Below are 576,716 nucleotides of genomic sequence, written 5' to 3'. Positions count from 1 at the left end.
GAGCTGACGTTTCGAGCCCAGACAACCCTTTGTCAAAGCTGTCTCTTCTTACAGATGCTGTCAGACCTGCTGAGATTTTCCAGCCTTTTCTCTTTTGGTTTTAGATTCCAGTATCTGCAGTAATTTGCCTTTATTTATGAGGTGTGAAAAGTTGATTGTATTGGTCATCATTACAGCCTGACCATGCCACCTGAGGTTATAGTTGTAGCTGCAGTGGATGGCAGGTTTCTGGGCTGTCCCAGGATGTCCTTGTAGAAGCAGTAATGTCTGACATACTGCTTCTCACTGAGGGTCACATTGTTCACTGAGTGGCCCGGATGGATATGACCTCAAGCCCTTTTCTCCACTCCTTCTCCCTCTTCCAGCAACTTGTCCTGCTCTGAGTTGCTGCTGCTCATTCTCCCTGCCAAGCCATAGTCCAGGCCATATTGCTGCAGCCGTGACTTGCAGCAAGTGGTTTGTGCTAAATTCTTGTGCTCAGTCTTGCAAAGCATGGCACACAACTCCCCGTATATTTTAGCAACTTTAAAGAATTCTAAAAGCCACCTAAAACATGTACAATCACAGCAAAAGCCAATAGTCTTTATCACACTGCCTCTCAGCCTGTTCATAGAAGCCTTACAGTGCAGAAGGAGGCCATTTGGCCCATTGAATTTGCATCGACCACAATCCCATCCAGGCCCCATTCCCATAACCCCTCACATTTACCCTCCTAATCTCCCTGACACTACGGTTAATTTAGCAAGGCCAATCAACCTAACCTGCACATCTTTGGACTGCGGGAGGAAACCAGAGCATCTGAAGGAAACCCATGCAGACATGGGGCGGATATGCAAACTCCACACAGAGAGTGACCAGAGGCTGGAATTGAACCCAGGCCCCTGGAGGTGTGAGGTAGCAGTGCTAACCACTGCGCCACTGATAGAAATCAATCAGCAGCATCATGAGAGCAGTTGACAATTCCATTAAATAGCACCGGTGTGGATATATCCTGCTACTGAACACATGTTCAGATGAGTGATTAAGAGGTAGCATTAGGTGGAGCTGCAAAATGCCAGTGCTGGTTACACACGATTGACATAATGATCTGCTTACTCTGCATAGTTGCAAGTTGTTGATGGTGTTGTTGCTTCTGTCCACAGTGGGTTATCTTGCCATCTTCCTATCACAGCTAATGAGAGTCTAGTGACTGAATCTGGCCTCCTGCCACGATCTTCACCAGAGAGATCAGACACATGCAGTGAAAAGGTCATTATCACTTCACAGAGTCAAACCTGCTTATTCCAAATTACTGAATGAATAGAAGCCAAAGAAATCAGTCAGCAGGTACCACTCAGAACACCCGGACAGGAAGAAACAACTCTCCCAGAGAATAAAACAGGAAGGCACAACATCACTTTAATATAAGCCTATTTTAGTTTCGCTCAATTATCCTGCATCCACATCCTCCTCATGGAACAGGCTGGTGTGAGGAGCTGGAAGGCCTGTTTCCGTTTCTATAGTTCTCCCCTACAGGAACAGTCTTTAGCTGTCTGTACAAGATACCGAGAGAGCTACCGCTTGAGGCCATTTATACCCCCCCATCTCACCCCTACCGTCCCCCTGCCCTCCAACAATCCAATTTTCAACCCTGTGAGGAATGTGACAAGTTGGCTGCTGGAGCAACAAGGGCCAATGACAGACCCGTGCAGCACAATCACATCTTGGAGAGGCGAAGGATGAGAGGTGACCTGATTAGAGGTGTATAAGATGTTGAGAGGTATTGATCGGGTGGATTCTCAGAGGCTTTTTCCCAGGGCTGAAATGGTTGCCACAAGAGGACGCAGGTTTAAGGTGCTGGGGAGTAGGTACAGAGGAGATGTTAGGGCTAAGTTTTTCACTCAGAGAGTGGTGGGTGCATGGAATGGGCTGCTGGCAACGGTGGTGGAGACGGATTCGATTGGGTCTTTTAAGAGACTTTTAGATAAGTACATGGAACTTAATAAGATAGAGGGTTATAGGGAAGCCTAGTAATCTCTAAGGTAGAGACATGTTCAGTACAACTTTGTGGGCCGAAGGGCCTGTATTGTGCTGTAGTTTTTTTGATGTTTCTATGTAACCCCTTGTTTGGGAGGGAGATGGGTGTCCTATGTGCCTCCAGCCCCTACAGGCATGGCCCAGAGATCGGTGTGGCAGCACCTGATTGGACTCTGATCGATCAGGGTGATCAAGCCCTGATCGATCGATTGACAAGAATCAGGAGATCACCCATAAAGGACACGAAAGCAAGAAGGGATAAAAGGTGCTGCACACCAGAAGAAGCTCTCTTGCTCTCTCTGACCCCACGAATGAGCTACAACAACAGTGATCGTCACCAGCAATGACCGGCACAAGGAGTGTCACCACACCCGAGAAGGAAGGATGGCTAGAGCCAGAGTGCCAGACCAGACCAAAGGACCAGGCTACGCAGTGGACTACCGAGACCAAAGGCCAATGTCTGCTTGGGTACTTGCCAGTCACACAAAGTCAAGTTCTAATATTGGATTTGAACTTTAGTATTTCTGTAAGATAATTTATTGTTGGTTGGGTGGGTGATTATTGATTGTGTGTTTTAAATAAACATTGCTTGTACTAACAAGAAGTCTACTCGCAGTTCTTTGTCCATCGTATAAGGGTTAAAACCTGTTTGAATTCTATGACAATGAAAATCTTGAGTGAAGTTAACTTGGGATGGTCCCAGTTAAATTTTTTTTAGTATCACAAGTAGGCTTACACTGCAGTGAAACTCCCTAACTCCCAGTGGGATCAAAAATGTTCCTACTTTGGAAATTGTAAGAAAACCCGCTGGAAATTTTTTTTTGATAAAAATGGTCAAGAACACACTGAAAGTGGGGGCTGGAAGTCGAAAATATATTGTTCAGGGTTTGCTCTTAAGTGAATATTGAACTATCATCATGGTACAGGAAACAGAATAGATAATAGCTTAGTATTTTAGCTATGAATTTATCAGAATGTTTTATGAAAACAATGGATGGAGTTGTGCTCTCATTGACACTGCCTATATAATGAAAAATGAATAGATAAAACTGACAAGAATGAAAATGAAATGTTATCGGCACAGAATAGATTCTTCCGCTATAGATAACTCCACCTTTGTCAAAAAGGCTTAAACCCAGCTAATTAAAATTCCAATCTTTACATATACAGTATATGTGCTGAGAATGACAGCCTTCATTTCATTGGCTTCCCTTCATTGTCAATTCAGAATGATTAAATAATAGGCTCTAAATGGTTTAAAATATTTTTTCAACCTTTTCCATAATGAGGCCTGTTCCACCGTGGAATATAGTTGAATCTTATAAAACAGATCGTGGAATAAAGCCATTCATAAATTATTCCTCAATGTAGACTACGGCTTGTAAAGTAAATACTTTGTGGTTTTTTTTTATTGTGGCAGAGATGGGTCCAGGCGGATCTGTTAAAAAAAATGTCATTTTCCCAGGGAGGAAGGAGAAAGATTGTGAAGAGATTTTTGAAGCAAACTTTTAAAGCAAAACTTCAGGGTTGTGTGTTTGACTGATGTACGTGTTAGCATCTGTCAGGCTGCCAGCACATCAGCACCTCCACCTTAATCAACACCAATACCGAGTTAGCAAGACGGCTGGGCCAGGCTGTCTCAGCAGCAGCTGAGACCCACAGTCACTGGCCAGGCCTTTACAGGCCCAAATACCCAGAAGTCATCAGTGTGAGCATCTCCAGGGTTCTCAAATGAGGAATGGGCCTGTTGACCAGCTCTGCTCGCATCACGGCAGGAGCAGCTGGCAAGAGCAGTTTTGTTCAACCTAAAGCATTATGGATTGATGATCACTTGGATGAGAAATGAATGGAAGGAATTTATTATGTTTTCTGCTAATTTAAACAGCTTGATCATACTTTTGTTCTACCCCATGGTTTCTTTGCAAGGATAGGAGCTGGGCTACATAGAACTCTATAGTGCAGAGGGAGGCCATTCAGTCCATCACGTTTACACAAATCACAATCCCATCCAGGCCCTAGTCCTGTAACCACACATGTTTACCCTGCTAATCCCCTCACACTTGGATCAATTTTGCATGGCCAATCAATCTAACCTGCACACATTTGGAAAGGTGGGAGGGAACAGGAGTACCCAGAAGAAACCCAGGCAGACATGGAGAGAATGTGCAAACTCCACACTGACAGTGATCCAAGGCCGGAATTGAACCCGGGTCCCTTGTGCTATGAGGCAGCGCTGCTAACCGCTGTGCCATCCCTGGATTTATACTGGATTTATCTCTGTTCTATCTTATAGTACCAGAGGTACTCTAAAACACTAAGAAATTATTGTAGATTTTTGATTCCAAAATCAGGAGAAGCTAAGGTGCAAGTTGTACACATTATTCCACTGCGTTGTTGAAAGGTGTTCTCTTCCTTTGGTTGATCGAGTGAGGTCATAATATTATCCCAGGTTTTGTGAAGATTCTTGGTAGCAAATTGTCAGTATTCACCATCAATACTCTTCTGAAAGAAAAGCAAGTTGAGAATATAGTGCACAGGCAGATTAATACAGAAATCCTGAAGTTGCAGTCTGTCACTCAATGCTCTACACAGGTTGAACAGTGGGCTGTGATCCCAAGTGGCACCGTCCGCCTCCCCCCCCAACCCCCCCCCCCCCCCCCCCCCCCCCCCCCCCCACCCCCTCCATCCTCTGCCCCCTCTCAGCTGTTGTGCCTGCTTAAAATATATTTGACTATATTTCCAATGAAATATTTGTTTTTACTTGAAACATGATAGGACAAGGTTGCTATCCACCTATCCCCCTATCCACCAGTAATCCCGATCCTAACCTGAGCTACCAGTGAATAAGTTAACTAATGATAGGCTAAAATGATAATATACTCAAGAAATAGCATGTCCCAGATCTGCAGAGCAAGAAAATCAGTAGAATAAAAATCTGAGGCTACCTTGTTGAAACGAAAGTGCTCTGGTCAAGTTACCACTTGAGTGCTGGGTTAAATTCTGGTCTCTGAGAAAACACAGGACGCATCCAATACTTAAGGACACAATTCCTACCAATATTGAGTCTTGAGGAATGGATGGAAAATGCCAACTTTTCAGCAAATAAGAAAGGTAAATGAGAGGAGAACTTATGAAATTGTATGAAAATGAGCAGAAAACCACAACTGCAGCATAAAGGGGTGACCAGTGTAAACTGCGAAAGGGGAGGTTAGAAAAACTTTCCTTCATGCCAAAGTATTTAACATCTGGAATTGTCTCTGGGGAGGATGGGGGAATTGGATTTTCCATAAGTATTCAAGGGGCAGGTTAGTATTTTTCTTGGGAGCGGCATATATATTTCTCTATAGAGAGATGATCGCGGCGGGCTGTTTGCCCACTATCTTATCTTGAGCAGTCAGGTGGCATAGTGGTTAGCACTGCTACCTCATAGCACCAGGGACCAAAGCTCGATTCCTGGCTTGGGTCACTGTCTGCACATTCTCCTCGTCTGTGCGTGAGTTTCCCCCGGGTGCTCCGGTTTCCTCCCTCAGCCCAAATGATATGCTGGTTAGGTGCTTGGCAAATTCTCCCTTAGCATATCCGAACAGGTGTCAGAGTGTGGCGACTAGGGGATTTTCACAGTAACTTCATTGCTGTACTAATGTAAGCCTTACTTGTAACACTAATAAATAAACTTTAAACTTTGTAATCTTCTTCAACATTTAAAATCAGGAACATTGCAGGGAGTGAAACATTGATTTGTCAGCTAAACCTAATTCAACACATGTTTTAAAAGGTGAAAATCAGCAAAATAATTCCCAGAGCCTGAAAAAATAGGAGCTAGCTAAATGTAAGTGTTTGACTTGAACAGTTTCTACGCAGCAGCGGATTGTAGTCAGCTTTCTATTGTTCAGTGCTGGATGCCCACACTGTTAACCACTGAACCACTAGAGAAATTGATGTAATTTTTCCTTGAGGTGAGTAAAAACTGACAGTTTTTAATTAAACATAACAGAGGTGATTTTAACACCCTGCTATACGTGGCAGGAGTAGAGATAAAAGCTCAACAGTAGACTTATTGACCAGTTCCCACTTACTACCTACCTAACATCATTTTAATTCCAGAGTTTCCTTAAGTAGCCTGTCGTTAATGCATTCCAATGGAGGACCTATAATGTACTGAAAATCAGCATTAACACAGACAGCTGCATGGCCCATGGAAGCCATCACATTGTAGCTTGCAGACTGCTGCTACACTGGGACAGAAAGGTGGTTGCTCTTAACTGCCAGAAATGGTGCGACAGCTCTTTGACAGGCTTTGCAATTCATCAAACAATTGCATGAATGTAAAAAGTGACTTTTCGTTTGACTGCTTGGCCCCTGAGGTTTGCATCTCTATCCCCCTCAATTTGGGCTTGAGTGTGCCCCCTAGCCTGCCATCTCCCGACTGACCTTTCCATTAATCCAGAAGTCCTGCTCATTTTGTTCTGAGTCCAGTCCAGACTGCTCTAGCTCACCATCTCACCCACCCAAAGGTTCTATGCTGCTGCTTGGTGGGTTAAGCAGAAAATGTTGATACTTCTCCAGAATAATTGTCTTCCTCCAAGTCCTATTCCACCAGCTTCATGTACCAATGAAAAAGGGAGAGGTTTTAGTGTGGCACTGAAGGTTTAGATTGCAGCAAATGCTTGGCATGGCTTTGCTGCATACAGTTGCCGATGAATGATTACATTGTTATCCATGGCAGCGTACAATCAATAGTTGGACACCTTGCTGACTGCAGCCCCCAGCTTTATCTTCACAGATGCTGATATGAATCACTCACTGCTCCACCTGGGTGAATGCCTGGATGTTTATTAGTACGAGCTAAGCTTTGTTCTTTTCCCTTCCATCATCAACCATTGTCTCGTCCAGAAAGAGGGAGTGGGTCAGAGGGGTGAGTTAGTGCAGTGTCCTCTTGTGATTGAGGAATGATCCAAAGAGCTGCGGGTGATGGCAACGTGCTGCGGCCATGTGTAAAATGGAGAAATGGAAATGGAAAGGCTATACTCACTCTTGTTGATCTTGACAGGCCTTTGAACTCCTTCCATTATTGAATCTGAGTCTGTGGGGTGGGGGTGGAAGGCGCTGGAGGATGTGGTTGGTAACACTATGGCCATTGAATATGTCTGCTGCCTCTCTCCATGCCTGCTGCAGACTCTGCAAACCTTTTTACCATCAGATAGGTGCTGGGGTGCCCTCATCTTCCCAACCGTTAAATCAATTGAACCCATCTCCTTGGTGCAGTGCTAACCACTGTGCAACCAAGTCTCCATTGAGTCTCTCTGAAAGTATCTTACCCAAGCCCACTCGCCCCTATCCCCATAATCCCATCCATTTACCACGGCTAATCTATCTAACCTATACATCTTGGGGCACTAAGGGGTAATTTAGCCCCAGTTTAGTGTCACCTGCCATTGAGCCAGAGTGAAAACTGGCCAGCAAATTTCTTTCCTCAAAAAACAGTTAAAACATTCCTCTGCAATCACCCAAGAAAATCCTGCCTGATTTGTTTGGGCTTGTTTCTTTTTCCATTTCATCCCAATTTCTATTGCACTGACAATGCGGAGCTGTGCCAGTCAGAGTGTGAGTGAGCAGCAGGCCAGGGAGTGTAGGTTACTCACAGATCAGCCCAGTAATTTCTATTTTGGCAGATGGGGAACTCACAGCCCTGCCAATTGTCCTGACCCCGTGGAGAAGCTTTTTCCTCTTCGCTCCTCTGCTGATGGCTGAAATTACAGGCTTTCAAATGTTGTCCTCCCTGTGGTGGTGTGGGTTGTCACTCAGCGTATAGCTCCACTCTTCTGCCTTTTGAATCATAGCAGGGAGAGACACTGCTGTATCGACAAAACTTGTCCATTCCTCCACCTTAAAAACATAAACCTTTCCTAGAATGACTTTTTCAACCATTTCCAACCACGCTTGCTGAATGAGAGAATTCTACATTGGTAACTGCCTCGCTGTAACTTCCATCAGAGACCCAATGCACATTGTGTGTCAGAACCCTAAGGAAGCCCTGATCTGGAGAATTATGTGGATTTTATCCAGGAATTTTAAACTTCCAATGGACATTTCAGCCTCTCCCCAGGACCCTCTGTGAATGCCTCTGATTCAGAGACTTGGGACACACCCATGGACTCACCTGATAGTTACTCAGGGAGACAGAGGAGGGGAACATAACTTAGAGTCCGAGGGAATGGGGGAGATCCCGAATGAATACTTTGCGTCGGTATTCACGAAGGAGAGGGGCTTGATGTCCGGTACTGTCTTGGAGGGAGCTGTAGACCAGTTGAAGGAAATATCCATTACGAGGGAGGAAGTGTTAGGGCTTTTTGGTAGCATTAAAACTGATAAGTCTCTGGGGCCTGATGGCATTTATCCCAGGCTGCTTAGGGAGGCGAGAGATGAAATTGCTGGGCCTCTGATGCAAATCTTTGTCTCTTCTTTGGACACAGGTCAGGTCCCAGAAGACTGGAGGATAGCGAATGTGGTACCGTTGTTTAAAAAGGGTAGTGGGGATAACCCTGGTAACTATAGGCCGGTGAGTTTGACATCAGTGGTAGGAAAGTTGTTGGAGAGGATTCTTAGAGATAGGATGTATAAGCATTTAGAGCGTTGCAATCTGATTAGGGATACGCAGCATGGCTTTGTTAAGGGGAGGTCGTGCCTTACGAACTTGGTAGAATTTTTTGAGGAGGTGACAAAAACGGTTGATGAAGGATGAGCCTTTGATGTCGTCTATATGGATTTCAGTAAGGCGTTTGACAAAGTCACTCATGGTAGGTTGGTTGATAAGGTTAAGGCTCATGGAATACAAGGACAGGTATCTAGATGGATTGAGAACTGGCTTGGTAATAGGAGACAGAAAGTAGAAGTGGAAGGGTCTTTTTCTAGCTGGAGGTCTGTCACTAGTGGTGTGCACAGTAAGAAGTCTGACGACTTCTGTGCTTTATATGCTCTGTCTGAGGTCAGAACTCTCCATTCATCTGACGAAGAGGTAAACCTCGAAAGCTTGTGAGTTTACTATCAAATAAATCGGTTGGACTTAAACCTGGTGTTGTCAGACTTCTTACTGTGTTTACCCAAGTCCAACGCTGGCATCTTCACATCATGACTAGTGGTGTGCCGCAGGGCTCAGTACTGGGACCTCTTCTATTTGTAATATACATAAATGACTTGGAAGAGGGAGTACGTGGTGTGATCAGCAAGTTGCAGATGACACGAAGATGGCTGGACTTGCGGACAGTGAGGAGCAGTGTCAGACAATACAGCAGGATATAGATAGGCTGGTATATTGGGCAGATAAATGGCAGATGGAATTTAATCCTGATAAATGCGAGGTGATGCAATTTGGAAGAAATAATGTAGGGGGGAGTTATATGATAAGGGGTAGACCTATTAAGAGTATAGAAACACAGAGGGACCTGGGGGTGCAAGTGCACAAGTTTTTGAAGGTGGCAGTACAGGTGGAGAAGGTTGCAAAGAAAGCTTATGGTATGCTAGCCTTTATAGGAAGGGGTATAGAGTACAAGAGCTGGCACCTAATGTTGCAGTTGTACAGAACGTTTGTTAGACTGCATTTGGAGTACTGCATCCAGTTCTGGTCACCTTACTACCGGAAGGACGTGGAGACCCTGGAGAGAGTGCAGAGGAGGTTTACTAGGATGCTGCCTGGTATGGAAGGATTGAGTTATAAGGAAAGATTGAGCAAATTGGGGCTGTTTTCCTTAGAAAGATGGAGAATGAGGGGAGATCTAATAGAGGTGTATAAGATTATGAAGGGTATAGATAGAGTAAACAGTGGTAAGCTTTTTCCTAGATTGGAGACAAATATTACGAGAGGCCATGGGCTTAGGGTGAGGGGGACGAGGTATAATTCGGATGTTGGAGGGAGGTTTTTCACACAGAGGGTTGTGGGGGTATGGAATGCGCTGCCAAGTAAGGTGGTGGAGGCAGGCACGCTGGAGTTGTTTAAGGGATACTTAGATAGGCACATGAGCGGGATGGAGATGGAGGGATATAGGAGACTGTTTTAAATAAGGATCAAGAGCCTTGGGATGTTCCTGGGAATCAATTGATTCCTATGGACCTTCCAACATATTTTCTGGCTCACTTGTTTTACTTTTGAGCTTGTGGGTATTCCCTTGAATGTTTGCATAAGATATGCATGTTATTGATGTTTTTCTCTTTTAATCCACAGGTGATTTGTTGCCCAACAAGGGGCATACACGCGGTGGGTCATGCGAGGGCTGCTCTTGGATGTTTCGAGAGTAGCCTAGTACTTCACGTCACTAGTGTACGCTTAAACTGGACCAGCTGATGGGCAACACAACAGCTCAGTGACTATCACTGCTAGTTGTGCAGATACATGGATTTGGGCCAGTATCTGTGGGAGTTTGCACATTCTCCCCGTGCTTGCGTGGGTTTTCTCCGGGTGCTCTGGTTTCCTCCCACACCCCAAAGATGTGCTCTTAGGCTGATTGGTGTAACAAATTGTCCCTAAATTAGTCTCCCCTCAATCTGGTTTCTAATGTGGAGTGCCATAAGTGTAGACAAAGGTCATGGGTGGAAGAGGGAACTCACAATGTTAAAATGGCGGCGCGGGCTCGTTGGGCCGAAGGGCCTGTTTCCCGTGCTGTGTTGTTCTTTGTTCTTTGAGCTAGATTAAAATTTGATCTAACATGTGGGTAACTCCAAAACCCACCTTCCTAATGCCCCAACCGCATTCCCTCCTGACTACCGCCCCTCCAAACCTGAACCGAATAAGCACCAAAAATTAAGACTACTCCCCAACCAACCTCCTGACTACCCTACCCCGACCTGACTGACTCTACTCACATGAAACCCCAACTACCCTCAACTGCTAACTATCCCCTGAACATATCTGATTACTGTCAATATACTCCAATTACCCAACTGTTTCACTGACAACCTGACTACCACCCCGCCCCCAAACCTCCTCCCCCCAACCCCAGCTAACAGTTATCCCTCTGACTGGACTGAACCTAAAAATCTTACAATCAGATCTGACTCGCCCCCAATCCAATTATCCCCCTGACTAGACTGACGAGCCCTAACTGCCTTTTCTTCCACCCAAGAACATACAACATTATCCATCTTTGCACCTACCCACTCACCACCTCCTCACCCACTTTACCTACTCACCTCATTCAACCACTCACTCACCCAAACACCCACCTTCTCCAATTCCCTATCACCCTACCCACCTACCATCTCACCCACCTACCAAAAATCCATCTGCAACCTCACCCTCATACCCATTTCATCCACTTGCCCATCTCCCCAATGGCTGCCGCACCCACCTAGCCCCTTCCTAACACACCTACCCAGCCTAACCTCCTATGCAACTACCCATCTCATCATCCTACCCACCCAACTCCCTATTACCTCACCTGTTTGCCCAAGTTGCCCACCCATCCACCCTATCCACCTCACTCTTCTACACATCTCACCCACTTACCTCCCTGCTCACCCAAAGTTGCCCACCCATCCACCCTATCCAACTCACCCTTCTACACCCCTCACCCATCTACCTCTCCGCTCACCCACCGACCCACCCACTTCATCCACCAACCCACTCCACCCACTCACACATTAATTCACTCACCTATTAACTCATCCCATCACTAAAAGAGTGAACTTTAAAATTACTGTACGGCAGTAAGAATTATTCTCTCTGGCCCCTGATTCTACTCTGCTCTGAAGGAGCTCCCCGGGGAGGGGATGCTGTTCTGTGCTTGTCTTTAACAGCTGGGATTGGAAGATCCTGAGAGAAATGGGCAGCGGCACGGGTGCGGGAGAATCTTTGTGTGCTGCTGCATTGCTGCTGCTGCTAAGATTCAGGCCATTGTATTGCTGTAGCTAATGTCACTGACAGATTGCACAAAGACCTGCGCTATTGAGATCAACACATGAATATCAGCAGACGTGGTTAAAACCTTCCCTACGCAGAGATTACAGAGGCCTGTAGCTCCTATTCTGGTCCTGTTGTAATGAGCCTGCCATTACATTACATTTAACATCCTTCAACCATTGACAGTTAATGCTGAATCAGCCATTACGGATTGTGCTCCATCATCATATCACATTAGAGTTACCAAATCTTTGGTTGTACTCTTCGATTGCTCAGTCTTTGAAATCTTACAAAGTTAAATCTTTAATTTCTGAAAATGGACACCCTCCATTTGTTCAGACTGTTTTAGCAATAAGTCTTCTCCAACTTTGATGAAATGCCTGCAGCCCTGGTATTTAATCAGTAAGGTTGTTCTTTATTGCCTTGTAAACACTGATAAATGGAAGTTATTGAGTAATCGAGTCAACATTTAAACCTTAGGATTTTGGAAAGATTGCAATGTTGGTGCAAAGTGGAATTAAACTATTTCTTGATGGAAATTGTCCAGGTTACTTGTTATTCCAAAGAGCCTGTAAAGCTATTTTCAGATAACCATCACTGGACATATTTTGCGTTCAATGTGAGTGTTTTTAAAGAAGAATAGCAATTTTAAAATTCTCGTTTATCTGTTCTTGAAATTGATGTGGCTTCAGCCCTCCTATTGCAGAAGCAATGAAATTCCCCAAGTCACGCTGAGAGGGACACCCGACTAGATCAAGTGCCTGTCAGGCATTTAACTGGCCAACATCGGGCCCTCCCTGAGATTCAAGACCCCGGGTCAGAAATTCCATCTGCCAAGAGCTGCTGGCCAATCAGAGGCTGGCAGTGCCACCAGAAACAATGGCTGTTGATGGCATGCTGGTAATGTACCCAGGGAGAGGCCTGGGCATGCTGAAGGAGTCAGGCCCACAGGACAGTGAGGGTGAGATGGGGTCACGGGAAAGGGGGCCAGAACGGTTAGAAGCAAGGGCAGAGTTATGCCTTTCAGCAGCACTCCCACTGCCCGGTGCTGTGTCCACCAATCGGGCAACAAGTGCCTATGAAGGATAAGCCCTTCAGGAGAGCAGTCAGGACAAACTTCTGGAAGCAGAGGGAATTCTGCGGGCCCAGGGATAATTCTGGCGGGCCCAGGGATAATTGGTGTCAATTAGCTCAATAATGTCCCAAATTGACAATCTACTGTGAGCAGCCAAGTTACCCCCTGAGCCTTTCCCTCTTTCCTCATTCATAGAATCACAGACTCCCTACATTAATCATCTGTACTGACTCTCTGACAGAGTATCTTATGATGTAGAGATGCCAGCATTGGACTGGGGTAAACACAGTAAGAAGCCTCACAACACCAGGTTTAAGTCCAACTAGTTAACTGGGTTACTACAGAGTACTGGGTTGCTGCAGAGTATCTTACCCAGACCTTCTGCTTGCCTTATCCCTGTATCCACATACAATCACCATGGCTAATAATTCTAACTTCCATATTCCATCAAGGGACAATTTAGCTAGGTCAATTCATCTCATCCTATACACTGTGGGAGGAAACCAGAGCACTAGGAGGAAACCCACGCAGACACGGGGAGAACATACAAACTCCATACAGTCGCCCAGATTTGAACCGGGGTCCCTGGCACTGTGAGGTAGCAGTGATAACCACTGTGCCACCGCGTTGCCCAATTGCAGGAGGTTTTCCCATTGCCAGGAGACTGACGTGGGGCCTTTCCCATGATTAAATGAGCTTGATTGTCATGTTTCTCAGGGTTGCATTAAATCCAGCCTCATATTCTTTATCATTTGCTTGGGATTTATTTGGACTTCTTTGAGACTTGCCTTTCCTTCGAAAGTAAGCTACCAGAGGCTGCAGTTGAAACCATTACTCTTTACTTACAGCTGCTATCTGGATATTGAGATCACTGCACGGGGTTGGGGCTTCTCCTCCCTCCAGATCTCTGTACCCAATCATGTGTCGTTCCATCACAACTACATTAACAACATGTCTTCTGTTGTTAACCCTTTATATCTCTGAAAGAATATCTTATCCAGGCCCTCTCCCTGCTTTATCGCTCTTTCCCCACACAATTAACATTGCAATGAAGTTACTGTGAAAATCCCCCGTCCTCCTATACTATGTACCAGCCACCAGCAACGCATCATCTCTGATGGCAAATTATCAGATGAATAGTTGGTGTCAATGAAAGAAAAATGTCAACTTGGAATCTTGTTTTGAGTACATATATGTTAGAATGAAATCTATTTTATCAATAGATTTCAAGATAACGCATCTGAAAAGCAACAATAACAATGTAGCCCCCGGGTGATGCAGTGACACAGTGGTTAGCATTGCTCCCTTACAGTGCTGGAGACCTGGGTTTGATTCCTGGCTTGGGTCCCTGTCTGTGTGGAGTTTGCACATTCACCCTGTGTCTGTGTGGAGTTTCCTCCTTGTTCTCCAGTTTCCTCCCACAATCCAAAAGACGTGCTGGTTAGGTGCATTAGCTATGCTAAGTTCTCCCTCAATGTACCCGAATAGGTGCCGGAGTGTGGCGACTCAGGGTTTTCACAGTAACTTCATCGCAGGGTTAATGTAAACCTACTTTAAACTTTAAGAACTCTTGTCCCTCCAATCAGATGCAAGTGACAGTATTAAACAATGAGCACTTTGTTGTCTGTGGGACTCCAGTTCAGTTCCTTTAAATTCCACCATGTTCCCAGCAATTTTAGATCCTTTTTTGGTTCAATGAAAAGGCAACAGAGTCCCAAATTTAACTGTGTTACAAAATCAGAACCTGAAATAAAAACAGAAAATGCTGAAAATAGACCCGGCAGTGTCTGTGGGAAAATAATTTAACCGTGATCATTCAAGCCATTAACAAAGATAAAGGTAAAGTGTAATGGATGTGCTTCTAACTTGACATTAGGCAGTAATAATTAACTTTGCAAATGAAATAGGTGGAAGGGAAGAAGTTCAGGAGTCTGACAGGCAGAACTTAGTTCAGTTAAAGTGATTTGTGAAGCTTCATTATTAATAATCCTACATTTTATACATCGGCCTACACACTGGTGTGGGGAATAGGGCAGGGGAGAGGGCCTGGGTGGGAATTGATACAGACTCAATGGGCTAATTGGCCTCTTTTGCACAGTAGGAATTCAATGATTCTAAGCAGAAAAGCTATTGTGGTTTTTCCAACAAGTGAAGTTAACCAGATGAGGGGCCAAACACAAAAAGGCCTAAAGAGATCATTTATTTCAATGGGGTCCAGGTGAAATAGGATCGCTCCTGTAAGTATTATAAAGCAAGCTTGGCGCTCTTCTGCCCCATGCTCTCCCTTTCTTAAGACTCTTCCGAAATTCTGGGGATCATTACCTCAGATGCGGCCTGTGATCTCCTGCTGTCTGAGTAGGTTACTGAGGTCTCAGAGCTATAAATGTCCATGTCTCGTATTACCCACCAGAGGACAGATTCTGCAAGTTGCCTTCATCGACTGATTGCCTACAGTAGCAGCACCACAGCTATAGCTCCTTCTACTGATCCTGCGAGATGATGTCTCTTCGAACCAGCAAGGTTTTACCATAAAGCTGACTCTCTGTGGAAAGGAAATGGGTGTGAAACAATTGCTTTCATTTCCGAAACTTTTGTGACTATCAACTTTAACCATTAATAGTGCAGGATATAACAGCAGAGTGTACTTCACACAAAACCTTACGTTTTACAGAAAATAACAATGAAACTCAATGCTCTTTCTTAGAAACATGCTCCCCCCCTCTGTACGATCTATGCTTCCCTATCTCCTCTTCTAGTGCCACATCTAAGTGCCCCTAGAGAGCTCATAACCCTGAGAGGTTGTTGGTTGTTCAAGCTATAATATGGATCGTGAGAGTGAGGCAGTCCTCGATTCATGGCCACTCGTTCCCCAGAGGGAGTCACTGCTGGCTGCATTCCCAGTCTGCTTAGTTTTGTCCACCACCAGATACAGATATGCACTGAGCACAACGACTGCAGTCCAGACTTTATTTGTGGTGGTGTTGTGGAACAAGGAATCCAGGAACTTGAACCAATGATGTTGAGTTATGAGTTCAAATCTCGCCACACCTTTCATTTTGTTACCCCATTGTAGACCCCAAGGCTTATCCATCCAGCTTTGATCTCCCATGGCAACAGTGGGCCCTTTTAAATCATTTCAGACTGGCCAAGGTCTCTGTGCAGCCACAAAACATCAGTAGGAATGGCCAAGACCATCCAGGATGCGGCTGTGGTGCATATTTCATGTATAAGGACAGCAGTCCGTATCAGTGTCTTGTCTCAGTGAGAGTCTTTAGTGAACTGAATAGAAATGACAGCCGACAGTGCATGTCTCGTGGCAGTGACATGATTGTAATTATAGGTAGTACATTTAGTAAGACTGCATTTACAAAACCAAATCATCCCCCTTTTCATATGGAACAGAAGACACATTTGCAGTCCTGTGTGACTGGGAGTTGCCCAAGTTACCCACTATACATTCATTGTTCTCATGCATTAACAACTGTTTGTTCTACTAAACACTCATTGCAAATGCATTGTGCACCTTGGGCAGAATTCTTCCAAAAAAATTCTAGTCACGGAAAATTGACATTGGTTCTTTTTGGTGGGAGTTCAGAGAAGAATCTCCCACACTCTGTGCACTGAAGAGGCTACCTGTATGAATATCATTAAGCTTCGTGGGGGTGGGGAGGGGGGGTGGGGCCTTATTCCAACCCATGAGGCTGAAACCAGTGGGCTGCTGTGCACACACAGTGGCCTCGAACTGTCGGCCCTCTGTTTGCCAGCTAGCTTGATCATTGGCCAGCCTGGGACCCCTGCAGTGCTGCCTCCCCAAACCTTCCCATGGTCTAATCGCACTACCCCAACCATCCCCAGACCAGCCCAACTTTTCCAAACTGTCCCAATCTCCCACCCTCTCCTACAGTGCCAATCCCCCCCACTACCCTGCAATGCAGACACCCCAACAGGTAGACCCACCCTGCCTGGCAGACCCCGTTCCGGCTCACCACCTTCCCTGCTGAACCCCTCCCCAGCTCAGCCCGATCGCCTGCCCTCTGCCACCAATCCCGATTGCAGAGTAGCTGCAAGATCTCCGACCCCCACCAATTGGTCCCACCCCTAGGCGCCTCACCCCCATTATGCCCCTATGGGCAATGCCAAGGCATCCCCTGGGCATTGGCATTTTGCCCCTTGGGCAGTGTGAGGGTTCCTATGGCTGGAGGCACCATCCCCCCCACTGCGCGACTCCCTAGGGAGTCCTGATTAACCCCTCTTTCACTCCAGCGGGTAGGGCCGTTAGATACTCGAAAGTGGAGAGTGAGTCTGAACCCGCTGAAGTGAAACACTCTGGCCAGGTGGGAGAGGCTAGCGGGCCAGAGTATTCAATCCCGGGCCAGCTAATAGTATTTAAATCATATTTAAAAATCATTTAAATTCTAGCCCCACCTCCCCACTGATTTCCAGTGTTGACAGACCACACTGGAAATCTGGTGCTGGGAGATGCTGGCGGGACGCAAACTCTCACATAAATCCCATGTCTTGCACCCGCACGATTCTCCCAGCCTAATGCACTAAATAATTGGAAGAATTGTAGCCCTGGTCTTTAAACCCTGTAGGTGTTTTAATGCAGCAGCTGCACATTGAGATTGCCTGTTCATCTGGTGATGTTCCTTTGTCTGAAGAGTGCCATTCCAATGGCCCTCGTTGCCTTGGTGATAGTGTTGTTCTACTGTGGTTATTGGGGACTTGGTGAACTGCTGGGATTGATGGTCATTCTGTGATCCTTTCTCCCTGACCAGCCAATTGCTGTGAAGGAGCAGCTTTGTGCTCCAGAGGAACAACTTGGCTAGTTGTTTGGATCTGCCTATGGTTGTGCTGCTATATTTGGTCATTCGCTTCCACTGCATATGATCGAGATGACTGTTTCTTTACACATAAGAGCATAAGAACATAAGAAATAGGAGCAGGAGTAGGCCATCTGGCCCTTCGAGCCTGCCCCGCCATTCAATAAGATCATGGCTGATCTGTCGTGGCTCAGTTCCACATTCCCGCCCTCTCCCCATAACCCTTAATCCCCTCGCCTATCAAAAACCCATCAACCCGCGTCTTAAAAATATTTAGCGAGGCAGCCTCCACCACTTCAACGGGCAGAGAATTCCAGAGATTCACCACCCTTTGAGTGAAGAAGTTCTTCCTCAACTCCATTCTAAACCGCCCCCCCTTTATCTTGAGGCTGTGCCCCCTAGTCCTATTATCCTTACTGAAGAGTCCCTCCACCTCTATCCTATCCATCCCATTCATCATCTTGTACGTCTCAGTGAGATCTCCCCTCATTCTTCTAAACTCTAATGAGTACAAGCCTAGTTTATTCAGCCTCTCCTCATAGCTCAACCCCCTCAACTCCGGCATCAGCCTAGTAAACCTCCTCTGCACTCCCTCCAAGGCCAAAATATCCTTGTGTAAGTACGGTGCCCAAAACTGCACACAGTACTCCAGCTGCGGCCTCACCAATGCCCTATACAGCTGCAGCAAGACCTCCCTACTTTTATATTCAATCCCCCTCGCTATGAAGGCCAGCATCCCATTCGCCTTCCTGACCACCTGCTGCACCTGCAAGCTGGGTTTTTGCAACTCATGCACAAGGACCCAGCACTGTCGCCTGCTGCAGTTTTTCTCCATGTAAGTAATAATCCTTCCTACCATTATTCCTACCAAAGTGGACCACCTCACACTTGCCAACATTAAATTCCATTTGCCAGTTCCTGGCCCATTCGCCCAGCCTATCTAGATCCTTCTGCAGACTCTCCACACCCTCCGCGCAATTTGCCGTTCCACCAACCTTGGTGTCATCAGCAAATTTCGACACCATACACTCGGTTCCCTCCTCCAGATCATCTATATAAATGGTAAATAGCTGAGGCCCCAGCACCGACCCCTGGGGCACTCCACTAGTCACCATCCGCCAATCCGAATAGCACCCATTGACCCCCACTCTCTGCCTCCTATTTGACAACCAATCCTCTATCCACGCTAACACCCTACCCCCAACTCCATGCCCCCTGACCTTCTGCAATAACCTCTTGTGAGGTACCTTGTCAAACGCCTTCTGAAAATCAAGAAAGACCACATCCACCAGCTCTCCTCTATCCACCGCCCTAGACACATCCTCATAGAACTCCAGTAAATTTGTCAGACACGACTTCCCCTTAACAAAACTGTGCTGCGTCTGCTCTATCACGCAATTCCCCTCAAGATGCCTCGCTATTTCCTCCTTGATGACGGATTCTAACATTTTACCTACAACAGACGTTAAACTAACCGGCCTATAATTCCCCGCCTTTTGCCTGGCACCCTTCTTAAACAACGGCGTAACATTAGCCACTTTCCAATCTTCCGGCACTTCCTCGGAATCCAGCGACGTCTGGAAAATAACCACCAAGGCATCCACTATCACCTCCGCCATTTCTTTCAGAACCCTCGGATGCATTCCATCCGGTCCTGGCGACTTGTCCACAATCAGCCCCTCCAGTCTGTCGAGCACCGCCTCTCTAGTAACAGTAATGTCATTGAGACCCTCCAGTCCTACCACCTTTCCATCGCTAACACCCGGCAAATTATTCACGTCCTCCTCCGTGAAGTCCAAAACAAAAAAGTTATTCAAGACCTCAGCCATTTCCCCATCCCCTACCACTAAGTCCCCCTTCTCATCCTCTAAGGGACCAACGTTCACCCTAGCCAGCCTCTTCCTTTTTATATACTTATAAAAACTCTTGCTATCCTTTTTTATATTAAGCGCTAGCCCAGCTTCATAGTTTCTCCTACCCTTCTTTACCAATTTCTTTGTCAATCTTTGTTGACATTTAAACCTCTCCCAATCCTCTTCTCGCCCACTACTCTTAGCTACTCTAAACGCCTCCGCTTTTAATTTAACACTTTCCTTCACCTCCTTCGTTATCCACGGCTTATTACCTCTCCTCTTACGGTCCTTTTTGACCATCGGAATAAATTTCCGCTGAGCACCAAGAAAGATCTCCTTAAAGATCCTCCACTGCTCCTCAGCAGACCTACCTTCCAACGTGCTCCCCCAGTCCACATTCGCCAATTCTTCTCTCATCCGACCGTACTCCCCTCTATTCAAACAAAGGACGCGTGTCCGGGAACCCACTTTCTCCTCCTCCATCTGCACCAGAAACTCCACCATACAATGATTACTCTCCCCAAGAGGATCCTTCACCACAAGGTCCCTAATTCTACCCGCCTCATTACATAGCACCAGATCCAAGATAGCTCGCTCCCTCGTCGGCTCCAACACACACTGTTCGAGGAAACTATCCCGGCAGCATTCCAACAAGTCATGATGTGGAGATGCCAGCGTCGGGCTGGGGTAAAGACAGTAGGAAGTCTCACAACACCAGGTTAAAGTCCAACAAGTTTATTTGGTAGTAAACGCCACTAGCTTTCGGGGGTCTGCCCCTTCGTCAGGTGAGTGGAGAATTCCACTCTTCACTCTCCACTCACCTGATGGAAGGGCAGAGCTCTGAAAGCTAGTGGCTTTTACCACCAAATAAACCTGTTGGACTTTAACCTGGTGTTGTGAGACTTCTTACTGTCTTTACACAAGTACCAGGTTTCCACGTGGACTGAATTTTACTGAGAGAATTGAAGGTTTGCACACTGATTGACTCTCCAGTGCTCAACTCCAGCACTGGTTTGACAGTTTTATCAAACTGAAACTAGGCTTTCTGTCATTTCATCTTCATCTTTTCACCTGTTACTGTTTCTGATTTCAGTGGCTTTTTTGGAAGAGTAGTTTGCATGCTGGGTGACATCAGTTTCGTTTTGGGACTACTTTTCATGCCTTCAGGCAGTGTGTCTTGTTCCACTCCACTCAAGTAATGTCTGGCTTATGTCAATGCTAGACTTTGTGATGATTCCTTTAACGATTTTCACTGCTGCCTCAACTTTTCCATTCAACTGGGGATAGTGTGGAGATGATATGCAGTGCTGAATTTTCCAATCTTTTGTGAATCGGATAAATTCTTCACTTGCGAACTGAGGGCATTGTCTGGAATGCTACACTGGCTGAAGTTAGCCTTTTAAATATTTTGGGGTTTCTCTCATTGTCACTGAAGTTGTCTAACTCCCAGTATACAAAATAGTCAGTGACAACGACAAAATAGTAAATTCCTGCTATAGAGAAGTGGTCTACTCCCGGCTTTATCCATGGTCTGTCTGGGATGTAATGCATCATCAACAGTTCTCAAGATTGTTTAGTTTGCTACTCATTGCATGCACCACTCTGGCTAATGTAGTCCTTAATTTCCTTTGGCCAGTAAACTACATCTCTTGCCTTTCTCGGTGTTATTACCTAAATGGAAAGCGGATTCAAAATGTGTCTGGGCAGAAGGATCTGGGTGTCTATGTTCAGGACTCGCAGACTGTTGGTATACAGGTACAGCATGTAATAAAAAAGGCAAATGGGGTGTTGGCATTTATTGCAAAAGGACTAGAGTATAAGGTAGAGAAGAGTTGTTGAAATTGTATAGGGTGTTGGTCAGACCACATCTGGAGTACTGTGTTAAGTCTCCTTATTTGAGGAAGGATGTTGTGGCAATTGAGGCAATTCAGAGAAGGTTCACCAGATTGATTCCAGGAATGAGAGAGTTGATGCATGGGTTAACAATTTGAGCTTATGCTCGCTGGAGTTTAGAGACATGAGACGGGATCTGATCGAGATATATAACATTTTAAAAGGGATTGATTAAAGTAAATGTGGACTGAATGTTTTCTCTTACGGGGCAATCTAGAACAAGAGTATAGATTGGGAGGCGATAGTTTTAAAACTGAGACGGGGAGGAACTATTTCTCACAGAGGGTGGTGAACCTGTGGAACTTGCTGCCCCGTAGCATGGTGGAGTCTGAATCATTGAATGGTTTCAAGAAGGAGATAGGTATATTTCTGATTTAAAAAAGGGATAAGGAGATATGGGGAACAAGTGGGAAGATGGATTTGAGACCAGAGAGAGATCAGCCATGATCTAATTGAATGGCAAAGCAGGCTTTAAGGGCTGTATTTGCCTACTTCTGCTCCTAATTCCTATGTTTCTATGTGCCTATGTGTCAATTTAATTCTTTGAGTTTGCATAGATACACTTCAGCATGTCTCCTCTCAAATTCTTAGGAATGATGAGTCTATTTTGCTTTAGTACGAAATGCCATCTTGGGTTGTCAGTTCATTTTGCTGTGCCCAATATGCTGCCTGGCCATTCTTCCTGCAGTGCCCACTACTTCCTGTGGTGTTTGGAGGGTTGCATCTTGTTGAGTAGCTCACTCGATTCCACAAAAAAATCAAGGGTGGGATTTTCTGGCCATGCTCACACCAAGTGCGAAAATTCCCGCCCCAGCTCAACAGACCTTTGAATGATCTGCCGAATTTTCTGTCCCATTCGCTACCATTTCCATGGTAGATGGGATGGGAAATATCCAGCCCAAATATCCTGACGGCGAGAAAACTGGAGCGATGCGCGGTGATCTGGCAGGCACACTCTGCACTGCAATCGTCTCACACTTTTTGGGAGAGCGTTGAATTTCTCGCCAGTACTTGGTGGGGTAGGGGGCAGAGCCTAAACACGCCAGTAACCCCAGCTGCAGAGCCCTTGGGCACCCCCAACTCAAAGGGCACTGTGAGAATCCCTTCCTCCCACCCACCATAGATATCAGGACCCCTCTCACACACACACACACACACACACACACACGGATGTTCCCCCACTGCCTCCCCAAAATGGATAGCCAGCATTGGGTCATCAGGCCCCCCCAACTGACCTCCCACATCCCCAATCATGATCCCCACTTGCCCTCATCATGACCCTCGACATGGCCCCATCATGATCCCCTTCATGTTCCATCCCTGCACGACACGCTCTCCATAGGCCCCATGATAGCCCCCCGCATAGCCCACCTACCCCATCAACCACATCCAACCACCCCCCCCCATCATAACCCCCATTCAAGCCCCAACCCCATGGCCTAACGGGTACTGCCAGCATACCTGGTGGGCTCTGCCAGTGTACCAGGTGGGCACTGCCAGGTGGGCACTGCACAGCCATGACACTGACCACCTGGGGCTTCGATGGCCTTCCAATTTCCCCGGCATGTCTTTTGCACCTGGTCTCCACTTGTGGAAACCAGTTGTGATTCATGCCAGTTTCACGTCATACCCAAAGGTCGGAAGATTTCAGGAGCTGGGAGAATCCCGTGTCGACCGCTCCATGCATATTTAAATATTACTTTAAATATACTAATCGGTCTTGTGCCCTTCCTGGGCGTGAGCTGGTTAGTGTCATTACAAAGGGACCGGGACGATTGCAAACTGTTTGGCGCCAGGCGCGAGATCAATTTTTAGGCTCGCATATTATTTTCCGGGATTGGCATAATCCATGGCAAGTGCAGCGAGGTTGGAAAATCATCCCTGTGTCTCTGCTGAGTTGATGACTCCCAGCGCATGTTGAGCTGCTGCTTCACATTGCAGCTGGAAAATGTCTCATTCTATTTTGACAATCCCCTTGAATATTTTTATGGGGGTATCTGCTGTCGACAGCACAGATATAATGCACTACTTTATCACCGGCAATTTTTTTCAGATTTGAACCTTCTTGTGTTCTCAGTTTCTTCTTTGTACCTTCTCCAGAGTTCAACAATCTATTTATTCCGGTTTCATGCATAAGGACAACAGATCGGCAGAGGAGCTTTACGGATGCGGAATTTTCCCTCAGTTGAGAAAACCGGTGTGATTCGCAACTTCAGTTTTCTCACACGAGCCATTTTTTGGGACAGGATGAGTTTTGCACCAAATCTGAGGGGGGGGCAGGGGGTGGGGGGCTGGTCAGGCCCTAAACACACCAGTAATCCTGGCTTCACAGAGATTAGGTGCCTTTTATAAAGGACGCCCTGATCTCAAGTGGGTGGCACGGTGGCACAATGGTTAGCACTGCTGCCTCACAGCGCCAAGGACCCAGGTTCAATTCCAGCCTCGGGCCACTGTCTGTGTGGAGTTTGCATGTTCTCCCTGTGTCTGCGTGGGTTTCCTCTGGGTTGCTGAATGGGATTGTGGTCGGTGCAGACTCAATGGGCTGAATAGCCTCCTTCTGCACCGTAGGGATTCTACGACTCAATTTGAAATTAAGGACCCCTGACCCTTGCGCTGCAGACATCAGGGACCCTCCCCTCATTGAAGGGATGTTACTCAACCCCCTCCCCAACAAAGATCACTGATATCACGGCAATGGGGCCTTCCTAGTAGGTCCCTCTTATAAGAACATAAGAAATAGGAGCAGGAGTAGGCTATCTAGCCCTTCGAGCCTGCCCCGCCATTCAATAAGATCATGGCTGATCTGAAGTGGATCAGTTCCACTTTCCCGCTCTCTCCCCATAACCCTTAATTCCCTTGTCTGTCAAAAACCTATCTACCCGTGACTTAAATATATTTAGCAAGGTAGCCTCCACCACTTCAACGGGCAGAGAATTCCATAGATTCACCAACCTTTGAGTGAAGAAGTTCCTCCTCAACTCCATTCTAAACTGTCCCCCCCTTATATTGAGGCTGTGCCCTCTAGTTCTGCTGTCCTTTCTAAGCGGGAAGAATCTCTCTACCTCTACCCTATCCATCTCTTTCATTATCTTATATGTCTCTATAAGATCCCTCCTCATCCTTCTAAACTCTAACGAGTACAGACCCAGTCTATTCAGCCTCTCTTCATAGTCTAACCCTCTCATCTCCAGTATCAGCCTAGTGAACCTTCTCTGCAGTCCCTCCAAGGCCAAAATATCCTTGCGCAAGTGTGGCGACCAAAACTGCACACAGTACTCCTGCTGTGACCTCACCAGTACCCTGTACAGTCACAGCAAGACCTCCCTGCTTTTATATTCAATCCCCCTCGCTATAAAGGCCAGCATCCCATTCGCCTTCTTGATCACTTGCTGCACCTGCAGACTGGGTTTTTGCGACTCATGCACAAGGACACCCAGGTCCCTCTGCACCGTACATGCTGCAGCTTTTCGCCCTTTAAATAGTAATCCCTCCTACTATTATTTCTGCCAAAGTGGATAACCTCACACTTGCTAACATTGTACTCCATCTGCCAGGTCCTCACCCACTCACTCAGCCTATCCAGATCTCTCTGCAGACTTTCCACACCCTCCGCACAATTTGCTTTTCCATTCATCTTTGTGTATCAGCAAATTTCAACACCCTACACTCAGCCCCCTCCTCCAGATCATCTATATAAATGGTAAATAGTTGAGGCCCCAGCACCGATCCCTGGGGCACTCCACTAGTCACCAACCACCAATTAGAATAGCACCCATTGACACCAACTCTCTGCTTCCTATTAGACAACCAATCCCCTATCCACGCTAACAACTTACCCCCAACTCCGTGCACCCTAACCTTCTGTAGCAACCTTTTGTGCGGCACCTTATCAAACGCCTTTTGAAAATAGGCATGACTCTCTTCATGAGCCCCTCCCTTCATGACCCCCTTCACTTCATGCTCCCTTCACATGATTTCCCGCCCCCCCACCCTCCACTTCATGCTTCCCTCAGGCCCCAGCCCCTTCAGGCTCCATACCTGTTCATGCTAAAGCCCCCTTGGCACTGCCCCTGGTAGTCTGATTTAAAAAAAAATAGATATAGTTCTTGAAGCTAAAGGGATCAAGGGATATGGGGGAAGGAGGGCTCAGGATATTGCATTTGATGATCAGCCAAGATCAAAATGAATGGTGGAGCAGGCTCGAAGGGCTGAATGGCCTACTCCAGCTTCTAGTTTCTATGTTTCTATGCTTTTCACTGCAACCAAGAAAAAGCTTCATTTCTTCTGGAGCTCTGCATCATTTTCTTGTTTTCTGCAGAAAATCACGACTTGCAGGGAACTATTGGCAAGTATTTTTCCTTAGAGATTGCTTTTACTTACAGACACTTGCTATGGAACTTGAATAATTGATTACAATGCTTCTGTTTGTCTTGCGGATTCGCAGAGATACTTTCATTCCAGGTCGAGATTAAACACTATCAGCATTAAAACGCTGCTTTTGCAATTTTCAGCCCTAAGTTTCTCAATATTCTCAAATGATCTCTCTGCCGCAGTGCTAGGTGAGACAAGTCACTTTTTGTTACGAACATTGCCATCTGCTTTTACAGCATTTACAGCACACAGTTAGGATTCTGTGCTGCAATGCACTCATTTGTACTCCAGTCCCAGCAGGGGCACTTATTGTTGCACCAAATTATTGGCAACATCTAATAACTCTCAAAAGACAAATCATTGTTCTTCGGTAATTGGAATTTGGTTGACCTCATCTACAGCACTGCAGCAATGCACCACAACAGTATTGGTTAATGTCGTAGAGGGTCATCAATGGTGAGAGACCTAATCTGCTTATAATGCTTGCTCAGTATTTTTTAGTATAATTACCTATTGTACAACAATGTTATATCTAAAGTAAAAATTACCTTTCCTTCTCATGTTTCGCAGTGATATATTGATGTGTCATATTTAAATAAATATTACGCCCACTGATCTTTACTCACCTTGCTTTTCTTTATTCTTTTATGTGATGTCACTGGCAAGGCCAATATTTGTTGCCCATTTCTTGAACTGAGTGGCTTGCTAGACCACTGCTGAAGTCAGCTACATTGCTGTGAATCAGCAGTCACGTGTAGGCCAGACCGGGTAAGGATGGCAGACTTCCTTCCATAAATGACATTAGTGAATCAGATGGGCTTTTGTGGCAATTGATAATAGTTGCAAGTACTGACAAGCTTTTAATTTAATAATTAAATTTAAATTCCACCCACTGCCGCAGTGGGATTTGAACCCAAGTTCCCAAAATATTAACCTGGGCCTCTGGATTATTGTCCAATGACATTATCACTAACCTATGAGGAAATAACAGCATCATTAACTAGGCACACTGACGAATCCCTGACAAAAATAAACTCGAGCCTGTCCAATGTGGCAAAGTGGTTAGCCCAGCGATTAATCTCTGTTACATGTTGGAAACACGGTCACATGAAGGATTGAATCAATTTTGCAGGAGTTTGAATGAATCTTCCAATAGAAAGGAGAGGGAAATTTCACACCTGCCACTTCCCAGCTTGCTTGAATTTCCTGGAATTTCCTTGTCTGGGCCTTCATTACATCCACAGATACAAAGCTCTCACCCCCTATTGTGATTTATGTCGGCAACTCAATAAAGGGTGGTTGAAAACTGCAGCCAGTAGTCTTTCAATTTCAAGGGGGTATACATTCTGTTAACATATTAAATGCTTGCAAATGTTTTAAGTAGATAGCTTGGCCTTTCTAGAAGCCGCTTTGAGCAAGCGTGCGGCTGGTACAAAAGGGCAGAAAGCGAAATCTGTGGGTAAATGATGGAGGGATTGGAAAACCATTTGATAATTGGTGAACAGGAGGTGAGGGAAAAGAGGATTTTTTAATATATTCGTTCTAGGGTTGTGAGCGACATTGGCTAGGTCAACATTTATTGTCCAGCCCGAATTGCCCTTGAGAAGGTGGCGGTGAGCCGTAAACTTGAACCGTACACTCCATGTGGCATCAGTACATCTACGGTGCTGGGAGTCAAGGAGAAATACCTGTACCCAGCGCAGGTTCAGGGAGAGGATGAAGGGTAAGGTTGAAGTTACTGCATGTTGAGGGTCTCCTGGCTTCCACATCTTTTTATCTCAGTGTCATTGACCTAGACAGCGATGAAGGAACATACCTTCTCATCTTCTCCATCTCCTACCCCCTCGGTGCCCCCTGTTGCTGTGGATGATCTACAAAGGAAATGGGCCAATTTTTTTTCCCTTGGATATGAATTACATAGAGAAGGTGATGCAATGCCCTGGTTATGTGACACTTCACAGGGATACCTGGGCATGAGTGTATGTATTCGATAATTAACCAGTTGTTGGCAAATTAATACCAAGAGCTGAGAGAGTCTCCAAGGATGATATGGTCTTGTTTTCAAAGGGAATGAGGGTTCATTGTGGATATACTTCTCTAGAAGCCCACCTTTGGTGGGCAGTACACAGAAATGTGTTTTGCAAGGAGATGGAGTAAATGAGGCGTGTGGGAATACTCAATGCAAAGGTGAAGGAACACATATGGAGATAAGAGGCAATTAAAATGGTTCTCATGCCAGTTCTTGCTATAAGTTGAGTTGTGTAACCATGGTGCAAGTTACAGTGATGGAGCTGTCCATAGCCAAAGTGCAGTCTGAAGGGATGGCTATGCATGTGTTGCTTTAAGTGTTTGAAGATTGGGTGGTGGTCCAGGATGAGCTACAGTGGAAGAAAGACAGAGGCTGCCATTTTCCCCAAAAATGATATAACGGTGAGAACACCATAGCGATCCCGCGCCAGTCCATCTGCTGCAGTTTGGACCATAATCATCCCACACTCAGTCACTTTTTGGGAGAGTGGTGAGTTCTGGGGAACAGGGGGAGGCGGGTCTAAACATACCAGTGAACCCGGCTGCGAAGCAGTCAGGTGCTGTTCTGGTAGGGTGCACGATATCTCAGTGCACTGGAAGGCCCCCGCCCTCCACCCACTGACATCGGGATCCCTTTCCTCATTGGCGGCATGTTTCCTCACTCTCCCCCCGACACAGAGCGCTGGCATTGGGGCGCTTCCAATGGCCCCCCTTCATAACCCCTGACATGCTACCTCTTTATGCCCCAGCCCTTCATGAACCCCCTCACAACGCCATCCTTCACAATGCCCCCCCTTCAGAGCTCCCCCTCTACATAGCCCCCGCACAGGCCCCACTCCCATTCAGGCCCCCTTGGCACTGCCCCTGACACATTGGCACTGCCAGGGTGCCAGGTGGGCACTGCCAGGTGGATACTATCATGTGGGAACTGCCAGGTGGGCACGCTGCAACTATGTCCCTGACCACCCAAAGGCTTCAATGAGATCAAATCCCATTCCCCACCCGCACCGCCCACCCCCCCCACCCCCCGACCCCTCTCCCACCCCCCGCCCCAGAGTGTGGCAATCCCACCTGGTCTCCATCGATGGAGATCAGTCGTGAGTCTCGCCAGTCCGCACCGTGCCCAAAGGTCAGGAAGTCCCGGGAGCTGTGAGAATCCAGCGTCGACCAGGCAAAGCATATTTAAATGCTGCTTTAAATATGCTAATCAACCTCATGCCATCTGGTTTGCACCATTAGGAAGGGACCGGGACACTTGCAAACCGTTTGGCGCCATGCACTAAATGGATTTTTAGGCCCACACACTATTTTTCGGGATCAGAACGATCTACGCCAGGCGCAATGAGGTTTGAAAACCGCCTCCAGAATCTAGTGAGATACTTTGCCAAACCTGGTGGTATTGTTAAACCTTTGGTTACACTGGCCTACAGTGCTAGGGTTGAGCAAGTGGGCATTCAGGACCATTTATATGTCTGACCCACAGCCAGGATGTGTCTCCTGAATTAGTCGCGTCAAGGGACAGGATTGGAAACTGGTGATATAATAGAGGTGGAGCTAGGCTGTATCTATGATGGACGGGATATGGGGAGAAAAGCAGAGCTCAGCATTTCAAGATTGCATACAGCCTGGGTCAATCTGAAAGATAGAACGTGGTGGGAATGGAATCAATGAAACCGCACTCCCCTGCCACCCTGCCAACTTAGGCACATTGCAGATAGCAGAAATGAGTTTCTGGCTCTAATCTGATGGAAAATAGTGTCCTCGTTTTAACATGTTATCATATTTAGAGCAAGCAGTGGCTCATTTGCATTGAGAACAGAAACTAGTTGCAGACCTGGCCATATGGAGTTGGGCTGTTTAGCTGATTACTCGGTGTCTGTATTGTTTCTGTGCCACCAGCCCTCACACTCGGAAATCAGCTGGATTGTGAAAGATGAAAATATTGCAGCGAATTATCTTGAAAATTGAGAATGTCATAGCAGTAACTCCAAGGAGCAAGCAAGTAGATCTGGAACACTGAAAAATGAAGCTGTTTAAAGAATGCAGAATCCCCAGAGATATAACAGTGACATGGTGCATTGTGAAAGGCAATTGTATCCCTGGAAGCTGTGGAAAAGGAAAATACTTCAATGAGTGCCTGAAAAAAACCATGTAACTCACAAGTGTGTTATTGAATACAACTGAAAATACTGGTAAAGTGATAAACTGTTGAGGAAATTATAATCTTGACAACCATCCAAAATACCAATGATGATACATTCTGTTGTGGTTTTTTAATCTAACATGGTCAAAGTCAAGCCTTGTCCCTGTTTGAATGCGAGCTGTCAGTCAGCTAGAATTTCTGAGTTGGAATTTAGGCAGTGGTCTGAAAAGCTAATTGACTGCAAGGAACCAGCTTTCATGTGGGACATGATTTTATTTCTATCCTTGTCGAGACAAACATGTTGTGTGTTTGATGATATGTTGTAGATGTGGCTTTCTTTTTAATCTAGAAAACCTCTAATGGCTGGGAAGGGGGAAGTTGCTTTGAACAGTTTGTTTATGCCTTTGTCTGTGGGAGCAGCTGTCTAAATGCAGTTGAATAAAGATTGCCTGCATGTTAACATTGGTGGAAGTCACTTTGTCGTTCATGTTCTGGGTTACCATTGTCTCCTTCCTCCTCACATTCCAATATCCCCCTCCACTGCTCATTCCCTTCCACTTCTAAAATAGTGGTGTCTTGTTGGAACAGATTCCTTATGCCCGGGATATTAAATCATTTTAACTGAAGGTTTGCTTGCCAGAGGTTTTATTGAACCTGACTCTGCAATCCAAAGGGACCTTTCACGATTATATTCATATTGTTTTAATTGTTAAATGATGCAATAATATATTAATACTTTAACATTGTAATAACACTTATTCTTTCACATATTTAGACCTGAGTAACCCTACATTTCAGATTTATATAGAAGAATTATTCACATGCTGATCAGCTTAGAACAGATTTATAAAAGTATGTCCTGGTGCATTGTGCTTGTTCACCTTTCACTCTCTGCCTTCACATGTTTCATTTTTTTGCTTGGCTTATTTCTCTCTTACATCCCTTCATCTCTGTCTCTCTCCTGGTTCGCTCCATGATTCCCTTTCTACTCAAATTCCATTTCTCACTCTCTTCTCTCTCTTCATTCTTCAGCATCATTCCTTACTGCTCTTTTTCTGTTCTTCCTTACACATTTTTTTTCTTTATTCCCTTTTCAAAGATCCTCTTTTGAGTTGTACCTGCTATGATATCTATGATAGAGACAAGCTGGTGAAATGGGCAGACGCGTGGCAGATGGAATTTAAAACAGAAAAGAGTGAGTTGATTCATCTTGATTGGAAGAAACAGAAGAAACAATAAGAACCCAACAGTGCAATTATAACCAGTGTATGGGAATAGAAATCAGTGGGTGTATATATTTACACGCACCAATCCTTGGAGGTGATAGGACAAGTTGAAAAACCTGTGTAAAAATTGGGACTATGGGCTTTTTAAATTGAGGAATAGAGTACAAAAACAAAGTTATCATAGACACTGACTGTGCAGAATGAAGCCAGTCAGTCCATTGAGACACAATCCTACCCAGCCCAATCCCTGTAACTCCATGCATTTACCCTGGCTAATTTCCCTGACACTGAGGGTCAATGTAGCATTGCCAATCCACCTAACCCACACACCTTTGGACTGTGGGAGGAAACCAGAGCACCCAGAGGAAACCCATGCTGACACGGAGAGAATGTGCAAACTCCACACAGAAGTGACCCAAGTCAGGAATCAAACCCAGCTCCCAGGGCTGTGAGGCAACAGTGCTAACCACTGTGCTATCCTGACACCTCTATGTTATAGAGTCATAGAGGTTTACAGCATGGAAGCAGGCCCTTCAGCCAACTTGTCCATGCTGCCTATTTTTAAACCCCTAAACTAATCCCAATTGCCCGCATTTGGCCCATATCCCACTATACCCATCTTACCCATGTAACTGTCTAAATGCTTATTAAAAGACAAAATTGTACCTGCCTCTACTACTCCCTCGACAACTTGTTCTAGACACTCACCACCATCTGTGTGAAAAAATTGTCCCCCTGGACACTTTTGTACCTTTCCCCTCTCACTTTAAACATATGCCTTCTAGTTTTAAACTCCTCTACCTTTGGGAAAAGATGTTGACACTCTAGCTGATCTATGCCCCTCATTATTTTATAGACCTCGTTAAGATCACCCCTTAACTTTCTAAGCTCCAGAGAAAAAAGTCCCAGTCCATCCAGCCTCTCCTTATAACTCAAACCATCAAATCCTGGTAGCATTCTAGTAAATCTTTCCTGCACTCTTTCTAGTTTAATAATATCATTTCTATAATAGGGTGACCAGAACTGTACTCAGTATTCCAGTGTGACCTTACCAGTGTCTTGTACAACTTCAATAAGACGTCCCAACTCCTGTATTCAATGTTCTGACCAATGAACCCAAGCATGCCTTCTTCACCACTCTGTCCACCTGTGACTCCACTTTCAAGGAGCTTTGAACATGTACCCCTAGATCTCTTTATTCTGTAACTCTCCCCAACGCTCTACCATTAATTAAGTCCTGCCCTAGTTCAAGCTACCAAAATGCATGTCATGTTATGTTATGTTGTGTCATGTTATTTTATGTTATGTTATGTGAAATGTTTTCGACCCCAGTTAGACCTCAGCATGTTGACCAATTCTAGGCACCACACCATGGGAAGGATGGAAGTTAGCTTGGCTAATACACCAGAACTGGTCTGGTACCTCTAGGAATTGAAGATCAAGACACTGTTGTGTGTAACTCTGGACAAAAGTCATCAGCACATTAAAAAAATTCTTTGAACATTTCTCTTTAGCAGGCACAAAAATATTGAAATAAAAGTTATTTGGCTGAGAGCCAAGCATCATCCAATTGGGTAATGAGTCATTTTGCTTTGACGTTGGAAGGCAGTACATCACAAGGATCTGGCTGTGTTGGCCAATTAATGGCTGGGACTCAGGGGACAAGTCATGTGATGAAACCTCCAGGACTATATTTAATCACAGTCGGCAATCATAGCTGCAGAGGGAATTTACTAAAAAAAGTTAATTTTTCCAGTAACGAAAACTAAAAGACTTCAGCTATGTGAGAGACTAGAGATACGGGGAAATGTTTAGGGCAGTTTTGATAGAGATGTTCAAAACTGCAAAAGGATTTTGATCGGGAAAATAAGAAGGAATTGTTTCCACTGGCAGATCGACCCAGAGGATACTGATTTAATGTGAATGGCAAAAAAGCTGGTGTTGTCATGAGGAAGTTGCATTCCAGATATTTGAGCACATAATACTTCAGTACCTTACTGACTGACAGAGGGCTGCACTGTCAGGAGTGCTGTCTTTTGGATAAAATGTTAAACCAAAGTCTAAGCTGCCCTCTCAAGTAATGATGATGAAGGTGACATCTCTGTGTCTCAGGAGAGGATGGATGGCACCCAGGGTGCATGTCACTTCCAGACTGAACATCATCTGTTCGGGTTGTAGAGGTTGATTGGTGAGTGGCAGTTCCTTCTATAGCTGGCACGAATAAATAGCGTTGGCCCAAGGCTGACTAATTTTTTTTTCCCTTCCAGCAGACTTTCCCTTCCATCATCTGGTCATTTCTTTTGTCCTCTGCTTTTCAATGCTTTTCCAGACTGCTTATCTCCTGACACTCCAGTCAGCAGTGAGACTTCCATGTATCGACTCTGATTCCAGTCAACGTGAAGTCTCGCTTACAGACATCTTTGTATTGTAAATGTGGGTGACCTGTTGGTCCTGTACTGATAGCAAGCCCACCATAGAGCACTGTGGGATTGCAGCTGTCATCCATTCAACTCACATGATTCAGCCAGCATAGTCACCGCAGACTGAGACAGAAAACAAGCTGGCAATCCCTGCAAACTGGTGTAACTCTATATTCAGCACTCTGTTTTGCCAGAAGATGTCCAATATTCATCTGAAGCAGTAAAGATGGAAGCCATTCACATCATTTTCCTGGCACATGTAAATTGTCCATGCTTTGCTACCATATAGGAGTGTGTTGAACTGAATTAAGAGATGCTGTGCCACTATTCAAAAGAAAAGCAGAGGAGTTCTTCACTGTGGCCAACATTTAGCCCTCAACCAACAACTGAAACATGTTATCTGGTCATTATCTCATTGCTGGTTATGGGACTTGCCATGTACAAATTGATTGTCTTGTTTCCTGTATTACAACAGAAGGTGAAATGAGGCATTTGATTATTTTGCACAGTAAGTTGTTATGATCTGGCATTTATTGTCCGGGTGGCATGGTGGCGCAGTAGTCAGCACAGCTGCCTCACAGCGCCAGGGACCTGGGTTCAATTCTGGCCATGGGTGACTGCCTGTGCGGAGTTTGCATGTTCTCTCCGTGTCTGCATGGGTTTCCTCCGGCTACTTCAGTTTCCTCCCACAGTCCAAAGATGTGCAGGTTAGATGGATTGGTTATGCTAAATTACCCCTTAGTGCCCAAGATGTTTAGCTTCGATGGATTAGTCCTGATAAAGTATGGGGTTATGGGGATTGGGTGGAAGATAGGCCGGGGGGTAAGATACTTTGTCAGGGAGGTGGAGGAGACTTGATGGGCCAAATGACCTCCCCTGCACTGCAGGAATTCTATGATTCTGTAATTGTCAGAAAGAATTTTGAAATAAGGTTCAATACTAACTTTTAAAAGGGAAATTGATCGATACTTGAAGGAGAAAAATTGGCAAAACAATAAGGAAAAAAGCTTGGTGACTGGATTCTAGGAACATTGGACTTATAAGCAGGAGTAGGCCATTTGGCCTTTCAAGCCTGCTCCACCATTCAATAAGATCAAGGTTGATCTGCCTGCGGTTTCAGCTCCATATTCCTTGACTTTCCTGCCTAACACAAATCTATCTAATTCAGCCTTGACTCAGTCTCCATTACATTTTGGGGTAGAGATTTCCACAAACTCATGACCCTCTGGTCGAAAAAAAATTCCCATCTGTCTTAAGAGACAGACCTCGTATTGTTAAACTATATCCCCAAGTTCTAATCTCGCCGTAAAAGGAAACATCTTCCTGTATCCACTCTGTCCGCTAACCTCAAGATGCTGTGGGGATACTCTTACAGGCTTGTCACGCTGGTCAATGAGTGGGGTGAGTCGGTAAGATCGCGTGAGAGGTGAAAAATAATGTTTGTGTCATCTCGCCATCTTACTGGCCCCAGATTTCTGACATGATGAACCCCATGTCTGGAAAGAGTGTGAGGCTGATTTTAATATGTAAATTTGAATTTAAATAGAATTAATAGTCCAGGATGCTAATGGCCAGGCTCACTTGCCTTAATGGCCTCACTGGTGCTGCTCCTCAACTGTGAGGATCACATATGGTCCCCATGAATGGGGACTTGACGTGGTTGTCTCACCAGTGGGACCTGAGTCCACTTAAGCCCCTGAGAGGTCGGGGACAAGGGTAGGTAGCGCCAACCTAGCATTGCCAATCTGGGACTCTAACTGTACCAGACTAGTACCCCAGCACAGCCAGCCTGCCACTACCAGCATGGTACTGCCCACCAGGCACCCTGGCACTGATGATCGGGTTCTGGCCAGTGCCAAGGGGGGGGTGAGGCCATAATGGGAGTGGGGCCTAGGGGGAGATGGACAGGGGGGAGCAGTGCAACTGGGGATAGACTGGGGGGGGGGGGGGGGGGAGGGAGCCGAGCCTCTGTAATCACCGATTGGCCAGAGTGGTGGACGACCAGCTTAGCAGGTGATCGACCAGGCCAGGGGGAGGGAAATTGACCAGGCCGAGGGGGGGGGGGGGGGCGGGGGCAGGGGCAGTGTGGGGATGCAATCAGCTGAGGGTTGGGGGAGGTTCTGGGACATTCTCCAGAGGGGTGAGGGGTGTGATTGGCTGGGGAGGCCAACCAATCAGAAGGGGGTGGGGAGCATGCCATATCCAGGTAGGTGAGTGACTGACGGTTCTCTCTGTTCTCTTGCACAGAACGAAGATAGCTGCGCATGCATAGTTGTGTCCTTGAATGGCTTTCTGGTAAACTCTGGCAGGAATCAGATTGTGCATCACTTTTTACGCTACATGGAGTAAGGTTTCATTTGTGACCTTGCCAGAAAAAAGATATGAAATTCCTGTTTTCACACACAGAATTTTTTTGATAAGATTGCCCAATATATGCTTCAATAAGATACCCAAAAAAATTCCATGTGCCGAATTTGTGTAACAGCTGCTGTGAATCCCATTGGCTTTTTCAGTGGGATTTTCAAAATGAGTCCTCCGCACACTGCTCTGCAGAATGAACTATCATAAATCATGCTGAAAATCAGTGGGCTGGCCCTATTCCCAGTGGAGAGACTAGCAGTATCGCACTAAGCTGCATATGCACCCATCTGCCAGCACTGAGATCAGTGCGTGTAAAGAAACCCCACACTGCCAGCCTCCTGATAGCTGGCCAGCCCCACCACCCCACAATGCTGCCTCACCGATCCCCCCACAACCCGAATGCAGGCCTTCCAGACGTGGCGTTCCAGCCCCTCCCCAGCCCCAGCCCGCATCCATCTCTAACTCCCCCCCCCCAGCAACCCAGCAGTCCCAATCTCCCCCCCACCCCAACCAGCAGCCGCAAACCTGCCCCCCTCACAGTCCCGCGCTCCCCCCGCAGGCTGTCACACCCCCCCACCCTGATGATTAGCCCGGAACGCTGGCCTCCTTCCCTCTGTCACTGCCGAGCAGGAGCCCCCACACCCCCACCAATCTCCTCCCCCAGAGGCACCGCTCCCGATAGGCCCTGCCCCCTCTGGCCCTGCCCCCTTGGCACTGCCCGATGCCCGGTGGGTAGTGCTAAGGGGCCACTTTGCCCCTTGGGCAGTGCCACGGGGCAAGCTGGCCATGTCCAGGGGGAACCCTCGTTACACCCAACCAGCAGGGTTGGGTCACCAGCTCGCGATAGTGGGGAACTGTTTGAAACCTCACTGCAGTGAACCACTCCTGGCAGGAAGGTGGGGGTGGGGGGCAGGCAGGGGAGGTCAGCGAGCCCAGGGACTTCAGTCCTGACTTCAGACTTAAATGAACATTAATAATTTATTGAGCTCTGTGTGGATTTCTGGAGCAGAGCTGACGATGCTGGAAATCCGGAGGGCGGAGACACATGGAGGCCGTGATGCCCAACAGGAAGCCCGCAACACGGTCTCTGCTTAAACCTCCCGGCCTGCTGTGTTGCTAAAGCCATTCAGCAGACTGGGAGAATCACCTCCCCATCTCTCATTCTCCTAAACTCCAGCGGGTATAAGCCCAACTTATTCAACCTTCCTTTTACCTCTTTAAAAGAGGCTGCACAGGTACAATTAGCCAAATGGCCTTTTTCTGTGCAGTGTTGGTGTATGATTCAGTGATTCAACATGTGAGAAGTAAAGGGTTTTAGGTCACATTACGGTGATTTTTCATCTTTTAAAGTTTATTTATTAGTCACAAGTAGACTTATATCAACACTGCAGTGAAGTTACTGTGAAAATCCCCTCGTCGCCACACTGCAGATTCTGTTCGGGTACACTGAGGGAGAATTTAGCACGGCCAATCCACCTAACCAGCGTGTCTTTTGGACTGTGGGAGAAAACCCGGAAGAAACCCACGCAAACACGAGGAGGATGTGCAGCCTCCCGCACAGATAGTGACCCCAGCTGGGAAACAAACCCGGGTCCCTGGTGCTGTGAGGCAGCAGTGCTGTCCGCTGTGTCATCTTACTGCCCGCTTTACATGCGGTTTGATGTTTGCAGCTCTGATGATAAACCTCTGGACTCTGGAAGGCTTTGAAATTGGGGATATTGTGCGCCCTCTCCACCTACTGTCTTCTTCCACTTGAAAATTCATATAGGTGAATCCCTGGTACACAAGGCTGATGTACAACAGACAGGGACTGTTTAACCTGGCAGATATCCACTGCAGTGCTGTTGAGGCTTCCTGCTGCATTGGAATATAAGGAACAACAGTAGGTCGTTCAGTCCTGTTAGCTTGTGTACCATCCATTAGATCATGGTTTAGGGTTGGGATTAGGGTGGGATCAGCTCCACTTACCCAGATTTTCTCCATGTACTGATACCCATACCTATCTAAGAGTTGAATGCTCGCTATCAACCACAGCTTTTGAAGAGATTATATTCCAGAATTCTACTACATTTTGTGTGAAAACATTCTCCCAGATTTTAACATCAGAGGTTGAATTTTAATGTTGTGTATCTTCTACTCTGGATTCACTGCCTGGAGGAATAATTCCCTGTACTGACCTTAGTAAATACTTTCAACAGTTTAAACACTTCAATCAGATCACCCCACAAACCTCTACACTGAAGAAAATATAAGGCAGGTTAATGCAGCTTCTCAAAATCTAACTTCCTAAATCCTGCATAGTAATGACATTAAAACATTCCCAGCCACACAAGGTGCTGTGCCAACAATTGAAATTGCCTATAAATTAGAGTCCAGCAGGTGGATTCGCACAGTCATTGCCTCTGGAACAAAGTTAAAGTACCAAAAGAAGAAATGCTGCAAAATCTGAGCAGCATCTGTAAGGAGAGAAAAGAGCTGATGTTTCAAGTCCAGGTGACCCCTTGTCAAATCCGGTGCCCCGGCACTGCTCAAGGGACAAGGTGCAAATGCCCAGAGGTCACCTGGGCACTGCCCACTCGGCATGGGGCAGTGCTCTGGGGGCAGGGCCTGTGGGGTGCTGGGGCCGAGGGTCAGGAACTGATGGGGCAGGGTCTAAGGGCAATCGGTGGGGGTGGGGTATCAGTGGGGGATAGATGGGGACAGGGGCGATGAGGGCAGGCTGGGGGGAGAGGTCTGCCTGTGGGGGTGTCAGTCGGGGGGAGGGTGCTGGAGATCGGGGTGTGCCAGGAGACAAGGAGGGGCAGTCAGGGTTGGCCCAGGAATGGTTGGGGGGGCCGTGATTGGGTTGTGGGGGTGTTGTGGAGGGGACAGCGCTGCTGGGTTCCCAGGCTGGCCAGCAATCGAGCTGATTGCACCCTCCTGGGCAGTTCATTTAATGAAAGTTAATGATATTCATGCTGGGGCATGTGCATTGCACAGAGTGTGGGAGATTCTGGTCTGAACTCACACTAAAAAAAACAATGTGAACTACTCCTGTTTTCCCATAAATTCAACACTTTGAATTTTTTTGGAAGAATTCGTCCTCCTCCTTATTTCTCAGGAGTGAGGAATGCAGATGGGGCCAAAACATCTAGATTCTGTGTTTTAAGCAGGGTTGCTGGTGGTCAGTACTCAGCAGTCAGAGCAGCAGACTTGCTTTAAAAAAATCAGAAGTGAAAGCATGTGATTTTTTTTAAAGATGGTCTGTCAGTCTCAATTTCATTGAGCTGCTTCTGACCTTTGTGTGTTTTGAGAGTCCAATTTTTTTTTCTTGGAAAACCCGCCAGAAAACCAAAGCTGTTTGAAGGTCAACAACAGCAGAGCGACTGTCAGGAGTGTTCTTGTTTGAAAAATTATAAACGGCATAAAATCTGTCCCCAGAATGGAAATGTTAGAAGAATTGGATGTTCTGAATGTATTGGGGGGATGTTAGGGAGTTGGAAAGGGGCTGGGGCAAGATTGGGCAATTGGAGGGGAAGTTGGCGGGATGGTTGGGGATATTGGGGAAAGGTTGGAAGGGTATTTGGAGGTAGGTTAGGAGGGTTGAGGTAGATTGGATTCGTATGTAGGCTGTGGAGAGGTTCAGGATTTGGGGCAGATTAGCTACAGAGTTGAATTGTTTAGTAAATATGGTGATTTCCTCGCAGCCATTTTTCTAACATCAGTCGATTACTCGGTGCTTAATTACCCTTAGATAATCAGCACTGGACACCCTACTTCACCATTGTTACAGTCACTCTGCCTAGTGATAGCAGGTGTAATGAAAGAAAAACAAAACTGACATTTTTACACTACCTTTCACAATTTCCCGATTTCTTAACAGATAGTTAAATACGTTTGACTTGTGGTCGCTGGACCAATGTTGACCAAATGGCAGAGCAGGCTCAAGGGTCAAGGGTATGGAATGCTCTGCCAAGCAAGGTGGTGGAGGCAGGCATGCTGGAGTTGTTTAAGAGTTACTTAGAAAGGCAAGGTACCTCACAAGAGGTTATTGCAGAAGGTCAGGGGACATGGAGTTGGGGGTAGGGTGTTAGCGTGGATAGAGGATTGGTTGTCAAATAGGAGGCAGAGAGTGGGGGTCAATGGGTGCTATTCGGATTGGCGGTTGGTGACTAGTGGGGTGCCCCAGGGGTCGGTGCTGGGGCCTCAGCTATTTACCATTTATATAGATGATCTGGAGGAGGGAACCGAGTGCAGGGTGTCGAAATTTGCTGATGACACCAAGATTGGGGGAAAGGCAAATTGTGCGGAGGGTGTGGAGAGTCTGCAGAAGGATCTAGATAGGCTGGGCGAATGGGCCAGGAAATGGCAAATGGAATTTAATGTTGGCAAGTGTGAGGTGGTCCACTTTGGTAGGAAGAATGGTAGGAAGGACTATTACTTACGTGGCGAAAAACTGCAGCAGGCGACGGTGCAGAGGGACCTCGGGGTCCTTGTGCATGAGTCGCAAAAACCCAGCTTGCAGGTGCAGCAGGTGGTCAGGAAGGCGAATGGGATGCTGGCCTTCATAGCGAGGGGGATTGAATATAAAAGTAGGGAGGTCTTGCTGCAGCTGTATAGGGCATTGGTGAGGCCGCAGCTGGAGTACTGTGTGCAGTTTTGGGCGCCGCACCTGCGCAAGGATATTTTGGCCCTGGAGGGAGTGCAGAGGAGGTTTACTAGGCTGATACCGGAGTTGAGGGGATTGAGCTATGAGGAGAGGCTGAATAAACTAGGCTTGTACTCGTTAGAGTTTAGAAGAATGAGGGGAGATCTCATTGAGACGTATAAGATGATGAATGGGATGGATAGGATAGAGGTGGAGAGACTCTTCCCGCTCAAAAAAGACAGTAGGACTAGGGGGCACAGCCTCAAGATAAAGGGGAGGCGGTTTAGAACGGAGTTGAGGAGGAACTTCTTCACTCAAAGGGTGGTGAATCTCTGGAATTCTCTGCCCGTTGAAGTGGTGGAGGCTGCCTTGCTAAATATTTTTAAGAAGCGGGTTGATGGGTTCTTGATAAGAGAGGGGATTAAGGGTTATGGGGAGAGGGCGGGAAAGTGGAACTGAGCCACAACAGATCAGCCATGATCTTATTGAATGGTGGGGCAGGCTCGAAGGGCTAGATGGCCTACTCCTGCTCCTATTTCTTATGTTCTTATGTTCACATGAGCGGGATGGAGATGGACGGATATAGGAGACTGTTTTAAATAAGGTTCAGTAGCCTTGGGACGTCCCTGGGAATGTATAAGGATGTGGATGATACTGATGTTTTTCTCTTTTAATTCACAGGTGCCTCAGCCCGTCATGTTGTCTAACAAGGGGCATACACGCGATGGGTCGTACGAGGGCTGCTTTTGGTTGTTCGAGAACAGCCTAGTACTTCACGTCGTTAGTGTACGCTTAAACTGGACCAGATGCTGGGCAACATGACAGCTCAGTGACTATCACTGTTTGCTGTGCAGATACATGGAATTGGGCCGGTGTCTGTGGGAGTTTGTGCATTCTCCCCGTGCTCGTGTGGGTTTTCTCCGGGTGCTCCGGTTTCCTCCCACACCCCAAAGATGTGCTATTAGGCAGATTGGTGTAACAAATTGTCCCCAAATTAGTCTTCCCTCAATGTGGAATGCCATAAGCATAGACAAGGGTCATGGGTGGAGGGGGGACTCAATGTTAAAATGGCGGTGTGGGCTCGTTGGGCCGAAGGGCCTGTTTCCCAGGCTGTTTTGTTCTTTGTTCTTTGTTGTTTTTGTCCAAGCAGCTTACCCCTGCTCATAATAGTATGTTTGTAAGTCATTCTAAATAGAGGAGGTGAACTGGGCTAGATAATCCATAATTATCTTGTGAATTGAGGGAGGAATTGTGGCTGGAGTTCTGTTTTTGTTGCTAATGGAAGTTTACTGTAAGCAGGATTTGTGAGTGAGATTGACAGTGTGTAATAGGCTCACAATGAATCAGGAACCTGTTTTACAATGCATATGATTCTCACAAGTCTTTTCCATTGACTTCAATCTTACCCAATTGTCTACTTATCTATTATCCCACTCCACTTTGGTGCCTTTTGTGTGTGTTTTTTGGGGTATTGGAACATTGTGATAAAGTTGTGTTGGATGGTAGATATTGGAAATATATTGTGGTGAGAAGCAGCAATTAGTAGAACCTTCAGACTTGCTGATAAAGAAAACACAGATATAAATGCGAGCCATTCTGTCCTTGTCCTCTGTTACACAGGGACACCTGAGGGCCCTAAAGCTGGTTAGATGAACAAAGCCATATCTTTTGCAAAATTATGCAGTAGCTCATCAGCAAATTGCAGCCTATTATCAGACACAACCATATCTGGGATGCCATGTGTTGCATGAATTCTCTTGGGGAATTGAATGACAACTTCTGTTGTGATTCTAAACAATCTATTTAGTTCAGTCCACTATGAGTAGGAGACAATGACAATAGAAAGGTTCTTCCCATGAATTCAAATAAATCCATCCCTTGGTATTCCCATGGCCTTGATGGAAAACAAATGGTTCTTTTTGTTCTTGGCTGTTTATGGCTCAAAACAGTTAGAAATTATTTCTTCCGTAGAGTGAATAATGCCTGACTACCAAACTGAGTACTGTGCTCTTGCATGATAATTTGCCATCCCTAGATGCCCTTGATGATGTTGATGTCTGTATGGAGTTTGCATGTTCTTCCTGTATCTGTGTGGGTTTCCTCCGGGTGCTCCGGCTTCCTCCCACAGTCCAAAGATGTGCTGGTTAGGTGCATTGGCCAGAACAGGTTCCAGACTGTGGCAACCAGAAGTATTTCACAGTATTTTTAAAAATTTTTATTTGACTTATTATTGTCACATTTATTAACGTACAGTGAAAATTATTGTTTCTTGCGCGCTATCCGGAAAAAACATACCATTCATAGAGAAGAAAACGAGACAGTGCAGAATGTGGTATTACAGTCATAGCTAAGATGTAGAGAAAGGTCAACTCAATGCAAGGTAAGTCCATTCAAAAGTCTGACAGCAACAGGGAAGAAGCTGTCCTTGAGTCGGTTGGTACGTGACCTCAGACTTTTGTATCTTTTTCCCAAAGGAAGAAGGTGGAAAAGAGAAGTCCAGGATGTGTGGAGTCCTTAATTATGCTGGCTGCTTTGCCGAGGCAGCGAGAAGTATAGACAGAGTCAATGGATGGGAGGCTGGTTTGCGTGATGGATTGGGCTACATTCACGACCTTTGTAGTTCCTTGCGGTCTTGGGCAGAGCAGGAGCCATATCAAGCTGTAATACAATCGGAAAGAATGCCTTCTATGGTGCATCCGTAAAAGTTGGTGAGAGTTGTGGCTGACATGCCAAATTTCCTGAGTCTTCTGAGAAAGAAGAAACGTTGGTGACCTTTCTTAACTATAGTGTCGGCATGAGGGAGACCAGGACAGGTTGTTGGTGATCTGGACGCCTAAAATCTTGAAGCTCCCAACCCTTTCTATTTCATCCTCATTGACGTAGACAGAGGCATGTTCTCCTTTGCACTTCCTGAAGTCAATGACAATCTCCTTTGTTTTGTTGATATTGAGGCAGAGATTATTGTTGCCACACCAGTTCACCAGATTCTCTATCTCATTCCTGTAGTCTGTCTCATCATTGTTTGAGATCCGACCCACTATGGTGGTGCCGTCAGCAAACTTGAAAATCGAATTGGAAGGGAATTTGGCCACACAGTCATAGGTGTACAAGCAGTACAGTAGGGGGCTGAGAACACAGCCCTGTGGGGCACCGGTGTTGAGGATGATCGTGGAGGAAGTGCTGTTGCCTATCCTTACTGATTGTGGTCTGTGAGTTAGAAAGTTCAGGATCCAGTTGCAGAGAGAGGTGCCGAGGCCCAGTTTGGAGATGACTATCATGGAGGATAATAGTGTTGAAGGATGAGCTGTAGTCAATAAATAGGAGTCTGACATAAGTGTCCTTGTTATCTAGCTGTTCCAGGGTTGAGTGCAGGCCAGGGAAATGGCGTCTACTGTGAACCTGTTGCAGCAATAGGCAAACTGTAGTGAATCCAGGTAGTCCAGGAGGCTGGAATTGATTTGTGCCATGACTAACCTTTCGAAGCACTTCATAATGATGGATGTCAGAGCCACCGGCGGATAGTCATTAAGGCACGCTGCTTGGTTTTTCTTAGGTACTGGGATGATGGTCGTTTCTTGAAGCAGATAGGGACCTCAGATTTTTATAAAGAGGTTGAAGATGTCTATGAATACTTCCGCCAGGATCTGAGTACACATCCGGGTACCCCACCCGGGCCAGTTGCTTTCCGTGGGTTAACCTTCAAGAAAGCTGCTCTGACATCTGCAACGGTGACCCCAGATACAGGTTCATCCAAAACTTGCAGGGTGGAGGGCATGTTCTCGCTGACCTCTTGCTGAAAATGGGCATAGAATGCATTGAACTCATCAGGGAGAGGTGCATTGGAGCCAGCGATTGTACAAGCCTTCATCTTGTAGCTTGTTATGTCTTGCAGATCTTGCCATAGTCAACAGGGGTCGATGTGGCTAGCCTGGGACTCGAGCTTGGCCTGGTATTGTCTTTTGGCATCTTTGATGGATCTCCTTAGATCGTATCTGGCTTTCTTGTATAGGTCAGTGTCGCCTGACTTGAACACCTCAGACCTGGACTTCAGCAAACAGTGGATATCCTTATTTATCCATGATTTCCAGTTGGGGAACACACGGATTTGCTTCTTTGGCACGCAGTCTTCTATACACTTGGGTAGGAATTTGCCAACTTGGTTAACCATCCTGAGGAATGTTTGGAGCTCAGCCATGTTCCGGGACTGATTTCAATGGTTTGTACCATGTGACCTGGAAACTTGATCATAGGTTTGGTGAACTTGTGTTTTTCATTCATTGTTAGGCCTACATCTCAGGACTGTTCTAACTCTGTGATCATGACCTTCTCTTATGAAGCCACGTATAAGTATGTTGTCCATATACTACATTATCCCTTTCATGCCTTCTAGAAAATGAGACATTGTTCTCTGGAAAATCTATTGAAACAATAACGATGAAAAGGCATTATAAATATGGGCAGCAATCTGGATTCTTTGCCCAGAGGCAAAATCCATTATTCACATGCAGTTTGGTAAATAAAGTACTCTTGGCTAGTTTGGCAAGGCTCTCACCCATTGACGCCATTGGATGGATCTCGAGTTGAGTTAAATCCATGCAGCTTCTTATAGAGCTTTTTGGCTTTAAGACCATAACCATTCCTGAGCACCATTTTGTTGGCATGGTGATCAGTGAGGTGATCCCTTGCTGCTGCATCTTTTCAATTTCACTCTTGGCTTTGTCCAAGTGTGCTGACAAGTGAGGATGTTTTCTGTGAGGATTGACAATGCAACATGGGCGCTGTCAGTTGTACTTAGAGTAACGCTGGGAACAGCGACCCCACAAAGATGAGAAACCATATCTCATTGCTTCCTGTTCTGATCCCAAAGGAGATGAACTCATTAACTTCCTCTTAAGATGCTTCAGTCAGCCGACAATTGCTGATATTACACAGACCACCCACAGCTATTGAATTGAGACAGTGCCACAAAATGTGCATATTGAGATCACCTTAAGGGCCACAGAAAGAGCAGTGAGGGCAGATGGCTGTGGGTACAGGTTGTCACGCAATAGGTGACATTATGCCCATTCCCTCTTTGATGATGTGCACTAGTTGCCATAAATGAGTTATTTGGTTACTGAACGGTTGGAAATATTTCTGAAATAAATATACATATGTGTTCTGCATATACCTGTATTGTGTGAATGTTTTCTGTGTGTATGAGTTAGGTCATTTCTTCTAAAAATAGTCCATGTGGCTAAAATGGTGCCACCATAACCTCACCTGTGGTCAGTCAACATCTTCTACTGGACAATAGCTGCCTGAAGAAAGAGTCCAAAGTCGGCCAAAATAGTTTCCGTGCCATACACCCATTTTAGATTGATGAGGTTTCTTAATTGCTCATATTTTGTCTAAATTTTAGATTTAAATGAGGCTTACAAATACCCCAGTGCAGTCTCTTTGTTCACCTACAAGTGGACCACTCAAAATGCCTTTTGTACCAGGAGTGTACAGTCAAAGGCTCAAACTTTCAATCATACACCTCTGTAAGAACCTTTTCAAATTAGGGCTAAAAGTGTAATACTTGGGTCCTCTTTGACTTGCTCTCTAACTAGGGAAGACAACATTCTCAAATTGATGTTGTACGCCAGAGTGATTGTAACAGTAGGATGGATCTGGGAGACCAAACTATAGGCAGCCAACTCACAAAAAGCATACTGAGCTGATAATGATTTTCTTTCCAGGGAGGGTGGCTGAGGATCAGCTTCAGGCTGTTTCAACGCAGCAGCTCCCATTAAAATCAATGAAAATGCTCTGGGATACGAGCAAAGAATAGCTTTGTCTGTTAAGAAATTGAAGTTAATTATCGTGAGCATCATGATGGCTCTTAAAGTCATCTAATTCATGCCTTGAAAAATCGATGAGGAGTTTTAAAACCCTAACATTTCACTCCGGGCTTCTGATTGTGACCTCTAAGGTGAGGAATTTACTCACTATTTTATTTTCAATATGACCTATCTCCTCTGGCTCTGTCACTGTTGTAGGTTTTCATAGAATCATAGAATCCCCACAGCATGGAAGGAGGCCATTCAGCCCATCGAGTCTGTACCGACCACGATCCTATCCAGGCCCTATTCCCCACACATTTACTCTGCTAATCCCCCTGACACTAGGGTGTATTTAGCATGGCCAATCAACCTAATCCTTGCATCTTTGGACTGTGGGAGGAAATCGCAACACCCGGGGGAAACCCACGCAGACACAGGGAGAATGTGCAGACTCCACAGACAGTGACCCAAGCCGGAATTGAACCTGGGCCCTTGGTGTTGTGAGTCAGCAGCACAGTATTTTGCAATATTTTGTTGAGATACTGCAGTCCTTCAGATGCTTTTCTCTTTCAAAAGCACCAGGACCTATCATGTTCTTCGACTATTGCCCATTGAAAGTTTAACATTTTTGGTGTTACTGCTCTCTGTCACATTGTAAGTAGTTAATGTTATGTCTGTCACAATGCGAGGATTAAAAGAGCTCAAATTGATGACATAGCAATGAAGCAACCAAATGGATGCAAGTCTGTCACAATGCGAGGATTAAAAGAGCTCAAATTGATGACATAGCAATGAAGCAACCAAATGGATGCAAGAAGGGAGTGCCTTCCGGCTTCCGCCTGAGAATCTTTAAAGGCTATTGCAAATATTTAGTTCATTATTCATCCTTTAAGAATATAACTCTTAGTTTTAGGAATAACGTTTCAACTGTAGAAAAATAGGAAGTATCTGGTTAAGAAACCAATGAGTAACACCAAAGTAAGGCTATTCAAACAAGTTTGGAGTTTATTACACAAAAAGGTGGGGCAATATTGACTTAAGAAGTTAACAGTTCAAAGGGTAAGCTCAGGGAGCTTGCTTTTAACTTTGTAATGGTGCCAGTAAGTCTATGAAACTGTCCTGTCTTTATTGGAAACAGCTATCGTAAAATCCCACAGTACAGAAGAAGGCCATTCGGCCTATCAAGTCAGCACGGACCACAATTACACAGGCCGCATTCCTACAACTCCCAAATTTACTCTGATAATCCCCCAACACTAGAGTCAATTTAACATGGCCAATCAACCTAACCCACACATCTTTGGAGTGTGGGAGAAAACTGGAACACCCAGAGGAAACCCATGCATGGAGAGAATATGCAAACTCCTCATAGGCAGTGACCCTGAGGCCAGAATTGAACCTGGGTCCCTAACGTTGTGAGGCAGCAGTGCTAACCACTGTGCCACATGTGGCCATGTAATTTACTAGAATTAAGAAAAGCATTTCCATCCAGGTATAGACCATGTGTGTCACATTGTTATAGAGACAGTTGGAACCTTTGTATGTTACGTGCTTCCTGACAGAAGCTGGCAGTTCAGTTTGGGAACAGATTGAGGTGGTTATCGCTTTGCATTGGTGAAGACTGCATCTCACTGGATTGAGAGAGCCAACAGGAGCTGATAGCCAGTTAGAGAAATTAGTAACAACATCCTTCATGGCGTGAAATGTGTTTGGGGTTCCATCTCAGTTTCGATTTCATCAGGGAGAGTTTGACAGATTTGAAGGGAAAGGCTGGACAATTTACTCTCAGTTGGAGTTACTGGAAGAAATTTATAGTGGTGTGAATTTTCCATTATTGAGGTTGAGTGGGCTGGCAGGAGGGAAAGCCGGTTTGGCTCTCACTGGGCAGCAGGGCTAATGAACACGGGTGATCTTCCACTTTCCAGCTCATTAATTACACATCAGTGAGTAGCTCTGCAAATCTTGTGGCTGACAGTCACTCACTGCAGACCAGGAGATCTGCAGTACTCTTCCAGTGTCCTTGCTGCTGCAGCCCATACTGTTGAAGCTGGCAGATGTGAGCAACCACATCCCAAGGCGGACAGAGACACCTCCAGCTAGGACAGTCAGTGAGATTTTGCAAGCCTGGGCAAGTCGTGGGGGTTACAGATAGTGTGGCATGAAACCAAGATCCCAGTTGAGGCCGTCCTCAAGTGTGCAAAATTTGTCTCTGCTCAGTGACTCTGTGTTGTCGTATGTCATGAAGGCTGCCTTGAAGGACGCTTACCCGAAGTTCAGAGGCCGAATCGGCAGTCACGGGCATTTAGCCTCTGATCTTCGGGTGAGAATTCTCCAAGGCGGCCTTCACGACATATGACAACGCAGAGTCACTGAGCAGAGACTGATAGCCAAGTTCCGCACACATGAGGACGGTCTCAACAGGGATCTTGGGTTCATGTCACACTATCTGTAACCCCCACGACTTGCCTGGGCTTGCAAAATCTCACTAACTGTCCTGGCTGGAGACTATACACATCTCTTTAACCTGTGTTTAACCCTCTCTCCACTCACATTGTCTGTACCTTTGAGACTTGATTACCTGTAAAGACTCGTATTCTATCATTATTTTGTAAATTGAGTTTGTGTCTTTATATGCCCTGTTTGTGAACTGAAATCCCACTCATCTGATGAAGGAGCAACGCTCTAAAAGCTAGTGGCTTGTACTACCAAATAAACTGTTGGACTTTAATCTGGTGTTGTGAGACTTCTTACTTATCAAATTCTGCCCATTGACATGCTGTAAACGAAACATTAAACATTTTGATATTTATTTCAGGAATGTATACTGATCAGCATGTAAAAAATAGTGTTTGTACAAGAAGCATTTAAGTTTCATCTTGCTTATTCATTTAATCATCATGTAATAACCCAGTATTGGTTAATCAATATAGAGCATATTTTCTGTTTTACATCCACATGGTCTGTGTCTTTATCATCTGCATTTACTTGGGCAGCACTTCATCAGTAACTCTCACCTGCCAGTGCTAGGGAAAGGATTAGCTTAGTGTGTGGACTCAGTGCCCCCTATTGCTCTACAGAATGTAATAATACAAAGATCCAGTTTAATCTATCCATAGAATGGGAAAATTGTGATTTTAAACCAATTTTCTCTCCTACTTTCTGAAATTCTCTTCATCAATCAGTGTATTTCCTTCTCTCCCTGGCAATTAGTTTGGCATATTTTTGTATTTTCACTTAGCTTCTTGTTTAACGATTCAGATCACAATGTCAAGCAGAAAATAGCAAGAGTTAACATTACAAATTACAAATAGCCTGAGGTTTCCCATGTAACAGCAAATTAGACAAGGAATCTCAAGGGGAGACCAAGTAGCGATAAAGCTTGGCTTTGGGTCAATTTATGTTCTGAGATCAAGAGAAGGGCTAAAAATTACCAGTGGACTTAATGTGTTGATCTCCTGTGAAACAACAACAAATAAAATGAATAGAAAGGTCATCAACATGAAATGTTGGCGACAATGTTAATCTTGCTTGCTAGCAAACTGATGAGATTGACAACAATGGATGGCTTAAAAACTACATTAATCGCTAACCTTTTCCAGTTTGGGCGAAAAGTCATTAGCCATAAACATTCTCTGACCCCGTCTACAGTTGGAATTTTCCGGTCAGTGAATGAAGATTTGGCTGAGCACCAAATTCTCTATTCTTGTTGTCACTGGTGGCACAGCAAACAAGATTGGAGAATTCTGGCCATTTACTTTGTTTCTCTCTGACCTGCTGAGTATCTCCTGCATTTTGTGTTTTTTCAGTGTACTCCTATTATTATTCTTGCTGTTTGGAAATTGTGACCTATACACTTATGTCCAGGTCATTAGTTTGTATCAAAAAGAAGAGGGGGCCCTAAATGCCAAATCCTGGGGGGTGTGCCATTGTCCCTCCAGTCTGAAAATCAACACTTCGCCACAACTATCCATTTTAGTCTCTTATCCAAATTTGTATCCATGCTGCTGCTATCCCTTAACCCCATGGGCTTCAATTTTTCTCAGTAAGAAGTCTCACAACACTATCTTAAAGTCTAACAGGTTTATTTCGATGAGAAAGGACTTTAACCTGGTGTTGTGAGACTTCTTACTGTGTTTACCCTAGTCCAACGCTGGCATTTCCACATCATGACTTCAATTTTTCTAACATATCTATCTTGTAGAACTTTATCTTTGGAATTCCCAAAACCAACCACACTACCTTCAACCCTCACTGTTACTTCAAAGAACTTCAAATGGACAAATAATACATTGTGGTGAGGTTGGGTTGAGGGATTATTATTGACTAGGGCACCAAGAGAATTCCCCTCCACAGCTTTGAATAGGACCATAGGGTCTCTTATGTCTACCTGAGAGGACAGAGTGGACCTTGCCTTGATTTAACATTTTCTCTAAAGGACTGTGCCTCTGACTGTGCAACATTCCCTCAAATGTCACCTTAAATTATGCAGCCAGGGTTCATCAATGCAGATGTCTCAGTATAGTGTGGATAGAGAGACTGCTGAGAGGTACTGTGTTTGAGGTGTGCTGTTGAACCCTCTTAAGTGCATGCAAAGAAGTTGCACAGTGTCATTTGAAGAAGAGTTGGGGTGTGGTACTGACCAACATTAATCTCTCAGATAACATCACAAAAACAAATTACCTGGATTACCATTTATCTCATTAGTGTTTGTGGCATTGCTGGACGCAAACTGGCTGTCATATTTGCCTGTATTACAAAAGTGTCTATGCCACAAAAGTAATTCATTGACAATGAAGGTTTGAGGATGAAAAAGGTGCTACATAAATGTAAATCCTCTTTTATTTGAGTCTTTTCTGGTGCTGTACTAAATTTCTTGATTATCACTCATTGCAAGTTTCTCACAAGGACTTCAGAAACTTTTTCCAGGAATTTGATAAACCCCATTAAAAGGCTGATTATAATATGTAGAGCTTTGTTATTTCCTGATGTTGTAATGTGTCATCAGCAAAGCAGAAATGACCAGTGGTTTCTGTGAATCTATGTGATGGTGGAGATGGTGGAGAAAACTGAATAGGCTTTCAATAGTAAGTCACTCTAATTTCATACAGAAATCGAAAAATGTATTGAGCTTCAATCATATAAATGCTCCGATGCGTCCTCAATCCATCTTGCTGCAGTTGGAAAAATAGAAAGGTCCAAGGCTTCGTTAAGCTTTATCTACAAACCTAGCACTTTCATTACTTCGAGGAGATCAAAGCCCGAATTAAGTAATGTGATTAACGTGCTTTCAGGAAAAGCTGAGAAGAAATGGAACCATTCTCGATCCACTTGCAGGTGAAAACAATACAAGCAGGAATTCTCCAACCTCACCTGCAGCTGGGATTCTCCAGTCCTGCTGCAGTGAATGGGGAATCAGCTGAGTGCCAAATTCTCTGTTCTTGCTGGCAGCATGGAGAATCAGCAGTGCTGTTCAAAGATTAATAGAATTCCTACAGTACAGAAGGAAGTCATTTGGCCTGCACTGACAACACCCATGCCTATCCCTGTAACCCCACATATTTACCCTACTAATCCCCCTGACACTAAGGGACAATTTAGCATGGCCAATCCACATGCACATCTTTGGAGTCTGAGAAAAAAACCCAGAGGAAACCCACACAGACACAGGGAGAATGTGCAAACTCCACACAGACAGTCACCTGAGGCCAGAATTGAACCTGGGTCCCTGGTGCTGTGAGGCAGCAGTGCTAACCTCTGTGCTGCCATGTCACCCCAAAGAACCTGAAGGTATGTAAAGAATGGCAATTCCTTTTCCTTCATCCAACTTGTGAAGTGGTTAGAGCAGAAATACAAATTTTCCACCTTATCCCCTCAACACATTTAGAAACAGTAGCAGCTCACTATTCCCTTCACAAGTTAACTTGGTCAGATTATTCCTGACATGATCTGTGTTGATTTTTGGCACAGTAGCCATGTGTTTGCTTCTGGGTCACTGAAATCTGTTATGTGGCCATTTTCAGTTATCCCATGTAGTGTAGCACGAACCAATACTGGGAACCTTCTCATTACCTGCTCCCAGCCAAAGCAGCAGGCAGGAAGCATCACTCAGTGATACTCAGCTAAGGCGGACACATTGAAGTACTGCAGATTGTGCAGTTACACCAGTCTTTCCCTGGGCAGTAGAGAGAGAAGTTCCTGCAGAGGCCATGTAAAAAAAAACTGAAAGCTGCACATTTCAAAATAAAATTCCAAAAACATGAAAGACATTGGTGGCAACTGCTGGAAAATGGATGTTGGGTGAAACTTGATTGAGGGAGAATGTGAAATGTTTAGTATTCGGTACACCTTTTCTTCTCTTCACAGATCATTTGTCCCCAGTTGCTAATTTACAGTCCAGTCACACTTGTTGCCTCCAATAACACTGCAGTAATTCAATAACAAACTAATTTGAACCTCTATTCCACCATCTGATCATCCTTCTACAATGATTTCAACAAAGGATATTTATCAGTGCTGGGACCCCTATTGTTTGTAATATATATAAATGATTTGGAAGAGAATATAGGTGGTCTTATTAGTAAGTTTGCAGATGACACAAAGATTGGGGAAACTGTGTATAGTGAGGACAATTGTCAGAGGATACAGCAGAACATTGATAGGTTGGAGACTTGGGCAGAGAAATGGCAGATGGAATTTAATCTGGACAAGTGTGAGGTGATGCATTTTGGAAGGTCTAATGGAGGAGGGACGTATACAGTAAACAGCAGAATGCTTACAAGCGTACAAAGGGATTTAGGAGTACAGGTCTACAGTCCCCTGAAAATGGCAACACAAGTGGATAAGGTAGTCAAGAAGATGTATGGCATGCTTGCCTTCACTGGCCAGGACACAGAGTATAAAAACTGGCAAGTCATGTTGCAGCTGTATAGAACTTCGTTAGGTCACATTTGGAATATTGTGTATCATTGTTTACCAGGATGTTGCATGGTTTGGAGGATATTAACAATGAGGAGGGATTGGAGGAACTTGGTTTGTTTTCATTTGAACATTGGAGGCTGAGGGGCTAACTTGATAGAAGTTTACAAAATTATGAGAGGCATGAGAGTGGATAGTTGAAATCTTTTACCCAAGGTAGAAACGTCAATTACTAGGGAAGATAGATTTACGATAAAAAGGGAACAATTTAAATGAGATGTGAGAGGAAAGTTTTTTTACACAGAGGGAGATAAGTGCCTGGACTGTACTGCCAGAGGAGTCGATAGAAGCAGATACAATAGAAACATTTAAGAGCCATCTTGACAGATACACAAATAGGAAGGCAATAAAGGGATACGGACCACATAGAGGTAAAAGGTCTTTCATGAGAAAGACCTTTCGTATGTCAGTACAGGCTTGGTGGGCCGAAGGGCTTGTTCCTGTGTTGCACTGTTCTTCGCCTGGAATTTGGCTTTGTTTTCAGGGCTGATAACATCTCAGCGATTCCAGATTGAAAGGGGTGTCATTCGTGTTGAGGGTTTGGTGTTTGGAAAGCCATTTTCTCATCAGATCCATGGACTCCACTAACTAGGTTGGCTTATCAAATTTAAATGGTATTCTTGTAGCTCGTTTTCAATTTGGTCTGTGTAGTCCCAAGTGAGCTGTTATAAACCCTTTTTGGTGTAATGAGATGTGATTTTCCTGAAACAGAATATTCCTTTGTTCTGGAGATGGTTGGGGATAATTTCCAGACCATGGATCGACCATATTAAGTGTCTTTGCGTAGTAGAAAAGTCCAGTTAAGTTTTTAAATGTATACACATGTATCTATTCCACGTTGGAGGAACCTAACACAAGTTAGTACCTGAAATGATTTGGATTATGCATCATAACATGAGAATTCACTTCTAAGGGGGAGGTTTTGTAACTTGTACAAATGGGAAACATGACGTGCAAGGTGATGGAATTACATAGGCTGCTAAATTTTGATTTCCTGCAATGGATAGAGACGCAGAAGTAAAGCCTGTGGCATGTTTATGTCAGGTCAGACTTCATGCCGGCTTGTGGTGGGTTTATACTTGTAAATGTGTTTGCATGCCATGAATATTCACTTGCATAAAATGCTATTAAGCACGTCCAGCCTTCAAGATAAAATTAATGGTGCACGAGATGGGGTGCTCCTCGCATCCACTTCATGTTTGTTCAAAGATGATGTGCACTAGCTGTGTCTGAAGGTCAACAGTTTTCCTTGTTAAACGCTGTGGGTGTTCATGGGCAGAGTCCTTACAGGGCTTTGAGCTCACCTACAACATTTCAATTATCCCTGCAGAGAGTGATCTTGGACAACGTGCTTTACAATACATAGGAGGGGGTGCCGACTGAACCTGCGAGTTCAGGCATGTCCCACAAAGCGATGAGAATAACACAGGACACTAATATGAACATTCAATACAGAGTGTTTCTTCCACGATAAAGAAATGTCTCCAACTCCCCTCTAACCAACAATGCGTGTTAACCATGAGGCATGTCAGTACATTTAGTTCTTTAACTAAGCTAGTCTCAATAAATAATGATGATGCATACGCACACAACCAATGTAATGTGAGATATTTACAGATGGAATTTGAATTTGAACCTGTGCTTCCTTTATGCCTAAAGTCTAAAGTTAATGGAGATGAAGTTGGAAGTTGCAGCTGTGTTTGTCCTGGAAGCTCTATTCTAGCCCACCCATAGCAGCAGCATTGTCACCACAGAAAAGCATTCCCTGGTTCAGAATCACACGTGTTTCCCATGAACATTAACAACCCTTTACATTTTTATTGTAATCGCATGGGAAAGGGAAAAAGCAAGAAAACAGAAATTGTGCACACTTCTGGTTTTGCCATCAGGAATGGTGCCTGCTGATAAAACTCCGCCCAGAATCATTGCTCAATAATTACACAGATATAACATTTTACCAGCCTCCCCCAGTAGCAAATTATTTGGTGGATGGGGAGGCAGTGGGAGGGTGAGAGTGTAGCTCATAATTTAATACTGAAGAGTCATACAGATTCAAGATGTTAATTCTGTTTCTCTCTCCACAGATACTGTCAGACCTGCTGAACGTATCTGGCATTTTCTGTTCTTATTTTGGGTTTCCCGTGTACATGGTAGTTTACTTTTATGCTTATATGGTAATTTTATTTTTCAGCTCTTATTATTTTCCAACCAATGACTTGCATTAAGGCTGTTGCCAGTCCCATTACCTGGTGACCGAAGCTAACAGCCCCTTAATTTCTGATACTTCAGTGCTATTATGAGTCAGGGTTACAAATCTATTCCAAGACCAATCTCTTGTAAAACGAGAAGGAGAGAAACTACTAAATAATCATAGATAATTTCCACAGAAAGAACTGGGAAAATATGTCTTCCAAATCACAACAGGTGTTCTTAGCCTTCTTGTGGCATTAGCAAAGAACAAATGTATGGGTGACATGAGGAAAACTAAGAAAATACATAAAGGACATTTTCAGATGGAGGCATAAATATGTGGGCAACCATCAAATTCTTCTTTACGGAAAGCGACAATCAAATTCTCTTTATTTTTAATTCTATTCTATTGGAAACCTCTTGCACAAACTTTAAAACATGAGTATTAAAATATCTAAACAAATCATTAATAAACAATCAGAACTGTTTTACATTTTAAAAGTCTTTTATTAATTATTTGGGATAAAAATGTATAACTTTTAATCAGTAACAGAAAATTTTATAAAGGTGACAAAGTACATTCACAAAGTATAAGCCCTTACTTAGGGGCACAGATTTTTCCTAACTATATTCATGCAGATTTCCATATTAATCCATCATTATTGTCTCAAAAAGATTAAGGAGTTCAGAAAAAACCTATTACAAACTGCAGCATTCGCGATGAAGAACTGCAAACTAAACCCACTATTTTTTGGTATGCCATTATAAGAAAATACATTACTCTCACCCTGTACCTTGCAGAGAATTATGTTGTGTTGTAAATGGGCCAGTGATGGCACTGGTGCAGAAGAGCGTAGCACTAATTCAATAGTTAGTGGCCAACCATATTGGACTATTAATCCAGAGGCCCAAGGCAAGATCTGGAGACCTGGGTTAAATCCCACTATGGCAGATGGTGAAATTTGAATTCAATAAAAATCTGGAATTAAAAAATGGCTAATGATGAATGACCATGAAATCATTGTCAATTGTAAAAGCCCAACTGATTCCCTAATGTCCTTTAGGGAAGGAAATCTGTTGTCTTCACTTGGTTTGGCCTACCTGTGACTCTAGCTCCACAGTAATGTAGTTGACTCTGACATTCCCTCTGAAGTGGAAGGTAGTCAGGGATGGGTAATAAACGCAGGCCCGGCCAGCAATGCCCACATCCCATAAATGAATTAAAAGATATATTCTTGTTATTTTGTTTTAGTGCAAAACAAGAAGACTGGTTCAGTGTGTTCGGAACTTGAATACAATCACAACACTTTATGATGCGAAGTGATTTATTTGCAGCCATTTCCTAATATCAGGCATGTTACTGATGGAAGCTAGATAAAAGCAGAAAATCTGAATCCAAGCCTGATCGAATTCAAGTGATTCATTTTGGTAGGACAAACTTGAATGCAGATTACAGGGTTGGCGGCAGGGTTCTGAGGAATGTGGAGGAACAGAGAGATCTTGGGGTTCATTTCCACAGATCTCTGAAGATTGCCACTCAAGTGGATAGAGCCATGAAGAAGGTTTATAGTGTGTAAACGTTTATTAACAGGGGGGTTGAGTTTAAGAGCCGTGGGGTTATGCTGTAACTATACCAGACGTTGGTGAGACCACATTTGGAACATTGTGTTCAGTTCTGGTCACCTCGCTATAAGAAGGATGTGGAAGCATTGGAGAGAGTGCAGAGGAGATTTACCAGGATGCTGCCTGGTTTGGAGGGTAGGTCTTATGAGGAAAGGTTGAGAGAGCTGGGGCTTTTCTCTTTAGAGCAGAGGAGGATGAGAGGCGACTTAATAGAGGTTTATGAGATGATGAGGGGGATTGATAGAGTGGACGTGCAGAGACTATTTCTTCAGGTGCATGTAGCTGTTATTAGGGAGCATTACTATAAGGTTCATGGTGGGAAATGTAGGAGGGATGTCCAAGGTAGATTCTTTACACAGAGAGTGATTTGGGTGTGGAATGCACTGCCTGCTGTAATAGTGGAGTCGGACACTTTAGGAACTTTCAAGCAGTTATTGTTTAGACACATGGAGCACACCAGAATTATAGGGAGTGGGACAGCTTGATCTTGGGATTGGACATAGCTCAGCACAACATTGAGGGCCGAAGGGCCTGTACTGTGCTGTAATGTTCTATGTTCTAAATGCAGTCAGAGGTGGGGAACAACCTCCACATGTAACTCCCAGCAGGTAATAACAACATGACATTGGGGTACTGTCACTGAGTTATGTCATGGATCATGGTAAAATCTAGCAATGGGAGAAAGTAAAATAACTTAGGAAAATGAAACAGATGAAGCCTGAAAACTGCATGAGAAAAGTTTGCAGATTCAGAGCTCACAACACTATCCCTTTAGGTTTTATTGCAATTTGAAGGAACCAAAAATCTTATTCATCACGAGGCATTCTATTCCAATCATTTCTTATATAAAAGTTCAAAAATATATGGACACAATCAAGTCCTAATGGATTGTAGCACACTGATTAAAAATTATGATTAATACAAGTCTCATTAATGTTTATTTCTATTCAAAATTGAATAAGTAGTTACAAATCCTAAAGCAGCTTCTAATTCACCATTAAATTACTTGCATCATACACTTTATAAATACTGATATCTGAAAAGAAAAATATACAAAACATAATATTTTTAAATACCTGGAGAAGGATTCACATTTTAAATACAATAACTTTATTCACAAAACAATGTTTATATCATAATAGTTCAATGCAGAAGCCATGGTTCTAACTGACTATTGTGTCTCCTTTACGGTAGTGGGAAAATAACTATCTAAAACTACAGCACCTTGATACATGGTCACTAATTTATGGAATAGACCCACAAGTAACATAGATTAGACCTAGGTAATATCTATTATATTGTATTATACAAAAAAATTCACGTTTGAGCCCATCATAACTTTCTTCATGGCTGAAACCTCTAATCCATGATGGCAGCCTAGGAAATCCATGCTCTACATCTTTTCCATTGTTAAGCCCTTCCCATAATAGGATGATCTCACTTATACTCCAACTGAACCTACCTAAGGTCTTGTAAAAGTTTAATCTTCCTCTCTATGCCTCTGGATACAGACCCGGAGATTCTGTCTGCATAGTCACATAGCAAGGGGCCTTGGTTTACGTATGACATTTAAATTCTCTTACCACTCAGTTGCATACACATCAATTTCCTGATACTAACTGATGCTTGGCGTTCTGGTTTGGAATGTATCTGCCAATGCTCCTTTCCAAACTTCCACAAAGTACAAACAGGTCAAACCAATGAATAAGAAATAGGATTGAGATGCTGGGGCTCCACAAGCAGACCTGCTATCATGTTTTCTACAACACCGGTTACACTTCAGAAGTAAATTTAAAAGTAATCAGACTGCAAAGCACTTTGGGACATCCTGTGATTATGAAAGATGCTAGGTAAATGCAAGGCTTTCTCTTTAAAAAAATAAATGATTTGCACATGTCACCAAAGACTGGCATGTCAAAAAAGTTTGCATCTCACTAGATATAAATGTAAATGAACATCAATTACAGATCCAAATGATAGTGTGACAATGTATTTAAAAATAGTCCCTTCTATTCTAAATGTTAGATTAGAATGGCAAATGCTGTCAACATGTATCTAGCTTTCCAACTTGCCATTTGTAGATAGATTTGTTTAAACTGGAAATGAGTGATTTGTTGAAACTTTGTCGCCTTCAGTGGTCAGGCATAAGTAAAACTGAAATTTAAAGACTGAAGGTTGACTGCCCGGATGGATTTTAAATTTTAAAGTAGAAGTTAACTAAAGACAGGTGTATATTTGAAAAGTCAACAAACACAAATACAGTGTTTTTTTGTGAAATGGTAGTGTTATCTTGCATGCTGTGGTACAAAGAAACTCATCGCAATGATGCCAAATAGAGATTATAACAGGGATACATTCAGTCGTGGAGCACCCTGGTCACAGACGTGGCATTAATCCATTATCTTATACAGATTTTGCTGTGTGAAACAGAGGGAGCAATTGTAATTGCATACATGGTGATAAAAATGAAAATTTCCATCTTTTTAAACTCTTAAATTGACTCTGATTATATCAGATACATCAGAGTCCTAATTCTGAGGGATTTTTTTAAATTGAAGAAAATACTGCAACTTTGTGCTCTGAAGCTGAACAAAAAAAAGAATGAAAACCCAAATGCTAGGCTTCTTCAGTGGCTTACAATCATTTCAACAATCCATTATTTTATACAGCTTGGTAATAACTGTAAATTTTAAATACAAATATTAATTGGGCAAAACTATTAACTCTTTAGAAATAATAAAGTTCTTGTGATATATCTAAATAGGTTGTTGCATAGTCTGTTTGTGATGACTGAAAGATAAAAATAATATTAGTGCTGCTCTCTGAGGTATAACGTTAATTCCCTTAAACATACTGCGTGTTGTGGCAAAAATGGGATGGGATGGAGGTTCATTTGTAAATACTGACATCCTCACAAGAATTCTTTGGCATAATACTTACCAAAGGACATAATTAAACATAATTTTAAACCTGCAACTAATGCCCTTTAGTAATCATAGCATCAATAGAATCACTACATGCAGGAGTGCATTTGCCCCTTCAAATCCACACCTACTCTCCAACAGAGCAGCTTATCCAGAGCCACCCTCCACCCTATCCCCGTAACCCCAGGCATTTACGCTACTGATCTCCTTAACCTCCACATCTTGGGACACTAATGGGTAATTTAGCAAGGCATCTTTAGACTATGGAAGGAAACTAGAGCATCTGGAGGAAACCCAGGGAGAGCGTGCAAACTCTACAGTTGCCTGAGGCCAGAATCAAACCCAGGCCTGGAGCTGTGAGGCAGCAGTGCTAGCCATTGTGCCACCATGCCCTGAAATTTATATTTCTGCCATTTGCCACATAGTGTTTCAGCACCTGAATTGAACCTCTTTGAAATGCATCTATTTCACACTGGCTTTCTCCTACTTGTCCAGCCCGTCCTAATCCCTTCATGTATCTCAAACTCTGCTTTTCAGGCATGCTTTTCACTTCTGCTCTTCATTGCTGTCCAATTTCCATTGGATTTTAGCAAAAAGAAATTTGCATTTATACAGCATCTTTCTCATACTCAAGATGTTTCAAAGCACTTTACAAATGATGAACTCCTTTTAAAGTGCAGTTGCTGTAGGTAAATGTATGGGCCTATGCACAGCAAGGTAGCATGACCAAGAATAAGACAAATAATCTGTTTTTTAACTGTACTAGTATTGTGGATGCTGGAAATCTGTAACACAAAACAGAAAGCATTAGAAATTCTCTGCAGTTCAGGCAACATCTACGGAGAGGAAAAAAATGAATTGTTTCAGGTCATTAATCTTTTGTCAGGAGTCTTGCGTATTTCCAGCATTTTCTGTTTAATTGTGCTACCTGAGGGATCATTTCTGGCTGGAACACAAGGAGAAATTACCTGCTCTTCGAAGAGTGATATGAGGTATTTTATCTCCACCTCGGTTTAACATCACCACTGACAGTACAGTTTAGGACTCCCCTATAACACCAGCCTAAAATATGTGCTCAATTCTCTGGTGTAGGATTTGAGTTGGAGTGCTACCACTGAGCCCGGTTATAACCTGGTGAAGCCCTGGAGAACAGAACTGAAGACTCTAGATTATGAGACAAACACCCATTGCTGCCAGTAACTATGTAAGCCAGAGCAGCAATGAGAGGCAAGGCAATGGAATGAGAGAAACCAGAAAGAAGAGAAGAAACAACACAGTAAAGAAAGAAAGGAAAGAGATAGAGGGAATGAAAAATTGAGAGAAAAATAAGCGTAAATTGAAGAAAGAAAATGAGGACAGGGAATGAGGGAAAGGTAAAAAGAATTAAGAGATAATGAACAAAGAAATGAAAGCAAAAAGAAGAGGACGAGAGAAATGATGTGATGGAATGAGAGGGACAGAAGCAATTAGAGGGAGCAATCCAAGTTACAAAATAGCAATAAAAACTGCATGTCAAAAACCATACTTTAAAAAAATTATTGGACACCTTGTTGTTCAAAGGAGAATATAATTTGTGTTAGATTTAGATGATTTAACTTTTGTTGTACAATAAAGCTATTTCTTTCTTCCTAAAATCTATTAGAAAATAGAGCAACAACTCCACTAACATAGCTGAGAAAATCATTTCAGCCAAATGGATTAGGGATTCATACATTAGTAGCCAATAACAGCATTTCTGAGTGTCATTATATTGGCTTCCAATGTTGTTGGTTTAATGTCAAAATTTACAACCTGTCCTCTCAAAGAGTGGATTGTGTAGCATGGCATACTGGGGAAAATGATTATTCCTTAAAACTCCATTAATTAATATGCACACACAAAGCTCAACAAATTAAACAGACAAATTAATAACATGCCAATCAATGTAGAGACATAAAACTGCACACTTATTATACACACAGGAGTAGCATGCTTACAAGTATAATGGTTAACTGGTAAATAATGGATAGGCAAGAAATTGTGGGATAAAGGAAAAGATCAATATTAGAACCAAACCCATTTAGACCAGGCCTTCCAACAGTAACTTAGATCTTTACAAGGGTCCTCACGCACAGACAGATATCCCAGAGAAATTTACAGAGTGATGTGTATCAAGTGAAAGGGGAAGGAAAAGACTTGAGAGGGTTAATGACATGGATCATTAAGGGTCCCTTGAAAACTGACAGTGAGAAGACAAAGTTGTGGTGAAAGACAGTTCCAGAATGGAAGGATACTGTGGCTAAAAGAAGCAGTGAAGAAGAGTAAGAGTGAAGTTAGTGTCAAAGGAAGACATTGACGCAGTTCAATATTGTGGAGGGTAGAATAGGATTTGAAGGTGAGGGTGATGAACAGAGGCACAGAAAACATGTGGAATTTTTGAAGACTGAGGTATTACAGCTGTGGATGAGAAGGCCAGTTGCAGCATTTTGATGAGTCCTGGCTTCTAAAGGGCTTGATGAATGTTGAATAGATCAAGCCTTGAGATAGTAACAGTGATCAGAGTGATAGGATAGTAATCAGGGGATGGGATGGAGAGTAGGAAGCCTTGCAGAGAAGTTCAAGGAAAGATTGGTGGGTGATGGGTGTCCAGTCACAGCGAGTTGCTCAGGCAGGTCACAGAATCACAGAACTTTGTTATGGCACAGAAATGGCAGCCATTTGGTCCATCATGTTTGCAACGGCTCTCCAAATGAGCATTATCGTCAAGTGCCATTTACCTGCTGTTTCCCCGTACCCCTTCACATTGTTTCTATTCAAATAATCATCTAATGGCCTCTTGAATGCCTCGATTGAACCCATCACATTGCCAGGCAGTGCCTTCCAGGCCCAAACACCTTGTTGTGTGAACAGGTTTTTTCTTACATTACGTTTGTTTCTTTTGCAATTCATCTTAAAGAGTTCTAACTAGTGTCTTACTTAAGATGTGCTGGATTCACTTCAGGTAAGTGAAAAAGTGCTTATCTCCTTGAACCAGCAGTCCAAGCCTGGGTTTAGCTGTTAGGCTCCCCAAGGCTTGGGAAACACAGCTGTCCAGAATGAAATTTCAAATCTTGAATAATAATGAAGCTTGCAGCCTCATTATAACATCTAAAATGCCAAGCCAACTCCTTGGAGCAGGATGGCCCCCCAACCACCCACCACTCCAACTCATTTAAAGCCAGGAATGGACAGGTTAGAGACAGGTATGGATTCAGATTTTTAATTCTCCAACTTCCCAACCAACACAAACCCAAACATCTTTTTAGGCAAAAACTCTCCCATAGGTGTTAGCTGATAAGAATGGCTGACATTTTGCTGACTTTTAAATGGAGGAGGTTTTGATTGGTCCATATCTAGGTATCAATGAAGTAATTGCAATGTGTGGCAACAGCCATGGATTTCTTGGGGCAGAGTGACTGAAAGAGCTTAATACTGCAGCTTCAGTGGTAGCCTTCTCAGTTCTTAGTCTGAGGATTGTGACTTCAATACCCATTCCAGAGATTTGAGAACTTTATCTTGGTTGATACATGCAGTAGTAAGGAAGGACTGAATTGTCAGTGATACCATGCTTTAAGCAAGATGTTAAATCAAAGCCACATCTAAGATGGATGCAAACAGTCCCTGCAACCTACTCAAAGTAGAGCAGAGGCATACTCGCCATTGTTCTGGAAACATTTATCCCCATTCAATATCCAAAACAGATTATTTGGGCACTATTTGTGGAATGTGGTTGTGTGCAAATTGGCTGCTGCTTTTCCTACAACTGGAAGCAAGATGGGAAATGCTGAAATGCAGAGGGATGGGAGGATCTGGAATGCACTGCCTGAAAAGGGAGTGAGATATGCAATTCTTTTTCAAGAAAATAAATTTTCAGGGTTGTGGGGAAGGATCAGGAGATTGAGATAAATTTAATAGTTCTTTCAAATAGCTAGCAAGATAGACAGAATGGCTATTGTATCATTCCATGATTAGTCACCAGTGCCTCCACTTCAAGAAGTTATTGTAGGCGGTGGTAAATACAAATCATGTTTTTCCAATTTATGTTGTTAAGGGTAGCACCAGGGAGACATATTATTAAAGGACCAAATTCAGCCATGGTTCTCTCCTTGTTATTGTCAAGGTGGCATGGGGACACAGGTTCGACTCCCGGCTCAGATCACTGTCTGTGTGGAGTTTGCACGTTCTCCCCGTGTCTGCATGGGTTTCCTCCAGGTGCTCCGGTTTCCTCCCACATTCTGAAAGATGCGCTGGTTAGGTGCATTGACCCAAACAGGTGCCAGAGTGTGGCGACTAGGGGAATTCACAGTAACTTATTTGCAGTGTTAATGTAAGCCTTACTTGTAACTAATAAATAAACTTTTAAAACCCTTGTCAGCATGCACAGCAAAACTTCACACACTAATAGTAACAACCTAAATGAGCCCTGAAGGGCATCAAAGTCACTGCTGAGTTATACCCATCACCAGCAACAACAATTTGCACTTATGTAGTGTATATAACTTAGTAAAATGCCACAAACCAAGTGAGGAGCATATACAGTAAATACTATAGGGCTGGTGGGATGGGGTGGTGGAGACATTGTTCATGTGTTGCAGCTATGCAGACTACATAAGTTTGTCAGGAGCAGACAGCTAGCCCCTGTACAACCTGCTTATCCCTGGGATACTAACAAAAATCTACATAACCCATGCAAACAATTTCTCCCCTCAGGTTTCCCAAGCCAGGTAAAGGTTGACTGAGAATATCAGAGTATTAGGCGGCTGGATCACTACGATGATCATTAATGAAAATGGAAAATGGTGGCATAATTTTTGGTATATCATTTGACAAGAGCTTCAAATAGATCCTATTTTGACTGTTTCCTACTGATTGATTAGAACGGACTAGCTTCTAGGAAGTGATGTCAAATGGTGAAAAAACTTGAGATTATTCTCCTGAATTAGTTGTTAAAAATGCAGGATTTGGTTTAGGTGTTCAAACTGATTGGACAAATTCAACAAAGTATTTCAGATGCATAACTTTCAGGTCTGGTTTTAAGTACTAAAATGTTGTGCTGAAGAGTGGAATGTAACTTCAGACACATGATAATGGCATTATCTTTGGCTGGGAATTTCCTCCCCTTCACATGTGACAGTTTGTTTCTATCGCAATCTCAATGAAACTGCAGCAATGGAATAGAATGAATTCTGAACAAGTTCCTGAGCTTTAACTCTACCCACTTTTTAGAACACCATAACAGAACTACTGGGCAGAATTATCCCAAAAATGACTCAGGCAAGAAAACCGGTGTGATTCACACCAGGATTGCAAATTCCCCACACTTGGTCTATTTTTGGGGGAGTTGTGAGTTTTGCACTGGTTCTAGAGAGGCAGGATCTGAACATGCCAGTCACCCCAGTGTCACAGAGAGTGGGTGCTGATTTTAAAGGGCACCCCGATCTCAAACTGAAATTGAGCACCCGCCTCCCTCCCTCCATGGACATTGGAATCCCCTCCCCTCACTGAAGGGGTGATTATCCACTACCCTCTCAACAAAGAACATCAGCATTGGGGCACTGGGGCTCTCCTAATAGATTCCTCTTTTATGGCCTCCTCGTCCATGAGTCCTACTCATGACCCCCACATTTCATTCCCCCCTTGATAACCCATTCTCCTTGCTGACCGTCCCTCATGGCCTCTTCATGCCCTAATTCTTTCATTACTGATAATCCTAATGACCCAGGCCCTCCCCATCATGGCACTGCCCCAAGCATCCTGGCAGTGCCAGGTGGGAAATACCCAGCCATGTCCCCAACATGGGGCTTCAATGGCCTCTGAGACTTTCCCTTCCGGTGTAGCCATCACACCTGCTTTCTGTTTGTGAAGACCAGGAGTGATTCTCTCCAAGCTCCCTTTGCGCCCACTTTCTATGCTGGGCGCTATGCAGCCGGAAAATTGCAGCCACTGCCAGTGAAACTGGGACTTAAAATAATTAACAGTAGATAAATCTGATAGAAATTTTAAAAATCCTCATTTTACAATCAGTGACATTACCTCCTTTAGAAATCTTAAGATTCCATCAATAGATGATTTCTTGCTGTAGAATGTATGATAACGAATTGATTCATATCTTTCAATAAATGTATTAAATCTCACAGGAAAGTTGGCCTAGCCCAAAAATAATCCTTCTGAGAGCTGAATTGTCCTGAAGTTTTCAAAACATGCACACATTTTCCTTCAAAATATTTTTTAAAGAAATAAAACCTTTGAGCGCCGCGCTAATAGAGTAATTACAAAAATCTAAGTAGTCCGTTCACAGTGTTTTTTGAAAAGCCCTTTTTTTGAAAAAAAGCTGTAATCCTGCCATAATTTCCATTTGGATGCAACTTCTCACCCTCCAGTCGCAAGAAACTACGAAAGGTCATGAATGAAGCCCAGTCCAACACACAAAGCAGCCTCCCATCCATTGACTCTGTCTACACTTCCCGCTGCCTCGGAAAAGCAGCCAGCATAATTAAGGGCCTCACCACCCTGGACATTCTCTCTTCCACCTTCTGCCGACGGGAAAAAGATACGAAAGTCTGAGGTCACGTACCAACCAACTCAAGAGTAGCTTGTTCCCTGCTGCCAACAGACTTTTGAATGGACCTACCTTATATTGACTTGGTGTTTCTCTACACCCTAGCTATGATTGTAACACTACATTCTGCACACTCTCCGTTCCTTCCCTATGTACGGTATGCTTTGTCTGTATAGCGCGCAAGAAACAATACTTTTCACTGTATATTAATACATGTGACAATAATAAATCAAATCAGGTCAAAAGTTTGTTTAAAATATGGTCCCCTGAGGGAATGTGTGAGCAGGAAGATAAATTTGATCCAAGGTGCAAAATACATAACCTGGGAGGCACCCTGGCCTCATGGAATAAAGTTTTCCAAAGCTTGTCCTGAAGATTATGTGCTGCCATATCAGTCACTTTCCTCTTAGGTAACCTTCAGCTGAGACTTATTTGCTGCAAAAAGGAGAGAAACATATGGGACACCAATGAAAGCCCACTTCTCGCTCGGCCAGAACTTGATGACTGGGCCCTGTTCAGGGATTTCTGAGACAGCATCAAAATACGCAAAACAGACACAGCCCAGATAAGCAGCCAGACAGATCAAAATATGCCTAAAGCAAAAAGAAAAACAAAAATAATGAAAACGAAATCAGATTTTTATAGTTACCAGACAACATTTTTCACAAGACAGTCAATATCCTACTGTTCTACACAATCCAATAGTCTATCATTGCAGTCCATTAGCTATTAACTTGTGAAGCATTTTTCACACGGCTGTCACTTTTACTGTTGGCTAAACATAAATGGCTCTATTTTACCATTTTGATTCTAAGTGCTGAGCGGATTTAAATCTGGGGGTGTTTCAGATCTGACTTTTAGACCTGTTCTCCAGCGCCCCCATACACACACTGCCTGAAAAAATATCAGTGAGTCCGAATCGCACTGAAGGATCCTTTGGTGAGGGCTTATCATGCCCAAAATCCTGCAGCTCCGACCAGCACCTCCAAATGCACATGCGCAAAAAAAATTATAGAATGTTGCTTCCCTGCCACATCGCTCCCAGATAATGTCTCCCCACAGACATTTCCCTACCCCACAACATTACTGACCCTCTTATCCCCCCATCCGCCTGCCACACAGACTGATCATGGCCCTCCCCCTCTCTTCCCCCCAATGACCACAGGCAGAGTGGCAGCAGATTCCCCCCTTCACTCATCTCAGGTAGAAAGATCCACCCTATAGATATCAGGCAGGGTGATCCCCCTCACCCCCACCCCAGACCCTCCGCACAAGGCCCCCCATGTCCTCCAGACTCTGATGGCTATGTGACACCTCCCTCTCTCTCCCCTGTCCCCAATCAGTGAGGCACTGATCCACCACCCGCTCCTCCCCCGTAAGTGCTCACTTGCCTCCCCCTCAATGCTAACAAACAAACTGCATGGAACTTGCTGGAATGCTCTGCCAAATTACCTGCAGCTGTTGTAACCTAATGAGGGGCAGCACCATTAAAAACTCAAGAATGGACAGGCAGGCATTCCTGCACAAAATGTGTACACAACCAGCCCCCTGGCTTTTTGAGGGTGATCTGAGGAGGCTACTGGATGCAGCAAAGATGTGTGCGGATGGAAATGCGGCCTGGGAGGAAGTCACTGCCTAGGTCAGTGGCCCCCCACTGAACTGGGAAGCAGTGCCAGAAAAAGGTCATGACCTCATCCATTCAGCAAGGATGAGTGCTGAACCCCATCTTGCATCTTCCCCCAGATCCTCCCATCCCCAGCATCCTGCATGCTTCCAGCTCCTAACCACAAGCACCTCCTTCCTTCCCCCCATCGAGCCCCACTGCATTTGCCCTCTAAGGGCCACCACCTGACAGTCTGCAGGAGTCACGTCACCATTTCTTTCATGGCTCCTTCTGTCTCCACAGGAGAAGACCTACCACAACATCTGTGATAAGGCAAAGACAGGGGGTGGTCAGCCAACCTCAGGGTCCTCAGCCCCTTTGAGGAGCAGGCGCTGGAGCTCTCAAGGGAAGGGGAGATGTGGGCTGTCAGCAACAGCATGGTGGGGCTGCCATCAAGATGTGAGCACCGGTCATTCCTTCAATCACTCTGAGACAACTTCTTAGGGCACAAGTTTTGGGTGCAAGGGGCAAGGTTTAAAGGAGATTTAGGAAGCGTGTTTATTTGCTCAGAGAGGGTAGTGGGTACCTGGAACTTGCTGCTGAGGGAGGACGTGGATGCAGATAGATAGTGGCCTTTAAGGGGCAGCTCTACAGCTATGTGAATGGGATGGGAATTGAGGCATATGGTCCCCAGAAGGATAGGGGGTTACAAATCAGATGGATAGCCTGGTCACTATAGGCTTGGAGAGACGAAGGGTCTGTTCCCGTGATGTAATTTTGTTGCTGTTGTTCTACGTTCAATGGAGAAATGTGAATCATGTGCTTGGCATCCCGAATTCCTCATCCTCCCTTGCATTTAACCTTGTATCCTGTGTTGCAGGGACAGATCCGAATGCCCTGGGACCTTCTGGACTACAAGCCCTTGCTGCAGCTCCTGCCCACCCTGATCAAGGCAGCTCAGACGAGTCCTTGGAGATCATGGGTGAAGGGACCTCCAAGGGTGGCCTCCTCCATGTCCTCCTCCTCCTTTGATAGGCACCTCTCTGCTGTGCCATGTTGTGCAGGGCACAGCACAGCACCACAATGCAGGAGGAGGTTAGAGGGCTGTACTGGAGGGCCCCGCCAGATCCGTCCAGGCACTGGAATCACATTTTGAGGAGCCAATGCGTCTCTCCCACTATGACTAAATGGGCCTCATTATAGTGGGTCTTCGCCTCAAGCACAGGCCTCTGCACAGGTGTCATCAGCCATGTCCGATGCGGGTAACCCATATCACCCAGGAGCAACCCCCGCAGCCTGGGCTCCTCCTCAAATACCTCCAGGATGTCTGAGCTCCTGACAATGATGCTGCCTGGATGTCTGGTGCAGATGTGCATGATGGTCATATTGTGGTCGCACATGAATTGTACATTTGGGGAATGGAACCCCTTCCTATTTACAAATCTCCATGGATTCTGTAGGGGGGCCTTTAGGGTGATGTGTGTGCAGTCGATCACATCCTGGCAATGACTGCGAACCCTGCAGCCCGGGCTCCCTGCTGTGCCTGGTCCAGGTTGAATTTGATGAACTGGCCAGCCTGGGCATACAGGGCTTCAGTGACCTGTCTCACACAGGTGTGCACAGCAGATTGGGAGGTGCCACAGACATCTCCGCTCGGGGTCTGCAAAGAGCCAGTAGCATGAACGTTTAGAGCAGCCATTAAGTTGACAACCAGCGAGAAGGGCTGTAGCCCGCCCCCCCCACCTCTAGGTGCCAGGTCCTGCAACAGATTGGATAAGAATTGCACAGTCTCCCTTCAGAGTCAGAGACGCGGAGATGTCAGCAGCACACAGTGTCCGACAGTTGCTTGAAGGACACTCATGCACAGAACTGCTGGGATATTGCTCCCTCCTTCTCCGAGGCAACACCCCACCAGGGTGAATGGTGGCCACCTCCTGCCTCTGGTGGTCGTCTCCCTCTGGTCCCGGAAATGATAAGGCCCGCAATTCTTCTTTCTGCTCCTCCTCCTCCTCAGCTCCAGAATCAATCAGAAGAACAGCTAAATCTACTGGTTGCATAGAAAAAGCCATGTTGTCACTCTGACGGGGCAAGCGGGTGGGGGTAGGGGGTAGGGGAACACTTGTAGAGGTTATGGAATGCTGCTTTGCCCCTAGCACATCCACAATCACAACTACCCCCCCACCCGGTCAATTCCCCCAGCCACATGCTCCCCACAATCACAGCCCCCCCAATTCCCCCAGCCACATGCTCCCCACAATCACAGCCCCCCCAATTCCCCCAGCCACATGCTCCCCACAATCACAGCCCCCCCAATTCCCCCAGCCACATGCTCCCCACAATCACAGCCCCCCCAATTCCCCCAGCCACATGTTCCCCACAATCACAGCCCCCCCAATTCCCCCAGCCACATGCTCCCCACAATCACAGCCCCCCCAATTCCCCCAGCCACATGCTCCCCACAATCACAGCCCCCCCAATTACCCCAGCCACATGCTCCCCACAATCACAGCCCCCCCAATTCCCCCAGCCACATGCTCCCCACAATCTCAGCCCCCCCAATTCCCCCAGCCACATGCCCCCCACAATCACAGCCCCCCCCAATTCCCCCAGCCACACGCTCCCCACAATCACAGCCCCCCCAATTCCCCCAGCCACATACTCCCCACAATCACAGCCCCCCAATTCCCCCAGCCACATACTCCCCACAATCACAGCCCCCCAATTCCCCCAGCCACACGCTCCCCACAATCACAGCCCCCCCAATTCCCCCAGCCACACACTCCCCACAATCACAGTCCCCCCAATTCCCCCAGCCACATGCTCCCCACAATCACAGCCCCCCCAATTCCCCCAGCCACATACTCCCCACAATCACAGCCCCCCCAATTCCCCCAGCCACATGCTCCCCACAATCACAGCTCCTTCAAAGTTGACAGGCTGCAGCAGTGCAGTTTGCAATGGCTTTGTGCACATCCTTCAGCTGGAAATGAGCTGAGTGCACTCAGACTCAACAGCAGCGCAAGACTCGCGTTTAGCGCTGAGACCCAGGTCCGTGCTGCAAGTCAGACATCGGAGACTCTGCTGAGCAACAGTTCCCACCCCCCACACTTATTCTGAGTAGTACCCTTTCAATAAAGGGTGCTGACTCACGCGCTCATGAGTAGCGCGAGCTGCCACTGGCCTGACACGGAAAATGGCCACAATAACAGGACACCGCTGAGTAGCAGAGAGCTGTCGGACACAATGCACATACTTCCTCACTAACCGTCACTGATGGAGCGCCCGAATTGGACTTCAATTGAGCATGTCTGATTCATGCTAATTCCAGATTGGCGAATGCTGTGGTAAAGGGGGAAGTGCCAGTAAGGTTGGGCGTGCAGCAAATTAATTAACTTAAATGCATTTAAAAGGCCATCGTGCCTGCTTCGAGCGTGGTCCCAATCATGGCCATTTTTGAGCCTTGGTAAAGGGGAATCACGCTACTCACCTCACACCCGACTTTATCGAGTTTTTAAGCCCGAAAACTTGATGATAAAATCGGGCCCAAAGAGTACAATACTAATTTATGGTACTGCTTTTCTGAAAATTAATCTCACTTCCATTTGTTGTTTCGATGAGTTACATTTACAGATACTTAACATGACTGTTATATTAACACTAACGGAGTTTGCAAGGCATAATGCTGCTCAGAGTTGAGATAACATCAACAAAACGTTGCCTCAAATCCTCCCATGAGCAGCAATGCTGTCAGATTGCCAGCTAGGATGGAAAATAAATGTACGGAAGTAATTGAATGTGAGGTGGCATTCCGATACTGATCACCACTCCGAGGAAACTCAACCCCAAATGTTGACGTTGGATCAGAGGCAACCAATCAGGTAAACTCGAAAGCAGAAAACAGAACACCCCTTTCCTGTTTCTGCAAACAATTGTTTTGCATATTTTGTTTGCTATTGTAATGTCAACACAAAATTATTTTAATTTCCAACACGAGAATATCAACATTTCCTGGTAAGTTCAAAAGGGCAACTTTGGCTATGAATTGCTGTTGTCAACAATAATCCCATTACGGTTTAATTTGGTCAACTGGCATTTCTCCATCCACTATTTTAATCAAGGGCGCTGACTCAAACATTTTAACTTCATTGTGTAAAGCTTGTATTGAAATCCACGCTCACAATCATAGTTATTTCCAGATTTGAAATACTTGTAAACCTTCCATGAGGAACTCTAGTTGGATTGAAAGACAGAATTATTGAATGTTCCGAAATGAAAAAAAAGTTCACAAAGTGTCAAAAATCAACATGTTCTGGGGATGGCAACCTCCCAGATTTCTGTAAATTTCCTGCCTTCGTTATTCACATTCCTTCTCAGGGATTTCTGAATGTGCTACTGCTGTAAGGTATGGGTCAATCACTACAGGATACGACTCATGTCAGATTAACATCTGGCATAGTAACTCGTAAGATTCAAAGATGTTTTTTTTTATTCGTTTACTCAAAACCAAATTCAAATTCCAAATGAGAGTTACCTGTGCTTGCTTCATTTTCTGAATGGTTAATACACACTGATCAACAAAGATGTAGGTTCTCAGTGAAACTTGGAACCCGCCTAATCCAGCACTATTTACAAGTATCAAATAGTTGGCAGCATCTCATTTCCTAGCATATTGTAATAAAAACTCTGCTATCAACAGAAGAACTGCTTCCATTTTACATTTTAAATCTTTAAGGTCTAATTGATTCTCAGCCATAACAGTATTGTCACTTTAACTCAGTAAGATATATTTATTTTCTTGTAGTGTTCTCAGAGCATGCCTTCCTCTAAAACATATTGATTCCTGGCACTTCATTTTGTGACCTTTCTGATATTTTGGTACAAACGATAATCCTGTCCCATTTGAGACTTCTCGGATAATGAAGCAGTCTGTGTGCAGGATGACCTGGATAACTTTCAGGCTTAGGCTGATCGGTAACACCATGCCACTTTAAGCCAGGCAATGCCACTTCCCCCCAACAGAGCGCCTGTTCATGCCCCTTTGACATTCAGTGGCATCACTATTGCTGAATCCCACACCATCATCATTGACCAGAAGCATAACTGTGCCAGCCACATGAATACACTGGCTACACAATCAGGTACAAGGTTAGGAATTCTGCAGTGACTGACACCTGCAAAGTCTTTCCACCATTTTTAAAGGTACAAGTCAGGAGTATATTGGAATGCCTTCCACTTGCCTGACGGATGTCATTTGGACAAAACTTAATCCAGGTCAAAGCAGCCTACCTGATTGGCACCCTATCCCCACAAACAGTCAGATCCTCCAAAACTGACTCAAAGTAGCAGCAGCGTATACTATTTACAAGATGCACTGCTGCAACTCACCAAGACGTCTCTAACCACACCTTTCAAACTTGTGAACTGTACCACCTTGAAGAACAAGGACAATAAGTGCATGAGGCCACCACAGCCTGCATCTTCCAAGTCACACACCACCCTGACTTGGAAATGTATCGCAGTTCCTTTATTGTCGCTGGGTCAAAACCCTGGAACTCCTTATCTAATAACACCATGGGAGCAGCTACACCATAAGGACAGTAACATTTCATCACGGTCATTCACAAGGGCAATTTGGCTTTGGCAATAAATCTATGTCTACATCCCATAAATGAACAAAGTAAAATTTGTTGGCACGGTGACTAGCACTGCCATCTCACAGCACCAGGGACCCGGGTTTGATTCCAGCCATGGGTGACCTGAATCTTGAGGGTGGTAGAATTTTCCTTATTGGAATTATGCTGGGGTCTTTTTTCTATTCTTTCATGGGATGCAGACTTCACTGGCTAGGACAGCATTTGTTGCTCATCCCTAATTGCCTTTGAGAAGGGCATGACCATGGTCATATCTCTTTATGTGCCTTGGTATGCATGCTGCAATACACTAAGTCCTATTCCTAACAGCACCGCTATTCCCACTAACATGACCAATGGAGACAAGAACTTCAGATGTAGTGTGTCCAGAGTATTTCTCTAGTGATGCCTCCTGATCAATGAAGAAGGTGTTGGAGTAGTTACCTATAGGAGAGGAACAGCAAGATTCTACTGCCCATTATCTGAAAAAGAAGATAACTTGCACTTGCCCCACTTGCATAATTTTGCAACAAGGAGTCAGGTGGCTACAAAAAAACTTTTAAAGGAGCATGGTCTCCACCATTTGCTCTGTTTCAGGCTTATATTAATGTAACATGGAGAATAAATCAATAAGACAGAATTATCATCATTACTTTGTTTGCATGTACTCACCAGGCACAATGTAGGTATGGAAAATTGAATGCAGACCAAAGTTCACAGAAAAGGTTATCACTAATCCAGCACAACAGAGCAAGTGCCCACCAAAAGCCTGCTAAGAGACCCAGCTTATACACACGAACATTTTCACACCTGAAAAAGGAGGAAATACAAATGAAGTAACTGAAGTAAAGTTTAATGTGACGTACTTACCGCACAACCACAGTTGGAATTTTCAACTGACTAAAACGCAAGAGCTTTAGTATGTTGACAATTTCCAGCAGGCTTTGTCGAGGTTCTTCCCCAGGGCCATAGTATTAGCAATGGGTTCCCTGGCCAATCCAGGATGGCTGCCAGAATGCCATATTCAATCTATTAAAGGGGAGGATTTTTAACTGGCAAGACCATGGCATGAGTTAGAAGAGGTCAACTGGATGTGGACTGTTGAGGTTTTAATGAAGACAGGAGTGGAGAGTAGATCTGGAAAGGCTGCGCCTCAGATCACTCATTCTTATCTGGAGGTTATGTTGCAGGATCTGAGGGGCTGTGGTGACGTGGGCTCTACCAAGTACAAGAGGAAGAGGAGGACCTCACCGACCAAGCAGGTGAAGATGGAGGTGGTCAAAGAAGTCAGCAGCAGAGATCTGGTCCGTCCAACTTGGAGTTAGTGCACCGGGAGGATCCAGGAGCTCAGGAGAGCAGTCAGAAGGAGTGATAACACTTCCGTTTACCAAGCCCCACACTCTGACTTTCTGTGGAGCTAGAGTTCTACATCCACCCCTTCTGCCTTGTAGTTCAGCAGAAGGCAGAAGGTGCTGGCATTACTCCTGTTGTTGGTGATGCCGCAAGAGCCACATGGGCAATCTCCTTGTTTTTCTAAAGGTTGACAGCAGGGAAGTGCTGCTGAAGGTGTGGGAAGTGCAAGAAGTTGGCAATGACCTGTCAAGCACTGAAAAATCACCCTCTGAGGAGTGCAGTGAGCAGCAGCCTCTCACATGGCCATGGCTGCAGCTCTTCAACTTCAGTGATAAAAGGCTTTCCAACTGTCAGTTTCACTGAAGAAACATCCCCTATTGCCCACACCTCAGTGATCATGGCTAGTCACTGATAACATGGGAAACAGGGTCTGCTGGCTGTTGAAGGTGGAATCCTTGGTTAAAACCGTCCAGGTGAAACATGGAAATATCTGAATGATATCAGGATCCTGACCTAAAGTCAGGTTCTGGGGATTTCATTCCCTGCACACACCCAAACCCACCTAACCCTCACGTTAAAATTTCACCTCATAGTTTCTCCTGGGTGGATGGACTTGGAAGAATGATCATCTGGGCGGTATGTGGCACAGTGGTTAGCACTGCTGTCTCATAGTGCCAGGGACCCAAGATCAATTCCAGCCTTAGGTCACGGTTTGTTTGAAGTTTACAAGTTCTCCCTGCGTCTGCATGGGTTTCCTCCAGGTGCTCCAGTTCCCACCACAGTCTGAAAGCCATGCTGGTTAGGTGCATTGGCTATGTTAAATTCTCCCTTGGTGTATCTGAACAGGCGCCAAAACGTGGTGACTAGGGGATTTTCACAATAACTTCACTGTGTGTTAACGTAAGCCTACTTGTGACAAGCAGGGAATGTCTCAACTTTCATAGAATCCTACAGTGCAGAAGAAGACCATTTGGCCCATCAAGTCTGCACCGACCACAATTCCACCCACGCCCTATCTCCATAACCCCATGCATTTACCCGAGCAAGTGCCCCTGACACAGAAGGGCAATTTAGCATTGCCAATCCACCTAATGTGCCCGTCACTGGACTGTGGGAGGCAACTGGAGCATCTGGAGGAAACCCCTGAAGGCATGGGGAGAACATGCAAACTCCACACAGACAGTGACCCAAGACCGGAATTGAACCTGAGTCCCTGGCACTGTGAGGCAGCAGTGCTAAATACTGTGCCATCGTGCCGCCCAGTGACACTGATAAATAAATCAAGATAAATCTAATTTAACAAAAGATTATCTTGACATTTGTATTTTTTGACATTTCCAAACTGCTGCACATTTTTTCTAACCTGTTTCTTCTGTTAGCTTCCTCTATCTACACTGAGCATCAACCTGGAGTAGTTGAAAAGTTTCTGCCAATGCTGATCTTGAATTAACCACTAGATGGCATGTGAAAGGTTGACTTATTTTCACTCCTTCCCTGCACTGAGTTCACCAGCTCCACAAATGGAACATGTACTCCAATCATTTCCAATGATATTCTGAAAGTTGCGAATTACATTTTTTTTCCTATTCTTTAGGGTTAAATTTTGTTTCAATACAACATATCTGGGTGCTCAAATTTGTAGAGTGTTACAAGTGGCGTTTACATGACCACAATGATGATAGGTTGCAATTTCATTTAAATGTTGGGAAGCTAAATTTATGTTTTAGGATGACATTCAATAAAATAAGCCACAACTGTAAATTAATTTGAATGTCTGACAGTGTCAACAAAGCATAAAAGGAAATAGCTTATTTATGTATATGATGGGTCCTGTAATGAAATTACGATCCCAACGCTATTTTAATAAAAAGTCATGGCAGTCCCATCAAATTCCAATGCCTCAGTGAAATCTTCAGCCAACAGGAACAGCTGTCTTCTGGAGCATGCATTGTCAGTGGCTTTCAAAGTCACCACAGTCCTTCACATAAGAACAGGAGCAAAGGTAGGCAATTTAGCCCCTCAAGTCTGTTCCACAATCCAATGTGATCATGGCCTCATCTCCACCTTTCTGTCCACTGCCCATAACCCTTTATCCTGTTACTAATTAAAAACCTATCCATCTCCTCCTTAAATTTGTTTAGTGTTCCAGCATCCATTGCACTCTGGGGTAGCAAATTTCACAGATTCGTGATCCTATGAGTGAAGTAATTCTTCCTCATTTCTGTTTTAAATCTGCGCCGCCCCTCCCCCCACATTAGCCTAAAACCATGGCCATTCATTTTAGAATGTTCAAAGGTAAACTCGCTCTCTATCTAGTGATGTCCATCTCCTTTGGCATCTTATATGCCTCCATTACATCTCCTCTCATTCTTCTAAACTCCAGCAAGTTCTCAACTCAATCTCAACATAAGTCAGGACCTCCATCTCTAGAATAAATCTGGTAAATCTTATCTGAACCACCACTAATGCATTTACATCCTTCCTCAAGTAAAGGGGTCAGAATTGTGTGTAGTACTCCAAATGTGGTCTCACCAATGCCTTATACAGTTGCAACAGCCCTCTCTACCTTTATCCTCTATTCCATTAGTAATGAATGCCAAAATTCCATTTGCCTTCCTTATTACCTGCTGCAACTGCATTCTAATCTTCTGTGATTCATGCATGGGGACAGCCAGATCCCCATACACCAAAGCATTTTGAAGTTTCTCTCCATTTCGATAAAAAGCTGCCTTTTTCTTCCTCAGACCAAAATGGGTAATTCACAATTATCTACATTAAATTCCACCTGCCATATTTGGTCCACTCACCTAACCTATTCATATCCATTTGTAAATTTCTAATTTCCTCATTGCAACTTGCTTTCCCAGCTATTTTAGTGCAAAGTTTGCTATAGTACATTCTACCCCTGCATCCATGTCATCAATATAGATTGTAAATAGTTGGGGCCTGAGAACTGAACCTTTAGCATACCACTAGTTGCAGCTTGGCAACCAAAAAACCAATTTATCTCCACTTTTTGCTTTGCTCCAACACCTCCTTGTCTTCTAGAGGGGATGCATCCCACATCTCCCTGAGTGCAGTATGGCTGTATTAATAGACCACCAACATTTACAATTAACTAGTATATCACCTTCCATATTGACTTCAGGAGTCAACCCAACTATGCCTGAACAACACAAGTATGATCAGTGGGATGAGAAAACCCATTACTATCCATTCAATGATTCTTTAAAACTATCTAAACACAATGGTTTACTTGTTTTGTGCCTACTTACTTTGGCTGATAAATGATGACTGGCTAAAGTTTAGTGTGAGTTTCAAAAATGTGGGAATAACATACTATACTCAAAAGCAAAACTAATGAATAACAGCTGCATATGCGTAGCATACTTTCATTTTTATTTTCTTTTAAAACTGCAGCAGTTCTCCATTGAATGCCATACAGTTTTAAACATGGCTTGAAACTCTATTCCCTGTAGATTTGTCCTCTAGCTTGGTTACTCCCACAGGCTGCCTATAAAAACTCTAAAACAAGCTGGTCCAATTTCTCCCTTTCCCTTTGCAAATCACATTCCTGTCCATGCAGAACTGGAGTTGGAAATGTAGCTATTTTTATCATTGAACACTAGTTGCATCAATTGCAGTCCAATCATCATAAACTTATCCATTGTCTTTTAGACATTAAGGATTAATTTCAATGTCTAACATCCGATAAGATACTAAGCTGATTCTGTGCAGGACATCCTGAGCCTTATTATTGTGGCTAAGGGAAGTGACCTTTCCATTCCTGCTGTTTCCTCTTGAAGAGGTAATTTGGTGCCGGCTAAAACTCAGACAAAACTTTACAAAAAAATTACAAAACTGACTGGTTGAGGATAAACGTACAATACGCAGGTTCAAACATGATAAATCTGGCCGCAACTCCCTTTCCTATTCTCACCAACATCTGAATTAAATCCTGTGAAGGCTGCTGCCCTGCACAGTTGGGAAGCAGTATGTGAGATTAGAGATATTAGAAGGGATTACACATTCGCTTCTCGCTTTGACAGAAAGCTACTTTAATTAATGGCAGGGTCAACTAAGTGTGATGAATTAGCTATAAATATGCCATAGTGAGGAATAGAGTAGGAGAGCTATTGATAAACAAGGCTTCCCCCTTTACTTAAGGCTTTATGTAAGGAACATTTAATCCTGGAGCTCTAAAGTCATTTGTAAAAACGCAACAACTCGTTAAAGGTAATCTAGGGTTATATTTTTGGGAACCATATTGGAAGATCACAACTGAACTAAAACAGTACTTTAAATTTCAGCAAGTTGTACTTACATACTGCACTTAACATAGGAAAGCATTACAAGGCACCTTGTTAAATAATGGCATCAAGCCAAAGATATTCCCATATGATCTACCATCCACTCCTGAGATATGGACTCCCTCCATCAATGCTTCTCGATATTTCGCTCCTACGAATTGTGCAACACTGGTTCAGGATAACCAACTTCCCGTCCTATGCTTCCACGTGGCAGTGGGGTAGAAATTAGCGATGCTCAAGTTATAACTCTGTGTGGTAAGCGCATATGCTGCAGCACAACTTGCAAAGCGATGACTCTCGAAGGTCTCCATTTGCCGAAAATGACTCTGACTTCTTCCACCTTGTCAAAAGCTCAACCCAATCATGCCTTGGCAGCTTGCAACTGCTTCCCTAACAAAAGTGGAGGAAATGACTGCACCATGTTGATATGTCATCTGCACAGTATTTTTAAGTGGGGCATTTTAAGCAAGGCTAATTAAGCAGTGGTAACGCACCACAATCTAGATGTGGAGTAACAAGAAAAATTATATGTGTCAAAAATAAAAAGTAAATTTGTACAAGATTTCCAGTCTCTTGATGCTGTGACAGCCACTTTACAAATCTAAATTCCTTCATTTTAAATATAGTCTGCAATTGGCGAAAACCAAAATGTATAAAAATATTCATGCAAAGTTTACTCAACATCATGGTTTTTTGATACATTTCTAAGTAATTACAAAGTGCATGTGTCTGTGAGAATTGAATTCTATTGAATTTTCTCCATACAGTTCTTAGTAGAAATACATGTTGTGCACACTGTTCTTCAGATACTTCTGCATACTTAGACATTACACAATTAAGGGCAACCCAACTGGCATGAGGTAGTATTCATGGAAGTAATAACATGCAACTGAAGGCCATTTTCATATTGCTATATATAGAATTATGTGGCTCATTGCTATTTTGGGTTTTTAAGGTTTGCCATAGGTTGTGTTTATTACTCTGCCAATCAACTAGCTCCAAGGAAAGTGAAGATATTTATCTGCTCAATATATTTACTGTCTGGAGGTGGTGAGGGAAAGAGAATTATCTTGTTAAAGTAAGTTTTAAAACCTTTATGCGAATTCAAATAATAACTGGATAAACAGACACAGGCAAAATTTTAACTCATTCAAAACTGCCCGCTTGCACAGAATTTAAAATTAGGCCCCTATTTCAGAAGACTCCAATATTAATTGAATGGTCAGCCCTAAATCAAGGGGAAATGGTGGGGGCTGTTCGCAAATCCTGGAAGTAAAATTCACAAGTCAAATTCTCTGATTTTGACTTGATTCAATCACTAGGTTTTCCTTCCAGCTTTCACGTCTATGCAGAAGGCGGGAGGGACAACTCTCACCGTGGAAATGGGAGGATGAGTTCTGTTGTCCCACAAAGGTGTGATTGGAGGTGATTGAGGAAGTGAACAGAAACATTGTGCCTCAGTCTTGGAGACAACACAGGAAGTGGTTTAACAACCAAGTCAGGAAAACTGAGTAGGTCAAGTGATTCACCTACAGCCTGTGGTTTTCAAGCCCATCCCACTGCCTGCACTGCCAAGCACAATCAAACACATCACTCCTCACACCTAGCCAACCTTCACTTTCATGCACTTCCTCACCTCCACTGCTGCCACTCACCCCAATCCTTATGCTCTGTGATGTATCCAAACAATAGTCACACTCACCAAATGTACTCTATTCAGTACCTCACCTCCACTCATGGGTCTGTTTTTTTCACCTCTTGGAGAAGACAAGCCAAGATGCAAGGCAGAAAAAGAGGAATGAAAATGAACCACAGCAAATAGTTTGGCTCATGGATGCAGAGGAGGACACATGGCCACAAAGTGGCACAGTTGGACTACTCTCAATCGGGGTTGAAGAAACAGGAAACTTGCAGTAGCTGGTGACAGAATTAAAAATATTCCTGATTCAATTATGCTGACTTTTCATCCAGATTGCACCATGAGTATGTGAGTGCAGTGATTGTCAAGATTGTGACCTTGCCATGACTAAATCATTACCCTGTCCCGTCTTTTAAGGCCTTCACAGTAAGTGTCACTGGAGATGTAAAACGACCATCCCTCAGAGGATTTCATTTCTTTAAAGGGTACACCAAACATACGGCTATGCAGATAGGTACACTTTGGCAGGTTCACGTACAGCAAGTTGGGTTTTCATCTACTGATTCATATTTTACAAGAGTGCAGGAGCACGCAGCTTTGGCAGGGACAGGTGAAGAGAGTCTGGGCTGTGGAAGCTGGGGGTGGTGGCACAATCCTCTCTAAGCTACACTCAGTTGGACCGACGTCATCATAAAAAAGGAGGACAGTGAGGCATAGGGCGGCAAGGTAGCACTGCTGCTTCACAGCTCCGGGGACCCGGGTTCGATTCCCGACTTGCACATTCTCTTTGTGTCTGTGTGGGTTTCCTCTGGGTGCTCCGATTTCCTCCCACAGTCCAAAAATGTGTGGGTTAGGTCAATTGGCTATGCTAAAATTGCCCCTTAGTGTCCTGAGATGCGTCGATTAGAGAGATTAGCAAATAAATATGTGGGGATAGGGCCTGGGTGGGATTGTGGTCGGTGCAGACTCAATGGGCTCAGAAACCTGTGGGTGTGAAAAATGCAGTGAGAGCATGCCTGTGAGCAGCCTGCCTGAATCTCTGCTGAAGTCACCACGTATGAGCATAAGGACTAGGAGCAGGATTTGGAAATTCAGCCCCACGACTCTGCTCCGCCATTCAATACGATCATGGCTAATCTCATCTCAGCCTCAAATCCATTTTCCTGCCCATTCTCTGAAACCTGTCAACCCATTACTAATGAACAATCAGTCTATTTTTTCAAATTTACTCAATGTCCCAGCACCCACCACACTCTGGGGTAGTGAATTCCACAGATTCGTGACCCTCTGAGAGAAGCAGTTTCTTCCTTAAATCTGTAGAAGCATCAGGGAGAGTGAGTTGAAGAAATTGTAATTTATCAAGTGTATGCGTATAGGATTCTTTTAATTAATGCCACAAAAGATTATTGATTGGCACCACTTCCAAGTCTTGCCCATTTTTGCCTCTCGCATGCCAACTTGCCCATTCACTTATTTAATGATAAATGCTATGAAACAAATGTGACATGGAGGGTTCCACTGGGCAGATGTGCAGTGAAGGGATGAATAGAGAAGGAGTGAGGCTGACGATGGAGGGGGAATAGGACTGGAACTGGATGGGGGCAGGTGGGGGTAGTTTTTACCTCTTCAGGGTAATTAAGTGAACCTTCGATTTATGAGGTCTTCTAGGTGGCAAAATAGTTGGTTTGACAGTGAATGAGTCATCTTTATGCCATACCTGCTTCTCTTCTTCAAACTTTTCCTCATCAGAAGATATCTTAAGAGTGCTTTTAAGAGTGCCTCAAGAGTGCGGCACTCCCTCAAGAACATGAATTCTTCTCTGCTGTGTAGAGTTACGAAGGACACAATTCATCACTGTTATTCTGGAGACTGATGAGAACTGAAGGGAAATTCCAAAACTATTGAGATGTCAGAAGCACATTTTCAACATTCCAATGATTTGCTCAATGATACATTGTCTGTCACATGCCTCTTGTTGCAATGCTATCGTCCTACTGGTGCAGCTCCTCACAGCTGTCATAGGTGAGCAAAGTTTGAAGGGGTTATCCCTTGTGATCTATGAATCAGCCCCTTCATTTGCTTCCTGGAATGCAATGACATTGGAAGATTGGACTGCCGCAGCATTAAGACATGATGAGAGCTCTCAGAGAACCTGGTGCACACTTCAATGAATGGTCCCTTGTGGTTATACAATAATTGCCCACTGATGGAATAAAATCCATTGTGGCTGATAAATCAACCATCCTCAATTGACAGCAGTGTGTAATCAATGGCACCCTCGAACTCTGAAAAGGCAGCCAGAGCTGTGAATCTGACTGCTCACTCATGCTGGCTATAGTGAGGGAAAGTTCATATAATTTGACATCCTGACATACAATCCATCAGCCTTATACCTTCATTGAGATATCCCTGTTGGCACATTGGTAGGAACCCGAGACAAAGAAATTAATGGAGGTAGTGACTTTGATAGCAGCAGGTAATACATGGTCACTCAGTTCAGCAGGGAGCAGCTGTTGTCGAAGGACACCGCAGGTGTTTACAAGCATTCTGCCACGTCAGTCTGAGCCTGCAGAAATACTGCACTCCACACAACTTAAGGAAGCTGAGCTTCTGTCAGCTGGCCCTTTCACATGGGTGCTGCCTCTGCTGACCTGGCTCTCCTCTCTGCTCTTCTGCCCTCTGTCCTGCGAGCCTTCCTTCTGAGCACCTGCTAAATCTATCAAAGAACGTTGTTACTGCAATGGCTGCTGATTATCTTCCTCATCCAATGTTGTGTAAAATATCCATGTGCCTCCCATTCTGCTGCAAGCTGTTTGAAAGCCTCTAATCTTTTCCAAAATCTCCATGCTGACAGGAAGTTTCTGTGAAACGTTTGCCAGAGCAAGCTGACAAAGTAGCTGTAAGGACTGCGCCTTTATTGAGTTTGGACAGTCTGGAGTCTAGAGATCCATACGAGGTGACCTAAGGCTTGCTCTCTTATCACTGCATTTTCCCAAGCTTTGACATCCTGGAGACATGAAACTGAACTGCCTGTTTAATTCAATTGTAGATCCCCTGGTTACCATGTGTTGATGATTTTAACAGCTGTGTTAATTAGCAGCCAGCCTATCTTAATGATCGTAATGACTTCAATGAGCAGGTATCTCTGCATGGAGCCAAACAGGCCCCTGTTCATTAACATGTTAGAGCCTGACTGTGTTTCTCATTAAACTTTCTTCAAATTTTATTTCCTACTTGATCCCAACCCACCTGATCTTGGCAGTTAAATTTCCAACCTCCCCCCGACACTCCCTCGGCCAACTACCCTGAATACGACCCACGCTGTTTTTCAAAAAAATCAGGCATTACATATTTCAAAGTTGTTCCGCAGTCTGTCTGTTTTCAGTAGCAGGGTGTTCTAAAATAATAACGTACCACACCCACATGGTCCTGACAAGAGAAACAGATAAGCAGATTCTGGGAAAAGAGGCAAGTGTTGTGAGTTCAACTTTCTTCCTCCAGCACTATTTGTTTTGTACACGGTGTGCCAAGAGAAATGAAGTGGTGAAATTGCTTTTTTTATTTGCAATGCTTTGAATCACAAGGTTGCATTTGGAATGTCTGTGAGGAAATGTGTCTCATAAAGCTCTGGCAAAGGCCCTCATTTTGCAGTTTGCAGATTAAAGTGGCATCAACTGCCCATACGATATTGATATGCAGAGAAGACTTCTCTCTTCTTCACGCTGCATAGATAGGAATATCTTTATGCCAATTCGCCAATCTTCATGAAGAAATGTACACGCTGCATAATTCTGGTACATTGTGTGAAAAGCCAACGAATTGTATGAACATGTTAACCCTGAAATATTATGGTGCCCTAGAAAATAAACAGATTTTGCTATGCAAGGACAGGATAAATATCGTGGGTATTTTGACCTTGTGCAATAGTAAATGGAAATAAATATAGATGAAGATATAAAATGGCCTGCAATTTTACACAATCAGAATAAAATTTATCTTTTTGAGTAATTTACATTACAATAACATTAGAGGTGTGGTAGTGTGGCTCCTTTAATGAACAATCCTTCACCAGCCAAGTGACCAGGTCAGAACCAATGGGGTGTGAATGAGCAAACCTGGGCCACTTGGGAGTGAGGACATGTGTTCCTGTTGGAAGGTTTCAATTGGAGTCAGGGCATTGTCAGGAGTAGATCTGCATAGTTTGCTGTTGAACCCTTAATTGTGCATAGTTCTTCCCAGTCAATAAATCTTTTAGTTTGTTACTAGCCACATTGAATTGCCTCAAGCTACCACACTGGCAATGAGTGCAGAGCTAGACGGGGAGGAGAATGATCACTTGAAATTCAAAGGAGAAAAGGGCCAGATTTTGTTTTAAAGTTGCCCGTATTGGAGAAATGAGAGCTGGGGGCAGTACACTGAGAAACTGCATTTTTTTCTGCAGTGAACAAAACAACAACCAAACAAAAGCAGAAGGTGATCGTGCTCACAGTTTGCAGTCCATACACTTACAATCTGGTGAGAAATTCAATATCATCTGAAGTTCCAGCCCACAAAAACCTTCTACGTTATCATGCAAAGGTACAAATTTCATTCTGCTGTTAGGGATCCAGGAGAGACTTCGACAGCTGGCTGAGCAAGGTGAGTTCAAACATTCATTGGAAGACATGTTGAGGGACCGTTTGGTTTGTGGGATCAACAACCTCAACATCCGAAAGAAGCTGCTTGCTGAAACCGAGATTTCACTAGAAAAAGCAGCAGAGAGAGCCCAAGCGACTGTGTGCGCTAAGCAAGGCATGTGTGAGCTACAAGGTGCAGAGAATGAGGTGAACCAATTGTGGCGGACATCAGCTGTTGCTGGGAACAGAGCAAGTGAGGGCACAGCGGGGCCTGAGACAAGTTGTTCAGCACCAGGGTCTGAGCCACGTGTTCGGAGTGGGGAATATCACACCCAAAAGATGGGCTAGTGCAGAATTCTATCTGCTTCAGATGCAAAAACAAGGGTCACCTGCAAGCTAGGTGTAAAGTGAAACGCGCCACAGTGAACACTACAATTCTTATAAATAAGCTGGAGGAGGAACCAAAGGAGGGATCTGAGACTTATACATTCAATAAGGTCCAACTTCACAAGACATCTCCCTAGTGATTGTTTTAATAGTTAATAACCACCCCCTGAAAATGGAAGTTGACACTGACACTGCTGCCACAATCATAGGTGAAAAAACATTCAAACATCTACAGAAGGGACTGCAACCCTTAAGTCTTAGCCATTCTGGGGCTACTTTAGCGACAGACACTGGAGAGACACTAAAAATAGTGGGGACAATCTCTGTGCCTATACCTGATGGGAACCAGTCAGCTCAATTACCAATCATGATGACCAATGAACAGAAACCCAGTCTCCTGCAATGGGACTGGTTAAAACAAATAAAATTGAATCACTGGCCGGAAATAGTTAATGTCCAGGATAGGGGAATTCAAAGAGCTCTGATGTAAATATTCCAGAGAGAACTTAATTAGACAGAGAGGGTTAAAGCAAAAATTTACCTAAACCCTGAGGCTACACTAAGTTTTTCCAAGCACACCCAGTGCCACATTCATTACACAAAGAAACGTAGAGGTTTGGAAACCGATAAAACTATAAAGGTTGGAAGACCTAGGCATCATCAAACGTGTGCAGTTTTCAGAATGGCTACGACTATTGTTCCCCTCCTGAAATCAGACCATACTGTGACAGTCTGTGGGGACTACAAACTAACGATAAACAGGGAAGATTAGCTGGATTGTTACCCCATTACATGCATAGAGGACGTCTAACGTCTGTTGTAGGTAAAATGTTAGAATCCGTGATCAAGGAGAAAATAGCGAGGCATCTTGAGGAGAATTGTTTGATAGAGCAGACGCAGCACGGTTTCGTTAAGGGGAAGTCGTGTCTGACGAATTTATTGGAGTACTATGAGGATGTGTCTAGGGCGGTGGATAGGGGAGAGCCGGTGGATGTGGTGTTTCTTGATTTTCAGAAGGCGTTTGATAAGGTCCTGCACAAGAGGTTATTACAGAAGGTCAGGGGGCATGGAGTTGGGGGTAGGGTGTTAGCATGGATAGGGGATTGGCTGTCAAATAGGAGGCAGAGAGTGGGGGTCAATGGGTGCTATTCGGATTGGTGGTTGGTGACTAGTGGAGTGCCCCAGGGGTCGGTGCTGGGGCCTCAGCTATTTACATTTATATAGATGATCTGGAGGAGAGAACCGAGTGTATGGTGTCGAAATTTGCTGATGACACCAAGATTGGTGGAACGGCAAATTGTGCGGAGGGTGTGGAAAGTCTGCAGAAGGATCTAGATAGGCTGGGCGAATGGGCCAGGAACTGGCAAATGGAATTTAATGTTGGCAAGTGTGAAGTTGTCCACTTAGGTAGGAATAATGGTAGGAAGGACTATTACTTACATGGCGAAAAACTGCAGCATGCGACGGTGCAGAGGGACGTCGGGGTCCTTGTGCATGAGTTGCAAAAACCCAGCCTGCAGGTGCAGCAGGTGGTCAGGAAGACGAATGGGACGCTGGCCTTCATAGCGAGGGGGATTGAATATAAAAGTAGGGAGGTCTTGCTGCAACTGTACAGGGCACTGATGAGGCCGCAGCTGGAGTACAGTGTGCAGTTTTGGTCGCCGCACTTATGCAAGGATATTTTGGCCTTGGAGGGAGCGCAGAGGAGGTTTACTAGGCTGATACCGGAGTTGAGAGGGTTGAACTTTGAGGAGAGGCTGAATAAACTAGGCTTGTACTCAGAGTTTAGAAGAATGAGGGGAGATCTCATTGAGACATATGAGATGATGAATGGGATGGATAGGATAGAGGTGGAGAGGCTCTTCCCGCTCAGAAAGGACAGTAGGACTAGAGGGCACAGCCTCAAGATAAAGGGGGGTCGGTTTAGAATGGAGTTGAGGAGGAGCTTCTTCACTCAAAGGGTGGTGAATCTCTGGAATTCTCTGCCCGTTGAAGTGGTGGAGGCTACCTCGCTAAATGTATTTAAGACGCGGGTTGACAGGTTTTTAATAGGCAAGGGGATTAAGGGTTATGGGGAGAGGGCGGGAAGGTGGAACTGAGCCATGAAAGATCAGCCATGATCTTATTGAATGGCGGGGCAGGCTCGAGGGGCTAGATGGCCTACTCCTGCTCCTATCTCTTATGTTCTTATGTTAAATTAGCAGGAGGCCTCAAATATATTAAGCTAGACTTCAGTCATGCTGATTGACAGCTGAAACTGGAAGAGGACTCCAGAAAGTTAGTTATAGTAAATACCCATAGGGGTTGTATCAGTACACCTGATTGCCACTTAGTGTCTTGTCAGCCTGTGCCATTTTTCAGCACACTATGGAGACCCTATTATAGGGAATCCTCAAAGTGGGGGTATATTTGAACAATGTCTTGTTTACAGGTGCGTCTCCTGAAGGACTTGTTGCAAACCTGGAAGACATCCAAAATAGGTTGACATACATTTGAAATGTGAGAAATGTACTTTCAAGCTGCTGAGTTTATGTATCTTGGTTTTGAAATGGGTGCAAAGGAGTTACATCCCCTCAAAGACAAGGTGAAAGCTATTACAGGAATGCCGGCACCGAGGAATGTGATGGAATTGAAGTCCTTCCTAGAATGGTCAATTACTATTGAAGGATCCAGACTTGATACGTTGGCTCTATTCTCTCTCCACAGACGCTGTCAGACATGCTGAGATTTTCCAGCACTTTCTGTTTTTGTTGTTCAAGCTACTATTAGTCACTTGTGACACCTCGTCACAGAATTGGAGCAGTTCTATTGCACAGAATGCAGATGTGATGGAGAGGGCAATTGCATTTTCCTCGAGGGCTTGGTTAAACGCTGAGAAAAGATACTACAAATCGACATGATGGCACAGGTGGTTAGTACTGCTGCGTCACAGCACCAGGGAGCTGGGTTCAATTCCAGCCTCGGGTCACTGTCTGCCCTGGGGTTTGCACGTTTTCCCCATGTCTGCGTGAGTTTCCTCCCGGTGCTCCCGTTTCCACCCATCGTCCAAAGATGTGCAGGTTAGGTGGGTTGGCCATGCTGAATTGCCCCTTGGTGTCAGGGAGATAGGTGGGGTGAATGCACGGGGTTGCTGGGGTAGGGCCTGGATGGAATTGTTGTCAGTGTAGACTTGATCGGCCGTATGGCCTCCTTGTGCATTGTAGGGATCTACGAAAACCTCAGTCATTTACGCTGTGATGGCATTTCACAATCGTGTTAGATCATAATCCATTTTTAGGGCTTTTCTGGGAGAATGAGCCAATTCTGTCAATTGCTTCAGCCAAGGTGCAAAGATGGGCCTTGTGGCTGGTAGCAAACAGCAATACTTTCCAGCATAGGCTGGGACACACAGATCTCAAATGCAAATGCACTTAGCCATCTCTCACTGCACTGAATAACATATCATTATCATGCCCTTAGGCCTGAATCATCCCCATCCTACCTTCAGGAAATCCATTTATATCAGTGCAATGGCAGAACACAACCAGCTTCCCAGAGCATACAGCTGGCGAGCAGACCACCCAGGGGAGCTCAGGTGAGTGCATCACTCAGGGAAAGAGAGTTACACCCTGGCATAGCCCATGTAGTGCCAGGGGGAGTGGCAGCAGGTTCCAGGCTGAAACTCTTTGTGCTGGGATGGCCTTTAATAAGGTGCCTCGATCCTTGAGTTACCAAATTGCTGGCAGGGCTGGCAAATCAGAAGCCGTTCTGTCAGCGATACACCATGGGATACCACTCCCCAACCCCACAACTTTATGTTTTTTCTCCCCAAATCTTGCACAGAGAAAAAGCTGCCATTGATATCAGTGACTTCAACGCCTCTTCTCCCATCCACTGTCAGTCTTTCCCAATTTCTGCAAAAAATCTCACTCAAAATCCTTCATGTTCCTCCTGTTAATTGAATTAGAAGTAGTCATTGGAAAAGATCTAGAAACAAGCTTTCCTCCTCCCTATTCAGATTGAGAACAGTATGGGAATATCCAAAACTGGAAAAGAATTGAAGGAGGCTGGAGGAAAGACAATAAACATTAATTTACTAGAGTGAAGCTCCACATTTAAGCTTCAAAATGCATTTGTAATCCAGGGCCAAAATGTAGTCATAAATCCCACCACAGGTTCACTCAAAGCTAAAAGCCATGCTAGAAATTTAATTTGTAGATTCTTCTTGTAATAATGATAGCATGGTTCATTGCAGATTACTGAGAGCCGCATTAATATTGGCTAACATATGGAAGGCAATTATGTGCCACAAAAGCAATTTTATACACATCTGTGCTTCTTGATGACAGAGTATTAAACATCTGTGCCAGCCTCCTGAACCCGGGGTGTGGGAGAGAGGGCTTGCTGGAGACTGGGTCAGTCGCTGATCTGTCTTCCAAATGGACCGAAGCCAAGAGATAATTGGGCTTGCTTTAGCAGATAGTCTCAAAGCTGCCACCTGCTTTGTACCAGGTGGAATATTAAGTCCAACCAAACTTTGGTGTTATCCAGTCAGTGACTGACGCATTTTCATGTTAGCAGAAAGCCAAATGTCCCACCCAGTCTGACTTAATGTTAAAGATGACGTGACCAAGCAGCTGAACCCTGGGGATGTTAACAGTTACAGAGGCGGGTTGAGATGAAGTTGGTCTTGGTTGGTAACAGTTGGTGATTTGGCAGTCCAGTTGGTTCAAATGAAAAAGAAAACATTGCAGCATGTAAAACAGGCTGCCAATTCATTAACCAAGACTAATTCCACTGCCATGCTGATCACAGTTCCGCCTTCCCTGTGTATGTGCAAGGAGTACCAATTATACCAATGGTATACTTCAGGTCAGTTACACATTGTACCCCACAGATATCTGCAAACAAAAGTATCCATTGTACTACCAAGACTAATTCCACTGCCATGCTGATCACAGTTCCGCCTTCCCTGTGTATGTGCAAGGAGTACCAATTATACCAATGGTATACTTCAGGTCAGTTACACATTGTACCCCACAGATATCTGCAAACAAAAGTATCCATTGTACTACAAGATATTTACTTCACACTTCTCTAGCCTGTAGGCACACATTTCCCATTCACTCAGCTGGCTAGTTTTCCTGTTCCCAGCCTTTCCTCAATCCTGCTAGCGATCACTGTGAGTTGATGACCTATCCAGCTGTGCCAAACCTATTTCTCATTGTTTGCTAGATAACACAACTGAGAAAATAATTTAACTTTGTGACTATTTAGTGAGCTAAGAAAAGGCCATTCTGCCCAACCTGGCACGCCATTCTGTTAGATCTCATCTCCGAGTTAAAGGTTTCTAGGTTCAAGACCCACTCCAAGACTTAAGTATAAAAATCAAGCTTGGCACCGCAATATAATGCTGAAGGAATGCTGCACTGAATTTCAATTTTCAGGTTGATTTCCGAGTTATTCCTCCATGGCCTGCCCTTTCTTATCTCTGTATTCTTCTCCACACCAAAACCCTCCAAAATGTTTGTATTCTGCTAGTTCTGGGTTTTTGTTCATTCTCAATAATTTCTTCACTATCAGTGGCCATGCCATCAGTTGCCTCAGCCCCAAGCTCTGGAATTCCCTCTCTGCACATCGCCACATTTCTATGTCACTTTCCTCCTTTCAAACACTCCATAAAAACCTTTCTCTTTGTGGTGATTGTCCTCTTAGCAGAAGAAGGTCACCTGGCTTGATGGATCAATTGGGACTGAAAGTGGGTAATGCCCCAGTGGGTGGAGTCCTCTTTGGCACAAGAAAGTGTGAAGACATATGGAAGACATGTCAGTACTGGGGCAGTGGGTAGGCTGTTAGAGCTTTTCCTTGTTAAATACCCTTTGTGTTCCTGGCGAAGTCTGTAGCATGCATCATAACACTCATAAATTAACTTTTTGGTTGTCCGACCGAATATCTCCTGATGTAGTTTAATGTCATTTTTTATAATGCACCTATGAAATGTATTTCATTATGTTAAAGGCATAATATAAATATACCTATAAAAAGCTGAATATTTGAGACCAAATTTTTGATTTTTTTAAATTTTATTTTGATTATTTATTTTATTTTACTTTAGCCAAGAAGTAGGCGGTCAACTTATACACGAATATATTTTTGAGGGGGTTGAAGTCTACCTTCTCTCTATCTGTTTAAGGCTATTCATTAGCTGATCACAGAGCTGCCAGGTTGGAGACAGTTCCCACTAACTCTACCTACAAAAATTGCACGTGGGAAGTGGTGGCACAGTGGTATTGTCACTGGACCAGTAATCCAGAGAGCCAGGTTAATGCTCTGGGACCTAGGTTCGAATCCCACCATGGTAACTGATGAAATTTAAACTCAGTAAAGCGGGTCTTTACCTGGTCTGGCCGACATGTGACTCAAGACCCACAGTAATGTGATTGACTCTTAAATGCCCTCTTGAAATGGCCTAGCAAGCCACTCAATTCAAGGGCAACTAGGGATGAGTAACAAACATTGGCCTTGTCTGACCCCATGACACTAGGTGAAAAATGGGCAAGAAGACCTCCTGTTGATTACCACATTCCATCCCCCCTCAGCTGAATCAGTACTCCTCCATGTTGAACACTACTTGGGGGAAGCACTGAGGCAAGGACGCCTTACTGGGGAGACTTCAATATCTGTCCCCAAGAATGGCTTTGTAGTACCACCACAGATCAAACTGGCTGCTAGACTGGGACAATGGGAGGTGATGAGACAACAAGTGGAAAAAACATATTTGACCTCATCCTTACTAACCTACCTGCTGCTGATGCATCATGACAATATAGATAGGAATGACCACTACACAGTCCTGGTAGAGACAAAATCCTGGAATTCTCTCCCCCACCCTGATATTAGCCCACGCAGCTGCTGGGCTACCTGCTTGGTGTGGGCCTTACATTGTCGCAGGTAAAATAGTGACAGGAGCAGGGTGAGGCAGTTAAATGGGAATTAGTTGGCCACTGCAGGATCTCAGTAGGCCCAAGGGCAGGCAGGCTGCCTGGCACCTTCCTCGCCCACTGTAACATGGGAGGTTAAGTGGCAGCGGCCAACCACACACACCCCCCTTCAAACCCACTGGCAGGACACAGCTGTGGCAGATGACCATCCAAGGAAATTCACAACATGTATCCTCAGGTCGTTCTCGATCCACAAGTTTCATTGAAAATTTGGATGTTGTGATATTGTACAATCACAGCTTTAATAATCAAGGATTCATAACTGCTGGATAGGTATGGTTTTAGTGAATCTAACAACAGGGAGATGAAGAATCCTTTTGCCTCATTTGTGCTTGAGGCCAGGGGCTGAAGTTTTAAGCTCACCCCAGGTCAGAACAGTGGTGGACAGGAATGAAAATCCTGCCACTAGTCGTTTCTGTCTGTTGCTGGCACTGGCCATTTTTGCTGGTTAGGCTCATTAAGAAGCTTGTTAACTGCACTCAGAAGAGGCCGAGTGAGATTTTCCAGTTAGCCTCTAGTTTCCTAACGTGACTAGGGGGAATTTGACTGCTGAGATGCAGGTGCTCTGTGGCATGCCAGCCAAGGACCACCCTGTAGGGGGAATCCACTCTCCACCCTTCCAATGTGGTGCCTTGACTGCTGGATATGCTCTTTATTTAAAAATGGTGGTGAGAGGGGATTTTCATTTTGAAGCACCCACTCAGTTCCTTACCCTATACTGCTACTCTCAGCTTGGAAGACCCTCCACCTGTCTCTGTGCCAATTAAGGGGGTATCTCCGTGAAAATCCCAAAAGGGTGATCATTTCACCTCAAGAACCAGAAACAGTCCCAACACCCGTTTGCTGCCAACAAGGCAAAAATTCAGCCCCACATATATGATTACGGAATTGATGTTACTGGTGTAAAAAAAAAATGAACCTGCATATAAGAAATGATAAATGTATGAATACAATCAATCAATTTGAGTAAAAGGTATCACTTACTGCTTAGAGGAGCAGTTATATTTGTTTGTAATGACTTACCTTTTTAATTCAGCAATAAGCAGAGCTGTACAGGGAACACCCAATGTCATCAATGAGATGTTATTGATTGCTGGTTTCACAAATGCAAGACATGTGGCAATGCCGGATAGAATACCAACTGCAGCCTTAAACCGGCCCCTAGGACAAGAATCGGATATTATAAACAGGCTGTTCTCCAAATGAGAGCAACTCAACCTATGCACAGAGTTTTCCCTCTGCCCCAATACCCTGTTTAATCTTTGTCATTAAATTCTTGATGAATGACTAGTTTTACTATTAAGTTTTCACTGTCTGACCACAAATATGTGCCACAAGGCTGCTTTACATCCCTTATATACTTCATGCTCTGTAGCTCTCTCCATTATTCAGATGATATTAGTCCACAGATATCAAACAGAAGCCTCAGAAGTAAATTTGCAGACAGCTTATTAGGAGTGAAAATAAAGTTATCCAAATATTATATATGCACACACAAACACATATATGTAAGTAATGTGTGCAAATATACATATAAGTACTTATATAAATTCAAAGAATCCCATTGCCAAACATGGTAAAAACTGAAAGTAAACATAGCTCTAGAAATATCAAAACTAAATCAAGTGTTCAGACACTCTAAGCAGAGGCACTGGCAAAATGGACACATTCCTTCAACAGCAACACTATGGCTGACATTTTCCCCAAAAAACTGTCGTAACAGTGGGAAAACTGGAGCAATCTGTGCCAGTCTGTCCAGCATAGTTTGGACTGCAATCATCCCATAGTCAGTCAGGAAAGGGGGATAAGCAGGCAGATGAGCTCATTTGAAATCGCGCCCCAATCTCACTGGGAGACCCTCTCCCTTCCCCCATCACTATCAGGAACACCCCCTCATTGGCGGCACATTTCTCCATCCTGACATGGATCAATGACACTGGGGCCTTCCCAATGGGTCCCTCTTGGGGTTCTCAGCACACTCTCCTATCATGGCCCCCAGCATACCCCCACTCGTCATGCTTCACCACTGCACAACCTCTCTTTATGGTCCACCGCTACATGAGCTCCCAGAATGAGTCCCCCCCACCACCGCATAGCTCCACACACACGAATCCCCTGCATAGCCCCCCCCCCTTCATAGCCCCCCTGCAAGCCCCACAGACCCCACCCTTTGGCACCGCAGTGCCCAACTGGCACTGTCAGGGTGCCAGATGGGCATTGCCCAGCCACATCCCCATCCAGCCAGAAGCTTTAATGGCCTCCGAGCCTGCCAGCACGGCAATTGCACCTGGTCTCCGTTAGTGGAGACTAGTTGTGATTTTCATCGATCTCGTGCCATACCTAAAGGTTGGAAGGTCCCGGGAACTGGAGAATCTGTGGTCAAACAAGCTAAGCATTTTTAAATGCTAATCAGTCTCGCATTCTTTGTGGCCGAGATCCGACCTGTGCCAGAAAGGGACTAAGATGATCGGAAATCCATTTGGCGCCAAGCGCAAAACTGAATTTTAGGTTCAGATGCTATTTTCTGGGTTCAGTGCAATTTGCACCAGACATGGCGAGTTGGGAAAATTGCCCTCTATGAGTTCACGTTTGTTCTAATTCAGACATCCTTGGAAAGACAAATGAACAGATGTTACACTGTTTCAAGTTATTGCTAAAGTTGTGTTTTGAATTTGTGCCCATGAAATAATTTAATTGTATTTAAAAATAGAACTGGACTTGAGTTCAGTGAGTTTATCCAATGAGTAGATAAACCGTGCAAACCAGGAAACCAATTGCAAATAGTGTCATGTTTGACAATTGACCTCAGTAATACTGGATTGAAGAGAAAATTGGCCGATGTCCCTACCCAGCAATCTCTGCTAGTTTAATTGAGATTCCAGAGGATAATCAGTGTCTATGGAATCCAACCCAGAAAGCAGTGTCGTCAAAGGAGGAGGAAAATTGGCAGAATAAACTGAAAATTTCTAAGAAGATATTCTCATCATTTTTTACCCAAAATCAAATGGTAAAACAAAACAACAAAATGATTTGTGGTTGACACAATGACCGAGAATATACCATGATCCCATAGCTAGTAATATACTCTGTAATTGAGCCAATGTATAAACATTAAAAGTTTAATTGTAAATGAAAACAATTAGTCTATGTAAATTTTTTGTTTGTATGTAATAAATTATTTTAATTTGCTATGAATCTGCTGATTTCAGGTCAAGTGCCTTTTAGGTAACCAGGTTCAGATAACTAGGTTGCATATTTGCTGATCATAATATCCTTTCACCTCAAAGTCTTACTGTGCATGCAGTGATCTGTCAGAGCGAGGAGGCACACTGAGCAGTGCCCTCCCCCCCATTGTTGGCCTCCCAGTCGCCAGCATTCCCAAACACTGACCAACTCTGCAACCACCCCGATTGCTGGCCTTCCGATCCCCCAACCCGCCAATTGCTGTCTCCTGGACTTCCCTGGGCCAGCCCCTATGTTCCACCAGTTCGCTTCTTGGGCAGAGCCAGGGTTACAGGCTGGCACTACCAAAGGGGCATCTCCCTTACACTTGACATCCCGGGAGATCTCAGTGGCCTCTATTCCTGCCAGCGGGGTCAGGACACCTGTTCCTCTTTAGTGGGGAGCAGTCGTAAATGCCACTGGAGGGAACAATTCCTGGCTGGATGGGTGAGATGCTAATGGACTCAGAAAATACCAGCCCGGGCCTGCTAATCATATTGAAATACTCATTTCAATATGATAACCAGCTCTGTGCTGATTTCCGTTGTGGAATCAAATACGCAAAAAACGGGCGCCTGGGAGATGCATGGAGGGCAGGGTGCACCAGCATCAATCCTGCAAAATGGCCACCGCTGATGTTTCCCAGCTCACTGTGCTGCTCGAGCATCGCAGTGGGCTGGGAGAATCTGACCAATGAGTCTTATAAGAAATAATTCATTGCATTGGCTGATTTACTTGGAATCATTGAATCATAAAGTGCAGAAGAAGGCTTCAGCCCATCAAGTCTGCACTGACACACGAGAAACACCTGACCTCCCACCTAATCCCATTCATCAGCACTTGGTTCATAGCGCTGAATGTTATGTCATGCCAAGTGATCATCAAGGTACTTTTGAAAGGATGTGAGGCACCTTGTCACCACCACCCTGCCAAGCAGCACATTCCAGACCCTCTGGGTAAAAATGTTTTTCCTCACATCCCCCTAAACCTCCCTCCCCTCACCTTGAACTTCTGTCCCCTCGTGACTGACCTTTCAACTAAGGGGAATAGCTGTTCCTTATCCACACTGTCCATGCCCCTCATAATCTTGTATACCTCAATGGGGTTGCCCCCTAAACCTTCTCTGCTCCAAAGAAAACAGCCCAAGCCTATCCAACCTCTCTTCATAACTTAAATGCTCCACCCCAGGCAGCATCCTGGTGAAGCTCTTCTGCAACCTCAATGCATTGGCCAAATATCCATTGTTAAATTATATAGTCACCATCGTCAACAATGCCCGCTAATGAAAACAATGGGACTCCTCTCCACAAAAAGCAGCAAAATTCAGGACAATGTATTGTATCCCCAACAATTTTGAATTTCATCAACAAATGCTACCAACAGACCTTGGAGCATTTTGTTATGGTATGGTTTTTCTTGGAGGTTGATGTTAGAAAAGTTCTGAAAAACTTAATATATCCTATTGTAGTGGCTGGCCCTTTAAGAGGCAACATTGGTTGGGTCATTGGTTGATTTCTGATTTCTGCAAGTTATCTTATCACTTTAGCCAATAGGTTGTGATGAGTACAAATGCAAGAGAACTGATTCAGAATCCTCTTCCTCCTCATAATCTACATTAAATGTTCAATCAGAGCCATCTGTTCACCGCCCAATCGGCCAATGTGGAATGAACGCAGGGTTCTTGGTGCAGAGGATGGGCTTTTGCAGCCAGATCTGGTCCTAGAGCTGGAAGTGTTACCATCACAAAAGTACCTTTATATATCATTATCTCCTCGTGAACAAACCATTATAGTTTATACAACTAACTGATGCTCACCAACTCCTACAATTACTACACCTATCAAAGAGCATTACCTCATGAAGAATTACCATTAGAGAGCTGCATGGAATTGCCCAAAATACATCAGTTCTTAGACAAGTGGAGAAAACGTGCGTGGATAGGACATTGATTTGCATAATTTTTGCCCAGCTCCCTCCCCCTCTCCACCCACCTGTAACAGCTGAGTATGACATTGACCCACTTGCTGGCAGAGGTGTTCCTCCCAATCCAATTTTCAACTAGCAGTCCCTGTTTCTCAGGCAAGAAACAAGCAGGCAACGTTTGAAAATCATCTCTAATCATACAGGACAGAAAATACCCTGATAGCCACAGAATAATATAGATGCCACTGAGGTGTACAACAAATGAGCGAAGGTTAAAATTGAACTAATGAAATAATAGCAAGTTTAACTTCTTTGACTGACTTTCATTTGACTGTTCAAAACTCAAGCGCTCCACTGCACAATTGCTTCAAATTGCACAATAAGCATTCAGACTCTTAAAAGCTCTAAAATACAACAGCAGAGTACCAACTACATTCTAATTTCTGCAAGTTATCTTATCACTTTAGCCAATAGGTTGTGATGAGTACAAATGCAAGAGAACTGATTCAGAATCCTCTTCCCCCTCATAATCTACATTAAATGTTCAATCAGAGCCATCTGTTCACTGCTTGATAATATCAGCATCGTGACGAACTAGCTGGGCAGATCTGATGCAGTTAAACCTTGTAGATTAGATAAAAAGTTTTAAAGAGTATGCACAATCTTCATCATGAATTACTGCCAGCAATGTGGCCAATCTGATAAGAGATTTCAAACATCAAAATATTTAACAATTTTATTTTAAATCGTTCATGGAATGTGGACACCCTGGCAAGGCCAGCATATATTGTCTGATCTGAATTGCCCTTGAGAAGGTGATAGTGAGTCACCTTTTAAACCTCTGCCACCCATGTGATGTAGGTATGCAGAGAGTGCTGTTACGAAGCAGCTTCCAGGATTTTGAATTTGCAACAATGAAGGAACAGGATATGTTTACAAGTCGGCATAATGTCTGACTTGGAGGAAAACAAGCTGTTCCTGTGCAGTTGCTGTCTTTCTCCGTCAAGGTAGTAAACATTACTGTACAAGAAAACATTGTTGTAGTGCTTCATATATAAAATCCACACCAAAGCTATAGTGTATTAGTGGTGGAGGCAATAAATGCTTAAAGTGGTGGTTTTGGTGTCACTCAACTGAGCTGTTTATCCTGGATGGTGTCAAGTTTTGTGAGTATTGTTGGAGATGCACTCAACCAGGCATGTGAAGAGATTTCCATTCTAGTCCTGACTTGAGTCTTGTGGATGGTGAAAAGCTTGGAGGAGTCAGAAAGTTTGACACTCCTCCAGATTGTCCAGCCCTTGCCCTACACTTGTAGTAGCTACCAGGGTATTGATGGTGTAGGAATAAATGATGGCATTACCACTTAATGTCAAGGAAACACAAAAAAACCTGGCTAATTCCTTATAATTTAAAAGTGTACATAATGGGACTTCTGCAGTATTGACAAAGCACAGCCTTGCTAAACTCACAAAAAACTCCGTAAAGTCCAGACTTAGAGTGGTAGATAGAAGAGTTATTGTTCCCTCCTCCTGGGGCTGTAACATACTATGATATTAACATGCTATTGCACAGAGTTGGAAATGACTAATCAATGTATTAGTCATACAGCTAATACAGCTTGAAGCTATAAGCTATTGTGCCACATTTAATTTGGAAAAACTGGAATTCATTCGATAAGTACACTTTTTTAAATTTGTGGAGGTTTTTAAATAACATATCTGAGATGGGAGGAAGAACAGCAAATATCTGATATCTAGCTTATCTAAAACAGCAATAATATAATAACCTTAAATTGTTTTCCGGAGTCATTACCATTTTGGAACATTCTTTGCTATAAAATACATCAGTTCAACTTCCCCTCCTCAGCTGGGATTGTGCACAGTAGCATTTGTTGCTGATAATTTTGGCCCTGTAACTTTTCCCCCTTCCCTCTTAATATTTTGTAAACAGAACTGTCTTGTACAATTTTATTTATCCTTTATCTGCAATTGCTGTAAATGTAATAAACATAATTTTGTTAGAGATTCTGACTTGAGGGCTACGGATGTGCAGCTTATATTGCATTAGTTTAACTTTGGTGCATTACAAATTACTGTGGAGAAATTAGCAATGTAAATATTTTTCAATTGTGACATACACAGAATGACTACTGTTTATAATAATTCTCGCAATTGGTACCAGTTTAAGGTATTACCAAATTATTTGTAAATGTTATTGTGTTTACCTGATATACATTTTTTAAAAATTCTATTTATCCAAGTTTAAAGTTTATTTATTAATATCACAAATAGGATTACATTAACACTGCAATGAAGTGACTGTGAAAATGCCCTAGTCGCCACACTCCAGCGCATGTTTGGGTAAGTTTGGGAAAATTTAGCATAGCCAATGCACCTAACCAGTATGTCTTTCGGACTGACCCAGATCTTCCATTCTCTGGATCATCCGAGGCTAGAAGTACTGCCCAAGATTCCTCGGAAGACACAATGCACTGACTCCCCAGAAATTACCCAGGAATTTGAACTTCCATTGTACAATTTCCCTCTTCTCTGGTAGTTATGGAGGAAATGTTAGACAGATAGTCTAACTCCTGAGTAAATATACAATAGATCCCACAATCACTCACACTAGCCCTCCCTACCCACAAAAAAATCAAGAGAAAAAAGGGAGGGAGGAACTTAAACCATCATTTAAAGTAAATGTACTAGGAAAACTAATAGGACTAAAAGCTGACAAGTCTCCTGGACTTGATGGCTTTCATTGTAGGATCTTAAAAAAAGTGGAGGCAGAAACATTGGATGCATTGTTTGTAATCTTCCAAAATTCCCTGAGGTTTGGGAAAAGTCGCAATAGATTGAAAAATCATAAATCTTATGTTCAAGAAAGGAGGGAGACGGAGAGTGGGAAACTATAGGCTGATTAGCCTCAAAGCTTTCATTGGGAAAATGATGGGATCCATTTTTAAGGAGATGGTAGCAGGGTATTAAGAAAATCATAATATAATCAGGCAGAAATAACGTGGAAATCATTTTTGACAAAATTAATAGACTTCTTTGAAGATGTAACAAGCAGGGTGGATAGAGGGGTAACAGAAGTTGTAGTGTATTTAGATTTCTAAAAGGCAGTTGATAGTGTGCTGGGTAAGAGATTACTGCAGAAGAACTCACAGCATTGGGGATGATATATGAGTACAGATAGAGAATTAACTATCCACTAGGAAACAAAAAGTGAGGATAAATGGGTCATTTTCATGTTGGCAAACTAGTGGAGTGCCAGAAAGACCAACTTGGGGCTTCAACTATTTACAGTCTATATAAATGATTTGAAAGAAGTGACCCACAGTATCATCTGAAAATCTGACTACAATACAGATATAGCTAGATAAACCAGTTGTGGGGAGAATACAATGAGCCTGCAAAGGGATATAGATGGGTTAAATGAATGGGCAAAAATTTAGCAGATGGAGTCTAATGTGGGGAAAATGTGAGATTGTTTACTTTAGTAGCAAGAATAGAAAATGCACAATATTATTTAAATGGAGACTACAGAATGCTGCAGTACAGAGGGATCTGGGTGTCTTTATACGTGAATCACAAAATGTTTGCATGCAAGTATGCAAAATAATTAGGAAGGCAAATGGAATGTTGGCCTTCATTGCAAGTGGGATGGAGGATAACTTGTACTGTACAAAAGTAGGGAAATCTTCCTATAACTTTACAGGGAATTGGTAAGACCATACCTAGAGTACTGTGTGTAGTTTTGGTCACAGTATTTAAGCAGCAATGTTCTTGCCTTGGAAGCAGTGAAAGGTTTAATAGGCTGATTCCTGGGATGAAGGGTTTGTGTTATGGGGAAAGGTTGAGCTGGCTGAACTTTACTCACTGGAATTTAGAAAATGAGAGGTGAACTTAATGAAACATAAGAATCTTAGGGGGCTTGGCAAGATAGATGCTGAGAGGATACCATGGCATACAAGGCTACAGATTCAAGTAGCCTAGGATTAGAATAGATAGGTGCTTGATGGCAGACACAATGGTCCAAAGGGCCTCTTTCAGTATTGTACTGTTCAGTACTATATGACTCTATGTTTTCCTTGAGGGAATCCAGCACTGAGGAACAGTTTAAAAATAAGGGTTTTGTCATTTAAGATGGAGATGAGGAGGATTTGTTTTACTCAATGGGTTTCTAGTCTTTGGAATTACTTTCCCAGGGAGCAGGTGATTTATTGAATATATTCGAGGCTAAATTGAACAGATTTTTGATTTCCAAGATCCATGGGTTATGATTGATAGACAGAAAAATGGAGTTAAAGTTCCAATCAGATCAACCCTAATCCTATTGAATGGCAGAATAGGCTTGATGGGCAAAATGGCCTACTCCTCCTATTTCTTGTGATTCCACATCATTGTCTTTCTGCTAACACTAATTGGAATCTTCCTAACTGCGTGCATAAAAACTATTACAAATCTAAATCAACACTTATCAGATCAATAATGCATTCTGCCCAAAAAAATTAAACAAATCACTTTTGGCGCACTCCCTTAGCAACTGTCTTTCATCCTCCTTTCCCAATCCTGGGATTCCTACAAGATGTTGACCCAGTGGCTGGAACTTAAGAGGTGGCAGGCTGCTTTGCTTCCATTGAGGAGACAGCAGGTGGCTTTGGAGCATGACATCGAGCAGCTATGGACTGAAGAGCATGACTGAAGCCTCACCATCTGCAGCAGTCAGGACCAGCCACCTGACCGGCAACAGGAAAGACACTGGAGGAGTGCTGAAGTTGGAGCATGTGGGGCGGGTGGAATTTACTGTAGGCATGCTGTAACATTTTCACACCAACAATCAGGTCTCAAATCTCTACTTATTCAGCTAAATAGAGCAACTAATGGAAAAGATTCTTTTTTTAAAAAATAGTGTTTTAAAATGAATAATTTGAATAAGTTGTATTGACGAACATGTAGTACAAGGTCAAAGTAAAATTTATATCTTCAGCAAAATAGCTGAACTCCAAAAAACATTATGCCTTGGTTTTGTCTATATAATCCTGTTACAATAATAATACTATTTGGTCTTGGTGATAACTTTATTTTATTTTTGGTTTATGTAACAATTTATAAGGCAAAGGTATCATTAGCGTAACCTCTGAAATGTTAGATGCCAGTTCATTACACTTTATCAGACACTTTGCACAACAAGACACCCCTCCCCAACCAGGCAACCAAAGCCATGACCATCATCATGTCTAGGGTAACCCTGCCCAGTGTGTGAAACTGCACACTTCAGACAACCTATTGTATATAGTTTCCCATAGATCATGACTTGGGTCAACTTTTGAAGCTTTGAAGCTTTGAAAACATTTTTAAAAACAGGGGTTGATCTATACGCCAAGTATAAAATGTGAAGTTCCAGAATTGGTGTAGATGATCGCCGTTTTGATATTTGAAGAGTGTTTAAAACTCCCTCGTAACTTATTGGCAAGCAGCAGGTATCGCCAGCTTTCTTGCAAGCACAAACTTAAAAGACAGCATAAATCAAAACATGCACTTCTGAGCTGAAAACCTGAGGCCAACTCCCCATAGCCCTAAACATGCAGTACTGGAAAATAGGGGTGTCCATTATACACTGAGTAGAGGCCTAAGCGTGCATTTTGGAGTCATATAATACATTGGGTCAATGGGGATTCCACAAAATGTATGCTACTTTTACAAGACTGCAACTAATTCAATTTTTTGTTAATGTGCTCCGGATCTAATTTTCAATTGTTTGCTGTACTACAAACACAAAAGAATAAATGCAGAGATACAACAACAGGAGACCAACAGTTCCAGTAGAGAGTCCAGATTTCCATTTCAACAAATGCAATGAGATGCTTCCTGACACCATCCCTTAATGGTCTGGTGGTAATTTTGAGTACAGTAAGAAGCCTCACAACACCAGGTTAAAGTCCAACCAATTTATTTGATAGTAAATTGGTTGGACTTTAACCTGGTGTTGTGAGACTTCTTATTGTGTTTATCCCAGTCCAATGCCGGCATCTCCACGCCATGACTACTATCAGTAATTTACTGTGTTTCTTACTGTGTTTACCCCAGTCCAATGCCGGCATCTCCACATCATGACTACTATCGGTAATTTTGAGCTCATGCCTCCCAATTTCTTACCTCCTTGCTCCTGGTTCCACTTACCCCACCAGGGGAAATAGTCCCTATACATCCTACCAACTCCTTTAAACACATCAATTCGATCACCATTTAACTGAGAGCTCATTTTATCATCAGTGATGGTGCTTGCTACGGTAAAGTGTTTCATTTGTACAGAAAATAAAATATTTAGTTAACTTACAGTTATTGTCAAGCTCATTTACTATTAGCACAAAGAAATCTGTTATGGTTAATGGAATCAGTGTGGTTTCCTTTCAGACTTTAATTTACATTTTATTCCTGCTGTACTCTCTACCCAATATATAAACTACAGCGGTTGTTTTAAAGTTAGTGATCCGACTTCCTTGTTTGAACAAGCTTCCCTGTTATTTTGAAGCACTACTTAGCACCTAAAGACCTTGGGTGCTCAGTTCCTGCTTCGTAAGTGCAGCAGGACGTGACTTCTAGAAACTTTTTGAAAGTGCCATTGGCACTGTTCTGGACACTGGAAATGGACTTATTTCAATATTTGGGATGTGCACAACCACACTAGTGCCTGCCCCAGAGGTTCTACTCAAAGGGCAGGGCCTAAGGCTATTAATGGGCCAAACATGAGAGTTTAAAAAAATGAAATCCTTTGGCAGGCAATCTTTTGGGATCAATTATCTTAGTATGTTCATGTTTTTGGATCTTTTACTCGACTGATAATGGAAGCCACACCTCTTCACAGTAGACATTGGGCCTAAGATAAACAAGCCCATTTGGTGTGAGAGCAAATCTTGATGCACACTAGGCCTATAGTCACAGCATCAGGGTTAGAAATGAATGACACTGCGTCAGTGAGGCTGGGTTCTCCCAGTGCCAGTAAGGAGCTTAATATTTTACCAAGGTCAGTCCCATGATATATTGCACCAACAAAGTTACTGTATAATAGCAATGAGAAAAGCACAGCTGCACAAAAGTTGTGTAATAGCACAGTGTATTTGCAGCTGAAGTCCCTAACAACTTGGCAGTAACACATTGGAACTGATATTAAAACAAATTTCCAACTTAGCACCATTTATTGAACATGGCAGAATGTACACAAACATCCTCCCATATTTGCAGTGTTTTCACTCTTCTTCACCCCTTTCCTGAAGTCACTGATTTGGCCAATTCTATAGGGGTTAGGTATCTTCTGCTTATCATTTAAATAGCCATACTTCATGGATGAACCTACCCAAGTGGTGTCAGCTGGCAGTCCAATTGTGTAGCATATCACAGTCAAAACAGATTGTGTGTCCCGCATGCAAGTGCACTCCTCAACAGGACAGGATGGAGGTTAGCAATTAACTATGATTAATATGGTCCAGTTCCATACTACGCAAGTAAGAAAAGACAGGGAAAAGAAACAGCAAATGCTGGAAAGCTGAAATAAGGTAAGGAGCTGCTGCAAGTGCAAAGCAAATTTGGCAATATCCGTATAAGTATACAGCAATTCCCTCAACAGCTGCTGACAAATATACCATGCATTTCCAGCATTTCCTGTTTTTAATCATTACTGGACAGTACCTTTGTTAACTTAAGCATCAGGAAAAGTTCATATTTACATGACCATTCCCAAAACTCTTCTAGATAAACATTCATTTTTCATTGCTGCAAGCTAAATCTTTTTCCTATCCCTTGACAGGCAATGATTAAGAGTGTTTTTTTTTTAAATATCAATACCATAATAAGAGTCTATAATCTCAGTTTATTGCACAAATGTTTACAAAAATGAAGACAATCATGTTTTGGAACTTTTTAAAGAATGAATTGTCAATTGGATGTTGGACAAGCAGACTAACAGCACAGAGGCAGTGAAAGGGTTGGTAGTGAGGTAGATCTAGTGGTCCCAATATACATGTGGAATCTAACAGTGCATCTTCAAATGATTTAATCAGGGGCAACATTTGGATCAGAATCTCTGTTTGCTCTCTGTACCTACTTTGCTATTAAGTGGAGATACCGGTGTTGGACTGGGGTCACCTGACAAAGGAACAGCGTTCCAAAAGCTTGTGGATTTACTATCAAATAAACTTGTTGGACTTTAACCTGGTGTTGTGAGGCTTCTTACTCCTATTTTGCTATTCACATCCCAGAACAGACTCCCTTAGCTGAGTTGATTGCTTTAACTCTTTTTTAATGACCTTTGTTAGGATCAAGAGTTGAAATCATTGCAATGAATGCAAATAACCAATTAATAAGAAAGGTAATACAAAATTCAAACCTCCTTTGTAAGTCTATCAATTCATTCCTTACAAAGTTTCAAAACATGCTGCCAATGGAATTTTGTTAACTGACTTTGTTTTTGTAAGTGAGAAAACACATGAGCTATGGTTGTGGGGATGGTAGTTATTAGTTTAAATATGAGTTTCACCTGGTACCTCAGTTGACAAAGGCATTGTTCAGTAATGATTAAAACAGGAACTATATTGTACGTCTGTCAGAATCTGCTGAGGGATTTGCTTTGCATTTGTACAGATATTGACAAATATGTTTTGAATTGGCAGCAGCTCCTGACTTCATTTCAGATTTCCAATATTTATCCTCAAGGATATGGTTATCATCTTGGACTAGTCTTATCACGACAGTAGGGAAATTTAAATTTGGCTAATTAAATCAAACCTGGAATAAAAAGGTAGCATTAGTAATGGTGACCAAGAACCTACCAGATTGTTGTAAAAATTCGTTTGGTTCACTAATAGAAATCTGCTATCCATTCGTGATCTAACCAATGTGTGATTTCAGACCAACAGCAACATGGTTAACTCTTAACTGCCCTCTGAAATGGCTTAGCAAACTGCTCAGTTGTATCAAAATCACTAGAAAAAAATTGATAAGAATAAAGGAGGACAGATCGTCCAGCACTGAACTTAACACCAGAAACAACACCCAGTGGAGGCGATGACCTAGTGTATTATCACTAGACTATTAATCCAGAAACTCAGCTGATATTTTGAGGGTCAGGGCTGAATCCTACCATGGCAGATGATTGAATTTGAATTCAATAAAAAATATCTGGAATTAAGAATCTACAGATGACCGTGAAACCATTGTCAAATGTCAGAAAAACCCATCTGATTCACTAATGTACTTTAAGGGAGGAAATTTGCCATCCTTACCTGGCCTACATGACTCCAGAGCCACAGCAATGTGGTTGACTCTCAACTGCCCTCCAAGGGCAACTAGGGATGGGCAATAAATGCTGGCTAGCCAGCAACACCTATGCCCCACGAATGAGTAAAATAAAGGTTCAATTGACCTTGCAAAGTTCTCCTCAGGAACATGTGGTGGTGTGTGAGAAGTTTTTGCATTGGAAAATCTGTCCCACAGTCTAATCATCAACAACGTAACATGGTCATACTTAAAGAATTATACCTTACTGTTAATGTCTCAGATTCTTCATCACCCATTCCTGAGAATATGCTGTCCACTGGCAGGACAGACCCAGCAGATATGGTGGCACAGTGGTACGCCGTCAGAAAGGAGTGGTCCTGGGCATCCTCAACATTAACTCCAAATATCATGAAATTTCATTATATCATGTGAGATATAGGCATAAATCTTTCTATGGGTTACCACCTAGCACACTCACTCATGTTGAAGAAACACTGAGTGTAGCGAGGGCACAGAATGTACTCTGGGAAGGGGTCTTCAAGTCCAAGAGAGGCTTGGTAGCACCACTAATGACTGAGATGGCAGAATCCTGAAGGACAGGTGTAGCAAGACTCCCCTACTTCAAACATTCCATCCCCTTGTAGCTAAGAGGAGATTATGTTGAGGTTTCAAAAATCATAAAGATTTTAAAGAGTCAGTGACAAGTTTAAAATGGTCATTAAAAGAGCACGGAGAGAAGTTAGGCAAAATTCCTCTACTCAGAAAATACTTGCAATATAGAAAAACTTTGCCATTGGGCCTAAGACCATAAGGCACAGGAGCAGAAAAAGGCCATTTGGCCCAACAGGTCTGCTCCACCATTCAATGAAATTATGACTGATCTGTTATGATATTCTTCAACTCCACTGTCCCGCCTTCTCCCCATAACCCTTAAATCTCTTGCTGATTAAAGACCTGTCTATCTCAGCCTTGAACATATTCGTAATTAAATATGTTAAGTGAAACTGGCTAAATACTTGAAACAAAGGAAGATTGAGGACTATGGAGTGAGACCAGGAGTGGATTCTTCTGTTCACTCTGCTGGTGAGCTTGGAGGGGGGGAAGGGCCCTAGGCAGGATGGTGGCACACTAGGACCCTGTTGCCTTCCCACCGCCAGCAAAATTAAGTTCTGGGCAGGAAGGGCCATGGTCAACCTTCCTGTCCCCTGCCTTGTATTGAGCCCCTTATGTGGCCAATTAAAATAAAGTGTATTCATTAGTCACAAGTAAGGCTTACATTAACACTGCAATGAAGTTACTATGAAATTCCCCTAGTCGCCACAGTCTGGCGCCTGTTCGGATCAATACACCGAACCAGCACGTCTTTCAGAATGCGGGAGGAAATAGGAGCACTCGGAGGAAACCCATGTAGACACAGGGAGAACGTGCAAACTCCACACAGACAGTGACCCAAGCCGGGAATTGAACCCGGGTCCCGAGCACTGTGAAGCAACAGTGCTAACCCCACTGTGCTGCCGTTAAGGGCCTCATCTGCTGCTGGTATTAACCCAGTAAAGACACAGTGCCTGGTTGATGGACATTTCTGCTGAGGGCCACACTCTGTCTTTGCTGCCGACACCCTCCCCATATCCCTCTTCCTGTGACCCGCACCTCCCCACCCCAGAAAACCCAACCCCCTCATTATTTATCTCTGGCCCAGGTTGCTTCACAATCCTGGGACTCTGGTGGGTGTTTTGCCTGCAACAGCCACCCACATGGTGCCACTGTGGTGCTGGTCTCTGATTGGCCAGTTCTCAGTAGGTGTGATTTTTGCCCTTGGGGTCTTGACTGAAGGGAAAGGTTTGCCAGTGACCTCGCCACTGCCTGATTGGCTTGTGGTTCAGTGGGCCTTCCCAAAAAGAGACTGTATGGGTCTCATACCAGCCCTCTAGCCAGTGAGACTCCAGATGTCTGAACATGATTCCGCCCAGGTATGGGATTACTGTTGGATTGCTCTAGCACAAACATTATAGACAGAGCGGCTTCCAGCTGTGATTAAGGCTTTCATCATAATCTCTTTGTTCTTGCATTCCATCCTCATAAACATCAAGCACTTGATAGTTTTGGGCTGTTGTAACACTTCTGGTCCAAAGTTGACCTCAGTTTATTCAGCCGTTTTGTTTGTGCCAAGATTGCTGAGAAGTCAAGAGAAACACTGTGTGAAAAGACTGGCCCCAATCTTACAGAAATGTACACTCCTGGCCCTGTGCCAATAGAGAGGCAGCCACTCCCTTCCTGGCAAGTTTTTGATTAAGGATTATCTGTGAGCCACTTCTAGTTTGTTTACAGATCTGATGTACATAAGGCAGATTGGAGGCAACAGGAAAACTTCAAGTGACTGATGTTCCCTATTATGTATTTATGTGAATTGTACAAAATAGATGAGCAAAACAATTTTTCAAAAGCTATGTCATTATAAAATGCTGAAGTTAAAAGGAGATCCTAGTACAGATGGTATTTATGAACAAATGTTGTGTACAATAATTGACAATTTTTCATGTTATGTTATAACACAGGGTGTGATCTTACCTGCCGTTCGTGATACGCTCCCACTGCAGCGAAGTCGGAGAATTGGGCAGCCAGTCAAATCTCCATTCACTGCGGCGGGAAGGGAAAATCCCACCAGTGTGAAGAGTAGTAAGATTCCACATAAAGTGTATTTTATCAAACCAGATAGAGATTACAGGCCTGAAATGTTAACTCTGTCCCTCTCTCCACAAATGCTGACAGACCAGCATTTTCTGTTTTTGTTTCAAGTTTCCAGTACCCAGTTATTTTGCTTTTGTATAAAGAAATATATCCTAACCACAATGTAAGGCATAATTAGCTGACTATATCAACTACGTTATTTGACATTTGTGTGTCCAGCCTTACCTGTCTCGTTGAAAAATCCGTGGCAAATATCGTCTTGGGAACCACATCGCCAGGGCACACATTAGAACCCAAAGGATTGCTAGTTCATCTAACATCTGACCCAGGAAGCTCAATGTTGCATGAAAATAAACCGATCCTATACCTGCAAGGCAGAAAATTGACAGGATTTTGGCTGGTTACAAGCAGCAATTATTTGTTGGTTTGGAGTACATCATCAGTTTGTGTACAAAGACAGCTTAGAAACAGTATACTTCAGGCATTTTAATAACGGCTTCCTCTCTCATTCAATTACTTCTCTTGGAAAAAAAAGTCACCGTCAAGTCAAGTTCTCTTAATTACTCCTCTGGATTCAAGGGTCCATGTTGACAGTTTGAGAAACAGCATACAGACAAGCATGTGAGATTCAAAACATCCCTGCTCTTCTTTGAAACAAATGGGAAGCGATGTTTATTTAATTTTGGCACGCTGTTGGGCTCATCAGCACATATAGAAGCAAAAACTGGGAGTGAATTACAAAGCTATAATTTAATCAAGAGCACCAGATGACGTCAAACCTTAACAACAAATCTGGGGAGGCTTGCGATTATCAGAGTACAAGTTGATTGACATCCTTATCTCACATCCAGGAAAAGCTGTGTGAAGTAACATATTTAGAACTTTAAGAATTGATTAACATGGTATAACAAAAGTACAAATTTGGCTTATTCAGTTACCAAACTACAGCACAAGAGGCACAGATTTCATAAAAAATTGGTTGGTTTCACCATCTCAGCTAAGGTATTATCAAAGTATAATTAACATACCAAGAATGGTTTAGATAACTATAGCATATTTGATTTCATAATAAGGCCAGAGACATAATAAAGCCTGAAAATAATACTTTTCACGTAAGTTTTCTAGATGCAGCACTCAGAAGTTTAATTGAATCAGTTCTATTTGTGACATTAATTGACTTTAGAGTTTTATTAAAGAACATTTTGCATCTACTGATTGATCTCAAGATCTCGAAAAGAAGGACCATCCATGTCCAATTTTAAATAAAATGCAGTTTTTACAGTGCCAATGTTTGTTAAAGAAATAGACAACAAGTACATCAATATATTCAATGTGTTAGTATCTAAGAAGAGAAAACATGAGTTAAAGTTTTAAAATTTAAATTAGCAGGAAAGCATGGGGATTGTGGGCTTAGGTTTTTCATATGAAGCTTACATATGATGCTTCTCATCAGGAGTGCAATTTCAGAAATGACCATTCTGTTAACAGAACTGAAAAACAGAGACAAGTGAGGGGTTTCAAACCAAGAGAAAGAAGGAAATGAAAGCACTGGCTCCAATATAAAACATTAACCTATATTCCTTCTTTTCAAATGTTGTATTGTTCTTAGTTCACATTTTCTTTACATCTTTAATGGAAATTAATTAGTATTTGGGAAACATTCTGTTAAAATTAAAATCAGCAGTAGTTCAACAAAATAAAGTTAAAATGCCGTGAAAGGAACATAGGAACAAGGAGTAGGAGAAGGCTGTTTGGCCCTTCGAGCCTGGTCCACCATTTAATAAGATCATGTCTGAACTGATCCACTCCACATTCCTGCCTACCCCTCATAACCTTTCACCCCTTTGTTATTCAAGACTCTATCTAGTTCTACCTTCAAAATATTCAAAGACTCTGCTTGCACCAATTTTTGAAGAAGGGAGTTCCAAAGACTCACAACCCTCGAGAAAAAAAATCACCTCTGTCTTAAATGAGCGACCTCTTATTTTCAAACAGTTTCAGATTCTCCCACAAGAGGAAACACCCTCTCCACATCCATCCTGTCAAGACCCCTCAAGATCTTTAAGGTTTCAATCAAGTCATCTTGTACTCTAAACTCAAATGGATACAAGCCTAACCTATCCAACCTTTCCTCATGAGGCATTCGTGGTATTAGTCTAGTAAACCTCCTCCGACCTGCTTCTGATGCATTTACGTCTTTCCTTAAATAAGGAGACCAATACTATACACAGTGTTCCAGATGTGGTGTCACCAGTGCCCTATACAACAGAAGCATAACTGCTGTGATCAATTCCCCTCAGAATAAACAATAATATTCTATCAACTTTCCTCATTACTTGGCGTACCTGCACAAAATGATTATGCTGGTAAAATTAGGTCAAAAGATGATTTTAAAATGAAATTTTAAAATAAAATATTGTTTGCGGTGTTAATTGTTTTTACATGAGCTGCCATGATTGAGTGAGACATTCTTGTCTTTGAGTCACAGACAGTGGATTCAAACCTCAAGGGAGTTCAGCTCCGAACGTAGGCTAATGCTCCAGTGCAATATTGCGAGACTGTTGCACAGTTGGAGTGCCAGATCTTGGATGAAACATTAATGTGCTTTGGCCTGCCTTTTCAAACGGACATGAAGTTGCCAAACATCATAATACTCTTGGCCATCATTAATCCTTCAACCAACACCACTTAAAAAACAGATTATTGTCCATTTACCTCCTTGCTGCTTGGGAGGCCATGCTGTATAAAAACTACAACAATTAATACCCTTCAGATACACCTCATTGTCTGTGAAACACTTTAGGGCATTCTGAAGTCATGAAAGGTGCTATATAAATACAAGTCTTGTTTTCTAATCTGGCTTCAAGCTGTGTCATTCACTGTCCAACAAGAGTGTATAAGAAAATGCCAATAATGTATAATTAGCTAAACACAGTTGGAGAAAATGCTGAGAGAATAATACTAAAGGCATTTCTGTATGACAGTTATGATACTGGAAGAGCAGCTTTCATAAATTGGGATTCACTGTGCATCACCCTTGCGATTTACATTTAGGATCCAGGCCCATTTAGTCATGTTTTATACATGCCTGTAATTTGCATTGTAGCTGTAGTGAGGTGACTCACCTTGGCAGATAAAAAACAAGAAGGTGTATTCAATGAGAAGAAACTAGTCCTCAAAGCAAATGCAATTGTGACTAACTTCCTGGAATCTTCTTCCCGTTCCAGCTGTTGATAAACGTGACTTAGATCTAATTTGGTATATTTGAGGACCTCTGCTAACTTATCAAAGAGGTCCTCTAACCTGGGAATGGGGTAATGATCCAGCTGAGTTCCCCTGTTTACTGTTAGTTTGTAGTTCAACAGATCCTAACAGTACAGTTTGGTTTCAGGATGGGGACAATGGGTGTGGCCCATTTGGAAAACTGCACAGGTTTGATGATGCCTAGATCTTCCAACATTTTTAGTTCTACCTCTACTTTCTGGTATAATGTAGGGACAAGCTCGGATAAACCTGCATGTAGCCTTAGGGTTAAGGTAAATTTTAGCTTTAATTCCTCTTATTCGATCCAATTCTCTCTGGAATACCTCCTGGTATTTGCATAGCTCTACATTGGCTATTAAATATTTCCAGCCAGTTCAGTTTTATTTGTTTTAACCAGTCCTGTACCATGGGACTGGGCCTCTGTCCTTCAATCACCATGAAGAGTAGCTGAACTGACTGATTGCTATTGGATACAGGCATAGAGGTTGTCCCACTATTTTTAGGGGGCGATTCTCCCAAATAAATTCTAAGTGTCAAATTCACATGAGAACTAGTCCCGCTGGTTTTCTAGTATGATTTTCCAGCATGAATCTCCCACACTCTGAGCACTGTAGCGTGCCCTAGCATGATTCACTCTGAAAATCAGTAGTTGGGGCCTATTCCCACTGGAGAGGCCGGCAGCATAGCCACTGCTCTTTGGGGGTGGTCCCCCCCATACCCAAAACATGCTTCAGGCCCTAATGCTGAATGACTCTTTTCAGGCCCCACTGCGCCCTCACTCGGGCTGTTCCTATATTTGCAAACTCTCTCCCAAACATGGTGAAGGAAGTTAAATTCTCCCCATGGTCAAAGAAGACCTTAGGTTTTGATTGACGGTCTAGGCCAAGTTATTTTATGTTAACTGTGACAATAATACTGGTGCAATATATAGCAGGGAGTTGGGTACATGAGATGAGTAAACATTCAAGTACAGCTATGATTCTATGATTCTAGCTTTGATTCCTCCTCAAGTCAAATAATCTGCTGGCACTCTCTCTGTGAAATTCCAGACATTAGTGATGGGTGCTTAAATACATTGTGGAGGTTACAGGGTGCTGAGAAACCATCTTTTAGAAGCAGATGAGGAAAGAAAATTGCAAAACTCTAAAAAGATATTGCACTTGCCAACGTCATTAGAATTTGATCCAACTATTTATTAAATACAACATGAAGCATAGCCTAATTTTGCCATCTGTTACAATATCCTTTAAACAAAATACAATTCAGCCCTGTCTCCACGTGATCCTTTGCTTTTACTCTTTCTTGCAATCAGCTTCCTTTTTCCTCCTGGAGTTTCCATTTTATGCTACTTACTTGTCCCTGTATGTCATTTCTGTATTAGATGTTCTCTTGTTTCTCTTTCATTTTCACTTCAACTATTCATTTAATCATTTGTTCTTTGATGGTTGTATTTGTGAAAGAATTTGAAATTAACACTGCTACGGTGACTGGCATCATACATTAAAATTTTCCTTTGACTGAGAGCCCTAATTAAGATGGCAAACACAAAGGCATCCATGCACCCAATCAGATAAGTAATGTGCACTGTGACAAATACAAAACTCATTCTTCTCTATTTGGGAGATAAATGTGTCAGGTGCAGATAAATCAATCTAAGACAACTTCAGAAAAAACATAGCTAACATCTACTGTAGCAACAGCTAGTCTCACTATGACTTCAGTACAAAGCTGATTTGTCTGATTACATCTACGGTTAGTTATGTCTTGGATTGAACAGAACCTTATTGGGATAGGGTGCCGAATTCTTTTCCACACTGAACTGTATTCTGAGAACAAAACAGGAGTCCAGGGAATAAATCTTGAAACAATATTCATTTTAACACAAAATGGGGTGATTCTCCCATCCTGCTGTGCTGCTTTTAAGAGCATAAGAACCAGGAGCAGGAGTAGGCCAGCTGGCCCCTTGAGCCTGTTCTGCCATTCAATAAGATCATGGCTGATCTTTGTGTGGATTCAGCTCCACTTAGCCGCCTGCTCACCATAACCCTTAATTCCTTTACTGTTCAAAAATTTATCTATCCTTGCCTTAAAAACATTCAATGAGGTAGCCTCAACTGCTTCACTGGACAGGGAATTCCACAGATTCACAACCCTTTGTGTGAAGAAGTTCCTCCTCAACTCAGTCCTAAATCTGCTTCTCCTTCTTTTGAGGCCATGCCCCCTAGTTCTAGTTTCACCTGCCAGTGGAAACAACTTCCCTGCTTCTATCTTATCTACTCCCTTCATAATCTTATATGTTTCTATAAGATTTTCCCTCATTCTTCTGAATTCCAGTGAGTATAGCACCAGTCTACTCAATCTCTCCTCATAAGCCATCCCTCTCAACTCCAGAATCAACCTAGTGAATCTCCTGTGCATCGCCTCCAGTGCCAGTATAACCTTTCTCAAGTGAGGAGACCAAAACTGTACACAGTACTCCAGGTGTGGCATCACCAGCACCTTATACAGCTGCAACATAATCTTGCTGTTTTTAAACTCCATCCTTCTAGCAATGAAGGACAAACCTCTATTTGCCTTCTTAATTACCTGCTGTATCTGCAAACCAACTCCTTGAGATTCCTGCACAAGAACACCCAGGTCCCTCTGCACAGCAGCATGCTGCAATTTTTTACCTTTTAAATAACAGTCCATTTTACTCTTATTCCTACCAAAATAGATGATCTCACATTTACCAACATTGTACTTCATCTGCCAGACCCTCGCCCACTCACTTAGACTATCTATATCCCTTTTCTAGCGCAGCAGACCAGGAAACACCAGAAAGGCTGATTCACGAGATTTGTGCTGGGCGCCCTGGCCTCCGTGCATCTCCAGACTTAAGGCTTCTCGCACCGATCGATCCACGCTGAAAATCAGCGTAACGGCCGTTTGCATTAGTTCACATATTTTAGCGTGCTATTAGTGGGTCCATGACTAGAAACTGCACCGCAGCAAGCATCTCCCCCCTCTCTGGCATGACGTCACGCTGGCGGGGTTTACCACAGCTCTATAAAGTTGGGACCTGGCATGACAGTGTTGAGAAGGAATAAGGAGCGAAGTTTTATGGGGCTGATACCCCCGGAGTACAGGAAAGGTTGGAGACAGAGCCAGGAACAATTCGGCTTGGTGTGGGGAAATTCCGGGAGAGCTGGAAGTGCTGTCTCCAGGCCCAGGGATATTCCATGTTGTCTCTGTGTGGTGGAGTGGGCTTCTTTATTGAGTGCTGGTCAGGCTGCTGTCTGCAGCCACTGGGCTGTTCCATTATTCCGGCTGTGGGGTGTGGTGAGGGACTGGATTGAGTGCTGGGGTTTTAGGGAGAAGGGGAGGGAAGGCACCATGTGCTGCTCAAGGGCTCACCAATCAGACCGCTGGTGCTCCAAGCAGGGTGCTCAGGTTGACATACACACTCATACTGCATGTACTCTGCAGTGAAGGGGAACCCATCTTGTGATAAAAAAGTTTGTCCCTGACCTACAACACATGCCTGGAAGGGAACGCTGTCATTGCACTCATGGCAATGGCTCAAGGGAACTCAATGGCAACGCCCGCACACCAACCCGCATACTCTCACGATAGCTTTGTGCAGTGTCTCCAACATGCTCTGACACCCATGGCCAATGTACTTCCTGGATGCCGATGGCACCCTTGGCCTGCTGGGTCTCTGCCATGGCCCAATGTCTCCAAGATGGCCCGGACCCTGTAAGCTATGTGGCCAAATCCCTGAACTAGATTTTCCAATGCGGACACCACCCTTGCAGTGTTGGCCTGGTTCCCAAACTGTGCTGGCAACACCTCCTGTGACAGTACTCTGCCTGTCTCCTCTAAACAGCCTTGCAGTTGCAGCATGGTTGCTGACAACCCTTCCACAGCTCCCTGGGTTTACTGATGCAGCTCCACTAGCTTCAGGATGAACCATCCTTGAGACCCAGCATCTGGCTTGGGTCAGCTGACTCCTCACCTCTGTCAGAGTTCTGTGTGCCTGAGCCCTCGAATGTGCCCACCTCCAACTGATGTGCATCAGCAGCTGTGATGTGCTCACCAGTAAGTGACCCAGAAGCCTCAGCACTAACATGACCCACTGTGGTGATAGTCTCAGTGTTGGTGGTTGTGTGGTTGATGCCTGTGCCTATTCCTTGGAGGATTCTTCAGGGCCTCTCTCCGAGGTGTTGCCCGTGGTGTCCAGAGGAGTTGGTTCAGGAGCAGTGGTGGAGGGGGGGACACCAGAAGGGCCTGGAGCATCAGAATCATCCCTTGAAAGAAAGGGAAACGTTAATGAGAGGCAGGGAAAACAGCCCTCGCAGCGTGGCACTCGCTTCAAAGAAGACCTTAGGAATAGGATTCAGCTGGTGCTCACTTGTACGCCAGACGCTGACCTGGCTGTCGGTTATCGTTCTAGGCGTGTCCCCCCTGCCAACTCCAGGGCACACTGCTCACAGACGGTCAATGGCCACAGCTCAGGAACACCCCCACCAGTATTTTCCCTTTCACGCCAGTTGTGGGGACATTATGGGGATTGGAAGCATGATGTATGGAAGGGCATGGAGTGCAATGTGTGTCGGGGTTGGGGAAGTGGGTCCACACTGGGGGCGCTAACTGGAGGGTGCCTCAGGGGTTGGAGGCAGTACTGAGGGGGAGAGGAGGGGCTGTCCTTGAGGTGCCTGGGGGTGGCTTGACATTGTAAGGGCAGCACATGTACAGATTTCAGAATAAGATGCACACTCACCCTTGCCGCCCAAAGAAAGTCATTCATTTTCTTGTGATACTGTTTTCTGGACTGAGGGGTCAGAGTCCTGGTATTCACAGCAGCTGCAACTGCCTCCCATAACACTATCATTGTGCAACCCCTTGGCTCTCCTTCACCACGTCCAGCAGGTGGACCTGCTCACTTCCAGAAAATCTGGGACCACATTTCTTGGGGCCATCTTCCTGGCATGACTGCCTGTGTGTCCATAATTGCAGCTTATATACAGCTCTGGCTTATTAAGGGAGTTCAGGTGCAGTCAGTTTGGGTCAGTCATGGGCCTATTAGTTAAATTTCATTGTGAATAATGTAGAGGCAATTTGGTTTCAATAAAGGATGAGCCAACTCCAAAGGTGCTGACTGGGTTAACACAACAAGGTACCGTGGCCAGAGGAGGAGGCGGTGTAGTGCTCAAGGCTCTCACTCAACAAGGGGCAATGCTCGTAGGCAGAGGGTGTGCAAGGCAGCACAGCACACTGTGTGTGAGGTGGCACGGAGTGGGGGGCAAGTGGAGGCCGGCGATGTCGAGGTCAGTGAGGTGGGGAGGCCAGCAATGTCCAGGCCAAGGGGGAATGAGAGGCCAGCAATGAGGCCAACAATGTCTGTGGGGGATGAGGCCAGTGATCTCAACGCTGGGAGAACTTGTTGAGTGATGCCCAGAGATGTACGCGTGTGCAGGGGCTGCTCAGCGTGCTGATTTCAGCCTCTTCAGTGGGAATAGACCCCACCCCTGGATTTTTCACATGATTCACACTATCGCCATCTGCAGTGCACAGAGTGTAGGAGACTCAGTTTGAAACTCCCAACGGAGAAAAAGCACGATTTACTCCCGTTTTTACATTAATTCGACACTTAGAATTTTTTGGGGCCAGGGACTCAGGTTCAATTCCATCCCTGGGTCGCTGTCTGTATGGAGTTTGCACATTCTCCCCTTGTCTGTGTGGGTTTCCTCCAGGTGCTCTGGTTTCCTCCCACAGTCCAAAGATGCATGGGTTAGGTTGATTGACTATGCTAAATTGACCCTACTGTAAGGGGGATTAGCAGGGTAAATGTGTGGGGCTACGGGAATAGGGCCTGGGTGGGATTGTGGTCAGTACAGACTCGATGGGCCAATGGTCTCCTTCGGTACTGTAGGGATTCTCTGATTATCGCCCCCAAGGTTTTTGTGCAATTCCAGTTTCTATTTTTGGTCTGTCTTATGGCAGCAATACTTGATTATCAACTTTATTCAAGGACATTACAGATGAATTACATTTTTTAACATGTAAAATCCAGAAACATATTCAAAAGAAAAATGAGCATTTATATATTGTTTGATGTGTGCCTCAAACACAAACTTGCCATCAGCCTCCCTTCTGTTCAAAATCCCCAAATCAATAAGACTTGCAACAGATATAAGCTACCACAAGTGAGATATAATTCCTCCTACTGATAATTTTAGCAAAAGCACATGCTCGCTATTTCAATAAAATATCAACTCAATGGATTTCAGCATGAGATTTCAGAGACCTCCTTATATGGAACCATTCAGATGAATAAATCACAGCAATTTAAAACCCATTCACTTTTAAGTCTCTTCATACTGTGGGAGCAGATGGCTGCTGCCACAGCAATAAAATTTATTGGTCCCTATTCTTCTGATTGAGTAGTTATCTGTGCACAATAAGAGCTGCAGCTGTATCAAATGACTCTATATCCATAGTTAGATATTCACAGCATCCATAATGTCTTCATTGAAGCATAAAACTGGGGTCCCAAATGATGCCATTTTTTAAAATCAGAAAATAGAGCTCTACAAGCACACTAAACAAAGATAGGAAATAGATACATTCATTCACGCAGTGCAGTGACCCAACGTACTGGAGTAGTATGACAAAGCTTTGAGCCCATGCCCTCCTATTGCTATTATCAACTGTACAGAGAGTCGTATGTGAAATTTGATACTTTTCACATATTCACTGCATATCTGTAACTCTACTTTCTATCAGTGCAGATAATGGGTGCAATCTTACCACCCGTTCACGCCACACTCCTGTTGGCGACAAGCCAACTTCTGGCCAATGTTTTTATCTCAATTCAATCCAATCAAGTCCAATTCAGAGTCCCAACAAGTTGAGACATTCCCGATCCAAGCTGACAAGACAGGACTCTCACCTCCTGTCTTGGGCTTGATCTACATGATCCAAGCTGATTGGAGTAGGCATAGCTCCTCCTACAAGGCTTGATCTCATTTGCATCTTAGCCAAAAGGCTGAGTATTTCAATAAGTCTCATGATAGTCTGAAAGATAGAAAAAGGTACCAGCCTGTCCCTGGTCACAAATTCCATGACCCTAGTCACAATCAACATTACATCCCTCAACTCAGTTCACAAGTTCTATTATCTTGGGAGCATCATCCCCAACAATCATGTTGGAAGATGAAATTAACCATTGTCTGACAAAAGCAAGCTCAACATTCACCAGGCTCGTACACAGGCTATAGAGCGAGCATGGAATTTGTCTGAAAACAAGGGATCAAACTTTATCAGGCAGTGGTTTTCACATCACTTTTCTATAGCTGCGAACCTACTGCCATCACATAAATCAAATAGATGCATTCTACTTTGCTGTTTTAAAGTTCTATCTGTGTCATCAGGTGGCTGGAAAATTCCTCCCCACCAAACTTCTTGCAAGGTGCTGGGCACCTTGTACTTCGAGCATGCTCATCAGAACTTTGCTTCGCTGAGTCAGCCATGTGGATCATATGGAGGACTCCTGCATAGCAAAGCTGGTATTCTACAGCCACATGAGCATGGCAACCCTATGATGCAGAGGACATCCCAAATCAATATGTTCTCAGAATCTGTAAGGTGAACCCCATTACACTGGGTGGGGGGGGTGGGGAAACAACTCTGGACAGTTCCAAATGGAGAAGTCTCTGTCATCAAGCAATCTCAACATTAGAGAAGACTCAGTTCCCAACAGGATAAGCAAGCACGTTGCAAAGCCAGTGCCTTTGTGCACCCTTCCAACACTAACTTCATTGTATAATACGTGCAATCAAATCGAAAAACTCAACTGGGCAATTCTCCTGTGCTGTTTTTGTAGCTCAGCAAGCCACAAGACTCAAGGCCATTTTGTGGGCTTCACGCTGGGCGACATGGCCTCTGCGAATCTCCAGCAGCCAAATTTCCTGTGCCGTCAGCTCTGCGCTAGAAATCAGCGCGATACTGAACAAATTATGATCATCCTCATTTTAATATTATTTGCGACAAATTATCAGGCCCAGGATTGAAATCTCCAGGCCTGCTAGATTACCTTCCCCCCATCCCACTGCTAAGCATTTTTCATTCCAAGGGGTTTACAGTAGCTCCCCACTTTGCAGGTGAGCCCGATGCAGCTGGATTGAAGAAGGGCCATTGAGGCCCCCCAGAGTGTTAGGGGGGGAAGGAGATGCCAGTCTGGCAGTGCCAAGAAGGCAGGACATAATGGAGTGGGGCATAATGGTGGGTGGGGCCATTGAAGGGAGATTGGTGGGGATGTGGGGGGAGTGCCGCTACCATTCTGCATGGGGATCGCTAGCAGAGGGGGGAAGGCCAGCGATCAGGGCTAGGCATTGGGATGTGGGGGGCTGGTAGTTGGTCTGCCTGGGGTGAGAGGGAGTCGGAACTGCAGGAGGGAGTGAGGGGTATCGGGGCTGCCAGCGGTGGGGAGGCGGGGGCATCAGGAGATCGGGATGGGCCAGCGTGGGGGCAGGAGGGAGTGGTCAAGGCTAGCATGGACATTTTTGGAGGGGCCAGCAATCAGGCCATGGCGGTGTCACTCAGCCAGTGATGTGGGGTTGTGGGGCTGGCCAGCAATCGGGAGACCAGCAATGCAGGGCCACTGCTCATGTGCAGATCTCAGCACTGACAGTTCGGTGCATGCGCAGTGGCCCGCTCAGTGCTATACCGCTGATCACTCCCGCAGGAATAGGCCATACCCATTGGTTTTTTGCAAAAATTATATCAGGGCACTCTGCATTGCATAATGTGGGAGATTCATTTTGAAAATCCCACTAAAAAATGCAAATTCGACATTTAGAGTTTTTTGGAATTCCACCCCAAGATTTAGTTTAACATCACATAGGTGACAATACCAATGGAGACAATCAACAACTGTTGGGTGACACAGTGGTTAGTATTGCTGCCACACAGCACCAGGGAACCACCTTTGATTCCAGCCTTGGGTGACTGTCTGAGTGGAATTTGCATGTTCAGCATGTGTCTGCATGGCTTTCCCCCCACAGTCCAAAGATGTGTCAGTTGTTGGATTGGCCATAGTAATGATGTGGGGTTACCAGATAGGGCCTGGGTAAGATGCTGTTTTGGAGAGTCCGTGTAGACTTGATGGGCCTAATGGCCTCCATCTGCACTGTGGGGATTCCATGGATTCTCTTTGCTGAACACTCAAAGCAACAGGAGAATCCATCATCATTTTATGTTCACTCACATGTCACTGAGCCTAATACAAAGTAGCACTGAATTGGCAACCTCATTTAAAGAATTATGTTATAATGATGCAGTAGAACAGAAGTGCTACATGTTGGAAATTTGACTGGAACCCACCCTTAATTGGGAGGGAGATGGCTTGTGTGTCCAATCCAAGGTGGCAGGGGTGGGGAGGGAGGTTCTTGAAGCTGGATGGCAAATAACAATAAAAAGGGGATGTTTGGAAGGAAAGTCCCAAAAATGTCGATCTAATAATCTGTGGTCATTAGCTAATTACTGAAAAAAAGGAACTGGTGCAACTTGCCCAAGAAAGCAAACCATACCAGAATGGGTAGATAATTAAGGGTGTGTCTTAAATCTTCATAGTCAATTGATTTCAACAACAACAGCAAGTTATATGTACGTAGCACCTATAATGTAGTAAAAAATCCCAAAGCACTTCACAAGAGCATTATCAAAGAATAGCCACCTAAGGAGATGTTAGAGCAGGTGATCAAATGCTTGTTCAAAGAGTTAAGTTTCAAAGAGTGTCTTAAAGGAGGAAGAAGAGGTAGAGAGGCAGAGAGTTTTAGGGATGCAATTCCAAAACTTGTGCTCTCGGCAGCACAGCTACCAGTGGTGGAATGATTAAAATCGGGGAAGCTCAAGAGGTGAAAATTGATTTTAGTGCAGATATCTGAAGAGGGTTATAGGGCTGGAGAAGGTTACAGAGAAAGGGAGGGGCATGGCCATGTCAGAATTTGAAAACAAGGTGAGATTTTTAAAATTAAGATATTGCCCAAATGAGAGGCAATGTAGGTCAGTGAACCCAGGGCTGATGGGTGAGAAGACGTCGGTGCCAGTTATAAAATGGGAAGTAAAATCTTGGATGAGCTGGTGTTTATGGGGACTTCCTCGAAACGTCAAAGTGTTCTGTCCCATTATTTGAATTCAGATCACTTACATTTCTATACGGAACAGATGGGAAGGCCCATCGAGCCTACACTGACAACAATCCCACCCAGGCCCTATCCCCGTAACCCTTTAAAGGCAAGGTGAGAATTGAACCTTCTTGCACCTCCGAAAAATGGCAACCTGCAACAGTTTGTTTCACTAAAACCGGTTATTTACATTTGCAGCTTGTAATTCTCTGATTCAAGAAAAGACACCTATTTGGGTGGACCTCTGGTCTATTAAAAAAACCAGCATTGTTCTGTCTACAATAGTGCTATCAGAATTCAGAACTGTCTTTGTATCCAACCCTAAAACATAAATGCAACATTACCATGTCAGACAATTAATAGCTATACTGATGCAATGGGACGCAGAAGTTACTCAGATTCCCTTGTGTTACTGACTCTGCTGCAAATCAACAATCACACTGTATTAATGTACCACAAATCAAATATTTTTCTGCAACAATTAAAATTACAGATGTATTTGCTTTTCCTCGACAATATTATTGCAAAGTAAACAGGATTTGAAGTGTTAGTTCAACTTTCACAAACCTATGTGTTCAATTAAACAGTACAGACATAACAATAATGAGTCCACAAGTAAAATGTCTTTGCTTGCTTGAAGTGCCTCAAAATTGTTTTAAATTTCAAAGAGCATTAAAAAGTTACACCAATTTTACAAACCTTGCTCCAACAAAACTCCTAATGTTATCCTACCAAAACTTGGTTGTCATGGTGCACCCATGTATCTTCCATGTGTCACTGTGGGCTGACTGTGCATCACATATCCCCAGTAATTGAACAAACTAAATGGATATTTGCATTTCTTTATTTTGATGCAAATTTACTTCTGGTCTGGTAAGTTGTGCTTTCTATATTTCTATAATCAGTCCCAATGAGAATGACCAATGGCAGGAACTTAGAAACTGTAAAAGGAATTCTGGATTATGCATCTCAGAACCTACCTCCTTCAGCACACCTTTGGACACTTTCTCCCTACTACCTGTGCAGCATTCTCTTTGGATATTTGTTGCAAGAAAAGATAAATATGCTTACTGTTGTTCACACATGCGCATCACCGAGGAGTGGTTGGATAGAAATTAAGAGAAGGATCCTAGGCCAATTTTTCCTTTCCTGGGTCCATAGGTACTGTGGCTAATTGGAACAAACTTACCATTATCTCAACTGAAAACATGGACACAAGTACAAACCTGCATCTTCCTGTATGGTTCACTTGCTCATTAAATAGACTGACAGAGCCAATGCAGAGGTGGATATATATTACTTGTAGAGAAGTCCAAATATTATTTCTCCTCCCTTCCCCATAATATTGATTGAAAAGAGGATGGAACCATTTACAACAGCCTGGTATAATTTAGTATTCATAAGTAAATCTGCTGGGAATCAAGGAAACAAGGCATTGAAAAAATAATATTCTTAATGAAACTGTTGATAAAGCCTTAACATAAAAATGCACATGGAAAGCAATGACATAGTGATAGTAATGCAGTGACTCAGGCCGGAACTTTACCATCTCACCCACCATGGGAATTGAAGAGGGAAAGGTCTGTTGGCCTAGGGTGGGATTTTATGGTTTCAGGATGAGTGAGGCCGTAAATCCCCCCTGCCACTCCCCCAGAATAATACTCCGGGGACCCCAGGTTTGAATCTCACCACGGCAGATAGTGAAATTTAAATCCAATAAAAATCTGGAATTAAAAGCCTAATGATGACCATAAAACCATTGTCCACTGTCATAAAAATCCATTTTGTTTACTATCCTTACCTATTCTGGCCCACATGTGATTCTAGATCCAGAGCAATGTGGTTGACTCTTAAAATTCTCTCTGAAAAAACCTTGCAAGTCACTCAGTTCAAGGGCAGTTAGGGGTGGGCAGTAAATACTAGTGCAATCAGTGATGCCCACATCAAATAAATAAATCAGTGTGATTTTTATTGTGATTTTTAAAATAAAATTGAAATAGAAAAATGCAAATTACATAACCATGAGTTTGTAATGATTTAGTAGATTGCTTTGTCTGATCACATCAATTCACCTGCCACTTAAAATCTTTAATAATTAACAATACAGCAACTGAAACTATTTACAATTCCACACATTCATTGGTCCATGAAGTATCCAGCTACATGCCTTAGAAAACACACCTGAAACAGTCCAACTTACCTACAACAACAAGCAGAGTCCAAATGAGATATATCCCACTGTTGAAACATGTTGCATATTGTCGAAATAAGTACATGCATATAGGTGGCAACACAAAAAATAAAACATTGCTGATCTGCAAAATAAAAGTTGAACATTTGTATGGTATGTAACTATTACAAACACAAAAAACTCAATATGATTGACATTACAACAAAACAAATGGTCTTATAAAAGTAGTTCAAGATTTTATGCCACAATTTCACAATCTATCAATCCTTATGCAAAACAAGCACTGCATGAAGGGCATCCATGCACTCGTTCTAAATTCTTCTTTCATTACCTATGGGCATAGTAAATGGATTGTGCCTAAAGCAGTGCATAATCCATGTGTGCTATTACTGCATATATACCTAATGCAGTTAAAAGTAAGGCCTTAGAAGATTGGTCTATCGACTTCAACTTTCTTTTGTCCAAAAATATACTTTACCTTGAAAATTTGTGGAAGTACATTATGTAAGAGATTAAAGATGACATCATATAAAACGCAATAGTGTAGTGTTCAATTCCTTTTGGCACACTGCACTCAAAGATGCCTCATTACACCTACAATTACAGGTCATATTTTCTATTTATATTTGTATTTCCTGTCTTATTGCATACATTCCAATGGGTTTTACACAGTTTTTAGTGCCTTGGTGTACAATGGCTAGAGGCCTTTCCCCAACTTTGCAGTGGCTATCCCAAGCTTTAGTACATCCCTTGTATGTAGCCCTGGACTTTGGAATGTACCAGTCTACAACACTCTGGCCTAGCCAACATTTTGCACTAAAAGATGAGTACATCTTTCAGGCAGGCCAAAGAGCATCTTTCACTCAGCTGATGGTACTGCAACAACCCTGGAACACCTGGATAACAAAGACACTTACGTCAGACTCCTACAGCTCAGCCTTCAACACCATTATTCCTACAAAATTCATCTCTGAACTCTGTGCCTAGGGCTCAACTCCTCCCTCTGTGACTGGATCCTAAATTTCCTAACCCACAGACCACAATTAGTAAGGACAGGCAACAACACCTCCTCCATGATTATCTTCAACACTGGTGCCTCACAAGGCTGTGTCCCCAGCATCTTACTATACTCCTTATACACATATGACTGTGTGGCCAAATTCCCCTCCAACTCGATTTTCAAGTTTGCTGATGACACCACCATCATGGGTCAGATCTCAAACAATGATGAGACACAGTACAGGAAAGAGATAGAGAATCTGGTGAACTGGTGTGACAACAATAATCTCTCCCTCAATGCCAGTAAAACTAAGAGATAGCCACCGACTACTTGAAGCGTAGTGGAGGACATGCCCCTGTCTACATCAATGGTAATAATCAACAGCTTTGAGTTTCTAGGCATCCAGATCAACAACAACCTGTCCTGGTCCTTCCATGCTACAGTTAAAAAAGCCCACCAAAGCCTCTACTTTCTCAGGCAGCTAAGGAAATTCAGCATGTTCACTACAAGTCTCATCAATTTTTACAGATACACCATAGAAAGATAGAAAGCATCCTTTCCGGAGGTATCATGGCTTGTAATGGCTCTTGCTCTGACCAAGACTGCAAGAGACTAAAAATGGTTGTGAATGTAGGCCAGTCCATCACGCAAATCAGTCTCCCATCTATTGAGTCTGTCTATACTTTCAGTCGCCACAGAAAACCAACCAGCATAATCAAGGATCCCATGCACTCTGGACATTCTCTCTTCCATCTTCCTCCGTCGAGAAAACAATACAAAAGGCTGAGGTCACATACCAACCGACTCAAGAACAGCTTCTTCCCTGCTGCCATTAGGCTTCTGAATAGACCTACCTTATAAGTTGATCTTTCTCTACACCCTAGCAATGACTGTATCATTATATTCTGCACCCTTTCATTTCCCTCTCCCCTATACAGTGTGGACACTTGTTTGAGTTCGGGGCCATGTGATCACCAACAGTGGCCCTGTTTCTCCAGACTCCACACTGTCACATAACCATTGATTTCTATAAATTCATTCTTACTTTAGTCATGTCCACTACTTCTCTCTTCTTAAAATTTTAATTGGCCTTTTTTATCAATATACCTACACTTTCATGAAATGATAGAAACTGAATTCTCAGTCTCACTTTATCTACACTCTGCAGCATCTTTCCATTGTTTACATTCACTATTTTCTACCAAATAATAACCTCGTACTTATTCACATTGTACCTGCCTGCCCACTCAGCCATGTCTTCCAGAAATCTTTAAAGATTCCGCTCGTTATTTGTCAAACCTTCTAGTTTAGAGTCCCAGCAAACTCGCGTTGCTCTGCTCAAGTTCAAACCACACATGCAACCAAAGTGGACCCAATCACGATCCCTAACAGCCAGCCAGCCAGGCACAGTAACGAGAAGGAGCTCCTATGAAAACACACTGAACCATCAAGCTGCAAGGATACAACTCAGTGTCCAAAATGATACTGATTGGACACAGGGCCTGGCTTCACACTTTGAATTTAACTACATTCAAGGAGATTATTCCTTTGGAAACGAGAGAAGCGTTAAAATTCTGTTGCAGGCGGGCAAACTATGGAAAGATGAATAAGCTGAAGAATGGGGAAATTGTTGTTAAGAGACGAGTAGAGTTGGAGGGTGAGTTACTGCTGGGAGTATGGGGCTGCCCTGGTGGTCAAGTGGCCAGGAATCGGTCAGCTCACACCATCTCCAAACAGGACAATCCTTATTTTGAACTCTAGAGGGCAAGTTGAGATCCATTCTTTAAAAGATACAACATGAGAGTTTAGTTTAAAGGGACTCGCACCAAAATAGGCATCGCTGCGGGCAGGCTTTGGGATGCCCAGGTGTAAAGGAGTCTATAGCTTGATGCTGTTACACCAATGTGCCCTGGGGCAGACCGAAAGTCTGGAACGTGAATAGCGCAATGTACGGCACAAACTTCCGCATGAACCAAAACAACAAGAAACTCCAGCAAGTTAGTTTCCTGCTCCAGCCAATCCCTCTCTTACACAAATTCCCAGCCACGTCTGATCGATCCGCCAGGATTTCAGTTTCCTGAGAATAAAATCTGCACCTTATGTCGCTTCAATGCAACACAGTAACAATCCTATTTTGTTCAGTAAAAGCTGTAAATGGATACAAACCGTGTTGTAAAATTCAGCAATGTTTGAGAGGATCACGTAATTGCCTTCACACCAGTCCACTTCAGAGCTGCCAGCCCGCAACTGGTTCCAAAATCGACTCATACTTTGCCTGAATTGATCGGGATGTGTTTCTGGTGAAAGGTTTGGGGGGGCTGACGATGTCTCTGTAGACTCAGCCTCAGGAGCCTTCACATGAATCCTTCAAGAGCTAGCCCGCTAATGAGCTTTTCCTCCTTTTTCCTGCAATGTCACGCAGGATGGTCTGGGTTTTTTTTCTCTCGCTCTCTGTTTTCCTGACCCCGGGTTCCCCTCCTGGTGCAGCATGCTGTACAGGCTCAGTGACACGGCGCCTCTCTCTCCTCCTTCACATCCTCAGGGTCAGTCAGCTCACCTCCCCTTGGGTGCTCCAGGGTGGGCACGGATTACACTTGTCCACTCCCCCCACAATAAAAAGTAACAAACGCTGCTCAGACCGAAAGTTTGATGCAACACCATGTACACAGTATCACCATCTGGATTAGGGTATCCCGTGTTAAACGTCAGTCTTTAGCTGTTCACCCTCTTCCTGCATGACCTCTTTTCTCTTATATCTAATATATGTCCGCAGTAACTCTCAACGCGATAAACTTCAGATCATTTTTCAGTTCGACACCTTTGTACTCTGAGGGAACCGCTGCACACAATGGGAGAACACCATGGTTTAAAAAAAAGCACAGGTTAAATCCTCAAATCGTGATTCAACACCAGTTGTAAAATAAATAGGAAGAATGTACGAGGAAGGAGAAAGTGAAATATATATGTGTACAGAGTGAGTATAAAGACTGCAGTGAGTTCTGGTGTCAGTTCAGTGAAAGTAAAGGTAAGAGTGTGTGGCACCGCTGAGGCTTCAAAAGAAAATGGGAAGAGTTAAGGTCGTCACAATTTCTTTATGAAGCCATCGCAATACTAGGTGATAATGTTAAGGTGTTTTGAACATAAAAGATGTCATGGCGAATCAATATAAAACCTCTGGAAACCCATGAGTGGAATTCACACTGTAGAAAGGATGTGAAAGCAATGATACAGTGCGGATACACAAGGGTGCCACCTGGTGTGCTGCCTACAAATACAAAGGAAAAATGCAAAATTGTGAACTGCTTTGAGAATACAGATGGTTTGGTAGCAAAAAGAGATGAGCCTGGGTAGTTAAAGTAGACCGGATGTAAAATAAAGGGATGTAGATATAAGGATGAATGTAATAGTAAGGCTGTGGAATATATCGAAGGCAAACACCATGTCAACATTTGACAATACGGTCCAAGGAACAGGAAACAAAATGATATAGGAACTGGGTAAGCACATAGGTTTAGGTTAACTGTTTCATTCTATGTTAAAATTATTGGGCCAATTCTCTGAATTATCAAATAACAAAGCAGTTATGTTATTAACCCAGTAATCCAGAGGCTTTGATAATAACTCAGCGAATGCGAGTTCAAATTCCACCATGGCAGTTTTAAGAATTTAAATTTGGGTTAAAAAATCCAAACTAAAAAGCTAGTTCAATAAGCTTGACCATTAAGATTTTAGGTTCAGGGTGGCATGGTGACACAGTGGTTAGCACTGCTGCCTCACAGCACCGGGTTCGATTCCCAACTTGGGTCACTGTCTGTGTGGGTTTGCTCTGAGTACTCTGGTTTTCTCCCACACTCCAAAGATGTGCTAGTTAGGTGATTGGCCATGCTAAATTCTTTCTCAGAGTACCTGAACAGGAGTGTGGCCACCAGGGGTTTTTCACAGGAACTTCATTGCAGTGTTGATGTAAGCCTACTTGTGACAATAGTAAATAAACTTAGATTGTTGTAAAAACCTAAGTGGTTCACTCAGAGCATTTAGGGAAGGAAAACTGTCACCCTTCCTCGGACTGGTCCATATGTGACTCAGTCTCCCATCATTATACTGGGCTCTGACACACCTGAAGAAGTATCCTATAAGCCACTTTGTTGAATCAAACTGCTATAAAGAATAACATTTTTCATCACATCAAAAGCAGTAGTTCAAGAGGAAGGCTCACAACCACCAGCCCAGGGAAACGTAATGAATGCCAGACTTGCCAAAGATGCCCACGCCTTGAAAAATGTGCCTTTAAAAAATCAATTAACCATAATAGCACAAATAAAATCCAAGAATGGCATTGGTTACTATAGGTCAGGGATGGCTCACATATCAGACAACCAAACATTTTCTTATGTACTTCTCAGGAGTGCAAGAAGTGTTGGAAATCTATGCAGCACATTCAGTTGCACAAAGCATCACAAAAAGATGGGGCACAGATTTGATATCTCACTCTGTTAAAATTCTGACCTCAGCTATGTTTCTGGGAAGAGGGGCCAAGCAAAGTGAAGCTATATTCTGCAGGGAAATTTTTGAAATGGGGTGTTCCACAGCAACTTTCCCAACAAGCTACCTGCCCTTCCTCTCTACTATAAGATGCATTGTCAGGAAACACACCTCCATCTCTAGACAGCCCCGAGGGTCTATCCTTGGCTAAAATAGCTGAAGGTCTGAAGTAAAAGCAAAAAATGCTGGCAAAAGTCTGGCAGCATCTAAAGAAAGTGAAATACAGTTACCATCAAGTTCAATTTTACTCTTCTTTGGAACTCTGAGAAGAAATCCAACAGGAAATTCAGGAATTTTTTTTTTCTAGGGAATGGTTAGAACATGGAAGCTGTTATCACAAAATGTAGTTGACGGGAATAACAGGTACATTTTAGGGAAAGCTAGATAAACACTTAAGAGAGCGAGGAGCAAAAGAAAAGGAATTGCATTTAAATTGTCTATTTCATAACTTTAAGACATCCCAAAGTACTTTGCTGTTGATGTGTTTTTGAAGTGTAGTCATTATAATGTGGGAATCATGGCAGCTAATTGGCTCCCAAACTACAATTAATAATGGCTAGCTAATGTGTTTTGATGATGTTGATTGAGGGATAAATATTGAAGGATGTGTTAATACAGTTCAACAACGAAGGGAGGATTGAGTGGAACATTAACATTAGCATGGACTTATTGGTCTGAGTGACCTATTTTTGTGCTGTAAATACAATGTAATGCTTATGAATACATTATGTGGGTGGCACGACAGCACAGTGGTTAGCGCTGCTGTCTCACAGCGCCAGGAACCTGGGTTTGATTCCTGACTTGGGTCACTATCTGTGTGGAGTTTGCACATTCTCCCCGTGTCTGTGTGTGTTTCTGCCGGGTGCTCTCATTTCCTAAAGATGTGAGGGTTAGGTGGATTGGCTATGCTAAATTGCCCCTTAGTGTCAGGGGGACTTGCAGGATAAACACGTGGGGTTACAGGGAAAGACCCTGGGTGGGAATGTGGTCAGTGCAGACTCAATGGGCTGAATGGCCTCCTTCTGCACTGTGGGGATTCTATAAAACAGCTCCATGTTTAGATCTAAGATCTTAACACGAAGAGGAGACCATTCAGCTCCTCAAGCATGCTCTCCAATTCAAAAGCTCATAGTTGATATGATTAAAACTTTAACTCCACTTTTCATCAGATCCACATAATCTTTGGACTCCTTGCAGCTCAAAGATCTGTCTAACTCGGACTTTTATGACCTAGCCTCCACTCCTCTCTCTGGAAGAGAAATCCAAAGATTAACAATCCTCAGAGAAGAAATTCCTCCTCAGGTCTGTCTTGAATGGGAGACCCTTCTTTTTAAACTGAGTCCCGAGTTCCAGGTTTCTCCATGGCAGTCAGGGTGAGTGGTCATCCTTTCAGCATTAATCTGTTAAATCCCCTCAGAATTTAATGTTTCAAAAAGATCATCTCTCATCTTCTAAACTCCAAGGAGTATAGTAGGCTCAACCTGTCAAGCTTTCCTCATAAGACAAACCCCTCATTTCAAGAATCAGTTTAAAGAGACTTCTTCAATGCAAGCATATCTCGCCTTATGTTGGGACCAAAAACCTTCCCATTACTTGAGGTGAGTCTCACCAATGCCCTATATAATTGTAGCAGACCCTGTCCCAGCTCAACTACTGCAGAAATTCTCATCCATCCATGACTATTCCAAAGCTTTCCAGGTCAGACTCCATTTTCTATCCTCCATAAAACTGAGTTCATATAAAACATTTTGTCTGTATTCAAACACAAGGTCCCATTCGTCCATCACCACTTTGCTCACTAACTAACACTGGCTCCCAGCCTGGTAGCACGTCAATTTTAAAATTCTTATCTTTGTTTTCAAATCTCTGCAACGGCTCACCTCTCACTGTCTCTGTAGTGTCCTCCAACCCTACAAATGTTAGATCTCGGCAGCTTTTCCCCTTCTGATCTTATACATCCCGAATTGTAATCACACCTCAATTGGTGGCCTTGCTCTCAGCTTCCAGGGCCCCAGTTCCTTCCCTAAACCTCTCTACCTTCTTTTAAATAATCCCTCAAAAATTCTCTTTGGCCAAGCTTTTAATCAGCTATTCATATATCTCCTTTGTGTCAAATTTTGTTTGATAATCCTCCTATAGAGCATCTTAATATTGTACATTAAAAAGGCCATATAAGTGTCCATTATTGATGCTGTTCGTACACATTGGCAGGTATCACAACCATCAGTGTCCAACTCAAATTCCCTTTAAATTCCTTCTATTTATAATTTCCTGTTGTCTCTTTCCTCTTATGGAATGTACATGGAAACACATCTCATTATCATTCACCTTATCTTGTGGTATGGTTTCTCGCCAGGTGCCTCATCAGAGTCAACATAACACTGCAATTTTGCCTTTTTTGTTGCTTGCTCCTATCTTCCAACAGCTACTGGCATCCCATGACTTTAGAACAAAGAATAAAGAACAGTACAGCACAGAAATAGGCCTTCAGCCTACCCAGTTTGTGCCGATACAGATGCCTCCCTATTCTAATATTTTCTTGCCTCTACATGGTCCATATCCATCCATACCCTGCCTTTTCATGTATCTATCCAGATGCCTCTTGAACGTTGTTATAGAATCTGCTTCTCTGGCAGCAGTTCCAGGCTTTCACCACCCTCTGTGTGAAAAAGTTGCCCCTTATGTCTCTTTTAAACTTTTCCCCCTCTCACTTTCAACCTATGCCCCTGAGTATTTGACCCTTTGACTCTGAGAAAAAGACTCTGATTATCTATTCTAACCAAGTCTGCCATAATCTTGTAAACCTCTATCAGGTTTCCCCCCCATCCACCGACACTCCAATGAAAACAATTCAACTTTGTTCAACCTTTCTTTATAGTCCATATCCTCCGAACCAGGCAACATCCTGTGAAATCTCTTCTGCACCCTTTCCAATGCATCACATCCTTCCACTGGTGTGGCAACCAGAATTATATACAACACTCCAAATGCAGCCTAACCAAAAGTCTTATACAACTGCAACATGATTTTCCAATTCCTATACACAATGCCCCAACCGATGAAGGCCAGCACACCATATGCCTTCTTGTCCACCTGAGTTGCCACATTCAGGTAACTGTGGATCTGCACGCCTAGATCCCTCTGTGTGCTAATATTTTTAAGGGCTCTATCATTTACTGTATACTTTGCTTCTGCAGTAGATCTTCCAAATCACATCAGCTCACATTTATCCAGGTTAAATTCCATCTGCCATCTTTTGGCCCAGTCTCCAGCTGATTTATATCCTGCTGTATCCTCTAACAATCCTTCTCACTACTCGCTACTCCCACAATTGTTGTAATATCTGCAAATTTACTAATTAAGCCACCCACATTTTCCTCCAAATCATTTATATATATTACAAACAGAGGACCCAGCACTGATCAGTGTGGAACACCGCTTGTAACAGATCTCTAGTTAGAAAAGTACTCTTCCACTGCTACTCTCTGTTTTCTATCCGCAAGCCAGTTTTGTATCCATCTTACCAGCTCACTTCAGATCTCATATGACCTCACCTTCTGTATCAGCCTGCCATGAAGAACCTTACTGAAGGCTTTACTGAAGTCCATGTATATAGTATCCACTCCCTGTCCTGGTCAATTTTTCTTGTCACTTCCTCAAAGAACTCAATCAGGTTTGTGAGACATGACTTCCCCTTCACAAAACCATGCTGTCTATCATGAATAAACCTATTCTCTTCCAGATGTGAGTACATCCTGTCCCTAAGAATTTTCTCCAAAAATTTCCCCACCACTGATGTAAAGCTTATAGGCCTGTAATTTTCTTGATTGTCTCTTGTGCCCTTCTTAAACAGAGGAATAATGTTAGCTACTCTGCAATCCTCTGGTACCTCATCCATGAGCTAGAGGATACAAAGATTTTGACCAAGGCCTCAGCAATTTCTTCCTGCGCCTCTCCCTGGGATAGACCGTTTCTATCCCTGGGGATTTGTCCCCCTTAATATTTTTCAATGCCTCTAATACTTCCTCTCTTTTTATCTCAACCTGTCCTAGAATGTCAACATCCTCCTTTGACACTCACCATCTACCACATCCTTCTCCTTTGTCAATACTGACGCAAAGTACTCGTTAAGGATGCCACGCATCTCATCTGAGAACAAAGGCAAGTTATATTAAAAATCTATTGAATATTCAGCCTCAGCTGGAATTCTGTGTCCAATTCTGTGAGTCATGATATAACTTGCAAAAATCTCACTAACTGTCCTGTCAGGAGACAGTACACATCTCTTTAACCTGTGCTTAATGCTCTCTCCACTCACATTATCTGTACCTTTAAGACTTGATTAGCTGTAAAGACTCACATTCCGATCATTAGTCTGTAAGTTGAACTTGTGTCTTTACGTGCCCTGTTTGTGAACAGAACTCCCAGTCACCTGATGAAGGGGCAGCGAATGCTCCGAAAGCTAGTGGCTTTTGCTATGAAATAAACCTGTTGGACTTTAACCTGGTGTAATGAGACTCTAATTCTGGGAGCCACACTTAAGGAAAGATGTGAAGGTTTTAAAGATCCTGAATGCAGGGATGAGGATCTGCGGTTAATATTGATAGAGTAGGGAAGTTGGGACTGTTTCTCTTGGGGAAGGTTGGGAGGAGATTTGAGACAGTTATTACATTCATTCCCAGCCTCTCTCACGCTCTCGCGAGATTTCCGTCTACGAGCTCCGCGGAACAGGACATCCGGGTCTCTTACTGCTGGCTCTGCCTGTGGCGCTGGTGTTCCGCCATGAAGGTGAGGTTGGGGGTTATAGATCGGGGCTCCAGACCGCGGCAATCGGCTCATCCCCCTCCATCCAAACCGGCCTCCCTCACACCCTCACCCTCCCCACAACCGCCCCAGGGCACTTGGGCCGTCCGTGCCGGCTCTCAGCGCTCGGATGGCGGCGGATTGAGAAAGGCGATCCGGACCTGGGCTCGGGAGGGGGGAATCCGCGCCAGGCCCTGGGGCCGGGGCTGACCGCGGACCGCAGGAGGAGGGTACCGGGCCGGATGAGGGGCTGATCCTCGGCTCCCATCCCCGGGGCTTTGACCCATTCCCGGGCTCATTGAAGCGCCGGCATCTTCTCCACAAACTGAAGCAACTGTTTTTACTTTTCCAGCTCAACATCTCTTTCCCGGCCACTGGCTGCCAAAAACTGATCGAAGTGGACGATGAGCGGAAACTTCGGACTTTCTATGAGAAACGTATGGCCACCGAGGTGGCTGCCGACTGTCTTGGAGACGAATGGAAGGTAAACCGGAGCCATGTGACCTGTTGGATAGTGGCTGACCCTGTCTCAGCTCCGCTTTCTGTATAGGTTTACTGTGGAGTTAACGTACTTACCGACAATACAATCCAGAATGTTTATATAGGGTTTCTTTATGAAAAGCTTAATATTACGTGTCACTTTTTGGTGTTGATGTCTCTGACATTGTTTTCAAGCAGCACTTAACTTGCTCATTCAGTTTGTGGTCTGCATTTGACCAAGGGCGGCACAGTGGTTCGCACTGCTGCTTCACAGCTCCAGGGACCTGAGTTCAAATCCCAGCTTGGGTCACTGTGTGGAGTTTGCACCTTCTCCCTGTGTCTGCGTGGGTTTCCTCCGGGTGTTCTGATTTCCTCCCACAGTGCAAAGATGTGTGTGCTACGTTGATTGGGATGCATAGGTTAGAGGGATTAGTGGGTAAATATGTGGGGTAGGGCCTGTGTGGGATTGTGGTTGTTGCAGACTTGACGGGCTGAATGGCCTTTTTCTGCACTGTTGGATTCTACAAAGCAGAACTGGAGTAGATGGAGTAGGGATTGGGAGAAACTGTTGGTTGGGGTTAGACGTAACACAATGGAGAGTGGTTGTGGTTGATGGAGGTCAGTCATCTCAGTCCCAGACCATTACTCCCTAAGGGTGATGTTCTCGGCTTGCACAAAACATTCACCATTTGTAACTGCAGATACTGAAACACTCTGCCCATGTGCAGCAAGATCTGGACAGCGTTCGGGCTTGGGCTGATAAGTGGCAAGTACTGGTGATGCCTGACACTAATGTAGCAATGATCATCTCCTATGAGAGAGAATCTAAGCATCTCCCCTTGGCATTCAGTGACACTACCATCGCATTATTCCCCATTATTAACATCCTAGGGGTTGCCATTGACAAGGCTCCCTTAATTGAACCTCCCAAACTTGTGACCTCTTCCACCTAGAAGGACAAGGGCAGCAGCTGCATGGGAATACTACTACCTACAGGTTCTTGTCTTAAGTCACACACACCACCATTCCTTCACTGTATCTAGGTCAAAATCCTGGAACTCCATTCCCAACAGCCCTGGGTGTACCTGCACCATGTAGACAGTAGAGGTTCAAGAAGGTGGCTCAGCACCACTACCTCAGGGGAAATTAGAGATGGGTAATAAATGCTGGCTTAGCTCTCACCCACATACCATGAAAGAATTTTTAAAAATCCAACTTCGGAAATAGACTGGCATCTTTTAAACTGGCTGTGTATGTTGTGAGGGAGAATCCTTGAATAGCAGTAAAACATTGTAAGTTGTTAATTTATCTGGATTTAGTTGTAGAGGATCACAGCATCAGTGAGAAGGAATACTGATAATTTCTAATCCAGTATGATTTGCAAGATTTCCATATGGAATGTTGACACACAGCCTAACTGTCAACCTACCATAAAAACAAAGTGCTGGAAAACTCAGCAAGTTGGGCAGGATCTACAGAGAGAAACAAAGTAGATTTTTTGAGTCTGATTTGACTGTTCTTTGGGAGAAGAGTTGCTCTCCCCACTGATGCTGTCAGACCTGCTGAGTTTCCAGCACTTTGTATTTCTGATTTACAGCATCAGCAGAATTTTGCTTTTTATTTAGTCTTTAAATTGTTATCCTGCCACTGGGCTAATAATTTTTATGGAGAACATTCCCTTGTGATCAGTCTAGATATGTTTGAGGTATAAGAATGATATAACTGGTTTTTTATGTTGTGAAGTCTGGCCTTTCTAATTTATAATATTTTCTGAAAGGGAAAGTAGCACAACTGTAATTCTGTAATGCCCTATGATATCAAATGTACTTGAATATTTCAGCATTGTGTGTAGAGCTGTAAATAAGCAGAGATTAATTAATTAATTGCCCTCTGAAGGTTGTTGGTTCAGTTTTCTTTTGAAAGACTTCACCTGATTTATGCTCATACTTAATGCTGAGAATGCAGCAGTGGTGAGGGCAGTACCTTTTCGGATGAGTGTCTTAAAGAAGACACTCTGCAATAGTGGTGCAGAGTTGTAATTCAGACCTTTGGGTCCAGGTGATGACAGTCAGCTGTCAATGGTGGAGCATATATGGGAGAGTTGTGGAGTTGGGAGGTGATTAGCGAAAGGGAGAAACAAGACCATCAAGGGATTTGAAAATGAGGATGAGAATTTTAACATCAAGATGTTGCTTAACCAGGACCCAAAACAGGTCAATGAACATGCAGCACAGTCCTGTTCTCCAAGTTATGACAGAAGTTTTAGAGTCTTGGGTGACCTAAAGATTACAGGGGGTTGTAGTAGACCAGCCAGATATGTGTTGAAATAATCAAGTTTAGAATAATAAAGGCATGAATCTGAGTTTTGGCAACAGCTGAACTAAGCTGCAAAGTCAAGCACTGTTACAGAGGTGGAAAAAGGTGCTCTTTTACAGATCAGAAATTCGTCTTGGGATCCAACATGACACACAGTTTGCAGGCAGACTAGATTGGCTTGATCTTTCTTAGACTGTCACCAAGAAAAGGAATAGAGTTGATACTTAAAGAGCAGGCTTTGGAGTGGGCACCGAAATCAATGGCTTCAGTTTTCCCAATATTTAATTGGAGGAAATTTCTGCTTATCCAGTACTGGATGTTGGATAAGCAGTCTGCTAATATAGCAACTGTGGAGGAGTTGAAAGAGGTGCATGTCCTCAGCGTGCATTTAAAAACTAGCATTGTGCCTTCAGCTGATAACATTAAGGGACAGCATGTAGATGAGAAATAAGTGGAGGGCAATAGGCATCTAATAAGGTGGGGAGGGGTAATGATGTGGGAATGGGACTCGGAAGAGAAGCCATGGCAAGTGATAGCACAAGAGCAGTTGCATCATCTGGATGATGGTAGGGAGGTTTTGGAGATGGGCAGCAGGTCAACTGTGTTAAAAGGCTGCAGGCAGATTAAGGAAGCGAAATACAGACAGTTTACCTTGTCATAATGGTATAGGTGGTCATTTGTGACTTTGATTAGAACTGTTTTGCGACTGTCATTGGCACTGAACCCTGATTGGAGAGATTCATGCTGATTTCTGAGCAAGATGGGAGTGTATTTTGGAGGTAACTGGAGAAATCTGGTGAGGAAGAGGAGGTTGGAGATGGTTTGCAAAGTCAAGTTAGGTCGAGGGGTTTTTCTTTTAAATCTGTCGACATCATTTCTCTCCTTAAAAGACAGGAATAACAGCCGAAGAGAGAAAACAATTTACAATAAAGGCTAACCTGGAGTCTAGGAGGAGAAGGTGGCTAATCAGAGTTTAGTCTACCCCTTAGATAGACATAAAAGATCCCTTGGCGTTCATAGAAGAGCAGGGTATTCTCTCTCCTTTGATTTGATTTCAAGTTGATTCTTTTTCTGGAATCTTTTCAGGGATATGTTGTGCGCATCAGTGGTGGCAATGACAAGCAGGGCTTCCCCATGAAGCAAGGTGTCTTGACTAATGGCCGTGTCCGTTTGCTGCTCAGCAAGGGGCATTCCTGCTATCGTCCTAGGAGGAGTGGTGAACGCAGACGAAAATCTGTTCGTGGATGTATTGTTGATGCCAACCTCAGTGTCCTGAATTTAGTTATTGTTAAGAAAGGTGAGTGAAAGGGATCGGGGGGATTGAATTCACACCATGAGTTTGCCACAGAATTGCTGCTATGGGGTGGCATAGTAGTTATCACTGCTGCCTCACTGTGCCAGGGACCTGATTTCAATTTTGGCCTTGGGTGACTGCCTGTGTGGAGTTTGCACGTTCTTCCCGTGTCTGCGTGGGTTTCCTCTGGGTGCTGTGGTTTCCTCCCACAATCCAAAGATGTGCAGGTTAGGTGCATTGGCTGTGGTGATAGGGTGAGGCGAAGGACTGGGTAAGAAGCTCTGAGTTGATGCAGACTCTATGGACCAAATGGCCTCTTCTGCATTGTAGCGATTCTGTGAATTTAGGGTGCAGAAGGATGCCGTTCGGCCCACCATGTCTGCATGAGCCCTCTACATGAGCATTACGACATGGTTCCATTCTCCTGCCTTTCCCTGTAACCGTGCTCATCCTTTCTATTCAAATAATCATCTAATGTGTTCTTGAATATCTTGATTGAACCTGCCTTTATCGCGCTTTCAGGCAGCACTTTTCAAACTCTAACCACTCAGTGTGGAAAAAGTTCTTTCTTGCATCACATTTGCTTCTTTTGCAAATCATTTTAAATCTGTGCCCTCTTGTGCTTCATTCTTTCGTAAATGGGAGCAGTTTCGAGTCTATTTACTCTTGTCCATTCTTGCATGATTTTGAACATCTTTATCAGATCTCCTCTTAGCCATCTTCTGTCCAAGGAAAAATATCCCAATCTCTGTTTATCCTCTAACTGAAGGTCCTCATTCCTGTAAACTTCCTGTGCACTTGCTGTAATGCTTTCGCATGGGTCCTACGTTGTGGCACCCAAAGCTGTACAAAGTGCTCCAGCTAAGATGTAACTAGTGTCTTGTATAAGTTCTGCATAACCTCCTTGTTCTTGTACTCTGTGCCCCTATTAATAAAACCCAGAATATCATGAAGACGAGGTCATGTCTCACAAACGTGATTGAGTTCTTTGAGGAAGTGACAAGAAAAATTGGGCAGGGCAGAGAATTTTGTATAAATTGACTTTAGTAAAGCCTTTGAGGTTCCTTGTGGCAGGCTGATACAGAAGGTGAAGTCAAGTGGTACCCAAGGTGAGCTGGCAAGGTGAATATCAAGCTGACTTGGGCACTGAAAGCAGAGTAGGTATGGGAGAATACTTTTTTAACTGGAGACCTGTGACAAGTTGTGTTCATAAGAATCAGTGCTGGAGCCTCTGTTTGTAATACATATAAATGATTTGGAGGCAAGCAAAGGTGGTCTGATTAGTAAATTTGCAGATACAAAAATTGGGGGAGTAGCAGAAAATGGGGAGGATTGTCAGAGGATACAGCAGGATATAAATCGGCTAGAGACTTGGGCTGAAAGATGGCAGATGGAATTTAATCTGGACAAATGAGCTGATGTGATTTGGAAGGTCTTCTGCAGAAGCAAAGTATACAGCAAATGGTAGAGGTCTTAGAAATATTAGCATACAGAGGGATGTAGGTGTGTGGATCCACAATTCCCTGAAACTGGCACTCAGATGGACAAGGTGGTCAAGAAGCCATATGGCATGCTGGCCTTTGTCGGTTGGAGCATTGCATATAGAAATTGGAAAATCATGTTGCAGCTGTGTGAACTTGGGTTAGACCACATTTGGACTGTTGTGTACAATTCTGATCACCAGAAGGATGTTGATGCATTGGAAAGGGTGCAGAAGCAATTTACCAGGATGTTGCTGGTTTGGAGGATATGGACTATGAAGAAAGGCTGAACAAACTTGGATTGTTTTCACTGGCGTGCCGGAGGATTAGGGGGACCTGATAGAGGTGTACAAGATTATGGCAGGCTTGGATAGAGTGGGTGGTCAGTCTTTTTCCCAGGGTCGAAGGTTCAATTTCTTGGGGGCATAGGTTGAAAGTGAGAGGGGGAAAGTTTGAAAGATGTAAGGGGCAGGTTTTTCTGATTTGAACTGCAGATGGTGCAAGGCTACTAAAAGCAGAATTTCATGGCTGGAATGTGCTGCCGGAGAAAGTGGTGGAAGCAGATTCTATAACAACGTTCAAGAGGCATGTGGATAAATACATGAATAGGTAGGGAATGGAGGGAAATGGACCGTGTAAATGCAAGAAAATGTTAGATTAGAGAGGCATCTGTGTCAGCAGAGACTTGGTGAGCTGACGGGCCTGTTCCTGAGCTGTACTGTTCTTCGTTCTATCTAGGAAGTGAGAAAGCCAGGCACAGAATTTTACTTTTAACCCCACTGTGTTTTTATACATATGTCCTAGAAAACACTTGCTCAGTGTGCTATTTCTTTGTTTAGTGTGGGAGCTTCTTTAAACTTATTACATATTCGGTTAGTTGCTTTAATTTCTATTCGTCTTTTCAAATACATTTTTTACATAGAAACTAGAAGCAAAAGTAGGCCCTTTGATGGCTAATTATCAAATTCAATATCTTGATCTCCTTGTATCCCTTTAGCCCCAAGAGCTATACCTAATTTCTTCTTGAATTCTCACATACAGGCAGTGATAGCATTGTTTAGCTTTCATGTTGGTTAATGCTGCCATAGAGCTGCTGCCACCAAATACAGATTTCTTTTGATCCTTAAAACGATGACCCCTGTAAACAGTCTATATTTACAACAGGGACACTCACACAATCCCCTTTGACATTTGGACATTAAGTGGTGTTACCATCTGGCTGTGGACCAGTAACTTTCTGTTCAAAGTAGACCAAGTCTGAAATCGCAGTTACCAATTAAGAGAATAAAACACAATTTCACAGTTCTAACAATCAAAGTTTATGAAGTCAGAAAGATAAAACGATGTACGTCTACCTTCTATTCTTAATGTTCATAATTCGCAAGAGGTAAATGAATTAACAGACAAACTATGGTTGAAAATACCACATTGCACATTAAAAGACATCCCCTGGATTTCTCAGCAACCCACCCAGGCATTGGTGACCACCATGAATCGTAAAATCTCAGTAAAACTGTCTCCCTGAGGAGGGATTTCAACTCTTCACTTTTGAAGATCTAGCTTTTGAATTCCCTCAAGTCCCTCTTGTCTCAGCTACTGTCCACATCCCAATGGTTCATTCACCTCTCCTGAAACTGCATTCAGCAGGATTCAGAAACAGCATTGTGCCTCTAATTACTGGCACGCATCCAATTTTCATACAGAGTTAGCTTCATTAATGTGGTGCTAGCCTGGGGTTTCTCCAGACCCCAATCTCCTGTCAGCAGTGAGCTATCAATGGTTACCTGGCTTCTTCTGAGCCCTAATTGCCTTCAGCAAAGAACCAGCAAACTTCTCAGCTCCCTGGGGATTAAGGGTTATGGGGAGAGGGCGGGAAAGTGGAACTGAGCCACGACAGATCAGCCATGATCTTATTGAATGGCGGGGCAGGCTCGAAGGGCTAGATGGCCTACTCCTGCTCCTATTTCTTATGTTCTTATGTTCTGGCAGTTCTAATCCCAATCAACAGCTCCCAGGGCTTCTCTCAGCTCCAAACACAGAAGTCCAAAGCGCCACTTGCAGCTGCACTAAACGGTTCCTAGCCCTTTAAGTGCTTGGAACCTGCTAACCGCAGCGTGTTATCCTCTTCACTGTTGCAGAAAAAGCAAATAAATTGAAACCACCTTAAACATCAGCTATTACTCTAGTCACGTAGCATGTTGAGGTTCACTGAATGCTTTTAAACTAATAGAGCTTTAACTCCCAAAACACATCATGTTCTGGATTACACGTTGCACATAGTTAAGGCACCACGACTCTAGCTAAGTAAGCCCACTTGCTGTTAGAGGATCTTTTCTTTTTAGCTGTTAATCATTCAAGTCAACATGGCCCCACCTTTTACAGTGTAATAGATTTCAAGCTGCTTTAGTTACACTTATTCCATTTTCTGCAGTTAACCTTCAATATTTCCAGAACTAAAAGTTACCTTTATATATTGACATAAAACACGATCTAGAAATTTGCGACAGACGTGAGGATTGTGCGTTGCAAATCCATTGCCAAAACCCTTTTCAGGCCCATTTTCCTCCTTTTGTCATTTCCCTTTTTCTTTTCCCTCTGTCTAAAGCTTGAGCTGTAAACGCAGTTGTCTTAATGAAAATCTTGCAGTTTTGAACACCAAGTTAATAGGATTTTCTATTCTTTGACATTATTTTGGTATGTGATGCTGAATTTGCTGTTAAAATGCATCTCTATCCTATGAACTAACCTCATTCCCTTCAGGTTAGGGCTCAAGACTGTTGAGTAATTTTTATCCCCATGCTATTTCCATCACTGTTCTTCAGACTTCTGAATTGCAAGATCACTGCTATCTTATTTATTTCTGCTGTGAACCTAGGATATATTCTGAAGCACGGGCTTGACTGTTTATCTGGTTTTCTAAATATAAAGCTGGTGGGGACAGCATTGCCACAACTTACGAATCCAGCTCATGTTTGTGCATCACAGTTTCCAATTAGAGCTAGTGGTAGTCAAACTTAGAATTGTGGTGTTGAATAGATTAACAGAGACAAAGAGCAGGAGTAGGCCATTCAGCCCTTTTGAGCCTGCCGCATCATTCAGTAGGATCATGGCTGATCTGGTTGTGGTCTCACTCCAAATTCCTGTCTGTCTCACTCATAACTGTTGGCTCCCTTGTCAATAAAACACATGAGAGATGATGCATTATGTTGGAAATGTTCAATTGTATCTGAGTCAGGTAATGCAAAAGGAAGCTCTGGTTGGTGCTGTAGTATTGGAAGCATGTACTTACCTCATTGTTGGCTACCATATCAATGCCAATCTATTCCAATTTGTGTTATAACCAGCCAGTCTAATATAATTGTTTTAATCCCCCTAGCTACAAGCTTAAATTGATTTAGGTTTTAGGCTACTTTATACAGCATGCATAATCCTGAGGAATCCAGCTGGTGTTACAAGCAACATCGTTAAAGAAAAATCACACTGCAAACGTATGTTGTATGCTGCACTCCATTATTGTCAGCAGGAATAGATAGCTTTGTGTCTATATAGCTCCCTGGTTCAGGTTCAAGATTGTGCCAGGTTTGGTGGTGTCAGTCAGAGTGATGAGGAGAATTTGCTCAGGATCCCACTATTGTCTGCTATCCAGTAATCTGTGCTGTAGGTATGGATATACGGACATCTGGCAAAGCCGAGGTTGCTTTGCTACCTGCTTGTCCCTAGTTTGCGCACGTGGGAAAAAATTGCTGATTGAACGTAGTACCAGAGAGTTTGTGTGAAAGCTGTCACTAGGAGAAGTAGAGAAATTAGCAAGAACAGGAGAATGGAATGGGTTTCTTCATATGTTGAATGGCCGCATTACATTATTATAGAGAAATGTGTTTGAAAGTACAATTTCCTCAATGGTGTTTTTTCTGAATAGGTGAGAAGGACATCCCTGGTCTGACAGACAAAACCGTGCCCCGTCGTCTTGGACCAAAGAGGGCTAGCAAAATCCGCAAGCTGTTTAACCTGTCCAAAGAGGATGATGTACGCCAGTATGTTGTGAGGAGACCTCTGAACAAGGAAGGTACGTATGTTTCCCCACATGCTTTGGAATAGTTTTAAACTCCTACCCTGTTTTCCCCACCCACACCACCAAAAGTGTGTGAGGAGCTTATATACCTTTATCCAAAAGTTCTGTTGCTTTCTTTCTTCCCTTGGTCCATCAGGCCAGAGGTTCCCCACATTAGCACTAAACTTGTTTCTTCCCTACTTTTACTGTTATCTACTTTATGAACTCGCCTTGTCCATGAGACCCACTTCTGGTTCCTTTTTGTGCTGGATTTGTGAACTATATGCTATTGCTGTGAATCATCTACTTCCATTCCTGTTCACCTTCCTTTCCTGCTCCCCATGTTAACTGATAAGCTCCCTTACTTCAGGCACCATCATCGGCCCTTTCTCTCTTCAATCCTGAATGCGTTGCCCCCAGAATGAGGGAATAGAAACAATGTGCTTACGTTAATGGATTAGCAATCCAAAGGCTTGTACAGAAGACCTGGAGACACAAGTTCAAATCTCACCCTGACAGAGGGGACATGCAAATTCATTTAAGTAAATTTAATAACTGGAATAGGAAGCAAGTACCAGTAATGGTGGCCATGAAACTATCATAGTTCCATTAAATTCTATTTGGTTTACCAATGTCCTTTAGGTAAGGAAATCTGCTGTCCTTGCCCTGGCCTATATATGTGGCACCAGACCAATAGCATTATGGTTGAATCTTAACTGCCTTCTGAAAAGACCCAGTAAGCCACTTGGTTGTATTCAAATGATGATTCATCAACACCTTTTCTCTGGCAATTGGGGATGGGCAATAAATGTAGCCCCACAGCGACAACCAAATCCCATGAATGGATTTAAAAACATTCATGCTCCCCTTTCCTGCAGCTTTGCATTTAGACTTTTTCACTCTGGTATTTGCCCCATCTTTGTATTAAACGTCAACAGTGACATCCTATTTGACTATGACTCCAGTTTCCTATTCATCCTTGTTCTCCAACACCATCCCTATGTTGTCTATTTTGGTGGGACCTGTTCCTATCAGATTCCTTTCTTGTCTGTCCAATCATTGTCAGAAAATCAGCATCAGTACCTGCTCCCACATCATTGTCTGACTTTTATCACAGATGTGTCCTTGGCCCCCTCATTTATTGATTTACATAATGCCCCTTGACAGCATAGTTCATTAACACAGATTCCACATACACTGTGATAGTACCCAGCTGTGTCTGACCGCCTGTCAACCCCTCCACTCTGTTATATCGCCTAACTTCATCTCTGGTCAGCTTATTGCTGTTGCTGGAACCTTCATCATACCCTTACCGTCCCTTGACTTGGCCATTCTGTTATCTCTGGTCTCCAACATCTAAACCTGAACTTATCTAGAACTGTTACCCGTATCCTGACTTGCATCAGTCTTGTTTACCCATCATCCCTGCATTTGCAGTGGCACAGTGGTTAGCTCTGCAGCCTCACAGCGCCAAGGACCTGGGTTCAATTCCAGCTTTAGGTCACTGTCTGTGTGGATCTTGCACGTTCTCCCCATGCCTGTGTGGGTTTCCTCCAGGTACTCCCACAGTCTAAAGATGTATAGTTTAAATGGATTAGGTATGGAAAATGTGCGTCATTACGGTTTAGGGCAGAGGAGTGGGACGTTTTTCAGATTGTTGGTGCAGAATTGATAGACTAGATGGCCTCTTTCTGCACTGTAAGGGTTCTATAGTTCTAATACAATGCCTCCCAGTCGAGCAGTGCTTGGTTTTAAAAGGTTGCATTTATTTGTGCCACAAGTTAAATACAGCAGGTGCATGTTACTTCTACTGCATGCCTCACCCTAGAGGTATGTCTGAAAATGAAGATAGTAAAACCATGATGGGGAAGAGGGGAAAAGCCAGTGAAAAAGTAGTGGCAGTGCCACATCCAGATGCCTTCTGTAGTGCCAGGGTTAAGACTCCCATTAACTACCAAATATGCCAGTTGGGCTGTGCAGGATTTTGGCCCATCTTTTCAACTTCACAATTCATTGCCAGAAACCTTTTAAACTTTTTACTTTCACTGGTCTCTCAAGGAAATCTTGAAATTCTCGCCCTTATTTCCAAATCTCTCCGTGGCCTTGTCCTTCCTATCTTTATAGCCCTGTCCAGACCTACAAGAGTTGGATTTCTCTAGTCCTCCCATTCTGGCCTTTGGTGCATCCTGAGTTTTATCTCCTGTCATTGGCAGATGTGCTTTCAGTTGGCTAGCTCAATCTCTGCACCTTTAGAATGTTTACTAAAATCTACCTCTAACCAAGCTTTTAACCATTTGTCCTAACATCATCTTATATTGTTCAGTGTCAACATTTATTTGGAAATCATTGGGCTGTTTTACTGCATTGTAAGTGCTCCATACAAGAAGGTTGTTGAGGCATATCCCAAACAAGACTCTCTCAAAAACAGCGGTCTTTAAAACATTGCTGTGATGTATGAAACTTTGCTTTTACTTGCCATGCATCAGCTGCAGTTCAAATCAGAAATTTGGTATTGTAGCACTGAAGAATATTCAAAATGTAAAGATTGTCTTTGAGACTAGAAAAGTAGACAATCTAGTGCAGTAGAATTTCTGTTCTGTAAATATTTGAATTGTTATAATACTTTGTTTTGTAGTAATTTTATACGTTGTCTGCAATCCCAGGTAAGAAGCCTAGAACCAAAGCTCCCAAGATTCAGCGTTTGGTAACTCCCCGGGTTTTGCAGCACAAAAGAAGGCGCATTGCCCTGAAGAAACGTCGTACTCAAAAGAACAAGGAAGCTGCTGCAGAGTATGCTAAGCTTTTGGCCAAGAGAATGAAGGTTAGTTTATTATGTTTTGAGAAAATACTTTGTTCTCCACATCTTGGTTCTGCTAAGACATGGGTCATAGAATCCACAGTGCAGAAGGAGGCCATTTGGCCCATTGAATCTGCACCAACCACAGCCCCACGTAGGCACTATTTCCGTGACCCCACATTTATTATGCTAATCTCCCTTACGTTGGGGTCAATGTAGCATGGCCAATCAATCTAACTCAAAACAATTTTAGACTGGGAGGAAACCAGAGCACCTGGAGGAAACCTACACAGACATGGGAGAATGTGCAAACTCTACACACGGTGACCTGAGGCTGGAATTGAACCCAAGGCCCTAGTGCTGTGAGGCAGCAGTGCTAACCACTGTGCCTCTATGCCTTTCTGTCCTGAAGGGTTGTGTGCTTGGATTCTCCAATATTTAAATCAAATGAGGTCCACTGGAGACCCCTGCAGCTTTGTTGTCCTCAGATATGAGAATTCTAATACTACATGTTCTATAGAGTTCAGTTCACCCAAAAATCTGCTGCTCAAATTTCCCCCATCACCAAGGCTCATTCACCCTGTCCCTGTTACCTACGTTCTGGGAGGACATCAATTTAAAGCTCCCACCCCTCTAAATCATTGCCCTTCAATTTTCTCTGTGATCCCCTGCCCTCAGCTTTATTCTTTTAATCTTTGTCCTTAAGGTCTGGAATTTCCTAATTCTTACACTGTCTATAAAAGTTATCTTTCATAATGCTTCTGATCATCCTGAACTCTACCCCATTTTTTTTATTCCAACTATTTCTTCCCTCCAACTTCTGTCACTTTGACATTCATCTACATTGCAGACACTGCATAAATGTTGTGATTAAACATTTTGTTGCAAAAGAGGTTGCCTCAGCAAAGGTAATATTGAGTGGTGTACAGTAGTGCCCTTATATTAATCTGACCTATTTTAATTTGTTTTCAGGAGGCTAAGGAAAAACGTCAGGAGCAAATCGCAAAGAGACGTCGCCTTTCTTCACTGAGGGCCTCCACATCTAAATCTGAATCTAGCCAAAAATAAAAATATTGATGGGATAGACAAAATAAACACCTTTTGTTGAAACCTCTTGATTTTGTTATTTGTGAATTGTTTAAAAAAATTGGCATTGCTCAGCAACTGGCTTTGTGAAATGATATGGCCAATCTTGATGGATTTTCTTTGTTAAAATTGTTATTATCAATTTATTCACATCATTGAAGAGTATTGATTTCAAGAATTTTCAACATAGAACCAAAAAAGAGAAGTTTATTCCAGCCTTAAACAGACTTTCCACGTGCTCTCAGGACAGCTTCAACTAATTAGGTAGCCAGCTTAAACTTCTCTTCGGAAGCTTGACATGTTTGTTTTTCAGACAGTATGATAATCGGTTACTTGGTTGGCATTGAGTGCACTGTGTCAAGCTGGGAGTTCAATGGAAGGAGTGGGGTGCTCCTTTTTCCACTTGTTTCAGCCTCTAGTGCTTGGCCCTTATGCAGGGAAGAAGCTGATTGGTAAGTTATTCCAATTGCAAAATATAGTTCTGCAAGTCATGATATGGCTGAGATGCACATTCTGTAGTTTGTGGGAAGTCATTAACGCACAATATGTCCTAGACAACACAGCTACAGAAATTGTCACTGGCTGTGGAAGCTTGAGCTCCAGGCTTCAGAACTTTGAGCTGTGGCTGGAGTCTGTGGTGCATCCATGAGACGGGGAACTACATAGACAACACATTTAGAGAAATGGTCTCACCAAAAGTTGGCAGAGAGAGACTGTTAAGTAGTGCAGGAGTTCCCTGAGTTTATCTTGTGTGCTAATTGGTTTTCCATTTTGGATACTGATGAAGGCAGTGGCTCCCTGAGGAAGTGCAGACAGAACCAAGTCCATGGCACCATGCGTGGCTCAGTTGCATGGGGAGGAAGAAAAGTGGAAGAGCAATAGTGATAGGGTGTTATGTGGCCGTGTAGGCAACTCCCTGGTGCTTGTCAAGGTTGCTATGGTGCAGCTGCAAAACATTTAAATAGGTGATACTCGCACCTTAACAGTACCAAGATTAATATCCATGCAGGGAGATTTGCTCGTGTTGTGGGGAAGGGTTTAATCTGAGATGGCAAATTTGTTAACAGGCAATAGAAGAGTAGCAAGCTGAATTAGAAGGCAGCATCAACTAGGTTTAGGATGCAGAATAATGTTAAAAAGACAAAAGTTCAGGGCACTCATATCTGAATGCGTGCAGCAAGGTAGATCATAGAATCCCTCCAATGCGTAAGTCCCATCAAGCATACATCAACAATCCCACCCAGGCCCGATCCCCATAACCCCCCGCATTCACTCTGTTAGTCCTGACAACAAGGGATAATTTAGCATAGCCAATCAACCTAACCCAAGTATTTTTGGAATGGAAGGAAACCAGAGCACCGAGAAGAAACTCATGCAGACACGGGGAGAATGTGCAAATTACACACAGTGACCAAGGCCAGAATTAAACCTGGGTGCCTGGCACTGAAGCAATAATGCTAATCACTGTGTCAACATGAGTGACTTAAAGGAACAAATGGAGGCTGTCCAAGACTGGGAACTGAATAGTCAAGGATATTCAACATGTAGGAAAAATAAGAGGTGGTGTTGCACTGATAAGTGATTGGATTAGCACATTAGTAAGGAAGGAACCCAGATGAAAAGAGCAAAGTGTGGAATCTGGGTGGAGCTAAAAAGCAGCAAGGGGCCCCAAACATTGATAAGTGCTTAAAGGCCACCAAACATGGTGTTTTGCATGTGGTATTAAGAGATAAGAGTAACATGGCTAATACAATAATGGGTGATTTCAATCTACGTGTAGAGTGGGTAAATTGAGCACAAGATTCTGATGTGCTTTAGGGATTGTTTTCTAGAGCAGTATGTTGAGGAACAAACTAGCAAATGGGCTGTTTCAGATTCAATATTATGTAATAAATATTCTGAAGAACCTTTAAGGATGAGTGACCATAATATGGAATTTCACATTGAACTACCTCACTTTCAAACAATCTGAAGACAGGGTTTTAAATTGGAACAACATTATGAAGGTATAAGGGGCAAATTGAGGTGGATTGGGAAAATGCATTAAAAAGAATGATAGTACACAAGTAATGGACAGCCTTTAAATAATTGTTACCTTGTTAGAGCAAATATTTTTCAAGGCACAAAAATACAATCCAGTGTGGCTAACAAATGTAGTTAAAGGTCGTATATGCACAAAAGGCCTTCATTGAGAAAGATGCAGAAAATTTCAAATTGCAGATTCAAGGGACTAGGGAGAATGGGAAATTGAAAGTAATTGGTATTAGTACAAAGATTGTATTGAAGAAATTAATGAGATTGAAATTCTGGGACCTGATATTCTATAATCCCAGGGTGCTGCAAGAGGTGGCTGTGGAGATAGTGGATATATTAGTGATCATCTGAAATTTTGTAAGATACTGCAGATTGGAAAGTAGCAAACGTAACGTTGCTAAGAAAGGAAGGGGAGAAAATAGAATTACAGACCTGTTAACCTTACATCAGTAGTAAGAAAAATGCTGGAATCTACTAAATGGTCATTTGGATAATGATATTGGACAGAGTTGACTGATTTTTGAATGGGAAATGTTTTGATGAATGTGTTAGGAGTTTTTTTTGAGGACATCAGTAACATATAAAGGGGAATTGATGGACAGAGTGTAATTTGAATTTCTGAAGGCTTTTGTTGAAGTTCCCCACAGGAGATTGATTAGCAAAATTAAAACACATGGATAGGAAGTAATGGATTAAGGATTTGTTAACAGGCAGAAAACAGTAAGGATAAATTAGTTATTCTCCCATTGGCAGGTTATGCCTAGTACTGCAAGGATCCGTACTTGGGCCCCAGCTGTTCATAATCATTATCAACAATTTGGATGTGGGAACCAAATGTAACATTTCTGAGTTTTTTTAATTCAGTTGCAGGATATGGACATTGTTGGCTGGCCAACAATTTATTGCAGATGACACAAAGCTAAGTGGGAATACATGTTGTGAGGAAAATGCAAAATGGCTTCAAGGGCAGTTTGGACAGACTTGGAGAGTGTGCAAAAACATGGCAGATGGAATATAGTGTGAAAAAATATGAAATTATCCACATTGGTAGGAAAGAATGAGTGAGGGATTAGAAAGTAGATGTACAAAGGGAACCTGGGTGTGCTCATCAATAAATCGCTAAAAGCTAACATGTAGATGCAGCAAGGTTAATGGCAGGGCGAGATTTACAATGAAACTCAGTATGTTGTGGTCTCAAAATGGTGAGCGAGTGCTGAACTGCTGTAAGTGCCATCTTGCAGCCGAGATGGTAAACTGCTCAGCTATATACAAAAAATCTGATGGGTTCCCTACTCTCAAGACGCTAAAACAAATCATTACATGAGCTGTGACCTTGCCACAGCTGGAGTGAAGGAGAGAAAGAGAGAGGGTGACAGAGGATTCAAGATAAGCACCCTTAGCAGGCTTCAAGCAATGTGGTTTAATGGAAAGATATTATTGCTGTAGAAAGAGTGCAATGAAACTTCACTGGTTTTGGTGGGACTATCTTAGAAGAGCTATTGTGAAAACTGGACCTGTTCTCTTTAAGTTTCATTGAATGAAAGGCAATTTCACTGAAACCTACAAAATAAAGGGGTAAGGGTAGATACAGTTAAGATGGGGAGTCTTGAACCAAGGGACACCAAGATAAGACTTTATTCCTAAGGTCGCAAATCTTTGGAATTTTCTATCCCAGAGGGCTGCGGGAACTCAATCTGATCCTAAGAACATAAGAAATAGGAGCAGGAGTAGGCCATCTAGCCCTTCGAGCCTGCCCCGCCATTCAATAAGATCATGGCTGATCTGAAGTGGCTCAGTTCCACTTTCCCGCTTTCTCCCCATAACCCTTAATCCCCTTGCCTACCAAAAACCTATCTACCCGCGTCTTAAATATATTTAGCGAGATAGCCTCCACCACTTCAACGGGCAGAGAATTCCAGAGATTCGCCACCCTTCAAGTGAAGAAGTTCCTCCTCAACCCCGCTCTAAACTGCCCCCCCCCCCTTATCTTGAGGCTGTGCCCTCTAGTCCTGCTGTCCTTTCTGAGCAGGAAGAATCTCTCTACCTCTACCCTATCCATCCCCTTCATCATCTTATACGTCTCTATAAGATCCCCCCTCATACTTCTAAACTCCAACGTGTATAAGCCCAGTCTATTCAGCCTCTCTTCATAGTTCAACCCCCTCAACTCCGCTATCAACCTAGTGAACCTCCTCTGCACTCCCTCCAAGGCCAAAATATCCTTGCGCAAGTGCAGCGACCAAAACTGCACACAGTACTCCAGCTGCGGCCTCACCAGTGCCCTGTACAGTTGCAGCAAGACCTCCCTGCTTTTATATTCCATCCCCCTCGTTATGAAGGCCAGCATCCCATTCGCCTTCCTGATCACTGGCTGCGTTTTTGTGACTCATGCACAAGGACCCCCAGGTCCCTCTGCACCATAGCATGCTGCAGCTTTTCACCCTTTAAATAGTAATCCCTCCTACTATTATTCCTGCCAAAGTGGATAACCTCACACTTGCTAACATTGTACTCCATCTGCCAGGTCCTCGCCCACTCGCTCAGCCTATCTAGATCCCTCTGCAGACTTTGCACACCCTCTGCACAATTTGCTTTTCCACTTATCTTTGTGTCATCAGCAAATTTCGACACCCTACACTCAGCCCCCTCCTCCAAATCATCTATATAAATGGTAAATTGCTGAGGCCCCAGCTCCGACCCCTGGGGCACTCCATTAGTCACCAGCCGCCAATCAGAATAGCACCCATTGATACCTACTCTCTGCCTCCTGTTAGACAGCCAATCCTCTATCCACGCTAACACCTTACCCCCAACTCCATGCCCCCTAACCTTCTGTAGCAACCTTTTGTGCGGCACCTTATCAAACGCCTTCTGAAAATCGAGAAACACCACATCCACCGGTTCCCCTTCGTCCACCGCACTAGTCACATCCTCATAGAATTCCAATAAATTTGTCAGACACGACTTCCCCTTAACAAATCCGTGCTGCGTCTGCTCTATCAAACAATTCTTCTCAAGATGCCTCGCTATTTCTTCTTTGATGACGGATTCCAGCATTTTTCCTACAACAGACGTTAAACTAACCGGCCTGTAATTCCCTGCCTTTTGCCTGCTACCCTTTTTAAACAGCGGTGTAATGTTAGCCGTTTACCAATCTTCCGGCACTTCCCCAGAATCCAGCGAGGTTTGGAAAATAATCACTAAGGCATCCACTATCACCTCTGCCATTTCCTTCAGAACCCTGGGATGCATTCCATCCAGTCCTGGGGACTTGTCCACCATCAGTTCCGCTAGTCGATCAAGCACTACCTCTCTAGTGACAGTGACCGTATTCAGGCCCTCAACTCCTACCATCCTCCTATCCTTAATACTCGGCAAACTATTCGCGTCCTCCTCCGTGAAGACCAAGGCAAAAAACTTATTTAAGGCCTCAGCCATTTCCTCATCTCCCACCACTAAATCCCCCCTCTCATCCTCTAAGGGTCCAACATTCACCCTAGCCAGCCTCCTCCTCTTTATATATCAAAGATATATAATTTATATATAGATCTTTATAGATCAAAGCAGAGACTGGCTGATTTCTAAATACCAATGACAAAGAGAGTTGGGGATGGTATGGGAAAAAGGTAGTAAAGTGAATGATCAATCATGACCATACTGAATGGCAGAGCAGACTTGACAGGCTGAATAGCATACTCCTGCATCTATCAACTGATTTTTAATTAAATTTGGGAAAATGCTGTTTTGTCGTCATGGTCTATATTTAATGGGCCTTTTCACCCAAAGAAATTCAGATACAGACCATGGTTTTAAAAAGTACATATTGATTTATTATACTTAAAAAATTGACTTTGTAGTTTGTAGGCTTTACATTTAAATTCTCAGAATGCATAACCTTTTGGAAATCAAATGTCTGTCTTAGACTAACCTAAAATCCAAAGTTATACATTTATTATTTTGACCAATAGTGTAGTGTAGCTTTCTCTTGTAATAAGTTATCTACTTAAGGCATGTAGCTGCGATGTAGCGAACAGTCATCATTTCAGGTGAAGTTTAAACAGTCATGAGTCTAGTCTCTCACTAATTCTGAATTCTACTTTTAATACTGTTAAAAATGGTTCAGATACAACCCATGATTGGTAAACACATCATTCATTTTCTACACGTCTGATACAGTCAAAGAATCAAAGAACAAAGAACAACACAGCACGGGAAACAGGCCCTTCGGCCCAACGAGCCTGCACTGCCATCTTAACAATGTGTTTTTCCTCCTCCACCCTTGACCCATGTCTATGCTTATGGTACCCCCATTGGAAACCAGATTAAGGGGAGAATAATTTAGGGACAATTTGTTACACCAATCAGCCTAAGAGCACATCTTTGGGGTGTGGGAGGAAACCGGAGCACCCGGAGGAAACCCACGCAACCACAGGGAGAATGCGCAAACTCCCACAGACACAGGCCCAAACCCATGTATCTGCACAGCAGTGATAGTCACTGAGCTGTTGTGGTGCCCATCTGCTGGTCCAGTTTTAAGCATACACAAACGACGCAAAGTACTAGGCTACTCTCGAACTTTCAAGAGCAGCCCACGCACGACCCACCGGGTGCATGCCCCTCGTTAGACAACAAGGTGGACCGACACACCTGCGGAGTAAAAGAGAAAAACATCAACACGTGTAACAGTTGATCTCCAGGAATGTCCCGAGGCTCTGATCCTTATTTAAAACAGTCTCCTGTAACCCTCCTATTTCACTCATGTGTCTATCTAAGTAAACCTTAAACAAGTCCAGCGTGCCTGCCTCCACCACCTTACTTGGTAGCGCGTTCCATACCCCCACGACCCTCTGCGTGAAAAACCTCCCTCTAGCATCCAAATTATACCTCTCCCCCCTCACCTTAAGCCCGTGGCCCCTCGTGATATTTGTCTCCAATCTCGGAAAAAGCCTGCCACTGTTTATTCTATCTATACCCTTCATTATTTTATACACCTCTATTAGATCCCCCCTCAATCACCGTCTTTCTAAGGAAAACAGCCCCAATTTACCCAATCTTTACTCATAAACCAGTCCTTCCATACCAGGCAGCATCCTGGTAAACCTCCTCTGCACTCTCTCCAGGGTCTCCACGTCCTTCCAGTAGTAAGGTGACCAGAACTGGACGCAGTACTCCATATGCAGTCTAACCAACGTTCTGTACAACTGTAGCATTAGATGCCAGCTCTTGTACTCTATACCCCTTCCTATAAAGGCTAGCATTCCATAAACTTTCTTCACAACTTTCTCCACCTGTGTTGCCACCTTCAAAGACTTGTGCACTTGCACTCCCAGGTCCCTCTGCATTTCTATACTCTTAATTCGTCTACCTTTTTATCATGCAACTCCTCCCTGCATTATTCCTTCCAAAGTGCATCACCTCACATTTATCAGGATTAAATTCCATCTGCCATTTATCTGCCCAGTATACCAACATATCTATATCCTGCTGTGTTGCCTGACACTCCTCCTCACTGTCCACCAATCCTGCCATCTTTGTGTCATCTGCAAACTTGCTGATCACACCACATACGGCCTCTTCCAAGTCATTTATATTTATTACAAATAGAAGAGGTCCCAGTACTGAGCCCTGCAGCACATCACTGGTGACAGACCTCCAGCTAGAAAAGGACCCTTCCACTACTACTCTGTCTCCTGTTACCTAGCCAGTTTTCAATCCACCTAGATACATGTCCCTGTATCCCATGAGCCTTAACCTTTTCAACCAACCTGCCATGAGGGACTTTGTCAAACGCCTTACTGAAATCCATATAGACGACATCAACGGCTCGTCCTTCGTCAACTGTTTTTGTCACCTCCTCAAAAAATTCTACCAGATTCATAAGGCAAGACCTCCCCTTAACAAAGCCATGCTGCGTATCCCTAATCCGATTGCAATGCTCCAAATGCGTATACATCCTATCCCCAAGAATTTTTTCCAACAACTTTCCTACCACTGACGTCAAACTCACTGGTCTATAATTACCAGGGTTATCCCTACTACCCTTTTTAAACAGCGGTACCACATTAGCTACCCTCCAGTCGTCTGGGACCTCACCTGCGTCCAAGGAAGAGACAAAGATTTGCGTCAGAGGCCCAGCAATTTCAACTCTCACCTCCCTAAGCAGCCTGGGATAAATGCCATCAGGCCTCGTAGCTTTATCAGTTTTTATGCTGCCTAAAAACCCTAACACTTCCTCCCTCGTAATGGATATTTCTTTCAACTGGTTTACCATTCCCTCGATGAACATACCAGACACCAAGCCCCTCTCCTTCGTGAATACCGACGCAAAGTATTCATTCAGGATCTCCACCATTCCCTCAGACTCTAAGGATAGTTCCCCTCCTCTGTCCCTAAGAGGACCAATTTTACCTCAAACCACCCTTTTGTTCCTAATATAAGAGTAAAAAGCCTTTGGATTTTCCTTAATCCTATCAGGTGCACAAATGATTTCCACTCTGTTACATTTAAATTAAACTTTTCGGTAGTCCTTTTTCTTCCAACATGAGTCAATTTAATATCAAGCTTTCATTTATCAGATATAAGTTTACTGTATACCACAATTTTCCAACATCCATCTGCTTATTCTTAATATTGCACTAAGTTTCATTGGAAGTGGTTTTTATGTACTGTCCTTTAGGACTGGAATCCAGATGTGATATTTGAGCAAGATCAGTGGTTTATTATACCCTCAGTAGAGCTGTCACAGTCATGTGGATACCAAGATATATGGTACTGTGGTGGATTTAACCTATTGCCTTATTTAATTCGAAGCAATACTGGCAAATGTGAGGACATTGACTTTGCACAAAGGGCATGTAAATATCAAATAAATTTCAATATAGTTAAGTGCAAGGTGATGCATTTCAATCAGAGAAACGCAGGCCACATGCACCTTGGTAAAACAAGAGTGCAAGTGAGATCTGGAATCTTCGAGCCCAGGAGGAGACTATTCAGCCTGGACTGGTGAGTTCTTTGAAAGGGCATCCCATTTTATCTCCAAGTATATATTTAAATGCTTTTTAACTTTTCCTATAGTATCTGATCCCACAACCATTTCAGATTAGTGATCTTAACAATTCTCTGTAATGGGGTAATCAGGTTCACATGATACAATATATTTAAATACATTTGAATATAATTAAAATGTGGGGCAAACATTTGCTCTCATTTTGCCAAGTATTTGAAACCATTTGCTAAGGGAAACTTGCTCTAGCAAAATTCTTCAATTTCATTGGCTCTTCAGATTTCTCTGTAACTTCCTCTGCTGTAAAAACAATAGTCAGTTTCTCCAATCTCCATGAATCTCAAGTCCCTCACCCCACTACCTTCCTGGTAAATACCTCTACCATCAATATTTAATTATACCCCCTCCAATGTTCTCCCAATGTTCATCACTTCACACTTATCTGCATTAAATTGTATCTATCTGCCCATTTCAGCAGTCTGTCTTCAGAAGTTTTATTCTGCTCACTATTCTATACTACTTCTACCACTATTCTCTGCCTCCTACCCTTTAGTCTAAGGGACCAATGTTTAATTAAATAACAGAAAGCTGGAAGTCAGGCTTGCAAGCTGAATTAAGTGCAGTCACCAATGCTCCCTCTAATTTCCATTCGCAGTCTGTGCACTCCCTTTAAATATTGCTGCAGTACCACACAGCATCAACAGAGCAAGGTTTATGCACAGCCTGTTCCCTGCACAGCTCATTCCCAGTTGCCATGCAGCCACTTAGAGGGAGCCTTGACATCCAATTGGTTTTTGATCTCTCTAACATAAACCGCATTGTAACTAATAAACTAAAGTAAAAGAAACACAAGTAAATTTCACTTATGGAACACAAATATCAAGGCTGACACTGCAGTGCAGTACTGAGGGTGCACTGTTGGAGGTGCTGTCTTTCTAATGCAAAGTTAAACTGAGACCCCATTATCCTCTAAGAGGAATACAGAAGATCCCATGGGGTTATTTTGAAGAGGAGCAGGGGAGTTGTACCTGGTGCCCTGCCTATTATTCAACCTCCGTTAACATCACAAAAAAAACTGATAATCTGATCATCATCACATTGCTGTTGGCAGGAGTTTGCTGAGTATTAATTGGCTGATGCATTTCCGACATTACAAGTGTCTACACTTCAAAAAGTACTGACAGAAAATTGTTTTAAAACATTTGGTAGGTATGAAATTTGCTATATGAATGCAAATTTAAGGGGGTGATCTTGAGCCTGCACTGTCCATCTCCGGAATCAGTGGCAGGGGCTCAAGATCAGACAAAACCCATAAATCATACATCTCGCCACACTTTGCCAGCAACATAATCAGGTTCACATAAATATATTTAAGTAAATATGAATATGATTAAAGACCTCCCTGCCACATGGTACCCCCTTGCTCTCTTTTCAAACATCACCGACGTGATGTCACATCAGCACAATTTACAGCAGATTCACCCAGACGTGGGGATCCTCCAGGGCCCTAAAGTGAATATAGCCTCTGTGAACAAAAGAACAAAGAACAGTACAGCACAGGAAACTCCAAGCCTGTGCCGCTCATTGGTCCAACTAGACCATTCGTTTGTATCCCTCCATTCCCAGTCTGCTCATGTGACTATCCAGGTAAGTCTTAAACGATGCCAGCGTGTCTACCTCCACCACCCTACTTGGCAGTGCATTCCAGGCCCCCACCACCCTCTGATATCTGAGTTATACCTCGCCCCTCTCACCTTGAGCCCCTGACACCTTGTGATCATCACCTCACACTTAACTATATTGAAATTTATTTGATATTTACATGCCCTTTGTGCAAAGTTCACCTGTGGGAGAGAATATAACCAGGCACTGCCCTGGTACAGGTTGGCACTAACAAGCCAAGGCAGAACCTAATGGGAGTCTCATGGGAGAGTGACGCATTTATTTGTGGTGATGGGAAGAAGTGGATGTGAGGCTGTGGGGATATCAGCAATAGTTGTTGGTAGGGTGGGAGCATGGGAGAGAGAGAGCAAGGGAGATGCCATTTGATGGAGGGGCTGGGGTGAAATGATGGCTTTGATCCCATGGGGCTGGAGGGCCTGAGATTTGCATGATGGGAGGGGGTTATTTTTCCTCTGATTTGGGGCACTCTAAATATTGTACCCTAATCTCAGTGCAGCAAGCTCTGCCAGCGTGTTTAGGCCCTGCCCCTCAACACAATGGTGTGAAACATGTCTCTCTTTTTTTGACAAAATGCCATAAGATCTGGAGAGAAACACACTAGCTTTCAGTCAGATCCAGGCACTTTGCCATTTTTCAGTCAGATTCCACCCTTTGCTTTTCTCTCACCTGGAAGGAGTGTCTGGAACATTGGAAATTGAGAAGGAAGGAGATAAAGCGTGGGAAGGTGACACTGGAAGGAGAGGGCTCTTTTGGGCTGATTGAAGAGACCGGGCAAAGGGAATAGTCCTTTTTCAATGTTGCAAGCGGAATGGCAGGGTGCTGTAAAGATATATTTGGTGGGGTTATTATGCTTGAAGGATGTAGTTGAATATGGAGTTTCGCTTGATGAGGGAGGGGAAGAATAAGGAACAGAAGTTGAGGAAGTGCAACAGACACAGTTGAAGACCCTGTCAATTATGTCAGAAGAGAATCCTGCATTCAAGAAATGTATTTACACTTCATCTCCAACCGTCTATCTTTTCGTAAGGACACATTTCCATTCTCCCAGTTGCTTTGATTCTGGCAAATTGGTCCAACAATAGCAGTAGTGCTTTTGATATGTCAGCTTTTTTCCCCAACCAAGGAATTCCCCCTTGCGAAGGTAACAGGATCTCAACTGGTTTTGCTGACGGTACAGCCCCACTGTGGGTTTCAGGCAGTGAGGGATGTATTCAACAGGAAACCCTGTTGACAATCACAGGACCAGAAGCCAGCCAATAGCAGCCACCTCCCACTGCCACAGGACAGTAAATCGCCACCCTAGCAAATTAGCAAAGATTTTATAAAAGCATTTTAGAAATAAAAGATTAATTAGAATGCATAACAGCAGCTAAAAGATAAAGAGGACAACTGTTTAAAGGGAAAAATGAAAATATATTGATCATAAAATCCCTACAATGCAGAAGGATATCACACAGCCCATCAAGTCTATATTGGCAACAATCCCACCCCAGGCCCCAACCTTGTTATCCCACATAATCCCCTTGACACTGGGGGGGCAATTCTAACTAGACCTGTTCCCTGCAACCCCAAGTATTTATCCCACTAATCCCCCCTAGCCTACACATCTTGGGATACCAAGGGGTAGTTTAGCATGGCCAATCCACCTAACTTGCACATCTTTGAACTGTCTCTGAAAACAGGAGCACCTGGAGGAAACCCATCACAGACACGGGAGAATGTGCAAACTCCACACAGTGACCTGAGCCGGAATTGAATCTGGGTCACTGGTGCTGTGAGGCAGCAGTGCTGACCAAGTTTTGGCAAACGGTGCAAGGATGATTTAGTCAGCTTAGTAGTCTTCAGACAGGTAGTAGCTGCAGTTTGTGAAGTGAAATATAACGTGTTTTGCAAGGAGAAATAAGCAATAGAAATGCAAATTTAATAGAGAAGAAAAAAAATTGAAGGATGTGGAGAGAAAGAGACCTAGAATGTAAGTACAACATCCCATTCCAACTAACAACTTATATTTACATAGTGCTTTCAATTATATCATCAAATCAGAACCTTCAGACCAAATCCAATCCCATTAAACTAAACCAATTGTATCAGCTTGGTACAATTCAACCCACAGCAACGTGCATTTATATGTATTTATAATGTAGTGAAACATCCCAGAATTCTTTACAGGTGTTATCAAATAAAATATGGCAATGAACCAGATGAGGACATAATAGGACAGCTGATTAAATGGTTAAAGAAGCAGCTTTTAAGTAGTGTCATGAAGGTGAAAGATCGTGAGGTTTAGGGAGAGAATTCCAAAGCACAGGGGTGAGGTAACTAAAATCACTGCCACCAATGAGGTGGTAGTGAAAACACAGAATATTCTCAAGCAGACAGCGTTCGGAAGAATGCAAGGCTAGAGGAGATTACAGAAATAGGGAAGGGATGGGCCATAAAGCAAATCTGAAATCCAGGGTGAGAATTTTAAAATCTAGGTGACGATAGACTGTACCCCAGAGGAACACCACCACCAACTCCACCCACCCCTCCCCCCTGCCCCAAAGATGTACTGAGGGCCCCTCACAAATCTACTGACGGACAACACAGAAATAGCTCGGGAAGTTTGGATTGCCAATTGGCAATTTCCATGTGTCTGGAATTCTCCAAAACTCCTGAATTAGATTTGGAAACTTTGGATGGTTCTGACTCGCCTACCAGAAGAATTATCCAAGAAATGTTTGAAGGATTTAAACAAGTTTTAAATCCTGGGTAGCTATTCTACTGACTGACTCCCCACCAGATCCCTGAAACTATGTCCCCCCCACCCCCAGCACTACACCCTTGAACACCCAATTATCCCCAAACTCACCGTGAATAAGGGTCTGGCCCATTTAGCATTAATAAGGGACTGAGTACAGTATTGCCCACACAGTGATTTAAGAGAACATGATTCACATCTAACCATCAGACTAGAATGGGACAGAGCCATGTGCACAAGCAAGCATGGCGAGCTCCTAGCTGTAATCCTTTCCAGTATAAATGCATGTGATTCTTGTAGTTAAAAAATCCATAGTTAACCCACCAAGACCCTGCAGCAACCCTTTCACCCACTTATCTGCCAACCTAATCTCTTCACCTCCCTTTAACTTCTCAAAGTGGCTTTGGGACCTTTAAACTTACCCAAGAATGGCAGCTAGTACTGGAAAAAAGGGCTATAGTTCTACTTCCCCCAATGATCTGGCACTGCATTTCTGAACAGGCCCAGTTTCAGTCTCTGTAGAATTATCAGCCTCTGACCTACTCTATTAGCTAGATTATTTATATGACCAGCCCAGTTCAGTCTCTGGTCAATTGTAACTTGAGTATGTTAATGGTAGGGATTCAGCAATAATAACGTCTGACATTTCTGTGGCAGAGTGTGTGTATGGCATGAATGTTGTCCAGTTCTGGCTGCATATGGGTACAGACTATTTCATAGAATCATAGAACTTCATAGTGCAGAAAGAGACCCTTTAGCCCATCAAGTCTGCACCAACCACAATCTCACCCAGGCCCTACCCCCATATCCCAACATATTTTACCCGCTAATCCCTCTGACCTAAGCATTTTAGGACACTAAGGGACAATTTTAACATGGCCAATCAACCTAACTCGCACATCTTTGGACTGTGGGAAGAACACCCAGAGGAAACCCACACAGACATGAGGAGAATGTACAAACTCCGCACAGAGTGACCCGAGCCAGGAATCGAACCCAGGTCCCTAGAGCTGTGAAGCAGCAGTGCTGACCTCTGTGCTACCGTGCCACCCGCAATCACATACAATTAGCAAATGGTTTTCATGATTTTACAGTGGTAAATATTTGAACAGATAAAAAAATGACATGAATGATTCCATTTAAACTGTTAACTGTACTGCATCCATCATTATTTGGATTCATTAACTGCACTTATGCTATGCATTGAACCTTTTTCCACTTAACTTTTCAATGTGGCTTTTCTGATTCTCCAAAAATATAGTAGGTACCAAGAGTCGCAAGTAATTCTCCAAATGTTATTCAATGTTAAAAGCTTTAACTTGCAAAATTTTGAAGTGTAGGTTGTTGGACAACTAATCCTGAAATGAAAAATCTTCATTTAATAAAAACTGGTTGGCAGCCATCTTGTCTTTGGGGAAGTGGGTGTTCTGTATATTTAACTACTTGAAGTTCCATTTCAGTATCTGAGATATCACAAATTGTCCTATCATAAGCAAACATCCCCACTTTTGACCCCATAGAGGGAAGGTTATTGATGAAGCAGTTGAAGATGGTTAGATATTTGGCACTACCAAGGAACTCCTGTTGTAATGTCCTGCAATTGAGATTATTACCTCCAACAACCACATCTGTCTTCCTTTGTCTAAGATATGATTCTAACCGTTGGAAATTTTCCCGATTCCAATTGACTCGCTTTTCTTTAGGGAACCTTGATACCACACTCGGTCAATAGCTGCCTTAGTGGTAAGGGCAATCACTCTCTCAAGTTCCTCTCTTTCATCCATGTTTGGATTAAATTTGGTCAACAGCCAAGTGGCCTTGCCGGAATTCAAATTGATCGTCAGTGAGCAGGTTATTGGTAAGCAAGTGCCACTTGGTAACACTGTCAACCACCCCTTCCAGCGCTTTGTGGATGGTTGAGGGTAGACTGATGGGGCAGTAACTGGTCAGGGTTGGACTTGTCCTGCTTTTTGTGGACATGGCATACTCAGGCAGAGCTTAGGTCTGATCTGTTGGTTGTGGGATACCTTAGCTGTATTGCACACTGCTTTCACCGTTTGACATATATGTGGTCCTGTATTGTACAGTCACATTCAGAGATATATGCTTGGTATGTCCTCCTTCACTCTTCATCGAACGAGGGTTGATGCCCTGGTTTGATGGTAGAATGGGGGATATACCAGGCCTTGAGATTAGATTGTGATTGTATACAATTCAGCTGCTGTTGGTCCACAGCACCTCGTGGGTGCTCAATTTTGAGTTGCTAGATTAGTTTGAAACATATTGAACATTGCATGGCAATAGTATCACAAAACAAAATGGAGGCTACCCTCAAATGTGAAGACAGGACTCTATTCCTGCAGTGAACCATAGAGAACTTTGCTACTCTCTCTTTTGCAGATTGAAACAGACTGAATAGTATTGTTTTGGGTGATATTCTAGGAAAGTCTGTGACTTGACCTTGATGGTGGTTTCCTGTGCATCCTTCCCATTGGTAAAGTGAATCAAATGGGCCTCATATCTAGGTAGAAATGCTAATTAGCTATCCTCGAGGCCAGCTCTTGATTCTTGGAACTAAATGGACAACTATTAACTGTTAATAGTTGTGGGAAGATAGTGGCAATGCTATTGATTACAAATCCAGAAGCCATGCGCTGGGGATACGAGTTCAAATCCCATCACAGTAGATGGTGAAATTTAAACTCAATTAATAAATCTGGAATATAAAGTTAGCCTCACTAATGATGACAATGATAACTCTCATTGATAGCTAAACTCACTGGTTTACTAATTTTCTAGGGAAGGAAATCTGCCATTCGTACCCAATCTGGCCTACTTGTAATTCCAAAGCCAGAGCAATGTCGTTGACTCTCAACTGCCCTTTGAAATGGCCTAGAAAGCCACTCAATTCAAGGCAATTAGGGATTAGCAACATACCCACATGAAAAAAATTCTCAACACTTGTCTGGGACTTGAGCTTCTAGAAACTTCACTGTTGAAACACACTGTGCCAGGGGACAATGTGGACATATACCTTGCAGCTTCATCCCAGTAAAACAATCTGTGCATTAATTTGACCTCAAACCACTCAGGTTTACCGTCAGGGAGATTTCAGAACAACCCACTTGACCCCCTTAATTTAAAGGTGCATTCCCAAAATATCAACCTATAAACCTCAATTGTGAGAAGAGATGTTCCAGTGCACCCTAATTGTAAGGATTCAAACATGGAATGATAGAAGAGGGTACAGCTTTCAGAGGCAAAAGCATGTTCAAGGATCTGAAAGACAAGATGATGATTTGTTGATCAAAATGATGGAGATGGGTGCAATAGTGTGCAAGAATGGGGGTCAAGGATTAATTTTTTCAAGACAAATAAATGACAGCACGTAGCACTATTAATATCAGCTAATTTGGGCACTAGGACAGAAATTTGGGTGGTCAGCGATTTTGTGGAAATAAAGTCAAAGCAGCAGCACTGGGTTACATAGACAAAATCAAGAGCAAGTGCCAAAGGAATGGGGGTTCAAGCCAAGATGTGATTTGATAATAAACACCGCACCACCTTAATGATGCTCCTGACAGGACGATGCAGCCAGGTGAAGAGGCTTCATCTTCGATAGGCAATGAATACAGGTCTTAGTCGCAATTACAGGACCCTTGCTGTTTTGTCATTTTCATAAATGACCTGGATGAGGAAGTGGAGGGATGGGTCAGTAAGTTTGCCAATGATATGAAGATTGGTGGTGTTGTGGATAGTCTGGAGGGATGTCAGGAGTTGCAGCGTGACATAGATAGGATGCAAGACTGGGCGGAGAAGTGGCAGATGGACTTCAACGTGAATAAGTATGTAGTGGTCCATTTTGGCAGGACCAATGGGATGTAGGAGTACAACATCAAGGGTAGGAGTCTTAGCTGTGTTGAGGAGCAGAAGGATCTTGGGGTCTGGGTCCATAGGACTCTTAAATCGGCCTCGCAGGTGGAGGATGTGGTCAAGAAGGCTTATGGTGTACTGGCCTTCATTAAACGAGGGATTGAGTTTAGGAGTCGGGAGGTAATGCTGCAACTTTATAAGACCCTTGTCAGACCCCACGGAGTACTGTGCGCGGTTCTGGTCGCCTCACTACAGGAAGGATGTGGAAGTTATTGAGAGGGTGCAGAGGGGATATACAAGGATGTTGCCTGGATTGGGAGGCATGCCTTATGAAGATAGGTTGAGGGAGCTAGGTCTCTTCTCCCTGGAGAGACGAAGGTTGAGAGGCGACCTGATAGAGGTTTATAAAATGTTGAGAGGAATAGATAGTCTCCGAGAATCCACCCTATCTCCCAGGGCTGAAATGGTCGCTACAAGAGGACACAGGTTTAAGGTGCTGGGAAGGAAGTACAGAGGAGATGTTAGGGTTAAGTTTTTCACTCAGAGGGTGGTGAGTGAGTGGAATCAGCTGCCATCGGTGGTGGTAGAGGCAAATTCGCTGGGGTCTTTTAAAAGACTTCTGGATGAGTATATGGGATCTAATGGGATTGGGAGTTACAGATAGTTCTATGGCTTGGTAGGTATAGATGTGATCGGCGCAACTTGTGGGACGAAGGGCCTGTTCGTGCTGTAGTGTTCTATGTACATCTCATGAACTTGTTTTTCAAATTCTGATCTCCATGTTATTAAAAAAGATGCTGTCAAAGATGGAGCAGGTTGTGGCTTTCTTCATTATTAGATCACGTAATTTTGAAGACTTCCATCAAGCGTTTACAAATAGTTTGGACACGGCAGATAAAGAAAATATTTCCACTTGTGAGAGACTCAACAATTAGGAACCATAAATACAAGATAGTTACTACTAAATCCAATAAGGGGTCCAGGAGAAATTTCTTTACTCAGTGGTTAGAATGTGGAATGCACTACTGGAGGGAATAGTTGAAGCAAATAGGTCAGATAGACTCAAAAGCAAACAAGAGAAGTACAAGAATACAGAAAAGTAGTAGATATATGTGCTGAAAGGCTGAGAGAAGGCAGATGAAATGGGAGGAAAGAGTTTCAGATTAAATGGCTGTTTGTGTTGTTTATTCAAAGTTAGTTACGTATTCAGTCCCTTGACCATTAGTAATTACAATTTTGTATAACTATCCTTTATTGAACAAGCATTTTTTAATATGTTCACATACATTATATTTAAAGAATTATACTAACAGTTGTCACATGAAACAACTGTGTAGCTGTACAAGATTTGGACCATAGATGCAATCTGACTTTCTAGAAGTGTTATAATATAAAATCAATATTTTACAGTTCAATGCAGTGAAGTCTTTGATACAGGCTTACATAGATATCAGAAATTTTTTCCTTCAATAATATTTGTACTGCCACAATTTTCCCAGTGCATTTATAATTTTTCTCAGATTAAATCCTGAAAAACAAGGTGTCAGCAATATTTCAACTTTTTTTTAATTAAATTACTCTGGTTTGTACCATACATAAGAGATGGTGAGAACTCCAACTATGGTTCTATTGGAAAATACATCAAAATCTCAGCATAAAATTACAATATCCCTTTATAAATGCAGCACTAAAAAACTGCTCTATCAGACACAGTATTTTCACCATTACCACCTGGATGGGAAGAATCAGCTGGACATAACAGCGAGACATCAATCAAAGGCTGTTCACCCTGAGCATATGATCCTCCCAAACACCCAACTCCATTCCTAAACATCCCTCAATCCAGTCATGTGATGTTTTGTGCTTCAGTGATACAAATAAAGAACTCAATTACCCAATAACGATCCCCTAGTTTCATTATAGGGGAGCTAGTCATTTCATTCTAAATTGGAGAAACTCCAACACTTCACTTACACAAAGAAAATCATCCAAAACTTAAAATCCAGTCATTGATACTAAAAAATACAAAATGGTCAGAACCACCCTTTGTGATATTTGTACAAAACACTGCACTACTAGACCACTGATAGGAAATGGCAGATCTGCCTTAAGACATTTAGTGTTCAGCAGTTACAATTTATTAAATCTCCCTTCCGTTGAAGTTAAGAAACCGTGAACAGTTCTTCCATTATTCACAATGCAACAGCGCCACAAATTGTGCAGCCCAAGTACACCAACATCTTAGTTCTAATCACATAGGTGCATTTACTTAATCTGAAGATTGTACATTCATACTTTGGACATAAATCATAGTGGTTTAGTTCCATAATAATATTGCAGTTTGTTTTAGATGAAAGGAGGCTCAAAACATTTCCGGCACCACTCAATTCTAATGCAGGGTGGTGAGTCAATCGGGAGTGCCACCTTCAGTTGCTCTTCCGTCAAGCGCTCGTAAGCTGCTCGGTATTCTCTATCAAAAGCATCTGTAATCACAAATATCAACTCAGGTTAGGTTGCAATTGAGTAATAAGTTTAGAACTTACATTTTGTTTTTGAAGGCATCAACTCAGCTACAGATCAGAAATCAGGCAATACCTAATTAGAATGATTCAGCATGGAAGGATGCCATTTGGCCCATCATGGTTCTCCACACATTCTCTACCCCCCAATGCTGTACATTGGATTCTTTCATGTATATCAAATGCTCTTTTTAACATGAAAATTGAAATTGTTCCATTACCCTTTCATGCTCTGCATTCCAGACCACCCCGTAAACCAAGAAAAAAATTTCAAGCTCTGATAATTTTGACAATCATCCTAATTCTGGACCATTTACTTTTCTGCAACTCAAAATGTTTTATGATGCAGAACACCTTGATCACCCCACAATTTTCTTTACTCCAACAACTCCTCCAGCTTCTCTAGTCTCACACACAACCTTGGTAGCATTCCAGTAAATCTTTTCTGTACTCTAAGACCTTGACATCTCAATGAAAATGTGGTGGCCAGAATAGGCACAGGTTGGAGTATCTGTGAAAGATTTATCATGTATCCCTTGCATTTGTACTCTGTTCATCTATTAATAAATCAAAGAGTCCTAATTTTTACAAGTCTTCTCAACTTGCCCTACTAGCTTCAAAGATTTTTACATGTATACCCCAGATATTTCTGTTCCTGTACTTACTTTAAAATTGAACTAATTATAGAATCATAAGAATCCCTACAATGCAGGAGGTCATTCGGTCCATCTAGCCTGCATCAATAACAATCCCACCCAGGCCCTAACCCTGTGCGTTTCCCCTTTCATTAAAGAGCACTTTAGCATGGTCAATCAACCTAACCCACACATAGAACATTACAGCACAGAAACAGGCCTTTTGGCCCTTCATGTCTGTGCCAAACCATTTTTCTGCCTAGTTCCACTGACTTGCACCTGGACCATATCCCTCCACACCCCTCTCATGTAGGTGTGCAAGTTATGTACCTGTTCAAATTTTTCTTAAATGTTAAAAGTGGGCCCGCATTTACCACTTCATCTGGCAGCTCATTCCACAGTCCCAGCATTCCCTGTGTGAAGAACGCCTCCCCCCCCGCCTTAATATTCCCTTTAAACTTTTCCCCCTTCACCCTTAACCCATGCCCTCTGGTTTTTTTTCTCCTCTAGCTTCAGTGGAAAAAGCCTGCTTGCATTCACTCTATCTATACCCATCATAATTTTATACACCTCTATCAAATCTCCCCTCATTCTTCTGCACTCCAGGGAATAATGTCCTAACCAGTTCAACCTTTCTCAGTAACTCAGTTTCTCAAGTCCCGGTAAACCTTCTCTGCACTCTTTCAACCTTATTAATATCCTTCCTGTAATTAGGTGACCAAATCTGCACACAATACTCTAAATTCGGCCTTACCAACGTCTTATACAACCTTCCAACTCTTCTACTCAATACTTTGCTTTTGGAACATTGGCCTTTATAAATCACTCTTTACAACCCTATCTATCTATGATGCCACTTTTAGGGAATTATGTATCTATATTCCCAGATCCCTCTGTTCTACTGCTCTCTTCAGTGTCCTACCATTTACCTTGTATGTTCTATCTTGGTTTGTCCTTCCAAAGTGCAATACCTCACACTTGTCTGCATTAAACTCCATCTGCCATTTTTCAGCCCATTTTTCTACCTGGTCCAAATCCCTCTGCAAGCTTTGAAAACCTTCCTCACTGTCCACTACACCTCCAATCTTTGTATCATCAGCAAATTTGCTGATCCAATTTACCATATTATCATCCAGTTCATTGATATAGATGACAGACAAAACAATGGACCAGCACTGACCCCTGTGGCACACCACTAGTCACAGGCCTCCACTCAGAGAAGCAATCCTCCACTACCACTCTCTGGCTTCTTCCATTGAGTCAATGTCTAATCCAATTTACTACCTCTCCAAGTATACCTAGCAACTGAACCTTCCTAACTAACCTCCCATGTGGGACCTTGTCAAAGGCCTTAATGAAGTCCATGCAGACAACATCCACTACCTTCCCTTCATCCACTTTCCTGGTAACCTCCTCGAAAAACTCTAATAGATTGGTTAAGCATGACCTACCATGCACAAAGTCATGTCGACTCTCCCTAATAAGTCTCTGTCCATCCAAGTATTTGTAGAGCCTCTCTCTCAATACTCCTTCCAATAATTTACCTACTATTGACATAAAACTTACTGGCCTATAATTTCCTGGATAACTTTTTGAGCCTTTTTTAGACAACGGATCAACATGAGCTATCCTCCAATCATCCAGCACCTCACCCATGGATACCGACATTTTAAATATATCTGCCAGGACCCCTGCAATTTCAACACTAATCTCCTTCAAGGTCTGAGGAATATCCTGTCTGGTTCTGGGGATTTGTCTACTTTGATTTGCCTCAAGACAGCAAGCACCTCCTCCCCTTTAATCTGTGTAGGTTCCATGACCTCCCTGCTTGTTTGCCTTATTTCCGTAGACTTATTTCCAGTTTCCTTAGTAAACACAGATGCAAAAAACCCATTTAATATCCCCCCAAATTTCTTTTGGTTCCATACATAGCCGCCCACTCTGATCTTCAAGAGGACCAATTTTATCCCTTACTATTCTTTTGCTCTTAATATACCTGTAGAAGCTCTTAGGATTATCCTTCACCTTGACTGCCAAAGCAACCACATGTCTTCTTTTAGCCCTCCTGATTTTTTTCTTAAGTAGTTTCTTGCACTTTTTATATTCCTCAAACATTTTATTTACTCCCTATACATGTCATACATCTCTCTCTTCTTCTTTATCAGAGTTCCAATATCCCTCGAGTACCAAGGTTCCTTATTCTTATTCACTTTACCTTTAATCTTGACAGGAACATACGAACTCTGCACTCTCAAAATTTCTCCTTTGAAGGCCTCCCACTTACCAATCACATCCTTGCCAGGGAACAGCCTGTCCCAATCCATGCTTTTTAGGATTCTTGTCATTTCTTCAAATTTGGCCCTTTTCCAGTTTAGAACCTCAAATCTTTGGACTGTGGGAGAAAACCAGAGCACCCGGAGGAAATCCACGCAGACACAGGGAGAAAGTGCAAACTCCACACAAACAGTCACCCAAGACTGGAACTGAACTCAGGTCCTTGGCACTATGAGGCAGCAGTGCTAAGCACTCAGCCACAGCGTCGCTCCTAGTTAGTGTCTATTGTAATGCCTTCTTCCTATCAAAACTGATCACTTCATCCTTCTTTGCAAATTCCACTGCTGAATTTCTGTCCTTCAGAGGTTTGTTATAATTTTTGTCTATTGTCATCATTCATAATATTTGAGTTTGCATGATCTGCAAATTTTGAGCTTGTGCTCTGCATTGCGGTCCTTGCAATGCTGGCCCTCGGTTAATAGCACAGTACTCTTCAATGCAGTTTGAAAAGCACAGGTTAAGAGCAGAAGGCCATTTGGCCCCAGGAACCTTTTGCCAATCGGTAAGATCATGGTTGGTCTGACTGAAGCCTCTACCATATATTCCCACTTCCCCAAATAACCTTTCATCCCCATGATTACCAAAAATTTATTTAGCTCTGCCTTAAAAGTATTTAAAGGCTCTGCTTCCACTGTCTGGTGTAAGAGGTTCCAGAGACTCATGACTGTCAGAAAGAAATTCTCTTTATCTTGCTCTTAAATGAACAACTCCTTGTTTTTAAAAAGTGACCCTGGTTCTAGATTCTCTAATAACAGGAAATACCTTCTCCATATCCACTCTGTCAATACCCCGTCAGGATCTTAAAGGTTTTGATCAAATCTCCTTTTTCTCTTCTAAACTTGAGTGAATACAAACCTAACCTCGCCAAACCTTTCCTCAAGACAAAATGCCCATTTTTGGTATTAGTCTAGTCAACCTTCCCTGAACTGCTTCCAATACCAGATCCTCTAGATGAGCTGTGGTTTACTTGTACTTTCAATTCAGTATACTTTATTCAAAGCTCATGATACAGGTCTCCTAAAACATTGGGGAAATCAAACAAAGATTGGGTGACCACCTCTGTTCAGACTGCGAGACCCCAAACTTCTACTCACCTGTCATTTTAATTCACCACCTTGTATTAAGACCCAGGCCAGAGACTCCAAAGTGTTTTGTGAAGTTAGCCTTCACAAAAGACCCCAAGTTTTATATTTGTTTTGGCATGGTTCAGCATAACGTGTTTCATTCCAGGTCTGTTTCAAGTGATCCACTAGGAAGCTTTTATCAAACAAAGTCTCAAAGTATCAAAAACATAGCCAGCAAAAACCCAATTCGAGGGGAAAAACACTGCTGTCGTTCGCAGCTTCTGAAAAACAAAACTAAAACTGGACTGTGTAAAAACATTGGGGTCCCAATCATATGATCTGATTTGTCAATTACCCCCAGTCAAGCTCTACTCTGCCATTCCAGGGGAACAAACAACATAACACTGCATTAGTTTAGATTAAAACCAACATGCTTCAGTAACAATAAGGGACACTGGTTGCAGACAACATGGTTCTGACAAAATCCTAGGGACTGCTGAAACATTCTGCAGAGAAATATGATCAAAACATCTCTTAAAAGCACAATATTGTCACACTTAAATCTGACCTCACTGTCTTTGGCCAGTTGTAGCATTTTAATGAACAGCACGTGCTCAAGGAACACCATCTAATCTTCTGTCTTGGCATCTTATAGCCTTCTTGACTCAATGAGTTCAACAATTTTAGATCATATATCTCAGTCCCAATTTAGTTTTGTTACTCTTTGCTGAGTTGCACTCATTTCTCCCATTTTCTTTAGGGTGCTTTCAGATGGCTGCTATTCTGGATCCTGCCATTTACATATCCTCTAGCCATCTTTCTTTCTTTGTTGCATTACCATTCCCTTTCACTTCGCACTGAAATTTTTTTTTGTTTTTGTTCACCTGCCTTTCACCCAGTCACAGACCTTTCCCTTTTGTTCTTCTACCCACTCCTCCACCATCCCATCACAAAACTTCAAACCTATAACATTTATAACCTTTCCCAGTTCTGCTGGTACGTCACAAACCTGCAATGTAACTTCCCTTCACTCTCCACAGATACTGCCCAATTAGCTCATTTGCAGCATTTTCTAGTTATTTCAGATTTCAGAATTGTCAGAATTAGTTTCTGTATCAATACAGCATGTTTCAGGAATTAGGACAGATAATACACAAGGGTATATGAAAAATAAGCATTGTTAATCTGAAAAAAACTTCCAATTCGTTTTGAGAACACAGTTTTGAATCTTGCCAAAAGGTTGCTCAGCTTATATCAGCTACTGGTGCCACGCAAGTCGACGATTAAGTGTCGGCCATAGGACAATGGATAACACTCTGCCTTTGAATCTGAAGGTTTTGAATTCAAATGCAACTCCAGGATTTGGGCACAAAAACCAAGGTTGACGCTGAGTGTTGCACTGTTAGAGGTGCCATGTTTTGGACAAGATGTTAAACTGAAGCTCCACCTAGTCGCTCTCAGACTGATGTAAAGATCCTAAGGCATTATTTTTGAAGAGCAGAAAGGAGTTATGCCCTGGCCAATATTTATTCCTCTATCAACCACAGAAATGAATCTGGTTATCATATTGTTGTTTAGGGAGCTTTTATTTTCTAAGTTGTAAACAGCATATTTCCAAATAACTTCACTAACTGTGAAGTACTTTGGCACATCCTGTTGTTATGTAAGAGATGATGTAATAACATCTTTATCTTTCATTATCATTCAGCACAGATGAACATTACTTCTAGTGCTGGACACCAATGGTGAGCCATTCAGCAAGCAAGGATACTTTCAAAAGTGGCCTGCCCTGTGACTGGAGTTAAGGAAATTGTCTTCATTTCAATCTTAGATATGCAGATTTCAGTTTACTTTATATTTTGATAAGAATCTTAGCAGGTCAGGAAAGTATTTTCCACAGTACGCACTCTAGTCTATAACCACTAGCAGTTTCAAATGTTCTGTGGACATTTTCTATACTTAGCCAAGGAGCTGCAATTCAGTGTGTTTCATGTGTAAACAAAGAAACTCGTACACAAGTTTTAGAACAGTCTAAAAGATACAGTACATGCCACTGTTACAGCACATAACATCAGTTAAAACATTGCACGAATCCCAAGTGACATCTGCAACCATATATTAGGATTGCCTTAATTGTAAAATTTAATTTCTGAAAGTATAAAACTCTGCAGGCAAGGAGACACTTTCAGAAGGCCGAAGGCTGCAACCAGTCTGAAAAATTTCCTGCAATTAATCATGGAATCCAGCCTTACTTACCAATATCAATATTCTCTCTCCCAAGAGCCACCAGGGAAAGAAAGAGAATTTCCCTGTACATACTCCTGTGGAGAAAGAAAATAATTCCAATGACTATCCAGCTACTAATGAAACTTGTCAAGCTGTAAATACCAAAATCATTAATATACAGTATTGAAAACTGAGGTAATGGTTGTTTTCAGCAGTTTTTCACAGGCATTAAAATCTTCAAATACAACAACAGCATTAAGATGCAGGATGCAACATAGCACCTAGACCTGCAATTATTGGTGAAAGTTAGATATGTTTAAAAAAAGAACAGGTTTATGGCAGAGACTATTTCTTCAGTATTTACATATTGAATAAGAGTTCTCATCAGTATCTGACCTTTGTCGCTTAATTTCAAGATGTTTCCCGGACTCCTTCAGGAGTAGGCATATAGGTCCAAATACATCATTGGTCTGGATACTTCTCACAATTATATGCAGGGGACTCTTCTCTACCTGACTATCTGGAGTTAATCCACCAGCAACATCTTTGTCTGTGAATAAAGATCAAGCTTACATTTTAGAATTTTGAAGATAAATTTATTTTGCTGTTTTGTGCTCACGTTGTGCACATCTACAAGAAAAATCATCAATGCATGTTGCTTTGACAGGGTTGGTGCACAAAATTTGAACATGAGAAACAACTTTTAAAAATGCTCATCTTTGCCTTTTCAGAAAGGGTTAAATGCATAGAGTTGGAAGCACAGTCAAATAATCGAAAGTTAGTCAGAGCAATACAATGGATACTCTATTTAATTTGTCAGAGGTCCAAACTCCTACTAAATTATACAGTTGGATAAAGCAGACAATATTCTACACTTTAATGTGACTTGTCAAACAATTTTACTCTTTGTGAAACTATTATGGTCATGTTCCATCAACAAGTTGCACTGGTCTTTTGTTAAATCAAAATCCATGACAGTTTTTTTTAGTACAGTGTTTCAATCAATTTAAGCTTTGTACATTTAAATTATTTTGCGCAGAAACTACTGATCTAAACATTTTTTTTGATTTATTTCCTTTGCTTACTGAACATGTTCCCACTTGCTGTGATCCAACTCTCACCCACTTTTTTGTACATTCAAGTTTGGGGTTTTGATCCAAGCAGCAATAATCAAAATGGATTTGGTCAAGGTGAACTTGGATTACAAATGCACTTACTGCTTTACTGGTCAGCACGGCTAGAGGCAATTAGAAATGAGTGACCTGTATGTCAGTATATATTCTCAATTGATTACCTTGTTTTGTTGGGGCTGGAAGAAATATATCAAATTATAACAAGGATATCAAGTGAATGCAAAACAAAAGCTATCTTGCACAGATCATCTCAGTCACTTACTCCTGTTTCGCCAACGTATATATAGGGGATCACCAGGTTCTTGATGAAGATTAATGTTATCCCAAAGTAGCTGTATGTAAACTAGTTTGCTGTCCAGTGAAAGACTTGACTGATTCATCTAGGAAGGAAAAATACACAATTTGGGGGAAAAAAAAAACTTTACACACATTTAAAAACGCACAAATAAATGGAAAATTTGTTGAGGAAAAACAGCTGCTCCTAATCAGTTTAAAAAGTTCTGATAAAATATATTCAACCCATGAAACTACATAATCCATGAGTAATCAAATTATACAGGTTCCTTCGTAGTTTTAGATTGTCACATAATCACATTTCAAGAATAGAGTGATGAAATATAAAAGGACACTAATGCTGCCCAGAAGTATGTAGTAACAACCCTGAGAAACAGAGCTTTCATTACAGAACTAATGAACATATGAATGGTTGCAGATAATACTTGAATTGTTGTGTAAGCGCTGATTACTAGACTAAGTGTTTGTTGTCAGTTGCAGAAGTTGACAGTCACATTTCCTTTTTTGTTAGAAAACAGATAGTGCAGCAGTTGTCTTTCCTCCTCTTTCAGCTCATTACCCCCAATTCCTTTGCAAAAAAATTATGCTCATCTAAGAGATGTTATTACTAGAGGAATCAGCAAGAACTTCGAGGTCAGGAAAAACACTGTCAAATACAGGGTAAAACATTATCTATTCTTCCACAATGGGCCTCGGGCCAAAACACTGCAAAGCAGGATTGCTTTTTCATTTCCCTCTCAAATTCCTGGATTTGGAGCAAGGCTGCCAAATTAGGAATAGTTTTGTGCTATATGACTATGCCCACTATAGGGAGATGAGAGCCTTGTAACTAGAGAAAACTTTCATCCCATTAATATGAGCTAACAACTTGCCCTAGGGCATACAATCATTACATACATTGCTTCTCATATCATTTTATCAAGTATTACATGCTGATCTTTTCCAGGACAATTTTTGTGCCTTTTCAAAATGAAATAACTGTCTATGATAATAACAGCTGATGTATGCATGGTTCAACTAATTATATGTACTTTTGCAGTGATATAATGGAAGTCAACAGCACCAAAATATTTTTGCAGCAAGAAAAAATACGTTATTCCATGCTTTCAAACGTTCACAAGATGTCATCTATTTTTATCCTTTGAGCAATCAAAGGTATTCCTCCAATCCTTTTGCTAGACAAAATACACTGATTTATTTTCTTAACTACAAAAATGAAAACCGGAAGCACAATTTTCTGGAAAAGCTGCACTGCCCAAAACCACACAGTATATTGCTGACTACAGGCACACCAGAGATGCCATGTTAATTATTAGCTTTACATAATTACCACTTTTCATATACAATCAAGATGGAAAGGATACTCATGACATCCATCACTTTTTAAAAATTCTCAAATGATTTCCTTTACAACAGCAAAATTAGCAGCCACTAGATACAACAAGAGATCTAAGGCTGTTTATCACCTCAAACTAGCATTTTGAGAACAGAACAGCAGAATCTGGACAGCAAATCAAGTGACAAGAATTGATAGAAATTGTCACAGGATGTTGAGATATGTAAAGAAATTGAACATTGAGAGAAACGAACAAATACTCTTCAAACAAAGAATTTACTGTATTATTTGTAACAATGAGCCTGTTGGATCTGACTGCATCTGCAGGCTCTCTGTGCTAATGTATTTCAAAGTTGAAAAAAATTGTTGTGAAATTGAGACTCCAGTTCAGCCTGAAAAAAAATGAAGATTTCTGAAAAGCGTTGACAGCCTCCACTCCCCTGCCATGGACTGTATCACCCATTTTAAAACATTCTGAAACAAAACAGAATTAGGAAAAATACCTCCAATTGGAATTGCGAGAATAGCAGGAACCATTAGGCAAATAAACGGTTCTGCTGCAAATTCAAGGACAAAATACAAACATTGCTCCAAGCTGCACTAGATTAGTCAGAAAAAAAGTGTAGGAAACTGTGGAGGTTGAACTTTGTTCAAAGCAAGACTGACCATATCTATGGTACATAATCTTCTTACATCTGTTCAATCAACTTTTGTAAGCATAGCAGTGGGATGCAATACTAAAGTTTAAGCCACCTCAGGAGGAATGCAGCACCAAAATCAGAATCGCTTTTGTACGGCATGGATACATGTTACAGCGGCACACAAAAGTTCCCTAGTACAGAGAACACTACTCTGCATTTAACTGTGCTATAACCGATATGGATACTTTTCATTTAAGGGAATGTGTCAAAGTTTGAAAATTAATGTTCATGGATAGTCATTACAGTAGCTTGAAAAAAAGAGATTTAAGGACATCTTTAAAATCTGTTTATTCATGTTCCATAAAGACAGGAGATCTAATGCCATTAGGAGTAAGCTTCGCATCACGGTCCAAATGCTTGAGAGCTACTTTGGGGTGTACCATAGAGCCTGATACAAAGTTTAAATATTCCAACTAATTTTCAAATGCTAACTGATGCTATAGAAATTTTGAATTTACCTACCAAAGAATGTTAAGAACATTCACGTCCAAACTTGTAAACTCATGAAATGCAAATCATCACAAACCAGTGTCTAAGAAACGCATGTACGAATAAAAGCAAGCTGCCTGGGCTTTGTGGCCATAAATTGGGGACCACAAAACCAGTTGTATATTCTGAAGAATGGTAATTAAACCCACATTCAAAATTTACTTGAAGATAAAGCACCATTGGTTCTCTCTCATGATTATTGTAATGTCCTATTTGACGTGGATACCGTCAAGCTGAAGAAAACATTAGTCTTCAAATGCATTTTCAGACTGAGTCATCATGTTTAAAATTTCCACGTTCAAGGAATTTGAATAATTAGAGGTGACCTATCAAAGACATGAACAGTCCATCCAACTCATTGGAACATTCGATAGCATGATCTTTCATTACACTACTACGCTACTGTACCATAATGCTACAAGGATTAATCATAATAGCCCTCCTACTAAACAGATTTGCAGTACATATACACAAGTGATGAGTAATTTTTTTCAAATGAAGTAACAACTAAAGATCTATATTCGATTTGGTATAAGAACTAGAAGCAGGAGTAGGCCATCTGGCCCTTCAAGTGTGCTCCATCATTAAGATCATGGCTGATCTTTTTGTGGAGTCAGCTCCAATTGCCCACCATAACTCTTAATTCCTTTACAGTTCAAAAACTTATCTATCCTTGCCTTAAAAACTTTCAGTGAGGGAGGTAGCCTCAACTGCTTCACTGGACAGGGAATTCCACAAATTCACAACTCTTTGTGAGAAGTTGTTCCTCCTCAACTCAGTCCTAAATCTGCTTCCCCTTATTTTCAGGCTATGCTCCCTAGTTCTAGATTCACCAACCAGTAGAAACAACTTCCCTGCTTTTATCTTCTCTATTCCCTTCATAATCTTATGTTTCTACAAAGTCTCCCCTCATTCTTTTGAATTCCAATGAGTATCACCCCAGTCTACTCAGTCTCTCCTCATAAGCCAACCCTCTCAACTCTGAAATCAACCAAATGAATCTCCTCTGCATCCCCTCCAGTGCCAGTATGTCCTTTCTCAAGGAGACCAAAACTGTACACAGTACTCCAGGTGTGGCCTCTTATAAAGCTGCAACATAACCTCACTGTTTTTAAACTCCATCCCTCTGGCAATAAAGGATAAAATTCCATTTGCCTTCTTAATTACCAGTTGCACCTGCAAACCAACTCCTTGAGATTCCTGCACAAGGACATCTAAGTCCCTCTGCACAGCAGCACGCTGCAATTTTTTAACCATTTAAATAGTAATCCACTTTGCTGTTATTCCTACCAAAATGGATAACCTCACATTTACCAACATTGTACACCATCTGCTAGACTCTCACCCACTCATTTAAACTATCTATATCCGTTTGCAGACTTTCAGCATCCTTTGCAAACTTTGCTCAGCCAGCCGTCTTACTGTCATCTGTGAATTTTAACATACGACACTTGGTTCCCAACTCGAAATCATCTATATAAATTGTAAACAATTGCGGCCCCAACACTGATCCCTGAGGCACACCACTAGTCAAGGATTGCCAACCAGGGAAACACCCATGTACCCCCACTCTTGGCTTTCTATAAGTTAACCAATCCTCCAACCATGCTAATATATTACCCATAACACTGCGCACCTTTATCTTATACAGCAGTCTTTGGTGCGGTACCTTGTCAAATACCTTCTGGAAATCCAGATACATCGCATCCACATAGAACATGTTCCCCACTGTCCACTGCATACGTAATGTTCTGAAAGAATTCCACCAAATTATTCAAACATGACCTTCCGTTCATGAACCCATACTGCGTCATACCAACGGGACAACCTATATCCAGATATCTCACTATTTCTTCCTTGATGATAGAGTCAAGCATTTTCCCTACTACAGAAGTTAAGCTAACCAGCCTACAGTTACCTGCCTTTTGTCTACCTCATTTTTTAAACAGTGGCGTCGTATTTGCTGTTTTCCAGTCTGCGGGAACTACCCCAGAGACCAGTGAATTTTGGTAAATTACCACTAGTGCATTTGCTATTTCTCCTGCCATCACTTTTACACCCTGGGATGCATTCCATCAGAACCAGGAGACTTGTCTACCTTTAGCCCCATTAACTTGCCTAACACTATCTCTTTTGTGATGATGATCGTTTCTAGGTTCTCACCTGCCATAGCCTTCCTGTCATCAATTTTTGACATGTTATTTGTGTGTTCCACTGTGAAGACTGACGATACCTATTCAATGCCTCAGCCATTTTCTCATTTCTAGTTATTACATCCCCTTCTCATCCTCTAAAGGACTAATGTTTACTTTAGCCACTCATTCTCATTTTACATATTTGTAGAAACTTTTGCTATCTGTTTTTATATTCTGAGCCAGTTTACTCTCATAATCCATCTTTATAGCTTTTTTTGTGGCTTTCTGCTGACCTTCAAAGATTTCCCTATCCTCTAGGGTCCCACAGATCTTTGCCACTTCATATGCATTTTCTTTCAACCTGATATCCTCCTTTGTTTTCTTAGGTAGCCATGGCTGATTATCTCTTTTTCTACAGTCCTTCCTTATCTCTGGAATAAAACAGTATAAAGTCTTACAACACCAGGTTAAAGTCCAACAGGTTTATTTGGTAGCAAATGCCACTAGTTTGTGGAGCGCTGCTCCTTCGTCAGGTGAGATATACCAGTATGCTAATAATTGTGCCCAGTCAAGGTATAATTAACTTGAATATTAACTTTTCAAATAAAACGGCCATTAATATCATACATACCTGCATTCCTTTATTGCAATGCTCGGATGTCAGGATGAGACCTGGCAGGTTGCTTGGCAAATCGAGTCTCCTGAAATACCAAACAAGGTTCCAAAAAATAATCGGATGCTGGTTGATAAACTTGGAGCTGTGAATCACCTGATCTCCCTCATTCTCCAGAAGGGACTCCAACTCCTTACGCAGCACTAAAGGACTCAAATATGGTACAGACACAGGTTTTGGATTAGGTCTGTTTTTAAGACCCACAGAATCCTGTTGAACAAATCAAAAAAAATTGTGTACAGTGAATTCATACATTCATTTATAATGTTAATCATAAATTAAATATAAATCACTTTCAGGAGGGAATAAACAGAAACCAGTCTCAGGATAAGTTGCATCATCCTGAGGGAAGGGGAGAGGAAGTAGACATGTGATGGAGCATTAAAATCAAGTCAAGCTTGGCAGAGGACCTGATGAAGCAATGTAAACTTGTCAAGTCACAGTACATCCAAAACTCTACAGCCAGGACACTAACTGGGATCAAGTCCCTTTCACCCATCACCCTTGGGTTCACTGACCTAGCAAAACCTGCATTTCAAAATTCTCATCCTTGTTTGCAAATCCTTCCTTATCCCTCCCCACCTCCTCCAGTCCTATAGTCCTCAGGTGAATTGTGTTCCTCCAACTGCGTCTTCTCAAGCATCCCTCACTTTGCTCATATCACCACTGGTAGCTGTGCCTTCTGTTGTCCAGGCACCAAGTTCTTGAATACCCTCCCTGAACGTCCATCTGTCACCTTCCTCAAAATCAATCTTTGATTCAGCTCTTGGCCATCCATTTCACAGTCTCTCTGCCTCAAGTGTCAATTTTGGTTTGATTATGTTCTTTGAGGATTATTGCTACGTGAGAAGGAGCTTTATAAAATTGTTACTGATTATGTAGCCAACCCAACTCATTAATGGGATTTGAGGGGGATAACTGGTCACTCAGATTCTTCTCCTGTAGCTCCAGAATAACTCGATTTTCAATGTTGTAACAAAAAGAATGGTATTGTCTACACAAATACCATTGAAGAAAGCTTACCAGTGCAGGTATATTGTGCAATTTCAGCTGGTTGCTGCGCACATGGGGGGTCCCATCTACATCTGGGCTATTAACAACCTGTGCCTAATCAGTCGACTTCAGTCAAGTGGCATTTATCCAAAAGAAGAGTGTAAGATCTACATCACGTATCTTTTGGAGGCTTGGTGATGGGCTTCTGCACATGGCAAACATCTGATTGATCAAGTCACTCAGAACAAAAATCTAAATTACAGAATCATTCCATTTCCAGACTAATACTTAAGGCAGAAATAAAGAGAAACCTGAAAATTTGTCTTCCAAAATCTGCCTTACGTCAATGTCTAATCAAGCAAGTTAAGATGGTACATGAGAAATTAACATTGCTATTTTTAATTTAAAAAGGGCATTGTGAATTTTTATCTGAATATAGCTCAAACTCTGGCATAAAATGCTTTCACTTTTACGTCAGTAACTTAAACATTCAGGGATTACCAACATAAGAGTCTTAGGACATAGACAACATTGGTGAGACCATGTTATGTGTGTCAACTGCTTAACTGTGCAGTGGGTGCATCTTAAACTGAGTGGCTGGCTATAGCACATCTGAACAGTCACTTAAGTGAAACTTAAGTGATTCACGTGAAAGGCAGAGTTACTTTTCTCAAGGATATTAAATTTCTTTCACTCAAAATTTTACAATTCTCCATGATGGATTTGAACTCAACAGCTGCACGAAAGTTGCATTTTACACCATGCTTTACACAAACACCAGATACCTCAAATTTCTTTACAGATATGAAGTACTTTTTGAACTGTAGTCATTTTTGGTATGTATGGAAGCCAGCAAACACAATACACTCAGCAATCTCCCACAAACAGCATTGTGGTAATAGCCAGAAAATCTGTTTAAAATGTTGATTGAGAGACAACTATTGGTTAGAATACCAGTAATAATTTCCCTGCTCTGCCTTGCAATGCACCATGACATCTTTCAATGTCACCTGAGCAAGAGGTTTAATATCTCATCCAAGAAATGGCAGTTGCAGTAGCAGTGCAGTGCTGTGCTTCCTCAGTATCGCAAGGTCCTTGTCAGCTTTGATTTTTGTGCAACCATATTCAACAAGACCTTTAGACTTAAGCCAATTTTTCTAATTTTAACAGAAAAGAGGAGGAAGCTCTGGTCCTTGAATGTTACAGAATTGTGGCAGCTGACTCATATTAAACAAATGCAAACATTTAGCTGGTGAGGACCTGAACTGTATAGATAGGAATAACAGGGAAACAAACAACGTTTAGAAATCACCCAGGTGACATGTTAAAAAAATTGATTTTATATTGTACATAAAAAGCAGATAGTTTGAGGAAGGGGAAAGTCTTGGTTCAAACCAATTTTTGTTGATCTTAACCTCATATTTCTTCCTTCGCATCACATTCAGTTTCTTCAGGACCACGTGGCCTCCTTTGGTAACCTTGTTTGCTACTTTTGTAAGGAAAATAATTCAGCTGTAACCTCCTAAATATTAAATCATGTCTTTCAGTTTGAATATCTTTGATCAGTGTGGACAAGTTGTCAATCAACTCCACCGATTCTCCAGAACGAAAATAATTCATATATAGGCATAAATATTTTGGTGAACTAGGCTTCTTATAAAAAATGAAATCAAGTTTCTATTGATATCCAAATGGTCTATTATCAGCTGTGCCACACTTCTAATTAAATATTTTCAAAATGTAAATTATTTCAGGACAAATTTGTGGCAGTACTCAATCTAAAAAGTGATTTTTCCAGGCTGCATCAACTACTTACCACACTTTCCTGCAAACTATTTGGGAGGCTGGTTGTTGAAATGCCATGTGTAGGCCGCTGAGACACATCCAAGTTTTGCAATGGACCACCTACACTGTAACTTCGGATCAAAGATGCTGATCGTTTCGGAGGTTCATGATTCCCATTGTCAAGCACTTTCTTGGAGTCCTTTGGAAAAACACTAGTCCAAAGAGAAAGAAGTGCCATTTTTGAAATAATAGTATCACAGAATTGTACAGCACACAAGGCACTCGTTTGCTCCTCAAGTCTGTACTGGCTCGTTTGAAAAAGTAATCCAATTAGTACTCCTCCCCTATTTCCTCATGTACCTGCAATTTCTTTCTCCCCTCAAATATTAATCTAATTCTCTTTTGAAAGCAACTATTAAACCTACTTTCATCACTGGGTAAAGAGAACAAAAGGCCACCTATGGCAGGCATCAAGGGCTCAAAACAGCAGATGCCCTAGAATATAGAATGCGCAAGAGGGAATTTAGAAAGGAAACTGGGAAAGCAAAAAATGGATATGAAAGGATACTGGCAGTTAAAAAAGGAAAATAAGTATTTTTACAAGTATATTAAAGGCAGAAAGGTAACTAGGGAAAGAAGAGAGTCCATTAAGGACCATAGTGCGTGGAGCCGGAGGATGCAGGTAGGGTTCTGAATCAATACTTTGCGTCGGTGTTCACCAATAGACTTAGGTATAGAAATCAGAAGAACTGATACAAATAAAGTTAACATAGATAGAGAGAAGACTCTGAGTAGCTTGGCAGGCTTAAAAGTAGATAAATCTCCAGGGATGAATGAAATGTAGCCCAGGCTGTTAAGGCATGGGGAGAACTAGCAATAGTGCTGGCAATAATTTTCAGTTCCTCGCTGGCTACAGGAGAGGTGCTGGAGGACCAGTATGGCACTATTATTCAAGAAGAGAGGAAAGGGTAAACCAGCAAACTACAGGCCAGTCAGTCTACTCAAGTAGTGGGGAAATTGGAAGCAATTCCAAGAAATAGAATTAATCTGGAGTCAGCGAGGCAGGGATTAATCAAGAACAGTCAGTATGGTTTTGTTTAGGAAAGGTCATGTCTGACCAACTAGATATAATTTTCAAAGGGGTGACCAGGTGTATAGACGAGGACAATGCATTTGATTTAGTCTTTTTGGACTTCAAGGTTTTGACAAGGTGCCACATAGGAGATTGAGTTAAGGTAAAAGTCCATGGGATCCAAGGAAATTTGACAAATTGGATCCAGAATTGGCTGACTGGCAGGAAGCAGAGGATGATGGTTGAGAGGTATTTTTCAGACTTGAAGATTGTGTCCAGCGGGGTTGCACAGTAAGAAATCTCACAACGCCAAGTTGAAGTCCAACAGGTTTATTTGGCAGCACAAGCTTTCGGAGTCTTGTTCCTTCTTCAGGTGAGCAAGGAGTTGTGTTCACAAATAGGGCATATACAGACAAACTCAATTTACGATATAATGGTTGGAATGCGAACCTTTGCAGGTAATCAAGTCTTAAAGGTACAGACAACGTGAGTGGAGAGAGGGCCAAGCACAGGTTAAAGAGGTGTATATTGACTCCAGCCGGGTCAGTTAGTGAGATTTTGGAAGCACAGGCAATCATGACGGTAACAGATAGTGTGACATGAACCCAAGATCCTGATTGAGGTTGTCCTCATGTGTGCGGAACTTGGCTATCAGTTTCTGCTCAGCAACTCTGCGTTGTCGTGTGTCACGAAGGCTGCGCTGGAGAACACTTCCCCGAAGATCAGCAGCTGAATGCCCGTGACTGCTGAAGTGTTCCCTGACTGGAAGGAACACTCCTGCCTGATGATCGTTGTGCGGTGTTCATTCATCTGTTGTTGTAGTATCTGCATGGTTTCCCCGGTGTACCATGCCTCATCCTTCCCTGCAGCATATCAGGTAGGCAACATTGGTTGAGTCGCAAGAATATGTGGATGGTGTTCTCACGTGAGATGATGTCATCCGTGTCAATGATCTGGCATGTTATGCAGATGTTGCTGTGGCAGGGTTGTGTGGTGTCATGATTACTGTTCTCCTGAAGGCTGGGCAGTTTGCTGCAGACAATGGTCTATTTGAGGTTGTGCAGTTGTTCGAAGGCAAGGAGTGTAGGGATGGCCTTGGCATGATGTTCATCTTCATGAATGACATGTTGAAGGTTCTGGGCAAGACGTCGTAGCTTCTCTGCTCCAGGGAAGTACTGGACGATGAAGGGGACTCTGTCCGTCGTGTCTCAGGTTTGTCTTCTGAGGAGATCTGTGCAGTCTTTCACTGTGGCACATCAGAGCTGTCGATTAACGAGTCGAGCACCATATCCTGTTCTTACGGGGGCATCTTTCAGTGTTTGTAGGTATCTGTTGTGATCTTCCTCACCTGAGCAGATCCTGTGTATATGGAGGGCTTTTCCATAGGGGATGGCTTCTTTAACATGTTTAGGGTGGAAGCTGGAGAAGTGGGGCATCGTAAGGTTATCCGTGGGCTTGCGGTACAGTGAAGTGCTGAAGTGATCGCTCTTGATGGAAATGCACGTGTCCAAGAATGCAATCGATTCCGGAGAGTAGTCCATGGTGAGTCTGATGATGGGATGGAATTTACTGATGTTATCATATAGTTGTTTCAATGACTGCTCGCCACGAGTCCAAAGGAAGAAAATGTCTTCGATGTATATAGTGTATAGCATCAGTTGAAGGTGCGGTGAAGATCAAAGCCAAAGGCTCTGCAATTTCATCCCTCGCCTCCCAAAGAATCCTAGATTTCCAAAGAATCTCCGGCTACGTTGAGGGCATCCTGAAACCAATTGTACAAAGAACCTCCAGCTTCTGTCGCAACACACGGGCTTCCTACAGAAACTCAGCACACATGGAGCAGTTGAACCAGAAGCACTCCTCATCACAATGAATGTCTCGGCACTCTACACCAGCATCCCCCACGACAACGGCATTGCTGCAACTGCCTCAGTACTCAACACCGACAACTGCCAATCTTCAGATGCAATTCTACAACTCATCTGCTTTATCCTGGACCACAACATCTTCGCCTTCAATAACCAGTTCATCATCTAGACACACAAACAGCTATGGGGACCAAATTCACACCTCAACGTGCCAACATCTTTACGCATAGGTTTGAACAAGACCTCTTCACTGCACAGGACCTTCAACTGACGCTATACAGTAGATACATGGGTGACGTTTTCTTCTGTTGGACTCATGGCGAACAATCATCGAAACAACTACATGACGACATCAACAAGTTCCATCCCACCATCAGACTTACCATGGACTACTCTCCGGAATCAGTTGCTTTCTTGGACACACACATCTCCATCAAGGACGGTCATTTCAGTATTCCACTGTACTGTAAGCCCATGGATAACATCACTATGCTCTACTTCTCCAGCCTCCACCCTAAATGCGTTAAAGAAGCCATCCCGTATGGACAAGCCCTCCATATATATCTGCTCAGATGAGGATGATGGCAAGAGATACCTCCAGATGTGAAAGATGCTCTCTTAAAAACAGGATGTGGGGCTCGACTCATTGATCAACAGTTCTGACGCACCACAGCGAAAAACCGCACTGGCCTCCGCAGGAGACAAACACTGACAAGGCAGACAGAGTCCCCTTCGTCATCCAGTACTTCCCCAGAGCAGAGAAGTTGCATCATCTTCTCTGGAGCCTTCAACATATCAATGAAGACGAACATCTCGCCAAGGCCATCCCCATACCCCCACTTCTTGCCTTCAAACTACTGTACAACCTCAAACAGACCATTGCCTGCAGCAAACTACCCAGCCTTCAGGAGAACAGTGACCACGACACCACACAGCAACCTCTGCAAGACACGCTGGATCACTGACACGGGTGCCATCATCTCACGTGAAAACACCATCCACCAGGTACGCGGTACATATTCTTGCAACTAGGCCAACATTGTCTACCTGATGCACTGCAGGAAAGGATGTCGTGAGACATGGTACATTGGTGAGACCATGCAGACGCTACACAACAGGCGAATGAACACCGCTCTATAATCACGAGGCAGGAGTGTTCCTTTCCAGTCAGGGAACACTTCAGCAGTCACAGGCATTCAGCCTCTGATCTTCGGGTAAGCATTCTCCAAGGCGGCCTTCATGACACATGACAATGCAGAATCGCTGAGCAGAAACTGATAGCCAAGTTCAGCACATTAGGACGGCCTCAATCGGGATCTTGGGTTCATACTATCTGTAACCCCTACAGCTTGCCTGGGCTTGCAAAATCTGGCTGGAGACAATACATACCTCTTTAACCAGTGCTTGGCCCTCTCTCCACTCACATTATCTATACCTTTAAGACCTGATTACCTGTAAAAACTTGCATTCCAACCATTATCTTGTAAACTGAGTTTGTGTCTGTAAATGTCCTGTTTGTGAACACAACTCCTCACTCACCTGAAGGAGCGAGACTCCAAAAGCTTGTGCTGCCAAATAAACCTGTTGGACTTTAATCTGGTGTTTTGAGACTTCTTACCATACTTACCTCAGTCCAACACCAGCATCTCCACATCTAGTGGGGTCCCACAGGCATATGTTGGGGCCCTTGTTGTTTGTGGTTTACATAACTGATTTAGACTTGAATGTTGGAGGGTTGATTAGTAAGTTTGCAGATGAGACAAAAATGGGTAGGGTGCTAAATAATGAAGATAGCCTTAGACTACAGGAAGATTATAAATGTGATGTCAGATGGACTGATCAGTGGCAAACAGAATTCCCTCCACCCAAGTGTGAGGTGATGCACTTAGGCAGGACAAACAAGACATCATGAAGAACAATAACCTGGGAAGCAGTGAGGATCAGAGGGACCTTGGTGTGCATGTACATTGGTCCTTAAAGTATGAGGACAGGTGGATAAAGTGGTTAAGAAGGCATAATGTATATTTGCCTTTATTAACCAAGACACTAAGTTTAACAGCAGGGAGGTTATGCTGGAATTATTTAAAACATTGGTTAGGCCACAGCTACAAAGGCCATAGAGTATTGTGTGCAGTTCTGGGATCCAACAGTCTGAGAGAGAAGAGTTGTTTTGGAATAGTATGTAACAAAGGAAATAAATAAATGTTGGCAAACAAAACATTATGGTTAGACAAAGAAACTAACAACAGTGGAATAAAGGTCATTTATAGATTACAGAAATATTACCGCTTATCTTCAGAAGTTGACTCTTGAGTTACAGTGGGAACTGGTGAATCCAAGTTTAATGGATTTGTTGCGGCAGAGGCACATTCAGTTTTCTGCATGACACGGTCAGCTGCTGTGCTTACATTATTGCTGTGCAAACTGTCGCCAGACACACTGGACTTCAAGAAAAAACTGAAAAACAAACTTCAATTCAGGTACTGATCACAGAACGTTTTATAATTTTATGGCAAAAAGAAAATCTGCATAACTACAATTTCAAGAAGATTGGAGCAACTTCATCCCCAGTCAATACTAATTTTGCTACAACATATTTCATTCATTTAAACAGTTAACAGGAAGCCTAACAAGACTTTTAGTAGGTAGAAAGAATGCACAATGCATTTATATGTAATATTTCTCTTAACACAAAAGGAAAACAATGACACATCCAATGAGATCATTCAACTTTACCAATTTCTTCAATATATTTTCATTAGTATAGCAAACTCCTGGTACTGACTGAACAAGGAGGAAGAATGCACTAAGTAGAAGCTAGGATGCATTCACCCAGTCTACTCTCAACTGCACCCTTTCCCAAAGGCTTAGAAAGAAAATGTTATTATTCGTAAAAAAAAAAGTAGCACCAAACATGAAATCTTATAAACCAGGGCAGAAGAAACGTAAATAACTCAGTACCTTCCAGCATCCCGTAGGTCCTTAAACTCAATGTTTAGAACTGGTAAAAAAGTATTTTTACAAAATGGACAAGTGGTGTTAAGATTTGAATCATCTGCACTCCAGCCAGACATAATCTCCTCATCATAAATTAAAGCTTCACAAACACGACACTGAGAACAGCTGGACATCAATACCTTTGGATGGAAAAGTGCAATAGGACACGTTAATCAAATACCTCCATCTATTTGATAATTCTCGCTCAAATAAATGACAAATACAACAAGGTGTACAAATTGGCCATAAACAAACAATTATGCAGTAACAATATTACAAAATGTGACACACACAAGGGATGCAGCATTTAAAAAGTTCAATGAAAGCAAAAACTACTGAACTAACTTAAAACAATTAAAGCTAATGCTTTCAAACACCATAAAGAGTCAACATTGCTATACCCGGTCGGTAAGACAGGAACAGCACAGAAGACCTTTAATAACTAAAAACTAGAGACTTCCTTTCTGTGCTCAAATTACCACAAAATTACTTGTAGTTACTGTCATAGAAAATTACTCTTGGGTTTAATTTCCATTGCAACATTCTTAGAAGTGCAAAAGCAAAACAAAAAATGATAGCTGTGAACTCAGAATCGAAAATGGCATTCACACAAAAAAAATTAATCTGACAATCCAGGTATGATATAATGAACTGTCTTCATGGATATTCTGGACGTTACAAATAATGGATCTCAATACAAGGGGCACAGTTTCAAAACTTGACGTTAAAATTCTCAGTAAACTAGAGTCGCATCATTTATTTTTGCCCTCTTTTCCTCACTGTGCCTGACATTGGCAGTCAAAGAAGTGCTTCCAAGGCAGCAATACAAAACAAATAAAAAGCCGCAAGTATTGTCTAGATATAATTTGCCATGCATTTTATTTTTTTTTATTATTAGTGTCACAAATAGGCTTACATTAACACTGCAATGAAGTTATTGTGAAAATCTCCTACTTGCCACATTCCAATGCCTGTTGGGGTATACTTAGGAAGAATTTAGCATGGCCAAAGCACCTAACCAGCACGTCTTTTGAACTGCGGGAGGAAACTGGGGCATCTGGAGGAAACCTACGCAGACACGGAGAGAACATGCAGACTTTGCAGTGACCCAAGCCAGGAACTGGACCTGGACCCCTTGGCGCTGCGAGACAGTAGTGCTAAGTACTGTGTCATCTCCATATTTACAGGAAGATGCCAATTTTTGCTGAAATGAGTAGTAATTGATCTTGTGTGCCCACCTCTACAGTAGCTTTTTTTAAAAAACCTTCAGCGTAGTACATTGGAGTCTGCAAGATAATTTCACAAAGCTGATGCAATATAAAAGACTTCAGATCAAATTACTAGAAATTCACAACACTTTAAAAAATGAAGTGGTAGCTGTTGCTAATGTGCACTGATTGCACAATATTTGCTCCTTCTGCACGATTAGCAACTAAATATTATGTAGATCAACCCCAAACATGCAATTGATCAACTCCAAACTCAAAGACATAAGAACATAAGACAGCTTGATTCAATTGGGAACAGTCTCCCTTTTCAGTCAGTGCTTGGGGATTAACACAGAAGGCTGGAACTTCAGTACAGTACTAAAGGAATAATACACTGTTGCAGGCATTATTTTTCAAATGGGCCATTAAATCCTGCCTATTCAATTGGGTGCAAATATGAATTTCCACATAATATTTCAAGACTTGGCTTCAACCTTTCAGATTATATAGTTTTACAATTCATTCGTGACTTTTGCAAGTAAAATGTATAATTTCCTTACCTCCATTGCACAATTCTGGAAAATACTTGACGTACTGGCACATTGAGAGGATCCTCGATCTGACTTCTCAGGTTCAACATCCTTTCCTACCTGAGATGAATGTGCAGCACCTAGTTAAGTTTAATAATAAGATACATTAAAAGAAGTATGAGCATGAAGCAACTACGTGCAAATGCAACAATATCCAGGCTTGGGCTGATAAGCACCAGGCCGTGACCATCGTCAACAAGAGAGAATCTAATCATTAACTCTTGACATGCAATGACAAAAACAATGTTGAATCCCCAAAATCAACATCCTGGGGGAGGTTACCATTGATCATAAATTGAACTGGATTAGCATTATAAATGTTCTGGCTACAAAAGTGGGTCAGAGGCTATGAACCATACAGTGTGTAACTCACCTCCTGACTCCCAAAGTCTATCCATCATCTACAAGGTACAAGTCAGGTGTGTGATGGAATACTCTCCACTTGCCCGGATCATCGCTGCTCCAACAACTCTCGAGGCTTGATACTATTCAGGACAAAGCCCACTGGATGTGTCGGAGAGGGTAGAGGGAATCTTGAAGGGCCAAGGGACCCAGGCGGATGTAATTATACATGTAGGAGAGAGGGACATAGGAAGGAAGAGTAGGGGGGAAATACGTATGCAGTTCAGGGAGTTGGGAGCCAGGCTGAAGTGTAGGGCCTCCAGGGTGGCAATCTCTGGGCTGCTGCCAGTGCCCAGCAATAGCAGGGATAAGAATAATAAGATCCTGCAGCTGAATGCATGGCTGAGGGATTGGTGCAGGACAGAGGGTTTTAGTTTTGTTGACCATTGGGAAGTTTTTGCAAGGGAAGGGCACTTGTATAAGAGGGATACGGAACACTTAAATGGGAAGGGGACACATATTTTAGCTGGGAGGTTGGCTGGAGTGTTTAGGCAGGGTTTAAACTAGTATGGAGGGGGGGTGGGGAGGAGAAAGACAGCTCAGGCACTGGGAGTGAGTTGGAAGTCAGGGTAAGTCTAGTTGATAGGGAAATCCCCCAGGAGAAGGAGGATCCGAGAGGGCCTGAGGGTCTTAGGTGCATCTGTTTTAATGCAAGGAGTGTGACGGGAAAGTCAGATGAACTTCGGGCCTTGATGTTCGCGAGGAATTTAGATGTGGTGGCAGTGACAGAGATGTGGTTAAAGGAGGGGCAGGACTGGCAGCTAAATGTTCCAGGGTATAAGTGTTTTAGGCGTGATAGAGGAGGGTTGAAAAGAAGAGGGGGAGTGGCACTCTTAGTTAGGGAGCAGATCACAGCAGTGCAGAGGGAGGATAACATGGAGGGGTTGGAAATTGAGTCTTTGTGGGTGGAGTTGAGGAATAGGAAGGGGGCTATTACTATGCTAGGAGTGTACTATAGGCCGCCCGATAGCCCAGAGGCAGTGGAAGAGGGTATACGTAGGGACATTTTGGATAAGTGTAGGAAGAATAGGGTTGTTGTAGTGGGAGATTTTAATCTCCCTGGGGTGGATTGGAAGGTCCCTAGAGCTGGCGGGTCTGATGGGGAGGAATTCGTAAGATGTGTATTGGAAGGATCCTTGCAACAGTATGTAGATAGCCTGACTAGAGAGGGGACGATACTGGATTTAGTTCTGGGAAATGAGCCGGGTCAGGTAGTTGAGGCTGCGGTAGGCGAACATGTGGCTAATAGTGACCACAACTCCGTCTACTTTAGGATACGAATGGAAAAAGATGACAGCTGTCCTAAGGGGAGGGTGCTAAATTGGGGGAAGGCTAGATACAGCCGGATTAGGCAGGAGCTTAGGGATACAGACTGGGGTAGGCTGTTGGAAGGCAAGACCACGTTAGGCATGTGGGAGTCTTTCAAGGGAAAACTGCAAAAGGTGCAGGAAAGGCATGTGCCAGTTAGGAGAAAGGATGGGAAAGGTAGGATTAGGGAACCGTGGATTACTAGAGATATAGAAGACCTGGTTAGGAAGAAACAAGAGGTGTATGTCAGGTCTAAGCAGCTGGGAACGGAGAAAGCATTGGAGGAATACAGAAAGAGTAGGAGGGATCTCAAATGGAGAGTTAGGAGAGCAAAGAGGGGGCATGAGATGGCTTTGGCAGGTAGGGTTAAGGAGAATCCAAAGGTGTTTTACTCCTATCTTAAGAACAAAAGGGTGGCTAGGGGTAACATCGGTCCTCTCAGGGACAGACGTGGGGAATTGTGCTTAGAGGCAGAGGGAATGGGGGAGATCCTGAATGAATACTTTGCGCCGGTATTCACGAAGGAGAGGGGCTTGATGTCTAGTACGGTCATTGAGGGAGCGGTAGACCAATTGAAAGATCTGTTGATTACGAGGGAAGAAGTGTTAGGGCTTTTAGAGGGCATTAAAATCGATAAATCTCCAGGGCCTGATTGCATTTATCCTAGGCTGCTTAGAGAGGCGAGGGATGAGATTGCTGGGCCTCTGACGCGAATCTTTGTCTCTTCTTTGGACAGAGGTGAGGTCCCAGAGGACTGGAGGATAGCGAACGTGGTACCGTTGTTTAAAAAGGGTAGGAAGGATAGCCCAGGTAACTATAGGCCAGTGAGCTTAACGTCAGTGGTAGGTAAGTTGATGGAGAGGATTCTTAGGGATAGGATGTATACGCACTTGGAGCGTTGCGATCTGATTAAGGATACGCAGCATGGCTTTGTCAAGGGGAAGTCTTGCCTTACGAATCTGGTAGAATTCTCTGAGGAGGTGACAAAAATGGTTGACGAAGGACAAGCCGTTGATGTCGTCTATATGGATTTCAGTAAGGCGTTTGACAAAGTCCCTCATGGTAGGTTGGTACAGAAGATTAAAGCTCATGGGATATGTGGTCAGGTATCTAGATGGGTAGAGAACTGGCTTGCAAAGAGGAGTCAGAGAGTAGTTGTGGAGGGGTCTTTTTCTAGCTGGAGGTCTGTCACTATTGGTGTGTCGCAGGGCTTGGTACTGGGACCTCTTCTCTTTGTACTGTATATAAATGATTTGGAAGAGGGAGTAGGTGGTGTGATCAGCAAATTTGCTGATGACACCAAGATGGCTGGATTGGTGGGCAGTGAGCAGCAGTGTCTGGCAATACAGCAGGATATTGACGGGCTGGTTGATTGGGCAGATACGTGGCAAATGGAGTTTAATCCAGATAAATGTGAGGTGATGCATTTTGGCTGGAATAATGTAGGGGGAAGTTATATGATAAAGGGTAAGCCCGTAAGGAGTATAGAATCACAGCGAGACCTGGGGGTGCAAGTGCACAAGTCTTTGAAGGTGACAGTGCAAGTGGAGAGTGTGGTGAAGAAAGCCTATGGTATGTTAGCCTTTATAGGAAGGGGTATAGAATATAACAGCTGGAGTCTAATGTTGCAGTTGTACAGAACATTGGTTAGACTGCATTTGGAGTACTGCGTACAGTTCTGGTCGCCTTACTACCGGAAGGACGTGGAGACTCTGGAGAGAGTGCAGAGGAGGTTTACCAGGATGTTGCCTGGTATGGAAGGACTGGGGTATGAGGAAAGATTGAAGAAATTGGGGCTCTTTTCCCTTGAAAGACACCAAGTGAGGGGGGATCTAATAGAGGTATATAAGATTATGAAGGGTATAGATAGAGTAAACAGAGGTAAGCTATTTCCTATAATAGAGACACGTAGGACATGGGGCCATGGACTTAAGGTGAGGGGGGAGTGGTACAACACAGATATTAGAGGGAGGTTTTTCACGCAGAGGGTAGTGGGGGTATGGAATGCTCTGCCAAGTAAGGTGGTGGAGGCAAACACGCTAGAGTCCTTTAAGAGTAACTTAGACAGGCACATGGCCGAGTTGGAGATGGGTGGATATAGGAGAACCTTTTAAATAAGGGTCATTAGCATTGGGGCGTCCCTGGTAATGTAAATGGGTATGGTATGATAATAATGTTTTTTCTCTTTTCATTCACAGGTTTTAAGTCGGTCCACCTCGTGTCCAACGAGGGGCATACACGCGATGGGTCGTACTGGGGCTGCTCGAGATTGGCCTAGTGCTTCATGTTATTAGTGTGTGCCGAAACTGGACAAGATACTGGGCAAGACGACAGCTCAGTGACTATTGCTGATTGCTGTGCAGACACATGGATTTGGGCCGGTGTCTGTGGGAGTTTGCGCATTCTCCCCATGCTTACGTGGGTTTTCTCTGGGTGCTCTGGTTTCCTCCCACACCCCAAAGATGTGCTGTTAGGCTGATTGGCAGGAATAAATTGTCCCTAAATCAGTTTCCCTCAATCTGGATGGCCATAAAACATTAGATAGGGGTCACGGGTAGAGAGGTGGACTGGTGGCGTTGAGATGGCAGCGCGGGCTCGTTGGGCCGAAGGGCCTGTTTCCCGGGCTGATTTTGTTCTTTGTTCACTTGACTGGCATCAGATCCACCAACATTCACTGTCTCCACTACTGATGCCTAGTGGTAGCACTGAGCACTATCTACAAAATACACTGCAGGAATTCAAAGCTCCTTAGAAGGTAACTTCCAAATCCATGACCATTACTATTTAGAAAGTCTAGGGCAGCAGACATATGGCAACACCACAACCTGGAAGCTCCTCTCCAAACCACTCACCATCCTGACTTAGAAATATATGATTGCTCCTTCACTGTCACTAGGTCAAAACACTGAAACTCCTTCCCTTACAGCACAGTGGGTGTACCTACTCCACATGGACTGCAGTTGCTCAAGAAGGCAGCTCACCACCACCTTTTCAAGGGCAATGAAAGATGGGCAATAAATGCTGGCCTCACCAGCAACATCCACATCCCATGAATGAATAAAAAAAACAAATGAAAGATTACACATGCTCCTACACGGGGAAAAGATAAGTTTAATAGAAGGCTATCCCAATATATGCAGAAGTGTTTACAAACATGAATGATTAGAGATGAGCTTGCACAGTACATTATTATAGCCCAAATTTCAGAGTCTGCGACAAACTGATGGTGCCTGCTACTGACCCATAAAATGTCACGATCTGTGACATGGATTCCCTTTAACTCAATGTCGGTTTGAATCTGTTATCAAGACAAGGGGGTCGTCAGATATCCAGCAACAGTAATGTCATCAAACATGGAAAGCACATTGAAGTATTCTCAGACGACAAATCAGCAAGCAAAGTGCCATCGACATTCTTTACATTTTATAGCAAGTAAGATAAATCATAAAAACCCTGCAGTGCAGAAGGAGGCCATCTGACCCATCAAGCCTGCACTGACAACAATCCCACATAGCTTCTATCCCTGTAACCCCACGTATTTGGTCTGCAAATCCCCTTGGCACTAAGGGGCAAGTTGGCAAAGCCAATCAACCTAACACGTACATCTTTGGAGGGTGAGCACGTGGAGGAAACCCAAGGCCGGAATTGATCCCAGGTCCCTGACACTAAAGAGGCAACAGTGCCAACCACTGTGCCTCCCATATGACGGAGTCATACACACAAAATTGAGGCAGAGGCTTAAATATCAAATGTTACAAATAATATAAAATGTCTGCAAGGCTGGGATGGCATGAGAGGAGGATGCTACGAGGTGGAAGAAATAGGATGGAAATAGCATGGGAAGAGTAGGGTGGGAAGGATGGAATGTGGAGTTAAAGAAATACTGTTCCAATAAGGATACTAATTTCACTGCAAATGTCTTGCAGGTCTCTGCTAAGTTGTTATTAATGATTACAAGTATGGATGACAGTAGTTTACAGGGTCCTCAACCACGTCCATTTCCATCACTTTGGCTCTCAGCTCTTTCACAGAAACATAGGAGCTGGAGTAGGCTATAAGCCCCTTCAAGCCTGTTCCACCATTCAATGAGATCTGATTGATTTTGTGGTCTCAACTCCACTTCTCTGCTTGTCCTATAACCCAAGGCTCCCCTGCCTATTAAAAATCTGATGTGGATGTGCCGGCATTGGACTGGGGTAAACACAGTAAAAAGTCTGACAACACCAGGTTTTAGTCCAACCGATTTATTTGATAGTAAACTCACAAGCTTTCGAGTGGACTCCCTCTTCGTCAGGTTGAAGAGGGAGTCCCCTTGAAAGCTTGTGAGTTTACTATCAAATAAATCGGTTGGACTAAAACCTGGTGTTGTCAGACTTTTTACTATTAAAAATCTAACTCTGCTTTGAATAAATTACTCTTCCTCCACCGATCTTTGAGGGAAGAAGAATGACAAATGCTCAACCATCTGAGAAAAAAAACTCTCCTCATTTCAATCTTAAAAGGTAGACCTCTTACTGTTAAATGATGACTCCTAGTTCTAGTCTCCCCTGCTAGTGAAAACATCTTCCTGCTATCTACCCTAAATTCCTATCAGGATCTTATGTTTCAGTAAGACCACCTCTCATTCTTCTGAGCTCCAATGGGGAAAAGCTCATCCTGTCTCCACAAGATAAGCCCTTCATCCCAGGAATTAGTCTGTGAACCTTCTGTGTTTCCAACAAATATACCTTTTTCAAATGAGACCAAAACAGTGCTTAGGAGTCCTGATGTTGCCTCACCAATGCCCTGTACAGCTACAGTAAAACTTAGCTAATTTTATATTCCTTTCCCCTTGCAATAAATGCCAACATTCCACTTGCCTTTGTGATCACCTGCTGTACTAACTTATTGCGGCTCATGTACCAGGACACCCAAAACTCTCTGTACCAAGTTGGTTTACAACTTGGGAACTGGCCCTTCAGTCCAACTTGTCCATGCTGCCCCTTTTTTAAAGCCACTAAGCTGGTACCAGTTGTCTGTGTTTGGCCCATATCCCTCTATCCCATCTTACCCATGTAACTGTCTAAACACTTTTTAAAAAGACAAAATTGTACCTATCTCTACCACCATCTCTGGCAGTTTATTCCAGATACTCACCATCCTCCATGAAAAAAGTGCCCCTCTGAAGCCTTTTGTATCTCTCCCCTCTCACCTTAAACTTATGCCCTCTAGTTTTAAACTTCCCTACCTTTGGGAAAAGATGTTGACCAGCTAGCTGATCTGCGTCCCTCATTATTTCACAGATCTCTAAGATCACCCCTAAGCCTCCCATGATTGAGGAGAAAAAAGTCCCAGTCTATCCAGCCTCTCCTTATAACTCAAACCATCAAGTCCTGGTAACATCCCAGTAAATCTTTTCTGCACTCTTTCTAGTTTAATAATATTCTTCCTATAATAGGGTGAACAGAACTGTACACAGTATTCCAAGTGTGGCTTTACCAATGTCCTGTACAACTTCAACAAGATGTCCCAACTCCTGTATTCAATGTTCTGATCAATGAAACCAAGCATACCGAATGCCTTCTTCACCACCCTGTCCATCTGAAATTCCACTTTCAAGGAGATATGAACATGTATTCCTAGATCTTTGTTCTAAAACTCTACACACAACCTCACCATTAACTGATTAAGTTCTGCCCTGGTTCAATTTACCAAAATGCATCACCTTGCATTTATTTAATTTGAACTCCATCTGCTATTCATCAGATCTTGACCAATTCAAGATCATGTTGCAAGCCTAAATAACCTTCAACAACGTCCTCTATGCCACCAATCTTGGTGTCATCTGCAAACTTATTAACCATGCCTCCTAAGTTCTTATCCAAATCACTGAAATAAATGACAAATAAATGGACCCAGCACTGATCCCTGAGGCACACCACTGGTCACAGGCCTCCAGTCTGAAAAACAACTCTCTACAACCACCCACCGGCTTCTATCATCAAGTGGAGATGCCGGTGTTGGACTGGGATAAACAGAGTAAGAAGTCTCACAACACCAGGTTAAAATCCAACAGGTTTATTTGGTAGCAAAAGCCATTAGCTTTCGGAGCACTGCTCCTTCGTCAGGTAAGTGAACTTTGTCACACTCCTGACGAAGGGGCAGTGCTCCAACTGTAGTGGTTTTTGCTACCAAATAAATCTGTTGGACTTTAATCTAGCATTATGAGACTTCTTATTCTATCATCAAGCCAATTTTGTATCCATTTGGCTACTTCATGTTGGATCCCTTGAGATTTAACCTTATGCAACAACCTACTATGTGGTACGTTGTCAAAGGCCTTGCTAAAATCGATGTAGACCACATCAACCACAATGCTCTCATCTACGTTCTTGGTTATCTCTTCAAAAAAATTCAATCAAATTTGTGACACATGATTTTTCACTCTCAAAGGTATGCTGACTGTCCGTAATCAGTCCTTGCCTCTTTAAATGCCTGTAGAACCTGTCTCAGAATACCTTGTAACAATTTACCACTACAGATGTAAGGCTGTAGTTCCCAGGATTTTCTCTGCAGCCCTTTTTAAACAAAGGCACAACATCTGTTCTGCAATCACATTCCATTTACATAGTAAACTGCTTTTCCATTCTTCCAGCCCAAGTGGACGAGCTCACATTTTCCCCACTTCATGCTCCATCTGCCAATTTTTTGGCCCATCACTTACTCTGAGTCTCTACCACCTCTTGACAACTTACTTTCCCATCTCTCTTGGCATCATCAGCAAATTTAACTATCATACTCTTTGATCTCTTCATCCAAGTCATTGATGTAGATTGTAAATAGTTAAGGCCCCAGCATTGATCTCTGTGGAACTCCATTAGTTACCAATTCCAAAAAACTCATTTATCTCTATTTTCTGCTTTCTATTGACTAACCAATCCTTTATTCAAGCTAATATGTCAGCACCTGAGACCATGTGCTCTTACGGTATCTCTAACAAGGTTTTTATCTTTAAGCTTCCATGTGGCACCTCAGCAAATGTCTTTTGGAAATCCATTCAAAGCACATGTACAGATTCCTTGTCGTCAACCCTCAACACCAGGGACTCAGGTTCAATTCCAGCCTTGGGTGACTGTGTGGTGTTCGTATGTTCTCCATGTCTGTGTAGCTTTCCTCCGGATGCTCCGGTTTCCTTCCACTGTCCAAAGATGTGCAGGTTAGGTTTGATGGGCCATAGTAAATTGCCCCTTTGTGTCCCTAGCTGCATAGGTTAATAGGATAAACAGGTTAAATGTGTGTTTAGTTACAGGAAAAGGGTCCAAGTAAGATGATTTGTCAGGATTGGGTGCAGACGATGGGGGTGACTGACTTGCTTCTATACTGCAGGGATTCTATGATCTCTGGTAACCTTGCCTGTTACTTCTTCAAAGGACTGTAATAAATTAGTTACACGGTTTCCCTTGCACAAAGTCATGGTGACTTTGCCTGAGCATAATTTTTCAAGTATCCAACTATAAGCTCCTTAATAATGAATCCTAGCAATTTCCCAATGACATATTTTAGGCTAACTGACCTATAGTTTCATGCTTCTGTGTCTGTCTTTTCTTGAATAAAAAGGTGCTTTCATTATTTTCCAATCCACTGGGACCTTCCAGAATCCAAGGAATTTTGGAAGATTATAACCAATGCACATATTATTGTTGCAACCATTTCTTTTACAATCCTGGGAAGCAGATTAGCAACCCTCGCATCTTGTCGGCCTTTAGGTCGAAGTCCCAGCTCCTTTTCCCTATTGGTGACTTATTAAGTTCCTTCTTCCCATTCATTTTTTTAGATCTTGGGAAGTTAGATCTTCCACAGTGAAGATAGGTACAAAATACTTATATAATGCCTCCGTTTCTTTGTTTACCATTTCAATTCAGCAGATTTATTCTTGAGGGGACCAATTCTGGCTTTTGTTTCTCTTTTTCTATTTAAATATGAAATGCTTAACATCTGTTTTTATATTAGTAGCTTAACTTAATACTTGATTTTCTTCCTCTTAGTTTTTAAGACACTGTTGAATTAAAGTCTGACTCAGTTTCTGACCAACCACTAATCTTTAGAGATTTCTATTGTATTTCTTTCAACTTGATACAAACCTTAATTTCTTTATTCAGCCACAGGTGATGTATCCTTCTGAAAGGGTCTTTTTTCTTGTTGGTATAAATCTTTGTTTAGTCATTAAATATTTCCTTAAAAGAGATGCCACTGAATCTCTACTGTCCTATTTTTTAAACTAGTTTTCCAGTTCATTTTAGCTAGCTCAGTTTTCATATCCTCATAATTACCTTTGTTCAGTTTTAATACACTAGTCTTAGATTTACACTTTACCTCCCTCTGCAATTGGATCCTGAACTTCCTAACTCTCAGACCACAATCAGTAAGGATAAGCAATAACACCACCTCCACGAACATCCTCAGCACCAGTGCCTCAAAGTTGTGTTCTCAGCCCCCTACTATACCCCTTATACACCTACGACCATGTGGCCAAATTCCCCTCCAATCTGATTTTCAAATTTGCTGACAACACCACTGTAGTGGGTCAGATCTCAAACAATGACAAGACAGAGTACAGGAATGAGATAGAGAATCTGGTGAATTGGTGCAGCAACAATAATCTCTCCCTCAATGTCAACAAAACAGAGGAGGTTGTCATCGACTTCAGGAAGCATAAAGGAGAACATGCCCACGTCCACATCAATGTAGAAAGGGTTGAGAGCTTCAAGTTTTTGGGTGTCCAGATCAACAACCTGTCCTGATCTCCCCACGCCAACACTGTCATTAAGAAAGCCCACCAATGCCTCTATTTTCTCAGATGATTAAGAAAATTTGGCATGTCAGCTATGACTCTCATCAATGTTTAGAGATGCACCACAGAAAGCATTCTTTCTGGTTGTATCACAGCCTGGTATGGCTCCTGCTCTGCCCAAGACTGCAAGGAACTACGAAAGATCATAAGTGTAGCCCAATCCTTCATGCAAACCAACCTCTCATCCATTAACTCTGTCTACACTTCCCGCTGCCTCGACAAAGCAGCCAGTAAAATTAAGGACTCCACATACCCCGGACATTCTCTCTTCCATCATGAAAAAGACAAAAATCTGAGGTCACATACCAACCGATTCAAGAACAGCCTCTTCCCTGCTGCTGTCAGACTTTTGAATGGACCTACCCTGCATCATGTTGATCTTTCTCTATACTCTAGCTATGATAGTAACATTACATTCCGCACTCTCTCATTTCCTTCTCTATGAACAGTATGTTTTGTCTGTATAGCACATAAGAAACAATACTTTTCACAATATGTTAATACATGTGACAATAATTAATTAAATCAAACTGAAGATGAAATTCTAACAGGTTATGATCATTATCACCTACAGGCTTCTTCACCATAAGATTACTGATTAACCTTATCTCATTGCTTATTATTACCAAGTTGAGAGCCTGCTCCCTGGTTGCCTCTACAAGTTACTGCTCTGAGGAATTGCTCTGAATACACATTGAACTCATTTTTTAGGCGACTCTGCTTATGTGATTGTCCCAATTTGTGTGTGGATTTCATCACCCATGATTGTTGCAGTACCTTTCTTACACGTCCCATTTCTTCCTGTATACTCTGTCCTACAGTGTAACTACTGTCTGGGGGTCTGTAAACTATCCCCACAAGTGACCTCTTGCTGTTCTTAATTCTTACCTCTACCCAAACATTTTGCTTTTGAGCCAAGGTCATCTCTTACTACTGTATTAATTACATCCTTAATTAACAGAGCTACTCCACTACCTTTTCCCAGTTTCCTATCGTTTCAAAATGCTTGGTCACTCTATAATCACGTATCTATGATGGCTAACAGGTCATAGTATTTATTTCTTGCAAACAATTTATCCATTTTGTTATTCATGCTGAGCACATTTAGGTTGGCAGTTTTTTAAAATCATTCCTTGCAATCTCTGGCTTTTTCTGTTGGTGCACTTGTACGCCATCCCTTCCTACCACACACTGGTTATCTTGTTTAAAAAAAAATCACTACTCTTCTCTAATACCTTTGATTTGCTACATTGACTCTCATCTCCTTTCCCCCAACTATTTAAGTTTAAAGCGTTCTCCACTGCCCGAGTTATACAAATTACTGAGCATTGGTCATGCTGTCTGACCCATTACTGTCCCCTTCAGCCTTGCATGGTTCAGATGAAGCCACTCCAACAGAACAGCTCCCACTTGCTCCAGTACTGAGGCCTTGCTCCATTAATCACAACTCAGTTTTTGAGCCACACATTCATTTCTCAAATCTGACTTACCCATGCCAGTTTGCTCATGGCTCAGGTAAATAATCAAGAAATTACCTTTGAGGTTCTGTATTTTAAATTTGCCCCTAACTGTTCAGTCTCTAAGCAGAACTCACTTTGCTAGTCCTACTTATGTCACTGGTTACCGATCTTAGTATACTTTCCATATCTGCTCCCCATTCCACAGCTATTTTCCTTCTAAACAAACAAGATGCACCAACATCAGCATTTAGTCTGGAAGCATGACCCCAAGATTTGGGCCTCCAGTCATTTTAACTCTCCATCTGAAATCAGTTCTCAGGCTGCAATTCTGGTCCGACAAAGCTCAACATATTAGGCACTTCATATTCTTCAGGACTCAAAAGTTCAACAATTTTAAATTGTAACCTTACAGTTGCTGTTGGTGATAATTCTGCTATTTCGCATACACACCACCTCTGGACTTATCTTTTGTTTCATTGTCTGACCCATTACTGTCTCCTTCAACCTTGTATCATCATCCTTCTGTCATTTAATCTCGAATAATTCCACCTTACCATAGGTTATCCCATCTACACTTTGACTACTTGCTTAAGATCTATTACATTTCTAACTCTTACAAAATTAGATGAAAGGTCATCATTTTGAAATATGTTGTTTCTTACTCCAGACACAGCTTGATCTTGAATAGCACATTTGGATTTTAAAAAGACATTCAACAAGGTGCCACACCAACAACATTGGGATTACCATGGACCAGAAACTCAACTGGACTAGCCTTATAAATATTGGTGATTAGAAGAGCAGATCAGAAGCTAGAAATCCTGCCGCAAGTAACTCACTTATTGACTCAGAATCAGAGGTTTACAGCATGGAAACAGGCCCTTCAACCCAACTTGTCCATGCCGCCTTTTTTTTTTAAACCCCTAAACTAATCCCAACTGCCCGCATTTGGCCCATATCCCTCTTTACCCATCTTACCCACGTAAATGCCTCTACTACTACCTCTGGCAGCTTGTTCCAGACACTCACTATCCTCTGTGAAAAAATTGCCCCTCTGGACACTTTTGCGTCTCTCCCCTCTCACCTTAAGCCTATGCCCTCTAGTTTTAGACTCCCTTACCTTTGGAAAAAGTTATTGACTATCTAGCTGATCTGTGCTCCTCATTATTTTATGGACCTCTATAAGGTCATCCCTCAGCCTTCTACGCTCCAGTGAAAAAAGTCCCAGTCTATTCAGCCTCTCCTTATAACTCAAACCATCAAGTCCTGGCAGCATCCTAGTAAATCTTTCTTGCACTCTTTCTAGTTTAATAAAAATCCTTTCTATAATAGGGTGACCAAAACTGTACACAGTATTCCAGGTGTGGCCTTACCAATGTCTTGTACAACTTCAACAAGATGTCCCAATTCTGATATTCAATGTTCTGACCAATGAAATGCCTTCTTCACCACTCTGTCCACCTGTGACTCCACTTTCAAGGAGCTATGAACAGGTACCCCTAGATCTCTTTGTTCCGTAACTCTCCCCAGTGCTCTACCATTAACTGAGTAAGTCCTGCGCTAGTTCCATCTATCAAAATGGATCACCTCGCATTTGTCTAAATTAAACTCCATCTGCCATTTGGCAGCCCCCTGGCCCAATTGATCAAGATCCCGTTGTATTTGTGGATAACTTCACCAATCTTGGTGTCATCTGTAAACTTACTAACCATACCTCCTATATTCTCATCTAAATCATTAATATAAATGACAAATAATAGTGGACTCAGTGGATCACTGAGACATACCGCTGGTCACAGGCCTCCAGTTTGAAAAACAATCCTCTGCAGCCACCTTCTGCTTTCTGTCAAGAAGCCAATTTTGTATTCATTTAGATACCACACCCTGGATCCCATGAGATTTAACCTTATGCAACAATCTACCACGCTGTACCCTGTCAAAGGCCTTGCTAAAGTCCATGTAGACAACATCAATTGCACTGCCTTCATCTACCTACTTGGTTACCCCTTCAAAAAAAATCAAATTTGTGAGGCATGATTTCCAACTCTCAAAGCCATGCTGACTGTCCGTAATCAGTCCTTGCGTCTCTAACTACCTATAGATCTTGTATCTCAAGATACGTTCCAACAATTTACCCACCACAGATGAGAGGCTCACTGGCCTGTAGCTCCCAGGCTTTTCTCTGCAGCCCATTTTCAAACAAAGGCACAACACGTGTCACCTTCCAATCTTCAGGCACCTTACCCATGACTATCTCAACTAGGGGACCTGCAATTTTCTCCCCAGTCTCCCGCAATGTCCTGGGATACATTTCATCAGGTCCCAGGGATTTATCTACCTTGATGCGCTTTAAGACTTCCAGCATCTCTTTCTCATCTCTTTCTCTGTAATATGTACACTCAAGACACCACTATTTATTTCCCCAACTTCTCTAACATCCATGATTTTCTCAACAGTAAATACTGATGAGAAATATTCATTTAGGATCTCATCCACCCTTGTGGATTTGCACACAGATGACCCTGTTGATCCTTAAGAAGCCCTACTCTTTCTCTTGTTACTTTTTGCCCTTTATGTATCTGTCAAAGCTCTTTGGATTCTCCTTTTCCTTATCTCCCCTTTTTGCCCTCCTGATTTCTCTCTTAACTCTACTCCCCCACCCCCTATACTCTTCAAGGGATTCATTTGATTCCAGCTACCTATGCTTGTCATGTGCCTCTTTCTTATTCTTGACCAGGGCCTCAATATCTTGAGTCATCCAGGGTTCCCTACTTCCGCCAGCCTTGCCCTTTGCTCTAAGAGGAACATGCTTACCCTGAACCCTGGTTATCACACTTTTGAAAGCCTCCCTCTTACAGGACATCCCTTTGCCTTCCCACAGATTCCCCCATTTAACTTTTGAAAATTTCTGCCCGATGCCATCAAAATTGACCTTGCCCTAATTTAGAATTTTAACTTTTGGATTCAACCTATCACTCTCCATGGCTATCTTAAAACTAATAGAATTATGCTCACTGGTCCCAAAGTGATCCCTCACTAACACTTCTGTCACCTGCCCTTCCTTATTTCCCAAGAGAAGATCAATTTTTGCCCTCTCTCTAGACTCCCCAAAGTTTGTCCATCACCTAAAGAGATACAAGTCAGGAATGTGATGGAATATTCTCCACTTGCCTGGATGAGTGCAGCTACAACAACATTCAAGAAATGTGACACCATCTAGGACAAAAAAGTCATGAGAATCATAGAAATCCTACAGTGCAGAAAGAGGCCATTTGGCCCATCGAGTCTGCACTGACCACAATCCCACCCAGGCCCTACCCTCATATCCCTACAGATTTACCCGCTAATCCCTCTAACTGATGCATCTCAGGACACTAAGGAGGAATTTTTTTTAGCATGGTCAATCAACCTAACCCGCATATCTTTGGATGGCATCCATCATCCAAAAGCATTCACACTCTCCACTGCTGGCAGTGGCAGTGGTGTGTACCATCCACAAGAGAGACTGCAGGAACTCACCAAGGTTTCTTAGAAAGCACTTTTCAAACTCACAATCATTACCATCTAGAAAGACAAGGGCAGCAGACACATGGGAAAACCACCGCCTGGAAATTCTCCTCCAAGCCACTCGCCATCCTGACTTGGAAATATATTACTGTTCTTTAAGTGCCGCTGGGTCAAAATCCTGTAACTCATTTGTCAACAGCATGGACAAGATCAAATGTAAATGGGCTGACTGTATCAGAAAACCCAAACAGTTGGCATATACATTCAGAAATTAAGGTGGTGAAAGTATATAAACACAAAATTTTGCTTCAACTGAAAAAAAAACAAAGCATTGGAATAACTCAGAGGGACTGGCAGCATCTGTAGAAAGAGGGAGGCTAACATTTTGAATCTGATGTAACTGTTTTGGAGCTCAGAGTTTGCCAAGAAAGCATTAATTTCTAGATTTAAAATGCAAATGCAACATTGTTAGTTTTAACTAAAAAGTCAGGGAGTATTTACCAGTATCACTGCTGCTGCTGCTACCAGCACCAAGGCTCGTGCTGCTCTGATTAAGGCCACTTGTTGCCATTGTTGTAGGTAATCCTATTCTTTCAGTTGGGCTGCCACTATAGCTATAATCCTGAATACCAGGAGGAAAGTTGAATCTTGCATCGTCAAAATGTTCATCCTTAAAATGGAAGGAAACAATTAATTAAATTTTTCAGAACTAGTCAGTTGAATAGTTAATTATTTCAAAGAAGAAAATGCTAAGCAAAGACACAAAGGATACAAGAAACAAATGCTGTGTTACAGCTAATAATGCACATTTGAATTAGTGGTAGTATTGCTGGAAATATTTCCAAAGAGAAGTTAGAAGACAGTTTGCATTTTTGATGTAGTCTACCTTTGATATATACCATATCGCAAGAATTATACTTCCCTATACAGCGGAACAAAAACAATTGCCAGGATGGTTGTCCAAGGCTGCTTCAAATCTCTCCAGTGGGCAATAGATGATTGTGCACATCACCAATCTACTTCTCAACTAGCCCAAAAGAAAGTAAATCTTCATCACTGCTTGAAGTGCATAAATATTTCAAATGCAGATTTTCATTAGAAAAACAACTGCAGTTGGGTAGATCAGATTCAAAATAAAATATTTCAAACAATGCCTAGTACAATCTGTGCTGACCTTCTGTGGAGCAATATACTACTAATCTCAATTGTCTAGTCCTCTCCCAGCAGACTTGTAACAACTTGTAATAATAAAATCAGTGGCTACAGCCACCAAGAATATAGCTGATTGTCCTTTTTCATAGAATCCCTACGTACAGGAGGTGGCCATTTGGCCCATCGAGCCAGCACCAACAACAGTCCCACCCAGGCTCTATCCCTGTAATCCCATGTATATCTCCTGCTAATCCCCCTGATACTAAGGGGCAATTTAGCATGGCCAAGTTAACCTAACATACAGATCTTGAGTGTGGGAGGAAATCAAAGCACCTAAAGGAAACCATGCAGACAAGGGGAGAACATGCAAACCCCACACAGACAGTGACCTGAGTGCCAATCACTGTGCCACCCCATCCTTGTCCACAATCTCTCTTCTGTAATCCAAGCCCAGGCAATTACCTATCTACCCAACTAAACAATGAAAATACTCCAACGTTAATTCAGTTCCTTGCTGAATTGGACTCCACATACTCGATAGGATCTAGCCATCATGTCCTGCCTAACCCAAAACAAAGTCTCAAATTTTGGCCACCATCAAAACTGTTACTTCCCGAGTCTTGGCTCCTCCCACCACAACTGCAGTCTTAATCCAGATGTGTTACTTCTGGACTCAACTTCTTTAAAAGAACATATATTCAGAGTCAGAGGTTTTTTTTAAAGCCTTTTTTTTAAAGCTCGTTAGCTAATACCAATTGCCTGCACCCATCATACCCATGTAACTATCTAAATGCTTTTTAAAAGACAAAATTGTACCCGTCTCTACTATCACCTCTGGCAGCTTGTTCCAGACACTCACCATTCTGTGAAAAAATTGCCCCTCTGGACACTTTTGTATCTCTCCCCTCTCATCTCAAACCTATGCTCTCTAGTTTTAGACTGTCCTATCTTTGGGAAAAGGTATTGACTATCTAGCTGATCTGTGCCCCTCATTATTTTATAGACCTCTAAAAGGTCACCCCTCAGCCTCCTACGCTCCAGAGAAAAAAGTCCCAGTCTATCCAGCCTCTTCTTATAATTCAATCCATCAAATCGTGGTAGCATCCCAGTAAATCTTTTCTGTACTCTTTCTAGTTTAATAATATCCTTTCTATAATTGGGTGACTAGAATTGCACACAGTATTCCAAGTGTGGCCTTACAATGTCTTGTACAACTTCAAGTGTTCTGACCAATGAACCCAAGCATGCTGAATGTTTTCTTCACCACTCTGTCCACCTGTGACTCCAGTTTCAAGGAACTATGAGCATGTACCCCTAGATCTCTGTTTTGTAACTCTCCCCAACGCCCTACCATTAACTGATTAAATCCTGCCCCGGTTCAGTCTACCAAAATGCATCACCTCGCACTTGTCTAAATTAAACTCCATCTGCCATTCGGCAGTCCATGGGCCCAACTGATCAAGATCCAATTGCAATTGGAGATAACTTTCTTTACTGTCCACTATGCCACCAATCTTGGTGTCATTTGCAAACTTACTAACCATGCCTTCTATATTCTCATTTAAATCATTAATATAAATGACAAATAACAGTGGACCCAGCACTGATCCCTGAGGCACACCGCTGGTCACAGGCCTCCAGTTTGAAAAACAAGTCTCTACAACCACCCTCTGACTTCTGTCAAGAAGCCAATTTTGTATCCATTTAGATACCTCACCCTGAATCCCGTGAGATTTGACCTTATGCAACAACCTACCATGCTGTACCCTGTCAAAGACCTTGCTAAAGTCCATGCAGACAACATCAACTACACTGCCCTTATCTACCTTCTTGGTTAGCCATTCAAAAACCTCAATTTGTGATGCATGATTTCCCACTCACAAAGCCATGCTGACTGTCCCTAATCAGTCCTTGCATCTCTAAATGCCTGTAGATCCTGTCTCTCAAAATTCATTCTCTAATTTAAAACCCGCACCCAATTTAAGATAGAGATGAGAAACTACTTCTAAGCGTTGAGTGTCTGTGAAACTCTTTTTTGGGAAGTGGTAGAGACAGGGTCTTTGAATATTTTTAAGGTAGAGGCAGATAGAATTTTTGACTAACAAGGAATCCAAGGTTATTAGACATGGGCAGGAAAGTAGTTGAGGCCACACTCAGAATCTTACTGAATGGCAGATTGCTTTTCCCCTCAATCTCTTCTGCTCCCATTTTCTTCATAAATCACATCTTCCAAATTCACTCATGACCTTTCTTACTTCTGCAACCCTCTCCAACCAATCCATTATTATATCTCAGATTGCTTTTCTTCAAACTCAGCGCATCTTCCTTTTTTCAGATTTCGCCAGAAATAAAAAGAGCATTCAGCTTTTTAGACCTCAATCATCATGAATATCACTTTCTTCCTTCCCTCTAAGTGCCTTCTCAAAACCCAGGTAATTAACAATGATTGATGCTCTTAATTCTCCTCAAACACTTTGAGACATTTCTCCATATTACGTCAAGCATGTTTATTACTCCTCAGCTAAAATTTTATTTTACCAAACTTTGTACGAAATTAGTTTTTCTAATGGAAGTTTCTGATTTTATTCCTGATCAGACTATAGTTAGAATTTATGTAAAAGAGCAGAATCAAATCAGTAAGTAATATGCTGGCTATAGGATCTCTGTACCCTCAAGAGGTAGCATCTGTACAATGTTTCCCAAATGTCAATACTCCTAACACCTCAGATGCATCACAGCATCTAATCGAATTGAATTTTTATTGTCACAGGGATTGGGATGCGGTGAAAAGTACTGTTTCTTGCAAGCTGTTACAGATAAAACACATTGTTCATAGAGTACATAAGGGAGGAGGAAAGGATAGGGTGCAGAAATGGAAACTACACCAAGAGCAATATCTCTAGATAAATCAACGCTGCATTACTAAAAGGTGCTTTGAAAGTTCTCCACAGATAGAATCATAGAATCCTGCAGTGCAAAAGTAGGCCATTCGGCCCATCAAGTCTGCACTGACCACAATCCCACCCAGGCCCTATCTGCATAACCCCATGCATTTACCTTAGCTAGTCCCTGACACTAAGGGGCAATTTAGCATGGCCATTCCACCTAACCCGCACATCTTTGATCTGTGGGAGGAAACCAGAGCACTCAGAGGAAACTCACACAGACAATGGGAGAATGTCACACAGATAGTAACCCCAGCTGGGAATTGAACCCGGGTCCCTGGTGCTGTGAGGCAGCAGTGCTAATCACTGTGCCACCGTGATAGAGAGATATTTCCCCTGGTTTGTGAGACTGGTTGCCTCCTAAGCTTAGACCAAGTCAGGCCTTTCAGGAATTAAATTAGAAAACACTTCGACGTGCAAAGGGTAGGAGTTTGGAACCGTGCTTCATAATTAATACCATATCAACTTAAGTTTTAAAACTGAGGTAGACAAGACTTTTGCTAAAGATATTAAAAGACCAACCCTTGATCCCACTATCCTTGCCCACTGCTATACCATCTTCAAACTCCCTTTCCTCTCCCAAGTCTGTAAACGCCCAGATCTTGATTGCATTTTGCTAATCAGACTGCTTATTCAACATCCAGCACTGGATAGGCAGAAAAATCCCAATTAAACACTGGAAAGACAGAATCAATTCTCCCTCATCCCCACAACACCCCTCACCTTCCTCCATCCCTGAGCTATTGGCTTCATCCCTCTCCCTGCCAGTATTTTAAGATTGTGCTAGTCTGGCTCACAACATTCATGTCACATCTCACCTAGACAGGAGCTTTTGACATCATGTTCAAATCATTACTAAGACTGCCTACTTCCACATCCATAACATCGCCTGTCTCAGTTCATCGAATGTTGAAACCCTCATTCACACCTTTATTACCTCTGGATCTAACTGTTTCAATGCACTGCTGGCTGGTCTCCTCCAGTCTATTCTCCACCAAGTTCAGACCATCCAAATCCGTTGCTTAGATCTTACCTTGCACCAGGTTCCATTCCACTACCCTCACTGGTTCCCAGTCAAGCACAGCCTTGATTTTAAAATTCTCATCATTGTTTCCAAATCTTTCCATGGCCAAACACATCCCTCTCTATAATCAGCTCCAGCCCCAACAATTTCTGCTCTTCCAATATTAGCTTCTTGAGTGTCCTCAATTCTAATCGCTCCATGAATGGTGGCAGCGCCTTCAGTTGCTTAGACGCCAAGTTGTGGAATACCTTCCCTTTACAATCCAGCCCATCTACCTCACTTTCCTCCTTTAAGACACTCTTTAAAGCCTCTTCTTTGTCCAGACTTGAAGTCACATTTTGTTTTATAATGTTTTCAAGAAGTTTTATTACATTAAAAGTTGCTATATAAATACAAGTTGTTATTGATGTGGTTAAGGGAGCTATGCGGACTTTGTTCTATCATGGCAGATCTCTGACCTAAGAAAATTACAGCACAAGAACAGGCCCTTCGGCCCTCAAAGCCTGCACCAACATGCTGTCCATTTGAACTAAAACAGCCTACCCTTCTCGGGACCATATCCCTCTATTCCCATTCTGTTCATGTATTTGTCCAAACGCCCCTTAAAAGTCACTACCACATCTGCTTCCACTACCTCCCTCCTGCCCCCACCAACCCACCCAACGAATTCCAGTCACCCACCACACTGTAAAAAACAACTTGCCTCATATATCTCCTTTAAACCTTGCGCCTTGCATCTTAAACCTATTCCCCCTAGTAACTGACTCTTCCACCCTGGGAAAAAGCTTCTGACTATCCACATGTTCCATGCCCCTCAATCTTGTGGACTTCCATCAGGTTGCACCTCAACCTCCGTCATTCCACAGAGAACACACCAAGTTTCTCCAACCTCTCCTCATAGCTAATGTTCTCCCATACTCGACAACATCCTGGTAAATCTTTTCTGTATCCTCTCCAAAGCCTCCACATTCTTCTGGTAGTGCGGCAACCAGAATCGAACACTATATTCCAAGTGCAGCCCAACTAAAGTTCTATAAAGCTGCAACATGACTTGCCAATTTTTAAACAAAATGCCCCGGCCAATGAAGGCAAGCATGCCATATGTATTCGTGGCTACCTTCTCCACCTGCGTTGCCACTTTCAGTGACCTATGTACCTGTGTACCCAGTTTCCTTTGCCTATCAATACTCTTAAGGGTTCTGCCATTTACAGTATATTTCCCATGCGTATTAGACTTTCCAAAATGCATTCCCTCAACTCCAACCACCTTTGTGTTTTCCACAAGCTTAGCAACCAAACCAGTTACATTTTCCTCCAAATCACTTGTATATATTACAAGCAGCAAAGGTCCCAGCATTTATCCCTGTGAAACGTCATTAGTCACAACCCTCCATTCAGGCCAGGCATATCTACTTGATTCTACAATCTGGTCCAATTCAGCTATAGGTACTCTGGACCAAAGAATTGGCAATGCTTGCAGCAGGAAAGGTCATCAGAATCCTCAGTTGTTTTTGAACCTCCTTGCTGTATCAGCCAATGTCACACCTACTCATGTATCACATAGGTCATTAGGCAACAACCAGAAAGAAACCAAACTGTCAAAAGACATGCCACTGCTGAACTGTTCAAAGTACTTTCGACTGGCACTCTTTCTATCCATTTAGGTAATGGAATAAAAAGCCAAACAATTAGTTTGGATAGACTCCCTTCTCACAAATTAAGCTGCAGCGAGCTGACCACGCTTTGTTAATACAACTGTACATTTGCTGGTCTAACTATTAGCAATATGACAGGAGATTAACTAATCGTATGTGTGTATTTTGAAAAGAGCAGATTTTATTCAATATATTCAAAAATTAAAGGAAGAGATATTACAATCCACTCCAAGGAACTCTGATATGCAGATAAGGACTAAATGTAGTTAATGTAGTGACCAACTGTACAAAATTCTCATACACGTAATAAAAATCAGTACTTTCTACTCAACAGTTGCCCTTGATGGAATGCATAAATACCACTTTTGTCCAACATGTAATGCTATTTATCCATCAACTCCACTTATACATGAAAATCATCAATCTTTCAGGTGTACCAACCTCACTAAAATAGATGACAAAACTTCACAATACCACTTACTCAAACATCAAATCTACAACTTGCTGTTAGATTACATTTGCATTCATAAGCCTGGTCACAATTCTCAACAATGGTATCAACTAACTTATGAAATAATTTCCCTATCCCACCACTTTTTCAAAGTAAATCCACTATGCAATGAGCATAGGTGTTGTCTAACCTCATCGTCAGAGTACGAGTATGCTGATGCCACAGCTCCCCACATCTTGCTGGCAACATTTGCTGCTTGTTTCATGCCTGACTTAAGTACATCCATCTTGGGTCCAGAGAGCAGGTTGTCAAATTTAAATCCTGAAATTGAAGTAACAATGGACCCCAAAGAGCCATGTTGGGTGTTTCGTACTAAGCCAGTTAATGAAGCTGAACGCATTTTCTGTGAAACAGGCTTCTGCATTTTTGGCTGACCAGCAAATGTTTTTGACCTAGATACAGATTTAGATGTTGTTTGTACATCTTCTGGTGGAACTGGGCTAGATGGCAGACTTGACCTCCTTTCTGGGGGATGGCAGTGGGTGCCATCACTATCACCTGATGACCTCTCCTCATTCTCAGTCTTGTGCAGTTCCATGCTAGTTGATTTGCCCCCCAGGGGGCTCTTAAGATTCATATACATTTCAATTTCATCAGCAAGTTTTCGAGACACAACTGGTGGTACACTCTTCTCTTCAACTTTGGAAGGGATTTTCTTATCAGTTTCTGAGGCCAGCAATGATAATGGGTCAAAACCTTTCTTAACATCTTCTCTTTCTACAGACTTAATTGCAAGCTGCACACTAGTCCTGTTCTGCATGGGATCTTCAACTTGATTTTCTTCATCAGCTTGAAAAATAGTTTGTGGGTCAACTTGTAGGTTGTCCATTACAAACTCTGAATTTTTGGACATTACTGTAGGTTCAGTATCAACTTCTAATGAGGATGAATCTCTGTTTTCGGAAACATCCAAGTACTTATCAAAGGTAGTTCTGCTGTGATCAACTTGACACTCTCCTGTTTGATTGGCTGAGTGATTCAAAACTGGAGAACGCTTCATCTTTGATAGATCTTTGGCACTGCACAGAGCAGCAGTCAAGATCTTGGCATCAGCACCCATTGTCTCAGCTATCTCATTTGGATCGGTTTCAAGGCTTCCCTTTTGAAATAACATGTTAGATCGTGTGTCAGCACTGAAACTGCAGCTCCTTTCTGCCCAGAACTTTTGTCGCTGCTGATTTTTTTCAGTGTTCTTCCTGTGCGCTTGAGTACTAGGGTCACCAACTCCATTGCCATCTTGATAATTGTTGTTATTTACCAGCAATAAGCTAGTTAAGTCACCTAGAATTGAAAAGACAGCAAAAGTAGGAATTAATATTGACAAATCATAGGATCTATTCCCTTATTTCAATAAATGAATAGCTGTGTCTCAAGGCTAAATAACAGTAGAAGTATGAAAGATTACTACTCCAATTAAAAAGAAAATTTCAAATATTATTTGTGGAGTGGCTAGCCTTAGTCAGAACAAGTACTCTGGCCAATATGCAAATTAATACAATAATCAAGGGAGCCTCACGTCTGGAGTACTATTAAATGGTTGGCATCATATCAATACAAGTTAATAATTCTTCATGGCAAATAACCTGACTTCAGCCACATATTCAAGGGAAGCAAATGTAAGGTGGGTTAAGGGAAGAAAGAGGAGATAGAAAATCACCTTAAGCTAGTCTTCTCATGTCCTAGGTTCAAGAGCATTCCCGGCAGAAGACCAGGAGAAAATTGAGAGAAGAATAGGGAGGAAGAGGACATAAGCAAACACAAAAAAGAAAATCACAAATGAATCATTTTGTACTACATTTGAAGCAAATTTGGAAGATGGCATTTGAAAAGCAATAACTAATACTCAAATAGCTAAAAAATTTGGCACAGTAGCAGCATTCTTGCTTCAGAGTCAGAAGGTCATGAGTTCAAGTCATATTCCAGAGGCTGGAGCTCAAATACTAGGCGTACACTTCAATGCAGTGCTGAAAGAGGTTGGAGGTGTCATCTCAGATCTTTCCCTTCCAAGTAAGCATAAAATACCCCATGGTAATTTTCTAAACATGGGGGAGCTTTCTTCCCGTGTAAGGGCAATATTTATCTTTGAACCAACAGCAGAACAGCTAGTACAGGCACTAACACCCAGCCAATTCACACATGGCAGTTACTGTTGCACTCCAGGGAAAGGTAAGTCATCTTCAAAAATAACTTCATGGGCTTTGGGATGTCCTGATATTTGGAAAGTCATTGTGCAAATGCACGTTATTTCAGGATGTCACATCAATTAGTAGTGTAACTGACATTCTTGCCTACCTTGTTAGCCACCAGCTAACATAATACAAGATTCAGCTGCCACATTCATATTAATTTTTACATTGTGTAATTATGTTTTTTGAGGAGAATTTGACCACTTTCAAGAGTGGGAAAGATGAAGGGCATGGGATCTACATGAACCACAAAAGTTACCACAGAGTTCCTCAGAGTGAAATGTTGCATGTATTAAAGACCTTAAAAATAGAGACATTTACTTTCTCATCGGAGGTCGTGCTAAGCTTTCCTTTTCAGTATGAGATCCCAAAGTAAAAATATTCCTTTTCATATTCTTATTTCGATAGAAGCAACATTTCTCCAATTACTATATGCTCAACGCTTCAAGTTAAATAAGCTTGAAATGATAACAGATGAGGGACAAAGATATCCTGTGTATTAAGTCTATTCACTGGTTATGTTTTCATTATACTTGGTGCACAGAAGGTGGCTTCCAGCAAAAGATTGCAGGGAATAAAGCAGCCACATTTGGAGTGCTGTTACAATCTTATGCTCAGTTTCAGCATCCATTCAGAGGCAGCAACAAGAATTGCAATAAAACTTGTGGAAATAATATTAATCACCAAAATAAATCTTTACGGAAAAGGGACTGAACTTGTTTTTATATAGCATCTTTCACACTCTTGGGATGTCCAAAACACTTAATAAATAATTAATTATTTTCTGGCATACAGTTATTGTTTTCACAAAGGGAAACGTGGCAACTGAATATTTTTAAGGCAGATAAGTTCTTGTTAAGCAAGGGGATAATAGTTAAGTAAGTAGGATGTAGATTTGAGGTTAACACCAGATAAGCCATGATTTTATTAAGTTGTGAAGCAAGCTCAAAGGACTGAATGGCCTAATCCTTGATCGTAAATGATTGGCACCACAGGGGCTTTAACGTAAGTGAGAGAAGCGAAGAAGCCACTCAGAAGAGCGTACACCTCCATCATGCTATGTTAGCTCAATGTTTTAACAATTAGGCAGCTCTTCTTTTTCCTGCCTGTGCTACCCAGTAATGACAAAGCTGAAAGAAGGAATCTTAAGAGTTTCCATTTCACCGAGGAAGCTTCGGGAGAGTCCACATCCAACAACCTACTTTGAAAACTTGACTCTCATTTTTACAGCAACAAATTCCACCAATGCAGCTACAGTCAATTCACCCTATCTTCCAATGTTAGTGGATCCTTTGAAAAATTCCAGGAACTGGATACGTATCTGCACCTTCCCCAGAAACTCAGATTTTCCTTAGGCTTTATCCTAGTTTTAAATTTAAACGAAATCTGTCCATTAATTTTTGAGGATTTTTGTTTACAAACAAACTTACATTACCTTCATTCACCTTGAATATCAGAGGTACTAAAAGACGTGATTATCTGTTTTAACAATGGTGGTTGAGGGAAGTATTCGCCATAACAACATGCAAACTTTCCTGATCATTCAACTGTGCCACCAATGTCTCAGTTTAATAGCTCATTACAAAGAGGGACCTTCAAAGTATCAGCTGAGTTTATATGCTCAAACCTCTGGAGTGCAACTTGAATCCAAGACATCTGACTCATAAATCTGAGTTTAATTCCTGTGCTAAGGATGACAGTAATAATAAAAAAACTTAACCTAAAGCAGGTAGATTTATTAAATGTGTTCAGTCACAACACTATTTTTAGAAGTCAATATATTAAATCATGGGACATTCCCTGTGCCATAGAAGTACTAGCCATGATTTGAACTGGGGACATGGGTAAAGGAGATAGAATTATTGTATGTTTACAGCGATGTAACTGCTAACAGATCCTTTGAAAAGCTCCAGGATCTGGATACGCATCCACACTTTCCCCAAAATTCCAGATTTTTCTAGGGTCATTTCCTGCGCATTAAATTCATTTGAAACCCTTTAGTTTTTGAGGCCACTTGGCCATCAAGATTGCATCAGCCACAAAATGAGCCATCCAGCCTCACCTTACTTTCCAGTATTCGGTCTTTAGCTCACTTGAGGTGTACAACCAGACACAGTGGATTGAGGGTGTCTGCTTCTACTACCTTTCAGGCTGAGGTCCAGATCCCACAACCTTTTTGTTAAAAAAAAACTTCTGGCATCGCCCCTCTTAGTTTTCAGGTGATTGATAGCAAGACATGTCCCTCATCACTAGCCTCTCTGTTCAATAAATCGGCCTTTTCCATCCACTCTATTCAGGTCCAGTGGTTAGCACTGCTGTTTCAGTGCCAGGATCAATTCCAGCCTTGGCTGACTACGTGGAGTTTGTATGTTCCTCTGGATGCTCCAGTTTCCTCCCATGGTTCAAGGATGTGCGAGTTAGGTGGACTGGCCATGGTAAATTGCCCCTTAGTATCCCAAGATGTGTAGATTCAACTGAATAGTCATGGTAAATGTGGGGGAAAAAGACACTGCCTAAAATGCTGTGTCAGAGAGTTGGAGCAGACCCAATGAGCTGAATGGCCTCCTTCTGCAATGGGTTCAATGATTATAGATCAAAATCACATCTCCCTCAATCTCTTTTTCAAGGAGAACAACTCAATCTTTCCTCAGGGCTACAATTTTCTTGTCTGGGCCACATCCTTGTAAATCTCCTTCCGTGATGGTGGGATCCTGAGATCACAGAACACCATCTTGAGATGACAAACCATCCTGACTTATGCAGCATGCTACTATCAGTTTCTCATCCAAATATAGCAACTGGTCAGCCTGGTCTTCAGAACTAGGGGGCAGAGTTTCAAAAGAAGGTGTTTTCCATTTAAGTTGGAGATAATGAGGAATTTCTTTGAGATTCTCCAAATCTTAGGAATTTTCTATCCAAGACAGCAGTGGAGGTTGGGTCAGTAAACTCCAAGGCTGAGTTAGACTAACATTTGATCTACAAGAGGGTCAAGGGTTGGGGGTGGAATACAGGCAGAAAAGTGGAATTGAGTGCACACAGCAGTCATTATTTTATTAAACAACAAAGCAGGTTTGAGCGAGTAAATAACCCACTCTTGTTCCTGTTTCAATGTTCTGTGGCAAAACCATGAGCTGTTTAAGGAAATTTCTCACAACTTCCTTTCTGATTTGAGTATTTCAGTTTAATTCCCAATCAGAAGAAATAATTCCCTTGATCACATCAAAACCCTCCATATCTCAAATCTCCAAAACTTTCTATGCTCTAATGGAAATAATTCAAGTAACTCCATTTCTTCTTAATCACAACTCAGCTGATTTCAGCCAATGGGGACTCTTAAATGGCCACAGCACCTGAATTTAGGAAAGGGAAAAATGATCAGCAATTTTTACAGTAAAGGTCTAGGTTGGGGATTTGAGGGGGAACAATGTCAGGACCAGTGAGGATGTCAACCACAGTTCAATTGCAGAAAGGCTCAATGTGATGACTAGTGAGGCACTAGAGAGTGACTTCCACTCATAGATCATTGTCCTATTAAGGGAGCCATTGCCACAACAAGGCAACAAAATTAATGAGTTCATTAAATGCAAACTTGCATTGGAATTTCAAGTACAAGGGATGTAGAAACCACAGTGTATTTTTTTCAAGACATTAACCAGCTGGGGAGAAGCTGAATTATATGATCTTTCAATTGATGGAGAACAAAAGTACATATTCTATATTTAAATTGATTTAGGATTTAAATTTTTTTTTAAAACCAAACTTAAAAGGGGAGTTGCTTTAAAGCAGAATTGCTACATTAATTTGGCTTTCATGTGACCTGGTCATTTTAGAACATACAAATGGGAAGTCTGGTCCTTTCACCTTTTCAAGTGACACACACAACTCAAAAGAATAAAAAACAGAATTGTTAAAATGCAAAAAGGACAATAAGGCATGTTGTAATATAACACAATAATGATAACTAGTGATTAAAACATTCTTACCACTGCTTCCTTTACTGCCAACAGCAGCACATTGCAACTTTACAATGCTGCTACTTGAATGAAGCTTTTCTGGCGAGCTAGAATTATTTTTTTTACTCACAGCTGATTCAATGTTGTGCACGCTTTTTTCTGTTGATGAAATGCAATGCAAGTTTAATTAAAAACAGTTTTCACTTGAAGTGGGGGATTTGAATTCAAAAACCAAATCTACAAATAAACAATAAAGATGAGAACAGATCCAGAGTGCAGAACACAAATATAGGTACAAGTACAATATAATTTAGACCTTTGAGGGAAAGGGATTGTTGAGGAAGATCAGCTATGATTGCATTTAACAGCCTGTATGGAAATTTGTTTTACCTGCTTCTATTTCTATTGCTATTACTATTACAGTTGAGAAATACCTCTCTTCAATTGATATTTGATATGGGGAACAAACACCAGGAAAGCTTGCACTTACCTAGAACTTTTTACTTAATGAAACATCCAAAGTATTTCACAGGAACATAAGAAATAAGAACATAAGAAATAGGAGCAGGAGTAGGCCATCTAGCCCCTCGAGCCTGCCCCGCCATTCAATAAGATCATGGCTGATCTGTCGTGGCTCAGTTCCACATTCCCGCCCTCTCCTCATAACCCTTAATCCCCTTGCCCATCAAAAACCTATCAACCCGCGTCTTAAAAATATTGAGCGAGGCAGCCTCCACCACTTCAACGGGCAGAGAATTCCAGAGATTCACCACCCTTTGAGTGAAGAAGTTCCTCCTCAACTCCGTTCTAAACCGCCCCCCCTTTATCTTGAGGCTGTGCCCTCTAGTCCTACTGTCCTTTCTGAGCGGGAAGAGCCTCTCCACCTCTATCCTATCCATCCCATTCAACATCTTATACGTCTCAATGAGATCTCCCCTCATTCTTCTAAACTCTAACGAGTACAAGCCTAGTTTATTCAGCCTCTCCTCACAGCTCAACCCCGGAATCAGCCTAGTAAACCTCCTCTGCACTCCCTCCAAGGCCAAAATATCCTTGCGTAAGTGCGACAACCAAAACTGCACACAGTACTCCAGCTGCGGCCTCACCAGTGCCCTATACAGCTGCAGCAAGACTTCCCTACTTTCACATTCAATCCCCCTTGATTATAAGACAAATAGGACATCAAGCTACATATTACATCAGATGACCAAAAGCTCAATCAGCAAGATGGGTTTATAGGAAGCAAGGTGGATGAAAGGTATTTTGGGGCTTGAGGCTAAGGCAAATATAGACATGGCCACCAATAATTGAGCAACTAAAACTGAGGATGCACAAGAGACCAGAATTCGAATGGAGATATCTTGAGGGTTGTGGAGCTGGATGACATGAGAAAGGGAACACGATAGAGGGGTTTGAAAACGACGATTGGAATTTTAGAAATAGAAACATTGGCCGCCTGATAGTTGAAATAGGACTGGATCAATACTTAAGCGCGGTTGGGACAGTTTTCACTTGAATTGTGCTCAGACCAGTATTCTGGCAAATCACATAACTGGGGCTTTAAATTAAATAGTGGGGGCAGATCACTGTGGGAAGATGTGATAAATTAAAGAAAGCAGACAAGGCAAAAAGAACCAGGCAGTAATAACAGAGCGTGACAGGAAGGGACAGAATATACAAACTTGAGTGCAGTAGCAGCTAAGGCAGGAATTGCAAAAATGGTAAAACGACTAAGTTAAAGGCTCTTTATCTGAATGCATGCAGCATTCATAACAGAACATTGAATTGACAACTGAAATAGAAAAAATACATCTTTTAACAATTAGAGACAAAACTGCAAAGTGGTAAATACTCACAGCTTCATGACACTTCAGAAAGACAGGAAGCTTTAAGAACATAAGAAATAGGAGCAGGACTAGGCCATCTAGCCCTTCGAGCCTGCCCTGCCATTCAATAAGATCATGGCTGATCTGAAGTGGACCAGTGCCACTTTCTCGCTTTCTCCCCATAACCCTTAATTCCCTTGTCTATCAAAAACCTATCTACCCGTGACTTAAATATATTCAGCAAGGTAGCCTCCACCACTTCAAAGGGCAGAGAATTCCAGAAATTCACCACCCTTTGAGTAAAGAAGTTCCTCCTCAACTCTGATCTAAACTGCAGCACCCCCGCCACCTCCCCCCCGCCCCCCACCCCACCTTTATCTTGAGGCTGTGCCCTCTAGTCCTGCTATCCTTTCTAAGCAGGAAGAATCTCACTACCTCTACCCTATCCATCCCCTTCATTATCTTATACGTCTCTATAAGATCCCCCCTCATCCTTCTAAACTCCAAAGGTGTTGAAAGGTGTATAAAGCTTTAAAGGTGTAACTTTGTTAATTAAGGATGACAGCACAAGAGAGAAAAATTATCTTCATGAAAAAGAACAAGATGCAGAGTCAGTTTGAGTATAGATACAAAAAGTTGTAGGACTGGGTTTACAGGATGACAACACTGGGAGGGGGGAAAATCTTGAGAAAGGAACAGCAAAAATGAGTGATTTTAATATGCACATAGATTAGACCAATGAGGCTGGCAAAGGTAGCCTGGAAGATCAAGTTCAGAATGTTGTGACAGCTTCTCAAAGCAGCATGTACTTGAACTAGAGAATAGGCTATTCTAGATCTGGTAATATGCAATGAGGCAGGATTAATTAATTACTTCATAGTAAAGTAACCTCTAGCTAGCACTAATTGTAACATGATTGTATTTTACATTCAGTTTGAAAGAGTGAAAAGTGGATCTGAGATGAATGTTTTAAAGCGAAATAAGGGCAATTGAGGGAATAAAAACAGAGCAAGGCAATTAAGAGACATGTCAGCAAAGATGTGGTGGCAGACATTTATGGAGATTATAACACCCAGCAAAGATACATCCCAGTGAGAAAGAAAGACTCTAGGGAAGGGATACACTATCTGTGATTCCTCTCTTCAAGAAAGGACGGAGATAGAAATCTGTCACAGAGGAAATGCTGGAATCTATTAAGCAGATATCAGCTAGGCTCTTAAATCTCAAGATAATCAGGCAGAGTCAACATTTGTGAAAGGGGAATTTGTTTGATTAGCTCATTAGAATTCTTAAGTAACAAGCTACATGAATAAAGGAGAACCTGTGAACGTGGTACATCAGATTTCAAGAAGCTATTTGACAATGTGCTGTATCAAGAGGTTACAATGCAAAACAAGACCGTGAGGTAGTAGCAAAATATTAGTATGGTTAGAGGATCAGTTAGTTGGCAGGAAACTCGGTTATCTCCAGGGTGGTAAGATGTGATGTGTGGAGTGCCACAGGGATCAGTTCTGGGACTTAAACTGTTTACAATCTTCATCTAGAACATGAAACCAAATGCATGGTTGCTAAATTTGCTGATGACAAAAAGATAAAGTGGAAAGCAAGTTGTAAAGAGGATACAAGGATTTTGCAAAGGAATATAAAATAGGTCATGAGAGTGGACCGAAATTTGGCACATGGAATGGAATGTGGGAAAACATGAACTTGTCCACTTTGCCAAGAAAAACAGCATATGAATTAAATGGAAAGATTCAGGAGTCACTGCAAATTGAAAGAAAACACTTGTGTACTGTTCAATTCAAGTCAAACTGATTTTCATAATCTTCACCTCTTTGCTCTTCACCAGGTGAGTCAATTTCTACGAGCGTTTCTTCAGTGTCGTCACGTCGAAGTTCATCTTTAGATCCATATCCTTGGTCTGACTGAGCACCTGTAACAAAGTTAACTACAGTTGAACAAAGATGCTTCCAATGTATGAGACATCCATATACAGGAAAAAGGAAGCCTTTTATATATTTCACCAGAAATTGAGAATTCTTCAGACTGTAAATACATAAGACTTCTCCTTCCTGAATAGGCAGTATTTATATTATACCTTCTTGAGCCTGGAAATCTGTTGTTCAAGGACGCAAGTTGCTTGGGGATTTTTTTGAGCACACCCTGATCATCACTGGCATCATTTTAGTACAGTATTGAGGAGAAACATAAAATATGCAATATTTGGATAACAAACTTTTTTTAAAAATCACTGCTTTCTAATGTTTTATCACTGTTTTGCTTCATGCAGAAGGGAAAGAAGAATTTAAAACAATCGTGAAAGATAAAGTACAGAAAATTTCATGGGACTAAAGGTTGACAAGTCCCCTGGGCCTGAAAGATCCCAGGAGATTGTAAAATTTTCAGTTTTTCATCACCATTCAAGAAATGAGGGAGACACAGAAAGGAAGAACAATAAGCAAATTTGCCTATCGCCTGTCATTGGGAAAACACATGAATCCATTATTAAGGAGGTAGTAACAGGACATTTAGATAAATCACAATGCAACCACACAATATCAGCACAAATGTGGAGGATGCAACTTTCAAGTGGATAAAGGGAAAAGGCATTTGACAAGGTACCTCACAAGAGGTTACTGCAGAAGGTCAGGGGACATGGAGTTGGGGGTAGGGTGTTAGCGTGGATAGAGAATTGGTTGTCAAATAGGAGGCAGAGAGTGGGGGTCAATGGGTGCTATTCGGATTGGCGGTTGGTGACTAGTGGGGTGCCCCAGGGGTCGGTGCTGGGGCCTCAGCTATTTACCATTTATATAGATGATCTGGAGGAGGGAACCGAGTGCAGGGTGTCGAAATTTGCTGATGACACCAAGACTGGGGGAAAGGCAAATTGTGCGGAGGGTGTGGAGAGTCTGCAGAAGGATCTAGATAGGCTGGGCGAATGGGCCAGGAAATGGCAAATGGAATTTAATGTTGGCAAGTGTGAGGTGGTCCACTTTGGTAGGAAGAATGGTAGGAAGGACTATTACTTACGGGGCGAAAAACTGCAGCAGGCGACGGTGCAGAGGGACCTCGGGGTCCTTGTGCATGAATCGCAAAAACCCAGCTTGCAGGTGCAGCAGGTGGTCAGGAAGGCGAATGGGATGCTGGCCTTCATAGCGAGGGGGATTGAATATAAAAGTAGGGAGGTCTTGCTGCAGCTGTATAGGGCATTGGTGAGGCCGCAGCTGGAGTACTGTGTGCAGTTTTGGGCGCCGCACCTGCGCAAGGATATTTTGGCCCTGGAGGGAGTGCAGAGGAGGTTTACTAGGCTGATACCGGAGTTGAGGGGATTGAGCTATGAGGAGAGGCTGAATAAACTAGGCTTGTACTCGTTAGAGTTTAGAAGAATGAGGGGAGATCTCATTGAGACGTATAAGATGATGAATGGGATGGATAGGATAGAGGTGGAGAGACTCTTCCCGCTCAAAAAAGACAGTAGGACTAGGGGGCACAGCCTCAAGATAAGGGGGAGGCTGTTTAGAACGGAGTTGAGGAGGAACTTCTTCACTCAAAGGGTGGTGAATCTCTGGAATTCTCTGCCCGTTGAAGTGGTGGAGGCTGCCTCGCTAAATATTTTTAAGAAGCGGGTTGATGGGTTCTTGATAAGAGAGGGGATTAAGGGTTATGGGGAGAGGGCAGGAAAGTGGAACTGAGCCACGACAGATCAGCCATGATCTTATTGAATGGCGGGGCAGGCTCGAAGGGCTAGATGGCCTACTCCTGCTCCTATTTCTTATGTTCTTATGTTCTTATATATTTGAATCTTCAAAAGGCATCAATAATGTGCCACTTAAACCGTTACTGCACAAGATAAGAGCACATTTTGTTGGGGGTGACATATTAGCATGAAGAGAGGATTGGCAATAAACAGCAATTATAAACTGTAATTTTTTGGTTGGCAAATAAATAATGTGGCAAGGATAAGTGCTGCAGCTTCAACAATTTTGAGTTGGATGAAGGGCTGCAGCCAAATTTGCTGATGATGTAAAGATATGTAGGGAAGCATGTTGGGAGGATACAAATAGGTTAGGTAAGTGCTCAAAAAGTTGGCAGTTTGTCTGCTTTGGTGGGAAGAACAGAAAAGCAGAATTTTAAAATGGAAGGAGACTATAACATGCTGCTGTACCAAGGGATGTGCATATTCTCATACATGCTTCACAAAAAGCTAGCATGCAGATACAACAAATAATTCCAAAGGCAAACAGAATATGGGCCCTTTACTGCAAAAATGATGGCGTATAAAAGTAGGCAAGCCTCGCTACAACTGTACTGGACACTGCTGAGACCACTTGTAGAGTGATGTGTACAAATTTAAGCAGTGAAAGACTTGAATTAAAAATAGTTCAAAGAAGGTTCACTAGGTTGATTTCTGGGATGAAGGGATTGGCTCATGAGGAAAGGTTGAACAGGTTGGGGCTATATTTATTAGAATTTGGAAGAATGAGAGGTGATCTCATTGAAACAAAATGTTCTGAGTGGGCTTGACCGTAGCTGCTGAGACAATGTTTTTTCTTGTGGGGTAATCTAGAACCGGCGTAAAGAGTTTCAGAATAAGGGATCTCCCATTCAAGACAAAGATGAGGAGGAATTTCTTCTCAGGGTCATCAGTCTTTGGAATTATCCTCCACAGAGTAGTGCAATCGGTGTCACTGCATATTTTCAAAGCAGGGTTAGACAGACCTTTGATCTACAAGGAAAGGTTATTTGAGGCACAGGCAGAAAAGTGCAGTTAAGGCCACAATCAGACCAACCACAACCACATCAAATGGTGCAGCAAGCTCCACGGGCTCTTATTTATGATCCATGATTTATACTTAAGGCGTTTTCTGGTCCACACATTTATGATTAGGCATTTTATCCTCATTCCATGAGCCAGAATATTCCAAAAATCAGAAATGACTTTGCTACCAGCATTCCAACCTGAGGACGTTAGTGTATTTATATTTACAAAATCTCAGGATTTTGATTTGATTTATTGTCACATGTATTAACAAAGTATTGTTTCTTGCACACTATACAAAGTGTACCGTTCGTAGAAAAGTGCAGAGTGTTGAAGTTGGTTATAGCTAGGGTGTAGAGAAAGATCAACTTAATGCAGGGTAGGTCCATTCAAAAGTCTGACAGCAGCAGGGAAGAAGCTGTTGTTGAGTCGGTTGATACGTGACCTCAGATTTTTGTATCTTTTTCCCAATGGAAGAAGGGGGAAGATCTGTGGGGTCCTTAATTATGCTGGCTGCTTTGCTGAGGTAGCAGAAAGTGCGGACAGAGTCAATTGTGTAATGGATTGGGCTACATTCACAACCTTTTGTAGTTTCTTGTAATCTTGGGCCGAGCAGGAGCCATACCAATCTGTGATACAGCTAGAAAGGATGCAATCTTTGGTGCAGCTGTAAAAGTTGGTGAGTTATAGCTGACATGCCAAATTTCCTTAGTCTTCTGAGAAAGTAGAGGCATTTAAAGTCTTTCTGAAGTTATAATTAAGTGGCAATGTTACGTGTGTAACCTTTGCAAAGTAAATAAACTTTATGTACATTTCCCTTGAACCCAAGGTAGGACATCTTTATTTTCTGAAAGGCTGAACACTAGACAAAAATTCAACCACTACAACAGAGGAAAGGAAACCTTACTATTACCATTAATACTAATAATAACTTCTGTAAATTCAGTGATGTGTCATTAGGCCAAACTTGTTAAACAAATTTCAAGAACACATTATAATCTTAAACTACCATGTATTCAGTACTTGACTAATAAGGTTGAAGTATAACACGTGACATGCTAAGCAGTATTTAACTTTTATTACTAAATTAATAGTTGCCTATTAACCGTAAACTAAATAAGCAATTGCAACAAAGTAAACTCTTTAACTTTGATTTGCACACAAGAGTAAAAGAATTATAATGCTTTCAGTACAAGCGACTTCAAGATTTATATATTACAAGAAATATTTGTGACATAGCCATATGTATTCACTTTATCATTTTTAAAAAAAAATTCATTTGTGGGACATGGGCATTGCCAGCTGGCCAGCATTTATTGCCTATCCCTAGTTGCCCTTGAGAAGGTGGTGGTGAGCTGCTTTCAGTCCATGTTCTGTGGGTTGGCCCACAATGCCATTAGGGAGGGAATTCCAGGATTTTGACCCAGTGACAGCAAAGGAAGGATAATACATTTCCAAGTCAGGATGGTGAGTGACTTGGAGGTGAACTTGCAGTTGGTGGTCTTCCCATGTATCTGCTGCCATCTAGAAGGACGAGCGAAGCGGTCATGGGTTTGGAAGGTGCTGTTGAAGGATCTTTGGTGAATTGCTGCAGTGCATCTGTAGATAGTACACACTGTTGTTACTCAGCATTGGTGGTGGAGGGATTGAATGTTTGTAGCTGTGGTGCCAATCATGCAGACTGCTTTGTTCTTGATGGTGTCAAGCTTCTTGAGTGTTGTTGGAGCTGCACCCATCTAGGCAAGTGGGGAGTATTCCATCTCGTTGATTGAGCTCACAAAGGTCTGTCATTTACATATTTGGACTCAGCTAATGCTACTTTAATCAGTGACAAGGAGTCTGGGGAGGTGTGTGTTTTTACAGCCATAAGCCAATCCAAAAGATATGCATGACAAGAAAAACTGGTTTGATCAACTTATAAAAGTGGCTCTAAATGTGGCTTGATACCATCACAACTTTTCACCAAAAGGTTGCCAACTGGGAGATACCATTTCTAGTCCTTTTATGCAAAATGTTAAGTTGAGAATGCAAGTGTTTCACAAAGTATTCAGGGAAGCGAGTCAGAGCAATGCATCTCGGAAACAGGCCCTTTGGCCCAAGTGGTCCGTGCTGCCTTCCCAGCTAGTCCCAACTGCCTGCATTTGGGCAATATCCCTCTAATCCTTTCCTTCCTACTGTTTCTTCCCATTTCACAAACAAGCAAATATTACAGTGACAATTAAATTGATTGTTCTGTTAACTTCCATTCACCTGCAAGTCAAATTTGCTCAGAATTCTGGACAATTTCAAATCGTGCTACCCCACAACTGCCAAAGATCAAGACACTAAAAATGGCTAGAAAAAAAGACAAAGGATGGGATTTTCTAGTTTTGCTTGCCCCAAAGCCTGAAAATCCTGCCTGACATCCAGACCTTTGCACAGTCCGCTCCCCCCACCCTGTGACTATTCCCATGGCAGGCAGGATGGGAAAATACCCCCCAGAGGGTCAAACTCGGAGAACCAAAAGTGAGAAATACTGCAAATGATCAATAATAAAGTGAAAAAGGAGATGGTAATACAGGTATTTCATTCAATCAAGAGAACTAACATAAGAACATAAGAACATAAGAAATAGGAGCAGGAGTAGGCCATCTGGCCCTTCGAGCCTGCCCCGCCATTCAATAAGATCATGGCTGATCTGTCGTGGCTCAGTTCCACTTTCCCGCCCTCTCCCCATAACCCTTAATCCCCTCTCTTATCAAAAACCCATCAACCCGCTTCTTAAAAATATTTAGCGAGGCAGCCTCCACCACTTCAACGGGCAGAGAATTCCAGAGATTCACCACCCTTTGAGTGAAGAAGTTCCTCCTCAACTCCGTTCTGAACCGCCCCCCCTTTATCTTGAGGCTGTGCCCCCTAGTCCTACTGTCTTTTTTGAGCGGGAAGAGTCTTTCCACCTCTATCCTATCCATCCCATTCATCATCTTATACGTCTCAATGAGATCTCCCCTCATTCTTCTAAACTCTAACGAGTACAAGCCTAGTTTATTCAGCCTCTCCTCATAGCTCAACCCCCTCAACTCCGGTATCAGCCTAGTAAACCTCCTCTGCACTCCCTCCAAGGCCAAAATATCCTTGCGCAGGTGCGGCGCCCAAAACTGCACACAGTACTCCAGCTGCGGCCTCACCAATGCCCTATACAGCTGCAGCAAGACCTCCCTACTTTTATATTCAATCCCCCTCGCTATGAAGGCCAGCATCCCATTCGCCTTCCTGACCACCTGCTGCACCTGCAGGCTGGGTTTTTGCGACTCATGCACAAGGACCCCGAGGTCCCTCTGCACCGTCGCCTGCTGCAGTTTTTCGCCCCGTAAGTAATAGTCCTTCCTACCATTCTTCCTACCAAAGTGGACCACCTCACACTTGCCAACATTAAATTCCATTTGCCATTTCCTGGCCCATTCGCCCAGCCTATCTAGATCCTTCTGCAGACTCTCCACACCCTCCGCACAATTTGCCTTTCCCCCAATCCAATTGAAAGGCAAATCTCCATTGTTTCCTAAGCCTTGCATTCATAGGATATTATACTTTATGTGCAACTAAATTCAATCAAAAGTAGCACAACAAAGAAATATAGACGTCCAGACCAAGGACTTTCCATATCAGAGGGAACTAATCAGTATTAAGTGAAAGAAAGCATAAGCAAAGTTCAGAAGAGGGAGTGTCATATTAGGGTTAAATGCGATTCAATTGCTAACCGTACAAAAGGTTACCACTGGAGCTAGTACAACTGAAAAGCCAATACCTGTGCTACTGTGATTATCGGTGGAATCTAGTCTGATTAGGTCTCGGACGAACAGCACATGCTCTCCATTGTTATCATTAGAACTATCCACGCTACCATGGCTCACAGCATCTGCATCACTTCCACCTGTTCATAACATCAATTGATGATATGAAAAAAGTAAAACAAATGGAAAATAACTAACATAAGAAATCTTCAAAGGAACAAGTCCAGCATGACTTTTTCATAAAAATTTAAAAATCCATGTCCAACAAAAGAAGTTTCTGCTCCATATCGCTGGTGACACAAAAGCAGCATTTTCAGTTTGTTCATAAACTTATTCACAAAGGACTTTCTCTCATGCAGTGTCCTTTCAACCAAAACTTATTTCTTTTGAACAAAATACTGCAGATGGCAAAAACCTGAAATGAAAACAGAAAATGCTGGAAATACTCAGCATCTGTCAGGTAGCATCCAGAAACAGAATTAACATTTGAGGTTAAAGAGCCTTCATATCAATTTGGGGTGGCATGGTGGCACAGTGGTTAGCACTGCTGCCTCACAGCACCAGGGACCTGGGTTCAATTCTGTCCTCGGGTTACTGTCTGTGTGTAATTTGCATCTTCTCTTCATGTCTGCATGGGTTTCCTCCAGTTTCCCCCGCAGCCCAAAGATGTGCATGTGGATTGACTGTGCTAAATTGCCCCTTTGTGTCTGGGGATTAGCAGGGTAAATATGTGGAGTTATGGGAATAGGGCCCAGGTGGGATGGTAATCAGTACAAACTCAATGGGCTGAATGGACTCCTCCTGCACTGCAGGGATTATAAGATTCTTACTCTGTTGAGCTGAAAGTTAATTGTTATGCTTTTCACAGATGCTGCCTGGCCTGAATATTTCCAGCATTTTGTATTTTAAATTTAGCGTGCATTGAAAACATAATACAAAAATATTGCAAAGTTTAATTCACTGAAAACCAAAACACCAATTCTTGCACTATTCAGCCTTATTTACTGAAACAATGCTTAACAATTGCCATGGTGATTGAACAAAGACTTATTAAGTCCTTCAAATAGTTAAAGTTAATGCTAAAAGTGGTTAAAAGTTCACAGTTACATTCAAATTCATTCATATTTCTTAGAACACGCAGGACCGTATTTTCTACTAACCAGTAAAATTGCCTCAGCGTTACCTGTACTTTCTATAGGGTATTGCATTGCAAGTTAGTAGCACACAAACATTTAAAAGTGCAGTACTCTGTATGGTGTTTGTGATTTTAGTCAACAGGGCAAATAATGTGCATAATTTTAAAACAGACTGAAGAATTAATAATCAGTGAAGAGTTTGAAAGTCTGAACCTGGAAACAGTTAGAATAGTGGATTCAATGTCAAATCAGTTACAGATGGTGAAATAAAGAAGAGGAAAGAAAGCCAATGAAGACAAAGGTACAACAAACATCAAGAAATGGAATGCCACAACTGTAAAAGTTAATCTTCTGACAAGTCTTTATTACTGCTAAACAACCCAAGCTGTTAAAAGGGTATGAGACTGGAATGGACAAATGCCAACATTTACTGGTGGGTTTAGTGCTTACCCAAAAGGCAAATACATTAAGTTCACACTGTTCAATATATTGAAGCAGTCAATTTGAAAGGCCAGTCTGGAAATTTATGAAGCAATGTCACATTGATACAACTATCAGGTTTCTGTACTATAACTGCACATGGAGTTACCAGAATTTGTTCTCTGAATTGCACATAAGCAACAGTGAGTACTGTTTACTTTACCATCACATTCACAGCAAAATCCAGCCCAATAAAATGGAACAGAGAGCAACATCATTTAGGGGCAGTCTCATAAAATATACAACACTGCCATCTTACTTACATGCTAAACAGCAGCACAATTCATAACATTTAGGCTAACAAGTAAAATTAATGGACAGCAAGATATTATTTTTAAAGTATCACCCAATAAGCAACAGTCTGCCTAATTGTTATTCAATCCACAAACACAAGATTTGAAGGAAATAAAGGAGAGTATTAAATTAAAAGCTGATGCGTTTAGAGTGGCTAAAAGTAGTGGGTGAGTAGAGGATTGGGAGAGGTTTAAAAATCAAAGAATGACGAAGAAGTTGATAAAGAAAGGAAGGATAGACTACGAAGCTAAACTAGCACTAAATACAAAAAAGGATAGTAAGAGTTTTTATAAATATATAAAGAGGAGGAGGCTGGCTAGGGTGAATGTTGGACCCTTAGAGGATGAGAGGGGGGATTTAGTGGTGGGGGTGAGGAAATGGCTGAGGCCTTAAATAAGTTTTTTGCCTCGGTCTTCATGGAGGAGGACGCGAATAGTTTGCCGGGTATTAAAGATAGAAGGATGGTAGGAGTTGAGGGCCTGAATGCAATCACTGTCAGTAGAGAGGTAGTGCTTGATAGACTAGAGGGACTGATGGTGGACAAGTCCCCAGGACTGGATGGAATGCATCCCAGGTTCTGAAGGAAATGGCAGAGGTGATAGTGGATGCCTTAGTGATAATTTTCCAAACCTCACTGGATTCCGGGGAAGTGCCGGAAGATTGGAAAACGGCTAATGTTACGCCGCTGTTTAAAAAGGGTAGCAGGCAAAAGGCAGGGAATTATAGGCCAGTTAGTTTAACGTCTGTTGTAGGAAAAATGCTTGAATCCGTCATTAAAGAAGAAATAGGGAGGCACCTTGAGAAGAATTGTTTGGTAGAGCAGACGCAGCACGGATTTGTTAAGGGGAAGTCGTGTCTGACAAATTTATTGGAATTCTATGAGGATGTGACTAGTGCGGTGGACGGAGGGGAACCAGTGGATGTAGTGTTTCTCGATTTTCAGAAGGCATTTGATAAGGTGCCGCACAAAAGGTTGTTACAAAAGGTTAGGGGGCATGGAGTTGGGGGTATGGTGTTAGCGTGGATAGAGGATTGGCTGTCTAATAGGAGGCAGAGAGTAGGTGTCAATGGGTGCTATTCAGATTGGCAGTTGGTGACTAGTGGAGTGCCCCAGGGATCAGTGCTGGGGCCTCAGCTATTTACCATTGATATAGATGATTTGGAGGAGAGAGCTGAGTGCAGGGTGTCGAAATTTGCTGATGACATAAAGATAACTGGAAAAGCAAATTGTGCAGAGGGTGTAAAAAGTCTGCAGAGGGATCTAGATAGGCTAAGCGAGTGGACGAGGACCTGGCAGATGGAATACAATGTTGGCAAGTGTGAGGTTATCCACTTTGGCAGGAATAATAGTAGGAGGGACTACTATTTAAAGGGCGAAAAGCTGTAGCATGCTATGGTGCAGAGGGACCTGGGGGTCCTTGTGCGTGAGTCGCAAAAACCCAGCCTACAGGTGCAGCAGGTGATCAGGAAGGCAAATGGGATGCTGGCCTTCATAGCGAGGGGGATTGAATATAAAAGCAGGGAGGTCTTGCTGCAACTGTACAGGGCACTGGTGAGGCTGCAGCTGGAGTACTGTGTGCAGTTTTGGTCGCCGCACTTGCGCAAGGATATTTTGGCCTTGGAGGGAGTGCAGAGGAGGTTCACTAGGCTGATACCAGAGTTGAGGGGGTTGAACTATGAAGACAGGCTGAATAGACTGGGCTTGTACTCGTTGGAGTTTAGAAGGATGAGGGGGGCTCTTATTGAGACGTATATGATGATGAAGGGGATGGATAGGGTAGAGGTTGAGAGGTTCTTCCTGCTCAGAAAGGACAGCAGGACTAGCGGGCACAGCCTCAAGGTTGTGTGTGGGGGGGGGGGGGGGGGGGGGGGGGGGGGGGCAGTTTAGAATGGAGTTGAGGAGGAACTTCTTCACTCAAAGGGTGGTGAATCTCTGGAATTCTCTACCCGTTGAAGTGGTGGAGGCTACCTTGCTAAATATATTTAAAGACATGGGTAGATAGGTTTTTGATAGGCAAGGGGATTAAGGGTTATGGGGAGAAAACGGTAAAGTGGAACTGAGCCACTTCAGATCAGCCATGGTCTTACTGAATGGCGGGGCAGGCTCCAGGGGCTAGATGGCCTACTCCTGCTCCTATTTCTTATGTTCTAAGATCCCAAATTTGAGTGGCTCCAGCTTTCAATCAATAACTGCAATAGCAGCATTGTGGCTCAGGATAGTTTTAGAAAGGGCTTCTTCAGTTAATGTTAACTTTCAACTTACTCCAACCACCCTACACTTTTTGATGCTATGGCAGACTAACATTAAAATTAGTCTTAAAAGTAATGACATCCACAGATCACCTGACTGAGCCACCTGAAAGACAATAGATGGCAATAAATAGCCTCCATGTATGAAAAACACCGGATGGGCAGAAAGGGGAGCAAGGGCATTTTAACAATACTGCTTGATACATTACAGCAATTTTTACAGCAACAATATTTTTAAATAATCAAAAAGGGAAATGCTTAATGAATCAATATCGTTGTAAACATTGCTTTAAATCTTTTTCCTCAATGGAAGAGCTTTCAATTTACATTTTGCCTCAGTTTATTTGGAAGATTTTCCACACAAAATTCCTGTGCAAGAATAGGCCCATTTCAGGAAAAAAAACTAAGGCATGGCATTCCATGTCTGGTCTTGGTGACAATATGTGAGCATGGTCCAGGGTGTTAAGCCTTTGAATCTGCACCCTTCAAGGGAAGAACAGCTGCCCTCTGCACAATGAGATAGTGGTGGGGGATGGGAGGGTCAAAGGAATTGACAGGAGGTTCTGTGGGCAAAAGCGCGACTCCAGGATGGTAGTCTGCCTCCCTGGAGCAGGGGTACAAGACATATCAGAGAGGATAGAGGGAATTTTGAAAGGGGAGGAGACCCAGGCAGAAGTAATAATACACGTAGGAGAGAAGGATGTAGGAAGGCAGAGTAGGGCAGATGTACGCAGGCAATTTAGGGAGTTGGGGTCCAAACTGAAGAGCAGGACCTCCAGGGTGGCATTCTCTGGGCTGCTGCCTAGTACCAGCAGGGCTAGGAATAATGAGATCATGCAGCTGAATGCATGGCTTAGGCATTGGTGCAAGGTAGAGGGCTTTACTTTTGTAGATCACTGGGAAGTATTTGTGCGAGAAGGGCACCTGTACAGGAGGGATGGGGAGAATTTGAATGGGAGGGGGACAAATGTCTTAGCAGGGAGGTTAGCTGGAGTGTTTAGGCAGGGTTTAAACTAATAGGGGTGGGGGGGGGGGGGGGGGGGTGAATGAGACTGATAGCTCATTAGACACTGGGGTCGGGAGTGAGTTGGGTGATAGGGTAGGTTTGGGTGAAAGGAGTGTGACGGGTAAAACGGATGAGCTTAGGGCCTTGATGTTCGTGAGGAATTTAGATGTGGTGGCAGTGACAGAGACGTGGTTAAAGGAAGGGCAGGACTGGCAGCTAAATGTTCCTGGGTATAAGTGTTTTAGGTGTGACAGAGGAGGGTTGAAGAGAGGTGGTGAGGTGGTGTTGTTAGTAAAGGAGCACATCACAGCAGTGCAGAGGGAGGATAATATGGAGGAGTTAGGGATCGAGTCGCTGTGGATGGAGTTGAGGAATAAAAAGGGAGAGATTACAATGCTAGGGGTATACTATAGGCCACCCAACAGCCCGAGGTCAGTGGAGGAAGGTATTTGCAGAGGCATTTTAGATAGGTGCAGAAAGAATAAGGTGATTGTAGTGGGTGACTTTAATCTTCCTGGAGTGGATTGGAAGGTGCCTAGAGCTGGAGGTACGGATGGGGAGGAATTTGTAAAATGTGTGTTGGAAGGGTCCTTGAAGCAGTACGTAACGAGCCCGACTAGGGAAGGGGCTATACTGGATTTAGTGTTGGGTAATGAGCCGGGGCAGGTGGTTGAGGTTGCAGTAGGCGAACATGTGACTAACAGTGACCACAAGTCTGTCTACTTTAGGATAAAAATGGAAAGGGATGAGTGCCGTCCGAAGGGGAGGGTGCTGAACTGGGGGAAGGTGAGCTATAGCTGGATTAGGAGGGAGCTGAAGGACACTGATTGGGAGGGGTTGTTAGCGGGCAAGTCCATGGTTGGTAAGTGGGAGGCTTTCAAGGGCGAACTGATAATGTTGCAGGAAAGGTACATGCCGGCAAAGAGGAAGGATGGGAAAGGCAGGATTAGAGAGCCGTGGATTACAGGGTGTATTGAAGACTTGGTCAGGAAGAGAGAGGCATGTTAGGTCGAAACAACTGGGAACAGAGAGAGCACTGGAGGAATATAGAGAGAGTAGGAGGGAGCTTAAAAGGGGAGTTAGAAGGGCAAAGAGAGGGCATGAAATGGCTTTGGCTGATAGGATTAAGGAAAATCCAAAGGTATTTTACTCTTATATTAGGAACAAGAGGGAAAATTGGTCCTCTTAGGGAGGAAGGAGGGGAGCTGTGCATCGAGTCTGAGGGAATGGGGGAGACCCTGAATGAATACTTTGTGTCGGTATTCACGAAGGAGAGGGGTTTGGTGTCGTGTAATATCTTGGAGGGAGCTGTAGATTTGAAGGAAATATCCATTACGAGGGAGGAAGTGTTAGGGTCTTTAGGTAGCATAAGAACAGGGCCTGATGGTATTTATCCCAGGCTGCTTAGGGAGGTGAAAGATGAAATTGCTGGGCCACTGACGCAAATCATTGTCTCTTCTTTGGACACAGGTGAGGTCCCAGAGGACTGGAGGGTAGCTAATGTGGTACCGCTGTTTAAAAAGGGCAGTGGGGATAACCCTGGTAATTATAGACCAGTGAGTTTGACATCGGTGGTAGGAAAATTATTGGAAAAAATTTTTAGGGATAGGATGTATAAGCATTTGGAGCGTTGCGATCTGATTAGGGATATGCAACGTGGCTTTGTTCAGGGGAGGTCTTGCCTTACGAATCTGGTAGAATTTTTTGAGGAGGTGACAAAAATGGTTGACGATGGACGAGCTGTTGATGTCGTCTATACGGATTTCAGTAAGGCGTTTGACAAAGTCCCTCACGGTAGGCTGGTAGAAAAAGTTAAGGCACGTGGGATACAAGGACAGGTAGCTAGATGGATTGAAAACTGGCTGGGCGACAGAAGACAGAGAGTAGTAGTGGAAGGGTCCTTTTCTGGCTGGAGGTCAGTCACCAGTGGTGTGCCGCAGGGCTCAGTACTGGGACCTCTTCTCTTTGTAATATATATAAACGACTTGGAAGAGGGCGTACATGGTGTGATCAGCAAGTTTGCAGATGACACCAAGATGGCAGGTTTGGCAGATACTGAGGTGGTTTGTCAGGTGACACAGCAAGCTATAGATATGTTGGTATACTGGGCAGATAGATGGCAGATGGAATTTAATCCTGACAAATGGAAGGTGATGCACTTTGGAAGGAATAATGCAGGGAGGAGTTGCATGATAAAAGGTAGACCAATTAAGAGTATAGAAATGCAGAGGGACCTGGGAGTGCAAGTGCACAAGTCTTTGAAGGTGTCACCACAGGTAGAGAAGGTTGTGAAGAAAGCTTATGGAATGCTAGCCTTTATAGGTAGGGGTATACAGTATAAGAGCTGTCGTCTAATGCTTCAGTTGTACAGAACGTTGGTTAGACCGCATTTGGAGTACTGCGTCCAGTTCTGGTCACCTTACTACCGGAAGGACGTGGAGACCCTTGAGAGAGTGCAGAGGAGGTTTACCAGGATGCTGCCTGGTATGGAAGGACTGAGTTACGAGGAAAGATTGGAAAAACTGGGGCTCTTCTCCTTAGAAAGACGGAGATTAAGGGGGGATCTGATAGAGGTGTATAAAATAATGAAGGGAATAGATAGAGTCAACAGTGGCAGGCTTTTCCCTAGATTGGGGACAACTATTATGAGAGGTCACGATCTAAGGGTGAGGGGGGGAGAAGTATCATTTGGATACTAGAGGAAGGTTTTTCACGCAGAGGGTCGTGGGGGTATGGAACGTGCTACCAAGTAAGGTGGTGGAGGCAGGCACGTTGGAGTTGTTTAAGGTTTACTTAGATAGGCACATGAGTGAAACAGGGATGGAGGGTTATAGAAGACGGTATTAAAAAGGGTCAGAGCCTCGGGACGACACTGGAAATGTAATATTACACGTGAATGTTTTGTCTCTTTTAATCCACAGGTGTCGGTCTACCTTGTTGTCAAACGAGGGGCATGCACACGGTGGGTCGTGCGTGGGCTGCTCTTGGAGGTTGAGAGAGTGGCCTAGTACTTTGTGTCGTTGTGTGCGCTTAATCCTGGACCAGCAGACGGGCACCACAACAGCTCAGTGACTATCACTGCTAGCTGTGCAGATACATGGGTTTGGGCCTGTGTCTGTGGGAGTTTGTGCATTCTCCCTGTGGTTGCGTGGGTTTCCTCCGGGTGCTCCGGTTTCCTCCCACACCCCAAAGATGTGCTCTTAGGCTGATTGGTGTACCAAATTGACCCTACACTATTCTCCCCTGAATCTGGCTACATTAGGAGTACCATTCACATACACACGGGGCAGGGTAGGTGTAGGAAAATGCTTTGTTGAAATGGCGGCGTGGGCTCGTTGAGCTGAAGGGCCTGTTTCCCAAGCTGGGTTGTTCTTTGCTCTTTGTATTACCTCCAACAACCAAACTTGAGATCTGGACGTGACCCACTACCTAACATGTTGTAACACAGTTATCAATGCCCTGCACCATTTAAAAAACATTTTTGGGCATGCACAATTCAAGTTCCGCCATCTTGCTGAAGCTCCTTGTACCACACATCATTTCACATCAACAATTTGTGTAGATAGTCTTCCAAGGCTTCCTCCAATGCTAAGCTTCTCCCAAAGTGCATCAAAGCAGGATTACTGGTGAACACTCCTGATTTTCTTTCGCATAACACAGCAGCAGAAAACACAAACTGTCACAATTAAAAAACATTTTTAAAACATTGGTTGGTTAGCACAGTTGACTGGACAACTGGCTCATGATGCTGAGCAACAGGAACACCAAGGATTCAACTCTTTACCAGCTGATGTTATTCACGAAGGCCTGCCTTTTCAATCTTGCCCCTAACCTGAAATGTGGTTACTCTCAGGTTAAATCTCCATCAGTCAGCTCTCTCTCAAAGGGGAGAGCAGCCTGTGTTCCGCTGGGACTATGTCGACCTTTCATTCTATTGAAAAGTTCCTCACTTGTTTTACAACTATCCTGCTCTCATCACAACAAAGAATTCATTCAGGCCAAGTACTGGTAATCATTATTACCAAATTGGTAATCATTACCTGGATATTCGCCACTTCCTTCCCAAAAAACAATAGCTCAGAATTTGCTGGGAAAATAAGGGCAAGCTTGATGCACATGCCATTAGTACTGCATACATAACCAAGCGATGACTGGCATGTAGAAGATGTACAAGTTGTCAATCACCATAATTTCCTTCATGACTCATTGCTCTGCTACTCGCTTTGCAAAAATAGGAACTCTGTCAACTTAGAGTTAAGCAACAGCTGAACTTGCATTGTTAAAACAAAGTAAACTGGCTACAGAAAGTTGGGTCAGCACTCCTCAAAATAAGAATCTTTTTAATGATAAGTTATGATTCTGCAACGTCCCTAAACCTCTTCTGCCCAAAAAGGAAACAAATGAAGCTGTCTTAGTAAATTGTACCCAGAGATTATGGAATTTTAAATGCTACTCTCCTTACTTCTTTTTCACTTCTCTTTCCTCTCAGTGCAATCTTTCTTTGCCTTTATTTCTCTTTCGCTATCTAATGAACTCTTAAATCAACCCATTTTCTAACCCTATTGTAACAGGGCCCAAGACAGTCATCAACTTATCATTTTTCTAATTGGGCACAGGCATATAATCTTCCACTGAATAAATTATTTCACGCAAACCAATACATTAGCTGAACTATACAGGGTTGGTTTTACATCTTAGTTTAAATTGCTCAAAACATTTAATGTGATTAATTGGTAATTTTCAGTTAGATCTACTGTGTTACGAAGGTAAGGAGATGATGGTTTAATAACAATGTCAATTAAATAGTAATTCAGAGATCCAGGTGGTGCTCTGGGGGTATGGATTCAAATCCCCCATGGCAGTTGGTAGAATTTGAATTTATCTAATAAAATCTGGCATCAAAGCTACGCTTAGAAATTACGCAACTGAACACTAAAAACCTACCTAGTTTACTAACTTCCTACAGAGAACGAAAGTTGTCCTTATCTAGCCTACATGCAACTCCAGACCCCCAGCGCAACTGACTCAAACTGCCCTCTGAAATTGTCAAACAAACCACTTAGTACAAGGGCAATTAGACACGGGCAACAAATGCTGGCCTTGCCAGCGATGTCGAGTTCCAATGAAAGGAGTTTGGTAAGTTATTGCAAAGTGAATCTCTAGCCCAATGGGGAGGTGAAGACTGAATGGTATTATTGCTAGGCTATTAATTCAGAAACTTAGTTAATGTTTTGGAGACCTGGGTTCAAATCCAGATTCTACATCCTCAACACAGACCTTTTATCTCCCTCGTGCCTTCTCAGTATCTTGTACAAAACATTGTACAACAAGCTAGAAAACACCGTTTGCTTACATCGTATTAGTCTCGAATCAAACAGGTCACATTAATAAGAGACTAACAAAACTTCTTAACTGTCCTTCCAGATCACACACCAAAAAATCATGAGTTACTTCTCTAAAATATGACAATTAATTTAGTTTCTTTAAAAGTGATACCTGAGATCAGTGGTACTTGAGCATTTGAAGAGTTTGATTTTTTAAACACTTGACGAAACTGAGAAACACCACGAACCACATTCCGTACTTTGGTCCACAGAAAACAACCACTGCGATTACTGCTAGGCCACGGACTCTCCAAAACAGCCTGTTAAAAAAAGTCAATTGCACAGAGGCTCAAATGTGATAAAAACTACTTTCACAACTTGATTTTTGAGCAAAACTTATTTTAACACTTGCTACACGATTATTTTATCTTTTCCACCACTCAATGTGTGTTTTCCCAGCCCTTGCTTACAATGAGGGTCAGGTTACACTTTTTTGAAATGAGTGGTTAATGTAGCATGTGACTTCTTAATGTAGAATAACCAGTGAACCACAGTTATGGTGACATTTCAGCAATAATTCACACTGTTTTATTAGCAAAGACCGCAAAATTTGGAGATTAAGAAGTTACCAATCTAACAACACAATTCATTCTGGCAAAATGTGCCACAAACGAGGAGCTGTTCTCACTCAGCATCAGATACAGTACATGTTAAGCAAACTTTAAAATGATTATTGGCAACAAAAAATACAACTGACTTTAAGTTTACACTGTTGCCAGAATCTTGACATCTGCAAGTAAAGCTCTACACGTGAGCACGCATATACAAAACCAAGATTTGCCTTACCAGAAATTATTTTTGCCCAGCTTTGCTATTTAAATGAGCAAATGAAACTTAAAATAATCTCAATTCAATTGTTGGTTAATTTACAGTTCTGCAGCTTTAACTTAAAACTCCTGGGTAAATATCACATATATCCATGTCATTATCAAGCCTACTTCCAGATGTGTGAATAATCCAAGAATGTACCACATCCATGGCAGCCAGGTACCCATCATATGATAACTTATTTAAATGTCTGCTTTCTTTTTACTCAGGACCCTTACATGTGTGCAAGCTATTAACTCTGGCTGAAGGTATTTCTGGAGATCTGACTACATGGACTATGCAAATGTAATGACGTTCTTAAAATTTGAGCTATTGTAGTTGAATTTTGATTTGCTTTGCATAAGCAGTTATTGTGAGAGGTATTCGGAGAACCAGAAGTCTATCTGTGAGCAGGTGAAGAAGGTAACAAAGGCTGGGGTTGGGTAGGAAACTGTAGATGGAGGAAAGAAATAGCAAGGGGAAATCAGGAGATAGGAAAAAAACACGTATTCGACTGGTAACTCTCTAAAATTGTACTAACAGAAGCAGGAGTCGGCCACCAAGCCCGTCACATTTGCCCCGTCATGCAATATGATCATGCCAGCTTCAACTCCCCTTGTGTGCCATTTCCCCATGGTCCTCTATTCCTCAATCTAGCAAATATTTATCCACCTCCACTTTAAATAATTCTAATGATCCAGCCTTCACCACCCTTTGCTGCAGCGAATTCCAGAGATTCGCCACCCTCTGCGAGAAGAAATAAAATGACTGGCCCTTACTCTTGTAGCCATGTCCCCTTGTTCGAGACTCTGCCACTACTAAAAACATCTCACCAGCTACCCTGTTACGTCCCCTCAAGATCCTAAATGTCTGAATAAGATCATCCCTCACACTTCTGAATTCCAAGGAATCCAGACCAGGCTATTTAGTTTATTTTGGAAGGACAACTCTCTCATCCCAGGAATTAGCCTGCTGAATCTCCTTTGGACCACTTCCAATGTTACTATATCTTTTGTAAGGTAAGGGGATCAAAACAGTACACAGTATTTCAAATGAGGCCTCACTAACACCCGGTACAATTGCACCAAAACCTCTCTATTTTTAAGCCCTTTGCAATAAAGGCCAAATTCCATTTGCTTTCTTAACTACTTGTTGGACCTACTTGCGTGCCAGCTTTGTGTGATTCACACACTAGAACAAATAAATCCCCCTACACTTCACTCACCTGCGGTCTCTTGCCATTTGGAAAATATTCTGCCTTTTGATACCTCCAACTAAAGTGCATGACATCACAATTCCCCATATTAAGCACCATTTGCCAAGTTTCCGTGCAGTCACCTAATCTATCTACATCCCATTGTGGAACCATAATATCCTCATTACGACCTGCCTTCCCCCTGCCTTCATATCATTGGTAAATTCGGAAACCTTACATGCTCTTTCTCCCTCCAAGTCATTAATATAAATAGTGAACAACTGCAGGCCAAGAACTCTGGCACTCCTTTACTTACACCTTTTCAAGTTGAAAAGGACCCATTTATGTCAACGCTAAGTTTTCTACGTGACAGCCAGTTTAAAATCCATGCTAACATACTTCCTCCAATTCCATGGGTTTTTATTTTATATACAAGCCTCTTATTCAGCATCTTGTCAAATGACTTTTGGAAATCTAAATGCACTACATCTACAGGTTCTCCTCTATTTTCCCTGTTACATCCTCAAAGAAATTGAGCAAATTTGTTAAACATAATTTACTCTCAAAAGCATGTTGACTAGGTTTGATTATATTAAGCTTTCCTGAATGATTAGCTATTTTCTCTAATTATTGACTCTATCTTGCCAATAATAGATGTTAAACTAACTGGCTTATAATACCCTTTTTGCCTTTCTTCCTTTTTGAACAAGGGCATTACTTTGCTTGTTTTTCAATCATAGAATCCTATAGTGCAGAAGGCGGCCAATCGGCCCATCGAGTCTGACCAACCACAGACACACCCAGACCCTATCCCTGTAACCCTAGCTAGTCCTCCTGACACTAAGTGGCAATTTAGCATAGCCAATTCACCTAACCTGCACATGTTTGGAGTGTGGGAGGAAACCCACACCAGGAGAATGTGCAAACTCCACACAGAGAACGGGAATCAAACCTGCATCCCTGGTGCTGTGAGGAACTAGTGCTAACCATTGTACCACCATGACGCCCCAATGTTCTGGTACCCTCCCAGAATTGAGCGAGCTATGAAAAATTTCAACCCCTACGATTCATGATTTCAGCCCAAACCAATTCTACGTTACTAGCCACTGCCTTTACATCACAACTCAGCAGTGCTCCAAAATCTCTCGATTAATAATACTCCTCCACCTCCTTTCCCTTTTGGCCTGTTCTTTTGGAATATTGTATAGCCGAGAATGTTGAGCACCCAGTCACCCTACAACCACATTTCTCTAACAGTTAATACATCATACTCATACGTTGCAATCTATGCTATCAATTCACTTATCTTGTTGCAAATGCTTTGGGCATGCTTTTTCACAGTAATCTACAATTCTGGATTTGCTGTGTCACATATTTTTGTTTATGCTTCCTGCCACCACTCCCTCATATACCCCTGATTTTTAAAACCTTCCAATCTTGGAACCTTCCTAGTTAGGGCTCTTGTTTGAGCACCTTGCTGATATAATGTTCATATGATCTGTCCCTACTTGTAGTTCTGGTGACAATTAACATTTTCTCTTGCTACTTTCATCCATATATACCTGTCTTGATTCTCCTTATAATCATATTCTACGACATGCTGATAGTCACTCGCAAACTATACTCAGCACCTCTCTACGTGGGAAAACGTGTAGTCTACCTAGTCTGTGGAATTAAATATACCTGCACAATACTGATCTAATGTCATTTTCAACAGGACCAATGACACCCCATTTTCCTCGTTGACTACTCTGATCTTGGGAGCCAATCAACATATCGACTTTCTACAGGGCAGCAGAGACCAAATCCAAAGCCATAAAGGGCAGTTGGCTCATTTTCATGTATATCACAGGGGATGTAATCCTAAACTCCGCTCAGCCCCAACATAGCTACACCGTTCCGTGATTGTACTTGATCCAAGTACAGCTTTCATTATATAAAAGAAATTATGGCATAGAAAGCCATTCAGATCTTGGTGCTCTCCAAATCTATTTGACCCTAAACTTTGTATACGGCACAGTTTACAAAAATATGAAATTCAGCTCCTTGAATGTGCACTGTTATTCAATAATATCATGGTTGACCTGTTCATGATGTTTCACATTCTTATCTATCCCTGATAACCTCTGATTCCCTTGTCTAACAAGAATCCAGCCACCTCTGCCATAGAAATATTCAGTGACCCCGGTTCCACACCTTCTAGGATAGAGTGTTCCATAGTTACACAATCCTCAGAAAGAGATTCTCCTCAGCTCTGTCCTACCAGAAAATCCCTAATTTTACAAAGTGCCTCTAATTCGGGACTCACCCACAAGAGAAAACTTTATTTCCATGTCTATCTTGTCCAGGCCATTTCAATCAAATTACCCTCTCACACATCTAAACTTCAGTGGAAACAAGTCCAGGCAGTCTAACATATCCTCATAAGGCAACCTGCTCATTCCAGTTATCTAGTAAAATCCCCTCTCAACTGCCTCCATTGCATTTACATCCTTCCTTAATGAGGCCTAACTTGTACACAATATTCAAGATGCAGTCTCTCCAATTCCCTGCATAACTGAAGCATAGCGTCCTGACTTTTCAGTTCAATTTCTCTGGTAGCCAACAACAGCATTCTATTCGTCTTAGTTACTATCCAGAGCACATGCTACGCCTTCAATGAATACAATCCCTTTGCTTTTTAAATATTAAATACTCAATAACACTTGGATGCATTAAATTCTTCTACTTAAAGCATGCAACAAAGCTAGCCCACACTAAGAAAATCATCTGTTTCTGCTTGCTGCATTGAATCTCCTACACTTCCAAAAACAAAACACATTTGGAAGTACCAGTTGTAGTCTTACAAGAAATTCAAAATAAAAAAATTGATCACAATTCACAAGGCCTTTGATTGAATAAGAAAGCCATATCACAATTTGCAGTACTGACTTTATAGCCAAGAAAAACTAAATTTCTGCAACACACAATGCAAATGGTTTTAGCTCCCAACTTACCTTGTTGTAATAACCATAAGTAATAGCATTTGGCTGTACACCTGCACTTTTCATTTCAAACAGAACTCTCACAGCAAGTACTGGGTGGCCCAAGAGCCCACACAATTGCATCAGAACCCGGTAGCACACCTATTTGTAGTAAATGGAAAAAAGTGAATTTCGCTTGCAGACAGAACAGAATTAAGATGATGAGCAGAAATAGCACTGATAAATAGCAAGGACATTTAGTTTCTTAGAACACTGTTACTGAAACATTTCTTAATATAACATCACAACAGAAATAGGCATTTAGCTCTTTAAGCATGTTTCAAAGTGTTGCAAAAAAATCTTAGAACATTTGAGTTGGTGATAGAAACATAGAACATTACAGCACAATACAGGCCCTTCGGCCCTCAACGTTGTGCCGAGCTATGTCTAATCCCAAGATCAAGCTATTCCCTCCCTGTATTCCTGGAGTGCTCCATGTGCCTATCCAATAACTGCTTTAAAGTTCCTAAAGCGCCGAAGAACAAAACAGCATAGGAACAGGCCCTTTGGCCCTCCAAGCCTGCACTGCTCATGAGACAACTAGACCATTCGTTTGTATCCCTCTATTCCCAGTCTGTTCATGTGGCCATCTAGATAAGTCTTAAACGATCCCAGCGTGTCTGCCTCAACCATCTTGCTTCGCAGTGCATTCCAGGCCCCCAACACCCTCTATGTAAAATACATTCCTCTGACATCTGTGTTAACCTTGCCCCCCCCTCACCTTGAACTTGTGACCCCTTGTGTTCATCACCTCCAACCTGGGAAAAAGCTTCCCACTGTTCACCCTATCAACGCCCTTCATAATTTTACACACCTCTATTAGGTCACCCCTCCTTCCTTCCATTGAGAATAACCCCAGTTTACCCAATCTCCCCTCATAGCTAAGACCCTCCATACCAGGCAACATCCTGGTGAACCTTTTCTGTACTCTCTCCAAAACCTCCACGTCCTTCTGGTTAGTGTGGCAACCAGAGCTGGATGCAGTATTCCAAATGCAGCCTAACCAACGTTCTATATAGCTGCAACATCATATGCCAACTTTTATACTCTATGCCCCGTCCAATAAAGGCAAGCATGCCATATACCTTCTTTACCACCCTCTCCATCTGTGCTACAACCGTTAAAGGATCTGTGGACTTGCACACCCAGGTCCCTGTGTGTGTCTATATTCCTGATGGTTCTGCCATTTATTGTATAGCTCCCCCTTACATTAGATCTACCAAAACGCATCACTTCGCATTTATCTGGATTAAATTCCATCTGCCATTTCTCCACCCAATTTTCCAGCCTATCTACATCCTGCTGTATTCTCTGACAATGTTGATCACTCTCCGCAACTCCAGCAATCTTCGTGTCATCCGCAAACTTACTGATCACACCAGCTACATCTTCTTCCAAATCATTTATATATATCACAAACAGCTGAGGTCCCAGTACAGAGCCCTGCGGAACACCACTAGTCACAGACCTCCAACTGTGCAAAGACCCCTCCACTGCTACCCTCTGTCTTCTATGGCCAAGCCAGTTCTCCACCCATCTAGCTAGCTTACCTTTTATCCCGTGAGATTTAACCTTTTGCACCAGCCTGCCATGAGGGACCTTGTCAAATGCTTTACTACAATCCATGGAGACGAGGCCCTTCCCTCATCAATCGTTTTTGTCACATCCTCAAAAAACTCAACCAAATTTGTGAGGCATGGCCTCCACTATCACAGCAGGCAGTTATTCCACACCCCAATCACTCAGTGAAGAATGTACCTCGGACATCCCTCCTATATCTCCCACCATGAACCTTAAAGTTAAGCCCCCTAGTAACAGCTACATCCACCTGAGGAAATAGTCTCTGCACATCCACACTATCAATCCCTCTCATCATCTTATAAACCTCTATTAAGTCGCCTCTCATCCTCCTCTGCTTCAAAGAGAAAAGCCCCAGCTCCCTCAACCTTTCCTCATAAGACCTACCCTCCAAACCAGGCAGCATCTTGGTAAATCTCCTCTGCACTCTCTCCGATGCTTCCACATCCTTCTTATAGTGAGGTGACCAAAACTGAACACAATGTTCCAAATGTGGTCTCACCAACGTCTGGTATAGTTGCAACATAACCCTACGGCTCTTAAACTCAAACCCCCTGTTAATAAACACTAACAGCCTTCTTCACAGCTCTATCCACTTGAGTGGCAACCTTCAGAGATCTGTGGATATGAACACCAAGATCTCTCTGTTCCTCCACATTCCTCAGAACTCTGCCATTGACCCCGTGATCTGCATTCAAGTTTGTCCTACCAGAATCAATCACCTCACACTTATCAGAGTTAAACTCCATCTGCCATTTTTTGGCCCAGCTCTGCATCCTATCAATGTCTCTTTGCAGCCTGCAAGAGCCCTCCACCTCATTCACTACTCCACCAAACTTGGTGTAGTCAGCAAATTTACTAACCCACCCTTCAGCCCCTTCTTCCAAGTCATTGATAAAAATCACAAAAAGCAGAGGACCCAGCACTGACCCCTGTGGTACACTGCTGGTAAGTGGCCTCCAGTCTGAAAGTTTTCCCTCCACCACCACCCTCTGTCTTCTATGATACAGCCAGTTACTTATCTAATTGGCCAAATTTCCTTCTATCCCATATCTCCTTATCTTCTTCATGAGCCAACCATGGGGAACCTTATCAAACACCTTACTAAAACCCACGTATACCACATCAATTGCTCTACCTTCGTCCACACACTTAGTTATCTCCTCAAAGAATTCAATCAAATTTGAGAGGCAGGACCTTCCCCTCACAAAACCGTGCTGACTATCCTGGATTAAACTGAACCTTTCCAAATGGTCATAAATCCTATCTCTCAGGACCCTTTCCATTAACTTACTGACCATCGAAGAAAGACTAACTGGCCTATAATTATTAGGGTCATTCCTATTTCCTTTCTTGAAACGAGGAACAATATTTGCCACTCTCCAGTCCTCTAGCACTATCCCTGTGGACAGTGAGGACCCAAAGATCAAAGCTAAAGGCTCTGCAATCTCATCTCTTGCCTCCCAAAGTATCCTAGGATGTAACCTATCTGGCCCAGGGGATTTATCCACCCTCAGGTTTTTCAAAATTGCTAATACATCTTCCCTCAGAACACTTACCCCCTCCATCCTATCAGCCAGTATCACGCACAACTCCTCAAAAACATGGCCCCTCTCCTTAGTGAGCACTGAAGAAAAGTATTCATTCTTCATAGCGTTCTTCAGAAATTGTAACACATTAAATTCCTTATATTGAATAGGCAATCAACACATTCCCAAGGGTGGATACACAACAATAATGAGCACATCTGTAGCACAAGTAAAATTACATTGCTAAATCCTTCAAATTAACTGCAAATATTATTGTGGTGAAATGTACACTTGCCTCATCCAGCGGATCCACCTTCACATTTCTCATTTTCATGAGAACATTGTACGCATGCTGCAGTGCTCGGACCTTGGAGTGGGAAACTCCAACATATGCTGGTAAGCAAATGAACCAAAGGCTGTAACAATGGCTGAACAAACACTTGGACCAAAGTGCAGGGTTTGAAAAGTATTTCTTTGCAATTTTCTGGGCGGTTTTGATCTCCTGTGGAGCAAAGTATTGATCAATTCTCCATTATATAGCAAAACAATTAATTTATTTCTTCCAAACATTTATCAATGTCATTTCCAGTTCTTTAAGGGTCTTTCTTTTTTAGTAACTCAAAAATGTGAGCACCTTCAGACTTACCCAAAGTCTGACATAAAATGCTGAGCTTTAGTACTGTATAAATTGTGTTAGAAAGCCCCATTTGTACAAAATATTCAGCTATTTTTACACCTATAAATCTGACATGTAAACAAAAAACTGTCAAAAACTAATGAAATGATAGGTGTTAATAGTTACCTTTATGACCAAGCACCATATAACCCGACCCAAAACTTCCCTTACCTGTTTTGTTCTTTTTGCCATGAGGGCCGGGCTGCTGGGGATAGTAGCTCCAATTAAAAGTTTGGCTGGTGTCTTTAGTTCTTGTGGTCTGTCAAACAGCTCTGATTTAAGCACTGGAAAAGTTTTATAGCTGAAATAAAAATTTAAATACAAGTTCACTAGAACTTTTCAATAAAACAAGATTACAAAATGACTGAACAGCCAAGAAATTAATTGTTGCTTTGAGAGGTACAATCTCACTTAAAATGACAGTAATGAGGTGAAACAGCTTCAGCTTTCTTCAGCAGGGGTGCTTTGTGAAGCAGGCCCAAAACAAGGCTAACTGAAGGAAACTGTGAAGGTCTATCAGCCATGTTTTCAGGGTCTGGGACAATACTGGTGTGGTCACTACATTGATAACAATGAAGTGATTGAAGACTTTATATGGATCACATAACCATGGTAACAGAGTGATTAGTTGAGGTTGAATAGATAAGTGCACCTGCTTGGCTCCCTATTCATAATACTCAATGTGCATGAAATGTTGAGATCAAGGTAGAATTTGAGTAAACTACTGTATGCTGTAGTCATATTGGACTGTTAAATGACATACACCTGAATCCTTAAATTAGAAAATGAACTTAGTGAAGAATTAGACTAGTAAAGTACAATATGCTGGGGGCTGCATGCAGGAGATTGAATGCTGGAAGATGCAATGTCAACTTGTAAAATACCTGTTTTTGTGATTGTTTTAACAAATCTCTTGCGTACTCTACTATTTAATCATAGAATCCCTACAGTGCAGAAGACCCATTGAGTCTGCATTGACGACAATCCCACCCAGGCCCTATCCCCACAAACCCATGCATTTACCCTACTACCCCTGACAGTAAGGGGCAATTTAGCTTGGGCAATCCATCTAACCTGCACATTTTGGAGTGTGGGCAGAAACTGGAGCACCCAAAGGAAACCCATGCAGACACAGGGAGAACATGCAAACTCCACACAGACAGACACAGGCATGTTTAAAGTGACAGAAGAGAAATAGAACAGAATAGTCCCTATTGTGTGCAATTTGCCCCATATTTACCAAAACATCATGCCTCAATACATTGAAGAATTTTATATGAAATGCTGTGAGCAATGGAAATATTTTGAACCAAATTTTGCCCTGTACACAATATGAAGTTGCACACTGATCTTGGCTTGAATCACAAGCACCTGAATGCAAAGTATGGTATTGAATCAACGAGGGGCCACTTTTCCCCATTACTACATTAGAAAAAAACATCTTGGGTTGAATCAAAGTGGTCAAGTTCACTGCAGCCACATGAATAATGCTCTCTAAGGGAGCACATATAACCAAGGATACACAGTTCAAAGAGTCTGGGGCTCCCGCTCAGGCTCACACTATTACACTCAGTTACTTTTTGCGTAGCTATTATTCTCCCATCTCTTATTTAGTCCATGTCTATCACATACTTCTTTCCTAATCTGTCAACTCATTGTTGAATTTGTTATTGTTTCTTACTTACTGTTCCTCGTACTGATTACTAGAAGCAGAGTTACTTCTCTTCACTAATTCCTGCAAGTATTGACATAGTCAATCATACCCTTCAATCTACCTTTGATGCCACTGCCCCAAATAAACCAATACTCTATCCCACTATGGTCTTTCCCCTAGTACAGTCATAATCTCCACTTCCTTAAATCAAAGGGATGCTGACTTGACCGGATTTGGTTGAGAATAGGTTAAGCCATTCCCACCAGATGAATCAGAAAGCATCATCAGGTATTTTTCTTGTCTGCTAAAATGTTAAGTTAACCGCAAGTTTATTTTTTCAGCTGCAAATAATTTTCTTAAACTCCTTTCTCCTCCATCCCTTCCTCCAAAAATGTGTTTCTGTTTTGGGCACTCCTGCACCATGTGAGAACTACAGGACACCTTATGTATCTGGACAACTACATGCACAATGTGTCTCCTGTCATTTGAGTTTTGAGCTCATGATTTCCAAGCTTGGAGAGCACGTGTAGTTCCCATAGAGCATCAGGAAGCAAATCTTTTCTTGAACATTGCATTCCAGGAGATGGTGACCCAAAAGGCATTGAGTTTAATACTCAATACTCATTGGGTAGCCATCCAGAAAGACAGGAAGAGGTAGTCAATGCAAGACTACCATCCTCAAACAGGTTTGGAAACTGCCATGGGTGGCAATATCTTAAACTCGAGTACATTCCAAACCATGGCATTAATGGGCAAGGGATTACACAGAAGGGTACAAAAATAGGTGCGCAAATGCACTAATTATAGGCAATTTCATAGTCAAGGGGACAAAAAGCATTGTGTAAAAGTCATCTCAAGTCCCACGTTGTGTGTTGCCTACCTGGTGCCAGAGTATGATAATATGGAAAAGATGATGCATATTTTGCAGGGTTGGGAGGGGGCCATAACCTATGGGAACATTGGTACCAGCAACAGAAAACACAATTTGACATCCTTTGGTCAGATTTTCAGGAGCTGGATATGAAGTGAAATAGTTAAAAAATCAGTTATATGCTGCTAGAATTTCTGTGAAGCAACCGTGACTGCACATAACAGAATAATGGACAGAGACAGTAACTTCGGTAACCACAAGGGAGTCTCAAGCCACTGCTCCAGGTTACAGTTATAGACCATCAGGGGTCGAATACGCGCTTCGCTAACAATCAGAAGCTATATTATGCAGACATGCCTCACCAAACTTGGATATTGTAATAAAGTAAATGAATTGATGCTGAAACTGGTGAAATGGTGCATGTTGAGCGCATTAGCTGGAATATTGAATATTAGGTTGTAGATAATAATCAAAAAATGTTAGTTTTCTTGATTGGTCGATGTAAATCACTTGTAACTGAGCCAGAAGGAATAAATGCCAATGTAATCCTTTGTCTGGGGAACTGCAAACCACATGGTGGGAAGTTAGTTCCCTTGCTTTGACTCAAATAAAGATCTTGAACTCTAGGAGCCTCACTTGGTCAGTTGCAGGGAGTGGGGTACAATATAGTTGAGAGCTGTGAAACACCCGCAAGAAAAATGCCAACAAGGATGGGATCAACTCAGGCTAGCTGTGAAAGCAATGCTACAGCTTGGTGAGCATTACCTCTTGTTTAACGATACTCTCCGACCAGATCACAGCTGCCTAAATGGTGGATTCATACTCAAGAGGTCAGGAGACCTAGAGGGAGGGTGCTGTCTCAGGGACCAAAGTGAGAAACCATAATCTCAGAAGTTACAATCGTGAGGTCAGTGTCTGCAATCAGCCTTTGCAATGGCAGTGAGCACTGAGAAAGCGAAGCTTGAATTTACCATAGAATGGGGAGGCACAGAAAATTAAAATTTTCTCTGACTGGCAAAATGCAAAAACAGGAATGCATTCCAACAGAGTCCACTGTGCTGCAAGTGCTGGAAGGCTCAAATAAATAATGAAAACTTTGAAGTTACTGCATTTACCTCAAGCTTGTAATTAAAGCAAACAAACTCATTTAGAAGTATGTGAGGACAGCAGTTTCTCTTAGCTATGGTGCATGTCACCACAGCTGACCTAGGAACAACTAAAAGGTGTAAAGTAAAATAAGACAGGATTGTGATTATTGAGTCAAAGTTAAAATGTAACAAATAGGATTCTGTACAAGAAAAATTAGGGCTACTTAAAATTAAAAAGATTGAGTTGGAAGTTGGAATTAAGCTGTATACATTGTGAAGGTCAGAGAAAGCTTGCAGTTTGACATCCAAATTGTACTTTAAGACACTGGAGTTAAAAAAACTAATAAGATTTCATTCAACGTTGGTTAAATAATGAACATCGGAAACTGAAAATTAGTTTAAAGAAGAAAAAGGAAAGACATGAGGAATGCAACAAAAAATTGAATGAGTTAAAAATTGAGTTTGTTTTGTGTGGTTACTTTTAAAAAAAGTTATGTACAGTGACATCAGCATGCCAAGTTTCTCCACCCACCACTCGCCCCTTAGATTCTGTAGAAAGGTTAACCCCCACAACAGTGTCATTTTCTTTTACATTGCCCAGAAACTTGTATCCAACTTAAGGCTTTATTGTGGATTTATGGGGACCCAGTGACCAGCTAAATGTGGAAATTTTAAGCATAGTTTGTAGGAATTTGGAATAAATTTGCGAATGTATTGTCATATCACCCCAGATAGAAAACAAAGATTTTGCAGCAAGTGCAAAAACAGAAAACTCTGGAAAATCTCAGCAGGTTTGACAGCATCCATGGAGAGTGAATAGAACCAACACTGAGTCTGGGTGACCCTTCTTGATGGCTCTGTTCTCTCTCCACAGATGCTGTCAGGCCTGCTTAGATTTTCTAGCATTTTCTGTTTTTCGTTTCAGAATACAAGCATCTGCAGTATTTTGCTTCAGTTTTCCAGATGGCAATTTGTTTGGGTGAGAATACATTGATATTTTGAATTAAAAAAATTTCTATAAAAATCAGGCATTGGAAATGGGCTTAAATGGAACAAAAAAGTTATTAGAATGGAGGGTAGTTTTTTTTATTTTAAAAAAGGGATTGTGCTCTGTCTCTAAGGATTTGTAGCATCTCGAAGTTTAATTGTTTGAAATTTACAAGCTGTGAGAATCAGGGTGGTTGATTGTATATTTGCTTTATCCTTGTTTTGGGCTACATTGTTAAGGTTTATCTTTCTCAGGAATTAATCTTATTTTGAGCTTTTCATTACAGACAGTTTGGCAGTTTAAAAACAGAACCACAAGAATGTTTATGTAATTCATTTTGCTTACTGTTGTTAAAGCGCTTGCTATGTTTCTATGCTTGTTTATAAACGACATTTGCGTGTTGTACGTTTCAAGCTTTAATATCTTCTGTCTGATATTGTGACTTTGAGATAGTTTGTGATTTAAATCAAACAGCAAATATTTTTTTAAAAAAAATTAATGAATCTGGAGTCATGTTTACTGGTCAGATTCACAATTCCAGGACATTTTGCTATGTGGAAATTTTAATCTGGATACAAATTCACGTGAGAATAAGAAAGTTTGGATTTGATATGGTAAGGTTTGGGATATTTAAAATGAATCACAGAATCCTAACAGTGCAGGAGGCCATTTGACCCATCGAGCATTCGCTGACTCTCCAAAAGAGCATTAAATCCAAGCCCATACCTGTAACCTCATGCATTTACCTGCTAGTTCCCCTAACTTACACACTCTTGGACACTAAGGGGAAATTTAGCATAGCCAATCCATCTAACCTGCACATCTCTGGACCATGGGAGGAAACTGTAGCATCCGGAGGAAACCGTAGCATCCGGAGGAAACCCACATAGACATGGGGAAAATGTACAAATGCCACACATAGTCACTAAAGGCTGAAATCAAACCTGGGTTCCTGACACTGCGAGGTAGCAGTGTGCTAACCACTGTGCCACCCAAAGGTCAATACTGTGTTGGATTGATCATGGGTCAATCTTGTGAGGTTCAGAGTTATTCCCAACACAACTGGCAGAACGAAAATTTTGAGATTGGATTCTGAGTAAAATGTTCACGAGGAGAGATTAAATAAAAATGAGTCCTTGACCATGTTCTTGTTCGATTAAAACAAAATAAGGATGGTGATGTCATAACACCATCTACTCCACCTCTTCAAACTAGCAGAGAATTAGCTCTTGTCTGCTGACAGCCGAAACTGTATTGATTTGTATATATTTGTATATATATTGTATTTTGCAGGAATTGGGAATTAGAAAGTTTTAACTTCTGAATTGTCAGAAATATTCAGATGAATGAATCAATTTTCCCCAAGCAGAATGGTTTCTTGTGTTTTGCTATACAAACATTTGCAAGTGGAACAAGCTTTTGAGAATTCATCTGCAGACTCTCAACACTACAGCAATAGCCAGTCTGATTTTAAACGAAGTTGAAAGGGGGCTGCGTACGTCGTGAAGAGTTACAAAAGACATACTGGGTGGGGGAGTGCAAGGGTGCATTCACCAATCTTGAACAACGTCTAGCAATAGCCCTGGAATGGGTAGTCAAAATGAGTGAACTTATCACAGGCTTGGTGGGGGGTGGATTCTGTACACACACAACATGCCCTAGTACAAATTGTGAACATGAGAAGGCTGAATGCAGTATCTGACGCCAGCAGAGCTCAATGGGATAACTTAGTGCTCTCCACAAATAAGCAGATTACCATAGTTATAGAGGAGAGAAATAACCCAGCCAGCTACATAAACAGTGAGGGAAAGGACTATGCATGTTACGTGCAGATAAGAGAAGTAGTAGTGAATAGGGTAAGAAAAGAGCTGTTAGAGGGGTCCAATATGACCCTGTTTGTCAACAGGCTACTGTGGAGTGAACACAGAGGAAAGAACAGAATGGATAATAGTTGAATAAGGCTGGAAAAGATTAAAAAGTGGAATTTAACAGATAAGAGATGAAAAAACTGACATTTAAAAGGAACTCTAAGAAAATAATTTTTAAAAAACAGTTTAGATGGTTTCTATGATATATTTCTTTTAAAGAGATGAAATAGGCATTAATGGAAATCTGAAAGCCAACAGCACTATTATTTGAATCTGGAACAACCTCAGGTGGCTAGGGTATCAAATTTTGTTCTCAAAAATAACATAGACAAGGTAACAAGCATCACCACAAGAAAACCATCCATTTATTAACTTTGTCCATACTTTCCTTTCACAAAAACAAACGAAAGGGTAAATAATTTGGATTGGAACAGTTAAGAGCCTGCTAGCAAATAGACCTGATGAGGAGTATCCATGAGATGAATACAGATGAATGGAGAACTGTAGAATATTTTAAGTCCATGCATGATGTTATTTTGAATGAAACTGAGTGAGGTGATCTGCAGGTGGGGACATCAGACAGAAAGGAAAATGTAAGGGAATTTAATACTAATTAGAGAAGAGGAAGCCAAAATCTATAAAAGTGGATTTTCTTGTTACACATAGCACCCCACTCAAGGGCCAGAGAAGAGAAGAAATAATAATAATAATAATAATAAGACAAGAGGTAAAGGAGTAAGATCTCATCCTGTGATAACTGAAATTTTTTTTATATATGACTTAAGTGGAAATGACATTTCATCCCCGTAGCATGAAAGAAATTAATTTCTGCAAGTGATCAAATTTCATCTTTACAAACGGTAGCAGGATAAGTAAATGGCTTGTAAGTTACAATGATGCTGGTGCAGCCAGAAAACATTGGCTATCATACTGAAGTGGGCTCATATACACAAGAACCTAGTACCCACAGGAGAAAACACAATGTAATATATTTGATACACAGCAGTTACGTTATTATAATGGGCAGCAAATGCCCATATAATCTTAGACTGAAGACAGGGGAACTGATGTAAATTGATTAATTTTGGTCCAGTTAACACAATCCAAGTATGGCAACTCAATATAATGTTTCCAAATTCTGGGGCACAGGCTCATTACATGACTTACCGTCATACTTAAAATTGACAAGGGAGAAAGTACATATGGCCTTAAAGTGATGTGAGATGTCAAGGTTGAAATTCACCTCTCCTGCAATTAAAACATTGTTCTATTCTCTAAATTTGAAGAAAAAAAAATCAAAATATTCAGCTTTGTGCACAAAAGTGGTGCAGTTTGACTGTTTAATTCATGATCAAGAGAAGTCACTGTATTTCACACTTTGTAACCATACGTGATTTTTTTAAATGTATTTTGTATAGACTGTGTGTAATTTAAAAGCAATTCATTCTAAGTAACCAGAGAGGACTAATAACAACCTTCAAGTAACCTGTCCTAAACAAAGTCACTGACCAAAGCCTGATTTACCACCAATTAAATGAGATTGAGACAATGGTTTCAAGATAGTAATCATGGGGGCAAGACAGTATACTTGCCCATCCTGAAAAAAGGGGGGAGATATTAAAAGACTGACTCTCCACAACGTTTGCCCATCCAGTAACCAGATTTTAATGTGAATGGGGCAGACGCCATCTGAAAATCATTCCAGGGCCTCATTAATACTGTTAAGGTCATCAATGGGAAAAGCTGTTGGACCCACTTGCAATGCCCAGATCAGCTGACTATGAAGAATCACACAGACGTATCAAACCAAATATGGATCACAAGTTTCAATTTGTAAATACAAGATGAAAAGAGACATGTTCCTGAACAAGTCCAAAGATGTTGGGTTTAGTTAGGCCGTGCTCAATTGCCCCTCAGTGTCAGGCAGGTTAGCAGGGTACATATCTGGAGTTACATGGATAGGGCCTGGGTAGGACTGTTGTCAGCTCAGGCTCGATGGGTCCAACAGCCATTTTCTGTACGGTGGGGATTCTATAATTATTTTATCTTAGCAAGAGAAATAAACTTGTATAAGGTGGATTATCCCAAGTTATGGTATTGGAGAGGGCCAGTCAAGAGACTATGGGACCCCTGCATTTATTTGCTTTAGTTTACTTAGTTCTGCTGAAGAGGGCTAGTGGCCACACTAATAATCATACTCACTGAAAAGGTTAATAATCACACAAGTTCCAGAATTACATAAGCTGCAAGTTGATAAATTCAGTCATTCAGGGAATGCTATGAGAAAACCAGAAGTCTCAATTAAAGCAGACCCAGTTAAGAATCGAGGGCCATAAAATTTCGTTACAGAGAAGGCATACACACAAGAACGCCACTGAATGTGTAGCAGCAGCTCGTCATTGCTCTATCAAGAGACAATGGAATAGGAGAATTGATGTACCACGGTTAGAAATTAGCTATCACAATTATGTCTGGAAGTTAACTAATATGTGCTTGGTGATATTGCAATTAGGTGGACGAGCACAAGTTGGACAACCAAACCCTTATGTTATATGCATGATGTAGACCTAATCAATAGCCGAGAGTGATTATAGATAATTTCTATGCAAATGTACTTCTGATTCTTTTATACTATTTCTTGTAATTCAATCTGGAAGTATATACATCTGCTGTGAGATGCTGTATCCAGCTCTCTGGACTGCACCACTAGTTAGCATACCGGTGCCTGAGCTATAGCTTGTAATAAAGGTCAATTTTAAAACTGAAATTATTTGTCTAGTCACTTAAAGAGAACAAAGTCTGTAAGCAGCTGGATAGCAAACAGCCCTAAAACATGCAAATATGAAGCTATAGGAAATAATATCAATAGATAACCACCATCCTCGAGAAACCAAGTAGATAAATCATGACCTGATCATGCACCTCTTATGAATTAAGAACTAGCCTTGGCTTATATAGTAAGAAAGAATGCAATATCATTGATCACAATGTGGGTTCTAGGTTGCAATTAGTTAATAAGCAGCAGGTTCACTGACCAACTTGTGCACTGAACATAAAACTGAAGTCTGTTTGTCGTGCCTGCTATTCAGAAGAAAAGGTTAGGGGAGATGAACTATCAACAGCTAATTTGGCCCATTTGGGTAAAACCAAGGGCCAACATGGGGGATTCTCAGGGTTAAAAATCGAATGCTACAAGAATTTCTGTGAAGCAGATGCAACTGTGCTTAAAGTAAAATAATAAACAAAGATGGTAACTTTGGTAATTTCAAGGGAGTCTCAAGCCATTGCTCGAGATAACAAGTTACAGATTATCAAGGACTTTGAATATTGCTTCATTTTTACAATTGAATTTTAGATTAAGATGACATGGCTTATTCATACTCCGATAGTGTAATTAGGTAAATGTACTGCCATTGTAACTGGTTAACTGAAATCATCTATGCTGAGTGTCATAAGTGGGAATATTGATTGCAGTAGGTCATAGCTAAATTTAAATGTTAGTATTTTGATTGGTGCATGCAAATCACTTGCAACTGAGCCTGAAGATATAAATGCCACTGTAATCCATTGTTCGGAGAACTTTCAAACCACTTGGTGGTTCACTTGTTGTTATTAAAGAAAGATCTTGATCTCCTGGTGTTACCTGGTCAATTATGACAAATTGAAGTACACTACAATCAAACAGCTGGGAAATTCTCACAACAGGAAGTTAAAGTCCGACTTCAAAGTTAGCAATTTCTGTATAACATCCAGCGTTAACTCCAGTGAGAACAGAAATAGGGAAATAAAGAGGGTCAATGGTTTAATGCATGGCGCAGGAGAGAGGGCCTCAGATTAGTTCTAGGACAGGAGATACCTATTCAGAAGGGACAGGTTGCACCTCAACAGGATTGGTATCAATGTGCCTTCAATGAGGTTCACGCATTTGGTTAGAGAGGGTTTAAACAAAATTGGCAGGAGTATGGGTACCAACAGATATAAACTGAAAGAAAAGGTACACAAGCGTTGGATGGTATTACTTCCTACTCTAGTAGGAACAAGCCTGTAGCGATGGAGGAACCTTAGTCCTTGATTTTGTCCAACAAGTACAAGGCGTTTGCTACATTTGCGGATAAGAAGAAGGACTGAAAGGCGAATGAGTGGATTGACTGTAGGAAAGGAAGCCATTCAACGGTGCGTGTTTTTGGGTGGGTGGGGGGGGGGGGGAGAACAACCAAATTGGAGATGTGCTGACTGTGGTCCACGTAGGTATCAATGACATAGTAACTCTAGGCAAGAGGTCTGCAGAGACAGCATGAGGAGCTAGGCATTAATTTAAAAAGCAGAACCTCCAAAGTAATAATCTCTACATGCAAGTTGGCAAAGGGTAACTAAGATTAGCGAAATGAATGCATTAGAGAGAGAGATGAATCCATGGCTCAAAGATTGGTGTGGGAGAAATAGAATTCGATTCATGGGGCACTGGTACTGGTATTGGGGAAGAGAGAGCTATACTGTTGGCTCAGTCAACACTTGAATTTGCTGGGGCTAGTGCTTTAGCAAATTATGTAACTAGGGAAGCAGGGGGGCTTTAACCAACTGGTTTAGAAAGTGGAGGAAGAGATCATGCAGGGGAAGACTGAATAAATTGAAGAGAAATGACAAGGTAGCAACAACAGTACTGTTAACCAGAGCATGGCAAGAAGGGAGAGTAATTGAAAACTTTATGTGCCAGCTTAGGGTCAGAGTCTACAGGACCAGTTTCAGAAAGGATTAAAGGGCTCTGTCTTGAATGCCCACAGCATTCACAATAAAACAGATAACACATCAGCTCAAAGAGAAATGTATGCATATAGCCTAATGCTGATTACAAGGAAACCAAAGCTGGGACCGGAATATCCAAGGACAGGTGGCATTCAGGAAGGACTGGAAGCTGGGAAAAGGTGGTGGGGTAGTTTTGTTAAATAAAGAGGGCATTAGTATTGAAGTGAGAGATGGCCTTGTTCTGAAGGTTGAGATATAGAATCAGTTTGGGTGAAACTAAAACAGTAAGGGGGTAGAAAACATTTTTGGTGGCCAGCCATGAAAATCATAATACAAAATCAAAAAATTAGATGCGTGTGTAACAAGGGTAATGCAGTAATTATGGGGAATTACAATCTGAAGACTGGGTAAACCCAATGAGTAGTACAGCTGTGCAGGATTAATTATTGGAATGTACGCAAGGTGGTTTTATAAAGCAATACACTGAGGAACCAAATAGGGAATGGGCTTCTCAAATCTAGTATTCGCCACTGAAAAAGAGCTAATTGCAAATAGTGGCCATAGTATGACAGCATTTTACATGAAGTTTGAAAGTCAAAGACTAGGATCACAAATCTAAACAAAGGAAACTGAAGGTATGAGGGACAAACTGGCTATGGAAGATTCGGAAATTACATTAAAAGGTATGATCGTCAACAGACAAGGGCTAACATTTAAGGAACAAATACACAAAAATACATTCCACTAATGCACAGAAACACAGCAAGTGTTCCAATTGTCCCTCTCAAAATAACTCAAGCATGAGATCAGATGAAAAGGCACCTGAAGTTGCAACAAAAAAATAGGTAATCCTGAGAATTGGGATTACTTAAGAATTTTGCAAAGGATGACCAAGACAAAGATCAAGAAAAGGAAAACAGAATGCAAGTAAACTAGCAAGAAACATAAAAATGGACTGTAAAATCTTCCATATGTACATAAAAAGGATAATACTGGCAAAAATAAACGTGTGTCCATTACAAGCAGAGTCAGGAGACTTTATAATGGAATAAAAATGGCTGAAAAACTAAACTACTTTATGAGGGAAACACAAAGCGTCAGAAATAACGGAGAATTAAGAGACTACTGTAAATGAAGGATATGCATGATACGAGATTAGTGAAAAAGCATATTAGAGAAATTAATGGACCTCAAAGTTGAAGAATTCCCTGGACCTGATTATCAACATCCCAGAGAACTGAAAATGGTGGCAGAGATAGTATATGCATTGGTGGTCATCTTTCCAAATCCTTTAGACTCTGGAGTGGTTCCTATAGATTGGAAGGTGGCAAATGCAACCTCACTATAAAAGAAAGGAAAGGAGAGAGAAAGAAAATGGGAAACTACAGACCCGTTAGCCTGATATTAGTAGGGAAAATGTTCAAATCTATAATAAAGGATCTGAAAAAAGAACATTTAAGAAATAATAGTAGGATAAATAATCGTAGCAAAATCAATGTGGATTTGTACAATTGGGCAAATCCAGGGTTTATAAAAGGGAAATTGCATTTAACAAAATGAGTGAGGATGTGACCAGCAGAATAGATAGAGAGGAACCAGTAGAGGCGGTATATTTAAATTTTCAGTAAGTTTGTGAACAACATTCTACACAAGAGGTTAGTAAACAAAATTAGAGCATATGGGATTGGGAGCAGTATACTGGCATGGATTGAGAGCTGATTAATAGGCAGAAAACAGCAGGAATAAATGGATAATTTCAGTTGGCAGGCTGTGACAAGTCGGGGACAGCAAGGATCAGTGCTTGGGTCCCAGCTATTCATAATGTACATCAATGAAATGGGTGTGGAGGTTAAATGCAAGATTTCCAAGTTTGCAGGTGACATAAAAATTAGTTATAGCCAGAGTCTAACAGTGCAGAAAAGACCCTTCAACTTATTAAATCTGTACCGAAATGCTGAAAGTGAAACTTGTGAGGAGAATGCAAGATGCTTCAAGGGGATTTGGAGAGGCTAAGTGAAAGGGCAAATATTTGGTAGATGGAAGACAATGTGGAGAAATGAGGTGCTACCCACTTTGGTAGGAAAAACAGAAATACTGAGTATTTCCAAAATGGGAGAAACTGGGAGTGTTGAACTTGAAGGGGACTTGGATGTTCTTGCTCATGAGTCACTGAAAGCTAACAGACAGAAAAAATGAATGTTGGCCTTTATTACAAAGTGATTTATACAAGTGAAGATATCTTATTGCAATTATGTAGCATCTTTGTGAACTCACACCCAAAGATTTTTTTTGCAGTTTTGGTCTCCTTACCCAAGGAAAGGTATACACGTAGGGGGGAGTGCAACCAAGGTTCACTGAATCAATTTCAAGGATGGATGGATTGTGCTATGAGGAATGACTAAACAGACTAGGCCTTGATTCTCTGGAGTTGAGAAGAATGAGAACATAAATAGGATCAGGAGTAGGCCATCTAGCCCTTCGAGCCTGCCCCGCCATTCAACAAGATCATAGCTGATCTGAAGTGGATCAGTTCCACTTTCCCACTCTTTCCCCATAGCCCTTAATTCCCTTGTCTATCAAAAACCTATCTACCTGTGACTTAAATATATTTAGCGAGGTAGCCTCCACCATTTCAACGGGCAGAGAATTCCAGAGATTCACCACCCTTCGAGTGAAGAAGTTCCTCCTCAACTCTGATCTAAACTGCACTCCCCCTTATCTTGAGGCTGTGCCCTCTGGTCCTGCTATCCTTTCTAAGCGGGAAGAGTCTCTCAACCTCTACCCTATCCATCCCTTTCATTATCTTATACGTCTCTATAAGATCCCCCCTCATCCTTCTAAACTCCAACGAGTACAGACCCAGTCTATTTAGTCTCTCTTCATAGTCCAACCCCCTCATCTCCGGTATCAGCCTAGTGAACCTCCTCTGCACTCCCTCCAAGGCCAAAATATCCTTGTGCAAGTGCGGCGACCAAAATTGCACACCGTACTCCAGCTGCGGCCTCACCAGTGCCCTGTACAGTTGCGGCAAGACCTCCCTGCTTTTATATTCTATCCCCCTTGCTATAAAGGCCAGCATTCCATTTGCCTTCTTGATCACCTGCTGCACCTGAGACTGGGTTTTTGCGACTCATGCACAAGGACCCCCAGGTTCCTCTGCACCATAGCAAGCTGCAGCTTTTCGCCCTTTAAATAATAATCCCTCCTACTATTATTTCTACCAAAGTGGATAACCTCACTAACATTATGCTCCATCTGCCAGGTCCTCGCCCACTCGCTCAACCTATCCAGATCCCTCTGCAGACTTTCCGTACCCTCCACGCAATTTGCTTTTCCACTTATCTTCGTGTCATCAGCAAATTTCGTCACCCTACACTCAGCCCCCTCCTCCAGATCATCTATATAAATGGTAAATAGCTGAGGCCCCAGCACCGATCCCTGCGACACTCTACTAGTCACCAACCGCCAATCAGAATAGCACCCATTGATACCAACTCTCTGCTTCCTATTAGACAACCAATCCTCTATCCATGCTAACACCTTACCCCCAACTCCGTGCACCCTAACCTTCTGTAGCAACCTTTTATGAGGCACCTTATCAAACACCTTTTGGAAATCTAAAAACACCACATCCACCGGTTCCCCTCTGTCTACTGCACTAGTCACATCCTCATAGAAATCCAATAAATTTGTCAAACACAACTTCCCCTTAATGAATCCATGCTGCGTCTGCTCCATCAAACTATTCCGTTCTAGGTGCCTCGCTATTCTTTCCTTGATGACAGATTCAAGCATTTTTTTCAACTACAGACGTTAAACTAACCGGCCTATAATTCCCTGCCTTTTGTCCGCTACCTTTTTTAAACAGAGGCGTAACATTAGCTGTTTTCCAATCTTCCAGCACTTCCCCAGAATCCAGTGAATTTTGGTAAATAATCACTAAGGCATCCACTATCATCTCTGCCATTTCCTTCAGAACCCTGGGATGCATTCCATCCGGTCCTGGGGACTTGTCCACCTTCAATCCCTCTAGTCTATCAAGTACTACCTCTCCAGTGACAGTAATCGCATTCAGGCCCTCAACTCCTACCATCCTTCTAACTTTAATATCCGGCAAACTATTCGTGTCCTCCTCCGTGAAGACCGAGGCAAAAAACTTATTTAAGGCCTCAGCCATTTCCTCATCTCCCACCACTAAATCCCCCCTCTCATCCTCTAAGGGTCCTTCACTCTAGCCAGCCTCCTCCTCTTTATATATTTGTAAAAACTCTTACTGTCCTTTTTTATATTTAGTGCTAGTTTAGCCTCATAGTCTATCCTTCCTTTCTTTATCAACTTCTTAGTCATTCTTTGTTGATTTTCAAACCTTTCCCAATCTTCTAATCGTCCACTACTTTTAGCCACTCTGAATGCATCAGCTTTTAATTTAATACTCTCCTTTATTTCCTTCGATAACCATGGCTGGTTATCCCTTCTCCTACATTCCTTCTTTACCATCGGAATATATTTCTGCCGAGTACCCAAAAAGTTCTCCTTAAAAATCCTCCACTGTTCTTCAGCCGTCCTACCAACCAATCTGCGCCCCCTGCGATCTCATTCAAACATAGAAAATCCTTAGCAACAAAGATGTGCTCATCAGCAAAGATGTGGGAAAAATGTTTCCCTTTTCTGAAGGTTTTGGAACTGGGGAACAGAATCAAAATAAGGGTCAAGCCACTTTTAGGACTGAGATGGAGGAGGAATCTCTTTATTCAGAGCGTCGTGAATCTTGCGAATTCTCTGCCCCAAAGGCTCTGGAGTCCGTTGTTGAGTTCGTTCAAGACAGATTGATAGATCTCTAAACCTTAGAAACATTAATGAATATGGGAGTAATGCAGGAAAATGTCTTCAAGTAGGTCAGCCATCATCTCATTGAAAGGAAGAGCAGATGAATGGCCTATTTCTTGTACAAAAGCAGAAATTGCTGGAAAATTTCAGCAGATCTGATAGCATCTATGGAGACAGAAAGGAGCTAATGTTTCAAGTCTGGATCACCTTACAACAGAGTCGCTTTTATCTTTGGCCTATTTCTTGTGTTATGTGCCTCTTGTGCTATCGTGAATCTATAATAATTGAAAGGAGCTCATGGATTTCTTTGTCATTAAAGATTAAAACCATCTGCTCACATGCCTCTGTCAATTACCTCCGTTCCACTGGCTCACCAAGCCAGAATTCTTCAGATTTCCTGTACTAATCCTGAGCTATGGTGTGGAGATGCCAGTGTTGGACTGAGGTAAGCGCAGTATGAAGTTTCACAACACCAAGTTAAAGTCCAACAGTTTATTTGGCATGTTTGTGAATACAACTCCTCACTCACCTGAAGAAGCCTGAGACTCCAAAAGCTTGTGCTGCCAAATAAACCTGTTGAACTTTAACCTGGTATTGAGAGACTTTTTACTGTGTTAATCCTGAGCTTGCATGGCTCCTGAATTGCATCTCCCTTATGTCCTCTCTGAGCTTATCTTGTATGAAACCAAACTGCTCCTTCTGCTCCCAATGTCAGCCGGGGTTAACAGTTCTCTTTTCACTGTTGCTTTCTCCCTATTTGCCATTACCACCCCTTCAAAAAAACAACCCGTGATCCCTCTGTCTCTCGAATTACTGATCCATCTCCTACCCCTCTTTCTTTTTGGAAATCCTTGAATTTCATGCCACCTCCTAGATTTGTGCCCAAATTTCTTAGAACTTCACCTCTAAAACACTCCACTCTGGCTCCATCTCTGTCAAAGCTCCAGAATGCCTCTTAGCAAAATTACAAATTATACCCTCTGACTGATGAAAGTAAAGTGTCCCTCTGCATCCGTCTTGAACAGTTGATCACAACATTGTGCTCCAATGCCTCTGCTGTCTTTTAGCCAGGTGGGGCTGCACTACCTCAACCCCATTCTTATTGAGCCAAAAGCAGCCACAGTAACATTTTTAACTGTTTCTTACCCTTTTCCCATGCAAAAAATTGATTTTGACCAGGACCATGGTACAATACCTAAATTTTCCCGGTGGATCTTTTCCATCTGATGGTGGAGGTTCCAAAGGCATTATAAACACTGTGTGTTCACTTTTCTGTGACTCATCCAGTTCAATTAGCCTTGTATCTTCAGCGTAGTCAGCATCAACCTTGGTGTGCATAAATGCAGGAAGTTAGCACCTTATCACTCTTTCCTCAATCTCCCCTTCATATAGACCCCACATCTACATCTTTGGATAATCTTCACTCTATTAGAACCCTTGATCACATGCAATGCCATGTCCCAACCAGTTTCTTAGCTTGAAAGAAACGATTTCCATCTTCCAACCCTTGTTATGCACAGCACCAGTCTACTGGATAAAACTCTCTTTAAATTATAAACTCACACGTCCTCACAGTGGGCTCGCAACCGACAATGAAACCTCTACCACAGTCAACCCCATAATTATTTCCTCTACCTTCAACATGCGTCATCTGTACTCTCAACTGATAGTGCCCCTATTTTCTGTCAGGGTGCGTGTGGTGTGTGTCACCCGTAATCCAATCATTAGTATGTTGAACACCAAAGGCATAAGCACAAACATCTAGACTGAAACTTCAGTGCAGTGGGTGGTATACGATCAAAGGTATTATCTCTCAGATGAGATTTTAAACAGAGACCATGTCTGCCTTCCTGGGTGGGCATAAAATCTCCATAGCAATATTTAAGAGCAGGGGATTGTCCCCTGTGCCCTGGCCACTGCTTATGCCCACCAATATCTTCCAAAAAATTGATGATCAAGTCATTTACCTCAGTGCAGTTTGTGGGGTCTTGCCAAGTCAAACTGGTATGGGGAGTGTGCTGGGTATAGCATTGACATAGATGATCAGTCATGACCACGTTAAGTGGCAAAGCGACTTCAAATGCCAAATGGCTCCTATTTTCTATGTTTCAATAACCACACATTCAAATGCACTTGAGTACTTAAGTGCTTTGGAATCCTGAATTTATGAAAGGCGCTGTGTTTATCTTTCATTAGGAAGTTTCTCTCATCCACTTTTTCACTCATCCCAAGCTTTCACTGTTTGTAGTCTTTGGGGTATCCTGGGGTTGTCAAAGAAGTTAAAAGCCTTTATTTTGAGTCTTAAAACTCTTTCAGGCAGCTGCTCTACCTTCATCTTCCAACAGCAAATGCAAGGAGCTACGATTGCAAGTTCTGACTCCTTTACTTCCTGTGATTGTCTGTACTTTTGCATTTACTACTACCTTACGTTTCCCAGTCTTTGGCTCACACTAAGACAGGAGACCTACTTTTCACCATTTCTTCTCATTATTTATTCTGCTGCCACCAACTTATCATTTGATAAGATGTCACATCAAAGGTTACTGCAAAAGGTAAAAGCTCAGGATGCAGAGGGTAGAATATTGGCATAGACAGAAAATTGGTTTGTTAACAATAAATAGTAGGTAATATGGGGCATTTTCCGGTTGGCATTTTGTGATAAGTGATGTGCCACAGAGATCAGTGCTGGGACCTCAACTTTTTACAATTTATGTAAATGACGTGGGTGAAGGGACCAAAGATATGGTTGATGACACAAAAATAGGTAGGAAATTAAGTTATGCAAAGGATAGAAGTGATACGGATAGGTTAACTGAATGGCAAAGATCTGGTAGATGGAGTACAGTGTAGGAAAATGTGAACTCGTCCATTTTCGTAGGAAGAATAAAAAAAAGCATATTATCGAAAGGGTGAGAGATTGTCAAGTTCCAAGATGCTGAAGAATCTGGGAGCCATAGTGCCTGAATCACAAAGGATTAGTGTGCAGGCAAGGCAAGTAATTAGGGAAGTTAAAAGATCATTATAATTTATTAGGAGGGGAATTGAAAGCGTGGAAGTTATACAGGGCACTGGGTGAGACTACATTTGGGCAGCAGTGGCTGCGTCAAAGTGGTTAGCACTGCTGCCTCATAGCGCTTGAGACCCAGGTTCAATTCCTGGCTTGTCACGTCTGCACGGGGTCTGCATGTTCAGCTTGTTTGCGTGGGTTTCCTCACACAGTCCAAAAGACGTGGTTAGGTCCATTGGCCATGCTAAATTCTCTCTCAGCGTACCAAATAGGTGCCAAAGTGTGGCAACTCGGGGCTTTTCACAGTAACTTCATTGCAGTGTTAATGTAAGCCTACTTATGACACTAATAAATTAATTTAAACATCTGCAGTACTGCATACAATGTTGTTCACCTTATTTAAGAAAGGATGTAAATATGTTTGAAGCAGTTCAGAGAAGGTTTACCGGATCAATACCTGCAATGAGTGGGTTGACTGATCAGGAAAGTTTGAACAGGCTAGGCTTGTATCCACTAGTTTACAGCAACAGCTTGCTTGATTGAAACTTGAATAATCCTGTAGGGTCTTAACAGGGTGGAAGATGCCCCCCTCCCCCCTACCACCACACACACACACACACACACACACACACGCATACGCGCACACACACACAGACAAAATGGGCAATCCACCTAACCTGCACATCTTTGGAACTTTTTTCTTCAAAAGGTGTGATAAGCAAAAGGGTAATAGGTTGTCACAGGAGGCAAAATGCAGATTTGAAGTTGCTATCAAATCAGTTATAATCTTAATAAATGGTAAGAGCAGGCTTGAGGGACCAGATGGCCTCCTCTGCTGCTTTGTGTCATATACCAACATTAGTAGCCATGTCTTCAGCCACATTTCGACTGACCTCTCTATGCTCTTCTGCTTTTGACTTCCCTGCCCTCCTTTAATATGTCTGAAAATTCATCTCTTCAACCAAGCATTGGAATATATTTTATTTTTTAAAGCCACAGTACAAAAGCATGTTTTTGTTGCTAATATGCCAAAACTTTGCTTAGCCTGTGTTACATGATCACCAACTATCTCAATGAAATATATAATCTACAGGATTATGAAGTGGTCAAAAAGAGCCCCATCATTGCATTCACTTCTTCCTGACCTGAATGCTTTACCTTTGATCATATTATGGCCCACAAGCCCTTTGCACTTGCTTAAATTGATCACCTTGACATAGTGCTCAAAATCAGTTAATAATTCTTGCACTACTTATACTAAATTGAAAATGGAGTTATCTTGAATCATGGAAAGTGAATTGCTGTTGCTTATAGGAAAAAGTTGAATAAAAAATGATACTAACCTTGGTTCCTTTGTCTGTGCCTTTATCAGAATGGAAAAGCTGAGAAAAACATGGAGATTTAAAGGAACTGGAAAAAATATCACATTCTACAGGAACATTTTAGTACACCACAGTTGCAAGTTATAATTCTGGAAACTTTAACTTCAATTACATTCTGCACTAGACATAGGTGATTGGTATTACCTTACTGAAATTAATGAATTCAGAATGGGCTACAAACTCGGTCTGACCTCTACAAAACTTATACTTTCTAACATATGGCATTGTGGTCTCATATACTCAGTTGATGAAAAATCTGCCAAGCAAATTTGTATATCAAATTGTATTCTTCAGTTGGTACCAATTAAGTACAGATATGGAATAATGCAACATATTGAAGTATTGGTGCCAACTGAAAATACTTGGGTATGGGATTTGAAAAGCTGGAAATTCTTACCTTATCTATACAGTCATCAAAAAATGCTAGGCCAGTATCTTTGTCACTCACAAAAGAACATTCTTCAATGAAGCGGATAAACATCTGTGTTTTAGTCAGCTGAATATAGAACTTATGATGTGCCCGATCTCGTGATTTCAAGAATCCTGCCAAAGGTAGGATATTGCAATTAGACATCACGGCCACAGCAGTACAACCTCAGAAGCTGCTTCAGCACAACATCACAGATACTGGAATGGTACCTTTTTTATCATAATTGTCACATAGTATCAGCTGCAAAGGAAAAGGACATCACTTGTTAAGGGAAACAAGTATGTGTATCAAGTCATTCCATTTTAAGCTGGATGTCAGAACAAAAGCAAGAATGGACATTTTTTTGCAAAATCTTCCATTCATTATGTTTCATGAGTAGAGAATCCAGAATGTTTTCTGTTTAAATAAAAAAATTCTCAACAGATATTGTTGAGTTCCTTGATAATCTTTGCTCCTTTGGTTTCTAATCACTTCAAGTGAAATTAAGCTTAGACAGTAGTAATAGCTCTATTCATCTTGGAACAGCTCCTTACAAGAATGGCTCTCAGGCCAACACTGCAGACTTTCCACAGGGTCCACAACGTAGGGCCAGCAACTGTCCATATTCACAACTAATAGAACGAGCAGCAGGCAGAGATGTTATCTGCTCCCCCATAGCACCCTCATTCCTTCTCCCAAGTTCTACCTTCTCTTCTTGTTTGAAGTACTCTTCAGGCCTCTGTTCTCCTACTCCAGCCTTCTGCCATGGATTAGCAAATTCCGCAGTGAGAATCAGATACATACAACTCATTTATACCATTACAAAAATAAAGTTTTTCTGTAAAGCTTCACAATATATTTCTCACATGTAGCACTTTCATATTACAAACATTAAAGGCGCGGAGAAAGGTGTCAGATCATTTAAATAGTGATTCTTCAATCAAATAAAGTTTGGCAATGAGTGCCTTAGACAACAGGAATTTATACATTCAAAGTGAACAACTGGAGGTACTCAAGTACAGTTTCCTGAGTACCATACAAATAATTCATGACCAAATGTCACATTCTCTGCATTCTCAGTATTAAATCCTGACTTCCCCAAAGGATCGCTTCAGCAGAAATTCAGGTTTTGACACAGGATAAGAGAAATTCTGCCTAATGGCTGTTCTCAGTGCCTCCCATCTGCACTTTGAGCTTTGAAGAACATAAAGTACAGAGACAAAACAGCAAATGCAAATATGCTGAAATTTAGAGCGCTGGACCCACCCTTCTATGGACGTTATGAAAACACAACAATGAGTACACCAAACAAAAACTGAAAGTGTTGCTGATGTATTATATTAGTTCAAAGTCTTGTTTGCATAATGGTACAAAGGTTGCTTGTAGTTTTGAAATCAAAAAATACAATGCTTTGTATTATCTTAAGCAGAAGCTTAAATCAAAAACGATTCAAATTTAGGGAATCCAATTGTTGGGCTCTGATTCAAAGACAGGTAACCAGCTGAAACTGCACAGATGAACTGGAGTGATCAAACTTCACAAATTAAGTTGAAATAGTATCAGGTTTGCATTTAAACACAATAGCCATTGATATTTCCTGGGAGTACTTTGCAACACTGGTTTGCATTTTGAACACTTATAAGCACTGGAGTATAATGTGGAGAAAAGTGAGATTTATTTATTTTGGTCACAAGAATAGAAAAGCGCGATTATTTTTAAAAGGTGCAACACTTTTAAACAAGAAAGTTTAGGAGGATAAAAACAGAAAAAGCTGGAAAATCTCAGCAGTCTAACTGCTGATACGGGTGTATAAGATGTTGAGAGGTTTTGATCGGGTGGATTCTAAGAGGCTTTTTCCCAGAATTGAAATGGTTGCCACAACGGGATACAGGGTTAGGGTGCTGGGGAGTAGGCACAGAGGAGATGGCAGGGCTAAGTTTTTCACTCAGAGCGTGGTGGGTGCGTGGAATCGGCTGCCGGCAGTGGTGGTGGAGGCAGATCCGACAGGATCTTTTAAGAGAATTCTGGATAAGTACGTGCGACTTAGTAGGATTGAGGGTTACAGGTAAGCCTAGTAGGTAGAAATAGGATCGGCACAACTTCTGGGCCGAAGGGCCTGTTTGTGCTGTAATTTTTATATGTTCTATCTGTGGAAAGAGAACAAAGCTAATTGCTTTGCGTATGGATAACCCTTCATTAGGAGGGTTAGGGAAACTTGGGTATACAAGAAACCAAGTTAGCATGCAGGTACATCAAGCAATTAGGAGAGCAAAAGACATGTTGGCCTGTATTTTAAGAGGACTGGAATAGAATAAATAATTCCCGTGACAATTGTACAGGTCTTTGGCAAGACTACACATGGAAACCTATGTTCAGTTTGGATCTCTATGATTGGAAACATTATGGCAAAGATTCATTAGATTGGTCTCAGGGATAAGAGGACTGTCCTATGATGAGAGGCCAAGTACTGGGTCTATATTCTTTGGCGTTCAGAAGAAATTGCGCGGAGGGTGTGGAGAGTCTACAGAAGGATCTAGATAGGCTGGGCGAATGGGCCAGGAACTGGCAAATGGAATTTAATGTTGGCAAGTGCGAGGTGGTCCACTTTGGTAGGAATAATGGTAGGAAGGATTATTACTTAAGTGGCGAAAAACTGCAGCAGGCGACAGTGCAGAGGGACCTCGGGGTCCTTGTGCATGAGTTGCAAAAACCCAGCTTGCAGGTGCAGCAGGTGGTCAGGAAGGCTAATGGGATGCTGGCCTTCATAGTGAGGGGGATTGAATATAAAAGTAAGGAGGTCTTGCTGCGGCTGTATAGGGCATTGGTGAGGCCGCAGCTGGAGTACTGTGTGCAGTTTTGGGCGCCGTACTTACACAAGGATATTTTGGCCTTGGAGGGAGTGCAGAGGAGGTTTACTAGGCTGATGCCGGAGTTGAGGGGGTTGAGCTATGAGGAGAGGCTGAATAAACTAGGCTTGTACTCGTTAGAGTTTAGAAGAATGAGGGGAGATCTCATTGAGACGTATAAGATGATGAATGGGATGGATAGGATAGAGGTGGAGAGACTCTTCCCGCTCAGAAAGGACAGTAGGACTAGGGGGCACAGCCTCAAGATAAAGGGGGGGTGGTTTAGAACGGAGTTGAGGAAGAACTTCTTCACTCAAAGGGTGGTGAATCTCTGGAATTCTCTGCCCGTTGAAGTGGTGGAGGCTACCTCGCTAAATATTTTTGAGACGCGGGTTGATGGGTTTTTGATAAGAGGGGGGATTAAGGGGTATGGGGAGAGGGCGGGAATGTGGAACTGAGCCACGACAGATCAGCCATGATCTTATTGAATGGCAGGGCAGGCTTGAAGGGCTAGATGGCCTACTCCTGCTCCTATTTCTTATGTTCTTATCTCATTGAAACATTCAAAGCCACGAAGAAGTTTGACATTGTTTTTTCCTGCTTGATGAATCTAGAACAAGGGGGCACGGTTTCAGGATTCAGATGAGGAGAAATTTCTTAACTCAATCTTTGGAATTCTCAACTCTGAATCTGGCTAAGTTAGGGGTTCCATTCGTAGATATGCAGGGTAGAATAGGTGTAGGGTGATGCGGTGGCACGGGCTCGTTGGGCCGAAGGGCCTGTTTCCCGTGCTGGGTTGTTCTTTGTAACTCCAGAGAGTTGTAGATGTGCCAACATTGGGTATATTCATGGCTGAGGTAGATTTTTGGACTCTGAGGAAATCAAGGGATATGGTGAGTTGGCAAGTCAATTCGACTGAGGGTGGCATCAAGAAGCCCTTGCGAAACTGGAATCAATGGGCATCAGGGAGCAAACTCTCCACTGGTTAGAGTCATTCCTAGTACATAGGAAGATGGTTGTAGTTGTGGACGGTCAGTCATCTCAGCTCCATGACACTTCTGCAGGAGTCCTGTAGGGTAGTGTCCTCGGCCCAACAATTTTCAGCTGCTTCATCAATGACCTTTCCGCTATCAGAAGTAGGGATGTTTGCTAATGATTGCACAATATTCAGCACACTTCGTGGCTACTCAGATACTGAAGCAGTCCATGTTCAAATGCAACAAGATCTGGGCAATATCCAGGCTTGGGCTGACAAGTGGCAAATAATATTCGTGCCACACAAATGCCAGGTGACAACCATCACCAGTAAGAGACACGAACCGCTGTCCCTTAACATTCAATGGTGTAACCAACACTGAATCTCCCACTGTCAACATCCTTGGGATTACCAATGATCAGAGTCAACTGGACTCACCACATAGACAAAGTGGCTAAAAGAGCAGAAACACTGCGGCGAGTAACTCATCTCCTGACTCCCCTAGAGAGTCTATCCACCATCGAGAAGGCACAAATCAGGAGTGCGATAGAATACTCCCCACTTGCCTGGATGGGTGCAACTCCAACAACACTCAAGAAGCTTGACAACTACCCAGGACAAAGCAGCCTGCTTGATTGGCACCACATCTACAAACATTCAATCTCTCCACCACTGACGCTCAGTAGCAACAGTGTATATTATCTACAAGATGCACTGCAGTAATTCACCAAAAAGGTTCTTGTGCAGCACCTTCCAAATCCATGACCACTTCCATCTGAAAGGACAAGGGCAGCAAATAAATGGGAAGACCACCACCTGCAAGTTCTCTCCAAGCCACTCACCATTCTGACTTGGAATTATATCACCATTCCTTCGCAGTCGCTGGATCAAAATCCTGGAATTCCCACCTTAATGGCATTGTGAGTCAACCCACAGAACACGGACTGTAGCGATTCAAGAAGGCAGCTCACTACCATCTTCTCAAGGACAACGAGGGATGGGCAATAAATGCTGGCCAGCCAGTGACGCCTATGTCCCACGAATGAATAAAAAAATTGAATGGTAGAATATGCTCGATGGGCCAAATCGTCTTGCCTGGTTTCTATGTAATAGCATGTTCTCATCAAACAACAAAATATTTTAAAATTAAGACTTGAAGTTAACATAAATTGTCAAACGATCACAAATGACTTCCAACTCCTAACAGCTTCCCAAGGCAAAAATTGAGCGTCACAAATTTTAAGCACTGTTCTTAGTCCACTTAATTCACTTTCTGAACATTGCTGTCAAAAACACATGATTACATATCAGAGATTTTTTTTCAAAATTTCCTCAAAATAACAATACCAGCTCTGTAAACAAAGGAGGAATTCTACATGCTTATAAAGATTATCTTAAAATAGGTCAGCACTATTCCATTTTAGCATGACAGAAAACTTGACAACTTCAGACCCCAATATGAGAAAATCATTATTTTCTGAAAAATATCCAGATTTCATTCTATTTCAATCCTACTATCTCAATAAACTAAGACAGAACACTACTCAATTCCAATATAAATCAAACCTAAAAGAATTGGTAGGCAAATGAAAAAGCAATTTGCGAAAAAGAGAATCAAAGAAAACAAAGCAGATACAAGAATTCCAATTCATTCTTACACAAAACAGAATCATATGGATGCCTGCCTGGAAATTTGCACTCATCAGATCACAGCTATGCTGCTATAATTAACTAGCTGGAATGTTACCTACTCTCACCAAGGAGGAAACCAAGTACATTCTCTAGCACACACCCTGAGTACTCCAAAATACTTCCTTGTGATCACTTTAACTGGCCATGGCAGAGATCTACAGATACTTCATCCATCCCCTTGCTTCGCCAAGAAATGCATCAATCATGAAGTGCATCATCAGGGTGGCACAGTGGTTAGCACCACTGCCTCAGGTATCCAGGTTCAATGCTGGCCTTGGGTGACAGTGTGTGGAGTTTGCACATTCTCCCCATGTCTGCATGGGTTTCTTTCAGGTGCTCCAGTTTGCTCCCATAATCCAAAGATGTTCTGGTTCGGTTGACTGGCCATGCTAAATTGACCCTTAATGTCAGGGGATTAGCAGGATATTATACATAGGGTTATGGGGATAGAGACTGGGTGGAATTGTTGTTGGTGCAGGCTCAATGGGCCAAATGGCCTCCTCCTGCATCGTAGGAATTCTACGATGTAAACATCTCTGCTGAATTTTTGGCCATCACCACGCCACTGCATGCCACATTCATTTGCTCCTAAAAATGCTCAAAGTAATAGTTTTATAAACAAACCAGTATTTCATTTGATTGATAATTTTGAGAGCCAAGACAATAACTGGGTAAACTACTGAACAGTGAGCACACATCAGATAAATAGAATTCAACAGCATCTTCCAAAGCTGCAACCTCCTTCACCTAAAATGACATGGGTGACAGCTACATGGAACACCACCACTTACAAATCTCTCTTCAAGCTACATGCCATCCTGAGTGAGAAATATATCGTCATTCCTTCACTTCTAACTGGATCATAACCTGGAACTCCAATTCTAACAGCACCAAGTGTACTTACACAACATGGACTCAAAAAAGCTCACCATCATCTTCACATCCACAAGGGCAATTAGGGATGGGCAATAAACACTGGGCTAGTCAGCAACACATTTGCTTCAGAACGAATCAATTTTAAAAACTCAATTTTCATTTGGCAAGATGTATAATTTCTAGCACAATTTTTTGGCCAGTGATCAGGAGGAAGCCAAAGAATGTGTACTTAATATTCAGTGCATCATACATGAATATGTTTACATTTTTCTTCCATCACAATATAAGTGTAGCCTTCTTCCACAACAGAAAATCATGTTCAAAATAAACAAAGAACTAATACAATAAGGAAATTCCTCATCACCATTTAAATCCATCAAACCAAATGGTGTAAATCTCCAACTAAAATTAATTAGGTACACTGAGTTCACATGCCATACAAGTGGCAGATGAACTTCAACATGGATAAATGTGTAGTGGTTCATTTTGTCAGGTCCAATGGGATGAAGGAACATAATATCAAGGGTAGCACTCTTAGCAGTGTAGAGGATCAGAAAGACCTTGGGGCCCGGGTCCATAGGACTCTCAAATTGGCCTCGGAGGTGGAGGATGTGGTCAAGAAGGCGTATGGTGTACTAGCCTTCATCATTCGAGGGATTGAGTTAAGGAGTCAAGAGATAATGCTGCAACTTTATAAGACCCTTGTCAGACCCCACTTGGAGTACTGTGCGCAGTTCTGGTCACCTCACTACAAGAAGGATATGGAAGCTATTGAAAAGGTGCCGAGGAGATTTACAAGGATGTTGCTTGGATTCGGTGGCGTGCCTTATAAGGATAGGTTGAGGGAGCTAGGTCTTTTCTCCCTGGAGAGAAAAAGGACGAGAGGTGACCTGATAGAGGTTTATAAGATGTTGAGAGGTATCGATAGGGTGGATTCTCAGAGGCTATTTCCCAGGGCTGAAATAGTCGCTACAAGGGGACACAGGTTTAAGGAGCTGGGGAGTAGGTACAGAGGAAATGTCAGGGGTAAGTTTTTCACCCAGAGGGTGGTGGGTGGGTGGAATCGGCTGCCGGAAGTGGTGGAGGCGAACTTGTTAGGGTCTTTTAAGAAACTTCTGGATGAGTACATGGGATTTAATGGGATTGAGGGTTATGGATAGGCCTGGTAGATAGGGATATGATCAGCGCAACTTGTGGGCCGAAGGGCCTGTTTGTGCTGTAGCGTTCTATGTTCTACTCTTAACTCAAATAAAACCTTTTCAATGAAACATTAGAGACGAACAGGCCAGAACTGTAATTTTGCTAGATTCAGTAGTTCACTGTTCAACTCCAAGCACAAGAATTGAATCAAATTGCCCACTGAGATGTTTAAATTCAATGCATTAGTTATGTTGGGTTTAAAAAATACCTTGCAGATCATAGAGGGAATTTGCAGAAGTAGTTTTTTCAGAAGGCGCCTGTGTTATCGGTTTGAGGTACGTTCTATAACCTTTCAACACTGAGGCCATGAAACGCAGAAAGGACTCTTGGACTTCCATTTCCAGTGAAGTCATCTTTTTATGCCATGAAAAGTCAGCCTCTATAGGTGTCATCTCGACAGCAGACCCTTCTTGTGCTCTCCTGTGAACTACAGAAACAGTAAAACTCACATCTAGAAGGCTGAGTAGTTACATTATTGACAATTAGACAAGTCTGCACTTGACTTCACTTTGAAAGTCAAGTCAGCCAACCTGAATTTAATTCAATGGAAAGATACTCAAGTGTGCTAATAAACAGATACCCAAGGCTACAAGAAAATAATTCACTTGATTGAAGCCATTATAAATTCCAATAACTTCTTTGAATTTATAAATAGTGCCTGAGGATAGGAAATGGAAAAGGTTATGATTATTTTGTACAAAGCAATGTTTAATCAACAACTGGGATAGCGTGTATAGATTTGGTCATCATAACAGAAAGATCCTTAAATCGGTGGGTTTTGAGGGGACTGAATAATATAAATTTGTCAGAATAGCAGGGTCACGAAATCATGGTTCAGGTGAAACGCTGAGACAATTTTCAATGATCAGAGACAGCTAAGAGATTTAATAGGGGTTTTTATATTACATATAATTTCCATTTGGCAAGCAGAGATAGACAAATTCCTGAGCTTGGGAATCAATGATATGGATCCATTAATTTAAAATGATCATGAATTAGAGAGCAGAAGATAACTTAAATTGCATGTTTTTAACCTCAAATCATTGGTGCATTTACTAGTACAACATACAGTCTCCATAAAGTTGCTCAACTCAAAAGCATTGATAATTCAATTTTAGCACTGAATCACTGTTTTGCAGCATTTTCATTGCTTAATTCAAACTAATGGATAATTCAATCTTTTAAGTACAAATCCTGGAATCAGTATGCAATATTTATAGTAGCTTTAAGTGATACTGGATGGGTACGTAAAAAAATGCCAAAAGTTGCTCAGCACACCTCATATCATGTTGGCTTTTCCATTCCTTATGGATCACTTGTAATAATAGACACCATAGCAAGCGTAGCGGTGCCATCATTTTCCTGGAAACCTGGGAAGTGGTGTGATAACTGTTGAGGTGATATAGCCTCAACATGAGCCATTGCTCCTCCTAAATATAGGACTAATGCCACGAAACTAAAAGCTTTGACAGAGTAAAAAAATTATAAAACTTTAACGTGAGTATAAAAGGGATGGATTTTTTTATAAAATTAAAATTGTACAGTTAGCAAAATATATAGATATCCACTTTCAGAATAACCATTTTTTTGGCAGTGGAAAAAAAAGGTAAATAGATTTCTAAAGAATTATTCCAAATTCCAACTGACATTACAATTTCTCAAACTTATGACTGTATGATATACAAAATGAAATTATCCCTTTGATTTCTTACTTAATGAAAGCTGATTTTGTAGGTTCACTAAGGAACTGAAGAGATTCTTCCCAGGCTTTTTTGGAAGCTGCTTCCAGCTTAAACTTTTCCGATCATCGGATCTGTAAAACAAAAATTAGAAGATTTTATTAATAACATACATTCCCAAATCAGATACAGGTGTACAATTAAGCATCATCTACTGTGCTTCAACGATGTACATCAACTCCAATCCGCATGTTGCAACTGAATGGAACATTAGGCCACATTTGGAATACTGCGTACAGTTCTTGTCACCACTCTACCAGAAGGACGTTGGAGCTTTGGTGAGTTTACAGAAAAGGTTTACCAGTACATTGTCTAGTTTGGAGGGTTTTAGCTATGAGGAGAGGTTGGATAAGCTTGTTTTTTTCCCTACTTGAGCAGTCTGAGAGGCAACTTGATAGAAGTTTACAAAATTATGAGAGGCATGGATAGAATGTATAGTTGGAGTTTTTTTTCCCCTACAGTAGAAATGTCAATTACTAGAGGACATAATTTTCAGGTAAAAGGAGGAAAAATTTAACAGAGATGAGAGGCAAGGCAAATTTTTTTTTATACATAAAGGGTGGCAAGTACCTGGAAGGCACTGGCAAAGGTGGTAGAAGCAGATACAATGGCAACGTTTAAGAACATCTTGACAGATCCATGAATAGATCGGGAATAGAGAGATACGGACTGTGTAGGAGCAAAAGGCCTTAGTTTAGAAAGGCATGTCTCAGTGTAGGCATGATGAGCCAAAGGGCCTGTTCCACAGAAACATAGAACATTACAACACAGTACAAGCCCTTCGGCCCTCAATGTTGTGCCGAGCTATGTCCAATCCCAAGATCAAGCCATCCCCTCCCTGTAATTCTGGAGTGCTCCATGTGCCTATCCAATAACCACTTGAAAGTTCCTAAAGTGTCCGACTCCACTAACACAGCAGGCAGTGCATTCCACACCCCAACCACACTCTAAGTGAAGAATCTACCTCGGACATCCCTCCTATATCGCCCACCATGAACCTTATAGTTATGCGTCCTAGTAACAGCTACATCCACCTGAGGAAATGGTCTCTGCATGTCCATTCTATCAATCCCTCTCAACATCTTATAAACCTCTATTAAGTCGTTCCTGGGCTGCACTGTTTTGTTCTTCTGGATCAAGCCCAACTGCAATACCAAGCCATCTTTATTCCCCCTTAGCACTGACAAAATTCAGTTCAGATTAGCTAAAATGAGTGTATGGCTCCAAGCAACAAGTTTTCTTGCAACTTCATCTACCTACCCTCAGACTTCCATGGATTTCCAGTGTACCAATGCCTGAAGTTAAATTTCTCACCCTCCTGTTCAAATTTTTCAATGTTCTTCTCCTCCCTGTACACACAATCTCCTGCAGCCTTAGTATGCTCCACAATCCCTTCCCGTGAGCTATGCTCCTCCAACTTTGGTCTCTTGTGAACACACCCCACCAACATTAGCCATTCTTTCAGCTATGATCCAAACTCTGGAACTCTCAATAAAACTCTATGCTTTTCTCCCCTCCAAAATGCTCCTTAAAGTTTACCTCTTGGACCAAACTTCTGGTCATCTGTCTGAAGATTTACTTGCTTAGCAGTTTACCTTGCCTCATTTACCTTCGTTAAACATCTGAGGATTTGAACTGAATTTTTGATTTGATATATTGTCACATGTATACAGTGAAAAAGTATTGTTTCTTGCATGCTATGCAGACAAAGCACACTGCTCATAGAGAAGCAAAGGAACGAATGCAGAACGCAGCATTACAGTCAGAGCTAGAGTGTAGAGAAAGATCAACTTAACATGAAGTAGGGATATTTAAAAGTCCTAATGGCAGCAGGGAAGAAGCTGTTTTTGAGTCAGTTGCTACGTGATCTCAGACTTTTGTACCTTTTCCCCAACGGAAAAAGGTAGAAGAAAGAATGTCCGGGGTGCATAGGGTCCTTGATTATCCTGGCTGCTTTTCCGAGGCAGCAGGAAGCGTGGATGGTGTCAATGGATGGGAGGCTGCTTTGTGTGATGGACTGGGCTTCATTCACAACCCTTTGTAATTTCTCACAGTCTTGGACAGAGCAGGAGCCACACCAATCTTTGATACAACCAGAAAGAATGCTTTCCATGGTGCCTGGCAAGTTGGAGTGAGTTGTAGTGGACATGCCAAATTTCTTTAGTCTCCTGAGAAAGTAGAGGTGTTGGTGGACTGTCTTAACTATAGCATCTGCATGGAGAGACCAGGACAGGTTGGTGGTGATCTAGACACCTAAAAATATGAAGCTCTCGACCATTTCTACTTTGTCTCCATTGACTGAGACAGGCCTCCACTACGCTTCTTGATTTTGATGACTATTTCCTTCATTTTGTTGACATTGCAGGAGAGATTATTGTTACCGTACCATTCATCAGATTCGCTCTCTCTTTCCGGCACCCGATCTCATTGTTTGAGATCTGGTCCACAATGGTGTCAACACAGTAAGAAGTCTGACAACACCAGGTTTAAGTCCAACTGATTTATTCGATAGTAAATTGGTTGGACTTAAACCTGGTGTTGGTAGACTTTTTACTGTGTTTACCCCAGTTCAAAGCTGGCATATCCACATCATGACCACAATGGTGTCATCAGCAAACTTGAAAGCCAAGTTGGAGGGGAATTTGGCCACACAGTCAAAAATGCATAAGGAGCTGAGGACACAGCCTTCTGGAGCACCGATGTTGAGGATGATCGTGGAGATGGTAGTGTTACATATCCTTACTGACTGCAGTCTGTGGGTTAGGAAGTCTAAGATCCAGTTGCAGAGGAAGGAGCTGAGCCCCAGGTCACAAAGTCTGGAATTTTATTGCTAACTTTCTTTCTCAATCCAGGGACTAATTTTACTAGGCTTTTCCCTTTGGTATAAAGGAAGAGAGATTTCTCCTAACATATTAAAACGATTTGAAGTCCTGTATGTTTGATTCTATTACAGTCTGTGATGGAATCATGATAGCTTGGCCTAGTTCTATATACCATCACAAACAGAATTAGCAAGGATAACTTTTTAAGCAATCAGTTATCATCTGTAAGGCATTACCTGAAAAGGCAGCAGAAACCGATTTAAATGTTTTCTTCCCCCACAAAGGAATTAAATACATTCATGGAAAAAAGAAATTTACAAGGCTATTGGGAAAGTGGAGTTCGCTAACTGAATAAGCTCAATCAAAGCGCTGGTAGACATGATATGACCTTCTGTGTTTATATGCTTCTAAGGACGTATAACTACCTTCATTAAACATGCATTCAAATGTTTAATTCTAATTGAGGAATTTCAAGGCTTATATTTCAGTGCTGATATTATTAATACATTTCCACTGCTTCTCTGGTGGTGGGAAGTCAGAGCTCAAAAGTCATCTTACAAATTAAGTCTCAAAAATAGCAAAGAAGCTATAGACTACATTAGTATGGATGCTTACAGATATATTGTATTTGTGTCCAGGTCCACACATACAACATCCGGAGGTGGATCATATAGATCAAAATAGCGTGAATCAACACCTACAATAAATGGAATTGGTGCATTGAGAACTCCAGCTAGGGACAATGGACAAAGTGGAATATATGGGCATTGCCAGTGGAAAGGGAAGATCATCTGGAACGAGAATGAAAAGCCAATTAGGTAAATTTTTAAATACAGAAAACCTTTTATCCTAAAACTCCAAATAGTTTTTAAGGTTAAACACACCAATACTTACAGTTACCACAGCTTCAGCCACACCTGTCAACACAGCAGGCCTCAGAGAGTGCAGCAGAACTTTGTTTTCCATCAAGACAAAATACAATAGAGTTGCACAGTTCTCAGCTCCCAAGTTCATTAGCAAAGTGCTAAAGTTTGCCCCTCTAAATAAATAGGCAAAGAAAAACATGTTTACAGATATCTTCATGTCAAACATTTGCAAGTTGGCTTTAAAAATGCAGGTGCACAACTTGGGTTGCAAATAGGTGGGTTGGGTAATGAATTCAGATAAAAATGCAAAGTTTGTTGAACAGATTGCCATAGAACAAAAAAAGTTCCCCAAGTTAAGCTATTATTCACATTATTCCTGGCCCAATAGGGTAGCAAAAAGTTCATCAAAGTGGCTTTTGTAAACTGCTGCAATAAATTAAGATAACATTATAGTACCAAACAACCATTGGCTGATCTCTCCTTTGAGGGAGAGAACTGACTGGTGGTAACAACTCAGGCAAGGACAAGGTTGAGAAGGCAGGTCTGCATGAATAATCTCAGCCTGTATGGGAATTGAACTTGCATCAGGAACGAGCTGCCCAGTTAACTAAGACAACTGACTTCCCTGTAATAAATTATACAATATGTAACAGTTCCTTTCTGTAATATGCTGCAGGATAGCATATTCCAAAACTGCTTAATGATTCAAAAATCCATGAAGTATTACCTCTCAAGACTAAAGTATTCCTGAAATCTTCATTAATTTCTTGATTAAATTTTTTTCCTCTCATCTTCCCAAAAATGACCTATATTATTGAAACTTTGCATGCACATGCTTAAGTGACAACAGTAGATAGTTTCAAGCCAATCACATCTATGCATCTCAATAGCTTGAGTTATTCTCCATGATTCTTCCTGTGAAATATCTCTAAATAATCAATCAAAGCAGGAAGTTATGGAATTAAAATATCTAGTTGCTACATCAGGTCAGCAAAAATTTCAGAAGTCGTCATTTCCGGCACCAACTTTTAAGCTCAACTCTTGCATGAAAAGTGAGCAAGTGTTCATAGAATAGCTGTTGCAAAGACTGTTCAAACTAACAAGCAGCGTTCAATCATTATTCCAATCAAAAGGAACAATAGGAACATCAAACATTATACACAAATCTGCTGCCAGAGGTTTTCCGGCCGCGCTCGCTGCAGGTCTGGAAAATCCCACCCAAGGTCAACAGACCATTGCATGGTCTGTGTGCCACCTGCTACAATTCCCATGGCAGGTGGACAGGAAAATTCCACCCAAATGCAAAAAAAGGTCACTTTTCAGGTTTTAGGCAGAAATAACCAGTGTCAGCACAGTTCATAACAGGAGAATAAAACAGATGCTCCCCACAGCCACCAAGAGATGCTTCTAACAAATTATAATGAGGCTGGGTGAAAAAAGGATCAGGTGCACCATGGTTCACACGTTGCTACAACTCATCGAAAATTATGGCATTGGGCAAGATCTGAAGACAGTAGGCACTCTAAATCATGCTTACACTTAGCACTTAGAGGATATGATTATGGTGGGGCGCAGCCAGGGAGACTGCAGAGAAGAACAGTTCTAGCCATTGAAAAAGCTTTGAACTTGTTCTGACTAGTTGCGTTCATAATATTTTACTTCATACTCGCTCAACAAGTTTGAAACTAATCAATTCTACATAAAATTAAGGTGGTTTATGGATTTGCAAATATTTTAAGTTTCTACTAAGTCTTTACGAAATCAGCTTAATAGTGCAAGTTAGTGCAAAATCAAAATAAAGCCAAATAAATTTTTTTGGTACAGATATGAGAAAGTGTGAAGCAAACAGAACAGTGATGAAAGCAGTAAAGTCAAATGAGACAAAATAAGGGAGCCTTCGTTAGGTTACATAAGTTAGGGGGAAGAAAAATCAAGTGATGGTCATCATAGTTTTTCTTATTCCAGCTTACCTTAAAGGCAAGGGTGTTGAAACTGGTTGAGACAGGATCAAGGCATCAAGTGCCGACAACTATAACACAGGAAAAAAAACTGTTCAGTATCCAGTTCATTTAAAAGTCATCATTCTTTTTATATCAAAAAAGTCAAATTTAACTCTCCACAGCTAATTTTGTATTGCTGTGCATACACATTACCTGAACTAAGATTCTTGGCCTCTGGGCTGATGGGAAGGGAACATTATGCATGAAGTGGGATATATGCCTATAAACAATATAAGAAAAGTCTCAAAAAAATGATAAATGGAAAAATAAAAGCGATAATTAGTATGCATTAAGCAGAAGTGTAAGCAAAAAACAGTACAATCACAGCAAATGTCTTAAGGCAGTATCAATCAGTATTCCACCTGTGACACAATCCTCATACTGACTGGCTGCATGTGAATTTCAACTAAATTTTAAAAACTAATCAACTTAAACAAAAATTATGGATAAATATTGGCACAAGTCAAGTCTCAAATTATGGTAAATAAACATAAAAGCCTATGGTTATCAGAAACTTGCCTGCGGCTTCTAGGTGCAAGAAAACGATTGCTCCCATTGAATGAATGGAATGCACTTGGCTCTCAAACCTCTAAACTTTGCTTTAAGATAAGAATTCCTACTTTACTTTTTCATGAAATGTCTAACATCAACAAACTGAACATAATTTTCTATTTCAAAGGAAGGCTCATGTACAATAACAGTGAAGCTGCGCCGAACTGATATAAAGATCTTTTTAGGCCCCCAACCAGAGCACTGCATCCGGATCTGGTGAGTGAGTGGTGGTGAGTGAGTGGAATCGGCTGCCGTCAGTGGTGGTGGAGGCGAACTCGCTGGGGTCTTTTAAAAGACTTCTGGATGAGTATATGGGGTTTTATGGGATTGGGGGTTATAGATAGGTGTTGATGTGATCGGCGCAACTCGTGGGCCGAAGGGCCTGTTTGTGCTGTAGTGTTCTATGTTCTATCTGATACCCATACATAAAGGTGTGATGGTCCCAGAGAGGATGCAAAGGTTTACCAGGATGGTTCCAGGGATTTTTTTTAAATTACAAGGCTGGGACTGTTTTCCTTGAAGCATAGGAAATTGAGGGGAGATTTGACAACATTATTGTCACAGGTGCAGCTAAGGTAGCTGATTGGGGACAGAGGCTAAGATTTTGGATAGGAGACACAGAAAGCCATGAGGAAGAACTTTAATTAAATATATAAAAGGGACAATAAAGAAAGTAGTAAAGTTGCCATTGTCCCAGATGGCCACTGGCTTCTCTTCCCTTTCAGGAGGAGAAGTGACTGGTGGTGATGTACTGTGAGGGGCAAGTTTGAGAATGTGAGCCTTCACGAATAACCTCAGCTGGTACTGAGGTTGAACCACCACTCTGCATCACAAGCCAGCATCCAACCGAGATAACCGGCTCCTGGAACGTGGTAATAACCTGGACCTCACCGGCCAAAAGAATGATAGATGCAAAAATGGGAGATGATTTCAAAAATAAATTGGGTATCTGAAGGAAATAAACACGCAGGGTTGCAGAAACAGAGCGAGGGAGTGAGATTGACTGGATTGTTCTGCAGGAAGTCATGGTCTGAAAGAAAACTGATATGGGGGAAAAATAAAATGTGACAGTGACACAATAGTGGTTGCTCTTTTGAGGTATATTTTGGAGCCAAGTACAGGCAGTTTACTACAGATCTAACTATACTATGTTTGATGTGATACTGTTCCATGTTAGCAAATTTTTTTCCCATTAACACTACCTGACCTCATTATATAGTAAAAAGTCTGACAACACCAGGTTTTAGTCCAACCTATTTATTTGATAATATTCTCACAAGCTTTCGAGGGGTTACCCTCTTCGTCAGGTGAATGGGTAACCCCTCGAAAGCTTGTGAGAATATTATCAAATAAATAGGTTGGACTAAAACCTGGTGTTGTCAGACTTTTTACTGTGTTTACGCCAGTCCAACGCCGGCATACCCACATCCTCATTATATAGTACAGATTTTTTTAATGCTGAAGTTACTAGTATTACAAATTAAAATTAATTAATATTCTTCCGACTAATCTACCACTCACCAAGTTCAAACCTTTAATTCATCTAAAACTCTGGCCCCATTAGCCTATTTGACATCAAATCCTACTCTTGTTCTCTCCTATCCTAGATAACCTTAATTGATTCTCTTAACTTCAATTTAAAATTCTCATCCTGGTGTTTAATATCTTCATGGTCTCACTTCTTTCCATCACTAACCTTCTCCTGTGCAACACCACAGACTCTCCATTTATTTAGCTCAGAGCTCTTATGCATCTCTCCCTTCACCTCAGAATTGGTGCTATGTTTGAAATGCCTCAGACTGAAACATGAAATTCCTTCCATGAACCCCTCCACAAATTCTGTCATTTTGGTCTCTTACTTCAAGGCCTTGCTCAAAATATACCTTATTTATCATTTTTTTTGTTAGATCAGCATTTATTTTTTGCTTGATTATGCCTTTAAGCACTTTGGGGTGTTTGATACTCAAGGTACTATATAAATGCAAGGTGTACATAAACAGATGTTCAGTAACCACTACAATCTCAACTCAGAAGCATTGCTCAAATCACAGTGTATAATGCAATCTCTAAGCAGAATGCAAGCTCCCTGTACCTGAGCATAAATTTCAGAGACAAGCATATGTTTGGCTGGCTCACAGAGGCATCTCTGACTAGCCCTTTCTGTAATCAGCAACCCACAGGCTACACACTTGAGACAGGCATCTCCATCACCCATTAAAATCAGTGGTGACAAGTGAGGCCCTTATTTGGATCTCAATTCCCTCCATAAAGGCCTCAGTTGGGCCACGGAATGAGGCCAACCCAATGCCTCCCTACCACCCAGGAAAATCATGGTGAGACAGGCAGGCATAGCACCCTAATATTCAGGTGCGCCTGTTTTCCCACTTGCGGATAGCCTATAAAATTCAATCCCATGTTAAAAAAAACGAGATTACGAATATCTTTCTATGTTATTGGTCCCCAATACCATGAATCTGGCAAGAAATAGTAAATATTTTGCTTTTCTGATAAGCCTACAGAAAGGTTTGCAACATTTTGAGTCATTAAAAGCTCAGTCAATGGTCAGCCTTTATGTTGAAAAATACATTTTCTAGCCCATTAATCCCAAACTACCAGATTGTGGTAGTGAGAGCTGTCATATTCCAGGTTCTGTAATGCAGCCCTCATAGAGCAAACACATTTGGATGACACAAACTTGCAGTACATGATAAATAAATGCAGAACTAACCCTGAACATAGAAATAACTAAGAACAACAGGTCAAATAAAGGCAGTAACTGGATGGATATGAATGGAAAAGAAAATGTTGAAATCAATGTAGAATGTTTTATCACTGTTTTGAAAAGATAAAACAATTTCAATTGCTTTACGGCTTTATAATGTTTTGTCACTGTTTTATGTCTCAGGCACATATTCATATCAAGTTCACACACTTACAGTTAGATATTCCAACATTAATCTCTTAAACCTGGAATGCTTGAGACTAATCCATTTTTAGATCTTGAGATTTCCTGGGTTTTGGTAGAGTGTAAAATAATTGTAGCACTAAGCTAGTTGCAAGGAAGCAAAATAGCACTGGAATCAAAGGAGTAGCAACAGCTTGGCTGCGTAATGAAGTTATTCGGTGCCTTGGATGCCAAATAGATAGGATAGGAGGGAGGGCACAGAGGAGAAAATAACCCAACCTCAATGACCAAAGCACCTGTTGTGGCTGAGACAGATCGGGGTACAAATATTTTTTTAAAAAAAACATTCACCATCTTGCATCAGTTTGATCGGCTTGCCCAATCGCACATCATTAATATCAGTCATGAAAATTTAACTAGATGAGCAAAATTAGCAGTTTTAAAACTTCGTAATTTTTGAAACATAGAACATCTAATAAAGCAGATTTACATTAGAAAGTATACATACTTTTCAATGGGCAAAGGATGAGGTCCAGAGACAGAAAGCTTGTACAAAAACATCAAGAATTTGCGGAATGCCTCAAAAAAAGGCCAGCGTGAGAGAAGACAGATACATTTGTTGGTGTGCACAGTCTTGGATGTGATTAGCTTCTTGCCCACAGCAGTGATGAGGCCTAGTTGCACGAGTTGTTTCTCAGTAAGAAGTTCCACTGGATAGGACTCATAAAACTGGATAGCTGCACCATATACCTGGTACAAACGTATCTGAAATTAGTCTCTCAAAATACAAAGACAATTCTAAATTGTACAGACCCCTCCAAACAGGAATCCATTTTTATTGGGCTTGGTCAAAGATTGAACCATTTAACCAACATATCCTATATATTTTGATGAAAGGGTACTGAGAAACTATGTGCTGAAAAAAGTAATACTTGTAGATGACAAGAGTGCCAAAATTGTATCATATAAATATTAATGTAATATTTAAGTTATAGACTTCCATTCATTTGGAGAGGATGCATCAGGTTTATCTTGGTTGCTAAAATTGCTAGTCATTATCCTGCATTCTTTAAAATTACATGTATTTTAAGACAAATGTCTTTCTGGATTTGCCATGAAGGGCATTATGACATCCTATTTCAGAAATCTGCACTGCATTTTTGCCTTAATTATAAAATACAGTGTCTCAAATGTGGACATTGTCAATTACAAACCTCAGAATACAGTCAGTTTCCTGTTGCATACTAAGACTGCAGCTTACATCTTCAGCACGCTTGAGTTTCAGAACATAGTAAATAAACAGAGCGATAAGAACTTGCACTTATACAGCATCTTCCACAACCACAGGGTGTCTAAAGACCTTAGCAGTCAATGACTCGTTTTATAAAGAGCCGTCATTGCATTTAATTTAGGGAAACAGCAGCCTATTTAGAAATTGCGGTTTCACAAACAGTAATGAAGTAGACAACAATTACTTGTTTTAGTGGTATTGGTTGAAGGCAGATTATCAGAAAACCGAATTCAAATGTTTTCCTTTAAATAATAAGCAATCTTTCACATTCAACCAAGAGGGCAGATGGGATCTCTCATCTCAATGAGAAGAAGATGCCATGAAGATCCATTACTAAATTTCAAAAACCTCTGTTGCTTTTTGTAAAATATGATTATTTGTCTCAGTTTACTGTTTGTATACAAGAGACATGAAACAAGATTTTTTTTTCACTCCAGGCTTACCTTCTCTGCTGATGAGGCAGTTAACACGAAGGTAGAGAAAACTGGCAGTGGATATTTTGTTTGGGGAGCCCAACACTCAATTGTAGCTCCCATGGGGAGACAGAACAGAGGAACTGACTTAGAGAGTGGAAACAATTCGTAATCGTCTTCAGGATATCTGCATATCAATCCTGAAAAAGAGGTATAGTATAGAATGCACTTTTTAAAATACATAACTTCAAGTAAAATGCAGCTCAGTTTAAAATCTGTCACCAAATTTACTCTGACAACCAGCAAGACTGGAGTAATGTAAAACGTTGTAGATTTACTAATCCCAATATAGCCAAATAAAGCTTCAGGAACCAATCCAGATGAGCCATAATATTCAACAGTCATAAAGCTTGATATTTTTGGGGTAAAGAAATCAATTTACATCAATTGCTCAATTCCAGTTTTTTCAGCCTGAAGTGATCTGGTTACAGGATTTTTTAACCAAATTACACACACTTGTTAAATCCTCAGGACCTGATGAAGTGTGTCCCAGGACGTTGTAGGTGGTTAGTGATGAAATTGTGGGTCCCCAAGCAGAAATATTTGAATCATCAACAGCCACAGATGAGGTGCCTGAAGACTGAAGGGTAGCAAATGTTGTGCCTTTGTTTAAGAAGGGCTGCAGGGAAAAGCCTGGGAACAGCAGGCTGGTGAGCCGAATGTCTGTCGTGAGTAAATTGTTAGAAGGTATTCTGACAGACAGGATCTACAGGCATTTCGAGAAGCAAGGATTGATTAGGGACAATCAGCATGGCTTTGTGAGTGGAAAATCATGTCTCACAAATTTGAGTTTTTTGATGCAGTAACCAAAAAAGTAGATGAGGGCAGTGCAGTTGACTTTAGCAAGGCCTTTGACAATGTACCACATGGTAGATTGTTGCATAAGGTTAAATCTCTCAGGATCCAGCATGAAGTAGCCAAATGGTTACAAAATTGGCTTGATGACAAAAGACAGAGAGGTGGTGGTTGTAGAGGGTTGTTTTTCCAAACTGAAGGCCTGTAACCAGCAATGTGCCTCAAGGATCAGTGCTGGGTCCACAGTTACTTGTCATTATATATTAATGATCTGGATGAGAATTTAGGAGGCATGGTTAGTAAATTTGCTGATGAGACCAAGGTTGGAGTGGACATTGAAGGTGGTTATTTAGGAATGCAATGGGATGATCAATTGGGCCAGTGGGTTGATGAATAGCAGGTAGAGTTTAATTTAGACCAATGCAAGGTGATGCATTTTGGTAGATCGAACCAGTGCAGGGCTTACTCAGTTAAATGGTGGGATTTTGGGGAGAGTTATGAACAAAGAGATCCAGAGATACAGGTTCATAGCTCCTTGAAAGTGGAGTTGCAGATGGACAGAGTGGTGAAGAAGGCATTTGGCATGCTTGGTTTCATTAGTCAGAACACTGAATACTAGAGTTGGGACATCTTATTGAAGTTGTACAAGGCGTTGATAAGGCCACACTTGGAATACCATGTACAGTTCTGGTCACCCAATTATAGAAAGGATATTAAACTGAAAAGATTTACTAGGATGCCATCGGGACTTGATGGTTTGAGTTATGAGATTGGGACTTTTTCCCCTGGAACATAGGAGACCTAGGGGTGATCTTATGGAGGTCTATAAGATAACAAGGGGCATCAGCTAGATAGTCAACACCTTTTCCCCAAAGGTAGGGGAATCTAAAACCACATTGGTTTAAGGTGAGAGGGAAGAGATACAAAAGGGTCCAGAGGGGCAATTTTTTCACACAGGGTGATGTGTGTCTGGAACAAGCTGCCAGAGGTGATAGCCGAAGCAGATACAATTTTGTCTTAGGTAAGGGTAGAGGGATATGGGCCCCAACATGGGCAATCGGGACTAGCTTAGCAGCCTTCCATTGTTTGCTGGAGCAGAGGAGTGAAGGAGCAGAGAGAGAGATAAGAATTTACCTGTTAAAAACCTGATTTAAATAAGTTTAAAGCACTTTGTTCCTTGTAGAACTGTTTAAATCATTTAAAAGCATTTTTGCGGGCTTTTTGTATTTACCGCTTTAAGAATTGTAAGGGAGTGGTTAGAAGGGAGTTGTGGCCCAGCAAGCTTTAAATCAGCGCCAGGTTTAAAAAGAGGCCTGGTGTAGACAGCGGGCAGCGGAGTGAGTGGGAAGCAGAGTGAGCTACTAGGGCTTAATATCAAAAGGGCTGGGGAGAAAAAGGGCCAGGTAAGTTCGTGTGGAAATTTTCAATACTACTACAGCGAATAATGGAGGGGCATGTGATGTGTTGTTTCTGTATGATGTGGGAACTGGTGGACCCCAGGGCCCTTCCCAGTGACCATGTCCGCAGTAAGTGCAGGTTGCTGGAGGAACTCCAGCTCAAGGTAGATGAGCTGGCCTCTGAGCTACAGACACTGAGGCACATCAGGGGGAGAGAGGGTGCCATTGTCAATGGGGTGCAAGAGACATCCACCCCCCCTAGACTGGCTAACTCTAAGGGTCAGGAACAAGAGGGGGGTGGGGAGAGGAGGAAGGGGGGTGGGGAGAGGAGGAAGGGGGGTGGGGAGAGGAGGAAGGGGGGTGGGGAGAGGAGGAAGGGGGGTGGGGAGAGGAGGAAGGGGGGTGGGGAGAGGAGGAAGGGGGGTGGGGAGAGGAGGAAGGGGGGTGGGGAGAGGAGGAAGGGGGGTGGGGAGAGGAGGAAGGGGGGTGGGGAGAGGAGGAAGGGGGGTGGGGAGAGGAGGAAGGGGGGTGGGGAGAGGAGGAAGGGGGGTGGGGAGAGGAGGAAGGGGGGTGGGGAGAGGAGGAAGGGGGGTGGGGAGAGGAGGAAGGGGGGTGGGGAGAGGAGGAAGGGGGGTGGGGAGAGGAGGAAGGGGGGTGGGGAGAGGAGGAAGGGGGGTGGGGAGAGGAGGAAGGGGGGTGGGGAGAGGAGGAAGGGGGGTGGGGAGAGGAGGAAGGGGGGTGGGGAGAGGAGGAAGGGGGGTGGGGAGAGGAGGAAGGGGGGTGGGGAGAGGAGGAAGGGGGGTGGGGAGAGGAGGAAGGGGGGTGGGGAGAGGAGGAAGGGGGGTGGGGAGAGGAGGAAGGGGGGTGGGGAGAGGAGGAAGGGGGGTGGGGAGAGGAGGAAGGGGGGTGGGGAGAGGAGGAAGGGGGGTGGGGAGAGGAGGAAGGGGGGTGGGGAGAGGAGGAAGGGGGGTGGGGAGAGGAGGAAGGGGGGTGGGGAGAGGAGGAAGGGGGGTGGGGAGAGGAGGAAGGGGGGTGGGGAGAGGAGGAAGGGGGGTGGGGAGAGGAGGAAGGGGGGTGGGGAGAGGAGGAAGGGGGGTGGGGAGAGGAGGAAGGGGGGTGGGGAGAGGAGGAAGGGGGGTGGGGAGAGGAGGAAGGGGGGTGGGGAGAGGAGGAAGGGGGGTGGGGAGAGGAGGAAGGGGGGTGGGGAGAGGAGGAAGGGGGGTGGGGAGAGGAGGAAGGGGGGTGGGGAGCAGAGGCCTCAGCCTCTCGATCTGCATAACAGGTTTGAGGTTCTTGCTTCCAGTGTGGACGAGAACGAGGGAGGTGAGGTCGGTGAGCAAACTGCACACGGTACAGTGATGCAGCAGGACATAGGCAAGGAGAAGGTGAAAAGGAACATAGTAGTAGTTGGGGATAATGGGGTGAAGGGTATTGACACTGTCCTTTGTCACAACGACAAAGTGCACAGAAGGGTGTGTTGTCTGCCTGGTGCTCGGGTCCGGGATGTCGCATCTGGGCTGCAGAGGAACCTGGAGTGGGAGGGTGAGAATCCGGTCGTTGTGGTACATGTGGGTGCCAATGACGTAGGCAAAATGCGAACTGAGGATCTGGGGAGGGAGTATGAGAAGCTGGGAATGGAATTAAAAAGTAGAACCGACAAGGTGGTTATCTCTGGGCTACTGCCTGAACCGAGTGCAGACAGGCATAAGGTTGATAGGATTAAGGAAGTGAATGGGTGGCTCAGGGATTGGTGTGGGAGGAATGGGTTTGCATTTATGGGGCATTGGCATCAGTATTGGGGTAGGTGGGACCTGTTCGGGCGGGATGGGTTGAGTCTGGATCGTGCTGGGACCAGAGTGCTGGCGAATAGAGTAAAGAGGGCTGTAGACAGGGCTTTAAACTAATTAGGGGGGTGGGGGGAGGGTGCAAGGGTAGGTGACATTACGGGGTTGAAAGTTAAGGAGAGGGTACAGGTAAGGGAAGAGGCCGAAGATGTCCCAATAATAGGAGTAGGGGGTGTGAGTATGGTTGGTGGCGTTACGGCAAATAGGGTCCAGGTGAAGGCTGGGATGAAGGCACTTTATCTGAATGCACGAAGCATTCAGAATAAAGTGGATGAGCTGGTGGCGCAGATCGGCACAAATGGATATGATCTGGTGGCCATTACAGAGACGTGGCTGCAAGGTGACAGGGACTGGGAGCTGAATGTCCAGGGATATCAAGTGTTTAGGAAGGATAGGTGGGAGGAAAAAGGTGGGGGGGGGCGTAGCTCTGCTGATTAAGGACAGCATCAGGGTGGCAGCAAGGGATGATATTGGAGCCAAGGAGCAGAACGTGGAATCGTTGTGGGTAGAGATTAGGAACAGCAAAGGGAGGAAGACGCTGGTGGGTGTCGTCTATAGGCCCCCCGAATAATGATCTGGAGGTGGGGCGGGCTGTTAACGCGCAAATAAGTGCGGCGTGCAGGAACGGGACGGCTGTAATTATGGGGGATTTCAATCTACATATAGATTGGTCGACCCATGTTGGACGCGGTGCGCTCGAGGAGGAGTTCTTGGAACGCTGCTGGGATAGTTTCCTGGAACAGTGTGTGTTGGAGCCGACGAGGGAGCGAGCTATCTTGGATCTGGTGTTACGTAATGATGATGTGGGTATGCCGGCGTTGGACTGGCGTAAACACAGTAAAAAGTCTGACAACACCAGGTTTTAGTCCAACCTATTTATTTGATAATATTCTCACTAGCTTTCGAGGGGACAGCCTCTTCGTCAGGTGAATGGAGAGTTCTGGCCTCAGACAGAGCATATAAAGCACAGACAGTTTAGAGATTAGGCTGTCCCCTCGAAAGCTAGTGAGAATATTATCAAATAAATAGGTTGGACTAAAACCTGGTGTTACGTAATGAGGCAGGTACAATTAGGGACCTTGCGGTGAAGGATCCTCTTGGGGAGAGCGATCATTGTATGGTGGAGTTTCTGGTGCAGATGGGGGAGGAGAAAGTGGGTTCCCGTTTGCGCGTCCTTTGTTTGATCAGAGGGGAGTGCGGTAGGATGAGAGAAGAATTGGCGAATGTGGACTGGGGGAGCGTGTGGGAAGGTACGTCTGCTGAGGAGCAGTGGAGGATCTTTAAGGAGATCTTTCTTGGTGCTCAGCAGAAATTTATTCCGATGGTCAAAAAGGACCGTAGGAGGAGAGGTAATAAGCCGTGGATAATGAAGGAGGTGAAGGAAAGTGTTAAATTAAAAACGGAGGCGTTTAGAGTAGCTAAGAGTAGTGGGCGAGAAGAGGATTGGGAGAGGTTTAAATGTCAACAAAGATTGACAAAGAAGTTGATAAAGAAGGGTAGGAGAAACTATGAAGCTGGGCTAGCGCTTAATATAAAAAAGGATAGCAAGAGTTTTTATAAATATATAAAAAGGAAGAGGCTGGCGAGGGTGAACGTTGGTCCCTTAGAGGATGAGAAGGGGGACTTAGTGGTAGGGGATGGGGATATGGCTGAGGTCTTGAATAACTTTTTTGTTTCTGTCTTCACGAAGGAGGACGTGAATAATTTGCCAGGTGTTAGAGATGGAAAGGTGGTAGGACTGGAGGGTCTTAATGACATTACTGTTACTAGAGAGGCGGTGCTCGACAGACTGGAGGGGCTGATTGTGGACAAGTCGCCAGGACCAGATGGAATGCATCCGGGGGTTCTGAAAGAAATGGCGGAAGTGATAGTGGATGCCTTGGTGGTTATTTTCCAGACGTCGCTGGATTCCGGGGAAGTGCCGGAAGATTGGAAAACGGCTAATGTTACGCCGTTGTTTAAGAAAGGTGCCAGGCAAAAGGCAGGGAATTATAGGCCGGTTAGTTTAACGTCTGTTGTAGGTAAAATGTTAGAATCCGTCATCAAGTAGGAAATAGCGAGGCATCTTGAGGGGAATTGCTTGATAGAGCAGACGCAGCACAGTTTCGTTAAGGGGAAGTCATGTCTGACAAATTTACTGGAGTTCTATGAGGATGTGTCTAGGGCGGTGGATAGAGGAGAGCCGGTGGATGTGGTCTTTCTTGATTTTCAGAAGGCGTTTGACAAGGTACCTCACAAGAGGTTATTGCAGAAGGTCAGGGGACATGGAGTTGGGGGTAGGGTGTTAGCGTGGATAGAGGATTGGTTGTCAAATAGGAGGCAGAGAGTGGGGGTCAATGGGCGCTATTCGGATTGGCGGATGATGACTAGTGGAGTGCCCCAGGGGTCAGTGCTGGGGCCTCAGCTATTTACCATTTATACAGATGATCTGGAGGAGGGAACCGAGTGTATGGTGTCGAAATTTGCTGATGACACCAAGATTGGTGGAACAGCAAATTGTGCGGAGGGTGTGGAGAGTCTGCAGAAGGATCTAGATAGGCTGGGCGAATGGGCCAGGAACTGGCAAATGGAATTTAATGTTGGCAAGTGCGAGGTGGTCCACTTTGGTATGAATAATGGTAGGAAGGACTATTACTTAAGTGGTGAAAAACTGCAGCAGGCGACGGTGCAAAGGGACCTCGGGGTCCTTGTGCATGAGTCGCAAAAACCCAGCTTGCAGGTGCAGCAGGTGGTCAGGAAGGCGAATGGGATGCTGGCCTTCATAGTGAGGGGGATTGAATATAAAAGTAGGGAGGTCTTGCTGCGGCTGTATAGGGCATTGGTGAGGCCGCAGCTGGAGTACTGTGTGCAGTTTTGGGCGCCGTACTTACACAAGGATATTTTGGCCTTGGAGGGAGTGCAGAGGAGGTTTACTAGGCTGATGCCGGAGTTGAGGGGGTTGAGCTATGAGGAGAGGCTGAATAAATTAGGCTTGTACTCGTTAAGAGTTTAGAAGAATGAGGGGAGATCTCATTGAGACGTATAAGATGATGAATGGGATGGATAGGATAGAGGTGGAGAGACTCTTCCCGCTCAGAAAGGATAGAGGACTAGGGGGCACAGCCTCAAGATAAAGGGGGGGGGGGTTTAGAACGGAGTTGAGGAGGAACTTCTTCACTCAAAGGGTGGTGAATCTCTGGAATTCTCTGCCCGTTGAAGTGGTGGAGGCTACCTCGCTAAATATTTTTAAGACGCGGGTTGATGGGTTTTTGATAAGAGAGGGGATTAAGGGTTATGGGGAGAGGGCGGGAATGTGGAACTGAGCCACGACAGATCAGCCATGATCTTACTGAATGGCGGGGCAGGCTCGAAGGGCTAGATGGCCTACTCCTGCTCCTATTTCTTACGTTCTTAAAAAAAGGGCGGCATGGACAAGTTGGTCCGAAGGGCCTGTTTCCATGTTGTAAATCTCAATAACTCTATAAGCATTCCAGTTGTCAATGTGCCTGATCAGTTTTTGCACAATGATAATGGCAGAACAATTCAACATGTTGGGATTTGCAAGTGCAGACTGGGCAAGTATGGTCTGTTCTCTGCCTATGCATGAATAACCAAAACAACATGTTTGATTCCATTAGCTAATCATTGGGATATACAGCCCATATACCTGGCAGTGCACAGGCACTGATAATCAAAGTCTTTTGAACTGACAAGCAACATCCTGCTGCTGGAAAATACCACCTGGGTAGCCATTGTGTATTAGCAACTTAAAATGGATTGCTTAACCTATGGCTCAAATTCTTTTTTTAAGATCCCTTTCCTTTCCAAGGTAATTTTAGGTAGACTGGGTGCTCTTCAGGTCCAATAGCACGAACAATGTTCTCAACAGGGTAGCCATTGACCCGTTTTTTTAAAAACTAAACTGGAGTTTGGGGACCCTACAGTTATCTGTTGCTTTTTCAATCGCAATACCTTGGCCAGTGTCAACTTGCCAACAAATCAACACCATCTTCCTTTGTAGTATACTTCGTGATTGCTCAAAATTGGATATTCTTGTACTAGCCCCGAGTATAAGATGAAGAATTTCGGCAGCATGTCTCTTTTCAGATATATTCAAGTTCTATACTACCGACTATTTGTACTCCAAAATATGCCTAAAAAACTTGCAAATACTAATCATCTCCAGGATATCTACATACCAATCCTGAAAAGGTGGCAGAGTATGGAACTTTGTTTTAAAATGTTACTTGAAATAAAATGAAGCACAGCTTTAAAATCTGTCATCATATTTACTCTGGCAACCAGCAAGATGTGTATTATAGATTTATTGATCTCAATATAGCCAAAGCTTCAGGAACAGTTCCCATATTTAGCAATTTAATCCCGAGTGCCTTAATGATAACATACAACACAACAGATTCTGAGATATATTTCAAAGTATTAATGCTAGAGAACTGCATGGACTTTTGTATAGTAACATGCAGGATTCAAAAGTTATTTTGTATTGGCATAGTCGCCAGGTGTAATCATTTGTAGCAAAATGGACCATTTTCAGTCAAGGTTACAATAGTTCAAACTTTTGGGCAAGCTATTTACTCAGAAATCCTTTCTTTAAAAAAGTGTAGAATTTCCAATTGATTGCACTTTTATTGACATGATTCACAAAAAAGCACAAACAATGCAGCAAACTGCAGAATTCTAAACACAAAAATTTGCTGTCCATAGAACTGGCAAAATATCAGAGATGGATTAATTACCATAGCGAGTTTCCAGAAATTGTGTTCACATTCTGAAAGGCTTCTTGAAGGCCTACAAATTAAACTAGTCTTTTGGGTTCAAATAAATTATCATGCATGTTTTAAATTTTTTAAAGATTACTGAAAAGCCTTTAAAGTGAAACGCTGTACTCCAATATAATTGGAAAACAGTTTTGTATATTTTTAAAAATATAAATTAGCAATTAAATGTCTGGTTACTCATGTGGTGGGTGGGTTGGCATGAAACAAGGTCTATTTTTGTGATAAGCCCACTTTAAGTTCCATCAAATTGCACAAAGTTATCACTTTTGAATAAGAAATATTTAACACAATTTTAAAAATTTAAACACTGTTCAGTGATATGCAAAAGGGGAAACAGAAGTGAGAATTCTGAGCACTGTTTGTAACTGGATCACTGACTGCACCCAAAAGGGGAATTTCTACAATTGATAATCCAAACAGTACTAACTTTTTTTATTCAGAAGATACAGGAAAAGCCCCTCTTTCTACTCTCCTCAGAGAAATGCTCAGTAACATTCATGGCATTGCCATCAATGAATGTTTTGTAACAGATTTTACAATGATGGGAGTGAAGATAAATGAGAAAAATAGATGACAAACTTAGGAAATAGCTTCTGTTTGAGTCACTGATATCTAAACAATGAATATACAGGAATCTTTAGCTCACACGGACCTAACAATTCTCACTCTCAGATTTTACATCTTCAAGACTTCAGTGATGTTAGGGTTTGAAATAGATAATTTAACATTGCCAGAAGACTGATGTAACACTGGTTGAAAATGTTTAGTTTAATCTGGAATATTACAAAGTGTCAAATTATTCAAGCTTTACTCTCTACCCATGTTGAACAAATTCTCAGTGAGTTCTGTCTCTTTTTTCCAATTTAAACTGACAGTACAGCCTTTTATCTTACTTTGAAACTGATAACTCAACATTTATTCTGGTATCGGGAAAATGTTTCCATTAAAAATACTCAGTCCATTTATTCTGGTATCGGGAAAATGTTTCCATTAAAAATACTCTGTCCTGCACAGAAAAGGAAGCTGATCTCATTCCGGTCATTAAGTAGTTTAGAACGAGTGATCTTGATTCTTGTATTCATGTAACAAAGAAACACATTGGAACCACACTGAAAAATGCACCATTCATAGTTCAATTTGCGGAAAAACTACAAACTGAGATGCAAGCAACTTCAGCCAAGTTAAGAAATCCCACAAAAACTTTTGCACTCATCTGAAGAGGCGCACATCTAGAGTTAGCTGTCTGTTAGGACTCAAACTTTACGACTCCAATTATGGCTTTGACGCCACTTCTGAGGGAATAAACATGTAGCTCAACTAAGGGCGGTGATTTGTTTTTTATTTTGAAGTTCACTTGTCTGCAATGCCGAGATATGTGATGTATACATAATTATTTTTCCTAAAAATTTTTAAAATGTGTAACTTGGGTTACATACCAGCTTTATATGCAATTGAATTAGAAGCAGGAACAGACTTCTTATAACAAAGGTACACACTGGAACCCCACTGTAAATAGAAACAAATAGTTACAAACAACAGAGATTCACATTTTTGATTCAACAGGTTAAAATACTCTCAATTAACAAACTCTAAGGGCAAAGCAAAACTGTTTCAGTGTTGAAAATACTGATTATTTTATTCATTCATGGGAATTGGGCTTTGATGACTCAGCTAGTGTTCAGTGCTCGTCTAATTGCCCATGAGAAGATGGTGGTGAAACTGCCTTCTTAAACTGTTGCAGTGGATGTTGTGCAAGCACACTGCAGTGCTGTTCGGGGTGTTGTTCCAGGATCTTGATCCCGCAAATATATATTCAATATCCTTTGAGAGCTCAGCTCCTACTAAAGTAAATTACTGCTGAACCAAATGAAATGTTAGTGGTATAAAACTGGCATTTATGTGGGGTTTTGGCAGCAAGCTGTGTAGAAGTCTAATGACAAATGCCAGATATGTTCAATTAGCTTCAACAATGATGGGGCTTGCTATGACCTCTATGAACATTCCAGGTTGAGTACCCCAGTTAGTTTCAATCAACTTGGGCAATACAGTTAACTTAAAATTTCTCAGCATGAACAAACCCCAATTATAAGCATTCAAGGTTTTAATTTGCATTGGGCTAAATCATTTAAGAACTGCAAAGGTGCGGTATGTTGTGCAAGGCCATTGCCCCAAAATGTCAAGAGAAACACTGAAAAATGGTGCATGTAGACAAGAGTTCTGGGAGCATCTGCAAGGGAAAACTAAAGGCAGATGAATATTTAAAGTGTAAACCCTTTATCAGGACTGGAGAATAGCAGAAATAGGCCTAGAAGAGAAGAAATGGCTTTTGGGAGGGTGGCGGGGCAGGCAATGTCTCCTGCAGAACAGAGGGCATACAACAGGATATCCCAAAGAAACTTGAGAGTTGAGGATTACTCCTATAACTCCAAGTTGTTTCCATTTTTCTTTATGCCACGTCTTAACCGTCTTCCTACCATAAAACCAATTGCGCGCAAGTCTTGCAGCCAAGCATTCAGCAATTTCAAGTCTGCTTTGCAGCCAGCATTGATAAACATACTTGCATTTATGCATAAGCTTTAATGGATGAGTGATTTCTAAACTGTCACTTTTGTAAAGTCGGAAATATGGTAATTTACGTGCAAATACTTCCATAAATAAGATCACTGGATACACTACTTATATTGGTTAAGTGACAAGAATTGGTCAAGACACCTGGAGAACTAGCCTGTTCCTTCTCAAATAGTGCCACAAATTATTTTATGCCCACCAGAGCTCAAGTTTAATGGGTCAAACTTTTCAAGGCCATCTGGACTCATTGCTAACGCAATCAGCCAGGGCCATCAGTTACTTCTCCAGTCCTTAATGCCACCGTTAAAACCCTCCAAGTCCATGAAGTCTTTGTCAACCTTTCCTTAGCTCCGATCTATCCCAATCTGCCACTCTGCCCTACTCCTCACTCCAAATTCATAATTCATCACATTTCAATCCATCTTCAATCCTGTAGAAGTATCATATGAAATGTTAATTGTTTCACTCTCCATAGATCTACCAGATCTGAGTTTATCTTGCATTTTCTGTTCTTACTGCAAATTTCTAGCATCTGTAGTCTTTTGCTTTAATAGGAATGTTTACCACCCACATGTGCACAATTAAGTGGGTAAATCATTAAGGCGCTGTCCGAAATGCCCTGTTCCTCCATGTTTTGCTACACTGAAACTTGCCAGGAATCTCATCAAACCATAAGTGCATAGATTTTTAAAATGCCACATACAGGCCCAGAAAATAATCAAGAAAGCTAATGGAATGATGGTCTTTATATCTAGGAGGTCTGGAATACAAGGCGCAGAAGTTATGCTTGAACTACACAAAACCCTGATTAGACCCCACTTGGAGTACTGGGAGCATATCTGGGCACCATACCTTAGGAAGGATATACTGGCCTTGGAGAGTGCAACATAGGTTTATAAGAATGATACCTGGACTTCAGGAGTTTAATTATGAGGAAGGATTAAACAAATTAGATCTGTTTCTCTAGAATTTAAGATGGTTAAGGGGTGGTCCCATTGAAGTCTTCAACATACTAACAGAAATATACAGGGTCGATAAAAATAAAGTATTTCCACTCATGGGAGATTCTAGAACTAGGGGGCATAGCCTAAAAAAATTAGGGCCAGATAATTCAGGGGATATTAGGAAGCACTTCTATACACAAAGCGTGGTTGAGATTGGAAGTCTCTTGCACAAATGGAAGTTGATGTTAGATCAGTTATCATCTTTAAATCAGAGATAGATAAATTTTTGTCAAGCAAAGGTAACAAAGGGATATGGGCCAAAGGCAGGTAAATGGAGTTAGGCCACAGATTAGCCATTAAATGAAGCATCAGGCTCAATGGACTGAATGACCCACTCCTGTTCCTAAGTTCTATGCGCAGGGTGTAAGGTTGCAGTACTTGCCTGTTGAAGATGTAAGAAAAAGTTAGGGCTTGTCCATTCAAGCATGAAAGTAATTTTAACAGGACACCAAGTCTTAATTATAACCTTAAGCAGCCTAACTTTATTTTTACAGATGCGACACCTTAGTTACAAGCGTGGGGAAAGGCAGAGCTGGATAAAATTGACAGGGGCTGCAAAGTGTTTAGCTGCCAATCTTGGAGTAGTGCATGCACCATATTCAGCAGATTGGGGATGGGGACGGGGAGGAAAAAAATGGGGGCTGTTGCCTTGGGAAAAGGGAGTCTTTTCAACAGTCCAGATGTGGAATGAGGGGGTTGGAATAGCACAGATGTGACATATAAAATGAGAGCAGCAAGGAAAGACGGTGAGAATAGAACCATGGGAAGGTGAGAGGAACAATCTGAAATTTATCACTGATTGAAATAAAAGAACAGACCACTAACAACTTTGGGCAAGTCCAGTGACTTTATATGCAAGCTGCCCATTGACAAAAAAAAGCAGTGCTCAGTTGAGCTTTTAGCTATTCATTAAAAACTGTAGATGAACATTGGTGGCAGCTCATTCTTTCAAATTTACATTATTGAAGATTCAAAAATAATTTGAAATGTTTGTTTCTAAATTTTCTTCCTTTCCCCCTCAATTTCACATTCCATAACTGATCTTCCAATGAATGCATATGATAGCATCACAGCTGTATTTGCAATGCAGGATGGCTGGACCAATGATCCTAAGACAACATTTCAAATCACACTGTGGCAGCTTTGGAATTTTAATGTAGTTAAAGAGCTCTGGAATACAAACAAGTAGGCACAATAATCACCATGAAACTACAGGGTTGTTAGGGCTTTCGAAATGACTCGTAGGTATATCTGTCTTCCAGCTCATTTTGGCCAATCACAAGCCTCAGACAAACATGTATCCGAGGTCACCAATGCAGATATCAGAGCAGCCTTCTCAAATGTCGGCCCATCAAAAGCGACTGGTCCAGATGGGGTATCCGGACAAGCTCTCAGATCCTGCACAGACCAGCTGGCGGGGGTATTTGCAGACATCCTTAACCTCTCTTTACACCAATCTAAGGTCCCTATTTACTTTAAGGTGCCAACCATCATCCCAGTGTCAAAGGAAAGCCAGACAGTGTGCCTTAATGACTGTCATGGGTCTGACATCCATCATTCTAAAGTGCTTTGAAAGGTTAGTCATGGCGCAAATCAATTCTGGCCTCCCAGATGGCCAGGATCCACTATAGTTCATCTACTGCCACAATAGGTCCACAGCAGATGCATCTTCTGACCCTACACTCAACCCTGGAACACCTAAGGCAACAAAAAGGCCTACATCAGACTTCTATTTATTGACCAGAGATCAGCCTTCAATACCATTATTCCGGCAAAACTCATTTCCAAACTCAAGGCCTAGGACTCAGCTCCTCCCTCTGCGACTGGATCCTAGACTTCCTACCCCACAGTGATAAGGATAGACAATAATATCTCCTCCACAATCATCCTCAACACTGGTGCCCCACAAGGCTATGTCCTCTGCCCCCAACTATAATCCTCATACACTGTGGCCAAATCCCCCTCCAACTCGATTTTCAAGTTTGCTGATAACACCACCATAATGAGTCAGATCTTAAACAAACATGAGACAGAAAATGGTGAACTGGTGTAATGACAATACACTCTCTCTCAATGTCAACAAAACGAAGGAGTTATTCATCAACTTCAGAAAGCCTTGCATAGGACATGCCCCATCAAAATCAACAGCGGCAAAGTAGCAATGGTCGAGAGCTTCAAGTTCTGAGGTATTTAGATCACCAACCATTTATAGCTTTAAATTAAGGGGTGGTAATTATAGGATGGATGTCAGAGGTAGGTTCTTTAGTAAGAGGATAGTAAGGGCGTGGAATGCCCTGCCTGCAGCAGTTGTGGACTTGCCAACTTTAAGGGCGTTCAATGGTCAGTGGATAGGCAAATGGATAACATTGGAATAGTTTAGGTTAGAGGGTCATTAGATTGGTTCCACTGGTCGGCGCAACATCGAGGGCCGAAGGGCCTGTACTGCGTTGTAATGTTCTAACCACGTCCTGATTCCTCCATGCGGATTCTATAGTTAAGAAAGCCCACCAATACTTCTACATTTTCTGGAGGCTAAGGAAATTTAGCATGTCCGCGACAACTCTCATCAACTTTCACAGTTGCACCATAGAAAGCATTCTTTCTGGTTGTATCACAGCTTGGTATGGCTCCTGCTCTGTCCAAGACCACAAAAAATACGAAGGGTTGCAAATGGAGCCCAGTCCATCACACAAACCAGCCTCCCACCTACTGAATCTGTCTAGACTTCCCGCTGCCTTGTGAAAGCAGCCAGCATAATGAAGGTCCCCACGCACCCCGGGCATCTCTTCCACCTTCTTCCATCAGGAAAAAAATCCAAGTCTTAGGACATGTACAAACCGACTCAAGAACAGTTTCTTCCCTGCTGCCATCAGGCTTTTGAATGGACCTACCTCACAGTCAGTTGATCTTTCTCTACACCCTAGCTATGATTGTAACACTACATTCTGCACTCTCTCCTTTGCTTCTTTGTGTGGTATGCTTTGTCTATTCTTGTATAGCATGCAAGAAAATACTTGTCACTGACCAAATCAGCAGACATGACAAAGCAAATGCAGCTAACATTAACATATGGAGACTGCCACAATTGGGAGAGATGTTCCACAGAATCATCAGACAATAGGCAATACTCAGTATCATATACTTCAGCCAATGACCCACACTTCACCTCCATCACTGGGCACCACCTGTAACACCGGCAGGCTACACTCAACAGAACTGACAGCACCATGGTATGCTGTCAAGATGGAGTGATCCTGAAAAACCCTCAACATCAACTCCAGATCACATGAAGGCTCACAATTGAACATGTGCAAGGAAATCTCTTGGTAATTTCCACATAATAATCATGTCACACCAGATGAATCAATACTCCTTCCTGTTGAGCACAATTTGGAAAAAGCACAGACTGCACCATTGGCATAGAACGTAGACCTCATGGGCTACCTCACTGTCCATCAACTAGAATGGCTTGGCAGCACCAACACTGTCCAAGTTCGATAAACCTGCATGATTTGATGTTGCAAGTAATGACAGAGTGACCATGAGGGTAAATCAGATGTAATTTTATCCTCACCAACCTTATCAGTTATAGATTCACCTATCCATTCCAGCATCGTTAGTTGCTTCTGGAGATACATTTTTACTTTTGGAACGCAGTCTAACAGATCATCATGTGGCACTATAACCTGTTAAATGGGACAGATATGAAACAGATCTTGCAGCTGAGAACCGTGCATCCATGAGACACTGCGGGCCATCACCAGCAGAATTGTATTCCACCACTGTATCATGTAATCTCATGACCAGGAAACATCCCTCACTACTTTTACCTTCAAACTAGTGGGCCAATCCTGACTCAAGGAGGAGTGTAGGACAGCACATCAGAAACAGCGTCAAACATATCTAAAAATGAGGAGCCAACTTAATGAAGCTACAACACAGGACAATGAGTGCTAAATTGCAGGTGCAACATGATATAGAGCTAAGTTATTCTGCAACCAATAGATCAATTCAAAGCTCTGCAATTCTGTCATATTCTTCTGAGAATGGCAGTGAACAAGAACAGGAGACAGCAACCATGAACATCCTCAATGAAAGCAGAGCCAGCCACGAGCACAAAAGGTGCTCCTGGAGCATGTCTGCACGCACCTTATACCAGAAGTGCCAAACGATAACCCACTTCAGCCTCCTCCTGTACTTACTATCACAGATGCCAGGCTTTTGCTAATTTGATTTCCTCCACATGTTGTCAAGAAACAGCTAATCGCACCTGTTTAAATATCATCAGTCTTCACAAAATTCCAGCGACAGTACTGAAGACACTTACTCCATTACTAGCCATGGGAATCCAGTAAAGCTATGACATTGGCATCCACCAAACTAGATAGAAAATTTAATTATGTCTTGTCCCAAAAGGCAGAATAAATCCAAACCAGTGATTATTTAAAGTTTATTTATCAGTCTCACAAGTAGGCTTACATTAATACTGCAAAGAAGCTACTGTGAAAATCCCCTAGTTGCTACACTCCGCACCTGTTGACACCAAGGAAGAATTTACCATTGTGGGAGGAAACGAGAGCACCCGGAGGAAACCCACGCAGACACACATAGAACATGCAGACTCAACACAGACAGTGACGCGAGCCAAGAGTCGAACCTGGGTCCCTGGTAGCAGTGCTGACCACTGTGCTGCCCTTACTCAACACCTCCCAACCCAGCCACTCCTAAACATCAGTAAAGTAACAGACGTGCGCAACACCATCAACAATGAATTCCTCACCAATAACTCCCTCCTGGAAATTTAAATAGATAAGCCACAAAAATACAGTGTCTACAAAAGCAGGTCTCTTCTACAGGAAGTGAGATACCTCCTGACTCACCAAACCCTGTCTACTATTTACAAGGCACCAATCAGGAGCATGATGGAATGCTCATCACTTGCATGGATGAATGCAATTCAAAACAACACTCAAGAAGCTCCACATCATCCAGGATAAAGCAGCCTGCTTGACTGGCACCCTTTACACTAAAACATTCACTCTCTTCACCACCAGCACATGGTTGTACTGTGTAACATCTACAAGATGCAATGCAGCAATTTACTGAAATTTGTTAGTATCTCCCCAACTCTTGACCCCTACTACCAAGGATCAGGGCAGCAAGTACATGGTAATACCATCATTTGCAATTTGCCCTTCAACACACACACCTGTGTTAATTAAGGATAATATCAGGGCGGTAGTAAGGGAAGATATAGGGTCCAAAGAGTAAAACATGGAATCGTTGTGGGTGGAGATAAGGAATAGTAAGGGGAAGAAGATGCTGGTGGGTGTGGTCTATAGGCCCCCAAATAATAACTTTGAGGTGGGGCGGGCTATAAACAAGCAAATAAATGATGTGTGCAGAAACGGAACAGCAATAATTATGGGGGATTTTAATCTACATATTGATTGGATGACCCAAGTCGGACGCGGTGGGCTTGAGGAAGAGTTCTTGGAACGCTGTCGGGATAGTTTCCTTGAACGGTGTGTGACGGAACCTACGAGGGAGCGAGCTATCTTAGATCTGGTACTGTGTAACGAGGCAGGTAGAATTAGGGATCTTCTTGCGAGGGATCCTCTTGGAATGAGTGATCATAGTATGGTTGAATTTTTGATGCAGATGGAGGATGAGAAAGTAGGGTCCCGAACCTGTGTCCTCTGAACAGAGGGGAGTACGATAGGATGAGAGCGGAATTGGCGAATGTAGATAGGGGGCGCAGATTGATTGGTAGGACAGCTGAGGAACAGTGGAGGATTTTTAAGGAGGTCTTTTTCGGTACTCAGCAGAAATATATTCTGATGGTAAAGAAGGAATGTAGGAGAAGGGATAACCAGCCGTGGTTATCGAAGGAAATAAGGGAGAGCATTAAATTAAGAGCTGATGCGTTCAGAGCGGCTAAAAGTAGTGGGCGATTAGAAGATTGGGAAAAATTTAAAAATCAACAAAGAATGACTAAGAAGGTGATAAAAAGGAAAGATAGACTATGAAGCTAAACTAGCACTAAATATAAAAAAGGACAGTAAAAGTTTTTACAAATACATAAAGAAGAGAAGGCTGGCTAGAGTGAATGTTGGACCCTTAGAGGATGAGAGGGGGGATTTAGCGGTGGGAGATGAGGAAATGGCTGATGCTTTAAATAAGTTTTTTGCCCTGGTCTTCACAGAGGAGGACACGAATAATTTGCCGGATCTTAAAGATAGAAGGATGGTAGGAGTTGAGGGCCTGAACGCGATTACCGTCACTAGAGAGGTAGTGCTTGATAGACTAATGGGACTGAATGTGGATAGGTCTCCAGGACCGGATGGAATGCATCCCAGGGTTCTGAAAGAAATGGCAGACGTGATAGTAGATACCTTAGTAATTATTTCCCAAAATTCGCTGGATTCTGGGGAAGTGCTGGAAGATTGGAAAATGGCTGTTACGCCGCTGTTTAAAAAAGGTAGCAGGCAAAAGGCAGGGAATTATAGGCTGGTTAGTTTAACGTCTGTAGTTGGAAAAATGCTTGAATCCGTCATCAAAGAAGAAATAGCAAGGCGCCTAGAAAAGAATGGTTTGATAGAGCAGATGCAGCACGGATTCGTTAAGGGGAAGTCGTGTTTGACAAATTTATTGGATTTCTATGAGGATGTGACTAGTGCGGTAGACAGAGGGGAACCGGTGGATGTGGTATTTTTAGATTTCCAAAAGGCATTTGATAAGGTGCCTCATAAAAGGTTGCTGCAGAAGGTTAGGGGGCACGGAGTTGGGGGTAAGGTGTTAGTGTGGATAGAGGACTGGCTGTCTAATAGGAAGCAGAGAGTTGGTGTCAATGGGTGCTATTCTGATTGGCAATTGGTGACTAGTGGAGTGCTGTAGGGATCGGTGCTGGGGCCTCAGCTATTTACCATTTATACAGGTGATCTGGAGGCAGGGCTGAGTGTAGGGTGACGAAATTTGCTGATGACACGAAGATGAGCGGAAAAGCAAATTGCGTGGAGGGTGTGGAAAGTCTGCAGAGGGATCTAGATAGGCTAAGCGAGTGGGCGAGGACCTGGCAGATGGAACACAATGTTAGCAAGTGTGAGGTTATCCACTTTGGCAGACATAATGGTAGGCGGGATTATTTAAAAGGCGAAAAGCTGCAGCATGCTACGGTGCAGAGGGACCTGGGGGTCCTTGTACATGAGTCGCAAAAACCCAGTCTGCAGGTGATCAAGAAGGCGAATGGAATTTTGGCCTTTATAGCGAGAGGGTTAGAATACAAAAGTAGGGAAGTCTCGCTGCAACTGTACAGGGTACTGGTGAGGCTGCAGTTGGAGTACTGCGTGCAGTTTTTGGTTGCCGCACTTGCGGAAGGATATATTGGCCTTGGAGGGAGTGCCGAGGAGGTTCACTAGGCTGATACCGGAGATGAGGGGGTTGGACTATGAAGACAGACTAAATAGACTGGGTCTGTACTCGTTGGGAGTTTAGAAGGATGAGGGGGGATCGTACAGAGACGTATAAGATAATGAAGGGGGTGGATAGGGTAGAGGTAGAGAGATTCTTCCTGCGTAGAAAGGATAGCGGGACTAGAGGGCACAGCCGCAAGGAGGTGGTGGTGGTGGTGGTCGGGGGGGGGGGGGGCACATTTTAGATCGGAGTTGAGGACGAACTTCTTCACTCAAAGGGTGGTGAAACTCTGGAATTGTCTGCCCGTTGAAGCGGTGGAGGCTACCTCACTAAATATATTTAAGTCACGGGTAGATAGGTTTTTGATAGACAAGGGAATTAAGGGTTATGGGGAGAGAGCGGGAAAGTGGAACTGATCCACTTCAAATCAGCCATGATCTTATTGAATGGCAGGGCAGGCTCGAAGGGCCTGATGGCCTACTCCTGCTCCTATTTCTTATGTTCTTATGACACTGCTCTGAGCAACACCTAGGGGTATAAGATGAGACTGAAAACAGCTCGAGTGCAGGGAGAAATCTGAGTCACTGCTTACATTTTGGAGCTCGAGGTTATGTCAGGAATCAATAACGTGAGGTATCGGATGTGGTGAGGTAATGTACTACCGTCATGGATCTGTTGAGTAACAGCATGAATAAGAATTTAACAAGGAATTAAAGGATATGATCTGCCTAGCAACAGATAAAAAACATGCCTAGCAACAGCAGTAGCCAGCATTTAAAGGGGGTGATGAGATACAACCTTTCCGAGTAACAAGATAAGCAGGCATCCAAACATTGAAATATCATCAACTGGTGGTTTGGGGAGTGTGTGTCACTTAACTTCTCAGGTAATTTTAACATCTGAGCAGAAGTTTACATCTAAAGAAGTCTTACAGCCAACCAGGGCCCTTTGTAAAGGCAGTTAAAATATCTTCACTGGATCAGCAAAAGAGGTTTCCCAGACTTGATCATGAGCTTTGTATTATGTGATAACTATAAGCTGCATTTGGCTTATAGGTTTATTTAATTTGGATCTTCTTTGAGAACAGTAAAGTCTTAAGGATCATGGGGTAAATTCTATATAAACTATTTGGTAATTCATATATTCAATTGTCTTAGAGTGTCATACTTCTATCCATGTGCCATTGTCTTTAATTGAATAAATCACACTTAGTTACTGTTACATGACGACTGGGCTGGCTATTCACATTGGGGGTTTCACATGACACTTCACTATTCCAAAAACAGAACTATACATCACCATAAACTGGTGTTTCAAGCTGAAGCACCCTCAGATAACATCTGTGTTGTGTGACACTAATTTTAAGGTTTATAGTTTGTAAGATCTTTATTTTCTACTTCATCGTTTGCAAGGGTTATATTCTGTAGTAAGACCATAAGATGTGGGAGCAGAATTAGGCCCACTGATTCTGCTCCAACATTCAATCTTGGCTGATATGATTCCTATCGTAGTAAGAAGTCTGACAACACCAGGTTCAAGTCCAAGTCCAAGACTTCTTACTGTGTTTACTCAAGTCCAACGCTGGCATCTCCATATCATGATTCTTATCCCCATTCTCCTGCCTTTTCCCCATAACCCTTGAGATCCCCTTACTGATCAAGAACCTCTGTTTTAAAGAGGCTCAGTGACCTGGCCTCCACAGTCCTCTAAGGCAATGAGCTCCGCAGATTCACCACCCTCTAGTTGAAGAAATTCCTCCTTATCTCAGTATTAAAAGAGCATCCCTTCACTCTGAGGTTGGGCCCTCGAGTTCTAATGTCTCCCATTAGTGGAATTATCTTCTCCAAGTCCACTCTATCTGGGCCTCAGTATTCTGTAATTTTCAATTAGATCCCCCCTCGTCCTTCTAAACTCCATTGAGTATAGACCCAGACTCCTCAACCAGTCCTCATATAACCCTTCATTCCTGGTATCATTCTTGTGAACTTCCTCTGGACCCCCTCCAAGACCAGCACATCCTTAGGCAAGGGGCCCAAAACTGCTCATAATATTCCATATGGGGTCTGACCAGAGCCTTATACAGCCTCACAGGACATCCCTGCCCTTGTATTCTAGCCCACCAGAAATGAATGTTAACACTGAATTTGCCTAACTGCCAAGTGAACCTGCATGTTAACCTAAGAGAAGCGTGATCTAAGACTCCCAAGTTCTATTGTGCTTCAGACTTTCGAAGTCTCTCTCCACTTAGAAAATAGTATACACCTCTATTCTTCCTACCAAGTGTATAATCTTACACTTCCCCACATTGTATTCTATCTGCCACTTCTTTGCCCACTCCTAGCCTGTCCAAGTCATTCTGCAGCCTCCCCACTTCCTCAATACTATCTGTCTCTCTACATATCTTTGTATCATCCACAAATTTAGCAACCATGCCCTCAGATCCCTCTTCAAGAGCATCAGGAAAAACTTGTGCTCCCAACGTTGACTCCCCCATGGAACACCACTCGTCACCAGTTGCCTTCCTGAAAAGGACCCCCTTATCTCCACTCTCTGCCTCTATCAGCCAATCTTCTATCCATGCCAGTAACTTGCCTCTTAGCTTACTTATCAGCTTCCTGTAAGGCACCTTGTCAAAGGCTTTCTGGAAATCCAAATAAATCATGTCCACTGGCTCTCCCTTTGTCTAACTTGTTTGTTACCTCCTCAAAGACTTCTAATAGATTTGTTAAACAAAACTTCTCTTTGACAAAGTTGTGCTGATTCAGCCCTATTTTACCATGCATTTCCAAGTACTCCACAATTTCATGCTTTATAATGGACTCCAAGGTCTTACCCACCACCAAAGTGAGGCTAACTGGCCTGTAATTTCCCATCTTCTGCTTCCCTCCCTTCTTAACTAGGGGTGTTACACTAGCCTTTTTCCAGTCCTTTGGGGGACCTTCCCTGATTCCTGAAAGATCTCGATCAATTCTTCCACAATCTCCTCAGCTATCGCCTTCGGAACCCTGGGTATAGTCCATCTGACCCAAGTGAGTTATCCACCTACAGATCCTTCAGCCTCCAAAGCACTTTCTCTGTAGCGATGGCCATGATATATACCTCTGTCCCCTTGAAGTTCTGGCATGTTACTGGTGTCTTCCACTGTGAAGACTCAAACAAAGTACCCATTCAGTTCCTCTACCATTTCTTTGTCCTCCATTATTACTTCTCCTGCAGTCCAATGTCCATTCTTGCCTCTCTCTCACCTTTTATATATGAAAAAACTCTTGCAATCTTTTATATTATTAACTAGCTCAACTTCATATTTCATCTTCTCCAGCCTTATTGTTTTTTTTTTAAGGTGGTTCTCTGCTTGCTTCCCAAGGTTTCCCAATTGTCTGGCTTCCCACTATTCCTTGTCTCACGGTATGGTCTTGTCTTTGCTTTTATGCTATCCCTGACTTCCCTTGTCAGCCATGGTTGCCTCATCCTCCTCTTAACATGCTTCCTCTTCCTGGGAATGAATTTATGTTGTGTGTTCTGAATTATCCCCTAAAACTCCTGCCACTGCTGTTCCAGTTTTTCCAGCTAAGGTCCCTTTCCAATCAAATCTGGCCAGCTCCTTCTTCTCTCATGGCCTGGTAGTGTCCTTTACTCAACTGTAGCACAGTTAAATCAGATTCCAACATCTTCCTCAAACTGCAAGATGAATTCTACAATACTGTGGTCACTGCCCCCTAGGGGTTCCTTTACCTTAAGTTCCCTGATCAAGACTGCCCCTTTACACAGCACCAGATCCAGAAGTGCCTGTTCCCTATTGGGCTCTGGCACAAGCTGCTCTGAAAAACTGTCCCATAGACATTCCACAAATTCTTTATCTTGGGGTCTGCTACCAACTTCATTTTCCCAGTCCACCTGCATATTGAAATCCCCATGATTAGTGTAATATTGCCTTTCTTACATGCCTTTTCTATCTCCTGATTTATTTTCTGTCTGACATCCTGCCTACTGCTAGGGGCCCTGCACATAACAACCATCAGGGTTTTTTTCCCTTGGTGATTCCTTTACTCAACCCACAAAAATTCGAAGCCATCACTCTCTTTCACTTCTTGCTAATGATTAAATTTTGTTTCTTACCAACAAGGTAACTCCTGTACCTATCTGTCTGTCCTTTCGAATAAAGGTTTCATTTAAAGGGTTAAGTCGTGGCAGAAATGCTCAAAGCCACGGTGTGCTTCTCCAGCTTTACGTAGGAAACCAGGAACATTTTCAATGCCTCGGGCAAGCAAAGGTGCAGCAATTGTCTACAGCTGCAGCTCCTAAAAGCCCAGACACTGAGCTGGAACAGTAGCTGGGGACACTGTAGAGCACCCATGAAGCAGAGAGTAATGTGGATAGTACATATGGGGAAGTTGTCACACTGCAGACTTAGACTCCACAGGAGGAATAGAATGGGTGACCACCAGGCAGAGCAAGAGGACTGGGCAGGCAGTGCAGGAATTTCCTATGACCGTTCCCCTGCAAAACAGATGATACACTGCTTCAGATACTGTGGGATAATGGCCTCATGGGAAATCAGCGGAGGCAAGATTTGTTGCACCACACCATTAATAAGGAAATGGCATTGGGAAAATTGATGGGATTAAAAGCCAATAAGGGCTGTGGGATGTAAATTAGCAGGCATTGGAAGTTTATCAGCTTTCAATCCCATCAATTTTCTCAATGCCAATTTTCCCAGATGGTGGTCATCTTCCAAAGATCTATAGACACTCGAATAGTTACTACGGATTAGAGGGAAGCTAATTTTAACTTCACTATTTACAAAGAGAGAGGTAGGGAGAAAACAGGGAATTATAGAGCAGAGCGCTTGGAAAACAGTGGCAGCATGGATTTGCAAAAGAGAAATCATGCTCGATAAGTCTACTGGAATTCTTCGAGGACGTAAGTAGTAGAATTGATGAGGGGGAGCCAGTGGACATGGTTTATTTGAACTTTCAATTGAAAGTTCCATCACCCGCCCTTCAAAGGGCATCAGGAGCTGCAACTCAGGAATATGCCTACCAATCTCCCCTCTCTTCTTTCAGAGATGGACCATTTTCTACAAAGACAAACAGGGATGACAGAGCTTGATGGCCAGCTACTCTGGGGGCAGGGTAAGGAACAGATGACATACGTCAGTACAGTCCCTCGGCAGGCAGGGGTGCCAGAGAGAGAGTTGAGGAAGATGCTCGGGGATCAGGTGCTGGATAGCACTGGAGTGTCAAGGACTGATGTGGACGCTGCAAGTATGACAAATGGGACTGATGCCAGATGGATACTCACCCTTACAGCCCGAATGAGATTGTTCATTTCCTTCAGTCACTGGCATCAGTCCTCAGTGTCAAGCCTTGAACACTGACTACCATGGCATCTGCATCCCAGGCCACATTGGAGTCCATGCTCCTGGGTTGTCTACCCTCTCTCTACCTATCCTCCACAGCATCCAGCAGCCATCCTCTCTCTCTGTCCATGAATAGTGGAATTGGTCTTCATGCTGCCATCCTCCTGGCGTGACCGGCTGGGTGCAGCAGGAGCATTTAAACACAGCTCCTTCTTGTTAACAGCACATAGCTGCAGCTGGTTCAGGCTAGTCATATGGCTGGAGACTCAATAACTGTGTTATTCACATCACGGCTCTCTCTGTGCACTAAGTGTGGGAAGATTGCAGTGCGACATGCATCGATAAAACCAGTGTGAAGCACTTCTGTTTTCTCGCTGTTTATGACATTTAAAAGGAGCAAATGGAATTCTCACAGGAATTGTTCAAATCATTGAGCACCTTATCTTTTAATGTGTATTCAATTCATTTTTCCTCCCAATTTTGCTTCAAATATTTTCATTAAATGACAATTGCTACCTCCCTGCCCAACCTCTATCAATGCTCTTGGAAATCTTACCTGCCATGCTCAAACAATAAGCATTCCTCCTCAAATGCAAACACTTCAGTTGGTCATACTTCTCTCACTTTGGAGTGAAGATGTCAAAGAATTCATTGTATTTACATTTGTAAAAATGATGGGCAAGGCTTCAAATGATGGTACTTCATTATCTCAACTTTACTGCACCATTCCCAATTTGTCTCAATTAAAATTATATGTGCAACTCGATTGAAAATCATTAATCCATACTTGATTTTTACTCATTAACGAATAACAATAACAGCCTTTATTACTTCACGCCACATTGTCATTTGGGACACTTCATTCAAATTCTACTGTACCAAGTTATCTTCTGCTCTCAAACAAAATTTACGAGTCCCAAGCCCCAAATGACACTACAGTGGTCATCAAAAGATTCAAAACAATAAGCAGCTGCTCAGGACAATGGTCATCCAATATTCTGGCTTTAACAGCTGCAGGACAACTAGCTTGCAATTGCAACAACAGGCAACTCTCAAGGGCAAAGAAATATTCTTCCTCAACTTTTCCTGAACTGCCACAGCATCTTGCCTAATGCATTAACCTAGATCTTTATAAAGATGTATAAAATAGTGTGGATGCTGGAAATCTGAAATAGGAACAGAATAAATTGGAAATTCTTCTAGCAAAATCTGAGGCCTTGAATAACTTTTTTGCTTCGGTCTTCACAGAGGAGGATGCGAATAGTTTGCCGGGTGTTAACAATGGAAAGATGGTAGAAGTGGAGGGCCTGAATGAGATCCTTGTTACTAGAGAGGCAGTGCTCGACAGACTAGAGGGACTGATGGTGGACAAGTCCCCAGGACCAGATGGAATGCATCCCAGGGTTCTCAAGGAAATGGCAGAGGTGATAGTGGATGCCTTGGTGATTATTTCCCAAACCTCGCTGGATTCCGGGGAAGTGCCGGAAGATTGGAAAACAGCTAATGTTACGCCGCTGTTTAAAAAGGGTAGCAGGCAAAAGGCCGGGAATTATAGGCTGGTTAGTTTAACATCTGTTGTCGGAAAAAATGCTTGAATACGTCATCAAAGAGGAAATAGCAAGGCATCTTGAGAAGAATTGTTTCACAGAGCAGGCGCAGCACAGATTTGTTAAGGGGAAGTCGTGTCTGACGAATTTATTGGAATTCCATGAGGATGTGTCTAGTGTGGTGGATAGAGGGGAACCGGCGGATGTGGCGTTTCTCGATTTTCAGAAGGCGTTTGATGAGGTGCCGCACAAAAGGTTGTTACAGAAAGTTAGGGGGCATGGAGTTGGGGGTAAGGTGTTAGCGTGGAAAGGGGATTGGCTGTCAAATAGGAGGCAGAGAGCGCGAGTCAATGGGTGCTATTCGGATTGGCAGTTGGTGACTAGTGGAGTGCCCCAGGGATCGGTGCTGGGGCCTCAGCTATTTACCATTCATATAGATGATCTGGAGGAGGGAGCCGAGTGTAAGGTGTCGAAATTTGCTGATGACACAAAGATAAGTGGAACAGCAAATTGTATGGAGGGTGTGGAAAGTCTGCAGAGGGATCTAGATAGGCTGAGCGAGTGGGCGAGGACCTGGCAGATGGAATACAATGTTGGCAAGTGTGAGGTTATCCACTTTGGTAGGAATAATAGTAGGAAGGACTACTACTTACAGGGCGAAAAGCTGCAGCATGCTACGGTGCAGAGGGACCTGGGGGTCCTTGTGCATGAGTCGCAAAAACACAGCCTACAGGTGCAGCAGGTGGTCAGGAAGGCAAATGGGATGCTGGCCTTCATAGCAAGGGGGATTGAATATAAAAGTAGGGAGGTCTTGTTGCAACTGTACAGGGCACTGGTGAGGCCACAGCTGGAGTAGTGTGTGCAGTTTTGGTCGCCGCTATTGCACAAGGACATTTTGGCCTTGGAGGGAGTGCAGAGGAGGTTCACTAGGCTGATACCGGAGTTGAGGGGGTTGAGCTATGAGGAGAGGCTGAATAGACTGGGCTTGTACTCGTTGGAGTTGAGAAGAATGAGGGGGTATCTTATTGAGATGTATAAGATGATGAAAGGGATGGATAGGGTAGAGGTGGAGAGGTTCTTCCCACTCAAAGGACAGCAGGACTAGAGGGCACAGCCTCAAGATAAGGGGGGGCAGTTTAGAACGGGGTTGAGGAGGAACTTCTTCACTCGAAGGGTGGTGAATCTCTGGAATTCTCTGCCTGTTGAAGTGGTGGAGGCTACCTCGCTAAATATATTTAAGACGCGGGTAGATAGGTTTTTGGTAGGCAAGGGGATTAAGGGTTATGGGGAGAAAGCGGGAAAGTGGAACTGAGCCACTTCAGGTCAGCCATGATCTTACTGAATGGCAGGGCAGGCTCGAAGGGCTAGATGGCCTACTCCTGCTCCTATTTCTTATGTTCTTATGTTCTTAAAATCTGTTGAGCCAGAAACAGTGTTAATGTTTCAGATTGATGACTATTTGCCTCTCCACAAATGCTGCTAGACCTCTTCAGCATTTCCAGCCTTTTGTTTCTGTTCATGAACAGGTAGCATCTCATTTTAACCACATGGAGGGGAATGAGGAACAGAAATTACTTTCCAAAGTTTGGTCAAGAACAAATTCAATGGTGGTTCACTAAGTTAGAATTCTCCATACTTATGGCTTTTGATCAGTATCATTGACATAATTAAGTACGCAGCTTAAGAATGAATAGGTGAAAGAATAGAATGATTAGGTTTCCAAAAATGTCAAATCATGTTTGGAAAAAATTAAGCATCTAGATAATTATTTTGCTGATTTACCACTACCGTACATTACAGTACAAGAGATCTCAGTAACAGTTTTGTCCAAATGAAAAAAAACATTTAACTTGCCTACTGGAAACAAGTGATGTTCTAGCATTTCACATTGCAGTAACTATCACCAGCAGTTAGCATTTCCATTGTTGAAAAAAAAGATTTTAGATTACACAATTACAGGATGCAATAATGCATTCATACTTGAAAATTTGCTTACTCCACCTTCCCCACAGCCCCCAAGTTTCCACTGTTCTCTGCCCAGCCTTTGCTTACATAATTCTAGCAGGCAATAACACAAAGATGCTCAATGTCAGCTCTTACACACGCACATTTACTTAACAGAAGCAGCAGTGAATTTTCAATGCATTCCCAAGAAAAAAAATCTCAGTTTAAAAGGATACAAAAATGTACAAACAAGGAACATGCTCCCTCTCAGCTCAGATAGCATTGGTGGAAGAGTGCCCATGCTCATATGGCATGAGTTTTAATGTTACAGATGTTAATCTAGTTGAGTGTTTAGCATCTCAAGTGTCATGGATTTCCAGTTTGCCAGAAGAGGCAAAAAGGTTAAATTTATAAAAAAACATACACAATTTCACAAGTGTGACTTTAAAGAACAAGAAATCACAACCTGATTCAAAGAATAAATTTCCTTTCCACGAGTTTAGTCACATCCATCATATAGAATATAACAGAGATTTATTTGACTTTTGGTGCATGTATTTCAATTGTGTTTGGAGAGAGTAAGGGTTAATTTATGAGTAGCCTTTGCTGCATATCACAATAACTAGAGAAAGCCTAAAAACATAATGAGTTGAACAGGATGCTTCAGACGTTGAACCTACGTACCTGCTCATTTGTGAGCAGAACTGTTACACTATAAAGTGGGGTTAGAAGGAACACAATGTTGGAAAGTAAAGTAGTTCCATTAATTAGAATATGCTATCACCCACATGAAATGTGAAAACTGGCAGTGACATCCTCATATAAAAGACTATTAGAATATTTCACAGCATCTCTATAGTGAGTAGAACGAATTGTAGTCTTTCATCAGTTTTTTGAAACTTTAAATAATTCAGAAATAGTTAGGTCACACTGTCAGATTACAGCTTGAATGTTTGAAGTTAAAGATAAAATGTTGACTTATTTCAAAAGATCTAATGGATCAAACTAGTGGAATTTCAATGTGCGCCCATTAACTCTTATGCAGCTTTAAGCCTAACAGAGGCAGGTTTTTTCTTTCCACATTGAAAGAAATTGCATTAATAACAAGGTTCTGTAACAAAAGACAGTGATTTGGGTATTGCCACAGTTAATCTGCAAGACAGATCACCACAAAGTACTGAAGTGTTTTCATTAACATTTGAGATATCACAATGGAGAAAATAAAGCTACAAAAACATTCCTACCATGCCACAGTTTAAGTTCTTCTCCACTTTGCAGAAAGTGTGAGGTGGGGTTTCTCCTTTACTGGTAATAATAACACAGATATCCGTCACAGCTAGAGAATTTTGAGGCCTGTTCAACGGAGCCCTTCGATGTGTAATAAAGATTCTCTGAGAAGTGGTTGAACTGTTGTTAACATTGGCACAACGGCCATAGGGAGTTGCTTGCAAGATTTCACAGCCTGGAATTAGACGTTCCTTTCCCTCGTACAAAACCCTAAAATGAGAAAACAAAACTCTCAATCATTATTCCACCAGCCTTCAACACCATTATTCCAACAAAACTCATTTTCAAACTCAGTGGCCAAGGGTTCAGCTCCTCCCTCTGCAACTGGATCCTCAACTTGCTAAGTCAGACTGCAATCAGTAAGGAGAGGTAATGACACCTCCTCCACAATTATCCTTAAGACCGGTGCCCCGCAGGGCTGTCTCCTCTGCCTCTTGCAACTGCGTGGGCAAATTCTGCTCCAACCCCATTTCCAAGTTTGCTGATGGCAGATCCATAGTGGGTCAGATCTCAGACAATGAGGCGGAGTACAGGAAGGAGATAGAGAATCTGGTGAAAATGGTGCGATGACAATAATCTCCCTGCCCCTTCATATTCTTCAGATAGTCCTTTAATAATCTGTACTGCCTTTCACGTATCCCAATTACTTAATGGACACCTTTAACATCTTTCTCAGTCTTCATCATCACCCTTACATTTCCAATTATGTCCCCCTCCCACCCTCAGTATGAATTTTGTCTGATTTTCTTTGCTCTCAGCTCTGACGGAGGGTTACCCAGACTTGAAATGTTGGCTCTATTCTCTCTCCACAAATGCTGTCAAACACGCTGAGATTTTCTAGTATTTTCTGCTGAAGCGGAGATGGTGGAGAGCTTCAAGTTTGTAGGTTTTCCGACCTGGTCCCTCCACACTGACGTTATAGTTAAGAAAGCCCACAAATGCCTCTACTTTGAGGAAACTAAGGAACTCCAAGCATGTCCAATACAACTCTCACCAATATTTCCATATGTACCATAGAAAATGTCTTTTCTAATGCATCACAAATTGGTACGACTCCTGCTCTGACCAAGATTGCAAAAAACTACAAAGGGTTGCGCATGTAGCCCAGTCCGTTATGTAAACCAGCCTCCCATCCATTAACTCCATCTAGACTTTGCGTTGTTTGAGGAAAGCAATCAGCATAATCAAGGACCCCATGCATCCTGGGCCTCTTTCCTTCAGGAAAAAGATACACAAGTCTGAAAACACATACCAACCAACTCAACAACAACTTCTTCAGACTTCTGAATGGTCCTATCACATATTAAGCTGATCTTCCTCTCCACCCTATTGGTAACTACAGCACTATATTCTGCACCCTATCCTTTCCTTCTCCCCTATGTATTCTATGAATAGTATGTCTTTGTCTGTATAGTGCAAAAGATGCAATACTTTTCACTGTATCCCAATAATAAATCAATTCAAGTCAATCATGCTCATCAATTCAGGAAAACAAGCATCTGCAAAAGTATACGTGATTCCCCATTTTCAATTTTGTCACTAAGGTTGGCCAAGCTAAATTACCCCTTAGTGTCCAAAGATGTGTAAGTTAGGTGGATTAGTCATAATTAATGCTTGGGTTACAGGGATAGGATGAAGGGAAGGGTCTCTGTGCAGACTCAATGGACTGGATGGTCCCTTTCTAAACTCTAGGGATTGGTTCTAAAGAGCATCAAATTAGTTTTAATCAGACCTACATGGAAACACTTCAAGACAATGACCAGCATTAAAAATTGTTCATTTTTGTCAGAGCGCCAGATAACAAAACATAATCATTGTTTTCAGTATATTGAGAGAAAGAGTATCAGTTTGAGTTGAATTCATATGCTGTTAATATTCAAGTGCATTTGAATTTCATTGAGTTCATTCATGAACCTTGAAGGCAGACAAATATTGCTAAAAAATAATCCCGATAACCATTCATGGAAGTGCATTAAGCACTAGGGTGGCAAAATGTTTATTCTGTGCTTTGAATGTCATTTAAGAGGTCAAAAGGATTAAACAACCCAAATATCAAGCCAAATTAAAAAAAGTAATAATGTCAGGCGTGTTTTCAAATGTTACAGCACAATGTTACCTGGAGCCAAGAATCATCAGACAAGGACCAAATATACATAATTCCCCAATACAGTACTTTCATTGGCCTTTATCACTAATTCAAGTCATTGTAAAATATTATCAATATGAAACATGATCAGCCCTACTGCAGATAACATTAATAACAGCAAAACAAAACTAAATCAATTCCCCGAATGTTATGGTTGAATAAAATTTCAGATAAGTGTGTAAGCAGTAACAGTTCATAACCAACACGGCCCATGATCAAACATTACCCAATGGACACGAAAGGAAATTCGAAAAAAGTGACTATTTCGTGAGAATACAAGTCAGTGATTAGCAAGGTCATAAGTTCAACAATATGCAAAGTATTAACATAGTAACACATCTTAAGGTGCTTCATAAAACTGTTACGAAAATTTGATAGTCATCTAAGCATACAAAGACAGACAAAATTGGTTTTAAGCAGCACTGAGTGAGGGGTAAAAGGTATTGGGGGAAAAATTGAAGAGCTTAATATCTAGGCAGCTAAAAGCACAGATGTTAATAATGGTGGACTAATTAAAATCAGGGATCCTTGACAGCAGAATTAGATGAGTGCAGTTATCTAAAAGGGTTGTAGAGCTGGAAAAGATAATAGCTTTGGAGGGACAAGGCCATGAAGGATTTGAAATTTTAAAACTACTTGTTTTTCTGATTGGGAGCCACTACATGTCACATGTCACGACAGAGGTGATGGACGAACAGAAGTTGGTGCAAGTTAGAATGCACGCAGCAGAGTTTTGAGTGAGCTCATGTTTATAGAGGATGCATGGTCAAAGTTGCCATGGGCAGACACAACTTGAATATTTAACTCTGGAATCACAGTTCATCTGCTGAAGCCCTCAACAAAGGCAATGGTGGAGATTGCCAGTGCTGCAGGTGGAAGTCAGTAGTCTTTGTGATGGCAAGGCTTAAAGGGGACAGAAACTCAGTTCCAAGGTAAATAGGGCAGTGAGCTAGAGGGACTGAGTTGGCAGGTGGGCAACAGCATGGTTCAACTGAGCTGCAGTCTAAACATTAGAACTACTTTTTTTTTGCATTCACTGTTGGAAAGTGGCAAAAATAATTCAGTTTGTGTACCTGAACTTGAAACCATGGCTGGAACTGTCTATGCGCTGTCCTCAGGGGAGACATGATCAAGTTCAGCTTTGAAACCTCCCCAAAGGTAGGATGCGTGTTGGCTCTCTCAACCATTTGAGGCAAGAGTGTTTCTACTGATCCAATGATCAGCTGGGATTAGAGCTGACAAACCTGAATTCAATAGGCTCCAAGGTCAAATCTGGACTCTCACTTAACTAAAGTTGTTATCAGTGCAGGATTAAGGGAAGCTGCATTCCAACAGAACAAAACTTCAGGTTCCACCTGCCTGTTCAAACGACAAAGGTTCTCGTCAGCCTTTCAAAATCAGCCATTAAATTCACCAACATTCATCCATCAAAATAAGTGATTCGGCACCCCATTGATATTTTTGGCAGTGATTTCCAAACTGGGGATACACAGATCTTCCAAGGTGTCGATGACTGGAGGGGCTCTGGGCAGCATGGTCAAGAGGAACTGAGTCAACTGCAGAAACGCTCTGCTTACTCCAAGTTCCTGTCAGGAATAGGGAGATTCTAAAGTGAGGAGGAGGAATGCCTCTCACTGATTATCTGCAATATGCGCTTTACTAAAAAGCATTTTTACAACACTCCACGTGTGCAACATATCCTTTTTCTGAATGTTATGTCGTATTATCAGCAGTTGTTGGGAAAATGCTAAAATTCATCATTAAGAAAGTAGCAGCAGGACATCTAGAAAATCGTAACACAATCAGGGAGAAGCAACATGGTTTTTGTAATAACTCCGTGGAGGCGAAAGTCCCGTCACCAAGTTACTTTATTTACACCATACATCTGTACACAGCCTGCTTGCCAGTTGCTCCCTACTGAATACAAGCTGGGACTTTGACACACCTGCTTCAAAATAGGGAGCATAAGGCTCCCTGAGTCAACATCAGTTAGGGCTCATCAGGTATTACTTTTTATGTACAAAAGACTCATCATCAGGTATCTCTTTCAACACCAACCAAATAAACAAACTCAAATTAACTTAGGGACAAAAATTTAAAAGGGGCAGCTCCCCAAATTTGTCAGACAAAAGTTTGGCTTGAAGGATGACTTTCAATAGATTGCAGCAAGATAGCTGCTCTGCTATGTACAAAACCCTGGCCAGAATGAGGTTGTCTATGAATGTTTTAACTCCACGTTCCCAATGAACTTGCTGTGTGTTAACAGGAGGTGTAGCACCCATCTGGCTGTGCTCCAGCCCTGAATCGGGCAGCACTCCACACTGACAGGAGTCAGCTATTCCAGGCCAACCAGTGATCCGCGGCACTAGGGTATCATGATGTTTAGGTGGGGTTCTGACTTAGAGGCATCCAGTCACAATCCCATGGATGATAGCCAAGCACAAACTAAAATGTCTGAACCTGCAGTTCCTCTCGTACTGAGCAGAAAATCAGGTACTTCTTACTCTAGCAAGCCAACCTCATGAGCCTGGCTGAAGTCATCACACTCCTCCCCCCTCCGCCAAAGTCCGAGAAATCCCTGTGGTTTGCTTCCCTCAGGAGTCTTTTCCTCCGATTGAACGCCAGGTCAAGATCCACCAACTCTTCCTCTGATGTCAGTGGTGTCTAATGGTTGGGCGCCCATCTCTTCCACCACAAATACCAGAAGTCAGGTTCCTCATCCACTTCAGGCTTCGTCCCTTATCTATTTTGGGCCCTGAGGTCCCCATCAAGGGTGCAGGGGTGGTGGTACTGGCTTGTCGAGGGGGCTCTCCTTGTCCCTAGGCCTGCAGGGCAGATGCAGCTCCAGAACGGGTGGAGAGCTTGAGACCTGGTGTTTCCTTACCACTGCCTCACCCACACGTACTCAGTAGGATGCTGATCCGGTCTTGGCCTCGACTGTCCGGATTACACTGGCAGGTCCATTTGCATAATTTCTGATCCAAACTCTCTCTCTCCCCCACTTCAAAGTGCCTCTCTCGGCGAAAGTTATGGCCCCTGCATTGGACTTCCTGGTGTCTTTCCACCTTTTCTCCAAGACTGGCAACAATAGGCTCAGTCTGGTGCAGGCCCATCAGTAATTCTGGTGGCATAGTTCCCATGGTGGCGTGGAGTGGTCCTATAGTCAAATAACCACTTTGCGAGTATCATCTCTAATGAGGCCGCTGCTGTTTTTTCAACTTGGCCTTTAACTTCTAGACTGCTCTCTCCACTAGCCCATTTGATGCTGGGTAATAAAAGTGCTGTCTTGATATGCCAAATCCCATCTGATTTCATAAACTGAACTCTAGGCTGGTGAGCACTGAGCCATTATCAGAAACTAAAACCTCTGGGATCCTGTGCGTCGCGAATAAAGGTGCACAGTTTCTGCATGGTTGCCGTCGTGTTCGTCGAGTTTAATTTATAGACATCTAACCACTTGGAATGGGCAGCCACTATCACCAGAAACATGGACCCCATAAATGGGCCTGTGACCATGGTTTGCCTGGCCATTCCCACAGGTGCAGTGGGGCTGTCAATGGTGTCTTCTGCCCCTGTTGGCACTTCTGGCACTGTGCTACCAGTTTTGCTATGTCTGCGTCCAGACCTGGCCACCAGGCATTGCTCCTGGCCAGCACCTTCATTTTTGATATTCCAGGGTGCCCATGGTGTAGTTCAGCCCGTAAGTCACAATGGCCCTACCTTGGGATGATGGCCCGTGCTCCCCACAGCTGTATCCCGTCTTTACCATTATTTGCTCCCTCCTGCTCCAGTATGGGAGGAACTGTGGATGGACTGGTTTTTCCTGCTGCTCTGTTAGCACCAGGTTTTTTTACCTTTGCCAACACAGGGTCTTTCTGCATCTGTTGGCGTATATTGTGCGCATTCACCGGGAGGGTATCCATAAAGTTTTATCATCACAGTTTCCTCCATTCTTGGTACCAATGGTGGGATGTCCAGTAACAGTAGCCGTCTTGAGGCACAAGAGTTTGCCTCTCTCGTCCCTGGTTGGTGCTCCAATCGATACTGATATGCTGCCAGCAATCATGCCCAACGCTGGATCCGGGCTATTGGCAGCGCTGCTTTGTCTTCCTTCAGTTGGCCCAACAAGGGTTTATGATCTGTTATGATTGTAAAAGTTTTCGCCCATATAAATGCTGGTGAAATTTTTTGACTACGAAGATTACCGCCAGTCCTTCCTCTTCAATCTAGGCACATCTTCACTCTGCCATTGCCAGGGTCCTGTAGGCATATTCTATTGGCCACTCTTGTCTGTTCTGCCACCTGTGTGCCAGGACTGCACCCACTCCATATGGGGATGCACCACAGTTAAGTACCATCCCTTTTTGGGGTCATAACGTACCAATACATTATCGGATGAGAGTTGCTGTTTAATTTGCTTGAAGGCCCTATCCTCATGGGCTGACCATTCCCAAGTTGTTCCCTTTTTTAGCAACTGGTGGAGGGGATGCAGAATGAAGGCCCTATTCTATGAATTTCCCATAGTACCTTACCAGTCCTAAAAACGACCATAGCTCCTGGATGGTTGTGGGAGCTGCGGTGTCTTTTATTGCTCGCACCTGATCCTGCAGAGGATACAGGCCTAACTTATCCATTTTGTACCTGAGGTGGGTTATTTGTGCTGCTAAAAAGACGCATTTCTCCCTTTTCAGACACATTCCTGCTGCTGCAAATCTCCTGAGAACTTCCTCCAGGTTCTGCAGATGTTCTGCCCTTATTTTACCTACGAGGACATCGTCTAGGTAACTGGCAACCCGTAGTAACCCCGGTAGGACGCTCTCCATGGTCCTTTGGAATACAGCACAAGCTGATGAAACCCTGAAAGGGCAATCTTTTATACTGGAAGAGACTTTTCAGCTGTTTATTGTGCCAATTTTTGCAAATCCTTATCCAGCCGTAACTGCGGTATGTGTGGTTCATGTCCAGTTTGGTGAATAGGAGTCCTCCTGCCAACTTTGAATACAGGTCCTCAAACGTGGGAATTGGATATTTGTCTAGCTGAGAGTAATGATTTATCGTCTGTTTGAAATTGCCGCAAAGGCGCACCGAGCTCTCCAGCTTTAAAATAAGAACCACAGGTGCTGCCCATTCTGCGAACTAGACTAGTTTTATTATTCCTTCATGCAGTAATCTTTTGGTTTCTGCATCGACCTTTTCCCTTAACGCAAAAGGTACTGGTCAGGCTTTGCAGAACTTTGGGACAGCCTCCAGGTCGACGTGCAATTTTGCCTCGATTCCTTTGATTGTCCCTAGGTCTTCCTGAAAAATCTCTGGATATTTGCTCAGGACCTCACTGAGGGTACCATTTTCCAGCTGGAAGATATCTGTCCAATCTAGCTGGCTCTCTTTTAGCCAATTTCGTCCTAATAGGCTCGGTTCCGAACCTTCCACTACCATTAATGGGAGCTGCAGTAATTGTTTCCCGTAAGCAACTGGCACATGGGTTGTACCGATTACTTTCAGTGGTTCCCCCGTATAAGTCCTCAGCCTTGAGTGGAGGGCCTGAATGACATTATTGTTACTAGAGAGGCAGTGCTCGACAGACTGGAGGGGCTGATTGTGGACAAGTCCCCAGGACCGGATGGAATGCACCCGAGGGTTCTGAAAGAAATGGCGGAGGTGATAGTGGATGCCTTGGTGGTTATTTTCCAGATGTCGCTGGATTCCGGGGAAGTGCCGGAAGATTGGAAAACAGCTAATGTTACACCGTTGTTTAAGAAGGGTGGCAGGCAAAAGGCGGGGAATTGTAGGCCTGTTAGTTTAACGTCTGTTGTAGGTAAAATGTTAGAATCCGTCATCAAGGAGGAAATAGCGAGGCATCTTGAGGGGAATTGCTTGATAGAGCAGACGCAGCACGGTTTCGTTAAGGGGAAGTCGTGTCTGACAAATTTATTGGAGTTCTATGAGGATGTGTCTAGGGCGGTGGATAGAGGAGAGCCGGTGGATGTGGTCTTTCTGGATTTTCAGAAGGCGTTTGACAAGGTACCTCACAAGAGGTTATTGCAGAAGGTAAGGGGGCATGGAGTTGGGGGTAGGGTGTTAGCGTGGATAGAGGATTGGTTGTCAAATAGGAGGCAGAGAGTGGGGGTTAATGGGTGCTATTCGGATTGGCGGTTGGTGACTAGTGGAGTGCCCCAGGGGTCGGTGCTGGGGCCTCAGCTATTTACCATTTACATAGATGATCTGGAGGAGGGAACCGAGTGTATGGTGTCGAAATTTGCTGATGACACCAAGATTGGTGGAAGGGCAAATTGCGCGGAGGGTGTGGAGAGTCTGCAGAAGGATCTAGATAGGCTGGGCGAATGGGCCAGGAAATGGCAAATAGAATTCAATGTTGGCAAGTGCGAGGGGGTCCACTTTGGTAGGAATAATGGTAGGAAGGACTATTACTTACGGGGTGAAAAACTGCAGCAGGCGACGGTGCAGAGGGACCTCGTGCATGAGTCGCAAAAACCCAGCCTGTAGGTGCAGCAGGTGGTCAGGAAGGCGAATGGGATGCTGGCCTTCATAGCGAGGGGGATTGAATATAAAAGTAGGGAGGTCTTGCTTCAGCTGTATAGGGCATTGGTGAGGCCGCAGCTGGAGTACTGTGTGCAGTTTTGGGCACCGCACTTACGCAAGGATATTTTGGCCTTGGAGGGAGTGCAGAGGAGGTTTACTAGGCTGATACCGGAGTTGAGGGGGTTGAGCTATGAGGAGAGGCTGAATAAACTAGGCGTGTACTCGTTAGAGTTTAGAAGAATGAGGGGAGATCTCATTGAGACGTATAAGATGATGAATGGGATGGATAGGATAGAGGTGGAGAGACTCTTCCCGCTCAGAAAGGACAGTAGGACTAGGGGGCACAGCCTCAAGATTGGGGGGGGGGGGGGGGGGGGGGGCGGGGTTTAGAACAGAGTTGAGGAAGAACTTCTTCACTCAAAGGGTGGTGAATCTCTGGAATTCTCTGCCCGTTGAAGTGGTAGAGGCCGCCTCGCTAAATATTTTTAAGACACAGGTTGATAGGTTTTTGATAAGCGAGGGGATAAAGGGTTATGAGGAGAGGGCGGGAATGTGGAACTGAACCACGACAGATCAGCCATGATCTTATTGAATGGTGGGGCAGGCTCGAAGGGCTAGGTGGCCTACTCCTGCTCCTATTTCTTATGTCCTTGCCGAAGTTTTGGTCGAAGCTAAGAGTTGGAATCCAGTGCGTATCTTGTTAAATACTGCCTCCCTATGACCGATACAGCTGGACTCATGTGTCGACCTCCGTTAAAATTGGACGTCCAGTCTCACTGGGGAAGCTTCCAGGTTGCGCACTCTCCTGTCCCTCGGCCTATGTTTTCTTTTCAGTCATATTGGTTTCAGAGACTTGCTTTTCCTCTGTGCATCCTGACACTGGCAACCATCACAATGTCGTGTCAAGCAGGGCTCTACAAGAACTGCTGTTACTCTGGGCTTAACCTGACCTTGTCTAGGTGTGGCAGGCTTGGGCTCCCTGGTATCCAAATCCATCCAGAGAGCCGTGATGTAATGGCTTGTCCCTTAGTGGTAGTCCCATAAGCCAGTCTCCCTGGTGTTGGCCTCTATCAGGATATCTTGGAGCTCATACGCTCCAGTTGCTGCTTTTTTTTTTAAAATGACAAGGCCAACTGTAATGCCTGTTTACAGTCCAGCTGGGCCTCCACCAATAGGCGTTTCTGTATAGTCATATCGTTAATTCCGCACACCAATCTGTCTCGGAGCATCTCATTTAGTGTCTCCCCCCAATCTGCAAGCCTCAACAGGTGCCTTAGCCTTGTTAGGAAGCTCGTGATCAACTCCCCCCTTCTCTGAATGTGGAGGAAAAACAGTACTTCTGCAGGATCAGGGGTGGCTTAGCATCACAATATTCTTGAATTAAGTTTGACTCTTGGAAGCACTTTGTGTCCAGTGCCTCTGGACAAGTTAAATCGCACATAATTGGAAAAGCTGCTGCTCCACATGTAGTCAACAAGATGCTTCTCATCTGAGGTTATGTCATTTGCCCTAAAGAAATACTTCATCCTTTCCAATATACTGGGCCCACTGCAGGGTCAAAAGAGTTCAATGTCCCAAACAAAAGCATGTTTTTTCAACAATAGCTTACCCTCAATATGTGCAGTGATTCAGCAAGTTCCTTCAGGACATTTCTTTTTCCTCGTCGCCACTTTAATAACTCCATGGAGGCAAAAGTCCCATCACCAAATTACTTTATTTATACCATACATCTGTACACAGCCAGCTCTCTAGTTGCTCCCTGCCGAATGCAGGCTGGGAGTCTGACACACTTGCTTTAAATAGGGAGCACGAGACTCCCTGCTTTAACCATCAATTAAGACTCATCAGGTAGTTCTTGTCACGCGCCAAACAAGTAAAACCAACTCAAATTAACTTAGGGACAAATTAAGAGGGGCAGCCCCCCAAAAAGAAAGTGGGGGGGGGGGGGGGGAAAACAGCCCGAACAGAAACCAAAGTCCAAAGGAAACTTAAAACATTAAATCAAAATGTGGTTGCGAGGGTCTATAACGCACACCAGCCCCTGCGCTGCCCAGCGGGCACGGAAGGCGTCGACTACACCCGTGGACACCGCGTGCTCCCTCTCCAGGGACACCTGGCCGCGATCGTAGCCGCGGTAGGGGGGCAGGCAGTCGGGATGGATGGCCCCGTCGATCGCCCGCTGCCTGGACCTGTTGATGGCGCGTCGCACCAGGTTCACGAGAAGGTCGTCATCCCGACGCACCCCTCTCTGCACCAGCTGCCCGTAGATCAGGAGTGTGGGACTGAAGTGCAAACAAAACATCAATAAGAGGTGTTTGAGAAAACCAAAAAGGGTGTGCAATCTATAACACAAGACGTAGACATGGTCCACGGACTCCTCGAGGCCGCAGAAAAGGCATTATCAGATAGCTCTGACTCTAACAAGCCAACCTCATTAACCTGGCTGAAGTCATCAGAGTTTTGTGAAAAGGAAATATGTTTGACTAAACTGAGTGATCTTGGAGGATGCAACAAGGAAGATGGATAATGGGAAACCAGCAGATGCTGTATGTTTGGATTTCTAAAAGGCATTCAAGGTGCCACCACATAAAAAGGTAACAGCTCATGGTGTTTGATGTAATATTAGTCAGCTAGGTGTTAAACTGTAACTAATGGATTGCTAAGGGATTAACGTTGGTGCCTCAACTATTTATGATCTATATTAACGACTTTGACAAAGAGACCAAATGTAGTGTAGCCAAATTTGCTGGCCACAGGAAAATAAGTAGGCCAGCAGATTGAGGAGGATAGAGTCTGTAAGGAGATATTCGTTAAGTCTTTATGGGAGAGGAATCCAGAGGGATGGTGAAGACCTGACAACTCCCCTCCCCCATCATTTGTGAAATAAAAACAATGTTAAACTTAAGAAATACGAGCAGGAATAGGCCACCTAGCCCCTCCAGCCTGCCCTGCCATTCAATAAGATCATGGCTGATCTGAAGTGGATCAGTTCCACGTACCCACCTGCTCCCCATAACCCTTAACTCCCTTATCGATCAGAAATCTACCTACCTGTGACTTAAACATATTCAACAAGGTAGCCTCCACCACTTCAATGTGCAGAGAATTACAGAGATTCACTACCCTCCGAGAGAAGTTCCTCCTCAACTCTGTTCTAAACTGCACTCCCCCCCCCCCCTTGTTTTGAGGCTGTACCCTCTAGTTCTGATTTCTTTCTCAGTGGAAAGAACCTCTCTACCTCTACCCTATCTAGTCCCTTCATTATCTTACATGTCTCTGTAAGATCCCCCCTCAGCCTTCTAAACTCCAACGAGTACAGGCCTAATCTACTCAATCTCTCCTCATAAGCTAACCCCCTCATCTCCTGTATCAACCTGGTGAACCTTCTCTGTACTCCCTCCAAGGCCAATATATCCTTTTGCAAATAAGGGGACCAAAATTGTACACAGTACTCCAGTTGCAGCCTCACCAGTGCCTTGTACAGCTGCAGCAAAACCTCCCTGCTTTTATATTCTATCCCTTTCGCGATAAAGGCCAACATTCCATTCACCTTCTTAATCACCTGCTGCACCTGCAGACTGGAGTTTTTGAGTTTACGTATGCATGCAGGATTCTTGCTGTATGATGCATTTTTGTGTGTGGGTTTTACAGTGGAATGAATGCACTGCTTCAGATGCAGGCAGAACTCTATCACATTAGATACGTTGGCAAAGATTTTACAGATAAGAGGATAATGTAGGAAAACATTGTCCATTTTGGCAGAAATAATGGAACACAGTAATATTTAATTGGACAGAAACTACAAAATGCTGTAGAACAGAGGTGTCCTTGTACAGAAATCACAAAATGTCAGCATGCGGGAAGGCAAACCATAGAAACGCTACAGTGGAAAAGGAGGCAGTTTGGCCCATCAAATCTGCACTGACCACAATCCCACCCAGGCCCTACCCCCATATCCCTATATATTTACCCGCTAATCCCTCTAACCTACACATCTCAGGACACTAATGGAACATTAGTGCTTATTGCAAGGAGAATGGAGTATGTAAGTAGGAAAGTCTTGCTACAACTGTACAGCACATTGGTGAGGCTACACTGCAGTGGATAGTTTTGGTCTCCTTGCTTGAAAAATGTACTTGCATTGGAAGCAGTTCAGAGAAGGCTCTCTAGAATGATTCTTAGGATGGAGGGAATGCCCTGAGGAAAGGTTGAGCAACTCATTGGCATTAAGAGGTGATCTTATTGAAACACAAGATCCTGAGGGGGCTTGACAGAATAAATGTTAGAGGATATTTCCTCTATGGGGGACATCGAGAACTAACAGGCTTAATTTCAAAATAAGGGTCTCCATCTAATTCAGATAAAAGGAATTTCTTCTCTCAGGAGGGGTGCATTCTTTTCCCTGGCAAACAGTGGAGTCTGAGTTATTGAAAATACTTAAGACAGATGTTTAATATAGGGAGTTAGAATAATACATGTCAGCAAATTGCTGAAATGCAAAAACAATAGGGCAGTTATGAGATTTCAACAACCTGAAAGATAGAGATAGCAATAGTGTGAAAGAAGGTGCCAAATTTTAAAAATGCATTCAGGAGATGATTTTGCTACCTTAAGGCTTTTTTAAATCAAAGAAAAGGGACAGGTCTGGACATTAGTTTTAGGAATGAGGTGGATGAGGTATTAGTAATCGTGATCAGCTGCACTGTAATTCAGGCTAAGAAGATAGACCAGCAATAAAAATTCTCAATAGGGGAACAGCCTACTTTTAAAAAATTATTTATGATGGGGTTTTCACAGTAACTTCATTGCAGTATTAATGTAAGCTTACTTGTGACACTATTAATATAAAAAACAAAATAACAGCCAATTTATGATTTGACAAAAGTGGGTTGTATATTGCTACTTGAAGAGCAAACCAATGTCAAAGTAGGAGGCATTCAAATGGGAGATAATATAGGGTCAACCAAAGATAAAAGGAGCCACTGGAAAGGACCATACAAGGTAGGATAAAATATAGGGGAGTTTAGGTCAAAAAAAAAGTTGAAGAATTCAAAGCCAAAAAGACCATTAAAAAAAATGGAGAGATGAAATTAAAAACTAAATTAGGAAAACAAAAACATACTAAAATACAGACAAACGAAATCAAAGAAAACAAAGATGTTTTTCATGTAAGGCAGGGACAATACAAATAGTGCAGTTAAGGAAGATTTGCTTTTCCTAAAGCGAATTAAAAATTGTAGCCAAAATTGGCTCAGTGGCAAAAAATTAAAGATAATGGTTGACAGATGTTTGTATGATTCAAAGGCTGCTTCCGGGAGCTTCTCAGAGCCCAGCAATAAATTCATTTATCATTTACACGGTATACATCAATGATTTAGACAAATGTAGAGGGCATGACTAAGTTTGCAGATGATGTAAAAATTGCTTGTGTGGTTAAGGAAAAATGCTGTAAATTGCATAAATATATACTTGTAGAATGCTCCAGATGAGCAGAAAACTGACAAATGGGAATCAGTTAAGAGGCAGGGCACAATAAATGGTAATATGTTGAAGTGCAGAGGAACAGAGCCCACGTCCACTGATCCCAGAAGGTAACAAGTCAGTCAGATTAAGTGGTTAAGTAGGTATATGGGTTACTTTCCTTTATAAACTAAGATATAGAAAAGTAGGGAGGTTTCTTAGAAATGTATAAAACAATAACTTGGCCACAAGTTAGAGTACTGCTTGCAGTTCTGATTACCACATTACAGGAAGGACTTGATCACATGACAGTGGGCATAGAGAAGATTTACAAGGACATTACTAGGAATGGAGAATTTTGACTATGGGGGAAAATTGGAAAAGCTACGAACTTTCTTCAGAACAGGGGAGATTTAGTTGAGATATTTTAAGTTCTATCTACAAGGCCTTTCATAAAAGACCCATTCCCTTAGCTGGGGGCAACTAGTAGAAGGATGAGGGGGAAGTTGAGGGAGGTTTGTTTAGGTTCAGAGGGTGTTGGATGTCTGGAACTGCCTGCAAGGGTAGCAGTGGCAGAAACCCTCACCACATTTTTACGAATGAGAGGCTTGAGAATACTGCTGGCAGTTTGGGTGAGGGTGTGTTAATCTCTTTGTAAAAAAATCTAATTTTGTTTGTATTTAGCATTGAATTGAAATATACTGTCAAAATCACAAATTTTCCAGTATCAAACAGGGTTTCAGGGCTCGACTGGAAGAACTGAAGTTAGCTAATTAAGGAAAATGGCTTAAACTATTTTTTCTGGTCCTTGGGTCAGCCAACTCTCCAGTTTCAGGAGGATATATAAACAGAAATTTCAGTACCACTCAGCAAAGGCACAGTATTTGATTTTGGACGCCGTGCTGCAGTCGGGGATAAAGGAGTTAGTTAAGAAGCAGAAGCTGGTGCTCCATTGCTTTTGCCTTTTCTAACCTTTTCCCCCTTTAGGAATTGGTTCTTGTCCTACTAAGGGGTAGATGCCAGTGGTTTGGTGAGTATTTGATACGTCATTATGGTCTATTCTTCTCCCAAGGTATTAAAAAGACTTGATTTTTATTTGATTTGAAACTGGTGGCAATATTTTAATATATACACACAAAATAATTGAGTAAAATAATTATAGTTAATGAAGACACATTAAAGGAAAGCAGGACAGGCCATGCGTCACAACTGTAACACGTGGGAGCTCCTGGATGCCAATGTGATCCAGGACAAATACACTCAGTGTTTGCAGCTTCAGGTGCTTTGGCTCAACAGCCCCAATCATAGTCCATGTAGGTGCAACGACAGTTAGAACTAGAGTTCTACATGGCCAGTATGAGAAGCTAGACACCAAATTAAGCAGAACCTCAAGCTATGTGTATTTAGCACAGGGAAACTAAGAATGAACGCATGGCTCAAAGGTTGGGAAAACTGAGTTCCGGTTTGTGGGGTACTAGCACCAGTATTGAGGCAAGTGGGATCTATACTATTTGGACAGTTTACACATAAAACATGCTGCAACGTGTATGAGCAAGCTGTATAACCAGAGCAGTAGAAAAGGGTTTTAACCTAAACAAATCAGGACAAGGGGTCAAATTTGGCAATTTACATTACATCAAAGCATAGAAACAAGAAAAGGAAAGTATTAATATGGGAAACGATAAGCAGATTATGACAGAAAGTGATACAGGGATACAAAGCTAAGAGTGCAGCATTGTGCAACGTTGTTTCTGCTCAACCTTTTCACTCCTTGGTGGATCACAGGCCATGAACAAATTCTCTTCATCTAATTCTAACTCTCCAGTTGATGCCACATATAGCCCTCAGCTCTCATCTCATGCAAGCCTCCAAAGGTTACAAAACTAACTAAACTAACAAAAACTACAAACGGACAAAACTAAAGAGTCTAAATCTGAACGCATGGAGCACTGATTTAAAAAAAACACAAACATAAGTACAATTTGATAGCCATTAGAGGCATAACTACAGGATGACAGATTGGAACCCAAATATTGGGGGCTAAATGACATTCAGGAAGAACAGGGAGCTAGGAAAAGGTGGAGGGGTGACTCTATTGATTAATGATGGTCTTAATGTAAGATAGAGAGATGACCTAAGTTCATGAACCCCATGCAGTCCGGACATACCCCCTTCCACCTTCTTCCATCAGGAAAAAGATATAAATGTCTGAGACCACATACCAACTGACTCAAGAACAGCTTCTTCCTTGCAGCCACTGGACTTCTGAACAGGCCTACCTTATATTAAGCTGATCTTTCTCTACACCCTAGCTATGCCTGTAATGCCAGATTCTGCACCCTCTCCTTTTCCTCATATACTCTATGAACAGTATGTTTTTCGCGTATAGTGCACAAGAAACAATCATTTTCACTGTATCGCAGTACATCAATACGTCCTACACAACAGGGTGGCACATTGGCTAGCACTGTTGCCTTAGTGCCAGGAATCCGAGTTCAATCCAGCCTTTGTTGATTGTCTGTGTGGAATTTGCAGATTCTTCTTATGTCTGCAAGGGTTTCCTCCAAGTTCTCTGGTTTCCTCCCACAATGCAAAGGTGCGAAAGTGAGGTTGGTTGGCCATGCCAAATTGTCCCTGAGTGTTATAAGTGAGGGCAGAAGCCATAGGGCCTGGTTGAGATAGCCAGTGCAGGCACAATGGACCAAATAGCCTCTTCTGCACTGTGGGGCTTCTATGTGACAATAAACCAAATCAAGTGAGCGCTGGTGCTACAGTCAGCGAGCTCAGGGAGTTAATAATGGAAATCAAGGAGCTGGCAGATAAAATTAACAGATATTTACATCAGTCTTCACTGTAACATCCCAGAAACAGCTGTAAATCAGGAATTGAAAAGTGAGGAGGAACACAGAATATTATCTCCAGGGAAGTAGCACTTAAATTGTTGGAGCTGCAGGCTGACAAATCCCCAAGCCCTGGTGGTTTTAAAAGAAGTGGCATGTCAGATAGTTGATGCTTTGGTTTTAATTTTCTAAAATTCTCTAGATTTATGGAAGGTTCTATTAGATTGGAAAATAGCTAATACAACTGCTTTATTCAAAAGAATAGAGAGGGAGTAGGAAAGCAGGAGCTTCAGGCCAGTTAGCCCAACATCTGTCGCAAGGAACATATTAGAAGTTAAGCACTCGCCTGACAAATTTGGAAGAAAAGAGAATACCAATTCAACTTTGGGAATGTGACAATTGCAACTATCAAAAAAGGGAGATAAACCTTACAATGGAGGTATTTCTTTCTTGTCTATGGTAGGGAAAAGTCCTGACACACATTGTCCTGAATACTCTACTTCCTGTGACTGAGGAAATTCTCTCAAAGATGGTGTGGCTTTCAACCTTCCAAAGGAATATCCATTATGGTCTTAGTTATTGGACAAATCCAAGAATAATGTTGATGACATGAGGAACTCTTCATTGCATTCACTGATTTCCATAATGGGAGAATGTTCTATGTTCTATGTTCTATAAAAGGCACTTTCAGCTGATTTAGTACAAATTTGAATGTTTCAGTGGTGTATAATATAGATGAGGAACGTATGTCTTTCTGCTGCTATTTGCTCAATGGCAAGATCTCCCGACAGAGGTCAAATAGCAACTGCCTAGGTTCAAGTCTGTCACAGATCAGCACAAGAAATTGGAACAAACCTGATGTAATTTCTGCCCAATGTTATGGGTAGGATTGGGAGTTAATTTAGAATAGACCTGATTTCTACCCGTTATAAACAGAAGGGTGTCCCCCTTTATTTGTGGTGGCATATTTTTTTCCCATTACAGATTCTATCAGCTTGGGGAAGTCATGAGACAATGCCCACCACTCCTCCAGGTTGTTGGAGGAAGGATGCATTTTCCCAAATTTGCAATCTTGCAATGTTAATAGGAGTCAGGGTTCTTCTTGTCTTTGGAAACATAGCATCTTGGTAGCCAGAATTCTTCTTTAGAAATGTAAAGAGACATTGTGCTGTTCCAGGAAGGGGCATTAACATTTTTGCCATCATGAGTTGCTGATGGCTCATCAGAAGGTTAGAAATTCCTCTGGTGCAAGTCATTGCTCGTCAGAGTAAAGTCTGGTTCGTTTTTAAGATTAAAATAATAATTTTAGAGTAACCAGGTTGACCACGTGCGCATGTATTTTTTTCTTCCTGTCAGGACAAAAGCATTTCACTCAGTAAATTGCTAGGCAATCCTTTGGTTGCTCAGTGCTATTACTGCAACTGTCAAGTGGGAAATTGGAGGCAAACACTTCACAATCCAAGCCAAGTCTGTGACATCCCCCCCATATTATTTGCAAACTAACTGTTGTTGTTGATCATCGTTGACGAGGACCTCAACACCATTAGTCATTTTGAGGCTGGATGCAATGAGTCCAAAGATGACTGATCAGGCCAATTCAGGCATGGAATATCCTGGCACATACTGGACAGACTTGTGCAGGCATTGTAATTGTTGCACAGCTCACGCTCAAGTTGTGCTTCAGCAACGCACCTTGCTTCATAAGCTTGACAGCCCTTGTGAATGGGGCAGCACTAGATAGGGCGGTTTTGTGCCAGCATTTCGCAGGTGGTCGTGTCTATGTCAAGCAACTTCAGGGAGGCCTCGAGTGTGTCTTTGTAACATTTCTTCTGCCCTCCATGCAAGTGTCTTCCAGCAGATTTGTTCCCCATAGAAGGAGCTGCTTGGCTATGCACTTGTCATCTGTATGCCAGACATGACCTGCCCACCAGGTCTGCTCTCTCATCAGCAGTGTGTAGACCAACGGTAAACTCGCTCTAGAGAGAACTTCACTGTCTGGTACTTACTCTTGCCACGCGTAATATTCTGCGAAGACAAGTCATGTGGAAGTGATTGCGCTGTCTTGCATGTCTTTGATACACAGTCCACGTTTCACAGACATATAGAGGGTAGTGATTACCACTGTGCTGTAGACCTTCAGTTTTGTTGCTGGGCTGATTCCTCGATGTTCCCATACAGTGGAGTCTACTGAAAGCAGAGCTTACCTTTGCTATTCTGCAGTTAATTTCTGTATTAATAGTCACTGCTTGGGAGAGGGTGCTGCCAAGATAAGTGAACTGGTCCACTGCCTGTAGTTTCTGCCCTCTGATTATGCTTATAGTGTGTGTATGGTGCACTGGTGAGGCTGCAGCTGGAGTACTGTGTGCAGTTTTGGTCGCCGCACTTGTGCAAGGATATATTGGCCTTGGAGGGAGTGCAGAGGAGGTTCACTAGGCTGATACCGGAGATGAGGGGGTTGGACTATGAAGACAGCCTAAATAGACTGGGTCTGTACTCGTTGGAGTTTAGAATGATGGGGTGAGGATCTTAGAGACGTATAAGATAATGAAAGGGATGGGTAGGGTAGAGAGATTCTTCCCACTGAGAAAGGATAGCAGGACTAGAGGGCACAGCCTCGGGGGGGGGGGGGGGGGGGGGGGGGGGGGGGATGTGTGTGTGTGTGTGTGTGTGTGCGCGCAGTTTAGATCAGAGTTGAGGAGGAACGTCACTCAAAGGGTGGTGAATCCCTGGAATTCTCTGCCTGTTGAAGTGCTGGGGGCTACCTCGCTAAATATATTTAAGTCACGGGTAGATAGGTTTTTGACAGACAAGGGAATTAAGGGTTATGGGGAGAAAGCGGGAAAGTGGAACTGATCCACTTCAGATCAGCCATGATCTTATTGAATGGCAGGCTCGAAGGGTTAGGTGGCTTACTCCTGCTCCTATTTCTTATATTCTTATGTTCTTATGAGGAGCAGGCTGATGCATGACTTCCGTCTTTTTAATGCTGTCAGTGAGTCCAAAGTTGTCACAAGCTGTGGAAAATTTGTCCATACTGACTTGTATCTCTGGCTCTGAGTATACAGGGTGCAGTCATAGGCAAAGAGGAAGTCTCTCAGAACAGTCTCCTTCACTTTGGTAATAGCTTGAAGTCTCCTCAGGTTGAATAGCTTCCCATCCACTCTGTACTTGAGGCTGATTCCAGCAACACTGTCCTGGAAGGCATCATTCAGCATGGCAGTAAACATCATGCTGAACAGTGTGGATGCGAGCACACAGCCCTGTTTGATGCCACTGGTGACTGGGAATGCCTCAGAGGATTCTCCGCCATCATGCTATCATGGAACTGGTGTACCATCTGAATGAATTTGGGGGAGGCAGCCGAACTTCGACATGATCCTCCACAGGCCTTGTCGGCTAACAGCGTTGAAGGCTTTTACGAGGTCAAGTGTCGAACTCACGATTCTGCTCCTGACACTTCTCCTGAAGTTGGCGTGCAGCAAAAATCATGTCAACAGCCCCGCAACCTTTGCGGAAGCCACACTATAACTCTGGAAGCAGACCCAGCTCCAGATGAGTGACCAGACAACTTAGCAGGGCTCATGTGAGGGCTTTTCTATGATGAAGAGCAGCTAGATTCCTTGGTGGTTGTTGCATACTTGCCAATTGCCCTTCCTCTTGTAGACGTGTACGATGGAAGCATCTTTCAGTTCCTGAGGAATGGATCCTTGCTTCCAAAAGGACTGGAACAACTCGGTGAGCTTCTCGATAAGTACAGGACCAGCAGCTTTGTAGATCTCTGCAGGTATAACATCTGCCCCTGGGGCTTTGCCACTGGACAGCTGGCTGACAGCTTTCGTGACTTCGGCTACTACCGGTGGGTCATCAATGATGCCGTTGATATCGACCTGGGGAATCATGTCTATTGCCTCATCGTTAATAGATGCAACCTACCTAACATTGGCTTTAACCCCATATTACTTGCAATCTAACTAACACTTGCTTTAATCGATGTCCTACACACCTGAATTTTCTTTTGAAGTGAAGTTAACATGCTAGCCTGAAAGTTCCTGGAAAATGCTGATGAAAATCTAATACAAAAAAGTTGCCGCATCAATCCCAAATGGCAAACAATAGATGATGCTGCATTCAAATTGTTTTTTAACTGTAAAAATAGACTGAACAATTGGGGGGGGGAGGGGGTCTGTGGGAAGACAAGGGGACAGCTTTCAAAAGTGTTAACCACGGTTCAGGGTAAGCATATTCCTCTTAGAATGAAGGGCAAGGCTGGTAGAAGTAGGAAATCTTGGATGACGCAGGGTATTGAAGCCCTGGTCAAGGAGGAGGCATGACATGACATGCATAGGCAGTTGGGATTAAGTGGGTCCCTTGAAGAGTATAGGGGGTGTCAGAGTTCAGTTGAGAGAAATCAGAAGAGTAAAAAGAGGACACAAGATTGTTTTGACAGATAGGGCAAAGGGTACTCCAAAGAGTTTCGACAAATACATAAAGGGCAAGAGAGTAATTAGGAAGAGAATAGGACCTCTTAATGACCGATAAGGTCATCTCCATAAGAGATGGGAGGGATCCTAATGAATATTTCCTCATCAGCATTCACTGTTGAAAAAAGTATGAATGTTAGGAAACTTGGGGAAATAAATAGTGATGTCTTCAGGAGTGTACATATTACAGAGGTTGTGGTGATGGTTGAAGTCTTAAAGTGCATCAAGGTAGATAAGTCCCCGGGGCCTGATGAAATGTATCCCAGGATACTGTGGGACACTAGGGAGGAAGTTGCAGGTCCCCTAAAAGTGTAGATGAGGGTCAGATAATTTAAACCAGGACACAGCTCTGATTCTGCTGCTGTTAGGTTGACAGAAGATGGCCGACTGCCTCCATCAACTTCACAAAAGCAATATTACAGGTTCCAGCAGTTTCGGAGGGTCAGGTGACATAACTCCCATCTCTCACCTTTGGTTTGGGCAAAGGATGTATATTCCAGATTAGGATTCTTGAGGTGGTAAACATTTCATCCATTCGTCAGTTTATCACAAGTTTTGTCCTCATAGACAGTTTGTTGCCCAGGGCTTCGCTTCAGAAAGCTAAAGGGGTCTTTTGCGTTTCCTTAGAATTTGATTTCTGCAGTCATAAGTGGCATTAGCACCTCTAGACATAGTGAGGTTGCTGTGGCTTTTCCAAAGGCTAGAAATTCCTTAAGTGAGCAGTACCCAGTCATGGCTTCAATCAATGTAAAGCCTTTGTCCATCATATTTTGTTTTAATTTTCAAACTAGTCAAAATGATACAGATACACATCTTTACTTTCATGTTTTTCTGGCTTGACACCCAGTACTGTCCAGAAAAATTGGGCCCCCTTAAGTCTTTCACCAATGGTCTTTTTGATGCATATGCTCTGCTTAAATTTGAAATTGGTCAATTTTAGATTGGTATTCTCCAGTTTAGCTCTGGGTCAATATCAAATAGTCTGTTTTCATCCTGAGATGTTTTATAGCATTTAAAGAGCATGTTTTATTTCATGTACCACCAGCACCAACATTTTCCTGAAGTTTGTTTAAACATTTGAGCTGCCAAGTCTTCAATAACATCTGGAAGCTCACAGGATAATTTGGTCAAGTGAATTTAAACTTTAATCAGGGGACCAAACCTCTCTGCACTTTGGTAGTTCCCACACAACTATAAACTGCACTATTAAGGCTGGACCATGCAAACAGATGCAATGATCTGCAAGATCTGTAGTTCTAGGTTTTGAGGCAAAAAATAAGCCAGGAATTATAATGGCTCCTATGTGAGGATGGCAAGCTGAAATGTATTTTTTTTTGGTTCTTTCTCAGTTTCCAAAAAACAGAAATATAGCAGATAAAACACATTTAAAATTCAGACTGGGTGATGCGACATCCCACAACATTGACACTGGAAACAGTTGCTTGTATTGTGATTTGACAGCACAGCCCAGATTCATTCACATCTCCGTCAAATGCATTTGCCGTCCAAAGCGCATTTCAAGTGGCACAGCTGATCGAGATCAATACCTGAAAAGAAGCAAATCAAGTGGGGCAACTGGCCCATCATTTTGTGTGACTGCATTTGGATCACAGAAACTAGCACAAACCTGCACACCTTGAATCAGAATCAATGTCTCCAGAACTTGAACAGTGAAATTAAAAAAAAAAATTAGCTGCCTGGGAAGAACTACAGTAATGAACAAAAGAAAATTACAACACAGGAACAGACCCTTCGGCCCTCCACGCCTGCACCAACCATGCTGCCTGACTGAATTAAAGCCCCCTACCCTTCCAAAGACCATGTCCCTCTATTTCCATCCTCTATTTGTCAAGGTGCCCCTTAAAAGTCACCATCCTATCTGCTTCCACGACCTCTCCCGGAGAGATCCAGGCACCCAGCACCCTCTTAAAAAAACTGCCTTGTACATCACCTTGAAACCTTGCCCCTCACATCTTAAATCTGTGCTCCCTAGTAATTGGCTCTTCCATCCTAGGAAAAAGCTTCTGACTATCCATTCTGTCCATGCCTCTCAATCTTGTAGACTTCTATCAGTTTGCCCCTCGACCTCCTTCATTCCAGTGAGAACAAACCAAGTTTCTCCAACCTCTCCTCATAGCTAATGCCCTCCACGTCAGGCAACATTCTGATAAATATCTTTTCTGAACCCTCTCCAAAGCCTCCACATCTTTCTGGTAGTGTGGCGACCAGAATTGAACACTATATTCCAAGTGCGGCCTAAGCTTCTATAAAACTGTAACATGACGTGCCAATTTTTAAACTCAATACCCTGGCTGATGAAGTTAAATATGCCTTCCTGATTACCTTCTCCACCTGCATTGCCACTTTCAGTGAGTGATCTGTGTGTCTGTACACCCAGATCCCTCTGCCTATCAATAGTCTTAAGGGTTCTGCCATTTACTGTATATTTCCTATCTGTATTAGGCCTTCCAAAATGCATTTCCTCACATCTATCCAGATTCAACTCCACCTGCTACTTCTCTGCTCAAGTCTCCAACTGATATATATCCTGATGTACCCTCTGATGGTCCTCATCACTATCTGCAAATTCACCAACATTTGTGTCATCTGCAAACTTGCTAATCAAGCCAGTTACATTCTTGCCCAAATCATTTATATATATTACAAACAGCAAAGATTCCAGCACTGATACCTGAGAAATGCCACATGTCACAGCCTTCCATTCAGAAATTCACCTTCCACTGCTACCCTCTGTTTTCTATGACCGAGCCAGTTCTTTATCCACCTTGCCAGTTCGCCTCTGATGCCAAGTGACTTCACCTTTTGCACCAGTCTGCCATAAGGGACCTTGTCAAAGGCCTTACTGAAGTTCACGTAGAAAACATCCACTGTCCTACCCTCAATCATCTTTGTCACTTCCTCAAAAAACTCCATCAAGTTAGTGAGACACGACCACCTCTTCACAAAACCACCTGTCCGCCAATAAACTACATAGTTGCAATCTAAAATAATTATATTGGAGTAAAATGTTATTTCCTTATCCCTGCACCACCTCTCAGCAGAAGATCATTTGCATATATGAAATAACTTACCCAATATCAATGAGAGGTGGTTTCTCCCGCCCTCTTTTGTAGCAAAGATGCATTTCTGGACTTTTCAAGCTTCCAAAATTCAAGTTTGCCTGAAGTCCTGTAGGGGTGCTCTCAATGCAAGTGTAACCTTCAGGAACATTTTCTCCTGCTGATTTGATTATCACAGCAAGATCTGTTATTGGTGCTTTTGGTCCTGTTGACTTAGTCTCGGAGATTTCTTGCTCCAACGGTGTAGATGTGTCAGTTAGTCCTGCAACTACAAAGTAATCGCTAACTCTTGGGCCTTTATCTTCAATCATGGCTGTGTGTTCCTTAAGAGCAATCAGAGAATAAAAGTATAAATTTAGCACTTCGCCAAAAGTACATAAACGTGACCGCACAAGATTTATATATTTTCGGGTGAATTTGGTGACACTTTTTTTATACTTGTTTTCAGTGCAATCAACGTTTGTTGTATTCAGCTATGAAGTCGTGTCGTTAATTACCAAAAATTATACTGAATGATAAACAGATTAATAAGGAAGGAAAAAACAGAGTCTAAGAGATGGATAGACAGAAATATAACGACTGATACTACGAGTTTCTATAGATATTTAAAGAGTTAAAGTGAACATTGATCTGACAAAGTGCATCTGGGGAACTAAGAATTGAAACTGGGGAAGTGAACAGGCACTTTGCTTCGTCTTCACTATACAGGATACAAGCAGTGTTCCAGAAACAGCTGGAAATCTGGAAATGGAAGGGAGGGAGGAAAATTCCTGTCACCAGGAAAGTGGTGTGAGCAAATTATTGGGGTGGCAGATCGACAAATCCTCAGTCCAGAAGTACTTCATCCTAGGGTCTTGAAAGAAATAGCTAGGAGATAGTTGACATATTACTTATAATTTTGCAAAATTCCCCAGACTCAAAAGCTCCCATGAGACTGGAAACTAGCAAATATCCAAAAAAAGGGGAGGATGACAGAATGCAAAAAGCAACAGGCCAGTTAGCTAAATATAGTGAAGGTAATATTAGAAGGTAATATTAAAGATGCCACAGCAGCGCATTTGGATAAAGTTCAAGGAAATCAGGTCGAATAAGCTTGGTTTTGTGAAAGGGAAAATGTTTTTTTTTAATCAACTGAGTTTTTTTGAAGGAGTCACACGTGCTATGGATAAAGGGAAACTAGTTAATATACTGTACACAGACTTCCAGAAGGTGCCATGAAGACTACTGCAGAAAATAAAAGCTCAAGTTATAGAGGGTAAGATATTGGCATGGATAGATGATTGGCTAGCTAACAGTAAACAATAGCAGGTGTAAATGGATCTGTTTATGGTATCCTAAGTGGAGTGCTGGGGGCTGCAACTTTAAAATTTATACAATGGACTTGCATGAAGGGATCAAAGATATCGTTGCTGAATTTTCTGACAACGCAAAATTAGGCAAGAATTTAAATTGTGAAGCGAGTACTTGGCTACCAAGTGATATAGATATATTAAGTGTGTCAAAGATCTGTCAAATACAGTAAAAAGTGAGAAGCGGCAAAATAGTCCGTGTTGACTGCAAACATTTTTTAAAAGCACATTAGCTAAATGGACAGAAATCGCAGAGCTGAGATGCAGTGGAATTTGGGTCTCCTAGTGCTTGAATCATAAAAGGCTGGTATACAGTTACGAAGTAATTAGGAAAGCTAATGTGTTTTTATTGCAAGGGGAATAAAATTACAAGTAGGAAGACAGTACCTAAGAAAAACAAAGTAGCGTGCCTTAAATGACTAACGGCTGATGACTCTGACATCCATCATGATGAAGTGTTTCGAAAGGCTAGTCATGGCATGATCAATTCCAGTTTCCAGGATTACTTGGACCCACTACAGTTTGCCTATCGCCGCAACAAGTCCACAGCAGACGCCATCTCCCTGACCCTGCACTCAACCCTGGAACACAGATAACAAGGACACCTGTGTCAGACTCTTATTTATTGACTACACCTCAGCCTTCAACACCACCATTCCCGCAAAATTCATCTCTAAACTCCATGACCTGGGCCTCGGCACTTTCTCTGCAACTAGGTCTTGAACTTCCTAACTCTCAGACTGCAGTAAGGATAGACAACAACACCTCCTCCACGATCACCCTCAACACCAGTGCACCACAAGGCTATGTTCTCAGCACCCTACTACACTCCTTATACACCTTTGACTGTGTGGCCAAATTCCCCTCCAATTTGATTTTCAAGTTTGCTGATGACACCACTGGTTGGATCTCAAACAATGACGAGATAGAGAATTTGGTGAACTTGTGCGGCAACAATAATCTCTCCCTCAATGTCAACAAAACTGAGGAGGACGTCAATAACTTCAGGAAACATAAAGGAGAACATGCCCCTATCTATGTCAATGGGTACGAAGTAGAAAGGGTCAAAAGCTTCAAGTTTTTAAGGCATCCAGATCACCAACACCCTGTCCTGGTCCTCTATGCTGATACAATAGTTAAGGCAGCCCACCAAAGTCTCTACTTTCTCATAAGACAAAGGAAATTTGGCATGTCAACTACAACTCTCACCAACTTTTACAGATGCACCATAGAAAGCATTCTTTCTGGTTGTATCACAGCTTGGTATGGCTCCTGCTCTGCCCAAGGCCAAACAGAACTACAAAAGATCATGAATGTAGCCCAATCCATCACACAAACCAGCCTCCCATCCATGGAGTCTGTTTACACTTCCTGCTGCCTCTGCAAATCAGCCGGCGTAATTAAGGACCCCACAGACCCCAGACATTCTCTCTTCCACCTTTTTCCTTTGGGAAAGGTTACAAGAGTCTGAGGTCACACCAACCAACTCAAGAACAGCTTCTTCCCTCTGCTGTCAGACTTCTGAATGACTTAACTTGCATTAAGTTGATCTTTCGCTACACCCTAGCTAAGACTGTAACACTCTATTCTGCACTCTCTCGTCTCCTTCTCTATGAACAGTAAGTTTTATCTGTATAGCATACAAGAAACAATACCTTTTGCTGTATGTTAATAGATGTGACAATAATAAATCAAATCAAAATCAAAGTTTATGCTTCAGGTATACAGAGCACTAGTGAGACCACATCTGGAGTGGTATATAAGGTATTAGTCAACTAAAGGAAACATGTTAATATCGTGGAAGCAGCTCAGACTGAGAAGAATATCTCGAATGGGTGGGTTGTATGAAGAAAGGTTGCACAGGTTAGGCCTGCATTCATTGTAGAGTACAAACTGACTGTGTTCACAAAGATGTTTTGATTGTTCTTGAGATGACTCAAACAATTCTACCTTATCTTCCTCATCCTTGCAAACCTCTAAGATCCTGAAGGTTCTTGGCAGAGTCGATGTGGTGGTGGTGGTGGTGGAGGAACGTTTCCTCTTGTGGGACAATCTAGAACTATGGGTCTCTGTTTAAAAATAAAGGGTTACTCATTTAAGATAGATGAGGAAACATTTTCTGGAGGTTGAGTGATATGAACTCTTTCTCAACAGGCAGTGGAAGCAGACTCTTTGAATGTTTTTAAGGCAAAACTAGATAGATTCTTGATTCAAAAGGTTATTTTGGATAGGCAGGAACGTGGGGTTGAGGTTACAATCTGTTCAACCATGATCTTATTGAATGGTAGAGCAGACTCAAAGGGATGAGTGGTCTGCGCCTGGTCCTAATTTGTCTGTTTGAATGTTTACAAGCTGCAGACTTGTACGCTGACATTTCCAAGGTATAGCAATCCCAAGTGGCAACCACAGACTATGCCCTCTTCCCTAGCCATTTACTGAAGCACCCAGATTGCTGGTCCAACTCAAAGATCAGCAAAAGAGCGAAGATCTGTTCAGTTCAAAGTAACTTCACCTGAAAACAAAAGAACAAAAATACAGGTCGTGCTTTCAGTCAACTGAATTACTACCCAGGTATTTTTCGTGTAAACATGATAAGTGGATGTCTGGCAAAGAAAAGGTAATAACAAGGTTTGCAAGGATGGGGAGATGAAGGTATATAGTATCAGTGAAGTGTTTGGATCATCAAGGACAATTAAAAGATCTTCTTGAATAGAATAGTCTTTCAAATTGTAGCTGGAGGTCAGCTTGGGTGAAGAGATCGGAATATACAAACCTCCAAATACGCTCCCCTCCTGAAAATTGTGAACAGCTTCGCTGAAATTTAACCATTTTTAGCTGAGTTGTTCCAGAACTGACCCAGTGAGGGTGGTGCAAGACTGACACAAGGCTGGCATTAATCCCACGTGAATTTACTCCCAAGTAAAAACTGGGTCTCATCAAGCTGAAAGGAACCACCACGCTTCCCACATTAGTAGAATGTTGTTATCGGACAACAAATTTTATGAAATTGGGCACACAATAGGGAAACAGATTAAAGTTACACTCAGAGCCGCTCCAATAAAAATCACAAAGTAACAGCCACAGATTAGCAGGCAAGAGCATGCTTTTAGAATGCAAATGAGGGCTAGTACACAAGGGAAGCTGGACAGGATGGCACCTACAGGAACTAAATCCCCACCCCATCAAAATGAGCACTTCTGAAACAGTCAAACAACCCATGGAAACACCTAAAATTAGCATAGCTAAGGAAACGCTCCTGGCCCCTCAAAACCTCTTTTGAGATCAATGACGCACCTATGGTTCAAACCCCAGAGATTCTAGACCATTAATAACCAGACAAAACGATTAACACACACTTAAAACAATTTCCTCAACACTTGAAAACATCGAGACAGGATGGCAAAGGTCGAATACTGTAAACGAAGTATTAGCACTTGAATCGCATACTGCACCGAAGTTCAGGTAAACTATAGCCCGCTGCGAGGGACCATTAGAGCGCTTTCGGGACAGTCCGATTGTATGTCCTGACTGCGCTTCTCCATCGACATAAAAGAAAATAAAGCTGAACTTCACCCCGAGTCCGTAGTGGTTGTTTTGCCCACTCGCACTAACAATGTCTTGTTTAACTGCCATATTCAAAGGCTCTTCTAAGGAGATCTGCCTTCATCTACTATTGCACCTGATTGCAGGATCTCCTGTGTACATCAGTAGAAATAAAAGGCCCTGGCTAGTCAATAGATTGAGTGAATTGAGCCAATTTGATCTGATAATAGCTAATCCAGATCCCTAAAACTCTCATTAAAAGCACAGTATAACTGGCTCCTACATTGTTTCCTTTGTTCATACTACTTGCATCCAACATTCAAGATCAAAAATCTGCATGTCTAATTTGACCAAACTAACCTTCTAGCCCCAGATCCTATCCATCACCAAGTTTACCTTCTTTCACTTTTGTAGCATTGCATGTCTTTGGATCTCTCTCAGCTCGACTTCTAAAGAAACCATTATCCATGCCTCGGTTCTGAACTTGACAATTATAATTCTCTATTAACTGGTCTCCTACCTTGCATGCTCATCCAAAACATTGCAGTCTGGTTCCTAACTCACACCAAAACCAAGTCACATGTCTCTCTTGCACTCTGACTCTTGTATTGGCTCCTGCTCTGGCAATTTACAAAAATGACATCCTGGTTTTAAATCTCTTCATGCCTTCAACAAACCTAATTGATAGTATCCTCCAGCCTTGCTTCGCTCAGATTGTGCATTTGTAACATTCATCATTTCACCATTGGCAGTCAGGTCTTTAACTACCTCAGCCCAACAGTCAGAACTTCCTCCCTAAAGATGCTCTCCAAAACCCAATGTCAAACAAGCTTTTCTTTCCCCCACCTGTCCTGTATCTCTTATGTAGCTCAAATAAGGATTGATAGCCCTCCAGTAAAATGCCTTAGTACATATTCCTATGTTAAAGGTGCTACAAAAATTGCATTTTTTTTCGAATTGTTTAGGCACTGCTGGGGGACAGGGAATTCATAGAATCACAAAGTTAATGGTGCAGGAAGAGGTCACTAGGTCCAACATGCCTATGCCACCCAACCTAATCTCACTTTCTAGCATTCGGTCCATAATCCTGCAGGTTACAGCATTATATATGCATATCCTGACACCTTTTAAATGAGTTGAGGGTTCTTGCTAACCTTTCAGGCCGAGTTCCAGACCTCCACACCCACTGAGAAGAAATCACGAAATTCATGTTCATGAGTCACTGACTCCACACTACAGTAAACAGGTCTTTCCCATCCACTCTGTCCAGGCCCCTTAATGTTGTACATCTCAGCCTAATTTTCCTTCAGCCTCGTCTGTTCTAAAGGAGAACAACCCCAATCTATCCAACGTTTACTCATAGCTGCAATTGTCATAAATCTCCTCTGTTCTCTCCCTCATGCAATTACAGCCTTTCTGAAATGAGGCAACCAAAACTCTACACAATACTCAAATGCTGGTCTAACTAATGTTTTGGATAGTTCCAGCATAACCTCCCTGTTCTTATATTATATGCTTCAGTTAATCAAGGAAAGGATTACATATGCCTTCTCCAACCTGTTCTCGTGCCTTTATGAATCTGTGGACTTTCACTCTAAGATCCTTCACTTCCTCTGTACCTCTCAGTATCCTCCCATTGCTTTTTCCCTTAACTTGTTGACCTCCCCAAATGTACAACCTCTCACTTCACCAGACTGAATTCTATTTGCCACTTCTTTGCCGACCTGGCCTGTTCATTAATATCTTGCTGCAGTCTACTCTTTCTTGCTGTCTATCATACAATTTTTGATCAAACGTATTGACCATTTCCCCTACATTTATGACCAAAATCATTCACATATACCACAAAAAGCAGGGAACGCAGTATGAAACCCTACAGAACCCCAACAGAAACTGCCTTCCAGTCACAAATATATCCATCAACAATTACCCTTGGTTTCATGCCATTGAACCAATTTTGGTGGAATGCAACAAGCTGGATGCAGAATAGATCCTATGGGGTTTTTTTTCGATAACTAGTTTGCCGTGTAGGTCTTCGTCAAAGACCTTGCTAAAATCCATGAAGACCACATCAACTATACTATCCTCATCAATCCACCTTTATTTACTCAAAAAAATTACACATCTGTCACTACCCTCCCTGAACAAATCCACATTGACAGTCCTTGATTAATCCATGCCTGAAGGACAGTTCATCCTGTTCCTCAGGATTGATTCCAATAATTTGCCCATTATTCAGGTCAGACTGACGGACCTGCAAATTATTTGGTTTATCTCTTGGTCCTTTTTTATACAAACGTACAATGTCAGCAAATCCCGAATACCTTACTGTCATCCACTGAGGATTGGAAAGTGATAGTTACACACACCACAATTTCCTTCCTGGCTTCTTTTAACACCCTGGGGTACACTGGGAGTGCAGAGGTTCACAAAACTAATCCCTGGGGTGGCCAGGTCGTTTTATGAGGAGAGATTGAGGAAACTGGGCCTGTATCCTCTGGAATTGCAAAGAATGAGAGGCAATTACATTGAAACTTAGATAATTCTTACGAAGCGTAACAGGATAGAATTAGATGGGATGTTTCTACTGGCTGGTGTGTTTAAAATCAAAGAACAGGAGTCTACTTAAAACCAACATATGAAGGAATTTCCTTGCTCGGCGCATGGTGAATCTTTGGATTTCTGTGTTTCAGAGACTGTGGAAGCTCAGTCTCTAAGCATATTTAAAGACAGAAATTGATAGAGCATATGTGAGATAAGCAGTTCAAGTAGATGATCAGCCATTATAGGTTGAACGGCAGAGCAGGCTCAACAAGCTGAATGGCCTGTTACTGCTTATATTTCCCACGTTCCTCCAGCCCAGTTTAGAATTATGCTTCCAAGCATTATATATTTCATATCATTCCTCCAAAGTAAGTCCAAAGCACAAAATAAGCCACGTGGAACACAAGTCAGCGGAGGTGTAACTGATCTCATCTACTTGGACTCGAAGTGATAACTTGCAGACATTTCAGAGGCAATCGCATCAAAACACAAAATTCAAAGAGGTTCGATAAGCTAAATACTGAGCAGAGTTCCCTCAGCGGAAAGTCTAGAACTTATTCTGAATGAGTGCCCGAGAGGTAGCTATCTTAGCAATGGAGCAGAAAAATAAATTTCTTCATTCAAAGGCTTCTAAACTTTTAGAACACTATCATAGGCAGCCAATGGCCATTGAGTACAGTTTTGGTTACTAAGGGAATCAGGAACATGAAAACAGCGTGGGAAGGTGTAGCAGGTCAACAACACTGAATGAATCAGTGCCAACGGCCTGAATGGCTTCCTTCAACTCACTTTAGGTGTTCTTAATCATTTCTCAAAAGCGCCACCTAATTTGCTAACAGCATTTTCTGTTTTTAATGTCAACAAGTGGTTCAGGTTTGGAATTCATTACCTGGAGGTGTGGTGGTGGCAGCAGATTCAATCATGGCAGTGGATGATTATTTAATAGAAACAATATCCCAGGGTACATGGAAAAAGACAGGAGGAAGGAATGAAGTCATAATGCTCATTGATATATCCAGGGCATGCACAACGGCCTCCTTGTGCATGGCAACAAATCTAAATTCAAGTCCCTCACCTTACTTAGTGATATAATAGACATAGCGCAGTGAGACAATGGTCACCTTAAGCCTTACATCAGTTTACTTACAAATGTAAGTTATGCAAATTATCCTCTATATTGTGCTACGCTCATTATTTTGAAAGCTGGGTTGCCTAAAGAGGAAAGGTTAAACAGGTTGGGGCCATTCATTAGAATTTATAACAATGAGAGGTGATCTCATTGAAACATAAGGTTCTTAAGGGGCTTCACAGGTAAATGCTGAGGGGATGTTTCCCCACATTGGAGATCTCAGAATGAAGGGGCACAATTTAAGACCGAGACAAAGAGGAATTTCTTCTCTTAGATCATTGTATGTCTACGGAACCCCTTGCCACAGAGCTGTGGGGGGTGGAGTCCTTGTGTATATTTAGGGCCGAGACAGATAGATCCTTGATAGTAAGGGAATCAAGAGCTATGGGGAAAGGGCAGGAAAGTGGATATGAGGGATGTCCAATCAGCCATGATCCTATTGAATGGCGATGTCGGCTCAAGGAGTCAAACAGTCTGCTCCGATTCCTATTTCTTATGGACAGTCATTAAGTGACAAAAACTGGGTAAATATTTAAAGTCACAGGAAATGCTGCATTCATGCTGAAAGTTTGCCACTTCCTGTTTCACTGGAAACCTTCATACCACAATCTTGCACTGCATTGGCTTTATCTGGGGAATCTATGCCATTTTTATTCTAAATGAAAAACTGTTAATCTAAAACAACATCAGTTTCTCGGTGAGCAAGCATCAGCAAAAAAAAGAGATTTGTTTTTATATTTTGTTCAGTTTTACACTTGGGACAGTTCAGAGTTTCATAAACTATTTCCAGTTCAATTCATTGTTAACATACAAGTCCTGAACTGATAGGAATCCTATTAAAACTCAGCATAAAACAAGACGCGTCATCGTGTGGTCAATTTAGATTTAGTATTTGAAATTGTAACACTCCAACAAGGGATGCAACAGTGTCTAGCATTCATTTCATATTGTTATTTCAAGTTAAAAGATTAAAGTCAGCATTCCTCCAAAGACATGAATCATCTCAACATCAGGTTACAAAGGAACAATACACTTGATTAACCCATGATAAATGCTTCTGCAACTGAAACTTCCAGTAAAATTAGGCCATTTATGGATTTGTGGCAGTAAAGCTTAAAATTTCTGCAATAATGAAAATTCTATTCTTAATTTCCCAAAAGATGAATAGCAAATTACTTTGAAAAATGGCAGCAGGGTAGCATTTTTAGAAATTCAAAAATACACAACTGCAATTAAATCTCCAAACCAGAGGATACACTTGCCAAGCATAAAACTTACAAATTATGCTTCTGAAATATAAAATTTTGAGGGGGGGTTGAGATTTACACTAGAGATTGAGACACGATATATATGTAATTTTTGCCACTATACAAGCCTGACTTTCCACCCACAATTTGTTGAATGCGTTTGCGGGTACAACTAGCCCAGGAAGTCTTTGGTTCAAAAACTGATTAGCAATCATGTGCAGGAACACAGGCTTTTTACCTCTTCCATGATTCAAACTTGTAGAGGTTAATTCTAAACACTATCTGCTACTCTGGCTACATCAGCTAACTCATCTAGACCAGCTTACTGAACCAAGACTAAAACTTGACACTTTGCTGGACCTCATGACTCAACTGATATTGTCTCACCCAGCTAACAACTTCAGTTAAAGAAAAATTATACTTCATATTACTACAAATCAAACTGCAGTCTGACCGAATTTCCACGTACATAAAAAATTAGTTGGTCCAAAGATAAGATGTTGGAGTTAGCCAATAGCTCACTTGAGTGATATCAACACAAAAGTAATAGCAATATTTAATAACTATCAGCAAGAAATGAATGTATTACTCCCCTAATGGCCCAGTTAGTAAATGCAAAATTCATGCCCAATTTACACGGGAAAAGTTCCTGAATAGGTTCTTCAGTAACGTAACCAAAAATCTTGCACTGAAGAGTTTTGCAAAGCAGTTTCTCAGCAACTTTAAAGCCAATATGTATCAACATTCTTGTTTTGCTTTTACACTTTGATACAGACATTTAATAGCAACAATGCATCAGTTGGGAATCTACACACCAGTGGTGCGATGGAAAAGCAATTGGTCAAGCTCTGTTCTACATTTCTCATTTGCTACCTTTAGTCTATTCTCAGTGGCAAAGCTCAAATATAAATAGGCCAAAATAAAATTAAATTCTAAGGAGTGTACTAAATTAAGTGAACATAACCATGGATTTCAAGGTCTCCTCGCTCAAAAATAATTCATACCAATTTTTTCTCTGTATTGTAACCAGCAGCTCTGCCAAATGTGCATATTTATTCATGTCACAATTTAAATTGTTCTTGGATGTACTGTGATTCACTCCTCCCAACACAGTTTTGGGATCACATACAAGGAAATGTCATTTTGACAGAATAAACTAACAGGACTTGAACTGTAGTTCAGCATGAATCACTATCTCAAGGAAAAGGTTCGAACATGGAAAATGTTTCTAAGTTCACAGCACTAGCCATGTCCCTGGCTAAGTTGTTCCAGTGTCAGCGATCCAAAGTGGAACACTGCCCAGTTATATCCTGCTCACAAAAAGCAGTAGATAGACAATTCAGCCAACTATCACTCAATTAGCATACTGCTGATCAACAGCACTTGCTCACTGATGTTCAGTTTGGGTTTTGCCAAGGCCACTCAGCCCCAGACCTCATTACAGATTTGGTCCAAACATGAACAAAGAAGTTGAATTCCAGAGATGGACAATGTGGCATCAAAGAATCCTAGGGAAAATTCTTCAGTGGTTCTAGTCATAACAAGTACAACTGAAGGTTGATGTTGTTCTTGCTGTTAAACAAGTATCTGAGCACCAGAACATTGGTGCAGAGATTCCTCAGGGCAACCTTGCAAGCCCAACCATTTTCATTCCACAATCCATCCTCCAAAATATCAGAGAAATGCTCATTGATGAGTTCCATGTTGTCCTATTGGCATCTCATTAAATACTGAAGAAGTTTATGCTCATTTGCAGCAAGATGTGGACAACATTCAGGCTTGGGCTGACAAATGGCAAGATACCACCTGCGTCAGACAAATGTTGAGTAATCACCATCTTCAACGGCAGAGAATCTAACCATCTTCCCTTAACACTCATGACTTATCATGACTCAGTCCTCCACTAACACTCCTTGGGGGTTACCACTGACCAGAGATTCAACTGGATCAGCCACAAAGATTGTAGCACAGTGGTTAGTGCTGCTGCCTCTCAGCGCCAGGGACCTGGGTTCAATTCTGGCCTCGCATCATGTATTTTGCATGTTCTCATGTCTGTGTAGGTTTCCACCAGGTGCTCTGGTTTCCTCCTACATTTCAAAGATGTGTCGGTTAGGCTGATTGGCCATGCTAAATTGCCCCTGCACATAAAGGGGGAATAGCAGGATAAATGCGTGGGGTTGCAGAGATATAGCAGTGGTGGGTTTGCCATTGGTGCAATCTCAATGAGCACGAATGGCTTTTTTCTGCACTGTAGGAATTCTAAGGACAGGTTAAAGATTGGGAATTCTGTGGTGGGTAACTTGCCTCTTGACTACTCAAAGCTCGTTTGAATAATTAAAAAGGAAATCAGCAGTGTGACAGAATACTCTCCATTTGCTTAGGAAGATGCATCTCCAACATCCAAGTAGATTGACATCATTCAGTACAAAACAACCCACTTGATTTGCACTCATCCACCACCAATACACAGTGGCAGCAATATGCATCATGTACAAGATCCACTGCAACAATTCACTGAGGTTAATTTTCCAAATTGCTCACCATCCTTATTTTGAGACAAAAATATCAAGTCTGAGCCCAAGATTTGGGGAGCCTGAAGGGTTTCAAGTAAAATGTCAAGAAAATGAGAAATAATTCGAAGTGATTCAACTAGAATGCCAAGAAAGTTAGAGACAACTCAGAGAATGGATCAAAATGACATTTAATATTTTAAATTAGTTTTAAACCTTAGTCAGAGGAGAGAAAATTGAGTAAATTGTTTCTTTTTGAGAAGGTGGCTGGTTTCAAGGTAGGAACTTCAACCATTTTCTGAACTTTTAATTTTTTAAAAACTCTCTTTGCAGTCTTGCAGCTCTTTTCCTCACTTCTTTAATATCTTTTCCATCTCTTGTATTCCAATTGCAGAAGCACAACAGGAAGTGCATGCTGGGTGCAATCATTTAAATTACTGACAGATTTTCACTAAATTGGAAGGTGAATTGTTTTGCCAGTCAACCACGTAAACAATTCCCCTAAAGTGGGTTTTGGAATACAACCTGCAGTGAAGTGAAAGGGAAATTTAAAAACTAAAAGTCAGGGTAGAGAAGTGAGAATCATGAACCAAAAGGTAGGACTTCCACGAAACATGGAACAGGAAGCATACTCAATTCCAATCCAGTGTGCAAAAACACGTTAACAAGATAACTGAGCTCAAGGTCAGCCACTTCTACCAAGTTAAGGAAGCAGATACATGATAGATAGATAAGAACATAAGAACATAAGAAATAGAAGCAGGAGTAGGCCATCTAGCCCTTCGAGCCTGCCCCGCCATTCAATAAGATCATGGCTGATCTGTCGTGGCTCAGTTCCACATTCCCGCCCTCTCCCCATAACCCTTAATCCCCTCTCTTATCAAAAACCCATCAACCCGCGTCTTAAAAATATTTAGCGAGGTAGCCTCCACCACTTCAACGGGCAGAGAATCCCAGAGATTCACCACCCTTTGAGTGAAGAAGTTCCTCCTCAACTCCGTTCTGTTCTCGATTCCACATGGTCTAATGTAGCCTGTCCAAATGACAATGGCAAGCCCAGTGTCACAAAAACATATCAAGTAATGTTTTTTAATCCACTGGTTGGAAATGTAAATTTACCTTCAGTCTCTTTTTAAAAAGTTGACTTCACAGAATTCTTATGGTACATGTGGTCACCATTTGGCCCATCACAGCAGCACCAACTCTCCAAATGAGCTTCATGACTTTGTGTCATTCTCCTGCACAAACGCCGAATTTGTACCTGCCTGCACCATGCTTCCATCAGTGCATTCCAGATGCAAACTACATATGCTACCCACCCCACCCCCATCACATTTGCTTTTTTTTCAAATCACTAAATCTGTGCCCTCTCATTCGTTGTCTTGTGACCAGCTGGAACAGTTTCATTCCATCTACCCAGTCTCGCCCATCTCATGGTTTTGAGCATCTCTATCAACTCTCCTCTTAGCCTTCTTCTCTCCAAGGAGAATTGTCCTAACCTCTCCAACGTACCCTCAATTTCTCATCCCTGAAATCATTCTTGTAAACCTCTTTCACACTCTGTCTTATGCGCACACATCCTTCCTCTTCTAGTGGTCCCCAGACGTGTACACAAGGCTCCAGCTGAGGTCGAACTAGTGCCTTGTATAATTTCAGTATAACCTCCCTTCTCGTGTACTCTATGCTGAAATTAATCAAGACCAAAATACGATGTTATTCTTTCCACCTGTCCTGCCAGTTTCAATGACCTTTGCACATATATACTCAGGTACCTCTGCTCCTACACCCCTTTTGTAATTTTACCCCTCACCTTGTATCATCCCACTACATCCTTCCTGCTAAAATTCATCACCTCACACTTCTCTGCCACTTATCTGCCAACTCCACCAACTTGCCCATATCCTTTTGGAGTTCTACACTGTCCTCAAAGTTTACAATACTTCCAAGTTTTGTGTTATCTGCACACCAAGATCTAGATATACACGCTGCAAGGAAAAGAGAGTTCCAAAGACAGCTGCCTCACTGGTACTGTACCCTACACATTCTAATCCACTGAGATGGAGACACTACATCTGCAAAGACCCATAAAGGACAATGATGAGGGCAATGCAACTCAAATGGTACATCCTGTCCAAATCAGCAAGGCGTCAAGGGAAACAGACAATGGAACCTCAGCTGAGAGAGGACTGCCAGCCATGAACGGATCAAGTTGCATGGGGAAATGCACTCGTTAACTGCCTTATTTGAATCACTGGGTCATGTGACAACTCACCCTGTGTACTTAAGCATCTGCTTTCTTCACAGTAGGAGAACAAGCAGCTGAGATGCTGACAAAAGATCATTTCAAGTGGGGTCCCTCCTTTCTCATTCTCTCCAACTTATTCTGCAAACTTTCATACTTATTTGCTGACCATGATCACTCAGGAGTCCCTGCTGCAGACAAAGACTTGAAAAAAATCTCTGGAAGGCTAACCAAATGAACCGGCTACATCTACAAGATAAACAGGACCATCAAATTCATCTTAAAGTCAGCCAAGCTACCAAAACAATGCACCATACACCCCCAAATCTCTCAACATTAATTCATCTCATCAATCTATCCCCACACTTTATTTGTGCACACAATTCTATCATTTTACTCAGACCAGGTTAAGTACAATAAAGCTTAACCGTTCTATTAAATGCCTGTCTGATTAGTTCCTTTATAATCATTGAGTGAACAGTAAAACAATCACTGAATTGGCAAGTATACCTTTTCCAATCAACCCCCCTCACTTGATCATAAACAGCAGTAGTTCTTCCAGTCAATTTCTACCTAGTCAATGTACAGAATTGCTCCAAAGTCAGAAATGACTTTCTATATGACCATGACCAAGATAAAGCATTTGTCCTTCTTCTGTCTGTAGTCTTTGACACAGTTGACCACACCATCATCCAAAGCCTCTCATCATCCAGCTGAGTGGAACGGAATCTGCTAATCTACAACAGCTCGTCTTCCCCACTCCCAGTTACCTCTGGTGTCGCTCAAGGATCCATCCTTGCCTCTTTTTTTTTATCTACATGCTGTCCACATCAACATCATCCAGTCTGAACTCTCCACCATTTCACTCCAGCCTTACATTGTCTAAGCTTTGAGAATGCTTACCCAATATCTGGTACTGGGTGAGCTCAAATTTCCAGTAATCAGCAACTGTTAAGACTGAAGCTACTGCCTTTAACCCCTTCAACAAACTCTGCTTTCTTGCCACATGCCAAAGCCAAATCAGGCTGTTCTCAAGCTTGACACAAGGCAAGCTTCCCACCACATCTGCACCACCCCTTCAACGATATCTAGCTCCATAAGATCTCACAACTTTGCTCCGCCAGCTCTAGACTTGGCTCATCCGGCGCACATCTAACATGGCTTTCAGTCTTCTTTCCTCAAATTTGGGTACTAAAAGCTCTGCTCCTTAACTGCCAAACTTGAACCAAATCCTATTCATCCATCATGTCTGCTTATCTATCTGGGATCCCATTTAATACCTCAATTTAAACATTCAAAGCCTTGTTTTCAAATCTTTCCTGGCCTTGCCCATCTCCATCTTCAATTGCCTCCAGTCGTACAGTCCTCATGATGGTGTTTCTCCAATTCTGGTTTCCAGAGTATCTGCCATTTAAACTGCTTCAGTATTAGCAGTCATAAGCCTTACTAATTCTTCCCTGAATCTCTCCACTCCTCTACCTTGTTTAAGAGGCATCTCAAAATCTAAACCTTTCACTTGTATTTCATCTGTGGCTAGGTGTCAAGTTTTGATTACACATTGCTTAGAAGTACTTTAGGATTTTTCTTCTACTTTAAAAGATGTTTAATGAATAAGAAAATGCTTTCCTTTATGACAAGAGCTAAAAAAAAAATCAGCTTCCATCTTGAAACTTCTTTGGAGGCGCTTACACCCATGTTAATGATGAACAAATAGGCACAGCACAGGAGTAGTCGAACTGCTGAGAAAATTTACAAGGTCAGAAAACTGAATGTTATGAGTCAGCCTGTGATGACTGACTCAGCTTACATGTACATGAAACATTAAATAAAGGGACCTTGTGAAGTTGTCAGATATGACAGTGTGGAGCAGGGGGAGAAACCACTGATGCGCTGGATTCAGGCCTTTTATTTGACAGTGATGGCACTTACCTAGCTCCCTCCCTGGAAGGATTGTGCAGCCTGCAACACTCAAGTATCCGTGCTCAAGCTGTTAAGACAGCACATTTGCTTCTTTTTAAAAAAAAATGGGCTTGTCAACCACTGGCTTTGTTGAATTGATCAAGATTACGTTGAAGTTCTTGGCATTTGTGTAAGACACACAGTTCAAGAACTGAAGACATTAAAAATTGTTTTAAAGAGTAAACAGTTTCAATCTACTTCCATGCAACTTTATGATCAAAATGACTGGAAAAGCCTGGAAGAACTTAGCACCTACAATCAATAGCAACAATGGTAACAAAACTGGTAGCAAGTACAAATCCACAGCAGTTAACATGCTTCAAAAAAAACATTTTTAGAAAAAGGAGCATGGTTTCTCCATTTTTAAAACTTGTCACTCCTCAATAACACTGGGTATTCAGATGGAGGAATTCAGAATTTTCCAATGTTTTTGATGCATGTTACATGTGTCTATTGAACATTCAATAGACATCCATTAGAAAATATTCAAATTTAAAATGTTTCACATTTGTTTGGTTATATTACCACTTAAAAGTTTGTATTAGAAATTGCACATATACTCACAAATACAAAAAAAACCATAAATCAGGAGGCCAGGAAAGATTTTGTAGCAGACCATTGGGAGTTACTTGGTGCAAACACATGGGATATGATGAATTATTATGTCTGCCACAAATTGTCTCCACTTCTTGAATAGTTATGATCAACCTAAGTGAACATACATTTTTATACCATATGATGTTGCGATATATTAAAAATGAATCTAGGACATTAGCACACTATGTTACAATTTGGTTTGAGTACAGCTCCAAGCATTGCAAATATGATAGCCTTTCATGAAAACCCCATGTCGTTCTTTTGAAGTATGGTCATTTTTGTAGGAAGTGGGAGAACCAAACAAATGTGACTTATTTCTACCATTCGTATGGCTGAAGAAGCAATTATAGTTTGAAGCCAAATCCATTCAACAGTTTCAGCTGTTGCAGTACAAAGTTGTGATGCTTTCAGGAATGGATCTCAGGGCAGAAGTCTACAGAAAATAAACTGCCCTGGATGACCACAGTCACAATTTAAGCTGTTCCTCATGTTCCACTTGTAAAGCAAGTGGTCACACCTTTCCTGACCAATCCACAAATGGTTGAGTTTTGTCCAGATTTTCCATGCAAGATTGAGATGTGGGACCTCACCATTGATGGTGAGTTATCAGGTTGCAATTAATGATGTTTGCACTCAACCATGTTCTAGCGAGGGGCGGATCTGTTCTCAGTGTGCAGATGGAGTATGTTATAGTGGGGACAAGGGATTTCTGAAGAGGGCTTGGATTCTTTTAAGGTTCTGTGTCGGTGTTTGGTTGGCTGTCAGCTGGTGGTATTCTTCAAAGAGGATGTTTTTCCTGAGGACATCCAGAGGTTCAATATATGCTTGCACAGGAAACCACTCAAGCAGTGAAACATCCCAGAAATCATCCTCGTTATTTGCCAGAAGTGGAAAGCTACCACATTTACATGCAAGCTTATGAGTCAGGTTGAGCAGTGGCCCTCTGCTGCTGGGTAGACCATGAAGTGTGCAGGAGTACATAAGAACATAAGAAATAGGAGCAGGAGTAGGCCATCCAGCCCCTCGAGCCTGCCCCGCCATTCAATAAGATCATGGCTGATCTGTCGTGGCTCAGTTCCACTTTCCCGCCCTCTCCCCATAACCCTTAATCCCCTCTCTTATCAAGAACCCATCAACCCGCTTCTTAAAAATATTTAGCGAGGCAGCCTCCACCACTTCAACGGGCAGAGAATTCCAGAGATTCACCACCCTTTGAGTGAAGAAGTTCCTCCTCAACTCCGTTCTAAACCGCCTCCCCTTTATCTTGAGGCTGTGCCCCCTAGTCCTACTGTCTTTTTTGAGCGGGAAGAGTCTCTCCACCTCTATCCTATCCATCCCATTCATCATCTTATACGTCTCAATGAGATCTCCCCTCATTCTTCTAAACTCTAACGAGTACAAGCCTAGTTTATTCAGCCTCTCCTCATAGCTCAATCCCCTCAACTCCGGTATCAGCCTAGTAAACCTCCTCTGCACTCCCTCCAGGGCCAAAATATCCTTGCGCAGGTGCGGCGCCCAAAACTGCACACAGTACTCCAGCTGCGGCCTCACCAATGCCCTATACAGCCGCAGCAAGACCTCCCTACTTCTATATTCAATCCCCCTCGCTATGAAGGCCAGCATCCCATTCGCCTTCCTGACCACCTGCTGCACCTGCAAGCTGGGTTTTTGCGACTCATGCACAAGGACCCCGAGGTCCCTCTGCACCGTTGCCTGCTGCAGTTTTTCGCCACGTAAGTAATAGTCCTTCCTACCATTCTTCCTACCAAAGTGGACCACCTCACACTTGCCAACATTAAATTCCATTTGCCATTTCCTGGCCCATTCGCCCAGCCTATCTAGATCCTTCTGCAGACTCTCCACACCCTCCGCACAATTTGCCTTTCCCCCAATCTTGGTGTCATCAGCAAATTTCGACACCCTGCACTCGGTTCCCTCCTCCAGATCATCTATATAAATGGTAAATAGCTGAGGCCCCAGCACCGACCCCTGGGGCACCCCACTAGTCACCAACCGCCAATCCGAATAGCACCCATTGACCCCCACTCTCTGCCTCCTATTTGACAACCAATCCTCTATCCACGCTAACACCCTACCCCCAACTCCATGTCCCCTGACCTTCTGCAATAACCTCTTGTGAGCACAGTTGATTTTGGAATTTCAGCAACAAATCTGTGTCATAAGTATATCTATGCTCAGCCAACAGATGTGGTTCTCATCTTCAATCCTTCAGGATACCAGCCTCGACTTGAGAAATTAGTGCGAGGTCCAGAAAGGCCTGAAGCAACATAATAACGGGCAGATAATGTTTGTGATGTTGATGGATAAATATTGGCTGGGATACCAGGATTAAATAATGGCCAGAACACTAGGGATAAATTTTCTGCACTGCTTCGTAACCAGTGCTGCAGGATCTTTTAGATTTATCTGAGTAAGCAGGTGGAGCCTTGCTTTAAATCTATCAGAAAGATGGTATCTCCAACTTGCAGCACTCAGTTATGAACTGGAATGTCAGCCTTGTGCTTGAGCCTCAGAATGGGGCTTGAACCCAAAACCTTGTGTCTCAGAGGCAAAATGCTATCAACTGAGCAACAGCTGATACGGTGATATGTTGAAAAGCTTAGGAACTGTTATAAAATAATGTCACTGCAGTTAGTCAAATCATTACTCAGTGTTTTGTTTCTGCCTCAGTGAATTTTTTTGATCATTTTACTTAATGTTAAAATTCCCAAAATGTTTCTCAGGGGCACATGCAGACAAAATTTGACACCAAAAACACAAGCTGATCAAAAGCTTAACCAAGGGGAAAAGTTGCAATGAGTAACACATCTCCTGCCTGCCTTGGAAGCCTGTGGAATGGTCTGCACCTTGATTGGACCACAGTGGGGAATCAAGGATCTCAAAATCTAATTATCCGAAACACTGAACACTAAATTCACCATCTTCAATTGAGATAGTCTTACTGCCTGCTCAGTGTTATACAAATGGTATTCTATATTGTGCAGGACTTTGTTCTAGTCTATGAAGCACCTGACAATAACAAAATGCAAGTTATTCAAAGAGGAGCATGCAAGGTCGTGTACAATACCTCTCACATGCAAGTCTAACAATCAAGTAACAATAACACCTTTGTCTTGACTGTTTCAATAAGCCCAAGGCAAACCCAAGGAAATCAGGATGACTTCAATCCAAATCCTTATGACATTCAAGACAATGGCTCTAGGATGAAGCACATCAGACTGTCGCGACAGTTTTTTTTTAAGATAAGATTTGATAGAGATTTTTAAAATCCTAAGTCCAGACAGAGTAGATAGCGAGAAACAACTTGCTGTCACTCGTGAAAGACTGAAGAACAAGAATATGCAGATTTAAAATAAAACCAAAAGAAGCAACAGTGACCTGAGAAAAAAAACTTTTGTGCAGTGAGTAGTTAAGATCTGAAACGTACTGCTCGAGTCTGTGGTGGAGGAAGGTTCAAATTGAAGCATTCAAGAGAATTGGACAGTTAACTGAAAAGGATGAATATGTAGGGTTATGGGGAGATGAGGGAAGTGACAAGGTCGCTAGGTCATTCAGAGCCGGTGCAAACACAATGGGTCAAATAGCCTCCTTGCGTACCGTGACATCGCTAGTGAATGAGTGTCTATAGAAAGGACAAATAAGAGATATTTTAGAGAAGGTACACCAGAGCTGAGGGTCTAAGCAGTTAATGGCGTAATCAATGGTGAATAATAGTAATTGGGATGCTCAACAGCCTAAAAAAAAATCAAAAGAACAGTAAACCTGGGTTAGGAGAGGCTATAGACATAGTATGGTGCAATCCATGGAGGGATTTGAAAACAAGGACCAGAATTCAAAAATTGAGGAGCCAACGGTGATCTGCAAACATAAGGGCATTGTACATGTGATCATACTAAAACTGCTTTCATACAAGCAAAGTTTATGTTTGAAATTCAACAAAACCTTCAGTTCCAAAGTGTACTTCCATTTTTTGATGTTGACATTACGTTTACTTGTACATACAAGTGTCAATAAAATAGGAACAAGAAAATGCTAGAATTAGCAATTGTGGTCATTGGTTTACAGTCCTCTCAGGAGTACCTGACCTCACAGAAGGTGTCATTTTAAACTAGTACCACTACCATTACATATGCTTCTTTAATCTTAAAGAGATACAACTTATCAAATAGCAATAAACTGCTTTGATTAGTACATTAACATCTAAAAATGCAACAACTCCCAAATGCATTAATCGCTTATTTCAAAGCTCAACTCCCTGAATCAGTTAGAAACTTCTCAATCTGCAAATCAAGATACAAATAACTGCCTTGAATTTGGAATTCAGCACTTTCCAATAACGCAGGCCAAAATATAAATGTAAAAAAAGTTGTTCCATTTTGTCTGATGTTCTCTTGGACCTATTGAGGGTACAGTCTTTAACAAGCCTACTCAAGCTCAAGTGTCCCGAATTATATCACTTGCAGGATATGGAAAGTTCAAAATATACGAGCCATATTAATAGTTGATGAGCCCAATCATCCTAATGCATGAAGAAAACTTAAAAGTGAATAAATCTTCTTCAACAAGCTTAAGCTTTAGAAAATAGCAGGTTTCTTTAAAAACTACCGTGAACACTGAAAACTGTTTAGTGCATCTTTAGCTACACAAGATAATCTGAAGTGTTTTATGCAACTAATCCAACATATCTAGAGTATCTGGAGTACCTAATGAAACAAAGAATCATACTAAAGTATATAGTACACATTAACAACCCTTACCATTTCACCAATATGCCTGGAATACATTCTAGTTTTGATATATTGCATTGCTGGAGCCAAATTTTGCTCATTTCCGTAACTACGTTAGCACATCTATTTAGCCAAGGAAAGCTTTTTTTAAATGTTGACATACTGACTTTACCACGTATACTTCCTGACTGAAAAGTACTAATATTGTCCTTTCTTCCACGTGTTCTCTCCTTCTGTTGGAATTCACCGAAATAATTGCCTACTTTACTGTTGGGACTAATATCAATCTATTGCATAGGTTATAATTACAATTAGAGAAATTGCAGTTAAATCTACACTAACTTGCAATCAGTTTTGTTTCACAAATTGTGCTAACTTGATATTTTCTAGTTCTTACATAAGAAATAGGAGCAGGAGTAGGCCATCTAGCCCCTCGAGCCTGCCCCGCCATTCAATAAGATCATGGCTGATCTGTCGTGGCTCAGTTCCACATTCCCACCCTCTCCCCATAACCCTTAATCCCCTTGCCTATCAAAAACCCATCAACCCGCGTCTTAAATATATTTAGTGAGGTAGCCTCCACCACTTCAACGGGCAGAGAATTCCAGAGATTCACCACCCTTTGAGTGAAGAAGTTCCTCCTCAACTCCGTTCTAAACCACCCCCCCTTTATCTTGAGGCTGTGCCCTCTAGTCCTACTGTCCTTTCTGAACGGGAAGAGCCTCTCCACCTCTATCCTATCCATCCCATTCATCATCTTATATGTCTCAATGAAATCTCCCCTCATTCTTCTAAACTCTAACAAGTACAAGCCTAGTTTATTCAGCCTCTCCTCATAATTCAACCCCCTCAACTCCAGTATCAAACCTCCTCTGCACTCCCTCCAAGGCCAAAATATCCTTGCATAAGTGCGGCGACCAAAACTGCACACAGTACTCCAGCTGCGGCCTCACCAGTGCCCTATACAGCTGCAGCAAGGCCTCCCTACTTTTATATTCAATCCCCCTCGCTATGAAGGCCAGCATCCCATTCGCCTTCCTGACCACCTGCTGCACCTGCAGGCTGGGTTTTTGCGACTCATGCACAAGGACCCCGAGGTCCCTCTGCACCGTCGCATGCTGCAGTTTTTCGCCATGTAAGTAGTAGTCCTTCCTACCAAAGTGGACAACTTCACACTTGCCAACATTAAATTCCATTTGCCAGTTCCTGGCCCATTCGTCCAGCCTATCTAGATCCTTCTGCAGACTCTCCACACCCTCCGCGCAATTTGCCGTTCCACCAATCTTGGTGTCATCAGCAAATTTCGACACCATACACTCGGTTCCCTCCTCCAGATCATCTATATAAATGGTAAATAGCTGAGGCCCCGGCACTGACCCCTGGGGCACTCCACTAGTCACCAACCGCCAATCCGAATAGCACCCATTGACCCCCACTCTCTGCCTCCTATTTGACAGCCAGAGAGTGGGGGTCAATGGGTGGTATTCGGATTGGCGGTTGGTGACTACTGCACTTCACTGCTGAAATGGAAGTACAGATCATAAATTGTTCATTTCAGTTAAGCAATTGCAATCTGTATAAATGTAAATTGTAACATGATACAGAGTCAACAGATTATGGTTATTCTAGTGGAAAATCAGGCATCTTCAGGAAATGGTTGTGACGTCTACTGACCCAGTAAAATTAAGCAATTGTATTGTAATAGACTTCACATTTTAACTCCATGAATAATTTGTTTGAGCGAATTTTTATTTAAGCTTTAAACAGCAACTCAGCTATATTATTTACACTTCCCAGTTTAAATTAGAGAAGTCAATTTTACACACAATAAAACTTAATTATGGAGAAGTAGATTATACACTCAGCCTAAAGGACACAGTGCACAAAAGGTATATTTTATGTTGGATGCTTGCTACTAATATACAAGACGAAGACGACTGCTTCTTAACAACCTTTAAATTTATATTAAATATAATCTGAAACAAAAGAGGAAATCTAACCTTCTAAAGCATCCCATTTCTTCTGAATACAGTGTGGTGAATCTTGACACCTGCCCCCCAAAAACCAATTTTTGTTTATTCTAAAACCAAGTTGATTCATTGATTAAACATGCCAATAGCTAACAAAAAGGTCTTCTGCACTTCAAACAATAACATTTATTGTAAATGCTTGGTTACTCCTTGGTCAACAAAGGTGTTGAAATTGCCAGCCTAACACAATGATTGCACAGGAAAACAAGGTTTAAATGATATCAAATTCTTACAGTCAAGTTCAAAATAGTAACTTGATGCTGATGAATAATTAGGATTAAACACTGCTACTAAAAGTTTCACCTGAAGACCATATCAACTAACTCATAATAGCCACCAGGATGAAAATTAGATCACGTTTTGAAGGAGTAATTGATTTTTATTGCTAACCGAGCTTTCCCTGACACACATACAGACACTGTACTCGACATTTTTAATTTACCTTTGTGCCATTTCAAAAAAATTGTCGCCACACATAAGAATGTACTTAAGTGTTAAGCGTCAAGTCCGTAAAAGATAACAGTCAACTACAGCTTGCAGCTTGTAAATGCACCTCCTGTTCCAACTGTCAACAGAAAATGGTTGTAGAAAAAGCTGTTATCATCAAGCAGTGGTCCAACCCATAATTTAAATGCACTTTAGTAGCCATATTTATTTAGTCTACAGGCAAGAGCATCTAAAATACCTGTGGAGGTATTCTTGCGTTAACTTGGAATTATCCCATGTCAATTCAACAGATGCACAAAACATGCACAGACATCAATCCAGCCAAATCAAGGAGACATCATGACAAGTCACCAAAAACTTGATCTTAAGTAAGTTTTGAACACAGCATGAAAACAAAGAGGGACCAGCAGACGTTTTAGGGAGGAAATGACGGAAGTTATGGTTACCAATAGTAAGGCAAAGGTTCTGAAGAACGAACGTGACGCTGAGTTTTGCACGAGCTCAAGTTTCTGGAGGGCAGGAAATTGAGATAACAACAAGAGTAATATCTTCAATGACCCAAAATTTGCCATTTTGACCGAGAGTTCAAATCAAATTCTTGGCAGATTATATCATATTTTACTGATACAACTCTCACTCCAACACTGGGAACTACATTTTATAACTAGGTGTCTTTTTCCTTGCAGATTTTTACATGGTTAACAGAGAAACCTGTAACAATTTATATTTCTGTGGGCAAATGTACCATGTAGTGCACTTAGTCTCAGACATTACAAGTCACAAAATTTGATATTAAGTCTCAGTTGACTTCAATCTCATATCGCAAAACCAATGCTGTCCAAACAGAACTGATGACTGGCCATCGGTGGCATAAATTTACCAAAATGCACTTTTGTACAAGAAAACGTACATACACTCGTGATAGACATGATTCACATGTTAAAGGATTTAAGGATAGTTCAGACAGACAGCATAGTTGGTGCAGGCTTGGAGGGCCAAAGGGCCTGTTCCTGTGCTGTTATTTTCTTTGTTTTTTTGTTCCTTGATATGCTCTGCAACTAGATAGTAAGATCACTTGCCCAATTTATTACATCTCATCAGAAGTGCAATTCACCACATATTGGCTTGGGGAGCGATGGGAAAGAGAAAAGAGCAAGAGATATCCAAGTTTGAATTTATGTTTCCAACAGTGGTCCTGTCATGTACTGCTTCCTCATTTCAATTATCACTTCCTTTACTACATGTGAGCTGCATTATGGTGAACAAGGTGACAAGAGATTCAAATCTGAGTAAATTATACAGATACTGCTCAAAATGTTCTCCAGGCAGTCATGGCTCAGTGATGGAACTGCTGCCTGGGTCAGAATGTTTTGAGCTCAGGTTCTATAGCAGTAAATTGCACATAGATTTAGAGATAGCAGCACTCTTAGCAGTCTTGTTATTTAGTTGGGGTGTTAAGCAGGGGATTGGAATTGTCCTCTGCTGGGGAATAAAAGATTTCATGGCATAAATTGAAGAATAGACAGCTCTAGACCAATATTCATTCCTTAAGCAACGATCTGGTCACTAACATTATGTCTATCTGTGGGACATTGCTGGACACATCTTGACTATTCTGTTTGGCCACATTATGTTGAAGCACTTTAGTGCTTTGCTGAACATCAGACATGCAATAAACATGCAAGCTCTTTGCTGAAAAACGTTGATCACAGCTTTGGCCTATCTAGCTCAGTTATGTTATATGTCTAGAACATTTGTGTTTGCATTTTTGATTAGGCAACTAACGCAGGTTTGAATATGGTTCAGAGAGAGAGAATGATAAACATCAATCTTTTGGAAATGTTCAATTTATCTCACAAATAATCACACAAATTATTTTAATAAATGACATTAATAATGCAAAACCTTTTTTGGTATGGCTCTAAATTTTGAGTAACTATAGAAAATTAAGAGCACTTTGTGGTGTATTTATTAACCACATTGTCTTGGAGTTGCAACTAAATGCAAAGCACTCACTGTGCAAAACATATTAAGGTTTAATACATGTAGTTAACACTTCCTACCACATTTACACTGATAAAAGTTATTTATACTCAGACAAAATCATGCAATTACAATTTTCGAACTTTGGTCCACTTAATCAGTCAGCAATTTGACAGGCATCAACAAGAGAAATACTTCTACACCACAGATCAGACTTCAAAGTGCTTTTGCTTCTACACAACTGGAACAATAAATTGCTGATATACATGATTCAGAGATTATCAAAAGGTATAAAGGACTGCAGAATAGATTTAATTCCAGATAAAACATAATTTCTATTGACAGGCTTTGCAATTAGGTGATATTTTAGGTGGTACATAGGAAAATTCTACCAAAGTACTAGGAAGCTTGAAGATTAAAGACAAATAAAGAAGTTCTGATGAATACCTATGACACCGAACAGTGACAGGTTCCATTTCTGCCATTGAGTAGACAGCTTCTATTAGTATGGTGCAAGTAAAAGTTTTATTTCTTCAAATATTTGAGTGCGTGCTTTTGATTAAACAAACCACCAGGATATGAATATGGTTAGGTAGGAGAGTTCAGTTGACAGTTCGACGACCTTTCAAATTAATTTCTAGCGTTTCCTGTTTTAATTTCAGATTTCCACCATCTGCAGTATTTTCTTCAATATGATTATCATGCCACATTCAAAAAATGACAACTGTAGAATAGCATTGCTTAATAGTTCTTGTACTTAAGCACTCTTCAAATGATCACACAAAGCTGAATATTAAGCAGACAATCCCTAAATAGTTACAAGCTATTTTCTATCAACTGCAATCCACGATGCCAGGGACGTGGGTTCAACTCCTGCCTCGGGTCACTGTCTGTGTGCAGTTTGCACATTCTCCCTGTGGGTTTCCTCCCACAGTCCAAAGACATGCAGGTTAGGTTGATTAGCCATGCTGAATTGACCCTAGTGTCAGGGAGGATGAACAGGATAAATATGTGGGGTTACAGGGCCTGGGTGGGATTGTGGTCAGTGCAGACTCAATAGACTGAACGACCTCCGATTCTATGATTTGCAACGTTACATATTTTGGAAGCTAACTTGCTCATCATGCCCAACTCCAGCAGCACATAGGAAACTCTGAAGCAGTGTCTGGAATTCAAAAACCAAGTATATTCATGTTTGCTGACTTTTCAGCACCAATTCAAAAAGAGTATCAATGTTTCAACATGTTACAAGACTTCCCCATGATGCAACACAACTATTACTAAGTTGTGCATGGAATGCAGTGAGAAGAATTGTTAATGGCATATTCATGAGATTACAGCATACATAGAAAGCTTCGAAATCAATCTGGATGAACAGGTCATACCAATTTGCATACAGAGGGACACCAACAGGAATACACCAGGTACAGGCAAGAAAATTACAACTGCAGAGCAGCAATGTGGAACATTACAACATCATTGATAAAATAGCTTCAATAGGAATTTCAGCAAATATTCAACTGTAAAACTAAAAAGCAAGGTTCAAAATTTAACACTGAACCAATCCCAGATATTTGCTGGACAACAAACTTAAAAATACAAGACACACTCAGGATGGCAAATTTACATTCCCTAAGTGTGACCTTTTTTCAAGGTATTTATTTATTACAACTTCCTTTTAGGTTAAAAAATTAGCAAGGCTGGAGGCTTCCGTACCACCCCCCTCCCCCACATCCAAAATGCAATTTACTTTTGATTCATTCAGCAATTAGAATGAAACAATTTCAATTGTCAGAAATAAACAGTGAAAGATGGGAAGCTCAAATCATGAAAAAATTTCAGGAGCACAAGACAAGTTAGTATCAACGGTTGTGCAGTCAAACCCAAAACAGAGTTTTAAATGTTATACTCAAAAATAAGCAAGACAAGAACCATTGTTTTCTTCCCTTTTCTTCTAAAAGAATGTTGATTAAGTAAGCACATTATTCAATTCCAAAGTTATCATACCCACCCCAATTGTATCCTCAACAAATATGGCTGCAAACACCACAAACATCTTTTCAATAAGTTACTGGAGTGAGAAGACTAATTGACCATTTTCTCCTTTCTCACTTCGAAAAGTGGTTTAGAAAAGCATACAGTGACCTGGGCTTTATAAATTGAGGCAAAAAATTTAAAAAGTTATGAACATTCATGAAACAATTTCAGCCACAAAGGGAATACTGTGTCCAATTTTGGACACTGCACTTTAGAAAGAATACAAGGGTCTTGGAGGGTGCAAAAAAAATTTACAAGAATGAAGAACTCATCCCCACAACCAGTTACACAGATAGATAGAGAAAGCTGGGATTGTTGTCCTTCAGAGAAGGAAAGGTTGAGAAGAGACTCATTAGAGGTGTTCAAAATCATGAGGGATCCAGACAGCAAATAGAGCAAAACTGTTCCAATGGGCTTAAGGGCTAAGAAACAGAGGATAGTGACTGAGAAAAACAAATCAAAGATGACATAAAGGAAATAGTTCTACGCAGTGAGTGGTTATAATCAGAATACACTCCTTGAAAAGGGCAGTGGAGGCATATTTAATTGCGACTTCAAGTCATTGAATGGGGATAAAATTGGTGGGATACAATGCAGGAGAGCAATAAGATGTTATTCTTACAAAGAGTCACCATGGACTGAAAGTCTAAATGGGGTTTTATGATTCTATACACAACCCATGACACTTATCAATTTCAACAATATCATGGATGAGGGGCTGAGGGGAGAACAAAAGTTGGAGCACTGAATCAAGGCTATACAATTAAACAGAGAAAATCACAGCAAGGTTAGGGTGATAACCGTTCTGCACATCTGAGCTGCCTCCAAAAGGCCCAAAAGCAAGTTGCCTATACTGTTTACAAGTAACTGTATGGTACTTTATAGCAACATGAATAACTTTTAGGAGCTGTTTTTCTTTGGGTGGTCGCCCCAAATACCTGAATTAGCTTCGCAGGAAAGAGTCAAAATCCATATTGGGAACATGCAGTCAGAGGTACTAGACTATCAGCCTAAAGGCACCCAAGTTCGTATGCCATAATGGCAAATTAAGTGAACTCAATAAACTTGTTCATTTATGAGGCACAATAGGGAAAAAAATAAAGTCACAGTTGGCCTACTTTTGTAAATCTTACTGGTTTTCAGTGAGACATGTGAATTCACTCCAACATCATGTAACTGACTCAAATACAGAAACAGAAGCAGAAGTAAGCCATTCAGCCCTTCAAGCATGCTCTGCCATTGGTTATGATCACAGCTGATCATTAAATTCAATATCCTAATCCTCCCTTTGCCCCCATATCCCTTGCCCAAGATCTATACCTAATTTCTTCTTGAAATCAGACAATGTTTTGACCTCAACAACTTCCTGTGGTGGTAAATTCCACACATTCACCACTCTCTGGGTGAAGAAATTTCTCCTCACCTCAGTACTGAAAGGCTTATCCTCAAATTATGACCCCTAGTTCATGATACCCAAACCATTAGGAACATTCTTTCTGAATCTACCCTATTAGAATTTTAACCTTCTATGAGATCCTTCTCACTCTTCTAAACACCGTCTATAGCAAGAGCATCCTTCTTCAGGTAAGGATACAAAAACTGCACACAATACTCCAGGTGTAGCCTCACCAACACCCCAATACAATTACAATAAAACATCCATATTCTTACACTCGCATCTTCTTGCTATAAAGACCAACATACCATTTGCCTTCTTTACTGCCTGCCATACCTGCATTTGTACTGTCCGCAAGTGATGCGCAAGGACACCAAGCTCTTGCTAAGGATCCACCCCTCTCAATTTACACCCATTCAAGTAATAATCTATCTTCCCATTATTGATACCAAGTGGATAACCTCACATTTATCCACATTATCCTGCATTTGCCATGTATATGCCCACACACTTAGCAGGTCCAAATCACAGTGAAGCACCTCTTTACCTCCCTCACAGCTGACCCTTCCACCTAACTTAATACCACCTGCACATCTGGTGATAATACATTTCGTTCCCTCTTCCAAATCATTAATATATAAGGAGTGTGTTGGGGCTCTAGCACAGATCTACTGGTGACTGACTGCCAATCAGAAAAAAGACCCATTTATGCCAACTCTTTGCTACCTATCCGGTGACTAGCTTTCTATCTATCTCAAGACATTACCTGCAATCCCACGTGCTTTAACTTTACACAGTCTGTCATGTGAGACCTTGTCAAAAGTCTTCTGAAAGTCTAAATAAACCACATCCACTGGTTCTCCTTGAACAACTCTACTAGTTATATTCTCAAAGAATTCCAATCGATTCATCAAGCATGATTTCCCCTGTGTAAATCCATGCTGACTGTTTTCCAAATACTGAGCTCTGATATTCTTAATAATGGATTCTCACAACTTTCGTGTACCAATCTTAGGCTCACTGGTCTATAGTTCTGTTTTCTCTCCACCTCGCTTTTTGAACAGTGGGCTTACATTAGCTGCCCTCCAATCTGTAGGAACCAGTCCAAAGAACTTTGGGAAATAACTAATGGATCTACTATTTCCAGGGCCATTTTTTTTTGGTAAGTTCTCTGGGATGAAAATAATCAGGTCCTGGTGATTTATCCACCTTCAATTTTTCTAAAACCCTTTCTCTACTAATGCTGATTTCCTTCAGCTCCTCACTGAAACTTGTTTCTCTCAGAACTTCAATACCTTACTTCAATCTTCACAAAGGAAGACACGAATGAAGTACAAATGTCATGCCTCGCCCATTTCTTTATTCCGTTATGAATTTTCCTGTTTGACTGTAAGCACCCTACATTAATTTTGTCAATCTTTCTCTCTTCATATATCAATAGAAACTTCATGCTTCCCGTTAGCTTACTTTTACACTCAATCCCTTGGTCCACCTTTGCTTAATTTTAAAATGCTCCCAATCCTCAGGCCCATTGCTTTTTCTTGCAAATCTGTATGCTTCTCCTTCGCATCTGATATCATTTCTAACTTCCCTTGTAAGTCAAGGTTGGTTTGGTCACAGTGCCCTGACCACTCTTGCATCAAACAGGAGTGAACAACTTCTGGAGTTCACCTGTTTGTTCCTTAAATGCCTGCCCATTGCCTGTCCACTATCTTGCCTTTCTGTATTTTCAAGAAATTTCACACTCGAAGCCATTCAAATGACCTTGACAACTACTTAGATGTAAACTACAGAACGGTATGAGAAACAAAATCAAACATCCAGACATCTAATCAGATCAAGACTTGAAGCAATGTCAGCCCAGTCAACATTACAAACCACGCCTCAAAAGGTTGAGGAAGAGAAAAATTACATTTCAATACATGTTTCAATACTGAAGTCCCACTTCCATGTTGCTGTAGCATTCATCTTTCAAGTGCTTCACTATCACCAATGATAGAGCAAAAACAGTGTTTCACATTCCAATATAATCAAAAACACCATCTCCAAGTGGAGGGCAAAATTTGTAAATGCAATGCTGAATGTTTCTTGTAATTCAAGTAGACACCTATATTGTCACTAGAAATACTTAGCACTGTATATCATAGACATGTAGTATTAATTTCTCAAAGACTTCAACACAAAATCAAGACTGAACCTCTAGTGCATTAATGTGGGAGACCAGCATTAATGGAGGTGCATCTTCTACTGGAGATGTTAAATCAAAACCCTGTCTTCTCTTTCAGGTGGGTGTGTAAAAGAATCTGTGGCACTATTTCAAAAGGAGAGCAGGTTAAATTCTCATGTCCTGGCAAATGTTTATCCCTCAATCAAGATCAGAAAACCCGTGAGGTCATCATCACATTTTAGTTTGTGGAAGCTAGTTGTAAAATGCTTTGGGACATCTGATGACTGTGAAAGCTGCTATATATTCCTGTCACAAGTGACATATCTTACAAACTACTAGGTCATTTGCAATAGTTCAGAAGCTTTTTGCTATGGTACAAAGTTGAAACGAGGCAAATTCTATTTTCATTTTTCACAACTTTTCATTTCTAATGGAAAATTCAGGATGAAAATTTCACCCCCCAGCAATAAATCAGGACTATCAGATTTTTCCACCAACAGTATTCACTTTCAACTATTTTACTTCGCTTACTCTATACATCAAAATCATGTTGTCCAATATATTATCCACATCGCCATTCTTGATCAGCAAATAGAAAAATTACCATCCAGCCACTGAGCATGTGATCCTGACGCACATACACTCATTCACAGGGCATGTGTGTACATGCTTCAACCTTTGAGTTTGTTACTTAAAATGGCAAGATGAAAAACAAAATATACAAATGTTTCTAAAACCTCTGCATTATCCCTTTGGTTATCACACAGCTTGAACAGAGTAGCCACTCCAGGCCAGGAAAAAAATGCCCATCTAACCAACAATGAGCAACTTCAACATGGCATGCCATAAGAAGGTAAAATAACACTCCAACTCTGTTCTGGGCAGAGAGTTGGGCCATGTATTAAATATCCAGTGACGAAAGTGAACAAGTCAGCGAACACGCTGATAAATCAAAAGTATTGATCATAACGGCTGGACAAAAACCTAGAAGACGTAGGTCTGATAAATCAATGTTAAAATTCCAAACATTAATAAGAGGGAGAAAAAACATTTTTACAGAGTGATGTTAGGTGTTTGTTAGTTAAATGTAAACATTAGGTACATCTATCTGCATTGTGTATTGAGTTCTTTCTATCCAAGTAAATGTGGCACAAATCAAATCTTAGCCATGCCAAGGCTATTTAGACGAATTGTTTTGGATAACACTGAACTGAACATGGCAAACTGCCTCTAGTCCGATTCACATACAAAATATTGTATTTTTTATTTTGAAACAATTTGAAGTTCAAGGCTGTAATTCAATACCAAATAGCAGATGCTCAGCACTCAAGACTTAAGGAGTGATGTCATTGGTAATCCTCTGATCAGGTTACAGTCCTACAACTCCATTCCACATGACAATTATTATAGTCTGAAAACAATAAGCTCAAGTTTCTCTCAGCTGTGGTACGGTACATGAAATAAACTCGTATTTATATACTGCCTTTTACATCCTTTGCAAATCAAAATGTTCCCACAGATGTGATGACTAGAAAGTCTGATCCTTTAACATTGATTAAGGAATAAATATTTGTTATAGTATCTTGGATAACTCCATTATTCTTCAATTACATCCTTACATGTTTTTATTTTACAGAATTAACATAAAAATAGAAGTAGACCACCTGGCCCTTCAAGTCAGTTCCGCCATTCAATATGATTGTATCTTCTGCCTCAATTCCACTTTTCCACCTGTTTCCCACGTCCCTTTGTTCCCCCAGGGTATCAAAATATATTTATCTGAGTCTTGATTACATTTCATGGAACATCCATACCTTGAGGTTGACAATTACAAAAGACTCTCTGCGGTTAAGTGAATAGATTTCTCATCTCAGTTCTAAATGATCAGCTCCTTATCTGATGCTGTGGTCCCGTGTTACAGGTTCCATTGTCGGGGAAAACAACCTCTCAAAATCTACTACTCTATCGATATTCTCTATGTTTCAATGAGATCAATTCTCATGCTTCAAACTCAAGAGTATTGACCCAATATACTCAGCCTTTCGTCATCAGACAACTCTGATACCAGGAACCAATCTAGCAAACCTCTGCTGTACTGCATCCATTAAAGATCCTCAGACCAAAACTGTGCATGTACAGCCACACCACATCACTGTACAACTGCAGCATGACGTGCTTACTCTTGTGCTCCAACCTCCTTGCAAAAAGTATCAACTTGACATTTAAAGCAACCTTTCCTCTAATATTTATGATTTAGTGGGAAATTGACACTAAATGTCATGCCTTACATTAAAGCGAAGGCACCATTTATAAAAAAGTATCAGCAAAATCCACAATGAAACAGTCTGACTGTTATCATATGGAAAGCAATCCCAAATCCCACAATTGCTGCCTTCAATTAGATCTAGACTAATTGGAAACTGTCAAAGATCCTTATACAATTTAGTAAAATTAAGAGAATGGCAGCCATGACCTATAATTGCCTTTAAGTATGTCCAAGATGTGATTTCAAGTTTTTTTTTTCATCTTTGTTGTTCAAAGTCACCATTTTCACGAGGTAACGAGGTGCAACTCTTCTCTTACCCAGTTTCCTGCTACTTCAAACTCATGCAAAAGTCAAATCACATAACTTGAGTAGTTAATAAGTTGTAAAAGTACAAGAAGGAGAAAATGCAAACATAAAAGAGTAATTCTTTTTAAACTCTTACATTGTGCATTTCCTCAAAATTCAACTCTAAAAAAAATGTAGAGAAATAATGCCTCAAGTGTGACATCAAGGAGTTAAATACTTGGCAGGAGGATTGAGAGTGAGACCTGTTGAGAGGAAACACTAAGGTCTGATGTTATGTGGAGATGAGGAAAATCAGCAAAGTTATGAGATGATGGTGGGTGAATAATAGCAGATAGGTAACACTGGTATGTAGTGTTTGGGCTCTGAGAAGAGGCTTGGCACCAGGGACCTAATTTTGTAAGCTCTCAAACATACAGCAGCAATACCACTTCAACAGCCTGCATTATTGAACACAACAATTCCGGAGCTACACAACACACCTCAACTTAAAAATCCAAGCTACAGGAGTGGAACAAAACCATTCCTGAATGGAGACTGCACTCCAACCAGAAGATGTAATTTCTTTTGAGCTGTAGTATTTCTTGATGAACTATAACTGGAGCAGGACAGTAGCACAATGGTTAGCACTGCTGTCTCACTGCACCAGGGACCCTGGTTCAATTCTGGCCTTGGGTGACCGTTTGGAGTTTTCACGTTCTTGCTATGTCTCCATGGGTTTCCTTTGAGTGCTCTGGTTTCCTCTCAGTTCAAAAGATGTGCAGGTTAGGTTGACTGGCCATGTTAAATTATCTCTCAGTGTCCCAGGATGGATCGGTTTGTGGAACTTGTAGGATAAATAAGTGGGGTTACAGGGCTGAGTATGATGGGCCAAATGGCCTCCTTCCGCACTGCAGGGATTCTATGATCTTGCAGCTAAAAAAAAAACACTTTTCGCCCTTCTTTTCTGTATTGTGCAATAATGCAGGACTTCAAAAATATGGGGATATATTGCATTTAAACTATAATTGTTAACCATAGTGTTTTCAAAACTGAAGAGTTTCTATAGAAAAAGGGATATAAGGCCACTTCTACATTAAGCTTGTAAACAAACTATTGACAAAGATTCATTACTGACTTGGAGCTATCTGAAGACAGTTATCCAAATCTTGAATTGCACCCACCAACATACTTGGTGAAATCATGGATACTAACCTATGCCTATAGCTTACATCACCAATCTCTGGTAGGTGAACAATCAACAATAATAGCAAAATATATAAACAGGTGGCTTTCTTTAGTCAAAGCAACGTCCCAAACATGTGGGGATGCATTACAACATTCTCCAATTTCTATTTGTCCTGTCTCGATAACATATTTACTCAATTTACTGAGTGGGAAAGAGCAAAGAGGATATTTTAGGGCTCAAGACCTCAGCAGCTGAAGACAAAGCCACTAACAGTGGAACAAGATGTGCAAGAGGTCAGAATTGGAAGAGCATAGATTGCTCAAAATTGTGGGGTGGAATGTGGTTACACAGAGAGGAGTGAGGGCATGGAGGAATTTAAAAACAAGGTTGAGAATTGAAAAATCAACATATTGCTTTTTTGAGAGCCAAAGTAAGCCACTGAACAGAGATAATAGTGATGCACTTTTATGAGTTGGGTACAAGCAGCAATGTTTCAAATGAACTTAACTTTATGAAGGACGAACGTTGGGAATCCAGACATAAGTATTGGAATAGCTACATCTCAGGGTATTAAAGGCAGGAACAAGAATTTTAGCAGCAGATAAACTGTGTGACGATTGGAGTCAATAACATTAGAAGTCTCAGCAGTGGCCTTTGTGATTGTGCAAGTTAGTGATGTGAAACTACTTCAGCATCAAATACAGTGCCCTGGTTGCAAAGAATCTGGTTCCCAAGTATTTTTGATTTGATTTATTATTGTCACATGTACTAACAGCAAAAAGTATTGTTTCTTGCGCACGATACAGACAAAACATACCATTCATAGAGAATGAAACGAGACAGTGCAGAATGTAATGTTACAATCATAACTACAACGTAGGGAAAGACCAACTTGATGCAAGATAAGTCGATTCAGAAGTCTGACAGCTGCAGAGAAGGAGCAGTTCTTGACTCGGTTGGTATCTTTTTCCCAAAGGGAAGTGGTGGAAGGGAGAATGTCTGGGGTGTGTGGCGTCCTTAATTATACTGGCTGCTTTGCCAAGGCAGCAGGAAGTGCAATGGTTGGGAGGCTGGTTTGCGTGATGGATTGGACCTCATTCACGACCTTTTGTGGTTTCTTGCAGTCTTGGGCAGAGCAGGAGCCATACCAAGCTGTGGTACAACCAGAAAGAATGCTTTCTACGGTGCTCCTCAAAACCTACGTTCTTAGGCACTCTTATACAAAACCATAATATTCACTACACATCCACTGAATTCTATCTGGTACCCTCATTGTACCTTGAGCGTCCATCATGTCACTACCACAGGTGAGTTAGTTCAAGGAGAAGCCTCTTATTACAGACAGGATTTCGTTCTGAGCTGGGTGTTTCCCCCCAAGTCAATGACAAACTCAGACAAGTGGTCACTTGGACAGAAGTACCAGGGGACTGAAACTTTCCAAACCAAGCAAGACTCAGCCTTCAGAAGCAACAAAAAAGATAAGTTGGAAAACGCCCATTTTAAAAAGGATATTGCGGCTCACTGACGCTTAGCATTGTGGTTTCCAGCTGTTCAACCATTAAACTATCACAGGTTTGAACATTAGTTAAAAACGTGAAAAAAAATTCTCGTTTTCAGCAATTTTACCCATAAATCATGCTCAAGTATATCCTGCAGCGACTGTTAGATTTTCTATCCCTCTCAGACCAAATTAACAGATACTTTCTAGAGTTTTTCCAATTTGACTTTATTTAATGCCTACAGCGCCACTCTTTACTCCCCTACCGTAACATAGCTAGAGACGTGTTGACGATCAAACTGAAGCGAACACTCAACTCTTCAGAGTTTATTTTTTAAAACTGCCTTCAGACAGTAAATGTGGACGAATTATCTCTGGCTGAGGTCGTGCGATCAACAGGTTAGTTCACCTGTAGCATTTCTGATCTCATCCACCGGAAACCTTACAGGAGTAGAAACTTTAAAAATGTGGAATTGGGGGCGGCTGGACTGGACACGGTGCGCAGCAGCTCGTCTGCGGCCCGAGAGCTGGGATCTCTGAGAAGATCCCTCACGGTCGCTTGGACACGCACCGAGCCCCCGCCCCGGGGCTTGTTTACTCATCACAACCCGAAAGGGTTTAAAATAAAACCAAGGGAAGCGGCCCACTCACTGAGCAACGGGGCAAGTTTCGCTGGGATAGGCGAGGGTTCCCGGTAACGAAGCCCTTCTGCAACACTCACCCTCACCTGTCGTCGCCGCCTCCTCTCACCGAAACAACATGAAGAGAAAGCGCCACAAGTGGAAGAGTCGAAATCTGACTGAACTTCAAATCAAAAAAAACAGCTGCCCTGCAACTGTCGACACACCTCCGTCGCTTTCCTTTTTTTCTACCCCCCGCTCTCCCTTGACTCGACCTCCACAGCCCGTGGTTCCCGGTCTCCCCCGTCACTGCAACAGTCGACCCACCGCCATATTTGTTTGTGACTTTTCACTTCAGCCGGAGATCCCGCCCCTCCTCACTGGATGATTGACAGCAATCACGTCCCGCCCCTCTTCTGTGATTGACAGCGGAGATTCACGCCCACGGTCCTTGCCTCACGAGATGACTGACAACCGCCATGTCCCGCCCCTCTTCCGTGATTGACAGCTGTAGTTCTCGGTCAGGCCACGCTCCTATTCTGGGGATGATCACCGGGCACCACCCATTCTCATGACTGACAATGGAAGATCGAGGCCACACCCCCTCTCGAGATAATTGACTGCCATGATTGACAGCAAAGGTTCTCTCGCGCCGTTCCCACCTCCTACCTTGATTGACAGCAGCAGTTCGTTCTGCCGTGCCCGTCCCGGGAATAATTGACATCAAAAGTTCCCTCTATGCGCCCCTGCTTCCCCAGTAGCAGCTGAGATTGCCAGCTATGCTCAACTGTTGACAGCAAAGGTGCAAATATTCTTTTGGATCGGCTGATAAAAGTGACCCCAGGTCACGGAACAAGCTTATTGTCTCCAGCCAGGACAGTTAGTGAGATTTTGCAAGCCCAGGCTGGGTATGGGGGTTACAGAAATAGTGACATGAACCCAAGATCCCAGTTGAGGCCATCTTCATGTGTGCAGAACTTGGCCATCAGTCTCTGGTCAGTGACCCTTGTGTTGTGTGTCGTGAAGGTCACCTTGAAGGACACTTACCTGAAGCTCAAAGGCCAAATGTCCATGACCACTGAAGTATCCCCAACAGGAAGAGAACACACTTGCTTGGTGATTGTCAAGCAGAGTTCATTCCTGTTGAGGAACACTTCAGCGGTCATGGGCATTCAGTCTCCGAGCTTCGGGTGAGCATTCTCCAAGGCGGCCTTCATGACACCTGACAACGCAGAGTTGCTGAGCAGAGACTGATTGCCAAGTTCCGCACACGAGGACGATCTCAACCAGGATCTTGGGTTCATGTCAGACTATCTGTAGCCTCCACAACTTGCCTGGGCTTGCAAAATTTCATTAGCTGTCCTGGCTGGAGACAATACACATTTCTTTAACCTGTGCTTAACGCTCTCTCCACTCACATGGTCCATACCTTTAAGACTTGATTACTTATAAAGACTCGCTTTCCAACCATTATGTTGTAAATTGGGTTTGTCTCTTTATATGCCCTGTTTGTGAACAGAATCCCATTTACCTGACAAAGGAGCAGCGTTCCGTAAGCTGGTGGCTTTTGCTACCAAATAAACCAGTTGAACTTTAACCTGGAGTTATGAGACTTCTTACTGTTTACCCCAGTCCAACACTGGCATCACCACATCACCAAACAAGCAGCAGCAGTTTCCCCTTTCAGGGCACCACTCATCTGCCTAAGGAACATGATCCAATAAAACTAAACAGTAAAAGTCCCAATGGAAATATATGGATTATTCTAAATTAAATCAGAATATTGTTATTAATGCTTCTAAAACAGTCTCTGTTGTGGTGCCTACTGGTTACAGAAAGCAACAATTGTACCTGTGGCCTAGGCACGGACAATATCACAAGAGACAAGTAGGCAGTCCCACCATGGAACATATCCATCCTACAAATCTCTCATACTCTCAGAAGGTCCTCTGAAATACTCTCCCCTCCCCCTCAGCAGCCAAAGATCAGGGGCATGGATACGCTAAAGTGTAACCAAAAATTGAAAAAAATGGATAATATAGTGAGAGTGGCTGTATTTTGCTTGGGCCAATCAAATGTTGAGGCACTCAACAGCTTTATATTTTAGAAACTATTGGATGACTTGATGTGCTGTAATGGTCTAGAAAACTTGAATTTCCAATGAGCTGATTTTCACTGCATAAGACTTCTGCAAATCTTTCTTACACTGGTCTCAGTTTCAGATACAAGAGGACAGCCTCAACTGGGATCTTGGGTTCATGTCACACTATCTGTAACTCCGACAACTTGCCTGGGCTTGCACAATCTCACTAACTGTCCTGGCTGGAGACAACATACATTCTTTAACCTATGCTTAACCCTCTCTCCACTCACGTTGTCCGTACCTTTAAGACTTGATTACCTGTAAAGACTCGCATTCCAACCATTACATTGTAAATTGAGTTTGTGTCTAATATATGACCTGTTTGTAAACACAAATCCTCATTCACCTGATGAAGGAGCCTGAGACTCCAAAAGCTAGTGCCAAATAAACCAGTCGGACTTTAATCTGTCGTGAGACTTCTTACTGTGCTCAGTTTCAGAGACATAGGCTGAACACTTACCCAGAAGTTTTACACTATTTAATATCTGGTGTAACTCCTTATCTGACAACACCATCCCAACTCCATTTCCTTTTTGCCTTTCATTCCTCCATATCGAATATCCTTAGAAATGCAATTCCCAGGCTTGGTCAGGCTGTAGTCATTTCTCTGTAATCGCAATCATATCATACCTATGTATACTAATTTGCACTATTAATTCATCTATTATAGCTACCTTTAAATCAGGATGTTTTTGCAGGGCAGATCTAAATGTGGCATGAAAGGGACTGAGAGATTTTGAATAAACCTTTATAAAAGGGCCTTCCAATTCTCAATACCCAAGTTCATAAATACAGTATAGCAAGGTACCAAAAAGACAGTTGATGCATGTAAAAATATCCCAGCTTAAAAAATCTTCAGGAGGGCATGGATTTGATAGGGAGAAACATGGTTGAAAAGGGAAGACAAACACTAAGTTTTACCAATAAATGTCATTGGTAATCAAGGCACATTGCATATCAAGGCACAATACTGTAACTATTTTATTGTAATTAAATTTTACTGAGATATTCATATATGTTCTTACCCGCTATTAAACATTTTGACTTTTTACCGGCATACACAGTACACTTTATATTATGTGCTACATTTTGACATGATCTCACTTCCAGAACTATTCTTTAAATCTATATTAGATTTGTTCAACATTTGAAGGAATGCATTAGTTATTTATTTCTTTGTTGATTGAGTGACACACCTTGAGTCAACAAAGAACAGTATCGACATTACCAGTTGATAATTCTACAAGCAACTTCTTCCTTCTCCCAAAAAATAAAAATTCATGGAAAAAGGAGTCTATCTTTAATAGTGAGGTCAGGCCCCTTTGTGACAACATTACAAACCACAAATCGGAAGACAGCTTGGATTTTTATTTTATTCTATTTAGCATTCTTGTAACGTGATATGTTGATATAAACAACCATGATACATCGTGTTGACAGCAGTGAACAAATTAAGTAATGGAAGGGTTCAGTTGATGGCAAATGAATCTCAAGTTGGTAAATTAAAGAAAGGGTAAAACAGAATTCATTTTTGTGCCCAAGATGGAGATTTGACCACCATGCAAAGCAGATTCAAGTTTCAAAGTTCTGAAACTATGTAATTTGAAATTTACATATTTAAGAAATAACCACTCCAGGTTGATCAAGACCAGAAAGCTCTCACAGCTTCGATGCCTTGTTTTTCTGAGTTAGTTGATTTGTGTATGGTGTCATGGTGAGGGAAAAAATAATCAATATATTTTTGGAAAAGTCTTTACCTGAAATGCTAATCTGTTTTTCATATAGGGTCAGAATGTCCTACTGTGTATGTCCAGAATTCTCTCATTTATTATTTCAGATTTCCAATTTTTTTAAAAATTCCACTCATCATTGTTATTTGGACAGGCTGAGTGTGGGCAGTTGCATAATGTGGATAAATGTGAAGTTATCCACTTTGGTAGCAATAATGGGAAGATAGATTATTACTTGAATGGGAGTAAATTGAGAGAGGTGGATCCTTAGCAAGAGATTGGAGTCATTGTGCATCAGTCACTGAAAGCATGCACGCAGGCACAGCAGGCAGTAAAGAATGCAAATGATAATGTCAACCTTCAGAGCAAGAGGATTTGAGAATAGGAATAGGGATATTTTACTGCCATTGTACAGGGTGTTGGTGAGGTCTACGTCTGTGAACACAAAGTGAAAATAGGAACAGCTGTGTTGATGCTTTAATCCATTACCAACTTTCATTGCTTCAGCTTGAAGAATGGCCACTTAGACAATAACTGATCGTTCTTGCGCTTCCAGGATCCAGCGTGATGCACCACCTCAAGGACAGTAGGGATAAGTTATCACCTTAATACAAAGTCATGGTTGAAAGGCATTTGTCATTGATTATTTTAGTAGAAAATAAACATCGAAAGTATAGGGTTGCTTCTTGAGTTCTTACGGCATGATGGGAAATTGGCCTTTACTAACTGAATAATATTTTCTGTTATGTCATCAGATACAGTTGTTGTTTCTCTTCCTGCACCCGGTGGTGCACTTGGCAGATATTTTTCATCTATTCCATAATGGAATTTTTCCTGTAACAGGGCATGAGCCTATTAGAGGCTTTTATCTTGAGAGGCGCCACTCAAGCTGACCAGACGTCTTTTCCATTCTTACTGCCTGCCTGCCATTGGCACACTGGAAGGAGTTTGCAGGTTGATATTCGACCTGTTGGCTGTGTTAAAGAATGCATCTTTCTTGGCCATCAAGTCCTGGATGGGACTTGAACTTGCAGCATCTGGCTCAGAAGCAAAGGTACTACCCACTGTGCTACAAGACATTTGCTGCAGCTGCAAGGTTTACCTCTTATCCTTAAACGATGACCCCCAATTCTGGAACCCCTCACCACTGGGTACATTCTTTCTGATCCTACCCTTTCAGAATTTTAAGTCTCTATGAGATCCTGTCTCACTCTTCAAAACTCCAGTGAATATAATCCTAACCGCCTTAGTTTTTCCTCATACGACACATCTGCCATCCCAGGAATCTTTGCTGTATTCTACTCCCTCTATAGCAAGGACATCCTTCCTCCGATAAGGACATCAAAACTGCACACAATACTCCAGGTGTAGCCTTACCAACACCCTCCACAATTGCAGTAAAACATCCCTACTCCTGTACTCAAATCCTCTTGCTCTGAAGGCCAACGTACCATTTGCCTTCTTCACTGCCTGCTGTATCTGCATGCTTACTTTCAGTGACTGATGCACAACAACTCCAATCTCTTGCTAAGGATTCACCTCTCTCAATTTACTCCCATTCAAGTAATAATCTATTTTCCTATTATTGCCACCAAAGTGGATAACTTCACATTTGTCTACATTATACTGCACAGCCTGTCCAAATCACGCCGAAGCATCTCTGCATTCTCATGTATCCATCGCTTGTACACAGATTCTTGACTAGGAGCCCCCAGATTCACAGTGCTGCCCCCATCACCAAATCTCCATCATCAGAAGACTTGGCAAATGGTCTCTGGTAGAAGTCCGTACCTGATTATTTTTAATGTGGGGACTTTGGGGTGCCATTTTTGTCCACACGATCTTGACAGGTTGGTAGTCAGATTTTGGTGACGTGGTCGAGCCACAATGCATGAGACTGCCTTGCCAATGCAGCATTTTTGCACCTTCACGACTGGTGGGATGCATAATTTTCATTTGCCTTTTCAGCTATTGAAGACTTTTCAGGCTGGACTTTATCTGGTACCTCTCCCTCATAACCAAGGTGGCCCTTCTAGGATCAATCCCACCTATACTGATTGTTTCTTCAATGCCGCTGAGTCAAAATCCTGGCACTCCCTCCATGACAGGAATGTGGGTATAGATACATTGGATAGACTGTAGCAGTCCAATAAAGCAGCTTACCACCATCTTCTCAAGGCCAGAGATGAACAATAAATGATATGGCCTTGCCATTGACAGTCACATTCCAAGAATTAATTTTAAAAAGTTATGAGCTGACAGCCTCATTGCCATAAGTACAGCAAAATCTTGGCCACTTCGAGTTGTTTCCATTCCACTTCTTCGGTATTTATGACAATTTATTTTGTTTTAAAAGGGCCGTATTCCTTTAAACAGTGACTGTTTTCTTTATTACTTCTTTGTGCTAGACTGTAGATCTGTGAATATTACTTTCAATTTGACCATCTGGCATTCAAGAGTGGCTTGAAGTGACATTTGCTTTGAATTTCTGTCCTCAGGTGGAGAAACCAGACTTTCAGGATCACCTCTTTGCTGGGAGAAAAATGGAATTCAGTGCATGATAAACTACAGGTAAAAACCTGCATTCTGCCACACCTTGACATTGTACTTTGGACCTTAAACATGAGATGCTTCTTATAATAACAGGAATTATTTGCAAAAAAATGCAATTAATATATTTTTGATCTTGCATTTGTTTAAGAATAATCAAGCACAACTAAATTAAATGTATCAAAATAATTAGTGGTTTGATTCACTGCCTAAAAACAATGCATGGTTTTGGCAAATGCTCTTAGCACAGCAAAATCAAAGAAAACTTTATTAGGCTTTTTCCTTCGTAAATTTGATAATATTGCAAGACAGAAAACCAAAAATGGAATACATTACTCTGATTTCTTTCATATTGATCACAGATTTTGTAATTGGTTACAAATCAAAACACAGATGAGCTCCACCTATTGCACAAAATTGGGAAAACATGGAGCAGCAAGAAGCAAAGGACAACTGCAAGGTTGAAAAACTGAAAATGCTGGAACAAAATGGGTGGCAAGATGGTGGCATACTGATAACATCACTTGAGTAATAATTTAGAGGCCCAGACTAAAGTTTTAAGGATATGGGTTCAAATTCCACTCAGCAACTGCTTGAGTTTAAATTCAAGAATAAATCTGGAATATAATAGTCTCAGGAATACCAACGATGACAACCATCATTGATTGTTGTAAAAGCCCGTCTAGTTTACAAATGTGCTTTAAGGAAGGAAATCTGCCATCAGGTCACCTGTTCTGACCTACATATGACTCCAGACTGACAGAGGTCTCACCAGCAATGAAACTCACATATTGCCTTCAAAGTTTCAACACTTGGGTCAATGCTTCTTAGAAATTTAGCGTTGAATTTTCAATCACCTGTGGAGATGGAAGGTGGAAAGGAGGATACAGGCATGCTCTGAAAATTGCGCTCCTGGATGTTGCCAGCCCTGCCCCACCCTTTGAAAGTTCCATTGATGCACTGGGCTGGCAATATGCACATCTCCAATTAACTTGCTGTTTAGCGCGTTGAAGTGTTTGTTAACAGGCTGGAAAAAGAACCAAATTTTCAAAGCTGAGAATGGGACAAGCAAATGGTCCAGGACAGGTAGTGCACTGCACAGCTGTCGTGAGTACAGCCATAATTTATTGTAGTTCTGATTAAAAAAACTTGTATAAAAAGGATAGTTAAACTGAAATGTTCACAGAGTGGCACAAACTCGCCATCATCTCAGTACTTGAGGAATGAATGCTCAGGCATTTGTGTGGACCTTGAGGGTGCTGGCCCTCTGCACTCCTGCCTATCCCATTCCTCCATGCAATGGTAATACCTATCATTAACCTTTAAAAGTTGTCCTCAATCCTCCCCATGCTCGCCATTCTAATTGGATACCAAATTCAGCTCCAGGCAAATTAGGACCTTTCTCTTTAAACATCAAGTCACAGTGATGTGGTGTGGGATCAGGACCCGAGATGATTTCGCTATCAGTGACAGCATGACTGTTGCTGATGGGTTGGAGGGAGGGAGGGAGGAATGACAAAGTGACAGATGCCAAAAAAAGATGAGTTTGGGGAGGCAGAATTTGATGGGGTTGAGGAGATTAAGTAGGGGTAAGGTGACAAAGGACTGTTAGCACAAAGGAAAAAAATGTTAAATTTGAGACATTGTGGGACTGTGAAACAACATAGGTCTGCAACGACAGGGACAATAAATAGGTTAACAAGAATAATGTAGCAGAACTTTGAATAAGCAGTAATTTGGAGAATGGGGGGGGGGGCCATCCAGGCGAGCATTGGAATAGTTGAATCTGGAGGTGTTAAAAGCATGGGTGACAGTTTCAGCAGTAGACGGGCTGCGATCAAGACAAAAACAGGCAGTATTACTGAGATAAATGCAGGTGGTCTTCGTGATGGAGTCCAATTTTGATGGAATCACACGGGAACTTTCAAAAGTTGATCGGAAGAGTCTGTTGGCAGGCAAAAGGACGGCTAATAAGTGATAGGCTTTCAAAAGTATATGAATCAAGGTTCAGGGTAAGCATATTCCTTTTAGAGTGAATGGCAATGCTGGTAAAGTAGGATGACTTGAAGCCCTAGTCAAGAAGAATAAGGCATATGACATATATAGGCAGCTGGGATCAAGTGGATCCCTTGAAGAATATAGAGGGTGTTGCAGTAGAATTGAGAGAGAAATCAGGAGGGCAAAAAGGGGACAGATAAGGTAAAGGAGAATCCAAAGTGTTTCTACAAATACATAAAGAGCAAAAGAGCAACTAGGAAGAGAGTAAGGACTCGTAAAGATCAACAAGGTAATCTGTGTGCGGAGCCACAAGAGATGAGCAAGATCCTAAATGAATATTTCTTATCAGTATTTACTGTTGAGAAAGGCATGGATGTTAAAGAACTTGGGGAAATAGTGATGTCTTGAGGAGTGTACATATTACAAAGAAGTAGTTCAGAGACAGAGGTTTACAGCATGGAAACAGGCCCTTTGGCCCAACTTGTCCACGTCACCCTTTTTTTTTTCAAATCCCTAAGCTAATCCCAATTGCCTGCATTTGGCCCATGTCCCCCTATACCCATTTTACCCATGTAACTGTCTAAACGCTTCTTAAAAGACAAAATTGTACCCACCTCTACTACTACCTCTGGCAGCTTGTTCCAGACACTTACCACCCTCTGTGAAAAGATTGCCACTCTGGGCACTTTTGTATCTCTCCGCTCTCACAAACCTATGCCCTCTAGTTTTAGACTCCTCTACCTTTGGGAAAGATGTTAACTGTCTAGCTGATCTGTGCCCCTCATTATTTTATAGACCTTTAAGATCATCCCTCAGCCTTCTACGTTCCAGAGAAAAATGTCCCAGTCTATTCAGCCTGCCCTTGTAACTTAATCCATCAACTCCCGGTAGCATTCTAGTAAATTTTTTCCACACTCTTTCTAGTTTAATAATATCCTTTCTATAATAGGGTGACCAGAACTGTACACAGTATTCTAAGTATAACTTCAACAAGACATTCCAACACTGTATTCAATGTTCTGACCACTGAAATCAAGCATGTTGAATGCCTTCTTCACCACTCTATCCACCTGTGGCTCCACTTTCAAGGAGCTATGAATCTGTATCCCCAAGACCTCTTTGTTCTGTAACTCTCACTAATGCCTGACCATTAACTAAGCAAGTCCTGCCCTGGTTCAATCTACCAAAATGGATCACCTCGCATTTATCTAAATTAAACTCCATCTACCATACGTCAGCCCACTGGCCCAATTGATCAAGATCCCATCGCAATCCAAGATAAATTTCTTCACTGTCCACCATGCCACCAATCTTGGTGTCATCTGCAAATTTACTAACCATGCCTTCTATATTCTCATCCAAATCATTAACATAAATGACAAATAACAGTGGACCCAGCACTGATTCCTGAGGCACACCGCTGGTCACAGGCCTCCAGTTTGAAAAAAAACTCTCTACAACCACCCTTTGGCTTCTGTCAAGAAGCCAATTTTGTATCCATTTAGCTACATCATCCTGAGAGATTTAGTCCTCTGCAACAGCCTACCATGTGGTACTTTATCAAAGGCCTTGCTAAAGTCCATGTAGACAACATCAACTGCATTGCCCTCATCTACCTCCTTGGTTACCCCTTCAAAAAACTCAATCAAATTTGTGAGACGTGATTTTCCACTCTCAAAGCCATGCTGACTATCCCTAGTCCGTCCTTGTGTCTCTAAATGCCTGTAGATCCTGTCTCTCAAAATACCTTCCAACAGCCTACCCATCACAGAGGTGCTGGAAGTCTAAAAGCACATCAAGGTAGATAAATCGCCAGCACCTGATGAAGTTTATCCCAGGATGTTGTGCGTGGCTAGGGAGGAAATTGCAGGTTCCCAAGCAAAGATATTTGAATTATCGACAGCCACAGGTGAGGTGCCTGAAAATTGGAGGGTGGTAAATGTTGGGCCTTTGTTTAAGGGCTTCAGGGAAAAGCCTGGGAATTGGAGGGTGGTGAACCGAACATCTGTAGTGGGTAAGTCGTTAGAATGTATTCTAGAGATAGGATCCGCAGGCATTTAGAAAGACAAGGAGTGATTAGGGACAGTCAACATGGCTTTATGAGTAGAAAATCACGTCTCATAAATTTGATTAAATTTTTTGAAGGGGTAACCAAAAAGGTAGACGAGGGCACTGCAGTCAATGTTGTCCATGTGGACTTTAACAAGACTATTCATAGGGTACCACATGGTAGTTTGTTGCATGAGATTAAATCTCATGGGATCCAGGGCAAGGTAGCCAATTGGTTACAAAATTGGCTTGATGACAGAAGACAGAGGGGTGGTTATAGAGTTGTTTCTCAAACTAGAGGCCTGTGACCAGCAGTGTGCCTCAATAATCAGTGCTGGGTCTACTGTTATTTGTCATTTATATTAATAATTTGGATGAGAATTTAGGAAGCACGATTACTAAGTTTGCAGATGACACCAAGATTAGTGACATAGTGGACAATGTAGGTTATCTAAGATTGCAATTGGATCTTGATCAATTGGGCCAGTGGGCTGATGAATGGCAGATGGAGTTTAATTTAGATAAATGCGAGGTGATGCAGTTTGGTAGATTGAACTGGGACAGGGCTCAGTTAATGGTAGGTCTTTGGGGAGAGTTATAGAATAAAGAGATCTACGGGTACAGGTTTATAGCTCCTTGAAAGTGGAGTCACAGATGGATGGGGTGGTGAAGAAGGCCTGCAGCATGCTTGGATTCATTGGTCAGAACATATTGTTGAAGTTGTACAAGACATTGGTATGGCCACACTTGAAATATGGTGTACGATTCTGATCACCCTATTATTGAAAAGATATTATTAAATTAGAAAGAGTGCAGAAAAGATTTACTAGAATGCAACTGGGACTTGATGGTTTGCGTTGTCAGGAGAGGCTGGATAGCCTGGGACATTTTTCTCTGAAGCATCAGAGGCTTAGCGGTGATCTTATAGAGACCTTAAAAATAATGAGGGGCATAGATAAGGTGGATAGTCAATATCTTTTCCTAGAACTTGAGGGCATTGGTTTAAGATGAAAGGGGAGCGATACAAAAAGGTCCATAAGGGCAATTTTTCCACAGAGGGTGCCGAGTCTGGAACAAACTGCCAGAGGTAGTAGTAGAGGCAAGTACAATTTTGTCCTTTAGAAATCATTTGGACAGTTACATGGGTAAGATGGGTCTCGCAGCATAAGCCAGATGCAGGCAATTGGGACTAGCTTAATGGTAAAAACTGGGCGACATGGACAAGTTAGGCTGAAGGACCTGTTTCTATGTTGTAAACCTCTATGACTCTAAATAGGGGTCAGAAATTCAGCTTGGTCTCAAAAGGACAAGATTGTATAAATTCTGAAAAGATAGCTGATGACCAGATTATAGACTTAGATCTAATTACAAGACTGGTTATCTAATGCTGCTGACTTGTCAGCTACCTAAGGAGTTTACTCCAACATAGTTCTTGAGCAATGTGGCCAGTTATTCATCTTCCAATCATAGGGATAAATGCAAGAATTCAACTTTCAACTCTGCTGTCCTTTCAAGTACTGCCCCATATTAAACATTGCCTTTAAATATACTATTGGCCTTCTAGTCTATCCTCATCTTAACACACTTCCAACTCCCTGTTTAACTATTTTGTATCAAGTTTCCATTCCTTCTATAACACCAAACATCAAATGCTAAGCAAAGTATGAATGACAGTTTCTGTCATTATGATTATGGTCAATATAATCTCCTTATTCTTTTTGACCTCGCTAATTTTTACTTTGATTCCGCATTCAATTTTATGGACTTTCCATCATTCTGCTTGGTGGAACTGCCTCACTGCCTCATTTTTACCTATCCAATTGTACCTAAAGTATCTGCAAGAGTGGTTTCTCTAACTATCCCATGTGGTGACCCTGGGAATTTTCAGGGACCCTGAATCTCCAGGAACCACCCTTAGCGTACTCCTCTTCCAATCCATATACATCTGCAACTGAAATATTATTTGCTGATGTGGGTCAGATTCCACATGTACACAAGTAACACCCAGCTCTGCCTCTCTATCTCTTTTGACCCCTTCCCTGTTATTTTGGCAGCCTGCTTGTTTGACGTATAACAGAATGTAAAAAATAGAAGAAAGAGTAGGCCATTTGGTTCCTCAAGCCTGCTCCATCATTTAGTAAGCTCAGATGATCTGATTGTGGGGTCTGAATTCCATCTTACTGCTTGTGCTCCCATATACGTGGGCCCCATTGTATATCAAATATCTGTTTAACTCAGCTTTGAATATATTCAATGACTCAAACTCCACTGCTCTCTCAGGTAGAAAATTCAAAGATTACCAACTCTCTGAAAGAGGAAAATCCTAATTTCTGTCTCTCCGCCCCCCCAACATATATATTTCAATAAGATCATCTCTCATTCTTCTAAACTCCAATGAACATAGGCCTGATCTTTAAGTTTCTTAATAAGATAAATCTCTTCATGCCATGAATTAAATTATTTCATCCCCCTTGCTTTTAAGACCCACTCTTGGCTTGCCCTCCAAATTTCTTGCTGTGACTATACGTAACTTTTTATGATTTATGCCTGTGGACACCTAGATCCCTCTGTATCGTAGCATTCTGCAGACTTTCTTCACTTAAATAATATTCTGCTTTTCTACTCTCCCTACCAAAGTGGACAACCTCACATTTCCCACATTATATTCCATCTGCCAAATTTTTGCCCATTATGTAACCTATCTATATCCCTTTGCAAACTCCGTTTCTTCTTCAAAATTTGTTTTCCCACCATCTTGACATCATCAGCAGCTTTGGCAATACAGTTAACTCCTTGATCTAAGTCATTACTATAGATTGTAAATAGCTGAGGCCCCAGCACTGATGATCCCCATGGCACTCTACTACTGTAGTTAGTTTCATCAACTCTGATCAAAAGTTCTTCACACTACAGACATAAGAACATCAGAACATAAGAACATAAGAAATAGGAGCAGGAGTAGGCCATCTAGCCCTTCGAGCCTGCCCCGCCATTCAATAAGATCATGGCTGATCTGTCGCTGCTCAGTTCCACTTTCCCGCTTTCTCCCCATAACCCTTAATCCCCTCTCTTATCAAAAACCCATCAACCCGCGTCTTAAAAATATTTAGCGAGGCAGCCTCCACCACTTCAACGGGCAGAGAATTCCAGAGATTCACCACCCTTTGAGTGAAGAAGTTCCTCCTCAACTCCGTTCTAAACCGTCCCCCTTTTATCTTGAGGCTGTGCCCCCTAGTCCTACTGTCTTTTTTGAGCGGGAAGAGTCTCTCCACCTCTATCCTATCCATCCCATTCATCATCTTATACGTCTCAATGAGATCTCCCCTCATTCTTCTAAACTCTAACGAGTACAAGCCCAGTTTATTCAGCCTCTCCTCATAGCTCAACCCCCTCAACTCCGGTATCAGCCTTGTAAACCTCCTCTGCACTCCCTCCAAGGCCAAAATATCTTTGCGCAGGTGTGGCACCCAAAACTGCACACAGTACTCCAGCTGCGGCCTCACCAATGCCCTATACAGCTGCAGCAAGACCTCCCTACTTTTATATTCAATCCCCCTCGCTATGAAGGCCAGCATCCCATTCGCCTTCCTGACCACCTGCTGCACCTGCAAGCTGGGTTTTTGCAACTCATGCACAAGGACCCCGAGGTCCCTCTGCACCGTCGCCTGCTGCAGTTTTTCGTCCCGTAAGTAATAGTCCTTCCTACCATTCTTCCTACCAAAGTGGACCACCTCACACTTGCCAACATTAAATTCCATTTGCCATTTCCTGGCCCATTCGCCCAGCCTATCTAGATCCTTCTGCAGACTCTCCACACCCTCCGCACAATTTGCCGTTCCCCCAATCTTGGTGTCATCAGCAAATTTCGACACTTACTGCCAATGTGGTTGCTGCAGTTGCACTGGTGTCCACCAATTCTCACATACTACAGCTGCAACATATTGTCTGGCCTGCTATATTAATTGTCTTTTGTTTAATTAGGGTTTCAAATTTAGAAATATGATTCAATGATTTTAAATTAAACCAGAAATTATAAACTATATATTTAATACAGTTCATCTATCTCTTCAGTCCCAGTTTAAACTATTGCCCCAAATATTTTATCTGAGCTGTCACTGCCTCCCCAACTTCTGCCGCAACTCTTTCCATTGACACCATTCCTTGCAGTGACAACTGGATCAGGTTTACTGAGTTCGTTTACATAAGAACATAAGAAATAGGAGGAGTAGGCCATCCAGCCCTTCGAGCCTGCCCCGCCATTCAATAAGATCATGGCTGATCTGTCGTGGCTCAGTTCCACATTCCCGTCCTCTCCCCATAACCCTTAATCCCCTCGCTTATCAAAAACCCATCAACCCGCGTCTTAAAAGTATTTAGCGAGGCAGCCTCCACCACTTCAACGGGCAGAGAATTCCAGAGATTCACCACCCTTTGAGTGAAGAAGTTCCTCCTCAACTCCGTTCTAAACCGTCCCCCTTTTATCTTGAGGCTGTGTCCCCTAGTCCTACTGTCCTTTCTGAGCGGGAAGAGTCTCTCCACCTCTATCCTATCCATCCCATTCATCATCTTATACGTCTCAATGAGATCTCCCCTCATTCTTCTAAACTCCAACGAGTACAAGCCTAGTTTATTCAGCCTCTCTTCATAGCTCAACCCCCTCAACTCCGGTATCAGCCTAGTAAACCTCCTCTGCACTCCCTCCAAGGCCAAAATATCCTTGCGTAAGTGCGGCGACCAAAACTGCACACAGTACTCCAGCTGCGGCCTCACCAATGCCCTATGCAGCTGAAGCAAGACCTCCCTACTTTTATATTCAATCCCCCTCGCTATGAAGGCCAGCATCCCATTCGCCTTCCTGACCACCTGCAGGCTGGGTTTTTGCGACTCATGCACAAGCACCCCGAGGTCCCTCTGCACCGTCGCAGGCTGCAGTTTTTCGCCCCGTAAGTAATAGTCCTTCCTACCATTATTCCTACCAAAGTGGACCACCTCGCACTTGCCAACATTAAATTCCATTTGCCAATTCCTGGTCCATTCGCCGAGCCTATCTAGAGCCTTCTGCAGACTCTCCACACCCTCCGCGCAATTTGCCATTCCACCAATCTTGGTGTCAGCAGCAAATTTCGACACCATACACTCGGTTCCCTCCTCCAGATCATCTATATAAATGGTAAATAGCTGAGGCCCCAGCACCGACCCCTGGGGCACTCCACTAGTCACCAACCGCCAATCCGAATAGCACCCATTAACCCCCACTCTCTGCCTCCTATTTGACAACCAATCCTCTATCCACGCTAACACCCTACCCCCAACTCCATGTCCCCTTACCTTCTGCAATAACCTCTTGTGAGGTACCTTGTCAAACGCCTTCTGAAAATCAAGAAAGACCACATCCACCGGCTGTCCTCTATCCACCGCTCTAGACACATCCTCATAGAACTCCAATAAATTTGTCAGACACGACTTCCCCTTAACGAAACCGTGCTGCATCTGCTCTATCAAGCAATTCCCCTCAAGATGCCTCGCTATTTCCTCTCTTTACACTCTCTTCATTTTGTTCAATCCCAACATAAGCTTTTGATGTCATAACTGCCTCATCAGAACACAATCTAAATTTACCTCTGTAGTTTGGTGTGCTTTTAACCTTACCTAAGGCAAACATTTGTCACCTCCACATTCTATTCCAAAGCTCCCCCTTCCATTGTTCGCCAAGTGCAAACTTCATGTTAGACAGCTACCAGAATGAGCTGAAGTTCTGTTCACTGCTCACAACTCTGCATGTTTATATTAGGTCCTGGTTTTCCACTACCATAAAACGCTCATTTTTTACTTTATTTCCCTTCTTAATCTCACCCATCCTTCTCTTTGTAAACTTCTTCAACATTACAATCCTTTCTCCAAGTCTTTGTTCTTGATATTCCCGAACAAAGGACAAACTATTCATCTGAAGTGTTTGCTGCAAATGTGATTTATTGTTGTCACATGTATAGATATACAGTGAATGGTATCATTTATTGCACTTTAAAGATAGAGGTCATAGAGTATATAGGGGAGAAGTAGACATGTGTGTGCAGAGAAAAATCAATTTAATATAAGGTAGATCTATTCAGAAGTCTGATCGCAGCAGGGAAGAAACTGTTCTTGTTGGTATATGACCTTAAACTTTTGTATCTTTTTCCCGATGGAAGAAGGTGGAAAAGAGTATGTCCGGGGTGTGTGGGGTCCTTGATTATGCAAATAAGCAGCAGGAATAGGTCATTTCAACACTCAAGCCTTATCTGCTATTAATAAAATCATGGCTGACCCTCAAAAATGCATCCCACCTATCGCTGATAATCTAGCACCACCAAGAGCTTATCCACCTCTGCCTTAAAAATATTCAAAGACTCTGCTTCCTCTGCCTTTTCAGGTAGAGAGTTCCCAAGACTCACAACCCTGTGAAAGAAGAAATTTTGCCTCGTTGCTATTTTAAATGGGTAACACCTTATTTTTAAACGGAGACCCCTAGTTTCAGATTCTCTCATAAGAGGAAACATACTCTCCACATCCACTCTGTCAGGATCCCTCAGGATTGAATGTTTCAATCAAGTCACCTCTTACTCTTCGAAGCATCTGAAGGTAGAACGTATAAGATGATGAATGGGATGGATAGGATAGAGGTGGAGAGACTCTTCCCGCTCAGAAAGGACAGTAGGACTAGGGGGCACAGCCTCAAGATAAAGGGGGGGCGGTTTAGAATGGAGTTGAGGAGGAACTTCTTCACTCAAAGGGTGGTGAATCTCTGGAATTCTCTGCCCGTTGAGGTGGTGGAGGCTGCCTCGCTAAATATTTTTAAGACGCGGGTTGATGGGTTTTTGATAAGCGAGGGGATTAAGGGTTATGGGGAGAGGGCGGGAATGTGGAACTGAGCCACGACAGATCAGCCATGATCTTATTGAATGGCGGGGCAGGCTCGAAGGGCTAGATGGCCTACTCCTGCTCCTATTTCTTATGTTCTTATGTTCTTAGAACCTTAGCCTGTCCAACCTTTCCTTACACCGGAGCAGCGAGCACTCCGAAAGCTAATGGCTCTTCCTACCAAATAAACCTGTTGGACTTTAATCTGCTGTTGTGAGACTTCTTACTGTGTTTACCCTCGTCCAACACCGGCACCTCCATATCATGGCAACCTTTCCTTATCAGATACTCTACCCATTCCAGTTATTAGTTTGTTAAACCTCCTCTGAACTACTTCCTTACATCCTCCCTTAAATAAGGGACCAATACTGTGCACAGTACCCCTGATGTGATCTCACTAGTGCTTTGTATAACTGAAGCATAGCCTCCCTGCTTTTGTATTCAATCCTCTTTGCAATAAATGATAACATTCAATTAGCTTTCCTGATTACTTGCAGTATTTGCATAATAGTCTTTTTCAATACATGTACTAAGACACCCAGGCCCCTCTGCATCTCAAAGTTCTGCAATCTCTCACCCTTTCGATGATATGCTTCTCTTTTATTGTATGGCCTATAATTGAATTGGATTCTCCTCTGAGATGATTCTTTTCCTTTTTATTTCAGATTGTAAGGTAGTTGTGTATCTTTTTCAATTCTACATCATTTTGAAAGCTTTTTGTTTAAGAGTTGATAACCAGTGAAGAATTTGAAACTTCCATGTGTACTGTCTCCTTTGCCAGAATGTTAATGCTGACATAACTTCTTGGCAATACCTGTTCACACACTAAATCAATAGAAGAGTAATAAAGTAAATGGCAAATCAATTTGTTCTAAAACTGACTGCAAATATTTATTCCAATGGCATAATAGGCAGGGTGTGATGTGATCTCTAATGCCTAAGCTAATAAAGATTTACTTGGGCACAAGGTTTTCAGCTCAAAGGACAGAAATGATCACTGCATTAAATTACATGTCTTTAGCAAAGCAGTACTGTCTGACAGTTCTCTGTGATTTATGTTATCTCTCAGATCAAGGTAGGAGCTTTACATATCTCTAATTTTCAAAATAAAAATTAGAGAAATATAAAACGGAATGCCAATTTGCTATTATCCATTTTACACAAGTTCTAGTTCCTGCTCGGATTGCTTAGTTAAACTGTCTTCAAAGATGAACTTGTAAACCAACCAGTCATTTCGGCTTGCTGAGCTGAGAGCATTCTTGTACAGAGTACTGACATTCATCTAATGATGTGGGTATGCCGGCATTGGACTGGCGTTATGCACAGTAAAAAGTCTGACAACACCAGGTTTTAGTCCAACCGATTTATTTGATAATAAACTCACAAGCTTTCGGGGTTAGCTCCTTCGTCAGGTGAATGGAGAGTTCTGGCCTCAGACAGAGCATATAAAGCACAGACAGTTTAGAGATTACTGATTAGAATGCGAATCCTTACACCTCAAGACCTGAAGTGGCTGACAATGTGAGTGGAAGGAGCACTGATCACAGGTTAAAGAGATGTGTATTGTCTCCAGACAGTACAGTAAGTGAGGTTTTGCAAACCCAGGCAAGTCACGGGGGTTACAGATAGTGCGACATGAACCCAAGATCCCTGTTGAGACCGTCCTCATGTGTGCGGAACTTGGCTATCAGTCTCTGTTCAGCGACTCTGCGCTGTCGTGTGTCGTGAAGGCCGCCTTGGAGAATGCTTACCCGAAGGTCAGAGGCTGAATGCCCGTGACCACTGAAGTGTTCGCCAACAGGAAGGGAACAGTCTTGCCTGATGATTGTCGAGCGATGTTCATTCATCTGTTGTCGTAGCGTCTGCATGGTCTCCCCAATGTACCATGCTTCGGGACATCCTTTCTTGCAACGTATCAGGTAGACAATGTTGGCCGAGTTGCAAGAGTATTTACCATGTACCTGGTGGATGGTATTCTCACGTGAGATGATGGTATCCATGTTGATGATCCGGCATGTCTTGCAGAGGTTGCTGTGGCAGGGTTGTGTGGTATTGTGGTCACTGTTCTCCTGAAGGCTGGGTAGTTTGCTGCGAACAATGGTCTGTTTGAGGTTGTGTGGCTGTCTGAAGGCAAGAAGTGGGGGTGTGGGGATAGCCCTGGCGAGATGTTCGTCTTCATCAATGATATGTTGAAGACTCCGGAGAAGATGTCGTAGCTTCTCCGCTCCGGGGGCACCCTCCATGCTCTCATTCCACGTACTCCCCGCATTGGAGATCTCTACTGCCTCCCAAAGATACACGAGGCAAACACACCTGGCCGTCCCATCGTATCGGGCAATGGGACTCTGTGTGAGAACCTCTCCGGCTACGTCGAGGGCATCCTGAAACCCATTGTACAAAGAACCCCCAGCTTTTGTCGCGACACTACGGACTTCCTACTGAAACTCAGCACACATGGAGCAGTTGAACCAGGGACACTCCTCACCACAATGGATGTCTCGGCGCTCTACACCAACATCCCCCACAACGATGGCATTGCTGCGACTGCCTCAGTACTCAATGCTGACAACTGCCAGTTTCCAGATGCAATTTTACAACTCATCCGCTTTAACCTGGACCACAATGTCTTCACCTTCAACAACCAGTTTTTCATCCAGACACATGGAACAGCCATGGGGACCAAATTTGCACCTCAATGTGCCAACATCTTCATGCACAGGTTCGAACAAGACTTCTTCACTGCACAGAATCTTCAACCAATGCTATACACTAGATACATAGATGACATTTTCTTCCTTTGGTCTCATGGTGAACAATCACTGAAACAACTACATGATGATATCAACAAATTCCACCCCACCATCAGACTCACCATGGACCATTCCCCAGAATCAGTTGCATTCTTGGACACACGCATCTCCATTAAGGACGGTCACCTCAGCACCTCACTGTACCGCATGCCCACAGACAATCTCACAATGCTCCGCTTCTCCAGTTTCCACCCTAAACATGTTAAAGAAGGCATTCCCTATGGACAAGCCCTCCGTATACACAGGATTTGCTCAGATGAGGAGGATCGTGACAGACACCTCCAGACCCTGAAAGATGCCCTCATAAGAACAGGATATGGTGCTCGACTCATAGATCGACAGTTCCGATGCGCCACAGCGAAAAACCGCACCGATCTCCTCAGAAGTCAAACACGGGACACAGTGGACAGAGTACCCTTCGTCGTCCAGTACTTCCCTGGAGCGGAGAAGCTACGACATCTTCTCTGGAGTCTTCAACATATCATTGATAAAGACGAACATCTCGCCAGGGCTATCCCCACACCCCCACTTCTTGCCTTCAGACAGCCACACAACCTCAAACAGACCATTGTTCGCAGCAAACTACCCAGCCTTCAGGAGAACAGTGACCACAATACCACACAACCCTGCCACTGCAACCTCTGCAAGACATGCCGGATCATCAACATGGATACCATCATCACACGTGAGAATACCATCCACCAGGTACATGGTAAATACTCTTGCAACTCGGCCAACATTGTCTACCTGATACGTTGCAAGAAAAGATGTCCCGAAGCATGGTACATTGGGGAGACCATGCAGACGCTACGACAACGGATGAATGAACATCGCTCGACAATCACCAGGCAAGACTGTTCCCTTCCTGTTGGCGAACACTTCAGTGGTCACGGGCATTCCGCCTCTGACCTTCGGGTAAGCATTCTGCAAGATGGCCTTCACGACACACGACAACGCAGAGTTGCTGAGCAGAGACTGATAGCCAAGTTCCGCACACATGAGGACGGTCTCAACAGGGATCTTGGGTTCATGTCGCACTATCTGTAACCCCCGTGACTTGCCTGGGTTTGCAAAACCTCACTTACTGTACTGTCTGGAGACAATACACATCTCTTTAACCTGTGATCAGTGCTCCTTCCACTCACATTATCAGCCACTTCAGGTCTTGAACAGCAGGTTAGGTGTAAGGATTCGCATTCTAATCAGTAATCTCTAAACTGTCTGTGCTTTATATGCTCTGTCTGAGGCTAGAACTCTCCATTCACCTGACGAAGGGGCTAACCCCGAAAGCTTGAGAGTCTATTATCAACTAAATCGGTTGGACCAAAACCTGGTGTTATCAGATTTTTTTACTGTATTCATCTAATGGCCAGTAGGTGGCAACAAATTGTAAACAAAACAGATAAGTAAAATATTGCAGTTGCTGGAATCTGAAACAAGGTTAAAGTCCAACCTGGTGTTGTGAGATTTCTTACTGTGTTTACCCCAGTCCAATGCCGGTATCTCCACATCTGAAACAAGAACAGAGGAAGCTGGAAAACTTAGCAGTCTGCAACATCTATCTCAACATCGATCAGGAGAAGAACACATTTAACCTTTCGAATCATGGACACTTTGTCGGAACCGAAAGGAGAGAGACTGTTAGAGAAAAAGAAACTGCAACAGATCAAGAACTATGGGACAGACTGTGTGAGATTTAGTTAAAAGTTGCTAAAAATATGGAAGGTAAACACAGAGAAGTTAAGGATAGAACTTGCTGGGACTCAGCAATGAGATATTGGAGATCACAATAGTTACCACTGTGAGATACTTCACAGCGCCAAGGACCCGGGTTCAATTCTGGCCTTGAGTGACTGTGTGGAGTTTGCACATTCTTCCCGCGTCTGCGTGGGTTTCTTCTGGGTGCTCTGGTTTCCTCCTACAGTCCAAAGATGTGCAGGTTAGAAAGATTGGTTGTGCTAATTTGTCCCTTAGTGTCCTAAAATGGGTAGGTTAGGGAGATTAAATGGGAAAATGTGGCCTGGGTAATACACTCTGTTGGAGAATTGGTGCAGACTTGATGGGCTGAATGGCCACCTTCTGCACTGCAGTGATTCGATGAGGTCATGGTTTGAAACTATGCCCAGGTTGGAATGTTTGAACCTCAACTCAAGGGGCAATACAGTATCGTGGATAAGGCTAGCAATAATTTGAATACCATACAGCTATCCTAACAAATAAAGTGGTTCCATGTTCAACAGTGTAAAAGGTATACAACAGGAACCACACAATTTAAAATCACAGAAGGCTACGGACACCTCGTGAGCCTGGTACGTCGGGAATAGTGGGATGAACCAGTTATCATGAAAGTAGCTGATGGGGGTCAGGGAACAGGAGGAGTAAGACAGACAGCCAAAGGCAAAGTAGACCTGTCAATTGAGACCCCTCCTTGACCAGCTTGGAGATTGGCAGTGATCCATACAGGGAGCACTGCTCAAATGGCAGAACCAGCCTTAACACCCAGTTTGTTTTGAAAATAAAATATGCTTTGTGTTTTATTATCTTGTGGATAGAAACAGGGTACATATTGACCTGAGAAGTGAAAGCCCTCAGACGAGATTTGAGTTGTGTTATATGTTGCAGTTAACCTCATGGGACAAAGGAACATAAGGACCCTCAAACTATATTGCTGCCTTCAGCCTGACCCTGACCTGGAGGAAATAAGAGCTGAATATCATGGGAATCACGCAAGCAAGCAGAGGGGAATCAGGAGAGTAAGACAGAAGTTTCTATTGAACTGAGGGATATGGATTGGAGCAGTGATGAGTTAACATGGGCAGGAGATCACACCAAGGATACAACCTGAGAAGATGCTGATGTTTGCCATTTAGCCAGCTGTGATCTGAACTGTCTGCTTCCGGAACAAATTAAACTAAGGGCACATATGAACGTAACAATCATAGAGGTTACATTTAAGGTGCAGTTATGTACCCTCCTTAACTCAGGCTGATCCTAACCTAGAAATATGACAAAGGGGGCAAAAAGTAAGAATCTGATTTGGTACATTCCAAATGTATCTGCTTGTTGGACTCAAACAAAAGGGGAGTAAGGTGTATAAACCTGCTCCTGTCCAAGAGAGCGCACTTGCAAGGCTTTGCCAGGGCTAAGGGTGATGCTGTTCAAGGAGCAGCCAATCCTTAGTAAATTGCCACCTCCTGGTCATAATGAAAGTCAGGCAGTGATGTGTCCTGTCCTAGAACCTGGGCAAATGACCTGGTACTAATACTGACAGGAAAGGCATTATAGTACAACACACACCATGAGGTGGGACTGCTGATTTTGATTCTAATGATTCTAGGGTTGCCAGAGCAATGTGGGAAGAGAACTAGGCTTTATATGGGCATTTACTGAAGAAAGCTTGGAGCCACACTGTAATTATGTGGGGACTCAGGGTGAGGAGTCGTCCAGAAGTAGAACTAAGAGAAAAAGGAGCCTGGGAAATGACGCTGTCACAATCTTCAATACTGGCATTTCTTTGGTTAATAGCTTAGATTCGACCACCTTAGATCACAAAGTCAGGAGATTGAGAAACTAGTTGAAGAGATTATGGAAGGAACCATGGAAGTTTAGGGAAAGGACCTAAACAAAACCCAGAAAGTAATTATTCACCTATGCAGGATAATGGATCAGTTATAAACAAAGATTGTTCAAATAAATTAATTAATATGGAAGAATAGGAACACCTCAGAAAGAGCTGCCTGGAATGATGTGTATCATGTATGGTGCCAGGCTGATTAAGCAAACTAGGGAAAATCTTCCAATAGATTATGAATGGGGAGGTATCATAACAGATAGGAGATGAGAACTTGCACAAAAGAGTTGTGATACAGCAAGTTTTACTATGCTAATGTCAAGCTGAGTTCTGAAGTTCCTAGTCCTTTCCTCAGTACAACATCACTACCACTCTATCAAATATCAGTGATCAGAGAGGGTGGTCTGATAAAACATCAAGATGCCAACCCTACACAACTAATTTGGGAAATTATATTATGGGATTTAGTTTGGAGAGATATAAGGGACAAGGTAGATGGATGGTATATCAGACCAATATAATACACCTCATGTGAACTGTACCATGAGAACTAACAGAGCTTGGTTGGCAGGTAACCAAGGTGGTGAAGGGGGGTATTGTGTTACCACCTGAGAAAATGATTTTTTAATACACGGTCTATTAATCAAACAACGTTCCATTTCACTTTAGAGAGATCAGATATGCGAGGAATGTGCAAACTGGTTAACATCTCTACCATCATAACAGAGCAGAGATAAATAATGCAGTCAGTTTTTCAAAACTACGTAGAAAGATCCAGGTCTGATCTTCCTCCACTCCCTGAGCACCTCAAGTACCTGCACAAGAAGTTAGGCCATTCCAAATGGACACATTTGGAATTTTGGCACTAATATTCAACTCCAACCCCGAATCCGTATTGCTTTGCATGTTTTTGTTACTGTGTAATCGATTATTGTGTTGTATTTACAATGTGATTTACGGAGAAGACAAATAGAAGGTCGGATGCTTGTATGATTTATGCAAGGCAAAAATAAAAGATGTTGCAAAATGGATAACTGCTTGATAAGTATGTAATTTAGTTGAAGAAAAGGAAATACTTAGTCACACATGGTTGGGAGAAGAGATGTGGCAGAGCAGTAATCTCTCATTTAATGATTGAAGGAGGACTGAAGGGCCACAATGGGTTAACTCCTTGTTTGAGCTTCTGGTGGAGTTACAAATTTTACTGGGAGCCAACAATCACACAGCTCAATTGAGAAGCAAGACACAATAAATATCAATGTCCCGCACTGACAATGGGGAGAGAGATAGGGATCTGATCACCTCAAGAACAAGACAATGATGGAGATTAGCACCAAAGTAGTGTGAATCAGAGGTGTGAAAGACTGGCATTCTTGAGATCCATTATCAGCAGGAAATTTATGACTTGCAAATTTCACAGAAAGCCTTTACTTTTTCAAAAAGGAACATCAAGGATGAATCATAAGCTACCATGAAAAGATTTGGCATATAGCCAAGTTTGGGAAATGGGTCGGCCAGGAGCAGAAATGGTGTAATTTGGAACAGAAATCATAGGAAGTCATTGTTTCTATCGTCAGTCAAGGAAGTCAATAGTGTCTGGACAATTCCACCAAGGAACCTACAACAATATCAAAAGACTGACTGAGCAGTGATTATTAGTAAGTTAGGATAGCAAGTTAATTATTACATTATGAATAGGGTGGAGGTTTAGCCTCTGACAGGTTGGAGTGGTTAGCACTGCTGGCTCAGAATGCAAAGGACTTGGTTTTGATTCTGGCCTTGGATAACTGCCAGTGTGGAGTTTACATGTTCTTCCCATGTCTACATGGGTTTCCCCCAGGTGCTTCAGTACGTCCCATAGTCCAAAGATGTGTAGGTTAGGTGGATTAGCCATGGTAAATGCGTGGGGTTAGAGGGTGCTCTTTCAGAGAGTCAGTGCAGATTTGTTGGGCTGAATGGCCTCCTTTTGCACCATAGGGTTCTATGGTTCCAGGCAACATAACTGTAGTTATATGAGCATTTTGTGAATCCGCTGCAGTTACCTATCACTGCAATAGATGCCATCTCCCTGGTCCTACACTCAACCCTGAAACACCTGGATAACAAAGACACCTATATCAGACTCCTATTTATTGACTACAACTCAGCCTTCAACACCATTATTCCCAGGAAACTCATCTCCAAACTCCGTGGCCTGGGGCTTGGCTCCTCCCTCTGCGACCGAATCCTAGACTTCCTATCCCACGGACCACAATCATTAAGGATATGCAACAACACCTCCTCCACGATTATCTGTAAAACTGGTACCCCGCAAGGCTGTCCTCAGCCCCTCACTATACTTCTTATATACCTCTGACTGTGTGGCCAAATTCCCCATCAACCCAATTTTCAAGTTTGCTGATGACCACCGTAGTAGTGGGCCAGATCTCAAACAATGATGAGACGGAGTATAGGAAGGAGATAGAGAATCTGGTAAATTGATGCGACAATAATAATCTCTCCCTCATTGTCAGTAAAACAAAGGAGATAGTCATTGCCTTTAGGGAGCACAGTGGAAGACATGCCCCTGTCTACATCAATGGGGATGGTGGAAATGGTTCAGGGCTGCAAGTTTCTAGGTGTCCAGATCAACAACCCACCAATGCCTCTGCTTTCTCAGAAGGCTAAGGAAATTCAGCATATCTGCTATGACTCTGGCCAATGCTTACAGGTGTACTATAGAAAGCATCCTTTCTGGTTATATCAGCTTGGTATGGCTCCTGCTCTGTCCAAGATGGCAAGAAACTACAAAGGCTCGTGAACAAAGCCCACTCCATCATGCAAACCAGCCCCCCATCCATTGACTCTGAATACACTTCCCATTGCCTTGGCGAAGTAGCCAGCATAATTAAGGACCCCATGCACCCCAGACATTCTCTCTTCCACCCTCTTACATCGAGAAAAAGGTACAAAAGTCTGAGGTCCAATCGACTCAAGAACAGCTCCTTCCCTGCTGCCAAAAGACTTTTGAATGGACCACTCTCATATTAAGTTGATCTTTCTCTAAACCTTAGCAATGGCTATAACACTACAGGTGGGATTCTCCGGACATGCTTGCTCCAAAGCGGAGAATTCCGCCCAAGGTCAATGGACCTTTGCATGATCTGCCCCCTGTCCGCGACAATTCTCATGGCGGGCGGGATGGGAGAACTTCCCCTCTACATTCTGCAGCCTCTCCTTTCCTTTGCTATGAACGGTATGCTTTGTCTGTATAGCGCGCAAGAAACAAAACTTTTCATTGTATACTAACACATGTGACAATAATTAGTCAAATCAAAATGCTGTGTGCACACCATCTCCAAGGGTTGTGGGTGACTCAAAGCAATGGAGGATTGTCAGAGAAGAAACTTGTCTCGTTTGTCATTCTGTTCAAGCCACATACTTGAGAGTTTGGTGTCATGAACTTGACTGCAGGGTGGGCTCTGAAGCAGAAATGTTAAAAGTTTGAAATTTTGAGAAATGAAGAAACACTCAGTAGGTCAGAAACAAGTTAACATTTCAGGTTAATGACCTTTCATCAGGATAGGTTAGGTTAAAATTGTAATGGGTGGGTTTTGGGCAGTTTAAGAGCAAATATAATTCATGCAATTTTAACTGTTCTACTCGAGTGTCAGCTAGACTGGAGGGATAAAATTTCATTGTAAATATTGTGACAAAAATCTTTAGGTTTGGGCAAGGATTTAAAATGGGAACATACTACCATGCAATGGCAGCAAACCTATATGAATACATCATAAATTAGCAGATCTCTCCTTTGTAACAATATCTCCCCATGGTGTCCTCCACCCCATTTCACTCTCATCCTGTGATCTGTCCATGACAGCCAATGCAACCAGTATATTAGTGTGTGCCCATCAGTGAGTTCTTGTTGTGACCACATGGATCTCTAGCTTTCTTTTGATTTGATTTATTATTGTCACATATATTAGTACACAGTGAAAAGCATTGTTTCTTGTGTGCTATATAGACAAAGCATACAGTTCATAGAGAAGGAAATGAGGGAGTACAGAATGTAGTGTTATAGTCATAGCTAGGGTGTAGAGAAAGATCAACAATACCCATCTGCTCGTCCCTCACTCCAAATATCTCCTTCCGATTTCCTACTTTCCGATATCCAAGAACTACCATCACAACACATCTGAGAAGAGGAGAGACAGCAATTGGAGAGTACCGATGAAGAGGTCCCATCACTTGATTGACATTCACCAGTTTGGATACTGACATGTATGTTAGAGGCAAGTATCACAGAATCCCTACAGTACAGGAGGCCGCCATTTGGCCCATCGAGTCTGTACTAACCACATTCCACCCAGCCCCTATTCCAGTAACCCCACACATTTCACCCTGCTAATCCCTGACACGTGGCTCAATTTTAACATGGCCACCTAACCTTTGGACTGAGGAGGAAACCGGAGCACCCAGAGGAAACCCACACAGACATGGAAAGAAAGTGCAAACTCCACACAAGACAGTGACCCAAGGTTTGACTTGAACCTGAGCCCCTGGCGCTCAGTGTGCTAACCACTGTGCCATTGAAGTTGAGAGTTGAGATCTGCAGGTGTGAGTCACTACGCACAAGTGTGCTGTAGTCAAGCCAGGGAGAAAGTATAATTTGTATCTCGTTTCATTGAAGGGCAAGATCACATACGAGTTCTGCTACCTGGACTGAGATGGGGATCTCAATGAGAAGACAGAGAATAATGATAGGCATGCATACTGAATGCTTGGTGCAGTGGCTGGTAGGTCAGGTAGCCTCCTGTCACTGTCAAGGAACTCCAACTTGACAGAAGGCTTTGCAAAGAACTTGTTCTCTTTGTAGTCTCTGCTCCATCTCAGTTATGATGTGGGTATGCCGGCGTTGGACTGGCGTAAACACAGTAAAAAGTCTGACAACACCAGGTTTTAGTCCAACCTATTTATTTGATAATATTCTCACAAGCTTTCGAGGGGTTACCCTCTTCGTCAGGTGAATGGAGAGTTCTGGGTCTCCATTCACCTCTCCATTCACCTGACGAAGAGGGTAACCCCTCGAAAGCTTGTGAGAATATTATCAAATAAATAGGTTGGACTAAAACCTGGTGTTGTCAGACTTTTTACCATCTCAGTTATGCAGACCTATGGACATGGTAACTGCAGCTCTCCAGATATCTGTTGCAGACTTTGTGGAATTATGTCGCCTTGTCCTCTGTCTTTTCTGTGAGGATGCAGCAACCCTTCCTGTCAAATCCAGGGACTTACTACAACACCTCTAAAAACAATCTACAATATTTCCAGAGATTGCAACTGCAGAAAATAGTCTAAGTTACATTACCTGCAAGCTGGATGCCTGGCAATTCAAATACTTCAAGTACTGGGCCTCTCTTGTAGCTGAATGCATGTTTTTTGGTGAGCAATAATACATTGAATGGACAGGCATGATCCAAGTGTATAAATAGAATGCCAGATCAGCCATTCGGGTCAAGTGCTGTCATAACACCACCACTTGACAAGCTGTAAAGACTCGCATTCTAATCCGTATTCTGTAAACTGAGTGTATGCTTTTATGTGCACTGTTTGTAATCAGAACTCCCCACTCGCCTGACGAAGGAACAGCGCTCCAAAAACTAGTGGTGTTTGTTACCAAATAAGCCTGTTGGACTTTAACCTGGTGTTGAGAGACTTCTTACAGTGATAACACCACCCACCAACTCAGAATTCCAGTGCATGCCGTGAATGCCCACAAAAGATTTGTTTCCAGCATGGAGCCATCATGTGCACTAGATTAGAAACAGCTGAATGCACACAGTGGCCCCTCAGAAGAAAAGTCTGAATTTGAGAATAGACCCTGAGGCTGAATCATCAAACACATTCAAGGCTGAGTTAGACAGGTTCTGATTGACAAGCAAGTTAGTTGATGGTTGTCAGGGGTGGGCAGGCAGGAAAGACAATCAGATTAGCCATGATTTATTGATTGGTGGAGCAGGCTTGACAGGCAAATGACCTACTGCTGTTTCCATTTCTTGTATAATTGAATTTTATTTGCCATTTTCTACCTCTCTGGCCAGGCCACTGATTTCTTCTTGCAGACTCTGGCTTGCTTTCTTCCTTACTTACTATCAATCACATGGCCAAACACTATATCATCTGTAAATTTCTTAATCCTTCATTCTACATTTAAGGCTAAACTATTGCTATATACCTTGGAAAGCAAGATCTCACTTTGCGAAGTGCTTTGGCACATTTTAGTACATTAGAGATGTTAAAAAAATGCTAGTTTTTGAGCCCTGTGGAATGCCACTGGAAACTGCTATGGAATGACAAACACCTGGCCACTAATTCCCTTTACTCCTGGTCATCCTCAGCAAATTTTGGACTCAACTTGCCACTTCCTCTTGGAACAACTAGCCATTTTACTTTTTCCACTGTTGCACCTAGTCAATAAACTTGCTAAAATCCATGTAGACTACAACTAACACGCTATCCTTATCCTGCTATTTATCCCCTCAAAAAAATTCAATCAAGTTAATCAGACATGCTGACTGACCTTGATTAATTCATGCCCTTTCAGGTGACAGCTTATTACTATCCCCTCAGAAGCTTTTTCAATAATTTTCCTGGCGCCAAGGTTAGGCCAACTGGCCTTTACTTACCATATTTGTCCCTTCCTTTCTTTTTAAATAATGCTGCAATGACAGCTGTGCTCAAAACCTCTGGCACCACACTCATACAATACAGGATTGGAAAATGATCGTTCGAGCTTTTGCTGTTTCCTCTCTTCTTACATTTCATCTTGCTTCCAGGATTTAACATTTTCAAAGATACTAAATACCCTAATATTTCTTCTCTCACTAAGATTATCCCATCCAATATTTCACACTCTTCCTCCACAATGTATGTCATAAGAACATAAGAAACAGGAGCAGGAGTAGGCCAACTAGCCCTTCGAGCCTGCCCCGCCATTCAATAAGATCATGGCTGATCTGTCGTGGCTCAGTTCCACATTCCCGCCCTCTCCCCATAACCCTTAATCCCCTCGCTTATCAAAAACCCATCAACCCGCGTCTTAAAAATATTTAGCGAGGTAGCCTCCACCACTTCAACGGGCAGAGAATTCCAGAGATTCACCACCCTTTGAGTGTAGAAGTTCCTCCTCAACTCCGTTCTAAACCGTCCCCCCTTTATCTTGAGGCTGTGCCCCCTAGTCCTACTATCCTTTCTGAGCGGGAAGAGTCTCTCCACCTCTATTCTATCCATCCCATTCATCATCTTATACGTCTCAATGAGATCTCCCTTCATTCTTCTAAACTCTAACGAGTACAAGCCTAGTTTATTCAGCCTCTCCTCATAGTTCAACCCCCTCAACTCCGGCATCAGCCTAGTAAACCTCCTCTGCACTCCCTCCAAGGCCAAAATATCCTTGCGTAAGTACGGCGCCCAAAACTGCACACAGTACTCCAGCTGCGGCCTCACCAATGCCCTATACAGCCGCAGCAAGACCTCCCTACTTTTATATTCAATCCCCCTCGCGATGAAGGCCAGCATCCCATTCGCCTTCCTGACCACCTGCTGCACCTGCAGGCTGGGTTTTTGCGACTCATGCACAAGGACCCCGAGGTCCCTCTGCACCGTCGCCTGCTGCAGTTTTTCTCCACGTAAGTAATAATCCTTCCTACCATTATTCCTACCAAAGTGGACCACCTCGCACTTGCCAACATTAAATTCCATTTGCCATTTCCTGGCCCATTCGCCCAGCCTATCTAGATCCTTCTGTAGACTCTCACCACCCTCCGCACAATTTGCCTTTCCACCAATTTTGGTGTCATCAGCAAATTTCGACAGCCTACACTCGGTTCCCTCCTCCAGATCATCTATATAAATGGTAAATAGCTGAGGCCCCAGCACCGACCCCTGGGGCACTCCACTAGTCACCAACCACCAATCTGAATAGCACCCATTGACCCCCACTCTCTGCCTCCTATTTGACAACCAGTCCTCTATCCACGCTAACACCCTACCCCCAACTCCATGTCCCCTGACCTTCTGCAATAACCTCTTGTGAGGTACCTTGTCAAACGCCTTCTGAAAATCAAGAAAGACCACATCCACCGGCTCTCCTCTATCCACCGCCCTAGACACATCCTCATAGAACTCCAGTAAATTTGTCAGACACTACTTCCCTTTAACGAAACCATGCTGCGTCTGCTCTATCAAGCAGTTCCCCTCAAGATGCCTCGCTACTTCCTCCTTGATGACGGATTCTAACATTTTACCTACAACAGACGTTAAACTAACAGGCCTATAATTCCCCGCCTTTTGCCTGGCACCCTTCTTAAACAACGGCGTAACATTAGCCGTTTTCCAATCTTCCGGCACTTCCCCGGAATCCAGCGACGTCTGGAAAATAACCACCAAGGCATCCACTATCACCTCCGCCATTTCTTTCAGGACCCTCGGATGCATTCCATCCGGTCCTGGGGACTTGTCCACAATCAGCCCCTCCAGTCTGTCGAGCACCACCTCGCTAGTAACAGTAATGTCATCGAGACCCTCCAGTCCTACCACCTTTCCATCTCTAACATCCGGCAAATTATTCACGTCCTCCTCCATGAAGACCGAAACAAAAAAGTTATTCAAGACCTCAACCATTTCCCCATCCCCTACCACTAAGTCCCCCTTCTCATCCTCTAAGGGACCAACGTTCACCCTAGCCAGCCTCTTCCTTTTTATATATTTATAAAAACTCTTGCTATCCTTTTTTATATTAAGTGCTAGCCCAGCTTCATAGTTTCTCCTACCCTTCTTTATCAACTTCTTTGTCAATCTTTGTTGACATTTAAACCTCTCCCAATCCTCTTCTCGCCCACTACTCTTAGCTACTCTAAACGCCTCCGCTTTTACTTTAACACTTTTCTTCACCTCCTTTGTTATCCACGGCTTATTACCACTCCTCCTACGGTCCTTTTTGACCATCGGAATAAATTTCTGCTGAGCACCAAGAAAGATCTCCTTAAAGATCCTCCACTGCTCCTCAGCAGACCTACCTTCCAACGCGCTCCCCCAATCCACATTCGCCAATTCTTCTCTCATCCTACCGTACTCCCCTCTGTTCAAACAAAGGACGTGTGTCCGGGAACCCACTTTCTCCTCCTCCATCTGCACCAGAAACTCCACCGTACAATGATCACTCTCCCCAAGAGGATCCTTCACCGCAAGTTCCCTAATTCTACCCGCCTCATTACATAGCACCAGATCCAAGATAGCTCACTCCCTCGTCGGCTCCAACACACACTGGTCCAGGAAACTATCCCGGCAGCATTCCAAGAACTCCTCCTCGAGCCCACCGCGTCCAACATGGGTCGACCAATCAATATGCAGATTGAAATCCCCCATAACTACGGCCGTCCCATTCCTGCACGTCGCACTTATTTGCACGTTAACAGCCCGCCCCACCTCCAGATCATTATTCGGGGGCCTATAGACGACACCCACCAGCGTCTTCCTCCCTTTGCTGTTCCTAATCTCTACCCACAACGATTCCACGTTCTGCTCCTTGGCTCCAATATCATCCCTTCCTACCACCCTGATGCTATCCTTAATCAGCAGAGCTACGCACCCCCCTTTTCCCTCCCGCCTATCCTTCCTAAACACTTGATACCCCTGGACATTCAGCTCCAAGTCCCTGTCACCTTGCAGCCACGTCTCTGTAATGGCCACCAGATCATATCCATTTGTGTCGATCTGCGCCACCAACTCATCCACTTTATTCCTAATGCTTCGCGCATTCAGATAAAGCGCCTTCACCTGGACCTTATTTGCTGGAACGCCGCCAACCATACTCACGCCCCTTACTCCCTTTATTATTGGGACATCCTCGGCCTCTATCCTTACCTGTACCATCTCCTTAACTTTAGACCCCGTAATGTCACCTACCCTCACACCCTCCCCCCCCCCCCCCCCCCCAATTAGTTTAAAGCCCTGTCTACAGTCCTCTTTACACGATTCGCCAGCACTCTGGTCCCAGCACGGTTCAGACCCACCCCATCCCGCCCGAACAGGTCCCACCTACCCCAATACTGGTGCCAATGCCCCATAAATTCAAAACCATTCCTCCCACACCAATCCCCGAGCCACCCATTCACTTCCTTAATCCTATCAACCCTACGCCCGTCTGCACTCGGTTCAGGCAGTAGCCCAGAGATGACCACCTTGTCGGTTCTACTTTTTAATTCCATTCCCAGCTTTTCATACTCCCTCCCCAGATCCTCATTTTGCAGTCTGCCTACGTCGTCGGCACCCACATGAACCACAAATGTCATCCTCTCTTCTGTGCTGACAGGTGCAAAATGACCACGCCCACATCTTCCAACTTCACACAAAAGTCATCTTTTTTGGTCTAATTCATTTAACACTCAATTATTTTTGACCACAGCTTTCTGGACAGTCACCCACCCTTGAAGCTGGCCTGCACTGAAATCCCATTGGAAAGACTTTGCAGATTCCAGTTTGAGAATGGGTGTTTCAGCATATCATCTCTCTTCACAGCTGTGATTATTTCTTTAACACAATGTTCTGACCTCCTGCTTTTTTATTTTCTGTGCTGTCTGAAAATCTTGTAACCAATGTTGAGCTGCCATTATTGCCTTTAATTAAGACATGTTTCAGTACCATCGGTAAGCTATACTCCCAAGCACCTATCTGTGCCCTCAGGTCAACTGACTCATTTCCTTGCGTTCAAGCATACATCATTAATCACTGACCAACTCCTTTGTCGTCTATTTACGACCCACAATGTCCATGTTGCAAAACCCTTTCAAAAATTTTAAATGTTCAATTTAATCACCTTTGCTTTTCCAAAGAGAGTCCCAGCCTGTTAAGTCTTTCCTGATAAATATAAACTCACAGTTGTGGTAAACATCAAAAGAAAACAACATTAAGTTTCAAGTGTATACTGATCTCACTCCGGTTTCTTCAGCACCTCAACTTTCAAGCCCTCCATTGTGTATAAGTAGTCGGATTGCTGACAGCCAGTACCCAATGAGCAGAAATTTCCTCCAACTTAGCATTGAGAAAGAAGAGTGAGCCTTTGTCTTCAGATCCTACTACAATCTCTGTTCTTTTGCAGGACTTTGTCTCTCTCCTGAGCCAAACCTGTTGCAAATAGTGTTATATTTTATTCTGAAATTAGCTTCCAACCACATACCTATGGTATTTTCAAGGCTATCTATTTCTGTCTCTGTAACAGCATTGGACTGCAGCCCCTATGCTCATCTGCTGCTGAAAAACTCATCCTTTTTTCGTCACATCTGGACCTGACTACTCCACTGCTCATCCGGCCAATCTTCCACACTCCATAAACTTGAGAGCATTCAGAACTCTGTTGCCCTTAACCTAACCCAGTGCCCTTCATCCATCACTAACATGCTTGCTGATCGACACAAGCTACCAGCTGGCCACAGCTCAATTTTAAAGCTGTTATCTTTGTTTTCAAATCCTCATGTATCTGAATCTCTGTATCCTCCTCCTGTCCTACAACACGCCACGATATCTGTGTTCATCTAGTTCTGGACTATTTTAATTGCTCCACCATTGATGGTTGTGTTTTCAACTGCTTTGGCCCTAAATTCTGAAATTACCTCCCTAAATCTCTCCACTTCTCTATTCAACCTTAATATGTTCCTTAAAATGTAACTCACTAACTAAGTTGCAGCAATATTAACTTATGCAGTTTGCTATCAAATTTTGTTTGTGAAGTGCTTTGGCACATTTTAGTACATTAGAGATGTTATAAAAATTCTAGTTTTTGTTGCAGTAAAAGTTGTTTGTAACTTGTTCGGTATCTTTACACCCTTTTTGTAATGGGGAGACTAGAACAGAACAGAACAGAAAAGAACTCTGGGTTGAACTAAGGTTCTGTACAAGTTTTAATATTGCTTCTCTGCTATTTAGTTACATTTCTTTTGAAATGAACCCATCATTTTATTTGAAATCTTCAAGACCTTTTAAACCTACATTAATTTGTGAATCTGGACCCCAAAATATTTTTTTAAAATTCTGTTTAGACTTTAACTTTCCAAGTTGTATGCAGCCTCATTATAACCTCATTATGAGGTAATTTGCATCACCTTATATTTACTTATATTAAAGTTGTCATTTATATTCATAACCTGCAAATTTTTAACATTTTCTGCTGCATTCCTCCTTAGTAATAATTGTAGCCTCCAATGCAACCAAAACGTTTTATATCATTCTTCTGATAATCGAGGCTGAATTATTTTTTAGGTGGTGAACGGGTGAGCCAGCAACAATTTCCTCAATCATCACATTGAAATTAGCTGACTCGGTAAGCAGTGAGATCAAATCTATGATCTTCCTGATCTGTATGGGTCAGCTGCTCACTCTCAGAGCAGCTGAGCTTACAAAATGTATTCTGTATTTACAATATTGACATTGGCTGACAATAAAGAATTTTCTTATTTCACAAATCTGGATGAGGGGCCATTACCAGCATTGAAAAATGTTAGTGGGAAAATGAGAAATCAATTTAGAGTGAGTTTGTGATGCTGCACTCGGGATTATAAAAAACTACAATTTAGAATCTAGAATGCTGAAAGACAGAAGAAGCCCATTTCACTCATTGTGTTGGTACTGATTCTTTGAAAGAGCCATCCAATTAATTGCACTTTCCTGCTCTTGCACAATTGCCCTGTAAATCTTCCCTTCAAGCATTCATCCAGTTCTTTTTTTAAAGTTCCAACTGAATCTGCTGCCACCATCATTTCGGCGAGTGTATTCCAGGTCATAACACCATGCTATGAAAAAATAACTTCACATCTGCTCTGGTTCTTTCGCTAATTAAATCTGTGTTCTCTAGATACTGACCTCCCTATCATTAGAAAAAATTTCTCCTTACAATCCCTACAGCGCAGGAGGCCATTTGGACCATCAAGTCTGCACTGACACTCTGGCACAGGATCTTACCCAGGCCCACCTTTCACACTACCCCCATAACTCCATGCATTTACCCTGCCAATCCCCCTAATGCACACATCTTTGAAAACAAAGGGGCAATTTAACATGGCCAATCTACATAACATGTACATCTTTGGATTGTGGGAGGAAACTGGAGCACCCGGAGGAAATCCACACAGACAGGAGAAGAACATGCAAGCTCCACACAGTCACTCCAAGGCTGGAATTAAATCCAGGTCCCTGGCACTGTGAGGCAGCAGTGCTAACCACCGTGTCACCATGCCCTTCATAAAGCCTTCATGATTTGAACGCCTATAAAATATTCCCTAAACCCTCTCTGCCCTAGGGAGGGGATCCCAATTTATCTTGTCCCTCCACATATTGTCTTTCCTCATTCATTCTGTCAAAATGAATCACTGTACTGCATTAAAATTCATCCACTTATGTCTACTCATTTCACCAGTCTGTGTTCTCATCAAGTTCATTACTGTCCTCTTCAATGTTCACAAGGCCTGAATTTTCATCCTTGAGGTGGGTAGAGGGAGTTGAAAAAATTCCTAAACGGCCCACCTGCCCTGGGAGGAAGTGCATGCAAAGTTGGGACCTTTATAACTGAAGGCCAGATATGGGCTGGAGTTCAGTCAGCAGGTCCAGGAAAACATGCAAAGACAGCCGCGAGTTGCTAGGTGCAGAGGCAGGATATTTAAAAGGCCCACCTTGGTATCCTCACACTTCCTTCAGCACCTGCTCCCCAACACACCCGAAGCCCCATCCATGCCATGTCATGACCCCATCCCCATATGCCCTTTCACTCACTCCCTTAAGTATCTAATGAACATAAGAACATAAGAAATAGGAGCAGGAGTAGGCCATCTAGCCCTTCGAGCCTGCCCCGCCATTCAATAAGATCATGGCTGATCTGTCGCTGCTCAGTTCCACTTTCCCGCCCTCTCCCCATAACCCTTAATCCCCTCTCTTATCAAGAACCCATCAACCCGCTTCTTAAAAATATTTAGCGAGGCAGCCTCCACCACTTCAACGGGCAGAGAATTCCAGAGATTCACCACCCTTTGAGTGAAGAAGTTCCTCCTCAACTCCGTTCTAAACCGCCTCCCCTTTATCTTGAGGCTGTGCCCCCTAGTCCTACTGTCTTTTTTGAGCGGGAAGAGTCTCTCCACCTCTATCCTATCCATCCCATTCATCATCTTATACGTCTCAATGAGATCTCCCCTCATTCTTCTAAACTCTAACGAGTACAAGCCTAGTTTATTCAGCCTCTCCTCATAGCTCAATCCCCTCAACTCCGGTATCAGCCTAGTAAACCTCCTCTGCACTCCCTCCAGGGCCAAAATATCCTTGCGCAGGTGCGGCGCCCAAAACTGCACACAGTACTCCAGCTGCGGCCTCACCAATGCCCTATACAGCTGCAGCAAGACCTCCCTACTTTTATATTCAATCCCCCTCGCTATGAAGGCCAGCATCCCATTCGCCTTCCTGACCACCTGCTGCACCTGCAAGCTGGGTTTTTGCGACTCATGCACAAGGACCCCGAGGTCCCTCTGCACCGTCGCCTGCTGCCACCATGCCATATTCTAGAATTCCTACGCCCAATGACTCATTGACAATTTTTGGGCTCTCAGCCAAGCATATCTAATGAGCCTTCATTGAGATTCCAGAGAGCCACTACACTACAAGAACATTTGTGCCCCAGAGGAAATATTGTTTGAATTACAGTTCAGGCTCTCTCATCTCTGTGAGATAATATAATCAGGGCCTTGTTTTAAGGCTGATTAAATTGGATATCCTAACTTAAAGAATTGGGCATATTAAAATCAAATACAGTCAAACCTCAGGCAGGCCACTCTTGACGAAAGTCAAATATACAAAAACACAGGAACAAGTCTGAGCCTGGACCATCAATCACCCATCAAAGATCATTGCACCCTACTGAGACCCAGCAGGAAATCATCGCACCCCATTGTAATGCACTGGCCTATTGTTATAAGCTAGTTTCCAGATGCAAGTTATATACCAGTTTCCAGATGCAATTTTACAACTCATCCGCTTTATCCTGGACCACAATGTCTTCACCTTCAACAACCAGTTTTTCATCCAGACACAAGGAACAACCATGGGGATCAAATTCGCACCTCAATATGCCAACATCTTCATGCACAGGTTTGAACAAGACTTCTTCACCGCACAGGCTCTTCAACTGATGCTATACACTAGATACATCAATGACGTTTTCTTCCTTTGGACTCATGGTGAACAATCACTGAAACTATCTGATGATGTCCACAAGTTCCACCCCACCATCAGACTCACTATTCTGGACTATTCTCCAGAATCGGCTGCATTTTTGGACACATGCATCTCCATCAAGGATGGTCACCTCAGCACCTCACTGTACCGCAAGCCCACAGACAACCTCACAATGCTCCACTTCTCCAGCTTCCACCCTAAACACGTTAAAGGAGCCATCCCCTATGGACAAGCCCTCCGTATACACAGGATTTGCTCAGATGAGGAGGATTGTGACAGACACCTCCAGATGCTGAAAGATGCCCTCATAAGAACAGGATATGGCGCTCGACTCATCGATGGACAATTCCGATGTGCCACAGCGAAAAACCGCACTGAACTCCTCAGAAGACAAACACGGGACACGGTGGACAGAGTACCCTTTGTCGTCCAGTACTTCCCTGGAGTGGAGAAGCTACGACATCTTTTCCGGAGTCTTCAACATATCATTGATGAAGACGAACATCTCGCCAGGGCCATCCCCACACCCCCATTTCTTGCCTTCAGACAACCACACAACCTCAAACAGACCATTGTTTGAACATAAGAAATAGGAGCAGGAGTAGGCCATCTAGCCCTTCGAGCCTGCCCCGCCATTCAATAAGATCATGGCTGATCTGTCGCTGCTCAGTTCCACTTTCCCGCCCTCTCCCCATAACCCTTAATCCCCTCTCTTATCAAAAACCCATCAACCCGCGTCTTAAAAATATTTAGCGAGGCAGCCTCCACCACTTCAACGGGCAGAGAATTCCAGAGATTCACCACCCTTTGAGTGAAGAAGTTCCTCCTCAACTCCGTTCTAAACTGCCCCCCTTTTATCTTGAGGCTGTGCCCCCTAGTCCTACTGTCTTTTTTGAGCGGGAAGAGTCTCTCCACCTCTATCCTATCCATCCCATTCATCATCTTATACGTCTCAATGAGATCTCCCCTCATTCTTCTAAACTCTAACGAATACAAGCCCAGTTTATTCAGCCTCTCCTCATAGCTCAACCCCCTCAACTCCAGTATCAGCCTAGTAAACCTCCTCTGCACTCCCTCCAAGGCCAAAATACCTTTGCGCAGGTGCGGCGCCCAAAACTGCACACAGTACTCCAGCTGCGGCCTTACCAATGCCCTATACAGCTGCAGCAAGACCTCCCTACTTTTATATTCAATCCCCCTCGCAATGAAGGCCAGCATCCCACAGCAAACTACCCAGCCTTCAGGAGAACAGTGACCACAATACCACACAACCCTGCCACAGCAACCTCTGCAAGGCATGCCGGATCATCGACATGGATGACATCATCACACATGAGAATACCATCCACCAGGTACACGGTACATACTCTTGCAATTCGGCCAACGTTGTCTACCTAATACGTTGCAAGAAAGGATGTCCTGAAGCATGGTACATTGGGGAGACCGTGCAGATGCTACAACAACAGATGAATGAACATCGCTCGACAATCACGAGGCAAGACTGTTCCCTTCCTGTTGGCAAACACTTCAGTGGTCACGGGCATTTGGCCTCTGACCTTCAGGCAAGCATTCTCCAAGGCGGCCTTCACGACACATGACAGCGCAGAGTCGCTGAACAGAGACTGATAGCCAAGTTCTGCACACGAGGACAGTCTCAACAGGGATCTTGGGTTCATGTTGCACTATCTGTAACCCCCATGACTTGCCTGGGTTTGTAAAACTTCATTTACTGTACTGTCTGGAGACAATACACATCTCTTTAACCTGTGCTCAGTGTTCCTTTCACTCACATTGTTAGCCGCTTTAAGACTTAAATAGCAGGTTAGGTGTAAAGATTCGCATTCTAATCAGTAATCTGTAAACTGTGCTTTATATGCTCTGTATGAGGCCAGAACTCTTCATTCACCTGACAAAGAGGGGAACCTCGAAAGCTTGTGAGTTTACTATCAAATAAATCGGTTGGACTTAACCTGGTGTTGTCAGACTTCTTACTGTGTTTACCCCAGTCATCATATCGCTGGCATCTCCACATCATGACTATTGTTATAAGGCCAGATCAAGCCAGACTTTGTTGCCTCCAGTTCCTGCAGTTAACTTTTCTGGCAACAGATGTAAGAAACAGCATGGAGATGGACACCCGGGGGCAGGCCCCAGTGTCCTGTCAGTTAGACATCAAGAAACCCACTGGATATTGCCTGCCTGCCCCCCCACCCACCGCCCCCCCACCCCCCCCAACCCACCCCCACACCCCTCCAACCCACTCATTAACTAACTGATGTTTGAAGCTAGAGTTGCCAACTCTGGTTGGGCCCATTCTAAGGCATTGAAGAAGCTTGACATCAACCAGGCCAAAGGCAACCATTTCATTAGTACTCCTTCCACAAATATTCAATCTCTCCACCAATGCACAGTGGCAGCAACGTGTACCATTTTCGAGATGCACTGCAGTAGCTCACCAAGGCTTCATAAACAGCACCTTCCAAACCCACAACTGCTACAATCTAGATGGACAAGAGCAGAAGGTACCTGGGAACACCATCACCCGGAAATATATCACTGTTCCTTCACTGTCGCTGGGTCAAAATCCTAGAACTCCCTCCCTAACAGCACTGCAGGTGCACCTACACCTCAGCAACTGCATCAGTTCAAGAGTGGAGATGCCAGTGTTGGAATGGGGTAAACACAGTAAGAAGTCTCACAACACCAGGTTAAAGTCCAACAGGTTTATTTGTAGCAAACACCACTAGCTTTCAGAACTGGCTGTTCCTTTGTCAGGTGGCCCACCTGTTGGACTTTAGACTTTTGTTCAGTTCAAAGAGGCAAGTCACCATGTTGTGTATTCATGTTTGTTCCTAATGGGAACAAGGTCACTTTAAAAGTCTGATCATGTGATATATGGGGGGGGGCAAACAATCTATCCTAATAACCTGTAAAATAAGCACCTTTCCAATAAAGTTCTTGTTTATCTGCAACTTTGTAGTCTGCAGGCCTATCCTTCAAAGAAAACACCGCCACCTTCACATGGGAAAACAAGGGATGGGCAATAAATGCTGGCCTAGCTAGCAACACCCACATCCCGCAAATTAATTAAAAACTCCAGGATCTTTCACCATGACTTCCCATCTCCAACTGCCCTGCCATACCTCATCACTGATCATCCGACCTATGGTGCACCGTCCTGCTATTCAGCTGGAAATTACCAAAACTCTTCATCAGCTAACTGAAGGATTCTAGAAAGTCAGATAATATTTCCTTCTCCTCTCCTATTATAGCTGATATATACGTGTTCAGTCTTTTTTCCCCTGAGATGCACGCACCAAAGTTCGAACGGCTGAGCCCTAATGGGTGGAAATCGCTAAACACACAGGCAGGCCTTTGAACTCACATTGGGCCTCTCCCCAGCCAGAACGGAAATTCCCACCCTGGATCAACGGACATTTCCGTTTCCCACTCTTCGTCCGCACCGATTCCGTCGCGACGGGCGGGGCGGTAGAATTACACTAAATGACAGGTGGCAGTTTGGTCAGCAAGGTGCGCACGCGCAGATTTACTGCGGCTGCCGTCGCGGTTGCGCATGTGTGCGCCAGTCGGCCAAACAGAACCTAACCGTCAGAGCGCGAGCGCAGGACTGCGCGCAGCAGTGAGTACCTGGGGGAGTGGGACATGGGCAACACCGCGAAATAGGGGGGCGTGGGCAACATCGGGAGATGGGGGGGAGAAGGGGGCAACATCGGGAGATGGGGGGGAGAAGGGGGCAACATCGGGAGATGGGGAGAGAAGGGGGCAACATCGGGAGATGGGGGAGAAGGGGGCAACATCGGGAGATGGGGAGAGAAGGGGGCAACATTGGGAGATGGGGGAGAAGGGGGCAACATCGGGAGATGGGGGGAGAAGGGGGCAACATCGGGAGATGGGGGGAGAAGGGGGCAACATCGGGAGACGGGGGGAGAAGGGGGCAACATCGGGAGACGGGGGGAGAAGGGGGCAACATCGGGAGATGGGGGGGAGAGAGGGGCAACATCGGGAGATGGGGGGGGAGAGAGGGGCAACATCGGGAGATGGGGGGAGATAGGGGGGCATGGGCAACACCGGGAGATGGGGGGGCATGGGCAATACCGGGAGACAGAGGGGAGAGGGGGGCATGGGCAACACCGGGAGACGGCGGGGGGGGGGCGCATATGTAGATCCGGGAGGACATGGGGAATACCAGGCGCCTGGGAGAAAAGGGGAGCACCAAGGATTGGGAAAACACTCGGGAACATGGGGAGAATTGGGTGCCCGAGGTCTGAATACTGCCGACCCAATCATCACAACGGCCGGGGGTCAAAAATGTAGGGAGTTGGAGGGCAACCGGGGTGGAGCTGGTCAGTAAAATGGGGCAGAGGCAGGGGGCGCCGGGTGGGACGGAGAAACTCCGTTGATAGAGGAGTCGGCGGCGTTGGTAGGAGAGAGTGAGTGGAAAGCGAAAGACTAGTGTAAACAGGTAGGGAGAGAAGGGGTGCCAGTGTGTGGTGTTGGCAGGGAGGAGGGGAACAGGTCCCTATGTAACAAATACAAATTGCGTTTGAGGTAAACAAAAAGTGGATCCAGTCATTAGATGTCTACAGCAACCAAAAGTTTTGTTTTTTTTGTAAATAGAAATGTCTGGAATTTTGTTGACTATTGCGAAAAACAAAGCTTTTTTTTAAGAAGTGCAAATATTTATAATGTATTTATAATTTACTACTTGATTGTGTGCTATCATGCGTTGTACTTTCCAAAGTATTATTCCTAGCCTGAATGTTACAATGCCGATGATGTGGTTTGAAGGCTGCAGTATTGCTACAGCGCTAGGTTGGAAAATGCAACCTGTGTCTGAAGCGTAGAGGCAACACTACATTGCAAACAATTTTACTTCATTTGTGCATAATCAAATGGAGGCTAAATTCCAATATAATGACTCTTCAAATTTTACAGTATGTTAGAGACATCTTTCTGTGTGTGTAGAACCAAAAGATTTTTCTAGCTGAGACAGTGGTGCTTCTGTGCTTAAAGGGAAAGATGGGTTGGAATGATGGCAGTGCAAGAAAAACTTGCATTTAAATTTTAAAATTCACACAAGACACTTCACAGAAATGTAACCAGGCAAAAGTTGACATCCAGCTGAAGAATCCAATATTAGGAAAGGTACCCATAAGCTTGAGCAAAGAATAAGGTTTCAAGGAGGATTTAAAAGAGGAGAATGGAGTGCATCAATTTCAGGATGGATCTTCAAAGTTTTGGGCCCAGAGATTTGAAGACATGGCTGCTAACTGCCAAAATGGAAGTGGGGGATCGTAAAAAAAGGGAGTAAATTAACATGGTGCTCTGTCATGTTGTAGGTTTCGAAATGATTTAGATATAAATTTTAAATTTGAGGCATTGTGGGACCGGAAGCCAATTGAAAGCAGTGAAGCGTGGATGATTGGTGAGCAGGAGTTGGCCCAGGTTTGCATACGTGCATAGGATGCAAGGTCAGAAGCTCAGCGAGGAATTGAATTGGCTACCTAGGTTGCAACCAGTTTGGTTCAAATCTAGGACAAAATCAATGAAGAGTGATGGGTCAGGAATGTAAGGGACTGGGCTTGGTTTTTGGGGAGAGGGGTTAATGCCATTTTTGAAAGGAAGTGGACAGAACTTGGAGTGGGAGTTTTTTGCAGTGTCAGCGAGCTTAGGTTGTTGATGCTTGCGGGCATGGAGTTGAAGACAGGAGATGGGTCTGCAGTCAATCAGAATGGAGGGAGGAAGAATAGGAAAACCACAACAAGCTGAAATTTCTTGGACAAGACATGGACAGGTCTGAACAGAGACTGGCTTGGTAGAGGACATTAGAGGAGGACCAGTAGCTGAAGTGATGGTCCTGATATTTGTGAAAAAATATGTCTATTATCTTGTGCTTGGAGGAGAAAAGTTTAAGGAGAGTGTTTGTTGTTGTGAAGAAAAGCCAGGGTTACTTCAGCATTTCAGAATAATGCTGGAGTTGAGTTGTTTTGATAAGAGGAAAGTTAACTCCAAGAAACCAGGACAGGAGCAAACCTTTCCCTAAAGCATAGTCACTCTTCAATGACTTAAATATATTTGACTGAAAAATGAAACTGAAAGTTATGTGGTTTCGTTATTGTGTGACACGCCTCGTAGCACTTGCTGCTGCGTGTTTACAGTATGCACATGACAGTACACTATCCTGCCCAGCTGTCTAATGTTGTTTATGATTTGAAACTGAAAGACAGCATTTCCTCTGAATAAATTTGAAACTAAGTTGTTATATCACATCTGTAAGGTCAAGTTTTAGAGGCAGTTTTTTTAGTCTTAGAGGTTTATGGCATGGAAACAGGCTCTTTGGCCCAACTTGTCCATGCCATCCATTTTTTTAAACCCCTAAGCTTGTCCCAATTGCCCATGTTTGGCCCATATCCCTCAGTACCCATCTTACCCATGTAACTGTCTAAACATTTTTAAAAGACAAAATTGTATCTGCCTCTACTACTACCTCTGGCAGCTTGCTCCAGACAGTCAGCATCCTCTGTGTGAAACATTTGCTCCTCTGGACCCTTTTGTATCTCTCCCCTCTCACCTTAAACCGATGCCCTCTAGTTTTAGACCCCCCACTTTAGGGAAAAGAGATTGATTCATAGCTAATCTATGTCTCTCATTATTTTATAGACCTCTCTAAAATGACCCCTCAGCCTCACATGCTCCAGAGAAAACAAACCCCAGTCCATCCAACTTCTCCTTATAACCATCAAGTCCCAGTAGCATCCTAGTAAATCTTTTCTGCCCTCTTTCTAGTTTAATACTATCCTTTCTGTAATAGGGTGACCAGAACAGTATTCCAAGTGTGGCCTCACCAGTGTCTTGGTGAGATGTCCCAACTCCTATATTCAGTGTTCTGACCAATGAAACCAAGTATGCGGATGCCTTCGTCACCAGTGTCCACCTGTGACTCCACTTTCAAGGAGCTCTGAACCTGTATCCCTAGATCTCTTCATTCTATAACTCTCCAAAGCCTTACCATTAACTGAGTAAGTCCTGCCCTGGTTCGACCGACCAAAATGCATCACCTTGCATTTATCTAAATTAAACTTTATCTGCCAGTCATCAGCCCATTGGCCCAATTGATCAAGATCCCATGGTAATCCAAGATAACTTTCTTCATTGTCCACTGTGCCACCAATCGTGGTGTCATCTGCAAACTCACTAACAGTGGAACCAGCACCGATCCCTGAGGCACACCACTGGTCACAAGCCTTCAATTTGAAAAACAGCCCTCAACAACCACCCTCTGTCTTCTGTCATCAAGCCAACTTTCTATCAATTTGTCTAACTCACCCTAGGTCCCGTGAGACTTCTTAACCTTATGCCACAACCTACAATGTGGTACTTTATCAAAGGCCTTTTTGTAGATAACATCAACTGCCCTGCCCTCATCTACCTTCTTGGTTACCCCTTCAAAAAACCCAATCAAATTTGTGAGACATGATTTTCCTCTCACAAAGCCATGCTGACTGTCCCTAATCAGTCCTTGCATCTCTAAATACCCGTAGATGCTGCTCTCAGAATATCTTCTAACAACTTACCCGCTATCGATGTGAGGCTTACCGGTCTGTGGTTCCTAGGCAGTCTGTGGTTCCCTGCAGTCTTTCTTAAACAAAGGCATAACATTTGCCATCCTCCAATCTTCAGGCACCTCACCTGTGACTATCAATGGTTCAAATATCTCTGCCAGGGGACCTGCAATTCCCTCCCTCACCCTCCACAATACCCTGGATTACACTTCTTCAGGTCCTGGGGATTTATCTACCTTGATGCACTTAAGACTTCCAGCACCACCTCCTCTGTAATATCATCACTATTTATTTCCCCAAATTCCCTAACATCCATGCTTTTCTCAACAGAGCTGGAAATTTTTTGTTCTAGTTCCTTTGAATTTGCTGAATTTCAGCAACTAAGCAGCAATTTTATCTCTGTAACTGAACCCAATGAAATATAAAGGAGTGAATTTTTTTTTACTTTTGTGTTCAAATAGGCTCTGGTATCTGTGAAGAGATTGACCTCTATGTGGCACTTCTTTCAGCCTTGATTTGTGCCTTAAAGGCAGGGGTTATGGGTCCAAGCTCCATTTCGGGTCTTGAGCTAGAAAATACTAGAGTCCGTTATAAAAGATTTAATCGCAGAGCACTTGGAAAACATTGGCAGGAGTGGACAGAATCATCAAGGTTGTATGGAAGGGAAATCATGCTTGACTAATCTACTGAAATTCTTCAAGGATGTAAACAAATGGAGTTGGTGAGGGGGAGCCAGTGGATGTGGTTTATTTGGGCTTTCAACGAAATCCCACTTGAGATTAGCAAATAAAATTAAAGCACATGGGATTGGTGATAGTGTACTGAGATCTAACTCTACACAATCTAACTTAGTAATTCAGTGCTTCATCATGAGTGCTGAGTTTCAAAACTGAGGCATGATCAAAAACATTGTCTTTATTTTCTGATTTTGTCTCACTTTCTGGCTGCTTACTGAAATGGAGCTCAGAAACAGGCCATTCAGCCCAACGAATCCATGTGGGTGTTGAAGTTCCTCCCATCTTTTCTACTCAAAATCTACCATGATAACAATTTCCTTCAAATGTTTAACTGACATCGTCTTAAATGAATTTGTGCAATTCATGTTAATTGCTCTCCCATTGTAACTAGTTCTACATTCTCACAACAATTTGGGTGAAAAAGGTTTCTTTGGAATCCCTATTGGATTTCTTGGTGACACTCATTGATTAATTTTCCCCTGATTATTAAACTTTTTTACTTAGAATATAAAAGAAAGACAGCTAGAAATTCAAAGACAGTCAGTAAGAGTTTTTAGAAATACTTAGAAAATGGTTAATAAAGTGAGTGTTGGTCCTGAAAAGTGAATCTGAGACATTAATGATGGAAAAGAAATCGATAGAAGGTGAATTGAGCAGGTACTTTTCACCAGTCTTCACTTAGATGACAAAAATAACAACCCAGAAATAGCTGTAAATCTGGAATTAGAATTGAGGGGGGAGCTCAGCAAAGTTACAATCACCAGGGAAGTGATACTCCGCAAATTGTTGAACCTGCAGGCTGATGAATCCCTGAGTCCTGAGGATCTTCATCCTAGCCTCTTAAAGGAAGTGACTCGTGAGATAATTGATGCATTGATTTTAATTTTCTGAAAATGCTCGAGTCCGTTATAAAAGGTTTAATCACAGAGCACTTGGAAAACATTGGCAGAAGTGGACAGAATCATCAAGGTTGTATGGAAGGGAAATCGCGCTTGACTAATCTACTGGAATTCTTTAAGGATGTAAACGAATGGGATTGGTGGTAGTGTACTGAGATGAATAGAAAACTGGTTGACAGACAGGAAACAAAGAGTAGAAATAAATGGGTCATTTTCCAAGTGGCAGGCAGTGACTAGTTGGTACTGCAGTGGGTTAGCGCTTGAACCCCAGTTATTCACAATATGTATTACTGATTTAGATGAGGAAACTAAATACAATATCTCCAAATTTGCAGATGAAACAAAGCTGGGTGGGAACGTAAACTGAGGAGGATGCGGAGATGATTCATTGTGATTTGGACAAGTTGAGTGTGTGGACAGATGTATGGCAGATGCAGTCTTATGTGGATAAATGCAAGATTATGCACTTTGGTAGCAAAAATAGGAAGACAGATTATTATCTGACCATAAATTGAGAGGGGGGAATTTGCAAATAGACCTGGGTGTCCTCATACACCAGTCGTCAAAGGTGAGCGACTAGAACAGGGATATGTTGCTCCATTGTATAGGGTCTTGGTGAGAACACGAGGAATATTGTGCGCAGTTTTGGTCTCCTTATTTGCGGAAGGATGTTTTTGCTATTGAAGGTTTACTAGACTGATTCCTGGGATGGCAGGACTGATGTATGAGAAGAGCTTGAGTTGGTTAGGATTATATTCACTGAAGCTTAAAAGAATGAGGAGATTTCATGAAAACTTGTAAAATTCTAAGAATTCTTGACAGGCTAGATGAAAGAGGATGTTTCTGATGGTGGGGGAGTCCAATACCAGGGATCATTGTCTTAGGGTAAGGGGTAAGTCTTTAGGGACAGAGATTGGGATAAATTTCTTCAAATGGAGACTGGTAAGCCTGTGGAATTCACTGCCACAGAAAGCAGTTGAGGCCAAAACATTGTATGTTTCCAAGGAGGAGTTGGGGCAAAAGGAATCAAAGAATATAAGGTGGCGAACGGCAAGACAGGATTGGACTATTTAGTTGCATGAACAGCCATGATCATACTGAATGGTGAAGCAGACTTAAAGGGCCGAATGGCATACTCCTATTTTCTATTTTGCAATAGGGACGAGAACAGCTGTATTTACCTATTCTCTTTCCAAGGAGATATCCCTGACACTAGAGATTCTGCTCTCGGCTGCAGAGGATGCTATCTGTTCCACCAATTAGAGTCCCCAGTTACTACCAGATTCCTATTCCATTCTCCCAGCCTGTGCCTGGGCAGCCGTTTGTCCATTGTGGCTGTCCGTCCTACAGCCTTTCTCTTCCTTACAGGAGGGAAAAATGTATTGTACTTTTTAGGCAGACTAGGACAAAATCCTTGCTTCCCAGTTCCCCAATCATCACAACCTCCCTTTCCTAAACCTTTGTTTTTTTCCCCCCTCTGGGATCTAACCATATTCTGGTTAGAACTGTCCAGAAACCCTTTTCTTTAGTGCCAAATCTATCTAACTCTCATGCTTAAGGATTTTTAACTAGAGAGCTTTGAGATAGAAACATCTCCTGCAGATGTGTTCGCTCAGATTGGTCTCACTGTCCACAAACTTGGAAGGTTCCGACACAAAATCTGCTCTGTCATACCTGAGACCAGCTTTATACTAGGTTATTATACTTTCTGGTCCTTGTTTAAACTACTACTCTAATTTAGACAAAACTGGAAACCCTAAAACTCATCAACCAAACGCCTCTCTATTTACCTAATTACCTAACCGTTGTTTAAGAAGGGTGGCAGGCAAACGGCAGGGAATCATAGGCCGGTTAGTTTAACGTCTGTTGTAGGTAAAATGTTAGAATCCGTGATCAAGGAGAAAATAGCGAGGCATCTTGAGGAGAATTGTTTGATAGAGCAGATGCAGCACGGTTTCGTTAAAGGGAAGTCGTGTCTGACGAATTTATCAGAGTTCTATGAGGATGTGTCTAGGGTGGTGGATAGAGGAGAGCAGGTGGATGTGGTGTTTCTTGATTTTCAGAAGGCGTTTGATAAGGTGCCTCACAAGAGGTTATTACAGAAGGTCAGGGGACATGGAGTTGGGGGTAGGGTGTTAGCGTGGATAGGGGATTGGCTGTCAAATAGGAGGCAGAGAGTGGGGGTCAATGGGTGCTATTCGGATTGGCGGTTGGTGACTAGTGGAGTGCCCCAGGGGTCAGTACTGGGGCCTCAGCTATTTACCATTTATATAGATGATCTGGAGGAGGGAATCGAGTGTATGGTGTCGAAATTTGCTGATGACACCAAGATTGGTGGAACGGCAAATTGCGCAGAGGGTGTGGAGAGTCTACAGAAGGATCTAGATAGGCTGGGCGAATGGGCCAGGAAATGGCAAATGGAATTTAATGTTGGCAAGTGTGAAGTTGTCCACTTTGGTAGGAATAATGGTAGGAAGGACTACTACTTACATGGCGAAAAACTGCAGCATGCGACGGTGCAGAGGGACCTCGGGGTCCTTGTGCATGAGTCGCAAAAACCCAGCCTGCAGGTGCAGCAGGTGGTCAGGAAGGCTAATGGGATGCTGGCCTTCATAGCGAGGGGGATTGAATATAAAAGTAGGGAGGCCTTGCTGCAGCTGTATAGGGCACTGGTGAGGCCGCAGCTGGAGTACTGTGTGCAGTTTTGGTTGCCGCTCTTACGCAAGGATATTTTGACCTTGGAGGGAGCGCAGAGGAAGTTTACTAGGCTGATACCGGAGTTGAGGGGGTTGAACTATGAGGAGAGGCTGAATAAACTAGGCTTGTACTTGTTAGAGTTTAGAAGAATGAGGGGAGATTTCATTGAGACATATAAGATGATGAATGGGATGGATAGGATAGAGGTGGAGAGGCTCTTCCCACTCAGAAAGGAAAGTAGGACTAGAGGGCACAGCCTCAAGATAAAGGGGGGGCGGTTTAGAACGGAGTTGAGGAGGAACTTCTTCACTCAAAGGGTGGTGAATCTCTGGAATTCTCTGCCCGTTGAAGTGGTGGAGGCTGCCTCGCTAAATATATTTAAGATGCGGGTTGATGGGTTTTTGATAGGCAAGGGGATTAAGGGTTATGGGGAGAGGGCGGGAATGTGGAACTGAGACACGACAGATCAGCCATGATCTTATTGAATGACGGGGCAGGCTCGAGGGGCTAGATGGCCTACTCCTGCTCCTATTTCTTACGTTCTTATTAATTAATGCTTCTGGACTGAAAGACAGGTCTTTTGCCTTTTGTTCCTTTTCTCAGGCTACTCCTTATTCTGTTAAAGACCAGAACAGTGCATTTTCCCTCACTGCATCTGAATTCCATTGTTCAACCAAATTTCCTTAAGGACCCTGTCACAGCAGTACTCAAATGAACTGGGCTTTTGTGCTATTTCATTGTGCCTAAGCAAAACCTCTTAACTGTGTGTGGCATCCTCTTTGATAGCTGAACTCTACTTCATGCACTTGGTGTTGATTATAAGGAGGTACAATGTTGCCTAATCCATCCTTTCATACTCTTATCATGACCTAAACCTTTAACCAGCCTCAGGCTCAACTAATCTAACACTCTCCTTGTCGCCCTTCTTAAACTCAAACACTTGATAAACTTCCGACTTACCTTGAATTCTATGACTTGCATTCTGTTTACCCTGTGCTAACTCTTGCTCACCTATAATTTGTTATCACTGTTCTTTACTAGCTTCTGACCTCCCCTCCCTCATAGCATTGCTCCACTTTCTACAAATTTCTCCAGTCCTACTTCTCAGCTCCCATTCTCTGCTCCTGCAGCTCTTGGATTGACGGTCAAGCATTCCATCTTCATGCTTGAGACTCTTATACCTTCGAGCCATCTTCCTTTAAAAGCTCCTCAAAGACTATCTTTCAAATGGATCTTTTGTCACCTCCCTTAAGCAGTGTCTGATGCCTTTGCTTTATATTTATACGTTGTTCAGAAACGAGCTTAAAATAATCTTGGAGCACTCATCATGTTAGTTTTATTTTAACTTTTTTTTCACACTGTAATTTGGTGTCAGTTTGAAGTGGTTTTGGTTTTGTCCTATTAAGTTGTGGAGTGTATATCACATTTGAAGGTGTCGTCTCTGAGGGGAAGTGGGTGGTGAGTTATTTTCCACACCAGCATCTCTCTCTTCTGTTCAAGCTGCATAACTCCAGTGGTGACGAAAACGCTTTCCATTGCCACAGTTAAAGTCCAAATGTGCCCTAAACGCAGATTATATTTGTCTTCAAAGAATAAAGGACTGATCTTGATGCAATATTATTGTACTTAGTTGTGGAACTATCTACTAAGTTAGTTCAAGTTCCTCCACGCTGTCCAATTTAATTCAGCCATCGCTTGAGATAAATTACCTCATTTACGGAACAAAAATTCTTAATTATTCTGTAATCTTCCAGATGACTAACACAAACTTGTCTTATTGTGTGACAGGTTTTACAGGACCCTATCAACTGACAGTGTGGAAACAAGATTATATGTTAGGGGGAGTCCAGAACTAGGTGTTATATTTTGAGAACAAGGGGTAAACCTATCAGAATTGAGGTGAGGTGAAATTTCTTCACCCAGGGGGTGATAAATGTGTGAAATTCATTACCACAGAATGTAGTTGAGCCCAAAGGTAGTTGTCTGATTTCCTGAAGAAATTAGATATAGCTGTTGGGGCTAAAGGGATCAAGGGACATGGGGGTGAAAGGGGGATCAGGATATTGAATTTGATCATCAGCCATGATCAAAATAAATGGTGGACCAGGCTCAAAGGGCTGAATGGCCCACTCCTCCTAGTTTCTGTTTTTGCAAATTGTATTTTGTGACTTAATTTCTGACTATTAGATCTTCCCTGATAACTAATGATGTTCTCCCTACTGAAATAGTTAGGAACAGAACCACCCAGAGGGATGCAACAAGGTAGATTCCAGATGTTACATAATTAAAGCAGGTTACAAATGCATGTCATTCTAAACCTCAATTTACTGGTTTTCCAAATTCTTGATCGCTGAGTGGGACCTCTGGACTTCACAGCACAGCAAATGTTTTCCATGGGATGGAACTTAAAGGAATCCCAATGCACTTTGACAACAAAAATATGCAAGTTATTAATATCTAACCATAAAAGACTTCATATGTAAATTATCCACTCAAACGCTGTGTTGCATTCTTGTATATATCAATGGCGGAACTTCAAGTTTGATCAAAATATAGGTATGGCCCATTTTAGCATCCATCTGATGAAATAAAGTAAAACATAGAGCTGTTCACCTGTTCCTGCTAGAATATGTCATGGATCATTCTGCTGAATGTGTCTAAGTGGAAGACTATCCCAAACCTTGATCACTTACTTCTTTTAGTTCTTTTTGGCATCTATCCTAAAGTTTTCACCGGTTTTATAAGAACATAAGAACATAAGAAATAGAAGCAGGAGAAGGCCATCTAGCCCTTCGAGCCTGCCCCGCCATTCAATAAGATCATGGCTGATCTGTCGCTGCTCAGTTTTATTGATCTGTACCACCTTGTATTCTGCTGCATGTTAAAAGTGCTCAAATTAAAATGACCTTTTATAGTTAGATACTCTCGCTGGCATTCAAGGTGAAGAGCTTTTTCTCCTGCACCTCTTCCGTACTTTATTGTTTTGTTTTTGTTGGTAACCTAAACTGAACTGATTTGTGGTCTCACTGTCACAAATTAAGCAGCATTCTTGAGGGAATTAGTTATTTCTTAATGACTGCAGCTTTCTACCTTCTTAAGAAAATGGCACCAGAAGCTTTCCATGTCCAAATTCGGGGCTTGTTTATCAGTAAAATGATACTTGAGTCCATTCTCTGGTGTGATGTAGAGAAGCTGCCTGGCAAGCAAGTTAGAAATCATTTTGCAAGAGAAACACTCACTTGGAACCCTGTTGAAAGCTTACACAAGATTGTCACAGGAGCAACACTCAGATATTTACTGCACATTATTGCATGCTAATCTGTGTTTTAGCACGTGAGTATGGCTGCTGATGCTATTGTTCCTAAAGGTAAGTACAGTAAGAAGTCTTACAACATCAGGTTAAAGTCCAACAGGTTTATTTGGGAGCAGAAGCTTTCGGAGTGTTGCTCCTTCTGTCCAAAGATGTGCGGGTTAAGTTGATTGGCCATGCTAAAATTGCCCTTTAGTGTGCTGAGATGCGTAGGTTAGAGGGATTAATGGGTAAAATATGTAGGGATATGCGGGTGGGGCCTGGGTTGTGGTCAGTGCAGACTCGATGGGCCATATGGCCTCTTTCTGCACTGTAGGGTTCTATGATTCTTCAAGTGAGTGAAGAGCTGTATTCACAAACAGGGCATACATAGACACAGACTCAATTTACAAGATAATGGTTGGAATGCAAATCTTTGCAGATAATCAAGTCTTTACAGGTACAGACAATGCAAGTGGAGAGAGTTAAGCACAGGTTAAAGAGGTGTGAACTGTCTCAAGCCAGGACAGTTAGTGAGATTTTGCAAGCCCAGGCAAGTCATGGGGGTTACAGATAGTGTGACATGAACCCAAGATCCTGGTTGAGGCTGCCCTCATGTGCGGAACTTGGCTATCAGTCCCTGCTCAGAGATTCTGCGTTGTTGTGTGTCATGAAGGCTGCCTTGGAGAATGCTTACCCAAAGTTCAGATGCTGAATGTCCTTGACTGCTGCAGTGTTCCCTGACAGGAAGAGAACACTCCTGCCTGGTGATTGTCAAGCGGTGTCCATTCATCCATTGTTGTATGGACATGGTCTACATGGTCTCGCCAATGTACCATGCCTCAGGGCACCCTTTCCTGCAGCGTATCAGATAGACAACATGGGCTGAGTCACAAGAGTATGTACTGCGTACCTGATGGATGGTGTTCTCGTGTGAGGTGATGGCATCCATGTGGTGATTTGGTACGTCTTGCTTGTGGTATCATGGTCATTGTTCTCCCGAAGGCTGGGAAGTTTGCTGCAGACAATGGTCTGTTTGAGGTTGTACAGTAGTTGAAGGCAAGAAGGTGTGGGGATGGCCTTGGTGAGATGTTAATCTTCATTGATGATATATTGAAAGCTCCAAATTGAAGGACCCAATTTGCAAGAGATGCTGAATCATCAACACGGATGCCATCATCTCATGTGAGAACACCATCCACTAGATACACAGTACATACTCTGGCAACACAGCCAATGTTGTCTACCTGATACATTGCAGGAAAGGATAGCCTGAGGCATGGTACATTGGCGAGACCATGCAGACAGTACGACAATGGATGAATGGACACCACTCGACAATCATCATGAAGGAGTGTTCTTTCCCTGTTGGGGAACACTTCAGCAGTCAAGGACATTCAGCCTCTGATCTTCGGGTAAGCGTTCTCCAAGGTGGCCTTCACGACACACGACAACGCAGAATCGCCGAGCAAAAACTAACAGCCAAGTTCTGCACACGAAGGTGGCCTCAACTGGGATCTTGGGTTCATGTCACACTATCTGTAACCCCCATGACTTGCCTGGGCTTGCAAAATCTCACAAACTGTTCTGGCTTGAGACAGTTCATTCCTCTTTAACCTGTGCTTAATCCTGCCTCCACTCACATTGTCTGTACCTGTAAAGATTTGCATTCCAACCATTATCTTGTAAATTGAGTTTGTGTCTATGTATGCCCTGTTGTGAACACAACTCTTTACTCACTTGAAGAAGGAGCAACACTCCGAAATGCTTGTGCTATCAAATAAACCTGTTGGACTTTAACGCGGTGTTGTGAGACTTCTAAAAGTGCTTACCCCAGTCCAACGCTGGCATCTCCACGTCATTCCTAAAGATAGCATCAGCTCTAAATTTTGCAACTTCAGAATATTCTTGTGTAGAATGGAGGCTTGTCTTCATAATGATACTTATCCTCTGTACTACAGGTCACCCACTTTGTGTTTGGGGCAAGGGGCAGGATTAGCTTTGTGATTAGTTTTACTTTCGTTTCGTGCCTAAACAAACTACCATAGTAGTATAGACCCTGATGTTTACTAAGGAATGGTGATACTGATGAACATCATGGAAGCTTCTCTGTGTAGTCAGTGTGAATCTTTTTTGAATAAGCTTCTCTGCCCAGAGGATACATATTTCAAAGATTGAATTTTCTGAGTATTTTACTATACATTGTGTATGAGTTAAAAAATTGCATACGCACAAATCCAATATTAATTCACAGCACTGTTCAAGACTTTTTTGAAAGGGTTAATAATCACACAAGTTTAAAATTCACATAAGCTGCTATGAGAAAATAAAAGGTCTTTATAAAAGTTTTCACAGATGACCAAGACCTTTAGTCTGAAAGAATTCATTAAATCAGACACCTGGAGCTGGAAGAAGGGACTGATATCCACAGACATTGACTGGGACATCACTGATAACTTCTAACAGTGATGAATTAGGTCAGCTAACGTGACTAAATCTTCACATTGATTGGCTATTATAATTAAGCAAGCATGAGGTGATTGTGATTGGTTTTAATATCTGTGCCTTATGAATGATGTAACCTTAATAACTGAGTGGATAGAGATAACTTTTATACCTTGATTGGTATCTGCTAATTAATTGTAATCGAATTTGAAACGAGAACTGCTTGTGTATTCCTGAATTCTGGGCTCTTGCTGGTTACTGGCACTGATCTGTGACTTTACAGGAACCTCGATTATATAACTTGATTAAAATAGCTGTTTGAGAGAACTGTGTGATTTTGATCTGGTTACTTGAAGGGTAAAGTTGTGATCAATAAAAAGGTTGATATCAAAACCCTCATCATTTCTAATGCTATGTTTACCTGCTCTATAGTACCATCTTAAAAACTGGCCAGGCCTGTGCCCTGACAATATTTTATCTTTCCATCCACGCAAGTAAAACAACTTACCCAGTCATCCACCATATTTCTGTCTGTGGGACCTATCTGTGTTAAGATGGCTCCTCTGCTAGCAGCTCCTAAATTAAGCTCCTCTTGGTTGCTCAGTCGGACCTTTGGTGTCACCTTTAGCCTCCATCATCTTTGCTCCACTACTGAAGAACTTTTGGCCCCAACTTCATTTGCAAATTCAAGTTAATCTACAGGTGCAGATTGCCTATCCTTGAAAACTATTTGTTCTGTGCTTTTATTGAGCTCTTTTAAACAACTGGAATTCTAATTAATTTGACTTCTGGACTTCTCTGTGATCAGGATAGCACTATTCTGCAGACGTGGAAGTCTGCTGTACGATTTAGTCACTTCAGGTTGAAAACGTGAAGTGCATAAATGTTGCTTTGGACAGCTGGTTTAAGTATGAGTGGAGAATGATTTTGAATGCCTTTTATTGGAACAGGTAAGAAAATGTCTCATTTGTGTACAAACTTTTTTTCAAGTAGTGATTTGCATGTGGCCTAACTGGTGTTCATTTCCAGCGGTTGTGATGCTTAGTCAAAGGATTTTGCAAAGCCATTTGCAAAGGATTCTACCTTCCCTTAATGCATGTCTGGCCTGCTCAAGGTCAAGTGGAGAGAAACATTGGATACTTCATTGTTTTTGTACTTGATCTAGATTAACATGGAGCACACTTGCATCCTACATAAATGAGCTTGGGTGAGGCTTAGAGGCTTGCGTACTCAATGGAGTTGAGCTGGTAGTTTCTGCCTAATCTATACTACTTGTATTTGTCGCTAGCTACATATCCATGAAACAATGATGTCGGCTAGATGAAAATCTAAGGTTCAATCTCTTGGTCTGCATTGAGCTCAGCTTTTGTATGTTTGAATGAGTCAGTCATTTTATAATGGCTAATGCAGTCCTGGAAGGCATTCATGAAAAATTATCTCAATCTTCTCCAGAATGTATTCATAATTCAGTAAAGCAACAGTTAAGAAATGAATATTTGTATTGGACAGCACTGATAGTAACTTTTTATAAATGGTCTGAAACCATTGTGTATAGATGTATATCTGTATTGCCCATTATCTCGAGCAAAGGGCAATCTGAGTAAAAATAACTATTGAAGGGCCAGTTTCAATGAGATGAGAATGGATTTAATTTCAATCAGTTGGACACCAAGATTGACAGGCAAAACTATAATTGAAAGATGGGCTTCCTTTAAAGACTGTATCATTCAGATACAGTCAAAGCACATTCCCACAATGGGAGAAAGAACAAACAAAGCCAGATCTTCCTAGATGATAAAAGGAAGCAAAATAGAGCAAAGGGTGTGGATGGTAATATCTGGTTGTTAAAAGAAGTGTGAACCAGGGTAAATGTTCTAAGTTCTGAGAGACAGTGAAGAAAACAAAGATTATGACAAGATTCAAAAAACCAATATAAAATGAAATGCAGAAGTCTTCAACGGGCATTTAAACAATAAAAGGGAGGAATAGGGCCAATGAGGGCCCTTAAGGAGACAAAGGGCATGGCCAAAGTATAGAAGGCAACATAGAAACTAGGAGGAGGAGTAGGCCATTTAGCCCTTCAAGCCTGCTCCACCATTTAATATGATTGCTAATAAAATTGAAAAAAAATCTGTCTCTTGAATACATTCAGTGACATGGCCTCCGCACAGCCTTTCGTGCGTGAGAATTCCACAGGTTCACTACACTATGAGTAAAGAAATCTTTCCTCATCTCAGTCTGAAATGGTCTACTCTGTATCCTGAGACTCTGTTCCCTGGTTCTGGATTCCTAACCAGGGAAACCATCCTTCCTGCATCTTATCTGTTCATCCCCTTTAGAATTTTATACGTTCCAATTAGACCTCCCCTTATCCTTCCAAATTGTAATGAATACAGAATCAACCGAACCAATGTCTTCTCATGGGACAGTCCTTCCAACTCCGATATCAGCCCAGTGAACCTCTGCTTCACTCCCTCTATTCCTAAATTATATCCTTTCTTAGGTAGTGAGACCAAAATTGCGCACACTACTCCAGGTGTGGTTTCACCAAGGTTCTGTATGACTGTAGTAAAACATCCTTACTTCTGGACTCAAATCCTCTTGCAATGAAGGCCCACAAACCAGGTGCCTTCATAATTTCTTGCTGCATCTGCCTCTCCACTTTGGTTGACAAGTGTACAAGGGCACCCAGATCCTTTTGTACATCCACACTTCCCATTATATCACCATTCAAATAATATTCTTCCTTTCTGTTTTTCATGCCAGAGTTTATAACTTCACATTTAGCCATGTTGTACTGCATCTGCCATGTTTGCCCACTCACTCAATTTGTCGAAATCACCTCAAAGTCTCCTTGCATCCTCCTCACAACTTATAATTCAGGCCAGCTTTGTGTTGCCAACAAACTTGGAAATGTTACATTTGGTCCCTTCATCCTGGTCATTTATATGCATCGTGAACAACTGGGAACTAAACACTGATCCTTGCAGTACCCCACTGGTCACTGCCTGCCACTGGGTAAAAGACCCATTTATTCCGACTTTCTGTTTCCTGTCTGTCAACAAATTCTCAATCCATGCCAATACCTTGCCCCTCCCCCCCATCCCATTTCCTTTAATTTTGCTCATGTCTTATCAAAAGTCTTCTGAAAGTCCAAATTCATCGCATCCACTGGTTCTCCTTTACCTGTTCTGTTAGTTACATCCTCAAAAAACTCCAATAGGTTTGTTAAGCCCGATTTGCCTTTCATAAACCCAAGCTGGCTTTATCCAATCTTGTTAATACTTCCAAGTGCCCTGTTATTACATCTTTTAATAATAGACTCTAGTATCTTCTCCACTACTGATGTCAGGCTAACTAGTCTGTAATTCTTCCTTTTTGCTCTCCCTCCTTTTTCAAATCGAAAAATTACATTTGTCACCCTCCCATTTGTAGGAACTGCTCCAGAACAAAGAACAACAAAGAGCAAAGAACAACCCAGCACGGGAAACAGGCCCTTTGGCCCAACGAGCCCGCGCCGCCGCATCACCCTACACCTATTCTACCCTGCGTGTCTACAAATGGAACCCCTAACTTAGCCAGAAACAGGGGAGAATAGTGTCAATTTGGTAAAACCAATCAGCCTAAGAGCACATCTTTGGGGTGTGGGAGGAAACCGGAGCGCCTGGAGGAAACCCACGCAACCACAGGGAGAATGCACAAACTCCCACAGACACAGGCCCAAATCCATGTATCTGCACAGCTAGCAGTGCTAGTCACCGAGCTGTTGCAGCGCCTGTCTACCGGTCCAGGATCAAGCACACACACCGACACGAAGTACTAGGCCACTCCCGGAACCTCCAAGAGCAGCCCATGCACACCCACCGTGTGCATGCCCCTCGTTTGACAACGAGGTGGACCTCCACCTGCGGAATAAAAGACAAAAACGTTAATCTTACAAGTCTGCTTTTCCGGTGTCTCCCGAGGTTCTAACCTTATTTAATAGCCCCTACCATAACCCTCCATCCTCGTTTCACTCATGTGCCTATCTAACTGAACCTTAAACGAGTCCAACGCTCCTGCCTCCACCACCCTACTCGGTAGCGCGTTCCATACCCCCACAACTCTCTGCGTAAAGAACCTTCCTCTCACATCCAAATTATACCTCTCCCCCCTCACCCTTAAATCATGACCTCTCGTATTTGTACCCAGTCTAGGGAGCAGTCTCTCACTATTGACTCTATCTATTCCCTTCAGTATCTTATATACCTCTATCATGTCCCCCCTCAATCTCCGTCTTTCCAAGGAGAATAGTCCCAGTTTCTCCAACCTTTCCTCGTAACCCAGCCCCTCCAGAGTCTGTAAAATTTTGGAAGATGACCACCAATGCATTCAATATTTCCAAGACAACTTCCTTTAATATTCTGGGACGTAAATCATCGGGCCCTGGTGATCTGTCAGCCTTGAAGCCCTTTAATTTCCTCAGCACCATTTCATTACTAATACTGATTTCTTTCCATCCCACTCTCACTAGACCCTTTGCCAAGGCAATAAATCGATGCTGTCACAATCATACAAAAGAGGAGATAGTTGCACAAGGCTAAAAATTGATTCAGTGCAAGTATTAAAAAGGCAGGTTGTATTAAAGTTGATAAATCGCCACGACCAGATCAGATTTATTCAAGGATACTGAGGGAACTAAGAGCAGAAATTGTGCAGGCACCAGCCACAATCTTCCAGTCCTCCCTTGGAATAGGGTGATGTTGGAGGATTGGAGAATTGCAAACATTATATTCTTGTCATTGACTATATTCAAGGCTAAATTAGACAGCTTTTTACTTGGCAAGGGAGTCAAGAGTTATGGTAGGAAAATGGAGTTAAGATGACATCAGATCAAACATGATCCTATTGACTGGTAGAGCAGATCCAATTCCTGCCCTAGTTTTTATCTCGTGTTCAAAATGAGTTCAAGGATATACTAAGCAACTACTGGCCAATCAGTTTTTTCTCTGTGCTGGGAAAGCTTTTAGAAATGATAATCTGGGACAATGGTCAATTGGACAAATGTAGATTAATTAAACAAAGCCAACATTTGTTAAAGGTTTTTAAGTTAAAGTTTTATCTACTAGTCACAAGTAGGCTTGCATTAACACTGCAATGAAATTACTATGAAAATCCTGTCATCGCTACACTCCAGTGCCTCTTTGGGTACACTGAGGGAGAATTTGGCATGGTCAGTGCACCTAACCAGCACGTCTTTGGACTGTGGGAGGAAACCGGAGCACCCAGGGAGGAAACCCACTCAGACACAGGAAGAACGTGCAGACTCCACACATACAGTGACCCAAGCTGGCAATTGAACTGTGCCACCAAGTCTTTAATTTGGTTAAAGGTGTTTAATTTGACTGGATTTTTGATGAGACAATGGAGAGGTTTCAGGAGGGTAACGTGGTGTACGGCAATTTCCAAAAGGTGGTTGAGACAGCCACATAACAGATTCAACCATGGAATAAAAATGACAGGGAATTGAGTAGAGTGAATGTTAACTTTTTTTTGGACTGCAGGGAAGTATACAGTGGCGCTCCCTGGAGGTTGGTACTTGGGTCATTTCTTTTCTGGATCTATAGTTATGATCAAAAGTTGGGTTGTACAGGGCACAATTCCAAAATTTGCAGATGACACAAAACTCAGGAGTATTGCAAATTGTGAGAGGAATAAAGATAGAGTTCAAGAATACATATGTTCATGGAATGGGTGGACATGTGGCTGCTGAAATTTAATGCAGAGAAGTGTACAGTGATACATCGGAAGTAATGAATTGCAATATAAAAAATATACAATTCAAAAGGGGCTCTGGAGCAGAGGGACCTGAGAGTGTAAGTGCACAAGGTTTTGGAAGGTGGAAGGGCAGATTGAGAAAGGCGTAACGGATCATGAACTGTATAAAATAGAGGAATAGAGTATAAAAGCAAGGAGGATATGCTGAGCTGTCACATAGGTATTATGTTTGCTTTGTTGTGCCCTTTAGGAAGGATTTGAAAGCTCTGGGGAAGGTGCACAAATGCAAGAATGGTTCTGGGGATGAAGAACTTCAGTTCCGAGGCTAGAGTGTCGAAGCTGGGGTTGTGCTCTTCAGGGAAAAGATTAGAGGAGATTTAATAGACATGTTCATGAACGGAGTGGACGGGGGAAGCTGTTCCCATTAGCAGAAAGGCCAAGAGCCGGAGGACATCAATGTAAGCTAAATGTCCAAGTGAGGCAAACCTTTTATTATACTTTGAACTGTTAGGATCTGGAATGTGCTGCCTGAGAGTGTGGTGGAGACAGGTTAAATCATGTCTTTCAAAAGAGAGTTGGATAATTATCTAAAGAGAAAAAAGTTACAGGGCTACAGGGGAAAAAAGCAGGGCTGTGGGACTAACTAAGTAACTTGTAAGAAAACTGACATGGACAGAATGGGTCAAATGGCCTGCTGTATTGAAACCAGTCTAAGATTCTATACAAGGGTAACCAGGGGTGTAGGACTTTTATTCCCTTGTGGCCTGGGCCAGATATTCATATGTTTAGCATGCATTTCAATCAAAAAAGCACCTGGTAAGATGAGCCCAAGTGCAAATCATTGAGCCACTTTGACTGCTTATCATGACTTTGCTATTCCTGGCTAGAATGGAGATGGATTGGGTAATTTCAAGATTGATTTCACTTGCATCATTTGTAGGATAACTATTCTGCATCTACTGCATTTTGCAAGATCTGCTGCAGCTGTGCTTTTTAAACAGACTGTTCTGTGAATAGTTTCATATTTGCTGTGTGTCCTTCCATAAATCCCACTCCATCTCCAACTAATTGGTTGGCGGTGGTGTCAACAGACATTGTTACTTTATTTCACTTCAGGTAAACAAACTATAGCAGCTATGATCGGGCTTAATTAATTCAGTCATTACGCTTTGTCATCTTACCTTTCTACAGAATAATGAATGAACTACATTTCACCACATCAGTACTGAATTATTTAAAAATGACTATCAGTTAGTCTCCTGTATTTGGTGTCTGGCAAAAATTTGCCGGTGCTGCTTTTGGTTTTAAAACTTGACTCCATATGTCTCTGTAGCTTCTATTTTTTGCTTCTGCTAGGACACTGCATCTCATCCAGTGGCTTAAACATACACTTCCTCCACCATCAGCATATTATGGTTTCAGTGTTGTATTATTCACAGGAAGTGCTGTAGAAATCTTCTTCATTGCCACCTCTCAAATTCATGGTCACCGCCAGCAAGAAGCGCCAGGATAGCAGGTGCATGGAGGGGCTGTCAGAGCTACAAGTTACATATACCAAACTGACAGAGCCATATATCACCATTCCGTAATTACTGTTGAATCAAAATTCTGCAACTTCCTCACAGGCTGCAGTCTCCTTCCTGAGGGAAATTAGTGCAATACAGGCTGGCTTTATTAATCTTGATAATGAATTTTAAAAACATAGACTAAAACCAACATTGAAGACCTTTTGCCAAATGCCTGGTAGATGTAACCTTCCCAAACAATGGGTTTGATATCTTTGAGTTTCCAAGACCAGTTAACCAATTGCATTTTGTTGTAGGTGTTTGGGGAATAAGATTAAAGTTTAACCTATGAGTATTTTAATCATCATTTATATTTTAAAAATGTGTGAATACATTTTACTTCAAAACAATCCTTAAATATAGTTTACTTCCTAATTTTGGAGAAAAATGGTTGAACAGTCCTAAAACGTGTGAAGTACAAAATGGGGAAAAACATAGATCAGTACTGGGGCCTTAGCATTTCACCATATTTGTTAATGACTCGAATGACAGTTTGGCCCACATCTTCTGGTCTGCTGATATTTGGAGCCATGATGTGGACATGCCAACATTCGACTGGGGTAAACACAGTAAGAAGTCTCACAACACCCGGTTAAAGACCAACAGGTTTATTTGGTAGCACAAGCCGCAAGCTTTTGGAGCACTATGCCTTCATCAGGTGAGTGGGAATTGTGTTCACAAACAGGGCACAAACCCAACTGACAAGATAATGGTTGGAATGCAGTTTAAAAAAACTCACATTCCAACCATTATCTTGCAAATTGAATTTCTGTCTTTATATTCCCTGTTTGTGAGCACAACCTGATGAAGGTGTAGTGCTCCAAAAGCTTGTGGCTTGTGCTACTAAATAAACCTGTTGGACTTTAACCTGGTGTTGTGAGACTTCTTATGATATTTAGAGACCGGATGTGCCTTGGGACCACTTTGAAGTCCCAGCACAAGGATTCTGTGGGAATTGTCCAGCAAGTTTCAACTCCGACTGGCAATTCCCCTTCTCCCCCACACCTGTGAAAAAGGTTTCCAACTTGGAGTTATGATTGGAGACTTCAGAATTCCCATTTACTTAACTGGATAGTCAGACTTTGGGGGGGCTGGGGGCCGTAGAATGGATCATTTACTTTAGATGACAGACTTTCCAAACCACAAGAGGTTGGGAAGTGCAGAAGAGCAAAAAGGTTTCTGCATCCTGGTACAGAAATTAATAAAAGCTAGTGTTTAGGTATACAATTTAAACAAAAATCAAGCCAAAGGAATTTTATTTTGTATTTCAAGGGGCTAGAATGTAGTGGGGAATAATTGTCCTTTAGATGCAGAATGCTCTTATTGCCCATCTGGAGTGCTACATTCAATTTTTTCCATTCTCACTTCAGAAAGTTATATTGGCCTTGCAAATGACACAGCACAGTTTTAGTGGGATCAAACTAGGTCTTAAAACATTATCCTATGAGGATAAGGCATAATTTTGGGTTGTATTCCGTTGAACTTAAAAGCGTGGAGGGGTGATCTCATTGAAGTTTTGACAACATTAAAGGAATTCAACTGAATGAATACAGAGATTTTTTTTCTGTTAGAGACATTCCGAAATGAAGGGGCACAATCTTAAAATTGGAATTATGCCATCTAGAAGTGAATTCAAGCAACACTTTGCCAAAAATCTCCATCCTCATTCATGGCTGGGATTCTCCAGTGCAATGTAAGCGGCTGGAGTTTTGACTGGAATGCCAAATTCTATATTCTCATTTGTAGCAGGGCAGACGTGTCAAAATTGGAAATTCCCACCCTTTATCTCGTTTAACAGTCTGCCTGAAAAATGTGGGTGCGAGTTAAATTTTCAAGATTGATAGATTTTTGTTTGATTAACTTGTCAATGGTAAATCAGTTTGAGATGCTGATCAGCCATGCTCTAATTGAATGAAAGAGTAAACTTAGGAGTTGAATTGTCTGTTCATTTTGCATTGCTGCTGTGTGTTGAGACCTTTGTTGCTTGTGTTGTTATGAGACAGTGGCATGAAAATTTTAAAGGTGATTGTGAATTTTAAAAAAATTAGTTGTCTTCCAATAACCTACATGTTTTCATTTGGTGTGTAATAGAGTTTTAATTTATCATCAGTTCACAAAGGACTTATATAACGTGAGTTGTTGTGAATAAATATTTCTTCTTTTGAAATATTTAATGACTGTTAATTGATGTTTATGCATGTAACTTTTATATATGGCTTTTAAGGTCAAAAATGACAGAAGCGGAGAAGGATCTGGTGGCTAAGATGCTCCGAGCAGTCCTGCAGTCGAGTAAAGATGGTGTGGCTTTCACAAAGCTGCAAGGAGAGTATAAACAACTCACAGGTGAAGTAATCCCTCATAAACAGCTTGGATTTCCAACTCTTGAAAACTACTTGAAAAGCATTCCTTCAGTTGTGAAGTTTGGAGTTAATAAAAATGGTGAGGTAAGACATTGATTAAAGATTCATTTTTCTCTTGGACACAATTCCTTACCCCCACCCTTCAGATCAGGAATTGAATTGGTTGCTTTTCTGACAGTTGCAATGTAGTAACACAACATATCCGTCAGACCAATGGGAAATGTAATCAGTGACATTATTCTTAATTTTTTTAGGTTGATTGTTCAACTTCTGATTGGCTTATACTGTGTTTTTCTTTGTATTGGGGTTTCCTATGTCCTTTTAATCTGTTTCAAGAGCCCAACAAATTCTGTCATTTCAAAGAATTTACAGGAAAAAATGTACCTCATCCTAAAGGAAACTCAAAACAGCCCAAACCAATCATTGACACCATCTTTCTTGCTTAATTTGACCGTCTGTAGTTTATCTGTATCTCGTGTTGGAGGAGTGGGAGGCTGGGTCCATGCCAACATTACAGTTGTTGTGAAGTTGGAAGTCCAACGATTACTACAGTTGTACTTTGATTTGAAGATGAATATTTTTTAAATATCGAAAATAAACTGTAAAGAAACAATTGACTAAATTGTCAATCTAACAAAGAAACAGCTGACTAAAGCTGTGGGTAGCTAAGCTGCATAAGGCAGGAAGGTTCCAGGTTCAATCTCTTGGTCTGTGCTATGTTTGGGTGCCGCAGCCAACTCACATTTGCTGTGGAGGCTCACATGAAAAATAATACTTCTGGTGAAGTACTGGAGGATATCCAAAACTATAGAAATATACCCCAGAAGAAATGTTCTCTCTCGGAAGAAGGAAGTTGGTAAAATTAATTAACTATGAAATGTAAGGGTACTTAGCTATACAGACCAAGAATTACTCAAATTATTCACTGATGAATGCTGAATTAGATGACCTCAGAGTGGCTGTTGATTTTAATATTTACAAGAGTGGAAAAGAAAAACAAAATCCCAAAACTTATATGTCTGATCACTGCCTACTAGTGTCTGTTGGTAACTATTTGCATGGAAATGAGATGAGGGCGGAGTTAGACTGAACAACGGTGTACGTTCGATCAGATAGTCTGATATGCTTGGTTCTCGCAGAATGATGACTGTGGAACAACTCATTGCCTGTAGGCTACATAATGACTTGAATTTATATAGCTTCAACAGAAATATAGGTGAGTAGAATTCAGTATAAGAAGGAAGTTCTCCACAGTACAAATGGAGGAGCTAGAAAATGCAAAATTGAGGCACCTTTTTAACAGCAAGACCAATTTACATCATAAATGTGAGCATATACACTGTATGTGGGGATACTAACAAATGGCAAGTGGCAGAAAATGGTAGACCATGTTTTTAGGTCCAACAATAGCTTTAGTGCAAGGCAAATTGAGAAATTTAAGATGCATATAACAGTATTATGATCATCTTGGGGAGTTCAGTCTTTTGTATAGCACAGGTAAACTAAATGTGCAGTTATAGTGTGGACTGTGGAGAAAGAATTCATGGAATTGACAAAAGATAGTCTTCTAGATAGTATGTTGAAAAACTGACCACAGGACAGGCAATTTTGGATCTGGTTTTGCACGATACGAGATGGTTAATTAATAATGTTTTAGTTATGGGTCCGCTAGGGAAAAGGGGCCATATAATATGATAGAATTTTGTACTAAATTTGAATTAGAGTAAATTCAGAATAAAGCAAATACATAGGTACGAATAGCATAATGCTAAGTATTTTGGGAAACTACATTGAAAAATAAGTTATAGCATTTAAAAAATTAATACATAATTTGCATCAAATATGTATTCCCTTCAGGCACAAGCTCTACAACGTTGGCTTAGAAGAATTAAAGATACTGTTAGATCAAAAGAAGAGGCAGATGGCATTGCCAAAACAAGCAGGAAACATGAAGATTTTAGACTTCAGCAACAGAGGACCAAAAAATTGAAATGGAAAGGCAAAAGTGAACATGAGAGTAGACTAGAAAGAGACATAACTGATTGTAAACACTCTTGTACAAATGTAATTTTTATTTTTATTCATTCATGGAATGTGGGAGTATTGATGAGGCCAACATTTATTGTCCATCCCTAATTGCCTTCTTGAAACACTGCAGTCCATGTGTAGTTATACTCATGGTACTGTTTGGGAGGGCATTCCATGATTTTGATGCAGTGAATAAATAGCAATATATTTCCAAGTAAACATGGTGAGTGGCTTGGAGGGGAACTTTCAGATGGTAGTGTTCCCATGTATCTGCTACCTTTTGTCATTCTAGATGGTAGCAGTTGTAGTTTTGGAGGTGCTATCCATGAACCTAGGTGAGTTCCTGCAGTGCATCTTGTTGATGATATACACTTATGCCACTGTGCATCAGTGGTGCAGGCTGGATGTTTGTGGATGGAATGCTAATCAAGCAGGCTGCTTTGTCCTGGATGGAGTTGAGCTTGTTGTTACTCATCCAGCCAAGTGGAGAATATGCCACCATACTGCTGACTTGTGCCATGTAGATGGTGAACAGGCTTTGGAGGGTGAGGAGGTGAGTAACTCACCACAGGATTCATAGCCTCTGACCTGTTCTTGTAGCTATGGTATTTAAATAGCTAGTCTTGTTCAGCTTCTGGTCAATGATAAGTTCCCAAAAATGTTGATATTGGGGGATTCAGTGATGGTAATGCCATTGGATATCAAGGCATGATGGTTAGATTCTCTCTTGTTAGAAATAGTCATTGCTTGACATACAGGGAAACCAGACCTGGAGTGTGTATGGTTTTTCTCTCCTTATCTAAGGAGAGACAAACTTCTGCTAAAGAGAGTGCAGTGAATGCTTACTAGACTTTTCCTGGGATGAGGAAATTGTCCTCTGAGGAGAGACTTGAGTAGACTAGGCCTGTATTTCATGGAGTTTAGAAAAATGAGGCGTGGTCTCATTGAAACATGAAATTCTTAAGAAACTTAACAACACAGGTTACAGCCGTATAATAAAGGGTCAGCCAATTAGGACTGGGATGAGGAGAAATTTCTCATTCCAAAGATTTTGATTCTTTGGAATTCTGTATCCAGTTGAGCTGTGGATGCTCAGTCATTGAGTATATTCAAGACAGAAGTTGATTATATATTTTGGCTACTGAGGATAAGGGAATAGTGTAGGAGGATGGAGTTGAGATAGATGATCAGCCATGATTTTGTTGAATACCAAAACAGGCTTCAAGGGCCAAATAGCAAATCTGAGCTTGTATTTTATGTGGATTTTCTAATATGATGAAGCAGGAAGCTGACAAAGGTTTGGCATCAGGATCTACATGAAATGTGGGTTTTTAATATAGTTATGGAAAACATAAACTGATTCTGGATTTTGCTTCAGAAAGCATAATCAAGCAGATCATAAAATAAGTCTCCCTTTTTAAAAAAAAACTTCAATCCCAAAAATTGATTTATTTTTCTGTTTGAGCCATAGGTTGTTTGTTTTGCTACTATTAACAATGAAATTGCACACATTGCGAAACTGGTGGCCCGTCAACGCAGCCCTAAGAAGAGGCATGGTGGCCAAACATTGGTAAATTCCCAAGTACGGTTAAAACGTGTTCCACCAGCCACCCAAGTTGGTAAGTCAAGCACAGCCATTGTCAACATTTTAGTATGTGAATTCTTCTGAAAAAATTATGCATTAAGTTAGTTGAAGCTAAAGTTCTTAAGATATATCAAGTCCATCTTTTGATCTCTATACTAAGTTCCAATTCATTGTTGCCATTGTGGTTCTAAAACTTCATTGGTTTTAGACAAATCACTGAGTGTGATTTGAAGTTTAATCTCACAAGATTGAGTGTAAATATTTTGATCTAAATTCCAAGTGGTTTCTGTTCTGAAAATTCGGTTAATTAATGAGTCTGTGTCAAAGTCAGATTTTAAAATTTATCCAGTAATGTGTAGCTGCCTTTATTCTACATTGTTGCAATTTTTGTTGTTCCAGTCCAAGTAGGCCAAGTTGAATCAATTTTGCTCTTTGATCTCCCAGTAGCACTAAGTAAAGAACTTGCATTTCTCTAATGCCTTTCACATTCTCAGAATATCCCACAGTGTTTCATTAGCACAATAACTACTTCCTACTTTGGGTAGCACAAAGCGGATGAATTTCAACATTTTTCCTCAATGTCAAGGCACCTTGTTGCCCTTCAAAGCATAAATGCAAAGATGATGTTTACAGTGGAATTACGTAAACTCTATCTGATATATTTGGAGTAGCACACTAAGTTGCGATGTAATGTGTGTCACCACAATATTATGGAATCCGAGTGGTGATGCTTGAGCCTTGACTAGGTTCCAGACTCTGCACAGTTTCTTCTCTTTGCTAGCATTATATATAAAGCTTGCCTCCTCCACTACTGAGATCTTTGTTCAGTTATGTTCAGAGCTCACTGTAATAACTGCCTGTTTCCTAAACACAGTGAATTGAGATGTTAAAATTTGGAGCAACTTAATTTTTGATGCTAGCAATTTTTTTTTGCATTCGTAACAGTTGTTAAGGGTGATTACTAGGGCCAAGAACAGTTTTATTGTAAAGTGCAGTTATCAGGCAGCTTGCTTTGCAGAAAAGCAGTTTCTCAACTCTGGTCATCACCTGCCTATGAAGGACAGCTTTATAAAATTAAGATGGCGAGGTAATCTTGCACCCTTTGGGCTATTGCCCAAGTTGAAGCAGAGTTTTTAATTTTTTTTAGGAAACTGGTGCTTCTTCCCAAAATATTTAAAATTTGCTGATGGCAGCACAATATGCCTGCTTTACCACACATAGTGAAAGCAATGCAAACTCATAAGCCACAATAAAAATCAGCTGCTGCTTGTGGTCTGACCCAGTGGCAGTTTAGACTAAGAAGGTGAAGGTTGACTGAATTTGGGTGAGGTAGGAGGCCAGGCAGTTCAGGTAACTTTCATCTGTGGCAGTCTTGTTTAGAGATTGATATTTGATATTTTGGCATACAGGCTAATTGTGACCTTTATCGTCTGTGATGAGTTAGTAACTTTCCCTCATTTACCTAGTGGTTAGAAAAGAGAACGATATCTCATTTTTTCTGGGTTGTAGTTCTCATGTAAACATTGTTCCTCGATTTCTCTTATTTCAAACAATATTTCTTGAAGCAGATTGCTAGAAGTATTGTTTGATATGAATACCCTATTTGCATGCATTATATTATCAGATCCTGCACTCTTCAGTGAATTGTAGAGATGTGTATTCCATAAACATACCATTGCATGCTTGGCTTCAATCCATAAATGACTGGACTTCTACCTTGAACTCATTGTTTTCCTCCTCGGATTTCTCAAGTGAACCTTTGGTGGCAAACTCTTCAGACCACTTGTTTGCAAGAAGTCACTGTATAATGTTAGGACCAGACTGGAACCCTTAGTTACATTAGTAAGCCGAGACCAGACCAAGATTTTTTAAATTTTGGCACAAATGTGAAAATTAGATATTTCTTTCCATGAATGATTCCATTGATGAACTAGGGATATTTTTTAGTGAAACAAGTGTTTTATTTCATAACACAGTTTAAATACAATAACAAATGAATCAGCTTAACCATTAGCAATTGAACAGTATTTAAAAATGAAGGGAAATAACATTCTGGTTGATGACTGTTCCAGTTCTGAAAAAGCTACATTCATGTATAGGTCAAACCCACTTTTAAATAAATACAATTAGCAAACCCAGGCATGTGTGTTTTAGCATTTGTTAATCCTCTTGGAGCTTTCAATAGAGTCCCAAATGCCTACAAAATCTTTGTGACTCCAGTCAGGCTTCAGCTACAACTGCTTTCTGCATAAGTGCTGCAGATCCAATTCTGCACATTAACCATATCATCTCATGACCATGGCACTCACTCAAATAAGAAATCCCATGGGAACTTAAATAAACAAAAGTTCATTAGCTCTACTTAAAATAAACACTTGCATGATTGAAATTAGTAATTCCCTACATTCCCAAAATCTGAGCTGCAATCCTACCAGACATACCACCTGCCTGCAAAATAAAGCTGAATTTTTAAACATTCCCCTTACACATGTTTTTTACCAATTGCACTACTGTCATCACAATGCATGCAGTCCTACTAGACAGCATACTTTCTCTATTGACATACGCCATGAAGAATATCCTCTTGTCATAGTGTTGTTGTAAGCATCTTTCTATTTGAATGTATATGCAGATGTGGTTGGCAGGTGTGAACATGCACGAGTAAACACTGTAGCACAGGCTTTCGCAGGTTTAGTCTTACCGCTAGTGTAACGTGCTGCCTCCAGTCCTGAGACCATGCTATACTGTATTTTCATACTTTTATAAGTAAAGAAGTTTAAATATCACATTGCATTCAATTACCTATTTGTGACCAAGTTACCATATCTCTTTTGGGAAGAATTTAAAGCCTGAATCATTCAGATTTGAAATGTACTCTGGCCATTTTGGATGAAATTCCGACATTTTGTTTTCTTTCCTAAAGTACACAAAGTGTAGGTAGTGTGCAGAAGGCTTCCATGAGGAGTAGTGTGAATTATTCTTTACTTTAGCTTCTATTTACCTTACTTGCAGGTTGATTCTGTTGGCATTAGTTTGGATTATTCCAGGTTAGCCAGGTATTTATTCTGCCAACTGTTAGTTGACGGGGTGCTTCTGGGGTCAAATTTGTTTACCTTCCATCTTAGCCATGCCTGGCAACATTCATTTGACTTTATTTTGGTAATTCTTTCTATCTATTTTGGGATTTAATCTCTCGTTCCAATTGAAACTTTTATACCTTTGTTATGCTGTTTGTTTAATTGTAAAGGTATATATTTTTCTACATTGTAATTTTTATTCCAGTTTTAATATTTGAGTAAGTTTTGCAACATAGAATGGTGCATTTTTGTGGAATTGATCTATTTTGAAAAATCTGCACATTTCTGGAGTTGCAAAATAATAATTATGATAGATGTGAGAGACACATTTGAAAAGACTTTGAGTCTTGCAAAATCTATCGATCGAAAGCATCTTTAACAAACCATCTTTCACAAATCTCATCTATCTGGTTGTCTTTCATCCAAAATTTCTGTCGATGGATATTCACTCAAATGATCACTGCAATTCATGCATTTGTTAGTGTGGTGTCAATTTTTCTCAGGGGAATAATGGGAGGAAAGAAGTAGTGTCTATTTTAAATTTGCGACTTATGAAGCATCAGTAATATTGAATCCACTATGTTGGCATTGTGACCTGATTTTCATTGTGAAACACTTACCTGATGCTGCCTATTAGTGTCCAAGTTTATTCTTGTGGTTTGGTGAATGAGTCTGACTAATTGAGACCCAAGCTTAACTTTCTATTTTATAATGTATTCTTCTCCTTCCTTTAGGAAAACCTAAAGCAACTTTAAGGCAACCAGAGTACACGAACCAGCCAGGAAAAGGGAGCCGGAGAACAACTAACCCTACGAGGGGAAAAGGAAGTGTCCAAGGAATAAAGACTGGCTTGGGAAGAGAGGTGCTTTCAGATTCTAAAATACATGCACCAATTACTGGTGTGCCTAAGGATGCTTCAATTCGTAAACCTCTGTCTGTTACAATCAATAGGTAATATTTAATATAACGTACAGTTCATTAAAATAGTTAAACGGAATCTCGTGCATCAGAGTGTATCATCAAATATTTTGAATTTGGTAGATTGTTTCTTGTGAAAGCTGGAACCAAATATCCCTAAGGTGGCAGAAATCAAGAGGGGACACAGCTAAAGTTTAAATTTAAAGTTTATTAGTCACAAGTTAGGCTTGCATTAACACTGCAATGAAGTTACTGTGAAATTCCCCTAGTCGCCACACTCCGGTGCCTGTTCAGGCCTAACTAGCATGTCTTTCAGACTGTGGGAGGAAACCAGAGCATCCAGAGAAAACCCGCGCAAACACAGGGAGAATGTGCAAACTCCACACAGACAGTGACCCAAACTGGGAATCAAACCTGGGCCCCTGGTGCTGAGAGGCAGCAGTGCTAACCACTGTGCCACCATGCCACCCTATAAATCAATATCTTTGCAAATAAAACCAACCTCTAGTGAACTTTCACTGGTGGCAACAATTGAAAAAATGTTGCTGACTTTACTTTCTGTGTGAATTAACCTATTATTTGTTGGGTTAATAGTTCTTGCCTGTGTAACCAGTCAAAAGATGTGCCATAAAAACAGAAAATGAAGATCCAATTCCTGAAAAGTTTACTGCTCCTTTCTCTACAAACATTGCCAGAACTGCTGAGTGGTTCCAGCATTTTCTATTATTTCAAATTTCCAGCATTGGAATATTTTGCTTTTGTACAGAGGTGTTAACATTGGCTTTAGCATGCCTGAAGAATGTTTGGGAAGGGAATTGCTGACTTCTGATTTGCTGTCTATTGACACTTAATAGAAACTGCAGGGGAACGTGAATTTGGTTACTTTTTTTTCAACCCTGCGTACTTGTTATTTCCCTGGTTGAGTAGATTGCTGCTGCATGCTTTTCAGGCTTGTAAGATTTGTGTTAGTTGGAGAAGATATAGAGCAACTAATACGCTGCACCTGAAGAGCAAGGTTTTTTGAGAATTTTTGCAGTTTAGATGATGGAATAAAATAACATTTTGGGGAGAAGGTGAAATAAAAATGTAACATGTTTGTTCATTATTATTGTAGCAAGTGTTTTCTGTAACAGAACCATCTGTTCACTCTGATTTTAGAAATATTAAGGCAAATCTAAGGTAAAATTGTTAATATGTTGTGAGTTTTCCAAGTGGATTAAAATGCTGAATAAAGGATTGATCAATTTAATAGATATATTCTACAGATGTAATAGTGGAAGAAATATGAAGCAATTTTATGAAATGTGTAAAACACCTGAAATAATAATCATGTGAGATTTCAATTACTGCAAATAAACTGGGAGGGAAAGGTGAGAAAGAAATGGATTTGTTGCACTGCATCCAGGAAGAAGTTGAACATGCAAGGAATCATTACTGGGTCCAGTAATGGAAAATAAAGGAGATAAGTGTAAATTAATACCTAGGAAATACCAATCATAATGTAGGCTTAAAATGCATAAACAAAATAGTCTTGAAATTAATGTCAGAACATGTGAAATTAATGTCAGGCACAGATAGTAAAATGGGAGTAAATGAGAGTAAGGGTAGCTACTCAAACTCGCAAAAGGTGGGAAATATTACTGAGACCACTGTTCACAATTTATTTTAATGACTCGGACTTGGGAATCAGAAGTACAACTTCGAAACTTGCAAACAATAAATTTGGGGATCTAGTTAATACAAAGAATGCAATAAAATATTGGAAGAAATTAATAAACTTGAAGAATGAGCATACAGTTGGCAAATTTCAATTTGTGAGGATGAAGTAGCACGTTTTGGTAAGAAGAACAAGGTCACAAGTTGCTTGGATAGTAAGCCGAAATGGAGTTTAGGAGACAAGACTTTATATGCTTTATTTTTCTTTTCATGTGGCCATATTAACCTCTAATGCTATTTCTAATACTTTGCGTATACACACACAAAGAGTGTATTTCTAATGCTTTGTGTATACACACACAAAGCATTAGAAATAGCATCAGAGGTTAATATGGCCACATGAAAAGAAAAATAAAGTATATAGGAGGAAAGACATGTTAACTTTTTATCCAGCTTCGGTTGGACCACACTTACGCAGTGTCTTTCTAACATAAAAAGAACGTAGAGGCATCAGCAAAGATGCAGAAAAGATTCACAATTTTGAGATCAGACATATGGGGGGGATGCTTATCTGGAATGCTTGAACATGCTAAGACCCTTTTCTCCAGGAAAGGAAACCTGGAAGGTGACCTGAAAATGAGACCATAAGACATAGGAGCACAATTAGGTCACTTGGTCCATCGCGTCTGCTCCGCCATTCAATCATGGCTGATATTTTTCTTATCCCCATTCTCCAGCCTTTTTCCCATAACCCCTGATCCCTTTATTAATCGAGAATCTATCTGTCTCTGTCTTAAAGACACTCAATGACCTGGCCTCCACAACCTTATGCAGCAAAGAGTTCCACAGATTCACCACTCTCTGGCTGAAGAAATTCCTCCTCGGGTGGAATGTTAATAAAAGGAAATAATTGGGTAGTTTTATATAACTAGACTCCTTGTGAGGTCTATGTAGTTAGAGATTATGAATATATGATGGGCACTAATTAATAAAATTAATAGTTTAAATATTATACAACCTACATTCTAAAAATAAATTTTTTTCTAGTTATGGATGGGAACTGCGATCTGTTTCTAACAATGACTACACCATTTAGAAACTTAAGGATGCTTTATCTGTCTCAAAGGCTATCAGCTGATTGCATCAGCTTAGGATTTCTGAGCTTGAGGGGCAGCTGCAGTTACTACAGAGCATTAGAAGAGGCTGAGAATGACCTTGCTCACATGTTCTCGTGGAGGCTGCCTTACAGTTCAAAATAGTAGGTAGATGACCATCTGAAAAGACAGGAAAAGACAGATGTAGCAGTCTCAAATCATTACTCAACATGGAAGTGATGATCCCATGAAGGATTGCATCCAGACCACGGCACCAATGGACAAGGTCTGTGAAGGAGGGTGAAGAGTAGGAATGCAGTTGTTATAAAATATTCCATATTTCGCGAGACAGATGGACAATTCAGTAACCATCATTGTGAATCCTGCACAGAGATGATGCAGAATATTCTGCAAGACGTGAGCCAGAAGTTGTGGCACACATTGGGACCAACAGCATACAAGAGGGTAGGTATTGAGGTCCAACTGCTAGACTTTCAGGAGCTAGGGAAGAAGTTTAACATGTGGGATCTCTTTGGTAGTAATTTGTTTAACCTCAGCGCCACCCACTAACAAGCAGAAATAGAAGATGGAGTGGTCAGATTTTTGGACCACTGGGGTAAGTTTTAAGTCAAGGCCAGGTCACCATTTGCCTTCCAAATTGCTTACTGCACCTGCATGTTAACTCTTAATTGGTAATGAGCAAAGACACCCAGGACCCTTTGGGCAGGAACATGACTCAATCTTTTAACATTTTTAAAACAACTCTACTTTTTTTTACTGATGTGGATAACTTAATTTTCTTCACACATTCCACCTGCCATGTTCTTGCTCACTCAGCCTGTCTAAATCCCCTTGAAGCCTCTTTGCATCCTCTTTATGTACATTCCCACTGGTTTGTCATCAGCAAACTCAAAAATATTATACTTGGTCCCCACATCCCATCACAGATATATATTGTGGGACCTAAGCACTGATCCCTCGGTACCCCACTAATAAGAAGTCTCACAACACCAGGTTAAAGTCCAACAGGTTTATCTGGTAGCAAACGCCATTAGGTTTCGGAGCAGTGCTCCTTTATCAGGTGAGTGAGATCTCCCACCCACCTGACGAAGGAGTAGTACTCCGAAAGCTAATGGCATTTGCTACCAAATAAACCTGTTGGACTTTAACCTGGTGTTGTGAGACTTCTTACTACGTTTACCCCAGCCCAACACCGGCATCTCCATATCATGTACCTCACTAGTCACAGCTCACCAACCTGAGAATGACTTGTTTACTTTTACTCTGTTTTCTGCCTGTTGACCAGTTTTCAATCCATACCAGTATATTCCCGATCCTGTGCACTCTAATTCTGTTTACTAACTTTGTCTTATTGAATTTAGTGAAAGTCTTCTGAAAATGTAAACATACTATGTCTGTTCTGGTAGGCATATCCTCAAAAAACTTGTTTGTCAAATTTTACTCCAATAAGTCCAACCCTATCATTTTCTAAGTAACCAGTTGTCACATCCTAGATAATGGCATTTTCTGTACTATTAATGTCTGGCTAACAGGTCTGTAATTCCCCATTTTCTCTGTCCCTCCTTAAACAGTGGGTTTACATTTGCTACCTTCCAATCTACAGGAACCGTTCCAGAATATATTTAATTTTGGAAGATAACTATCAGGGAATCCAGTAGCTCTGCAACCACAAATTTCAACACTCTGGAATATAGATTATCCGATCCAGGATATTTATCAACTTTCACCCCCATTAATTTATCCAATATCACTTTCTTACTAATACTAATGTCTTTCAGTTCTTCATTCCCACTAACCCCTTGGTTCTCTAATTTTTCTTGGATGTTTTTTGTATCTTCCTCCAGGAAGACAGACACCAAGCATTTTAGTTTCTCGGTCATTTCCTTATTCCCTATTATAACTTCTTATAATGGACCCACATTTGTCTTTACTAACCTTTTTCTTTTTACCTACCTATAGAAACCTTTGCAGTCCGTTTTTATGTTTTTCATGAGTTTCAATTTTAAGAAGCTCCCAATCCTCAGGCTTACTATTCCTTGGCAACTTTGTAAGTCTCTTCATTTGATCTAATACGATCTTTTAACTTCTCATGTTAGCCACAGTGATATCACCTTTCCTGGTGGATTTTTGTGCTTCAAAGGAATGTATATTTGTAGTAAATAATGTATTCTTTAAATGCTAGTCCATTCCTGTATATTGTCAGACCTGTTAATGAAGTTTCCCAACCTATCATTGCCAGTTTGCTCCTCAACTTCATAATGCCCTTTGTTTAGGTTTAAGATCCTAATTTCCAATTGAACTGTATTACGTAAAGTAAAATTCTATCATTATAATCACTGATCTCAAGACTCCTTTACAACAAGGTTATTAATTAGCCCTTTGCCAACGCATAATATGATAAGATCTAAAATAGCATATTCCTTCATTGGTTCTTCAACAAACTTCTAGAAAACCATCTTGTATATATTCCAGGAATTTGTCCTCCGCAGCATTGGTGTTAATTTGGTTTATTTAATCTAACTGTAGATTGAAGCCCCCCCCCCCCCCCCCCCCCCCCCCACTATTACTGTATTACACTTGTTGCATGCACCTCTAATTCCCTGACTGGTATTGTGCCCTACATTAACCTCACCAATTGGTAGCCTGTAAATATCTCCCACCAATGTTTGCTGCCCCTTGCTGTCTTTCAGCTCCACCCAAACTGACCCTATATCTTAATCTTCTGATCTGCGATCCTCTCTCATTAACGAACTGACCTCCTCCTTTATTAACAGCACAACCCACCTCCGTTCCATTTTTAATGATTCTTTAAGGTTAACTATTCCTGAACATTCAGTTCCCAGCTTTGGTTACCTTGCAGTCACGTCTCTGTAATGGCAATTAAATTTATTTGTGCCATCAATTCATCAACCTTGTTATGAATGGTGCGGGTATTCAGATAGACTGCCTTTAATTTTGCTCTTTTCTGTATTTGATGCTGCCCTTTGTTTCCACTGCCTTCTGATTTTGATTAGATTTTTCTTGCTTCTATTTTCAGCACAGTTTCTCTACCCTCTGAATTCCCTCACTCATTCTCAACCCTTTGCCAAACTAACGTAAACACCCCCCTAACAGCACAAGCTCATCATCTGGCATTAATATTGATTCCAGCCCTGCTAAAATGTAAGCTATCCACCTTGTACAGATCCACCTGCTCCAGAACTGGTGCCAATGATTCAGAGGTATGAAGTCCTCCCTCCTGCACCATCTTGCCAGCTATACATTTGTTTGCTGTATCTTCCTATTTCTGTACTCTTTGGCAAGTGGCACTGAACGTATTCCTGGGATTACGACCTTTAAAGATGGCCACTTGGGTGTAGTAGTGATACAGTAGTATTGTCTCTGGGCTTGTAATTCAGAGACCCAGGGGGCCTGGGTTCGAATCGCAGCACTCCAGATGCTGGAGTTTTAAGTCATTAAAACATCTAGAATTAAAAGTCCAAATGATGACCACGAAACCATTGTCAGTTGTCGCAAAAACCCAACTAATTCAGTAACGTCCTTTAGGGAAGAAAATCTACTGTCCTTGCCTGGTTTAGCTGCATGTGGCTCCAGACCCACAGCAATGACTCTGAAATGGCTCAGCAAGCCACTGTTACATTCAACCGCTAAAAAAAACCACACAAGAATGAAACCAGACGGACCATTCAGTATCTGCCTAGGCACCAGAAACGACAATGGCAAACCTGTTGACGTTGACACTGTAACCATCTGGGGGCAATATTCATGCCAGATGATTAGCTTGTGCTGTTGGGAGGTGTTTAAGTTAACTTGGCAAAGGGGTGAGAACAAATGAGAGAATTCATAAGGGAGAGAAACAATTGGGAGAGCTGTCTCAGACTAGTCAAGCAACATTCTGACATTGTCGTGCTCACAGATAATACCTTACAGGTAATGGCCTATCACCATCCCTTTTCCTGTCTATGTCCTGTGTCACTGGCAGGACATACCCAGTAGAGGTGGCGGCAGAGCAGTGGTATGCAATCAGAACAAAATTGCCCCTGAAGCCCTGTATATCGACTCTGACCCACAAAGTCTTCTGGTGTTAGGTCAAGTGTTGGTATGGAAACCACCTGCTGATTGCCAAGTACCATTTCCGCTCAGCTGATGAGCCAGTATTCTATGTTAATTGATTTGATTTATTATTGTCACATGTATTAGTATACAGTGAAAAGTATTGTTTCTTGTGCACTATACAGACAAAGCATATTGTACATAGAGAAAGAAAGGAGAGAATGCAAAATGTAATATTACAGTCATAGCTAAGGTGGAGAGAAAGATCAACTTACTGCGAGGTAGGTTCATTCAAAAGCCTGATGGCAGCAGAGTCGGTTGGTACGTGAATGCAAACTTTTGTGTCTTTTTCCTGATGGAAAAAGGTGGAAGAGAGTATGTCTGAGGTGCGTAGGGCCCTTGGTTATGCTGGCTGTGCTTCCGAGGCAGTGGGAGGTGTAGACAGTGTCAGTGAATTGCAAGTTGGTTTGCGTGATGGACTGGGCTTTGTTCACAACCCTTTGTAGTTTCTTGCAGCCTTGGTCAGAGTAAGAACCATATCAAGCTATGATACAAGCAAAAAGAATGCTTTCTGTGGTACATCTGTAGAAGTTAGTGAGAGTTGTAGCAGACATGCCAAATTTCTTTAATCTCCTGAGAAAGTAGAGGCATTGGTGGGCTTTCTTATCTACAGTGTCCGCATGGAGGGACCAGGACAGGTTGTTGGTGATCTGGACACACACAAAAACTTGAAGCTGTCAACCATTTCTACTTCATCCCATTGATGTAGACAGGGGCATGCCCTCCACCATGCTTTCTGAAGTCAATGACTATCTCCTTCATTTTGTTGACATTGAGGGAGAGAATATTGTCGTCGCACCAGCTCGCCAGACTCTCTATATCTCTTTCCTATACTCTGTCTCGTCATTGTTTGAGATCCAACCTACAACAGTGGTGTCATCAACAAATTTGAAAATTGAGTTGGAGGATGATTTGGCCACACAGTCATAGGTGTATAAGGAGTATAGTAAGGGGCTAAGGATACAGCCTTAGGGAGCACTGCTAATGAGGATGATTGTGGAGGAGGAATTGTTGCATATCCTTATTGACTGTGGTCTCTGGGTTAGGATGTCCAGGATCCAGTTGCAGAGGAGGGAGCTGAACCCCAGGCTGCAAAGTTTGGAGATGAATCTCATAGGTGTAATGGTGTTAAAGGCTTAAATGTTAAAATGGTGTTCAACACCACTTGGAGGAAGCACTGAGAGTGGCAACAGTCCTGAATACTTGTGCTCCAGAGCGCTGTGCCACTCCAACACTACTGGTATGTTCTGGACACAAGAAACAGGGCAAATCTAACCCGGCCAATTACCTCCCTATTCGTCTACTGTCGATCATCAGCAAAGTGATAGAAGGGGTCTTCGACAGTGCTATCAAGTGGCACTTACTCAGCAATAACCAGCTCACGCATGCTCAGTTTGGTTTCTGTCCTTTGACAGGCCAGAATGGCCAACCTGTTGGACTTTAACCTGGTGTTGCGAGACTTCTTACTGTGTTTACCCCAGTCCAACGCTGGCATCTCCACATCAGAAAGGCTGTATGCCAGAGGTGAGGTCAGAGTGACTGCCTTTGACATCAAGGCAGCACTTGACCAAGTATGACATTCAGGAGCCCCAGCAAAACTGGTCAACGAGAATTGGGGGAAATCTCGGCTGGCTGGGCTCGTATTTGGTGCAAAGGAAAATGGTTGTGTGATTGGGGGGGGTCAATCATTTCAGCTGTAGGACGTCACTGCAGATGAGCCACAGGGTAGCGTTCTATGCCTGACCATGGTTAAGCATAAAACACTACCCTGTGGCTCATCTGCTGCTTCATCAATGACCTTTTATCATAAAGTTAGAAGTGGGGATGTTTGTTGATGACTGCACAATGTTTGGCACCATTCATGGCTCTTCAGTTACTGAAGCAGTTCATGTTCAAATGCGGCAAGACATAGAGGTGATAGTATAGTGGTATTGTCACTGGACTAGTAATTCAGAGACCCAGAGCAAGATTTCGGGGTCCAGTTTCGAGTTCTACCATGGCCAATAGTGAAATTTGAATTCAATAAAAATCTGGAATTTCAAACAAATTTAATGATAACTATGAAACCATTGTTATCTGTTGTACAAACCCATCTGGTTCATTAACATCCTTTAGGGAAGGAAATCTGCCATCCTTACCTGGTCTGGCCTACATGTGACTCCAGAACCACAGCAATTGTTGACTCTCAAATCCCTCTGAAAAGTAGGACAGTTTGAAATGGGCAATAAATGCTGCCAGTAACACCCACATCCTATAAATGAATTAAAAAAATATATGTATCCAGGCTTGGGCTGACAATTGGCAAGTAACATTTGTGCCACACAAGTGCCAGGTGTTTTTTTGTGAGTTTCACCAAGTAAGAATCAGTTGGGTAAATATTCTATAAACTAATTTTAACTGTGTAAATGTAATCCTGTATGTTTTTCTTTTGTTAATAAGTTTTTAATTTTAATATTTAAGATCTCTGAAAGGATTACTGAGATTGTGGTTGCTGACTTCAGAATATGTATTTTCTGATGGTAAAATACAATTGAAAGAGTTATGATAGCTTATCATGCTTCCCTTTTCGGGATTTGGCTTGCATGGCATTTAGCACTTGTTGGATGATAATACTGTCATGAAAACCCAAGCTCACTTCAGGTATTCTTTTCCTTTGCTTGTAGGAACTTTTGTCATCTGTTATATATTTATAGCTAGTTTTCTCTCATATTCTGATTTCTCCCTCTATTAGTTTTTTGTCTTTCTTTGCTGGTGTTTAAATTCTCTCTAATCTTCTCTTCTACCAGTAACCTTTGCAGAATTGTATGCTTTTTTTTCCAATCAATTTGCTTTAACTTCCTTATATGCCACAAATAGTGCTTTTGTGTCTCAAGAGTCTTTCTTTCTCACTGGAACATTTCTTTGTTGAGTGTTGTGAAATATCTTCTTAAATATCTGCCACAGCATCTCTACTGACAAACCCTTACCCTAATTTACCAGTTCATTTTAGCCAGCTCTGTCTTCATATAATTGTAATTAGGATGGTACGATGACACGGTGGTTAGCACTGCTGCATCACAGCGCCAGGGACCTGGGTTCAGTTCCGGCCTTGGATGACTGTGTGGAGTTTGCACGTTCTCCCCATGTCTGCATGGTTTCCTCCAGGTTTTCCAGTTTTCTCCCACAGTCTAAAGATGTGCAGGATAGGTTGATTGGCCATTTTAAATTGCTACTTAGTGTCAGGAGGACTAGCAAGGATAAACATGTGGGGTTACAGGGAAAGGGCCTGGATGGGATTATGGTCCGTGCAGACTTGATGGGGCTAATGGCTGCCTTCTGCACTGTAGGGATTCTATGATTTTATAATTATCTTTAAGTTCAAAACACTTGTCTTAGACCCACTCTTCTCTCCCCCAAACTGAATGTGTAATTTAGTCATGATTACTGTTACTGAAAGGCTCCTTTATACTATAAAGATTTTAATTAATCTTGACTTATTGCGCACTACCAGATCTGGAATAGTCTGATTACTGGTTGGCTGTAGAGCCCGTTGAACTAAAACGATCCCAAACCATTTAAAATTCTCTTCCAGGCCACTGTTGCCAGTTTATGGCCCTGATCTGCTCCTCTGAAATCTTGCTTTCACTCATGGGTTTATGGCGTCAGTGTGCTCCTCTGAATTCTCTCTGTTTCTCTTGCTAGTTTATAGCCCTGCTCCTCCAAATTCTTGTTTGCTCTTGCTGGTTTATGGCCCCAGTATGTTTCTCTGAATCTTCATTTTCTCTTGCTGGTTTACGGCCACACTGTTCTGGCTGGTTTCCCCAATCAACATCACAATAACAAATTATCTGATCATGATTGTACTGCTGTTTCGGGGACTTTGCAGTGCACAACTTGGCTGCTGTGTTTCCTACATTAGTAAAAAGTCTGACAACACCAGGTTTTAGTCCAACCTATTTATTTGATAATATACTCACAAGCTTTCGAGGGACACCCTCTTCGTCAGGTGAATGGAGAGTTCTGGCCTCAGACAGAGCATATAAAGCACAGACAGTTTAGAGATTACTGATTAGAATGCGAATCTTTACACCTAACCTGCTGTTCAAGACCTGAAGTGGCTGATAATGTGAGTGGAAGGAGCACTGATCACAGTTTAAAGAGATGTGTATTACTTCAGGTCTTGAACAGCAGGTTAGGTGTAAAGATTCGCATTCTAATCAGTAATCTCTAAACTGTCTGTGCTTTATATGCTCTGTCTGAGGCCAGAACTCTCCATTCACCTGACGAAGAGGGTGTCCCTCGAAAGCTTGTGAGTATATTATCAAATAAATAGGTTGGACTAAAACCTGGTGTTGTCAGACTTTTTACTGTGTTTACGCCAGTCCAACGCCGGCATACCCACATCATTTCCTACATTAGAACAGTGACTACAATTCCAAAGTATATAATTAGCTATGAAGTTCTTGAGATGTCGATTGGTCATTGGGATAAATGCAAATCTTTTTTCTTTTGCATTGTCTTTTATTTTCTTTTATCATTTTATGTTTTCATAGTCCATTTCTTAAGGAGTAAACTCAGCATCTCCTTGGGAGTTTTTGAAAGCATATCCCTCGTGAGATATAAATGACGGGTGATTTTTGCCGTCATGATTGTTTTGAAATTTTAAGTGACTAGAGGAATGCTTTTTAAAAAAAGATGACAGAGAAAACCAAGAAAAAATGTATTAGTTAGCCTAACATTTGATCCAGGAAATAATCTTAACGATAGGTTGACTGCATCTTAAAACATTTTAACTGATCAGAGGGAGCCAGCATCAATGTATATCTTGTAGGTCTTGCCTGATGAATTTGATTGAATTTTTTAAAGTGATAAATAAAGGGTTCAATTCCTGCACCAGCTGAGATTATTCCAGAAGGCTCATCTTCTCAATCTTGCCCCTTGCCTGGTGTGGTGATCCTCAGGTTAAATCACCACCAGTCAGCTCACTCTCTCGAAGGGAGAGCAGGTCATCTGGGACAATGGCAACATACCTATTTATCTGGACTTCCTGAAGCATTTGATTAAGTTCCTCATAAGGGACTGTTGAGGCTCATGGAATTGAAGGCAAATTATTGATCCTGGTTTGGAAATTGGCTGAGAAAGGAAAGTGTTGTAGGGACAATGGCATTCTAATTGGCATTTTGTGAATAGTAGTGTCCCAGTAAAATGTGTTGGAGCCTCCAAGATTGACTTGGATGCTGGGCTAGGAAACAACATATTTGTCAATGACATGAAGGTGATTGTCATTGGAAGCAGTGAAGGTGGAAGTGTGAAATTACAGAGGATTATAAATAGATTAAGTGAATGGCCAAAACTTTGACAAGTTGATTTCAATGAAGACACGTGTAATCTCATCCAACTTGGATTAAAGAGAATAGAATCAAGTACTTTCTGACCAATGAAAGGCTAAAATAGTGGAGGTTTAAGGAGACATAGAGGCCTAGGTGCACAGATTATTAAATACCCCAAGTATGAAAAGCAATCATAAAGACTAATGTAATACTAATCTTTATACCTAGAGGAGTAGAATACAATTGGGGGTAAGAAGCCATGTTTCAGCTGGACAAAGCCATGGTTTGATCATACCTGAAGTACTATGAGCAGTTCTGGACAGCACACGGTAAGAAGGATATTTTGGTTTTAGAGGGAGTGTGGCATGAATTTATCGGAATTACACCTGAACTGCATGGGTTAAATTACAGAGAGAGATTACGCAAGTGGAGTTGTACTCTCTGGAATTTGTAGGGTTGAACTTCTCAAGATATTTAGTAGAACATTTAGTATTTCCACTGGTTGGACAGTCTAGCAATAGGGGCCGTAGTCCGAAAATTAGAGCCAGATCCATTGGCAGTGAAATTACAAAACACTTCATACAAAGATTGGTGGAAATTTGGAACTCTTCATGCAGTTGGCAATTCATGCTTCAATTAATTGTAAATTTAAAAATTGAGATTGATAGTTTTTAAAAACAAGAAAACCACTGTTCCCCTCTAGTAGCCAAACAAAGTAACAGTGTGGTTTCAAAACGATCTTTACTATGATGTAGAGATGCCAGCATTGGACTGGGATGGGCACAGTAAGAAGTCTCACAACAGGTCAAAGTCTAACAGGTTTATTTGGTCACAGGAACTTTTGGAGCGCTGCTCTTTCATCATTACTATAACCAGCTACAGGACCCTAAATGTCCACTGAGTGAAAAATTCAGAAATACAAAGGCAATTAAAGACTCAGCTTTGATTACAAGTAATTAGTATATACCAATAACAGAATAGGAGTTATCTCTATCCAATTATGTTTATAGTTACGTCATGCATACATCAAGGTGTAATGTCCGATTAAAACTTGTGCATATAATATCAAGAAATGGTAGCTATATCTCTGAGCAATGGTATCTCAACTTCCCTTTCCATTGTTCTTTATTCTAATGGGTAGACATGCACTGCAAATGCACATCATTTGATTAGAAAGTTCTTGAGCCTTATCTGGGCTTATTTTAATCAAAACCTGACATAGCTCTCCCTGTGTGACTGAGGTTCAGCTTGCAGCTTATGTGATTTTTTTTAAACTCATGTTGTGTGACTTGTAACCCTTTCAGATATCAAATAATATAAAAGGGTAGGTATATTAAGTTGGTTACAGATCAGCTGTGATCTCTGCTTGGCAGCACAGGCCCAAATGACTTGTTCCTGTGATCCTATGAATGTGGTCCATGAAATATCATGCTTTGGTGCCATGCAGTTTGTACTCCAGGTTGAGTGCTATTTTTTTCCAGTGGAATATCTTAGATGCAAGGGGAAATCCAAACTTTTTTCTTGCTCCTGTGTTGGGGGCTTCGCTGGACGTAGGAAATGCGGTGAGGATGAATGTTCTTGTTAAAGTACATCCAATTGTTTTTCCACCTTTTAAATCTAATGGCCTCAATTAGGGGCATGCAATTTTCTGGTGTTTGCTGTATCCAAGCAGTTCAATGGCTGCAGGAACAAGAGAATAACCACACAATTTCCTTAGTTTGGGTGCTATTGTAATTTAATATATATGTTTATACATTAATCAAAGTTGAGTTCCTGCTGTACTCCATTCTGTTTTTGTCAGACAGGCAGCAAAACTGATGGACTTGCTATTGAATTTGGGATCATTGGCATTGAAAAGCGGTGTGCAAAATCCATGGTACCAAAACAAATATGTTGAAATCATCTGCTTGGTCAGCTTGCTTTGTTGATGCATGTTAATATCTTTTGAAGGTACCATTGAATTTAGTAGACACAACAGGCTTGTTAGCACTTTAGTGTAATGGTGAGGTCAGTGTATGACAATAAACAGAGTGACTTTGCATTTAACCAATATGATCTGACTAAATCCATTTCAATTGTTCTAAAAATCCTCTTTTAGCAAATGTTCAGCTATAACTGCATAAATTACCCAACAGAGGTTTAACAAGATGCAAAGTAGGCATGAATCACGATTTGGCCAAAGTTCACAAAGTGCACCACCCGTTTAAAATTTTTTTCACTGATAGCTAGGTAATTAATTAGATTACATAATTGGGGTGCAACCAACTGTAACAATGCATTTGTTACTGTGTTTTCATTCATACAGTAACAGTGTTGATCACTGAAACTACTGAATTAACTAAGTACATTCACTTTGCCCAACTACTTCAAATCAATTTGCAGTAATGCTGTCAGATTTTGTTGTTCCATGTTAGTATTTTTAAACAGATCAACATAGTCACGTGATTAAATGTTAACTTGATCAAATGCAGGGTAACCTTTTTTTTAAAAAGCTGGCCTTCTCAGGATCACCTAAGTAAACAGCATTCATTTTGAAAATATGGCATGGTTAATAGTTTTGTGTACTAACGTTCAACTCACTTTTATGTGGTGCTTTTTTGGTTGTTAGTAAATAATCATCTTCTCATTTGTCATTAACAAGCTTGTTTTGGTTAGACTATATATTTACTCGGACGTCTGATCATTGGCAGCATAGAAACATAAAACAGTACAGCACAGCACAGGCCCTTCGGCCCTCAATGTTGTGCCAAGCTATGTCCAAACCCAAGATCAAGCTATCCCACTCCCTACCATTCTGGTGTGCTCCATGTGCCTAAACAATAACCGCTTGAAAGTTCCTAAAGTGTCCGACTCCACTATCACAGCAGGCAGTGTCTTCCACATCCCAATCACACTCTGTGAAGAATCTACCTCGGACATCCCTCCTATATCTCCCACCATGAACATCCACCCGAGGAAATAGTCTCTGCACATCTACTCTACTTATCCCCCTCATCATCTTATAAACTTCTATTAAGCCGCCTCTCATCTTCCTCCACTCTAAAGAGAAAAGCCCCAGCTCCCTCAACCTTTACTCATAAGACCTATCCTTCAAACTAAGCAGCATCCTGGTAAATCCCCTCTGCACTCTTTGAAAAATCTGTTGGCTGACACTTTGTCTATGAAATTGTAGTTATAGCTTAGGCTAGTTCTTCCACTGCTTGCAGCCATAATTGAAATTTTAGTGGAGTTTTGATTTTCATGGCACATTTCCCCAATGACTGATTCTTTCTATAGCTAGGTTTTAAAACAAAAAGCTGCTCTTGTCACCTGAGACAGGTATGGCTGTCTCCTGAAATCTGTTATATAAAATTCACTTTGGATAAAAGACAATTAGATTATGGCTTTTGTTTTCAGTAACTGATCCATCAAATCCACTTAACTTCACCTCCCATGTTTCCTTTGCATGAAGAATGCAAATTTCTCTTTCAGTATTTCTGCTCAACCTGACTGAGCCAGCCGTTAAGTCTTCACCTTTGTGAGACATCCTCATATCACTAGTAGTCTGAGCAAAATTATTCTAGCTAAGGCAATGATGATTTAAATATAGGCAGGTTTTCTTGTAATTTTTTTTCTCACAATGGTTTTTCATTGATGTGCCAATTTATTGCCTACCCCTATTCCTCTTCAGAAGCTGATGGTGTGCAACCTTCTTGACCCCTGCAGCCCAAGTGGTGTAGGTACACCCTTAGTGTTGTTAGGAAGAGCGTTCCAAGATTTTGATCCAGTGAAGGAATGGGAATGTGTGTGTAGCTTGGTGACAAACTTGCAGGTAGTGGTGTTCCCATGCACCTGCTGTCCTTGTCCTTCCAACATTTTTAGATTAAATGGGTGTTTGAAGAATAAGTAAAACAACTTTTTAATGCTGCTATGATTTTTCTCTTGGTTGTATAAGTCCAGTAGATTAATCTTTAATTCTTAAAGGAAAATCCTGGAGTGTTTGGAATCCACTTCTGATATCAACTGCTTTAATTCCTTGACTGTCTCTATGTTGTTGGAATGCTCGTCTAGGATCAAATCTTTTTGAATTGTAACTTCCTTGAATTCACTATCAGGAAACCTGAAGCTATTATCTCTGGTTCTTATTAAAGACAACATTCATCGTGAATGTTTTCATTACTCACATTGAACTGGACAATTGGACTAGCAGACTCAGTTCAATCCTGAGCTGATGTTTTAAACCTTAAAAGCCTATTACATTTTCTCACCATGGTAGATTTGGGAAATAATTAATTCATGAATTTTGGAATGCTAGTCAAGTAATGTTACCACTACACTACTGCACTAAACCTTCTTAACTTTGCCCACATGTTTCTACTTAAACCCTTAGCTGCTGAAATACATATCTTTTCACTGGCAGGTGTTACTGTGCTAACACTCCATTAACTTCAATCTATCCAAAATTGCATTTATCCTGTCATCAATATATCCTGCTTACCATCAACCCTTCCTCAATCTGGCTCCCTTCCCCAGTCCGTTATTGGATTTTTCCTGATGTGCATTAAATGTGTACATCTGTTGCTTATCAAGGATACCCGTTTATTGTCAGGGCTGAACTACCAGAAATGGGTTGGCGAAAAATTTAGCTAATCCATTACAAGTCCATTCACGAATGGATGGATCTGAATCTATTTAAAATAAATTCTTACTGTCCACATATAAGAGAAGCCAATTGACCTGTAAATCCTAGTCGCAACCATTGATAATGGGTGATATTGTGTAAAAACTATCACTTTGCAGTAGCTGCCATTATCTTGTCCAGTAAAGACACCTGAAGTGAGGGCATATAATTGTCCTTTTCTGACAGGAGACTATACCAAAGAATGTAAGGAGTGACAGGGCCAAATGACTACAAGAACAAAAAGTAATATGTTGTGCCACACAAGTGCCAGGCCACAACCATCTCCAACAAGAAAGAATCTAACCATCTCCCCATGCTGTTCAGTGGCATTACCATAGCTGAATCACCCCCTATCAGCACCTGGGGGTTGCCATTGACCAGAAACTGAACTTGACTAGCCATACAAATACTGTGGCTACAGGAGCAGTTCAGAGGGTTGGAATTTACATCAAACAACTTGCCTCTTGATACCCCAAAGCCACCTAAAAGGCCTAGGTCAGGAGTCTGAAAAAATACTTTCACTTCCCTTAATTAGTGCAGCTCCGATAATACCTGAGCAGCCCATGTGATTGGCACTCCATCCACCACCTTTTAAATATTTACCCCCTGCAATGCAGGCACACAGTGATAGCAATCTATACCATGACCATGATTCTCCTGTCCTGCCACACTAACGTTTTAGCGCAGCAGGCCAGGAGAATTCTGCAACGGCTGATTCACGGGATTTGTGCAAGTGTTTATGCCCCGCTTGTGTGTCTCAACAGCAGATTTCCAGTGGCATCTGCCCCACACTAGAAATCGGCAGGGAGACGCACAGACCATTTAAACGGTCATTTCAATTTCATTTGCATATGATTAGCAGGCCTGGGACTGAATTCTCCAGCCTGCTAACGTCTCCCACAGTGCCAGAGTATTTCACTCTAGCAAGGATTACACTAGTTCCCCACTAATGGGGAACTAGCAGCCCGATCCGCTGGAGTGAAGAGGGGCAATTGGGGCCCCCAGAGGATTGGGCAAAAATGCCCCTTGGGCATTGACACCCTGGCAGAGCCAACCTGTGCCCCTAGCAATGCCCAAGGGGAAAAGTGCCAATGCCCAGGAGGTATCGACATTGCCCATCAGGCATGGGGCAGGACTAGTGGGGTGGGCCTGATGGGGGTGGGGCTTCGGGGGCAATCAGTGGCAGTGGGAGGGTCATGCTGCCACTGCAGTCAGGATCAATAGGGGAAGGAGGAAGACAGTAAGAAGTCTCACAACACCAGGTTAAAGTTCAGCAGGTAGTAAACGCCAAAAGCTTTCGGGGCTCTGCCCATTTGTCAGGTGAGTGGAGAGTTCTGATCACATCGGAAGGAAGAAGGCCAGTGATTGGGATGGCGTAAACTGGGAGGAGAGTGGGTTTGGGGCGGCCTAGGATTGGTTTGGGGACCAACCATCTGGTTGGGGGAAGAGGAGGTGGGGAGCAATCGGGAGGTCAGTGCAGGGCTGCTGCTCGTTCGCTGATCTCACCACTGACAAGTTCGTGCATGTTCAATGGTCCGCTCAGCGTGCTGATTTCAGCCTCTCCAGGGGGAATAGGTCCCTTCCCCTGAAATTTAATGATATTCATGCTGGTGGCCACTGCAATGCACAGTATGTGAGATTCTTTTCTGAACTCCCACTGAAAAAAACAGTGTGAATTACTCCAATTTTCACCCAAATTCGACACTTCAAATTTTTTTGGGAGAATTTCACCCCATATGTGAGATGCACTACAGCAACTCACCAAGGCTCTTTCAACAGCACCCTCCAACCGACCTCTGCCATGTAAAAAGACGTGTGGCAGATGCATGGGAACACCACCATCACCTGCAAATTCCCCTTCAGGCCACTGGATCGAAATGCAGGCCACTGCTGCATCGAAATCCTGGAACTCCCTTCCTAACAACAGTGAGTATTGAACCACATGGACTTCAGTGGTTCAAGAAAGCAGCTCACCACTACCTTCTCGAGGACAATTGGGGATAGGCAACAAATGCTGGCTGAGTCAGCGATGCTCACACCCTGTGAAGGATTTTTTTTAAAAAACCCATTGAAATACCAGTGGAGACAAATTGTAACAGCCTGTTTTCAGAACAGGTACAGATTGCGATTGGTTTCCAATGAGTAGCTTTCCAATGCAGCTGATTTTTCCAAACTGCGGTCAAACATTGGTCCAGCAATATGGAAATGGAAGATTTTGTTAGTTTATTCTTGAGAAGGTGCATACAAGGCTGGTATTCATTTCCAATCCCCAATCCTCATGGTTGTGGTTTAATAGAAATGAGTAGCTTACTAAGCTATTTCAGAGGGCAGCAAAGTCATCTTTGTTCTGGGACTTAGTCCACATGAGGAAAGTAGGTATTCTTCCCTCGGCATAAGTAAACTAGTTGGGTTATTATGATAGCTGTAAGAAATAGGAGCGGTCAGCCAACTGGCCTTCTGATGCACCTCCAATAAGGTGTGATACCTCACCAAATACTTTCCAAAACTCCAAATCCACTGGTTCCAACTTCCAAATTACATCCTCAAAAAGTCTTAACAGATTTATTAGACACAATTTTTCTTAAATCCGTGTTGATTTTGCTCAACTATATAATTCTGTGAGTGCCCCTATCCTGCCCCAATTAGTAAGTTCTAGAATTTCCCCTACCAATGTCAAGCTTGCTCGGCTGTAGTTAGTTTTCTCTCTCTGTTTAGATAGTGGGATTACATTTGCTTTCTTCCAATCCTGGCAGGCTTTTCAAAAATCTAGGGAATGCATCCACTGTCTCTGCAGCTCCCTTTAACCCTCGGAATCAGACATCAGGTGCAGGAGATTTGTCTGTTTATCTTAATTTGGCCAGTACCATTTCTTTAATTCCTCCAAGTTCCTTATTCTTCTTAGTATTCCAGAATGTCTCTTGTATCGTCTACCATGAAGACAAAAGTATTTGTTTAATTTTTGCAATTTCCTTCTTAATCTAATTTAATAGCTTCATGATCACCTTTTATTTTCAGATTCTTAAAACCGAATTTCACTGAAGCTACCGTTCATAGTTTTGGACTTTTTCTCTGAAAAAGTTCATCTCTTTGGATCTCTCATCTACTGTAATATGCATGGTGACCATAACATTCTGATATGGTTACTGGATCTGGTATTTTGATGTCCTCAGTTGAAATATAAATCAACTGACATCTACCTGTGGCTTCTGTTTGGTACTGTGGTTTGCCTGTGACTCGTTTTTTTTAACAATATCCTTTGCCAAGGGAAATGCTCAGTGAGTAGTTCAATGTTTTGAAAGTAGAAGTGGCTATTTCAGTTGGTGTCCAATACATTAGTGTATGGTTAGTGACAGGAATAAGCCATCTAGTTCCTGGATCCTGTTTCATCTTTCTGTGAGGTTATGGATGATCTGTGACCAGTATGCTTTCTAAGTTGCACAGGTGTATGGCTGAGCAGCGATTGGCGAATGTGCTGTGCAGAAAGCAAACAAGCAATGTACCCTTAAAGATGCGCCTGCATTGCCCAAGTTAATCTTAAAGGGATTTTGCAGTACAACAAGCTGTCGAAAAAAGTGAAGTAAAGTTTATTTATTAGTCATAAGTAGGCTTACATTCACAATGCAATGAAGTTACTTTGAAAATCCCTGAGTTGTCATACTCCAGCGCCACCTTGGGTACACAGGGAGAATTTAGCATGGCCATATCACCTAACCTGCACATCTTTGAAGTATGAGAGGAAACTGGAGCATTTGGAGGAAACCCACGTAGACATAGGGAGAACAGGCAAACTCCACATAGACAGTGACCCAAGCCGGGAATCAAACCTGAGTTCCTGGCACTGTGACGCAGTAATGCTAACCATTGTGCCACCCCAGCGAGGAAGGTTGGAGTCTGTTTACAGCAGAAAGTTAGAGGGAACATTGTCAGTGATCTAACTCCATATACTGTACATGCCTTTACCCATATCCCTTAATTCTTTTGATTATGAAAATTGTTTGTCTTGGTGTTGCTGTCTCAACTGAATTCCCAATTGCCTCGTGTAAAAATGTAAAGATGGGTATTGATTATGATTATGGACTGCATTCCACAATATTACTCCTGTGCAAATATTATAAAGCATGTGATGCCATCAGCATAAGTTACATTGTGAACGTGACTTCTAACTCCAAGGAAGGACTGAAATATTCTATGCAGTAAGGTTGCATTACATAAAAAGGCATCAATGGAAGGGAGGACATTTTCTAATTTTAAACATACCCACATCAACTTTTATGGGGAATTATGGAATTTGAGGCCAAACCCCACTCAGCAGCAGCTTTGTTTGCTTGTATTTGTGTAACTTTGGAAGAAGTGGGATTCAAAGAATGAGCCAGAGTAAAAACACAATTACGATAGAGGTTCCCATCTAAAATTAATGGCACCTCAATTACTAAAATATACTTTTTGGCCATCATATCTGAAATGTTGGGTTGAGAGACTCATTTTAAAATCTTGATCTATGATTATTCATCTACAATGATCAGATCTATTATTTGCTGGACTGTAAACCAGCTGGAACTGCTGCAAAGTGTTAATTTCTATGGATCCATACATTTTTCATCTTGTGTTTTAAGTTAAAGCCTGGATTTTCACCCTCCACAAAACATTAAGCATACCCAAATTGGTCTTTTATTGTTTATAATTTTCATTAGGAAAATGCTTATGACATAAAAGTAGATTAATTAAGATTTCCAATTTTATTATGATTGTGCATGTTTTGGTTTTATAGATCTGAGAAAAGGCCTACTATGACATTTCCTCCAAGATTTCAAAAAGAGCTTCAGGTGCATTTAGCCAAAAATACTTCAAGTGAACATAATGGTATGTAGAGAGCTTTCTCTTGTGCATGTATGGATATATTAATGTTATTATGTTGGATGTTGACCATGCAAACTTGCTTCATATACATGTGTAATTGGAATTTGTATGGAAACAATTATGCAAACATTTTATAACCTGAGTCCTGTGTAAAGCTAATACCAACATGGTTTATTGATGTGCCAATTGAATCACAATGCTTTCTGAAAAAAACTCATCTGCAGTTTAAACTTGTTGACTATAATTTCTAATGTCTAAATTAAGGCCTATATAAGTGACAAATGCATATTTCATAACTATGTACAGAATTAATTTGTTTTTCACGTACTATGTTAAAGTCTTTATACCTAGGCCTTGGACTGGGCCTCAACTTGACATTTTTACACAAATGTTAGTTGAAATAAAAACAGTACTAGAAAATCTGAACAGGTCTGGCAGCATGTGTGAAGAGAGGAACAGAGTTGATGTTTCAAGTCCAATATGGCTCTTATAACTGACTATATTAACTTTCAGTTGAAGGCATGTACTGTGTTCAGAATTTTCCAGAGTACATCAAGACATTAAGTTAGCCCAATAATGGAATATTTCTCCCTTCTGAAATGTTTTCAAATATATTTGAATGTGTATGTCTAATGAGTTGATCTATGAAATTTTAATGAATGAAGTGAACAATAGGACCAGGGTGGTGAAAGGGACAAAGACTGAGCAGATCGCAAATTAATCAAAGGAGAAACAGAAAAAGAGATAAGAATATATGAGGCAGGATAGGGAAGAGAAGAAGAATGTCAATTGAAAGGGCACTGCCAAGTAAGAAGTCAGATGGAGGCACATTCAAAAGGAGGGAAATGAAATGGTAAAGTGCCTAGAAATCCCAGAACTTCATTCTTGCCTCAGTCACAAGGTGGTTTAGATTCCACCTTGAGACCTGAGCACAAAATCAGTAGTGGCATGAACAGTGTAATTCTGGGATAGTGCTGCATTGTCTGAGGTGCAAACGTTAAGTACGGGCCCAGTCTGCACCTGGGATGTATATAAAAGATCCCATTGGTATAATTTAAAGAGGGGTGAGATCGGGGACCGGCCCCAGAGTGATGGATAATATTTATTTACCAACCAAAGTCACAAGCAGATTATATGGTCATTATCACTGCTGCTTGAAAGTCCTTTCTGTGCTCTCACTGATGCTAAATGTCCTGTTTTTCTCTCTGGTAGTCTTGAGATCATTTACGTGAATTTAGTTAAAGCTTTCTTTGATGATGCATCGCTGAAAATGGTTAACTTTTTTTAAGAGTGAGGCACCAGATCAAAGATTTACTCTCCCCATTAGCACCTATGACACTTCCATCACCAATAAGATCTTCACTGTCTCCCATCTGGGTTATTTTCCTCATCTTCATGCCTTGTGTCCAGAAGGCACAATCAGGAGTGTACTAGGTACACAGCTGATTTAACTATTCATTGTCAGATCTGGCTAGACCACATGATCAAGCCTCCATCTGGTCATTACTCCCAAGATTAACTCTGTCTTCTCTGTCTTCTGTTATCTCCTTAAATATCTGCCATCTATTTGAAACAAATATGAGGAACTCCTGTAATACTTTTTCATTGAGCTTGAGATCATCTGCTCACCTGTCTTTGTTTTCCTGTTCCCACTTGCCTGCATGTCACGCTCAGCTATCTTTCTTTCCACAGAAATGACCTTTTAGGTAGCTTTCATATACAGTCATTTAGTTATCAGTTCACTTTACAGGCACCTAACTCTCAACTCTGTAGGAATACAGGAGAGAACTAACAAGCAAATTACTTTCATGACCTTGTTCTGTCGGTATATTCATCTACAAACCTCCCAAACATCTTACAAAAGCTGTCCATATGAAAGTACTGTTGGAGGGATCAGTTCCAATTGAAATGTTACTGGATAAACAGCAGCATAAAGGGAAATCAGTAGTGGTCCCATTTGGTCAACCCTTCATTTACAATGCCTGTCACTTCCACTCCATAATATTCCAAAACTCCCCTGGCTACGCTCTCAGCTTTCAAACTTTAAGCCTCAGTTTATCTAAAATCCTACTATTCATATCCTATCCCTCATCATTCATCCATTATGTTCCACTTTTCCTGCTGACGTACATTATCTCCTAGACTCCAAGATCTTCAATTTTTCACTATTGTTTAATGCTTTGGCCCTCATTATCATTGGTCTCCTCTTACCCTGAAATCCCATTTATTCAACCCCCAGATTTATTTTGGTTATTAGAACATGGCCATCATTGACAAGGCGAGAACTTATTTCCCATCTTTGACAATCCTCTGTTTGTCAGACTGTGTGGCTTCTTCGATAATCTTCCCTCCTTTGAACCTGGCATTCATATCTGTGCCTTCAACCATCTAGATTCTACATGCTGAAATTTCCTCCCTCTATCATCTTGCCTCTCCACCTCAATCGCCTTCCAAAACTGATTTAAAATTCTTCGCTTGACAAAGCTTTTAATATCTCCTCCTTAGATTCAGCATCCATTTATGTCTGTACCTCAAAAGGTTCAATTTGTTAATGCGCTGTATATTATCTCATTTTATTGCAGTTGTTTTGATTGGTTAGAGGGAAAGAATTTGCCTTTACTGTGGAGAGTGATCATAATAGTGGATTTAAGAATTCATTTCCATTCAAAGCTTGCCACTTTTTGGTTGGAAATAATATTGGATATTGAAATGGCTACTGAATGATGCTGCATACTTTGAGCCTTTTATTTGAATGTTGATATAGTGTATTGTGTGTTCTTTTATTGTGGAATTTTCTTTCACTCAACATGTGGTCTGATATGCTTTTGTTTAATATACTATCCCAACAAATGCAAAAATCATAGCTGCAGTAGCTTGAGGAATTCATACTTATTGCCTGTATTATGAAGACTGCTATCTAATACAGGCTGGTAAACACATGAACTACAGTACAAACCCCAGTGGTACACCTCTGTGCTGTTAATGTTCAGGCTGTTAACATAACAGTCTGTCTTTTTGAATTTGATCTTACTTCAATTATGATGGTAGTGAACTTATTGTAGGTTTTGATGCACTTTTTTCTACATTTGTAGCTATTTGGAGTGACAGCATGGATAGCGGAAAATCCAATTCAGCATCTCAATCCAGCTCTAATAGTGAGTTGATACAGTCCCGACTAAAGGAGATCGTGGACAAATACTCTAATGGAATTTGGGTCTCGAAATTACCACAATTGTACAGAAAGATGTTCAATGAGGATCTCCAGCAAGATGTTTTAAAGCAGTTAGAACATTGGACTCATGTATGCACAGTGAGTGGGCATTGTTATACCTGACAAGTTATTTTTTAAAAAAATAATTTTGAATGCAATTTCAAATTTAGATGCACTCTTCTTTCCATTTTCCACTTTTCTTCCCCACCTCTCAATCTACCTTTCTTGCCCTTTTACAACAGTTGTTGCTGGGAGAGGGAAGCATAAAATCTACATGTAATCTTTAGTGGTAAATTTAACAGTGGTTTTTTTCTCAGCATTGATTGGTCCATTTCAACAATCTGCTTGAAAACTCTCATCTCCCATTGGTCTGTGATGACTAATATTTTGAGTTGTTTTGAAGAATAGCTTTTCCAGTACTGTGATTGGTTTGCAAGTGCAAGGAATTGTGTTGACATGGATGACTTCACAAAGCAGTTTTAAAGTGGCTATTTTTGTCCTGTTAATATGTTAAGTGTTGCAAAGTACACCAGTAAGTCAAAAATAATGCTGAGTACAACTTGCATGTGTTAAACAAAAATTAAACCTTTCAAGCAATCTGTCAATTGAAAAAAAAATCATTTTATTTGTTACCTTTTTAAAGATTTACACCCACTGATCTTAGCAGAGAAGTTAATTATTTTATTTGGATTTTTATTGCCATGCTTGCACCGTGTCAGATCAAAGGCATCCAGTGGTAAGATTTCAACAAGGATTTATTATAATTATAAGAACTTTATAAACAATCTATTTGTGATTAGCAAACCTGAAAATCAAGTATATAGAAGTATTTCAAAACCATTTTTATTGTCATCAAGGTCACGAGAGATCCTCGAGTAAAAACATTCAATGGTATGACTTCAGTTTTATGTAAAAAATTAAATGTGGGTTTGAAACTAATTGTTGTTTGCATTTATATTGTTATGATTCCTAAGAACATGATTCTTAGATTTACGTCTTGGGGGGTCAATACCAGTGTTATCATCCATTGAATCTAATGATAGCCTAGAAATTATTCCTTTTTTTGAAGAAAGATTGACTTTCAGCCACATCTCATTTAAGGTACAAGAGGGTACAAAGTGATTCTAATCTTTTATTTTTTGGTAAAATTGAATAAATGTTTTTCAAAACTAGAATGATCAACTTGCAGGAATAAAACAAACATACCAGAAAGGGGGAGGCAATGGCATAGTGATACTGTTGCTAGTCTTTAATCCAGGAACTCGATTAATGTTCTGCGGGACCCGAGTTCAAATCCCGCCACGACAGATGGTGGAATTTGAATTCAACAATAAAAAAAATCTGGAATTAAGTATCTAATGATGATCATGAAACCATTGCTGATTGTCAGAAAAACCCATCTGGTTCACTAATGTCCTATAGGAAAGGAAATCTGCTGCCCATACCAGTCTGACCTACATGTGACTCCAGAACCACGGCAATGTGTTTGACTCTCAACTGCCCCTCCAAGGGCAGCTAGGGATGGTCAATAAATGCTGGCCAGCCAGCAACACCCATGTCCCACGAATTAACAAAAAATGAACAGGACTGATGTGTAAAAGACAGTTTAAGCTAGCAATAGTGCATGAAGCAAAAAATCCTGCATTAACATAACACATTATCACACCCTCTGAATGCCCCAAAGTGCAGTCACTGTCGTTGCATACACTGGACAATTTATGCACAATATTGCACAGCGTGCTGACTTATTTAAGTGGCTTTAGCTGGAGATGAAAATGTTAGCTTGGACATTGGGCTGTCACTCCTCATCAAATATGGGATCTTTAGCATTCTTCTGGACAGGCAGTTTTATCTTTCATGTGAAAGACGTTACAGCAACCCCTCAATGCAGTACCATTATGTGAGCCTAGGTTGTGTGTTGAAGCTTGAAGTGAGGCTTGAAGCCATAGCCTTCTGATTTGAGTGCAACTGAGTCAGAATGATATACTTTTCACTAGATATGTGGCAACAAAAAGAACAGATAGGGGAAGTGGTTTATGTAGGAAACAGATTTGCTGTTGGAGATGCTTTGTCTATAATAGTCAGAACATACAGTGTATGTGAAGTTTCCTGTCGGTATAAGGTTGGAGGTGAGACCCTTTGTGTGCCTGTTAACAGCAAGATTGTTCCACAAAAATTTTCAACTTGATACTGACAATTTCCAGTGAGTGAAAATCTGATTGTTCTGGTATCTCACACAGCAATGTTATACCACCGTTTTCTGCCTTGGCACAGGTGGTTTCTCATTCAGTTTGAGATAAATCCATTTCTTAGCGCTGCATTTAAATAGCATGCACCAGGTCAGTCATTTTGTCACAATTTCTCCAACATTAATTGCAAATCTCTTGCCCAAGTTGTAAATGCACCAACATTGCTGCTTAAAGAAGTAAAAACAATCAATGATGGGGAAAGTGTCTTGTGTGCCTGGTTGTATACTGATTTTCTGCTGGCTTCTGTGAAGTGATGATGAGAAACTTGGGTATAGAGCCATGTTCCCTAATAAGCATTGTAGTCCGTCACTACATTCAAATATTGCAATCAGAAAAAAATGCTTGAGACTGAAGGAATTACAACTGTGTGCTTATTTTCATATCTGCAGTTGGTTAGGCCCAAGACATTGGGAAAAGCAATAGTATAAAATTGTTGTGCTCTCTGCAACTGTGCTTCACCAACTCGAGTGGAAATATGAACCTGTGACGCTTATGGAAAATTGCCTGTAAAGTCTTCATTACAGGTGAGCATTGTACTGTGGCTAACGCCTGCTAGATCACCATTGGTCATTAAAAGGGACCACTTAAGAACAGCTGTGACACATTTATTGTCACAGGCTGAAGAGTTATGGTTACTAAAGATGTTCAGCTTGTGTGGTACCAGTTCAATAATTTCATCCATGAACAACTTTACTGTCGGACACTGTTACTTTTAATAGTGTTATAAACTAACCTTTTGCTATAAAAATGGCTATTTTCCAAATATAGTAAGTAGAAACTGCAGTGTCCCCATTAATATTCTTCCACTTCTCTTGTCTGACAGTAATCCTGTCACAGTTGATCAATCAGTTTCATCCACAATTGATGCCTTTATTTCTTTGACTGGCATTTCTGAAAATCTTTATCCCAAACACATTTATCTATCTTGTAGTTTGCATCCTATCAATTCTGTACCACCCTTAATATTAGTTGTAGAAGAATAAGATTTCCACCCAGAGCAAATGTGCTAAAATGATTCCTGAACATTATCTAGTTAAGGTGCAGATAATTTTGCTTCGGAAAATAATCGTCCTTCTGCAATTACTTTTACTGCATTGGAACTGTGCTGTTTTGCATCCATAAAACATAGGTGACTGCAAAATCAGTGCAAAGCTTTCTTAGACCATTCAATCACTCAGTTTTTGAAATGTTTTGCAGCTCCTCCTCCCCTCTTCCCACGGGCATCATCACAGTATAAATTTCTTAGTCCATTGCAATATTAGAAATATTTTACGAATGCTTTTGAGTGACAATATACCAATAGTTCTTGTTGTATCAAGTGAAGGAAATGCATACATGTGTTCTGAGGAACAAGTATTTCCTATCTGATGCAACCAGCTTTCTAGCAAGCATTGCAGGTTTGATTCTGCGTGCTGTGTGCAAAAGCAACGTCACAAATATTGACAAGAGAATCTAAAGGCACTAGATTACCACAAAATCTGCATTGTTCTGCTGAGAATAAAGAATATTGCTGAATGTGTATGAAATCTGTATAAAGATGGCTACGTATTTCCAAAATATGGTGAGCTGATTTAAAATATTACTATGATAAATGTTAATGGATGGGAGTATTTCAGTGCAGTATGATAGATGCTTTGCTGTTATATCTCAAGCGTATCTGTAAAAATATTATGAGAATTTTTCTATAAATGATGCTCACCTGTAATGAAGACTTTGCAGGCAATTTTCCATAAGAGATCATGCTGCAAATAATTGAAATTGTATTTTTTTAAATGTTATGTGGAAAAAGGTAGAAGAGTCGCTTAAAATGCACTGAATAGACAAGGCAATTTTGAGCCAAATCTGATCAACCTCCTTTTTATGAAACGGACATGCTAAATCAAAGTCTTTGGTCATTATTGGTCACATTTGTACTATGTGGAAACAGAAATTGGTGCTTGATGCATTGTATCACTGTACTTGAAATTCTAAGCTGCCTACACCCTAAATGGTGGAAGTGTCTTCTGCTTCTATATCTGAGTTTAAACAGAGCTGCAATAGTATGTGACTGGTAGTGCTTTATGTTTAAACATGAAACATGATTTTGGGTGCTCAGTTGCTTTCTTTCTTAGTTTTGTTCTGTTCTTTCACGTTATTTTTGGTCCATCCTTCTCATTGCTTTTATTTGTCTGCAGTTTAATCTTGTCACTGCTCCAGGAGAACCATTTTCATTTTTAATATTTCCAGCCGTCCAGAAACTTAATACATATTTTTTGTCCTGTTTCAAATATTTGCATATAGAAGATATTATGTTTTTGCCCAGGTTCCATAATGATTAGGAATAAACCAATTTGAATGGAGAATTTTATATTTTGATTTCATAGTATTCTTGTTGCAATACCAAGGTTTAAACAAATAGAAATGATTTAGCAAACATATCCACTCTGCAGCTGAACATTCAGACCGAGATGGTTCAAATTAATTTATAATCTCTGCTGAATTGTCTGATCTCAACCATGGTGCTATAGATAACCATAGAGGCTTCGCTTTGGATCGCGAGAGGAAAACAACCAGTGAAAACTATTCAATGGCATTTGCTCTAAGTATTTGTGCAGGAATGACAGGTGAGGACTGGATCAGACTCAGCTGTAATTTCAATTATCCTGGTGACACGACTCAAGTGTTACTAGTCCCTTGGGCAAAGTGCTGGAAAGCTGCAACTGTCCACAGAACTGTACCCGACAAGGAATCAGTCTTCGTAAGAGGCAGTAGTGGGGGAGAGGGATGGGAAGGTGGGGAGGAGGAGGAATTGGTGAGATAGAAACAGAGAGAATTAAAAATAAATGGAAGTTAAGGTAATACTGGTTTGGTGAAAAGCCTTTTAAAGCTTGCAGATTGTGGGAGGCAAGAGTGAGGGAGGCAAGTTTTGAGTTCCTGACAAAGGCGCCAGAATGAAGAAAAGTACATGACCTGGAATGAATATGACGAATGCTGGATATAAAACAGATCAGCTAACACCCACGAAGAGGAAAGATCAATTAAAATTTCACAATCTGTTTGTTGCAAAAATATTTTTTCACTGAATGTAGGTGTCACTGGTTATGCCAGCAATTATTGCCCATCCCTAAGGTGGTAGTGAGCCAGCATCTTGAACCATTGCAGCTCATTTGATGTAGTTGCACAAAAGGTGCTGTTAGGAAGGTAATTCTAGGATTTTGACTCAACAACAGTGAAGGAACAAAAAGGCAAGTAAGCATTTCCTTGTTGCTGAGAAAACAGAGAGAAATAAGATATACAATCAGAGATGGAGCTCATGGGTGGAATGACCTCCTATTAATTTATGCAACAAGATGATGTAATGTTTTAAGTAAGCTGTCAAATATATTTAAGCAAATCACGCAAGATATTCATATTTGAATTGAATGCCTCTCCCCTTTACCCCCTTTTCCATCACGAATTGGCAAACTAACTAAAATTTGTTAAAATTGTATCAAGTTAAGCTGGAACATTATTCTGTATTTTTGTCAGTGAATGCAATATATAACTCAAGCAAAAAAGAGGAATGTTCTAAGGAGCATATTGTGTTGATGAAATGGAGAGTAATTGTAAAATACTGCATTGATGTGGGGAGGGGGGAGGGAGAGGATTTGGAGCTTGAGAGAGGTGAGAGAATTGGCGAACAATTCTTTTGTATACATTCAAGCATGCTATTAAGTGAGATGAAGGAAATGGAACACTTGTGACATATGCATTTCATGGGTAGAGTATAGTGATAAATGCACTATTGTGTATATGATGCTCTGGAGATATCACTTTAAATCCCATCATGGATACTGGGGAATTTTAATTAATAAATCTGGAATAAAATATTCATTTTATTAATGACGATTATGAAACTACCAGATTATCCTAAAAATGCAACTATTTCATTAATGTCCTTCAGGAAAATAAATCAGTTTTCCTTACTCTGTCTGGAGTCACATGCAAGTCAGACCCCATAGTGGTTGATTCTTAACTGCCCTTTGAAGTGGCTTGGGAAGTGGTTATATTGAACCATTGTAGAAAAATTGAATGAATAAAATTGGACAGAGCTTGGTATAGCCTTTGGCATTGAAGACGACAAAGGGGCATCAAGTCCGGTTAACCCTGCAAAGTCCTCCTCACTAACTTGGGAACTTGTGCCAAAATTGGGAGAACTGTCCCACAGACTCATCAAGCATTGGCTTGATCTAGCCACTCTTGCCAAACCATTCCTTGCAGCCGATGGCCCAGAGTCCAAAATCAATCGCTGTCTGTGGGTATGTTCAGTTTCACCATCACAACAAAACCGTGAGAGGCAGTGGCATGGTGATATATTGTCCGGAACATGTTAGCCTAGGAGTCTTCAACATTGACTATGGACCGTATGAAGTCTTTTGGCATCAGGGAAAATTTAGGCAAGGAAATCAGCTGCTGATTACCGATTATCATTTCCACTCATGAACTTATGCTTCATATTGAACACCACTTGGAAGAAGCAATGCATAGCAAGGGCACAGAATCTACTCTGGATCTGGGGCTTGCCTATCACCGACAATGGCTCAGTAGCACCACTACTGACTGCCAAGTCCTGAAAGACACCTGTCAGATAGGGCCTTTGGCAGGTGCACTAAGAGACAAAAGGTGAAAAACCTGCTTCACCATGCCATTGCCAATATAGCAGTTCCAGATGCCTCAATCATATAATTAGGAGGGACAACCACAGTGCAGATCTTCTGGAGGTGAAGTCTCATTTCCACACTGAGAAGACTCTCCTTTGTGTTGTCTGGCACCGTACTAAGTGGATTACATTCAGAACAGATGTAATAGTGATGTAACTGGGCATCCAGGATGTGCTGAGGGGCAGTATTTTATTGAACTGCAGTTTGTAACCTTAGATCTGGAAAAACCTTTGTTCTATCATTACCATCAAGCCAAAGATTTAAAGAGAACATGGGAGAGCGTGGCAGGTGCAGCACCAGGCATTCATCAATGTAAGTTGCCAATCTGATGGTTATATCACAGGACTTTATGCATGATAAACATCAGAAGAAATATGCTATAAACAGAGCAAGATGATCCTACAACCAATAGATCAAAATCAAAGCTTCTGCAGTCCTGCGACGTCCAGCTGCAAATGGTGGTGGACAATTCAACAAGTAACTGGAGGAGCAGAAGACTCTATAATTGTCCTCATTCTTAATGATGGGGAAAGACAAGGAGGAAGCGTTTACAACTATTTTCAACCAGAAGTACAGAGTGAAAAATCCACACAGCCATCTCCTGATGTTCTCACCATCATAGATTTCAGTTTTCAAGCTATTGGATTTCTTCACACTATCAAAAGATGGCTAAAGACACCGGGTACAGCTAAGGCAATAAACCTTGATGACAACCCTGTTCTTAGACAAGCTTCTTCAGTATAGCTGCAACATTGGTATCACTTCCTCAGACCATTCTCAAATAACCAAAGTAATGGACGGTGGTGTTAACACTGCTTTTATTCTGTTCATCATATTCAGATGGGATCTTCCAGGGCCGCTCTGCTCCAGATTTCATTCTAGCATTTGTCCAGCCATGAACTTGAGAGAGAGAGAGAAGGTGAATGTGACTGCACTTGACATCAAGGCAGCATTTGATTAAGAGTGCTATCAAGGAATCTTAACAAAACTGAAGCTAGTGGGAATGAGGGAAAGGTCTCCAATGGTTGGAGTGATACCTAATATCAAGACAGTTGTCGTTGTTGGAGACCATTCATCTTAACTGTGGATATCATTGCAGGAGCTCCTCAATGTTGTCATAGACCCAACTGCCTTCAGCTGCTTCATCAATTCATCATAAGGTCAGAAGTAGGGTTGTTTGCTAATTGCACAGTATCCAGTACCATTCACAACTCCTGAAATACTGAAGCACTGTCTGTGAAACAGCAAGACCTGAGCAACTTTGAGGGTCGGGCTGGTGTATGACCAGGATGTTGCTTGCCATTTAAGAAGCAGGCAATAGTTATGTCACCTAGATATTTGATGGTATTATCATTGCTGACATCCCTATCATAATCACCCTGAGGGTTATAATTGACCAGATACTTATGGAACCTACGAGGGAGCAAGTTATCTTAGATCTGGTGCTGTGTAACGAGGCAGGTAGAATTAGGGATCTTCTTGTGAGGGATCCTCTTGGGAAGAGTGATCACAATGTGGTTGAATTTCTGATACAGATGGAGGGTGAGAAAGTAGGGTCCCAAACCAGTGTCCTCCGCTTGAATAGAGGGGAGTATGATAAGATATGGGTGGAATTGGCTAATGTAGATTGGGGGCACAGACTGGTTGGTAGGACAGCTGAGGAACAGTGGAGGATCTTTAAGGAGATCTTTTTCAGTACTCAGTGAAAATATATTCCGTTGATAAAGAAGGACTGTAAGAAAAGGGATAACCAGCCGTGAATATCGAAGGAAATAAAGGAGAGTATTAAATTAAAAACCGATGCATACAGAGCGGCTAAAAATATTGGGGAATTGGAAGATTGGGAAAGATTTTAAAAATAACAAAGAATGACTAAAAAAGCGATAAAGAAAGGAAAGATAGAGTAAGAAACTAAACTAGCTCTAAATATAAAAAAGATAGAAGTTTTTACAAACATATAAAGAAGAAGAGATTGGCTAGAGTGAATGTTGGACCCTTGGAGGACGAGAGGGGGGATTTAATGGTGAGAAACGAAATGGCTGAGACTTTAAATAAGTTTTTTGTGTCAGTCTTCATGGAGAAGCACACAAATAGCTTACTGAATATTAAAGATAGAGGGTTGGTAGGAGATGAGGTCCTTAATACAATTACTGTTAGTAGAGAGGTAGTACTTGGTAGACTAATGGGACTGAAGGTATACAAGTCCCTAGGACCGGATGGAATGCATCCCAGGGTTCTGAAAGAAATAGCAGAAGTAATAGTAGATGCGTTAGTAGTTATTTATCAAAATTCGCTGGACTCTGGGGAAGTGCCGGCGGATTGGAAAACAGCTACTGTTACGCCGCTGTTTAAAAAAGGTAGCAGACAAAAGGCGGGTAACTACAGGCTAGTTAGTTTAACGTCTGTAGTTGGGAAAATGCTAGAATCCGTCATTAAAGAAGAAATAGCAGGACACCTAGAAAAGAACGGTTCGATCAAGCACATGCAGCGTGGATTCATGAAGGAAAAGTTGTGTTTGATGAATTTACTGGATTTTTATGAAGATGTGACTCGTGCAGTAGACAGAGGGGAACTGGTAGATTTCCAGAAGGCACTCAATAAGGTGCCTCAAAGGTTGCTGCAGAAGGTTAGGGTACACGAAGTTGGGGGTAAAGTGTTAGCGTGGATTGAGGATTTGCTATCTAACAGGAAGCAGAGAGTTGGAATAAATGGGTGCTTTTCTAGTTGGTAGTAGGTGACTAGTGGAGTGCCGCAGGGATTGGTGCTAGGGCCTCAACTGTTTACCATATACATAGATGATCTGGAGGAGGGGGCTGAGTGTAGGCTAACAAAATTTGCTGATGACACGAAGATGAGTGGAAAAGCGAATCGCTTGGAGGACGCGGAAAGTCTGCAGAGAGATCTGGATAGGCTGAGTGACTGGGCGAGGACCTGGCAGATGGAGTATAACGTTAGCAAATGTGAGGTTATCCACTTTGGAAGAAATAATAGTAGGATGGAATATTATTTAAATGGTGAAAAGTTGCAGCATGCTACTGTGCAGAGGGACCTGGGGGTCCTTGTGCATGAATCGCAAAAACTCAGTCTGCAAGTGATCAAGAAGGCGAATGGAATGTTGGCCTTTATCACGAGAGGGGTAGAATATAAAAGCAGAGAGGTCTTGCTGCAACTGTACAAGGCACTGGTGAGGCCACAACTGGAGTATTGTGCGAAGTTTTGGTCCCTGTATTTGCGTAAGGATATATTGACCTTGGAGGGAGTGCAGAGAAGGTTCACCAGGCTGATACCGGAGATGAGGGGGTTAGTTTATGAGGAGAGATTAAATAGACTCGGCCTGTACTCGTTGGAGTTTAGAAGGCTGAGGGGGTATCTTATAGAGGCTTACAAAATAATGAAAGGGCTAGATAGGATAGAGGTAGAGAGATGCTTTCCGCTTAGAAAGGAAACCAGAACTAGAGGGCATAGCCTCAAAATAAGACGGGGGCAGTTTAGAACAGAGCTGAGGAGGAACAACTTCACTCAGGGTGGAGAATCTCTGGAATTCTCTGCCCATTGAAGTGGTGGAGGCTACCTCATTGAATATGTTTAAGTCACGGGTAGATAGATTTCTGGTAGATAAGTGAATTAAGGGTTATGGGGAACAGGCGGGAAAGTGGAACTGATCCACTTCAGATCAGCCATGATTTTAATGAATGGCGGGGCAGGCTTGAAGGGCTAGATGGCCTACTCCTGCTCCTATTTCTCGTGTTCTTATGTACTTAACTGGACTAGCCATATAAATACAATGGCTACTAGAGTAAAGCAGTGGCTGGGAATTCTGTGACAAATAAATCACCACCTGACCTCCAAAGTCTGTGCATTATCTACCAGGCACAATTCAGGAATATGATGGAATACTTTCTACTTGTCTGAATGAGTGCAGCTCCAACAACACTCAAGTAGCTTAATAGGATTCAGGACAAGAGCAGCAGACACATGGGGACACCACCACCTGCAAGTTCCCTTCCAAACCACACACCATCCTCACTTGAAACTATATTGCCATTCTTTTATTGGTCAAGAACCTAGAACTGATCACCTATCAGCACTTGGGGTGTACATACATCATTTGGATTGTGGTCAGCTAGGAAGGCAGAGAGTGATTGTGGATGGGCAGTAAATGCTGACACTGTCAGCAACGGTCACACTGCAAGGACAACATTTTTTAAATTAAAAAACATGAGCAAACACAAGTACATGATCTTCTCATTCCCTAGGGAACCTTACATCAATTTATTACTAGAATCCCTTGTGAACTGTCTCATCATTTAGGAGATCTCTGTTCAGTGCTTTGGTAGATTCCTGTGGTATTTCTTCCTTTTGATGACCTTAAGCAAAGTACATCCCATCTGAACTGCAAAAAAATTGTAGTGTCCTAAAAGTAAGGCTGTTGCATTTATGCTTCATCAGTCACTGGGACTAATTGGAAGATGGGAAATTTAATTCATTTCATGTATATAGGAGTTCACGACTGAAAATGGCCCAATTCACCAAGACCATGTGCTGTCTTACCGGCTGGAGCTGGGTCTGAAGTTGAGATTGGAGTTGATGGGTGCAGGAGTGAATACTTCCATGAGTAATAAAGGAAGCAAACAATAAAAATTTCAGTGAACAAACATGGAAGGTAGGAACCCCTTTTGTAGCAGCCAGTATCCCAAAGTCTTAATTTTCTTGCTTATCAGTTGTTAACTGCTCTCCAGCGTCAGTCTGCACTCTGGATTTGCTTGCATGCATTGATTGGGTTAGGCTTTCTGTCCTTTGACTCTGGCTTGAGTAATCTAACCCTTTGTTGCATCATAATAAGCTTTATCTCCCTCCTGAGTGCTGAGCTTCCAGTCCAATAATTTTCTGCATTATCCAACTCAACATCTCTCAGCTCAACCTGGCTTGATTCATATCCTCCTCCCTCCTTGCACCTATGTCCAGAGAAGACAAGTATGTTTACTTTTAAAGATTGAATCTATTCTACCAGTTTTTTTAGCTACAACATTGTAGCTTATTTTAATGTAATTTTACAAGAGGACCACTGAAGCTGCTTTGAGAAAAGGGCCTTCTTTGAAGGTAAAAATACAAGTGGAAAGAAGGACAGGAGCTTATTCTGTGTCAGTGCTTAAGGAGAGAGAAGACCTCGAGTCTAAAACTGCTAGGTGACAATAATTAAGTCCAGATGAGTAACTGTGCGGAAGCAGTTGCTGCTCACGAGTTAGGGACTGAGAAATGCTGCAGTCACGATAAGCGTCAAGTCAAAAACTCAAGCAATCGAGGATGGGTATAACATTTATGTGGAAGTGTGCGAGTACATCCCTAATGGGGTAGTCGAATGTTAAGATTTTTGTAAATCTGATGAGAGGTGGGGAGAGAAAAATGTAAAGACTGCATCATAATTTATTTCCACTTGGTTTTCAGTAAGACATGGTTATCATGTAAAATACTCAATGATTCTGGGTGGAAGAATCCAGTTTTGCATTTAGGTTACAAACTAAGGTTCTGTCAAGGAGAGAGCCATATCGAAATAGAGCTATGTAATTGGGTGACATACTGATAACAATCATTTGAAGTAAATTTCGAAGAGTGTAATCTTTATAGATCATTCTTATTGTGATCTTGGTGATGTCACAGATTAATGGATCTGATTTCCTGGCATGTGGAATCCCATACTTCTCTTGCCTTTTTATTGTGCTTTATTTTGTTCTTGGAATCTTGGTCCAACTGTCAAAGCTGCATTTATTGTTGATCTCTAATTTCCTTGAGGCAGTGATCATGTGCTGTTGCTTTAAACTGCTACAAACCTTTCATGTTCCAACTGCCGTGATGGTTTTAGGTAGGAAATTCCAGTTCATGGCTCAGTGATGAAGAATAATATGTTCTTGTTTGGGGAAATCTGACTTCTGACAAGGTTCCTGTGATACAAGTCTTGGGGTTGCTGTTGGAATATTTTCAGGGAATTGCTGAAATGGATACTGTCGAACTAGTACTGCAATCGCAGTTGTAGTAGGATTGAATATGAAGCCCTAGCCCTAACCCTAACCGTACCCACCCTGGCACTCCCACTAGTCATGTAAAGGGGCACGTCCTTCTTTGCATTTTGCCATTGGAGCCATAGATGCACTTCACTTCTTCAGTCTCTCCTTGCTTGAGTTATTAAGGCTGGGTGAAATGGGCACCTTGCAATTTAAGTGTCATAAAGTCAGCACGGAATGGCAATCTGCTGCTGATTGCCACTCTAAGGAATTTACAGACCATAGTTGATCCATTATGTTTCTAGGCAATGGTGACCTTGATGATTTGATCTCTGATACCTGTGAACATCAGCTGGAAGGGGATGTTTGGTAGAACTTGATTGGTGCCATTTGTTAAAGCTGAACTTTGTTTAGTCCAAACTGAAGGGGATTCTCATGATCCAGAATTTTCTCCTATCCACTGTATATGTGACAACATGTCTCGATTTAGCAATTTACTCCAGATCAGTGTTACTCCTCACTAGTGAATATTTGGGGTTATTGCATGTATTCTATCATTACTGAAGCCATAAAATTAACATTATTAGAAAGTGCAAAAATTGGTTTTGCCCCATATTAACTTTACAGAGGGGACTCCCAAAATTTTTAATGTTTTCAATTGATGGCAAAAATGTTCTAATGAATGTTTTATGGAACCGATTCTCATAGAGCTCCTATTTAACCCTCGTTGTACAAAGACTTGGGAAAACAGGAAAGGAAAGATACCAGAAAGTCTGTAGATTTTGAGAATAGCCTTTTATTTTAATTAAAAGTAAATCTTTGAAGATTGTCTTTTGAAAAGACACATTGCAACAAGCCAAATGTTTTTGTCCGGAGAAGAGCGTCATCTAAGATGTGCACCTGTTCCCTGTGTACTTTAATGAATATTCATGTCACTGTTTGTTAGCCTACCGTTAACTTTTCAATTAAATTGTCCTTGTCATCCAAGCAATTAATTGGCTTCTTGGTCTGGAATGACACATTGAGTTTAAAATAGTCAGAAATTTCCCATTGCCCTCCAATGCTTGACCAGGGCCAATTTTTTTATAAGCCTGAGTGTCAGTTGACTGTTGGGAATTGGTATGTCATGGCTAAGCCTGATTTAATCCTCGTTAGACAACCATGCAAACTCAATTTCAGCGAAGTTTCTTAGGATAGTTCTGGATTCTGGAGTGCAAAACTTTGTTAATTACTTTCACCCTTTCTATAGCCTTGGCAGCATTAAGCCCAAATATACTGTTTCCACCATTAACTTAGATGAGCTTCACTTACTTGGCATAGATCATTACATCAAACCTAGGATCATCTCTGTGGTTGGTCTGTGGGGTTCATATTGCAGAGCGAAGAGGGCAGCCTACAAATGTTAATTTCAGGTGGTGCTCCAATGATATTTGTCATAAGGAAGCAATGCTAGACAATGTACTGTGCTTTGGCCAAATAAAAAGAAGAAAACTTGGGGTGTCAATGGGGCATCTATAAAGAGGCACTGTGCTTTAATATAATAGCCAGGTAACTATTATGTGAACCTTTCCATGTATGGACTGTGGAGAATAGAGAGGCTTTTTTGTGAGGCAAATTGTTTCTTTAAAGTTTAAGTCCTTTTTTTAATGTCGAATGTATTTTCAGTTTAACTTGGGCTTCCACAGTGTTGTAGTCCAAACGCAACATGGCCGCTGAAATAGCTGGATAACATTCAACCAAATTAATTTTTTTATTTGTGGTAGTTTGCAATTCATATATTTCTTCAAAAAAGTGAATAATTTGGTTCTGTACTGATTGCAAATTGTATTTTTCGAATGGTTTTACATTTGAACAAATCAGCAAAGCATGATGGACACATTTTGAGAAATGTAATGTTTTGGTCTCGCATGTAAAACGATGTTTTGAAATATATAAGTTTATATGTTCAATATTTATGTCATGGTGGTTTTTCCTTTTATAATCCTCTAATAACTTAATGCTCATAAGTGGAGGATTGTGACCCTAATCTAGCTCATTACCATAGCACATGACGCACTTAGCTACTGAGCCATTGGGGCTCCTCTCAAGATGAGTTTGATCAAGTAATATTGTTTTTAGTATTGGTGTTTTGAGGGAAGAGGAAGTAGATACATTTGTGTTTTTCATTTAGTTAAATCTATTAGTATACATTCGAAATGTACTTGTTACTATTATCTGAAAGTTTAGGCATGGGCTCAAATCACAATATTAATCTGTCTTGATGTTGGTAGATCTGCTTAGTTTCAGGATTAGTTGTGATTTTAAAAATAATCTGTGATATTGGGTTTGAACATATTGTACAATTATTTATTTTTGGAAGGAGAATAGTAGATAAGTTGTGCTGTTCACACCTCTGCTTTGCTTTGGTAAAATAATTGCCTCTGGATGGACAGCCTTTTATTGAACTGAATTCATGTTGATCTCTCTATTTTGTTTAGGTTGAAAAGTCAACATCTAGTGGTTTGGCTGAATTGCTGCTTTATCCTCCAAAGAATAGCCAACAGCAAAGGAAGTCAAGTTTTAACCCAAAGTCAGCTGATAAAAAACAGGAGCTACCAGTTTCTACTAAAAGTGTAGCTCAAGGAGGGAAAACAGTTGCATCTAAAAGCCTAGTTCCAAAGGATATTGAAGTGAAACAAAAAGTCACCGAGCTATTAAAGAGGTACAGCAGTGGACTTTGGGCCAACGCACTTCCAAAATTGTTTGAAGAGACATACAAGATGCAATTTCCTCAGAATATTTTGGATGATCTTGACTGCTTATCTGACATTTGCACCGTGGATTATGCAGTATCTGGTGATCGCAAAAAGGCAATTCTTTATGCAAAAATGATGAAAACCACTGATGAGCAAAATGTTAAACCTAAAGAGTCTCTCTCTCCAGTGTTAGTGACTCCCACTGCTTTGGTGAAGCCAGAACTGAAAGAGGTTATCAACGAGGGGCATAGCAATCTAGGACTTCATTCACACAGAACCTGTATTGATGCTGAACATCTGGCATTAACTGAAAATGAGGTGACTGTAATTACTAGCGAATTTGCGGACAGTTGTTCGATCCAACCTGTTCCTCCCCCACTTAGCATTCCAACAGAGCAGTTTCCTTCCGTGTTGGTGGTTGAACTTCACAGCACCTCTGAAGCTGTTATCAGGTGAGTCTGCTTCAAAATATAATTCTACAGGTTTGTACAAGAGGAGTACAGTGGCTCTTCACATTAAGAAATCTGCAACATTTCAACCAAAGCAGTCGATATGCAGCATGTTTAAGCTTTTTTTGTAATTTTGATACTTTCCAATATCGTCGTTTATTCAGTTCGTGAATGTAGGCTCAGGCATGGTTTTTCCACTTAAAAAATGCATTTGATTTTGTTTATACACAGTCGTTCACCCCTAATGACTATGCATGAGGCCTGAGTACAGTTATCTTATTTACCACAATCATCTTCTGGCCTCTGTGCAAATACTCAGCCATTGCTGCAGTTTGATTTTTTAATTGCAAAAATATGCTTGATTCATTAAAAAGTCTGAAAGAGACATTACAAAACATTGCAAATTGTCATAAAGTGCAAAGGCATTCATATTTTCTCCAGAAATCAAGACTCACTCAGGTGCATCAATTCAAAACATTGTGGGTGGTATTTTATGGCCTCGATTGGACGAGACCGGAAATTCCCACCAGAGGTCAACGGAGATTTCCATTGTCGGAATCTGGCCCACGCCGATTCTGTGGCGGGATAGGTGGGAGTTCTGGTCCATGTATTTTTCAATGTTTTCATTACAGAGAGTACAATTTGTTCAAACTATATACAACTGTCATGTTGCACTCTGAGGTGCTTGCGATTGCATACAATTAGTATTAAGTAGAGTCCAAGGGGTTTTACACATTTACCAGCAACTCGATTTACATTGAAATGCCTTAGACAGTGACCTTTCCCTATTGTCACTTGGCAGCAGTTGCCCCAAGTCGGAATCCATCCTTCAGTTTGTAGTCCTGGACATTGGACTGTGCCAGTCTGCAACGTTCAGTTGAGGACAGTTCTTTGCACTGGAAGATCAACAAGTTTCAGGCAGACAAAAGGGCATCTTTCACAGAGCTGCTGATCCTCCAATAGAATTGATGTTTGCCCCTGGGAACAGTCTGTAGAACAGTGTTCTGCATCACAGAACTGCTCAGAATGAATCTCAACAAATGCCATGCATCACTCTCCAGACTATCTTTGCAAAGGCATATTTCGTAACGACCGTTCCTTCTCTCCCACTGCGTTGCTTTGAGGGCAGCATGTGGTGCAGAGACTTCGGACATGCATGGAGGGCCTGGCTGAGAGTGCCAAACTAGGCCTTGGTGGTTGAAAGTTCTGGCAATGAGGCATTCTGCCAAACGACTTTGACAGTGTGTGCAGATGATGAGGGAGTGTATGTGTGGGGAGGATGAAAGGGGGATGTGTGTGTGGGTGATAGGGGGACGGGGGAGCATGAGGGGGACGGGGGAGCATGAGGGGGACGGGGGAGCATGAGGGGGACGGGGGGAAGACGTGCGGGGAGGACGGGGGGGGTGTTATGTGTGGGGGATGAGAAGGGGGCGTGTGTGGGTGTCAAGGGGGGGTACGTGTGTGAGGGATGAACAGGGGTGTGTGTGTGTGGGGGGGGGGATGAAGAGGGGCGTCTGTGTGTGTGGGAGGGATGAAGAGGGGCGTGTGTGTGTGAGGGATGAAGAGGGGCGTGTGTGTGTGAGGGATGAAGAGGGGCGTGTGTGTGTGGGGGGGGATGAAGAGGGGTGTGTGTGTGTGTGGGGGGGGGATGAAGAGGGGCGTCTGTGTGTGTGGGAGGGATGAAGAGGGGCGTCTGTGTGTGTGGGGGGGATGAAGAGGGGCGTGTGTGTGTGGGGGGGATGAAGAGGGGCGTGTGTGTGGGGGGGATGAAGAGGGGCGTGTGTGTGTGGGGGGGGATGAAGAGAGGCGTGTGTGTGTGGGGGGGAATGAAGAGAGGCGTGTGTGTGTGGGGGGGATGAAGAGAGGCGTGTGTGTGTGGGGGGGATGAAGAGAGGCGTGTGTGTGTGGGGGGATGAAGAGGGGCGTGTGTGTGTGGGGGGGGGACGAAGAGGGGCATGTGTGTGTGGGGGGGGACGAAGAGGGGCGTGTGTGTGTGGGGGGGGGGAGACGAAGAGGGGCGTGTGTGTGGGGGGGCGGCGAAGAGGGGCGTGTGTGTGTGGGGGGCGGCGAAGAGGGGTGTGTGTGTGTGGGGGGGGATAAAGAGGGGCATGTGTGTGTGGGGGGCGGCGAAGAGGGGCGTGTGTGTGTGGGGGGGATGAAGAGGGGCATGTGTGTGTGGGGAGGGAGACGAAGAGGGGCGTGTGTGTGTGGGGGGCGGCGAAGAGGGGCGTGTGTGTGTGGGGGGGGAGATGAAGAGGGGCGTGTGTGTGTGGGGGGGGATGAAGAAGGGCGTGTGTGTTGGGGGGGATGAAGAGGGGCGTGTGTGTGTGGGGGGGGGATGAAGAGGGGCGTGTGTGTGTGGGGGGGGAGACGAAGAGGGGCGTGTGTGTGTGGGGGGGGATGAAGAGGGGCGTGTGTGTGTGGGGGGGGATGAAGAGGGGCGTGTGTGTGTGTGGGGGGGATGAAGAGGGGCGTGTGTGTGGGGGGGGGATGAAGAGGAGCGTGTGTGTGGGGGGGGATGAAGAGGGGCGTGTGTGTGTGGGGGGGGATGAAGAGGGGCGTGTGTGTGTGGGGGGGGATGAAGAGGGGCGTGTGTGTGTGGGGGGGGATGAAGAGGGGCGTGTGTGTGTGGGGGGGGATGAAGAGGGGCGTGTGTGTGTGGGGGGGATGAAGAGGGGCGTGTGTGTGTGGGGGGGGGATGAAGAGGGGCGTGTGTGTGTGGGGGGGGGATGAAGAGGGGCGTGTGTGTGTGGGGGGGATGAAGAGGGGCGTGTGTGTGTGGGGGGGGATGAAGAGGGGCGTGTGTGTGGGGGGGGGATGAAGAGGGGCGTGTGTGTGTGGGGGGGGGATGAAGAGGGGCGTGTGTGTGGGGGGCGAGACGAAGAGCGGCGTGTGTGTGGGGGGGGATGAAGAGAGGCGTGTGTGTGTGGGGGGGGATGAAAAGGAGCGTGTGTGTGTGGGGGGGGGGATGAAGAGGGGCGTGTGTGTGTGGGGGGGGGGATGAAGAGGGGCGTGTGTGTGGGGGGGGAGACGAAGAGCGGCGTGTGTGTGGGGGGGGATGAAGAGAGGCGTGTGTGTGTGGGGGGGGATGAAGAGGGGCGTGTGTGTGTGGGGGGGGGATGAAGAGGGGCGTGTGTGTGTGGGGGGGGGGATGAAGAGGGGCGTGTGTGTGTGGGGGGGGGGATGAAGAGGGGCGTGTGTGTGGGGGGGGAGACGAAGAGCGGCGTGTGTGTGGGGGGGGATGAAGAGAGGCGTGTGTGTGTGGGGGGGGATGAAGAGGGGCGTGTGTGTGTGGGGGGGGGATGAAGAGGGGCGTGTGTGTGGGGGGGGAGACGAAGAGCGGCGTGTGTGTGGGGGGGGATGAAGAGAGGCGTGTGTGTGTGGGGGGGGATGAAAAGGAGCGTGTGATGTGTGGGGGGGGGGATGAAGAGAGGCGTGTGTGTGTGGGGGGGGATGAAAAGGAGCGTGTGATGTGTGGGGGGGGGATGAAGAGGGGCGTGTGTGTGTGGGGGGGGGATGAAGAGGGGCGTGTGTGTGGGGGGGGAGACGAAGAGCGGCGTGTGTGTGGGGGGGGATGAAGAGAGGCGTGTGTGTGTGGGGGGGGATGAAAAGGAGCGTGTGATGTGTGGGGGGGGGGATGAAGAGAGGCGTGTGTGTGTGGGGGGGGATGAAGAGGGGCGTGTGTGTGTGGGGGGGGATGAAGAGGGGCGTGTGTGTGGGGGGGGGTGAAGAGGGGCGTGTGTGTGGGGGGGGGTGCAGAGGGGCGTGTGTGTGTGGGGGGGGATGAAGAAGGGCGTGTGTGTGTGGGGGGGGGATGAAGAGGGGCGTGTGTGTGTGGGGGGGGGATGAAGAGGGGCGTGTGTGTGTTGGGGGTGATGAAGAGGGGCGTGTGTGTGTGGGGGGGATGAAGAGGGGCGTGTGTGTGTGGGGGGGGGATGAAGAGGGGCGTGTGTGTGTGGGGGGGGGATGAAGAGGGGCGTGTGTGTGTGGGGGGGGATGAAGAGGGGTGTGTGTGTGTGGGGGGGGGATGAAGAGGGGTGTGTGTGTGTGGGGGGGGATGAAGAGGGGCGTGTGTGTTGGGGGGGTGAAGAGGGGCGTGTGTGTGTGGGGGGGGTGAAGAGGGGCGTGTGTGTGTGGGGGGGGAGACGAAGAGGGGCGTGTGTGTGTGGGGGGGGATGAAGAGGGGCGTGTGTGTTGTGGGGGATGAAGGGGCGTGTGTGTGTGGGGGGGGAGATGAAGAGGGGCGTGTGTGGAGGGGGGGATGAAGAGGGGCGTGTGTGTGTGGGGGGGGAGACGAAGAGCGGCGTGTGTGTCGGGGGGGATGAAGAGAGGCGTGTGTGTGTGGGGGGGGATGAAAAGGAGCGTGTGTGTGTGGGGGGGGGGGGATGAAGAGGGGCGTGTGTGTCGGGGGGGATGAAGAGGGGCGTGTGTGTGGGTTGGGGGGGATGAAGAGGGGCATGTGTGTGTGGGGGGGGATGAAGAGGGGCGTGTGTGTGGGTTGGGGGGGATGAAGAGGGGCGTGTGTGTGTGGGGGGGGATGAAGAGGGGCGTGTGTGTGGGGGGGGGATGAAGAGGGGCGTGTGTGTGTGGGGGTGGATGAAGAGGGGCGTGTGTGTGTGGGGGGGGATGAAGAGGGGTGTGTGTGTGTGGGGGGGGATGAAGAGGGGTGTGTGTGTGTGGGGGGGGATGAAGAGGGGTGTGTGGGGGGGGATGAAGAGGGGTGTGTGTGTGTGGGGGGGGATGAAGAGGGGCGTGTGTGTGTGGGGGTGGATGAAGAGGGGCGTGTGTGTGTGGGGGAGGGTGAAGAGGGGCGTGTGTGTGTGGGGGGGGATGAAGTGGGGCGTGTGTGTGTGGGGGTGGATGAAGAGGGGCGTGTGTGTGTGGGGGAGGGTGAAGAGGGGTGTGTGTGTGTGGGGGGGGATGAAGAGGGGTGTGTGTGTGTGGGGGGGGATGAAGAGGGGTGTGTGTGTGTGGGGGGGGATGAAGAGGGGTGTGTGTGTGTGGGGGGGGATGAAGAGGGGCGTGTGTGTGGGTTGGGGGGGATGAAGAGGGGCGTGTGTGTGTGGGGGGGGATGAAGAGGGGCGTGTGTGTGGGTTGGGGGGGATGAAGAGGGGCGTGTGTGTGTGGGGGTGGATGAAGAGGGGCGTGTGTGTGTGGGGGTGGATGAAGAGGGGCGTGTGTGTGTGGGGGAGGGTGAAGAGGGGCGTGTGTGTGTGGGGGGGATGAAGTGGGGCGTGTGTGTGTGGGGGTGGATGAAGAGGGGCGTGTGTGTGTGGGGGAGGGTGAAGAGGGGCGTGTGTGTGGGGGGGGATGAAGAGGGGCGTGTGTGTGTGGGGGAGGGTGAAGAGGGGCGTGTGTGTGGGGGGGGATGAAGAGGGGTGTGTGTGTGTGGGGGGGGATGAAGAGGGGTGTGTGTGTGTGGGGGGGGGATGAAGAGGGGCGTGTGTGTTGGGGGGGTGAAGAGGGGCGTGTGTGTGTGGGGGGGGGTGAAGAGGGGCGTGTGTGTGGGGGGGGTGAAGAGGGGCGTGTGTGTGTGGGGGGGGGTGAAGAGGGGCGTGTGTGTGTGGGGGGGGTGAAGAGGGGCGTGTGTGTGTGGGGGGGGGGTGAAGAGGGGCGTGTGTGTGTGGGGGGGGTGAAGAGGGGCGTGTGTGTGTTGTGGGGGGATGAAGATGGGCGTGTGTGTGTGTGGGGGGGATGGGGGGATCTCTTGGAATGTTTTGCCACATAAATACAAGTTAGTGCTATCTCTTGTCCTTTCAAATTCTCACCAGCTTTTCTCATGGCATCCTATCTCACTTGGTCTCTGCATACATTTTCAGTGATTTCAGTCTTTTCAGCTCCCACCCTCTGAATTCACTGACTTCATGTCCCCTAAATATTCTCTTCACGTCCCCTAAATATTCTCTTCACTCCATGTTCACAGGTTCTTCCTACCAGGCCTGTCACTAAAAAAAAGCTCAGTCAAGACTCTTAAAATTGCATGAGTTCCAGTTCTCCTTTGGTACCCATAGTTTATAGTTGTTCAATTGCTCCCTCATGTACCTTTTGATATCCTTGTTCTCTGACCACTATTCACTTAAATTCAAAACACCCAGACTTGAGACTATCTGGTACACAACTGATGTAGTTATTCACCAGAGGTAGTTGAACTAACCATCATGAAATATCTCTGCCATAGTCCTTCTGCCCTCACCTTGACAATGTGTGGAGAGTTCATGAGCTCTTTGTCACCTAATGTTGAGAGCGTTGCTGACCTGCCTCTGTTGCCCCTAACAATTCCCCTTGTGGACTGTTTCTTATTATAGTTCTACCCTTGTGTCCCTCCAAGCTCTTTCACAGCTTATTTTGTTTATTGACTGGTCCTTAACCTTTCTCATGAACCTTGTTTTCCTGGCCCCAAGCTATCAGACATTGTGAGTGATTCCTTCTCGTTGGGTACTATCTTCCTCTCTTTCAAAACCACCATCCTTACCCTCTCCTCAAAACATCCCACCTTCAATCCTAAATCCTTGTTTACACCTGCTGCTATGTGCTCTTATATTGCAGGCACTTTTCCCATGACTTAAATTTGCAGTTTTCTATCATCACAGCATTGCAACGATCTTACCCAAAATTGTAATGATATCCTCAATGACTTTAAACATGGTGCATTATCCTTCATTGTCCTCTCTCTTCTCTGCAACCTCAATACAACCAGCCTCACCAATATTCACAAATTTGTTTCCTCCATTGTCCAACTAAATGCCATTGCCCTTTTTCCATTCTTCACTAGCTGATCATAGATAAAGTACCTCCAATAGCTTTCTTTCCCACTCCACATTGCTCGTTACTCCTGGTCTCAGAGGAACCATCCTTTCAGCCACTTCTTCATTAGCATTTTTCCCTTTGTTGACATGATCTTCAGACATGGGTTCAGCTTCTCCATGCACATGACAACACACAGCCTACTTCTCAACCACCTCCACTGCTCATTTGCTGTCAGATTGCTTATCTGGTATCTATTCATGGATGAGCAGCAATTCCTCCAATTAAGCATTGGGAAGAAGAATATCATTCTCTTAAGCATCTATTGTAAACTTCGTGCCATAACATAGATTCCATCTGCCTGAGTGGACACCATCTCGGGCAGAATCAAATTGTTCATCATCATTCTCTCCAACTGAACCTAAAGCTGAGTTTTCAACCACATCTCCTCATCATAATGATTGATGATATCCGTCTCCATAGTATTGACCATATCCTTACACATCAACCTATTGCTCTTAGAATCCGAATTTGTGCCATTTTTGTCTCCAGAGTCAACATTTCCAGTGTCGTCCTGGTTGACGATCCATCGTCTGGGAAATTTCAGTTGATCTAACAATCTACAGTACCTATCCTATCCTTCATCAGTCATCTCTATGACCTAAAGTGACTCCCAATTCCCAGCACTTCCAATTAAACATTCTCATCCTTGAGTTGAAGTTGCTACATGACCCCATTCTTCCCCATCAACTGAGCCATCTCCAGTCCTAAAACTTCAGTTCTTAAACTCCCGTACCCCTAGGTTTTAACCATTTTTGCATCCTGTCCCACCATTGGCAGCCATGTTTTCAATCTGTGGCCCCATCTCTTGACATTCCCCTCGATGTCTTCACTCCCTCATTTAAAATCTCCTAAAAATAGACATTTTTGGCCATTTTTACTACCTTTCCACTAAGTGTTTCATCATTCCTCTGTGAAGCACCTTGATATTTTTTCTACATTAAATGCTACATGAATGCAGGCTGTTGTGTCTCATTTATCTAAAATAAAAATAGATTAAAATGAAATTTAGGGTGTGGGATCATGGTTCCCACTAATTAGAGCCAAACTCATTTAGAAACTCAAATTGTGGGTATTCCTCCAAATATTTTTGGAAATTTTCTCAATATATAGAATATCAAGAAGATAGGAACACATCCTGTCAAATAAGCAGTTTTAAGGGAGTGCATGAATCCATTTTTTTAAAGCACCCCATTGCACCTATTACATTCTTAGTGGTCTTGCTATTAGAATTTGCATTTTTCTTCTCTTTGTTTCAGTCCCAGCAAATTTCTAGTATGATTCTATTATACTTTTGTTCTTATCTACTAAGGGCCAGGTCACGGTCAAGCATTACAAAATGTTAGGAATATGGCTATTCTAAATTCTAAGCTGAAACTGCATTAATATTTCTCATAATAGGTCTACATTTACCATGTATTAGAGCAAATTACTGCATGTGCTGGAATCTAGAGCAAAAACAAAAAATGCTGGAAAATTTTAGCAGGTCTGACAGCATCTGTGAAGAGAGAATAGAGCTAACTTGTCGAGTTTGGATGTGTCAAAGCATTTTCCCTGAACTGAGTTCTAGTGGGTTAATTGTTTCATCCCTCTGGGACCTGGAATTGAATCCAGAGCAAAACATCTGCAACTGGATATGGATCTGTGGCATAGAAGCATGACAATTTTCAGACAAGCCAAACACTCCTGTGAGGGGAAATATAAAATGCTGGTATAGTTGCCATAGTATAAAGATAGCTTTATATTTTGAATGCAGTGTGTGGTATTAATATAGACACTGGTTGTGCAAAATATTTAGTTCTCCAACAGCAACTTGTCTAATCTGAGTACAGGAACGCTCTAATCCATGTAATTCAATTATTAAAAATCATGGGATTTTGAGACTCCACACATCACTTGTGTTTACCATTGTCGTGTATTTATTGCAAAACATTTTGTAAATCAGACTGACTTTCTATGAATTAAACCAAACTGAAAACTTGGATTATATCAAATCTTCACTTTCTGTAATTGCACACCTTATATTCAAAACTTTTCAAAGCTGCTTTGGAAATTTTTTTTAAAGAAATAAATATACAAGGAAAATCTTAGAATAATTTGTAACTGAAATACTTTGAACTTTCCCTTTCAGATACATTGGGCCAGAATATTCTGGTGCTCTTGAACAAATGGAAGATGCAATGAAGGAGTATTACACTTACGCTGATGATCTGAAGCCATTGAGTTCACAAAGTATTGGACAGCTTGTGGCTGTAAGTGCAGAAGAGGACTCCTGGTTAAGAGCACAGATTGTTTCAGTGGAAGCAGCAAAAGCCAAGGTACAGACAATTGTGTTTCATCTAAAAGTCATGTCTGAAAAGTTGTGGATTTTTCATATAAACAGTTTATTTAAATCCGAACATCTTCTGTACTTTCTAATTGGGGCGATTAGTATTTTTATTAAATGTTATTTAAAAGAGAATATGGGCTCAGGAGAGGTTTTTAAAGCTGACCACTGGAGATCATACCGTCAAACATTAATAGGTTGATGGTGGAGCCAGTTGAAAGTTGTAATCTCCATCTTGTTCTCTCCAAGCTATGCAACAGTGTGGCCACGGAGCAGTCAGGCAATCTTTCCTTTAAGGTGCCTGCATGCATGACTGTGCATCTGTCTTAAAAGGAACAGTGCAGTGCAATAAACTGAAAGTAAAGTGAACATTGATCTTTGTTATTATTTTAATGCAAGCTCTCAAAGATGTACTGGCACCCAGTTGTCACTGGAATAGGAACGTTGTTTCAAGACTGACATCTGATCCTAATCAAATGTGAGGAAATAAAATCCTAAAAATAGAAAAACAAAGATACACATGCAGATATGAAAACACACAGACTGCACGAATAGTAGACAGAAAAAACTTTTTTTTTAAACAAGAATTCAGTTCTAGAAAACATTGCGTGTTTTGTAATCCGATGCTTCTATTCTAAAGCAACAAATGCTTCACTGTGCAATCAGCTATGTCATGGCGTATTTTCTATGTTACTGTTACAAAATTGGGGAGGGGGGTATTGAAAGTGCCTACATGCATCAAATATTTCCCATCTCTGTATCTTAAGAATTATTAAGTTAACGCACAGGTGCAGGAAACAATTACCAAGGCAATTGGTGTGTCAGCTTTCATTGCAAGGAGATTGGAGTACTAGAGTAAAGAGTTTTGCTGAAATTATATCACTCTCAGTGAGACCACTTGGGCTTTTGAACAGTTTTGGCTCCTTACCTGAGGAAAGATAGCCTTGTGTTAGAGGGGATGCAACAAGATTAATTAGATATATGCTTGAGATGAGAGTTTTTTTTCAATGAGAGATTGAATGTAATGAACAGATCTTCTACTTTAGAAGAATGAGAGGTGACAGCACTGAAAATTATGCAATTCTTAGGGTAGATAGTGGGAGTGTGTTTCCCTGGCTGAAAAGTTTGGCGCCCAAGGACATGGGCCGGAATTTTCCAATGTTGTACACGCCACCAATGCTGCCAGCAAAAACGGAGAATTTGGTGCTCTGCCAAATCTCCTTTCATAGCAGTGGGACCACAGAATTCCAGCTGCAAATGAGGTCAGTGAATTCAGCTTTTGATTTCAGGATCAGGTTTTGGCTATTTAGGACTGAGATGAGAAATTTCTGCAATCAGGATAGTGCATTTTCAAAAAAAAGCTGTGGATACGCAGTCATTGAGATTAATCAATTTTTGGATATTGTGAATCAAAGGATATGAGGATGAGACAGGAAAGTGGAGCTGAGATGGGAGATGAGTCATGGTCTAGCCACTGGCAGAACAAGTTGATGAGATGGTTTAAAAATGGTTTTTAAAAACTGCTGTCAGAAATGGCCTCGCAAATCACTCAGTAGTACCAAACCACACGAAAGTCAAAAAGGCATAGAAGCAGATGGACCATGTAGGCATTGGAAACAACAATGGCACACTTCTTGCATATTGATCCTGCAAGGACCTCCTTGCTAACACCTGAGGATTGTGCCAAAATTAGGAGAGGTGTTCCCCGGATGAGTTGAGCAACAACCCAATTTATTCAGACAGCCAATTCATACCTATGTACCTGATGCATTTTAAGTGATTATACTTTAGCTTGTGTCTTGCATTGTTACTATCATAAATATATATTTTCGTCACTACATTAACTCTACCTCATCAAGTCTTTGAATTCAAAGGTTCACGCGCTCTGGAGACCTAAGCTTTCCCTATCTTGTTCACACTACTGTTGGAGGAATGATAGGCTGTGTCATTGCTGGCTCTACCTATATGTATGAAGGTTGTTCTGACATTTGAGTACATTCCTTGATATCTCTGCATTGCACAGTGTGGGAATGGATAGTCTAGGGATGAAGCAGAGACTGTTCCTGTTTCTTTTTATTGCCTTCTGCAGTGCCAATCATGTAGGAGTGATGATGGTTATCATTCTTTCTAATGATGGTACCTTCTCTCTTGATATCTTTAATCCACACCCTGTCACGTTTCTGTATGGCAAGTGTCTGTTGTAGGCAGAAGCTTGTAAGACTGCTTCTTGTGTGGATGTCCTTGTAATCATTGGTTTCCAATCCTGGTATGAATTCTTCTGCAGGATGGGAAGTCATGTGTGAAGTTTCCTGTCCATCAGGAGTTCACATGGGGACAGACCACATTGTAAAGGAGTTGACCAGTATGTGAGAAATGCTATGGGGAGTCCTTGTTCTTTTTCAGGAAGACTTTTCCTGTATAGACCCCAACTTTAAGCCCCCTTTCAACAATGGGTATCTCAGAAACTGGTATGCTGGTGTAAGCCCAAAGTACTCATTTGAAAATTGTGGATCATTTTTGGGCATGATCCTATCCAGGATGCAGTGGCTCATGAACATCTCTTTCAGCACCTTAATTACGGCCTCTATGGCAGTCACATATAGCTGCTTCACCTCAATCCACCTGGAGAAGTAATCCACCATTATAAGTAACAATTTGCTGTTGAGAGCAAAGAGGTCAATGCCTAACCTCTCCAAGCCTTCCTAGAATCGTGTGGGGATAAGGGGCTCTTTTCAGAGTGGCACAGTGGTTAGCACTGCTGTTTCACAGCACCAGGGACCCGGGTTCAGTTCTGGCTTCAGGTGACTGTGTGGACATAAGAACATAAGAAATAGGAGCAGGAGTAGGCCAACTAGCCCTTCGAGACTGCCCCGCCATTCAATAAGATCATGGCTGATCTGTCGTGGCTCAGTTCCACATTCCCGCCCTCTCCCCATAACTCTTAATCCCCTCTCTTATCAAAAACCCATCAACCCGCATCTTAAAAATATTTAGCAAGGCAGCCTCCACCACCTCAACGGGCAGAGAATTCCAGAGATTCACCACCCTTTGAGTAAAGAAGTTCCTCCTCAACTCCGTTCTAAACCGCTCCCCCTGTATCTTGAGGCTGTGCCCCCTAGTCCTACTGTCCTTTCTGAGCGGGAAGAGTCTCTCCACCTCTATCCTATCCATCCCATTCATCATCTTATATGTCTCAATGAGATCTCCCCTCATTCTTCTAAACTCTAATGAGTACAAGCCTAGTTTATTCAGCCTCTCCTCATAGCTCAACCCCCTCAACTCCGGTATCAGCCTAGCCTAGTAAACCTCTTCTGCACTCCCTCCAAGGCCAAAATATCCTTGCGTAAGTGCGGCGACCAAAACTGCACACGGTACTCCAGGCCGCAGCAAGACCTCCCTACTTTTATATTCAATCCCCCTCGCTATGAAGGCCAGCATCCCATTAGCCTTCCTGACCACCTGCTGCACCTGCAAGCTGGGTTTTTGCGACTCATGCACAAGGACCCCGAGGTCCTTCTGCAGTGTCGCCTGCTGAAGTTTTTCGCCACGTAAGAAATAGTCCTTCCTACCATTATTCCTACCAAAGTGGACCACCTCACACTTGCCAACATTAAATTCCATTTGCCATTTCCTGGCCCATTCGCCCAGCCTATCTAGATCCTTCTGCAGACTCTCCACACCCTCCGCGCAATTTGTCGTTCCCCAATCTTGGTGTCATCAGCAAATTTCGACGTCAGGTGGTCACACGGTGAAGCCTTCCACTGTTTGCAGGAGCAGACGAGTGAAGGAGCAGAGAGACAGATAAGAAATTACCTGTTAAATACCTGTTTAAATAAGTTTAAAGCACTTTGTAGTAAGAACTTACCTTGTAGAACTGTTTAAATCATTTAAAAGCATTTTTGCGGGCTTTTTGTATTTAGGGCTTGGGGGAAAAAGGGCCAGGTAAGTTCGTGTGGAAATTTTCAATATTACTACAGTGAATAATGGAGGGGCATGTGATGTGTTGTTTCTGTATGATGTGGGAACTGGTGGACCCCAGGGTCCTTCCCAGTGACCATGTCTGCAGTAAGTGCAGGTTGCTGGAGGAGCTCCAGCTCAAGGTAGATGAGCTGGCCTCTGAGCTACAGACACTGAGGCTCATCAGGGGGAGAGAGGGTGCCAGACTGGCTAACTCTAAGGGTCAGGAACAAGAGGGGGCTGCTGAGAGGAGGAAGGGGGGTGGGGAGCGGAGGCCTCAGCCTCTCAATCTGCATAACAGGTTTGAGGTTCTTGCTTCCAGTGTGGACGAGGACGAGAGAGGTGAGGTCAGTGAGCAAACTGCACATGGTACAGTGATGCAGCAGGGCATAGGCAAGGAGAAGGTGAAAAGGAACGTAGTAGTAATTGGGGACAGTGGGGTTAAGGGTATTGACACTGTCCTTTGTCGCAATGACAAAGTGCACAGAAGGGTGTGTTGTCTGCCTGGTGCTCGGGTCCGGGATGTCGCATCTGGGATGCAGAGGAACCTGGAGTGGGAGGGTGAGAATCCGGTCGTTGTGGTACATGTGGGTGCCAACGACGTAGGCAAAATGCAAACTGAGGATCTGGGGAGGGAGTATGAAAAGCTTGGAATGGAATTAAAAAGTAGAACCGACAAGGTGGTTATCTCTGGGCTACTGCCTGAACCGAGTGCAGACGGGCGTAGGGTTGATGAGATTAAGGAAGTGAATGGGTGGCTCAGGGAGTGGTGTGGGAGGAATGGGTTTGAATTTATGGGGCATTGGCATCAGTATTGGGGTAGGTGGGACCTGTTCGGGCGGGATGGGGTTGTTCTGAACCGTGCTGGGACCAGAGTCCTGGCAAATCGTGTAAAGAGGACTGTAGACAGGGCTTTAAACTAATTAGGGGGGGGAGGGTGCGGAGGGTAGGTGACATTACGAGGCCTAAAGTTAAGGAGAGGGTACAGGTAAGGGAAGAGGCCGAGGATGTCCCAATAATAAAGGGAGTAGGGGGCGTGAGTATGGTTGGTGGTGTTCCGGCAAATAGGGTCCAGGTGAAGGCTGAGATGAAGGCACTTTATCTGAATGCACGAAGCATTCGGAACAAAGTGGATGAGCTGGTGGCGCAGATCAGCACAAATGGATGTGATCTGGTGGCCATTACAGAGACGTGGCTGCAAGGTGACAGGGACTGGGAGCTGAATGTCCAGGGGTATCAAGTGTTTAGGAAGGATAGGCGGGAGGAAAAAGTGGGGGGCGTAGCTCTGCTGATTAAGGATAGCATCAGGGTGGTAGCAAGGGATGATATTGGAGCCAAAGAGCAGAAAGTGGAATCGTTGTGGGTGGAGATTAGGAACAGCAAAGGGAGGAAGACGCTGGTGGGTGTCGTCTATAGGCCCCCGTATAATGATCTGGAGGTGGGGCGGGCTGTTAACGCGCAAATAAGTGCGGCGTGCAGGAATGGGACGGCCGTAATTATGGGGGATTTCAATCTGCATATTGATTGGTCGACCCATGTTGGACGCGGTGGGCTCGAGGAGGAGTTCTTGGAATGCTGCCGGGATAGTTTCCTTGAACAGTGTGTGTTGGAGCCAACGAGGGAGCGAGCTATCTTGGATCTGGTGCTATGTAATGAGGTGGGTAGAATTAGGGACCTTGCGGTGAAGGATCCTCTTGGGGAGAGTAATCATTGTATGGTGGAGTTTCTGGTGCAGATGGAGGAGGAGAAAGTGGGTTCCCGGACACACGTCCTTTGTTTGAACAGAGGGGAGTACGGTAGGATGAGAGAAGAATTGGCGAATGTGGACTGGGGGAGCACGTTGGAAGGTAGGTCTGCTGAGGAGCAGTGGAGGATCTTTAAGGAGATCTTTCTTGGTGCTCAGCAGAAATTTATTCCGATGGTCAAAAAGGACCGTAGGAGTGGTAATAAGCCGTGGATAACGAAGGAGGTGAAGGAAAGTGTTAAATTAAAAGCAGAGGCATTTAGAGTAGCTCAGAGTAGTGGGCGAGAAGAGGATTGGGAGAGGTTTAAATGTCAACAAAGATTGACAAAGAATTTGATAAAGAAGGGTAGGAGAAACTATGCTGGGCTAGCGCTTAATATAAAAAAGGATAGCAAGAGTTTTTATAAATATATAAAAAGGAAGAGGCTGGCTAGGGTGAATGTTGGACCCTTAGAGGATGAGAAGGGGGACTTAGTGGTAGGGGATGGGGATATGGCTGAGGTCTTGAATAACTTTTTTGTTTCTGTCTTCACGGAGGAGGACGTGAATAATTTGCCGGGTGTTAGAGATGGAAAGGTGGTAGGACTGGAGGGTCTCAATGACATTATTGTTACTAGAGAGGCGGTGCTCGACAGACTGGAGGGACTGATTGTGGACAAGTCCCCAGGACCGAATGGAATGCATCCGAGGGTTCTGAAAGAAATGGCAGAGGTAATAGTGGATGCCTTGGTGGTTATTTTCCAAACGTCGCTGGATTCCGGGGAAGTGCCGGAAGATTGGAAAACAGCTAATGTTACGCCGTTGTTTAAGAAGAGTGGCAGGCAAAAGGCAGGGAATTATAGGCCGGTTAGTTTAACGTCTGTTGTAGGTAAAATGTTAGAATCCGTCATCAAGGAGGAAATAGCGAGGCATCTTGAGGGGAATTGCTTGATAGAGCAGACGCAGCACAGTTTCGTTAAGGGGAAGTCATGTCTGACAAATTTACTGGAGTTCTATGAGGATGTGTCTAGGGCGGTGGATAGAGGAGAGCCGGTGGATGTGGTCTTTCCTGATTTTCAGAAGGTGTTCGAGGTTATTGCAGAAGGTCAGGGGACATGGAGTTGGGGGTAGGGTGTTAGCATGGATAGTGGATTGGTTGTCAAATAGGAGGCAGAGAGTGGGGGTCAATGTGTGCTATTCGGATTGGCGGTTGGTGACTAGAGTGCCCCAGGGGTCGGTGCTGGGGCCTCAGCTATTTACCATTTATATAGATGATCTGGAGGAGGGAACCGAGTGTATGGTGTCAAAATTTGCTGATGACACCAAGATTGGTGGAACGGCAAATTGCACGGAGGGTGTGGAGAGTCTACAGAAGGATCTAGATAGGCTGGGCGAATGGGCCAGGAACTGGCAAATGGAATTTAATGTTGGCAAGTGCGAGGTGGTCCACTTTGGTAGGAATAATGGTAGGAAGGACTATTTCTTACGTGGCGAAAAACTGCAGCAGGCGACGGTGCAGAGGGACCGCGGGGTCCTTGTGCATGAGTCGCAAAAACCCAGCTTGCAGGTGCAGCAGGTGGTCAGGAAGGCTAATGGGATGCTGGCCTTCATAGCGAGGGGGATTGAATATAAAAGTAGGGAGGTCTTGCTGCGGCTGTATAGGGCATTGGTGAGGCCACAGCTGGAGTACTTGTGCAGTTTTGGGCGCCATACTTACGCAAGGATATTTTGGCCTTGGAGGGAGTGCAGAGGAGGTTTACTAGGCTGATACCGGAGTTGAGGGGGTTGAGCTATGAGGAGAGGCTGAATAAACTAGGCTTGAACTCATTAGAGTTTAGAAGAATGAGGGGAGATCTCATTGAGACATATAAGATGATGAATGGGATGGATAGGATAGAGGTGGAGAGACTCTTCCCGCTCAGAAAGGACAGAAGGACTAGGGGGCACGGCCTCAAGATAAAGGGGGAGCGGTTTAGAACAGAGTTGAGGAGGAACTTCTTTACTCAAAGGGTGGTGAATCTCTGGAATTCTCTGCCCGTTGAAGTGGTGGAGGCTACCTCGCTAAATATTTTTAAGACGCGGGTTGATGGGTTTTTGATAAGAGAGGGGATTAAGGGTTATGGGGAGAGGGTGGGAATGTGGAACTGAGCCACGACAGATCAGCCATGATCTTATTGAATGGCGGGGCAGGCTCGAAGGGCTAGATGGCCTACTCCTGCTCCTATTTCTTATGTTCTTATTACACTCGGTTCCCTCCTCCAGATCATCTATATAAATGGTAAATAGCTGAGGCCCCAGCACCGACCCCTGGGGCACTCCACTAGTCACCAACCGCCAATCCGAATAGCACCCATTAACCCCCACTCTCTGCCTCCTATTTGACAACCAATCCTCTATCCACGCTAACACCCTACCCCCAACTCCATGCCCCCTTACCTTCTGCAATAACCTCTTGTGAGGTACCTTGTCAAACGCCTTCTGAAAATCAAGAAAGACCACATCCACCGGCTCTCCTCTATCCACCGCCCTAGACACATCCTCATAGAACTCCAATAAATTTGTCAGACACGACTTCCCCTTAACAAAACCATGCTGCGTCTGCTCTATCAAGCAATTCCCCTCAAGATGCCTCGCTATTTCCTCCTTGATGACGGATTCTAACATTTTACCTACAACAGACGTTAAACTAACCGGCCTATAATTACCCGCCTTTTGCCGGGTTTGCACATTACCCCCATATCAGCCTGGGTTTCCTGTGAATGCTCCAGTTTCCTCCCACAGTCCAAAGATGTGTGGGTTAGGTTGATTGGCCATACTAAATTGCCCTTCAGTGTCAATGGGATTAACAGGGTAAATATGTGGGGTTACAGGGATAGGACCTGGGTGGGATTGTTAGAGTAGGCTCGATGGGCCAAATGACCTTCCTCTGTATTGTAAGGATTCTATGATTCCTTAGTTCTACCTGTGCAACGTGCACCTGGCAATTTGCAATGGCGTTTTCAGTCATCTTGCAAATTCCTGGCTACCATACAGCAGATTCGGTCTATGCTTTGCACTTGGTGGCGTCTAGGTGTATTTTTTTTTTAAGGATCTCTGGCTGCAGGGAGATGGGGCTGACCAGATGTTCATTATAGACCAGGAGACAATCTATAATTATGAAATGTTTTTGTTGTTCAAACCAGGTCCTCCTTTGGTCCCTGCTGAAGCCATCCTTGTTGGCAGTACCTGCAGATGTGGACACGCTCATTGATTCATAGAGATTTACAGCATGGAAACAGGCCCTTTGGCCCAACTTGTCCATGCTGCCCTTTTTTTTAAAACTCCTAAGCTAATCCCAATTGCCAGAATTTGGCCCATATCCCTCTAAACCCATCGTACCCATGTAACTATCTAAATGCTTTTTAAAAGACAAAATTGTACCCGCCTCTACTACTACCTCTGGCAGCTTGTTCCAGACACTCACCACCTTCTGTGTGAAAAAATTGTCCCTCTGGACACTTCTGCATCTCTCCCCTCTCACCTTAAACCTATGCCCTCTAGTCTTAGACTCCTCTACCTTTGGGAAAAGATATAGACTGTCTAGCTAATCGATGCCCCTCATTATGTTATAGACCTTTATAAGGTCACCCCTCAGCCTCCTACACTTCAGAGAAGGAAGTTCCAGTCTGTTGAGCCTCTCCTTATAACTTAAACCATCAAGTCCTGGTAGCATCCTAGTAAATCTTTTCTGCACTCTTTCTAGTTTAATAATATCCTTTCAATAATAGGGTGACCAGAATTGCACGCAGTATTCCAAGTGTGGCCTTCCCAACTCCTGTATTCAATGTTCTGACTGATAAAACCAAGCATGCCAAATGCCTTCTTCACTGCTCTGTTGACCTGTCGCTCCACTTTCAAGGAGCTATGAACAGGTACCCCTAGATCTTTTTGTTCTGTAACTCTCCCCAAGGCCATACCATTAACTGAGTGAGTTCTACCCTGGTTTAATCTACCAAAATGCATCACCTCGCATTTGTCTAAATTAAACTCCATCTGCTATTTGTCAGCCCACTTGCCCAATTGATCAAGATCCCGTTGCAGTTGGAGATAACTTTCTTCACTGTCCACTATGCCACCAATCTTGGTGTCATCTGCAAATTAACTAACCATGCCCCCTATATTCTCATCCAAATCATTAATATAAATGACAAGTAACAGTGGACCCAGCACTGGTCCCTGAGGCACACCACTGGTCACAGGCCTCCCGTTTGAAAAACAATTCTCTACAACCACTCTCTGGCTTCTGTCAAGAAGCCAATTTTGTATCCATTTAGCTACCTAACCCTGGATCCAGTGAGATTTAACTTAATGCAACAACCTACCATGTGGTACCTTGTCAAAAGCCTTGCTAAAATCCCTGTAGACAACATTAACTGCACTGCCCTCATCTACCTTCTTGGTTATCCCTTCAAAAACCTCAATTAAATTTGTGAGACATGATTTTCCACTCTTAAAGCCATGCTGACTGACCCTAATCAGTCCTTATATCTCTAAATGCCTGTAGATCATGTCTCTCAAAATACCTTCCAACAATTTACCCACTGGTCTGTAGTTCCCAGGCTTTTCCCTACAGCCCTTTTTAAACAAAGGCACAACATTTGCCACTCTCCAATCTTCAGGCACCTCACCTATGACTATCGATGATCCAAATATCTCAGCTAGGGGATCCACAATTTCCTCCCTAGACTCCCACAACGTCCTGAGATGTACCTCATCAGGCCCCGCAGATTTATCTACCTTGAGGCACTTTAAGACTTCCAGCACCACCTCTTCTGTAATATGTACACTCCTCAAGGCATCACTATTTATTTCCCCAAGTTCCCTAACATCCATGCTTTTCTCAACATTAAACAGTAAAACATTTAGGATCTCACCCATCTCTGGTGGATCCACACACAGATGACCTTGTTGATCCTTCAGAGGCCCTACTCTTTCCCTTGTTACCCTTTTGCCTGTTATGTATTTTAGAAGCTCTTTGGATTCTCCTTTGCCTTATCTGCCAGAACAGTGTCCCCTTTTTGCCCTCCTGATTTCTTTTTTAAATCTACTCCTACAACCCCTATACTCTTCAAGAGATTCACTTGATCCCAGTTGCCTATGCACGTCATGTGCCTCTTTATTCTTCTTGACCAGGACCTCAATATCCTGAGTCATTTGGGGTTCCTGACTTCTGCCAACCTTGCCCTTCACTCTAAGAGGAATGTGTTTATCTTGAAAGCATGCCACTTACCAAACATCCCTTTGCCTTCCCACAGACTCCTCCAATTAACTTTTGGAAAGTTCCTGCCTGATGCCATCAAAATTGGCCCTGCCCCAATTTAGAATTTTAACTTTTGTGACAGACTTATCATTGTCCATAGTTATCTTAAAACTAATAGAATTATGGTCACTGGTCTCAAAGTGATCCCTCACTAACACTTCTGTCACCTGCCCTTCCTTATTTCCCAAGAGGAGGTCAAGTTTTGCCCCCTCTCTAGTCGGGCCATCCACATACTGAATGAGAAATTCCTCCTGAATGCACTCAACAAATTTCTGTCCATCCAACCCTCTAATACTATGGCTGTGTCAGTCAATGTTAAGAAAATTAAAGTCTCTGACTATTATCACCCTATTTTTCTTGGAGCTATCCGTAATCTCCTTACATATTTGCTCCTCAATTTCCTGCTATCTGGGAACGTATTATACAATCCTACCAAAGTGATCTCCCCGTTCTTATTTGTCAGTTCTACCCATATAGACTCAGTGGCTGAACCCTCGGATATATCCCCTGTCAGTATGGCCGTGATGCTTTGCCTAATCAAAAGTGCAACTCCCCCTCCTTTCTTACCTCCTGTTATATCTTTCCTATAGCATCTGTACTATATGCATTTATTTCTGGCAATTCTGTTGGCGTTTACTTGAGGTTGATGCCAACTGTCTCCATGGTAATTAGGATTGTGCTTCCACCTCTTGTGGGATTGATGTCCTGTTTTGTCAGGAAGCTGACTTTGCCCCAGGAAAGTGTATCTGCTGTTATCTGATTTTTGCCTTGGATATATACTGTCTCGAAGGTGAACTTCATGAGACAAAGGCAAAATCTCTATATTCTGCAAGGCATTTTTGCTTGTACTTCTCCAGTAAGGAGACTAGTGGTTTGTGGCCTGTTATGATTGAGGCTAATGATATAATCTGTGAACTTCTTGTATGCCCACATGACTGCAAGGGGTTCCTTCTTTTATGGCAGCGTACTTTATCCCCATGTTCAACAGCCCTGTGGAAGAATATTGCACAAGTTGGCAAATTCCGTCTGGTTGATCCTGGAACAGTGGATGAAGCATCCTTTGCAATGGTGGTAGTGGACCAGAATGTCCACAGAGAGCAGGATTACCTTGATATGTGTAAAAGCTTGTGGTTGATGAGATTCCCACCACTGTATTTGGTCTTAGGTAGATGCCTCAGGGTATTGTGATCTGTGCCAAATTCGATATAACAACTTTGCCAACTGGTTCACCATCCCCAAGAATTGCAGAAAGTCTGGAATTGTGGATGGGACTGGGAACTCTTTGATAGCCTTGGTTTTCTGTGGCTCTGTCTTAATGCCTTGATTGCTGATAATGGGGCCATGGAATAAATTGATGTTTTGAAGAATTCATGTTTACAGTTCAGAAATGGCCCTGCTTCATACAGGTCCTCTTAAGACTGCAGTGAGTCTCTCCCCTGAGGCCCTGCAAAATGGCTGACATCATATGTTGGAATATTTCTCATGCTGACATGGTTCCAAATAGCAGACAATTAAAGTAGAATTTGCCAAATTATTTTTGTCCACAACCTGGACTTTTCAACAAGAGGGAGTTGCCAAAAGCTGTTATTTGCATTCAGTATGGACAATACTTGACACTTTGAGAGTTTAGTCAGGCTTTCATCCACTGAGGACATGGGATTTACATCCTTGGCTACAGCTTTGTGCTGTGTCAGGTCAACGCAGCTACAGATGGAGTCATTCAGTTTTGGAACTGGGTCCATCCCGGAAGATCATGCAGTTGGTGGTGTGACTGGAGTGATGATACTCATATTTGACATCTTGTCCAGCTGTTGCTGCTACACCTACTTCATGAGTGGGTGGGGAATCATACATGAATAGGCATATTTTGAATAAGAACGAGGGTTTAGTATCCTGTCTCTGATCTTGTATATGTTTTTCATGTGTTATGTGCCAATGAAGAGTTTGGGAATGCCCATTTAATTGGACTAGGCCCTTGCTGGCTGACCTAACCTACTGTAACAAGTTAAACTCAACACAGACTTAGTTACGAAGAGTCCTGTGGATCACAAGGATCATTTTGTCCTCATATCTCAGTATTGCCTGCAGGGTGCCTTTCACTGGGAGCTTTAAACCTCTTGCCCTGTATAAGATGTTGTGGGTGGCATCTGAATTTTTTTCTCAGTCTTCCAGCATTATAGTTTTGCTCTGCACTTTGTGCAATGTCTTTTTCACCAGCTACCACCATGTTGTAGGGCACTGCTTATAATTTGATAGATCCAAAGAGGTTCTTGTAGTCATAAACAGGTTAACTGTAACTTTTTTGACTCCTAGAACTACTTACAAATATACAAAAATGGGTACAAATGAGGAACTCTCATTTTCTAGCTGGTACGCATGACTCTGCATAGCACCCTGGGTGCGGGCTATGTGCCTTTTTGCATCACTGTGTGGATGATACCGTATTAAGCCCTAAATTAACCCTATATGTGCCAGACACTTGTACTACAATATGCATACAGCAAATCGACTGCTGGAGTTGAGGAAATAGCACAAACATTCTGTTAGGAAGTGCTTTAGGAAATGCTGAAAAACTGCTTGTCTGATATATTCTATTGTAACAGCCTGGTGGAATCTGCCATGAGTTCATGGTATGTAAGAATAATGAGCAAGTTAGTTGCAAAATAATAGTCAGTATATATGTCTAAAGTAAAACAGAAAATACACACCAGTTGAGTCTGTATCTATGAGGAGAAAAACATAACTTTAAAATATAACCATTTCAGTGTGGGTGGCAAATACTTGGGATTTAAGGAGAATCAAAACCAATCAATCACAGACAAATAATGGGATTAATGGCTTGAAAACAACTAAGCTCACTACTATGCAAGGTATTCAATTTACAATGTTTTTTTCTCAATAGAGCTAATAATCAGTATTTCCAGAATTTGAAGTTTCTCAATTACTGTTGTAACCTCACAATTGTTAAGTTTTTGTTTGCATTTCAAAGATTGTGAGTGGAACCAGAACCACTGCAAATCTCCTTTGACAACAAGTGTCTTTCTTTCAGGTGTTCTTTGTGGATCATGGGTTTAATGAGATTGTTGACAAGTCTAGGCTGTACAGGTTAGATGCAAGATTTTCCACCTTGTCCTTTCAAGCTGCAAAATGCAAACTAGCAGGCAAGTAAAACTTATTGTACATCTTGATGACAGGAACTTTATAGTTTGTCTATTGCATCAATGTAGACATTGAGGCCAAAATTTAAAATTGTCTTCTCTTGTCCATTCACTTAAATCATGTTTTATTTAACAATATAGTGATCAATGTACATTATAAAATGACATGGGAGTTGCAAGGTACTAACCCAGGACGTAAGAAGTCAGAGTAGGTCATATAGTCCCATGAGCCTGCTCTGCTATTCATTGAGACCGTGGCTGATCCGATCTTGGCCTCAACTCCACTTTCTGCCTGCTCTCCATAATCCTTGATTCACATATTGCTTATGGACCTTACTATCATAGCCCTGACTTTATTAAATGATTTCGTATTTGCAGTTCTCTTGAGGTAGAGAATTCCAAAGATTCACAAATTTATCCTCTTTCCTCCCAAATGGTCAATCCTTTAACCTGTAACTACTCACTTTATTTCTATATTCCCCCACAGGGGGCAATACCCTCCTAGCATCCATTTTGTCAAGCTCCCTTGGAATCTTATCTTTCAATAAGATCACCTCTCATGTTAAGGTCCTGATCATAAACTACTCCAAATTTTGAAATTTATGAAATCTGTATCCCATGATTTAACACAGTAAGAAGTCTCACAATACCAGGTTAAAGTCCAACAAGTTTATTTGGTAGCAAAAGGCACTAGCTTTTGGGCCTCTGACCCTTTGTCAGGTGAGTGGAGAGTTCTGATCACAAACAGGGGATCACAAAAGACGCTCCAGACGCTGAAAGATGCCCTCATAAGAACAGGATATGGCACTCGACTCATCAATTGACAGTTCCGACGCACCACAGCCAAAAATCGCACCAACTTCCTCAGAAGACAAACACGGGACACAGTGGACAGAGTACCCTTCGTCGTCTAGTGCTTCCCCGGAGTGGATAAGCTACAACATCTTCTCCGGAGTCTTCAACATGTCATTGATGAAGACGAACATCTCACCAAGACAATCCCCACACCCCCACTTCTTGCCTTCAAACAACTGTACAACCTCAAACAGACATCGTCCACAGCAAACTATCCAGCCTTCAGGAGAACAGTGACCACGACACCACACAACCCTGTCACAGCAACCTCTGCAAGACATGCCAGATCATTGACACGGATGCCATCATATCACATGAGAACACCATCCACCAGGTACACGGTACATACTCTTGCAACTCGGCCAACATTGTCTATCTGATACACTGCAGGAAAGGACGTCCTGAGGCACAGTCCATTGGGGAGAACATGGAAATTCTACAACAACGGATGAATGAACACCGCTCGACAATCACCAGGCAAGATTGTTCTTTTCCTGTTGGCGAACACTTCAGGGGCGTTGGGCAATCGGCCTCTGATCTTCGGGTAAGCGTTCTCCAAGGTGGCCTTCACGACACACGACAGCGCAGAGTCACTCACTGATAGCCAAGTTCTGCACATGTGAGGACGGCCTCAGCCGGGATCTTGGGTTCATTTCACATTATTTGTAACCCCCGTGAATTGCCTGGACTTGCAACATCTCACTTACTATCCTGTCTGGAGACAATACACATCTCTTTAACCTATGCTTAATGCTATCTCCACTGACATTGTCTGCACCTTTAAGACTTGATTAGCTGTTAAACCTCACATTCTAATCAATATTCTGTAAACTGAGTGTGTATCTTTACATCCCCTGTTTGTAATCAGAACTTTCCACTCTTCTGGCAAAGGGTCAGAGGCCCAAAAGCTAGTGGCTTTTGCAACCAGATAAATCTGTTGAACTTTAACCTGGTGTTGTGAGACTTCTTACTGTGTTTACCCCAGTTCAACGTCGGCATCTCCACATCATGACCATGATTTAACACAGCCTTGACTTCTTCCACTGTTCAAAGTTTACTGTAACAGGGTAACTCGAGGCATTTCCTTTGCATGCAGTGGATTGTGGTTTATTTGTGTATGTATGCACGGTGGGATAGGTTGTGGGCTGGGGATGGAGACTGGTATATCTTAGATCAGCAATATGAGCAATAATAAATTGAATGCTAATTATGAAAACAAAATTACTGTTTCCAGCAAAAAGCAGGCATTGTAAGTTTAAAAATCAATCATTATCCAAATTTAGAGCCACTGGAAATGAGTTCAGCCTTAATGGTCAATTAAGCATGTTTCTTTGGCACACTTAGGCCTTGTACTATGACTCCACCTCCAATGTTTTGCTTTCTGCATGTATTCATTCTGTTATTAGCAATAACATTAATGTTTGAATACAATTACATTTTTTTTTACTACTTTAAATCTTTATTTTAATTATTGATGTTGACTTCTGGTTCCAGGTTACAATTTATTTTCTTCAAAATCCCTTTGGAAGTTACATTGACTGGTTGCACTCTTGCCTATCCCCAGTTGGCTCAATGATATTGATCGATGCTAGCATCTAGATTTAACATGTTTATGCCCACCATCAATGACCAGAACATGACCAACTACAACAAACCTGTTAATTCTTGGTTCCAGATAATTCCAGAAGTGCAGAATCATGAAACCATTTCACAGCCACACAACTTGAATGATCTGCACATTTAATGAAGAGCAAAATTTAGGTTCAAGAATGCATGTGGAAAATACAGCCACCTTTGATTCACATGAGTGTGGATAATGGTCTTTTTGCATCAGTCAACCAGGGGAAACTATTGCCTTGAGTTTCTCGCAACAAATTATTTTTCAGCTCTAAGTTGCTTCATGCTATCTAACCCTAGCTTTTTAAAAATTAACTTTAAAAATCACTTTAACGGTGATTTGACAGACATTTCCACCCATCTCTTGACAAATTTCAATATCTGATCTAACAAATAACAGTAACAAAGATGACCAAGGAAAATGTTTTAGTCACTCGTCCAGCCTACATGATTGAATGTACCCAACATATTGTGGAATCTGTTGTAGAAGCTATACGGATGGCTTGAGTGGTCATCCATCCTCAAGCAGGAAACAGTTTCTGTATAGATATTTGTCAGATGGAAAAGGTGGTATCAGCTGGTGTCCTGGGCTAAGCTTACATTTGGCACTGATGTTGTTGTGCTGGGAGCAAGTGGTCTGGTCAGAAACTGGCGGAGGCTTCTAGAATTGGAGCAATGACAGCAAATGCTGAAGCAAATACATAAGTAAATATGTCAATTTCTGGAGAGACAGCTGAGAAAACTTTAATTTCTCACCAAGCTAGTAATTCAATGTAGGCTTGATAATTTTAGATGCTTAAGATAACACAGAAAATAATTCTGCAATAATATTGAGGTTAAAACTCAAGGTATCAACTTCTTTGCATTGTGTAGTTGCACAAGAAGCTGTTGCGATTTATCCAAATCTGAAAATATTTTTCAATTTGAACATTTCCTGACGTGCAAGTAATCAGTATCTTTATATTGAACACTTTAACAAACAGCGGGTTTCACAGGAAGCTGTTAAATTTAGCAACACTTAAGCCATTATTGTTGGTGATTCCAATAAAGCTGAAAATGTGAACTTCAGCAAATTTTGGTATTGGGAATTTGGTGTACACTTAACCTTTCATCAAGAGCTATTATATGAAACAGCAGCATTTTTATGACTGGTTAGATCAGTGGGAGTTAATATGAATGTTAACATTTGATGATAATCTGATAGCTTGACTATTATGGCACTAAATTTGTTGTTATGCTTGCTTGGAAAAGATATATTTTTTATCTGTTTTTTTTCTCCCTGAGTGCTACATGTACATATGCACACAAGATTTAATATGAAGGGTAAATTAAATAGAATTGCTTCAGTTTTCAGCTGGATGGTGAAGGAGGGAGACAGCTAAGGGTGTGTCATTTAAGTGAATAGTTAGATTGAAACATTTCATTCATGCTTCTGGAACGTGTATAAGTACGAGTGATATAGTCCTTTCAGTGTAAACATGTTTGTGGATGCACCTGAAGGATGTAAGCAACACTGGTTGTTTAAGATGGAGTTATTTGTGTTTTAGGTCTTGAAACATTCTGCAAAGAGCCATGTGTGTTAGAAACCTTTGAATTTCTGGCCAGTGGAAAGATACTACTGATGGAAATTTTAGAAAGGAGTGAGGTTCCACTTGTTCTTCTATATGACACTTCAGGAGATGATGATTTTAACATCAATACTGCATGTTTGAAGGCTTTGCATGACAAGACACTTGAGCTGAATTTGAAGGTAAATTCTTTGAGGTTCTCATAAGGTAGCTGGATACATTTTATTAGCAGGTTGGCTGTCCACTGAGGATTCTTCATCTGAACCATTACAGCCAAGCATTTTAAATGTTTCAGATTGCAGTGCTGAATCCATTATGCAATGTTTGCTTTTTCACATTCTACATAGTGTTTTAATGTAGGCTCCCAATCACTTCTGTTCTACTGTCTGTTAGTTGTAGTTATTTTTATTTTCACTGAAGAGCATGTTAATTCATTTTCGTATGCAATCTTGTTTGAGTGTTTGAATGTATTGATGCCAAAGGACGTTTTTAAAATTTTTGATTAACATCATGATGTTTCGCAAAGTCTTTTCTGTAATCCCGAGCTGCTTTTATATTACAATCCCCCTTTCTTGTCCCCCAGTTCCCTACTCTTCTCCCCCCCACCAACACTTTCAGTCTTGCTCATCTCCACATCCCCCTCTCCCCACCCCACCAAACTGATGTCAGTTATGTACAGTAAATCTTTACTCAAAGTTCTCAAAATGCAACTTTAATTCAAATTACTTCAAGCAAATCAAATTTTTTCAATGAAATCAATGTAAAAAATGTAGTTAGGGTCTGTAGCTCCTTTTTCAATCGAAAAAAGCATGTAAGTGGAAATACTTACATTGGTAAATTCCTGTTACTGTGTATAAATAACTTTTGAAAAAAGAAATGTGGTAACTTATAAAAGAAATATGCTAACTCTACTTGCCTCTTGACCTTGCTTACTGAACCTCCTGCTCGCCACACATCCTGCTCCCTGATGCCCTCTCCGAGCTGTGATTATTCCCTTCACAGGATCTCTACCATTCCCTGATCCTCCCCTCACTGCCAACCCTCTGGGCATGCAGCATCTCCTGCTCCTCAACTGACTCCTAGCTGCCAAGCCTCTGAGCTTGTGGCCTCTGCTGCTCCCTGACTTCCTCAGTTGTTGCAGATCTTCCAGTTCATGGCTGCTCCCTGACCCCCTCATTGTCAGTCCATCCTCTTGCCAAATCATCTTCTTGCTGCTTCTTTCTCCTGAACCCTTATTGTGGTGACAGTTCTGGAGATGAATAGCAAGAGCTAGGAGGAGCAGCTTCAAATTGCGGGAGATGAGTCATAACTGGACTGTCAGCAGCATAATGATGGGTTAGGGACCAGCAAAGGCCATGAACTGGAGGTTTGTCAGTGAGGAGTGGATTAGACAGAAGGAGAGGCTCAAGTCAGAGGATTGGCAGCAAGTCAAAGGGTCATGGAGCAGAAAAGGCGGCTCAGAAATGGCACCAATTGGGCCATGCAGCCCTTTGTCAGACTAAAATGAAACTCAGCACTCAGAATACGCAATAGTTAATATCTAATGAGTGAATATCTATCTTTTGAAGGGTAAATCTGCAAATTATAAAGTAGAGGAGTAATATTATCCAACCTAAACTGGCCATCAAGCTCAAAATGAAGGGTAATGACCACAGGACCACCAAAAGCATTTGATAAATGTGCAGATGAACATATGAATTCAAAAGTGAACTTGAAGTTTTGAAGTGTGGCTGAATTTTTGCTGTGAAACTTAAAAAATGTCCCTGTGCTGCAGGAAAATGGTGTGTACCTAAATGTGGTGGTTACAAATGTCTGTTCTGATGGGACCATCTACTGTCAAGTGCCCTCAAAGGGGTGGACTCAGCTCAATGCCTTACTGGAAAAAGTTGAGCAGTACTTTAGCTACCGGGTATGTTTTACTCTTAATCCTGTAAAACTGTGTAGATTTATGTGAATATTATGACTGCTGTGAATTAATATTCACATCTTTGCAATAAATACTGGATATGATAAAATTGGTAGGCTTAAACATCTCTAATTGAGTCACCAGGATTTTTTTTTTACATATTTATAAAATTATTTATATTCTTAATCTTTGACGCCCATTCCTTATTGAAGTGTATATCTCTGACGCCCATTCCTTATTGAAGTGTATATCTCACTGTTACCAATATATGACTTCTGTCTGTGTGTGTCTGTTTTCTCCTTGTAGCTTTATGCTTTGTTCTCTGTTCTGTTGTTACTAATGTATGCAATTTCCAACTATTTTTATTTAAAGTAAGTGTACAGTAATGGGCAGGAGTAATGGAATAAAATGAGAAAAAAAATCTACCTGGAAGTTGAGTGGATGAGAATGGACATTGAGGAATAGGGACTTGGCTGCTGTCTGTGGCAGATGGAATCTATGAAACCTAGGCCCTGTTCCCTGTGTGGAGAAAAGTGAGGCCTAAAACCACTCATGAAGTGGAAGGGAAGAGAAACATGTTGGGTTGGCATTTGGTTCAGAGGTTACCTCCACATCTGAGAGCTTTTGTTTTTGCCAATAATCTCTCTTGCACAATCCTATGAAATGCCCTCTGGAAGCCTGTATAGAAAATATCCATAGACGCACAGATAAATGGGACAGGATTGCATTGCTGGTAAGGAATAAAGTTATACAGTCATAGAGGTTTATAGCATGGAAACAGGCCCTTTGGCCCAACTTGTCCATGCTGCCCTTTTTTTTATACCTCTAAATTAATCCCAGTTGCTCGCATTTGGCCCATATCCCTCAATACCCATCTTACCCATGTAACTGTCTAAATGCTTTTTTTTAAAAGACAAAATTGTACCCGCCTCTACTACTACCTCTGGCAGCTTATTCCAAACACTCACCACCCTCTGTGTGAAAAAATTGCTCCTTTATATCTCTCCCCTCTCAATTTAAACCTATGCCCTCTGGTTTTAGACTCCCCGAACTTTGGGAAAAGATATTGACTATCTAGCTGATCTATGCCCCTCATTATTTTATAGACCTCTATACGATCACCCCTCAGCCTCCAATGCTCCAGAGAAAAAGTCACAGTCTATCCAGCCTCAGTCAATCCATCAAGTCCCGGTAGTATCCTAGTAAATCTTTTCTGCACTCTTTCTAGTTTAATAATATCCTTTCTATAATAAGGTGACCAGAACTGTACGCATAATTCCAAGTATGCACTTACCAATGTCTTGTACAACTTCAACAAGATGTCCCAACTCCTGTATTCAATGTTCTGGCCGATGAAGTCAAGCATGCTGAATGCCTTCTTCACCAATCTGTCCACCCGTGACTCCACTTTCAAGGAGCTATGAATATGTACTCCTAGATCTCTTTGTTCTGTAAGCCTCGTCAACGCCCGACCATTAACTGAGTAAATCCTGCCCTGGTTCAATCTACCAAAATGCGTCACCTCACATTTATCTAAATTAAACTCCATCTGCCTTTTGTCAACCCACTGGCCCAATTGATCAAGATCTTCTTGCAATTGGAGATAACTTTCTTCACTGTCCACTATGCCACCAATTTTGGTGTCATCTGCAAACTTAGTCACTGTGCCCCCTCTTTTCTCATCCAAATCATTAATATAAATGACAAATAACAGTGGACCTAGCACTGATCCCTGAGGTACATCGCTGGTCACAGGCCTCCAGTTTGAAAAACAGCCCTCTACAACCACCCTCTGGCTTCTTCAGGAAGACAATTTTGTATCCATTTAGGTACGTCACCTGGATCCCGTGAGATTTAACATTATGAAACAACCATGCAGTACCTTGTCAAAGGCCTTGCTAAAGTCCGCGTAGACAACATCAACTGCACTGCCCTCATCTACCTTCTTGGTTAGCCCTTCAAAAAACTCAATCAAATTCGTGAGACATGATTTTCCACTAACAAAGCCATCGAAAGCAAAAGTTAGTCGATAGCAAGATATGATATAGGATCAGAAGGCATAGAATCTCTGGGTAGAGTTGAGAAATTGCAAAGATAAAAAGACCCTGATGGGAGTTATGTACAGGCCCCCTAGCAGTAGTCAGGATGTGGGGCAGAAAATAAATCAGGAGATAAAAAAGGCAATATTACAATAATCATGGAGGAACTTCAATATGCAGGTAGAATGGGAAAATCAGGTAGGTAGTGAATCCCAAGAAAAGGCATTTGTGGAACGCCTAAGAGATAGTTTCTTTGGAGCAGCTTGTGACAGAGCCTACAAGAGAACAGGCAATTCTGGATTTGGTGATGTGTAATGAGACAGACTTGATTAGGGAACATAAGGTGAGGGAACCCTTAGGAAGCAGTGACCAGAATATGATAGAATTTACCCTGCAGTTTGAGAGGAAGAAGCTAGAATCAGATTTAACAGTGTTCCAATCAAATAAAACTAACTGCAATGACATGAGGGAGGTGCTGGCCAGAGTTGTTTGGAAAGGGAGCCTAGCAGGGAAGACAGTGGAACAGTAACGGCAGGAGTTTCTAGGGTTATTTGGGAAGCACAACAGAAATTCATCCCAAGGAGGAAACGTGCTAAGGGGAGGACGAAACATCCATGGCTGACTAGGGAAGTCATAAAAGCAAAAGATAAAGCATACAAAGTGGTGATGATTAGTGGGGAAGCCAGAGGATTGGGAAGCCTTTTAAAAGCCAGCAGAAGACAACTAACAAAGCAACAAGAGGGGAGAAGATGAAAAATGAGTGTTAACAAGCTAGTAATATAAAAGAAGATGGAAAGAGTTTTTGGTTGATTTATTGGTTGATCTCCTACTCAGCTGAATTTCTAATTTCCCTTGCGTTGTGTAGGTTTTCTTGAGTTTGATTAAATCTCCTACATTATTTGTTCACCATGGTTGGTTAATAACACTCCTTTGCTTTTGCCCTTTAAAGGGTATTAAGTAGTCTTGTTTTCAACCAATACTAATTTGAATACCCCCCATGATTTGTAGATTTGTTTTTTAAAAGTTCAGTTTATGATGCTAAATCCATGTTTCATCCCTTTGCAGTTTTAAATTCAAATTTAAACTTTGATTTACGACTTTCCCTTCTCCCTCTCAAACCTACTATCAAATTCAATATTGCAATTGCCATTGACGAGATATCCGCTTGCCATTGATTATTAATTAATTCTGGCTCATTATTCATCACTAAATCTGGCATGACTTTATTATGAGTCTGTTTTACAGTTTGATTACGTGGTGCTCACTGGAGGAATACATTAATGCATTAAGACGATTTGGCATTGATGTGCCTTTGTTGGGAGGAGGGAAAGTTTGAGTTCAAGCAGTTTCTTCTCTGGCTTGGGGTTTTCTTTTGCCAGGGAATAGAATGGTCCTTCCTATTCAGTAACATTATTTGGATTGTTTTTGACGAACAGGGATGGGGCACTTTTGCTAGCTTGCATTCCTCAAGAGCTGGCTTAGTTTTTCAGACTCATGCTGAGTACTTGGTATTTTTCCGGTTCTGTGGATACCCAACACCACTCCTTCAAATTGGGATTTGTCCCTGTTGTGTTTAATATGCATTTTTTTGAGTGAGGATCCTGCTCACTCCTTCAATTTCTCTATTTGCAGAAATATGTATTGCATTATTTTGTTGGTTTTATAGATGAGAAAATAAAGAAGTAATAATGTAATTTATATTTTGTGCAGTGTATGAAACATACTGATTCAGGCAGACCATGCCACGATAAAGGTCCTTCATCTTTGCTTGTGCATCATCAGGTCAGATGCTCATAGGACATAAATAGTATCCCACACTTGTTCATTGTATATTCTCTGTTTTCAAATTTGAATTTCTATAATGTCCAATGCATTTTCACCTTAACTGTGAAACAACCATTCTAGTCTCTCAGGCAGGATTGGTTCACATTTTTTTCTCAACAAATTTACTTGAGGCATTATACTGATATAAGCAAAATCAGCTTAACCCTCAGAAAAGAAAGTCATCCATTTGTAGTTTAAGCTAGATACCATGTAGGTCACTCAGATAAAATGCAACAAGTCTATTTCAGTATTCTATATCCTCTAGTAACACAAATCAATCTTAATAAATATTTCTGATTTGCATGCAATACACCCAAATGATGCTTTCGGTTTCAAACCATCTTGTTCTGTAAAAACATACCTGCAACCATAAAGGCAGGGCAAAAGAATGGGACAGTCAGAATCTTGACAGAAAAAAAATGAAATCTAACCAGTTTCTTTTTACAATTTTTTAAACTAAAAATAATTGAAACACCCCTTAATGATGTGCCTTCCCAATTTTTCCTAATTCTTTCTCTGTGTTCAGGAAGGAGTTGGAAACCGCTGAGCTGATTTGATTTTCAGAAATATCAGTACAGAATATCATGATCATACATGCTAATTGCCCCACCCAAAAACACAACTCATTATAGCAACCCATCACTCTGTTTTATAAATAATGTCTAGTCACTATTGTGTACAAAAACATGGTAGCCATGTTTCTAAACATAATATGTGTACATGTGTGCTGTAGGTTCTACAAATATAAAATGAATGAAAGACCTAAGTACCTCTATGTTTTGGTTCAGGGTGAAAATCTGGCCAGGACACCAGTAAAATCCCTGCTCTTTGAATTCTGAGTCTGCAGCTGAGCCTTCAGTTTTAAAGCTTCATCTGACAGACTCCACTTTCAACAATGCAGTAGTCTCTCAAGAGTGCATTGAAGTGTCTCACTAAATTGGGACACCTTGTAGGGGTACATGCTACAGTACAGATGTGCTGATGATGGAGGGAATTAATATTTAAGGTGATGGATGGAGTGCCAGTCAAGTGGGCTGCTTTCTTGAATGTTGTTAGAGCTGCAGGTGTATGGGCTGCTGATTCAATTAATAAGATTTTCAAACAGTTTTTAAATGGCCAGATCTCAAAAGTGAAGAGGTGGGTTATCTGTCAGCTTGGTTCTTTTGGTAGCACACTCATCTCAAATAAAATATGGACTCGAGCGCTACTGCAGACATTTTTTTAAACTAAAAATAATTGAAACAGACCCCTTCATGATGTGCCTCCCCCAACTTTTCCTAATTCTTTCATCTATTTTATATTTGTGGAACCTTCCAGTACACAGACTGGCTACCATGTTTCTGTACACAATAGTGACTATGCTGCAAAATAAAGACGTTTGTAAAATATGGAGTGATGGGCTGCTATATAGAGCTGTGTTTTTGGGTGGGACAGTTAGCACGTACAATTAGTTAGACCCATGATATTCTGTACTGATATTTCTGAAAAATAAATCAGCTCAGCGGTTCCCAACTCCTTCCTGAACATAGAGAAAGAATTGGAAAGGCTGGAAAATGATGAACACCAATTAAATATAATTTCCATGTCATTAATAGATTTGAGGCCAACTCTCTGGTCTCCTGTTATGTTTGACGATGACCGCCCCCTCCTAAGCAGGAAGCCCAGCGGGCAGGACTTGATATTGGTTCTGATGAGTGTGGACCTGGTGCCTTGCACTCCGAAGGACAGGGAGGTTAAGTCCTACACCCTTGTGCACCTCTATGCTGTTGCAAGGCTTCAGAAGGAGGGATCCCAAGGGGCCTTGGGATTGGATGGGATTGGGCTGTGGGGAAGGGATTGACCTGGAAGGGGGAGTCTCGTAGCTGGATTGCCCCTTGCCCTAAGAGATCATTCTTAGCAAGATGATTTCAGGCAGCTTTCTGTTAAAAATCTTAATTTGTGTCTGTGTACTGCAAAACATTTGAAGTAACCTGGTTCTTTAATATCCATAGAAACATAGAAAAACTACAGCACAATACATGCCCTTTGGCCCACAAAGTTGTACTCAACATGTCCCTACCTTAGAGATTACTAGGCTTACCTATAACCCTCTATCTTACTAAGTTCCACATACTTATCTAAAAGTATCTTAAAAGACCCTATTGAATCCGCCTCCACCACCGTTGCTGGCAGCCCATTCCACATACTCACCACTCTGAGTGAAAAACTTACCCCTGGCATCTCCTCTGTACCTACTCCTCAGCACCTTAAATCTGTGTCCATGCCCTGTGGACATCTGGAAGCCATCAGAAGAACAATAGCCTTATTCAGGAGGGATTGCCCATAATCTCTCTGAAGAGTTTTATAAACAGGCTTTATAAACAAGCTTGTTCTTTGATTTGAAGACCTGGCTGATTATTTTATCCATTTTGTGCCTTCTTCAACCACTCATTCTGGAACAACGTGCCTGCATAAGATGTAGCATTCAGCCATAGAAGAGGCTGGCATCACCTCTCCTGTCACTCTGGCAGAGCCAATCTGGCATTCATTACACTGCCAGGGTATCACAACCAAGGTGCTGGGGGCAGTGCAATGTTGGCACTGGTGAGGGGGGTGGGGAGGGCATCAAAAGAGGCAGGGTCCGAGGGGACCCCAAATCTAAGTGCCCTTGCTGGCTGTGGGAGATGGGGGAGCGGGTAGCCAGGTCACCCAAAGATGTGCGGGTTGGGTTGATTGGCCGTGATAAGAAATTGCCCCTTTGTGTCCAGGGATGCGTAGGTTGGAGGGATTAGTGGGTATAATATGAAGGGATATGGGGGTAGGGCCTGGGTGGGATTGTGTTCAGTGCAGACTCAATGGGCCGAAGGACCTCCTTCTGCACTGTAGGGTTCTATGATTCACCCTTATGCCTAAGTAGCAGTGAGGAGCGTGGGGGTGGAGGGGGAATGCCTCTCTGTACTGGGGGGTTGGGAGTTCTCCCCTTGCCAGCAGAGGATTGCCGTGCCCATTGTACGGGGAGGAGGCCTGTCAAGGAACTCTTGGGTACCCTTTTTAAAAAAGGTGTCCCAATCTCTTTGAAACCAGAGGTTCTGGCATGTTCCCTGCAGGGGCTGTTTTTTCCTACTAATGGTGGTTGAATCCCACCTGAGAGATGCTAACACTAGCAGAAGCACTTAAAACAAAAGCAGAATTGCACCCTTTATATTTCCTCATTTTCAAATCCATCCTTGCTGTGGTGCTGCAATAGGCGTATCTTTTGTACATTGTTCTATTGACCAGATGTATCCTGCTGATGCAACTAGTCCATGGAGTATCTTGTTAAGCTCAGGCTATGCAGATAATCAATTGCCTAGTACAGTCCTCACCACTTAAGCCACCCTGGTTTAAATTGGGAAAATTATGCTAGCTAATTTCTATTATTGCCCGTTATAAAGTTGATATTTGTAGGTTTTTGAAGATACTGTGTATTTTGAGCAGAAACATGCATGGATCAGTTGGGGAAGAAAGTTTGAGCAAATGTGCAAACTATATTAATTCAATATGCCTCTTCTATAAAAAGGCATAGGTTTTGTTTGCCTCTTCTATAAAAATGCATACGTTTTCTTGAAGGAAATATGTCCATTTTGAAGTTTTATTCATGTCAATTTTTTTGATCATGTAAATAAGCGGTGGGGACGATATAAATGAGTTAATGAATGTATTTTGATTTACACTGTATACAACAAATAATAGCTCAAGATTCTAATAGTTTTGCAAGATCACTAATTCACAATTTTATCATGAACCTTGTTTAATTACAGCAAATCACATCGGAATATTTTGTTTCATTACCTTTCTGTGGTAAACGCTGTTTAGCACGATGGCGAGGGAAGTGGGCACGCGTGGAGGTAAGACTGTGTTAATTAATATGGACCTAGAGCTGATTTTCTGTTCAGTATTTTTACCTTTTGCCACCAGCAGTTGAGGAAGTGCCATTTCTGATATTTTAACCCTTTCCTTAGGAGCTGCACCCACCCCAAGGTAAGGCAGACTTCTAAGTGACATGTTGTTTTCTTTATATTGTCATCCTTCATTTAGGCCTGTGTTCCCAAGCTATCTTCCATACGGACATTTACAAAATAATTTTATCCCTGTCTCCTGGTACACTTCCAGCAGTGATCACTGAAGCAGAAGCCCTGCCCTTATTTTTTGTTATCACCCCTTCTTGCCATGGGAGCTCAGTGATTATCACTGTCTTACCACTGCCCTGAAACAATGAGGCAACACATTCTAGAGACTATACCTGGGGCTTTACTGGAGTGTTAAGGCTCAGCCAGTTCCACCCAATACAATTTATTTACTCACAGCCAGTGGAACAATTTGTAGTTTACTCTATAAATGAGAAAAATCCAGTATATCACAAGCATTGTCTTTATATAACAACAGCAAATGTAAACAACTATTAAAGGTCCAGGGGCAGATTTAATTTTCATTATGTATATCAGCCACCCTTCACCTATCCAAATTTGAGAATGTGAGATCTTAATCCTGACTAGGAATTAAATATGAAATAAAGCTCTTGCTTTCAGAAGCAAGTATTTGTACTTCTATAAATATTTAGCTGACTTTTTCTACTACAGTAAGATGAAAGCTGATGCCAATGTGAATGTATCCAAACATTTAAAAGGGACAGGCATGAAAAGACCAGCTCATCAATCAAACCACAACCCCACACCACAATATTTCAACTATTGTGGCTAAATATTCCTTTCCTTCTTTCTGCTAATCCCAACACAAATTCCCATAGCCATATTCCTGGGAGAATTTTTTTTTTAATAGCTCATTAGTTAATCAAAAAAATCTCAAGAACTAAGTGTTAACAAAAAGGCATTTGCCTTCAACATGATGTATTGTTTGTCCATACAGGAACCAATCCTGCTCCCCCTTGGTGTCATACATGGAGTCAACACCCACCATGCCAATTGGGGATGCTTTCAAGATCACGCCTCTTTGGGAAGCGCCACCTAACATCCAGTCTATTCCTATTCTTGTACAGTTTAAACTAATGTCCCGAGTCTTCCCCAATTTGTTTAACTGAAATAATTTATCAATAGGACAAAATACAACCCTTCAATAATTTTATAGAACTCCATCAGGTCAACTCTACGCCTATAGTGTTTGGAAGTAAATAGAGCAAGGTTCTTAATGCTAGATATAATTTTTGTAGCTTTCCTCTGGACCATTTTCCAAGGCCACTACATCACCAAGAGGGTGCATCAAAATTAGGCACTGATACAGTCTGACCAGAAAATTGAACAGTGTCAAAATAGTCTGCTTTTATTTATATTGAATGGTTGTATTAATACAACCCAGTACTTTAGATTTCACTACGTATTGTCCGCATCTATAATAAACCTTCAGGAGGTGTACCTTTTGGAAACAAGGATGGATCGAAACATTGATTTGATTTTTCTAATCAAATTGTGTACAATATTAGTCACTCGTTGCAAAACTCGTATCAACTGAGGCTTGAATGTAAAATAATAATCAGAAATATAATCAAAGACATGCTCACTTTTTTTGGTTCAAGTTTCAAATGGATCAAAAAATAATCATGGTTGAAGAGGACCATTTGGCCTGTCTATAATTCATCCAGAAAGACTCTCAGTCCCACCCCACCCTCATCCCAGCATCCATTTGTAAAACAGATAATGCTGGGATTTTCATCTCCACGACTGTCTAGAAGTCTAATCTGTGTTGGTAACTCTGTGAATATTTTCTGATGTGTCCAAAATATAACATGCATTGATTCAATCTTCGTCTCTTTGTCACAATTTAATCTAAAGTAATATGGGTTTAGATTTTGCATTACAAAAATATGAATTAGGAGCAGAAGTAGGCTACTCAGCCCTTTGAGCCTGATCCACCATTCAATAAGATCATGGCTGATCTCGTTGTGACCTCAACCGCACATTTTGCCTGCCCCCGATAACCTTTCATACCATTGTTAATAAAGAATCTATCTAGCTTTGCTTTAAAAATACTCAAAGAACAAAGAAATATTCAAAGGCCCTCCAAGCCTGCACAACCATGTTGCCCATCTGAAATACCCTCTCCTTCCAGGGACCATATCCCTCTATTCCCATCCTATTCATATATTTGTCTAGATATCCCTTAAAACTCACTATCACATCTATTTCCACTACCTCCCCAGCAGCAAGTTCCAGACACCCAATACCCTTTGTGTAAAAAAAAAACTTGTCTCGTACATCTCCTTTAAACCTTGCCCCTCGCACCTTAAACCTATGCCCCCGAGTAATTGACTCTTCCATCCTGGGAAAAAGCTTCTGACTATCCAACTGTCCATGCTCCTCATAATCTTGTAGACTTCTATCAAGTCGTCCCTCAACCTCCGTCGTTCCAGTCAGAACAAACTAAGTTTCTCCAACTTCCCCTCATAGCTAATGCTCTCCATACCAGGCACATCCTGATAAGTCTTTTCTGTACCCTCTCCAAAGCCTCCGCATCTTTCTGGTAGTGTGGCGACCAAAATTGAACGCTATATTCCAAGTGTGGCCTAACAAAGCTTCTATAAAGCTGCAACATGACTTGCCAATTTTTAAACTCAATGTCCTGGCGGATGAAGGCAAGCATGTTGTATGCCGCCTTGACTGCATTCTCCATCACATTGCCACTCTCAATGACCTGTGTACCTGTACACCCAGATCCCTCTGCCTATCAATACTCTTAAGGATTCTGCCATTTACTGTATGTTTCCGATCTGTATTAGGCCTTCCAAAATGCATTACCTCACATTTGTCTAGATTAAACTCCATCTGCCATCTCTCCGCCCAAGCCTCCAACCGATCTATATCCTGCCGTCTTCTCTGATGGTTCTCATTGCTATCCGCAAATCCACCAACCTTTGTGTCAACTGTAAACTTGCTAATCAAACCAGTTACATTTTCCTCCAGATCATTTTTATATATACATATACACACACACAAACAGCCAGGGTCACAGCACTGATCCCTGCAGAATGCCACTTGTCACAGTCCTATGACCGAGCCAGTTCTGTATCCACCTTGCCAGCTTACCTCTGAGCCCATGTGACTTCACCTCCTGCACCAGTCTGCCATGAGGGACCTTGTCAAAGGCCTTACCGAAGTCCATGTAGACAACATCCACTGTCTTACCCTCATCAATTATCATCATCACTTCCTCAAAAAAGACTCTGCTTCCACTGCCTTTTAAGGAGGAAACTTCCTCTCAATCCTCGGGAAAAATTTCTCCTAATCTCCTTCATTAGTGACCCCTTATTTTTAAACAGTGATCCCCCTAGTTCTAGATTCTTCCCAGAGTGGAGACATCCCCTCCTCATAAAGTCCTAACCTCTCCAGACTTTCCTCTAAGACAACCTATAGACTCCTAGTATTAGTCTAGTAAATCTTCTGTGAACTTTTAATGCATTTACATCTTAAATAAGGCCAGCTCAGTGCACAATACTTCAGATACGGTCTCACCAGTGCACTGTACAACTGAAACATAACCTCCTGCTTTTGTAATCAATTCCCTCACAATTGCATCAAATTAGCCAACAGTTACATGTGAGCAGGGCACTCAGTTCACATGGCTTCACCATGCTGCACATAGCTCCAGCATGCTGTTTTAACTCAATGTTATTACGATTATACAGCTTGTCCTTGAGGCTTTTCCCTGCTTGAATGATAACTTAAAAGCTGAAAAAGTAAATACTTTTATTAACAGCTTCCACATCACTGAGGAGGCTTCAAACCAATCCTCTCTCAACAATATGGGAAGACGGTAGCATAGTGGTAATGTCACTGAGCTAGGCTAATGCTCTGGGGATATGGGTTCAAATCCCACCGTGGCAGCTGTTGGAAGTTGAATTTAATTAATAAAATCTGGAACATAAAGCTGAAACAATCATACGGTTATAAAAATAAATCTGGTTCATTGATGTCCTCCATAGAAGAAAATCTGCCACCTTAAAGTCAGGCCTACGTACAACTCCAGCAATGTAGTTGTTTCTAAACTATCCTCTGAAATGGTCTCGCAAGGTACTCATGTCAAAGGTCATTAAGGATGGGCAACAAATACGTATCAGCAATGCCCACATCTCATGAAAAAATTTTTAAAAGCTCACGTTTTTCAGCTATGACAAATTCCACCATAACGACCCACAAGTTTCTAAAAGGAAAGAGTGCATTTGCCTAATCTTCCAATGTTAATTCCAAGATCCAGACATGCATTTTCGCCAAAAACTAATCAGGTCTTCCTTGGCCCATACCACATCTGTTTACCTAGTTTGTTTGTAATCAGTCCATTCATTTTTGTGGTACATTATTTACAGACTAACAAACTGGGGCAAAATTATTCCTTCACCACCTTCAGTAGTAGAGGCAATAACACAGAACTAGCTGTTTGGCCCATCTGGATAATGTATTTATCTTCTATACAAGTAATAGTCCTAATCCCACATGCCTACCATATGGTCATTGCCATTCTTCTATCTTTGTGAGAAGATGGATTTACAGCAAATCCATGGATGGGATGGTTTCATATGGTGCACTTCTGCTGATGACTGAAGTGACTAATCCCTGTGAGACAGGTTCCACCACAAGTGATGTGGTTATCAAGTGTCACTGTAAAGTGCTGTTTTAGGTGTTGCGCAAGTTAAGTGGGTGTTGCCACTAACCTTCAAGATAGCACACGCAGGCCCACAGGTAATGTAGTCTTTTCCCTCTGTTGTTGGCTAGTATATCCTATGTTAAAAACCAATGTTTAGGTCTTTGTTTGTAAGTATCCTTCAAGCAGAGCTTTTGGCATTCTACAGGTCTTCTGGCTTCAGCTACCTCACTATACAGAATATTCTTGACACTGTATTTGTCTTCCATTCTGCAAACATACGTGAGCCAGCAAAGGCTTTTCTGCTTGATGGGTATCAGCATATTTTGGAGCTTTGCCCTGAGAAGGTTGTATGTGATTTTGCCCTTCCATTAAATGCCAAGAATGCGCTGCAGATTTCTTGATAGCTGCAATTTATCCCTGCTTCACAACTGTCCAACAAGGTGCTGACAACACATGCCTTATAAACCAGGAACTTGGTCCTAAGAGTCAACTTTCTCCATGGGTGTTTTTCCATGCATGTTTGAAGAAGTGCCCAAAGATGGTAGCTGCTTTCCATCTGCATATATCAAGTTCCTGCATCAAGAGTCAAATTGTCTATGGCCCCAACGTAACAGAATTTGCTAACCACTTCCAGCGGAGTGTTGTTTAATGTGACCGAAAGCAAACATTTAGCAGAAAAGTTACAACCATGGTAGAGACAATGGGCGTGATTTTCTGGGCCTGGGCCTGGGCCTGGTGCAGATTGTGCTAATCTGGGGAAATTGTGTGCAGGCTTAAAAACACATTTTGCGCCTGGCATCAAACGATTTGCAATTGTCCCGATCCCTTGCTACTAATGCAAACCAAGAATGGGTGCAAGGCCAACTGACATACTTAAAGTAGCATTTAAATATGCTTATCCTGTTCAATGACTGATTCTCCCAGCCTCCGGGATCTTCTGACCCTAGGGTGTGCCAAGAACCTGGCAAGAATTACTGCTGGTCTCCACTAGCAGATACCAGGCTTGATGACCATGCTGGGGGGAATCAAAGTTCATTGAAGCCCTGAGTGGGTGATGGACATGGCTGAATAGTGCCCACCTGGCACATTGGCAGTGCCAGTTGAGCACTGCCAGTGTGCCGGGGCAGTACAAAGGGGCTTATGACATATATCGTGGTCATGAAGAGGGAACCATTGGGAAGCTACAATGCCGGCAGCCCGTGTCGAAAACGGGGTGGGGCATCATGCTGCCATTGAAGGAGTGGGGGAGGGTCTTCCAGTGCACAAAGATCAGGGTGCCCATTCAAAATGGTGTCCAATCACTTTGCAGCCAGGCTTATCGAGGTATTTAGCTCCCCGCCTCCTCCCAGACCTGGCATGAAATGCGTGCAGCTCATCACTCCCAAAATGACTTAAGTGTGGGACGATTGTGGTCTAGTCTACACCAGACAGACTGGTGCAGATTGCTCTGATTTTCTTGCCCTTATAACATTCCTTCATTTTTAGGAAAATTCCATGCAGTATATAAGTCCCTCTAGTTGATTTTGGTGTGAGAAACAAGCATGGCATTATCAGTTTGGAACAAGAAGTGTTATATTTCTTTTATTCATTTTCAATCAAGAAGGGTTGTAAAGCTTGCTATCTGACCTTGTATGCAGGTAAGCCCTTTGCTTGTTTGCAAAGAAGGCAGAATTCAGAAGCATGTTGAAGAAAATACCAAACAAAGTAGGGCTAGGACACATCCTATTTCCCTCCGCTCGATGGTGGCATAGCAGTTAGCACTGCTGCCTCACAGCATCAGGGACCAGAGTTCAATTGCGGCCTCGGGTCACTGTGTGGAGTTTGCACATTCATCCCATGTCTGCATGGATTTCCTCTAGGTGCTCCAGTTTCCTCCCATACTCCAAGGGTGTGCGGGTTAGGTTGATTGACCATGGAAAATTGTCCCTTAGTGTCAGGGGGACTAGCAGGATATATATGTGAGGTTACCAGGTTAGGGTCTGGGTGAGATTGTGGTTGGTGCAGACTCGATGTTTTTATAATATGTCTCTTTGTGTGGTGTTTTTATGCAGTTCATTCTGATAAACGCAATACCCTACTCCCGTTTATGTGTTCTAAGGACAGTGGAGGGATGTTGGTACCTGTGAAGCCACACCCTAGCAAGAGTGGGGAAGGAAAAGAGGGAATTCTAAGTTAGAAGAAAAACTTTCACAGTTACAGTGTAAAGAATGCTACTTCTCAATATGACATTTGAAACAGCTAATAGTCAAAGAATACAAAACAATATCTAGAAGAGCAACTTTTTAGATAATAACTTGTGTTAGAGAGAAATGTTGAGGGTTGATTGCATATATTACACATTTTCAAAATTCACAGCAAGAATCGATAGTCCTGTGTGGTATGTTTCTGTCAAAATTCTTAACAATTTGAACACCTTGTTTTATTTTTCAGATTACCAATGTGCACGGTACACGGGTTGTGGATATTCTATTCTTGGATACAGGAATAGTCGCATCTGTTGCTGTATCAGAACTAAGAGAAATTCCATCTCCACTTCTTCAGGATTCTGTATCTATACCACCTCAGGTAATGATGAATATATGAAGCACATTTTCTACCATTATAATGCAATAATGAAGTATCTCAGCCCAATAAGTCTACACCATTGTTTATGCTGCACACAAGCTACCTCCCAACCTGTTTCATCTAATCCTTTTTCTTTTCCTCTCATCTTCATGGTTATCTAGGTTCCTTTAAGTCCATCTACTGTTTGCCACAAATCACTCCTACGGCAGCATGTTCCACATTCCAACCACTCCATGTTAAGTGGCTCTCCTCTGTTCCATATTGGATTTATTAATTTTTTTTTATTTTCATGACTTCCCTAGTTCTGGTCTTGTCTTCGAATGGAAACTTAATCTCTCTATCAACTTTATCAGAACCTTTCATAATCTTCAAAATCTTTATCAGGCCAACCTTTGCCCTTTCTAGAGATGAGGGACCCAACTTGTTCAATCTTTCCTGCTAGGTGTAACCTTCCAGTTCAGTTATTTTAGTAACTTTTTTCCCACAGTCCCAAGTGCCATTATATCCTTTTTATGATATTGAGACTCAAAATATACTTGGTACTCCAAAGTGGTCAAACCAAGATTATACATAAATTTAACTTATTTTCTTGTTGACTCTATCCCTCCTAGAAATAAATCCCAATGTATTGTTTCTGTTTTTCAGGTTGTGGTTACTTTAATAGCTGCTTTAGTGAATTGTGCATCTGTATCCACATCCCTCTGATCTTCTCTTGTTTTAGACAACTATTTCCCTACCAAAATCTGTTACATCATGTTTATCTGTATTGAAATTTATTTGCCAATTACAAACTCTTTTTGCAAGTTTATTGATATCTTTCTGAATTCAGTCAGTACTCTCTAATCACGATCCCAATTTGGTATGATCAGCAAATATGAATTTGTACCTCTAATTCTTGACTCTGAATAATTTATATTGTGAACAATAGCTGTGCCTATACATCCATCCTTGTAGAATGCTCCCTACCTTCTGCCAATTTGAGTAACCAGACTATTATAGTTATGGCTATGATTGAAGTCCTTAACCAGTAATTTTGAAATTAATTTGGAGTGATGTTTCTCATTGAATAAATATGGTAGTGTATTTCAAATTAAGCAAAGTCAAAGGGTTCCCTAACTGCAAGAAGAAGGCAATGCAATCCGTGACAAGGTATTTTCTTGCTGTTTCTCAGTTAGTAATAACATTCTATATTCAAAGAATTTCCTTGAGCCTAAATGCATAGTAGGAGCCTTGAGAATATATCAAATAACAAACAAATAGCTCTTATGAGACCTTTTTTCTTTGGTGGGGGAGAATAAATGAGATCATTGGCCTCATTGCTTGTACCCAAGGTTCTTGAAAGAAATGACTACAAAAATAGTGGCTGCATGAGTTGTAATCTACAAAACTTCCCAAGATTCTGGAAAGGTCACAGCAGATGGGAATGCCACACATGTAACACCAGTATTCAAGAAAGAAGGGAAATCAAAACAAGAAATATAGACCAGTTAGACTTAACTCATTGGAAAAATGTTAGAATCTGTTATTATGAAGATAGACATTTAGAAAAGTTTAATACAATCAGGCACTGTTAATATGGTTTTATGAAAGAAAAAATGTGTTTGACAAATTTACTAGAATTCTTTGAAGATGTAACAGACATCAGGCTCAGAAAGAGTCAGGACTGGGTGTTAAACATTGCTGCATACAAACTGTTTAGGAGAGAAAGGCAAGGAAGAAAAAAAGATGGGGAATTGCAGTATTAAGATACCATTACAGTACTGGACTGGGAAGGATCAGAGAGGAATCAAGGATGAAATCTCTGGCTAGAGGTAAGGAATGAAGATGTTGCAAAAATATTGATCGATGGAGTATATCAACCACCAACTAGTGGAAGGGATGTAGAAAAACAAGTTTGCAAAGAAATTACAGAGCGATGCAAGAATTATAGAGTAATTATAATGGGGGATTTCAATTATCCAAATATAGACTGGATAGGAATAGTGCAAAGGAACAAGAGGGGCAGGTGTTCCTGGAATATGTTCAGGATAATTCTCTGCAGCAGTATGTTTCTGGCCCAAAAATGGGGCAGGCAGTTGGACCGGATCCTGGGATGAGTTGACTCAATGGATCAAATATCAGTGGGACATCATTTAAGGGGCAGTGAGCATTGTATCATAAGGTTTAGATTGGCCTTGGAAAAAGACAAGGAACAACCCTGAGCAGGGACAATTAATTGGAGAAAGGCCAAACTTCAACAGGATGAAAGTGCATCTTAATCAAGTGTGTTAGAATCAAATGTTGGCAGAAAAGACACTATCTTAACAATGGGCCATCTTCAAAGAAAAGGTATTGTAGGCAATGGTAAGGTATATTTCTTTGGTGGGGAAACGTAGGACAAATAAACCCAGAGTGTCCTGGATGACGAGAGAGATAGAGGTGAAGGTGAAATGGAAGAAATGCAGATAAGACTGACATCAGGTAGAAAATACAATGGAGAATCAGGCTGAATATAGAAGGATCAGGAGGGAAATAAAATAAGTAAGAACATAAGAAATAGGAGCAGGAGTAGGCCATCTAGCCCTTTGAGCCTGCCCTGCCATTCAGTAAGATCATGGCTGATCTGAAGTGGATCAGTGCCGAATGGGCAAAAGTTTGGCAGATGGAGAATAATGTGGGGAAATATACAGATGTCCACTTCGACAGGAAGATTAGCAGAACAGAGTATTATTTAAATGTAGTAACACTGCAGAATTCTGTAGTACAGAGGGATCAGAGTGGATTTGTACATGAATAATAAAAAGTTAGCATGCAGGATTTGATTTATTATTGTCATGTGTTGGTATACAGTGAAATGTATTGTTTCTTGCATGTTGTACAGACAAAACATACCATTCATAGAGAATGTAAGGAGAGAGTGCAGAACAATCATAGCTAGGGTATAGGGAAAGATCAACTTAATGCAAGGTAGGTCCATTCGAAAATCTGATGGCAACAGGGAAGAAGCTGTTCTTGAGTCAGTTGGTATGTGATCTCAGACTTTTGTATTTTTTTCATTCATTTCTGGGACATGGGCGTCACTGGCTGGCCAGCACTTATTGCCTATTCCTCGTTGCCCAAGGGCAGTTAAGAGTCAACCACATTGTTGTGGTTCTGAAGTCACATGTAGGCCAGACCAGGTTAGGATGACAGATTTTCCTCCCCTAAAGGATGGTTGTGAACCAAATGGGTTTTTCCACCAATCGACAGTGGTTTCACAGTCATCGGCAGATTCTTAATTCCAGATTTTTTTTTATTGAATTAAAATTTCACCATCTGCCTTGGCGGGATTTGAACCCAGGTTGCCAGAAATTAACTGACTTTCTGGATCAATAGTCCAGCAACCAATACCACTAGGCCATCGCCTTCTCAATGGAAGAAGGTGGAAGAGAGCATGTCTGGGGTGCATGGGGTCCTTGATTATGCTGTTGCTTTTCCGAGCCAGCGAGACATGTCCACAGAGTCAATGGATGGGAAGGCTGGTGTGTATGATGGACTGGCTACATTCACAACCCTTTGTAGTTTCTTGTGGTCTCGATCAGAGCAGGAGCCATACCAAGTTGTGATACATCTGGGAAGGATGGTTTCTATGGTGCATCTGTAAAAATTGAAGACAGTCGAAGCAGACATGCCAGATTTTCTTAGCCTCCTGAGGTACAGCAAAAATTAGGAACACAAATGGAATGTTGACCTATATTGCAAGGCAGATGGAATATAAAAGTAGGGAAGTCTTGCTACATCTTCCTCTACATCCTAGCTATGATTGTACACTACATTCGGTATCCTATCCTTTCCTTCTCTATGTATGGTATACTTTATCAATATAGATGCAAGAAACAACATTTTTCAATTCATACTAATACATGTGACAAACCAAATTAAAAACAACTGTACAAAGCGATATTGAGATGGCACCTTAGAATCATGCATACGGTTTGAGTTCCTTACTTAAGAAGGGGTACACTTGCATTGGAAACGTTTAAAAGGCTGATTCCAGGGATGTCTTTTGAGGAAATGTTCAGCAGTTAGGGCCTATATTCATTGGTGTTTAGAAGAATGAGGGGCGATGAAAGGGACGGCACAGTGGTTGGCACTTCTGCCTCACATTGCTCGGGACCAGGGTTTGATTCCTGTCTTGGGTGACTGACTATGTGGAGTTTGCACGTTCCCCCCATGTCTGTATGGCTTTCCTTTCACACTCCAAAGATGTGCAGATTAGATGGATCAGCCGTGCTAAATTGCCCCTCAGTGTCAAGATGATTAGCAGGGTAAATACATGAGGCTACAGGGATAGGGCCTAGATGGGATTATTGTCAGTGTAGACTTGATGGGCCAAATAGCCTCTTTCTGCACTGTCAGGATTCTATGATTTCATCATCTTATTCAAACATTATATTCTAAGGGCTCTGACAGGGTAGATACTGAGAGAATGTTTCCTCTCATTGGGGAATCTAGAATTAGGGGTTACTGGCTAGAAAAATAAGGTCTTCCATTTAAGACAGGTGAGAATTTTTTTCTGCGAATGTCATTAGTCTTTAGAATTCTCTTCCCCAGCAAGCAGTGGAGTCTGAGAATACACATAAATGCATTCAGGGCTAAGCTGGACAAATGTTTGACTAACAATGAAGTCAAGGATTATGGAAGGAAGGCAGGAAACTGAAGTTAAAGCCACAATTAGATCAATGCTCTTATTGAATGGCAGAGCAGACTTGATCCATATTACATATTCCAATGTTATGTTATACAGCTATCTTATATCTGCATATAACCCTTCGACCTCCCCTGATTGTCCCTCTTCTTTTGAAAGCAGTGCCTCATTATATGGTATAATTTTACATATCTTGACAACTCTTGGGAATTCATCCAAGTGGACATTCTTCATGTGGCAATGATGTTAATAGAGTTACATCTTAGAACATCTGAGTTGATCATGTCTTGACCTGAGTTTCACAAAGACACTTTTCAGGAGGGATCACTGATTAATAACTAGGGACAGAAATCTTAAATTTGTAGACAACAGAATTTGATTGTGTCATTTTTCTTTCTTAGGCCATAAAATGCTGCTTGGCAGATCTCACGTTTAATATTGGCATGTGGACACCGGATGCAGTACTGTGGCTTAGGGATACTGTGTTAAATTGCTCTGATTGCAGCATTAAGGTAAATAAATGTAAGATGAATGTGTTACTAAAATACTTCTTGGTGATTTTGATCTTCAAGGCTCAGTTGTAATTGTTTGATTTTTACTTTTTCCAGGTTGTCAAAGTTGATGAGGGTAAAGGATTAGTTCATATTTACTTATTTACTTCAAAAAATTTTCCTAATCCGGAGCGTAGCATCAATCACAAAATAACAAATGCAGACCTTTGGAAGCACAGGAAGGATGTTTATCTGAGTGTTGAACGGAGTTCTACTACCAATTTTCCAAGCAATAAGGGTGATGCAAATATTACATCGGAGTTTGACACAAAAAGCCCAGTCAAGGACTTTGGTATTGCACCAATCAAGATGGTTGCCCCACACATTGTACACAATGTACTTCCTTCTCCATTTGTTTTGCCACAGCCTGGGGAGCACATGGATGTCTTTATTTCAGTAGCTTGTCATCCAGGGCACTTTGTTTTTCAACCCTGGCAGGAACTGTACAAGTTGGAGGTTCTTATGGAAGAAATGGTCCTGTATTACAACAGTACTGAGTGGCAATCTGTGCCAATAGAAAAGAACAAAATATTTGTTGCCCAGCTAGATAACAAGTAAGTATTTTAGCATAAATGTATTTATTTTAAGCTATGTACCAGTTTTGAAAGAAAAATTCAGATGGCTATTTTCAGTTGCAGATAGATATACCAGCTTTTTTGTTATTTAGTAAAATCTGCTGCAACATTTACTGTTTCAGTTTGATAGTTTCCTGCATTTATTTGAAGGGTATGTTGTAGCAATTGATGGGGCATCCTAAGAGCGCCTTAATCATACATTAGCGTTGGTTCATCTATAAGATAGTTTGGTAGGATAATTTGGTGCCAGCATTTATGCTTGTAAAGACAAAATGATTGGTTTAATAACAAAGTGTTAAGTAAGGAGTTGGAGGTGTTGCAATATGTCTGCCAAAGATGTATAAATGGCACCTCTGTAGAGAAGCTTAATGATTTAATATCACAAAAAATGCATCATGTGAAGAGGTAAAAACACAATGCTGGAAAAATCCATGGAAAGAGAAACAGTTAATATTTCTTGTTGAATATGACTCTTCCTCATGAACTTTCAAATATTTATATTGCATTCTAGTTTTTCCTTGATCTTACTTCCCACTTTTTTTTTCATATCTTCTCATTTGTTTCCTAATTTTCTTTCTAATTTTATTTCTACACTTTCTGTAATCCTACTGGGCTTTCAGTGGTATTGAACTCTCAGTATCTGATATAAGCCATGGTTTTTTTTTCCTCCTATTTTCTACTCTTCGACATCCATTACAATCTAGATTTGGGAGTCCCACCATTATTCTTTCTGGGAACTTATTTGTTCTGAACCTTCTCTCCTCAAATGTCTCATGCTGCTCTAATACTTGATTTACCATCATGTTTCTCAGCTTGATAAAATTGGCCTTTCACCCATTTAAAGCTTATACTTTTATAGACTAATGGGACTGATGGTGGACAAGTCCCCAGGACCGGATGGAATGCATCTCAGGGTTCTGAAGGAAATGGCAGAGGTGATAGTGGATGCCTTAGTGATTATTTACCAAAATTCACTGGATTCCGGGGAAGTGCCGGAAGATTGAAAAATGGCTAATGTTACGCCGCTGTTTAAAAAAGGTAGCAGACGAAAGGCAGGGAATTACAGGCCGGTTAGTTTAACGTCTGTAGTTGGAAAAATGCTTGAATCCGTCATCAAAGAAGAAATAGCGAGGCACCTAGAAAGGAATGGTTTGATAGAGCAGACGCAGCATGGATTCATTAAGGGGAAGTCGTGTTTGACGAATTTATTGGATTTCTATGAAGATGTGACTAGTGCGGTAGGGGAACCGGTGGATGTGGTGTTTCTAGATTTTCAAAATGCCTTTGATAAGGTGCCTCACAAAAGGTTGCTGCAGGAGGTTAGGGTGCACGGAGTTGGGGGTAAGTTGTTAGCGTGAATAGAGGATTGGTTGTCTAATAGGAGGCAGAGAGTTGGTATCAATGGGTGCTATTCTGATTGGTGGTTGGTGACTAGTGGAGTGCCGCAGGGATCGGTACTGGGGCCTTAGCTAATTACCATTTATATAGATGATCTGGAGGAGGGGGCTGAGTGTAGGGTGACGAAATTTGCTGATGACACGAAGATGAGTGGAAAAGCAAATTGCGCGGAGGGTGTGGAAAGTCTGCAGAGGGATCTGGATAGGCTGAGCAAGTGGGCGAGGACCTGGCAGATGGGGTATAATGTTAGCAAGTGTGAGGTTATCCACTTTGGCAGAAATAATAGTAGGAGGGATTACTATTTAAAGGGCGAAAAGCTGCAGCATGTTATGGTGCAGAGGGACCTGGGGGTCCTTGTGCATGAGTCGCAAAAACCCAGTCTGCAGGTGCAGCAGGTGATCAAGAAGGCAAATGGTATGCTGGCCTTTATAGTGAGGGGGATAGAATATAAGAGCAGGGAGGTCTTGTTGCAACTGTACAGGGCACTGGTGAGGCCGCAGCTTGAGTACTGTGTGCAGTTTTGGTTGCCACACTTGCGCAAGGATATTTTGGCCTTGGAGGGAGTGCAGAGGAGGTTCACTAGGCTGATACTGGAGATGAGGGAGTTGGACTATGAAGAGAGACTAAATAGACTGGGTCTGTACTCGCTGGAGTTTAGAAGGATGAGGGGGGATCTTATAGAGACGTATAAGATAATGAAAGGGATGGATAGGGTAGAGGTAGAGAGATTATTCCCGCTTAGAAAGGAAAGCAGGACTAGAGGGCACAGCCTCAAGATAAGGGGGGGGGGGCAGGCAGTTTAGAACGGAGTTGAGGAGGAACTTCTTTACTCAAAGGGTGGTGAATCTCTGGAATTCTCTGCCTGTTGAAGTGGTGGAGGCTGCCTCGCTAAGTATATTTAAGTCACAGGTAGATAGGTTTTTGACAGACAAGGGAATTAAGGGCTATGGGGAGAAAGCAGGAAAGTGGAACTGATCCACTTCAGATCAGCCATGATCTTATTGAATGGCGGGGCAGGCTCGAAGGGCTAGATGGCCTACTCCTGCTCCTATTTCTTATGTTCTTACTTTTAGTCTACATCCTTTTCAAAATTAAATATAACTGAACTACAATCACAACCAACAAACTGCTCTCCCATCGATATTCTTATCCCCATTCAACATTATTTCTTAAAACAAAGTCCCTTTTCTTGTTGAATCTGCCACATACTGGTTAAAATGAAGTTCTTCTGAATACTTTTTAGAGTTTTCTTTAAGTAGCATCCGTATTGTATTGGTTCTATCCCAGTTAATCTTAAGGTAGTTGTATCCCCTGCCATTACTGTCCTATTGTTTTTGCACTTACCTGAAATATGCCTATCTATTTGCTCTTCAATCTCCCATTGATATATATTTGATATATAGTCTATAGTATACTCATTGCAGTGTGATTGCCTTTTTTTGTTTCTCACTTCAGCCAACATGGCCTCATTTGATGCTTTTGGAATATTGTCCCTTCTCTCAGCTGAGATTGTTTCTTTAACCAACAAGTAACCAAGAATTACATTGTAACTGTTTTATTCCTGCGCTTTCCTGTCTGAAAACTTTATTACTAGAAATGCTGAGCTGCTATTTATGCCCTTTTTTTGAATCTTGTTTCAGTAACAGCTATGATATCAAGACTTCCAAGTGCCCATTGGTCCTTTCCACCAACCTACCTTATTTACTCAACTCCTTGTATTGAAGTCCATGCCATTAATCATTGAACAATTCCTTGCCCTGTAGTAAAGTCTGATTCTACAGGATTAAGCTCAGAAATATTTTCTTTTTTTGTCTCTGCTGAGTGTTTGCAAGAGGGAATATCACCAGAAACTAGAAGGGGTGAATATCAAATAGATCATATGTATAATCTTGTTCACACAGCTGTGGAGCAGATAACTGTTAATCTCGTGATTGTAACTTTCCCTTAAAATGGGTGAACAGAGGGCTTCTTTACGGAAACCTGAAGTTTGGTGTTTAAAAAAAAAGAGTGGAGAAAAATAGAAACTAGGTATGAGGGCAAGAAAATAATCCCTTGTCTCTTATCTATTTGGGAAGATGAGACATGAGGCTAAATTTGGATAGCAGTCTGGAGAAGAGATATTAAAATTAGTGACAAAGAGGAACTCACAACTGGACAATTGAAGAAATAAACAATAGACCATTACTGTAAATAAGCAGAGGTTAGCAAGGAGGAGTAGGCTATTGGGTTGAAGAAAATATGTGATGATTCAGTTAATTCCATCTGGCCTTAAAGTGTTGAAATTATGTCATATCACTCGCCTCAATATCATGATACTTAAACACTTTATTTTATTAGTATGCCTTCCCACTTCAGCTATTAAATGCACATTCAGTATGGAACTGGACCACAGAAATCAGAAAACTAGCAGGTTCAGTCTTCAATCTGTTAGTTGGTCTCGGCTGGAACAATGGTAGAGAATAAATATTGGCATCAATGCCCCTAAACTACGAAAGAAGAAACTCAGACCAGGTTCACTACCCTGACAGCCACCAAGTAACCCCTGCTGTGAAGTGTGCATATGACAGTTGGGTAAATAAAGTATCAGATGTGGCTAAAGGAACTTCCCAATTGCGAATATTTGTTATTGAATCTTGCCCACAAAAAATGAAGAATTTCTAAGATAGTCCAATATTATGAGCCATTTACTCATCGTGAACCACTAGCTTTAGAAAAAGAAGAGAGAAAATGAAAAGGAAACAACTTCATTCCTTGAGAATAGACTGGTTACCAAACACCAGAAAGTTTGGTTAATAAACCATTTCTTTTCTGGTGACATGGGTAGTACTAGAGCCTTTAGCAATTGACTTCAACTTGCTATTTCTATCCACTAGGTGGTGCAAGTTGTGCTTACACATTAGCTTAAGCTGCACATGCATTAATGGTGTTGCATACAATTTGTCAATTTAAGTGGCCATTTTTAATATAAGTATTTCTCTTCTATCTGTTCTTCCCTCCACTATTGAAGGTATGAACACCTTTCTGTAGTATTATGCTTGACTTCCCCAGGTACCTTGAGCAGCATGGTGACACAGTGGTTAGCACTGTTGCCTCACAGCAATAGGGACCAAGGTTTGATTCTGGCCTTGGGTGACTTGACTGTGTGGCATTTGCGTGTTCTCCCCATGTCTGCATGGGTTCCTTCCAGGTACTCCGGTTTCCTCCCACAGTTCAAAGGTATGCAGGTAAGGCAGATCAGCCAGGCTAAATTGCCCCTTAGTGTCTCAAAATGTGTAGGTTAGATGGATTAACTATAATAAATGCATGGGTTTAAGGGGATAGGGTGAGGGTGGGCCTGAGTAAGATGTTCTTTTGGAGTGTCAGTGCAGACTAGATAGGATAAATAGCCTCCTTCTGCACTGTAGGGTTTCTGTAGAGCAGTCTATAGAGCATCATGCTGACTCACCATTATTAATTTATGTATGATAACAAAGTGAGTATCTGCAGGCATTTTGATCATGAAGAGCTTCATGACTAAGCCTAAGCCTGCCCTGACCCAACATCCACCCAAAATCAAGAATCCAGGGTATAAAGCTCAGAGCATGAAAATCATTTATGTTTTTATAAATAATTCAATTGTATTTGTAAGTTTCTTGAACAACTTTTGTAATTCTAGGTGGTACCGTGTATTGGTGAAAGGAATTCTTACAAATGGTTTGGTGTCTGTGTATCAATTGGATTATGGTCGACATGAACTAGTAAGCTGTAGGAAGGTTCAGACATTGGTACAGCAATTCCGTCAGTTGCCTTTCCAAGCCATTACAGCACAGTTAGCAGGTAAGTTAACCAAGGATAAATCTAATTATAGTGCAATAGCTGTCTTCTAATGCTACAAATATATTGTAAGATGTAATGAGTGGTGTGCCGCAGGGTTCAGTGGTAAGACTTCGACTTCTAACAATTTATACAAATGATTTGGATGAAGGGACCAAGGATATGGTCTCTAAATTTGCTGATAACAAAAAGATAGATAGGAAAGTAAGTTTTAAAGAGGATGCAAGGAGGCTACAAATTGATAGGCTAAGTCAGTGAACAAAAATCTGGCAAATGGAGTATAATGTGAAGTTGTCTATTTTGGCAAGAAGAATAAAAAAGCAGTATACTATCTAACTGTAGATTGTAGAGATTGTAGAGCTCTGAAATGCAGAGGGATCTTGGTATCCTAGTGCATGAATTGCAAAGCTAGTATGCAGATACAGCAAGTAATTAGAAAAGCTAATAGAATATTATTTATTGTGAGGGGGATTGAATACACAAGTAGGGAGGTTATGCTTCAGTTATACAGGACATTGATCTGGAATACTCTATTATTGGTCTCTAATTTAAAGAAGGATATATATCCATTGGAAACAGTTCAGAGAAGGTTTACTGAACTAATATTTGGAATGGATGGGTTAGTTTGTATCCACTGGAATTTAAAACATTGAGGTGACTTATTTGAAATATAGAAGATCCTGAGAGGTCTTGACAGGATGGATCTGGAAAGGATGTTTCCTTGTGTGGGAAAATCTAAAACTCTGGGTCACTGTTTAAAAATGAAACTTATTGACACATGCCTATCACAAAAAGAACATTGATACTTTTAACTACAATTAAACTTAAATTGTCATTTGATCAAAATGTAATCAGTTTATTCTCAATGAGCTATTGAATAATAAATGGAAATTATCGCTGTAACTCTGCAGTAATTACATCAGTTGTCATTGCTCTCCATTGTATCTATTATCCCCAAAAAAATTTTCTTTTACACAAATTAAAGAAAGGTGATGTACAAGATTGGCTTTAAAAAGTGCTTAGGATTTGCTCTGAACCCCAAGTTGAGATGTTTTGATCATTCATAGATTTCATTTGTTTTGTCAGCTGATACATTTTTTTACTCATGTTGATAAATTCTGTGATTTACAAGTGCCACAACAGATATTTGGAAGGGACTGATAGTGGCAAGTTTGAAAATTGCATTTGCCAAATCTTTCATAATAGCAGAATTTAGTTTTCAAATGCAAGAGCAATAATTGGTATATTGAGACACTGATACATTGACCCATTACATTGGTACACTGTGAAATTCAGGGAGAAATAACTGGACAACAATCATTCTGAACTTCTGTAGCCAGGCCCACTTTTTTTGATCATAGCATCGTGCAGTACAAGGGAACACATTTGACGGAAAGAGTTGCTGGCTCTTTGAAAAAGCTATCCAATTAATCCTACTTCCATGCTCTTTACATATAGGCTTGCAACATTTCCTTTTCCAGTATGTATGAAATTCCTTTTTGAAAGCTGCTAATGAGTCTGCTTCCAGTGCCTTTACAGGCAGTGCCTTCCAGATCACAGCTTGCTACCTCAGAAGAAAGTAAATCGCAGCCTCTTCTCCTCTATGTCCCACCCTGCTCCCTGGTTCTTTTGCCAAGTGTCATATATTAGTGGCCTCTGGCCCATGTGCCCTTGGAAACATTTTATCCTAGTTAACTCTCAAATACCCTCTTTATTAACATATCTATTAAATGTCTCCTTAACCTGGTCTAAGAACCATGATCGTAAGTTTCTCCACAACTGAAGGCCCTCATTCCTGTTAATCTGAGTAAATCTCCCTCTTCTGAAACATTAGTGACCAGAACTGAACACGACTGCAACTGCTGCATAATTACTTTTGTAACCTATGCCTCTATTCACAAAGCCAAGCAACCCATATACCTTTCTAACAGCTTTGTCAATCTTCCTTACTACTTTGAAAAATTTGTGTATGTAAAGCACCAGGTCTTGGTTCCTGCACCCAATTTGAATTGCACTACTTGGTTTATACTGCTGCTTTTCATTATTTCTTGTAAAAATTAAGTATAGCAGATTCTAGATCCAAACATTTATTGAGCTAATGCATTTTGGCAAAATCTTTCTAAAGAAGTATTTTAAAGATCCAAGACTTTTGGGCTTTGATCTTAATTTAATTTTTGTATGAATATAGCAGATGTCTCAGCAGTTGCTTGTTCCCACAGTAAATACTAGGTTAAATAAATGATCAAGCCAGGAGTTAGCTAGATTGATGATTGAGTGTATTCTACATTGCCAGTGACAGATTAATCATTTTATGGTTGCTTCTTCAATTGCAGTTATCTCAAGTGATCACATAGCAATGCACAAAATATTGCTACGTGGACTGTTGTCACAGCTCCTCTTGCAGGGTCTCAAAGCTCACCCAGTAGTGAATTTTCCCAATGAGTGTTTAAACAGTTTGACTTGGCCCTTATGATGAAAGCTAGTTATGAAATAGGCAATAATAGACTCTCAGTAAGAAAGAAAATCATAGAATAGTTCCAGCCTGGGAGGCCATTCAGCCTGCTGTGTCCTTGCTGTCTATTTCTTTCCCCTAACCTTTCGCCATAGCCCTGTAAGTGTCTTCTCTTCAGTTTCTTTCTAAAAGCTCCAATTGTGTGTGCCTGCACCTCACTTTTAGACTGTTCCAGATCCTAACTAATTGCAACATTAAATATTTATCCTGCTGTCACTATTGTTACTTGTGCCCATCACCTTTCAATCTGCATCCTCAAGTTTTCACATCCACCCTAAATACAGGGCCCAGAATTGGATGCAATGCTTTAGCTGAGGCCAAGCTCGACTAGTGGGAGTACTGCCGCCTGTAAGTTCTCCTCTCAGCTACACTCCATCCTGACTCCATCGTTCACTCTTGATGGGTCATCCTGAAACATCCTTTTAAACAGCAATGTGGGGAACCTACACCATATTGGCTGCATCAGTTCAAGGAGGCTCTGCAAACATCTCTACCCTTTTTACTGCCCTTTTCCTACTTACATGCTTATAGCAGACTTTAGGATTCCTTGTTGTGAGATACCAGTCTCTCTTCAAACTCTCTTTGCCACTGGAAAAGGGTTAGTTTTTGCAATACTAGCAAGAAATTAGTTTATGAAAATAACGTTGACATGAGGAAATGAGAAGAAAGATACATTTGGTGTATCTACTCCTTATCCTAAATTTTATTTACAAAAATGTAAACTTTATTTTTTGCAATGGTTCTATTAAATAAAGTGTACTTGATATTTGAACTAATTATTAATCCGTATTTTGCAGGTGTTAAATGTGAACAGTGGTCAGAGGAAGCGTCAATAGTTTTCCGTAACCATGTTGAGAGAAAACCTCTTGTAGCCCAAATACAAACAGTTCATGGGAGTGCCTACCCCTGGGATCGAAAAGTGGTGACTTACTTGGTGGACACATCCCTCCCAGATACAGATGTCTGGATACATGACCTGCTGACAGAGTATCTTGTAGAGCTGTCGAAAGTTGCATAATCATTGTTTACCTTAACATTTTCAAAGTAACTTTAATTTCTGACCATTAGCAATAACTGAAATGAGAGCACAATACATAATCTAGTTTGCTGTTATTTGCAAGGCTTTCAAATAACTTGGGAATGGTATGTTAGTGATGCTATAGAATTGAAAGCCTCATGCTTTTGTTTGTGTAAAAAAAAAGAACTTAACAGAATGACTTTGTTTCACTTACCAATGTTTGGATTACTGTACTGAAGAAATTTGTTTATTGAAAATGTGCTATTGGTTTGCCACTTGCCTTTGCCATTGGCTATGTATTGAAGTGAAGGGTTGTGTAGGAATAATAAACTAATTAATCATCCTCCTAGTTATCTGTATACTTATACATAATTGTGGACTGCAGTTCAAATATCATCTACTACTTCACCACTTCAATTTGAAGTTTCCAATAATTCAATGAAGAAATATAAATAAGATAGTAAAACAGGACTTCATTGTTCCAAAATATGAATGTGATGAATCTGTGCATCAAGGATTCAGTGTTTCAATTAGACCTATTTCACAGGTGAAACCAAAACGCAACATTAACTTAGCTCATTTTTAAAAATCTTGTTCATTTGTGTATTGCACAGATGTGTTCTATTGCAATGTTGTCCTATGACTTAGTCTTCAAACTGGAGAAGCAACATTACCTACAATTTGCAAGCCAAAAATGGGCCATTTCCCATATAAATCTCAATTGGAAGTCCATGCAAATACCAAATAGTTAACAAAAAAATGTCAATCATTTGAGTGTTTTGTTGTTGTTTATCTAAAAACTATCAACAGCCCACTACTATACTATTCTGCTAAGGTTTCACTCAAAGATTTTCATTACAGAACTGGCCTGTCCAATAGAGGGTTGGATGTGGCTCCCAAAGCCTGTAGAGGCACTTTTCAAAATGCTGATTAAACAGGTAAGTTTGAATGGAAGGTTCTATAAGGAATTGCTCCTTCAATCATGGGCCATTTCTCTCCAAGGAGTCCTGCTGATAGACTCACTCAGCAGAAAATGAGGGAGTGAAATAATCTGTTATTAGAGGTGCAACAAAAACTGACAGCAGAGTGTGTGCTGAGGGCTGCCTGACCAAGGAAAGCAAAGCTATGGTAAGGCTGGACCTGGGGCACCAGGCTGTGGCAGGGCTGGACCCAGCTGGGGCACCAGGCTGTGGCAATATTCTGAATGTGACTGCCCAGGCAGCCCTCTCTAATAAATTTTCCCTTGCAATTCAAGGTTTGCATGATTTTGAAGGTATCTGTAATCATTATGATCCATGAAATCAGTGGACAGAGATATTAGCACTGCTGCCTCACAGCACCAGGGACCTGGGATCTATTCTGGTATCGGGTCGCTGACTGTGGACCTGCGTCGGTTTCCTCTTCATGCTTTGGTTTCCTCCCATGGTTAAGTTAATTGGCCATGCTTCTTCATAGGGTAAATATATCAGGTTACAGTGATAGGGCCTAGGTGGGATTGTTGTTGGTGCAAGCTCAATGGTCTGAATGGCCTCCTCCTGCAATGTAGGAACTCTGATCCTATGAAGATTCCAGAGTCTCAATGACAAAAGAATTTTCAAGCTTCTTTGCAATCTGCCAACAAGTCTGTAGACTACGCTCCCATGTGCTCCAAAACTTGCAACCAGCTACTGCCACTCCTGATGGTGATTGAACCATCAGGAGGATGAGAAGCCCTACATTTTTCACAAGTGCACATTCTCCGCAACCCATTCACTAAAGAGGGAAGTTTTTCAAGTTAAAGTTCCTGATAGATGTGGTTTTCAAATCTGAATAGATTTAAACATGGCAGTAAAATAAAGCACCATATTTTTTGCTTGGCTCATGCAGAGGTTGTGCAGTATCAATTGACACAACACAAATACTGCAACCAGTTACCTAAACAATTGTTTTATAACTCAATTTCCTACAGTTACAAATAATCTACTTTCACAATGATTAAACCATTTTGAAATCAAAACAGCAAATTCTGGAAAAGCTCAGGAAATCTGGCAATATCTGTGGACAGAGAAACAGTTAATAATTCAAGTCCATGTGACTCTTCAGAGAGTTAAATGATCTCAAAACATTAGCTCTTGTTTCTCTCTCCACAGATGCAGCCAGACCTGTGTTTTTCCAGAACTTTCTGTTTTTATTTCAGATTTCCTGGACCTGCAGTATTTAGCTTTAATTAAACCTTTTCAGTTGGATTTAACAATTTTGTGTATTTAATTGTGTAACTGAACAATAGCCACCCTGGTTGTACTGCTCAGTACAATCATCATAGAATTTTTTAATCCTGTGCGAAGAAACCTTCAAACTGGCATCCAAATCTGGATCAAATTGTTAAATAGACTGACATTTCCTATTTGCATTGAGTATAGTTTTTATTCTGTATTATTTGGAATTTTCTTAGATAATTATAATGTGTGTAATTTTGCAGGAGTTTTTATAGTACTCAGGTGCTGATATGCAGATTTGTGATCCACGGCTATTTCTCTTCTGTCCTATATATAGCTGTATTTAACAGTGATTTGGAATTCTGCACATTTTTAACCCATGAGTGCCTGCAGCTGCAGGGAATTACACACATGCTAACAATTTTTAAACATTTCCTCTTGCACACAATGCTGTTGATACTCATAATAATCCCGTCCTCATGTCAGAGTTGCTTGGTGTGAATAATACTTAAAAATTCCTAAATTAAAATTTAAATAAGTAATTTTCCACTTACATTATTTGTAAATACTTTTGGATTTTCACACAGACACTAAAATAAAATTATAGTCTGTTTCTCATCCCCCACAGCCTACAGGCTAGACCTACCTTCACAATGCTTGCTGATGCTGGTACGCCTTGCATCAACCCCTTTGAAATTATCATCCAACCAAAAAGCATAGCTTTGAGCCTTCCAATTCTATTCAAATCAAACTTCTTCTTTTCCCCATGCCCTTATATTTGTCTGTTGCATTTTGCAAAATATTCTTGATTCAGTCTCAGTAGCCACTGACTTCATATTCCTTATGCACCATAGTACCTGCTTAATATCTACATAATCATAGTGAAATTCACAGATTTAACAGAGGACCTTTCCCACAGTAAGTGTACTGCAATAAAACATGTTTGCTGTATGACCTTTATTAGGCAAACTAATATTGCATCAAACAGAAGCTCTGACTAAACTGGCAAGCAAAATCTATTCACACTAACCAGGTAAATGAACAATACTCAGTAAAAACAATATATTTACAGCACTTACAATCTTTACCAGCCTCTAATATCAAAATAAGTAAGGCTGCAAATATGCTGGCCGTATGTGTTCTTGTACGGTTGACGAAGGACAAGCCGTTGATGTCGTCTATATGGATTTCAGTAAGGCGTTTGACAAGGTCCCTCATGGTAGGCTGATAGAAAAGGTGAAGGCTCATGGGATACAAGGCCAGGTATGTAGATGGGTGGAGAACTGGCTTGGGAGGAGGAGACAGCGAGTAGTAGTGGAAGGCTCCTTTTCCAATTGGAGGTCTGTCACCAGTGGTGTGCCGCAGGGCTCAGTACTTGGACCTCTTCTATTTGTGGTATATATTAATGACTTGGAAGAGGGGGTAGGTGGTGTGATCAGCAAATTTGCTGATGACACTAAGATGGTTGGATTGGCGGGTACTGAGGAGCAGTGCCTGGCAATGCAACAGGACATAGACAGGCTGGTAGATTGGGCAGATAGATGGCAAATGGAATTTAATCCGGAGAAATGCGAGGTGATGCACTTTGGCCGGAATAATGTGGAGGGGAGTTATACGATAAAAGGTAGAACTATCCGGAGTATAGATACGCAGAGAGACCTGGGGGTGCAAGTGCACAAGTCCCTGAAGGTGTCGGTGCAGGTGCAGAATGTGATGAGGAAAGCGTATGGTATGTTAGCCTTCATAGGAAGAGGTATAGAATATAAGAGTAGGAGTCTGATGTTGCAGTTGTATAGAACGTTGGTTAGGCCTCACTTGGAGTACTGCGTCCAGTTCTGGTCGCCGTACTACCAGAAGGATGTAGAGATCCTGGAGAGAGTGCAGAGGAGATTTACCAGGATGTTGCCTGGTATGGAAGGGCTGTCTTACGAGGAAAGATTGAATGAACTTGGGCTGTTTTCCCTTGAGAGACGTCGGCTGAGGGGGGATCTAATAGAGGTTTATAAGATTATGAAGGGGATAGATAGAGTAAATGGTGGTAAGCTTTTTCCGCTATTAGAAATGGATAGAACGAGGGGTCACGGGCTTAGGGTGAGGGGGGCTAGGTATAAGACAAATATTAGAGGGCAGTTTTTCACGCAAAGGGTAGTGGGGGTGTGGAATGCACTGCCGAGTAAGGTGGTGGAAGCAGGCACGCTAGGGTTGTTTAAGAGTCACTTAGACAGCCATATGAGCGGGCTACATATAGGGGGATATAGTAGGCCTTACTAAACATTGTAGGCTTGGGAATACGTTTTGCCTCAGGGATGTTAGTCTTTGCCTGTTTAATAATGAATTTTTTTGTCTCCACAGGCATTTAAGTCCAGCAAGGGGCATGCATGCGGCAGGTTGTAGTGGGCTGCTCTTGGACGTTGCTTCGGGAGTTGCCTATTGCTTCATGTCGTTAGTGTGCTTAAACTGGACCATCTCGAGGGCAACATGACAGCTCAGAGACTATCTCTGTTGCTGTGCGGACACATGGATTTGGGCCTGTGTCTGTGGGAGTTTGCACGTTCTCCCCGTGGTTGCGTGGGTTTCCTCCGGGTGCTCCGGTTTCCTCCCACATCCCCAAAGATGTGCTTTTAGGCTGATTGATTGGGTACTAAATTGTCCCTAAATTGGACCTCCCTGATCCTCGCACGTTAGGCGTAGACTAAAATCATGAATAGGTCACTGAGACAGTGGGACGGCGGCGCGGGCTCGTTGGGCCGAAGGGCCTGTTTCCTGTGCTGTGTTGTTCTTTGTTCTTTGTAACACAACTGCCTATTTACATAGCAAGCTACCTTAATCCTTCCTAATCTATCACTGGACACATTTTTGTTAGAGTAGATCTTTTGATGTGCTTGGGATGTTGTTCTACATTAATGGCTGTACAAATGATGTTAACGTAATGTTGAAATATCATATTGCAAACACGTTTCATGTTACACAGAATCTATCCATATACCTTTAACAGTCTCTAATCTTGCATTACTACAAATCTCCATTCTTCAATCTCATTGTCCTTGCCCTTAGCCCTGGGATTCCTCCCATTCCCAGCTTCAGTAAAGCTTTATTTGACCCAGACTTGAACATTTCACCCTCAAATTTTCATAATCAGGAAGTTAACCCATCTCAATCCTGCTCCCACTCATCACATCCTACTCCCATCCACTTAATGACTTCCCTAATGTACAGCATTTCACCATGATCCGTTTCACTGTTTAATGGTCTATGAGTAATGAGAAGTTCTGCTAATAGAATTTATTATTGGTGTGTTGCAATTCTACAGTTCCATACTTGGGAATGGAATCACTGATTCGCAGAAGGAAATTTGTTTTTTATGCAGCATCATAGTGCCATAGGTTAGATTTCTAAATATCTTTACATTACTGGTGCTAAAAATGGCGCCTTGCAATTCTCCACTTTGCATGCATGGTAGATGTTAATCAAAATTCTCAAGGCAGGAATATATTTATTTGTTCCTCAAAGCAGAGAAGAAGCTTTAACATAGAACATTACAGCGCAGAACAGGCCCTTCGGCCCACGATGTTGCGCCGACCAGTTAAAAAACAATGACCCACTAACCTAAACCAATCCCTTTTCGTCCATAAACCTATCCACGGATCTCTTAAACGCCCCCAAACTAGGCGCATTTACAACTGCAGCAGGCAGGGCATTCCAATCCCTCACCGCCCTCTGGGTAAAGAACCTACCCCTGACATCCGTCCTATAACTACCCCCCCTTAATTTAAAGCCATGCCCCCTCGTGCTAGCTTTCTCCATCCGAGGAAAAAGGCTATCACTGTCCACCCTATCTAAACCTCTAATCATCTTATATGTTTCAATAAGATCCCCTCTTAGCCGCCTTCTTTCCAGCGAAAACAACCCCAAATCCCTCAGTCTCTCCTCATAGGACCTCCCCTCCATACCAGGCAACATCCTGGTAAACCTCTGCACCCTCTCCAAAGCCTCCACATCCTTCCTGTAATGTGGGGACCAGAACTGCACACAGTACTCCAAGTGCGGCCGCACCAGAGTTGTGTACAGTTGCAACATGACGCTGCGACTCCTAAATTCAATCCCCCTACCAATAAACGCCAAGACACCGTATGCCTTCTTAACAACCCTATCTACTTGATTCCCAACTTTCAGGGATCTATGTACACATACACCTAGCTCCCTCTGTTCATCCACACTATTCAAAGTCCTCCCGTTAGCCCTATACTCAACACATCTGTTATTCCTACCAAAGTGAACTACCTCACACTTCTCCGCATTAAACTCCATCCGCCACCTCTCAGCCCAGCTCTGCAACCTGTCCAAGTCTTCCTGCAAACTATGACACCCTTCCTCACAATCTACCACACCTCCGACTTTGGTGTCATCAGCAAATTTACTAATCCACCCAACTATACCCTCATCCAGATCATTAATAAAAATTACAAACAGAATAAAAATTACAAACATTTAGTCATGTGTCATTGTGGTATACTGTATAGTGCTATCGGGTGGATTGTGGGCAGGATCAGGGGAAATAAGAGGTGCATGTTTTCAGTGCATCTGCAGCTTATAACCAGACGCGAGTGCAGAATGAGGGGAAAGAGGATGTGTAAAAGGGGAACAGATATGAGGAGACTATCATCTTCAATGGCTTTGGCCTTGCTGCTGGTCACAGCCACAATAGTAACAGGATAGGTGCAAATTGGTATACAGAGGTACAAAATGAATGTGAGAGACATGGCTGCAAAGTGACCAAGGCTGGGAACAGAATATGAAAGGGTATTTGAAGGACAGCCAGAAAGGGAAAGGAGGTGGCGGGGGGCGGTGTTTAAGGATGAAATCCGCAATAGCGAGGATATTGGCTTAGAAAACCTAGATGTAGAATCAATGGGTGGAGCTAAGAAGAAGAGGAAAACATGAGTGGGAGTTGTCTATAGGCTTCCAAACAGTAGTGGCAAGGTCAGGGATGACACTAAACAGGAAACTAAAGATGCATGTAACAAGCATGCTACAGTAATGGATGAATTTAATCTACAAATACATTGGGCGGACCAAATTTGTAACTATACTGTGGTGAATTAATTCTTGGAGTCTGTATGAGGATTTTTTTTAAACCAGTTAACTGAGAAACCAACTAGGGACCATGCTGTCTTGGATTTGGTATTATGCAATGAGATGGGGTTAAGTAATCTTATTGCGCATGATTCAGTGGGGAACAGTGATCAGAACATGATAGAATTCTTTATTAGGACGGAAAGTGAAAAAGTCTGATCTGAAACTAGGATCCTAAATTGAAAAAAAAGCAACTACAAGGGTGAGAGTTGACTAATATTTATTGGGGCACTTAATTAAAAGACATGTTCCAAAGGTGGAGAGGCTGGTCAATATTTAAAAAACAAATTTAAGAATTCCAAGAGTAATACATCCTTTTCTGTTGCAAAAACACAACGAAAACAGCCCAACCATGACTTACAAAATAAATTAAGGATATAATTAAGTCCAAAGTGGAGCCATACAACATCTGTATAATCATCATTTCCTTTTCCTCATCATTTTCTAACTTACCATTAAACACATCTATATTCCAACAGGTACAGTATTTATAAGCAAGACAAAACTCACCTGGGAATTGAACAATGGAACAAATTTCAGAATGAGGCATCAATTTTGAGCCCCTCAGGGATGTATTATCAGCTTCACTGCTATTCCATACCTCAATAGTTACAGCAAAAAGTCTGTTGCTGCCTTGTCAGTCATATTCAAATAATGGCAAAGCAAAAGCACATTGTAGAAATTGTGTACTCCTGTCCTGGTGCCTAAATTGACACCCAGAATTTGGCAAACATTGTTATTTATAAATTCTGGGGCTGTGGAGCTGAGTCAATGCAGTTGATTCTGCACCTCATGTAACTCCCAACAACTTTAATTATTGAGTTCCAGTTTTTTTTCTACAGAATTTGGTTTCTTGAGTTTCAACAATATATAATGATCAAGCATTTTCGCTGTCATTCTCTGGCTTATCTAAAAGATTCTGTAAAATACTTCCTGCCAGTCCACACTCAGCAGCTAAATTCAAATTGAACCTGTTGATGGACACAGTAGTTACAGCAAATGCATGTTGTATATTCACAGCATAAATTCTGCTTGTATTAAAATGCTCAAAGGCAATACCAGCAACAACAGAGAACTATTTCAATGTAGCGACTTACTAATATTTAATATTAATACTTGCATGAAAGTATGCAGGAGACGAGCTAAATATGAATTGTGAACAAATATGGGTTATCATTGATCTTCACGTCACAAACTTTGTACAGCAAACGCTGTGTCTTGACTTTCCAGCTGCTGTTACTTATCATGTAAGATCATCTTGTTTAATGCCATTACATCCCTCATGTAACCCCTGATCACTGTTGCATGGTGATGAAATCTAGATCTCCCAATACAAATGAAGACTTCTCCAATAACAAAGGCATGAAATACATTGTTTAAAGAATGCTCAATATTCCTAACTAACCTATAATTTAGTCAACCGCAGTTTACCATCACATAAATATTTTTGGTAATGTTGGAGGCATCGGGCATGCTGGGCAAAATATTCTTGAAAAATCTCCAAAGCAAGTTGTTAATGAAAACTGACAAGCACAACATTTAGGCTAATACACTCACAAAACAAGAACATTGTTTCCCACAGGGTAAAACCTTTAGTACATTTAGCACTCCAATTCTCAGAATTCCTTTACTGCCTTTCTCTTCTGGAGTCCATTTGCCAAAAATAACTTATTTAGCTCCTTACTAAAACCCATCAAACTTCATTGTTCTACCATTTGTACTTTGGCACTTTGTTCCCGCGAATATACTACTCTTTGGTGTGTTTCAGTGGGCAGGTCATAAAATCCATGCTGACTGTCCCAGATTTGCTATTCACTGTTGAGACACTCTCTCATATTATCCCTCACAATATTTCAAATGGTTTATCAACGGTGGAAGCAAAACTTATGTTAATCATGTGATGGTTCATCCTTGCCTTACTTTTTGAAGATAGGAATGATATGTTATTTTGAAAATTTCTGGGATTTGGCCCAAATCCAGTGAACGCTGAAAAATGTTCACAAGATGATCACAGTCCATTGAGTCAATTGCTTCAGATTCCTGCAGTGAAAATTGAGCTTCAATAACTTCTTCAGTGTTTTCTCATGATTGTTAAATGTTTCAGTCTAAACTCACTTTTTGACTTTATCCCCTGTTGCAAGGAGATTGAAAGGAGGGCAATGAGTGATTGGAAAGGTCAGATGGGTTGGAAGGAGGGGCAGAGATCTGAGAGGTTATGGAAGGCGCGAAGGGAGGATTGGATAAATTGGGAGGAGAGGAGATTAAAAATTGGAGTAGGAATACTGGAAAGGCTGAAGCGTGGCTGCAGGGAGCAGCAGGAGGGAAAGGGTGAAAAAGTTGGATGGAGCGTTTGGAAAGACAGGATTGGTGGGAAAGCTTAGCTCAGGGTGATGGGGTCTGTTTTGTAGATAGGTTACTGGGCTAGGGTCCAGCACTCCTGGTCCACAGGCTGTGCTGCAAACATCATCATCTGCTAGATTCAGCAGTATGAGCTTCCTTTGAGCTAGAAGGTATTCTAAGACAGGGAACACAGCTGGTCAGGTAAAACCCTGATATCTCCTTCAGCCTCATTCAAATATTTAAATAAGTGACCTGCCGCCTGGGAGCAGGCAGATTCCTCCCCTTCCAATTAAAACTGGGAGTGGCAACATCAAGCCAGATGGGTTCTGAGCTTGATATTTTTAACATTTTAATTTCCCATCTCCATCTGTTTTTGGGAGTAAAAAATTCCCCCTTTGTCTCTGATCCTATTTAATGTATTTACAATTACTTGCTATAAACTTATGAAAAATAATATTTAATCCTCAAAATTGAATGCCAATAATTTGGGTTTTAGACTTGGTACGGGTTGCTCAACACTGCTCTGGGTGCACATCTCTCTTACAAGAACACAGTTCTATATCTTTAAATGAGTTTGCAAACTGGAGTACTCTTAAACAGTGATAGTCAATTCTAATATTCTGCTGTAACTCTGCTCCAGATCACTTCATCAATCATGTGTGACAGTGACTGAGATTGAGTATAGGGGGACTGTCATGCTGCTAAAACTGTCATCAGCACTGTTGTTACCTCCAGGTTTGATTATTCCAATACTCTCCTCAGCCTCCCACATTCCATCCTCCATAAACTTGAGACAACCCAAAAATCTGTTGTCCAAGATGTTGGCATCTTTCTATCTGTGAGAGATAATGAGAATGCTGTCATGGTCAGTAGTTCACCTTTTTTTTGTGTTTGATTAAGTGAGTCTAGTAACTATGCTCACTCCGCCTGATTCATTAAGCCTATGTATGGACTCAGTGAAAAATAAATAAATTGTGAAAACAGCTGGAAGCAAAAAAGCTAGAAATAGAGATTTTACAGCACTGTAAATCAAATTCCTAAATACACTTAAGCTGATATGTCATTTCTACATAGACCTGAGATTTTTTTAAAAACTTTAAAAAGTGGTAACCAGGATAAAGGAGATAAGTGTAAGTTTACAGATTTCTGCATCTTTCGTCACTGGGCAATCTGCCCATGCTATGGGATCAATAAATTTCAGAGTTCAAGATCTACTTGCTGTAGTCGGGATGTAGTGACAATCCATAAATAGAATCATAGCATCCCTACAGTGCATAGGGTTGCCATTTGGGCCTTTGAGTCTGCACTGACTCTCCAATAGAACATCTCACCCAATCCCTATCCCTGTATTCCCTCATGTTTAAAGTTTATGTAATGGTGTCACAAATAGGCTTATGTTAATACTGTGTTGAAGTTACTGTGAAAATCCCCAAGTCGCTACACTCCAATGCCTGTTCAGGTACATTTTAGCATAGCCAGCACGTCTTTCAGACTGTGGGGGAAGCTGGAGCACCTGGAAAAAAACCCACACAGACACAGGGAGAACGTGCAGACTCTGCACACACAGTGACCCAAGCTGGGAATTGAACCCAGGTTCCTGGAACCGTGATGCAGCAGTGCTAACCACTATATAATCATGCTGCCCAGCTAAATGACATTTATCCTGCCAATCCACCTAACCTGCACATCTTTGGACTGTGGGAGGAAACAGGAGCACCCAGAAGAAACCCACACAGAAACAGACAGAATGTGCAAACTCCACATAGACAGTTACTCAAGGCTGGAATGGAACCTGAGTCGCTGGCACTATGAGGCAGCACTAACCTAACCACTGCTAACCACAAATAAGCGATATTCGTACATTGTCCCAGAACAGAATACTCATGAATAGTCAAGCATTTCACAGATGTGTCTACATTTGATTCAGTGGTAAGTGTTCTCAAAACAGACCTTTCAGGCCAGAGAGTGTGATGATTGAATGATGTACGTTCCACCAGGGATACCATGAAAATGGTGAACCAATTAAACAGTACATGGCAGCGTTACAGCAATTGGCTTCTACAAGTAAATTTGGCGCAGTAACCAACAAAATAATTTATGACCAATTACGTATCAACAAGGAGCAGGAATAGACCATCCAGCCCCTCGAGAGTGCTATTTAAAAAGATCATGGTTGATAGTAACCTCAAATCTGCAGGCCACCTAGTCCCAATAACCTATCACCTCCCTTGTTTACCAAGAATCTACCCACTTCTGCCTTCAATATATTCGTAGGCTCTGCTACCACCATCTTTTCAAAGTAAGTTCCAAATTGCCACAACCCACTAAGAGAAAAATTTCACCCCATCTCCATTTTAAATGGGCAACCCCTTATTATTAAACAATGACCTCCAGTTCTAGATTCTCCCACAAGAGGAAACATCCTGTCCACATCCATCTTGTCCAAAGCCCTTGGGATCTTCTGTTTCAATCAAGTTGACTCTTATTCTAAATTCCTACTTCTTGTCTAGCCTTTTGCAATTCCTGCATTAGAATATCCAGATCCCTCTGCACCTCATAGCTCTGAAATCTCTCACCATTTAGATAATATCCTTTTTTATTCTTCCTGACAAAATGGACCATCTCACATTTTCCCACATTATACTCCATTTGCCAGATCTTCGCCCAATCACTTAACCTATCCATTATTTTGTAGCCTCCTTATGTCCACTTCACAACTTGCTTGCCTACCTATCTTTGTGTCATCAGAAAATTTTGCAACCACCATTTTAATCCCTTCATCCAAGTCATTTATATAAATTGCAAACAGTTGAGATCCCAGCACTGACCCCTGTGGCACGCCACTCATTACAACTTGCCAACCTGAAAAAGATCCACTTATGCCTACTCTCTGCTTCCTGTTAGCTAGTCAATCTTCCATCAATGCTAATGTGTTACCCCCTATAACTTGAGCTTTTATTCTTCACAATAACCTTTGATGTGGCACCTTATCAAACGTCTTTTGGAAATCTAAGTACAGAACATCCACTGGTTCCCCTTTATCCAAAGCACCGGTTGTTTCCACAAAGGACTTCAATAAGTTGGTGAAACACAATTTCCCTTTCATAAAACCATGTTGACTCTGCTTGATTAACTTGTGCTTATCGAAGTGCCCTACTATAAGTTCTTTAATAATGGCTTCTAACATTTTCCCCATGACAGATGTTAACTGGCCGACTAGCCTGTGGTTTCCCATTTTCTGTCTCCATCCCTTTTTGAATAAAGGAGTTAATTTGCTGTCTTCCAATCTAATAGCACCTTTCCAGAATTCAGGTATTTATGGAAAATTAAAACCAATATATCAACCATCTCAAGGGATGCTTCTTTTAAGGCTCTAAAGTGAGGTCGACCAGGACCCGAGTTGTTGACAGCCTGCAGCTCCAACAGTTTTTTCAGTACCTCTTCTCTGGTGACTGTAATTTTCCTGAGTTCCTCTGTCCCTTCCACTTTCCTGGTTTATAGCTACTTTTGGAATGTTACTCATATCTGTTATAATGAAAACTGATACAAAGTACCTGTTCAATTCATTTGCTATCTCCTTGTTTTCCATTATTAATTCTCACTTTCTAGAGGACAAATGCTCACTTTGTTAGCTCTTTTAATTTATAAAATATTTCTGGCTAGATCTTTCTTGTACTCTTGTGTTCCCCTCCTTATTAATTTTTTAATCATCCATTGCTGTTCCTAATATTCTGCCCAATCTTCTGACCTTCCATCTGCCTTTGCACAATTATATGCTTTTTCTTTATGTTTGATTCTATCTGCAGCCTTTCTAGTTAATCATGGATGGTGGGTCCATCCCTTGGGATTTTTCTTACTTGTTGGAAATTATCTATTTCGAGCATTCTGAAATATCTCCTTAAATACTTGCTACTGCATCTCTTTCAACCTCTCATGTGCCAACCTACTTCAGCAGGTGAGCTCTCGGGCCCACATTAATTGCCTTTATTTAAGTTTAAAAGGATAGTTTCAGACCTCCTTTCTCAAATTGAATTTAAAATTCAATCATATTAAAAAATAAATTTAAAAACTTAAATTCTATAACTTAGGGAACATTGAGAGCGATGATTTGACCTTGGTAAAAGCCATGACCCTGGCAGTCCAAATGAATTGGCCATGTTACCTTCAAAGAGGTTCCACAGTCACAGATACAGCTTGCCCCAACCAGCTCAATTGCATAGTTATGAACAAAGAAACCTCAGCAGGCATCATTATCACATGACCCATCGCAGTCAGCAACCTTCAAAATCATTGCCCAAATTGTGGAAATGTTCAGATCATCACAGGTCGCCAGATTCTACTCAAAGGAAAAAGTATGACTCATGCTTAAGAATCATTTCACAAAGGAGTGTAAGTTGAAGAAGATGACTTCATTAGTTTGACATGTGAAGGAATCTCTTCCTGACAGTAAGAACAGCATGTGCATACAATCACAGACAGCAAAGTATGAGGTTATTTTAAGGAGTGCTCCGTTGAGATTACGGATATATCACTGTGATTTTCACATCTACATCGCCACAAAAGTATGTATTTTGAGTGACAAACTTTACCATCAATATTTTTCACACTCACTCTTTAATCTTACAATTATTCCAGTTTTGGAAAGATCACAGTTGCAGTCTACTACAAAATATCACCCTATACAGGTTCATGTGTATGTAGCTGAAGTGCCAGCCTTTGACTTAACTGGAGCGCACAGTAATGTGATTGGTAACATCAATGATGCAAGCATCCTTCTTTATTTACTGGGATTGGAAAGATGCATTGACACATCAATCACACCAGTTTGAGACAGGTGCCCTTTGCAATCTATGCTAAAGTGTGACAGTAGAAAAACTAGAAGCAGACAGTTGGGTGGCACAGTGGCATATTGGTTAGCACTGCTGCCTCACAGCACCAGGGACCCAGATTCAATTCCAGCACACTGTCTGTGTGGAGTTTGCACGTTCTCCCCGTGTCTGCGTGGGTTTCCTCCGAGTGCTCCAGTTTCCTCCCAGTCCAAAGATGTGCGGGTTAGGTTGGTTGGCTGGGCTAAATTGACCCCAGAGTAAATCTGTGGGGTTGAAGGAGTGGGGTCTGGGTGGGATTGTGGTCAGTGCAGATGTGCCAAATGGCTCCTTCTGCACTGTAGGAATTCTATGATTCTATAATTGACCAAATCAACTAACTGCAATGAATATTGAACCTTGGCATTGCATGATTCAAAAATGGCAAACTTAAAATATTGGTAGGCTTGTTGAAGACAAGGGTATTCAGCCTCCAATCTCCAAGGTGGCTTCAAGACACACACCAACACAGAATTGCTGAGTAGAAACCGATAGCCAACTTCCACATACTTTGAGGATGGCCTCAACTGGGATCTTGGGTTCATGTCTCACTATTGTAACTCCCACCGTTTGGCCTGGGCTTGCAAAATCTCACTAATTGTTCTGGCTTGAGACAATTCACACCTCTTTAACCTGTGATTATCCCTCTCTTCACTCACACTGTCTATACCTGTAAAGACTTGCATTCCAACCATTATCTTGCAATTGTTTCTTTGTCTGTATATGCTGTGTTTGTGAAACCTAATTCTCCACTCAGTTGATGACGGGGTAGCGATCTGAAAGCTCGTGATTCCAAATAAACCTGTTGGACTTTAATCTGGTGTTGTGAGACTTTTTATTATGGTACATTGAAGCAAACAAGCAACAAAATGCTTACGCATTATGCTCATTGTTGGAAATTGAATGTAAATACTGTACTGTGAGCAAGAAGCACTAGCCCGCATATCCCTTGGTGAACATTGGCACGTGTATCTCTAGGGTAGAAAGTTCACTGTCTGCACCAATCATTAAATGCTGATTACATTGTTAGCCATATTAAGATCTGGTCAGTACCTCTTCTCATTTGTAGATGGTTAAATCATCTTCATCAGTACCTTGCTAAATCATATAAATTAACTGATCATACAGAGCCACAGCTTCAAATTTGTAGATTTCCGAGTAGTCATCGAGCTTTTGATATCTCAAAATCTCTTTCTGTACTCAGAGTAAATGGACAAGCTAAACTCTTAAGAAAAGACTCAATGTACAATATGCTTGTTGTTTAGAATGGTTTAATTTAAAATAAGGTCTTAGTTTTACAAAAGGATTAGATGTAGTGTTCAATTGCTTTTTATTTGATAAGAAGAGTCTGGTAACTGATTAATGCTCACTGTGCTTGTTTTGTTAAGCCTGAGTATGGACTCGGAGAAAAGTAAACAAAATGCAGAGGGAACTGGGAGCAAAAGAGCTAGAAGCACGGTGTAGACATTTTAAAACACTATAATAGCATCCCTATACATATCTAAGCTGGTGTGTCATCTATACGTAGACCCAAGATATAAAATATACAACAGATGCAGCCTCAGAGGCAAATGAAATCATCTGTTGCACCTCTTTTGATGCCTGAACAAGCCAAGTCTAGAAAGGCAAAGTCTGCCACAAGTGCCACACAAAGTTTTTTTTTAATTTAAATGTTCATCCTTATTTTGAAGTCTCTCAATGGTCTTGGCCCTCTCTATTTCTGTAATGTACTCCAGCACCAACCAACTTCCCTGCAGCCAAAGTATATGTGCTCATTTAATTCTGCTCATCTGAGTATCTTTCACTTTAATCACTCCACAATAGTGGCCAAGCTATCAGTTCCCAAGCTCTGGAATTCACTCCCTAAAACTGTCTGTCATCTCTATTCCATAAGACCATAAAACATATGAGCAGAATTAGGCCACTCAGCCCATCGAGTCTGCTCTGCCATTCAATCATGGTTGATATTTTTCTCATCCCCATTCTCCTCTTTTTCCCCATAACCCCTGATCCCCTTATTAATCAAGAACCTAGCTATCTCTGTCTTAAAGACACTTAATGACCTGGCCTCCACAGCTTTCTGCGCCAAAGAGTTCCACAGATTCATCACCCTCTTGTCCTAGTTTTTCCTACTAGTGGAAACATCTTCTCCATGTCCACTCTATCCAGGCCTCGCAGTATCCTGTAAGTTTCAATAAGATCCTCCTTCATCCTTCTAAACTCCGACGAGTCCTCAGCCATTCCTCATACAACAAGCTCTTCATTTCAGGGATCACTCTTGTGAACCTCCTCTGGACCCTTTCCAAGACTAGCACATCCTTCCTTAGATACAGGGCCCAGAACTGCTCACAATACTCCAAACGGGGTCTGACCAGAGCTTTATACAGCCTCAGAAGTATTTCCCTGCTGTTGTATTCTAGTCCTGTCGACATGAATGCTAACATTGCATTTGCCTTCCTAACTGCCAACTGAACCTGCATATTAACCTCAAGAGAATCTTGAACAATGACTCCCAAGTCCCTTTGTGTTTCTGATTTCCTAAGCATTTCCCCATTTAGAAAATTGTCTGTCTCCATTCCTCCTTTCAAAATGCATAACCTCAGACTTTTCCACATTGTATTCTGTCTGCCACTTCTTTGCCAACTCTCCTAGCTTGTTCAAGTCTTTCTGCAGCCCCCCTTTCTTTCTCAATACTATCTGTCCCTCGACATATTTTTGTATCATCTGCAAACTTAGCATCAGTGCCTTCAATGCTTTTTTCCAAATCGTTAATGTATATTGTGAAAAGTTGTGGTTCTAGCACTGACCCCTGAGGCACACCACTAGTCCCCAGCTGCCATCCTGAAAAAGACCCCTTTATCCCCACTCTCTACCTTCTGCCAGTCAGCCAATCCTCTATCCAGTTCTTGCGGGTCGAACCAAGTAAACAAACTTAAATTACGTTCGGACAAAGGAAAACAGGGCGGCTCCCCAAAAGGAGGGGGAACGGCCCGAACGAAAACAAAAAGTACAAAGGAAACTTAAGACAAGTCAAATCAAAATGTGATTATCGGGGTCTATAAGGCATCTCAGCCCCTGTGGTGCCCAACGGGCACGGAAGGCCTCGACTGTGCCCGCGGACACCGTG

The 576,716-nt window shown here is 42.3% G+C and overlaps 4 protein-coding genes across 11 annotated transcripts; 2 read left to right on the top strand and 2 right to left on the bottom strand.

Moving 5' to 3' along the window:
• Positions 1–56,224: 56,224 nt before the first annotated feature.
• acer2 (alkaline ceramidase 2) lies at positions 56,225–129,737 on the bottom strand. 3 transcript variants are annotated; one of them, XM_080188672.1, is made up of 6 exons: positions 129,244–129,737; positions 126,087–126,201; positions 110,679–110,820; positions 94,366–94,503; positions 74,730–74,867; positions 56,225–67,417 (listed from the first exon to the last, which is right to left on the bottom strand). In XM_080188672.1, the coding sequence occupies exons 1-6, from the start codon at positions 129,343–129,345 to the stop codon at positions 67,231–67,233; spliced, it is 822 nt and encodes a 273-aa protein (XP_080044798.1). In that variant the 5' UTR covers positions 129,346–129,737; the 3' UTR covers positions 56,225–67,230. The 3 variants fall into 3 exon arrangements, with proteins under 3 accessions (XP_080044798.1, XP_080044800.1, XP_080044799.1); XM_080188674.1 differs by lacking the exon at positions 74,730–74,867; XM_080188673.1 differs by lacking the exon at positions 94,366–94,503.
• A 6,595-nt stretch (positions 129,738–136,332) lies between these two features.
• On the top strand, positions 136,333–149,951 carry rps6 (ribosomal protein S6). Its single transcript, XM_080188671.1, has 6 exons — positions 136,333–136,407; positions 136,775–136,906; positions 140,305–140,515; positions 145,913–146,059; positions 148,708–148,865; positions 149,814–149,951. Exons 1-6 carry the CDS (start codon positions 136,402–136,404, stop codon positions 149,907–149,909), a joined length of 750 nt encoding a protein of 249 aa, XP_080044797.1. The 5' UTR covers positions 136,333–136,401; the 3' UTR covers positions 149,910–149,951.
• An 18,504-nt stretch (positions 149,952–168,455) lies between these two features.
• Positions 168,456–427,730, bottom strand: dennd4c (DENN/MADD domain containing 4C). Of its 4 annotated transcripts, XM_080188659.1 has the most exons (34): positions 427,685–427,730; positions 406,930–406,987; positions 347,529–347,839; positions 322,927–323,179; positions 303,284–303,353; positions 293,004–293,173; positions 291,778–292,019; positions 287,966–288,032; positions 287,783–287,841; positions 285,841–285,985; positions 285,562–285,737; positions 282,098–282,198; positions 280,594–280,812; positions 272,784–272,929; positions 272,348–272,386; positions 269,193–269,323; positions 252,130–252,259; positions 251,578–251,784; positions 248,149–248,277; positions 243,263–243,410; positions 232,615–232,740; positions 225,903–226,004; positions 222,276–222,404; positions 216,237–217,387; positions 209,321–209,489; positions 193,283–193,392; positions 191,479–191,654; positions 190,804–190,974; positions 185,609–185,789; positions 182,758–183,009; positions 177,434–177,551; positions 176,435–176,588; positions 176,069–176,133; positions 168,456–169,743 (listed from the first exon to the last, which is right to left on the bottom strand). In XM_080188659.1, the coding sequence occupies exons 3-34, from the start codon at positions 347,825–347,827 to the stop codon at positions 169,607–169,609; spliced, it is 5,772 nt and encodes a 1,923-aa protein (XP_080044785.1). In that variant the 5' UTR covers positions 347,828–347,839; positions 406,930–406,987; positions 427,685–427,730; the 3' UTR covers positions 168,456–169,606. The 4 variants fall into 4 exon arrangements, with proteins under 4 accessions (XP_080044785.1, XP_080044783.1, XP_080044784.1 ...); XM_080188657.1 differs by lacking the exons at positions 406,930–406,987; positions 427,685–427,730 and adding an exon at positions 385,401–385,637; XM_080188658.1 differs by lacking the exons at positions 406,930–406,987; positions 427,685–427,730 and adding an exon at positions 385,407–385,637.
• On the top strand, positions 406,971–559,399 carry LOC145342976 (tudor domain-containing protein 7-like). 3 transcript variants are annotated; one of them, XM_080188662.1, is made up of 18 exons: positions 406,971–407,201; positions 451,496–451,715; positions 455,131–455,278; positions 459,056–459,272; positions 480,861–480,952; positions 484,042–484,259; positions 499,565–500,274; positions 509,208–509,394; positions 523,431–523,542; positions 527,559–527,761; positions 529,354–529,488; positions 533,235–533,306; positions 537,128–537,214; positions 544,389–544,523; positions 549,591–549,701; positions 549,798–550,294; positions 555,369–555,529; positions 558,836–559,399. In XM_080188662.1, the coding sequence occupies exons 2-18, from the start codon at positions 451,503–451,505 to the stop codon at positions 559,054–559,056; spliced, it is 3,519 nt and encodes a 1,172-aa protein (XP_080044788.1). In that variant the 5' UTR covers positions 406,971–407,201; positions 451,496–451,502; the 3' UTR covers positions 559,057–559,399. The 3 variants fall into 3 exon arrangements, with proteins under 3 accessions (XP_080044788.1, XP_080044787.1, XP_080044789.1); XM_080188661.1 differs by lacking the exon at positions 406,971–407,201 and adding an exon at positions 427,867–427,939; XM_080188663.1 differs by lacking the exons at positions 406,971–407,201; positions 533,235–533,306 and adding an exon at positions 427,867–427,939.
• Positions 559,400–576,716: the final 17,317 nt, after the last annotated feature.

This window comes from Carcharhinus amblyrhynchos, chromosome 5 (assembly GCF_965287045.1).
Source record: "Carcharhinus amblyrhynchos chromosome 5, sCarAmb.v2.hapA, whole genome shotgun sequence".
Lineage (NCBI taxonomy): Eukaryota > Metazoa > Chordata > Chondrichthyes > Carcharhiniformes > Carcharhinidae > Carcharhinus > Carcharhinus amblyrhynchos.
This window is presented reverse-complemented; position numbering and strand designations above follow the sequence as displayed.

Coding starts and splice junctions, on each gene's coding strand:
- rps6 (XM_080188671.1), top strand. Junction 146,060..148,707: donor GAGACCTCTGAACAAGGAAG/GTACGTATGTTT, acceptor CTGCAATCCCAG/GTAAGAAGCCTAGAACCAAA. Junction 148,866..149,813: donor TTTTGGCCAAGAGAATGAAG/GTTAGTTTATTA, acceptor ATTTGTTTTCAG/GAGGCTAAGGAAAAACGTCA.
- dennd4c (XM_080188659.1), bottom strand. CDS start 347,827: ATGATTGAAGATAAAGGCCCAAGAGTTAGCGATTACTTTGTAGTTGCA. Junction 280,813..282,097: donor ACAAAATCAGCTTTCATTAA/GTAAGAAATCAA, acceptor CTGTTTCTGTAG/TTCACAGGAGAGCACAAGAA. Junction 272,930..280,593: donor TTCCCTCTATGATCTGCAAG/GTATTTTTTAAA, acceptor TACCTTTGGCAG/GATTCTTGAAATCACGAGAT.
- acer2 (XM_080188672.1), bottom strand. CDS start 129,345: ATGAGTCGATTTTGGAACCAGTTGCGGGCTGGCAGCTCTGAAGTGGAC. Junction 126,202..129,243: donor TTGCTGAATTTTACAACACG/GTTTGTATCCAT, acceptor TTTATTTTGCAG/ATCAGCAATGTTTTATTTTT. Junction 74,868..94,365: donor CTTATTGCTGAATTAAAAAG/GTAAGTCATTAC, acceptor CTCCTTTTTCAG/GTGTGAAAATGTTCGTGTGT.
- LOC145342976 (XM_080188662.1), top strand. CDS start 451,503: ATGACAGAAGCGGAGAAGGATCTGGTGGCTAAGATGCTCCGAGCAGTC. Junction 459,273..480,860: donor CTGTCTGTTACAATCAATAG/GTAATATTTAAT, acceptor TTGGTTTTATAG/ATCTGAGAAAAGGCCTACTA. Junction 484,260..499,564: donor ATTGGACTCATGTATGCACA/GTGAGTGGGCAT, acceptor TATTTTGTTTAG/GTTGAAAAGTCAACATCTAG.